We start from the raw sequence: 574,637 nt of genomic DNA on the forward strand, positions 1-574,637 counted from the left end.
AGTTTAAGGTGGTATCATAGTACTTTCAATGCCTGGTGTGAATGCAGCCTTAGAGTTCTTCACTATTCAAGTGAAAAACATAGGGTTCAAATTCCACGCTCCCTCAGCAGCCACCTTGAGTGCTTTTGTGTGGCTGGAATGTGCCCTTTTCCGATGTGCCGATGCCTTTTGCTTCCTTGCATGGATGGAGGAGGTGGGAGAGAGATAAACCACTTAAATGCTTGGCTGGAATGTAGCCTAATGTCCAAGGGTAATGCCCAAGTCACATACATTTTTCCCTGGGCACTTTTGCCTTTAGCTGTGACCAAAGATGCTACCCTTGAACTCATTCTCTCGCTGCTTAAACTTGCATAGCTAAAACACCATCACCTACAAAAAGGAGCTAGCACCAGGGTTGGGGCATCCTCAAGGTTTGCAGAAGAGGGAAAATTAATACTTTCAGGAAGTGAACCATAGGGACAACACACAGCTTGGCCAAATGGGGACAGAGCCAAAAGTATGACTGGCTACACGATGCTGAGCTGGGAGAAGAAGTAACAGAATCTGGGAGGGGAATAAAATGGCATATTGCCGTAAAGGTCATGGCTGGCTCAACAGGAGCACTACACACTCTAGCATTTTAGTGCCGGTCCTATTTGTATTTTATATGCAGGTAAAGATGCGGATCACAGTTTTGCAAGGAAATCCTTTATCCTTTTTTTGTATGCGCACAGAGAATTTTGGCCTCACTTCCTGAGAGGGTATCAAAATTAAAAGTACTACCACAGCCCATTGGGCTTTTAAGTTTTATTTCTTTAAATTGGCACCAGAAGTCCCCGTCCCCCCAGTCTGGAAGCCAAACGTGCCTCAAAGCCTGAAGAATAATCCAGAGGACAAACACTGGCGTTTCCTATCTCCCCCACCCTTTACTGAGGACAAAACCATTTTTTATTTGGTTCTGATATAGGCAAAAATCTGCCTTTATTCCCTTATTGGGTTCTCCATCGGTTGGAGAATATAACAGAGGCCAACCAGAGAAGTTTGAGAAGCAAAGCCTTTATTTTCGCTGTTGCAACAGGGTCCTTCCTCTCACACAGGAGAACAAGGAAGGAACCCCAAACAAAGATGTCTTGCCCTTAAAAAGAGATTTGAAATTGGTTTCAGCCCACCCCCCAGAAGCATCATCCATATGTCACAGAAGGGGTGTAGCCCAAGACCCCCCCTCCCTAGATTCATCATAGGTACATCATGAAAGGGGAGGTCTGGTGGCAGTAATCTGAGCACCCTGGACCCTGCCCCCTGCCCCCAAAACCTAATCAACAAAATTGAGAGATATTTACATTTCCCTGTTTCCCAGCCAAGTTAATCACACCCTTTTGTCTGGCAGTCAGGTATCAGGATGCCAGGGATTATCACTTTAATTCCTGAGACAATGAGAAGGTTCCCCCCACCCCACTTCTTCCTTGCAGAGGAACACCTGGTCAGAGAGAGTCAAAATGGTGTCAGTCAGGCCTGTTCTCCTGTGCTGCTTCAGACATGTTTCTGTACATTCATGTACATGTTTTATGAACAATTATTATATATATATATGTCCTCAAAATTCTTATAACAATATCCCCCATTTGGGGCTATAATTTTTCTTAAAAATTGTTGCCCCACAAAAGAATAACCAGATGTGTTGTTTCAGTACTTTGGGAGAAGCATTTCTCAAAAATGGTCTATGTATTACACTTAACAGGATGGTCCACCAATATTGACTGGAAAGTGCAGTTTGTTACTAAAATTACTTGTGACATTCTAGCACTTTGTGATAAGCATTTTCTCGGTAGTGGTTTATGCTTTAGAGTTATGAGGAAGGTTCAGCAAAGACTGAAAAATACATTCTGCTTTGTTTCTGTCTTTTTTGTGTGTGTCTCAGGTGTCAAAAGCTAGCTCTCCTCTGGTTGCACACCTCCATCGTGGCACAACAGCAACAATCCCTGGTGAATCCCCTTAGGGCTTTCATATTGACCATGTCGCCTGGCACCCCCCATAGCTGCCACAGGTTTGGACATGTCATGAGAGAGATGCCTTTGCCTTGGGCTTCCTATGGGCCTTTTTATAGGCTCTGGCCTTGCACTGTAGGGAGTTGCCCAGTTGCTCTTAAAGGAAGAAAGCTACTTGCACCTTGGATACACTTGCCCAATTAGAACTGAAGCCAAATTAAAATTTATACAGCCCCATAAAACATGTCCAAATTAGTCAAATTTAACTCTAAAAGGGATCATTCCTGTTAAATCAAGACATAAATACCTTCATTTATCTGGTGTTTCATGGATCTTGGAGCTTATTCTTGGTAAAATGAGTAAAAACAATTTTAAAAAATGTGTAGAGAAGGTTGGCACACTGCAGAGTGCCAGGTGGGACAAGAAAACATGGTCATAAGTTGATCTAATCTAAATACTGGACTATGCAATATCCTGATCCTTTAAAAGGCATACAATGCATGGCAATAATACAAAAAAAACATTGGGACACTATACATTAAACATAAAAAACAATTAAACACAAAATTGGGTCACACACCCCCTCCTTGTGGAAATAACATACTGTCAGACATAGTTAAATGTTTCTGTCGAATATCACACAACATAAAACATAATCATATATCAGTTGCGTATCTTGAGGCCAATTCTTAATAGGGCACAGAGTTTGAAGTCAAAAGAGAGCGTATGTCCTTGCAATTCACTTTCCCTTGCCCCTCTTCAGTCTGTTTCCTTTGGAAGGAGATTTTGAAGATGCTGTGGCTACTTTGGAAAATCTGATGTCTGTTGTTGTTGCAGATAATAAACAGTCTTATAGTCAAAATCCTTAAAACTTTTCAACAATAGTTCCCCCCTTTCTCCCCCCTCCCTTAAGTCCCAAAAAGTCCCAAAAAAGTCATTTATGGAAACAATGGCTGTGGGCTTTCTCATGCTGTTCAGCTGCTGTAGGTTCATTATTCAGTCTTCAGAAATACAGTCTGCAGAGGGACAGGAGTGCTTGGAACTAAAAGACAGTTACGTAGGAAGGAAGGAGTGGGAAAACAAAAGGGGAGAATATCCTACAGTATTTCTAAAAAAATTGTCGGGAAGCTGTAAATGATACACATCCTTTTGAAAATAGGCCTGCAGGGGGTTGGGGCCTGAAGATATAATTAGTTAAAAATAATCAAGAAAGGGGAGAATATTCTAGAAATTTCTTCTTGGGAAGCTGCAAATAATATAAGATCATAGTTAAGCATTTTATTCATTTAAATATTATTATTATCATTCATATTTAATTACTGCTGTTATTGTCTGCTCAGTCTGTTTAATTTACTTCACCTAGTTTGGCTGTGGAGGAAACAAAGGAGAAAAATTTTGTTAATTAGGACACAATCGATAAGTTATTAACATTTTCCTTATGTGGTTCTGAATTCTCTTTGAGGTTCACGTATCTTGTTTGAAAGGGATTAATATTATTATTATTATTATTTACAGGAAAGAATGAGTTAGATGCTACATTTGTATGTACAGAAAGAAAAAGTAGAAATACAAAAAAGATACAAAAATAAAACAAAATAAAATTTAGATTACCACTCACACAACAATTTTTCAAATGAAATTGGACTTATCAGATTTTTTTTTTTTTAAAAAAAGAATTATCATTAAATAATACAAAGACATTATAAATTGGAGAGGAACCTTAAAGATCTGAAGGTGAAATATCCAATTAAGATGGAAAAATGGTAAAATAACGGAAAAAGCTTTGAAATTCATCATGTGCTATCTGATAAAAGAGAACTCTTTGGGGAAAAACACAGATGGTACCTGAACAAACATCAGTAATAAATTTTTGGATATGCAATAAGTGAAAGACCTCATTCCACGTGATGGACTGGTGGACATGCCCCAAAATATAACAAAACAAAACACTTACCAATAAATAAATAAATAACTGCTAAAACACACAATTTCTAATAATGAGCATCACAAAACAATACCTGGTTATTGTTAGAATAATTTCATAGACATAATGGAAAAACTGATTTAATAAATGGAAGCAGATTATTTATAAGCTAAAGAGAAGAGGCAAAGCCAAAGAGAAATGAAATTACTGTAATAAATGGAAGCAGATTATTTATAAGCTAAAGAGAAGAGGCAAAGTCAAAGAGAAATGAAATTACTGTTTGTATCTCCTCACTCCTCACTTTTTTTTTTTTTGCTGTGGAAGAAAAGAATTGGCAAAACACTCAATCATTGCTACATTAGAAAAGGGAGGGTTATATTAACATAGGGTAATGCTTCGGGGTGAAATGCAAATGAGAGATAAGTATCCATCCTGAGTACCTGCTAGGAAAGAAATGGAGCCTTTTGTTTGCATAGTCTGTCAACTGGTAGACAGCAATTTTCTATGAATTTCCAAGTGTGGAGGGGGCTTGTTTAGGTGGCGTCCCCCCCCCCCAATTGGGAGATAATTTTGCATTAAGGTTCTGAAAGAATTTCTCTGCACCCTGAATCTCAGCATCCTGCTGGAAGGGGGAAATTATTTCATGTGAAAATCTTGTCAGGAAATGTTGTTCCTAAAATGTATAGGTATACAGTGGGAGAACTGTGAAAAGTTTTGCATGTTGAACTGGAATTGGCAGCTTCTAAACAGTTGATGGTTCAATGGTTCTTTATCTATTTATTTTTACATAAGGAAATTAGAATTTAAGTTTCATGTGCAAAGCATAACCTTGAACCTCTTAATTAATTTATAAACTACTCAAGAGACAGACTTATAGTAGTACTCTGCTATTTATACCTGTGGAAAGAATCTGGCATGTTAAGATTTTGAAACTTGGCAACCATTTAACTTTGATGGACCAGTAACATACATGAGGTTGTTTTCCCTCAGTGGTTCAAAGCTTTACATTAAGAAATTTGAATAATATTTCATGAGCAGATTATAACTTTTTCGCCCCTTAGTTAAAACCTCCTTTTTCTCCTCTATTTTCCTCTTCAAGCTGACATAGCCTCTGTGCATGTACAGAGTTCATGATTCGGCAGTCTATTATACCATTTTTTTAAAGTGCTGCACCTCTTGACAAAATTACCATCTGAATAAAGGAAGGGAAGGGGAAAGAGTAGATTTTAAAATAGGGTTAGATTTCAAACAAAAGATAGAAACATAGCAGTGTTGTTGTTGTTTTTTTAGAGCCAGTTAAAATTCGTTTTCCTAGTTTGGAGTCCTAATACAATTTGATACATTGTTTCTTGTTTCTTGCTGCTTAAGAAGCAGGCTTATAAACCTTAAACTAACTTGGAAGCTGCAATGAAAGTTGGGTCAGATTAAAGTCCTAATGAAGTCACCAAATAAACATCTCATACCCCAGGCAAAATAAATCTTGATTTGCCCCCTTTATCTACAGGGTTCGGGGTGAATTCGTAATTGCAAATGTTTTCGTTTGTTTGTTTGTTTTTAATTAATTTATTACAGCCATGGCAGACTAAATTCTCTGCCCCTTTATCTATGGGTAATATGGCCATAGAGCCAGAATTCATAAAATCCTTTGCATTCTCATTGATTTTCAGCCTTACCAATTCCAGACAAAATTTTCTGGCCCTTTATTTACAGGGATGGTCAAGGCTCATTCTGCTTGATTATGAATTTGTATGTGCTTGAACTGTTGGCTGGAGTTTTGCAGTTAAAAAATAGCTGACAATATGGTGGAAAAAATAACACCAGACATTCATTTTCAATGTATGATATACCATCTCTACCTCTTTCTAAGTGGCACCTCAAACTCTTCATGCCAAACTTTAAAAATCTATCTTTCCATCCTTCTCCACCAAAGAGTAATGCTTGACTGAATTCAGGCCATTTCACTATACCTCCAGGGTTTAAACTCACTTTTCAGTGCTTACAAACACATTTTCTCTCCCTCCTTTTTGCAAGTTTGGAAAGGGTTGGAAGGGATCTTGAGTAATCTAGTCCACCCCTTCTGAAATATGGGGATCTCAACACTATCACTGCCCTTAGGATACACATACATTTGAGTACAGACGCCTGACTGGGAAGGAAACACAGGCTATGCCCTATCACGGAAGCACACGTGTGTACTAAGGGAAAAATAAGGAAGGGGAAGATTAAAAGTACCAACGTTATATAGAAGCCTTTAGCAAACCTTAAGATTGGATAAAGATTGGGAAATGTTCAAGACTTTCATATGTGCTTAAGCTTTAAACCTTAATAGACAAAGTGATAAAAACTTATATAATCACTCCATAAAAAAAAACAATGACTCTTGTTCCAACTCTGATAACCAATAATCTTTCCTTGCCAGAAAGCAGAGCTGGGCTGAATTTCAACCCATCACCACATCAGACACATTGCCTTTCACATAGCTCTAAAATGGGAGTTAGAAGGGACCCTGAGGCCATTTAGTCTAACCCTCTAAGATACAGGATTCACAAGATTTGAATGAAAATACCAACTTTATACAGAACCCTTGAGCAGATGAGTTGTTTTTTTCTTAAGAGACTGATATGGGGAGCCCAACAATAACCCTTCTGTCCAACACAATTGAAGTTAAAACTAGACTCAGATAGACAATTCCTGGCTATGGAAGCTCTACTTTTGACAAACAAATCACCTTTATTGGAATAGCTGTTCAATTTTCCTTTAGTCAATATTCATCTAGTCACTTGGAGAAAGACTCCCCTTTGGAGCCTCTCTCAATAACAAACATTTGCACACCTCATTCTCATATTTATAATGTTTAAGATTGATCGGTTCAACATTGTTTCTATACTAGAAATTTAAACAAGTTGGCAGTTTTAACTATGCACACTTAAGAAGGCAGTCTATGGATGTTGTAGCCAATTTAAACACACCCCATAACATTCTAAACCTTGAGCACATCTCTTATCCACTTATAGCTGGAGTTTATGAAGTGAACATTTTCAAGTTTAAAATATTTTCAAGGCATTGAGCAAGCATTTATTTTCCTTCATCCTGCCCCCTCTTTTTACTTTTGGAAAGGAAAAAATGGCCTTCTACAGCCTCTTTAAAACAAACCTTTACACACTATCTATAGCAGACACAAGGAACAGACGCACATACACGTAACAGACAACACAGACAACATGTAACATGCAAACATTCTGAGGGGGGTACTGGTCTTCCAGGGTCAATTTTAAAGTGGAGATTCTCTGTATGTTAAAGGAACCTCCTGGTAGCCATTTCCCCTCATCTGGGTGGTCCATGGTAAAGCGGACCCAGTGTTTTTTTGCAAAGTTTTTGCAAGCGATTTCTGTCTAGCTTGTCCGCTCCAGGGATATCACTCCAACTTTGGAGGACAAATTGTAAAGGGGTTTCTCCCTCAAAGTCCCTACCAGAGCCAAGCTTCCACTGTGCTTTGCTCCGGTTGGGAGTTTGGGGTAGGAATTCCTTAGAAGATTGGGCGCCCATGTTTAACTCTCTGGCCTATTTATACTGCAGTGCGGGTAGAAGACCCTCCAATCCGGGACACTCTATACCTTAAACTCCTGAGTCTAAGACTCACTCAACAGACGATACCGTCTCCTGCCTACCTGTTGCGTGCACTTGCTAACTAGGTGGCTGGTGTGGCTAGATACCTAAGGACCCCCTCCTGGTCATTAATTGCCTAGGGTCCTGCAGCAACTTTCCTGCCTCTTACACACTAGGCTCAGATCCTACTGAACGCTTGCCTACGCAATGTCAGGTCGGAACTGAGGAATACAGAGTAGGAAAGGAACAGGCGCACTTGCATTCCCTGGTCACGGGTCCTACCCAACAAGGGTCGCCGTGGCAGGGGGGCGTCTTCACCTGAAGATTAAGAGCAGAGGAATACGGAATAAGGTTGGGTAGATTGCTCAGAACTCCTGCGCAGATTGGCAGGAGCGAGCTGGGTCCGTCCTTCTAGGGATTTCGTTTTAACGAAAGGACGGATCCCAAAAGGCTCCAATTCTTCTTTATCCCTTATGCCTTTACAGCTTAGCTGCAACTGGAGCCCAAGATAAGAAACAGAAAAGGAGAGAACAGTGAAGAGTGAAGTTTTAGATTTTTAGTTGCTGCAGTAATAGCCCACCTGAATGTCCCTATTAACCTATTAATACTATACTCACTTCCGCCATCACACTCTGTTTCTGATGATTCCTTCTTGATTCTTGATTCCTTCTTGATTGGTTGTTTTAAGGCCGGCCTGATAAAACTTTGCTTCCTCTGGTTAGCCCCGCCAGAACTCCAGTTATTTCCAGACCCTGGGATCGCTGCAGGAGTGCTGCTCCTCCTGGCAAAATGCCTGGTGCGCGCTGGAGCATCATTCCCTCCTCGCCCCCAGAATCCGGGTAACCGAAAAGTCCCTCAAGTGGTCGCCATCTGATATAGGCAAAAATCTGCCTTTATTCCCTTATTGGGTTCTCCATCGGTTGGAGAATATAACAGAGGCCAACCAGAGAAGTTTGAGAAGCAAAGCCTTTATTTTCGCTGTTGCAACAGGGTCCTTCCTCTCACACAGGAGAACAAGGAAGGAACCCCAAACAAAGATGTCTTGCCCTTAAAAAGAGATTTGAAATTGGTTTCAGCCCACCCCCCAGAAGCATCATCCATATGTCACAGAAGGGGTGTAGCCCAAGACCCCCCCTCCCTAGATTCATCATAGGTACATCATGAAAGGGGAGGTCTGGTGGCAGTAATCTGAGCACCCTGGACCCTGCCCCCTGCCCCCAAAACCTAATCAACAAAATTGAGAGATATTTACATTTCCCTGTTTCCCAGCCAAGTTAATCACACCCTTTTGTCTGGCAGTCAGGTATCAGGATGCCAGGGATTATCACTTTAATTCCTGAGACAATGAGAAGGTTCCCCCCACCCCACTTCTTCCTTGCAGAGGAACACCTGGTCAGAGAGAGTCAAAATGGTGTCAGTCAGGCCTGTTCTCCTGTGCTGCTTCAGACATGTTTCTGTACATTCATGTACATGTTTTATGAACAATTATTATATATATATATGTCCTCAAAATTCTTATAACAGTATCTATTGGTTGATATAAAGGTAAAGGGACCCCTGACCATTAGGTCCAGTCGTGACCGACTCTCGCATTATTGGCCGAGGGAGCCAGCGTATAGCTTCCAGGTCATGTGGCCAGCATGACAAAGCCGCTTCTGGCAAACCAGAGCAGCGCACAGAAATGCCGTTTACCTTCCTGCTGGAGCGGTACCTATTTATCTACTTGCACTTTGAAGTGCTTTCGAACTGCTAGGTTGGCAGGAGCTGGGACCGAGCAACGGGAGCTCACCCCGTCGCGTTGATATAGGGGTAGTTAAGATGCTGCAATCCACAGGCACAAACGTGTGAAAGCAAATGATACACGGTTATGTTCGTGTAAAGACTTGCTCAAAAAGAACAACAACGTTTTTATTATGCCATTGTGGGTTCGTGTGTTTAATATGGTTAAGGACAGCGGGGTTACATGTGAGTATTTTACATAGGTTTTAAATACGGATAGAGCTCCGCTGCCAAAATGGCCACCGGCGGCCTCGCTCCCTTCTTTCTTCACTTCTCTGGGTGCTTGACGATCTCCAAACATCGCGAGACTTCGCCTCGAAAAGTGGCGAGTGACCCAAACCGCTCCACCAACCCACAAAGGGGCGTGTTCGAAAGGGGGCGGAGCGATGTCGTGCCAAGGAAACCCCTCCCCTCTGCCGGCATCAAATTCCCTCCCCGCTTTTATTTCTCCCCTCAGGTAACCCCGCATCGCAGCGCCATCAAAAAGCGACGCGAAAGAGAGGAAGGTCCCCAGGCAATAATAATAAAAATTAAAAAAAACCACACACACTAAACCTCTGTGAAGAAAGGCGGAAGGGCCTTTCACCTATGGCGTCGCGTCTCTGATGTGCAGCTCGTGATGATTGACGCTGCCTATTTCACTCGCCTGATAAGTATTTTCCCGCCGCGAAAGAGGCCGATTTGGGATCGCTGCTCGCGCGGAGGGGCTGGGAGCGAGACGGCGGGAGAGAGAGGGAGCTAGCCAGGCCCCGGCTACAAACGCGACCCCGCTGGAGTTGCTCGGCAGATCAGGCGCGGCTGCCCTCGGCGGGGGCGAAGCTGTAGCAATGGCTGGTGGCTCCGTAGCCGGAGTCGAGCCTCGGCGCCTGAGGCGGAGCCCGGATTAGGAAAAGCTGCTGCGGCGGCGGCAATAATTTCCGCCATCCCCTCATTTACCTCAGCCTCCCCGCCGTGAGGAAAGGCCTTTCGCGCCCTCTTCGCTTTCCTTTCCTGGCTGGGTGGGGATGAGGCGGCAGCCCGGCGGAGGAGGCGGTGGCGGAGGGGGTAGCAGCAGCGCCGGCAGCGGCGCGGGCGGCGACAACAACGACACCGACGACACCGACTTGGAGGGGCGGCCCCCCGCCTAGCCCGGCCCCACTCCCCCTCATTCCCCACAGGCTCCCCTCGCCGGGCCTGAAGCGGCGGAGGATGTCGGAGGAGCCTGAAGAGGACAAAATGATCAAGGTAGCGGGGCCTGCTGGAGGGCCTTTATGGGCGACGCGCGGAGGGGTGGGCAGGGAGGAGGAGGAGGAGGAAGCCGCTTTATTTTTTTACTTGAAGCCTGTGTTTAACGTTCAGGCCGCAGTGCCTCTGAGCGTGTCCAGAGTTCGGCCTCTTGGGAGATCCAAAACAGATACGAGAAAGTGCTTGTCTTGAACCGCGGAACTCGCTCTCGCGGAGCCGTGGCGGATAAGGCTCTGCCTCCACAGTCAAAGGCAGTAAATGTTTAGGATTAACAGTTTCTGGAAACCACAGGAGGGGAGAGGGCTCTTGGGCTTGGGTCCTGCTTACGGGTTTCCCACAATAGGCATCTGTTTGGCTACTATGGGAACAGGATGCAGAACTAGATGGGCTCCATGTGCCTTGATTCAGCAGGCTCTTTCTTAAGGACCTTGGCAATCGTGCATCTCTTTATTTACTGCAGCTCAAAAGTTAAATGGTTTTAAAACCGAGGGCCACATGCAGTACTTTATTTTAAAGGACTGTGTGAACTGAATGCTTTTTCTGGGTATCTGAAGAAGTGTGCATGCACACGAAAGCTCATACCTATGACAAACTTAGTTGGTTTCTGAGGTGCTACTGGAAGGAATTTTTTTTTATTTTTTGTTTTGAATGCTTTTTCGTTGGTCCTGAAATTATGGTCTTTTCTCAGACTAGCATTCCTAGGAAATTTGTTCCACAACCAGGGTGTCTCTGAAAAAGGCCCTCTTCTTGATGGTTACTTAGAACTGTAAAATTGTAGAGTTAGAGGGGACTCCAAGGGTCTCCCTTCATTTGACAGGGCACCAATTATTCTTATATACTGTAATACCTACAAAGCAGCTGAGTTTTCTAATCACTATACTTATAGAATAGAATAGAAACTTTATTGTCATTGTACATAGTACAATGAAATTGAATGCCATCCCATAAAAATATGAAACAAAAACACAATTACAGCCACACACACACACACACCCGTCACAACTCCCCGGGATCATATTATTTAGTTGCAGCATTTAAGATGGTTATAGCTCTTGGATAGAAACTGTTTTTTAATCTATTCGTTCTTGATTTAATTGTTCTGTATCTCTTGCCCCAGGGCAACGGTGCAAAAAGACGATATCCAGGATGAGATGAATCCTGTAAAATATTATTTGCTTTTTTAAGGCAACGGGAGTTGTATAGTTCTTCCAGAGATGGGAGAATCTTTCAGGCTGTGGTTATGACCTTCTGGAGCACTTTTCTATCCCTTACTGTGCTGCTGGAAAACCAAGCACAGATGCAGTATGTAAGAATGCTCTCTATGGAGCCTCGGTAGAAGGACACCAGCAGTCTTTCACTCAGCTTGTTCTTTTTTAAAAGTCTGAGGAAATATAGTCTCTGCTGGGTCTTCTTCACCAGAGCAGTGGTATTCGCGCTCCAGGTCATACTCTGCTTGAGGGTAACACCCAAAAACTTAAATACAGCCACCCTCTCCACCTGGTCCCCGCCAATATACAGGGGCTGAGTGTCCGCCTTTTTCTTCCTGTAGTCCACCACCAGTTCCTTGGTCTTGGCAGTATTTAGGACCAGATTATTATCTCCACACCAACCATAGAGCTGCTCCACCTCGTCCCTATAGGCAGACTCACCCCCCCCCCAGAAATGACCCCCACTACAGTGGTGTCATCAGCAAACTTGATGGTTTTGTTGCTAGAGTGGATAGCTGTACAATCATACGTGTAGAGGGTATAGAGCAGGGGACTCAACACGCAACCCTGTGGGGAGCCGGTGTTAAGACTAAGGGCTATGGACATATATGACCCTACTCTAACCCTCTGGGAGCGGTCTAACAGAAAATTCAAAACCCAGAGACAAATGGAGTTAGAAAGTCCAAGTGCCTCTAGTTTGGACATCAGTCTGTTGGGGAGGATAGTGTTGAAAGCAGAGCTAAAGTCCACGAACAGAAGCCTCGCATAACTCCCCGGCTGCTCCCAGATGGGACAGAGCGGCATGGAGAGTGGTAGTGATAGCATCCTCTGTGGATCTGTTCGCCCTGTATGCAAACTGGTAGTTGTCAAATGTCAATAGAAGACAGGAAATGATGTAACTCCTTAACAGTTTCTCAAAACACTTCATAATAATCAGAGTAAGTGCAACTGGTCTGTAGTCATTCAGACTACTAATTGTGGATTTTTTTTTGGCAGAGGAACAATAGCTGACGACTTCGGGCAGGGTGGGATAATAGACTAGTGTAGGGACTTACTACAAACATGAGACAGTCACTGCTCACTGGCTTACAATCTTAGTAGACACAATGGAAAAGGAAAGAAGGATACAGAGGAAAGAAGAAAGCAAGTGTTGAAGCAGCTGCTACTTCACTGGAGAATGGTTGGGGCCAGGTTGATCTCCCCCTTGCCATGATTCATGGCCATTAAGTCACATGTCCCACAGGCCTGGGCTTGTGGAGTACAGTGACTCAGAGAATAATGAATTATTAATCAGAAATGTGTTCCAGTGTGTCAGGGGGACTCCCTACAGGGAGCCTCCCCCCATCAGCCTGTCCAGCACTTCGCCCAGCGAAAGCGGCAGCAGGGGGAGGAATTGAGGATGGGAGCGGAGTGGAGGAGGCAAGGCTCAGTGATGTATCAGAGCCTGCACCACTCCAGCCAACAAGCAGGAGAGGGAGCACAGCCGCTTCCGGCACCCGAATTGAGGCGCGTGCCCAAACGCAAGGTTAGAGAGCAGCGTTTCGGGGTTCCCAAGCGTTTATGCTGGCCCAGGAGCAGAAGGGCGCCATTGCCGAATTCTGCGAGTGACTAGGAGGTCATGTTTTCTGTATAATAAATAGTACAGTCATACCTCGGTTTAAGTACGCCTTGGTTTGAGTACTTTCAGTTTAAATACTCGGCGGACCCGTCTGGAACGGATTAATCCACTTTCCATTACTTTCAATGGGAAAGTTTGCTTCAGGTTAAGTACGCTTCAGGTTAAGTACAGACTTCCGGAACCAATTGTGTACTTAAACCGAGGTACCACTGTATGCACAATAAAACCCTTAAAGGCAGAGTGAGCTGGAGCGTCTATACTCGGGAGTAGTCGCAACAATCCCCTGACACAATGTTTTGTTCTCTGTTAGGAATACAGTACAGTATGAGGATTAATTCAGGCAAAAGAAGCTGCCTTATACCGTATCAGACCACTGGCTAACTGACAGTGGTGCTCCAGGATCTCAGATAGGAGTCTTTCCCAGCCCTATCTGAGATCCTAGGGATTAAACCCAGGATTTTTTGCATACTCTGTCACTGAGCTGCTAGTAGTAGTAGTAGTAGTAGTAGTAGTAGTAGTAGTAGTGTAGAGCCATTTGTATATACACAGCACTTATCAAAGAATGAGAGAACAGGCTTCTGCCCTAATTGTTAAAAATGAAAGTACTGTACATTTCTTTGTTACGATGATAGTAGTATTATAGCTCCATTCACATACACAGCGTTCCCAATGATTCTTATTATTGATTTTATAAATTTACTAGAGTCTGTGGCCCAGCTCGCTTCACTTGCCAACCCCACCTACCACTGTGCTTGTAGGTCTGGGCCACCTACCAGGCCACCCGCCCACTTGTTTGCTTCATCTCTTGTTCCCGCCTTCTCACCCTTTGAAACTGCTGTAATGGCCCAGCAGCTCTGAGGGCCCAATTTGTCATTGCACTGTAGTTTGCAGTGCCACCTGTGGGTGGCCACATAAACTGCAGTGTGGCAATGTTCTTAACTATTTATTATAGACAAGATATATTTCCATCAATATAAGATGACAGGTCTCTGCTTCAAAGTGCTTACGATGTAAAATTGGATATTGGGGAGACAGCAGAGGGAGGAGGCAGGGGAAAATAGGAAAATGTTTGATTATTTGGGTTCAACATATTTGAGTATTCAGGTTTCAATGGGAAGAGAAGTCTCTGCCCCAAGATGCTTGCAATATACATACACATGTATGCCAGCACCAGGGAGACTGTAGAGCAGAGATGGCCAAACCTGGCCCTCCAGCTGTTTTGGGACTACAACTCCCATCATCCCTAGCTAACAGGACCAGTGGTCAGGGATGATGGGAATTGTAGTCCCAAAACAGCTGGAGGGCCAAGTTTGGCCATCACCGCTGTAGAGGAACAGGAAGGAAATGTTTATTGAGGGAAGAATGTGTGGGCGTTGCTGTACACATACACTAAATTTGTACCCCTCTTTATAGTCCCAGGTGTGGTGAACCTTTGCCCCTCCAGACGTTGCTGAACTGCAACTCCAATCAGCCTCAATAAGCACTCAATAAGCACTCAATTGCCATGGTTGCTAGGAGTTGTAGTTCAGCAACACCCGGAAGGTGAAATTTTCCCAACACCTATTGTAGTTGGATGGCTTTAGAAATGGAAAATATCAATAAAAATGTAAGGAAGTTATTAAAGACCAGTGGTTCTACAATAGCATTGGCATCTAACTGAAACAGGAGATCAGGATCTAAATGCCAGAGATTCTAAAATGCCTGTGAGTGTATAAAGGTGTCAAAGAGCAAGCTGGCTGTAAATCACACCATTCAAAGTTGGAATTAAGTCTTTATTAGCAAAAACACGAACTGCACAAACTTGGCTGATGTCAGGTCTAATGAGCACAGCAGTTCATCCGCAGTATGTCTTACCCCATGAATCAGTTGTCAAGGCTGAAAGCCCCTGCCTCCCCATAGCCATCTTAAGTCTCCTCTCCAGGGCTCTTTCCACACAGTCGGAAACTGTGCCTCCGTGAAGCCTGTTGCTGCTCCACCCATTTCAGCCCTCTTCTGGTTTTGGGAGGAGGGGAGCTTGTTGCAGTAGTAGGGGGAGACACCTGTGACTTTTCACCAGCCTGACTCATCTTGGCCTGCCTTCTCCCACACGCCTGCTGCAGCTTCTGCCTCTGATTCTGGACTTCTCTATGTCACAGACTCTTCCAGTTACCTCTTCAGCTTCCGGCACCTCCTCTTCCCAGTCTTCTCCCTCTGGCTGTTTGTTGTCCCACCCCCAGTCCCTGGGCGCTTTGTTCCCCAGCTGGGTTCTCCTCCCACTCCTTCTGCATCCAACCAGTCAATAAACGATAAATTGCAAGAACTCAGGCCAAAAGAAGATGGATTTCCAAAAAAATCTTCACAAGGTTTTATTGATGAGATGCGGAGTTTAAATGGGAATCAATCCCAATGTTGAAGGCAAATATAGATAAATTCCAGTAAAAATCAGGACAAGGCCCTGTTTCGACTATTCGACTTTGACCTGTGAATCTTTGCTGACGAAGAATAGTCGAAACAGGGCCTTGTCCTGATTTTTACTGGAATTTATCTTTATTTGCCTTCAACATTGGGATTGATTCCCATTTAAACTCCGCATCACATCAATAAAACCTTGTGAAGATTTTTTTGGAAATCCATCTTCTTTTGGCCTGAGTTCTTGCAATTTATCATTTATTTCCAACCAGTCAATGACAAAGGTCATCACATGGCACCAAAAAGACATAATGCTACCTACCTGTGTTGCTGCCCTTCTCTCCTGCTGCCCCCCTTCCTATTTTATTATTATATATCCAAATTTATTGTACAGGTCTCATAAACAGCAAAATGCTACAGTTACAGCTAAATAGGATCCATCATATAAGCTGAACAGAACAAATTGGTATTGTAGATTTGTGGAGATGCTCTTTATATAATTACAATACTATACTGTACTATATTACACTATATAGGATTTGCAGCCGGCATCACATAGGGCTCTGCCTGAGCTCTCCAAAGATGATGTTGTAGTTCCATGTTTCTTCTTTTCCCTTTTAAAACAGGAAACTTCTATTTTAGAAGAATACCATATTAACTGGACTCAGAAGCTGGGAGCTGGTATCAGTGGTCCAGTAAGGTAAGAAGATGCATTTTATTGCTGTGATTAAAGTCTCAGGATAATAATGAAATACTGAATGCTTTAATTATGCTGTGAGCAGAAATGGAGATCCCTTCGCTCATTTCTTACTCTGTTTGTGTCAAAACAAAGTTATTTTGTAACACATATTTAATGCTTTTATTTATTAGGCTTCTGTCCCACTGTTGCATAAGGTTCCCATCCTCAATTTGCATCTACATAACTCCAGCAGTTCACAGAACTCCTTTACAATGGTTATATATATATATATATATATATATATATATATATATATATATATATATATAATTGCCATTCTCATATGTTTAATCACAGCAAAATGTGACTTTCAGACATGGTCACATACACCTCCAAATTGTTTTGTACTGCTTTTGTGCTCATGCATAGGAGCATAAACCACTTTTTAAATCCAGCTACTTAAATAAGCTAGCTCTGGCCTCAGTAGCTCTTTTTTTATTTTAGGAAGCATGAATGGGCCTGATCAGGCAGGGGTTATATTTGGGTTCTGACCAATCAAATGACTTTTTCTATGTTCATCAGGTGCGGGGAGATGCCATGGCTTCCAGATAGGATGTTGTGCCCTGTTCAAGGGATGTTTCCCAACATACTATGTCCAAACATTAATGTGGAAATAATGAAGGAGTCTAGATTGGGACGGATTTATACTCTTTTTGTGTGTGTGTGTCTTCAAATGAGGAATTCATTCATATGTTGGTAGCTTCTTTATAGCTTCCCCACTAACCAAATGATTTTGCTGCTATCTGGACAGAGTCTGCATGAAAAAATCGTCTCAAGAACGGTTTGCACTGAAGATCCTTCTCGATCGCCCTAAAGCTAGAAATGAGGTATAGCCCACACTTCTTGAAAAATGTTCTATAGATCTGTTGCTCCACTTTTGTGTTCTTCCCTTGCCCACTCAGTTATCCTAAAACAATTTATAGCAGTAAGAAGCACTCCTTAACACACCCCATTAAATATATATGGACGGTTGCTGTTTTCTTTAGAGCCACTGTGATTTCCTAATTGTTTAATAATTTTCTGTCTATTTTCAATGTCAAATAAAACCAGCATGGCTTACAATGTAAAATAAAGCATAATACATCAAAAAAAATAAAAAAATAATATAACTATTACCCTGTGGGAGATCAGGTATTTCCCTTCCTTGGTGATGTTGGGCATGATTTGAAGACATTTTTGTCTGTCGGTGACTTTGGAAAGGGACAAGCTTGCTCCATCTTCCATGTGACAGCCCTTTAGATATTTGAAGATGGCTATCATATCTCCCCTCAGTCTGTTCTTTTCTAGGCTAAGCACATCCAGCTCCCTGCACCGTTTTTCATAAGACTTGGTTTCCAGACCCTTTATCACCCGTTGTAAATTGTGGTGCCCATGTGTGTCTTATGCCCTAGAATTCCCTCACTCCACACCTGAGGTTTGCTCTGGTTTCCACACAGGAGGAAGCTTGATAAAATTGCTCTCCACCCGTACTGATGTTAGTGGTGGTTCTGGCTGGGCTGGGCTGAAAATCAACCACCACTCAGATCTGGAAGTGGGGCAGGTTACGGGGTCAGTGCTGCTCCTGTCACACGGTTTCCCCCATAGACTGTTACTTGTTGCTGGAATGTGGGTGACATTTTGGAGGTAGTCCCAGCTTTCTGACGAACCCATACATGGGTGCTTGTGGCGAGTTACTCAGAGGCATTTCTTTATTTTTTCAATTCCCCCTCGCTAACTCCGCTGTGTCAGGAAAGTTACTCAACCTTGCCCTGTTGACCCTTGAAAGGCCTGTAGTTGGGATCAGCTTCCTTGAGCCCAGCTTTTGAGCACCTCACCAGAAGGAAGCAGGGGAGGCTGCTTAGCAGGCTGCTCCACATTCTTCCCAGAGCAGATGGACCTCTTGGCAAACGTTGCTTTGCTGTATCTACTTTGCTTGCCTGTTTGTAATCCTCCTTGTTTTTGCCTGCCTGACGTCTTCTGCAGACTTAGCCAGCCAGCACCCACGTGTGTCTTGGATTCCGTCAACCAGCCTTGATTGCCTTTTTGTTCCTCGGCACAATCATGCTCCTTTGCCTCTTGCCTGATTCTACCCTATACCCCAAGGCTCAGGCTAAGCATGGGCTTATCTTGGCTTTAAAAATACTGGCGCTCATGCTCGGGTAGCCTTCCCCCAGCCTGCTGTCCTCTTGATGTTACGGAGTATAACTCCCTTCAGTCCCAGCATAGATGGGCGCTCTTGTCCAAAACATCTGGAGGGCGGCAGGTTGGGGAAGAGTGATCAAGAACATGCCAGGCAGCCAGTATAAACTGGAAAAAGAACTGAGCATGTGGCTGATGTGCTTTCCTCATTGCTAAACTAAGTTGATTCTCGTGCTTAAGAATCAGAGGTAAGAACGTCAGGAGGGGCAGTGCTCCTCATGCTGACCTTAATTCTGCCCGCAGGCAGAGGGGTATAAAAATGGGGTGGGGGAGAAGCAGAGGCTTGGAGAGACAGTTGCTAAGGCGGATGAGCACAGCTGCATTTTAACTTGTCTCCTCTTCTCTGTCAGGTCCGGCTGCACATGATGTGTGCGACGCATCCCAATATTGTCCAGATTATCGAAGTTTATGCAAACAGTGTGCAGTTCCCTCACGAGTCAAGTCCAAGGTAAGACTCTGGCAGGATGGTTTGATTTCCGACTGCATCCTTTCTACAATCAGGCTTTGACAGTGTGGAATTCTGTCTGGAATTTAAAAACTGCCTTTTACCCAAAGCAGACTGCAACTGCCATATGTCTCGTGTGCCCCCCCCTTTCATAGTAGCGTGCCTTCCTTTCCATTGTGACAACCGTATTGTTCAGAATATGTCAACATTTTTCTTTCTTCCAGCTGGTCTCACTTCTTAGCCATTTGGAAATTGGGGTGTGTGCAGCATAGATAGCGGCCCAGCATAGATAGCGGCCCTTTTTTGAGATGGCCGATGGGCTTTCCGCTTTCTTTAAAAAAAAACTAGTGCTCTTGTGAGGTAAGGCAAAGCATCTCAGGAGATGCATCTTGGGTGCCATTAAGGCTGGCAGAACAGCAAAAGATCACAGGGCAGGGGATCACATCTGCCAGGAGGTTCTCCTGCTCAAGCCTCCCAGAAGCAAACAGGAGCTGCAATGGCTAGAACTGCCTTGAGCTTGCACAAACCTCAGATGGCAAATGGTAGCATCAATGTGCATATTCCTTTGGAGAAAAATCCTTGCCCATGACATGTTTGTTTCTCACCCTTGGGGAATAAAAGGTCCTCCCTGTTTCTAGTTTCCTCTTTCAATGATTCCCAGAAGAACAGATTCCCTGGAATTCCTGAATCCTAAACTGATCATCTTCTCTTTAATATTGAACTGGGCAGTAGAGCCCAGTTGTCTCTGATCCCCCCCTTGGTTTGAAGTGTGGGGTATTAGCTCTAGTTTTTATTAACATTTTGACTTTTTTTTTCATATAACAAACTGGAATGCTTTTAAAACAGGGCTCGGCTCCTAATTGTAATGGAGATGATGGAAGGGGGCGAACTGTTTCACAGAATCAGCCAACATCGGCACTTTACTGAGAAGCAAGCAAGCCAAGTAACAAAGCAGGCAAGTTCTTAACACCCCACCCACCCCCAACACCCACCCCGCCCTTGTCTAAGCAAAAAGCATGGGAGGAAACAGCCCATCAAAATAACTGACAATTTTACTGGGAGGGCAAGCAGCAAGCTTTTTAAGAAAACAACCCTCTGATCTAATCAGAAGATTGCCTGCTTTGTTATGATTTCCCGGACAGCCTTTCTCTTTTTTGAGTTAAAACTGGAGGAACAATTCATCCATTGCACTCCCAAAGTTTATTTTTTAGGGTGTATGTCTATGAGGACAAGAATTACCTTCCCTTAACAGAGCCCATCCAAACCTGCCTCTGCAGGGCCCTGTTCTGAAGAGGAGGCAATGCCAGTTGCTCATGCAACGACTGAGTGGGCTGCCTCCTTTGGGTGGATGGGGGGTGATTTTGCAGTGTCAGGTTGAGCATAATCACCTGCTTCCAGCAAAGGCTGATGGGAAGGCAGCAAGGCCTGAACAATGATTTGTCCAAGGATGTAGGAAGCAGCTTATTTTGCTGGCAGATGCTGTGAGCTCCAGGAAACATTGAATTTATTCTCTTGCAGCACATGATTTTGGAGATTTCTAGTCTATGCAAATGCATTAAATAAAGAAGAAAAACCACAGGGATGGGGTTGGATATTAATGAAATTCTTATCCGTGGGCCCTTTACTCAGGGTAAACTTAACATAGCTATGAATTCCCTGCCATCACAACTGCTACAAAGCCTTTGAAGAAAGGGTGATGAAATGTGTCATCTGCACAGGGTTCCCTAATTCAAGGCAGAAGCATGGTCTTGGGTCAGTTGAGTCTCTCCCAGTTCTTCACAATCTGGAGATCCATGTAGGCCCTACCCAGTCAGTAGGCCAATGTGCAGTTTGGTCACAGTCCAGCAGATGTGAGAGCAAGTCTTGAAACTCAAACCCCTGGATCTTTGTGAGATGTGGGCAGTCTCTGAGCAGTGGAAGGATCAGCTGTTTCTGGGTCCTGTGAAGTATCCAAAGAGAGACAGCCCCTTCTTAGTACAGTACCTTAGTACCTTGGAAGTTGAATGGAATCCGTTCCGGAAGTCTGTTCGACTTCCAAAACATTCGGAAACCAAAGCGCAGCTTCTGATTGGCTGCAGGAAGGTCCTGCAGCCAATCGTAAGCCCCGTTGGATGTTCGGCTTCCAAAAATAGTTCGCAAACCGGAACAGTCACTTCCGGGTTTGCGGTGTTCGGGAGCCAAAACGTTTGAGAAATAAGCTGTTCGAAAACCAAGGTCCGACTGTAGTCTGGTCCTTAAGGAATAGCAGGCTGAGAAATACTGTAGCACAAAGCTGAATAAATCCGTTTCCCTTCTGGGAACGAACATGTATTTTTTTTGTATTCATGTTTGATGTGGTTGCTTGTTCCTATCTCTTGTCATGATTTGTGTTGCTGGTCTTTTTTAAGGAAAACGTATGCCTTGGTGACAGGGTGACCTGAGTATTCTGGCCCAGCACTTCTTCTCTCTACTTTTTTTGGTGGGTGGGGATGGAAGGTCTCTGGGTGCCTTGTCTCTTGTTCTAATGAAGTGTTACCTGTGAATCCACCTTTTGTTCTTTCTGTGTGTTTTCTGCTGCGACTTTTTCACCGCAGTGTAATTGCAGTGCTTTGTTCTGATCTAACGCAGGATAATTTCTTCAGGGAGAGTTCTTTCCAGAAAAGTAACGTTGGAGAAACATTAAATTCTAAGATTTGCGAAGGTTTTTTTTGTTTTGTTTTGTTTAAAATAATCCTGCGTGAGCAGAGTGCTGTTCATTGTGGATCTGGTAAAAGGCGTCATTAAATTTGCCTCCACCTTGCATGTGATGTAAAGAGTCTTGCTGGTAGATCCCCCAAGGGGATGGTTGTGAATGCTATAACATTTATATTTCCATCTAGTTCCATACATTTTGACAGGTTGACAACTACTTTTAAAATACTGTTTCTAAATTATGTTTTCTTTTCAGAAACACAAGGTTAAATATATGTAGTTAGAATATTAATCCAGCTGAATTTAAGCATTTGGGCAAAAGATTCCTGTATTGCAGGCGGTCAGACTAGATGACTCTTGTGGTTCCTTCTAATTATGATCCTATGATTTCCTATGTGTACGTCCTGTTGATTTAGTGGGAGATAACTAGTCATATTTCCAGTTAGAATCTGTGGAAGTTAAAAATGCTTGACTTTGTCTGAATTGTTCCTTGCCTATCCTGATAAGGTCAAGAGTGCCTTGTTGTATCCAAGGTTGGTTGTGAGTGGACAGAGAAGTATAAATGATGTTTTTTGTGTCAGCTTAAAAAAATTCTAGTAATTCCCATTCCAGAGCCCATATATACAGCTTTTTCAAGTCCCACTCCATGCTTTTACCATCGACAGCCTAAATTTTCAGAAAAGAATGCTCTGAAGAATTAGTGTGCCTACTGGCCTGCTTCCTGCTATATTAATGAAAATATTTGCATAATTTTCTCTTTCATTGAGTTAATTGTGCATTTTTGCCTGACATTTTCTGAAAAATAAATTGGCCACCTTTTGGTTTTTATTCTTTTTAATTTCAAAATATGCCCTTAACAAAATTAAAACTGTTCGCACTGAACATAGGTGGAATGATCTTAGTTTTCAACTTGGACCTTTTAAATGGTGCCCTTGCTCTGGTTCTAAGCGGCCTGCCTTTCAAAAACAGTCATTGTGTTTTATAGTAGATTTGTGGTTTGCTGTGGTTGCTGCGTGGTCAGCAGTGGCTGGAGCTGCTGATTGGCCCCATAGCAAGTTGCAAACAAGGCAGTAAATCTTCTGTCACCTGCCTTCATCGTTTAAATCTTGCACATAAACATCAGGGTTGAGCAGAACCTAATCACTTAATTACTTCAGAGATTCAGTTGGCCTGTTAACAGAAAATGAAGGGCCACTGTTGAGATACAATTGTACTATTGAAAATGTTTTTTAATAAGTCGGATTAGCACTTTAGTCTTGGAAACTGAAAGCAATTGGCAACAAGCTGGGATGGGTGTGTGTGTCTTTCTCTTAATGCTTCCAGTTGACCCTGGGTCAAGGCAAGGCAATTTCAAGCACAACTTTTCCACCTGTTGCAAGGTGGGCTTTTGAGGTGTCCCTCCTCTCCCCCACTGCGGCTCTGCAGGAATGCAAAGAGATCCCAGCTCAGAGATCCCTAATGAGAAGATTAGGAAATGCTTGCTGCACTTCATCCAGCTTAAACAGCCAGGGAGGTGAAAGCAGGAGGTGAAAGCATTCCCCAAGGGCCCAGGCAGCAGGCCTCCTTAAGCCTGGTTTTGCATACCCTGCATTGATTTCCTACTTGCAGCCTCCCCGACAGAACTCACTTGCCTCAAACCATGAGAATCTGTGTTGTAAAAACAAATGGGACCTTTTGCTGTGTAGACACTGCTTGCCTCAAGCTGGGATGGATGGCTCGATAGACAGAAGCAGCCTGGCGAGGCAGAAACAGCTGTTTGCTGGATATGTGCCTCTCCCCACCCCAGCCCCGGGAGTAAACCGCCCTCTTTGCTGTTTGCTCAGCAGTTTTGTTTTGCCAGATCTCAGACAACCCTTTTGAAGAAATGCTCCGCCTGCCCTTAGCAGTTTACTTTTAGGATCTGTTTTTATTCCCCACACGTATGCAGGCTTCCAGTACATGCAAATGGGTAGTGGTGATCTGGTGGAGATTTGTGATCTCAGAACCAGAGCACAGAGACAAGAGTTGTGGTGCTGTGTCTCCATCCCAGATCTCCAGCTGCTTTTCCTTTGACCTCCTGAGCCATTTTAAGGGAAATCCTCTGTGGTGGTGCCGAGGGTATCTCCTGTGCTCCTTTTCTTTTCTTTTAAGTGCAGATGCCATCATGTCAATGAGAGCCTTTTGGTTACTGTGTTTTGACTCCTTGTGCCCTCTTTCCAGATAGCTTTGGCTTTGCAACACTGTCATTCTTTAAACATTGCGCACCGAGACCTCAAGCCTGAGAACCTTCTTTTCAAGGATAATTCTTTGGTAAGATGGAGATTTGCTACTTTGGGTGTTTGTTAAATCAGCTATGCTGCTGGTTAGTTCCAATCAGAATGTGAAATGGCCACTCTCATTTTGCCCCAAACTCACTCTACCTGTCCCTCCAGCCAGCAGCAGCCCTTTCTGTCCTTGGGCCCTGTATGAGTTTCCCCTTCACCCCTCTCTATCCTGCCCTCCTTTCCTTGGCTTCTTGCTGCCTCCCTCCATTCTAACCTCAAGTTCTTCTTTCCCAGCTCCCTAGTTATTCTGTCCTCTCCCTTTCAGCCAGCAAACTCATTGCCTCTTAGGTTCTTTACCCACCCACCCCCTTCTTCCCACTCAGGATCACAGCCCTCAATGCCTGCGTGATCCCTGCCCCCCACCCCCAGTTCTTACATAACTTCTCTCACAGAAGCCGTGCTGCTTTGTCCACCTCCTGTTGCTGAGTGTGAAATTGGGGGGGGGGAAAGGGGTGAAATTGGGATCGAACCAGTCTCTCAGATGTCCCTTGCTGCTTGCCTTTAGGATGCCCCAGTGAAGCTGTGTGACTTTGGATTTGCGAAGGTGGACCAGGGTGACCTGATGACACCGCAGTTCACTCCTTATTACGTAGCACCTCAGGTAAAGGATGGATTCCACCAAGAGTGGTCCAGCTACCTGTCCTCTTACCTGGACATGGGTAGACTAACCTCTGTTGTCTGTGCTCTGGTAACCTTTAGGTTGTATTACTGCAATGAATTAAACGTGGGGCTGCCCTTGAAAATGATTGAAAACAGCAGCTGGCGCAGAATTCGGCAGCCAGGTTGCTCACTGGGGCAAGGCGGTTTCAGCGTAGAACACTAATCCTTGGCTGCCCATTAATTTCCTGGCCCAATTCAAAGTGCTGCTTTTGATCTATAAAGCCTTATGTGGCTCAGGATCCTAGTACCACAAGGGCCACCTCTCCATCTATGAGCTAACCTGGACCCTGTGATCATCATCTGAGACTCTTCTCTGTGTGTCCCCTCCACAGGAGGCCTGCAGGATAGCAACATGAGAACGGGCCTTTTCAGTCATGGCTCTCTCTTGTGGAATGCTTGCCCAAGGGAGGCTTGCCTTTAGGTACCAGGCAAAAACATTTCCACCAGGGCTTTGGTTTTTAATTATCTGTGGTCTCCCTGAATGGGTAGGATGTTTTAATCCTGCTTTTAAAAATAAGGCTATCTTTTATATTTTTCATTTTCTGGTTTTAATGTTTGTGTTTGTTTGCTTATTCTTAGAAGTTGCTTTGTGCTGGTTTTGTAGGAAAGGTTACTAATAAGTTTAATAAAGAATCATAATTGTAACATAGATCTTCCCAGTACTGTCAGACCTTGGTTCCCGAATGCCTCTGTTATCGTACATTTTGGCTCCTGAACGCCAAAAACCTGAAAGTAAATGCTCCGGCTTTTGAATGTTTTTTGGATCCTGAACATCCGACGCGGCTTCCACTTGAGTGCAAGAAGCTCTTGCAACCACTTGGAAGCTGCGCCTCAAACATTTTGGAAGTCTAAAGGTCTTCCGGAACAGATTACGTTCGACAACCGAGATTTGACTATACTCTGGCTTGAACTGAATGTCATCCCTTCCCAAATTTCTCTGATGCTTGTGTGTTGTAATGCAGGGGTGGCCAACTCCCAAGAGACTGCGATCTACTCACAGAGTTAAAAACTGGCAGTGATCTACCCCCTCTTTGGGGGTTCAGGTCAAAGTGCAGGAAAAAAATATTGAGCTTTTTTTGGGGGGGGCAAAGTTGTTGAGCTTCTTTGGGGGGAGTCAGTGATCTACCACAGACGTCCAGTGATCTACCGGTAGTTCATGATTTACCTGTTGGACGTGCCTGCTGTAATGGAACATGAGTAAGCACCATAAGAATCTTGCAGAGGCAGTCCCTTAGGCCTGGTTGCTGAAAATGAAACTCTGCAATCTAAACCTCCCTATCTGAGCCACAAGACTCTTCCTGTGCCACACAACTTCTCCATTGGCCATACCCATCACCAGCCCTGTTCTGCACCCTCTCTGAGTGCTTCTGCCTGGCAGGAATATGCCCTTGAATAATGCCTCTTGCTTGCTTGCCTGGATGGAGGCTGAATCAGTGGGTGGGCGGGTGTCTAGAAACTTCTGGCTTTTGCATGGCTGGTATGTAGCCTTTGCATTCTGAAAGCTAGTGCACCCATGCAGAAGTCCCATCAGGTTGTCTTCTTCTTCTCTTCTTCTTTGGTGATCACTCGTAGCCGAGTAAGATTGTCTTCCATAAACACTATTTTAACAATGGGTCCGTAAGTGACTGTGGAGGCTAATTCTGGATCCACACGTCCTTCCACAGTGGGGACATTGGTTTCCAGGCGGGAGTTGATCAAGGTGTGGATTTGCCAAGCGTGCCTTCCTCTTAGCACGTTTCTCCCTTGCGTCCTGAGATCGAGTTTCTTCAAAGCCCATGACACCTTTGGTAAAGGCTGTTCTCCAACTGGAGCGCTCGCAGGCCAGTGTTTCCCAGTTGTCATTGTTTATACTACATTTTTTAAAGATTAGCCTTGAGACGGTCTTTAAACCTCTCTTGTTGACCACCAGCATTACACTTTCCATTTTAAAGTTCGGAATAGAGTAGTTGCACAACATGACCAGTCCAACGAAGTTGATGTTGAAGAATCATTACTTCAACACTGGTGATCTTTGGTTCTTCCAGTACACTGATATTAGTTTGCCTGTCTTCCAAGCGATGTGTAAAAATTTTCGGAGACACCGTTGATGGAATCTTTCGAGGAGCTGGAGATGGCGTTTTACTACCATCTGGTAGTTCTCTGTCCAAGCCCAACAAGCCTGAATGGCACTTGGGCAATAGGGAGTGTTGGTGCAGGAGAACTTTATGGCTGAGTGCCCTGACCAGAGTAGTTGCAATATGCAAAATATTACATATGCAGCACATATGAACCTATTTTGCTGCTCAAGATGTTTTGTTCCTAGGCACTCTATAAGACCAGGTGTACAAATCTTAGGCATTTGTTTTGAACTTTGGCAACCTGAGTTTTCGCCTCACATTAAAAAATAAATTAAATCTTGAGTTTTCTAGCTCCCGTGTTGGTAAAAATCTGAAAATACTTTAGTAGTGCTTGTTGAAATTTTGGAAGGAAGAGGGAGGCTGAACAGTGTTCTGAGGGAATGGGGTTTTGGTGTGTTATATTTGACCAAACTGCGGGAGGCAGTGGAAGACAGGAGTGCCTGGCGTGCTATGGTCCATGGGGTCACGAAGAGTCGGACACGACTAAACGACTAAACAACAACAACAAATAACTCCTTTGCCATTATAACTAACGCAAGCAAAATAAATAAGCAGACATTTGCAAACCTTTTTTTTACCATGCCAGAACAATGACAACTTTATTTGTTCTGAGATCTTTGAGAGCAGCATTGCAATGACAGCTACTGATGTGAGAAGCTTGCTTTTAAAAATTCCTTGTGTAAGCAGCATCAAATGCATCTATGAGCCAGTGTAACCAGCTAGCTTTGCCCCCTGCTCCCAGTCCTTGCAGCAGGTGCTGAAGTCTGGTTATGGTCTGTGTTTCTTGATCACAAAGGTATCTTTGATGCTTCTCTCTCCTCTTTGCTGTTAACGTCTAAAGATTGCCCATGTTCCCCCTCCACCCCCCAAAGGTACTAGAGGCACAGAGAAGGCATCAGAAAGAGAAATCTGGTATCATTCCTACCTCGCCAACGCCCTACACTTACAATAAGGTATGCTTCTCAACCCAAGTGTCCTTGACAGTGTTTCAGGTATACCCAGCAGGTGTCTTTCAATTTGCCTAATTTTTCATGGGGAATTTTATGCCCGGTACAAAAGATGGTGGCTGGTATGGAATTCTGCGGTGTTAAGCATCAAATTTTTGTGGTTTGTTGTTGTTGCTTTTTAAAACGCACATTTTTGCCCACCAAGTTAGGGAAAGGACTGAAACGTTGCAGGCAGCAGCTGCAGAAATCAGTTGTGTACAGCAGGGGTCAGCAACCTAAGGCCCATGGGCCACAAGCGGCCCATGGGGGTCGTTTAACCGGCCCACGAGCCGCCCGCTCAGCGAGTCCCCGTGTGCAGTGCAGCACGGCATGGGGACTTGCTTCAGCGGCGCCAAAAATTGTATCTGTGCAGACGCCGGAAATCATGTCTGCACAGACACTGGAAATTGCAGGCGTGCACGATTTGGCCCACAGAGGGATCTCCACTGGAGTGAACCTTGCCAACCCCTGGGGTACAGGGAAGAGGAAGTGGAAATGTGTGTCTGCATGATTACATGCCCTCCTTTTGTGACCTCCAGTCAGTTTCCCAGAACTATGTACATCCTCGGTTATATTTCTCCTCCCACCATCAAGTTCTTCCTTGTGTGTATTAAAAACACTCTTCTGCCACCTGTTTGCATTGTTTGAGAGACATTTGTGCAAAAAAAGAAAGGGGGGACTCTGTTGTACGCAGTGATTTGCCTAATGCAAGACTTGCATTTGACTTTCCCCAGTGCAGAGTTTGCCTCTTTCTTCAGTGTGGAATATTTACACAGCCACATCTATTATCAACATTAATCATCTTTGATAGTTGCTTTTCTCACAGAGTGACCCAAAGCAATTTGCGCTGAAATGAGTTAAGAACATCTAGTATAAGCCTGAAAACACAGCTACACAGATAAAACTAAGCTCCGATTTGCTTTATCTGTATAGCTGTGTTTTCAGGCTTGTACTAGATGTTCTTAACTCATTTCAGCGCAAATTGCTTTGGGTCACTCTGTGAGAAAAGCAACTATCAAAGATGATTGATTTTTATCCTTTTTATCCTTCTCCCAGAGCTGTGACTTATGGTCCCTGGGTGTCATCATTTACGTGATGCTGTGCGGCTACCCACCTTTCTACTCTAAGCACCACAGTCGGACAATTCCCAAGGACATGCGGAAGAAGATCATGACGGGGAGCTTTGAATTTCCAGAGGAGGAATGGAGCCAGATCTCTGAAATGGCAAAAGACATGGTGCGCAAGTAAGTCCCATCACCAGTGGGTTGGGGTGGGTTGTGCAAAACTCTCCCAGATGGGTGAGTCATGCTGCCTGTAGTGCTTGTTGGTGGGGGGGGGGGTGGTGTCACAGCTAATACAAGCAGGTTGAGGCTTCCATTCACATACGGTAGTAGCTACTTCCCAGGCATAAATCGGTCTCTGCCACAAGTATCTTTTACCGTGGGACAGGTGGGCATGGCTTGGCCGAAATGGTCTTGTGGAACAAATGGGAAGGTCCTAACAAGGCCACAGGAGAGGTTTCCTTCCCTTTTCCTGCATAATCAGAAGGTGCTCTAAAATATGCTGAACACTTTCCTATGGTGGTTTGTGAAGAACAGTATCAGTGTCTTGGCCACTTCTAGGGATTATTTATTTATTTAAGTATTTATATACCGTTGAACCATGAAAATATATCACAGCAATTTACAACAGCATGAAAACAATAAAATCATAAAAGGTTAATAACAAAAGATGGTTCACTATTACCTTCTCAATGAGAAGCCTCATAAACCCACCCTCCTCTGCCTGGTGCCTTCCAGTTTTTGTTGGACTACAGCTCCTGTCCCTGACCATTGGCCATACTGGCTAGGGCTGATGGAAGTTAGAGGCCAATACCATTTAATGCACAGGTTCACCAGGACACAATGGATGTCACCTCTTTGTAGGTGTTTGTCGCCCGAATTGACAGCTTGAGCTCACTCTGTGAAGGAGGGTGAAGATGGTACCGGAAATTGGAGAAGAGCTGCTCAGGTTTTTATGAAGTCTAAAGGCGCACTTGGAAAAATGGAACAGGATAGGAGTGCATCTTTTAAGGAAATGGGGTGGGTTTGTGATTGATGTTTACAACTCCTTAAAACTCCTAGGCTGCTGAAGGTGAAGCCGGAGGAAAGGTTGACAATAGAAGGTGTCCTGGACCATCCTTGGCTGAACTCCACGGAGGCTCTTGATAACATTTTGCCCTCTGCCCAGTTAATGATGGACAAGGTTTGTACTATTTTTGGCTTTCCTAAATAGATTGTTTTTAAGGATCAAGGAACATTGGTCAGCAGAAAATTATCCCAGGTCCATCGACTTGTCTAGGCCAGTATTTGCAGTGGTGATGTTCTCCCAAGCGTCTTGTGAGCAAGGATAAATTTGAAGCATCACAGTCAGTCTTTTTGTTTTATAAAATACATATTTTTGCCTTTATTAACATTGCGAATAACCCAAAAGTGTGGTAGCAGGGTATTGCAGCATACCACACACAAAGCAAACAAGCAGTAAATAGTAAGAGAAAGAAATAGGGATGCATCTATTTAATTCAAAACATCCACATTTCCTGAGCTGGCATGGATGTTGAGCTTTCTGAAGCATAGGAAATAAAACCCCACCGGATGACATAAAAGTGTTCTGGATCCCCCTGGAAACATATGGTTTACAGGTAGGTTTTTCATACATGATGTAACTTGTCCTCATGAACACTGGAGTGTTTGTCAGCTTGCACCATTTGCTATTGCTGCTGGGGAGAGCTGGACCAAGAGGTGTCCCTCCTGTTGCTATGTCAAGTTGCAGAGCAAAGATTCGTAATCCTAGGCGACCCATGCGTGGTGCTGGGCAGGTTGCAAGGGCAGGAAATTCCAGAGCTGAGGGACAGTCACTAAGGCAGGCTTCCTCAACCCCGGCCCCCCAGATGTTTTTGGCCTACAACTCCCATGATCCCTAGCTAGCAGGACCAGTGGTCAGGGATGATGGGAATTGTAGTCTCAAAACATCTGGAAGGCCGAGGTTGAGGAAGCCTGCACTAAGGTCACTTCTTTGAACACCCTTAAAGTCCTGACTAAGCGCAGGACTCTCAAGAGGGGATTGCCTGTCTTAAAAGCTGAGTTCGATTTTAGGAGAGGGGGCACCCTCTTGCACCTGCTGCTCCCCCCCCCAAAAAAAGCATGAGCTTTGTAGGTCAGAGCCAGGAGCAGACACTGGAGCACCAATGGCAGTGTGTTTCTAATAACACATCCCTCTTCAAAGGCAGGTTGTCATATTTCCTTGGAGCTTCCAAAATGATGTTGTTTGACAGCTGACCATGCTGTTACGGAGCCCACTTCCAGGAGATCTGAAATTGTTCACCCAAGCGCTGTCTGTCTCTGCTGTTGATAGAAACCTTGCACGGCAAGTTCATGCCAAGAGCTTTCTAGTTAGAGGCTTTCGTAAATGGCTCTCTCTTGCCAAGAGGTAATCTAAATACTAGGCTGCTGGGTGATCAGTCCAACCTTATTTCGGGGTCTGCACCCCTTGGGGTGGCTTGCATCTCTCTGTGGCCTTCAGGAAGCAGGTGCTGGACTCAGGCTTAACACTCCTCTTGCGGCTGGTTTCTGTTATCACTTCTATGCGTTAATTCAAAACCTGACTTGTAACTTCTTTGTCTCCCTCTTCTCTCTTGCCCCACCCCCACCCGCACCCTGATTGTACCAGGCAATGGTTGCTGGGATTCAGCAGGCACACGCCGAGCAGCTGGCCAACATGAGGATCCAGGATCTCAAAGTCAGCCTCAAGCCCCTCCATTCTGTCAACAACCCTATCCTGCGCAAGAGGAAGCTGCTGGGGTAAATATCCCAAAGCAAAGGCTACAGGAGGGAGCAGTTCAAGGACAGGGGAAGGAAGAGCTGAAAGGAGCCTAATACTCATTAGGGAAGAATAGTGAGAGAGAAGCCTTGCAGAGTGGGGGTGGGAACTCGTGGCGTTCCAGACATGGTTGGACTCCACCTGCCATCAGTCCCAGCCAGCATGGACAGCGGACAGGCATGAGTGGGAATTGCAGCCAAACAACAACTGGATGGCCACGGCTCCAATAAAAAAACCCTGCTAAAGCAAGAAACTTGTCCTTAGGAAGGAGCTGGCCTGTGTGGCCTGCTTGAAACACACAGCAGGCGCCAGTCTTGGAGGTATTCCGCTTCCTCCAGAACAGGGATGGGGAGCCTTGCAGCTCTCCAGATGTTTTTGGGCTCCAGCCCACATTGGTCCCTGCCACAAGTCCCCCACCGCTATAGCAGAGGAGCTGGGGACCTGCCCAAAAGCTGACAACTGAGGCTAGGGAAGTCATGGGCATTGGGGGTCGGGGTGGTGTCTTGCTCTTGAGGGTGGAAGGAGGAAGAGTTGTTCTGAGGCTCTTCTTCCAGCCCTGTCGCCCAGCAAGACAGTGAAAGGGATGAACAGCAAAGGGGAGAGAGGAGAGCTTTTTTAAAAAAAAAGAAAGGAAAAGTGTTTTTCCTTCAACGTCTTCATCATGATCTGCAGTGATGGATGCATGATGCCGTTGGGAGAATTTATTCACAGCCACTAAGTATGTGCTTGGCAAGGAGCTGGAGTGGTGGGGAATCCCAGAAGATGGGAAAAGTGTAAAAGGAGGGACAAGCTCAAAGGCAAGGAATCTCCATCTTGGTTGTTCCCTTACCTCCGGCACAAGCTTCTTCATGGGCAGCTAACGTCTCTCTTAGGCAAAACAAGAACCCAGAACTCCCACCTGATATTAGCTCAAGGAGGCTCTGGGAGACCCTGATGCTTGGGGCAGTCACATTTCTCCGCTGTCATTTACAGAACGAAACCAAAGGACAGCGTGTATATCCACGATCCAGAGAACAGCAGTGAAGACTCCAATGTCGCCCTGGAGAAGCTCCGTGACGTGATTGCCCAGTGCATCCTGCCACAGGCTGGTAAAGGTCGCAGATTTTAAGACAAGCTGTGTTTGTGGGAGAGGGGGAGGGCGGAGGAGGCCTGAATGCTGGGAGGGCCGTAGGTCGCCTGTGCTTTTGAACCCTTTTCCCAACAGCCACAGTTTGCACGTCATGCTGGTTTACAGCAGCATGGAAGCATAGGTGCACAGGCAGGTCCCGCTTACTGAAAACAATGCACTCCGTGGAAATCATTGGTTAGGCGAGCGTTTGCCTAATGAGTCAGTCCATGATTTCCATTGTTTCCTGTGGGAACATTTCTAATCCATGATCTCTCCCGCCCCCCCTCCCACCATGGTTTCTTCCTAAAATGGCTGCAGCCAACCAGCAAAAAAGAGAGACAGAGGAAAAACAGACCTGATCTTCCTCCCTGCTCCCTCTCTCCATGGTTGCTGCCCCAAAATGGGTGCCATCGATCAGCAGATGACAAGTACAGAAGTGGGCAAGCTGTGGCTGTTTGAATACCTGAATCTGCCATTTGTGTAACAAGATTTGGGCATCATTCTTTGTGTTCGGATATGTGAAAATGCAGATAACAAATGGGCGGATAGCGGGACCTATGTGTATAATATTTCACAATGTAGCCAGAGTAACAGTGCAGCAGATCATTTACTGGAGCAAGCTAATAAAAACAGGAAAATGTAAAATGTCTGTGTGAGGAATAACTCTGAAGTTACCAGGTGGGCTTCCTTCAAAACAGCATTTCATAAGTGGCGCACCACAACTAAAAACCTCCACCCCCTGTTGATTGTGTTTGCTTTATCTAGAAATGGAACTCTCATTACTGAGTGTTCACACATTAAAATGTTCTCTTTGTTTGACACATGTGTACCTGTTGTAAGGACAGCTGTGTCTGGCCCGGTGACCTTGACAAAGGCCTGGACTGGCCCTATAGCCCGAACTATCCCTCCCTCTGTCTCCCTCTGCTGGCCACTTAACATTTCGCCACGACTGACATGCAATTAGTACTGGTTTCTAGACTTTCCCAACATTCTGCTCTGGGAGAGGAAGTGAAAAATAATGCATATTAAGTGAAAAATAATGCATATTTTTATGTCTCACTTTTCTGTCTTTAAAAACAAAAAGGTGACTAACAAAATGTTTTTTTAGAAAGCCATTAAAGCAAGTTAATGTAGCAAGACCTCCGGGGAGAGGGTGGGATAGAAATTCAATAAATAATAATTTTAAAAATACCACTTTTACATGTGGTGAGATAGGCTTGCCTTGGAATCCACCCAGAGCAGAACACGGATAGTTAAACATATATTTAATTCAGGAGTGCAACAGTCAGAACAAGTGGCCTTTATATCTTGCGTTAACGTTGTAGTTCTAGTTTCCTGATCTAGTGTAACTTAAGTTCCATAACTGCTATTATAATATATCCCTCATCTCATTTCTCTCTCTGTGTGTCCTTCACAGCCACTCTCTTCCCCCCCTCACTGCCATTTCCCCAACAGACAGACTCTTATCTGCCAGCCACACTCCCTGCAAGGCTCCATTCCATTCCCCTCCTGTCCAATCATTTCCTCACTTGCTCTTTTGTCACAGCAGCTCTTAGCCACATGTGGGAAGGCTGCCACCAACAGGACCAGGCAGGCGTTGTCCTGGGAGCATTTCATGACAGGTGCAGTGATTGAGAAGGCCTTCTGTGAATAGCCACACGGCCTGGTGCTTCCAGGTCATCCAGAAAAACCAAGGGCACCTTTCTTTATGGTTCTTGCCCCTCCTGCCTGCACATCGTTAAAAAATATTGATGAAGCCGCTGAGGCATCAGAATGATGCCTTTCTGAGTGGAGGCCCTCGTTCTTTGGAATGTCAGGCCAAGCTCCTTCACTCCTGGCATTTAGGCACCTTGTCAAAATGCGCATCTTAGGCGTTTTCTTTAGTTTACCGGTTCTGATCTGATTTTACTGTTGTTTTGTTGCTGGTTTAGTATTTTTAACTGCAGGTCGTAAGCTGCTTAAATAAAAATGGGCCCTCCTTCCACCACCTCCCTTTCACTTATTCCCACAGTAAAACTGGCGATGAAAGGAAGAATAGCGGTAACTTGTGTCCCATTCCCCCCTGCCTTTTCACTCCATGTTGAGCAGCTGGGGAGGTGGGCAAGCACTGGGGGTACAGTTGCCCTTCTCCCGTCTGTGCAGCTTGGCGTGGGCTGTGAGGACCTTCCTGTGACCCTTTCCCCATTCTGAAACAGGTGAGAACGAAGACGAGAAGCTGAACGAGGTGATGCTGGAAGCCTGGAAATACAACAGGGAGTGTAAATTGTTGCGAGACACGCTGCAGACCTTCAGCTGGAATGGTAAATATTTCTTGGCATTAAAAAAAAGCGGGGGGGGGGGAGCCTAGCCTCGAAAGGCCTTAAGCACAGCTGAGCGTTCCCTTCTGCCCCACCCTCTGGTTCCCCTTATGTAAGAAAGAGGCATAATGGGTGTGGAATTTGAAAGCATGTAGAGTGTGTCATGTCGGAGATGTTTAGTACCCAGACGCTGCCGTGTTGGAATTGGCAGAATAGGGGTTTTTTTGGGGGGGGGATGTGTACCTCAGAATCTTTGACAGATCACAAAGCAGGGAAGGAAGGGTCAGCAGGGACTGAAGGAACGAATTGCTGTCATTTTGCCCGTTAGCAAACGCTGCTAGAGAAGTAAGTAGAATATTGAGCCTGGACTCCAGAAACCCGGCCTTGATATCACCTCCACTCGACATAATCTGCCTCATGGAGTTGTGAAAATAAAAGAGGGGTGATCCATGTAGGCACTCTTGAGCTCCTTGGAGGTCAGTCAGGATCCAAATGTGATGACAAGAATAATGGGAAGCTGCAGTTCTCTGTCCATGCTCAGTGATGGCTCTGCTTTCGCTGTACTGAACTGTTCGCAAAAACTTTTTTTGCCAGAAACTGTTGCAAAGGCTGAAAAGGGCCCTCCCTCAAGTTCCGCTTGGGACCAAGAGGTACCTCCCTGACTTGATTCTTTGCCTGGCCTATGGTTGCATACGCACACAATGCTAAGCCATGGTTTGTTTTAACCATTTACTCAGAAAACCACAAGTCACCCTGCATATAGGTAAAGAAATCACAGTTGCTCAGCAGCTGCTGTTGCCTTGTGCCTCTGTAGCTTGGTATCTGGAGTGGGGTGGCTAAGCAAACCATGGTCAACCAGGGCTGCTCAGTTCAGACACAGTGCCAAACCATAGTTAAAACCAGCCAGTTTGTAAGCCAGCAAAAAATCATTGCTTCACATTTTGGTTTGCTGCCAGGAGGCAAGCTATGGTTTCATGTTGTATTTGAACTAAGCTAATGAATGCATTTGATAGTTTCTTTCTCCCCCCCCCCCCCGTTTCACCAGTTTGGGACTAACCAAGGTCATGTCTTCTATTTTAGGCAGAGGATTCACAGACAAAGTGGACCGACTAAAACTTGCAGAAATTGTGAAACAAGTTATTGAAGAACAGACAAACTCCCATGACTCTCAGTAGCTGGAACTGCCTATTCTTAAAGCAAAAACACCCCTCCTTTTTTTTAACCATTTGAGATTTCTCCTTTAAAATGTAAAAAAGTATTTTTATGTAAATTAATAAATCACAATTATTTCATTTAAATTTTCATGCAGCTTGAGAAATGCTGTATAGATGTAGATAACGAGAATCATTGGTACTGTAATATTTTTTTAAAAGCTCAGTTCCTCAGAATATATATATAAATATATATATAAATATAATTTTTATGTGCCGTTTAACACATGACTGTTAGTCGGGGCAAATTATGATTGTCTTCTTTTCAATAACCAGATGCTGTCTTCTCTCCCTTCAGCTGCCTGTATCAAATAATTAACAGCCTGTATCACTTAGCCTTGTTCTACTTCTGCCCGTTGCATTCAGCTCAGTAAATTACTTGAACTTAGCACTGAAGGATACGAACAGCATGATTGTCCTTTGTAACTTTTCTTCCAAGGCAGCTGCTTTGACGGCAGAAGAGCTGGCTGTGGAGGGTGACCCCAAGAGCCTCTAGTCACTGCAGAGGCAGCCTGCCTGCCCCTGGGTCTCTGAGTTTCATGCTGCCCCTCTGCCCCACCCACCCCGCTTCTGAAGCTGAAAAAAGGACAGAAACCGGCCCTCTAATCTGGATAGGTTGGTTTTCTTCCTTTCCTTTTTTTTAAAAAAACAAATTCATTTAACAAAGATCTGTACATATTTCTAGTTTTTTATCTTACGACATGTTTGCGTTTTACGACTTGACTGATGACGGTTTTATAGAATTATTTTGGTACAATCCCTTGTGCCGTTTAGCGCGTAAAGTGCCGCTCCAAGGCTTCTTAGGAGCTGCTGGCTTTTCATGTGGATACTTTTCCATTGCTCACTTACTTCTGGGGTTGTTTACACTTGGTTTCCTGAGCCATATTGCCTCATCAGTTGCTATGCTCCATTTTTTGTCCTTTTACTGCTATTTAGCTCATTGCTCACTTAGCTGCCTCTGCCCTAATTTTGTGTAAGTCAGGACTGGAACCCTTGCCTAACAAGGATGCTGTCTCAATGTGTAACAGCCTTTTTCTTAGTTCTTTCCAACAATTCCCAGTGGAAAGTATTAAACTGGGAGGAAGGTGCATCAAGAGGCCACCCTCCATGCTTGTTCACATCTAATAAATTGGGGCAAGGCGTAAGTACAAAACCATGATCTGACTTGGGCACCAGGAAACGATTGGAGAAGCCCTTCTCTGGACATGCCCACAAGCCAAATGTCAAGAGAAGATGGGCCTTCTGAAGTCTTGCTCACAGCAGGAAGCATTATATTCACTGATGCTGTGCAGAGCGAGGTTCATAGAATTGGAATTGGCCCAAAGAGTCGTCTCTTTTCCAACGCCCTGCAATGCAGATGGAGGCGTCTACTCAGAAGAGCCATGCTGGAGTGGAAAGAGGCTCTTGAACGCTCTTCAAAAGTTCCAGGTGAGGTGAATCTTTACCACCAGCTTGTCAGTAGCTGCCCAGCTGGAATTTACTTCTGTGTGGGGACATCAAACTATCCAGAAGCCAATGTCTCTGGTCCTGTTCTCAGTGAAATAAACAGCAGCATCTTCCCTTTCGGTATTGTTCTGCTCTGAAAATTGGCACCCGTATTCTTCAAGAATGTGACACACACCTTTGTTTTGGAACCACTGTTCCTCGATTTCCCTCCCAACGGAGGGCATTAAGAGTGACTTGGCTTGCAGTGGTGTGGTGAAGAACTCACAACAGCGGTTGCCTTGCCATTTTCTGCAGAAATTCTGTGACAACTTACATGTGCAAGGAGTAGGCTATGCCGAAACAAGTGTGTGTGGCTTTGAGGCTGTTCTTAAATTTCAGTGGCTGACCCCTCCCCGCTAGCATAAGCAGTTCCCAGAATGCTCTGTTTTCACCACTCTGGTTAACAAGATAAGTGGGTTTATTTTCAAAAAATGCCTTGTTATGCCTGCCAGCATATCTTATTTTAAAGGCGGTTAAGTGGCTGAGATCTCTGGGTTGGTTTTGGTTCTAAGTTATGTGTTTCATAATACAATACAAGGCAAGGCAGATACTGGATAGGGGTTTTGCTTTCAATGGACAAGTCCACGGGGAGCGGGTTGCTGAGGAAGACTTCCTCTTGAGAATACCAACAGCCCACTCAGTACTGCAACCACTAAGCATGTGTAGAACCTAGGCATGGGTAATTTTGTTAACTTCAGAGGAATATTCACACAGATTTGCCATCACTTTTGAAGTAAACCAGGGGAGCCCTTGCAGAGCTTCATACATACAAAGGAAACCTCTGCATCAGTAGCTGTTTTCTGAATTGGATGGACAGAAAGCAGTAAGCAAAAGGGGACAAAGTCTTGCCAAATGAGTTGTGCAACCTTCCGTTTTTCCACCCTGGCGGCGCTTCTAGGATAATGTGTTTAGAGCCACCTTCCCCAACCACGTCCTCCACATTTTTTTTGGACTGCAACTTGTATCATCCTTTTTTTTTAAAAAAAATAGTTTTCATTTTCTAATATGCAAAAAGCAGTAATAGCAATACTAAAGGCAAAAGAGAAAAAGTGATCTAAACAAGAAAGAGAATGGAATGATATGAGGCGAGAGAAAGGAGTGGTGGTACTCCAAAAACAGCGTTATAATTCCAGATGATTGTCCTTCATAAGCATATTATCTAAAGGAATCCCTGAGGTAGCTGCCAGTTGTGTTCCTTTTAATGTATGATGCAATAAAAGGATTTAGAAAAGCTGTCCTTCACTTTCGGATTGCGCAGGGTTCAGCTGCATTTTGTTATAATTTTTTCCGTTAAAGCAGTGGTCCAGATCTGGTGGTACCAAGAGTCTTGGAAATCTCCTGCAGCTGACTTCCAGCGTTTGGCCGCCATGAATGTGAACAGGAACCAATGTAGTTCTTTTTTTGGAAACCTCCATTTCTGAACCAACTTACATCATCCTTGATAGTTGGCCATGCTGTGCGGCTGATGCAAGTTGTAGTCCAACACATCTGGAGGGCACCAAGTTGGGGAAGGCAACTATAGAGGATTTGTGTGTGGAAAATCTTCCAACTTTCCCTTTGGCCAGAAAAAAACCCCCTGTTTGCAAAGGTACCAGATTCATAACAGCACCTGCCAATCATTCGTGGAACTGGAAATGCAGGTGGATTTCTTTTTTTCTGATGCAATGTTTTCCACGTTTATTTTCCCTGTTGGGATTTTCTCAGCAGCCCCTCACTATGGGGGGCATCATGTTCCAACTAGCTCAGATGAGCTTGTCTGGTTTGTTATTCAGAGAAGCAGGGACTTGTCCAGGAAAGGGGAGTTTGTTCTGAGGCTGGCTGGCAGCATGGATGAAGTTCCCTCAAAATCATCTTCCTTCACCATTTCAGTGTACCATGGTTCAGTTCGGTTCTCTCCCCCGCCCATCAGTATTATATAAATGTAAATATTATGCATTGGTGTACATAAATAATTTTACTAAAACTTTTAAAAGTATCTGGCTCTTGTTGTTTTTTGTTTTTTTAAAAAAGTTTTAGAAATTAAATTGCAGATTAGCATTTTAGCAGCAGGTATCGTCTCAAGATCAGTTGAGTGCCTCCATTGGCCAGCTTCCTCACCCCCAGCCATCTTCTGCATGGCAAAATTGGGCAGAGTAAAAAGTCTGCATTTTGTAGAATAATGAGGTCTGTTTCTAAACTCCACCAGTTTTTGATGAATAGCTTCCCATTGCCCACGTAATGCATTCAGAGCTTGTTGGCATTGGCAGTTTGGCTTATGAGGGTGCAGATCTAAATCGGAGGTGGGGAACCTGTTCTTTCCATATGTTCTCCCATCGCTGGTCTAAATGCACTTTCCATCACAGTTTTGTCTGTTGCCCCAATATATTAAGCATGTATATATGTTGCAAAGCGTTGGAACAAAGGGCTGAATGGGGCTATTATTTCTTAAGGAGTGTGCAGTGCAGTGACTTTTTCCTCCTTTGCTTATCCTTAATCCAATTATGATGGGGTGCCCAAACATTTTTCAAAGAAAGCCCAACGTTGTTGAGCTTTCTTTACAATTTTGCCCCAAAGTTGTTGAGCTTTTATAAAGGATTTTGCCCAAGTAAATGAACTGCCACAGGGGCCAGATTAAACCAAACGATGGGCCGGATTAGGCCCTGGAACGGATTTTGGACATGCCTGAATTATGAGATCAGTCTGTCCCACAGAAGACCCATGCATTGTCCATATAGCACCATCTGCACACGTCATGCCTTTCCAAAGGAGAAGGGGACAGGTCTCTGCCCCAGGCAGCTTGCAATCGACAATTCAGCACAGAAGGTATTGCAAAAGAAAAAGGGTGCAAGGGGTTGAGGAAGGATATGATTTGCTTTGCCTAGGTGTGGTTACAGGTTGAATTGCACTAAGGCATGGTCACAGAATCATAGATCCAGCTCCTTCAACCTTTCTTCACAAGGCCCTGTTTCCAGATCCTTGATCATCTTGGTTGCCCTCCTCTGCACACATTCCCACTTGTCAATATCCTCCTTAAATTGTGGCCACCAGAGGGTTCAAGCAAATACGGTTTTGAGGGGCAACTGGACAGGGAACGGGAAGGCATCAGGCAGACCCATTATCAGGAAAAGGAAGCAGGTCATTGAAATCATTGCAAACATGCAAGTGTCTCACCAGACCCAGCATTCAGTCAGTCAACCAGCTACAAATCCACCTGTTACCTAATTCAACCCACATTTTACCATCTTCCTCACAAGAATATCATGGGTGGGCTTTGTCAAAAGCCTTACTGAAATCAAGATACACTATGTCCACAGCATTCCCCCGATCCACCAAGCTCATAACTCTTCTCAAAAGAAGAAATAAGATTTGTCTGGCAAGGCTTGTTTTTGAGAGACCCACGCTGGGTCTTAGTAATCACAGCATCCTTTTCTAAATGCTCACAGACCGACTGTTGAATTATCTGTTCTAGGGCCTTTCCCTGGTATTGATGTCGAGCTCACCTGTTACCTGGGTCTTCTTTCCCCCCTTATTTGAAGATGGGGACAACATTTGCTTGCCTCCAATCTGTAGGGACTTCATCTGTTCTCCAGGAATTCTCAAAAGATCATAGACAGAGGCTCTGAGATTACATTCTCAAACTCCTTTAGTAGCCTGATCGCCGAAGAATTGATGCTTTTGAATTATGGTGCTGGAGGAGACTCTTGAGAGTCCCATGGACTGCAAGAAGATCAAACCTATCCATTCTGAAGGAAATCAGCCCTGCGTGCTCACTGGAAGGACAGATCCTGAAGCTGAGGCTCCAATACTTTGGCCACCTCATGAGAAGAGAAGAATCCTTGGAAAAGACTCTGATGTTGGGAAAGATTGAGGGCACTAGGAGAAGGGGACGACAGAGGACGAGATGGTTGGACAGTGTTCTCGAAGCTACGAACATGAGTTTGACCAAACTGCGGGAGGCAGTGGAAGACAGGAGTGCCTGGCGTGCTCTGGTCCATGGGGTCACGAAGAGTCGGACACGACTAAACGACTAAACAACAGCACCACCTTGGGTACAGCTCATCAGACCCTGGGAGCTTTGAATTTGTTTAACGTAGCTAGGTGTACCTTTCCCACCTCTTCTCCTATACTGGGCTGCAGTTCCCTCCTTGCATTGTTTATTGTGTTATCGCCAGGTTAGGCACTGATTTCCTTTTGGACAGAGGTCAAGTAGGTGCTGAGCAGCTTCCACCTTCTCTCTGTCACTCAATTTCTCCGTTTTCTCCCCGCAGAGGACCTACCACACTTCCTGTTGCTTTGAACATAGCCAAAGAAACCTTTATTATTATCTTTCACCTCTCTTGCAAGCCTGAGATCATTCTGAGCTTTAGCCCACCTGACCTTTCTCCCTGTCCCTGTCGGCTACTCATGTGTACTCTTCCTTCACAATTCCCCTTTAAACCCACAGTGTGAATGTGGCCTAGGTTAGCCCTCTTGGCCAGGATTCCAGCAATAAGTGGGTCCCGATCCACATTGAGAATAGCAAACAGCTGCTCTCTACCCTGTTCCGTGCTCTTCCAATGCCCACCTGCCTCAGCCGACGGAATGTTCCACATTCAAAAAAGCATGAGAAGCTGTTAGCCTGGTCATGGAATTTCCCACCACAGAAGAAACCACAGGAGAAGACATTTGAAGCAGGCATGTTGGTTCCTCCTCCCTTTTTGTTGTCTCCTTTGTCATCTATAAGTCTCTGGAAGTACACTTTAGAAGATTAAATGATAATTCCTTGGACTAGAGGAATATAATTATTGGGTATCTTCCTCTCTCTAGTGTCCACCCCTCCTCCTTTTGGTCCTTGGTATCACCTGGCAAGGTGACCACAACAGATTCTGAGAAGAGAAAATGGTGGCACCTAGGCCATGAAGTTGCGGAGGCGTTTAAGAGTCAAAGGTTTAAGGAAGGCCAGTGTTTTGGTTAGTTACCCTAACTCCATTTGCAAATGCCAGACCGCAGTGGGCACACCACCTTTTTAAACTCGTATCACAACCAAATGACGTCAACTGTCAAGAGAGAGGTGGTGGTAGTGGCGGGTATTGCCTTGTGTTTTCTTGAGCACACTGACAAGCTTTTAAAAGCCCCTTGAGAATTAATGATTGGTGGGGATGTTAAGTCAGAAAGCCCAGCCTGTCTCATCTCTACTCTAGGCTGTTTAAGGATAGCAAATAGTGGAAGCAAATCATGGCGCGTGGCAGTGGTGGCCTCCACAAATGGCTGTTTCTGCAGTTGATGAATCCTGTTATTTTGCTGGGGTTCCTCCTTCCCACCAGCTCATTTCCTCCTCCTGAGTCTACGTCGTACGAAGTGATTATCCCAAGGCGGTTGGTGCTTTGGGGAGGGAAAGCCAAGAAGGGTGAACTTTCTTATATCCTCAAGGTGTCAGGAAAGGACTACGTCATTCAGCTGAAGCCCAGGAAGGAGGACTTCCTGGTCAAAAACCTCCCACTCTTCACATACAGTTCCCAGGGCAGACGGATCGAAAGTCATCCCTACATCCCTGTTGAATGCTACCATGAAGGGCATGTGGATGGCATAGCCAATTCGCTTGTGGTTCTTAAGACCTGCTCTGGCTTGACAGGATTCCTAAGTATCAGAGACAGAAATTACGGCATAGAACCTTTCCACGATTCTTCAACTTTTCAGCACCTTCTCTACTTGATCAAAGAACCAAGGCTGCCAATGTGTGGAATGAGAGCTCCAGTTGCAAAGCGTCAGGCAAAAGAACGGAAGATAGAAAAGTGGCACCAGCCTGACCCGAGGCTCCCAAAATACATTGAGCTGTACGTTGTTGTGGACCAGAAGCTGTTTCAGTTTGAAGGTGCCAATGAAACCAGGATGACGTACCTCATTTTGGACATAATTAACTTAATTGATGTGCATTTCCACGAGGTGCACACACATGTTGTCCTGATCGGACTGGAGATCTGGAACACAGGCAACCGATTCGAGGTTACCAATGACATCAGGTTGCTTCTGAATGCTTTCAATAGCTGGAGAGTGAACAATATTGCGAAGTGGGTTAAGCACGACACAGCCCTGCTGTTCATTCACCAGAAGTTCCACCACACCCTCGGGAAGTCGTACAGGAATGCCATCTGCAGGCCAAGCTATTCTGCAGGGGTTATGAGCTACTTGGAGAAGAATCCAATTCTCTTTTCAAGGGCCGTTTCCCATGAGTTGGGTCACCACATGGGGCTTGAACACGACGAATCCAACTGTGTTTGTGGAGGATACAAAAGCTGTGTCATGCATTCGTACCAGGCGGAAACGAGCAAGTTCAGCAACTGCAGCATTCATACTTATGCAGAACTTGTGCTGCATGGGCACCTGGACTGCCTGGCCAACACGCCCCCCAAAACAATAGCTTTCAAGCGTTGTGGCAATGGACTGCTGGATAAGGGGGAAGAATGTGACTGTGGCAGCTTGCAGAGGTGCAGGCAGGATCCTTGCTGCAACACTGACTGCACCTTGAAGCCACATGCACAATGCTCTTCTGGGCAATGTTGTAAAAACTGTAGCTTCCTTCCAGAGGGAAACCTTTGCCGAATTCAGATCAATGAGTGTGACCTTCCTGAGTACTGTAGTGGGAAATCTGAGTGGTGCCCCAATGATGTGTACATGCAAGACGGGACGCCGTGCAGCGAACACAGCTCCCATTGTTACGCCAAGCAGTGTTGGACTCACAACTTCCTGTGTGCCAGGATCTTTGGCTATGGAGCCAGAGCGGCTAAGGCATCCTGCTTTCAGTCTCTGAATACTGTGGGGAATGAGTATGGCAACTGTGGCGGCGATTCGACAGGAAGTACTTTTGTGAAATGCCAGCCTCAAGACGTAAAGTGCGGGAGAATTCAGTGTACCAACGTCGTAGAGGTACCTTCAATACCACACTATTCCGTGACCCACACTGAGGTGTCTGGTGCTGCCTGCTGGAGCATGGCCTACCACGGCGGGACAGATTTTGTGGATCTTGGAGTGGTGCCTGACGGCACTCCATGTGACTCTGGGAAACTCTGCAAGAACCGGAAGTGCATTTCCAGGGAGAAGATAGCGTGTGATCCCAAGAAAAAGTGCAGTGACAGAGGTATTTGTAACAACCTCAATAACTGCCACTGCAACTACGGCTGGGCCCCTCCGAACTGCAGGTTTTGGGGGCCCGGGGGAAGCATTGATGGCGGGTCTCCAGTACAGACCTGGAGCCCAAGAAAAGTGGTGAAACAAACTTTTGGAACAGTGATCCCTCTAGGAATCCTGGGTCTTGCCGCTATCACTGTCATTGCGCCAAGGCTGCTGAAGCTACTAGGATGGTTTGGAAGTCAGCGTAGGCGATTCACCAGCTCACGGGTTGGAGAGAATCTGCAGGGCAGCGGCCCAGCTGTTGACAAAACTTTGGATTCCAAAGAGTAATGCTTGTGGACATTTCAAGGCATCCTTGGATCGACTGCACTCCAAAGCATCCATAATAAAGCAGAGGTTGGTGGCATGTGGACCCCAATTCCCATCATCCCTGGACTGCTGACCATGCTGTGCCAGTGGCTGATGGGAACTGTAGTTCAGCCATATGCAAGGGGGGCACATGTTCCCTCATCCCAGAAATAAATTTCCCCTGTATATAGTCCTTATAATAGGAGCAGTTGTAATGCTGTCTTTGCTCCAATAAAATTTGCATTTCCCCCCCAGTTGCGAAAGCCTTAAGAAGAATGCACCGAAATAGTTTAATGAAATCAAATGTTACACTCCGTGCTGTGTAACCTGGCAGTAGTAAAACAGTTTGTCCTTGTTGGGTGACTAAACTTAGAACTTCGAGGGCCATCTAAGTATCATTTCACTAGCATTTAGGAACTGGGTCTGCACAATAAACCATGTGTACAACCTTGGCTTCCCCTCACTTGCACTTTTCATCCAGGGTGAAACAGCAGACGTAATGTGAGAAGAGTCCTGCCGAGTCAGGCCAATGGCCCATCAAGTCCAACATCCTGTTCTTACAGTGGCCTAACAGAGGCATGTGGTAAACTCACTAGCAGGACCTGAGCACAAGATTCCCTTCCTGCAGTTTGTGGGGCAGGGCTGGGGGCAGTTTTGGTCCAAAGCGGCTGGAGGACATCATGTTGGCAAAAACTGAGCAAATGATGGAGGAGAGACATGCTTGTGGCTGCTCAAGCTTGCCCAGGAAGGAGTCCCATTGCAGGAGTGGCACTTGCTTCCAAATAAGCATGCAGAGATGTGCACAATTCGCAATGTATTCAAAGGGCCCCCTCGATGTGTACAAGCGTGTACACACACACACACACACACAAAATTGTGTGGTGTGTGTATGAGTCAGTGATGGTGCAGTAGTTGGAGAGCTGGACTAGGTCTGGGAGAGAGTTGGGTTCAAATCCCCACTCACACACGAAGCTCACAGGGTGGCCCTTGTGCCAGTCACAGTTTCTCTGCCTAATAATAATAATAATAATATCCAAGACAATAAATGCCGCATGTTCCCTTTTGTCTTTACTGTCGAGCAGAAAACGACAAAAACAAGCAGCTCTGGGGAAGAAAAGTCGGCCCCACAGCAGCCTATTATCACGCACATCCAGATTCCAACACAGTCCTGGTATAATCTCCTGTAGTTGCAGAATTAAAAGAGGCTCCCTCCCTCTCACCCATATAAATAATGGTTGTCAAACACACCATCCAGCTCCCATGATGAAGCCTCAGTTTTCCTGCTCCACCAAAAGCCTCATGGGGGAGAGGGTGCCATTGCCGCTGGCCAGTCGCGGTCTTGCTCCGTGTGCCGGCTGTAGACCCAGTCCTTTTTCTGAATGCCAGAGTTCTTGCCCGTGCCCTCCCACCTCGTAGGTTACGGGGCGCTGGACTGGATAAGGCCTCTTAACTTGGCAGGGCATGGGTGGGATCAGGTGGGGAGCCTGGTGGGCCAAGGTGGCTGGGCTGCCCATTTCCTCCTCTGGCAATATGTGGCAGCGAGGAGGGTGCCAAAGGAATGGGAAGGAGTGAGTTTCGGGTGCTCAGCTAGAGGGACTCCAAAAGCTCCCTTGCTCACAGCACCGTGGAGCCTGCAGCGGACTTGGCCTCCGCCTGGCGGCCAGCGGCAGGGAGTGTGCTTTCGTAGAACCTCTTCTGGGACCGCAGGAGTGGCGTCTGGGTCTCGCCATCTTGGCAGGCCCTGCGCTTCATGCAGCGGAACGTATGCTGGGTCCAGCAGGAAATGGCGCAGTTCAGGAGGCCCTGGGATGACGCCGTCAGGGCCTAGGAGAGATGGGGAGACGGGCAGGGTCAGTGGCTGCAGCAGAACTGGAGAGCAGCAGAATTCCAGTTGAAGCAGCAGAATCCGGCGGTGCCATTTCAATCAGCTCTATTTTTTCTCAAGACTATGAGGACTAGCACCTTAATTTACCTTTTGGGGGAAGGACCACAACGTAGCAGTAAAGCCCTTGATCTGCATGCTGAAGGTCTTGGGTTCAATCCCTGGCACCTCCAGGTAGGTCTGGGGCGACTGGGAGGGACCCTTGCCTGAAAGCCACTGGTCCAACTCCATGAAATACTTTGCATTCATGTTGAGGCTTAGTCCGTTTCCAGCCTCTCTGGAGTCTCCTATCCTCACTGTTGCTGCTGTTTACTGTGCTTTTCTTTGGCTATCACCCTCTTTTACTCCCTTAAAGGTATTCCTTCTCCTTATCCACATCTTTAAACAGACAAAAAGGCCGCCTCTGAAATTGTTTGCCTCAGCTTCCCCCTGCCCTTCATACCTTCTGCATTCGAAACAAGGTGCTCTTATCGCTGCCCCTCCCCAATATAAATCTTTGACATGAAATAACATGAATACTACCCACGACCTGTCTTGGGCCAGTTGTCTTGGACCTGTTGGTCATCCTGACTCTCAGCCTGACATACCTCACAGGGGAAGAGTGTAGATTGTCACCTGAGCTCTTTGAAGAGAAGATACTGGGGTAGAAATCCCATAAACCGAGTGGCCCCAAAGAGCAGCCACCTCCCCCCCCCAAAAAAATCTCCATTTGCTTTTCAGAAGGAGCACCCCACTGCCATTTTGAAAGACGAGTAGAACCTTCAACAAAACGTTCAGCCCCTTCCCCTCCCCTCCTGGAAATGGCCTAGTTAAGCATGACAATTCCATTTCCTTCTCCATCCTGTTTTTTTCTATAAAAACAACAACCCACCTGCCCAAAAGCAAAAGTCGATCAGCAGTGTGTAGCTCCTGAACAAGGCTCAGTACACTTGCCAGGTCAGGAGCGCCCCCGTCCCCGTCCCAAACTTGAGACCCGGGAGGCAGAGGGTGCTGGAGATTATCTCTGCGCTCCCTCCCACCACTGAGCCCTGAAGATGGAAAGAGGAGGGAGCGGAGGCGGGCAGGACCCTACAAGCCTAGGCCATAAGTTGTAGCCAGCTCACACAGGGCTGAAGCTAACAATCTGCACGCAGAGTCGTCTTTAGAAAAAAAATCATTTTTGAAAAAGGTACTCTCACCCAGCTGGAGATGACGGGGCAAACCTGTTCTGTCTTCCCTGGGCTGTTTTGGCATTCCCCCACCCTGACATATTTCCTGAACTTCTGCAAACCTTGGGTGATGCTTTTCTCCCTCTCGGAAGGCGGACAGTGCAGTTGGCAGGTAGAGAATGAGTTCGCTATTAGTTTTTAAGGTAAAGGTAAAGGGACCCCTGACCATTAGGTCCAGTCGTGACCGACTCTGGGGTTGCACGCTCATCTCGCATTATTGGCCGAGGGAGCCGGCGTATAGCTTCCAGGTCATGTGGCCAGCATGACAAAGCCGCTTCTGGCGAACCAGAGCAGCACATGGAAACGTCGTTTACCTTCCCGCTGTAGCGGTTCCTATTTATCTACTTGCATTTTGACGTGCTTTCGAACTGCTAGGTGGGCAGGAGCTGGGACCAAGCAACGGGAGCTCACCCCGTCACAGGGATTCGAACTGCCGACCTTCTGATCAGCAAGCCCTAGGCTCAGTGGTTTAACCACAGCGCCACCTAGTTTTTAGGATTCATTTTAATGTGGCTTTATTACCCCAGCTGCAGTTGGGGCAAAGGGCCCACCCTGCAGGGCTAGCCCAGAGGCCCCATTGTCCGCAGCCCTGGTCATGTCAGTGGTGCCGGCGGGCGTTGACCTGAGGCTCACGCTGCCCGTTTTATTTTTATTTTCCTTGCATTGACAGCTTCCGTCACAGAGCCCAGAGGGATGCAAATGTAGTCAAAACTTCCTGTTCCTCCTGGCTGCAGCATCCTTCCTTTTGCATGTGATAGAAGGTGGGCATGGTCTTACCTGTCCAGGTAACAAAAGGACAAGTCACGCAGCACACCTCCTTCTTTTTCACTTCCTTTGTCGTTTGACCAGCTTTTAGCTAGGACTGCTCTGCTAGCTCTCAGCCAGCAGCAGCACTGGGATTATTCCCCCACTAGTGTCATTCAGCCCGTTTAATAAACGGGCACTAGAATATGCCGCTTCGTTGGGGCGCTCCGCTAAGCCCAGCTGGCCAACGGGCGCCCAGGAGAAGGCCGCGATTCTTCTGAGGACTGCGAGGGAAACGGTAGGCAGAGGGGTGGGTGGTGGGTGGGGAGAGCACGCGCGCGAGTGTGCGTTCCAAGTCTCTGCGTCCAATCCCTGTGTCCGTGGGGCACATGCGCAGTAGCGCAAACCCAGGGACACAGGGAATACTGGACGCAGAGACATTTGCACTTTATTATATAGGATATGGGGTAGATCCACATGTACATATTTGTAACTAAGTCTGCCTTCAGGGATCCAACTGTGAACTGATGTGAGTAAACTTATTTTATCATCTGTGAATAAGACTGTGGCATCTTTATTCTTTTTAAGAGGGATTCAAGGGAATTTACCAGGAACATTCAATTCAATCTGAGACAGATTGAATTGTATAATAGAGGCTCACACGAGCCTGCAACCAGCTGTCTGCTGTGCATGGATAAAGGAACTTGGTAGCGCAGGTTAGGAAGGATATTAATAAACAATATATCCTCTCCTGCCACCCTGAACATTCCCACAATCACCTGCTCAGGCACTGACAAGCCCCTTGTTTTCAGCGAGGTCACAGGGCAGCTCCCATTTGAACCAGCACTTTTTCCAGGGCTGTATTTCTCAGAACCGTATTCATTTTAAAAATAAACAACTGTACATAAAGCCATGCAATGAAAACCATGTAAAAATGTTAAAATCAGAAGTCAGGTAACTCTTGTGGGGGGAAAAATGCACTATTAATTGCCTACATAAGCCTGATGGAAAAGAAAAAAAATTCAGCAGGCATTGAAAACCTGGCACAAAAGAACACCTGCTAAATCTCTAGTGGCAGAGTGTTCCACAGGCTTGGGCCAACGATACTAAAGTCTCTGCTTCTTCTTGTTGTCAAATTTGCCTCATCAACTCGGGGAACAAGCAAAGACTCTCCTGCATGTGATCGAGGGTTCAGGCGATCTCTGAGGGACTCTGGACCTAAGTTGTTCAGGGCTTCGAAAATTAACACAATGCTTACCTCTAAAACACAAAATCCCATGTACAGCCTGGTGTGCTCCAAAGATGTCAGTCTGAAGATTCCAAGGATAAAGGCTGGAAAAATGGGGAGGGGAGGACTCAAAAACAGCCACCAATAAAATCGCATCGCATCGCTGTAGCCCCAAAGTGACTTCAGCCAGGCACAGCTAGGTGTTTTTATTTCCCCAGCCAATTATTCGTTTTACTTATTAAACCTGTATCCTCTCAAAGAAGTCCCAGGGTGGTAAACTTCAAAACTTTAAAGCAGGCTTCCTCAACCTCGGCCCTCCAGATGTTTTGAGACTACAATTCCCATCATCCCTGACCACTGGTCCTGCTAGCTAAGGATGATGGGAGTTGTAGGCCAAAAACATCTGGAGGGCCGAGGTTGAAGAAGCCTGCTTTAAAGAATACAACTGAAAATACAATACTTTTAAAACAATTTAAACCAGGGCTTTTTTTCAGCTGGAATGGCTCCTCTCTGGTGGGCGCCACTGCTAGTATAAGAGAACAAGGGAGGTGTTCATGGTGAGTGGCCCCTGGAAGGCTGTCCACGAGAGACTGCGGCCCTCAAGGTGACAAAGGTCACCCACCCCTGCTTTACATATAACACCCTTTCCCCACTGCCAGATGTTTTAACAATAATTTGAGAGCTTTATCAATTAACCTGAGCCACTGAGGAATCCAAGTTGCTAAATATGCCCCTGGATTTTGTGGGCTCAGAATTCAGCTGAAAAGTCCAACGCACTTATTTATTCATTTTAAAAAAAACAATACATGCCAACACACCTCTTTGTTTTTCATCTTCACGTTTACAAATATAAGCTTGCTTCTTTCCTATTCTACCCCCTCGTATTTAGATCACAAGTTTTTCATTTTGAAAAACTGCATCCATAAAATCCTTACGAGTTTCAGGCTCTCTCTAAACAAAATTTCAGTGATAAGGAAAGGGAAACACAGGGAGAAATCTAGCTCTGAAGTGGGTGTGCTTAGCACAACTTGCCCTGCCTCAGAAGCAGAGCAATTTTTGGTGGGTCTTTAAGTGGGTGTCCCCCCCCCCCGGACACTGTATAGAATAATAATAGTTTTGTTTGTTTATCTTTTTTGGTGGGGATTTAAAAGCCTGCAGATTATTATTGATCCAGAATGTCAAATAACACTGGTACAAGAGCATTAGCATATTAGACAGGCAAGTTAATTCATGGAAGTTCACAAAAGGACATTTTCCAGTCTCCAGCTCCTCTCCCCTTTCATCCAACTTACATCCCCCAAAAACCTTTCTGGAGCTTCCAAGCTCTAAAGGTAAAGGGACCCCTGACCATTAGGTCTAGTCGTGGACGACTCTGGGGTTGCGGCGTTCATCTCACGTTACTGGCCGAGGGAGCCGGCGTACAGCTTCCAGGTCATGTGGCCAGCATGACTAAGCCACTTCTGGCGAACCAGAGCAGTGCATGGAAACACCGTTTACCTTCCCTCTGGAGCGGTACCTATTTATCTACTTGCACTCTGATGTGCTTTCCAAGCTCTAGAGGCCCCTAATTTTCCAGAATGCCTTTTTTTTGTGGGTTATCGGGAGAAAGGGTAAGACGGAACATCGTTTTATTTATTTCCTTTAAATTAACTTATCTGAGAGGGCAAGCCACATATATATCTGTATCTACTTATCTGGGAGTAACTCTCATTGACATACTAGACACGTAACAAGGCTTTCCTTACCTGGACCCCAGGAGCAAAAAAATATCATGGGGTACAAAAACACTCTTTGCTCTACCATCTTAATCATTGCCCACTCCTGATCGCCCATGTAGCCGGTTGAATTCAGAAACCTCTTGTACAGCCCCCGGGCTCGGATAAGCAAAACCTGCAGAAAAACCAAAACCAGTTATCAGAATCTACTAGTTCCTCCTGATCACGTTTAATGAGGAGGGGCTTGGGCTCTAAGCCCCAGGCAGCCATGAAGCCCAGGATTTTTTTTTAAATAAACTTTATTAATTCACTTTAAAAACAATACAATAAAAGAAAGTCAGTACAATTTCTTCCCAAATCTTATTACATAAATCAAAACCTCATATATAAATAAAATCCACTTCCAAACTTTAATACATCGCTTACCTCTCAAACTCTCTCATTTCTTGCGTTACAATTATCCTGAAACCTATCTTTTTATAAATTTCTTTCTTATCACATTTCCCTTGTAATTCCCCTGTGATCCTCTAAGCTAAGCAAACCACTAATTCTGTTTTTATATTTTTCTTCCTAAAATAATCATCTACATATTCCCATTTTTTAATTAGTCTTTGTTTCGGTACATACACCCTGACTTCCTCAGAGGAAGGTGTTGCTATAAATCTCACTAACATGAGCAATACACTCAATGTGTAAATAAAATAAAATTCAGCACAACCTTCTGCCTATAATAGCAATGAAGTAGATGAAACAGGGAGCACTAAAAATACAGCAAAATAGCATCTGGCAAGTGAGTTACATTTAGGGTGGGCGATATATTGATACAGCGTCCAAAACTGGTTTTGAAGCCTATACTGCAATATCGGCACCATAGTTTTTGACCTGGCAATATATCACAAAACATGGTGTGTGTGTGTGTGTGCGCGCTATGCAAAAATCACAATGTGGGGGAAATAGTGAAGCCAGCCAATGCCTCTACATAGCTCCAGACTTATTTCAGACAACGTGCTGAATCGGTCTATTGCTAAGTTTAGCTGGTGATATATTGCGATGTTGAAAACCACAGTCCTATATATGCAAAACCACATATACTTGAACTGACCCTCCTTACCTTCCTGAGCCTGCGCGAGAGCAGACCTTACCCCGCAAGCAAGGCAGAGAGCTTTTAAGCACTCTGCTTTCCTTACTGGGCAAGTCTCATTCAGCACACAAGCTCTGGGATGCTCTCACGAGATCTTGCAGGGCCATCTAAGTTCCTGTGAAATCTCATGAGAGCATCCCAGAGCCAAGTAAGCAATGTGGCTGCTTAAAAGCTCTTTCCAAATCAGGAAAACGCAGCACAAAATGAGCTTTTACGCTCTCCGCCTTGCATTCAATTAATTTGCAAGGTTTCAATTTGTAGGGTTGAAATTGTGCAAGTCAATTGCCCATAAGATGCAATTGCACTGTATTGCAAAAATGGTATCTCACACCGATACGCCCCATCCTACATTGGCTCTTCCTAGTCATCAAAATGCTAGAGAATGTTGGGGTCTCATCGGCATGTGGTGGGCATGTGGGAAAGCGGCTCAGTTCCAGGAAGAATTTGTTGAAATAAAAGCAAATACTGAACCAAGCACTAAATGTCCAGAGCTGGCTCTGCTCAGCCTTTTTGCAAGAGGCACTAAGTTACAGTTCAATTCAAACCCCTGGTGGCCAGGCTCGTAATAATGAGATGCTGGAAGAATCGGGGGGGGGGGGGCTGCTTCTTTGACAAACTGGTACAATGAAGTATGTTTCGCAACACTTGTGGAAAAATTGACTTAACAGAATAAAATTCACACATGGTTTAAATCACACAGACTCTTTTGCAATAGATTGGCACAGCTTTATTATGTACACAGCTAAAAATGAAAACAGAGGACTGTCTTCACATTATGAAACTGTTGGGTTAGCATGAACTGTATAGTTATGGGTTCGCAGGGAGCAAGGGTCTCCTAAAATTCCTGGGTGCCCGGTTCTCCCCACAATTTCTGAAATTAGTTAATAAGGGGTTCAATCAAAGGATTTGGCACGGCCTAAAAAATAAGTCAAGCCAGCTTCCTCGGGAGATTGGCTGAGAGAGGTGCCATTGAAGAATAAAAACAGGCAATGGCAGAGACATCACCCTGAGATGGTATCTGAAGAAGTGTGCATGCACACGAAAGCTCACACCAATAACAAACTTAGTTGGTCTCTAAGGTGCTACTGGAAGAATTTTTTAAAAAAATTTTCGACTACGGCAGACCAACACGGCTACCCACCCGTAACTGAATCCCTCCTGTTTTAGACCACACCCTGGCTTCTGGAATACCTCCCTGCCCACACCTGTAATTCCAGATCACCTGGAGCCCAGCTCTGCTTTTTCTGAGGCCAACTTTTTTTTTGCAATGAGTGCCTGTGTCTCTTACCAGGATAGCAATGAAGCTGGCCAGGAATGAGATGAGAAATACTCCGATGCCATAAGAGAACATCACACTGCAAGGAAGTTGATGGGGACCGGTGATGAACTTGACTTCCGTGTGCATCAAGAGGCACCTGCCGGACAGAAAGGTAGAAGGGGACCTTAGTCCCTGATAAAGCACAATATGGACTCACAGGCCAGTGGGACAGGCTGCAGAGGCTCACACAGGCAGGGCCAGTCATTGTCAAAAGGAGGCACCCCAAGTAGCCTGATCGCTGTAGCCCATGAGTGGATAACTTCGAGGCTGGATTACTGCAACACGCTCAATGTGGGGCTGTCCTTGGAAGCTTCTGCTGGTGGCCAGAGTGTTGATGGGCCACCTGGCTGACATCTCCAACTGGGCCAGGTTGAAGCTCCTTGTATTATTTTACAAATCCCTGAATGACACAGGTCCAGGGTACCTCAGGGGCCACCTGAACACTTATACCCCAGCTTGAGATCACCTGCAGGAGCACTGTTGCTCCCTCCCTGAGTTGGCGAGGCTCATCTGAGATCGACACAGAAGCGAGCCTTTAGTGTTATTAGCCAGCTCCTGCGTAAGGCTCCGACGAGAGAGAGTCAACTTTCACCTTTTATACCAATTTACTGAAAATTTTTCTTTGCAGCCAGGCTTTCTTTTTTTCTTTTTCTTAAAAAATGTATTTTTCTTTTTATTTATTTAAACAAGAACATACACCGCAACAACACACAAGAACAGAAGAACAAAAAAATTGAATGAAAACTAAGATTAAACATGCACACAAAATACAAATTTGGTTGTTTCATTCACATTCTGTGGGGAAAATATGATTGGTGTTGTGTTGGGGTGGTAATAAGGTTTGCAAAAAGAGATGTTTTATTTATAAATATCTGGATCTAATGAAATTCTCACTTAAAGCTGTAAGAGCTGGTCTTCCTTAAGCTGAGGTTTTAAAGCAGAGGTTGGATGGCCATCTGTCATGGATGCTTTAGCCAAGATTCCTGCATTGCAGAGGGTTGGACTAGATGACCCTCGGGGTCCCATTCTATGATTACTAAGAGTCATTTGGACCTTGTAATCATTAATATACAAAATTAAATTTTGCAACGTATTTGAAAATGAAGCTTTTTTTGTTTGCCTTCTACTGTACCTTGATTTTTTAGTTCTTTTTTTCAGCAGTAACTACAGACCAGATTTAGCTATACCATAAATCCTTAGTTAATCCATCTACTGTAAATACTTCCATTTTCTTGTGATAACCCTCCTGGCAGCTAACAATTAATACATATTCAATTCCACAGCCAAACCATCTTCATTTGGCCCACCCTATACCCCCAGTAATGCTAAGGAAGGAATTGGTATGCTGCTTATGAAGAAAATTAAGAAGCGTTTTCCGTAATGGCCAGCTGACAAAGTGTTTTAATTTTTATTATACTATCATTGTTGCAAACTGCTTTGATTTTTTAAAAAAAAATGAAATAAATGTCTAATTGTTTGAGGGCTCTATTCAGTGCTGTGGAAGGTGATTCATTCAGCAACAGCTAAAGTACAGTCAGTTTGACTCACCCATGTTCCGCAGTGAAGTTCTGAAAACATTCGTAATAGTTGCCCAGCCCAAACACGGGAACCATCAATAAGAGAGGGACAAAGCTGGAAGAAGAAAGGGACAACAAAGAAACAGCCCAGAGTTTGAATCTGCTTCAAATGGAATCAGATCTTTGGGCCACCTTTGACTACACCAGACATTTAAAGCACTACATTTAAAGCACTACCACTTTAAACAGTCCTGGCTTCCCCCAAAGAATTATGGGAGCTGTAGTTTGTTAAGAGTGCTGATAGTTAGCTGTTAGGCGACCCCCATTCTCCTCCCAGAGCTGCCATTCCCAGAGTTCCTTGGGCATGGAGACTAACTGTTAAACCACTCTGGGAATTAGAGTGTAATAAGAGAGGAAGAAAAACCTTTCTTTACCAACCTTCTCCACTAACCACATTGTTGTTTGCTTGGTTGCTTAAATATATACTAAAGGTAAAAGGTAAAGGGGCCCCTGACCATCAGGTCCAGTCGTGTCCGGCTCTGGGGTTGCGGCGCTCATCTCGCTCTATAGGCCGAGGGAGCCAGCGTTTGTCCGCAGACAGCTTCCGGGTCATGTGGCCAGCATGACAAAGCTGCTTCTGGCGAACCAGAGCAGCGCACGGAAACGCCGTTTACCTTCCCGCCGGAGCGTTCCCTATTTATCTACTTGCACTTTTGACGTGCTTTCGAACTGCTAGGTGGGCAGGAGCTGGGACCGAGCAACGGGAGCTCACCCCGTTGCAGGGATTCGAACCGCCGACCTTCTGATCAGCAAGCCCTAGACTCTGTGGTTTAACCCACAGCGCCACCTGGGTCCCTAAATATATACTACTTTTTCTTTTTAAAAAACAAAACAAAACCTTTCTTTCTGAATGGAGGAATCCCTATTCCAAACCATTTAAACTTACCCGGAAAAAACGATAGCTGCTTGGCCAATGTGATTTGCGTAGCTTAGAATCTACAAAAGAAAGGGGGGGGAAACCACACACAAGGGGTTTAACTGCTTTGTATAGTTTTGACACAAGACGGGGAATCACCATTTTGATATGCATAAAACAACTGTGTGTGACAGTAAGCCATCATCTTATGCTCATTTGACTTTCAACTACACACGGATGGAGGTGGGCTGGCTCAAATTGCGTGAGTCGATTCTCAACCAAGTCGGAGAGCTTAGAAGCTCTTTCCACACCAAGCCTGCAATGAAGTTACATAGAGGTAAAGACAGGTGTTCTTCCAGCCACTGGGAAGTTTCAAAGTAAGAAAGGGATCCCTAAGGGTCATCTTGCCCACCCCCTGCGATTTTGGAATCACAGCTCAAGAATCCTTGGCAGGTGGCCATCCAACCTTGCTTAAAAACCTCCAGTGAAGGAGAGTCTGCCACCTAATTCTTCCCACTGTTAAACATGTCTTGCCTTCAGAAAGTGCTTCCTAAAGGAAACTCCTTCCTGGTCATTTGAATTCATTGATTCGATCCTCTCTTCTGGAGCAGCAGAGAAAACAAGCTCATTCCATCTTCCCTGTGGCAGCCCTTCAGATGTTTGAAGATGGCTCTCATATCTCCTCTCGGACTCATCTTCTCCAGGCTAAACATCCCCAACTTCCTCAACCATTCCTCATCTGGTTTGCAGACCCTTTCCTCCTGAGTCTTGTGGCTGCTTTGGGTGCCCAGGCACACACTACTACACTGTGGCTTTGTGGTCCAGGCCTGAATCTTTAGGTGCCTGGGGGCAGCTTGACTTCAGCATCTCCAGCTATTGGAGGGGAAAGGGGTGGGTGGGGAGTAGATGCTTGAGAACCAGGAAGAAGGGGCTGACAAGGGACTATCCCACACCAAGGAGACAAATAACTTGTTATGCAATGGGAGTGTTTCCCTTTCTTTCTCTTTCAGACCTGGGTGACCTGCCTCAATCAGTCTGGCCAATGTTGGGAGTTGTAGTTCGCAACGAAGGGGGAGAAATTTGCTACTCCATGAATGCAAACTCTTCCCAATGCACAACTCACAAACTCCAGCCCCATCAGGCCTCCTCTTCCCCAATTTGTCTTTCAAAGCCATCCAAGTTGGCGGGCATCCCTGCCTCCCCTGGAAGTGAGTTCCACTCTTTAACCACATGTCACGCGAAGAAGGACCTTCTTGTATCTGTTCTGAATCTCACAACATTCAGCTTCATTGGATGTCCACGAGTTCTTGTGTTAGGAGAAAGGGAGAGAAAGGTTTCTTTGCCAGCTCTTTGGTTGTTTGCTATTGGTAAGTAACGGGAAATGCTTTACCAACCTAGCAATCCAGCTCACAAGTGGTGCAGCTGCCTCCACCTGCAGAAACTACACAGAAGGCTCCTTGTGTTCCTCGAGGCAGCGCTGTCCGTTCCGAGTTGAGCCAGTTGTGGAGGGACTGCTGATCACAGAGCAGGTGAAGTATTTACTGAGGTTTGTCTTTTTCTCAGAACTGTGTCCCTCTGTTCCCAAAACAGTGACGCTTGCTCCTCAAGAGTGTTGTTCAAGGGCAGGTGACGACAAGGGAGCGGTTTTGCCTCTGCCTCCGCCCAGGACAACCTGCTCTGCTCGGTTAACTGACACTGCAAACAGCAACCATTCCTTTGCTGGCCACCCTAAACAACACCCAGCAAACATTACATGGCTATGCATGGATGCAAGTAGGGTTGGCCAGACTCAATAGAGGACAGGACTTCTGTGCCTTTAATTGCCCTGCTCTCTTTTGAGTCTGGAAAACCTTAAAGAGAAACCAGCAGACCCTTTGCTTGGAAATTAAACAAAGGGTCTGCTGGTTTCTCTTTAAGGTTTCCAGACTCAAAAAGAGAGCAGGGCAATTAAAGGCACAGAAGTCCTCTCCTCTATTGAGTCTGGCAACCCTAGATGCAAGTCTATGCGTCACTTTCCCATCAGTGAGCAGATTAGCAGGTACAAGATAATAAATAATAATAATAATAATAATAATAATAATAATATATTATTTATACCCCGCCCATCTGGCTGGGTTTCCCCAGCCACTCTGGGCGGCTTCCAACAGAAAAATAAAACACAATAATCTATTAAACATTAAAAGCCTCCCTGAACAGGGCTGCCTTCAGATGTCTTCTAAAAGTCTGGTAGTTGTTTTCCTCTTTGACATCTGTTGGGAGGGTGTTCCACAGGGCAGGTCCAACCACTGAGAAGGCCCTCTGCCTAGTTCCCTGCAACTTGGCTTCTCTCAACAAGGGAACCGCCAGAAGGCCCTCGGTGCTGGACCTCAGTGTCCGGGCAGAATGATGGAGGTGGAGACGCTCCTTCAGGTATACTGGACCGAGGCCATTTAGGGCTTTAAAGGTCAGCACCAACACTTTGAATTGTGCTTGGAAACGTACTGGGAGCCAGTGTAGATCTTTCAAGACCGGTGTTATGTGGTCTTGGCGGCCCAGACAAGCCCAGACACCATGACTTTTCACCAACAGACACTCAGAATTTTCTGCTTGTAACAGCGTGAATCTCACATCAAGGATCAATGCTTGAGATCCAAAGTATTTGTAGTAGCCTGCTGTAGGAGGCTGTGTCACATGATGCAGGTCATATGATTGTATGTCTCAGGCCAGTTATGTTTTTCATGCTAGTAGATCATTAACCAAAGGAGCAAACATCTTACTTGCTTTTTTAATAATGCTCCCTGAAATTCTGTGTTCAGGAAAGCAAGGAAGGTGTCAAACCGGCCAGCAATATAGCAGAATGAACAGGCCGTGGTGGGAGGTAGAGAGAAACTACAAGCGGACAAGGTGGGCTCTGTTTTTGTCCATGAAATTTCTGAGAGCCTCCATGGGCATGCACCATATTGTTAGGGTTATACACACCACACCACAACCTCACAAAAAATGTCCCCTGCACTGTATGGAGAGAAAAAAAATAGAGGGGAATCACTCCCGGAATTTGCAGACATCAAATCCATGTTCTCTAAGAATGTTTGAAGAGCCTTTTGGATCAGGCCAATGGCTCATCATCTAGTTCGGGATCCTGTTCTCACAGCAACCACCCAGATGCCCGTGGGAAACAGGACCCAAACACTAGAGTGCTTTCTCTGCCTGGGTGCTCCAGCGACTCATTTACAGGAGCAATTCTGCTTCTGACTGTGGAGGCAGAGCATAGCCATCGTGGCTAGTAGCCACTGATAGCCATTTCCTCTGTGAATTTGTCTAACTCTCTTTTAAATCCGTCCAAGCTGGTCATCACTGCCTCCTGTGGGAGGGAGTTTCATAGTGCTGCATGGATTTTGTTAATTTTAATTAATTTTAACTGTGTGTGTGTGTTTATTGCATTTAGGTCCCATCTTTTCCTCCAAGGAGCTCAAGGTGGCATACATGGTTCTCCTTGTCATTTAAATCCCCACCAATGAGGTAGGTTAAGCTGAGAAGCAGTGACTGGCCCAACGTCACCCAGTGAACTTAATGGCTGAGTGGGGATTTGAACCCTTGTCTCCCAGGTCCTAGTCCAAAACTCTAATCGTTATGTGCCACTCACCTACACTTCAATACAAACCCACACCCATATACATTTATATGAAGCTGCCCATCTTTCCCAATACAGTGGCACCTTGGTTTAAGAACAACTTAGTTTATGAACAACTTGGATTAAGAACGCTGCAAACCTGAAAATAGGTTTTTAGGTTTGTGAACTTTGCCTTGGAAATAAGAACATGTTTTGCTTCCTGTTGAGTGTGTTCCATTTGTAAATTGAGTCCCCTGATGCTATGGGAAAGCACGCCTTGGTTTAAGAATGCTTTGGTTTAAGAACAGACTTCTGGAACAGATTAAGTTTATAAACCAAGGTACCACTGTATTGCCAGTGAGTGTTTAGGGTTTGCCTTTTCTTCAAAGCATCATAACAGCCCACAGGAATCATGTCAGTATCAGTTTTAATGTTTTGCATTTTGTTATTATGCACTGACTCTATTTCTTTGTCACAATCTGTGTGAATCGCATATCTTTTGCCACATCAAGCGGTGTACGAAGTCATTCTTTAAAATATGCAAGCTGTTACCAAAACGAAATTTACCTGGGGTGGCCGGTTTTGTAGATTCTGGTTATATTTCATCTTCAGATCTATGTAAAGGTGCCAGATGTAATTGACAGTATACAAGAAGGAGGCAACATAGAAGATCTGGGGAAAGGAGGAAGAACATGGTTGTGCAACATGCATGACCCACAATTCTGCAATCACACTGTGTATAAACTTGGGACCTGTGCCAGTATGGAATCCTCTACTCAGCCAAGCTCCCTCCAGCCCTTGGGATTCCACTAAGAACTGCCTGCATGCTGTCAAAATGATTTTCATCACCCTAACAACTAGCCACTTGCCTCTTTAAAAAAAAGTGCCATTTTCAGGATGCTGAATTCTGGGACATGTACACAAATGACACAGAATTGCAGAATATGAGGTTTTAAGTGGCTATTTGCATTTTAAAATGACTGGCATATTCTTGGATTTTAAAATGGCTTTTCCAGCACCTACCTGCCACAATAACTGTTCTTATAAGAAGAAAAACGACAAATCCAAAGGAAAAAGAGTTCTGCATATTATTGTTAAAATAGCCTTGGGGCAGGGCATGGAGTTTGAAGGCAGAAAGGGCTAAGGGCAGAAAGAATTCCTCCTACCCACCAACATCCTTTTAAGAAAACAACAACAAAGGAACTTTTTAGAACTGTATTATATTATGAATACCATGAGGAAGAAGATGTTCCCCCTTTCAGGGGACCAGCTGACTGGATGGACAAAACAAAGCATTTGCGGAGAGGCACCCTGTGTCATTTACGGTGGTCCTGTAAAAAAGCTTTTAATTTCTAGAAAGCAGTTTTTACTACTATAAGCAAGTTTATGCCACAGTCCGTGGTACCTGGCCCCACCCTGACATTCTCTTCCATCTGCAAATGGGGTGGGAATCAGGCCCAAACAGAGGGTGGGCCATATGGGCCATTTGGCCCGGGCCTCCGATTCCAAAGGGGGCCTCGGTCAGGCTCACTTTTCTTATCTCAGCCTATTGTACCGCAGCTTCCTTTCTTGATTAGCTCCTGAACCCCAGAGAGAAAGGCACAGGGCAGACTCACGTAAACAAAGGCACAAGGCAGACTCATGTAAAGAAATCCCAAACTCCCTTGCAGAATCCCAAAAATTTCCACCACCATGCCAACACAGGGTAGGTGGGCTTACCTGGCTGATTGCCACCCATCTTTCTATAGCTGGGGCTGGGGCAAAGGTTTGTGAAGGGCTTTTTGGCCCGAGCTCATCTTTGTTTTCTTAGCAGCTATACTGCTCTTGGTCTTCGTTAGGTGTTTCTTACCTAATTCTGGGGTTGGGATGCGACCTGCTGGGCATCCTGAGGATGCTGGGGTCTGGCTCCGGGCAGTTGTGAAGGCCATGGAAGCTTCCCACGGCCTGTAGGCTGATTGCAGAGCCTCCGCAGGCCCGGGGGAGGTTGGGGCTTGCCTCTGGGAGGCTGCAAGGCTTCGGAGGCCGATCACGGCCTACAGGCCCATCGCTGAGCCTCTGCAGGTCTGGGGGAAGTCGGGGCTTGCCTCTGGGAGGCTGCAAGGCTTTGGAGGCCGATCGCGGCCTACAGGCCCATCGCGGAGCCTCCACAGGTTAGGCAGAAGTCAGGGCTTGCCTCTGGAAGGCTGCAAGGATTCAGAGGCCGATCGCGGCCTACAGGCCCACCGCGGAACCTCGGCAGGTCTGGGGGAGGTCGGGGCTTGCCTCTGGGAGGCTGCAAGGCTTTGTGGGCCGATTGTGACCTACAGGCCCATCGCGGAGCCTCCGCAAGCCCGGCAGAGGTCGGGGCTTGGCTTCGGAAGGCGGCAAGGCCTCAGAAAGCTCAGGAAACTCACTTCCAGGTTGAAATCTCAAAGAGCAAGCTGCTACTGTGTTTCTCATATTTTAAGACGTAACCATAATTTTCAAGCATTTGAGAAATATAAGCCATACCCCAAAAATAAGCCATAGTGGTAGGCGCAGTTCTGGAGGGCACCAAGAAAGAGGCGAAGCTGCCCGCACCTCTCCAGTCACCCCTGAGCCTCCGGGAGCCAGCAGCAGCGCCAGCTGCAGGAGGAGGAGGAGGAGGCTTGCTGGGTCGGCACCCAGCAGCGCCGTGCGGAGCGCCCTGAGCCTCCAGGAGACGGCAGGAGGAGGAGGAGGCTTGCCAGGTCAGCACCCAACAGCACGTGCGGAGCGCCCCAACCCTCCAGGAACAAACGCTCCTGCTGGCTTGGGGCTTGGAGCGCGCGGCGCTGCTGGGCGCCGACCCGGCATGCCTCCTCCTCCTTCTGCTGACTCCCAGAGGCTTGGGGCACGCTGGGCGCCGACCCAGCAGGCTGCCTCCGGAGGCCAGCAGCAGCAATGCGGCAGGAGGAGGCCTGCCAGGTCAGCGCCCGGAACCGGCTGCTGCAGCGCCAGCCAACAAAGCGCTCAGCAGCGCCGCACACCCCGAGCCAGCAGGAGCCAGCAGCAGCAACGCCAGCCGCGCCCAGACAATGGAGAAGGAGGAGGCTCCAGTGGCAGCAGCGGCAGCAGCAACAGCAGAGGGTCTTCTCGGTAGTGGCACCCGCCCTGTGGAATGCCCTCTGATCAAGGAAATAAACAACCACCTGACTTTTAGAAGACATTTGAAGGCAGCCCTGTTTAGGGAAGTTTTTAATGACTGATGTTTTATATCGTATTTTTAATCTTTTGCTGGGGGCCGCCCAGAGTGGCTGGGGAAACCCAGACAGATGGGCAGGGTAGAAATAACAAATTGAATTGAATTGAAAAGCATGAATAAGATAATCCGGGGGGGGGGGTGTTGTGTTTTTCAAAAGTGTACCTAGTAACTGCTATCTAGAATCAATCTGGATTGAAAACAGCATGCTGCGGATGGCTACGAGATGCTCTGGATTGAAAGTTCATTTTAGTGCTCCAAACGGGGTCAGTGTGTATGTGGCTTAAGTCTGACCCGGTTGGGCTCTTCTGATATTTTTGTCCTGCCTCCCTCCTGCCCCTTTCCCGCCCATCATTATAACTGCTTTGCTTTCCTCCCATCCATTGTGCTGGCCAAATGGAGTGGAATTTTATTAAAAGCTTTCTAGGCCATTTGGATTTAATTGGGGGGGCAGGTAAATTGTACAGCAGCCACACAAGGACCTTGTTGCATTTCAGTGGAGCATGGAATTCACGTTTGGAGGGGGTCATGAGAGGATCCTGAAAAACACAAATGGTTCTTTGGCAACTCTGGACAGGCAAATGGAGAGGACATGGGAACAAGCAGAGACAGCAAACCAGGAGTGTTGCTGAGGGATGGCCCTGTTGGGAGTTTGGTAAATATATTGCAGTGGAATGCAGAAATGGGTAGTCTGGTTAGATTGCTTGCAGTGTGGATAAAAATCAATAAGTTTTTTTAAAAAATTAAATCAGATTCTAAAAATAAAATGCTTTTGGAGGAAAAATCTTCCTAAAGTTTTCTATTTAAGTTACAAAAAATAATAATCCTTCCAGCAGCAGCTTGAAGACCAACTAAGCCGTTTACCTTCCCGCCGGAGTGGTCCCTATTTATCTACTTGCACTTTGATGTGCTTTCGAACTGCTAGGTGGGCAGGAGCTGGGACCGAGCAACGGGAGCTCACCCCGTTGCAGGGATTCGAACCTCCGACCTTCTGATCAGCAAGCCCTAGACTCTGTGGATTAACCCACAGCGCCACCTGGGTCCCTCATTGTTATTGCTATTATTTCAATTTCTCACCCACCATACTATTCCGAGGCAGGTTACATCAATTTAAAAATACAATATTAAAATCAGTTTGAAACAAATTACAAAGAATCTCTAGTTGCTAGAAACCACAGGAAGGGAGAGTGCTCTTGAGTTCAAATCCTGCTTGCTACAATATTTTTCCGTCTATAAGACACCCCCATATACAAGACACCACACCACCCCATTTTGGGCACTCAGTTTTAAGAAAATGAGGGGAGATGGCCCAAAGTTGTTGAGCCTCTCCCCCCACGCAGCTGCGGGCAGGAAACACTCCCTACATCGTTTCCTGCTCACAGCGGCTTCAGGGGAAGTTGGACTCCCACCAGCCATAAGGTTGGCGGGAGCGCAACCTCCTCTGATGCCGCTGTGCGCGGAAACGACCCAGGGAGCGCCTGCAGCGCGCAGCAGCTTCGGGGGGGATTTGTGCAGCTTCTCTCCCCCCCAATACAGCTGCAGGCAGGAACCCCAATTGTTCCCTGCTCGCTGTGGCATGGGGGAAGCCGTGCTCCCGCCAACCGTGCCGCTTCTTCTATTCCCCCCCCCCTAATTATCCCTGTATTGGACGGCCCCAGTTTTTTGGCATGATTTTGAGTCAAAAAGCCTCATCCAATACATGGGAAAATACAGTAGTTTCCCACAGGCATCTGGTTGGCCAGTGTGAGAACAGGATGCTTGAATAGATGGGCCCCCATTGGCCTGATCCAGCAGGATCCTTCATATGGATCTAGATCTAGACCCCAGAATGCCACACACACACACACCTCAGAGAACTTCTTAGAGTGATGGATCTGCCAAGAGGGCCCTCTCTGCTGATCACAACCCCCCCCCCCCCGAAGGTCTGCATTTGAGCCATAGTAATGCCAGGTACTGCAAGGAACTTGGAGACAAAGCTGTCTCCTGCCTTTAATTTCCTGGCAAAATTTGTTAGCAGACCTTGCAGCTTGGGTCAATTAGATGGGAATAATCGCTTACAGTTTCTGAAGTTCAAAGGCTTTATTCATGCAGGAATTATTGACAGGATGAGTGGAGGTGAGAGGAAGAAAATAGCAGACGTATCTCAATAAGCTGGGAGAGAACAACAAGCAAAATGGCTCAGCTTTTAGGGGCGAATTAATTTAAACAAAGAGCTACAAACAAGTGCTGGCTAGATTGCTCCACAAACGTGCCCTTTGGTAGTTGAAAGCAACACATGCATTAACTTTGAGTCCAAGGGAAGGGAACATATTTGCTTTTCTCCATCCAAATTTTTACATTTGACTAAGAAGAGAGCGCTCTGCTGACTCAGACCAAAGGCATCCAGTATCCTATTTCCCACTGTGGCAAACCAGATTCTTCTGCAAGATTACCTACACAAATTACACACAGATACAGATTTAACTTGATTCGAGACACATATGTACCCTTCACATTCTGATTTTGGGAGGCAGTTTACAAAGATGAACTTCTGGGTGCAGAGCCCAGGAATGTGGTTTGGCTAAACACTGTGCCTATATTTATTCAGCATTTTGCTTCTTAACAGGCCTGTGGGCAATTTCTGTATACAGGCAAGATTCCTTTGGATGTGTAAACAGCTTCAGAATAATTCAAATGCTCTCTTAAAGGCAGGAGCAAACTAGGGACCGGGGGAAATGTCAGAAAGACCAGATGTGCTGCAGGCCAGCAAATGGAAAAAATGAAAACACAGAAACAGGAAGATCGGATTTCCTGGCATGACTGATAATACATGTGCAACAATAAGCTTGAAGGTTTGGAAAACCAGTAGGCCACTGTCATTTAAAAAGGAAGAATATAATGATTCTAACCAGGGACTCCTATAGCGGGGCTTGCAAGGTATCCCATTCAAGGGGTAGTCTAAATTAAAGGTAAAGGTAAAGGGACCCCTGGCCATTAGGTCCAGTTGCAGACGACTCTGGGGTTGTGGCGCTCATCTCGCTTTACTGGCTGAGGGAGCCGGCGTACAGCTTCTGGGTCATGTGGCCAGCATGACTAAGCTGCTTCTGGCGAACCAGAGCAGCGCATGGAAACACTGTTTACCTTCCTGCCGGAGCGGTACCTATTAATCTACTTGCACTTTGACGTGCTTTCGAACTGCTAGGTAGGCAGGAACTGGGACTGAACAACGGGAGCTCACCCCGTCGTGGGGATTCGAACCGCCGACCTTCCGATCAGCAAGCCCAAGGCTCAGTGGTTTAGACCACAGCGGCACCTGCGTCCCTAGTCTAAATTAGGTTCATCCTAATTTAGATCACACTCACACCATGCACTGAAAACGCTATAATACCACTTTAAACAGTCATAGCTTCTCCCAAGGAATCCTGGGAACTGTAGTTTGTGACGGGTGCTGATAGATTCCTTTCCCCCTCCCAGAGCTACTATTCCTAGAGTCCTTTAACCACCACTCCCTCTTCACAAGGAACAGCTCTCTGGAACCTGGAAGGCCAGCAGGAGTGTCCCTGGATTTGAAGTTTAAGAATACTGTATCTGGAGACTGGCTACCAGTGAGAAAATAACAGGAGTGATCAAAAGGACAAGAAAACTGGGCACATGTTATGTAAGATGGTGGCCTTTTGGGCAATATCCAAATGAATATGGTCTTAAAGATAAACTCGTCAAAGCATAATAAAAAAAATTCCTTCAGTAGCACCTTAAAGACCAACTAAGTTTTTATTTTGGTATGAGCTTTCGTGCATTGTCAAAGCATCTTTGCCCATATTATTATTAATAATATTATTAATATTAATAATTAATAATAATAATAATAATCATATACCTCCCTATACCCGAAGGTCTCAGGACGGTTCACAGAAAAGATCAACATAAAAACCACATTCTATATAATAAAAATAAAACAACCCAATAACCTCCCCCTCCCAAAAAGAGCCACATTTTAAAAGTGTATAGGATATATAGCTATCATGAACAATATGACCTGAACTGTATTCTTCCCTGGGAATGGCTATCTCTGATAGAAAAGAAACAAATAAATAAATAATTTGTGCTCCCCTGATGCATTATATGCTGGAAATCTCAATAGTTTGTACAGATTAATTATTATTTATTTGTGTTAATAAATAGGATTCCCTAGGATCTAGGGCAGGGGTAGCCAATGTGATGCTCTCCAGATGTTGGTCTCCAGCCCCCATCCTTCCAGGCCAATCGCCATTCTGGCTGGGAGCTGGAGCCCAGCCACATCTGGAGGGCACCACACCTGCTACCCCTGGCCTGGAGAAATTTCAGATGCTGAAACATTGGGTTGACCGGCTCTGAATACACACCACCACCACCACCACCACCACCACTACTCACAATCGTGAGGTGAGTATTTAGCATTTAGCTCTAGCTCTAGCTCCCAAACTGGGATCACAGGCACTTGGGACCCCAGGATCAAAGGCACAAAACACATCAGCACAGCACAGGTACATCAGTTCCTGCTTTCCCTTGAGAGTGTTGTGTATGCTCGTTCCAGGAAGTTTACTGCAATTTCACACCTGCTCACTGCCAGGCAAAGTCTATTGGCGCAGACCCATGTTATGGTTTCGCTCTATCCCAAAGCAAACAAAAGACCTGAGACCCCAGTCAGAGCAGACAAGTCTGGGCTCGGCAGATTAATTTCCTGGTTTAGCAGAAGGCTTCTTCCAACAAACACTTGGCAAAACCCAACCAACCCCACAGCCTTACAACAACCGCTGCTCTGATCTGCAAGTTTCTGGGGCAAGCAGGTGTGTTTTAACCCAAGAGGCAACTGTCTTCTGCCTCCAACCCAGAGCTTTCCGAACTTTTCATCTTGGCGACAAACTTTTTAGACATGCATCCTTTCACACACAGTTATTCAGTTTTGCTAGCAAGCCGGAGGTTAAACTAACCCCTTTCCAGCCCTGGGAAGAGAACGGGGAACATTCGCGCGACACACAAACGTGTTGCCATGCACAGTTTCGAAAGCTCTGGTCTAGAAGGAGAGCCTACTCAGAAGCCAGCTCAACTCCTTGAAGAGTTGAGCTGACATGTTTACCAAACCACACCTTTTGTGACAGCTCAGCACCCAGCCAGCACACATTCCAGCTGGTGTAACAAGGAGAAATCCCCAATGCTCCAGTCTGCAAAGCACCAGAAAAGCAAATGCAGTCTCAGAATTGGAGGACTGTCTTGCTTTTGTAAAGATTGTCCAAGGAAGTCCTGATTCTCCAAAGGTGGGCAGTGGACCAGTAGACCACAGACCATTTGATCACTGGTCAATTTCTAGCAGACCATCTCAGGCAGGCATCCCCAAACTTCGGCCCTCCAGATGTTTTGGACTACAATTCCCATCATTCCTGACCACTGGTCCTGTTAGCTAGGGATCATGGGAGTTGTAGGCCAAAACATCTGGAGGGCCGCAGTTTGGGGATGCCTGATCTCAGGCCTTCAGATGCCATCAAATCATGTCAATTATTATTTTTTATACGGCATTCTGCTTTTGGGGGGAACAGGAAAACCGGATGGCAGCTAACAACATAGCGTAAGGGAAGACCAGTTATCTTAGAGCACTAGTAAGTTCACAGTTACTAAACCCCATGAAACAAACAAACAAACAAACCAGGAAACTGTATCAGAAGCAGGAAAAAATAACCAAGAATAATTAGGGTAGAATTAGGACCCCAAAAGCCTCCTGGGACAACAGCCACATTCCTACTAAACAGCAGAAGGCTAACAGTGATGGGACCAGACTGGCTTATCTACGGAGTGTTTTCCATGAAAATGGAACCACATTGGAGAAGGCCCTGCCTCTAATGGCCTTCTGCTTGACCACGTGTAATCTATTTGTTTTAAATGGGACTGAAGTTATCTTGAACTTTGTCTGGATAAAGGAGACTCTGGAACAGGCATCCCCAAACTTTGGCCCTCCAGATGTTTTGGACTACAATTCCCATCGTCCTGCTAGCTAGGGATCATGGGAGTTGTCGGCCAAAACATCCGGAGGGCCGCAGTTTGGGGATGCCTGCTCTGGAACATGACTGTGAGGGGATTTGAACCTGGGTCTCTCCCAGGTCCTAGTCCAAGCTTCTAACCACTACAGCACCTTGGCTCCCTAGGTAGCTTGCTGCTAGTACCTCAGGCAAAAACCCATTCTCCATCCCTGAAACAGGCCAAAGTGCCGGCATCGTTCTTACCTCTCCTGTGGCTTGTAGGTTGTAGCAAGCAGCCTCTTGGCTTGCGGACGTAGCAGCCTCTTCACTGTAGAGGAGAGCCCCCAACAGCCAGCACATGCCCAGAAAGAGATCCAAGAGGCTCAAGTAGAACAAAGGCCGTCCCTGGGGAAGAACATGGGTTGTTATTTCCTTATTTACTGCATTCACAACGCACCTTTTTCTCCAAGGAGCTCAAGGTGGTGACCATGGCTTCTTCCCCTCCATCTTATTTAATCCCCACGACATCCCCGTGAAGCAGGTTAGGCTGAGAGGTAGCGGCTGCCCCCCAGAGCTTCGTGGCTGAGTGCAGGATTCAAACACTGGCCTTTCCCAGGTCCTGTTCCAACACTAACCACTACACTACACTATTGTGGCATCGTCCTCCCCCATGAATGCACCTAGTCCTCTTGTAAAGCCAGCCGAGTTGGTGGCCATCACTTCCTCCTGCGGGAGGGAGTTCCGTAGTTTAACTATGCACTGCTTTAAGTTCTGGTGCCCTTTCCCCATTCCAGACGAGAGGTTGAATCCTGCTTCTTCATCGCCAATGATGGGGAAGCATATTCTGCTCCCGATCCCTCGAGGCAGCAGGTTAGATTAGGGGAGTGGTGACCAAACTTGGCGTCCTCCAGCTGTTTTGGGATTACAATTCCCATCATCCCTGACCACTGGTCCTGTTAGCTAGGGATGATGGGAGTTGTAGTCCCAAAACAGCTGGAGGGCCAAGTTTGGCCACTGCTGGATTAGGGGGTACAGGACGGCCTGGGTGGCAACCAAGGGGAAATAGCTGGCTGGGTGGGATAACAGCCAGCAGGAACAGCTGCCTGAGGCACTTGCTGCCTGAGGCAGGGGCCTCACTCTGCCTAATGATAGGACTGGCCGTTTAACTGGGTTTCAGTTAAAATACTGCTATTGACCTATCAAACTTGCCGAAGCTTTAAGATCTGTTCTACTGAGCTGGTTCTCAGAAGCCAATGTGAAGCCTCCCCAGAAAGGACCTCGTGGCCACTCTGGTAAGCTATGATGGTATAGGAGTACTTTTGCGAATAAATAAAGTAAAATTATTCCATTCTTTAGCAGGAACAACTGTGGGAGGAGCAAGCATTTCAAGATTACATGAATTAGTCTTTGGCAGCAAGCAGTTTTGCGGCCCATGAAAGGCTAACCAATTGATTACAGCACAAGGTTTTGTGGCTGAAGTCCACCTCACCAGAGGCAGGAAATGGATTCTCGGCCGGCAGATATTTAACCTTTGTACTGTATATCGTATTGTTGTTTTATTGCTATGGCTGATGGATGATGTAAATAAAGTTTCAACCTGTAAACAGAGTTTGAATGGTCATGAAATGTGGGAAGGACCCACACTGGGAGAGGAATCCATCGCCTCCCTTCACAACCAAGCAGTTTTGGACACGAGTTCCAATCCTACAAGCATCCTTTGAAATCCCTCTGCTGGGGTAAGGAAACTGTTAAACTGCATAGTAACCATGGGGTCCGAAAAGTTCACCCCATGCATTTAAAGTGCTATGATACCACTCTAAAATGGCTCAACCCCCCCCAAGGAATTCTGGGAGTTGTAGTTTGTTAAAAGTGCTGAGAGTTGTTAGGAGCCCCTCCTTATCCCCCTCCCAGAGTTACAATTCCCACAGTTCCCTGTGGAGATGAACTGAGTGTTAAACCACTCTGTGAACTGTAGCTCTGTGGTGGTTCCCTCACTACCCTTTAAAAAAAACTACACTTCCCAGAATTCTTTGGGGGGAGCCACGGCTCTTTAAAGTGGTGCCCTAGCACTTTAAATGTAGTTACAGGTAGGTAGCCGTTGTCAATGTGGCCTTTTCTATGTGGATGCTGATTGTAGCAACAGGAGGCCAACGTTCATGTATGCGAAATTTGAAAATCGCAATAAATATTTTGAATAATATAAATATATATTTTTAAAATGCACCCACATCTGAAGGGTCCGAGGTTGCGGGAACCTGCGTTTAAGCATCCTTGAAGCCATGTGTCATGCTTCAAGGATGAAGAATGAAATAAAAACCCATTTTTTTGCTGCAATTCCAAGGTTTGTAATAAAGTTGCTGGTTTCCTCGCTCACTGTGTCTGTCCCCCCCCCCCCCGCTTCTATGGTGTGACATACAGACAGAGGTGGCATGACAGACAGAAAGTCAACAGGAGAAGCTTCTCCGCACAGGCATGCAGTGAAAGGCTTTGTCTCTCTCCCCCACCCCCCATTATTGCATTTATACACCATCTTTTTTCCCTCCAGGGATCTCAAGGTGGTATGCTTATTTCTTTTCCTTCTCATTTAATCCACACAACAACCCTGTGAGGCAGGTTAAGCTGAGAGAGGCAGCGACAGGCCCCAAGGACACCCCGGTGAGCTTCATGGCTGAGTGGGAATATGGACCCTGGTCTCCTTGCCATGAAGCTCACGGGGTAATGCTGGGGGCCAGTCACTGCCTCTCAGCCTAGCCTAGCTCAGAGGGTTGTTGTGGGGAGGGGCAGAAACATGCACACCACCTTGAGCTCCTTGGATAAAAAAAGTGGAATATAAATGCAAATAATAATAATAATAAAGCAGCCGCTTATTGGCCAACGGAGGAGTTGACCTCTTGCCAGGGGCTCTGCTCTTGCACAGAGCACAGCTGCTCTGAAATGAAACAAGATGATGATTCAGCCACCAGCCTCTAGAGTGAAATATTTGTTTTAGCAACGAGGAGGGAAGAATGCCCTTGAAATTTTTAAACATTCTTCATGGAGATTTCTGCCCCTCCCTTCTGAGCTGCTTACATAAAGGGCAATTTAGGTGAATTCTTTTTTTAAAAAAGCAATAAAAAAAACACAATAAAAGAAATTCCCTTACCTGGGGGGATCTGGCTGTATTCTGGAGCACTGCATACCCAATCAGCGAGCTGGACCCTATTATGCTGTGGGAACAAAGAGTTGATTGGTTGAGTAGAAGGGTGCCCATAGGTGGTATTTAACTCCAGTTAAATTAGCAAAGATGTATCATACATATGATAATAAGTGCTGGAAATGTAAAGCAGTAGAAGGAACGTTTTATCACATGTGGTGGACTTGCCCCAAAATAAAAGACTTCTGGGAAAGGATTTATAATGAACTGAAGAAAGTGTTTAAAAACACTTTTGTAAAGAAACCAGAGGCCTTTTTGTTGGGGATAGTCAAGAATGAAATACCCAAGAAAGATACCACATTCTTTTTATATGCCACAACAGCGGCTAGAATCTTGATAGCAAAATATTGGAAGACACAAGAGATACCACCTGTGGAAGAGTGGCAGATGAAAATGATAGAATATATGGAACTGGCTGATCTGACCGGGAGGCTCCGAGAACAGGGAGAAAAATCGGTGGAAGAAGATTGGAAGAACTTCAAAGCTTATTTGAAGAAGAATAGTATTGTAATTAATTAATAAGAAATGGACTTGGAGTTATATATAATGCTGTAGCGTAGGACTGGGCTTAGTGGTAAAGAAAAATAGGCAATTGAAGACAATGGTTTCGTAAACAATTAAGAAGAAGTACAATTTATATAAGGTTAAAATGATTATGAAATTGAAATTGCTAAAAAGAATAAGTAATGAATCGCAGTAAGGAGGATCTGAGGAAGTCGCAGAACAATGAGTTGACAAGAGATTAAGCAATGAAATTATTGTTGCTGTTCTTGTTTTTGGTTCTTCTTCTTCTCCCCCCCCTTCCTTTTCTGGTATTGTCAGTTGTGTTATGTTTCTATAAAAAAATAATTAAAAAAATTGGGAAAAAAAGAGTAGAAGGGTGCCCACAAAGGCTACCTGACATCTAATGGAGGGAAAGAAGTGGGCGGTGTGTGTGTGTGTGTGTGTGTGTGTGTGTGAGAGAGAGAGAGAGAGAGAGAGAGAGAGAGTTTTTGGCATTGCACAGGGTGCCCCTGAAATTGGAGGCGCCAAGGTCCACCACTGTTGCCAACTTTCCTTCTAGTGGGGCTCTCATGCCTTGAACAGCAGGTGGCCACCAGAAATTCTGTAGCTGACAGTTTCTGCATCATTGAGCCTGCATGATGGAGAAAGCTTATCTGCCGAGTTTCTGCTTCTCACTCAGCTGCTTAAAGGGCGTAGGACAGGGGTCGGCAAGGTTTACCTCACCTGGGCTGGTTCACTCCAGCGGAGATCCCTCCGTGGGCCGGATCGTGCGCGCGCCTGCGATTTCTGGCAGACATGATTGTCGGCATATGCGCAGACACAATTTCCCGCACTGCAGAAGCGAGTCCCCGTGCCACGCCGGTTTAGCACAGCACGCGGGGACTCGCTGAGCGGGCAGCTTGGTTCGGGGGCAGCTCGTGGGCCGGTTAAATGACCCCCGTGGGCCGTTTGTGGCCATGAGCCTTAGGTTGAAAATAAGTTGATGACCGCTTGAGCTGTTGCTCTTCTCTCTCTCTCTCTCTCTCTCTCTCTCACACACACACACACACACAGCTTAATCCTTGCTACTTCCAGCTTCCACTGCCTTAGACCAGTGTTTCCCAACCTTGTGCCTCCAGCTGTTTTCGGACTACAATTCCCATCATTCCTGACCACTGGTCTTGCTAGCTAGGGATGATGGGAGTTGTAGTCCCAAAACAGCTGGAGGCACAAGGTTGGGAAACGCTGCCTTAGACAATGGATGCAAAGGAGGACTGGCATTTGCAAAGGGTTGCCAACATTTTTCCCAAGCCCCCATTATTGTGCTTTTAACAGTGGCTTGATCTGCGGACAGTAGAAGGCAACCAAAAATACTTCTCTCCATCCTGTAAAAAATCGGCAGCTTCCAACTTTTGCTGAATTTAATGGCACAAAGATAATGTAGAAGCCCAAAGCATGCATAGAGGTCTTTGCACAAATGCACCTCAAGGGGGTCCCTGGCCAACAGGGGCAGTGAAAACGTTTTAATTTGTCAAAACTCCTGGCTGATGACATTTTCATTTCATTCATTTAAAACATTCATCTTCCGCCTCTCTGACACTCGAGGTGACTTGCAACAGGCTTTAAAAATAAGTAAATAAATAACATCAGCAATGGCCATTAAAACAGAGGAGAACAAATCCTCAAAGGGTTTCAGAGCTATCCTAAAACGAGAGACCAGCCTCTGGCGAGAGGTTCTCCATCAGTCCCAGGTTACATCTTTAGAAAGAAGAAGCTTTGCAGTACCTCAAAGAAGCCATGACTGCTTGGATCCAATGGATGACAGGAAAGATCTGGAGAGAAGAAAGAGCAAAATGAGGTGTGTCCCTGCATGACCACGGGATAGCTCAGTGGTACAGCCAAGGTTGCAGGTTCAATCCCCGTATGGGACAGCTGCATATTCCTGCATTGCTTGGACAGGATGTTCCTCAGAGTCCCTATGATTCTATGATATAGCCTTCAACAACTTGGTGTCCTCCAGACTGAGATGTGTTGGACTACAACTCCCATCAGCCTCAGCATGCATGGCTGCATGACACTGGGGCTGATGGGAGATGTAGTTCCACACGTACAGAGGGAAAACCAGGCTGGCAAAGCAATGCGTTCAGGAGCTCAATATGTGGATACACTGCATATTCCTGTATAAGACTACTTTTTAACCCAGGAAAATCTTCTCAAAAGTCAGGGGTCGTCTTATACGCCGGGTCGTATTTCTTATACGGCGAGTATATCCCAAACTCTGTATTTTAACTGGAAAAGTTGGGGGTCGTTTTATAAGCCCAGTCATTTTATATGCCAGAATATACGGTACTCAGAGCCAGTGTGGTCCGGAGGAGGACCACGCATGCCGCCTTGAGTTCCTTGGAGGAAAAAGTCGGGACATAAATGCAATAAATAAGGGACTTCTTCACACAGCATGGAGCTGTAACTATGGAATTTGCTCCCGCAAGACGTAGTAATAGATGGCTTTAAAAGGCATTTAGGGAAATTTGTGGAACGTAAGGCTACTAACAATGATGGTCATGTATTATGCCAGCATTGGGAACTAAGTGGATTCCCCTGGTGAGCATCTCAGGTCCTTGCTTGCGGGATTCCCACTGGGGCATCCAGCTGAGATGGGCGTCCTTTGGTCTGAGTCGCTGTCAGGCTCCTCTGATGTCCTTGAAATGAAGACTACCTACTGGTGGCCCCATCCTTCATGCATTTGGCTAATCCACTTTTAAAAACATCAGTCAGCAGGCAGCACAATGCCAGGGCATCCTGTGGCAGTGAGTTCCATAGTTATGCCCTGAGTAGGTTATAATTTTTATTACTATTTAGATTTTCATGGCCGCCTGCCAATAGATAAATGTGCCAAAGGTGGCTTACAAACAAGGCAACACTTAAAAATGCAGCCTCCCATATTTGCCTCATTAACAATAGACTCAAATCCAAGTTCTGCAAACTGAAGCATAGCCTGAACCTTTCTAGCTGCTGTGCCTTACTTTTAAAAACACTTCCTTCAAACAGCATTTGCGCACTCATTGTCATCCTACTAATGTTTACATTATTGCTAATTGGAGAATCCTGGTGGGGAATCCCACAAAATGCACGAGGAAAGTTGTCATAGCTGCAAAGTTCTCCCTTTTTTAAAGGGAAATTCCCTTATGCTAAATAGGCTTCCTCGAGAGAAAAGGGAAAACTTGGCAGCTATGAAAGTTGTCCTAGCCACCCAATTTCCTTTAGTTTGTTCTGGATACATATCCCCACCCCCACCCCCAGCTCCCTGGAAGTTCTAGCATTTTAAGAGTTGGGACTGGCACCTTTATTCTGCCCACACCCTCCAAACCATTGCATGTTTTCGTCAACCTGAGTATACTGCAGGTGTAGCTAAAGGCATGCTGTTGTTGTTGCTCCACAACAGAGTGTTATACCTCTGATCCTGACGAGAGCACATGGCCATGAGGACTAGTAGCCATGGATGGCCAAACCTGAGCACAGAAGGGAGAGGGAGGGGCAGCTAAGCGGAGGCAGGAGGGATCTTTCCACGCGGAGGACCAGAAACCTGATGAGGCTGCAGGGAGCCGCAAGGAGCCTGCACAAGGGACTCCAGAAGGTTTCTCCATTGGACTGTGGAGAAGGCATTCCGAGAGGGGCTAAATTCCCCACCCTGCTCAGAAAGAGGTCCCTGCAACCCCGCCTTTTCTCTGCTCAGAGAGCAAATGAGGGGTGGGGGGCGCGGGCGTCCACAAGACGCTGACTTCTGGTCGGAAAAAACGAGGGTGATTCTGGGCTGGCGAGAAGGAAAGAAGGACTGGAGTCAAAGAGGTGCGTGCGGGGTTTTCTTGGAGAGGGACGGGCATCGTGGCGGGTTCTCCTCGCTTACCTGCTGGGACCAGGCGTCCTGGGTGCGGAGCCCTCCGGAGGCAGCGCCGGGCGCGGAAAAAGCCATGCTAGCCAGGCAGAGCAGCCGCGGGAGCGGCCGGCCAGCGCCCCCCTCCTCCTCCCCGCCCCGCCCGCCTTCGCTGGTCCCGCCCCAGGCGCAGCCGCGGGCCGCGCAACCTCCGCGCCCCTTTAGAGAAAAGGAGGAGAAACCAACCGGGCGATGTGCGGGGGGTGGAGAGAAGGGGGAAATCAGAAAGTTACTGGTTTGATTATAGTTACAGGTAGGTAGCCGTGTTGGTCTGGTGTAGTCGAAACAACATAAAAAAATTTCCCCCTTCCAGTAGCACCTTAGAGACCAACTAAATTAGTTGGTTTCTAAGGTGCTATAATGCAAGGGATTTTTTTTATTTGGTTTGATTATGATGTTGTTGTTGATGATGATGGAAGGAAACAGGAACCGAAAATTTCAAAAGGTCAGAAGTAGTGAAATGAAAAAAGAGGGTTTTTAGACAAACAAAAGAGTAAATGGACAGGGGGGGAAAGACCCTCGATAAAGATGGAAAGAAACGGCAAGGAAATTTCTCTGCAGATCAAAAGCAGGAGCAGCCCCAGAGCTGTGATTCCTGCATCGCCGTGGGTTGGACTAGATGACCCTCGGTACCCTTTCCAGCACTATGAGTCTACGATTTCTAAGCCCCCCTGCGGTCCCCGCAGCGGTTTGCTTGCCTTGGGGGCGCCCCCTAGCGTCCGGGGTAAAGCCCCCCCTCCAGCATCACCCCTTTTCCAGCTGCGCCTCTACCATGCATTCCAGAGGCGCTCGCCTGGGGAGAAGGACTCTTATTTTGCTGTTCTCCAGAATTATTGCGCCTCCACAGCACCCCCAGCCACCTGCCCGTTTTTCACAATCCCCCAGAATAATACGAGGAGAAACCAGCCGCTACAATTCCCTGAATTCAAACTGTGGTCCCTTCTACTAATGAATCAATATCTCCATCTGCTGGTCGCCGCCGAATGCTCTCCAATGCCGTAATGCCACTGCTCCAAATGGATCATGGCCTCGTCTTTTCCCTGTCATCTCTGCGGCAAATAATATTAATAAATATAGACCACTTAAGGTTTTTTTTATTTTATTAACTAGGATTAATCATATCCTCTGAACATTGTGCTGATTAGGCAAATGTCGTAAGGAGGCCAAGGTGGATTAAATCTATTGGTCCTGCTAGCTTAAGGGATGATGGGAGTTGTAGTTCAAAAACAGCTGGAGACCCAAGTTTGGGGAAACCCTGGTCTAAACCTACTGCTGGGGGGGGGGGCTTATTCACATGGCATGGAATGAATTTCTGGAATCTGAATTAACTGGGGTAGTTGGTTGATTTTAGAATCTGAAGAGTCTTGAAATGTGTACCACTTAATTCAAAACATAGTAAGCTAGCCGTGTTGAATTTGTGAGTGGGACTGATTCTGCCAAATTTTGTGTGTGTGTGTGCGCGCGCGCAGAGACCTCAGCCCCCAAGTTTTGCCCTGACAAAATATGGCAATATAATCACAGGCACCATATGGCTTTAATGTTAAATTTGCATCCCCACCCAACTATATAATAACATGTCCCAAGGCAAATTAGGCAGTTTCATGGTGGGTTGGTCTTCAGGTGGCTAAACCTCCAGATGGTTACGGTAGGCAAACTAAGGCCTCGGGGCCAGATCCGGCCCAATCGCCCTCTAAATCCGGCCCGGGAATCAGCATGTTTTTACACGAATAGAATGTGTCCTTTTATTTAAAATGCACCTCTGGGTTATTTGTGGGGCATAGGAATTCGTTCATTTAAATTTCCCCCCAAAATATAGTCCGCCCCCCACAATGTCTGAGGGACAGTGGACCGGCCCCGTGGTGAAAAAGTTTGCTGAGCACTGATAATCCAACCACAGACAAGTGCAGTGTATCTCCAGATACATTGCTGGGTGCGAAAGTGGAAGGCAGCTGAGCATCCTCTGCTCATGAGCCCGTGGGACACACCTGCTGGACCACGGCAGGAATCTGGATGCTGGACCGGATGGGCCTGTGGCCTAAGGATGCAGCTGGGCTCTGAATAAGCTCCTACCTTAAGGGGTTGCGAGACAATAAATGTTCTGTAACATGCCAGTGAATGACTGACTTGCTCAACAAAATTGTCAGGGGTGGGGAGAGTGCAAAAAATGAGATTTGTGAGTACACCAATCCTTTTTGTTGTTGTTTAGTCGTGTCCGACTCTTCGTGACCCCATGGACCATAGCACGCCAGGCACTCCTGTCTTCCACTGCCTCCCGCAGTTTGGTCAAACTCATGTTTGTAGCTTCAAGAACACTGTCCAGCCATCTTGTCCTCTGTCGCCCCCTTCTCCTTGTGCCCTCCATCTTTCCCAACATCAGGATCTTTTTACAGGGAGTCTTCTCTTCTCATGAGGTGGCCAAAGTATTAAGAAAGCCTAAACTGGGTCCTTGAGAGGCAGGCACCTCTGCTTAACTGTTTCTTAAGAATTAAAGGGAAATATTGATTTGGGATTTCCCCCCCCTTTTCAAAACCCATTAAAAACAAGTTTTAAAAACAAAACACCAGTCCCAACTATGAGAGACCTGCCCCTATATATAGTCCTACTCTCTGCTTCCTATTATTGTGAGTGTGTTTTTAGAAAACCAAAAATATTTATGATTACAAGGAAGTACCAAAGGGAATATTCTCCTAATACTTGTTATTCCAGAACATCACAAATAAAATCCAGGCTTTGCAAACTTAAAAAGAATTTAATAAAAGGGCCGCGCAGAGAGAGATGTGCCCACCTGGATTCACCGCTCTCTCATCAAAACAGGCACCTGGTGACTCCACTCGAGTGAGCAAGTCTTTTGTGTCTTCTTGAAATGAGCCAGTGTCTTCTCCCTCAGTGGAAAATGAACACTAAAAAGAAGAAGCCCTGCAGCTTTGGCCCAGTCACTTGGGGCAAGGGGACAATTTCAGGCTGTCAATCAGATCTGCGACTTTTTCAGCAGACTCATTATCATTCTTGAGCACCTTTGAACCAGGAAGAGCCAGCAGTTGACACAAGTCTGCTTTGTCTGTTTGGACAAGCGTCCCTCCAGCTCCGTCACCTGAAACGGGAGCAGCTATCCTTTCCTAGGCCAAGGGCTGTTCTCTTTTCAAAAGTATTTTTTAAAGAAATGCATATAACACAGCAACCAAGAGTTAACCAGAACTAGGAGTTGACCCTTAGTTTTAACAGGCCCATAATATTCAATAGTAGGGACCCAGGTGGCGCTGTGGGTTAAACCACAGAATCTAGGGCTTGCTGATCAGAAGGTCGGCGGTTCGAATCCCTGCAATGGGGTGAGCTCCCATTGCTCGGTCCCAGCTCCTGCCCACCTAGCAGTTCGAAAGCACATCAAAGTGCAAGTAGATAAATAGGGACCGCTCCGGCGGGAAGGTAAACAGCGTTTCCGTGCGCTGCTCTGGTTTGCCAGAAGCAGCTTTGTCATGCTGGCCACATGACCCGGAAGCTGTCTGCGGACAAATGCCTGGCTCCCTCGGCCTATAGAGCGAGATGAGCGCCGCAACCCCAGAGTCGGACAGGACTGGACCTGATGGTCAGGGGCCCATTTACCTTTAATATTAAATAGTATCATACCCATGGTGAAGCCATGGCAACAACAGCCCATCTAGTCTGGTCCCAATGGAAAGCTTCCAAGCAGCTGTAAGCACAAGTGGGGCCAGCTCAAGACATTTTGGCACCCGAGGCAAACCACAAAATGCCTTCAAGCAATGTGCCTCAGCCGTTGCTGCCACTGGCAGCGAGCAATGCATTCCTTGGGAGGCCAGATCTGCTGCCCCTGTGGATCCTGCTGCCTGAGGCTGCCGCCTCCCCTTGCCTCATGGGTGAGCTGGCCCTGATAGCAACTCTCCCCTCCTTTTGCTTCCGACAGTATAGCCATCATGGCTAGGAGATGCGGACAGCTAAAAGGACGGACTTCTTCAAACAGCGCACAGCTGGCCTGTGGAACTCTCTCCCACAGGAGGCAGCGACGGCCAGTTACATCCTTGAGGAGGAACTCCAGGGGGCAATCAAAAGGAATTGGGCAAGTGAGGCAGTTCAAGAGTCCACTGGACTCCAGCCAAACTATACCAGAAGAAAATAAGAAGTGCAGACAACTGCTGGAGATGTGGGAGTAAAAATGCGAACTTAGTACATATGTTGATTAACTGCCCGATGATAATATCATTTTGGTGCGAGGTGAAGATATTTATAATAAAAAGAAATTGTTATTTAGGGGAACTGAATTTAATTCTAAATTATATTCCGGAAACGTGGGAGATTTCAAGGGGTAAAAAAAATGTAGTTATAGGTAAATCTGTATATTCAAATCTGAATTGTCAAATTGTGTTATTCTTGTTATTATTATAGTTTTTGTTGTATGTGTCTTCTGCGGTTGATGTTTGTATCGGAAAAATGATTAGATAATTTTTTTAAAAAAAGGAATTGGGAAAGTGAGGCAGTTCAGCTCCCTGCTCACACCCAGTTCTCCCCACTGAGAGTGAGGTGGACACATATTGTTTATGTGTGGGGATCTGGTATTGGGCAAAGATTTCAGCGTCACCAAAAACACACACAAGTTTCTAGATCATATGATGGTACAGATTGGCTCTGAAGCTTGGTGAAACTGAAGAGGACTGGAGATCGGGTCTCTCAAATCGGGTCTCCAGGCATTAATAGGGCAATGCCCGAAGCCTTCCCCTGCTACATAGAGGGCAAGCTAAGGACAGCATATGGGGGATTCCCCAACCAGAAGTCCCCCCCCCTTTTTTACAAGCAGCTGCAGATTTGCATGTTTGATTTGGATTAGGCTGCAGCACAGCACTGTGTGTGTGTGTGTGTGTCTAATCTTCTGCCCTGCTCTCTCATGGCCCCAAACCAAACTGCCACCCCCATTGTTGCTGGTTTTAATAAAGGGAAGAAGAACATGAAACACTCCAATCTCAGCATTCCCACCTCGGGCAGTTTGTTCTCAAACACTTAAAAGTTTATTTAAAACAAAAAGGAGGAAAGTCAATCATACTGAAGTGCCAACTCCCACAATCAGTTCTCACAAATCGCAAACTAATCTGAGCAAGACTTCAGATTGAATGAGAGATCCCTTTTACCAGCTGCACTGGCTCCCGGTGGAGTACAGGATCAGGTTTAAGGTGCTGGTTTTGACCTTTAAAGCCCTATGCGGCTTGGGACCCTCGTACCTACGGGGCCGCCTCTCCTGGTATGCCCCGCGGAGGACCTTAAGGTCCACAAACAACAATATTCTGGAGATCCCGAGCCATAAAGTGGCTAGATTGGACTTAACTAGGGCCAGGGCCTTTTCAGTATTGGCACCAACTTGGTGGAACGCTCTTTCACAGGAGACCAAGGCCCTGCGGGATTTGTCATCTTTCCGCAGGGCCTGCAGGACAGAGCTGTTGCGCCTGGCCTTTGGGTTGGACTTAGTCTGACCCCTGTGTTTTCCTCCCTCATGGCTTGGATTTATGGACTACTTAAAATCTGGCTGCATTTTAAACTTAAATTTTAAATTTTAATATTGTATTTTAATCTGTATTTTAATTAATTGCTTTTTATGTTTTATTGTAATTTTATTGGTGTGAGCCGCCCTGAGCCCGGTTTTGACTGGGGAGGGCGGGGTATAAATAAAATTTATTACTATTATTATTATTATTATTATTTTATTATTATTATTATTATTTTCTTTGGCTCAGCACAGAGGGCAACACAGAGGGGGGGGGAAATAATAACCCGACTCTGAATTTTCCGCCCAATAACCTTTATTAGCAAATTAAGTACCCATGTAATTCCCCTCCAAAAAATATTTTTGCAAATACTGGTCAGTAAAGAGACGGACACCATTTCTGCCTCCCCATCTTGGCCAAACCTGGGCTCTCTCTCTCTCTCTCTCTCACACACACACACACACGATTCCACCCCCTGCTTGCTTGGATGGTTGAATTCCTCAGCACAGATCACACAAAAACAGGGAGGGCGGCCATCTTCCATTTCCCACCAGAATACCAAGCACCATTCTGAGGGTGGCCATTTTGAGCTCACCACGCTGGCTGCAGCCCGCCATGAATATCTGGCAACTCTTCCCCACCCAATGACTCAGTAAGCCTTCTGTTTTGGTTGTGGGCCAGCTGGCACAGGCCACAACATTACAGGCCTGGTGGGGCCAGGACTGGCTGCACCTTGAGAATTCAAGCAATGACAACAGGTCGCATCATGTTCCAAGTGCAGCCATTTTGAAAACCCCCACCAGTGAAGGAGGAGTTGCGCCAAGTCCTGAGGGCAGCCATCTTGGACTGGCATGGACAACACTTGTGAGGAGAAGCCTTTTCCTTTGAGGAGAAAAGGGAAGGGGGGAAAGGAAGGATTATTATTATTATTATTATTGCCTTTTTAAACAAAGGATTAACGGATCTTCGACCTGCAATGCTCTCAACAGTGCTGAGGGAACGGTGGCAGTCTCTGTACTGTTCTGAATAGCACATAAGGGATGCCTTTTGTTAAAAATAAAAGGTTAAAAAGGGTATGTGTGTGTGTTTGTGTATGTGGGAAGTTTCTCTATGAGGGGAATCCATTGAAAGAGAGCGGGGCATTTTTGCTTGCATGAAGGAGCACCAGATCGGGACCTCGGCCCACCAAAGATTTCACAGAGCACGCCATTTCTAGCATGTCAAAGTTCCTCCTTTTCCTCCTTGGTCTTCTTCTGGAAGGAAGCAAGGATGTTCAAGCGCTTCTGGAGTTCCTCCTTCTTGCCCTCGCTCATCTTATTCTCCTCAATGAGCTTGCTGATGCGGGAGACTTCGCTGGCGGCAAACTGGTCCCCCTGGGCGAGGATTTTGCTCATGACTTTGACGTACTGTTCCGAGGACTTCTGCTCTGTCTCCTTCGCCCTGGCCAGGAGCTTCCGCCCTTCTTCCAGGAGGGCCTGGCGCTCCGTCTCTTTCGTGGCGCCCACAAATTTGCTGGCCAAGGTGTCAAACTCCTTCAGGCACCCCGGCATCCCCATGTAGATCCCCCTGCTCTTCAGCCAGCGCTGCAGGGAGCTCGCTTTGACCTGCCCAGGGTAAGGCAAAGGGTTGTCCAGGTCGCCATCTTGGAACAGGTAAAAAACCGGGTAAGCGTCTTTATCGAGCTTGTACTTCTCCCCCAGTTCCATGTTCAGCTTGTCGCCATAATCTGCGAACAGAAGACCGATTGTAAAACAGTAGGACTTGAAAATGGGGCTATGGCTGCCTAAGGCTATGGCTGCAATCCTACCATCTGTCCTACCATCTGCGGGATCAGGCCAATGGCCCATCTAGTCCAGCGTCCTGTTCTCAGAGTGGCCAACCAGATGCCCCAATGGGAAACCCAAAAACTCATGCGACATGTTCCCAGACAGCTGGGCCACTGCCAGATTGGTAAGTGTTGTTCAGCAACATCTGGAGAGCTGCGGTTTAACCGCCCTGGTTTCAGCGAATAAACACATACTAGTCTTTCTCACTGAAACCGGTGGGTTTTTTAAAGTGTCTAAATCTGGACTGTATTGTTTTTCATTTTGAAATGTTCTAGAGTAGACTCAGGAAAGAGGAGCCGAATCCTATAGCTACACAGAAGTAAGTGCCATTTAACTTAGTGGGGATCTCTACTCTGGGGAAGCACCATATTGTTATTACAATTAATTCCTTAATCGCCTTCCCTAAACCACTGTCTCAGGGCGATTCACACATAAGGTAATTAAAAACAGATAAAACCACACACACAAAACCAAGCACGTTTAATAAAATGCTAAAATTCTGACCAGTGAACACATGGTAAACATCTAGCCAGTAGGGAAAGCCTGCCCCCTGTAGAGGGGGGAATCCCATATCAGAACCCCCCCCCCCTGCTTGCAATGGGAGATCACTGCTCACTTGCGTAAAATCGGGGATTCCCTTGGGCCGGTAGAGGCTTCTCCCATTTCCATAGCAAAATGGAGGGGGGTTGTGTGTGTGCCTAGGAGACATCTGTGCAGGGCCGGCAAACGGCACTTGTCATGCAACATGCCTTGCACATTCCCAGGCAAAGTGATGATGCAGAATCACACACCAGTCTTATGCAGGGGGTGCTTCCTCGAAATACCCCATACCTCATAACTGAACACATCGCAAGCCTTGCAACTTCTCTCTCTCTTCCCATCCCTGCTCCTTTTAAGCAAACACACGCAGAGGGTTTCCTACGATTCATTGGTGCAGTCAACACAAATAATTTTGCGAAATGTAACCAGCCACTTGCAAACTGGCAGGAGACATGACAAATCCTATGGCATGTGTTCTACCCCCACCTGACTACCAGCTGCTGAGAACTGCAGGTGCTCAAATGCTGTTTGCGGGTTTCCCATTGAGGCATCTGGCTGGCCACTGCGAGAACAGGATGCTGAGCTAGATGGGCCTTTAGCCTGATCCAGCAGGGAACTTCTTACGGTGCTACTTTTTTCCTCCCTCTATGACAAAGAGCAGATAAATGAAATGAGAGCGCCCACCGTTTTTGCAAGCTGCTTTTATCTCCCTGCAACCAAGTCCCCATTTCTCTAAGGGTCTAAGTTCCTCCACCCCATCACAAAAAAATCAGAAGTTTAGAAATAATGAAGTAAGCACTGTGTTTCTGGCTGTGTCTAGCACCTTTTCTCATTCCACCCATATAAAACAAAAATCAGTACAGTAATGACTAGCTCTCTCACACAGTTCCTCTGCTCCTCAAATCAAAATGCAAAGGAGTGGGGAACTTAGGAAAAATTCTTCCTGCAGACTGGGCAATGGCAGGGGGGGGGGGGGGGAAAGGAAATTAAAGCCACGCCTGTCTCTTCTGTCTCCCTCTAAGCATCTTCAACACAAATTCTTTCCCTCCCCCCTGAAAAACAAAAAATTCAATATCTTAGTCAGACAGTGAGTTTACTTCCCATTTCTTAATAATCCACAAGACCATCTCTCTCTCTCTCTCTCTCTCACACACACACACACACACTCACACTATTCGGCAACGTCAACCAGTTAATACAATTAAAGCTCTGCTAAACTCGGTATGTTGCATCAGCCAGGAGGAAAAGATGTTTGCAGAGATTCAGGAGGAAAGGCATCGTTCTGATCAGCTTATCCTAAGCAAAAAGCCCTGCCTCCTTTATTGATGTTTGCAGAGTGTTAAGAGATACAACCCAGTTAATGCTGAAAAAGAGGATCCATTTTAAAAAAGAAAAGAAGTAAAAGATAAATTTATAAACCTCATGATCTGTGTACAAGTCCGCCATAAGCACCTCACCTGATATCCCCACCTCGGCCACCAACAAATCGTCACTGGATTCTGAGCTTTCGGCCACCTTTTTGAACTCATCCTGCTTCTCTCCGTAAGGATACTGGGTGTCAAATTTCACCAGCACGAACTTGTGCTTCGGGATCACCTAAAAGGATAGCACCACAAAAGCTCTGAATGTGCGCTGTCTGGAAGCAATCTGGTTTCCAAAGTCACCTGCAAAACACCTGAGGCATTCTGACTAATGAACATCTCACCTGAGGCTGCCAGTGGTCACTCAACCTTTACAGCCCTTTACAGCTGGGATGAGGAACCTGTCTCCACCCTGCCTGTCTCCCCCAATAGTGACGGGGCAGGAAGTCCCATCATCCTTGACTACTGGTCATTGATGGGGACTGGGATCCAACAATATTTGGAGGCCCCCCATCCCCCATTCCTTTGGAATTCAGCATGAGCTTAAAAAGAGAGGGGCACTGTGTCGCTCCTTCTCAAACACCAGTGCTGACCCTCAACTCCAGCTAATTTCCTAGAAATCCAGAAATAATTTAGTCAATCGACTCTAGATCTTAAAATATCTTTTTTTTTAAAAAAAGCCATACTTTATTGAAGTTCGTGGAAAACAAAAACAATCTTAAATAAACAAAAGAACAAAACAAAAAGACAATCTTGTGTAAGTAATCTTATATAAATTTACAAATATAAATAAATTCAATCTCAAAATATCTGCAGCCAATAAATAGGATTCTGTGTGATCGTCAAAAAGTTAAAAGCATCTCACTTAAAAAGCTATTCTAAGGTGCAATCCTCATGTGAATCTGCAGTTGGCTGTCACTGAGCTCATTTTACAGAAGGGTAAAACAGGCTATTCTCCAGAGATAGTCCCATTTTTAAAAAAAGGGCAAAGGGAAATATGATGTTTGTTGTTCTTGGTTATTAAAATTTTAATAAAATTTAGTAATTTAAATATTTTTAAATGCACGGAGGTGGGCTTTCTTGCTGCACCCCACTTATTGGATAGAACTGCTGCAGGGCACAAAAGTGCAGGATGTGACTTGTCTGGAGGTGCACAGTTCCCAGGCTTTGGGCGGAGACGCTCCAGTTCCCACACCTCTGAGGAAGCCCTGCTTAATTTTGACTTAGCAAGGTAGTACCGTAAGTGCAAAATGCCTGGACTTTGCTGCAGAAATGCTACGTGTTAACAGCAGGCTAATAAAATTTGAGCGGCTATGACTACACGCAAACATACTCTGGAAATGCAGCCAGCAAGATAGGAATCCTAAGTTCTTTTCCAAAAATTAATTGTTGCACCCTGGAGCTTCCATTCAATTTCTCAGCATAATAAGCTCTTCAAGCTGGTTGAAATTCAAGTCAAGCACAGGTGCATTAATACCCCTACCTGGGCCATGATATACAGTGGTACCTCTACTTACAAATTTAATGCGTTCCGAACGCACATTTGTAAGTCGAAAAAAATTGTAAGTCGAATCCCATAGGAATGCATTGGGAGAAAAAAATTGTAAGTCGAAGCAACCCTATCTAAAAATTCGTAAGTAGAAAAAATCCTCCATTCGTAAGTAGAGATACCACTGTACATATGATCTAACATATGTACATGATCTAGCAGGGGTGCACAGATGCTATGCTCATGGGACCTGCTTTGTTTTTAACTAGACTCCCAGGAGATCCAGTGAGTAGAGCTGGGTATTTCATTCAGAATCATGAGCCCGGGAATTTATTTTGAGTAGCAGAACTGAATGGACCTCACAGTCCTTCCACACACAAAAATCCATTTCTGGTTACCTCCCCACCTCTTACTTCTTTTCGGAAATGTAATTTAGGACAGGGAGGGATCGTAGATCAGTTGGTCAGAGGGTGGTGCTGTTAAGGTTGCAGGTTTGATCCCCGTATGGGACAGGTGTATATTCCTGGGTTCCTTCTACAATTATACGATTCGACAATTAGACAAATTAATGGAATTAAAAAACTGTCCAGTAGCACGTTAGAGACCAACTAAGTTTGTTCTGGGTATAAGCTTTCATGTGCATGCACACTTCTTCAGATACCTGAATGGAAGAGAGGGCTACTGATGGCTTCTACTAGTCAATTGGCTATGCTCTGCCTCCACAATTGGAGGCAGAAATGTTTCTGACAACCAGCTGCTGGAAACCACAGAAAGGGAGATTGTTCTTGTGCTCAGATGCTCCTTGCCTGTTTCCCACAGACATCTGGTTGGCCACTGTGAGAACAGAATGCCATTAACCTGATGAGCCATTAACCTGATCCTGCAGGGTCTTTTGTATGTTCTTAATGTTTTGCTGGAAGAAGAGGTCTACTGCTGGCTTATTATATATTACAGGAAAATAAATTCTCCATATCAAGAGGAAGTACACCTCTGAGGCTAGGAATATACAATGGGGAGGGTGTGTGTTGTGTGTGTATATTCAAATTGAGTTGCTGGGACTCTAATTTGTCTTGAACCCATTTTCCACCCACCACTCCAGGACTGATCCTTCCATGTGCTTGCTTAGAAATGAGCTCTCTGCATATTCTCAGGGGTACTCTCATTTCATTTTGCTCAGGGGAGGAATCCTTGGTGCTGATTCAGGAATCAGACACAAATTGTGCCCTTCCTCACCCTGGAAAGCAAAGCAAGTTTGCACTGCCCTTGGCATCCACTTGGACAACCATGATTGGTGACTGTCTGAAGCCGCCTCCCTCGCCTGGGTGGAGCAAGGAGACAATTTTTGCAATTAAAACTGCAGGTTGCATATCCGAAACTAAGGGCAGAGAAAGAAGTGGGAGTGAAACAGGACACAAAAAACCCCCATTTCACGCCCCACTTGCAATAGTTGTGGAGTTACACAGAAGTAAATTCCACCGAAGACAGTGGAGGTTGCTTCTAAGAAAACAGGCACAAGTACTCCTTCAGGTCCCCCCCCCCCAACAAGAACACAGGTTACTAATGGAATATCAATAGTAACAGTGGTATAAAGGCTCTATTTTTAATCCAATCCAATCCACTGAATCAATATTGCAATCTATTGCTATCAACATGCATGATTCTGTAAGATCTGATTAACATAATTTAAGGCAGCGGGGATAAAATAATTCAGTGTGAGATTTATGTTGTGTTCAGAGGCCTTTTGCGTCCTGAAAATGTGATGCCAAGCTAGTGTGTGCAAAAAGTAGGCCTAAGACCTGGGTTCAAATCCTCCACTCAGCCCTGAAGTTCACTGGGTGACCTTGGGCCAGTGGGAGTGAAACAGTCTGGCCTAACCTCTCTGCCTAACCTACCTCACAGGGTTGTTGTGGGGATAAAAGGGGGAGAACTATCCATGCCACCTTGAGCGTACCCTGGATGAAAAGTGGGATCTAAAAGCAATAAAATAAATAAAATAAAAACCTATCGCAAATACTGTATGCGCGGGGATTCTCGTTAGCACCGTATGGCTGCACCTAGCCTTTGTCATCTCCAACACCCCCTCCCCTTCTTCTTTCCTGCTTCATGCCAACGGGCCCGCCCCTCCCCCATAATCGAGTTGGAATATGCCCGCTGCCCCCCCCCAATAATATGGGGAGGGGGGCGTGTTGCGCAGCTGATCCCTTTTCAGGCGCACCATCCCAAGCCTTCTTCCCCCTGCAAAGAGGCGCGATAGGCAAATCGCTTTAACTAAGAAGCAAGCCGGGCGGGCAACGATTAGCAGCCGGACTTCTGCAAATTACGTGCTATTTGCAGTTTTTGGCATAATTTGAGAGAGATGCCCCTATGTCCACCGGGAGGAGGCAGAAGGTCCCCCCCCTCGTTCCTACTCCCCCCAAAAGCATGCAAGTGTGGGGTTTTCACCATCACCCCCCCCCCTTGAGAAAACGAAATAAAAAGCAGAGCGAAAAGGCAATTGCTGTACCTTGTAGAAGGTGATGGCGTCCAGGGGAAGGGCGCCCTTGGTGTGCAAAGCGCAGCTGCTCTCCAGGGCCAAGCAGAGCAGCAGCGACAGGAGCAGCAGGGCGCACCGCCGAGGGATCCCTATAGCCATGACGCCCCGGTGCATTTCTGGGCGAATGTGGAAGATTCTACAGGGAGGGAGGAGCTTTGCTGGGCATGGCCACGTGACCAAACGCTGGATCCCTCCTAGGCAGTTCAAAGGGCCGCCTCATTTAGGAAGCCACGGGGGGGGGGCGGTTCTTTTTGGGGGGGGGTTGCAGAGACGCACCGCTTTCCTTCGCCCTAGGATCCGGCACCGGCACCGGCGCCACCTGCCCGTGTCCTGTTTTGCAGCAAGCAAGACCCACGTTTGCAACGCAAGGTTTAAGCATGTGCCCCCTTTTCATTGCAATGCAATCAAAGCAAGCCCAGTTCTGTATCCCAGACAGTGCCGGATTTACGTACGGTATTAGCTAAACAAGCTATAGCTTTAGGGCCGCGCTCTCTTGGGGGTTTCCCAAAAAAATTAAAGTGAAAAAACCCTGGGTGTACATTTCCAAAATATAAGATCAAAAACAAATCAAATAAAACCTACATACAGCAACAGTGTTTTGTGTTGTGTAGGCTCCTATGATGTAAGTAATGGGCCCCCAATCACTTTAAGTTAGGTAAAGGACCCCTGACCATTAGGTCCAGTCATGACCAACTCTGGGGTTGCGGCGCTCATCTCGCCAGTGTACAGCTTCCAGGTCATGTGGCCAACATGACAAAGCCGCTTCTGGCGAACCAGAGCAGCACACGGAAACACCATTCACCTTCCCGCTGTAGCGGTACCTATTTATCTACTTGCACTTTGATGTGCTTTCGAACTGCTAGGTTGGCAGGAGCCGGGACCGAACAACGGGAGCTCACCCCGTCACGGGGATTTGAACCGCCGTTCTTCTGATAGGCAAGCCCTAGGCTCTGTTTATTTCACTATTAATATACAGGTACTTCTTCTTAATTGCATTTCACTATTAATATACTTCTTAATTGTATTGCAGTTCAACAATTACTTTGAAAAAAAATACATATTTTGTTATGTGCAAAAGGCTTTAGATACCCATTAGGTCCATAAATTACCATATAGCGTATATTTAACACAAAGAACAGCAACAATATGTTGTTGACAAAGGACAGCTGGACATATAAAGGGCCCCATTACCTTCAGTTGCTTAGGGCCTCATCAAACCTAAATCCTGCCAGGTACCCAAGGGAGGAAAAAAAGGGGTCTAGAGAACATCCCTTGTAGCAGAACAGAGAAAGCTACTCTGTTTACCATTTGAAATTTGGCAGGAAAGTGAGGAGAGGCAAAGAAAAAAGGCTTTGGGCAAGCCGCTGCCAAGCCCCACCCAAATCCAGTTTGAATTAAAAACAACAGTGCTTCACCAAAATATCTGATTTAGAAATTCTATAGGGGGAAAGAATGCTGAAGGTGAATTGTCTTTTACTCCATCAAGTGGGTGCAAACTGATTCCAAGCTGAAGTGAAAATCACTCTGTTTGCTAAGCCACTCTTCACTGAGAGACCCCAGCACAGTACAATTTAACATTACTGTACAGTAAATTAAAACCACAGTGCCACCTGCATCCCACAATTTGAAATATAACATGGGAAACAAAGGTAAATAAAGAGTATAGTGCTCCTTTGAGAGGAAGGGTGGGATATAAATTTAATAAGTAATAATTTTCTCTGAAACATTCTGAGCCAAATCTGCCTCTTTTGCAGCTAAGCATTAAAAAAAACAGCTGGGAGTCTAGAAATCCTTCATACTTTTGCAATAATAATAATAATAATAATAATAATCCCACACCCTTAAAGAAAAAGGCAGAAAAACTTGTTTATAAAGAAACTGACCTTTATATATATATTTATATATATATAAATTATAAATCCATCCAGTTTAAAGCAGATTGCTAGCAGTTTTGTCACTTGAAATTCTGTCAGCTGCTTAAGTGTTTTACAGACCTTCCAAAGTCATAAATTACAGAGAACAAGTCAAGGAAAAAAAAGTCCCAAGCTATCTTGCATATAACAGAAATCCCCTTTATAGATCCAAGAGACAAACCCTCCTCCATGATTCAACATAACAATTGCAAAATATAAATGCAATTTTAAACAAGTTAAAAATTACTAAAAATATACACCTCCCCTTCCAGCTAAATGGGCAATACAGGTGGCTGTTGTAGTTTTCTTGAGAGGGGGACGTAACTGGATTACAACCCTGAACCACAATGAAATATTTTAACTTTAGAAATTGGTTGCTGGAAGCAGCTGCAGAATCATCTTGGTTCATGATCCCAGCACTGCATAAAGGTAATTATATCCTGTGTCTGTCCATGAAACCACAACAAAAATGAGATAAAACAGCGCTACATTATTTCACAAATTCAGAAAGGTAGGTTTGTGTGTTTGTGTTGCTTGCAGAAGGTAGGAAAACATTTGGTTTATTAAGAACTTGAGTTTTGTTGACAATGATCAGTTTCTCCAGAAACTTACAAATTAACTTTTCTGCCAAATGATTATTGTGGACCCAAATGATTATTGTGCTGGAATCTGATGCTGCCCCTGATACATGTGTACAGTAGTTGTCAGAGAAAAACCCCAAACCAACTCCTATGTAATGGAGGATTTTAATCATAAGGAGTGGGGAGCAATGTATTTCCTTGATTGGATCCTGAGACCTTTGCAAACTGCTGCTTCAGAAATAAATTCAATAAATTCAAATGTGTATGATTTTCAATTCCTTTTAAAGGGCAATGCTGCTACTCACATGGACACTCACACCCCAAGCATGGATTTCAGGAGAAATCTGTTCCAGGCCCAACACAGAAGGAAGATGTTGCCACAAAGCAACACCACAAGAGCACAATTGTCATAACTGAAGACGTTCACAACTTGGCAAACAGAATTCACCACCCATACTATTTTGAGATACTTCTTGGTTATCCCCATTGCCTAGCATAGTTCTGTCCCCTGCTTTTGTCCTGTATGGAGAAGGGGGGGGGGCTTAAAAGGTTTATTTTTGCTTATGCATCGAGTGACCTCTAGCACTGCCAACAAAAGGAAACACCTGGAATCAAGGTGTCTGATGCAGGTGGAATCCTTTTAGGAGCTGCCAGTGAAATGTCTCTGGAACCCTATATGATTCTTGCTTAAACTGGTGTTTTATTTTTTTAAAAAAGCCTCACTTCCAAAAGCAAGCACAGAAGGCATTCATTCACCAATAGATCTTATTGGCAAATCTAGACTTCAGTATTATTAACAAACTCTGTCACTAAACTGCATGTGTAGTTGGAGTGAAGAACAGCTCCAGATTAAAATAAAGACTGATTTCTTTTGTGGCGTCTTAAGAATCATGCTGGGGTTTCTGGACAGAAAACATATCTATGTAGGCATCATTCTGATACTGACACACACACACACACACTGCTCTGAGGAGCAAGTTGATCACAACACCAAACTATTCAAGGTGGGTTTCACACAGCAGCTTTCCTTCCTTCAGCGGATAGTGGGGATTGTTCCTGGAAGAAGCAGGTACTTTTCCTGGGAATGGGAAGATGGCCACAGAGAATCTACTGGTCCCCCTCAGCTGTGCGAAATGGTGATTAAGCAGGCTGAAGTGGCTAGAATGTACTAACACATCAACACAAATGGCAAAATAAAAGCCGCGTGGATCATTCCTAAAAGCACACCTGAAAATTTTACGGTCAAGGTCTTCAGATCCCTCCTAATTAATAGCAGAAATAGGCTAGTTCACAGGGCTTAGAATTCTGCACAAGGAAACCGTAGTGGACTGGCCACAAGAGAAATGGCTCACCCACTTGTTTCTAGAAAAAATGATGTGCCACCACCAGGACTACCAGCTCTTTCAAAAATTTAAAGCTTGTTATCTGATGCTGATTTTCCTTTAGCCAGGTATCTGCCAAAGCCTGAAGTCTTTGTTGCAAAATAAAATAAAATAAAAATAACCGATTTTTAGTACCCACTGATTCTGAAACAGCTATAATTTGGTAGAAAAGAAGAGTTTAGTGGTAGAAGCAACTCCCAGTTTAGGCGCGTCTGAATGAGGCATGATGGTGCCCAAGCGCACATCACTGAACCTGTAAGTAGCCCCCAAAATGTCATAAAGACGCCGTGACAAGGGGCCGGGTGGGCTGGGCTTATGGAACGGTACCCCCAAACAAAACAAGGACTGCCTATACCATGTAACATGATGAACAAAGTAACAAGGAGCGGAAGGAGGGCTATCCAAGGTGGTGCCTGGGTAATCAAGCCTGCTACACTTGCTTATATTTGGTTGCAAAGGAAGATCAACATACTTTATCGAAAGCCATTTCTTTTGGCCAGATGACAATTTCCATGCATTTAATAAAACACTCCATAATCCAGGAGGAACCTACACAAATGGTCACCAAAAGCTGTTTCAGATATGATGAAAGGTTCGGAATGGTGATAACGAACAGGATAAGAAATGGATTTGAGCTCCCTGTTTTCTAGAATCTCATCCAAAATTTATCTAATGCACATTCCCTAACAATGCCGAGGATCAATCTTAGAGACTTACGAATAACAGGAAGCCCAACTCAGACCATGCATCCTGTTCCTCACCACATAAACAGATACCAACTTTTTCTGATTTTGTTTTGTTTTTCCTTGAAGGATTGGAAAGCAAGACACACAAGGGCTTGAAGCTGCAACTCATTCAAGCAGTGCCTTCAGTTGTTAGGTTGGCGGTGTGAATAAAAATAACTGTTCTGGAGTTGGGGGGGGGGAGAAAGTCACCTGTCCTGGGCCAATCAGTTTACCAAGCAGTCATACAACTGTTCTCGAGGGGGGGTGTTGGACGGGGGAGAAAGAAAGAACACCCAAGAAGTTACACAGTGGAGCACTGGGCTCTCTGAACTTCTGCTTTTCAAAGGCAAGAAACTTGCACACAAAACTATAAATGCTGAATTGCGTGATGGAAAAAAATACAAACTCCTTTGAAATATGCTTTACACTGGATTTCTATTGCTGCTTCTAAAGACTTCAAGCCCCCAGAGAGCTTCTGGAGAATGCCCCCCTTTCCCCACAAAGGGAAGTGAAACAGGTTAGGGTTTTTTTTGCCTCTGTTACAATATGCTTATGAACATGTATAAAAAAAGTGGTCTAACCCTGACGGACAAGGGTCCCTGCTTCTGGTTTTTATGTACAATAATTTAATCAGCTTGAATATATCTTTTTAATACATAAAAAAACTATTTTTACGATCAAAAGTCCTTCATGCATTTATGAGGAAGTTCCAGATTTTTAACGTTGAAGGGATGGTGGCAGATGCTGTTTCTCGTCTGTTGTCGGCATTTCAATCTTGACCCTTGGCACCCAGGACACACTTCCTTAAACCTTTAGAGTTTTGATGGTATCAAGTCTCTTTTTCAGCAGTTCTCCCATTTCCTGTATCGCATGTTGGTAACTGTTCTGGACTTTGCTCAGCACAGTCTTTGTAAACTTCTTTTCTTCCTGGGAAGAAACATTTTTTTACACAGATAAATAAATCATCTGTGTGTGTTGTTATGTAAGCAAATTATACACCACTTAACTACAATGGTTGAGGTGGTTTACGAAGATACAATACAAAAATGAAAATCAGTTAAAACTATTGAATCAAACTACACCTAAAAATGCCTGCTGGAATAAAAAATTCTTCAGTAGGCACAGGAAGTTCAATAGGGAAAGAACCTGTCTGACCTCAACTGGAAGGGAGTTCCATATAACTGAGCCCACAAATTACACAAAGTGTAATTGAACACTTTAGTTACCTTTAAAAATGTCTCAAAGTACATTTGCACCTAACACTAAACCACTGTTTGTATTAATCCTGAGTCATCTCAAATCATAGAACCTCAATGTATAAGCAGCAGTTTCTTACCTGCGACAGTAAATTGTCCTCTATGGAGAGTTCTTCAAGTTTAAGCGCAGCTAAAGTGATTTCCAGCCCTTGGATATGATCTATCACACTGGAAATGAGAGTCTGGAGACTGGAAATGTAATCCTGAAAGCTGGTGAACACGGGGGGCTGCAGAGAGAAAAATAGAAGCTATTGCACCCTGACCTACCAAATATCTGTGCAGTGTTCTCCACAGAAGTATATCATAGGTTTTTGTTTTGGAGGCAGTGCTTTTTTATGGGTATGTTTAGCAGCACAATGTAGGGACACGGGTGGTGCTGTGGTCTAAACCACTGAGCCTCTTGGGCTTGCCGATCGGAAGGTCGGCGGTTTGAATCTGTGGAACGGGGTCAGCTCCTGTTGTCCTGTACCAGCTTCTGCCAACCTAGCAGTTTGAAAGCATACCAGTGCAAATAGATAAATAGGTACCACTGCAGCGGGAAGGTAAACAGCATTTCCATGTGTTCTAATCACTTATCATGGTCCACCAGGCATCAGAAGTAATTTAGTCATCCTGGCAACATGACCCAGAAAGCTGTCTGTGGACAAACGGTGGCCTTTTCAGCCTGCAGAGTGAGAAGAGTGTCACACTCCGTAATTGCCTTTGACTGGACTTAACCTAGGTGCCCACCCCTCAAACCTCCAAGGTGGAGCTACCAAGCCCGGACGATCTTAGCATCTGAGAGGCACCCTTTCTGAACATTGCTACAACTAAACATGAAGGTTTCCAGTAGCTACTGTAGCTGATAACTGATGATAGAGATCTATTCTCTGTGGTTTTAGTGTAATCTTTCCTTAAGACCATCACACCTCAATTAAGCAAATTCCATTAATTCATTACAGGAAACCCCTGTTCTAGAAGTGAACAAGATGTGAGCGATTGTGCACAGATGCACAGCGCCAAACCCAGAAATGACCCGGAAATGTCATAGAGGTTGTCACCAAAAGGGTGGAACAGGGGCTGGGTGGAGTACTTGCAGGCTTTTCAATTAAGACACAATTTCACAGAAGCACGCAATGACCCGGAACGCAAGCGCCACACAAATCATTGGTTGCCTGTGCACATTGAATGGAAGCAGTACTTTATTTGGCCTGTCCTGAATCAACAGTCCATTAAATTGTGGCCTGTGGATCAGGAGCAGTCCCAGAAACCAGCATTTCCTACCATTGCTACAACACTCTCTTTCTTCTTCTTCTTCTTTTTTTGCAAGCTTGATCTGTAGGGCCTGAGGACGGCGTCAGAATAACTGCATACCCACAGAACAATGGAGATGGTCTGCAAGAGTGAGAAAAGAGGTTGTCACACAGGCACTTTAGGGGCACTGATGGGTTTTTGCAACAGACAAAAGGGGTGTGTGTGTGTGGCAGGACCAGCTTTCCAAAGGTTTCATTACTCACCTCCACAAAGAAGACCAGATTTTCTAAAATATTCGGATGGGCTTGGAACCTGCCTTCCCGGACTTCCAACAAATCACCTTTGCATTTATTGAATTGATCTAGTGTTTTTGTTTTAAAAAAAGAAACAAGGTGAAACTCGTGAGGAAAAAAAAATCAAGTCTTACACAAGGCATCATATTGGGAAACACTTTTTTGTAGCTTCCCCTTTCACTGAATCTGGGACAATCTGCATGCAAAACATGCACTCTATAGCTGAGGTAGAACTTTTCCCATCCAACATATCAATCTTTATCAATATTGTTTTAATTTGACTGATGCTTAACTACTTTTTAAGGATTATCTTTTCTTTGTTTTTAGTCTCTCCCCCCCAATTTGTTTGTGTTTTATTTTTATTCTGTGCATTATTTTGGCAGTGTCTGCATATATAACAAATGGAAATGATCTTTTCAGAAAGTCAGCCACAAAAAAACAAACAAAAAACCAACCAATTTATTTACTCCTGGTAATACCCTCACATACAAAGAAAAATGAAGTTTTAATTGCATATGCTTAACTGGTAAACATGGACTAATGTAAAAAAAATTTGGGCTAGAATTTTGATTTTCAGCAGATTTACCTGTTAGTTGTTCTAGTAATAATTTAAAGCTATTTCCTATTCTCTCTTGAATTGCTGCCGAATCTTCTGAAAATAAAGAAAAGTTATCAAATGGCTTATGCAAATAATCAAATTATCTCTCTCTTTCTCTCTATATATATCAAGGAAGATTTAGAAAAAATACAATGAAATCAAGCAAACGCTGGAGAAGAAAAACTTAAATTTGCTGCCCTACGGGGGTTGAACTGGTCACATCCAACCCCCAAAATGAAAAACAGAAACATTGGTCACAATTAAGCAAAAAGCAAAGCAGTTCTTATAGTACAAAAATCATTCAATATATTTCTGGGACCCACCCTATTCCTGTGAATCTTAATTAGTTTTAAACCTCTTCTAATGCTCTTATTTAAATGGCTGCAAGTCACCCTGGAACCTTAAGTGAAGGGCGGTTAAGAAATCAAAACAAGAACAAGAACAAGTGGAGAACAAGGACTGGCACATGGTATGGACCACAAGACTCACTGCAGGGATGCTGGACAAGAACTCCCATCTTGTCCAGCCATTGGCTGTGGTGGCGGCTAGGGCCTATGGAAGCTGGAGGAATCAGTGTTTCTCTCATTTCTGATCTAAGAAAAAGCATTTGCCTGCTCTCAGGAGAGACTGCCTCCTTTAATTAGAGGCATTCTTCCATCTCTTCCATACAGTAGGGAATGGACCCTCTGTGGCTGTCCAGATATTGCTGAACTACAACTCCCATTAGTCCAAACCATGCTGGCCAAGGCAGACTGGAGTTGGATTCCAAGAAGATCTGGAGTGCCACAGGTTCCCCACTTCTGCCTTGCCAGATTGTAATTTTCATTTTTAACCCGAGTCAATGAAAGTACAGAGACAAGGCAGAAAATTCCAAAGAAAATGGTCAGAAGGCTCATAACCAGATGGCAAACTGTGATTCATTGGTTTTTTTTTCAAATCTTAAGCATCAGGATTTTTTCTAGGATTTCTTTAAAAAAACAAACTCAGAATTCCACATGAAAAGCCTTTGGCATCAACAGCAGCTTGTAAGAGGCCAATATCTTCAAACCGATCTGAAAGAGCAGCACACCCATGTATGCCTCCCTCCCGCTTCAGCAGACACACCTAAATTGGCTGCTGGCCCCAGGAATTTCAAGACTTACCTAACCCAATAGTATCTAATTCATAAATTTCACTAACAAGGTGAAATAAACTGGTCTGGCACTGGCAGCTCCCACTGTTGAAGAAACCAGCCATTCGGGAAGGTGGGGGGCCAAGGACCGGATACTAGGAGGGAAGGAAAAAAAGGGGGAGAAAATTAAATATTGTACCTTTTGCATACAGGAGAAAAGCAAAGTTGGTTCCTAGTCTAAGCTAATTAGCTCTCCAATTAAAGCACCATGCTGGCACATTAGAAGAATCTCAACTCCTGGCACAATCACAAACTGTTTTAAAGAAACCAGGAACGGTCTCTCTTAGCTGTACCTGAACCTTCTGCTCAAGGAACTGCTTTCCGGACTTCACTGCAGCGTCCAGCTTCCGCAGCAGAGCTCTTATCATGTCGATCTTGGAGGAGACGCCATTTTCCGTGGTTTTCTCGGAGTTCTTTGGCTGGGCATTGTGCCCAAGAGCTGGCAGCCCACTTATGAGCCGCAACATCAGAGATCGGATCTGCAACCATATGGTCTCTTCCTCCAAGGAGAGTTCCTTGTGTTCTTCAGAAATGCCCCTGAGTGAAAAAGGAAGGAGGGAGAAGGGGAGAGGGTGTCCAAGAAATGAGACATAGAAGTACAAGCTCAAGCTTCCCTGCTCCATTTGCAAACCCAATGCTGAGCCACAATCTGATTGTGGATGAGCAAGCCGACCTGGTGTGCACCACTGAGACCTAGGTGGACCTGATTTGATTCAGTTGTGCCTGCCCCAGTTCTTGGTGCAACATCAATTCAGACTGAAGGGGTGGTGGGGTAGTGTTGCTGCAGTCCATAGAAGTGTACTTACTACCATCAGAAAACCCTTCTCTCTTGGAGCGGGACTGGAGAGCCTACATCTGGTGTTATATTACTGTAATGCGCTCTATGTGGGGCTGCCATGGTTTGGAAGCTCCAGCAGCTGCAGAATGCTGCAGCCACATTGCTGATGAAAGTTTCTGGTTGAGAACACATGACACCATTGTTAAAACAACTGCCCTGGCTATCCATCTGCTACCGAGCCAGGTTCAAGGTTCTTGTATTGATTAACAAAAGTCCTGAACAACTTGGGTCCAGGATACCTCAGGAGTTGCCTGAAACCTTATATTCCAGCTTCTTCTGCAGGAGTGTCTTTGGTCATTCCCCAAGTTGGTGAAGCTCATTTGACAACAAGAAATCAAGCCTGTGCAATCAATTAAGAGTACACCCCGTACAATGGTCTGTTGATTATTAGTTTTAATTTATCTTTGCTTTTAGTTTGTTTTTAACTTTTTATGACTTTATTTTTCTATTTTCTATTTTTATGTTATGTTCTATTTTCTATATTTTTATGTTGTTGTAAACCACTGTGATATATTTTAAAGATGCAACAGTACATAAATGTTTTTTTAAATAAACACACAAAATATGAAAAAGCAATGGTAAACACTGTTATCTACCAATGCAGGGATTATTGGGGAGGCCATACAGTAGGGGAGAAGACTCTTTTCACCTGAAGACTGGACATCCTTGTGGAAAACCTCCTCCAAGGGCCACCAGCCAGTTGTGGGCAGGGCCAGAGCCAAAGTGGGCAAAGCAATGGATGCAGCTCCTACCCTTTGTACAATAGGCTATATATCCCAGATGTGCAAAAGTTCTCTCCATCCAGCAAGCAAGAGGCATTATCACAGTTCAATGACCCATTCCAGCCAGACAAAAGCACTTGAGGAGAGCGTGGAGAAGGGCCAGTGAGGGATGTGGCCTGGGGGAATCTCAAGGACCAGAAAGAGTTAAAGTACATTTAAGTGCTGCCTAAATGTTATATAACTGTTTGCATAAATATAAAAGGGAAGACAATCTGTTTTTAGGTTGCAATTTAGTGGACAAATTCCTGAAAATTAGCCTTTGGATAATGACAACCACAGCAGTGGGTTTTTGTACCTACTTGTCTTTTGGGTCCCAATTAAACAAGACGGTGAGGTCTCGGTTGTCCCGCAGATCATTCCAGGGAATGTCATCCTCTTCTGGACTTAGGCTCATGGACTTTATACTTTCTTCCAAAGTCACTGATCTAGTTCATGAAAAGCAATACAGAAGTATCGGGTCAGGCACTTTTAGGATGAACTGAAGAGGATTTTGATGAGACGTTGTTAGCACTCACTCAGTGCAATGATGCACTCTTGAGCACACTGACCCTGCTATAAATAATGCAATGCTCTGTGCAAAAAATAATTCATCTAATGTCCAGGAAAGCTGCATGTTTCAACCTGAGAAGGTGATATAACAACTCCCACCTTCCTGAATCACTGGCTGAGCTGAAGAGCACCAGGGTCCTCACATCTGACCACTGTGCAGCACTTTGGGTGGAAGACAGCAAATTCTGCTTCATCGAGATATTTCAGTACCACTGGGACCTGTCCCTCAATTGAGACGGCTAGCAGCGCTTCTCCAAGCTAACATCTCTCTCAGCTTTACCACCCCACAAGCTGCCCGAGGGCCACCCAGGATAAACACTTGGAAGATTAAAAACCAACTCTTCCATACTCACATATTTGCTTCAAGTAAGAGGTCCAGTAACATCCGTTCTGTGCGGACTTGTGCAAAGTGAAGTGAGGAGTTTAGCCTGTTCCTGAAAGCAATGAATTCTGGGATCTTCTCAAATGCACCATATTTATAGGCTTGAATAATGTATTCTGAGGTCTAAGGAGGAAGGAACACAGGATGGCCTCAGCATTAATTAAGCAAGGAGCTACAGATTTTATGCATCACAAGAAACATATGACCTCGGGAGCAGCCCTCCTGCTGCTTCTGCAGCACTAAAATGTTCTGGGCATGGGTCCCCTGCTCATGCAGAAATGGAAGAGACACACCCTTTGGAGAGATTCCGTGTGTTCTCTGAGGGGAAACTGGGATACACATTTGGGGGTCCCTTTGCCACTTACATCTTTCTGGTTGGAGTGGAAAAACCTGAGTGCAAAGTTGCAGGATTGTGATGCGGCAGCATAGTGACCGAAGGCTGTGGCATAGCGTGTCAGCAAGTAACTGTAATACAAACAAAACCAAAACAGTAACCATGAGAGGGCTGTTCTGCATCCTCATTACCTTTTTGGCTCTGAAGAGTATCAAATTTGACAGGTGGGCAGGGTTCCCACCTGCCAATCACTTGATACCACAATTATGACCAACACCACACTACCCACCCGATGGTGTCGTGCTGTATGTGCTTGGCATCGAGGCTGGAGTAAAGCTCCACGACTGGTTCGAACGCCCCAAGCATGCAGTAGATCCGGATGAGCAACAATTTGAACTGAGCATTGGAGGGGCTGTGAGCCAGCCCTTCTTCTAGTAAAGTCAAGCAGTGCCAGGCAGCCGGCTCCTCACCTGGGAAAAGAACACCACACTCAAGCCTTGAATGAGAGAAAGGAGCAGGAAAGATGGTCAAGCAGGGATGAGAAGCCCCCCTTTTGCTAGGATCCAAGAGCCACGGCCATGTCCCATGCTGGACATCCCACTGCTTCCCACAATATTATGATTATTTAATGTGTTTATATCCCGCCTTTCTCCCAAGCTGGGATTCAAGATGGCTTACAACATTATAAAATACAAAGTAATAAAAACCAAAGTAGTTAGAAACAATACAACACATTTAGAACCAGCATTAAAACATTGATTGCCCTAACAAGCAGAACAGTGGTAAAAAAAATGTCTGCACCTTCGTTTTCTAAGGCCTGTTTGAATAGGAAGGCTTTAGCCTAACTTCACTAGGAAAGGAATCCCACAATCTGGGAGCAGCCACAGAAAAGGCGCAAGTGACCAAAGGTCACACACAACGAGCTTCAGGGCCGAGTAGGGATCTGAACCCTGGTCTCCCAGGTTTTAGTTCAAAACTCTAACCACGCTGGCTTTAGTTCATATGGCTGCAAACCACTGCTTGAGCAGTTTTGGGCTGAAACCTCTATTTGCATGCATGCAGTGGAGCATGTAAGGACATACCTGCCTCTAGCCAGATGTCAAGGAGCAAGTGAACAGCAAGCAGACAGTAGTAGTCGGAAAACTGCAACTCTGTTTTCAAACAAGATTTTCCTATGGAAAAACAAAGTCAAGCAATGTAACTGAAAAACTCGTGGGTCTAGCATTTTAAACAATACCTGGCTTGCAAAAGGTATTGTTTAGCAAGTAGTTACAGTACTTCTTGCATATTTACAAAGAAGTCCGCCCCACTGAATTCAATGGGACATAATCTAAAAGTTAAGCGTGCTTAGCATTGCACCCTATGTGCCGTATTTAACAAAGTTTTACTTAAGAGAAGAGCTATTGAAACTAATGAACCTACCTTAGTCATGTTCATTAATTTCAGTGGCTCTACTCTTGAGTAAAACTTAGTTGAATGCCAGCCAATTTCTTATTTCTGGAAATCTGCATAGACCTTTTACCAAGATTTAACTAATAAACAGTTAAACCACATCTGCTTATATCCTTCTCTGACTAAAGTAACTTTTTCAGTTTGTCAAAGCAAAATCCATTAAAAGCCAAGCAAACCATGTAAGATATCTGATGCAGTTCCATCCCTGAAGATATGTAGGAATCCATTGGACTCCACTCTAGAACTCCTCAGAGGAAGGATTAAACGCAACAGGGGGCTGAAGTAAGCCAATAGCAATGACATGGTAGGAGGCAGAGGAAATACCATATTATTCTGTATATACGATGCCCCCATGTATAAGATGCCCCCCATTTTGGGGGACTAAAAATTGAGAAAATGGGAGGGGGGAGATTGTCCTTGTATAAGACACCCCCAATTATTTTACATTCTTTTATAATAAAACTCCTAGTCTTATACATGGAAAAGTACAGTAATTATTAGGATTTTTCCCAAGAACAGTGAAGTGGTCTGACATTTAGGCTAGATTCAAGCCCTCCTCACCAAAATTCAGTCCGTGCCGATATCGTGACATCAAGTCCTGGATGGCTCCCAGTTTTTGGGCTTTGTCCATGGTGTGGTAGAGGCCAAGCAACCTTGTCAACTGCACAACACACAAGTGCTGCTGCAAAGCTTTGATGTTAGCTGGTAGTGCAAGTTTCTCTTCTGCTGGTGCAGACAGGGGGATGACCCCCAGCAACTGGTTGATGAACTGCGGGGGAGGGAAAAGGAAATGTTAGATTTGCAAAAACCTAGCAGGGATGGCAGAGAGATCCCATCAGTGCTGCTGAGACCTTTGGTCCTCCCCCCCCCCCACCGAACTGTTTCCATTCCACCTGGCCATTATGAAAACTTTAAGAATTGGCAGGCACCCGAGTCTGCTTTTCTTCTTTCCTCCTCACCCCTTTTTCCTTTTGCATCTACCACCAGCTGCCCTATGGGAAGGATTCTAATGAATCTGTATGTGTTGATTACATGTTTTCTGGTTTTTAAAAATGTAGTTTAAAACTAGATCACAAAACACAAAAAACTAGATCACAAAACACAAAAAACTAGATCACAAAACAGTCTGTTCAATGTATGCCACAACTGGCCTGAACAACAAATTTAAGGATGAACAGAAAGACGCTCTCCTCAAATAACGGATCACCTTTCTACCGGTTGAAGCTCGTCTACTGATTGCCCCAAATTTGATTTGGATAATTTGCAGTTGTCTACTTGAAGACGAAAGGTTTGGACTCTGGCTCACATGGAAAAGCTGACTAAACAGTTAGCAGCACTGAATGGAAAATGAATGGAAAGCTGTTTTGTAGAAACAGGGTATGCCTTTACATATCAGAAACTGATTCTGTCATGCAACGTATGGCAATGCATGCCCAGTTATGGCAGGGCATATTTGACTGCTCTCTATTCTCATGAGGGAAGGGTGTCATTTTTATTGCATGGGGGTTTCTTGCATTGTTATACTAGAGAACATTTACATTTTAAATGTTACTTGTAAGCTGCCTTGGAAAGATATACATCCGTTGTTATAAATAAAGCTGGTGGTGGTCCTTGTATTTTTCAGAATCTAAGCCTGTAGACAGGGATCGGCTTTTTAAATTATTGTTTAAACCACTTAGGGAACCGCTGCAGCTGAAGAGCAAGGCTAAAATGCGCTAAGAAGATAAACGTGCAGCAGAAGTTTCAAAATGTATAAGCAGGTTGTATGCCTTGTGCAATCTGGTGCCCGTCAAGTGTTTTGGACTACACCTCCCAGCAAAATACCTTGAGGGCACCAAGTTGCAAAAGCCTGGTTGAGAATAGAAAACACCTAAATTTTCCAGCTAGAAACTGTTCTGCCCTGGGTTCTGCAGGGGCATGGTGTAGGCTTGTTTGGATAGGAACATTGTGAAGAAAGTGCAGAATTCTCAAATCCTTATCATCTATGAGAGCCTGGGGACAAACATTTTCAATGAATATACTGTACTCGAAATCGCTGCACAATATCACTTGTTCAAGGGCACCAATTGGGGAAAGCTGGCATTGTGAGGGAAGCAAATGGCATCCTATTCTCCCCTCCCCCATGGATATAACAAAAGAAACCGATGAACAAATATTGAGATGAGTAGCATGTAGGAAATCAGTGGCTAGGAAATCAGTGGCTATGTAGTGCCCTCTTCCTCTAAAACATGGCCACCTCCTTGAGTCTCCCTGCAGTCCTAAGAGAAACACACTTAAAAAAAAAAACTTCTAAAAACCCACAATATTCAATTCAGCACCGGATTTCAGATTTCACTCTTAAGTGACAAACCCTACACATGACCTTGCCTTGGAAAGTAAAAATTCCTGCCTTGGAAAGCCTGTATATCGTGTGTGTGGGAGAGAAATTTTCGAGGAGTTACAACGATACTTTCCCTTCCAGTAAGGCTTTGAATTAATGAACCATCAGCAGGTATAAGGCAACAGGTTAGGATTTCAGGGCAGGGTAGTCACCTTCTACCTGTGATCCTAGAAAGCTGCTGCCATCAATATTGGGCAATGGGGACTCCTGCTGAAGTGGTATAACGCAGCAACATCTATCCTAATATTTGATTAAAGTAAGATTTGTTTTAATGTACTGGTGTTTACAACCTGCTTAGAAATGGCATCTGCTGGATTATACTCAATTGCACAGTGACCTTTGGCAAGAGCCACATTAGAGCTAGCAAAAGAACAAAAAAAAAACCCCTCTCTTAACCTCAATAGTGCTGGGACCATAGTTCTCAGCAGTTTTGTTTACAGCCTGACAGGCCAGGGTTTTTTCTTTTCTTTTTTCCTTTTGCACATTTAACCATCTAGCCACAGGGGCTTAGAAGAACAATGAGTTGAGCAGCAGGATTTCCAGCTGCTGAAATCACTCAGTACAGCTACTCATGACAGCAAAGTCTCTTTTGAATATTGGGGCAGGGCCCTCGCTGCCCTGCACAGCATAGGAAGCAGAGGGAAACTAGAAAGAAAATAAAGCAGTAGATAAAAAAATAGATAAAACAGCATCTTTAGTCAGATTGACTTGAGCTGGGGCAGGAGCACACAAGCCTTCAAGTTTCTGCATAATCCCAAGGTGCACCCGAAATGTTTTGCCTTAATTGTATATTTCAATCATTGGAACAAATAATACAATCATGGTGTCCTGAAAAGAAAGGAAGAGAAAAGATCAGCAGACAAATGGCCACCAAACTCACCTTTGTATATTGGGTTGGTGGGAGGAGATCTACAAACACCTTGATATCAGTAAAGCAGCAGGGTTTGTCCCCAAATTGTTTGAAATATTGGAACATCAGCTCTTCTGGATCACCTTGTAAGTATAAGAGCAGTGATTTAACATGTTTTTCAGCAGTAAAACAGGTAACTGAAGGGAAGTGACATATCTACACCTTGGCTTCTCTTACTGAACTGACACGACTCCCTGGTGCACTTTGAAATTTAATACAGTAGTAATTTAAGAATATCATGATGAATTAGGAAGCTAGGTGGTAAGCAAAGATGATTCCAAATAACTGAAGTAAAATCAAGCATACAATTGAGAAGGCAACATGTGAGGAATATAGCAAGTTGGAACAGAGAGGTTTCATTTTCTTCTCTGCCCCCTGCCACTCTTTGCCTGCTATGCTTATAGTGCTGGAGGTATGCCAGCCACAAGCACTCTTTGTGGGGGTGGAGCGAGTGGAAATACAGGTTATGGTACACTATCTTCTTTCTGAACTCTGTTACCTTCTCTTTGTAAACCCTTGGCAAACGTGCCTCTACACACAGACATTAATACAACAATTTGGGCATACAACTAAGATGGGGAACTGCTTTTGTTAGGCAAGCCAGCTCAAATAGTGGCCAATCTTTCAGAGGCCACATTTCACAGGTGGACAAGGCAGCCCACTGTCAACCACATGATGTCAGGTGGAAGGGATTCCACCTAAAAGCAGCAGGGCTTGTATTCAGGGACAAATTTAAAGTGTGCAGAATGCAAGCTGAGGCTGCAAAGGAACAATCAGGAGCATGTGGCTTGGAGTGCCCTCCTTATTGTCCCTTTCTAGCCCTTGCTTGCATTTGGTGCAGATCTGAGTAGAAAAGACTCCACCCAAAAGCAGCAAGGCTTGCACTCATAGCCAAACTTAAACAATGCTGAATGCAAGCAGGAACAAGCAATGGTGCACTGAGACTTCCCATTGTTTCTCTGTATCCTCAGCTTAACCTATCCTGCACCTGACGGTGGGCAAAGTGAAGCTCAAAACAGCCACATGGACCAAATTGAGAGGTTCACCATCATTGGAATATACCATTCGCTCTAATAGCAATCTCAGGTGTTGAACATTTATACTTTTGTTAGTGATATGGGGCCAGTCAAAAGTAAGGTGGTAGCTTTTGCACTCTAGAAACCAAAAATAAGGCAGTGGTTCCAGGTAATCACAAGTTTCTTAACTAAATGAAAAAAAGAGTTTTTTAAAAACAATCAGAAACTACATGACAGGAGCCTGGGAGCTTACAAATAGTTGGTGGCAACTGAGCTTGGAGAGAGGAGAAAATGCAAATGGCCATGGTTCAGTGGTGGAGAATGTGCTTTGCATGCAGAAGGTCCCAGGTTTAATCCCTGGCATCTCCAGGCAAGGCTTGGCATGTCACCAGTCTGATGAAACCTAGAGGAGCAACCGCCTGTCACCACAGACAATAGTGAGCAAAATGGACTAATAGTATAAAGCAGCTTCCTGTGTTCCTAAAAAGTGCCCAAAGAAACCAGGAATCAGGCAGGCAGTGGAAGTCAAGTCTGTACTTTGAGACACTGAATGTTTGTGAACCATCCATACAATCCTCTCAAAAGAAAAGGGGGGGAAAGAATATTTGACTTGTTCAAGCAACCAACAAATATCATAGCAAATATCTGGTATATGTGTGGGGAGTTTGAGGGAAGGATTCCTTGTCCATCTCTAGAACTGTATCCCCCCCACCCCACTATAAAGCTATGAAATATGTATCTTTGTGGCAGGTGGGACAGCAGAAGGCCTTGGAGTTGGGGGAGGGGTGAGAAGCATCCTTATCCCTTCCCCACTCCTGAAACTCATCCCCCACCTAAGTCAAGAGTCCTGAACAACACTGAAGGTTCCAGGCTATATTACTGGGTGTGGTCACACTGCAACATCTTGTTGCAGATCCCTGCTTGCTTCTTTTTAAAAGGACATGAACTCCCATCTATCTGCCCAGTAAATTTCCATTTAAATTTTTAACTAAAAGAAAAAAGAAAGCAGCAGGGATGCAAATACATCTCACTTGACAATTTGTGAAGAATGTGCTGCACGAACTATTTCTCCAACTACTGAAGGGATTCTACTTCACTCTCAGCAGGGAGACAACTCTCAAAGCACTAATAATATACACACACACAAAGCTAGTTTTAGTGTTCCTTGTGCAGCAGCAATTCTTGAGGCTCCAGGGTGTTAGCATCTAAATATTTACCATCCACAAGCTGCCTCTCTATGCCAAGGATTAAAATAGAAGACAAACAATCCTCTCCCCAAAGCATGGGTGGATTTCTGCAATTCTTGTGCAGAGTTTACATCAGCTGCGGCAATCCCAGGACGGAGCCCTGGTTCTACTTTCACACCCTCTCCCTGTGAGGCTCAATTTGGCATCCCATTAGTGGCCCTTACCCAATTTGTGTTCTTCACTGCAGCCTCTGTGCCGCAACCGCCTGATCAGCTCCAGTCGGGCGAGGAAAGGTCCCCGGAGTGGCCGGGCACTGTTGGCTTCTTGTGTTATCCTCTGCTCTATGAAAGCCATGGCTTGCTCTGTGCTGTGATGCACTTCGCCTTCAAGAGAGCTGTGCACAAAAAGGAAGTATGAGTTCCAGTGCCTCAAAACAGGCCTTTTTGTGAAATTCTGATCACGGAATGGGACACAGCATTGCTGCTACCCTGCCCACCAGAGCCTAGTATGTAACATTTGACTTTTTAGGATGAGAATGGGCAACTGCAGGTCCAGGGACTCAATACCACTCATGGCAGCTTCCTGCCTCCCAGTATAACTCCAATTCAAAGCCCCTCCAAAGCCCCCACTTCCTAAAAAAACCAACTTTCCTATTCTTTCCAATATTTTCCACCGCATAAGTCAAGGGCCTTTTAACCCATGGATGAGGAAATTATGGCTATCCAGATGTTATTGGGACTCCAACTCCTATCAGCCCTTGCAGCCAACATGACCAATGGGCAGGCATGTTGGGAGCTGAAAGTCCAACAACATCCAGAGAGCTGCAGGTTCCTCATCCCTGTTTTAAACCCTCCTCCACATCTGAAGAGCAGCGAAGGCTTGACCAGAGTCGTCCTCTTATTTTGACCTCAAAGTGTTCATAAGCCAAAAGACAGCTGGAGCAACCAGCTGGGGTATATAGTAAGGTGAAGACCGTGACAAACCTTTGGCTGATGCTGAAACCAGAACTTTGCCTACATCCCAGCTGGCATGCAGAGGAGTGTCTGTGACACTCATTAAAAGGAAGAAATGAAAAGGACCCATGTCCATGTGGGAGTTTAGGGGAGAAGCTCCAAGCACCTTCTTTAGCAGAGGTATGTTATGAATTACAAAGGAGAGAGCTTTTTGTATTGACACCCCAACTTTAAAATACCTTCTTGAAGGGGATCTATCTGGCATCAGCATCTCATTATTTTTGGTTAAAGGTTAAGACTTTATTTGCCAAGGTATCTTAGAAGCAAAGTGCAGTCTGGTGCCTTTTTGTTCCTTAGTTTCAAATTTGTAGCTTATATTTTATTTACTTGTGTTGCTATTATTATCATTGTGTAACATTGTTTTGATGCTGTGTGGATTGTTCCCACTGATGAAAGGCAGGTTCTCTTTTCTTGTTACCTCAAACCAGTTTTGGTTTGAATGAAGGAACGAACAAATGAATGAATATTGCTAGTCTTTCAGTGTCTGCCCAAAACTGATTCAAAATTAGGTAGCCTAAGAGGAAAGAAAAGCTGGTGTCTATGATGTCACTGTCAGGGTTCACAAGTAACACCACACCATGTTTTAATAAACTATGGGTATTAGACCATGCATTATTTGATTGTCCGAACCTGGCCATCAGCTTAGCCTAATTATGATTTGTCAACCACAAACTGATCACATTTGTAAACCATAATTTGTTGTTTCTTATAAATCCTGGGTTTGTGTCAGCCATGGCTTAGTGTTCCATGCAAACCTAGTACTCATTTTGGATCATGATCTGCACTACTAAAGTATTCAAGAAGGTAGAAGTGTCTCATGCCCCTGGCTAGGAGAAATGAGTGGAAACATCTGGATTTTTACATGTACTACCGGTACTTCACATGAGGGGATGTACTCAACACTCATTTGGTTCTCTCAGGACATTCCTTCCTAGATGACACAGGATCCAGATGCAGGCAATAGCTGATGCTGTGTTTAGGAGTAAGGAACTAACAGCCAAGTGTACTAAGGAAATGAGCCCCTATTGCTCTATCCTCCCCATGCAAATATTTCAATTAAAAAGAGACAAATGTTCAAAGCCCTCAAAAGAGGGCAAGACACTCACTGCTCTCCTTCAGCTGGGGGAGTCCAGGCTGCGTCAATCAGTTCAAAGATGGAATCGAAATAGATCATATAAAACTGCCAATCATCTGGGCTAAAACAGAAAAGAGGCAAGCAGAAGAACTGAGCACACTGTAAAATAACTTCTCTCTTTCACGTTACGGAAGGCAAAATGCCCATATCTGGGGTAAAAGTGTCCTGAGATTCACTAGTATTCTCCTTGCAAGGAAGAGGAGAACAGCTTCATGTCTGTTGTCTTTCATGTCTTAAAGAAAAGGCAAGATAAGCATCCCTAACAAAAAAATGCACCAGTGAAAATATTGAGCCGTTTGTGTCACCAGCCCAGTCTTTAGGAATACTTTGCCAACAGGGGCCTTCTCTTTCGACACTTAACAGCTGGGTCAACAGTAAAAGTAACTAATTTAAATAGTCAAACAAAATACTCACATTTTCCTATGATAAACCAGTCCTTTGTCTAAGTATTTGTCAACCACCACAGTACCTCTCTACTCACAAGCTAGGCTTTTGAGAGGTGAGCAAAGGCTGACTTCTTACAAAGCACTTGAGGAGAACAATGACTATGTTTTTCCTTATTGATCTCCATGTGTGAAAGAGCTAGACCCTTTTGATACTTTTAATGAAAGCTAAACATTCAGAGGGAAGCTATCTCCCTCCCACTTGTCCCCAGACTCTCCCACAGCTATGGTCTGCGAAGAATGCTTATCTCACAAAAGTGAGTTAAAATCTTGTAATTTACTATATTTTAGATCCTATTGTATCTGATGACAGGGCAGAGCAGGGGGGACACTGAAACCTGTTCTTATCCATTATAAAAGTCAGGATGCTGCTTTACTAATGCTTCTTAGGAACACAGGAAGCTTCCTTACACCAACTCAGACCAATTTATTTGTTACATTTATACCCCACCTTTCCTCCAGGAAGCTCACAGTGGTGCACATAGTTCTCCTCCTCCACATTTTATCATCACAACAACCCTGTGAGGTAGGTTAGGCTCAGAGTAAGTGACTGGCCCAAGGTCACCCAGTGAGCTTCATGGTTGAGTGAAGGATTTGAAACCTGGTCTCTGAGGCCCTAGTCTGACACACTAACCACTGCATCACACTGGCCCATACAGCTCAGTATTTTCTACACTGACTGACAGTAGTTCTCCAGGGTTTCAAACCGGGAGTCTTCCCCAAACCTTTCATATGCAAAGTAAGTGCTCTACCACTGAGCTACAGGTTCCCATTGCTACTTGCTCTTTAAAAAACTAACAACTTCCTTTTTGTTGACCTTAGGAGGGAAGGCATTTTTTCCAAACTGCCCCCAAATCAATCAAAGTCTCTGGCGGCTCTTGTTGTAACTGAAAGTGCTGCTTTCAGCCAGTGTATATAGGGTGGATCCAATCAATCCTGTTTAATAGGACAAGCATCCCATCCCCTCACACGCTGGCTAGGTGGGGGTGGAAATATAAACAGATTTAGGCTCTTAAATTAGGAGGAACAAGAAGATATTCTTTTGGGATTGTCCCAAACAACTTGCGTATTTGTCTTGGGAATATGATGGTGCAGTAGTGGCGATGGAGGAGATAATACCTTTTGCTTCAGTTTGCTTAGGGACCAAGAGAGAGAGAGAGAGAGAGAGAGAGAGAGAGAGAGAGAGAGAGAGAGAGCGAGAGAGAGAGAGAGAGAGAGAGAGCGCTGAAACTCCCACTCACTTTTTCAGCAGAAGTTTCCTGGAGAGTGCGTTGCATTCTGGCCACTTGCCCAGCTTTTTGTACATCTCCATGCACTTGTTCTCTCTGCTCTGGAGCTCACTGGTTAACTTCTCTAAATGGAAAAGAGTCATAAATTCACAAAGTCCAAATTGCAAAAGCAACCCTTCCCCCCCCCCCCTCAACAGATAAAGCCACAGGCAGGCTAAAAACATAAAAGAAACTTAGATGGGCTTACTCGGAAGGCTGTTTTACTTTACCAAATAACACAAAATGCCTGGAGTAGGGTGGGCAGGAGAGAACCTCACATATGCGAGTAACATAGTGAAAGTTAAATGGCTGGCAATCATTGTGCAATGGATTACAAGTGCCCAAACTATGTGCAGAACAGTGCTTTTCTGTAACATGGAGTAAATGTCCATGTTCTTCATTTGACAGAGTCTACATATTTATTTAAATGTTCACAATAAATTCGAAACATGACCTACTGTCTTGTGTTTATATTGTTCAATTTCAAACCCATACGGTTTTGTCTGTAGTTTGCTCTAATCAGCATAATTGCGTATGCTGAAAAGAAAGCATTAACTCTACTTATTTAAACAGAGGGTCATAGATTCAATTAAGAGATTATCATTAGAGATTTATCGCACCCACATAATGTGAATCAGGCTACTTTGAAGGAATACTTCACGTAACTGATTCAAAACGTATATGGAAGTCTGGTTTGACTTTGAAAAATAATTTATTCTTATCCGTGCTGGGCAAAAAGCCTTATCTAGTTCAGCATCTGGGTAACAAGATGCCTCTCAAAAGCCTACAACAGGACATGAGAGCAGCAATCACCACCTGCTGTTTCACCCCCATCAACTGGTATTTAGAGGGATGCTGCCTCCAAATATGGAAGCTGCACCTTTGTCTACAAACCACTGAGACTTGCCAGTTGTCAAATTTGAAAAAGAGATACACTACCTCCTAATTTTCCTCTCACAACATCCAGAGCTTCCTGGTATTTCTCCAAGCGTTCTAGAATCATGTAGTAAAGCTCAACCTGTGGAAGTTAAGAGGAACAGGATGCAACTTAAACAAGAGACAGTGATGTGACCAGTAGACGCAGTCTCTGCATCTGTCTTTTTAAAGAGGGTATATTCAAGTGGAGTGAAAAATCTATGCTATCTGACAAATTGGAAGAAAACTAATAATTTATCTTTAGCATTACCCCTCTAACCCTTTCTTCTATCTTATTCTTATCCACCTATTAACATTAAACTTGTTTGTATTGCTACATTTTGATAGGCTGGCCTTGCAAAGATAGTGGCCCACTAGTGGTTGAAATGCCTCCTTCCTCCAAAACCCAAAGCCTCTGGAAGACAAATTGCCAAATAAAGAGGTGGGCAGGAAACACAGGGTAAATCTGAGGAATTAAAAACAAAACTCCGCATTCTGCACTGTTTCTTAGTCTTGTAAGAGGGTTGCCACTCTGGTCAACAGAAAAAGCAGCTGGGACTCACACCTGATCAGCAGTCATTTCTCTGCATAGGGTTTGCAGGGAAAGGCAGCAAGGTTTTTGTTATCAAAAGCCAATTCATTTGATCCAATTATGGGCCCATTGAAACTACTCAGAAACTTCCGGTCTGCCGCCAGCTCCGATCGGCAGGATTTGTCTCGGCTCCGAGACAGCCCGACTCCGCGAGGGGAGGGAAAGCCGCGGGGGCGACGCGGCTCCCATAGAACCCCAAATTGGGCTTTTTGGGGGCGAAAGCTCAGCAGCGCTCCGATCGCAGGCCCCTTCACTGCCCGGTAAGCTCGGAAAGAGCCCTGGAGAAAGTGGAGACAGGCGCCGCGGGAGCCATTTTGAGTGCCATCTTACCCTCGCGGGGGGAAGCCCTGATACCGACGGAGGAGAGCGGCGGATTCTTCTAAAGTAAGAACCCAATCATTGGATTTATATAAACCTTTTGCATTTAATTGGATCTGAATTGGCAATACGGGGTAATTTAAAAAGGAAGTCGATTACCCCTCCTCTGAGAGACAGTGAGACAGTAAATCAGCCCTTGGCTGTCATAAAAGTTCAGTTTTAATTTACCAGGAAGCGGACTTAGAAACTCCCCAGCTGCAGGCGCAGGGGAGAGAATTGACGCTAACAGGATTGCCTGCAAATTGGGATTAATTTCAAAGAAAGTCCCTCTGAAAGCTGGACCTGGGTCCCTGGACAGGTCAGTGAACGGACCTTGAGAATAATAAATCAATTAAGAAAATTGGATTATAAATATTTGATTTGGAATTGAGTAACTGATGATATTTAAAAAGTGTTGTTGAAACGTGGATAATGATTTTAAGAGACATTTGATGACAATGGAGTTTTATAAAGAAGATGGAATATACTCAATCCAGTAAAAAATGGCGAGGAGAAAGTTGGAATTTGATCCCTGCCTTTACCCGGATGCACAAACAATTAGAGCCACATGAAATTCGAGATGCCTGAGAACGACCCAGTCATAACAACATCACAAGACTTTGTTTGGCAAAAGATTCTCTCTGCACTATCGGACATTAAACAGGTGTTAAAGCAAGACAATGAACAACTGCAGGAGCTCAACAAATCATGGAGAGACAGAGACGGCACAAAAGACTTACAACCACAAATTTTAGAAGAAGAGGAACATGAACAACACAGTGCTCCACAAGTGGGAGATGTGGGGCAAGATATAGATCCTTCACAAGGAGTCCTCAAAAATGAAACAGTGGACACCGCTGAACTCCTAGTGAGAGAAGGAGTTCAGGGTAAAAGCTGGGAACTGGAAGGAAAAAGGAGGAAAAAAGAGATAGATGTGGATATTGACAATGTAAAGATTTGGCTCCAAGATGTAGAGGGGGAAAAGAACGCAAAGGAAGAGGAGAGGGATTGGGCAACAGGTCTTGATGGGAAGGGGTGGCAGAAGATGGGGAGAGAACATTGGGGGTGGGTCTGGGAAAGGGTGGGAATAGGATGAATAAGTGATAAATATTTTTAATGGACTGATATGTATGGCATGATCTGGCTATGATTAATGGAATTCATTGAAATGTCTAAGGGATTCGGTTACAGTAGTAGGGGGGATGTGATAAATTGATTAGGGAGAAGGAAAGAGGTTAGATTTTTATAATTTGGAAAAAATATATTCTTGGTAAAAAATAATAAGTTAAGGGAAGAGTTAAAAGTTTGAAGAATTGAAATAGAGTTGAAATAAGTTTGGAAATTGGAAATATAAAATTGAAAGTATAGATTTACAAATATGAGTATTATGTGTAAAGTAGGAAAGTTAATTTTGATTATTATGAAGGGATGAATTATTATTGTGAAAACTGTCCAATTGATAATTAATAAGGAATTCAGAGTGGGGGTAGTCGGGGAAGTCTAGTTGGTTATGAAATGATTTGAATTAAGAAGTTTAATTTTTGTGTTTTGTTTTTTCCCCTCTCTTTTTCGCCTTTTTTCTTATTTTTCTTATCTTTTTTTGGCCTTCTTTTTCTTAGGCCTTCTTTTGTTTTTTGTCTTTTGTTTTGTCTTTTGGTTCTATGAAGGAAATTGGAATTAGGATGTATTTACAGTGATGTTGTTAATGGAAAATAATAAAAATTATTTGAAAAAAAAAGAAACTACTCAGATCTTCTCTGCCACATACTTAGGCCACCAGCACTTTTACAGATCTCCAGATTATCCTGGCAAACTTGAAAAGAGCTGTAACCAACGAGCAGAATCCCATCAAGTTTTGGAGAAGGATTAATCCAAATATGGGGCATGCTCAAGTACCCCTTACTTTCTACCTTAGCAATGTGCCTCTTCTAAGCCTCACCTTCCATTTGCTCGTGACATGCAAAAGAAACTATTCAAAACCGAGCTGTAATAATTCAGTGATAGCAGAATCTGAATTGATTTAATCAACAATTAGTTTTTTTAAAAAATATCTTACTTCTGCCTCAGCTTCAATTTTTTCTTCCTTCACCATTTTTTCTACCATTCTTTCAGCTAGAGGCAAAAACATGGTTTTTGAGAGATTTTCATCCTGTGCAGATATAGACTGAAAGAGAAGAACATATAGAGCTGCCTTATACAGAATCGACCATTGTTTCATCTAGCATGGTACTTTCCACTCTGACTGGCAATCGTTCTTTTCTAGCTCAACTACTAGAGATAACAGAGGCTGAATGGAGGGCTCTCTGTGGGCAAAACAAATGCTCTGTCTTCTCAACTATGGGCCCAGTCAAAAGTTTTCAGCTGCTGTGAATGTTCCGTTAAACAAGTGGACATTCTGGCAAACTTAGGAAAAATTAGTTGAATGTTTTGCTCAGTAAACATGCTCCTCTCACCCACAAGGAAATAGTGTTGATTATGTTCTGGGACTGCATCACAAAAAAACGAATTGCTAAGTCAGTTAAAATGAACTAGTAATGCAATGTGCCAGTTCTCTTGTTGATTTCAGACAGACTGCAAAAGAATTCTGCCAATGACCTTTGATAGGCTTGGCTGAACTCCAGATTTACACCAATAGTCAATCTCAAGTAACAACCTCAGAACTCAACTCATTTAGGAGGACAATTATAGACTGAAGCAAGTGAGGCAGAGAGGTGGGCTGTGAGCTCATCTCAATCCCTCTCATACGCTGGGGGAACAGATTATATTCAGTTTCAACAATCATACTTGGGGTGGAGGAGTGACCCATCTCATACCTGCCAAGTTCGTGTCTGAGAAATAAGGGACCGGACCGGAAGTAGCGCTGCCGCCATTTTGGAACTGGGCGGAGCATGCTCAGAAGCGACTTTTGATGCTGCTTTTCCCAGTTCCAAAATGGCCGTCACGCCAGAAGTCGTACTGCAGCCATTTTGGAACTGGGCAGAGCTGCATCAAAAGTCGCTTCTGAGCATGCTCCGCCCAGTTCCAAAATGGCCGCCACACCAGAAAAAAACGGGAAAAAACAAAAAAATCCGTTTTTTTCAGCTGGGAACAGCTGGAAAAACAGGGGTTTCCCGGGGAATACAGGAGACTTGGCAGCTATGACCCATCTTTGACCTGAGGGAGTATTGAAGGGCATCTAGTAAACACTCCTGGAATTCTCTGTTATCTCACAACATGCCCCATCAAAGATGACAAACTCCCAGTCCCAACCTGCAAACAAGCTGTGATAAGGGTAGCCAATGTAGTGCCCTCCAGATGTTTTGGGGCCTCCCATCAGTCTCAGCCAGTATGGCCAGTGGCTATGGGAGTTGGGAGTAAAACAGCATCTGGAGTGCACCACATTGGCCACTCTGCTTTACAACACTTGCAGTATACTGGCAATGTGTGATGCACTTGCAGTACACAGTCTACTCCCAAAATATACTGAGCATCTTCACACACAAAATAAAACAGAAAAAGGGCAGATTATTTCCAAGGAAATGTTATCTCCCTTGAGACACTGTACCCACCTGCATAATTAAGCTCATCACAGACCAAAAATAGTAAGGGTTTTTGGGAACAATTTTATAAAGTGCCATTCCAGCCTGAAAAAGAAGGAGGTATAAACAAATCATTCCTGAATGCTTGATTCATTATACTTCAGCCTGTGGTAAATGAGACCCGCTGAAAGCTCTTATTAGAAACACCTGAGAAAGAAATGGTTTCGGTTTGACTATCCATGGACTAATTTACTTGTCTTTGAGTTCTTGTACCACTGTGTTAAATGCAAGACTCGTTTGCTCAAACCTGTTAACCACAACAGGAAACTGTTCTTTTTCACAAACCAGAACCCATCAAAATATGTTCCAAGTAAACTCTGGCAGTATTTCAGAAGTTCCTTAATGAGAAGATCAGTAATGGTGGACAAGTTTCCTGAACAACAGATCCCCCACAATAACGAATTCTGGATTCAATTTTGCTGATAATGACACTCAACACATAGCTAGATCATTGTAATTAATATAGGTGTTTCTCTCTTCACCCCCCCTCCCTCTCATAGTCAGGTGCGGATACACTAAAGTCAACAGGGACCTCTGCTTACTTGAATTTTGCACATTTGCAAAGCCTGATAGTACAAGATAATTATACCCTTTGAGTTAAGCGTGCATATATTGATATGAATGCATCTGCTATCAATGCACATAGCAAGTTGATGCTTTTAAGTAAGTGTTACTCACAGGATAAAGGATTTGCTAGACTAGGTCCATAAATTAATTTCATGGGTCCTTCACATTAATGACACTGTCTCTTTACACATTTTTCAAACATTACAGGTTAAATGTGAATGTGAAGCACTTAAAGGCACCTCAAATCACAAGTATTTTAAACCAAAGAAGTCAAATTTTCAAAAAGGTTTCGGAGTAAGTGTTTTCTATGAGTGGAGGACACGGCCAGTCGGTAGAGCATGAGACTCTTAAGCTCAGGGTTGTGGGTTTGGGTCCCATGTTGGGCAAAAGATTCCTGCATTGCAGCGGTTGGACTAGATGACCCTCGTGATCCCTTCCAACTCTACAATTCTATGTAAACACAACTTATATATGAGACTTTATCCATAACAGATTACTAATAGGTTTACATATACACATCATGGAATATCAAAAGATCTTTAGGCTGATTTTAGGTTGAGTTACCTCTCTGAGGGGTGTATTCACTCTCAAGCTAAATTGACCTAGCTCCAATTCAGGTAAATTACCTGCTGCATCTTCTTGTATTCCCCAACCCTTGCATAGGCCATGAAGAGGTGGGAATGATACTCTTCACTGCTGGGAACTTTCTTCACAGCTGCCTCGTAGAGTTTTGTGACCAGCTCCGCTAAATGAAACATTTTAATAAACAGGTTGTGTGTTTGGTTAGGACCTATAGACTTCTCCCAAACCCTAAGTGATTGTACAGAACTCAAAACAGCTTCACAAAGTTTTTTTAATTAAAAAAATGAGGCTTCAGCCGCAGTAAAGGGGGCGGGGACCTGTGTGGCTAGGCACTTGTGATTGTTCCAGACTTGCATGTACAAAGCATTCTGCATGCCTTTTGTCACAGAATGTGTGTTGAGCACCTTTATCCTTTCACTAGCAGTGGTGGCAGCACTTTGCTTCCATGGGAAGCTGCTAGGGCCCCAATATCTGCCTTGCCCCCCCCTCACGAAACAAAAACCAAAACCACTGACCCAGCACTCTAAGCTGCTTGGTTTAGCTGCACTCCAATTTCACCTGGAGCAACGCTATGTCTGAAGCATTGTAAAAGTATTAAAATGGCAGCAAGACCCAGCTGTGGGTCTTGTGGATCTAGTGCTGTGTCTACTGTTAGGTGAGCTCGGTGAGCTCGCCACCATCAAAGCTGGACCCTGTCCCATCACTTCTCCTAACTTCTACAACCCAGAATTAAATACTATGGGAAACATTATGTCTAGAGAACAACGCAGCTTAACTGGCCACCTCTCCACCCCTCCCCATCAATTAGCTGCCAACTGGCTGCCACACTAGTGCTTTTGAATCAGGACTGCTGTTGTAAGCAGGACACTGGCAACAGCATTTTCTGAAATGTCTGAAATAGGAAGGAAAACCAAAGAACTCACGCCGATGCATTTCCCGGTATAGGATAGTCAGAGCTTGTAACGAATTATCATCCGTGGGTTCAAGAGCAGCTACTTCTTGTGCTAAACAGAATGCTTCATCTTGCTTCCCGGTTCTTTGCAGGCCGATTGCTTTCAAAACCTGCACATGGATCAAAGAAGAAACTTTCAAAGGGTTTCCCAGCGGCGATATAAAGGAAGCACTATGGGGGGGGGAGGAATCCAGCTGCACAGTGAATGGGGCAGAATTGTTTTGGCAGGTGGTAACAATGGAGCACGTCCCAAAGGAAGGAGCTGCAGCCCACAGGCAGAGCACATGCTCTGAATGCAAGTGGCCTGAGATTCAACCTCTGATGTCTCCAGGTGGGCTTGGGAAAAGTCTGTTTGAAGTGCTGAACAGCTGCTGACAGTGAGTGTAGATGAATTGAGCTAGATGAACCAATGGTCTTGCAACTTCTTGTTGTAATGCATGTAATGCAACTTCTTATGTTCTCTTCTGCACCTCCTGCCAACCTTAGTTCAGGGATGAAGAGCTCGTGACCCTCCAAATGTTGTAGGGACTCCAACTCCCATCGCACCCAGCCAGTATGGCCAACAGTCAAGGAGATGGGAGGTGTGTTCCAGCAACCTCTGGAGGACCACAGGTTCCCCACCCCAGCCTTAATTCACTGGACATCTGGTTAACTTAAAAGACTTAGAAATCTAAGTAAGCTCTGACTTTGAGACCTCATTGTTGTGAGTTTGTGGAACAGAAAGGCCGGAGTAACACGGGTTAAGCTGAAAAGAAGTAGTAGTTGTGCACTGGTGGTGGTCAAAGCAAAATCATGCTCCCATCCCCATGTGTTCCATGATAGCTAAGGGTAAACATGGCAGAAAGCATCCCTCTTTTCCAGAACAGCCCAAGGATCAGAACCTCCTTTCAGTCCATGTGTCACAGTCCCACATGGGCAACCTTCCAAGAGCCATGTGCCAGTGATGGATAGGGCCAGATTTAAAAGTGGGTGGAGCAGTGGATTTGCATCGTTCACACTACATTCCAACCATGCAGAAGTCAAAGCTTTCTACAGACAACCAAGAGGCATTATCACAGTTCAAGGACATATTCCAGTCAGGTAAAAGCACCTGAGGAAGGCACAGAGCAGTGCCAATGAGGGATATGGCCCTGGGAGAGTCCCAAGTGTGAGGCAGAGAGGTCTAGAGGGCTGTCTTCAATTCCCAGGGCTTCAAATTCTCCACCCTATACTAGCAATGCAACAACTAAAGAGAAGAGTCTTGCCTTGTTTATTCAAGACTGAACACACTGACTTTTTAGCATCTTAAAACAAACAAACCCTGAGCTTACCTTAGCACAGTGAAGGTCTTTGTGTTTCTTCAGTAACTTGTCTGCCTGCTGGATTGCCATCTTATTATTGCCATTGTCAAGGTAATCTAATGTAAGAAAGGGGGAAACCACAAACATTATTCTTATGGTTATTCTTAGTTATAATTTTATTATTTAAATTTTTTGTAAACCACTTTTTCTTACAATCAAGCAGTGCATAAATTTTAGGAACTAAATAAAATACATAAATACTACAGACTGATTTTCTGAGGGGGCAGTCTTCACATTTAGGTTAGTTTAGAGGAAAACAAGGGGGGAAAGATGAGTAAAGAATAATATGATAGAGGTATTTAAGATTATAACTGCTGTAAAGGGAACGGATAACTTATCTCCCCCCTCTTCCTGACTTTCTTGCACAACACTAGATGTCAGAATCTACCCAATGAATTCCAAAGGTGATGAGAAAACCACCCAAGATTTCACACAACATAAAAATTAACTTGTGAAAGCTATTATAGCAGTGTATAGCGACAACCACCAACTCATGTTGGGTTTTTAAAATAAAGGAATAGAAATATTATGGGAAGATAATTCTTTGAATGGTTAATAGTGATGGCAAGCCTCTATGATCAATGGCAGTGTTTCTTTGACTTCTGGGTGCAGGGGGTGGTGGGGCAGGGGGTGGTGGGGAGAAGAGGGAACAGCAGTTACTGACGTTTCCCATGTCGTCTTCCTGGTCATTATAAAGTCACAATGCTGAACTGGATCTACCTTAATCTGTCCCAGCAAGGCATTCTCATGAAGAACCTTACAGATGCTTTTTAAAGGGTTACAGTATTACACAGAGGGGAGTTTGCCTTACTGACATTTCTTTTGTATACATCAAATGGGATTTGCCACCTTTATTTGGTTCATCATCACAACTACTCAGTAACAGGCTATTACTGCAACGTTAGAGCTGGGACGGACAGGGACTTGCCCAAGTCTAAGGTTGAGGAGAACTCAACTCCTGACTATATATAGGAGCTGGGTACAAAAAAATAGTCCTCAATAGAAGTTCATAAATGAGTACTTCAGGAGTGACCCAAAGAGGAGCAAAACAAGATGGTAATGGACAAGCAAAGAATTAACAGCAGTTTTGCTAGCATTCAGGAGGAGCACAAATGAAATACTGTTACATTTTTAAAAGCAGGCAAAGGATTGACCTAATGCAATTTTTCTCCACAAACATACATGCGGGTAAACAGAAATGGGAGAAGGCGATGGACACCCAACAGGAAAGAGACTAGCCTGGAGGGTCCACAGATGGATCATAGCAGCCTCCTGCACCCCTTTGTCTCTCGCCTGAAAGAAGAGGGGAGCATGTGGCTCAGGTTGCAAATACTATAGTGTATTCTGGTTCTTACTCTTAGTTCCAAGCACACATAGAGAGCATGAGCATCATGCAGAAATATTAAAATAGGCACTGGCTTAAAGTTGTGGTGCTCCGCATCGGTTTACCCGAGATTACACAAAGTGGACATCACTGAATGACTGAAGCCCCAGTGTATTTTAAAACTTTAAAACTCCATAAAAACTTTATGGAGCAATTGGAAAAGTGGCAGTTCACAAGAAATAGAAATGGATGCATAAAGAGTATGACTAGACAACCTCACCAGGTTTCTCTAAAACATTGCCAACACCCTCTGTTCTAACAGAATTAGCTCAGCTACCAGAATGGCAAATTGTTGAGAACAGAGTATTAGACATCATCCTAAGGGTTGAGGACTTTGGGGGATATAGTACTACAACTTCATTAAGCTTCCGTACAACATACAAGCAATTAAGATGAAAGGCAGACAGGAAATGTAAAAGATGCTTAACTGTCATCAAATAAGCTGACTGTTGCTGAAAAGTGAAAAAGATAAGAACATGTCCAAACATTTACATTAGTTTTCCCCGGAGACAATTGCCTTTGCAAACTCTGCAACTATGTTCACATGTCCAATTCATAGTCGGAGGGCAACATCTTATTCTAACCAACAGCATTTACATATCACACATGTTTGATTACAAGCTGGCTGTTTCATGTAGATAAGACATGAAAATCTTTACACAATGGAAGCAGAATTTGATTCAAGGTACTCCTGATTGTACATAACTAAAAACTATGGCCCAACTTTTAAAGAGCTATTAAAAAAACTGTAAACAAACTTGAGCTCCTCCAGTTGAAATTAATGGGACTTACTTGTGACTTAGAATATACAGTCTATCCAAGCTACCCAGTCCACATTAACCCTATTGTCATCAGGATATTACACTGGTTGTCACTGTGCTCCTGGGCTCAATTCAGGATGCTGGCTCTAACCTACAAAGCCTTACACAGCTTGAGACCCTAGAACTTGAAGAAAGCTTACATGGGGCTTGACGTCATCTGCAAAGAGACATTCTGAACATGCTCCCTCTTGTTAAAATTTTGAGGGTGGCAGCAAGAGAGAGAGCCTTATAGATGGTGCCTTCCATCCCACCTGTGGAATGCTCTCTCCAAGGAGCTTGCTACTCACTTTACTTTTTTTTCCTGCACAAAGTAAAAACTTTTCTCCCTGTTATTTTTTTAAAAAAAAAAACAGGTAAGTTTTTAGTATTTTATAGTTAACGTGTTTTTCTTCAGCCAGTAGCTAGGTGACATTTTTACTACAGCTGCCACATCTTTGAATGGGAGTGTTCTGTGCTGTGTTTTACCCAGACTTGTGTTCAAAGGGGTTTCTTGGTGGGTGTCTGTGAGATTTAATTTATGCAATAAAAAACCCTTTATTGTCATATTGTATGTTTTGTTTATCTCTAAGCTGCCTTAAGGAACTCAGATAAGAGACACAAATTCTATTATTACAGAGCAAGTAGGGAGTAGTGGTTAGGGTGTTGGACCAAGAAGTAGGGGACCAGCATTTAAATTCCCATTCAGACATTAAGTTTACTCAGACCATTCATTGCATCTTAGCCTAACCTACCTAACAAGCAGCTAGGCTCCAAATGGCACAGTTGCCACCACAACTGGAATGTCTATTTGCTAGGGGGTTGGACTAAAATGAAACCCAGGGTCCCTTCCAACACAACAATTCTACGATTCTATGATCTCAACTACATTGCTTGACTGTAGCTTGCTCTTGCAACAATTCCCAGCAAGGGGTCCATGATTTGTGCGGCAGTGAGAAGATCAAGACACACGTCTTTTGCTGCACATAAGTCAGCTGTCCCAGTGGAGATGTCAGCCACCAACCTGGCGCTCAGAAACGTCCACACAGTAGCAATCAGACCAGCGCCAGCAACAAAACGCACCTAGCACCTGGCAAATTTTGAATACTCACAGGGTTGTTGTAAGGGTACAATGGGGAGCAGAACCATGTACAGTGGTACCTCGACTTATGAAGACGATCCGTTCTGCAGCCGTCTTCGTAAGTCGAGGTTTTCGGATGTCGAAGTGCATGGTCGGCGCATGCGCGGAGCGCGATTTCGCACTTCTGCGCATGTGCAGGCCGCACGCACCAGGCGTGCACGGCAAAAAGACTTCCAGGGAAGTCGAAACCTTCGAAAGTCGAAGCGTTCAGATGTCGAGGTATGACTGTGTATTGCCTTGAGCTCCTTGGAGAAAAGGTGGGATTTTAATGTAATAACAAATAAATTAAATACTTATCAGTGCTTCTAATAAGTCCAGTAGGTCTTTATAAGGCCCAAACACAATGCAGATTGTTGCTTGTAAAAATATATACAGTATTTTTGTATGTGGCTTGTTTGTTTTAAGGAGTATTACCAGAAACTACTTATGGAAAATCAAGACACTAAAAATATGTCATTTAAGAAATAAAAAAACTACCTCTTCTTCTTAGTTTTCAAACCAAGTTTTCAAACTTAATTTCCCATCATAACTGATCAAGGCTCCAACTCAATAACACATCCTATACTGAGGCACAACTTCATGCATATGCACACACTCAAAAGAACTGAACACACAGAACTTCAGTCCACATCTTTGAAACAGATTTGCACAAGCTGAAGTGGAAGGAATTTTTCTTTTGAAAGGCAGAGACAGCTCTTTAATTTTAAAACCAAGCAGAATTAGGTTCAGACCTGGTACTAATAGAACCTTTGGGCTACACACCATTCCATTGAATTCATTCAAAGTGCAGAAATGTCACAGACATTTATGCCTCTATAGTCACTTCTTAAACCATGTTCACTGGTTCTGCCCCAAAGGTCTTCTAAAGACTCTTGACTAGCATTTTATATTGGCAAGTTAAGAACTGCTTCTTCTTTGCCTTAACTTTCTTCAGTACTAAACATTTAAAAAATTCTCAAACCAAGTACAGAATTTTATCTTTCTTTTCCAGCGTTTGCCAAGTACCATGTACAGTACAACAAAACAACCTGAGTTCTTAGCCAATATTCCTAAGACAGGTTGAAAAGGAACAGCATCCAACACATTCTTTAAAATTATTATTCCTTTCATTTTTATACTGTTGTATATTAAGAAAGCTATCTCAAAGCAGTCTACAACCTACATTAAAACACCAAATAAAACAATCCAGAATAAAACATTATTGAAGGAAGTCAAATATAAGGTATACATTCAAAGCAACATAATTAACAGGAAACTAAAATATTATCCTGAAGCATTACAAAGGAGGTCAGCTTTTGACAAGCAGAATGCATATTTAACTCAGCACAGTTAACAAAAAAAAATGGAATACAGTATAAAGTAGCTTCCTTAAGCAGTAGGATCCAACCCAGACAACCAACTTTTTAAGTTTACAAAGGGAGAGTAGGGGGTGAGCAAATTAATGTGGTCACTGCCTAACGCAAGTGAAGGTTCTCCATACACTGTTAGAAACTTGGGTATATAAACTAGGTACCAAATGGCACCGTGAATCTAGGTTGCAGTCACCACAACGGAATGCCTATTCACCAGGGAGTTGGACTAAATGACCCTTGGGATCCCTTCCAACGCTACAATTGTACAATCTAAACTGCATTGCTTGACTGTAGCTTGCTCTTACAACTACAGTGGTACCTCTACTACTTACGAATTTTTCTACTTACAAATGGAGCTCCGTCTGCCATCTTGGATGCGGTTTAGATAGGGTTGCTTCTACTTACGAATTTTTTCTCCCAATGCATTCCTATGGGATTCGACTTACAATTTTTTTCGACTTACAAATGTGCATTCAGAACGCATTAAATTCGTAAGTAGAGGTACCACTGTATTCATTTGTCTCAGTGCAAGAAGGAGAAACACACACTGGAAATGGTATTAACAATGGACCAGGCCCGTCTTGCCCATTGGGTGTAGTGGTGTGGTGCACCAGGGCGCTCAGGGGCGACCCAGCAAGTGCAGGAGCTGCATGGCAGCCTCCCTTTTCCCTCCTGCACGCCCGCCAGCTGCGCCGCTCAGGAGAGAGCAGGGAGGTAAGCGAGGCGTACCAGGCACTAGGACCCTGTTCCGCCCTACAGCGCCATGGTCATTCCTGCTGGCGGGAAGGCTCTGTGGCGCCCATCTGGCCTCCGCTGCCGGCGGGAGGGCTCAGGACTGCAGGAGGGCCTTCGTAAGCCCTCTGGCAGTCCGGAGCTCTCCCTGGTGGCTCCACAGGGGGGTGGGAGGAGAGCCGACCTCCTTCCCATCCTTGGGATCCTGAGCAAGCCCAGGGCTTGAGGCTGCCCGCCGCATGCCCTTCCTCGTTGCGGCCAGGGCACAGCAGGTGATCCCTCCCGGAGGTGAGTTCCCGCCCCTGCACTCTGACTCAGAGCCACGCAGACCGGAGGGAAAGTGGGGGGTGCCGGAGAAATTTTTGCACCACGGCGCTGGATACCCTTAAGACGGCCCTGCAATGGACTAAGACTAATGTGGAGATTTCTGGCACCTGACTAATTTCCAACAAGTGTTTTCACCTGAGAGATGCAGATGATATAAAGGTTTCATTCAGCATAAGTGAAAATGTGTAAAAAGTAGCAATAGACTTTGTAAGGAATAGAACCTAAGTATATCTTGCAGCAAGGAAATAATTGCAGGCGACTTCCGATTTAAGCGGGGGTTACGTTCCAAGGCACATTTAAGTTAAATTGCATATATTTGAAACACCAATGGGAAAAGCCTGCAAACATCCCGCTCTGCCACCTTTTGTGACATTTTCAGGTCATTTCTGGGTTTGGCGCGATAAGCATGGCCATGCACATCTCAGACGCACCTAAAAAGGTCACTGCCTGGAAAAGCTGGATCAAATTTTAGACACAGCAAAAGAGAAGCTTGCATGTGAAGTGTTGTTTAAATATGATGTGGAGTTATCCTGATCAAACCTCTCATGGACTGTAGCAGGGCACTGGTGAGGGTTGGACAGTGGTGCCCTTTTTCAGATTGTTTCTCACTACTACATCAAAGGGGGCTTGGAAGTGTCATCTGGTCCAATACTCTAAAGTTTTGCAAAAGAAAAGAAAAGAAAAGAAGACCTGCTACAACCATACTACTCAATGAGGTCAAAGATGCCAGCATCACACACCCCTCTAAATTAACAGCAACAACAAAGCCATTGCTTCCACCACCACCAAACCACATTAAGTAAGCCACACAAGCAGGCAAGACTTTACAATTTATATCTCTCTCCTCTGGTTTAACAAGGATATGAAGTTTGTGGCAACTGGTCGCATGAATGTCATGCAATCCTTGCCCCCTGCTCAGTCCAGCCTAGCAAATCTACTGTTAGGAAAAACAGGTCCCTAAGCTCCTGCTTCTCCATCTTGGCTCCATGAATTCTGTGAAACCCCCTTGTTCACCCACAGCACCACCTGTCTCTTTAAAAGCATAAATGTATGAAGCCCCAGACTCTCTGCTAATGATATACTGTACTCATGTGTACTGTATTAAGAAATGGTTTTAGACCATAGGCTGCAACCCTGCTGAGTCCAGAATAGGGAGTAGGGAGGAGAGGGTCCCAAACCCACCATCTCCTCCTGGGGAAGGAAATGTTCAGGATACGATGAACTTCTGAACACGTAAAATAAAAAAATTCCTTCAGTGGCACCTTAAAGACCAACTAAGTTTTTATTTTGGTATGAGCTTTCGTGTGCATGCACACTTCTTCGGATACACTTGAAACAGAAGCAACCAGACCCTTATATATATTCAGAGGGTGGGGGGGGTGATGGGAATTCTGAACACGTGTGTAAGACCCCAAAATCTCCCTCCCCCCCCCACAGGATTTGCAATGAACTTGGCAGCTCCTTCCGCTACAAATCCACACGAAGGCCGGGACAAATGGGGGGGGGGTTCTGCTCAGCCTCCTCCCCTGCAAATGCCACACTAAAGATGAACACGAGGCACCCGCCAAACCCCACCACAATGACAAACATGGTGATGCCTGCTTGAGCCCACAATAACCACACAGAAGCCCAAACATGGGGGTGCCTGGTGAACGCGCCCCCAAAACGCCACAATAGAGGTGAACACGAGGGGACGGCATTCCTTCCCACCCTCCAATACCACAACGATGGACATTGGGGAGTGTGTGTGGGGGTGTCCCTGCAGCTGCTTATCCTCCCCCCCGGCCCCGTACCACAATAAGAACGATTTTTTTGGGGGGAAGGCACCCGCCTGTTTAGGCTCTTTTCCTCCCGCGCCCCCCCAACCTTAAACTAGGGTCTCTGAGGGGAGATGGGGGAGGAGGTGAAAAAGGCGGGAAGGTTCAAGCATGTTGGGGGGGGGGAGACGCTGGTTTGGAATGGGAGATGAGGGGGCGGCGAAGGGTAGGGGGTGGCCTCGGCTGAGAAAGGGCACGCGCGTCCACGCGCTTAGGACGGGGCCGCGCGCGCTAGGGAAAGGGGAGGGAGGGGGAGGGAGAAGAGGGGGGAAGGGAACCCCCCCCACGCCCGCGGCGTCGGTACCGTAAATGGGCCGGAGGCGCCGGTCGTTGGGGTCCTGCACATGGCCCCGCGCCGCCGCCATGATGAGAGCGCAGAACCGCAGCGCGCAGCCGCCGCCGCCGCCACAACCAAGCCAGCCGGCCCGGCCTGGGCGGGCCCGTGTAGGGAAAAGGGGCCGGGCTGAGGCTGAGGCGAGGCGCTTCGAGGGGGCCAAGACCGGCGAGGCGGAGGCGGCGCTTAGCGGGCGTCCTCGCTACCCCGCCGGCCTCCCTCGTGGGCCTTGAGGCGCTGCCGCCGCCTCAGCCTGTGAGGCGGGAAAGCGAGCTCCCTTCAGCGAGCCGCGTCATTGGCACCGTTGGTTGCCTGAAGGGCCTCATTTAGGGGCGACTCTCCTCACAACGACCCTGTGAGGTGGGCTGTATTGAGGGGTGTAGGGGTGTCCTCCTGGCCCCTCACAAGCAGCCGGGCAAGGTAGGCAGGGCCAGATTTAGATTTGATGAGGCCCTAAGCTACTGAAGGTAATGGGGCCCTTTATATGTCCAGCTGCCCTTTGTCAACAACAAATTGTCGTTTTTTTGTGTTTTGAATATATGCTACAGATATGGTAATTTATGGGCCTAATAAAGCCATTTGCACATAACAAAATATGTATTTTATCAAAGTAATTGTTGAACTGAAATACAGTTAAGAAGTCTATTAATAGTGAAATAATTATTAAGCTCTGAATTAAATTGATTTTTTCCATAACAAACTTAATAATGCATTTGGCAAGAACTTTCTATGGGAAAGCGTGCCTTGGTTTTGGAACACCTTGGTTTTGGAACAGACTTCGGGAACGGATTACCGCTAAGTTTGAGAACCAAAGTACCACTGTATATATAAATGAGCAAACCAGTGATATTTTAGGGAGTAGGCTAACAGGTGGGGCCCATGACTTACATCATAGGAGCCTACACAACACAAAACACTGTTGCTGTATGTAGGTTTTATTTTTATTTTATTTGTTTTTTTATCTTATATACATCCAGTTTTTTTCCGTAAATTTTTTTTGGGGGGGGGGCTTGTTTAGCTTATACAGTACGTAAATCCAGCACTGGAGGTAGGCCTCTCAGGGAGCTGAGAGTAGATTTGAACCCAGGCATGAGGCAGGCAAAGAGGAGGCAGCAGCAGACCCATCTTAGCCTTCCCTGCCGCCCCTTGATGAAGGAACAACTCACCAGGCGTGGTTGTTGCAGTAATGGCAGAAAGTTACCGGTATTTGGTGCTGTTGACCCAGGCGACGAACATTCAGCGTTGGTTTCCATGTTAGAAACTTGAGATAGGAACGCTAGGAGCTAAATGGCACCTTAAACCTAGGTTATGGGCTCTGCAATGGAGTGTCTAGGCGCGCTTTTTTTTGTTACAAGAATACAAAGCTGAAAATGAATGAAACACAGTTAAAACCTTATGTTCACTTTAGGTAAAGGTAAAGGGGCCCCTGGCCATCAGGTCCAGTCGTGTCCGATTCTGGGGTTGTGGCGCTCATCTCGCTCTATAGGCCGAGGGAGCTGGCGTTTGTCCGCAGACAGCTTCCGGGTCATGTGGCCAGCATGTCAAAGCTGCTTCTGGCGAACCAGAGCAGCACATGGAAATGCCGTTTACCTTCCCGCCGGAGCAGTCCCTATTTATCTACTTGCACTTTGATGTGCTTTCGAACTGCTAGGTGGGCAGGAGCTGGGACCGAGCAACAGGAGCTCACCCCGTTGCAGGGATTCGAACCGCTGACCTTCTGATCAGCAAGCCCTAGACTCTGTGGTTTAACCCACAGCGCCACCTGGGTCCCTATTATGTTCACTTTACACACGGTCTAGTCCAGGCATCCCCAAACTTCGGCCCTCCAGATGTTTTGGACTACAATTCCCATCTTCCCCACCACTGGTCCTGTTAGCTAGGGATCATGGGAGTTGTAGGCCAAAACATCTGGAGGGCCACAGTTTGGGGATGCCTGCTCTACTGCATTCCACCATACAGTAGAGCCTCATTAAATGGTATTGCATGCACACCCTTAAGTATTGTGGGGGGCTGGCAGGGGGTGCTTTGTGTCTGAGCTGGGATTTCTAAGGAGCAGTTTAACCCCTCCTCTTACACCACTGGATCTTTGGTCTCAGTTTGCATCTTGCACAGAATGAAAACTGAGGGTGCATTGTTAGCACCTGTGGTTTACTGCTGGATGCAGTCCTGCTACCATGTGGCGCTTAATCAGCAGCAGTTGGGTATTAAATTACAGCTGGAATTTCCTGCTGTAGCTTATTGCTTTTTTTCTTCAGCTTGAGTCAAAGGGAAATCCATAAAGGTTATTTATTAAATTAAAACTATTTCTAAAACCAAGGTGGTTTACAGGAAAACAATAAAGCACCAACATTACAGCATTAGTGTCAGCTGGAAACGGCCGTCAATGGTCTGGGAGCACCTGAGCAAAGAGAAACATTTTCAGCAGGCAATGGAAACATGCCCGTTAGTAGTTGCTATATTGCTGGGGGGAGGTAATTTCACAATGTGGGTGCATATTGCCCCTGATACGGACCTTGGCCATATGGACTAGTAGCCATTGACACCTTTCTGTGAATTTGTCAAATCCCAAATTAAAGCCATCCAGGCTCGTATTGGTCGCTAATCTTATAGTGTAACTACGGTATGTGCTGAGCAAATTAATGCCTCATTTTGTCTGCGCTAGTCCTTCCACATTTAGTTCTTCCACCTCTGGTTCTTGTATTATGAAAGAGGGTAGGGAGCCTCTTCCCCCATGCCATCTTTCCATTTTCTTCACATTGTGTATGTAATTTCATTGATAAACAGAAATACAAGGGAAAGATTATGATCGCCGCCTTCTTGAAGCTATATTGGCAGAAGAGGGGAACACAAGAGCTTTGCACTTGCTGCAGCTCATTCCTGTGGCGATGCAATGAAGACAACCAAACCAACTTTTATTTATTTATTTTGTTAAAAACCCCTTTGCATGAAGATCATGTAGTAGTTTACAACATAAAATAGGACACAAAATAAAGGATTATATGGCGGAAATGGGTAGCTTGGTCCCAAGTTGTTTTGCACTTCATATGTTGAAACAGCACTTTGAATTATGCTAACATTTTCTCATACCAGGGATCTTCCAAAAAGGAGAGGGTATGAGAAAACCCGGATTGGGAAGGCAGTGATTTGGGATGGATAGCAGGATGGATAAGTTTAAGTGCCAGTTGCTTTGACCTTATCCTGTATGCTATTTCTCTTAAGGCACTTCAGAACATCTGCACATCCACCAAAAAGGCATGGAAGGTGAATGGCCTGTCTGGTGGTGGATCTCCCACCAGTGGTTTTTGTAATGAGGGTGGGTGATTGAACAGGGAATGAGAAGCTCTTGGTGGCAGCTCTTTGTTACTTCTCTGCTGTGCAATAAAGAATTCAGTAGTAAAAGTTAAAATCAGAAATTGAGCTGGCAGAAGAGAAATTAAACAGTCACGTCCCCATCATAAAGCCCTGAGGTGCAACAAATCCAGCAATGTCCAAAAAATTGCAAGCACCAAATGATTGTATCCTAGCAACGAGCAAACCGTGTGCCTTCCAGCGCTGCTGAACTTCAACTCCCATCAGCCCCAGCCATCAGGGATGATAGCGATAGCAACTCGGGTTATAGGGACAGAGCGCTTTCTACAGGATGTGAGCAGAAAGAGATGCCTTAGCTCCACCTCATGGACTCTCAGTAGCAGGGACGCCCAGCCTGTGGGGGAGGCAACAGAGACGCAATCACGTATGTAAATATGCATGCCCTACAGCATTGTGGGAGAAACAGCCGGGGTGCAGACCGGGGGTTACAGGGCACCCCGAAACGCTAGACTGCCCAATGGGTCCCTGGGAGCACGGCTGCTTTACAGGATCGAGCTTACTGGGACTGCAGAATGGAGGTCGCTGTGTCCTTAGTAGGAGAGAGAATGAGGGCCAGGAAGCGCTCTTGCCGTTTCAATTCATACTTACCTGGCAGGGGAGATACCATGATCACAAAGGTGGTTTTCCCAGGGTGAGGCTCATCCATTGCACTTCGGGTGTGCTGACCCCTGCGATTTCCCCAAATGCGGGAAACTCGACTGCATAATTTGTGGTAGTGGGGGACTGCGTTCGCGCTTTCCCCTGTATTCTGTGGTTCAAAAAATAGAAAATACCGTAGTTGTTGCTGTTAGCTTCATAGTTTCCATTTCTGGCAGTTACTTGTAGTAGGTCTTGTTTTAGCTAAGCTTTGTTTTCTATGGAATTCAAGTTGTAAAATATCAAAGTACAATATCAGCAATAAAAATGCTATTAAAATTTGTACAGTACCTAGCACAGTCCATTACAATTCGTAGAAGGGATGTTCGCCTGACGCCTTTGTCTTTGGGTGCCGAGCAAAAAACATTCCTTTTGCCCCATGCCTTGGGCTAATTAAACAATCTATGCCTTGCCCTTTTAAACTGTGGGAGGGTACTGGTTTTTACTATGTTATGCATTGTATTAAGAGAGGGGTATTGCCTCTGGTGGGGTACACATCATGTTCCGTTTGGGATAGTTTGTGCATTCTGAACTCAGCTCTCACCAGTAAAAGCTGTCAGCATGCTAGTGGTGCAGCCATAAATCTTCTAGCACATTTGCAAAGCTAGGCAGGGTCCGGTATGGTTTCCAATTGGAGGTGAAACTGCCTGTTGAGATTCTTGCATTGCAGGGGGTTGGACTAGATGACCCTCAGGGTCCCTTCCAGGCCAGCTTTATAATTCTGACTCTATGACAGCAGCCACACCCCCAGAAACGGCTTCAACTGGCCTACTAAACCAAGTGACGGCAATTGATGTTTCACAACCCTTCAGTGAGTCAATTGGGGACTTTCCCTGCATGCGAAGACAGGCTGTGTCTTCTAAAAAAAACACACCTTAGTCAGCCCAAACGAAAAGCCCGCAAAAGCCCTGCTGGTCTGACCAGCGTCACGTTCTCGCAGCGCGGCCAACCAAGCGCCTGCCGGGAACAACGCGGGGGCGGGAGTGGGAACGAGAAGAATATCCCGGTCAAGGGCAGAGGCAGCTGGAACCTGGAACAGGAGCAGACGCTTTCACTTTCCCAGGTAGGAAATCAAGGGGAAGAGGCGCAAACCATCTTCCCGAACAGCGCTCCCCGACACGCGGCTGCTCCGCATTCTGCCCTGCTCGAACAGTGCGATTACCAAGCCTGCCTGCGAAAGGGCGCCGCTCCGCGGGAGAGGCGGTAAATGCGCTCCGGCGCCTCGGGATTCCCCTCCGGCGACTCTCCCTGCCGCCGGCCAATCAGGAGTCAGGGCGAAAGGAAAAGGGCACGGAGCGCGCTGTGACGTCACCCGGCCGGAGCCGGGAGCGGCGGCTGAGGGTGCGGAGGGGGAGGAGCAAAGAGAAACTGGGAGGCGGGACACCCACCTCCACGTGATTAACGAGCACCCTTACGGGCCAATCGGGAGAGCGGTAGGATGAAGCGGGTCCGTTTGGCAGGTCCGTCGGCCAATAAGAGCTCGGAGCAGGCCAACCGGCGAGGCGCCGCCGCCCAATCGCGATCCGGAGGGCGGGTTAGGAAGCGCTGAGGCGGCTTCGGGATCCTGCCTGGGTTTTGTGAGGGAAGCGGGTTGAGGCGGAGAAGAAGTGGAAGGAGCGGCCGAAGCCCATGAGGGAAGCATTGGTGGGTATCTGCCTCCCTCCGGGGCTGGAAATGGGGCCCCTCTGCGAGGAAATGTGGGGAGGGGCGCCGGTGTTTGTGCGTTTTTAAGACCCTCTTAATGCTCCGGTTGGGAGTCGCTTCAAACTCCCTTTCAGTTTTGTTCTCTAATGTTTTCACCTGCCCCGGGACCTTAAGGACGAAGGGCGGGCCACGCTATTGCTATTATACATATTCAAATCATTTTAATAACATTTTTCGAATGTTTTAATTGTGGGTTGTTTTTTACTGCAACCCCATTATTTTGTTCTTTTGTCAAAGCGCTTTACATCAGGCGGTGTATAAACTTTATGCAATAATTAAAATAGTCTGCATTGTTCTATGATGATTTTATTCTATTCGATTATTAAATTAATATACTGTCCTTCATACATATTAATATAAATTAATATACCGCCCTTCATTATTTGAGGGCATCCTTCTGCCTCCCCCCCCCCCAAAAAAAATCCCAACCACTTTAACACCACTTTTAATTTCCTTGGAGAAAAAGGTGAGTTATAAATACAATATGTATTTATCACTCTCATCCTCCTGCCCTTCTTCAAATGGGGCTTAGGGGTCTCTCTCCTTTGCCTACTTAGTGCACAACAGCCTCTCTCTCCCTTGAACGCCCAGAACAAGAGGCTGCTTATTGGAGAACCGGTTGGCAAAGCAACTGTGCATAGCAAAGCTACAAGCTCTGGCTAAAAAGTGGGTGGAGTCTTTGCTCCAGCCCATAATAATTGGGGAGAGTGTTTTCGACCCATTACTACAACTTAAAAATATAAAAAAAATACGACCACCGTATGAGGAGGGACGCTAGGCTATGCGGTTGCTGACCCGCCAGAGGCTGCTGAGTGAGCTGCTTGTCCCTAAGTAGGGATCTGGCCCCAGCTCGCCCTCTCCTTGGTTTGACACCTGTGTAGTGTTGCTGTTGTAAGTTTGTCTCATTTATATTCTGCTCAGAGGCAGATATGCTTACGTGGGGTAGGCTAGGTTGAGAGGAAGTGACTGATATAAGGCCAACCGAATCCCCTTCCTGGCTGAGGCTGGGATTGCTAGTTATGCAAGCTGTATTGTGTATTGGGACTCCTTTACGGAGTGGGGGAGAAGAGTTAGGATCAGTGTGCTGGAGTGGAGATGTCCACCCGCCCTGCTTTCAGCTTGGGTGAGTCTAAGGTTGCCTCCCCAACCCCCAAACTAACCTAGAAGGGGTGATGGGGAGAAGCCCTTCTCTAAGGCAGAAGAGTTTTGATACTACTCTCTCTGTGTGGTTTTTCTAAAAAATGTTTTCTGTTTCTCACCACACACAAATTGGGTGTGTATTCTTTGTCAATTTTATTTAAAAGCTTTATTTCTGTTAGGTACCTGTCGCTGAACAATCCTAAGCATGTTTACTAAGAAGGAAGTTCCATTGTATTCAGAGGGAGTTGCTCTCTAGTAAGCATGTGTAGGATTGCGGCATTAAACTGTGGAAGGCAGTATCCCGTATGTTGTTAAAAGATAATAACAGATTCTTCTCCTGTAACTATATAGTATGTGCAAAGCACTCTTAACTGCCATAAAGTGTTGCTGTAATGAAAAATATTAAGCGTTTATATAGCACTTAGTGTATTGTACAACAAGGTAGTAGGCTGCTTGTTGTTACTACTTGCCTCCAAAGAAACAAACATGATGTCCAGTTTTCTCACTTCCAACTCTTGTAAATACAGGGTGGTGATGGTGCCAGATTTCTGCCCTTCTGTGACAGCTAGTGGCTAAACAGGAGACGATGTATTTGGGGAAGAAGTTGGGTCTGTGAGAGAGGGTTCGCATTTGGTCATCCTCTCTGGCAGAAGAGCTGCATGGGGTGAATATTGATTCCACCTATACATAATGCACACCTACCAAAGATCCTGAGCATATTTAGCCCTTGAGCACACATCCCCTCTCTTTTCACAATGGTTTGAGATACCCATCTCCAAAAGTAGGTATGGGGATTATGGTTCCTGGTTGAGGGTGGGTCTATTGTAGTCTCCTGACTTAAAATATTTGCATTCCCAATAATTTCTTTTCAAATGTACAGGAAAGTGTCACAAAAGTACATTTTGCTTTCCCCTACCCTTTTAGAGTCACTGAGGATCTGATCAGTTGCCTTCACTCCGAGTTCTGTACTGCTCTTTTTAGTCAGCTCATCTCAGGTAAGCTGCCTGGGGGTTTTCTTTCAAACTGGTGTGTTTTAAAATGCATGCTACTTCTGGAAGTATCTTGTGCTTCACATTTCACAAAAGAGGACAGAGTTGCCATATGACACAGTCTCCTCATCCTTCAGCATAAACACAAGGCTAGGCATGGAGGAGGAGACCTAGCTGAGGGGAGAGTGAGAGAATTCCTCATGCACCTCATAGAGTTCTAGAAGGTTCAGTGACAATGGTCCATGCAGAACTATGTCGAGTCTATGGAAAAGAACGATGGATTTGTCAATGTTTGTGCTATTTCTAAAAAAAGAAATGTTGCCACTTTCCTTCCAACTCTGTGTGAAAGCATAAATTGGCAAGCAGTGATGAGACTCACAGCTCTGTCAGCGTGTCTGTGTTTCCTTTAAGCTTGTGGGCTTCAATGAGATGAAATTGGTTTCAGGGCAATTATGCTGTCAAAAGGGCTGTTTGACTGCTGCTTAAACTCTTGGGACAAGAAGGGATCCTGCTGGTAAGCACTAGGGGAGCCCTCTGTGAAAGGGATTCTGAGTAGGAAGGGAATGAGTAAGCATGCTTGGGAAACGAAAGATAGTGCCCTTTTTTTCTCCCCTCCTTAGTTCCTTGAACAGCAGGGCGATGGCTGCCGTGGTGGAACAGGAAAGTGAAACCCAACTGTGCAGCAATTGGTAAGAAAGGAAACTTGTTTGTTTCAGTAACTGCCAACTCTGTGTATGCAATTAGGTTGGTTGATTAGCTCTGTTTCAGAACCATTGTCTAATTTATCATGTTTATTTTACTTGTTTTAGTAAACAAAGCTAAGAACTTGGAAGTTGTCATCCTTGCCTAATATTTATTTGCAATTGGCATCCATTCACTGCTGCTAATGAACATGTGAAATGGAAAATTTTCAGCAGGAAAAATAATTTAAGAAATACTGTTTCCCAATCTGGGGTTGTTGTTTGTTTCTTCTCAACAAGCCACGATTGGTAGCCTATCTTAAGCAAATATTCATATTGGTTTATGGATTGTAGCTGGCTAGGGAGAAACAAACTGTTCCCTGATTTGGAAATAACAACAAATCATGGCTTTCTTATTTTCATACTTGCACTAACTGGAGCGATTGTGCAGTATGCGTACATATGCTGCTCCTTCATGGTAAACCACAAGAAGCCAGAAACCCTCACTTATGGTTGTGTGAGTGCTAAAGCAGATGGGGGCAGCAGCGGTTATGGTGGAGGATGGGATCAGTGCAGCTGACTAAGGAGCTGGTGTGTAATAGTGGCTTTTCTCTCCTTCACTCTCTGGAGATATGAGCTTTGTCTCCTGAGAGAACATCCCTGCTGGTCCATGAAAGGGGGAATGGATTGAATAGTGCCCAAAAGACTGAGCTGAGGACTGCAAAATCTCTTGCTGCCATATGCTCACTCTGTGGACTGTGGCTGCAGCTTCAGTGCCATGCAGATGGCAATACAAAGTACATACTGGCTGACCTTGCAGGGTTTGCTTGGGTTAGCTTTCAATTTAAAAAAAATCATTTCTTTTGCACCTTCCTCACCCAGCAGCTCTACTCCAAATCAGTGTTCTAAACCGCAAGTCCCTGTTATCTTTTGCACCTTGTCCATTTTTGTTTCCAGCAAAAAAGAAATTCCTGCGGCAAACTTCACCATCCATGAGATCCATTGCAGTCGAAACATAGGGGTATGTCATATCTGCAAGGAGTCTTTCCCAAAATCGGAAATGAGGAGCCACCAGGAGCTGGAGCACACGCAGGTGACAAGCAGCCTCTTTTCCCCATTTATAAACGGCTTCTCCCTGGTAGGTGGGTTTAATCACAAACCCTGTACTGGTTTGTGTGTCTGTTTGTTTTTCAATCTTAGGTTGTCTGTAAGTGCAGCATGAAGATGGACAGTGGTCTTTTGCAGGAGCATGTGGTTAGTAAGCATATCATTGACTTGTCTTTGCTGGATGATGCAGGGCGGGACTAGCGAAAACTGCAAGGAGTGCATTGTGTGTGTGAGCCTTCAAGCTAGTATTTTTTTTAAAAGGCACTTGCACGTGGTTCCTTCTGGAGAGCAGCAATCACAAGCAGGGGAGCTTTTCGTAAACAGGAAGAGAGTTTGCGGCATAGTGCAGGATCCAGGCTCTTCCCTACAGAGGAGAAGGGTCCAGAGATGAGCTTCAGAGCTAGCTGCTGGTATATGGCAGCTTATGTGCCTATTAAGGCCTGCTTCTCTGGGTTGGCATTTTTACCAACCTGCACTATGGCCCCACCTAGTGCTTTTTTTTCTTTTTTAAAAAAAAGTTTAGGGGTACTCTCATTTTGACTCAGGAAAACCACCATTTTATAGCTTCAGTTGGGAAAAATAAATACAGTAAATGGACAAAAGTATAAAGATTCACAAAATGTTTAGGGGTATGTGTACCCCTGCCTTCCCCCAGAAAAAAAGCACTGGCCCCACCTAACTCAATATTAAAAACCCATTTCTAAAACGGAGGTTGTAAAGCAGCCGTGTGTTGTGGATTGTGTGACTACACTAGTGTGGCACACTAAAGCCAAGGGGTGAGATTGCAGCTCGCTCTTGGGATTTATTTTGCCATGCATTCACCCTAATGGTCTCTGGCCCCTTGCAAGTCTGATTCAGTGCCCTTGATAAACTGATACTGGTATTCACAAAGCAAATGCAGCTCCTTTACACCATCCTAATTGTGCAGGCAAGCTGGCTTCAGGATGTTAAAATTCCATGCTTGTTCCTTTGGCCTGTGCTGGCTGAGGCTGATGGCCAGACAAATGCAAAGAGGTTGCTCAGATGACGACCTTATGCACAATTTCCTTGCTGTCTTACCATAGGCTGCAGAGTGCCCCTTGCGCCCCGTGGCCTGCCAGCACTGCGATATTGAGCTTGCATTCAACAAACTCCAGGACCATGAGGACTACTGTGGCGCTCGAACTGAGCGATGTAGCAGGTGCAGCCGCAACATTCTGCTCAGAGATCTGAAGGAGCACCCTGAGGACTGCAAGAGGGAGGCTGAGGAAGCAAGAGTCGGCCAAGCCCGGCCCTGCTTGAACTCCGAACCAGTTTTGCATAGCGTTCAGACAGTCAGGAATGTCCTCCATCCAGACAACTCTGCACGATCCCTGCCAAGGTTGAGCCGGTTTCCTGAAAGTAGGCTTTATAACTGTCTCTCGGGTGACCAGCTGCCCAGTGAGCGCAACAGAAGGAACATTGCTCTATCGCAGCCAGATCAGAATCAAGGTAATGTCAGCAAATGTTCACTTTTAAAAAGAATACTTGGCATTTTACAATGTGCCCCCTCCCTCACACGTTAGTGTTCAAGAGTGCATTCTCGGTTAATTGAATCTAACCTTTCTGTGCCCTTTTTCCCAGTGGCAAAAACCCTTCCCAAATTTTCATGCTTTCATGCTGTGTCCTAAATTTTATCCTCTCTGGAAATGTTTACATGGGATTGTTTAAATTCCAGCAGCAGTCATTTTATTACTGCTGGAAAATCCTGCTGCTGTTTCCTGGCAGCTAGGAGGGAGAAAAGTTGGCCATGCTGGCAGTTCCAAGGTGTAATGACTTCAGCCTTCTGGGGCAGAAACTCTGTTGGGTAGCTTCATCATAGTTCAAGGACGCATTCCAGCCAGGGACAACGACTCCAGGAGAATGCAGAGGGGATGTGGTGTGTAGGGATAATCCAGAGGATGAGCTAGGGAGGCTTAGACATATGTCCCCCAGGCCTAAGGTTCTCCCCCACCCTGTTGGCACAGCACAATTGGTGTATTGCAGATGCTCAAATGACCTCTCTTTAGGGGGTATTGGCTCTCCTCCTCTGCCTTGCTTTCTTGAAATACAGTTTCCAGCAACCTTTTTGCATGTTGTGAAAAATGTAAGCCCATTTTTGGGTATGTTGTCCTGATCTTTTTACAAATGGAAGGTCAGGCAATGATCATGATGATGGTAAAGATCAAGGTAGCACTGTCTTTGTTTCTAATATTTGGTTATATTTTGTCCCATGAAGTCCACCTGGAAAAGATGACAGCCCCCTTGCCTTTTGGTGGAGAGCCAGATTGCAACCTGGATTACCTGCTGGCTCTTAGCTTGCAACAGGAAAACAGCTCTCATGAGCACAGTGGCACACAGATCCGGAGGGATCTCTGGAAAAATATCTGCTCCGCCAGAGCTAAAGCAGCTGAGGACTTTGTTGACGCAAATGACCCCGGTATCTTCTCTGGGGGTTTGCTGGCACCTGCTAATCATGCTTTAAACAGGCCCAAAGGTAAGTAAACATTTGCTGTTGCTCAGAATCATTGGTTGAGGTGCTGTGATGTTATGAAACGGTTGCAGGCCGAACCTATCAAGAAAATGTTGTAAAGGTTTTGACTTCTGTGAGGGGTGCAAAAGTGATGCCAGGGTTGGAAGAGGAGGACCTGAGGGCAGGAGGGGCTCTGTGTTCTCAGAAGGGAGAGGCGAGATTGCCTGTGTTTTGTTGGCGTAATTTTGTCTTTTAGTGCTGCTTGTAATATATATTTTTATATAACATTCCCCCCCCAAAGTATTTGTTGTGTGCTGATGTGGTTCTAAACTGCTCTCAGACTCGTCTTGAAAAATGGCATGCACATTTATTTATTTAATTTTGTAGAGGTGCTGGAAGGACTTTAAGTTGAGATTTTTTACCGACTTGCCCCCATCTTCAGCATTGTGGAAATTACTGTGTGGGAAATCTCTTGATTTCTGCACAGATAATGAAAATAGGGCCTTAAGTAATGGGGGTGGAGGGTGGGATGAATGGAGAAGTACTGAGAATCACTTTTTTTTCTGGAATGAGATGGAACTTCTTGACCTTGAGCAGAGGGAGCTTGAGTTTGTCAAAGGCTCTCGTGAAATCCCCCAACCTAAAGAATGCTCCAAGTACAGTATTCTGATCCTTCCTTCCTTCTTCTTCTTTTTACTGAAGTGCCCTGAAGTTAACTTTTTGCATCAGAGAGTTAATTTACTAATGTGGCTAAATGTTTGGACTTTAGCTCTGTAGAGCTGGATGAGGTCTATTCTCTGCGGCAGATTTGCTGGCTGCCACAAGGTAACTCATTATCAGCCAGTGGACTTTATAAAATGGCAGGAACAGTCACCTGGCTGCTCGGGCGTTCAACAGAGGGTTGTGTTTGTATAGTGCCTTGCACGTGAGTGTGACTGATAGAAATTCCAAAGAGGAGGCAGCTAGATGAGTTATGTAACCTTGTCCTTCCTTTCTTTTGCAGCTGAAACACTGCTGCCTTGTGAGTTTTGTGAGAAGCTGTTCCCGGAGGAAGATCTAATCCTTCATCAGGTTTTGTATATATCACATATTTTTTTTCATGCTGTTAGAAAGGGGAAATTAGCAGATAGGCCAGGTGGTCCTTTCTTATGGCTTCCCCAGTGCACTGAAGACAAAGTTGGGTAGTTCATGACAACTGGGCCAAAGCTATAGCTGCCATCTACTATCTGGTTTGGAAAGAGGTTTGTCTATCTGTTCCCCTTGTGTTCAGATGCCTCTTGGTGCAATGGTTCACGAGATGGAGGAGCCAGTTTTCGTCTTGTGTTTGGATACTGTTGGATACCATTTTAAATCCAGTTGGTGGACTGAACCATTCCAAGCTGCACTGATTTGGACAACTCTTGAAGATACTGTTGCCCATTTTGGCACGGTGGTTCCTGAGCTTGAGGACCAGATTTTGGTCTATGTTTGGATACCAACAGTTGTCCACCAAGATTACAGTTTTCTGGCTGCAGGGAACATACTGGCAAAGTAGCACCAAGCAGGATTAAACCCTCCTACAGTGTGGTTTGGGGAAGAGATGCAATCTCTCCTTCCTCCTCCCAACCATATAGGGTTGAAAACGTTGGCAACAATATCGCAAGAGGCGTCCTAACACATAGAGAACAGTCAGACAAACCTCTTTTCAAAATATAAAGTATTGTATTATACTTCTAGTGACTGAGTGTTTTTAGTTGTCAACTGAAGTGTCTGAATTATCGCCTTCAGAGACACTGTCATGAAACAAATCTGCGTCTTTCAAAAAGCATTCTGTGAGGCTTTCTCCCCAAATTATCTAGATTAGTAGATGATGCAAAATAGAAACAGCAAACTCTCTTATTATGATTGGAAGCAAAAGGGGTGTGTATAATCTCATCTTTAAAAGCAGATATTTCTGATAGTAACTGAAAAGCCGTGTCTGTTCATGGGAGTCACCTGTCCTGTTATAACTTTGCTGGCTGTTTCTGATATGCTTGCTTGCCTTGTGTTGTGTTGTGGGGATCTCTAGAAGGAAACTAATTAATTTCCCCCCACCCCTTCCATTTTCTATGTAACAGACTGGCTGCAATCCTGTCAGCGCTTTGGCATCCTTCAGCAAGAGAAGCTCTTTTGTCCCTCAGGCTGAACGTCTTCAGGATCTCTGGGAACAGCTGCAGAGCAGTCAGTCTGCTGGAAGCAGGGAAACTGTTCCTCTGCTGCATGACTCTTCCAGCAGCCTCATGCTCCCTTGCGAATTCTGTGGCGTCCAGCTGGAAGAAGAGATCCTCTTCCATCACCAGGTACGGAGAGCTTGCTTTCAGTTTGTCGCTTGTGGCGGGTGTGCTTGCAGGCAAGCCAACTCACTCCTTCTTTCGGAAGGGCCCCCAAATAACCAGCTTTGTTTATTGATCCAGGACCAGTGTGACCTGCGTCCAGCCACTGCCCCCTCAATAGGAAGAGCCCCATCACAGCAAGGGACTCTGGCTGTGGATAACTTGGAGAGAACACGCTCGCCAGATCTGCCTAGAAGACGGATCCGGCATCAAGGTATTGTCACTGGCAAGCCAAGCAGGTTCTCAGGTTAAGAGCTCAGGAGAGCAGAGGAGGAGAGCCTGCTTTGCTGCCCGCAGCAGGACAGTTCTGGAAATGGGGGATGATCCGACTCATGTTTGTCAAAGGGCATCTATGCACCTCATTTGCAGAGACTTGCCATTTCATTGCACTGCAGTAGAGTAATATGCAGGATTGTTCCTGCTTACTGTGGTGCTTGGTGTATCTCTATACTTGCAGCCAATGGACATGCAACCCTTTGGATTAAAGCCCAGAGGATTAAATTTTCAAGGAGTTGATCTTGTATAGTGAGGCAGCACCTGTGCTTTGGAACATCCTGCTTAATTGATATTAGGCAGGTGCCCTCACCGTATTGGTTTGGATGCCTGTTAAAAGCATTTATTTCATCAAGTCTACCCAAACATATGAATTTGTTACGTAGATTTGTTTTAAAAGTTTTACTGATTTTTTATCTTAATTTATTGTTTTATGTAAGTTTTTCAAAAGCTTTGTAGATTTTAGCTCTTGTTTTTATCTAGTTTTTTGTTTTTAATTATGCACCACCTAGATGACTCTTCAATTAAGTGCTTTATAATTCTTTCTAAATAAAATTCTCAGTGGCTGGACAGTGCTGCTGTTCATCCTCTCCGAAGATGAACGGTTTGTTGGCTGTAGTGCCTGGGGCAGTTTAAACCAGCCTGTGCAGCTAGTTCAGGTCATCTCTTTGGGCCAGATCCAGCCTGCTCCATATCTGTGGCCATGTCTCTCCAGCACAGTTCCTCACTTTCTTTTTTCCTGCTTCAGGGGAAATCTCACCTCAGTACCTTGAGGAGTTCAGGCCGCAGAAGTCTCCCCACCCCATCAGAGGGAATCCCTCCCGCAACAATCTGGTGGCTGCCAGACACATTCAGCAGGCCCCTCCCAACAACACAAGAGATGACAATCTTGGGCCTTCAGAACGAGGCAAACCCAAGGAGCTGGGTATTGGTGGTGGTGGTCGTGAAAGAGTGCTGAGTGACCATGCAGCTGTCCCCCTCCCCACCAGACGCTGTCCCTTCTCCGTCTCTCCTAGTGGTTATGTGCCCAGCTTCCCTGTCACAGTTCCAGCTCGGCCCAGGTAGATGCTCATTGCTTGAGGAAGGGGCTGTTTATCTTGTTATCAAGCTACAAATCTGTTTCTTGCATGTAGGTTAATGGCAGAACCAAATTCTCTGTAGTACAGAACTTCCTGGTCTGAATCTCCTCCCACTTCCTCCCATTGGCAGGACCATGTGGAGGTGGAGGTGTTTGAGTCCTGCTTGTTCCCCACTAACTGGTCTTGAGAGGAGCTGTGCTCTAACTTCTGTGCAGCATCCAGGGCTTCCTCTGTTCGTGGGGGCTTTTGCTCAGGTGGTTTTTGACTGGAGGCAGTAGCAGCTCCTCTGTGATCTCTTGAAGAGGATGCTAGTTCTTAAGAGTTTCAAAGACTTTCTTGTTACAGTGTGCACTTCATTGATGTGCCACTCTTGACCACTAATTAAAGGACTGTTTGGTAGATTTGTTTTAGGATTTTGTAACAAAACAAAACTACAAATCTTGAACTACCTTGGGAGGCTTGAGTCCTGAAAGGCATGTTAGAAACCTTTTAATAAAGTTGCTTAATAATGTTGAAGTGAAGGAAGTTTTAGATTACAATGGCAAATGTTGTCTTACCTCTGTCTCTCTCCCCCTTCTCCCACAGCCTGAGAAGAGAAGGTGTCAGGAGTCCTACTAGCCCTTCCCATTACAACAACACCAAGGTAAGAGCTGTGGCAGGCTCCAGTTCTCTCTTCAGGCTCATGGTTCTCTGCCAGAGTTCAAATAATCAAAACTCCTGTGCTGACGCACATACATTTTTAGGGCTGTCACCCTAACCCAAAGAAATCATAGGTAGCATTCCTAAGGTGGAAGCAAAAACCAGAGGTGCTTCCCAAACTGCCTCATCCCAAAGGCCCGTTTGCAACAATTTTCTCCCCTGTTGATGAGAGGCCATTTCCCTCCCATTGGGAATTATGGGAAGAAAATCGGAGGGAGAGATGGAGGCCAGCTCCTGAGCTGCTCTAAATCTCTGCATGGGTTGGGAGTGTGTAGGGCAATTCAGTTAGCTTTGGATCCAAGCTCTTCCCTAGTTGTCGTCCTCCTTGGTCCTGTCTGCATCAGTTCTGAGACCAGTTGGAAGAGTTTGGGGTTTCTATAGGGGCTGAGAGGAGAGATTCAACATCAGTGAAGAAGACCCAACATATCCTAGGGGCCGTATGATTGCAGTCCCAGTTGATCAAATTAGTTAAATCAATTGCTTGCTTCTACATAAATGCACATACAAGTAGGACAAGAAAAAAAGCATACTTTGTTTCAGATGTTATATTTCTGAATATTGTGTGCCATTTTAGAGGCATTCCTCTCTGTGTGAATGTGAAGAGTGCCTCTCTTAAGCAAAAAGGAATGAAAGTGCCCTTTTAGTGTGTTGAAGCTTTATCAAAGTCTGCAGCCACATATTCTGCCTCTGGAAGTCTTGAAGGGGACACTGAAGCTATCTTGTCTTTCAATCATCTGTCTTCTGTAGTCTTTCCAACACTGGACCTATGCACTCAATCATACCTTTACAACTATGAGGGGCAGTAGCTTGCTCATTTTTAAAATGCAAGTTGAGATCTGTGCCATCGTATCTTACTTTCTGTATGATTTTTCTGGACTCCCATAGAACCAGGACATGGCTGTGCATGTGCTTTGAAGTTTGAGCTGTAGTTCTGACAAGGCAATGCTACAGAACTTCTGAATGGGGGGGGATTCTAGTTGATTGCAGATTGCTCTGTCTCCTCCTGTCTCCTCCTTACTGCCCTCCTTCAATTCCTGCCATTCTCTTTCGCAGGTGAAATCGTGGCAAGCTGAATCAGACTACCCAGACAAAGAGCAATAGGGAAAGGGCCTTCCCAGGGCAAGTGGGTTTGCCTCTGCCTCTGTTCCCGCATAAGGTCTGGCTGCAGTAGGGTTGGTTTCAGTGTGACACTGATTTAGCAGCGGGGGGTGGGGAGAGGGATAGGGAGGAGGGTGATCATACCACAGCTGCAGGCCAGAGAAGTGGTGGCAGGAACCCTTCTCTCCTGATTTAGGACTGCTTTTTTAAAAAAATGTGCAATGTCCTTGTGCTCTGAGGTAAGGGCCAGGGTGTGTGTCTGGGTGGGATGGGATGGGGGGTTAGATTCAAATGTGTCCTATAGTAAAAACAACTGAGCTGAGTGTCTCGTAGAAGTTTTGCTTAAAATGCTCAGCCTTGAGGTGTTGTCCGCGTGCAGCGCAGTTAATGACACATGGGATTGTGTGTTTAGACTTGTGGCTGGCCTAGCAGCTACCAGGCAAGTAAGGCCTTGTGAGGAAGCCTGGGTTGCTTGCTGCTTTGGCTTAAGCTCAACCTATTGGGCTTCTTAACCTGTTCTTTTGGTGCTCTAACTGCACTTGGCAATCTATTTCCCCAGTCAGGAGTGTGTAACCAAATGGGAGGAAGAGGAAACACAGGGAAAAGCCATAACATTTCATTGTTCTGCCTCTGTGTGTATATATATAGCCTATCTTTAATACCAGAAGTGCCCAGTTTCATTTCTGTAAAAACAACAGCAAAACCAAGGCAGGCTTCTGTTCATTCTCTTTATGCTGATTATTCTACTATACTGGAGACTGTCTCAAATTTCTTGTAATAAACTTTGTATCTCGTTGTTCTTGTGTCCTGTGCAGTAGCAGAGTTTTTTGTCATCCTCCACCTTTTTTAACTCTGCTTCAAAATTTACTGTATAGATGGAGATTTGAACTCAAAACCTATTTCCCGCCATAAGTACTGTTTTGTTAGTTGCCACATATGAAAATATAAACCAGAGGAGCAGTTTCTCAAACTGCAGCAGTCACTGCTGTGTCCTCATGTGACCCACTGCTCCATCACTTGCCCTGCAAAGGGGTGTATGGTCTCTGCCTGAGTTACATCATTTAACAAGATCCCTTGAAATGGTGGGCTGGGCTCCTTACCATTGTGCACTTGAAAATTTATCATGTTTACAAGTGCCTCTAACTTTCTGCTGTCGGAAGTTTGGGAAGGGAAAATCACCAGTTTTCTCTTTACAGTAAGCCCACAAAATTACACACATCTAACTTGTGAGCATTCAGATCTACACACTTGGCAAAAAATTTAAAAAGTGGGGGTGGGGAGACTGCCTCTCCCCCTGCACACACATCCAGCCACATTGCAGGAGGGGTCAGGCTGGGTGCTACTGTGCCAGGGCTACTTGTCTTCACCTCTCCTGTGCTACTTTAGTCCCCCAATGCACCAGAGCTCAGTGGTGGTGAGGCCCCTGCCATCACCTCCCACACCACAGCTGCTGCTGCCTCTGCTGCATTATGGGAAGTAGCGGCCTGAGCCACATACACCTCACTTGCAGAAGTCAGTTTGGGGAGGTGGTGGCATCAGCAGGTTCAAGCTGCCGTGTTGTTTCAAAATGGTGTCCGAACAGAGCCCCAAACTCACTCCTTGATCTTGGTAAAAAAACACAACACCACACAAAATTGGGCAATGATATTCCTGCATTGCAGGGGGTTGGACTAGATGACCCTCCGAATCCCTTCTGATCCTACAATTCTATAAGAACTGGCAAAATCCCCTCATCTACAGAGCCCTGGCTGTGAGATAGTGGAGGATGCAAAAAAGGACGGTGGAAAAAGGCAGCCCAGCTCTAGTCTCTGCTCTCAGCAACTAGCTTGCCATTTTGGCACATCATATGTGTTGCAAAGAGCTTCAAGGTGGATTTAGCAAATGCCTGGCCTCTCGTTTCTTGACTTCATAGGGACTAGTCCAGTTAAGTTTGTACTGATACATAAACAGTTATCATAATCAACAATGCCGCTTTGAAAGCCTGCACAAAAGAAGTGGTGGGAAGTTTGTCGTTCTTCCCCTTTAGGCATTCTGGTTCCAGTGATTCTTAATGCCTGGTGAAGGTCAGCGGAAGCCTGTGTCACACAAACATGGTCCAGGCCCAGCTGATCAAATATAAAGCAGCTTTAAGGACACTTCCACCAAAAGTAAGCATTTATTAAATACAAGAAAAGCCAAAGAGACTTCTGAAAAACAAGTGGCAACTAACCTTGCAATGTTATTTCCAGGGGCAAAGCACTGGTGGGTTTACGGAGGAAAGCTAAGGTTGTATCTGATATAGTTGAGAAGGGACAACAGTTCTAAGGGGAGACCTTCACAGTAGAATCGAGGTGTGGAAAGCAGAGAATAAATTTTAAAAAAAGGCAAACAAAACACACTTGTCAGCTTGGTAGCTCGTCTCCCTTGGGCAGAAGAAGGAACTTTGAGCCCCTTCTGCACAAGAGGAATGGCAGCCCTTGGCTCACTTTTCCCTTTTGTACAAAATATTTACACGTTTGCTGTAATTAAATACAAATTAAAAACTACAGTGCTTTAAACCCATCTCAAAATGAGCCAGAGATCAGGAAGCCTGCAATTTGTCATCTCAAGTAGTTTTAACTTTCTGTAGGTGAATGCAGCTTGGAGGTCACAGGGTTTCTGTTTCCAGGCAAAAGATTAAGGAGCAGACAAGTAGTAAGATTTCCCTTTTAGCCTGGTTATTTCATACCTGACCAAGAGCACTTAAAACAGGTTAACTGTGTGTAATAAATAGCAAAACAGATGCCTCAACATAAGCTTAAATGCCTCAACATCCATATTCTCTGCTGTTGTTAGGACAGCTTTACATTCGGAATGAATATTCAAGTTAAAAATAAAAAGTCACAACCCAGAGTATTTAGTGAGAGACACTCTTACTGCAGACTATATAGTCAATGTTGATACAGTGAACAAGAACCGATTTGATGGGTTCAGGAAGTCCAGGGCAGATTTCTTTGCCACTTGCTCAGTCTAAGCAGCACCCTTTAACTTGTCCCTACCTGCTCTTCCAAAATAGGAATCCACAACGCAGATGAAGGGCTTAAGATTTGGATACAAAATGTTCCCAAACAGAAACTCCATTTACGCCGGGCAGGGTGTAAACACCATGGAGGACATTTTGTTTTGTTAAATGCAACCATAAATAGTTGGAATAAATATACATCAAGTCACTTTACAGCACGCATGCTTCTGGGCCAAGGGGTGGAGACTCCCAACGTCCCTACGTCCTCTAGGAGGAAGCAGCAAGAACGGCAGCAGCAACAGCTTCCTCATATTCACAGCTGGCAACAGAAAGGCCTGTGAGGTATTTGACTGAGCGAGAAGTTCCCTTAGAAAGCTGGGCAATTCAAAAGCAAAACAAAACCAGCCAGATTTTGGTGAAGCTCAGCCCAGCATGTCCTTCACGCGACATTTGTTGTTCATCTGAACACATTGTGCCCACTTTGGCCAGAAAATGGGCAAGGCTCAAGAGCTGAAAGTGATACCTAAACAGGTGTGAGTTCTTCCTCTTTGACAATGGAAGTTGGGGTTTTTTTCACGCCAAGATCTAACTCTAAAAACAATCACACTCTTTCACGCTCTTCCCCGAGCTCCTTCCACATACCATGCAGCCCAAATAATTACCAGTATTCACAGTTATATACAATAAATACAGCTGTTCAGTTGCTACAGGCAAGCAAAACTATTCTGACTCTTGTCTCCCGCCAGGCCCTAGCTTACAGCTTGCAAAATTGTGGGGTAGGCTTTTGCAGGCCAAAAAAAAACAAGATTTAGAACCAAGTACTGGCACTTAAACTCCTACATAGCACTGCATCTTGGGTTTGAAGGCAACCTGGAAATGGATCAATCCAGCAACACTACCTTCTTCAGGACCCACAACACTTCATATTAGTAAAAGGGGGGGGGGGAAGCGTCTGCTTGATGGGTCTTGGGGCAGGGTGCACCTTGCAACAGGCCCAATCCACCCAGCTCTGCTCTTGTGTAGCTCCTTTTGTGTAGGACCCTAGTGGAAAGCCCAATGAAGCAAAAAAGAAAGCCACAATATAGCAAGACAGAGTGGATCATGCCTCAGCTTTCCCAATAAAGAGTAAAACATTACCTTGGAAGTCAGATGCTTCTCATCTCCCCCACTTTCTGGATGCAACATTTTAGTAATAATAATTTCCGAGTGATCATTTCTGAGTACAAAAACGTTGCAGTGCGTCCACCGGCTTTGCTGACTGTAGAGAGCGAAGAGGCAGGACCGGTGGATTTTAGCCACTGAACCATGTGTGTGTGTGTGTGTGCAAAAGAGTAATTCATACTTGTGGAGTGATGAAACCCAGAAACTTGTTTCTACAGAGCCTCTCTTTAATGAAATGTGTGAATTGACAGGATCCTTGCCACCAAAACCTGGAGGTGTGGAATGCTGTGAAGTTGCCACCTGCAAGAAGGGAGGGTTTTCAGTCATTGCCCCAGTGAGGATTCTGTTGTATCAGTGGCTTCTGTAGTGGCAGCCCGTCCATTTTTGCACTCAGAAATGATAGCGGGGAGAACTCTGCATTGAAAGCTTCATTAACTTCCCATTCAGTGATTAGCACTCTTCTAATTATGAAAAAAAGGTAAGGATCTCAAGGTTTGTGAACATCAGTCTGTGTACTAAACTTGCCCTAGAAATATTTCACAAACAAGACAACCCATCCACTACAAAAACCTACAAGTATGAAATGGAAGCCTCCCCACAAGTGCCATTGCAGAGGCAAAGGTTTGGAGGAAAGAATCAGCCTTCAGCTCTCGCCTTGTTGCCGTTCGGCGTCAATTTTCAGCTGGTCAGGTGCCTCTTCCAAGGACTTCCGCAGAGACGTCCGTTGCCTAAAGATGTGCAGCGGCTCAGCCGCTGAGAGGGTCTTCGCGGTAGTGGATGGCGTACCGGAGTTTATCCAGCATTATCTCCAGGGAGGAGTATTGAGGAAGTTTGATCATGAACATGCAGGTCTCAACACGAATGTAGCGTGAGTCTGGGGAACCTACAAAGAACCGCAGAAAAGAAGAGAGGCGGTTAAATCTGCTCCGTAGGCAAGAGCTTTTTTCCTTCTTAGTAGTTCTTGGTACCTTGGTACCTTTGATTCTAAACTCTGAAACCAGACAACAGAGAGATCTGGAGGGAAACCAGGACAAATATATGGCAACTCCCATATATAATTGATGCTTCAACACATGAGCTGGAGAAGAACTTTGTGTATTTACTTATTCTCTTCTTCCCTCCCTCTGCCCCTTTCTTCTCTTGCATTGTGTGTCTTGCACAGTAAGCCTTTCTGTCAATTTATATACCACTTCCCTGATTAAGGAAGTTTACAAACACAACAAAGTAAATCAATGTCCCCAAAAGTCAAGAAGAGTTTCACTCCCATTTGGTTCAGTTGCTTTGAAAGTCAAAGTGATGTCAGAAACATACTCTGATCTCATAGCGACATTTCGGGATGTTTGCTTGTCTGTCAACTTAAGTCCTCAGCTTGGTGAGATTCGGTAAAAATACTCATTTCCCCAAAGTTGCAAGCAAATCTCTTTCAGAGCCCAGTGGCCCATTCACCTGCAGTGCCATCCGGAGGTGCAATTTTCATGGGGTACGGAGGGACATGCGCAGTGTCTGGTCCGCCATCTTTGCAGGGACAGGTGAAAGGGATGCGCTCCTGGTTGCAGGCAAATTTGATGAACTTGCAGAGCTCCTCCTGTGTGAACATCTCTAGCGCCCCCCAGAAAAACTCAATGTGCTGGTCGGTCTCCATCAGTCCCACTTGGTACATGGTATGTGCCTGGCCACCACAAGAGACAAAGGGAGAGAGGGAGAACAGTTATGACCCAAGGGGGAGAAGTTTCTGAGGACCCCAAACCTTATGGATCTTTTCCCCCACCAAGCTTTTGGGATGATTCTGGTTCATTTCCCCCCTCTGCTACTAGAATCATAGCATGTATTGTTGGACTTGAGTCATGTGTTTTAAACTGGATCCGATATCCAATAAATAATGGCTCCATGCTGCCGGTTTCTTCCAACCCTCTGGATGCAGCTTCAATGTCTGCATAACCTTTAGCTGGGGAAGGTTCCACTCTGCAGCCTGGCAAGCTGCTACACACCTTGAGGAACTCCAGGTTGATGTAGGGGAGGCCACAGGTCCTCAGCTCCATCTCCAGGGGAGTCAACATGGTCAGAAGCTGCAAAGGGATAATGGAGCCCAGGCCAGCCCTCACGGCCGTCGCACACTCTGGATTGTGCAGCTCGCGTAACCTCAGGTTCCGGATGGCTGTTGCATAGACGTCCTTGTTCTCCCACCTGAGGGGAAAGAGGCAGACAGTCAGGTCTCTGCAATGAAACTCTTGCCACACTCCCATGATGCAGCCTCCCCCTGCTGCCCCCACGCGGATCCTTTTGTCCCAAAGACCCCTGCTACTCACACAACCGGGATGTGCCTGCCTCTGGTACACAGCTCTACTTCTTCCCCCGTCATTGTCAGGTATGTGAACTTGCAGCTCGGTTTGTTGGGGCAGTCGGGGCTCTCCATCGCAAGGTGCTGGGAAGCAATTTCAGCACACAGGGCCTCCAGCTCCGACTCGTCGTTCAGCTAGGACAACACCAGAGAGGAACGTGACAGGGTCTGGGCTTGGCTCAGCCTTCCCAGGCAAAGCAAATGCCTCAATGCCCTGGCCTATATGATCTGCAGCTGGAGTGTCAATGGATGGGGCTCCCAATTCACTTAAACTGGAGGAGTAGGTTCATGTTACACAGGAGTAGGTGCAGAAGGACAACAGCCACCAGGCACTGTGGGAGGACAGCTGGCCTTGGTTCACTGAAGGAAGACTTTCAGAAATGAGAAAACTGCTTAGGGCATTGTGAAGACTGGAAAAGTTGCTGAGAAGAAGGGCAAGAGGACTTCTGGAGCGGGCAGGAGAATCAGGCAGCAACTAGCTAGGGGAGGCCAAGGCCATGATGAGTGGCACCTCCAGAGTGCTGGAGCCAGAAGGGACAGACAACAAGGTCCATCCATTTTTCCTAAACCTGTTCTGGGCCTTTCCAGAAACACTGAGGTAGCCAGTAAAAGTTGTACAGATCTCTTCCTGCCCCACTTGCCTTGGGCAGGCATTAAGGACACCTGGGTCGCATTCAGGAGCACTCATTCTCTTTCAGACACACTAGACACAACTTTGGCATGTGTCTATCTGTGATGTCATTGAGGAGGTGCTCCTCAATTGCTGAGTCAGAACTATGACACATGTTATAAGAAAAAAAATGGCTTCTTTAAGACACAGCACTCTGCCTAAGTTGTGAGCCAAGAGACAGATGCTTTTTGGAAATGCTGCAAAATGGAGCAGCAATCTTGATTTTGGCATTTCTGAGAGAGCCAGGGAGTGCGCACATAACAAATAGCTGGTTAAAACCGAGCAGAACTTTTGACAGCACAGTTCCCTGGAAGCCTCTCTTACCCAAGTCCCACCAACATTGCAGGGGCTCTTGCCAAAGTTCCATTCATTCCAGAGAGGCTTTTGCAGACATTCCTGGTGGATTCTACTTTGACAGTTGGGAGTTCTTTGCTGTCTACTGGACAAGCATGTTGTGTATATATTTGGAAATGTATTATTTATACAACTTTCAGCCTATATAAAGCACTCTGAGCATTGTAAAACAATAAAATATTAAATCGCAAATTAAAAACTCTAAAGACAAACCAGCAGAGAAATGGGGCATGTCTATCACTTAGGTGCATGCACTTTCTGATCTGAGCACTTAGAGGCCTTGAGATTCACACTGTAAATCTGTGGATTATTTAAAAGGGTGGTTAACACAAGAGGGGCTGTAGATGCACAGAGGCTTTTGTTGGGGAAAACCAATCATAAAAGAATGTTGAAAATTTCTAGCCTCACTTTTTGATGCACTGCAAAGCACAACATCTCCAGGCTGCTTGGCCCTCCTGATTCTCAACCTGCAGTCTGACCCACACTCAGCCCCACTGGATTTCCCCAGGATGCCACCAAAGTACACAGAGTGATGAAAAGAGACCCACAATCAATCCAAAACAGATCTTGGCTGAAACAATCAGGACTCCCTTTTTATAGTCTGCCATCCAGCAGCTTCTACAGGTGACTAAAGAGCAGGGGAAGGGGAGGAAGCACCACTTACATTTTCAAATTTCTTGATGTAGTTGTAGGTCAGTATGTCAGCCTCCTGGAGGTCAACATCTGGATCTAGTGTTTCTCCAACCAAAGTCTTCCAGAAGGAGGGCAAGAGATCCAGGGGCAAGGGGACGTCTGCCCGGATGGCAATGCCCAACAGTTGCCCGAAGAAATGCAGCAGCTGCTCCTCCCCATAGCTGATGGGGCTGGGTGTCAGGATGTATTTGCCCTGGTGGTGGAGAACAGCATTAGCCAGGAAGGCAGAATCTGCCCAGGAATAGTATTTATTCATTAAAGTACAGTGGTACCTCGGTTGTTGAACGTAATCCGTTTTGGAAGACCAGTGGATTTCCGAAATGTTCAACAACCGAGGCTCAATGGATGGTCTGTGGAATCCATTGAGAAAATGGAGAAACACACCTTGGAAGCCGTTCGACTTCCGAGGTGTGTCCGAAAACGGAAGCAATTACTTCCAGGTTTTCAGCGCTCGAAAGCCGAAGCGTTCAGCTTCCGAGACGCTCGAAAACCGAGGTTCCACTGTATTCCTCTTCTCCACTAAAAAGGGAAGGGTTTCAATGATGTCCTATCCAGGGCTGGCCCAAGACGTTTTGTCATCAGAGACAAACCACAAAATGGAGGCTTCCAACATCAGGGAAGAAGGGGTGAGTGAAGAGCCACACTGGAAACCGGGGGTGGGGGTGGGGGCTAAACCAACTTTATCCAACAGTTGAAATAGGAATCCAACGCTATCATGGGGGCAGGGGGTGGGAAGGGGCCCACTCTGAATCATGCTGAGCAGGTGGAGACCCCAGGAGACCCCAGAGGGCAGTTCATGCCATTTCCTCCTTAGGCATGGAAGGAGACCAACAGTGCCTCCTATTCACTGAGAGACCGCTGCAGAGGCAGGGCAAGGAGGGGGTGGGCCTTCCACAGAGGTGGAAGATCCAGCCTCCAAGAAGTGTGCTGCAGCCATTGGTGCCACTGCAGCGACAGGAGAAGCAATGCATTCCCTGGAGTCCGGAATTGCTGCCCCTGTGATCCTGCTGCATGAGGTGGTCGCCTCACCTTGCCTCATGAGTGGGCCGGCCCTGGCTGTATCACAACAAAACGTATGGTGCCTGCCTGTGGCCAGCAGCAGCAGCAAGAGCGCAAATCAGCTGTAGCTTCACAAGGGTGGCGGTAGGCAGCTCCCCATTCTTCTGCACTGGCTTAGCATACCTTGTTCTTATTGACTGCTGAGCTGGGGCAGAGCAAGAGGAGGGAGAGCAGTGAACTCTGGAGCTCCTTGCAGACCTGCCACAAGAAGTGACGGAAAGAACCACCTGGAAGGAAGGAAGGAAGATGAAGCTTTGAGAGCTGTGCAGCCACAACCAGTCATGGTGTATGGGGTAGCAGCCCCCCAGAAAGGAGTCCTCTTAACCAGCCCACTCAACTTGTGCTGTTGGAGCCAACATCCATTTGTTAGAGAGAAAAAAACCCTGTACAAAATTTTAAAAACAAGGTCCACAGCTATCACCTTACAAAATAAAGTTCATTCTCAAGAGACTACACAATAAATTAGATGTTGCAACAACAACAACAAACTGATGCAGAGATAACACAAAGCAAATTTCATGAATGCAAATCAGTTTCCCAAAGGCTGCCAAATGAAGGCAAAATCCATAGGTTTAGCTGCACCCCCAGCAACCCTTAATTTATGAGTCAGTTTCTCAGAAATGAAACAAACATTAATTTATTGAACCAAGTATTTAAAGAAAAAACCTCCTTCCAGCCCTGTGATATGATCGAATGGACAGCTACTATGGTTTACATGTTAGGTCTGTATTTGACCCATCAAAAAGTGATAGAAGACACAGTTTGGGGTATAGAGGCACTGGTGCCAACTCATACTTCAGAAATTTCTTTCTTTCATTGCCTCTTCCCAAAATGTGTGCACATTTGCAAGGCCTGCACCATCAGATCTCTCTTTTGCTATATCCCCTCCAATGCACTTTAGTTATATGTATAAGGTGGACTGGGGTCAAGAACCATCAATGGCATCTTTTTAAGGTGTCTTCTCAGATATTTATGGAGACGGATCTAAAAGGGGGAGTAAGGCACCGTTTTCCTGAGTGGGTTGTACTTGAGGCAAGAGATATACCCTGATGCCTTCTTGCTGAAAAAGATCCAGATAAATTTTCATATTAAATATTCCCTACTAGCTTACTTAGCCAACGAGGCCTTACAAATAGCGGAGGAGAGAAGGCAAGCAAAATGTGAGGGAGATAGTGAAAGATACAAAAAAATTGAATGCAGATTTCCGAAAAATAGCAAGGAGAGACGAGGGCCTTCTTAAACGAGCAATGCAAAGAAATAGAGGAAAACAATAGAATGGGGAAAACCAGAGATCTGTTCAAGAAAATTGGAGATATGAAAGGAACATTTCGTACAAAGATTGCCATAATAAAGGACAAAAGTGGTAAGGACCTAACAGAAGCAGAAGACATCAAGAAGAGGTGGCAAGAATACACAGAGGAATTATACTAGAAACATATGGAGGTCTCGTACACCCCAGGTAGTGTGGTTGCTGACCTTGAACCAGATATCCTGGAGAGTGAAGTCAAATGGGCCTTATAAAGCACTGCTAATAACAAGGCCAGTGGAAGTGATGGTATTCCAGCTGAACTATTTAAAATTTTAAAAGATGATGCTGTTAAGGTGCTACACTCAATATGCCAGCAAGTTTGGAAAACTGAGCAGTGGCCAGAGGATTGGAAAAGATCAGTCTACATCCCAATCCCAAAGAATGCTCCAACTACCGCGCAATTGTGCTCATTTCACACGCTAGCAAGATTATGCTCAAAATTCTACAAGGCAGGCTTAGGCAGTATGTGGACTGAGAACTCCCAGAAGTGCAAGCTGGATTTCGAAGAGGCAGAGGAACCAGAGACCAAATTGCAAACATGCGCTGGATTATGGAGAAAGCTAGAGAGTTCCAGAAAAACATCTACTTCTGCTTCATTGACTATGCAAAAGCCTTTGATTGTGTCGACCATAGCAAACTATGGCAAGTTCTTAAAGAAATGGGAGTGCCTGATCACCTCATCTGTCTCCTGAGAAATCTCTATGTGGGACAAGAAGCTACACTTAGAACTGGATATGGAACAACTGATTGGTTCAAAACTGGGAAAGGAGTACGACAAAGCTGCATATTGTCTCCCTGCTTATTTAACTTATATGCAGAATTCATCATGCGAAAGGCTGGACTGGATGAATCCCAAACTGGAATTAAGATTGCCGGAAGAAATATCAACAACCTCAGATATGCAGATGACACAACCTTGATGGCAGAAAATGAGGAGGAATTAAAGAACCTTTTAATGAGGGTGAAAGAGGAGAACGCAAAATATGGTCTGAAGCTCAACATCAAAAAAACTAAGGCCATGGCCACTGGTCCCATCACCTCCTGGCAAATAGAAGGGGAAGAAATGGAGGCAGTGAGAGATTTTTCTTTCTTGGGTTCCATGATCACTGCAGATGGTGACAGCAGTCACAAAATTAAAAGACGCCTGCTTCTTGGGAGAAAAGCAATGACAAACCTAGACAGCATGTTAAGAAGCAGAGACATCACCTTGCCGACAAAGGTCCGTATAGATAAAGCTATGGTTTTCCCAGTAGTGATGTATGGAAGTGAAAGCTGGACCATAAAGAAGGCTGATCGCCGAAGAATTGATGCTTTTGAACTATGGTGCTGGAGGAGACTCTTGAGAGTCCCATGGACTGCAAGATGATCAAAACTATCCATTCTGAAGGAAATCAGCCCTGAGTGCTCACTGGAAGGTCAGATCCTGAAGCTGAGGCTGCAATACTTTGGCCACCTCATGAGAAGAGAAGAATCCTTGGAAAAGACCCTGATGTTGGGAAAGATGGAGGGCACAAGGAGAAGGGGACAACAGAGGACGAGATGGTTGGACAGTGTTCTCAAAGCTACGAACATGAGTTTGACCAAACAACAACAACAACAAGCTTACTTAAATGCTGGTGGCTTGTTACTTCTGAAAATAGTTGCTCAAGTAAAATTTTTGGCAGCCCATGATGAAATGTAGAAGCTGCTTACTTGTGCCATGGACCTCCTCGCCTGTGAAGCGAATGTTGAAGGCATAAGTTGGGTCTCCCCCGCTGGCCAATTTCACACAGAGTTGTGAGGATGGCACGCACGCCAGCTGCCGAGCGGCCTGGCAGAAATAGGAGTTCTCTGAAGAACGAATTTCTCCTGTGAGAAAGCAGGGAGAGGAAAAGAAAGGAGCTTGGTGTGGGCAGAAATTTGAATTCCATCTGCTCCAAAGGCACGCTTGCTTGCTTCCTACCCCCTCCTCTGCTTATTTCTACAGATATAAACAAAGAAGGGCTACCGTACCTCCAACAATTTCAAGCGGGTCCAGGGTGATCTCGGGGGCTGCATGATCCGCCGTCCTTTGCACAGTGGCATTTAGCACTCTGTTCATTACAGCCACTTTTGTATCATAAAAGATGAATCCTAAAGGAAAAGGCACAACAGACAACAGTTCTTTGTTAACAGACAGCCTTGAGAGAAGCAGGCACTGACCAAGATGGCAGTTTAGTTCCTTAGCTTCTGTTCCAGCAGAGTAATGAAATAAAACCACCTTAACCAAAAGGAAACAGAACAAAAACAAGCAGTACTCATTTAAATGTTAAAGAAAGGAGCCCTGGATATGTATTTTGAAGACTAGAGAGGCTCTGACTGACTCACGTTAAGATTTCACAGCAACCTAACAAAGGCACCGAAAACAGAGAAAACAGTCAAAAGCTTCTAAGATCAAATCTCAAAATAAAATTAAACATGACTTCTCTGAAGCACCAAAACTTTGTGATGAAAAAGTAGCAGAACTGACAGGAAAGAATGGAATAACTAAAGCAGCTTCTGAAAAGTTTGATATGTGAATGACTTCTTCAAATCCGTCTTCGTGGAGTGACATGATTTTAGTTTCCTGCATTAGTAATAGGATTATTATTATAAGGATCACCCGGCCACCTAGTCCATGCGAAGCCCTGACCTTTGGCCTCTTGGAGAAGTGCTGCAATGCTGTTGGTGTACATTTCTGTTTGCCGGAGCTCCACTAGCGGTAGAAAGAACGTCTCCAAAGTGGTGTTGAGGGACTGGAGTAGAGCAAAGCGCAGGCGGAGGCTTTCAATAGGGACGTCTGCAATTGAAGAGAGATGTCAGGAAATGAGAGGAAGGGGATGAGACAAAGGATAAACGCATTCCCAGCCGGGCCATGAGCTCCTCAGCACACCTGCCCCCAAAACTGGTCCAGAAACCCAGTATCTGGGAGGAAGAAGGTCCCACAGCTCAGAACTTCACACATACTCAGCAGGCAGGCAACGCGCGGGTCAGCAGCGTCAGCAGGGTCCAAGTACACTTCGTGTGGGTGGAGTCGAGCTGGTGTAATTGCCAGATGGCGGCAGAGACGGTTGATGTATTGAACCAGGGCGACGTCCATTTCCAAGGACCACTTGCGGGAAGCTTTCTGGGCATGTCTGGCATCGATGCAGGCACACCTGGAGGAAGAGGGGCAGACTGAAACCTGCACAGTTGGTGAGCACTTGCATCGTAACAAATGTTTTCAGCCAGCCACTTGCCAAAATTAACCTCCTGATGGGGCAGATGTGAGCTAAGTGGCATTCAGCTCCTCTTTTGCAAAAGAAACTTTGGGGGGGGGGGTGGTGAAGAAAGCCAATTCTTTACCTTTCAAAATGAAGGTCATAACCACATGACAAAATGGCTCGCCACACGCTACGGATGTCCTGTTTTGCCCGGTCAATGACAAATCTGTGAAATCCATCTAGTGTCAGGTACTTCTCTTCAGGAACTGAAATGGGTGTGAAAGCGAAAGAAAGGATTCAGTGGGGGGGGGTGTAGACTCCCCACTGCCCTAACATATCATTTCCCCCCTCAGTATCTAGTTATTCAAGTTAAAACATCTCTCCTTCTATTCTAGCTTGTAACACAAGCTCTCAAATGGCATTTGTGTGTGATTTTAAAAATATGCCATGAAATAATTTCAAGGCAGTAAAGCATAAGGGCCGCACCAAAGCCGAAGGAATAAATCTAGTCCAGATGTTGAAAAGAAATATAGCAGGACATGCTATGCTGCAAAGGCTCTCCAAGGAAACTGCAAGTGACATGGCTTATTAGATAGTTTTATACCGAGGGGGCCACTCAAACTGGTGGTGAGAACACTCAAAAGCAGGACCTTTTCTGACCATATTAGGGCATTGAGGCAATCTTGTGTGGTAGAAAATAGGTGTGACTTTTCAAGATTCTTGGACCCAGGTCACACAACTGCAACAGCCTCTCCTAGCTATTTTTCTATTATTATTATTTAATACTCCTAACAAGACGTCCAAAGGGAAGGTTTATACTGGTTAAAGGTACCTTGCCTATGATCAAACTAACATTTGATTCCTGAGTACATTTACTCCTCCTTTTCTGATAATTTGCAATCATTACTGTTTTGTGATAATGTACTTATAAATATTTAAATAAAAAACAAACAAACATTTATGGGTTGTGAAATAAGCACAGGCACAACTTCTGTAAAACCCTGCTCCTAAAGTTCTCAGCACTGGAGCATTCTGGCCCCTCTATGACAGGGCTAGCAAACAGATGCCAACTCATGGCTCAGCCACCAATTCCTTGGCTTGACCTTCAGCAAGCCACTTGCTCTCACCCTGGAAAATGGGGAATGGCTGTGAAGCCTCTCAAGAGGGCTTGTTGTAAAGCCATCCGAGTTAAGGACTGGGACGTTACATGCTTCCTAAGTACATTCACGTGTGGCAAATATACAGTGGTGCTGGAGGAACTCTGTTCTGAATGAACGCGTATGAATCCAGATGAGCTTACAGTCAGCCGCGGAGGAAGCCGCTCGGGTGCTTGGGGCGGTGTGCCCAGCGGCGGGGAGAGCCATCCATAAGGGCAGGGTGCACTGTGGGGCCTCCAGAGTCTGCCTGCCTCCTCCCACTCAGCCGCCCTTCAGTGGGGGTGGAGGCAGTGGGCAGACCGTTTGGTGACACCTGGGGCGGCCCGTACCCCCCACCCCCCACCCCTTCCTCTGCCCCTGCTTATAGTACCCAGAATGTAAGCCAGTGCTGGCTGAAATTTCCATCTTTTGCACAAAGGGGGACTTTAGATGCTGCAAATGTGTTGCCTGGAAAGTATTTTTCACTTATCTCGCCTAGTGAAGCAACTGGGCAGAGTGTTTCTGCAGAGGCCTAAAAGAGAAAGTGGGCAGCTACCCTCCTGTTTCTTTGTGGGTGACTTGTCAGGGTCCTTTTCCTCAGGCTTGCTTTTCTCTGGGGATTTGGGCTTCACAGTCGGCTTCTTCTCACTCAGAGCTGTCCTGCTAATGTGAGGAATAGTGTGTCAGATAGTGTGTTTGCACTGTACTTGTGCAAAGCAGTTGTATATAGAACACAGAGATAATTCATAACATTTTTTAAGTCCCAGAAAATACCCAGAATAATGAATTATTATTGTTGTTGTTATTAAAGTACAGTGGTACCTTGGTTCCCGAATGCCTCCGTTGTCGTACGTTTCGGTTCTCGAATGCCCAAAACCTGAAGTAAATGCTTTTGAATGTTTTTGAATGTTTTCCTGAACCCAAACGTGTGATGCAGCTTCCACTGAGTGCAAGAAGCTCTTGCAACCAATGGGAAGCCACACCTCGGTTTTCGAACATTTTGGAAGGGATTCCATTCGTAAACAGAGGTACCACTGTATCATCATAATCAAATTTATTACTCGCCGGTCACCAGCAGGTCCCAGGGAGGGTTATGACAATTTAAGATTCAGAATTAAAAACAGGGGAAATGGTCACAGGGATAGGGTGGGTCCTGAAAGCACACACCTCAGGGGTCAAAGGCCAGGATAAAGACGTGCACCTTCAGCATTCACCAAATTGTAAACAAAAGCCCTCAAAGCAGTTTACAAAAAGAGATGAACCGGATGCCCACTGCAAGGAGTGTCGGACCAAATCCAGAAAGAGGCTTTGACTCAGTGGATGGCTTTCACACCGTGCGTGACTTTTAGTGCATCCCCCCGCGCCCGTTTCCCCTTAAGTCACTTCCTGCATTTCCAGTTGGGGGCTGAAGTGCCAAACCGAGAGGCGCTTCAAAGGGCAGCCGCGTGAAAAGCATTGGGAACGGAGCCAGAGTGGTCAAATAATCTCACCTGACACTGTTGAGCACTGCCTTCTCCTTGGCAGGGGGCTTTGTGATGGGCCGCTTGGTGCTCACAACTTTCACCGGGTGCTGCTCTTTGCCAGCCTTGTTGTACTTGCTCTTGTCAAACTTTGGCTTGGGAGCCCCGTATTTTCGCAGGATCTTCAAAGCACAGAAGGAAAGAATGGTGAGGGCTGCAACTTTTAAGGCAAGGCTGAGCACATTTGCCAAAAAGAAGCCCCCACAAGTGGGCTCCTGAGATCAGGAGGAAAAGGGTTCATACAAGGAAACATAAAACAAACATTTCCCCTAGTCGCAGAGCACGACTGCCACTATCTTTAGCACAGAGTAGAGCAATGCCAACCTGGGTGAGCTGATCCTCAAGAACTTTCTTTGGGGGGCGGACATTGGTGAAGAAGGTGTGCAGCAGGTTTCCTGGTGTCTGGGCGTTAATCTGCTCTTTGCTGAGGAAAATCTCTGCCACTTTGGTCGGCTTTGCAGGTGTCAGGCTCAGCATTTGCTCAGAATGGAGGCAGCTTTTAAATATTTCCGTGAGGACTTCGCGGGCACCTGGCACAAGTTTGTCACCTGAAGGAAGTCAAAATATTAAGAACAACCATGGGACAAAGCCAGTAGAAGACCAAACTCATGGAAACTTGTGGAAAGACCCACTGCATTAAGGACTCAAGTTACTCTGGTGTCGGTTTTTCACATGTCTGTGCAGAGGCCAGGCTGTCTATTGTAATTTTCTCAACAGAATGAACAATTATTTAATTGACTATTTAATGGGTGTTCAATTCGTTAATCGCTGCCAGAAAACGTGTGCTTCTTGTATCTCTTGCGAAAGGCTGTGGCATTGGACTTCAATTCCCATCATCTTGGCCAGCATAGGCAAGGTTAGGGAAGAGAGGACTTGTAGTCTAACGGTCTGGATAACTGAACTCCGGCAGTGCCGTGAACGTGGCTCAGCTCACAATGGCAGCAAACCCCCTTGGCATTTTCTCTTGCACAAACCCCAACGAAATGAAATGAAGGTCTGTTTCTCAAACCACGCATAAGGCACATACAGCATGAGTGCAAAGTGCTTTCAAAACATAACTGAACACACACCTTTGATGGTCTTGTCATTGAAATAGTCTTCAAGTGCAGGGCTCCCTTGTGTATCAAACAAACTCTGATTCACAGTTGAGACAGTTAAAATCTCCTCCGTCGACATTTCCATGAGCTCATCCTCTCCATCCAGACTCGACAAGCCAATCAAATCGCTGCTGTTAAATAAGCTGGCTCGGATCTTTTCTATCTTGGCCCGGGATCGTATCTATTTTCAACGAACACACACATCCAGGTAAATGTATGAAGGTAAATTTATGAAGGTAAATGAGTTCTTTTCAATCAATGGCTAATGCTTCTTTTGAATTCTTGACCTGCTTTACATTCTCCCCTACCCTTTCCCACTCACTTCTGACATAATCAATCCGCTCTGCCTCCTCTAAATCCCAAATTCTAAAAAACAAGATGAAAAACCTATTATATATTTTAGGACTCACCCAACCACAAATTGTTTTAATCTAATTTCATGTTGTATTTTTACAGTGCTGTAATCTGCACTTTGACTTTATGGTGAAGTGCTAGTAAGAAATTTGTTAATAATAAATAATAAGAATACTATGCAAATGAAATTAAACTGCTGCAACACCACAGTCCATTTTAAGATGGCTGGGTACCAATATAGTAATATCTTTTGCATTGAAATATACCTCATCTTACAAGCCAGGAGAGCCACTATTACTACTTTTTAGCCAGGCCTAGGAGCCACTGAGATGAACCAAAGTCTGGCTATGGCCCCTCCTCACATCATGTTAGATGGCTGCATGAAAACACAGCAAAGAGGTCTGTGGCACCTTACAGGCTAATTCATTATAGCCTGAGCTTCTTTCGTAAGGCAGAAGCTGAGTTCAACAGATACACTCATGAACTGCAGGCTCTTCCATCCTCAGCTTTTTCATAGTACAACAAATTAATCTTTAAGGAATCCTAGAGTCTCTTTGCTGTCTTGTCTGATATACATGCAAAGCCTCCAAATGCTATGCAGCTTATTGTGACTCAAGAGAAATGGATATATGTTTCCTTTCCCTCCCTGCTGCATGGAACAATCTTGACAACTGCAGAGCGCAGGAATCAGGTTCATCATAGGAAGCAAACAGATTTACCAACAATCTTTTAATTCAAGCTGCCTCAAGCACATACCTGTCAGCTCTCCACACTAAGAGGTACCAAAGTTACAACTAATTGTACAATCAGCCTGTTCTATCCAGATCAACCTGCTGTGGTGCAATTATGCTATCCCTTGTCCGTCATGTTAAGAATACCCAGGCCCCCCATCATGTATAAGCAGAGGAGACACTTCCTTCCTGCCAAGATCTATCTTGCAGTGACAGGGCGAAACCTGGTGATAACACCAATATATATGGAATTCAGCTGGCTGTTTCCTCACTCTCATGGAGACCACCTTTAAAAAAGTGGGAATCCTGCCCCCTTGCCCTAGGTGACACATAAGAGGGTGGTGGAAGCTGAGAAAGAGGAACAGGGCAGGTCCCCCAGGGCTAGTAAGGCTACCCTAAAGGGTTGGCTCCCCTACCGCTACACCCTCTTCTGCAGAAAACAATTACCTCCACAACTGCAAAGCCCTTGATGGGCCTCGAGGGGACCGGCTGGCTGTCCAGAGATGTAACAGTGTACATAGATCCGACATCTGACACCGATGCAGTTTCCACATTGTCGAGCTGCTCCCCGAGACTCCCCAGGCTGCCCAGACTCCCAGTGCTGCAGAGTGAAAGGTCTAAACTCTCCTGGCTGGAAACCACATGTGGCTCCAGCAACCCAGGCGGAATGACCATCTCCAGCCCAGCTTGAAACTGGTCTACAGAGATATCGCTAATGGTCCGTGAGATCCCCTGGGAGCTACAAAGAGAGGCTTGGCTGGTGGAAGCAGAGGCACTGATGCTCATGGCAGGCGTGACGCTGCTGGAGCTGCTGATGTCCAAGCTGTCCACGCTGCTGGAGACCACAGGCTTGTCCATCTCGGTCTTACATTCCCCTCCCTCCGCTTTGTCCTTGGTTTTCTTAGGCTCCTCCTCCTGAACTGGAATGTAGATCTCATCTTTGAAGACACCACCGTGGGCATTGCAGGCCTTGCGGATGGCGCTCCGCACAGTACCTTCCTCCAAGTGGGTGGGGATCCCCGAAATCACCAGTAATCGGCTGTGAGCAGTTGTCCCAACCAAGGCCTGGCAAGCATCGGCCACAGCATCGTTTGTCACACCCAGCCCCTGGGGATCCTTCTTTGTTAGATGCCTAAGGATTATTAGCAAGGTGAGCGCCCGATGGAACCACAACATGTCCTCTGGCTTGCTCCCACCAATGCTCAACAGAGCAGTGTCCGTTTCGGCAGCTCGGGATGAAGTTCGCTTCCCTGAAGATGTTGTCTTCTCTCGCTTCATTTTAACCTTTTTCCTCTTTGACAGGAGGCTTGGGCTCTGCGGGGTCTGCCCAGGAGACGATGAAGAGGAGGAGGAAGAATCGCTTAGATTTGGGCCACTGGTCGATGACATCACATTGGCTGTGATGCTCATGTTGATCGGCAAGGTTACTTCTGCTACGGCCAGGCAGACCTCCATCAGAGCATGAAAATAAGTGGAAAATCTCCCCTGGTCAGCTCCTCCAACCCCAGACCCACCACAAGCATTTCCAGATGCCCAGTTTTGGGTTTCTTCATCGTACAGCCTGTGCAGTTCTGACTGGAGAGCCATCAGCATGGCCAGGCAAGGGTTGAGCTGAAGCGCAATGGAGGAGGACAACCCTGCTGGGTTCTTCTTCTGCTCTAGGCCATGAATTTTGCGAAGCAATTCAGCTAGGAGATGAAAGAGCAGTTCCTTCACACAGGCTGCCATGTTAATTGTCCACAGGAAATTCCCTAGAAATGTGCAAACAGGATGAAAAGTAAGGGCTTTTATTTATTTATTTACTTATTTCATAAAATTTATACACAACTTGATTGTAAAAAAAGAAAACACAATGGGGGTTACGGCATTTGCAGCAGAATGTACTCCTGTTTATAAGTAAGTTTAGAGATTAGCAGCCTAAAATGGAATATGCTCTTTTGCTCCAGTTTGTGCGGAAGCTGTGAAGACAGCACCCCATCCGTAGCTAGCCATGTCGAGAGTGCTCGCCTCCAACCTGCATGCGTTAAAAAACCAAGAGTCATATTGTTACCAAGGAAAAGCAAGAGCAGAGACTCTAGGCCTCCCCAGAGCTCAAAAGATGCCATGTTAGAGGACATAGCTGGTGTTGTGCCTCCCCAGAGCCATGGACATCTGTTGCATAGTGTAGGTTTCTGGGTGGCAGGAATTGGGTCTCTTTAACAGGGCACTAAAATTGACCAAAGCCTATTTACCAGAACTGGGATCCTAAATCCTATGAGCTGCTAATTCTCCTTATTCACCATTCATCATTACCATTACCAAAAAGAGGGCAAGGGGGTAGGGAGGGAGGGAGGAAATCCACCAGCAATGTACATATCAGAACTCTGTTGCATCCAGCCGGGTCTTTTAACTCTGGGCAGGGAGGTGGCCACAGGGTGGCTCATTGGAAGGGCTGTCTTAATGTTTTTTTTTTAAGCTAATGACATTGAGGCCATTTTGTCACTGTAGTTTCCAAAACATTATTGTATTTCCCCACCCATGGTTGTTTGTGTACAACAAGGAGCTCCATTCTCACCAAGGATTTCCACCACTTGCAAGAGAACTGAGGCAGGGATTGTGTCCAGCTCCTCTTCAGATTTTCCGTCGCCATTCTCGAGTTTCCAGGTCAGCAGCTGCTCTGCAAATGCCATCGCCAGGGGAAATTCCAGGGGGAGGGAGTGCAGGATGAGCACAGCTCCAGGAGGCGGTGACACTCCTTGAATGAGACCCACAGAAATAAGAGTAGCCGCTGAAGTTTGCTTTCAGCAATGGTGTTATATGCATTATTGAAAAGGAGACTTGTGGTAAAGAAAAATCAGCCCCCACCCCTTTAGCTTCCCCAAGGAAAAATCCTTGAGCAATGTGTACCTCCAGAATTCTCAAAGGCAAGGTTTAAAGAGTGGGGTTTTAAAAATCAATTATAACATGATGAGAATAGCTCTTGGGTAAATTAAGATCACTCAAGCTAGTATCTCAGATCCTGATTCATGGCATGCAGTTATGATCTACTGCTGCAGTTATCAATCCCTATTCCAAAGACGTTTTCGTGTGTGCATTTTAAATCTTACCAAGTTTGATGTGGACCTTGTCTGTGGATATGATGACGGAAGGATACTGATTGGTTGTGGGGGGTGGCGTCAAGCCTGTGTTGGTTGGAGAAGCATCTCGAGGGTAGCACACAGCCTCAATGAGGTTCAACTGGCCACTCCTCTTCACTTTGTGACCAAGGCCATAAACAAGAATCCGAGCCCAGGGAGCCTTATAAAGCGAGGAGCTACAAAAAAAGGAGGAGGAAGGTTTGCTAACGGTACAGCACAAGAAGCTTTTAAGAAAACAGACCCAGGAGTCTCATCTTCAATTGCTTTGAAAGCTCCTTGGGGTCAGGGATTTATCATGTCACCTGCGTTACTCTATAAGGCAACAGGACTGTATCACTAGTGAGATTGTACAAGATACTGTCATTATCATGACATACACTTCTTCCTTTCTGTAACCATGGTGTGGCTTGTGGGGAGGGAAAAATCAGTATTTTAGGATTCTTTGGTGGGCAGGTAGATTTTTAAAGCCAGTTTCCCTTCATCCTCATTCTCTTTGCTCGCAGCGACTTACTCTTTGCGGAATCCAGACTGACTTTCCTTACAGGACACAACTATAAAGGCTGCACCAGGGAAGTTCACGTCCATGTTGACTTTGGATTCAGAAATGGGAAACTCTTCAGATGGGAACTGTTCGGGAGCATTCTGAAAAGCAGAGTTTTTTAAACAGTTATAAACCAGAGGTTGGAGACACAGCCATCCATTCTACCATTTCTAAATTAAATCTATGCTGAGCTAGGCTAGCAAGCTTGGAGCTGAACTGGAGAGCCCCTACATCTCAAAAACTTATGGAGTCAGAACATGCCACCTCTTAAGCTACAAAGGAGCTGAAAAGGCAGTCCCTTATAGTTCACAAACAAGGGGAACAAGCAAGAGGCAGAAAGCACAATCCTGCCAGGGACTCCAGCACCACCCGGCCTTTTCTCAAAGGGAAGGGGCTGGATTTCTTTTGAACAGGGAATGGATGAAGGTGTTTTCCTCTCCAGCAGCTCTTTTCTCCTATGGACAAGGAAGGAGTCTAAGAAAGCCCTTCTAGTCCAGCACCTTGTTCTCACAGTGGCCAAACAGATGCATATGTGAATCCTGCAAGCAGCACCGCTCTCCTCATTTGTGATGTCCAGCAGCTGGTAGTCAGAGGCACAATGCCTCCAGCACTGGAGGGAGAGCATAGCTAGCAGTTGTTTGTGCTCTTACCTACTTCAGAGCCTTCTCTGATCTACTATAAATACTACATATAATTTATTTCAAGATGGCGAATGGGCATTTTAATCAAAGAAAAGCCTGAATAGCTTTGAGAATGTTTTTTTATGAAACTATAATACAGATGTACCTTGGAAGTTGATCAGAATCTGTTCTGGAAGTCCGTTCGACTTCCAAAACATTCAGAAACCAAAGCGTAGCTTCTGATTGGCTACAGGAAGCTCCTGCAGCCAATCGAAAGCCACAGAAGCCACGCTGGACATTCAGCTTCCAAAAATTGTTTAGAAACCGAAACACTCACTTCTGGGTTTTGATTGTTTGGGAGTCTATTTGTTTGGGAGCCAAGGCATTCGAGATCCAAGGTACGACTGTAAATTAAAATGTGATATTGGGGGAGGGGAACTTACCTGCAAGAAGGAACAGATCTGTTTTGTCAGATCAAGCAGACTCTCCTCTCCCTGATGGAGGGTCCGAGCAATGGCAACTGTGAGCCACTCCTGGACTGTTTGGGAACTGCCTTGGTAGAAGAGGTCTGTGGCTGAGCAGTTCTGGGAATGTATGCAGTGCTGGAGGGACTGGGCCAGGAGGATAGAGCTGGAGCTGATCGTTCCATCTGTTAAGTGAAAAAGGAGACACGGCTCAACTCACTCATCTTTGGATATCCATTTTCCCTTCATCATATGACAAGAACAAACTGATCCCAAGAGCTACAAAGACTGAATTGATTAAACAAATAAACAAATGCGCACACTATCTCATTTACGGATATGGTTAAAACTACTGTATTATTTGCTTTTAAAAGTCCCATTTTACCAGGAAGAGGTGGTGCAAGAAGCTGATTGGATAGCAGCTGGAGATGTTCTAGAGTGATGTCCCGAATGGCAGGGATGTGAAACAGGTGAGTAAACATGTGGGGAGATTTAGGGGCAAAAATATTTAGAAGAGCCATGCGGCAGTACAGCCTAGCGAGTGCAGCTTCACATCGTAAAAGTTCTCTGTAAAAAGAGAGATAAAGAAAACACGTATTTCAAGGTTCTTTTAAAAAAACAACCTCTGTAAACACACAATATTTTGTCCCTGAACCTTCTGAATCAAACTAAGATGTTTTTTTCCATTTAGTTGGGTCCTATTTGTAAAATTGCAATGCTCATGTTCCTATAGTAGCTTTGCAAGGGAAGAATGGGAGAAAAACAGAATTTGGCCACCCCATGGGGTTCATTGGCCCCATGACCCCCAGCAATCCCACCAGCTGTCACTGCCCACCCACTGTGTTTGATCAGCTGTATTAGAGCATTAGTAATCCCTTAGGATTGAAAAATGTGTGTACTTTCCCCCTCTTCCCTTCAACTGTATTCTAAATATGTGTGATACTGCTTATATTCTTTCACTAGATGGCACTGCAACACAGCTTGCTTTGGCATGCACCAAGAGACAGCAAGCAGCACTACAGCAGCATCTAGGGACAAAGTGCAGCATTCATTCCTGAGAAATACCGGTAGTTGTTCCTTTACTATCTGTGGCAGTGAAGGGCAAACTTCTCCAGCTGAATAGGACAGGTTACAGGAAGACTTGTGAGTAAAACTACCAATTAACCCTGAATTAATAAAAGAACGAACAGAAATTAACAACTGTTAAGTAGCTAAATTAAAAAAGAATCACATAGATTCTATAAAAATTGAAAATAACCATTATCAGAACCTTAGTTGAACTTTGGTGGAGAAGGTCTTTCATAAACACTGTCAGGTTTCCTCTTAGGTGTCAGAAAATATTTTATTACACAAAGCTACATCTCTTGGACAGAAACAGAGACCTTGGATGTAGCTGCCAGGATAATGGTCTCAGGCACAGGCTCCCTCCCCAATGCTTTAATTTTAATTTACCTGTGAATCTGAATGTTTGTATTGTCCAGAGAGACCAGGCCATTTGTTGCAGTCCTCCTATAGCCAGCAGGTGGTCGTTCCAGCATATCAATAGGGTACCAGTATCTGACCAAGACACCTTCGCTCCTGAGATAAGTCTCTACCTGGACAAGCTCATTCACCTGAAATGACAAAATGTTTTTCAGCTGACAACTCTGCGCCTTTGTGACAGGCTACAGCCAAAACGCCAGAGCCACCCCACCCAAGCTTAAACATAGCTTCCACTTGCCGAATCAACGTCCAGAACAACTCCGTGGAGTCCAAATGTCTTCAACATCCCACGGATAGCAAACTTAGGCAGGGCTGTTCCTACAGCATTGGTGGCCACGTTGTTACTATCTGGGCAGCGGGTGACGACTGTGAGACCTGAAACCAAGAGAAAGGTGGTCTTAACATTGTGATCTTTGGTAAGATAAAGCTGGGCTTTCTCAAGGGCTAAAGCTAGCAGCTGCTCCTAAGTCCAGCCTATACAGCCTATACAGACCAGACCATGTGTGAGGAGTAGGTAAGGACTTGTACATCCTCCAATCTGTGGCCTGTTGTTTGCAGTTATGATAAGCAAGTCAGCTCTCGCTGCCATGTCTTCTTGTCATATTGTGTTTGTAAGGCATCAAGGCCTACAGGAAAGCAGCACGGGATCACGGTGATGAGAAGCAGGGCCTCTGACTTAGCTCAAACTATGATGGCAGCTAAATTCCTTCTGCTCCGTTAGCCTACAGGAACAGAGTGTGGGTGTTCACACATCCACGCCCAACATTTCATGGCTGTGGCCTCAAAACGGGGGTTGTGCTGATGCGAGTGGGTGAATGAGTAACTGCAGCACACCCACCCCAAGCAGACCTTCACCTGCTTCTCAGTGGAGGTGGCTCACTCATTCTGTTTGGAGCCATCCAAGGTGAGGCCCTGAAGCCATCCTTAATCTAACCCAAGTAAAACTGAGGTCAAAGACCGACCCCCTCCCAAAACGTACCTTTTCGAACTTTATCAATGGTGAACTTATTGGCTTCGTCTTTGATATCCTCAATTGTGGGAAGGTACAGGTCTCGAGGGATGCCCCCATTTTCCTCATAGAGGAATTCCACTGTTTGCCGGGCTATATCAACCATTCCTGAAACAAAGACCAGCCTTCAATTAAGCAAGCCTATGGAACAGCTTGAAGGTTAGCAGTTTGGCCCACTGGAAGCGAGACTTCTCAAGCAATGGCTGAATGAGCAGGTCACTACAGGCCAGATTCTCTAGCAAACATGGAGAACCTTTTATGAGTATCTAGCTCTGTATTGAAACAGAGGAATAAGCACAAGAGCAAAGTTTTGCCAGGGTGGGTATTAACAAACGGCCTGGAAATTGGTGCTAAATTCAGAAGAGAAATGCTTCTGGTGGACTTACCCAGCTGCAAAGCTCCTTTAATTTGATCCAAGCCAGACTTCCTCTCTGCTTCATTGCGGAACCGCCTTCTAATTGTAGGGAATACTTTGGTCTCCCAAGCTTTCACTAGCAAGGCATAGTGATCCTCCTGCCAAGGGAAGCCAAGCATGTCCATGTCATATCGAGGGAGGGACATCAGTCCATCCAGCCACGGAATATTTATCTCGACAAGCAGCAGCTCTCAAGAGGTCTAACTAAGATTGAGAGCTTCTAAATGCAAAACATTTTAATTAACTCAGAGGTATGCCTCCCACCTCAACGCGCACGCATAAAAGTCTGACTATCAAACCTTTATTAGGCATTTTACAAATAGAACCGCAAGAAAAAGAGTCACAACCAAAAGTATTTAAAATGCATACAAAGAGGCAACAGTAAACTGCATACACTAATTGTATGTATATATACACATAAAAATCCAAGAAAACGCACATTATGCAAACTGCAGTGTTGAACAACAAGAGTATCTACAGTATATCCAAGTTTTGATCTGATCCCTCCTTGTGTGAATCATGGCATTTAGAAAAAGGCGGTTCTATAGATTTTGCAGAAAAATACAGAATTCTGTTATGGGGTGAGTGCAGAAAGCATATATAAAAAGGCAAGCAAAGAATGCTAATTGAAGCTGAGGAGTTGAGGGAATCCACTTAGTGGATTACACTGATGATAATCTGTAAATGTGGGAACTGGTGGACAAACAAAGCACCAGGTGGAGACTGCCCAGACAAACTCTTCCTTCCTAAACTACTATGTTTGTTCGTGTTATTTTCAAGCCATCATTTGGGTGTAATCTGGAACCTGCTTAGCATGGAACCATGTGGTGCTGTCAAGGAGATGCGCATATGAGATCCAGTACGGGGTTGCATGGATACGGACAACCAGCTTGAGAGGTCTACAAAAGAGGCAATGTAGAAGCTCTGTGAATTTCTACATCAAATGCCAGAACACCCAGAAGCAAGCATTTGAAGTGAATTGAAATTTGTTATTGCTAATGTTGAAAGTCTGAAATAAAAAGCAACTGAGCATGTAAGAACCCCAGCATGGAGGTGCCTCGTTCTGCTTACCCTTGGGATGTCATCATCATCTTCATCATCGCTTTCATCATCTGCAATGGGAGAAGGGTGAGGCTCAGGGCCCGATGTGATGAAGTTTTCATAGCTGAGTTCCATCTTATAATGGCAAGAAGTGTCACTGTCATATTCTGTAATCAAGCAGGAAGTCGGGGGTGGCAGGGAGGGAGGGAGGGAGAGAGAGATAAAGTTGTGCCAACCAACAAATTTGATGAATGCAACATGACCCTTAGTTTGGGGGAAAGCTTCCTGATAATGCTTTTGCCGTAACAATGGGAGGCTGCAAACAAGTACAAACATGTGAAGCTGCCCTACATGGAATCAGGCTAATTGGTCTATCTGTCCCAGTGTTGCTGACTCTGATTGACAGCATCTCTCCAGGGTCTTGGGGAAGGAAAAGACTTCCCAGTCTTGCTAATGCCACCAGTGACTCCAAGTCGTGATGGCTAAAAGGTACCTCCAGGAGCAGAGGTAGCAAACCTGTGAACACCAATCACCAGGCAGCCACAGCAGTGGAAGAGGACTATTGCCATGATCTGCATCAGGCATCTTGTTCTCACAGTGACCAACCAGATGTCCTTGGGAAGCCTTGCAGCCTTGCTTGAGGACTTCTTAGAGTAGGCTTCCTCAACCTCGGCCCTCCAGATGTTTTTGGCCTACAACTCCCATGTGATGGGAATTGTCGTCCCAAAACATCTGGAGGTCCAAGTTTGCCTATGCCTGTCTTAGAGGCATCTCCTTTGGAAAATAGGATGGTGAACAAGATAGGCCTTTCATCTGATCCAACTGGTCTCTTTTCTTACCTAGGGTTGCCATATTTCAAAAAGTAAATACCAGGACACCCCATGGTTGTTGAGCTTTTTTTTAAGGACCCCCCCCAAAAGTGATTTTATGATTGACTTGCCTAAGAAACAGGACAAAGCACCACATTTTGGAAATTACTGCCTTTGAAATCCTGGAAAATCCAGACCTATGGCAGCCCTATTTTACCAGAAATCTGAGACATTCTGCATGCATAGTGTGTGCTCTTTGTAGTCACTGAACTACAGCTTCTCCCTACTGGCTAAGGGGGAAATATCATTTTGACTGCCAATGATAAGTGATTCTCAAAAGGTAGGTTAGAACCACGATAGGAGACAAAAGCCACCTGGAAGGTGGCATTCTGCAGGTTGCCAACAGCAAAGCTTTGAAAGGGACAACATCAAGTGTGTGACTTTTGCAACACTGGGTGGAATCAACAGAGGATCAGAAGTAAAACTGACTCTAGATTACAGTTTAGAAATGGCTAATATACCTTGTAACATTGAAACTGGTATAACTGGTATAATCAGCTCACTTCTGCAAACAGGGCATTGGAATTGGCCTTGGGTTCAACTCCCTGCTCCAACTTAGATAAAATATGAGGCTATACAGCACAGTTGCAACCAGTTTTAAATGATTGTGCCAACCGCTAAGGAACTGTGTGTTTCTCTGCTACAGAGCCAATAATTCTTCTTATGGAAATACAATTCATAAGTGGTGCAAGACAGTCATGACACTTAAACTGGGTCAGGCCTACAGTGTAGCTATGCCCTGCATTTCAGATCCTCATTTGCAAAGGCAGAAGGTTCATGACCTACCTCCTAGGGCCATCATAAAAACTAACAAGGAAAGGTTTTTGATTCCTTTCCAAATTAAGGTATTCAAGTGTTAGTAATAATAACACTCCAGCACTTAATGCCAGAGCTCCAGTCACCCTCCACTGGCATGTCTAGTCTGTTTTGCTACTAGAGGGGAGCTGCTCTTCTTACGTTGCTGAGCTGTGGCCACAGCGGCAATCCGGCAAGGCGGCCCATGAGTCCCTGGGTCGGAGGCGGTGCTGGTGCCTGCGTCATTATCACTATCGGAAGCCATGGCAAAAGGCAATGCTTCAAAGTTGGCACTTATTTCTTCTGCGAGGTCGATGCAGAGGTCGGCGGCGTTTCGGTGAGCTTGGCCTTCTGCATAGGCAAACTGACGAGACCCAAAATTGGCTCGGACTTTGGTGTTCTGCAAGGGGACGGAAGCAAAGCAGAAGGGGTCAGCTTGTGACCTCTTTCAGTCTCATGCTCTTTGCTGTACTCTGGCAACAGAGGGTTGTGTTTGGCTTGCTAAATACTTCTGAGAACTACGGTTTCTGTTGCACAATAACCCAAGAAGCATTTTTTTAAAAAATGGTATTATTAATAATGCAGTTGTTGTCCAAAAAGGAAATTAGTATTAGAAAAAGGAAACATGAAAAGATTCTCCACTGTGCTATTAATAATATTGAATATTGAACTCTATATCTAATTATTTGGGTTATTTTCAGTCGCTTCTCAATTCTGCTGGACCCCTCAATCAGGATAGAATTAAATAAATTTTAATAATGCATATAAAGTAACAAGAAGAGATCCAAATGAAGCCAAGAGAGGGCATTAAAGCAGCCAACAAAAGCAGTAGTCTGTGTAAGAAAGGAAGAGCTGAACAGCCAGGTTAAAAGGGGCAAGCTCCTGAATCTGTTGCTGGGAATCCAACGCCAAGCGTTATGGAAACTTATTTATAGATCTCTCTAACCACAGAAAGAATTTTTCTCTACAGAACAAACACATCAGCGCCAAGATAGGGGTAGCCAATGTGGTGCCATTCAGATGTTATCTGACTCCAACTCCCATCAACCCCAGCAAGCATGAGCAATTGTCAGAGAGCATGAGGAATTGGATTATTTTTCATTATTGCAGTTGTTATTGTTATATTATTATTATTATTATTATTATTATTATTATTATTAGTTTTCAAAACGGAACTTAAAGCAACTTTCAAAAGTGAACATCAAAAACAAGGCAAAAACAAAAGAGAAAACAACCTAATATACAATATATATATATTAAAAATTCATTTATCCCCTTAGGTGTGTCTGGGCTGGTTATGATTACACAATAGAGAGAAACAGAGAAAGGTACTCTGCACAAGAACAGGGGCTTTCGCCATAATTTTTGCTCTATGTGTTCAAATGCCTGGATTTAAGAATTGGATCTGGGGCCAAGCTCTGGTGAACTCTAGCTTGGAGATACAGTGGGTGTTTAACCTGCCTTCTTCTGGATATGGACGACAGGCCACATTCCCCCAGAAACATCCTCCAGATATGGCCCCAACCGCAGTCCACAGTATGTAAAATACACTCGGCCTTTGGCTGGCTGCCCTGGAGGAGGAGGGGTGCCTTCTGCCCTTTCCCAGCCAATGCCTGCAACATCACCTAGGGGGAAAGAAAAGGGGAAAAGGGTAAAAGGTTGTATCTCTCTGCTACTCCGGATGGGGCTCTCATAAGATGCTTGCAGGTTAAACATAGCCGACATACCAGGAGAGAGGGTCACATCCAGTCTCACACTTTTCCACTGCAGCAAACTGGAACCATTGTAATGAACAGCCCTTCCATTGCTGAAACCATGTGAAGAAAGGGGTGAAGTATTAGCTGGAGAAACAATTCACTTAATAATTCACTTGAGCACTAGGAGGGTTAGGTCCCTAAAAGTAAACTTCAACAAGCCCATGCTCAATTGTTACCATACTGAGATAGCAGAAAACATTCAGACCTTTTGTGGAGCACCAAAGGGCATACAGTACAAATGCGCTTAGATGTGTAAATGGGCTTGTGCTCAATACCTGGGGCAGATTATGGAAGGAAGATACACAGAACACCGACACCCACTGGTCTCATTCTGGCACCCTCATAACAGAAATAAAGGTTGCCTGATCATGAGTTCCTTAAGATTTCCTACACCAGATACTGATACAGCTTCACAGTAGATTTGTTTGCAACCTACTTGTGGAAGAGGCAGGTGCCCACCGGGTTGGTCCATGCTCCATCACGCTTTTCTGCTTCTGTGGCAAAGCCAAACGAAACAATCGGCCCTGTGTCATCATCTGTATCTCCGTAGGACACTATCTCAATCTCCCAATAGAAGGATGGTGCCTGGAGAAAGGAACAAAGAACACACACACACAACCACCCACGGATTAACCCAGAATAAAAGGCACTTCTCAGCACCTTCTGAATCAGTATTTGTGCATGCTTGAACACAGGTAAAGAGGCAACTATACCCATCATGAATTCTCACCTGTACCGGAACTGGCGATGTGGCGTAAATGAAGGTGCCACGAGGCAGCCCTCCACCGGCACTGGGATCCGCAAGGAAAGTCACGGCTGTAAGATGTGAGGAGAACATACAGGCTCGCACAGGTGGGAAGACCCTAGAAGGATTCCAGGTGACTTCCTTGGGCTGAACCAAGAAGAGAAGGGCCTGCATTTAATTATACATAACTGCAATGTATAAACTGGTTTTTTGCCTGCAAACTCCAAAGTACACTTGGCAAGAGACAATCATGAACAGATGTACAACTGGACATTTTATGCTGTAATACTAGCTCATCATCTGCCTTCTTCAGGCACCAAAACAGTTCAAGGAGGAGGGAAGCTAAGCCTCTGCTTATATATTTACCTGCCTTCGGTCTGCCTGGAGAGGTGGCGGTGGGGGGCGAGCGCTGTCACGATACAGCATCCTTAACCTTTCACACTGCACTTCTACAACAAGGAGCCGCTCCCCTAGAAGATTACAAACAAAGCCAGCAACAATGTGCCTGTCAGACCTTAAGATGAGAATGGGGCCATTCACTTCATGGAGTCCTCCTATACCCTATTTTTAACCTCTGAATCTTATCTCAAATACCTCCAAGGTGGAATTAGCAAAAGACTTGCTAACTAGCGAAGAGAGATTGTGACATGTTGTTCCAGCTGTTTATTCATACAGTGGTACCTCGGTTTAAGAACAGCCCTGTTTACGAACGATTTGGTTTACGAACTCCACAAAACCAGAAGTAGTGTCCTGGTTTGTGAACTTTACCTCAGTCTAAGAACAGAAGCTGAACAGTGGAAGGGCACCGGCGGTGGGAGGCCTCATTAGAGAAAGTGCACCTCGGTTTAAGAACGGTTTCAGTTTAAGAACGGACTTCCAGAATGGATCAAGTTTGTAAACTGAAATACCACTGTATTAGTTTAATCCTGCCCTTCCTTCAAGGAGCTCAGGGTGCCAAACGTGGGTTGTACCAAAAACTCCATTTCACCTTCACAACCTCTCGGTAAGAAACTGAGCCAAGACTCATCCAGTGAGCTTCAAGGCTGATACTCTAGCCAATATACAACATGGACTCCCCAGTTAAGATTATACCTCTGCCCCTTTCTCAGTAGATGATGGATAGCTTATTTCAGCTCAGTGAGCTACTGGTAGCTTATGGACTCAAACTGGCTTCCAGATGGCAGCTAGTTGGCTATCATGCTCTTCAGGGGGGTAAAGTGAACCCTTTAAGCTCCATCTGGCTGTAGGAAGGAGGAGAAACTGAGAAATGCTTGCTGTCTGGCATCCTTTTTTTCTCCCTTCAGAACAGACCGCACAGCTGTCAGATGTAAGTAAGTAAGTAGGACCACTTCTGGGTCCTGCTCCAGACTGGTCAAACCTAGTTACTAACCTTATTTCAATCAAACTGCATGCGGAAGCCACAGCAAAAACATACACTGTATCTTAAATATGGGCCAAGCTCATTGCTGCATTAAGCAAGACTGAGTTCTTACCAGGGCTGCATTCCTGGGCAACGAGGTTAAGGACTTCCACAGCAGCTGGACACTGCTGGATGAATTCTTCACAGAAGGAGCTATCCTCCAGCAACTGTGCCATCACCAGGCATGCTCTTGGGAGAGAGAGCAGAGGAGGAGACAAAAAGGACAACAAGGATTGAAAAATCCTGCCAGAACATACACAAGATTACACAGATTGCATTGCTGGCAGATCCCTTCTGTACTGCTGGCAGAAACAAGTGTCTTGGGGGAAATAATCCCTTGCCTGCTAGTTAGGACTACTGGTTTTAGTTGTTCATTAGGTCTCACTGGGCTTTTTGTGATAAAGAAAGTGATGGGAAAAGGCAATAGGAAGCATGAGATAACAATAGTTGACGCAACGTGATAAAACCTTCCTGCAAACAAATCAGAACAAATGCTCAACACAGGCAACAACCAATTAGGCTGGGGAAAATATTCCTGACCCCCGCGTACATCAGAGGAGGGAACATAAGCCTACTCCACCCTGATATGCCCTGCCCCCTTTTCCGGCAACCTCCGGGTTGCCACGTTGCGAGTGTGCACTGTTGAACGTCAATTGGATGCATGTAAATCAGTCACTGCCTGCATACAGTTGTTATTATATACCCTCCTTGCAAACTTTATGCAAACAAATCAGGATAAATGTTCAACAAACAGGTTGTCTGAAAGTGGCACAAGTCCTTTCAGTATAGCCATACACTGTATCCAGTGGATATGTTTGCTGTTTGCTGAATTAAGGGTAAAGGCAGACATAATGTAGAGCAGTGCGTGATCTGGAAGCGCACTTGCGGTGCACAGGTGAGATGCACTTTTCCTCTCTAGGCCAGAGCTCAAAAAAATCTGGTTCTACAAGTTTGAAGCAGAAGCCTCCTATCCATGATACTGACTGGCTGCCCTCTGCAAGGTCGCCAAAGATTTCTCTTGAATGGAGCAGTTTCCCCCTTTTTTGCTATAATATTCTATATAAAATTTAAAATATTTTGGGCTGCTTTCTAGGCAAATGTCTATCCCAAGGAACTTACAATTAATAAAGAAATGAATCAATTGCTAAGTGTTCATTTTACACTTTTAATAATAAACAGGCAGAGTGACGCTCATCAGATGCAGACAGCATGCACTGGTAGGCATGCCTGGCCTTTCATTTGCTGAGTCTGGAGGAAGGTGAGCTTGTCCCACACTTGAGGGATTCACCATGAGCTCTGCCTTCTCTATCCGTCTTCACCCCGTTATCCACTTCACTTCTGAGGTGCCATAAGCCCTCTTTTTCCAGGACGTGTCCTCTTTTTCATGGGTAGAATTGTGATAGCGATCCATAGTTAAAAGTAATTAAAGGTAAAGGGAACCCTGGCCATTAGGTCCAGTCGCAGACGACTCTGGGGTTGCGGCGCTCATCTCGCTTTATTGGCCGAGGGAGCCGGGTCATGTGGCCAGCATGACTAAGCGGCTTCTGGCAAACCAGAGCAGCACACGGAAATGCCATTTACCTTCCCGCCAGAGTGGTACCTATTTATCTACTTGCACTTTGATGTGCTTTCAAACTGCTAAGTTGGCAGGAGCAGGGATCGAGCAACGGGCGCTTACTCTGTCGCGGGGATTCGAACCGCCAACCTTCTGATCGGCAAGCCCTAGGCTCTGTGGTTTAGACCACAGTGCCACCCGTGTCCCTTAGTTAATAGTAGAAGCAGCATTTGTGTTGTCTTTTCTGCTCTTCAAAATATGGCAACCCTAGTTTCAATCCACCTAGCAAAGTACCCTGCCCTCCGTGGTACCTGCCTCCCAGCCATAGCTCAACCACTGCCAGAACCGCCACCACTCACCTGGTTCTAATTTCAGCAAGGAGTCGGACCACTGCCATTACTGGAGTTGAGCCATCTCCTGTTGCAGGAAGTGAGGTATGAATAGAGAGACTTCCCTCCTGAGGAAGCAACATGGACTGGACTGCCTGTACTACCTTCTCAGTGATGGACAGTTTATGGAGAGGCAATGCCTGGTGGTGGTGGAGGAGGGGGCACGGTAAAAAGTTAAATTCAAGTTGTTAGTTTCTGGGAAATGAGGGAATTACCTGGAGTTATATAGCCTCATTATTACATCATCACAAAAACACATTGCACGGTTTAAAAAGTTACAAACCAATAGGAAAATGGCAAGATAGCCACAAAATCTCAATGATTTACATTATATATCACTTGAATAAAACTTTCAAACTGCCTTCCTTACAGAATGCCCAAACTGCCCCACGTCAGCTTTTCAAAACAACAACAACCCACTCATGAAGTGCCCCCTCTAAAAAGCTGCTCAGATTTTAAACTGCAGCTTGAATTTGACAATTCAGTCCTATAGCCTTGCATGCAACAACTCACCCAGTAGCTATATGTGACAAATAATCTCATGCAGGGAAATAAGAGGGCTAGCAGAAAACGAATGCGTCTCTGTCGCATCTCCAGCATCCCACATGGGTTCTGTGCTGGCCACAGAGGAAGGGAAGCCTATCCTTTCTCTCCCAGCCCACTTGGTATGAGGCAATTACAAAACCACAACTAACTGAGGCTAGTTTCCTATGTTCCCATGGTGGCCACAGATGAGAAGGCTTCTCTTGAAATGCAGGCCACTGGTCTCTATAGCAGGGTAGTAAAATAAAACTGCAGGCCAGCAACTTTTGTCGGCTTATTTACACGGTTGAAGTATTATGCTCAGCGTTGGATTTTAAAATGACCTTACCTCTGATCTTGGAACACAGAGCCTAGATAATGGAATAGTTAAAATGTCTGATGCTTGGGAGGTCTTTCTACAGTCTATACTGGTAGGCGGAAATTTGACCGTTGCTATACCTTCCTGTTCATTAATAGATGCCACCACTCCAATGCTTCCTGCTATTCCCCTACCCAAAACCTATTGAAAAGAGAAAGAGGGAACAGTCAGGAATGAAAGTTAGATTTATCTGGGGCTATAAATATTTCACTGCTATGGATGAAGTAACAAACCTAGCATACTGCACAGAGAAACATGGCAGCCATAACAGAAAGAATGACAAGTGTTTTATATCCTCAAACAGAAGCTTTGCCACTGATTTGCAAAACAGAGGGTGGGGTGAGGAATTAAAGGGCGCATGGCCAGTCACCTGCACTTCAGAGCCAATTTTGATTGTCTCTTTGAAGCCACCAAGAGCGCAAAGAGCAGCGACTGCCTGGCGAGCAATCCTTTGAAGCTTGGCAAGTTTCCTTCCGCTGCTGCTGCCATTCTCCAGGATGCTTTCTGCATATTTTCCCAGCTGAGGAATATACATCAGAGCACGCGAAAGGACCTGAGGGAGTATGGGAAAATACACACAAACTTTATTTTTCTATAAAGGGGCTTGGCTAGGAAAAGGAAATGGAAAACAAGGACAGGGATAGGGGTGTGGAGAACTGGCCAATTTCAGCCTTTGACAACATGTAATATCCTTGATACTGGATTCACTCCAATATTTTGTGGTAGGCCCTACCTTTGCATAATTGCTTTCTTCTGACTGAATTCTAGGTGACTTTTTATGCTTACAGAAAAAGCTCGTGTTCCAGTTTGGGAAAGAGGACCGCCTCTCCCAGTATGCCCCGTGGAGGACATTAAGGTCCATAAATAGCAACAACTTAAGAGATCCCAGGCCCTAAGGAAGTCAGATTAGCCTCAACCAGAGCCAGGGCCTTTTCAACATTGGCTCTGGCCTGGTGAAACGCTCTGTCTCATGAGACCAAGGCCCTGCGGGATTTGATTTCTTTCCGCAGGACCTGTAAGACAGTTGTTCTGCCTGGCCTTGGGCCTGGATTCAACTTGATCCCCTCCCCCTTTTTCCTTTTTCTGATGAGGCTGCATTTTAATTTTAATGTTGTATTTAATCTTGTTTTTAAGCTGTATTTTAATTAACTTTTATATTCGGTGTTAGCCGCCCTGAGTCTTGGCTGGGGAGGGTGGAGTATAAATAAATATTATTATTATTATTATTATTATTATTATTATTATTATTATTATTATTAACAACTTCCATGTTCACACCCAAAAAGCTAAGGATCCTTCCCTGACTTACTTTTTCAGCTGTGGTTGTCCATATCTGAGCTGCATTGGATTCTGGTGCCATGAGCAAGCTGTGAAGCAAAGCAATCACCTCTGCCGCCATGCTGTTTGCTACATGGCCACTGATGAAGGGCCTCACAGGGTCGGTTCTGTTGAGAAAAATGAATGGTGGGCTGTGAGTTGCTAACCCACCCCTGCCAGGCCCAAATAACTCTTTGATTAGCTAGTGGATGACAGTAGTGGAAAGATCTCATGTCATCTTTGCCTGCAGCAGAACCTCAGGTCTGCAGGACAAACAAGGCCCTCAAGGTCACTCTGCCTGGCCCCACGTTTTACTAGCCCTACTCCATTACCCCCTTCGTTGCCTTTTTCTGGCAGGAAAGTGTCCTTGAACTGTGATAATGCTTGCCTGGATAAAGGATGGAGACATGGGTGTGCATGTCAGAAACATAAAGAAAGTCAGAAACCTTCAATTTCTGTGTGGGTAGAATATGATGCACTACACAAAGGTAAGACCATCCACTTTTGCCTGTGGCCCCCGACCACCACTGGGATGCAACCTCTGGAAGGTTGCCCACAACAGACTGTGGCCCACACAGCCTGAAAGAGGTTCCCTACCTCTACAGGGAAGCTAACTAGGTGCCAGAGTGACCTTTGATTATACAAACCAATTGTGTGGCTGAGATTATGGCTGTTAAGACCTTTGACTTACAAAGAAGATGAGACCTTGGTGCTTGGAAAAAAAAATGAAGAGGAGAAAAGCCTGGTTAGTTGATAAAAAGGATGGGAACGGTCTCATTAGTGGATAAAGAAGGTGAGAAATACCTTGTTTAGTGACTCAGCAGCTGATAAAGCCATAAGACTAAAGCAGTAATGGCATGTGCTTTTGAGAAAATGCTGAAATGGGATGTGCTTACAACCAGTTTGGAGAAGTTACAAGAATATTTAAGTTTCTCCCTAGCAGAGTTTGAGTAAACAGGGAGAGTAGAAAAGTCCTATGCCCACCTCTTTGTGACCATCTCTAGGCAACATGGATATATCCCTGTCCCCACTTAAGCCTAGGGTGGAAGAGTACAGTCCACTTCCACTCTACATCAGGGTATTCTGGATACCAGCAGAGATTCTGTACCTGGCAAGCTCTGAGTTCCGTTCCCTGCAAATGGAGATTTGTGCTGTTTTCTTTTTGTCCCCAGTTGACAGGCCGCTAGTGCTTTCAGGACTGACCGTTTCTACTGGTGGCCCCACACTCACGATCAATCCGGACTGTGCCCACTTGGTGGCCTTCCGCAAAGCGGCAGCTGCTTCCTCCGTGATCACTTCGCAGCAACCACTCTGAAAAAGAAACAGCTCTTTTGCAACTCACACACTATTTGGAATGCACGGGCCAATGCCATTTACCCCAAGGCTAGCTATCACTAGAAATCCCTCTTTTTCTAGTCCTGCAGGCTAACTATAAAAGCATCAATTGGCAAGCCACATCTTCTTGGAAAAAATTGTAATTATTCTTTTCACTCTTGCAAAGTGGATTAAGCGATTCACACAATTAATTTATTTTGCCCTTACTTTGGTCATATCTCGATCCATCTTAACCACCTTCTCCATATTGGCTCCTGTTCCAAGACGAAATGGCCGACCTTCTGAGCTACTACAAAGGGAAGGATAAAATACAGAATAAATGTGGCTGCGGCGTCCAGATTTCTTAACTGCGTTCCACAGAGTTCAAATTACCTCAGCAATGGCTGAAGTACTTCATGAGATGACTGGTCTTCCCGCTTATGTATAAAAATGGAAAGTTTGCCATCCACAGCCTCACTCTCTTCTCCTGGATCTTTGTCTCCTTTAAGGGAACCTTTTGGGCTGGCTTTTGTCAGTGAAGTATCAGGTTCAGAAGCAGTTGGAGAAAGAACTGTCTGACATCCTACAAGCAAGGAGGAAAACAAGCTTCAAGCAATAGCTGTAAACACATTTTATACCCTTTCTGGTAGTATACAAACACTAAAGAAATTTAATTCAATTTATAGTTTGCCCTATACCAAGCTACAGGAATGGGCAAGCTAATCACATAACTCCTAGCTACAATGGCGAGACCATCTGTTGTCCTAATCCTGAAGTATCTCAGGCTTCCAAAGGTCAGTTTGAAAAAAAATGTCTCACACTTATTCCAATGGGTGTAGGCTTGGTCTACAGATAGGTATATGCAGAAAAATGTGATGGTAGAGTCCTGCTTGGACTGTAATACTTTAAACTGCAAACAGGGATATTGAGACACTAACGGGTTAACACCACCTCCCCACAATCGCCTAGGTCAGGCAAAAACATCTAAGTTTTGAGAAGTTTAGCTAGCTCCTGAGAGTCCTTTCCCAGTTCTGATCTTTTGCTAAGCTAGAACCACAGAGCAAAGGAAGAGGGAAAAGAAAGCCTTGCTAGTTTTTCTTGGCACATGGTTTTTACTTCAAAGAACATTCAAAAATGGCATTTCTGTCTGCAAAAAAATCATTTCATGGTGGCGTCTTAAGATCCATTGCACTGGAGAACAAACTTGCAGCATGAAATGGTCCTGTCCTGTCCTGAGTATATTGCATGTGCAGACTGAGATTTACAATTTGAGCAATAGAGAATCTCTGGGGAAGAAAAGCCCAGACTTGTGGTCCAGCCACTGGGAGCATCTCTCTGAAAAGCCTTGAGCTCCAGGCTAAGCACATATATGGGGGGCTTGAAACAAGACTCCAAGCCTACCTTAAAGGCTGAGCTGGAACATAGGGGTAGAAGTGGCCTGTAGCACCTGCTTATCTGGAAACTCCCAAAGGCTATGGGAGATCAGGGCAGACAATGGAAGCACTGAGGCAACATGCTTCTGTGACCCACCCCTGAAACGTTTTGTGGAGGTTTCCAAGCTGTCATAAAAGGAGGATCACAAAAGTGAAAGATGCTCCTTGAATTCTCATGCAGCAATGATTAGTTTCTCAAGATCTTGCGCATTCCCTACCTGGTACCACGTAATCAGCCAGTTTTGCTAAGAGCAGGGAGGCAATTTTAGAAGCTGGGTCACTGGGGTCATCCTGCTCACTGTTTAGGGAGGGCACAGAGTAACTCCAGGGCGGCAATTCGACATTCCCGCAGTCCTCAACACTCATGAGTGGAAGAGCAGCACGACAAAGTTGAAGGATGATGAGGACCAGCTTTGGAGAGGGGCGCTGGTCCAAGAGCAGAGAGAGAAGTTTGGATACACAGGCTGGTTGGCTTAGGATTGCTTTGCCAATGTGACTCCTGAAAAAGGACAAACACCAACAGCTTTGAATGCATTTTTAAAAAAGAAAGAAAAAAGATGGCAGTACCAAATCAGTGGCGCATGCCCTTCTGGCTTGCACTCTTTATAAAGACTTGAGGAATGAGGTTATTACCCCTCTTTTATTGTCCATTCCGGGTCACCCAGCCACTGCCACAGTGTGCTTTCTCTTGGCAGATCAAGATGAGCAGGTGACAGTGAAGGTTGCAAGGTTTTTAGCTGGGGCAATTAGAAAGATCCATTATTTGACTATTAATTCAAAACCCTAAAATGTATTTTCTATAACTGACTTTTTATTTCTATTCTTTGTATATTGTGTTGTTGTTTTATTGCTATGGCCAAAGTCTGATGCAAATAAGGATTCTCTCTCTCTCTCTCTCTCTCTCTCTATATATATATATATACAGTGGTACATCAGCTTACAGATGCTTCGGGTTATAGACTCTGCTAACCCAGAAGTAGTACCTCGGGTTATGAACTTTGCTTCAGGATGAGAACAGAAATCATCCTCTGGGGGCGCAGTGGCAGCGGGAGGCCCCATTAGCTAAAGTGGTACCTCAGGTTAAGAACAGTTTCAGGTTAAGAACGGACCTCCGGAATAAGTTCTTAACCAGAGGTACCACTGTATATATGAATATAGTCTTGAAACAAAATCAGATAAAAACAGGATGTTCTATACAACTTGTGGTCCAAGCCTGGTAAAATTATTCTAAGTGATTTCTCAACTGGAGAGCAGAAACAGAGCTAAAAAGACTAGAAGCAATGCATCATCAATCAGGGAACGATTGGGAACTGTAACCATTTATTTGGGATGCGTTTCAGCTATTGCTGGGATTGACAGTGGGTTTGTTTGGCTTTTTGTTCAAAATGTCCCTTTGGGGGCCAAATTACAAGACAACCTTTTCCACTTTCCACGGAAAAAGGTAGGAGGACAGCTCTCACAACAACACAGCTTTGGACAAAATAAAAGGCATTGAAATTGGCTGAGTCATTTTAAACTACAAAACCTTCCCTATGACTTCCCACAAAATTCAAGGGACAGAACAAGATTGCGGAGTCAACTCAAATTAATCTTCCTAATTACATTAATGACAAAACATACTAAGAAGAAAATGTGCTACAGGAAACTGTGGGTGTTAAAATTCTGCCACCCAAATGGATTTTGGTCCAGTAGCATAGCATATCCAGCTGCTCAAATATACTTGATTTATGATTCACACAACATTTTCAAGAGTTCTTTTTTTTTTTAACTCCAAAGCTCTACCACCAACGTTACTAAAACGAGTTCATTCTAGTCTAAAGTGTGACCCAGAGACCAAGAATTCGGCTGTACCTAGACAGGTCATTCAGGAGACTGAGCACATCCTGCAGGGCATCATTCCCAGCTGCCTGGTTGCCACAGCACTCTGTGGCACGTGCTAGGTGGTTGGTTAAGAGACTGGAGACCTGGCGAGCCAAACCTGAGTGCACAGCCTCAGTTGATCCACCTGCAAAAGGAATATAAATGGGATCGTAGTTGATGAGATCCAACTATAACACACTGAGAAGCTATTAGAAACAGGAGAATACCTATAATGAAAAATGTAGATTGGAGGTTGGTGTACATGTAGAAACATTTATTGATTTAGAAAAGTATTTAAATACCACCCACTCATAAAATATCAGGTGGTGGTAAAGGTAAAGGGACCCCTGACCGTTAGGTCCAGTCGTGACCGACTCTGGGGTTGCGGCGCTCATCTCGCTCTATAGGCTGAGGGAGCCAGCGTATAGCTTCCAGGTCATGTGGCCAGCATGACAAAGCCGCTTCTGGCGAAACAGAGTAGCACACGGAAACGCCGTTTACCTTCCCGCTGTAGTGGTACCTATTTATCTACTTGCACTTTGACATGCTTTCGAACTGCTAGGTTGGCAAGAGCTGGGACAGAGCAACGGGAGCTCACCCCATCGCGGGGATTCGAACCGCCGACCTTCTGATCAGCAAGCCCTAGGCTCAGTGGTTTAACCCACAGCGCCACCCGCGTCCCTATCAGATGGTATACAGCAACATAAAAACAACAAAAAACATTAAAAGCAGTATAGTCCTGAGTGAGCCTTTTAGGTATTTTTGTTGGGTTTGAGGTTGTAAAACTTGAGTTATAAGATGGTTGCTTTTGATTTAGATGCTCTCCTGCAAGTCAAAAGTCCACAGGAGAATTAGAAGTATAATAGGATGTTTTGCTCAGGAAGTTGTGCACAGGAGTGTCAAAAGTTCAGAGTCTGGCAGCCAAGGAGAAAAATAAGCATCTCCAAGAGTCTATCTCCTGATTAGCTAAAAGGGGCTCAGGTGGGAAGTGATAATGCTGTACACCAGTCAGCCTAGAAACTAGTTTGAAAAAGTCGAGGAGTCAGAAACTTGAAAAAGTGAAGAGCTGCAAAAGAGGAAAAAGGGGATGAGATGCTTTAAGAGAGCTGCAACATTGGAAAATGAGAATGTAGATGGACAACGAAGCAAAAAGGAGTCAGGAGAGTTTTACACTAAGTTATTGCCACTGAACACTCAGTTCAACCAAAAGCTTCCATATCTCTTTAATGCATAAATATGTTGTCAAGCATCTTAGTTCACATAACCAGGGCCAGGCTTGCAAGCCCCTCCTACCTTCCTCTTTTTCCCATTCGACACAACGGTTGGCTAGCACTTGGAATGCAGCCCAAGCCATGGTGGCCACTTTCTGCTTCTTTGTTTGCTTCTCATTGGAGCTAGATTCAGTCTGGCTGCTTAAACTGCACAACCGATCCATCAGCTGGACGAGGCCACTCCGCACCAGGCACTTCTCTTCACTCCTGCCCAGAAACATGAACCACAATAGTGGGGTGACAGTAACATTTTAGCCCTCTTAATACATGCCCAAGTTGAAACCGCACAACAAATATACAGCGTCTGTCAATCTCATTTCCTGTTTTGCTGCTATATATAATTCCATGGTGTCTTGTGCTTAACTATTTTCATTGTTCTAATTACGGTGGTGCCTCGACTTATGAATTTAATCCGTTCCGATTTATGAATTTAATCCGTAGGTCGAAAAATTCGTAAATCGAAAAGCGCCATTGGAAACACGATTTCCCATAGGAATGCATTGGAAACGGAAAAAATTGTCGAAGCAACCCCATCTAAAAATTCGTAAGTCGAAAAAACCCTATCTAAAACCGTCGTGGTTTCCGTTCGGATGTCGAGGAATTCGTAAGCGTGTGGCCATTTGCCCCATTCGTAAGTTGAAAAATTCGGTTGTTGAGTCGTTCGTAAGTCGAAGTACCACTGTATATTCTGAATGCTGAGTCCCATGGTTAAGCTATGGCCAGAAAGAAGAGCAAGATCTTTAACTATCTATAGGCAAATTTGGACATAAAAACTGATATGGGCTGCCTTGGCATTCTCAGCACAATGTGGAGTTACTCTAGCCCTTTTCACACTAGGGCTCTTTAGAGCTACTAAGGCACTGCTCTTCCACAAGCATCTAGAAACTAAATTACTGCTACAGTTCTACATAGCATTTAATGTATGCTCCCACATTCCCCATAATAATCCCATTATGGGTATTCTCACAGGCAAGATTCTGATATGTTTATTCAGAGGTAAATTCCTTTCAGTTCAGTAGGACTTTGTGCTTTTAAAAAGTGTCAGTGTGGTTTAAAGCAGTTTCTATTTCTCCAGTTCCCCTTGATTAGTTTCTTCTTCAACCAGGTCAGAAAAGAACTAGTTTAGGGGGAAAGAACTAAAGGGCTGATATTTGGAAGAATCAGGAACTGCTCTAAACTACATCAAAATGGGGAGACCTTTATGCCATATACCAGTAGTCAGACAATTGTTCCGTCCAGCTCAGTTTCGCCGACAATGATTGCAAACCTAGGGAGTCACTTCGAAACAGGACTCTTTCCCAGCCCTACTTGAATACATTGGTGATTGAATCTGGGACCTTTTGTGTGTGAAGCACGTGTTCTACCACTGAAATATAAGCCCTTCCCATAATAGCCAATTAAAGGGCTCATTTCAGAGAGACAGAGAGAGAGATTACTGAAATTGGCCCTTTAATCATTTCCTATACTCATTCCCTCCTGGTCAGCAGCATTGGTGAAATCAATTTGTATTTACTTGTCTAACTTTTTATCAGCACAACTGCACCTGATAAATTTTTTACCAGTAATTCAAAATGAGATGTGGGGAGCTCAGTTTGTGAAGGCAAAATTCCAGAGGTGGGGGAAGGGGTGGCATAACAGAACATTCCAATGGCAGCAGTGCGGCCATAAAAGGAACACAGATAAGTGAGGGAGGCATCACCAACCACTTGTAAAAACGCTTCTCATGAACAATTGCAGGTTATTGGTAAAGCTTAATTTTGGACACATTTCCTCATGTAACAGGATACTCTGCTCACAAGCTCTCCCACGGTGGGACATGCCTACCTGGTGTATGGGATCGTACACAGCAGGCCAATGCTGTTTGCACATGCAATGGGGTACCGAGCGCAGAGTGCCACCACAGAGGTCATGGTCTCCCCAAAGGCTTCCTGAACTTGCTCCACCATCCCACCGCAGGTGAGTTCTTCAATTCTGTGGAAAGTTAAACAGTCAGGCCCTATTCAAAAATACTTTTTAAAAATATAAACTGCCCCCAAATCCCTGGAGGATGCAAGTGTGAGGTGCGATGTAAGATAGAAGGGACTTTTTTTGCATTGAACCAGCCACGCATTTAGCAGCTTGCTGCAATTAATACCCACACCCTTGAAAAGAGCAAAGCAAAATCCAATATATATATATATTTGTGAAGGGAAGAGGTAGGGAATCAGAGGCATGTTAAATTACAAACTTATGCTGGTTTTTAAACAGCAATTGTCTTTCCTCAGATTGGCAAGTTGGACTTGCTGTGACATGTTCTGGTCAATGCATTCAATAAGGGGGTGCCAAGTATTACACAATTGCCTAAAGAATCTGTTCAGCTTTCAAATTTGTCGGAACCTTGGCTCTAGCAATCAATTTCAAGACAGTCTAACCAACCACCACTCAAAGGTGTCCCTGTGATACAGTCTCATGCCACGAGCAGTGCTTTTTGGGCCATCTCCAGTGTTTCTTCACCAACAATCCACATTCCCCTCCAGCCCTCTCCAGATGTGAGTCTCTGAAGGGAACTTACCGGGGGCCTCCTTGAAGCACCATTGTGACTGGACCCACAAGATGCGTCACACCACCAACACGAACAGCTGCTGTCAGGAGCTCTCGCATGTGCACCAGGGCCTGTTTTCTGGTGTTTCCACGGCGCCACCGAGTCTGAGCAGCTAATAGGAAACTGCTGCTCGATACCTATGAGAAAGGGATGGGTGAATCCTGTGACATTGCCACTGGGGACTTCAGCAATGTTTCTGTTTGTGATGGCTGGCTGGTTCAGAGCGTACCATCTTCCTTGAAGCATGCAAAGTGAGGGTTACTAATAAAAAGTTGCATGTAGTGCAGGGGTTGCCAATGCAGCGCCTGTGGATGCCAGTGTGCTCATCAGTGTCCCCTATGATGTCCACAAGTCTCAGTAAATATCCCTTCAAAAGGCCACAATGCACAAGTGGCCGTTTACTCTTCCTGCTCAATTCCTGGCTTGCACTATGTCCCCTTAAACATGCTCACAGGTCACTGGATGCCAAAACTAGACCCCTGCCACTCCTTCCATTCTGAACAGGATTTAGGGTTAATCGCTACATACTGTAGTCCTACACACTTCTGAAATCAGGTCTCAGTCTTTGGCATCTCCAGCTAAGAGGATCTCAGGCAGCAGATCTGAGTCATTCCCAGTTAAAAGTAGACCAATGGCCTCAGTATAATGCAGCTTCAGACGTATAATGACTTTTGACAATGTGAGCCTTTCTACAATGTTTCTACAAACCCCGTCATCGGAGGTTCAACAGGTGGTGGATGAGGAAAGGGGTCCCTTGGTCATGATGACCCATTTATGGAATAGTCTTCCCAGAAAAGTTCTCCTGGTGATAATGTTGGTACCTTTTTGGTGCCAGGCAAATATTTTTTAAATTTGCTTGGTCATCCCAGCACATTATGTAGGTGGTCAAGCATGCTTTTAATAGCTTGCTGGATTTTGAAGATTTGTTGATTCTTCGCTGGTATTGCTTTTACCTAGTGTTCTATTGTAATGTGTTTGTTGCTTTTATTCTATACAGCCCTGGGGGACATTGTTTTGTTGCAGAGCATGCACAGGTATGAGAATTAATGCTCTTTGACTGCAACTTTGACTGATAGGCACACTAACTTCTGTCACTGGCATGACTTACTGCTTGATCAGGATTGGTCCCAATGAAAGCAAACAGCTGCCCCAGCAAGACACTATAGGTGGGCTTGTCTCGGCTGTCCTCAACGGTGAGAGACTGAAGAAGAGTAAAAGAGCTGCTTCTGTGACTAGTCACATGGCGCCGCCTACAGAGAGGAAAAACAGATCTTATTAGGGAGATTCAGTCACCTCCAATTGCACTGGGAGGGTAACAAAACACTGACTGAGCTTAAAGGAAGTGAGAGACAACATATACCTCTGGCTTGACCTCGTGAACTCTAGGTCATCATTTGCAATCATTTCAAGGTCAGATGGTGCTGACATACTGCGGAGGAAAACAGGCTGGCGAACTGCATGGGATATCACCTTTGTTTCTGATGCTGATTTGCAAGCTGTAGTGTTACGGGAACAAAAAGAAGCTTTGATATTATTATTATTATTATTATTATTATTATTATTATTATTATTATTATTATTGCTGCTGCTGCTATTTCTATATCTATATCAATATCTCTCTTTATCCAAAGATCCCAGGGCTGTGTACAATATTAAGAACATAATTTATGCAGCATAATAATAAAATAATCATAATAAGAGTCCATACCCCATCCCCACATTAAAGAGGAATGTTTTTGCCTGGCACCTAAAGGTAAAGGGACCCCTGACCATTAGGTCCAGTCACGGACGACTCTGGGGTTGCGGTGCTAATCTCACTTTATTGGCCAAGGGAGCTGGTGTACAGCTTCTGGGTCATGTGGCCAGCATGACTAAGCCACTTCTGGCAAACCAGAGCAGCGCACGGAAATGCTGTTTACCTTCCCGTCAGAGCGGTACCTATTTATCTACTTGCATTTTTGGTATGCTTTCGAACTGCTAGGTTGGCAGGAGCAGGGACTGAGCAACGGGAGCTCACCGCGTCGGGGGGATTTGAACCGCCGACCTTCTGATCGGCAAGCCCTGCTAAAGACATGTAATAATGGTGCCACCACAGAAAAGGCCCGATCCTGTGCTGTCACCCTCTGAACCTCTCAAGAGAGTGGGGACATAGAGAAAAGCCTCGGATGACAAACGCAGGTTCCGTGTCAGTTTATATGCAGAGACGTAAGGTTTTATAAGTCAGCACCAGCACTTTGAATTGGCAGCCAGTGCAGCTGGGCCAGGATCGGCGTTATATACTAAAACAGTTTCGTTCTGGTGAGCAACCTGGCTGTCAAATTTTGCACCAGCCCCATGTATAACAATTGCAGTAAGCCAACATAGAGGTTGCCAGAAAGTTAGGCTACCCCTGCCCAGATAGGGGCGCAGCTGAAGCTGATGAAAGGCACTCTGTGCCACTGAGACCACCTGGGTCTCAAGCGACAGTAATGGATCCAGGAGCGCCCACAAGCTATGTACCCGCTGCATACAATCCCAACCCTTCCCCCGCTCCAAATGAGGTGACATAAGATTAACAGAAAAAAAGACAGGTTGATTAATAAAAGCTTATATCTACTGTTAATATGTTATACAGTACCTCTCTTTGTCCTTTGTAAATTCGATTTTCTTTTTATTGGGCATGTTATATTTACATTTAGGAGATGAAGCAGAATTAAATGGAGTAAGAAAAGGGGGGGAGAGACCCAAAACACTTTCCTCCTATCCCTTAAAAACATTGCTGCTGCTTTCTCCTTCTCTTCCTCTTTCATTGCCTGAGTTTCTACTCTGAAGCAGCTTGAAAATTGCAGGAATCACTGCACTGAGAGCATCTTTCGCTTTAAGTCATCAGATTCTTTCTTTCTTTTTGGCCACTATCCTTACCTGGTGTCTCTGCAGGTGTGCCAGATATACTTCTGGTAAGCCCAGACTGTGCAGCAATGGTGACATGCAAGAGCAGCTCTGCTCGGTTCATCAGGCTCTTGACCAGTGTTTTTGTTTTACCCATGGGATGCAAAGGCTTCTGAAGCAGAGAGTTTACTTCTTGGAAGAATTTCTCCCTAAAAAGCAGGGAAATAAAATCCCACACAGGTCAGATGTCCATTGGATCTTCAGAAACACGTTGGAAGAGAACATGCAATGCTATTCAATCTGAGATTGCATTAGGAGAAAACCTGGATATTGGGTACCTCAGACTGGAACTTACAAATGTACCAACCCACACATACGAATCAAATAAACCACCCAAATAAAGAGAACAGAATTTCTACCAAATTCAGCAGCCACACTAACCTGAGTGAGAGAACCATATTCTCGAGATCACTTCCATCAAAAGAAATCTCTTTCATTGAACACAAAAGTTCCAATTCTTTCATTTTGTTCTAGAGAGAAGGGGAAAATATACTGAAAAGGGAGGCGAGATTTTGCGTTTTTAGGTTGTATAGTGCCTTGCAATATTTTATAGGAAAGCATGGTTATTATTTTTTAATGAATAAATAGAATAGAATATATCCGATTCAGGAGATAATGTGGAGTTTTTGTTGATTACGTGGACAGGAAATGTCCAGTTCCATTTGTGAAATAAAATCCATCTTTCCTCTTCAGTGGACAGATCGAGCACAGCATTGGTGCTCTGAGCTAGTTGCACCAGCTGCATTAGGAAACAAAGAATGCATCAAGATTCAGTTCCTTTCATTTCCAAACTAAGAATCAACCAGACCAGGCATCCCCAAACTGCGGCCCTCCAGATGTTTTGGCCTACAACTCCCATGTTCCCTAGCTAACAGGACCAGTGGTCAGGGATGATAGGAACTGTAGTCCAAAACATCTGGAGGGCCAAAGTTTGGGGATGCCTGAACCAGACTGATTAGCCCAGGCTTCCCCAACTTGGTGGCCTTCAAATAGGGATGGACAAATTCAGTCAATTCCTGTTTCTCATATTTTTAGTCTTAAATTCAGTTTGCCACTTTCTGCATCCATTTACAATTTTTTTAAAAATCCTCGTAAATATTCACCAGCATTTTTGTGTGAATTTCTCCTAATATACACATTTCCCAAAATATACTGTATTTTGAATGCTATTTTTACTAACATATGCATTTTAATGCATGTTTTCCTCTAAATCACATATTTTTATACACATTCTTTGGTTGGAGAACTCAATCACAAAATCTGAAGAAGTGTGAATTTTGAAGGACAGCTGCACTACAGTTTGTACATTGTTCCAGGAAGTATGAATTAGGAAGATTCACTTTAAAAGTGGACCGACACAATTTTCTGCTCTGTCCCTTCCTCCAGCAGTTTTGGACCACATCTCCCATCGTGGCTGGGGCTAATGGGAGCTGGAGTGCACAACATCTGAAGGGCGACAGGTTGGGGAAGGCTAGATTAGCACATCATCATCATCATCATCATCATTTATTATTTATACCCCGCCCATGTGGCTGGGTTTCCTCAGCCACTCTGGGCGGCTTCCAACAGAAATATTAAAATACACTAATTTCTTAAAGATTAAAAGCTTCCCTAAACAGGGGTGCCTTCAGATGTCCTCTAAAAGTCTGGTACAGTAGTTATTTTTCTTTTTGACATCTGTTGGGAGGGCGTTCCACAGGGCGGGTGCCACTACCGAGAAGGCCCTCTGCCTGGTTCCCTGTAACTTGGCTTCTTGCAGCGAGGGAACCGCCAGAAGGCCCTCGGCACTGGACCTCTATGTCCGGGCAGAGCGATGGAGGTGGAGACACTCCTTCAGGTATACTGGTATACATATCAGGAAGAGAATCTAGTTCCAAAAGGGTAAAGACTCTTCAGGTAGCTAAAGGCAGGAAACTCCCACCAAATATTAGCTGGAAAGGAAATACAGACATTAGTTAGGCCCTAAATGCACAGGCAATGCCTTTGTCTGCAGAGCACCTTCTCCTTACCACCAGATCTCTAATTTTAGACTTCAACATCCCTCTACATCCCATTGAAACAAAATGCAGCCAAAAATCAGGAACCCCCCCCCCAAACAGGCAAACGCCTGCATCCAAACAACAAAACCAAAAGTCAAAACAACTTCAAAGGGGATGTCTGAGGGCCCCTTGGTGCTACATAGGAGACCCCATCTCTACTGCTTCAGGCAGGAGACTTTCCCAGCCTACCTAGAGATACCCAGGCCTTTTGTATGCACGGTAAATGCTCTGCCAAACCTGCAGGTTCCCTTTCCCCTTCAGTCTAAAGAATTTGAATTATACTGAAACAATTACCCAGAACCGGACACAATTTCTAAATTATCTGGCAGGAGTAGAACACTGGCAACTATTTTTACAATTCCCTCAAACTGCTCGCTTCCAGTTGCTCTATTTTATTACCCTGACATACTGAGGAAACCCTCAGATCCTTTCCCTTACATCTATGCCTGCAAAACCCAGCTGTTCCTGGAAGAAACAGCAATCAGCATTTGCAGCTTAATTTCCAGCACAGGGTCGATCAGTCCATCTGCTTCAAAGTGCCCATGATTTGTTCATGGGCACTAATAAAGCCAGCACAACATTTTATAGGAAGAGGAAAAGAGTGCAGCAATTTAGAGAAAGCATTGCCTGAGTTGCTCCGTTCTTACCAGCACTGAAGGGGATCAACATATGATACTCACCTCGTTAAAATGATAATCATAAAAGAAGGGCACATTGTTCTCCAATTTCCCATGCATGGCATCTTCCACTTCACTTTGCCATTTCTGTTCTAATTCGGCGACACTCTGGGCAAAAAAGAAAAAGAAAAAGTGGGGGGATGTGAAAGTGTTGGAGCATCATTAGCCTACCCAAAGGTAAGGGGAAATGTGCTCAGTGTGCTAAGAATATAAGGGTCCCTCTGGAGATATACATCTTAATTATAAAGGGCCCACCATCTCCTTTCCCTACACCAGAAAATTATTTTTTTTGTAGCATTTTTACCTGCAATTGTCTTTCCATGGCATTTAGTTTCTTAAAAGTTTCTCCCATAATTTTACAAAGCAAGTCATATTCTTCTGCATGCTCCTCTTGATACTGGAAGTTTATGAGGGACTGGAGTGCATCAACCAGGTTCAAATGTTTGATCACACACGAAACTACCATTTCTTCCATTATGTCTGGCTGGATGACCTCTCTGTTGAAGGTAACAATCAAAAATGAAAAGTTGGTAAAAAGGTTTTGGGGCAAATGGGCATGACAATTCTGTAGATTTGTTTGGCCTCAGAGTGTGGGTCCACTATGAGGGGAGCAAAGGGGAAAGTTGTATAAAGGACCAGTAATCTATCAACAACATGGGTCAGTTTTTAATAATATTAGTATGTGGTGGGGGAAGGGGATGATTCACACTTGCTCTGGGGCCTAAAACTGTCTCAAGTAGCATCTACCTACATACCATAACCATTTATTTAAAAATCACATTTAAACTCAGAAATCCAACTACTAAACATACTTAATATAATAGACATATTATGAAATGACAGCTATTGAAGAATTAAATAAACCCACCCTTCAGTTTACTTAAAATGAGATTATTTTAAACATACGCATTTGTTAAGGCTACAAGTGCATATGACCCAAAATGAACAAGAAAAAAAAGGAGGAAGAAATGCTGTTATATACCTGATGCTGGGTCTGAACTGAGGCCGAGCTCGACCAGATATTTCCCTGAGTTTGATCATGATTCCAGGAGGGAGCCTGATCCTTGGCAAGTCAAAGTAGTGACCAACAGGAGGCACAAGAATATCGGAGGGATAAGTGAACTCTCGGTCTTCATCAATGGTAAGAGGCAGTGGGGAGGGGCTTGGGGTGAGGGCTGGAGAGATGACGCCATTGGCTTCCACTTGCCACTGGCACCTGTAAAATGAAAGAGAGGGAGGAAGTCTTCTGTTCCTTTTCAGGCTCTTTGTACTTTCATCACATCAACCTGACCTAAGAAGCCTCAAAACAAGATCTGTCCTTTCCAAAGTAAAGCAGATTAGAAGACAGTGTACCTGAAGTGTGCATTCCTAGCAGAGAAACACACTTATTCCTCAAAACAACTCTAAAGACCTTAAAGCAGCTTCACAATGAAGCTGTCTGACAAACACCAACTGGGCCTTCAGTTTAAGAGTCATTCTGACATCTCTTTCGCACACTGTGGAATCTCTTTGTTGCTACTCCCATTTTGTTTGCAATTCAGCTATTCAACCAATTTATGAATTTAGGAAAAACAACCATCTTTCACAAATTTCAACAACCTTGCTGTAACTCAGAGCCAATCTGGATGTGACTTGGGAGGTCTCTTACCCAATCTCCCAATGCCTTTTTCTTTGGTGGCACTGAAGGGGTGCGTGTATGTTAACCCTTTCCTGATGAACTGTTTCTGACACAATCAGCCACACACCGAAGCTGCCATTAGGTGTGATTTCGCTTGGGTAAAAGGTGCAGGGGAGAAATGTTAACCTTCCAACTCTACAATTGTATGATTTTATGATTCTTCTCCCACAATCCCCCTCCCCAGCAGCTGCTTTTCAACAGAGAAGAAGACATGGGGGATTCCTAAGCACAAGAGTACCACTTCATATGGGCTTTGGTCTTAAGCTACCTGCACACAAGGGGGGGGAAGCTTAGGAGGCTTCTGGCATCTGACAAGGAATTAACATCCTGTCCCCTTGCATTCAGCCACATATTATTTACCTCTGTAAAAGTTTAGATCTCAGAAGATCTTGGCACGTTTCCTCCTCTTTGGTTATTTCTGGTCCATTGTACAGAATCCTCAGCATAGAGCAAGCCAGCACAGACAAGCCTAAAGCAAGGTCTACTAAGAATGGCAATCCCCCCGACACATCTTCCGATGACTCCTTCAGCACAGAAAGGCAAAAATGCACACCCAACAATTAATGCTATTGGTTTTTATATGCTTATAAGTGTTAAAGTTGAGCGACATATGAATGTGTAGTCAAGGTTCAGACAACATAGTTTGGGCCTACAATATGTTAGGCAGTACCATTACATGCCTGTCCTCCTTCCTCTCCCCTCAAATCCAGCATATTTAGACTTATTATAGCAAATTTCCATTCATGTCCCCTATACAAACCTAACACAAGCCTACCTGTGCTCGAACTGTACAAGCAAAGCCCCACATTGCTTTGTCTGGGGTGTTGTGTTCCCGGCCACTTCGCATTTCAAAGGAGAAGGTAACGGTGTCCCCTTCCACCTTATGTTTTGAAAGGGCAAAAGGAGAAACAGTTAAACAAGCAGCTAAAGATAGGGTGCAATCCCTCTTTCATGCACTGCTGTCTTCACAGACTTTCAATGGGGGTCTCAGGAGTATGATGGGGTAGCAAGGCATTACAACAGCTGAGATGGCTCTAAAAATCACTGAAATTCACATTGGACAGATTCAGGAGCAAACACCCACTCAGTCATGGAGCTCACTGGGTAACTTTTGGCTAGTCTCCCCACCCAGCACTGCAAACGGAACCTATCTAACAGGACTGTGGAAATATAATTGGGAAGCCCAAATCTGTAACTGTGCAGAGTTATAGCATCTAGAGAAAAGCTAACTTGGACATTCTTGGGCAAGAATTGGCTTTGGATATAAAAGCCAATCATCCTTCTTCTGGTTGACCAGACATGAGATGGAAAACCCAAATAATACTCGCATACATAATCTGATTTCGGAGGTTGCAACTGGTAGAGGTCCTTGACCATGGAACCATGACCAATGTAGAAAACACAAGGACTGGAGGTGACAAGGAAGTAACCGCGATTGTTCCAGGTCCATGAATCCATCTCTCTTACAAGAGATTACCCTTATGCCTAGCTACAATGGCACTATTATTTCATAATTTTGTTTTTAAAAATGACCACAAGCTTCTTCTTTTTTTAAAAAAGAGTGTTTTTAAAAAAACACAAAGACAATAGCCAGCCTTTCTCTGTACATTTCAAGTTATAACTGTATCAGAAGATCAGATCAAATTTGCTTTCCCTTTCTCCTCCTGCCACTCCTCGTTTAACACTACAAAATAAATACAGTACTGAACTCAGCTGCAACAGTCCTCCTTGCATGGTTTTTTTATGGGTCTACAACAAAACGCAAACCATTTTTCTATAAAGTAGTTCCCAAACAACATTCAAATTTGGTTGAAATCTTGTTGGTTATTTTTTTAAAAATGGAGAAATATTTACTCTGTACCTTTACTAAGTCTTTGGGCCAACCAGTTCCTAAGACACTCCGGCTGCCATACCCTAGGGTGTTGCCCCCATATTCAGCAACCTTCCGGCTATTTGTGTTGGGGCCTGCGTAGATCACCAACTTCAAGAACATGAAATAAACTGTTAGGTGGGATAAAGACGAAAACAACGTGCAGACTTACGGCAGTTTGAATATTTAAAGTTAATTCCAAATTGTTGTGAAGGAGACAAGCAGGTGGCTTCCTGGTTTTACACACAAATCACTGAAGCAATAATACAAATGGCTTTTTAGAAGTAAGTAGCAGGTGCAGGGCCTCAGATCTGGATGAGGAACCTGGCAGGAAAGGCCACTTTCCCTTTTGAACCCTACTCCCCATTATCCTGATCAGGATCAGAGCTCCTGGCCTGCTGTTTGTATGCAAGAGAAAGATCTGATCCTTGGCAACTGAAGTTTCCCTTCCAATGCAAACATCAGGTGCAGGCACTTCGGTCCCAATCAGGGTCACAGCAAGAGACAACCTGCCCCACCCAGTTCAGATTCTGATCCAGATCACAGTCCACTCCATCCTACTTCTGCAGGTGTTTACATTAAAAAAGAAAAGAAAAAAAGCCACTGGCTAATGACATGTATGGTGTCACATCTAGTTTGGCCCTCAACTAGCGGTCACCATTCAGCAATGAATACATTAATTGCAAGGGATCTCCTCTTCACACACACCCAGCTTCTGTGATCACACACAGAGGCTAAGATCAAAGCTTTCCCATTTTTTCTTCATGGCAAAAAACGGTGCTATAGATAGGCACGATCTGCACTTTATGGAAACAACTGAAGCCATTTTCTTCCTAAAAAAAAAAAGCTTTTCCAGCTGGATAAATAGGTCTCAGCCATGGGTGTCCATTTTGTATTGTTTTAAAATTCTTTTTTGTGTGTGTGCTGCTCTCAACTGTTTTTTTAAAGCTGTTTTTATTATACGTTTCCAAGCACAATTCAAAGTGTTGGTGCTGACCTTTAAAGCCAATTAAAGGGGAGACCCAGCCAGATGGGCGGGGTACAAATAAATTATTATTATTATTATTATTATTATTATTATTATTATTAGGACATATATGGAAACCAATTAATAAATAACAATAATCCAATAATCATATTGTCCATGATAAATATAGAGAGCATTAAGGGACAGAAGCTGCTCCTGTGCAAACTCTACCGTGTTTCTCATATTATAAGACACGTCTTATATTTATTTTTTCCTCAAAAAAACACACTATGGCTTATTTTCAAGGGATGTCTTATTTTTTTCCTCCTCCTCCTGCTGCGGCCGGCATTGCTGCTGCGCCTATCACTATGTCTTATTTTCGGGGTATGGCTTATATTCATTGAATGCTTAAAAATCCTGCTATGGCTTATTTTATGGGTATGTCTTAAAATATGAGAAACAGGGTACTGAAGGAAATGGAAATTGCACCACAGCACTGACTTGTTCCACTGGGAAGATCTTTCTAGCATTCTACTAACCTTATCATAATCATACTGTGAAGAGCAGCGGCTATCAAACCTCAGGTACAAACAACGGGCTCCCGGAATATGCACCGTCTCCTTAAATTTGTAATTGTCTCTGACAGGATGGACTGTCTCTACTGTCTTCCCAGCAGCCCAAGGAGCTGGAATCTTTAACCCAGTAAGAAAACCTGGCTCTTCTTTTTCTTCTAGCATTCTAGCATTTAAAAAAAAGTGAAAAAGGACAAACATTAGCAGATAAAAACTTGAATTTGCACAACAAACCTATCACAACAGCAACAGAGGTGTCGCTGCTCATGTGGGTTACATTCATCTGACTTTCAGCTCTGCTCAAGAGGCTTGGAAGGTTTTTCAGCTTACTGAATTCCCATCTAGTGGGGGTACGGACCCAAGAAGGACCTCAAAGCCTGTGGGTACCAGTACAAATAGGCAGTTCAAACTATGCACCCTTAATATCAGGCATTGCTGAAATCTACTTCCAAGCCAATATTTACCATGCAGAGGAACCACACAGGTTTCATACAGGCACACACAAGCTTTTCCTGAAGCACAAAGAGCACATTTGAGGGTGCTTGCCATTGGGAAAATAGGAAAAGTGGGGAGAGTTAACCCCCTTACCCCAGTGCTGCAGTGTAATGGCTGCTGTTCAGTTTCATAAAACTACACAAGATTCAGTAACAGATCTCACAACATCCCACCTACTTGTGACATAAGTTGTTAAAAGCAGGATCAGGTAATATACATTGTGCCCATTATGAATTTAAAAACATAAAGCTCTTGAAACAATCTCAACCTTTTCTAATTTTGCTGCTGTTCCTCTAGAACCCTTAAGGTGGCAGTGAAAGAGAGGAGAAATAAAAGCTGTAACTTGATCTCCAGAAACACCTTCAGTTGGATCTATAAAACTTTCAGCTCTTTATGAGAAATTTTTCCCCATGAGCCTACAAGGCAATTTTACAGAGCAATGCAATGCGGACCCTGTGGGGTTCCTTGCCTCTGAATCATTCTTCCATAATGATTTGTGTCCAGAAGCAACATTGCCAGCAAGCATATGAGAGAGTGCCTTCAACATATTAAAGTAGTGAAGGATGAGGGTCAAAGGGCAGTCGGATGATGTTACGTTGATTACCTCTCATCAGGGAACAGCTTGCTCCTCTGCTCTGATGCCCCTCCAGGAGAACTGCCCGCTTCAGAGAAAACAGGAGACTGGGTTTTCAGCAGCAAGGCTGTCTGTAGCAAAATGAATATGGTTTGCTTGTGATTAGTAAAGTAGTATATAATTATATCTCTCAAATAGGGAGGGGGGAACTGGAGAGGCAGGGAGAGAGGTGAGAAAGAGAGAGACTGTCCTTGCAAGGGGTTGGACTAAATGACCATTTGAGTCCCTTGCAACTCTACAATTCAATACATTGGTACTGATGCCCTGTCAATCCTCTCTATTGCCCTCAAAGATACCACAGGTCCCCTGGTCCAGATTATTGCCTGGAAGGAGAATGAAGATGCTTCCTCAATAGGCATTTAGCATGACATCAACACAATTCCTTCACTCACTTTTTACAGGGCACCCACACAACTCTATCACCTAAACATTGTCATCCTGTAGTTGCCCTGTGGTTCTTCCATCTTTTCTTAGACCACAAGAAGTCCAACTTCTTTAGGAAGAACAAAGCAACAGTGCAGTCTCACAGCTCAACACAAATATATTATAAGACTTGTGGGGAATGTTGTTTTATGACATTTTAATTGCTATTTTGTAATTATTTATATGTTTTTCCATCTATATTGTTTTAATGAAAGTTGCAAAGCACTACAACACTCCACAGCTAAAGCATTATTTTAGTATAGTTACAGCACCATAGCAACATGATAAATTATATTATAGCTTACAGTGTTCTAATACTTTAGCTATGTTCCATTTTAAAATAGTCAGAAAAGTGTTTCAGTGATAACTAAAATATTTATTTCAAAAGGAAATAAATAGAGGTCAGAAAACAAACAGCGGTTATAACATACCACAAGGGGTTTAATGAAGGGATGGTATGGACCAGGGGCATAGGAAGATGGGGGCGGGGGGGCGGGGGCGGGCCGCCCCGAGTGGTGAGCTCCAAGGGGCGCCATCGCGGGCACCCGCCCCGCCTCCAAAACGCGGGCCCCGCCCCCGGAACGTGTGCCACGCCCCTCCGGGAGGCGCACCACACCCCCAGAATGTGCACCATGGCCCTCCGGGAGGCACGCCCCACCCCCAGAATGTGCACTACGCCCCTCCGGGAGGCGCGCCACGGCCTTGGAATGTGTGCCCCGCCCCTCCGGGAGGCGCACCCCACCCCCGGTGCCAGAGCATGAAGCTCCGCCACTGGTATGGACAGAACACAGTGGAATGTACACACAGAAAATGCACAACACACTCAACAGGGTGGAAAGTCAGCTGCAATTTCACTTATATCTTACAACGGAAAAGCAATAATTGGGTCATGCTAGGAGCCACCCATCTAGATGCAGCCTGAAGTTCTGCTTATTGGCAGATTTTGAACTGTGCTCCACATAGCACCGTATTATGGCTATGTGTAAGTCTTTGTAACAAGGCAACTCAGTATCCTAAATGCATTGTGGTAGGAGCTCAAATTTGACAGGGATGTTCATTAAGAAAATAATGTGACACTGTATGCCATAAAAGGATGAATGCCACCCCAATGGCAAACCCAGTGGGGCAATAAGCATTATAAAAAGTTTGTTACAAGGTAGAATGTAACAATATTGCTATTCTGCACAAGGGTTTCAGTAGCAAAGATCATTTCAAGGGAAGGAAAAGAAACACAAAACCATTTGGAGGGGTGGAGGAGGGGGAAACGACCAGCAGAAGAAAAGGAGGCCATACCTGACTTGTGTAGAGGACCAGCTGCACCAGCTGAGGCATCAGAGCATCGGCCATGGTCAATGTTTGGAGATTGGGGTGCATCAGAGAGGTCAGCAAAACCGGAAGCAAATGGCCCAGCATTGTGGCTTTGGTCACCTGCTCCAGGCCTTTTAACCTGCAACGAGAGACCCTCTGGATTTAGAGCATCTTGCTGCCATGCTCACTTACCAGTCCTGCTTTGGCACACCCTACTGGCTTACTGTGAATGTCCCACCCCAGGTTGCCTTAACCCAGGCATAGGCAAACTCGGCCCTCCAGCTGTTTTGGGACTACAACTCCCATCATCCCTGACCACTGGTCCTATTAGCTAGGGATGATGGGAGTTGTAGTCCCAAAACATCTGGAGGGCCAAGTTTGCCTATGCCTGCCTTAACCTCCCAAATACATCCTATCTTCTCCATCTTCAACAGTGCAACAACCTCTCTTAGGTGCTGTTCCCCAGATCCCTGACGGCTCTCAACATTCCATCATCTCTTCTGGGCCTCCTGGAGCATGCCCTTCTTGCTGCTGTTGTCAAACTTCTCCTTCTGACACAGCTCATATTTAGGCCTCTCCCACCCTCTGAAGGATGGACCCTTGCTCACAATGCCCCTCGTTCAGACTTTTCTTATGCCCTGCACATTTTAGTTTGAGACTCAGACCCTGCCTTAACTTGCATCCTGCCAACCAAATAGCCTCCAGCACACACAAAAACTGCATGACAGTTCCCCAGTTTTGGCAACAGTAAAGAGAGATACAGCAAAATGGTGCAAGTTCTGGTGAATGCCCTTTGCCAAGGAAGCAAACAGAAACTTCCAGAACTGAAAAGAAGCACATTCTAGTGCCATCTATTAGTGCCATTGGACTACTGCACCTCCCTCTCTCATCCAGGAAAAGGGAATAATAGCAGCATGGCCACTTCTCTCATCCAGAGAAAGGGCAGCTGCAGATAGCTTGCTTCCCTCCCTCCCTCTCCCAGAAAGATCACTCTGCACCAACTGCCAGTGTCCTGGGACTGCAGACCAGAATGGAAGCACATATCGATCCCATCCTTCATCTGAGGGATATCAGGTTGTGTGTCTTTTTGTTTTATGCTTTGCAGTCTGTTGTAAACTAACTTGAGGACCTTTCAAAATAAAACTGGGGCATGAATCTCCAAAGCAAATGAAGTACATAAACTTACCGCTGCTCCCTGTCTGGAATATCACTGTTTATCAGAGCAGTGGTGACTTGCTGCAGCATTTCTAGAACTTCATCGCATCCCGTAAGGATCTGAGTAGCCAGAGCCAAGATACTAGCTTTAAGCTCCTAGGCACAAAAACGTTAAGAAGAAACTTGTGTTTACATGACCAAGGGAACAGCTGGTCTTAAAAACAAACAATAAGCAAACAGAACAAAAAAATAAGCATGGGCTTCTGAAGTTTATGTGATGATCATGAGAATGAAGCCGACACCAACAGATCTCTCCAGGACCGAGACTGGAGACAGACAATAGCTTCCTTCAAACAACTGAAGATGGTCAGAGAGGCACCACTGCCTGTGGCAGATACATTCATTTGGTCCCCATCTCCATCCAGATGTCTTTTGCTGTGCTTTAGAATCCCCACTCATCCACCTTGATCAGAGATGTAACTGGGACACAAGAAATGGGTGGACACACCATGAAAACAGATGCTGCTATTGCTCCACCTTCGACTCTGCAGGGAAACGACCTCTCTTTTCCTGTGTCAGCTGGAAGTTTAAAATGTTAAACTCCAAAGTACTAGCAAGATGCACTATGCAGGAAATGAAGGACAGATTTTGACTAGGAGGGCTCCCTGTCAATAAGGCCTGATAAAAACAATATGGAAGCCCTATTGGGTCATTTTTGAAGTAGGGAAGGTTCCTTCTCGGGGACACAATGTGTCTTCCAATGTCTATGTATGAAGGTGAGCACAAGGGGCACAATTTCTAGTGAGGAATTAAGTTTGATTAACTGATTTTTTTGAAGTGCCAAAGTCATTCGGCAGCAGACTGTAGAAAAAATGTTAACTTTTTCCTTTAATATAAGTACTAAAAAATAATAATAATACAAATAGTAGGCACCCATAACAGAAGGATTATATTTGTATATCTCTCTGTGTCTCTGTCTCACACTCACACACACAGGGGTGGTGGAATTCCTCTTCTAATATGCTGTTTACTTCCAAAACCAAATAAAATAATACCTCCCTCAGAATGATTGCTCTTCCTCCTATGCAAAAGACACAGATTTAATCCATTAAACCTTTTACAACAACTAGATACAGGTGTTTCCCCCCCTTTTTTCAGCAACCTTAGTGGACACAGGAGCGCGCACACACACACACACATTCCCCCTTCTTCTGTCCTCACCATCCTGCCCAATTGGCAAATCTTCTGCAGATCAGATGACGCTATTTATACTGCAGAAAAACAATGTTGTTTGATATTTTCCTGTGGCTGACTGAAACAATCATTTCCCCCCCAGATTCTTTTTTTAAGTGGGAGAGGGGTGGGAAATAAAACATGCATATTGCATTTGGAAAACTCCAGCTAGTTAACTGCAGACTAGGGACTCTAGTGGGCTAGGCCCAGACTGCATACAGTACTTATCAGAATGGTTAATCCAGCCCTGTCTGCTGGCCAGACAAGGAACGAAACAGACAGTCTTAGAAGGGAAGAGAGGATGATACGAACTGCAGAGAAGAACTGAAAAAAAATAAAAATGTGTTTGTCGGATGAAAGACGGCATGGACACAGTTAGCATTTACTTCATACAAGTACACAAGTACGCCAAAGAATAGCAAAAAGGAGACTGACAGAATTGAAAATAAAGGGGCAAAACGAAACATGGGCCTCCTGTGTGGGCCCTATAGAAAAAAAGTGGAAGCTGCTCTTATCTACCAGCCCAAGGGCTCAGCCTTGAGTAGTGGGCTGTGGGCTACCTTTCCCTCTCTGCTCCTCCCTTAAGCAGCTGAGATAATAAATGCAAAGCCAACTGGAAAAGTAGCACAGACCCTGCATAAAAGCATATTTTGCCCCATTTCTTCAGATAAGCAACCAATATTCCCAAGAGAGTGGTAGTGGAGTTGATGGGGGGATTGTGTTTTCAGAAATTCTACAGCACTGCTTTGCTGAACACAGATCTCCCTGAGTGGTACAACTAGCAACATGTTTAAATTTTAAAGTACTGGAAAGTGTAGGGATAGCTTTCCCTTATCAGGAATACTCAGTGGTTCAGTTAAAGCAATAGTTCTAGGACAGTCACCTGGCCTGCGCAACATGTCTGCAAAGAGGTCCATCTAGAATGGGCATTGAGGCAGCAACCACTTGGGATTAAAGTTTTAAGAGGTTATCACACTGACTTAGGTAAAGGTAAAGGGACCCCTGACCGTTAGGTCCAGTCACGGACGACTCTGGGTTGCGGCGCTCATCTCGCTTTACTGGCCGAGGGAGCCAGCGTACAGCTTCTGGGTCAGCACACAATTATCTCTGTTGGTCTTCCTGAATGCCACTCTGGTGCAGGTCAACAGGGAAGCCTAGCCATGCATTGCAAAGCACAAGAGTTCCTGAATCAGGGCACACATAGCTTCAACAGCACCTTCCCTCTTGAAGAGGTCACTGTTGAGAATTCTAACTGAAGCTGTCACAAAATTACACTGAGACAACAAGAAGGGACAAGACAGCACAGAGAGGGTATACCCATCAGCTGAACTGCAGAGATACAAGGGCCGGAAGAGAGCATGGGCTGTTGAAATCAGAACTGGAATTTAATATTGGTGTTTACCTGTACCTTCAATGTCTCTCCCTGCAAGGAGCTGTCACTGTCATCGTTTTCGTCAGGCTTAATCAAAATTGTATTACTCAGAAGATGGTTCTGTACGGCCATCAGATACCGCAGGCAAGAAGAGGCAGCCTTTAATATAAATGAGCACCATTTGCATTATCATCTTAACACTTCAACTAGAAAATCAGCACAGAAAAAGGCTGTGTGCTATTTTTGAAACATGGAGAAAGAAAACGAACAGGGAAATGTCATATCATTCTTCTGCTACTGTCACAGCTCTGCAATGCATTACAAGAATGTAACAAAAGAGTCACTAACTCAAGCTAAAATTTGAGAGATGTGTCACAAATTGCTGGATTTTGCTTAGTTGACACATAGGCAAGTAACAGATAGTCAAATTAATTCTTAAAACAAAGCTGAATTCACAGGGATCAATGGATACATTCGATACATTCAGGAAAGGTCAACAGAGTGGGAATGGGATCTCATCATATTTATTGCAGTACACAGTGTAACTGTAAATTTCAAACAATGCTGTATAGTTTATGCTTTGATTCCATGGAGGCACAGAAAACCTAAATTGAATTCAGCTTCCTGAAAACCTCATGCTTTCATTTTTTTTACTTAAAGCAAGTTGCTAGCCCTTATTGGCTTTTCAGATATGCTTCAAAGTGTGAGGAAATGTTTGCTGAAATCTCAGGAGTGGAGGCAACTAGAAAATAACAGGGCAGGAGAGCTCCAATACTCTGCCTATCTCCTTGCCCCTCCTCCACAACTGGCAAAACCACAATGTTGCAAAATAGAAGAAGTCATGCAAATCTGCATACCTAGAGAGGACACAGAATTCCACTATTCTTGGTGCAGACTTTGGATGGCTTGGGCCCAGCATTTCAAGTAGCACAGTACACTGGTCTAAATCTGGTCCCAACTACTGTACTACTTCCCACACCAATACCAATTTGTTTAGCATTTTCTGCAATTCTTCCAAAATAGTCATAACCCAGATATTCAGGCTGCTTCTTCCTAACCCCATGACTCTTCTGTAAAGCAGGTCAGGATCGTTATGTTCATTATGCGGCCAGTGTGGCGTAGTGGCAAAACTGTGGCAGAAAACAATTGAAGTAACTAGGTTCAGTTTCCCATTCAGGTGCAAAGCTCACTGGATAAGCTTGGGTCATTTACTCACACTCACCTACCTCTCATGACTGTTACAAAGAAAAAAAAATAGCAGAAAGGCTGCAGCTCTGAGCAAATGAGGCAGGATAAAAACGTAACAAGATAAACACTATTACAATGAGGGCTGAGGCTAAAACAGAGTGGCTTGGTTTGATTCTGATCTATTCATTTGTTTTTATTTATACCCCAGTTTTCTACAGATAGAACCAAGAGCACCTTACAAGTGATTAAAATACAATCTAAAATAAAAAAATCACGTTAAAAGCAATCAACACTGGTTTGTTCATTGAGTTTTACTACTAATGCCAAGACTTAAACCGGAGTTCCCATCATGCCATTCACTTTTAACTACCATGCTAACATTAGCTCTTAATTAGGATTTTTTGTGTGTGTGTGGTTGATGTTTAAAATAAGTGGCGGGGGCACATGTGGGGGCAAGGCATTATCAGACATCTGGCCAAACACTCACAGCAGACAGCATGGAAAGCTTCATGCTGGTTTAGCCAGGTGCTCAATTTCATGGCAGGACAAAGTATAAGACTGCTCTTCCTAGGTGAGGCTGGGAAAGAAACTGGAAGAGCAGCATCAGCAGCCGCTGCCTGTTAGTACAATCTGAATCAAAAGTTCCGACCTCTCCTAGGTACATAAGTCCTTGTTTCTCCTGTGTAGGAGAGTGTCAATACATTGGCATGCAGGTGGCATCCAGAAGACAATCAGTGAGGTTTGCAGCCTCATCTATAACATTTGACAATCCAAATGCTCCCCTTAAACCTCGCACAGACTGCTGCACTGCCCCTATCCTGACTGCACCCATAAAACAAGGGGCCCTTTTGGAAAAAAGAGCAAGATAGGAGGTATTACTCACAGGCACAGTTGAGAGGAGCCTTTGAAATTCATCTCTGGATACAGTTTGGCACTTGGTGATTAAGATACATGATTCTCGGACAACGATCTTGAGAATGTAGTGCAAAAGTTCATCGTTTAGTCTTTAAAAATGTAGGAAATATATGGTAAAATGGTGAGGGTTCAGTACTGGAAACAAAAACACTCATGTGCAAGCATATTAAGTATTTTGGTAATGGTGAACTAGTAGCTAATATAAAAGACACAACCATGTTTTTATTTACCTAACTTACATCTGTCTACAGCTACAGGACAGTTCTACACATCTAAGAGCAGGACCCTATGCCTTACAACAAACTCCTTAAAAAGGGGGGTTTCAAAAGTTTTTGATACTGCTGGGGTCATGGTGGCATGTCCCATTGCAACATGTGAGGCAAAACAGAAAGTGCTGCGCCACCTTGCTCTGCCACACCACCCACCTCTGCCAGCACCACCTCATGCCACTGCCTCTGCTGTCAGAGAAGTGGCACCAGTATCAAAGCTGGTTTTAGGCAAGAGTTCTCATAAGATCTCTCAGTGCCAATGGCAGAGGCAGAGGCACAGATGAGGCTGCTTTGGGGGCTTCTGCCACCCGAGGCAGCTGCTTCACCCCACTTCATGGGTGGGCTGGCCCTAGCTGTGGTGTTGTTGAAGCACAGACCTAGCTTGGTCTGTGCTTCCAAGCTCAAAACTCCACTGGTGCACTCTAGCACTCAGAAGTGTTTGAAGCAGCTCTTTAGATCCCAGAAATGGGAGCACAAATTTATGAGAAGTTCTCTGATGCAGGCAAGCAAGCACATTCCTAGCAAATGCCTGAGCAGAGGAAACTCCCTGTGGATTGGGCCTTCTGACAGTTTGCACTGCCCATAAAGATCCAAAGGGGATCTCGTTGCAAATAATTGCTGTGCACAAGAGAGTTGTCTGTGGTGGTGGTTGGGGAAATATAAAACAGACCATTTTATGTCATCATTTAATTGCTGAGGACTGCAAATTCACACTTTCAAGCTTCTGTTTGGTTATTCCAAATGCGCTTTCCTAAAACTGCAACAAATAGTTTCCTTTATCTGTCTTGCAATCCTATCATCTAATGTTTGTTTGTTTGTTTGTTTGTTTAATATACTACCCATAGTTTTTCAGTCACATTTTTATGTTATGTCCATGGAGAGTAAGTATAGCAAGTAAAGATCTAGGGCTTGAGTTACCTCTTTTGATCTGGAGTACCGTACTTTCAAAATAAGTTGCCCTGAACAACACAGACCTGAAATATCTGAAAGATCGCCTCCTTTCCTACATACCCTCTTGGTAGAGGGGGCCATCTTAGTAGTTCCTCTTTCCAGGGGATCCAGGATAGGGCATTCTATGGAACTCCTTCCCCACAGAGGCGTGTCTAGCACCTTCATTATACAGCTTACAAAGTGGCTTTGACACTTGAGGTGTATATTTTTAGGATTGTTTTAATCTGTTTCTAATATTGTATTGTAATGCTGTGTAAACTGTCCTAGGACCTTAGGGTGAAGGATAAGCAGTAAACAAATAAATAATAAAAACATATATTATGATCTGAGATTCTGTCCTTTTAGCACTGGCTCTGTGGAGGATGTACCACATTATTTATCTTACTGCCAAATCTTCTTTGTGATTTGAACTCAATTTTTAGACACTCTTCTTGAGGGGGAAATCAACTGGCCTGAAGCTACAAAAAACACAATTTCTTGTAAGCTTCTGTTGTTGTGATTATTGTTTCTTGAAATCGTTACTAATTGTTCCCTTTCTATTGCTTAGTAAGACACGGTGAACGACACAGGATTTGTGCCATCTCCATTCCTTTTTAAAGGGGCCACTTGCCCCAAGCAAGCTGTGATGAAACATTTGGAAGCAGTACGACAAAAGCAGCAACTCTGAGAGAAGTCTTCATTAGATATGATCCAGAGCTTTCAGCATGTGCACTTGGCAAATTACATGCAGGAAGACCCATGTCACTTACCTGTAATGCTCATCATCTTCGCTGCCAAATCTGTTGTTCTGAAGCTGCTCAGCCAGGTTAGTCATGATCACATTTCGAAGCTGGGCAAGCCCACTGTTTCTGTCTCCTACAAGGGAATAAATAATTCATGCGGGAAACTGACTATATATAGATGGTGGCCTCAGCTGTAAATTCATGCTAGATGAAAATATTTCTTATTAAATGTGCAACAGACTGTGCTTTCTGGATCATATACTTTTAGCCGGTAGATGCTTCTAGATGGGGATGATTTAGCAGCTACCAAGCATTGCTGCTCTGCTTTAAACTGGAAATGGAATACAAATTCTGCTTCCAGACTTCTAACACTCTGCAGCCAAGTGTGCAGTCCACTTTCTCCAACCCCAAATGCTGGCTTTCACTGAGACTATTGTGAAACGGCCTCGGCCCAGTACACCCAAAGGAGCGTCTCCACCCCCATTGTTCAGCCCGGACATTGAGGTCCAGCTCCGAGGCATAGCTGTCAAGTTCTCCCTTTTTTAAAGGGAAGTTCCCTTATGCTGAATAGGCTTCCTCACGAGAAAAGGCTATGCTCCAAGGGCCTTCTGGTTCCCTCACTGCAAGTAGCGACGTTACAGGGAACCAGGCACAGGGCCTTCTCGGTAGTGGCACTCGCCCTGTGGAATGCCCTCCCATCATGTCAAGGAAATAAACAACTATCTGACTTTTAGAAGACATCTGAAGGCAGCCCTGTTTAAGGAAGCTTTTAACATTTGATGTTTTATCATGTTTTTAATATTCTGTTGGGAGCCACCCAGAGTGGCTGGGGAAACCCAGCCAGATGGACAGGGTATAAATAATTATTATTATTATTATTATTATTATTATTATTATTATTATTATTATTATTGGTTAAATACTCCCTCCTCCCCACACTGTACTCCTAATTTGGATTTGGAAAGGAAAGGAAAGGGTTACATTGGCAGATCTGATTTCCATAGAATGAAATGGCTAGCATAATCTATACAGATCACAACCAGCCAGAATGGCAGCACAATGGGCCACCTACATCTGGGGCATCTGCAGGGGGGAAAGAGCTGGATTTTTTGGCACTCTGAAATAGAAGCTGAACAGGAAAGGCATGATAGGGAGATATTTGTTGACAACGTCAGGAAAACATGGCTACTCTAGAGCAAAAGATCAGTGTGGAAGCTGCCTACAATGAATTTTCATTACAGTCTTAATGAAAACGCTTACCTTCTGTTAAAACCAATTTAAGCAAGTTATTAATTTCCACTTCTCCAGGATACAGATTATTTAGACCAGAGCTTAAAAAGAAAAAAGAAAAGGTAACATATAGTATCTGCAAAGACAGCAGCAACAGAGTATCGGGGTACCTTAAAATCAAACAGATTAATTGTAGCATACACATTCTCTCTCTCTCTCTCTCTCTCTCTCTCTCTCTCTCTCTCTTTCTTCAGACTATTGAGACTACCTTTATGAAATATTTTAGCATTTGCTTCCTGAGTATAAAAGAAAAGTTGGGAATGTTGGGATTTTTTGAATGATATTTATGGTTAAGCAAGAAGGCCATCAACAGACAGTTTGCAGAAGTGGTGAGCAGGCTGGACTAAGACCTAGGAGACCAGGGTCCAAATTTCCACTCAACCATGAAGCTCACTGGGTAATCTTCCAGTTGCACTACCTCAGACTAAGCTACCTCACAGGGTTGTTTGAAGGATAAAACAAGGAAGAAAACTTGAGCTCCTTGGAGAAAAGTAAATATATGGTAATTAAATGTAAATGTAATAATAATATATACAAAGAAAACCACTATGTTCAAAAAGGGCCTCTATGTTCAAAAAGGATATCAAGGAATATCCTCTATGTTCAAAAAGGATATCAAAAGGAAGCCTTTTCCACCCTGTTATGTAACCAGACCCAAACTAAGAATTATTTTATGGGAAATAAGGTTCAAGCAAGCAATTGCTTCTACAGTTAAAGGAATGAAAACACACATGCTTTTTCCTCTTTATTTATTTGTCTGTTGTTGTTGTTGTTGTTGCTGCTGCTGCTGCTGCTTGTGCCACAGAGAGCAAGAAAAACATACTACAGAAGCAATTATATTTTAGCTTAAGTCTTACCTGTGTCATTTCTTGAAATGTTTGCTAGCAACTTACACAATGTACAATCTCTATTGCATTCAGTACCCAGTGAAGTAAATTAAATATACTCTTATTTCATAGAAGAGGATCTGAGGCTAAGCACTATAACTGCAACTCATCCAAGGCTATGCAGTCAGCCTGTGGCTCAGGAGTTTGCCAGATCAAAGTCCATCACTCAGCTGCAGGAGCATGCTGGCTGGCTATTAATTTAATTCTACACTCTGGAAATTTAATTCTACACTTCACCAGCGTAGAATTAAACCAAGTTTCTTCAACAACATTATTTGGTCATACAGTGCAGCAACCCGTTAATACTTTTCTAATATTAATCACCATAGCTGAAAAGAACAGGCTTTGGATTCAAAATACGCTGTTATTATTCCAGAACTGAGAACATGGCACCTCATAAATATAGATATGCAAACTACTCAGGAAGATTTTGTTCTCAAGTTTTGGAGTGTGTCCCATATACAGGAAAATGTGACACCCAGGATTAGGCATAGGCAAACTCGGCTGCCCAGATGTTTTGGGACTACAACTCTCCCATGATCCCTAGCTAACAGGACCAGTGGTCAGGGATGATGGGAATTGTAGTCCCAAAACATCTGGGGGGCCCAGTTTGCCTATGTCTGCCCAAGATGAATGCCCTTTGCCCTTTAGATGTACATTATCTGGTTATCTTAACACAGGACTGTGACACTCCCCATGCTTTGTCCAAAAGATGAAAGAAGTGGCAGATAGAAGAGCGAGGACCATCTTCAACCTTGTAACTACAACTAGCCAAAAGAACTATGCCCAACCAGCACCAGTAGCAGTAGCTCTCACAACAAAATTTCAAAGGCACCCTAAAGTAGATGGTAGAAATGCTTGCTTTCTTCTGTATAGCTGATACCAAATATCTAGGACTTTCTGACCATTTTAACTGATGGCCTCCTAAGAGTGCAATGCCCAAAGCTGGGAAATCTGCTGGCCAGCTGGTTAAAAGTTATGCATTTAAATGACAGGTTTATATTCTCCACCACTGTGTGCTGTAAGCGTCCTGTATAAAACAGAACCCAATGACACAGCTTGGATGTTCTCTGGCAAATATCCACCACACCCACAACCTCTTCTCTTTTAAGATTTCTAACCTTAGCTAGCAAGAAGCAGGCTGGAAAGTGACAGTAGCAGTTCCTTCCCAAAAAAACACCCAGTGACCTGGAATAGACAGGGAGGAAGCCTAGCATATACTGGAGACCAAACCAGCTGCCTTCCTTTGGGCTACCTTCAGCCAAGCCCTAGTGTAAAGCACAGAAAATTCACACTTTACTATAATAAAGCTTAGAATGGCTGCTTTGTGGTTTTTACCAACTCAGGCCTTAGAAATATTATCCTCACAAGGATAACAGAATTTGTAGAATCTGATTTATTGTAGTGAGCTAAGAGGACATACCTGATTGCCAGGCAGACTTCCTTCTGAATCTCAGGGCTGATCTGGTCCACTGGTGCCATCAGTAACTGCCAAAGCAAGAGGCCGGATCGTCTTACGATGTCACGATTCTTCTCAGTTTGAGGGCTGAAGAAAAATTTAAAAACCACCTGCAAGGACAAACATGGGATTGTATGCACAAATGCTCATGTTGAATTGTCAGATATGAGTGAGTACCATAAAAAGAGTATATGGAATCTTATGGTTTACTTATTTATATTAATATTTATTGCAGTCTCTCCCATGCCCATTTAAGGAGACTTAAAAGAAGCACTGTGTTGGAGCCAACAGATTAGTTTGCAGTGTGTGGATGGTAGCAGAGTGCATGTGTGATGCCTATAACAATTGCTTCAGTTTCCAGATGTGACCATGCACCCAAAAAAGGTGGACAACCCCTCACATCAGCTTCATTCCAGTGGCCAAAAGTGAGGAACAAAAAGTAAAAGACGCTCAAGAAAAAAACAGAAAAAAACGTGAACATTTCCTCTGCCCTCTACTGACTTAACCGGTAGAGGGCAGAGGAAGTGCTCACAGGAAGCATGAGAATATCTTTACATTTTCTCACCACTCCCAGGTTAAGGGAACCCCACTAAGTGTACTTTGCTTGAGTATCCCACACCTCCAATCCAAAAAGCAAACAATTACATTAGGCGCTGTGGTTAAACCACTGAGCCTAGGGCTTGCTGACCACAAGGTCGGCGGTTCGAATCCCTGTGACGGGGTGAGCTCCCGTTGCTTGGTCCCAGCTCCTGCCAACCTAGCAGTTCGAAAGCATGTCAAAGTGCAAGTAGATAAATAGGAATCGCTACAGCGGGAAGGTAAACGGCGTTTCCATGTGCTGCTCTGGTTTGCCAGAAGCGGCTTTGCCATGCTGGCCACATGACCTGGAAGCTATACGTCGGCTCCCTCGGCCAATAATGCGAGATGAGCGCGCAACCCCAGAGTCGGTCACGACTGGACCTAATGGTCAGGGGTCCCTTTACCTTTAACACAATTACACTAGGATAGCACGCACCTGGAAGACAACCAAGATGCAGCGTATAATGCAGGTGTCCCCATTGACCATAGCTTTCTCCATAATGTCGCAAATGCTGCTAAGATGATGGCCCTCGATTGGGTGTTGCTTGCCCAGAAAGTTTGTGATTGGAAGGTTGTTACTCGCTGCCAGCAGGTTGAGTTGATGGATACACATAGCACCAACATGGTGCAGTAATTGATTGATAACCTCATTTGTGGTTATGGCGTCTCCTAAAGCAGTAAGAAACATTTTATAAATCGGCAGTGTGCATTTCAAGGTATCGTCAAGGTTTATTCATTCTGTGCCTTTCAACTGTGCCTAGTCTAAAACATAAGGTTCCCCACCCCCAAATATTCACATAACCGTGTGGAATTCAAACAGAGAATTCCCAGGTATGATCCTCAGTGTTTCCAGGTTATAAGGAGAATGGTGAAGTTTGGTGCTTGTGATCTTAGGGAGGCACTCTCAGCTGGAATAAGCAACACTAGGTAGACATCTAGGTGGGCCAATGATCTGACAGTATAAGGCGTCTTCATATATTCATATGGATGGAAGGGAAGCAAGAGAAGGGCATGGAGATTGAGTGTAGCTGGCTGCCCACAAGTTTCATATAACTGGGAATAGCAACTATACATGCAGTGCTGGCGCAAGGGTATTTTGCACAGCTTGGATCCCTCTAGCATGGATTTGTTGGTTTGGCCTTTGCAAGCCACCACCTCTCAAACCCAGTTTTTACAAATGGAAGACAATTAACAAACTACTTCATGAGACTCTTGACAGGATAAACATGTTGAAGTTTGCCCCACACTACAATTTGTGCTATACAGCTGATGATGTGGTATCAATATCTGATTATTTCACTGGTGATGTTTGCATTCAGAGAAGCACAGTTTCGTGCCTTTCTCCTGCAGCTGTAATAGCCAATTGCCTTCCTTCAGCAGAATTCCACAGAAATTCAAAGGAAAGATCCCAGCGTCTTGTAGTTTGTAACTTCAAAAGCAAGAGAACTTCAAACATCCTGAATATTATTTTGGTTCTGATCAAAGGAAGTTCTGTTCTATATATACCCTCACCAACCTTGTATGAAAGAGCTGTTCTGCCCTGCTGGTTTCTCAGTCAGGTGCAGCATGGCTCAAAGGCAATGCCCACTGATCTAGGCTGTCCATCTCACATTTCACTAACAATGACTTTGTACAGAGTGCTGACTGCTGATTTCCCCCTTACCTTTTGGCTCCATAATTATATGGCTGACTCCTAGCCTCTGGCAAACATAATGGAAGGCTTGGTTCCCTGGATTGCACCACTGATCAATATAGTCATTCGAGCATGTCCAGATCATGTTATTCATAGCATCATAGCACGCTCCTGAACAAAAACAATCAATAGCTCTCTTTATCAAAAGTGGCTTATAATGCAAAACAGGTCAAGACAGATGCCTTTTGGGTTGGTAACAATTCCTCTGTCTCTTAACATACACATACACCTCCTCCCTCCTCTGCATCCCTTCTCACCATCTTCATTTGGTCCTAAAGGACTTCCTTTCTTTTTATTTCTCAGAAATCAAGACTGTAAGCATTCCATAACAGCTGCTAAGGCTAGCCAACGGCTAGGGAGGTTTTCTTGCAATGAATCTTACATCTAATAAGAGATGTTTCCAAGATTACAGTTTATTTGCAACTCAGATTTTTAAACGTTTTCTAGTTTACCAAATTTGGGGGAGAAGCTGGTAAAAGCACTTCCCCCCCTCCCTTCAACCACAGCAAGCACTCCAGTGTTCACCACTCCAAGGCTGGTGTTTACTTTGCAAATAGATTTATATGGTAGATATTGCTATCAATGGTACAAAATAAAGCAAGAAACGACTGTCTGAACTCCCCTCTGCCATGATCCACAAATGCTAACTTAAAAAACCCCACCACCATTACATTGCCAATGGCACCTTAGGTCAGCCAAGGTTTAGAGCAAATATACAGTTTCAAGCAGTTCCCCTATTGTTCATTGCTTCTTATTATAAACTTTATTAGCCTTCTCTTACTTTGGCAGGTTATTTCTGTTACTTTAAAAAAGAGAAAAAGAGGTGTGCCTGAACAGATTAGCTTTTTAAAGGAAGCCAGATTTTGCTCAGAGAATCAAGGGCATCAAATGCCATTATTGTATCTAAAACTGCATATCAATTCCTTACCAAGACCAGGAACAAGAGCACCACGTCCAAGTGAGCTCCCAGCAGCATCAATGAGATCCGCTCGGCTTGCAAACTGTCCATCTGAGATACTGTACACCAAACTCGAAGCCAGAACTTTAAACAGAGAGCCTACAATCAATCCCTTGAAAGCTCACATAATTATCTGAACTGTGCATTATGCACAGGAGCTTAATTGTTAAACACAGGCAGTTATTTAATTTCTACAGTGAGAGAATTGAGATACTGAGGCTTGTACTTAACTGGAAGCCTTTTGCCCTGGAAACTCTACCTGCTTTCCCCAAACTTCAGCTGAAGCCCCACAGGTCGCTGGCAACCCCAAGCCTCCCTCCATATGTTGCAGGTCAGGGGTATAGAACCTCAGACCCAGGGGCCAAAAGAGTTCACCCTTGGGACTCTACCTAGGCCAAGCCCTCTGCCCAGACCAGCTCTGCAACCTCCTTGAATGCTTTTGCCTGGCTGGAATGTCTCCTTGAGCTGTGATAATCCCTCTTGTTTGCCTAAACAGAGAGGAGTATACGCATAGAAACCCCTGGCTTTTTGTATTGTTGGAATGTAGCCCACTATATAACAGTAAGAGTCACACCCACCATACTACCCACTTTTGCCTATGGCTACACCCACTACTGATATGCAGCTTCTGGACGGTGCCCCTTGGGCTGAAAAATGTGGGTACTATATCAGCATGTTGTCCAGTGACAATAGCACCACCATTGCAGGGGGTTGGACTCGATGGCCCTTGTGGTCCCTTCTAACGCTACAATTCTATGATTCTATGCTCTCAAAAGGGGCAGGGCAGTCATGTGTATTTTAGTCATGTGACTGTCACATTCACATGTAAAGCAAGGGTGGAGGAGTGTCTAGTCTTACATGAAAAGGAGATGAGGAATGAAATCCACCCCTCTTTCCCTCTGCTGTGCTCACTGCCTCAAGCAATTACCGCTCCCCCAAATCTTTCAGTATCAGAGTGGGGCTAAAAGAAAACCGTCTGCAAGAAAAGGAACTGCTGCATCAAAGCATACCCTTATCCCCATTTTATATGTCAACTGGGCAAATATTTTCATCAAATTTGAACCTATGCTGGAAATAGGTTTCAGGGCTATACCCAGCTAGCTCAAATCAATGACTGAGAAATAAACTTGGAAGAAGTGCCTTATTTAAGGTGGACAGATGGAGCAAAATAATGATTTACAATAAATAAATAAATAAATAAATAAATAAATAAATAAATAAAATGGCTCTGGATACATTAAGAGAATTATCTAGGGGCCAAGCAGCAAAGCAGAGCAAGATGCATGGCAATTCAGTTTGCTAGGTTTTAAAAAAATCAAACCAACTCAGAGGGAACAAGAAGGCAGGCTGGAGAGGACTTACTTTTCAAGGATGACAAGCCACTTGTTCCACCAAAGAGCGACCGTGTGGCAGAGCTGCCAGAGCCACCCGGGGGTGGGACTAACATCACCAAATAAGTCCCACATGTGTATATTGGAGTCTTTCGTAGCATTTTTAGAGGCAGACCACAACTAGTGTTAGCAGCTGAAAAGATCAGATGAACATCATGAGAAGCAAAAAAAAAAATGCTGTTGCCCATGAAAAAGTCAGAAAAGTGGGGGGGGGGAGAGAGCTAGATTCTGGGATGAAAGCTGGATGGATGGACAAGCGAGATTCAAACCCCACAGAGAAGCCTACAATTAGAGACACCATCTACCAAGATAATGCCTTCATCTGAAACAAGAGGACCCCACACTTCCAGCAGTGACTGTGCAGGAGATGTTCCTGGTGTGTTCTAACACATAGGGCATGAGAAGCAAAATTATCCTTAATACGGGACTCTGCTTATCAAAGCAAATCAAGGTGCAAAATCATTAAAACAAACCCCCTCCTCACCTGCTTGGTCCTCTTTCAGTGTATTGGAGATGGTGGAGCCAGTCAGGGCAGCCAAGGTTGCTGAGGGAGAGGCTCTGTACCTTGAAAGCCTGCTCAGAAGCATCTCATTGATGCTTTTTGCTGAATCCCCTTCTTTCCTCATGAGTATTATCCGCTCTTGGAGGGGATTGGCCACACAGGCGCCATTTTCCACCTAGTCCAATGAGCCAAGACAACACAGAGCATTACCTGTCTGGGGGGAGAAATGCACCCCAAACTCTAGTCCCTGAGCACAAGCTCAAATGGGGGAGAGATGAGCCTTAATTCATAATACGATGCAGACTGCCCATCCTGAGCAGCATCAGCATTGATCACAATGCAATGAGAAAGATATTGGCTTTGGGCATTTTATAATTATGAAACAAAGGGATGAACACATGAGAAATAAAATATCAAAGGGTACACAGCACACATTCAGCAGCAAGTAAATGCAAATGGAGAAGTGGAAGACAGAGATGGAGTAGTCACAGCTACAAGGCGTAGAAGGGAAAATATTTTGCATATTGAAAGTACTCTGCAAATAACAAGCAGTAACTAGCTTTAAGCATTAAAGGCATTTGTATCCTGCTCCTTAGTCAAAAAAGCAGCTTACAATATGGTCCCTTACCCTCACAATCGTAAGATGACACAAATGGAAAAAGGACCAGGAGGGAGGAGGGGAAAAGGAAGCTCAGGCACTAACTTTAGTTACAGAGGAAAATCAATACACTGAGCCCAATTCCTACTGCCACTCCCCCCCACAAAAAACACCACATTTTGTAACAGCACTCACTGTGAGCTCAAAAACATCCATGAAGACAGAGTGTCCCTTTGGTGTTTTTTCATTCAAGCTTGCAGGAGACCAAATCCAATAGAAGTAGGTGCCATCCGAAGAAAGGTGCACAGTGGTCATAGTGCTGCCAACTGGAAAGTGATCTGCTGGCATTGGGAGAAGCTGACATACCTGTAGCAGCACATAAAAGCAAAAGGGACAGGAAGGTGAGAGAGAGGATGGGAGGAGAAGGGATAAAAATTATGTTGTACTAACTCTCATGAACACTGACATGATAAACTGGCCTGGTTTATGTGTAATGCTAAGGTGCTTTACTCCTTCCTGGTCAATTTGTTGCAGTGCTCTCCTGAACCAAGCCATAGGTTGGCTTAATATGTCAACCAAACCTTGGTTCATGGTTTAGCTCTCATGGAGCCATCAACTGTTCAATCTCATGGTTACCATCTTGTGATTAATCCAGAGAGATCTAAACCATGGGCTTGAGCCCAGATGATATGCCAAGCCATTACCAATGAGCAATTCTGCAGAAGACTAGCTCATTTGTCTCATTTTATAATTAACGCCAATTTTTATGCTTTGTAGGACTGTTGAACATACCTAGCACAGAACTAACATGACACAAAAAGCAGCAACAACAGAGGACCCCCAACCTCCAGCAATCAACTATCCCCTCATCTGAGGCTGTTGTCGCCTGCCTGCCTTCCCTGAGGAAGCCCCGCTGCTGCCGCCAGTCCCCCGAGCTGCATTTTGGCTCAGGGGACTGCCGCGCCTGTCATCACCGGGGCCAGAATCCGCTCCCCGCTGCCTCTGGTTTAAGCCCCCGCGCGCCTTCTCCCAGGGAGCCTCGGTGCGGCGCTTCGCAGGTGGCCCCCGTGGGAAGCCTGCAGCTACGGCGGGGACCTGACCTGGCAGCGGAGGCGGCCCTCCCGGGCCATTTGCACGCACCGCAGATGGGAGCGCATTGATTCCTGCAGGTTGCGCACGCACGCCCTGCCTGCTCTCCCCGCAGCCCACAACTGGCAGCTGCATGGAGCGCACGGCAGCACCGGGCGGAGCACCCGGGCCTCTGCCTGGCCCGGCTGAGGAGGCCTGCCACCCCGCAGCCCAGTACTGGCGGCTGCTGCAGCGCAGAGCGCTTGGAGAGCCCAGCAGCACCGCGGAAGCAGAGAGCCTGCGAAGAGGGAGGAGGAGGAGTAAGAGGAGGAGGAGGACTCCTCTGTGCTGCTTGGCGGTGGCACTTTAGCATGGTCATGGACACCCCGGGGTAGGGCCCCTTCCTGGCAGGGTGGCTGCGGCCCCTCAGCACAAGCCGAGACCCAGCCCAGCCTGCTCCATCTGAACGCGGGGAGGGAAGGAAGGCATGGGCGTATGTGTGTGTGTGTGTGTGTGCGTGCGTGCACGGTCTAGCCCGCCACAAGTTCTGAGGGACAGTGAACCGGCCCCCCCACATTTAAAAGTTTGCTGGCCCCTGTTCTGGATAGTGTTGCATGCTCTCCACCTGCTCTGGCTTCCCATATACGGTATTACCAAGCTAAGTTCAAGTTCTTTTGTAGATATACAAAGCCCGAAACAGCTGTAAGGTACTGTAATAAAAACAGTAATAATAATAAGACATCCCCTGAAAATAAGACACCGTGGGTTTTTTTGAGGAAAAAAAGTTATAAGACGGTGTCTTAAAAAGGGGGAAACACGGTAGCTCCCACGCAGTCCCAGATGAACAGGAGGCAGTCAGGGCAAGGAAAGCTTAACGCCTGAGAATGTTTGTACTGTGTGGCAAGGGGAAAAAAATTAAAAAGAGCCACCCAGGCTTAAAGTCAACAAAGGGCATTAACTAACAAATGGCCTATATATAAAGAGAATTACTTTATATATAGTCAATATAGGCACAAAGTTAAATTTTTTAACTTTTTTAATGGTGGTGTGCCTCGTGATTTTTTTCATGGAACAAGTGTGCCTTTGCCCAAAAAAGGTTGAAAAACACTGCTCTAGGGCAGAGCTTTTCAAACTTTCCATGTTGGTGACACACTTTTTAGTAATGCATCATTTCTTGACACAATAATTCATTTTTACTAGCAAACCGAAGGTTAAACTAACCCCTTTCCAGCGTTTGCACAACACATCTACACACTGCAGCCAACACACTAATGTGTTGCGACACACGGTTTGGAAAGCTCTGCTCTAGGGTAATGGCAAATAGCAGCAGGTCTCCAGAGTCTTGATGTGAACCTGGAACACTGTGTTATCAAGGAGAGTTTGTTTGCAAAGTGTGGCTATAGAGAAAAGTGGCTGAATGGACTATAAAATCTATGATAAACATTTTTTAAAAAACACTATGCCATGGATATGAAATTAAAGATGTTGCTCTAATTTTTTTACTTTACCTGCAGGGTATTCTGGTCAATAACCTGGAAAAGGGAGTGAGGTTTGTTATCAAAAGAGACAGGTCTGTGAAGAAGCTTGCCATTGCCAAAAGCAACCCAGCCTGGCTCCAACTCTTCATTACGGCAGTACACAAAGCCTCTGAAGGGAAAAGAAGGGAAGTTACACTTCAATTATGATGCACCTTTATTTATTACAGTTCAGAATCCTTAATAATAATAATAATAATAATAATAATAATAATAATAATAATAATAATAATTTCTTATTTATACCCCACCCATCTAGCTGGGTTTTCCCAGCCACTCTGGGCGGCTCCCAACAGAAGACTGCTGCAGACATGACTCTCAACACCATTTGCTGTCCTGTGTTTGGGATGACAAATACAGTAATTGACAATATAAAGTCATACTGAACATTTAATGATGCCATAGCTTACCGTAAAGTACCATGTAATCCAGATCCTAATTTGCTTATTCCTCTGCCAACTGAGTTTGTTGTATAAAGATAAAGCCCATCTGCTGCAAGGCAGCGTCCTAAGTCTGCATCTGTATGAGGAAACGGTGTTAGAAAACATGAGAAAACTTGGTATACTTGTTTGCATAACATTATTCTTGTTTTTAAAACCCAATAAAATAAAAATAACAACAAATCCAAAAAAGAAAAAAGGGGGGAACTGAGATATGAAAGCTAGGAGCTAAATGGCACCTTAAACCTGGGCACAACAATGGAATATCTAGGTGTGCTTTTTTTATAACAAGCTGAAAATGAATGAACTGCAGCTAAAATATTATGTTCATGTTTCACATGGTCTAGTTCCCCTGCCCACCCCACCCCGCATCTCTTCTCCAATCTTCAGGGAGTAGATGGAAGAGGGGAGGCAGAAAAAGGTCCTCCTTTCCTTCTACTCCACACTTTTAATCTGAAATCTTAGGCACAGCACTGTGCCCAGAGCTCAGAAATTGCTCGCGCAAATGAAATTCCCTGTCACAAAATGTGCCTAGAACAACAGGCGTTTCGAACACTGGAAACAAAGCTTTAGAAGGCAACCTTTTCCAAAGTCATAATATTTTTATTTGTGTTTTTATTTGTGTTTCTTGTTTTCTATTTTAGGTAATGCTGGAGTTGGTGTGTGGGTGATGCATGTTTTGTTGTTATATGTCAAAAAATCAATAAAAAATATTTTTTTAAAAAACAAAACTCATAATATTTTGAGGGTGGCGGGGGAGATGCAGCTTGTCATTCAAACTATTGGGACAACACAGACACTATTGGCTAGAAGAAGACTCCTTGATGTGTTCTACTTCACTCACATTACTTACAACTTCTGGACTGAGTATCAGTTTCAATACCAATACGTAAAGCTGCCCTAGACCATGAAAGAGGACAAAAAACCACATACACACACTTCATTCATACATCAAACCATTTTGAAAATTACACTGCAAGGGCCAATATTCAAAGGTGCTGTTGTCACACACACTCATCATCCTATTAACTGTGAGCTCATCCTCAGAGAGTTGAGCCTTGGGCAGCCAAGGTGGCACCCATCCACACACAACAGGAGGTATTAGCAGGCTCGGTGGAACCCCAAGAGTTGCAGAAGTAGCAAAAAACACACAAAAAACCCACACCAGACCTGAGGGGACCCCTCTCCCAAAACAGCTCTCTAAGGACTGAACATGCTCAGTGACCACAGAAAGCTGGCTGACTGTCAGAGGGGAAACACACAGAAAAGAAGGGGGTGGGAAGAGAAGTGGAATGGTGAACCCTTGAAGAGGGCATGGCTGGTTAGCTGGAACCCTGAATAGGAGTGTTACAATATTTGTCTCCTTCTTGTTAGATGATTTTTCATATTACAGACTGGAAAACAACTTTGCCATATCTAGCAGTCTACTTGGTAAAATCCCATCTTTGTACAAACAACAGTTTAACATGTGTGTCTGCTGCAGTGGACTCCCCTCATGCACAAGGGCTTTCCACGTAAGCTACACTGGGAGCCTTTTCGGCTGAACAACAGGGTGGAAATAAAATCAATCAAACAAACAAATAAATTCTGACTGACTGTGCAGCACCAGCTGTCACCTGGACAAGATTTCTACCTACCCTTACAACAAGGCAAGGCAATCCCAATGCAAAAACATTCTTGTTCTTTAAATTCACAAATCTCACCTTTATTTTCTGAGCCTGACCCTGGGTTGGCATCAGGTGCTGGCAACATATCTTCAAACCCCCAGGACACCATGTGTTTGCCCCCAAGCAAACAAGAGGGTGATCCAGGCCCCCCTTCCAAAAGCAACAACCTTTAGAGAATGAATACAATGAAAGTTTAGAAATGGGGGAAATGCTTCTATGAAATGGAAATAATTAGCTAAAGACAGACATACAGTGCACATTAAGATATACTGTACTTTTCCGTCTATAAGACGCCCCCATGTATAAGATGCCCCCTATTCTTGGGGACCCAGATTTAAGAAAATGGGAGGAGATGGCCCCATGTATAAGACGCCCCCTAATTTCTGACATTATTTTTAAGGGAAAAAACCTAGTCTTATACATGGAAAAATACAGTTCTTAAATGGTAGACGGCCTGTGTATGAACAGCAAGGACTATTAGCGTAGTTCAGGTTTGTAAATAGCTCTGGGTAAGGGTGAGGAATTGCTCACTCTAAGTTTAAAAAAAAATCCCTACATTGATGCATGAGCGTATTTTTAAGATTAGTCTTTGATCTATAGCAATGTGATTGCCCCCAGAAGCCTTCTCCCTACCTGTGTAACACATCAGCTACAGGCAGCGATCCCAACTCTGTTTGCTTCTGTAAAAGGTGTACTGTGTGAACAAACGTTTTCAATGATCCCCTGAGGAAAGAGTTAAAATACAAAGCAGCAGTCACTCTTGGAAACTGCAGGACACCAACTGAGATCAACAGATGCTCTTAAAAAGTCAGGCAAACTCTTACTGGTTCAAAGCCTCAAGAAGTCTTCCTGAAATACAACTGAACACACCTCCTCTGAGTGTGTTTCAACATTTACTGAATTTCATGGAACACCAATGACATGGGGTAGATAGCCATATTATATACCAGAGATTCTTTTTACATAAACCTTTATTATCTAAAGCAGGCATCCCCAAACTTTGGCCCTCCAGATGTTTGGGACTACAATTCCCATCTTCCCCGACCACTGATCCTGCTAGCTAGGGCTCATGGGAGTTGTAGGCCAAAACATCTGGAGAGCCACAGTTTGGGGATGCCTGATCTAAAGCTTCAGGATACCTTGCCAGTTTCACAGAAGAGCCTGGAGACTTTCACCTGCCTTTGAGATTCTATTATAATTTGGGATGGAAGGATGATAACAATGGACACACTTAACAATAGGCTAACGCCTCCATCCTCATCAGTTTTCTTCTCCTAGACTGCCTCTTTACCATGCAGTGGAACTGTTAAAGTAGTATCATAGTTGGTATGGAAAGATCCATCAAAACAACAGTTCTGCACCCCATGCAGCCATCAGTACAGTGATCACATCAGCAAATTGGCCTGCAGCAGCTATTCTACCACTGATAAAAATTGGGTGTGCAACTGATGCAATGCAGCATGGTGTGAACTGTGCAAACTCTTGTGTGCAACAACACAAGAGTTGATGTGAACTTGGCCAGCAGATTTGCACATGTAGAGACACAAGGATACTACAGAGCCAATACTCATCACAAAAGAAGAACCAGTAGTGAAGGCAAGACATTGGTAGACAGACATAGGGGAAGGAATCAACACTGGCTACCTTATAGGGCAGCACCTATAAGGCTGAGGACAGTCATAAGTCAGAAATTCAAAGGAATGTCCACAGCACAGAATTTCAGCATGGAAAGCAGATGCAGCCCTACTCAAAGGAGTTTTCTTCTTTGTATAAACTTAGAGCAAAATCAATTCAAAGGCATGAAACTGTAGAAAATGTAATTAGAAGGAGTTGGCTTGTCTTATGTCTTGAGTTGCATTCAAATAAGAAAATTGGGGGGGGGAGCAGAAGGGCAGTCTCAGTCGTTGAGACTACAATAATATTTGTATGGTTTCTATATGATACAAATGCAGTTACAATATAGTTAAGATCTACCACAAACTGTAAACATGATTAAGATAGGAAGCATAAAAGTACACAGAAACCAACACTGCCCCAAAACATTTCTGTAGGCAATAATTAGCCTAAGTTGTGTAAAGAGAGTCCATTTCTGCAAAAGTACAGATATCCTTTTCACAAAAAGTATCAGATGTAGAATCATCTTGGAAAATGCACTGTCTCCAATATGGCAGCCAGATAAGAACATTTTGGTAATGTTTATTGCATGTAACCATTTCCATATGAGAACACATATGGAGTCATTTCTGTAGTTGAGGAATCCATCTGTGAACATTAAAATAACTATAATAATATTAATTTTAAAATAATTTATAATTTATCCATAGTATCTTTCTTTCTTTTGGTGTGAAAGTTGATGACATAACCCTTCAAAACAGATAATGCTGAACACACTACAACACATTAAACTGGTCTGTGAAAGCATTCTGGTAGAAGATTGGGAGAAATATCCAGCATACATCTCTGGACTGATAATTGTGCATTCTTTATCAGTATTCAAATGACACAATGTTTTGTGCTGTTATGCAAATAATGGTACTGAGGAATCATACAATGCAGGTTACATTCCCACAGACAACTACAATAGATGAGCCACAGGCAGTAATATTCAGAACTCTTTATCAGAATGAAAAATAATCCTCAAAGAAAATCTAAGTGGCAGAAAAAATAAGCCGAAAAATTCGGTTCAACTCTACTAAACTTAAAAGAGAAAAAAATGGCAAAAAGAGGAAGTTATTCAACAATTTGACAAAATTTGTGAGAGGTCAAGCCTGCACCAGAAAGATGATGTACCTTATGTACCTTCTGTGAAAATTCATATTAAAATAGACAAGAATGAATAAACAACAGAAGAGCAGCCAAGCCCTGGAAGCAAAATATCATGCAAAGTATTTGGTTGGGTTTTAGAAGTCCATTAAGAAAGACGGGCACAATACAACCATGCGAGGAGAGCTTTTGCAAATTATATGGAACTTACCTTCAAAGCAGGAGACCTTAATAAGATGTACATAGAACAAATTGTACAACTGTTTAGGAGCTCTAGTAAAGATACATAGAATGTAGGACTCTTAGTCAGCTATGTGGACTCATGTCCCTTTTAGGGCAAATTCTGCAGGAATTAAAAAAGCTTCTCTTAGGCTAATTCATTGTTGGTACCTCACACCGCTTAAATTATGGCACAGTCGCCTAAATGGTAGGTAGCTTTTCCCTGTTGTTTTGTTTAGTCGTTTAGTCGTGTCCGACTCTTCGTGACCCCATGGACCATAGCACGCCAGGCACTCCTGTCTTGCACTGCCTCCCGCAGTTTGGTCAAACTCATGTTCGTAGCTTCGAGAACACTGTCCATAGCTTTTCCCTATGTTGAGCATTTCTGGGAAAATATATTTAATCCCAGCTTATACTATAACTATATACAGTGGTACCTCAACTTACGAAGGCAATCCGTTCCGCAGCGCTCTTCGTAAGTCGAAGTCTTCGGTTGTCGAAGCACCCGTTTTGTGCATGCGTGAAGCGTGATTTTGCACTTCTGCGCATGTGCCGACCGCGCGTGCCGCTTCTGCGCAGGCGCAGAACACGCGCACGGTGAAAAGACTTCCGGGTTTGTTGACTTCGGAAGTCGAAACCTTTGGAAGTCGAGTCGTTCGGATGTCAAGGTACCACTGATTTTATATATATATATATATATGTAAAATGTCCATGTTTGTGTGCGATGACTTTTCTCTGAAACTGCTTGACCGTTTACGTTCACATTTTCACACAACGTTCCATTCCAATATGTGAGTGTTTGCATAACCTTAGATTATACAGATGTCACACCTGTCACAAGTAAAAACATGATTTTGTCTAAAAAACATAGCGCCCTTCAGCGGTCGTCAAAGGAACAGACGCCATATCCTTTTGTGTAGCAATAGCGCCATCTGTTGGACTCCAAAGGAACAGATCCTATAGAACCTTCTTCCCCTCCACATTCTTTCCTCCAACGACCCCACTGGGAACTCGGGGGGGGGGAGAGGGAATTGGGATATAAAACTTGCACCGTTGCATTACCATTAACGTCCACAACCACATCTCCCACACACACACTAACCTACAGACACACAATACGAACCTCCCACGTCCGGACCCCTGACCAGCTCCATGTTTGAGTGAGTCTCCAACAGCAACGACACCCCCACCCGCCCCCCTCCTCCTACACCTCCTATCTCCCCACCGAGGCCTCCTGCCTGGCTGCAATGATGGAGACCCCACCACAGAGCCACTCTGGCCGCCAAACCCTCGCTCCCTCGTCCACTCGGTCGCTCGGAGGGGACTTCAGGTGCTCCTGCACAGGTGCACCCTCTGAGGTTCCTGGACACTGTGCCTACACAGGAGAACCTGAAGCCGTCTCCGACCGACCAACCATGCAGAATGCTTCGTCTCCGAAGGCGCACACTCACCACAGCACGTGGGGGACAACCTACAGGAGGCCATTCTTCTCAATTTCACAGACTTAGCCACAGCAACGCGTGGCCGGGTACAGCTAGTATATAATATAATAAGCAAGTTCCTAAGTCTCCTGTACTTGCTCTGTTATCATTTTTTACTGGCCCTAAATTGCTCCCTAAGGATCTGTTGGTCTCTCCTTGTGGCAGCCTGGATGACTATTGTAGAGAGTTGGGAAACGTCCTCAGACTTTATCCTGGAGGGCATGTATAGACCCATTTGCTGCTTAGCTTTACCTGAGAAACTGACTCATGCCATCCGGCTTGCTATGAATTGTGTTAAACTTGATGCTTTTGCTACAGCTTGGTTCCCCTTGGTCTCCCTCATCAGTGATTCTGTAGGAGGACAGTTTCCACCATCTTCTCAGATGAGCCACTGAAAAACTCATTGAGCTTGAACTGTTGTGTTATCCTTCTCCTGCTCTCCCTCCTCTCCTTTTACCCCAAATCTACTTTATGTTATCTGTCAACTGTGAAACTGGCCTGTGCCCCCCTCCTCCCTTGTTTCCTTTATGTAATTGTCTTGAGGTTTACCTGTACAGTGGAACCTCGGTTTACGACTACCTCCATTTACAAAAACCTCCGTTTACGAACGCTGCAGACCTGGAATTGTTTACATCTGGGTTCCGCGGCGTTGGATGTGCAGATGCGATCTGCGCAGCGCACGCGTGCAGAAGTACTCTATCAGCGCTTAAGCGTGTCTTCAGTGAGCGGATGCCTCCGCGGAACGGATTGCGTTCGTAAACCGAGGTACCACTGTACTCTCATATTTCATTGTTTGTATTATACTCAAAAAATATTTTTTTTAGATGTGCAAAGAAGCTGCATACATCCAGGTACATCAAATGATTCTGTCATGCTTTATTTAGATGACAGTAAAGATTCCAGGAAAAGTCCATGAATAAATACTACTGGCAATGCTGTGCGACTAACAGGGGGGAGAAATTTAATTTGACAGCTGTTCTCAATTTGCCCACTAAAAGTGCTGGGATTCTCAACCATTTCTATCTAATAATTTTTGCAGCTCAAATAAAATCCAGCACAACTCACTGTAACTCTTTCTGCAATTTTTTTTTTATTAAAACATTTTGAGTATAATACAAATTGTGTATCTATTGTGATCTTTATGGATCACGGTTGGAAAATGATGGCATCATGTTCTCTAAATATAGCTTTATGGTTTTGTTTTCTGCTAGGTCATAAATGAGCTGGAAGCACAACAAAAACAAATACCTACTTTGCTAGTCTACTTCTGAAAAATGATTAAAAATGAGACCACAGAATTATTACATGACATTAATTCCATGTATGCATAGTTGGAAATCTCATGTTCTCTGAGCCAATGTTCAAACCATCAGTTTCACAAGATCCAATGATGGTACATAAAGGAATCCCAACGGGGCAACAAGATTAATACCGATCACTATCAAAGGGTTACGGGCTCCTTCCCTGGCACTAAGGCAGCTAAGGAATATCCAATACCAGAATTTTATTGAATCAATAGATTATTTGTAAGTGCCATTTCTCAGAACTGTCCACCCATATACCTGAGCTTTCTGTCACATTATCTGTAAGTCAGACTAGCATTTGCATCCAAAGAACCTGTTGCTGCTAAAAAGCATAATCAAAAATGATTATAAAAACAAATAAAAGAAAGAAGAGCTGGAGCAAAGAACATGCCTATATAAAACTTTTAAGAACATAGTTCTACTGATCTGGTCTTCAAAATATTTAAAAAATTGCTAATTGCTTTTGTACAGTGTATACTAATGTGGGAAGCTACATTTTACTTGTAATTCTTATGCCTTTACTTATAGAGAGCTCTTCTACAACAAAACATTCACATGCCCAAGTCTTTTTTTTCTTTTGGTGATTGGCTACAGCCATTTTAGGAGAAACCATGGCAAGACGGAAGAGAGAGATACCACAGATTACAAAAGTTCTCATAGAAAATAATGGAAACCATTCGTTTATTATGCGAATGCTCACCTAACAAATGATTTCCTGGGAATGCATTGTTTTTTGAAAAGTGGGACCTGAGTGTACTTTAATATTCACAAATGGATTCCTTGACCAACAAAATAACAGAAACCCCACTGTACAGGTTCCTTTAAATTAGTGGTTCTCAACTGTGGGTTCATGTAACCCACCCAGCAGGACCATAGCACCTGTGCTTTTTTCTGGTGGGACGCAGGGGGATACATACCCCTAAACATTTTATGAATCTAAGTTTGGCCTCATTGAGGGGCAGTATTTCAATATGAGTAGAAAATGAGAGTACCCCTAAACACTTTTTTTAGGGGGGAAAGCACTGCATAGCACCATTCACATAACAAAAACTCTCACAGAGATATCATTTCCCCCCCAAAAAGTAGGGGGTCCATGGCTTGGCTTTTGAAATACAGGGGTCTGCAGTACTTAGCTAACGGGGAACTCCTGCTTTTATGATATGGGAAGGCTATGTTAGACCAATCCTGGAAGCAAACAACTTCCCACCACTGCCACCTATGCCTCAATCCATGCCAGTACTCATTCTTCCCTCTACTGCTATAAATTAAAAGTTGTGGCAAGGTGCAACCGAAGAAAATGAGGCAACGAGACAACAAAGCTAAATTCCCATCCCTGAGCACAGTCCTGAATCCCTGGGCACATCTTAATATTTCTGCTACAATTTAACATGGGCATACAAAAGGTCATCAATGAAAAGATCTGCACACCCAGATTTCCCACCCTACGCCTCTCTCCTACCTTGCACAAGCCAAGGCAACAAGGGCAGCAGCAGCGTTTTCTTTTTGCTTCTGTGGAATCTGTTGGCCTGAAGTGGATGTCTCCTCCAGCCATGAGCAGAGCAAGGACTCAATGCCATTGAGACAGTCCACAGGCTCCTTAGTCAAGCTCAAGGGCTGACAGTCACGAAGGCAAGTCAAGAGCACCTCAGCAGTTATGTTACAAAGGGAAGGGTCTGTTCTGCTCTGCGACTCAATGAGAGGGAAAACCAAGAGCAGCCCCATCCGCGAAGTGAAAGGTGCTTGTTCAGGTTGCTGTAACAGGCCTTGCCGCTTGAGCAAGGCAAGGGCTTCCTCATCCCCAGAGTTTTCCCGTTCATGCTGTTCCTCCAAGGCAAGCTGGCGCTGGGCATTCCAGAGTCCACGCAGAGCGTTCAAGCGGTATTCTAGCAGGCGGGCATAGGCGTTGCTCTGATTTCCACAGACAGAGCGCAGGCGCTCCGACAGCTCCGTTGGATTCTTGGTTTCAAATGTTAAGATCTAGGCAGGGACAAGAAGTGCATGCTGATGAATTAATGTGGCAGGATGCCTTTAGAAGAACTTTTGCACAAGTCAAGGCACTTGCTTTCAGTACCTGTGTAAATAAATATGACACGAAGGCAGAAAGTTCTAATAAAATAAAACCATATGTTTCAGTTGAATCAGGTCCTCTGAATTCAGGAGTAACTGAACAAATTGTGCACTTTAGGAGGTAACAACTGCAACACGATTTGTAATCACATTTAATAAATGTTTTTAAGATGCTTACTAAATTAAATTTACATCAAATAAATTTGAGCATGTAGGTTAAGGGGGATTGCAACCCAGATCACAGTATGCAGGAAGGGAAGTTTTTAGTCTTTCATCCCTAACTACAATCTCCAAGAAATTTGCACCCTACATGTTAATTAGCAATGGGAGAAAACTCATGGACAGAACTTTCTCTCCTTGTGCACTACAAATAAAGCTATGAGATCTGAAGCTGTACATTATGCCCCACTCTTCAGCTAGCTTCCCATCAGATACAAGATGCTATGACATACCTCCCTCCTCCTGAGAACAAGCACCAGCACTTCAAAGAAAAATGATATGGAAGATTATGACAGAGAATCAAAGTGGGCAGTTCTTTCCTCTTTAATTAGCTGGTTTCTCTTTTTTAGAAATTAAGCCGTAGTAACTGTCTCGTTGGAACAGCACAGTGATGCAAATGCTTACACCTCTGAGCAAAGACTAGCTTTGCTAAGTATCAAAACTGTATTTTAGGTCTTTCCTCCTGCTCAAATACAGAGTAAATTAAGAGAATTAACAGATGTTGAGAAATTAAACACTAAAATAAATATATATTATCAAGAATACATAAAATACTCCTAAAATATGGAACAGAAACTAAACAACAACAACAACAACAATCTTTATTACGGTCCATAGACCCATCAATTCGTTACCAAGCGATACACAGCTGGGACACCCCGCCCTCAAACCACTCAGACAGAAACTAAACAAGTAAAAGGATTCATAATTAAGCAGGTGTAAAATATAGGGGGAAATATTCTATAGGAGACATAAGAAACTCTATAGAAAAAACACATATCTTATTTTTATGTATGAACACAAAGGGTTACAAGATAACGACATGGTGGGGTATGTCAAACTACATTTCCCATCTATAATAAACATGTTCTACGTATATCATTTTAGTTTTCCAAAGTTTCATTAACTGGCAACAGTTTTTCAAAGTGGCATTTTACAGTTGAGTAACCAGAAGCATGACATGCAAGATGATTCAGAATTTCTCTATTTTTTTCTAATCTTCAGGTAAACACATCATCAAGACAATAGGTTAATGAGACTTAATTTAGTGATAGTTTTGCTTTCTCATTTGCTATACGGAGAAGAAATTTTAAGTAAAAAATAAAATCAGAGAAGCTTAATACAATGCAACACATACTGCTTTAGCAAATTATGTTGGTCACAAAAACACGGACTCTACAAACCCAAACAAAAGAAAGAAAAAATCTGTGTTTTATCTTTATCCCCATCTTTGAATTTCTTAGCATTAAGAAAATGTGATATTACTTGAAATGTTTTTTATATTAAACAGCTCATGACCAACAGAACAATGTGCAATTTACATAGTATAAATGTGTTGTCATATGTATCATTTAAATTCCCTTTATAGAACTGAGGTTTGTATTTTTATTATGTTGGAAGCAACCCAGAGTGGCTGGGGCAACTCAGTCAGATGGGCAGGGTATTATTATTATTATTATTCATTTTAAAGGAGAGGGGCGAGACAATAAAATGATTTAAGGTAAATTGGTAGCCATTTATTGAATACAGAGGATAAAATCACTCATGTTCTGAGGTATCAATATAGAACATGCAGGTCTTGCTAGCCGAACAAAATGCATTTTCAGGAAATCATATGTTACGTGTTCACATAAAAACCATCTCCATAGATTCCTATTTTCCTTTTAGGTGAGTGTGGTTTGCCTGAAACCACTTGGCAGGCCAACCCACAAAATCTTGCGGCTAATTAGACCCACAAGCTAGAGGTTCCCCACCACTTGTGTAAATTGACACTTTCTGTATCTTTTTCTTGTTCTTCTGTAGAATTTTTTTTTTAAGAAAACAAACGCTAACTTTCGCATAAACCACACTAATTTCCTGCTACTGATTGGCCACTGCTTATGCTTCTGCTCTACCACTTATTCCCACCCTGGGAAAAGCACCTGTTAATTCACTTCCTGACCTCACCAGTTTCATTACTGTGCCTAAATAGCCAAGCAGTTAAAGCCAGAGCTGTGGCAGCGGGGTAGGTGGGTGGGTGGAGAACCCTTCTGCTGATTTCCCCTCTTGTCCTCTGTAATGTTTCTGATCCATACTCACAAACATAATAACAGAATCACAGAATTGTAGAGTTTGAAGGATCCCCAAGGGTCATCTAGTCCAACCCCCTGCAATGAAGGAATCTCAACGAAAACATCCATGACAGATGGCCATCCAGCTTCTGCTTAAATACCTTCAAGGAAGGAAAGTCCACCACATTCCAAGGAAGTCAGTTCTGCTACTGAACAGCTCTTACTAGCAGAAAGATCTTCCTGATGTTTAGTTGGAATCTCCTTTCTTGTAACTTGGAGCCATTGGTTCAGGTCCTACCTTCCAGAGTAGGAGAAAACAAGCTTGCTCCATCTTTCATGCGACAGTCATCTTCAAATATCTAAAGGGCTATCTTATCTCTTCTGAATTTACAACGTTCTGGTCATTAAGAGCTGCTCTTTTGGTTTTGTAGGTGAGATTACATGACATGCAATACCAAGGTTTTCCCCCAGAACAATTTAAATGGCATTTTGCGTTATTTCTAAATAATTTTCAAGGACAAACTCAACAAACAACAAATTGGATTATCTAGAAAGGATTTCAAGGATAATTAACCAAATGAAATCAGCTGGTGTACACTCTTTAGCAACTGCTGCAAGTATTGATTTAGCAGTGCCCAAAATTCACAATTGCTTTTAAAAATCCATTACGGTACTAAGCGTTACTAATTTGCAGTGGCACCTTGTCAGTTCTAGAACTAGCCAGTTTTATTGGAGGTAAACAGTGATACTTCCCACTTCACTCTCTCCAAGGTGGTCCTATACCCCATTTTCAAATCTAAGAATCTTGCAATTCCTGAAAGAACTCTATTCCATTAAAGGAAAAGAATTAGAGTCACAGCCAGACTATGATGTACAGAAAAAGTGGAGGAATGCAAATTCTGGCAGGTGTCAATCTTCACTTTTTCCACCCTTGCCTGCCAGATTGTTATGGCAATGGAGAGGAAAGCAGTGGTCAGAACTGAAAGCTGATGAAGGTGAGGATGATGATTAAGTAGCAGAGAGGAGAAATCAAAATAGTAATTACATATGAGTACAGAGTCAGGGGAGGAAAAAAAACAGTATAATAAGTTGATCCAGATAATGAACTCTGTACACACAAAAGGGCCTGGACATACTCCAGATACTCAGCTGAATGATAAAATGTCATCTTATCAAGAAAGAACTCGTGGAACAGAGAGTGACAGAAGCCCCTCAGCCAAAACTATCCCAAGGACAATAAAATATGCAAAGGGAGGAAGGAGCCTAGGAATTTTATGTGTGCATAGAGACAAATGAATGAGACAAAAGATGGACAAATTCTACTGGAGGCAATACCATGGCAGAATAAAAAGGCCCGTTTAATTTGTTGGCCATGTAAAAGATAGGATGAAGAATTGTGCAACTGATTAAGCCCAAAGGGCTTTGGACTTCTATTTCTTGAACAGCAGCCCACCATATGATAAACTACTTCTGAAACTGAAGGAAGAGCCAAAGGAATAGGAACCTGGTGTTCAAAGAGCCTAGCTGATCCGCACAAGACTTTAGGCATGACTGAAATAGCTTTTTGAATCTCATACATTGCTAAGCAAATGCTAGAGTTTCAAGAAAATTGCACCTCTTCAGAGTTGCCCAAACATAGCCCAAGTAACTATGTGCTGTTGAATTTGCACTATGGATCCTGTTTCCCATTCACAATCAGAAGACTGGTCGTGTCCACACAGAGGAGTTCTCTTGCTAACGAGTTGTTCAAATCTGATTTTTCTGTGTGCACACTTGTCATGCAAATGTTTCCACACTCCCCCTTTTCCCAGTCATTATATTCATTGCAATTCTGCTACTTGCCATCCACACCAGCGGAAGGAGCATGACAGAATGTATCCCATGATTTCAAGTCATGAGTCCAAGAGGGTTTCTTTTTGTCCTGCCACTTTTCCCAGTTCCGTATTCAGCAGTTGGTTTTCCCAGGGAAAGCAGTGGGACAAGAAAACCCCTCTCAGACCTGTGACTTTGAAATCAAATGAAGGCGGAAGGGCCCCAAGCTGTGTTTTGTGTCCCTCCCCTCAATCACTCTCCTTTCTTGCACTCCACTACCTTTTCCATTCTGGGCAGGCATGTAGGTACAGTATTTCTGTTCCTGTGTTGTGAGTGCAACTTTAAAAAAGACCTACAATAAGTGTCCAAGTGCAAGAACAAATGTTGTAAGCATGTTGCACAATGGAGGAAATGGATGGTTTACTTTGTATTTATTACTACATTTGTATCTCACATTTCATCCAAAGAGCTCCTCCACCCCCATTTTATCCTCACAACAGCCCTGTAAAGTAGGTTAGGCTGAGAGACAGCAACTGCCTCAAGGTCTCCCAAGGGAGCTTCACATGGCAATGTGTGGATTTGAACCCTGGTCTCCCAGGTCCTAGTCCAACACTCTAACCACCACACCACAATGGTTGTGCTTTTGGGGGGACTGGCAGGAGGGCAAGGGCACCTCAACATCCCCTTTTCCATTGCTTCCATATATATATATGAACCAGACAATACTTGAAGCAGCAGCATTTCAATTAATGATTACTGGAGAGTCTGAGGCTCCATACCAGCTAAAGCCCATGAGTCTGAAGAATAACCAAACAAGCAGCTGATGAGCTGGCAACAATGAGCTTGGGATCACCTGCTTGAACTCCCAGAAACAAAATGACTAGGTTGTACTCAGCTGAGGAGCAAATGGACACAAAGGTGTGGCAACAAAGGTCACTCACTGAAGTGCCACATGTGAAAAACACCCCCCCCCCAAAAAAAAAAAAGTGCAAAAGAGCTTTCACACCAGCAATGGCTACAGATGCATAATGAGTTATTTATTGGATATTCCACAGTAAGGGGAAATCAACATTAAATAGAAAAACCTGCATGCACAAGAAACACTGATTTCACAATCAACTCATAGCTGCAAGTTTCAGCAGTAGTTCAGTAAGAAGTCAGGTAATCTTAAGCACACAACAGCCTATATTGTTCAAGGTTGTATTAAAGCAAACAAGAAGGTATTCTAATTTTACATCCCAGAAGGTGAGAAATAGGCCCAACTCTTCCAACTGTGTGCAATTACATTCCTCTTACATCTCTGTGCCACCTAAATAGTTCGCAATAAAATCTGGTACCCGGCTAGAAATTTTACAGGATGACTGTGAATACTGCTACTCCAACAAGTAGTTTAGAAAATGGGTGGTACAGAAAGCCAGCTTATAACATTTCTGGATTCCTCTCAGAGTCTTCTCTCTTGATTCCTTCTGTTATTTGTATCCACTGTTTGTACCTACCCGTTTCTCAGGGTGTGTCTGCTGTTGCATGCTGATAGCTTATAGGAGCAGCAGGTGAGCGCTGAGAACAGGGTGGGGACCAAAGATGGACAAACTACCCCAGAAGGTGCATGGCACATCCCCCACCAGAGGTAAACTAAAGCTTAATCCAGACAAAGAGGTGTATGGGTTGTTAGGGGAGGATAGATGGCTTCAACTGGCCAGCTAAACCAATACAGTGTAACCTCGGTTTATGAACACCTCGGTTTATGAATTTTCGGTTTATGAACGCCGCGGACCCATCTGGAACGGATTAATTCACTTTCCATTACTTTTAATGGGAAAGTTCGCTTCAGTTTATGAACGCTTCAGTTTATGAACAGACTTCCGGAACCAATTACACCCATGTTTCAGTTTATGAACGCTTCAGTTTAAGTACTTTGCGGACCCGTCTGGAACAGATTAATCCACTTTCCATTACTTTCAATGGAAAAGTTCACTTCAGTTTATGAACGGTTACTCCGCGGACCGTCTGGAACGGATTAATCCACTTTCCATTACTTTCAATGGGAAAGTTCGCTTCAGTTTATGAACGCTTCAGTTTATGAACAGACTTCCGGAACCAATTGTGTTCATAAACCGAGGTACCACTGTATATATACACTCCAGCTTCTTTTCTTCCCCTCGAACCTGGGGAAAGAATCAATCCTGTGGGAGATTATGCTCCAATGGCCAAGGTGAATCCCACATTATCTTCTGAAACTGGCCTCCAAGCAAGGACCAAAACCATCAGATACTTTCCCACCTAAGCCCATTCCCTCCAGTCGAGAAGCAAAATTGGCAGACATTCTGTCCCTATCTACTTCCTGACACTGTTTACCTGTCAAGGTGACCAAAGGTTTCTCAGTCTCAAAATTAGACCTGCTTGAAATGGGTCCAATAGGCTTAGTCCAAGATGCTACCACACCTTCAATAATATTGCCAATATTCCTTGCAACCTCTAAACATGACCTAAATATTGTGCCCCAATAGCTTCTGTAAGGGATCTCAAGTCTTCCTCTTGCTGTTTCTAAATATGCTGCCACCCCAAGTTACACTTTAGTCACTTCTGCAATCTGGCCAGTCCTGCTCTGGTCAGATTCAGTCATTGGTTACTTTGTAAAGGTTTATTGGTAAACTCAGTGCCTTTAGGTCTCTCCCAACCACTTATGTTTCCAGAGGCGGGTGCGTCACAGCACATACTTTCAAGAAGGGATTACAGCGGAACCTCGGTTTATGAACACCTCGGTTTACAAATTTTCGGTTTACGAATGCCGCGGACCCACCTGGAACGGATTAATTCACTTTCCATTACTTTCAATGGGAAAGTTCGCTTCAGTTTATGAACGCTTCAGTTCATGAACAGACATCTGGAACCAATTACACCTGTGCTTCGGGTTAAGTACGCTTCAGGTTGAGTACTCCACGGACCAGTCTGGAACGGATTAATCCACTTTCCATTACTTTCAATGGGAAAGTTCGCTTCAGTTTATGAACGCTTCAGTTTATGAACAGACTTCTGGAACCAATTGTGTTCATAAACCGAGGTACCGTACCACTGTACAATACTTAGGAGAAGGGCTACAGCTCAGTGATAGAGCATGCTTTGCATGCAGAAGGTCCACTTTCAATCCTTGGCATCTCAAGCTAGGATCCCAGTCTAATACCCTGAAGAGCTGCTGTCAGTCAGTGTAGAGCTAAAGGGACCAATGGTCTGGCATAGTATGTTTAGGGAAGTTTTTAATGTTTGATGTTTTATCATGTTTTTAATATTCTGTTGGGAGCCTGCCCAGAGTGGCTGGGGAAATATTATTATTATTATTATTATTATTATTATTATTATTATTAAGCAGCTTATGTTCCTAAGATCCATCTATGAACACTTAGGAACATCTACAAAGGGCTTTTGAAGCCAGCAAGGATTTGTATTGGAGATGACAGTTGCTGCTGCTGAACTGTCTAATTAGGATTTCATTTTATTTCATTCTGTTGAGGGGCTTCAAGCACAGGAGAGGCAGGGCAGCATATTAAATAAATAAATGATTCTGCACACAGTGGTAAAAGAGAGGCTTTATAGAGTGGTAATGGATTAAATCAAATGATTTTCCAAGCCTGCCAAAACCTGATGACTTTTCAGTGTCACAGGAAAGAAAGGTATATGGAACATAGGCAAAATGCTGAATGATAGATCACCTGCAAAAAGTGTAGCCCAGAAGGCACTCTTTAAATACAAATCTGTTCTGCCAGTTTTTATTGGGTATGCAACCTTCCAAGTTCTGCACCAGGTAAGCACAATACTAAATGGTTTCATGCCCCCTTCTGTAAATGAAGAATAGTACGCTGGGAAAATGTGGTAGCAAAATTATTAAGGTTCATTTTCATTCTATATTTTAATTAAAGTTATGGTTAAACATCTTTCAGTTCGTTTGAATGATGCTCTAAATAAGCCACATAAATAAATTTGCACACACTGAAATTAACAAAGTAACAGGTGCTACCACTCTGCTATCACTGGGCCATAGCAAATAGATTCCCTGGTTGCAGCAGCATGGCCCAATTAGTGGCATATATTGTGTGCAGCTTATAAAAATGCTTTAGGCTAAAAAGAGCAGAAAAGTTTCAATGACCCACTTTGCCATAAAAGAAAAGAGAGAGCTGAAAAGCCATCAAGGAATTTTGTGAGAATGGAGGGGGAATAGTTCTTTTTCTTTACTGATACCATGAGTGCAGACTTTGCATTTTTGACAGCAACAAAATGAGGAAACTAAGTATGTGTTGCAGACACCACAGAAAAAAATGATCAAGAAATGCAATAACAAAATTGTAACAGTTTCCAGCTCTCACAATAGTGAAAATATCACCAAGGTTTTTCTTCCTGCATGGGATATCATTTTTCCTGAAAGAGGCTTTGTACTAATGGTCTGCAACTGACTCTGCTACTACCACTGGTGTCATAATATTTCCCCAAGATTACGCATCCCATGGGCTGTTAGCCAAATTCAGCATAAGGGGTCTGTACAAATTCTAAAGCTATTAAATATACTTCTATGAATGTCAGAGGTGGCAGGTCTCATTCAGGCATGTCAAATGGTCCTCCTCATCCTGGATCCAGTGAAATTCAAGAACCACTGCTGAATACAGATGGACTTAGTGACAAACAGTCAATGTTTTCGGAGGTCTACACATTTCAACACCCATTTCACATTTGATTTATTCACTTTGAATCTCTAGATGTTCAGCTCAATGGATAGACAGTTATAATTTCCATCCCTGTCCTGGACAAACTGAGAGGCTCTTGTTTCATTTCCCCAGTTCATTAACTGTGAAATAGGGGGACTAGAGCTCTATCTGTCTAAAAATTATGGAAACATCTGCAGCCTTGATTGATTGATTGATTGATTGAAAGCATTTTCTTCAGCCAAAAAGGCTCCGAGAGCAACTTACAGATCAATAAAAAAATGACAGTCCCTACTCTCAAACTTACAATTTAAAGACATGACACAAAAGAAAAGGGGGACTGGTAGTTACTGTAGTTATTGTGTCACTTAAACATCAAACATGCATGAAACTGAGACTTTTGTGCTGAAAGATATTAAACTGTGCTCTGCATCATGACAAAATTGTTGAGATACTACAATGCCCAATGACTCCAACTTTTTGACCATGTGATTCCAATGCAGCTTAGGACAGTTTAAGATATAATTTTAACATATTTCAGAGATCTGCAAAACTGAGAGAAAGCAGCTCACACACACACCGCCAAATTGTCTCAGGGTCTGGAGCAGCAACTTCATTGGGGGACCCTGGGGTCCTGTGATTATCAGTAATTTATTATTTTATTTTCAAAGGATTTTAGCCCACATTTTTAACCACTCAAGGCAGGCTAGCATATCAACACAATACAATATCAAGATGGTATACAGCTTTCCTGGAAAACTCACCATACTATTAAAATTTGCCTGCAATAAGTACAGCCCAAATACTCACATGGCACTGCAGCAAGGGACAAGAGGATCGGACAAGACTATGCCTGAACAGGCTGTGCAGCATAGAACACTTCTACAACAAACAAGGCTCCCTGGCAGAAAAGCCTAGCACAAAGCTTGCATTTCCTATTTATTGTCTTTCCTCTTGTTACAACCCTGTGTCTATTTCAGTGAGCCCAAAGCATGGAAGTGTGTTGCTCCTGGAACACCAGTAGACTGGTTGCTCTTAAATGTAGATGCAGATTCTGGTTTTTGCTTCTGTATTAACCAGCATTTTCAGAAGTGCCACTTACAAAGTGCAAAGCAGCAAGTCACAAATACTGAAACCCAATGTGAAGTCACTTTGGCAGCAATTGATTATAAGCCTATGATAAGCCAGGGTATTAAAAAAAATACATGCAGAATAACTTAAAGCTTCTCTCATCCCAACCTGGAAAGAAACAGCAACTTACAAAGAGGTGTATTTTTAATACAGTGCTTAGGAAGCAAGAATCACAGCTCCTCAATAATGGTAATGCTCACCAGGATTCATCAATTGGCAGCTCAAAAGATCCCTGGAGCTTGCAAGTTGACAGTTTCTTGTCTGGTACAGGGTACCCCCCTTCCCGTTTCTTCATATTTCATTCATTTTATGTGCTGAAACACTCCCAAATAGGAAATGTATTAATCCTAGAGAACCACTGTTCAAAGAAGCAGAACTGGCCGCCTCAACAATTTTTTTTTTACTAATTTGAATGGTGCTACCTTTTAACATTCAGCTGGAAGTTTGCAATTGGAAGCCTTTGCCTGAGAATTAATCCATCACGGATGCTTCTCAGGTGCCAGAATAATCTCTGTGGAGCTCTGGCAACATCCCAAGCCCAGCACTGAACAAGAAAGTTCGTCTATGCTCATACATTTCAGTTAACCTACACTGCACAAGCTGGCAGTTGAATGGAGCACATGCTAAAAAAGACAATGACATGAATACATGGGATGAGATTCTTTGGAGAAAAACAAAGGCTAGGATCCAAAAAGCTGAGCTGGACGTGGCCAAGAGCTTAAATGCACCAAAAGGGCTATTTACTTTTCCCTCCAGAATGACAGACACAAACACCATAAAATTAGTTACAGGTAGGTAGCTGTGTTGGTCTGACGTAGTCGAAACAAACAAACAAAATCCTTCCAGTAGCACCTTAGAGACCAACTAAGTTTGTCATAGGTATTGTCATAGGTATGACAAACTTAGTTGGTCTCTAAGGTGCTACTGGAAGGAAATTTTTTTATTTTTTTGTTTCAACCATAAAATGAAAATGTTTTGTATTAACATCTGGCTACTTTAAACATTTCTCAAAATATCTGATCCAGTCCTTCAAGTCAGAGAGTACAATATATTTGCTAAGAAATCGATCATATACCTTACACCTTTCACAATGAAAAAGTCATTTGCATCTTCAACTTTTTTTCCAGTTGAACTATCACTCCCTTGTTTGCCCAAGAGCATTCCTGCATGTTTCTGTCTGCACAGGTTGCTTAGTCATTAGACACCTATCAGTTAAATACTAATGAAATAATTAGTGGGTTGACATGCTGCCACCCAAAGAGAGATACAAATGAGGCCAGTTAAGAAATCATAATTTCCTCTCTGTACAGCCTTCCATTACTGACAAGGTGAATCACCGGTGAGAACCTCTGGAGAATGTTGCCACACCAGTTAGTAGCAAAAGTAATTTCTAGGGCACATGAAAGCTTCCTAGGGCTTACAGCAGCTCCAGGTAAATATGCACCACTGACTTTGATTAAATGAAGTAGAATAAAGTTTAAGTCAGTTTTTTAAAATGGCCATCTTACACACTTGCAGGGTACTTATTTGCAACAATCGCAGAAAACAATGGCTCTCAAAAACCATTCAAAGTGTTAAACAGGGTTGTGTTATTGCCCCAACTCTATTCATTATTTTCATTGCCATGATCCTACACTTTGTCGAAGGGAAACTCCCTACCGGAGTAGAAATCATATATCGAACAGATGGAAAGCTCTTCAATCTGAGCAGGCTGAAAGCAAAAAGTAAGGTTACCGTAACGTCCGTCATAGAGCTTCAGTATGCTGGTGACAACGTAGTGTGCGCACGCTCAGAAGATGACCTCCAAATCATCCTAAATATCTTTGCAGAAGCTTATGAAAAGCTTGGCCTATCACTCAACATCCAAAAAACCAAAGTGTTGCACCAACAAGTACAAAATAACCCCTCTGCAGTGCCACAAATCCAACTCAGTGGCATAACGTTGAAAAATGTTGATCACTTCTCCTACCTAGGCAGTTACCTTTCCACAAGGGCCAACATTGATACCGAAATCCAGCATCACCTGAGCTCTGCGAGTGCGGCTTTTTCCCAATTGAAGTGCACAGTGTTCGAGGACCAGGACATTCGCAGGGAAACCAAAATGCTTGTTTACAAAACTATTGTACTACCAACCTTACTATATGCTTGTGAAACATGGACCACATCTCCAACTGCTCAAAAGATTCCATCAATGGTGTCTCTGAAAAATTTTACACATCACTTGGGAAGACAGGCGAACTGATATCAGTGTACTGGAAGAAGCAAAGATCACCAGTGTTGAAGCAATGATTCTTCAACATGAACTTCGTTGGACTGGTCATGTTGTGCGGATGCCTGATGATTGTCTTTCAAAGCAACTACTCTATTCTGAGCTTAAAAATGGAAAGCGTAATGCTGGTGGCCAACAAAAGAGGTTTAAAGACTGTTTCAAGGCAAATCTAAAAAAATGTAGTATAAACACCAACAACTGGGAAACACTGGCCTGCGAATGCTCCAGTTGGAGAACAGCCTTTACCAATGGTGTCATGGGCTTTGAAGACATTCGATCTCAGGACGCAAGGGAGAAACATGCTAAGAGGAAGGCACGCTTGGCAAATCCACACCGTGACCAACTCCTGCCCAGAAACCAATGTCCCCACTGTGGAAGGACGTGCGGATCCAGAATTGGCCTCCACAGTCACTTACAGACTCATTGTTAAAACCGTGCTTATGGAAGACAATCTTACTCGGCTACGAGTGATCGCCAAAGAAGAAGACGACGACTTATTTGGCTCCTTTGAATTAGTTTTTTCCCCCCTTCAATGATGCTTAGGATCATCAAGTACAGAGTGGTAGCCACTGTCACTTACAGTAGTTTCCCCCTTGCATTTAAGATCCTCAAATCCAGAGGCTTCTTGATTACATGGGAAAAGCACAAAAGGGTGAGAGCGAAGACGCAATATAGAACAAGAAGATGACAGAAGCCTGCTCCTCAACAGATGGGCTATGATTACCACTGGGCCCACCAAGCCTGTCTAAACCTGTTCCTCACAAGGAACATTATAGTCAGTCATGGACTGTCCGTTAACAAGTCCCCAGCAGGACAGACAATATCCCTCAGATAGTATGTCAGAGAGGGGTTTGGCCCACCTGATAACACCCTGATTAGAACAAGCTGCCAAGCTCTGCTGTTGTTTAACGTATTTGCTCTAACCACAGAATGTAAAATATCAGAAGGGGACCTGAGAGTACTTTTTATGTATCTTTGATATACCTAAGTTCATAATATTTATTGAATGAAGAATATACCAGGGCATAGTTGTCAAGTTTGGCTACATACTTCTAAGTGCATTGCTGAAAAATTACTATCACTGCATAATTTTCAGGAACACACATGACTGGGGACAGGTCTATGAACGATGGGGTGCCCAAAAGCAGTAGGCATTTATTCATTATAATAATTTAAATCCTACCTTTAAAAGAGAGAAGTCTTTCTAAAGTACCTTAAAAATAAGTAAAATAATATTATTTACGGTATTTTGTTATTATGAATATTGGGCTTATATTTTTATATTAAGTCTTGCTTCAAAGCTCACTTAATGGAGTTGCCCAGGAAAGCTATTCTACAGTTCTGGATCCATCACTGAAAAGGTTGTGCACTTGGTATCTGTCAATCTGATCTTCTCTAGCAGCTGTCCAGAGAACAGGTACTCTCTTAAGAAATGTCTAGGCTCCTATAAGCATACATTCAAACAAAAGTGTGAGGTACCTTCTTCCCTTTGGTGGGGGAGTTACCAGTATATGCTATGCACATTTTCTGAGATGTTTAGGCAGGAGTGGGGCACCTCTGGCCCTCCAGATATTGCTGAACTATAGTTCTCATCATCTCTGGCCATCGGCTATGCTTGCTGGGGCTGAAGGGAGTTGGAGTTCAACAACATCTGGAGGGCAAAAGGTTCCCCACAGTCACATTAAGGGGTCTGGAATAGACAAAAATTGTTTCAAGTCCAACAGCCTCACATAAATATACCATATTTTTCCATGTATAAGACTAGGTTTTTTCCCTAAAAAATAATGTCAAAAATTAGGGGGCGTCTTATACTCTGGGCCATCTCCCCCTTTTTCTTAAATCTGAGTCCCCCCTTATACATGGGGCGTCTTATAGACGGAAAAATATGGTAATACCAATATGTGGATGGGTCAAAAACAAATATCTACTGGCCAAGAACTATTTTCTTTTCAGTAAGGCTGCAACTGAGCGGTCTTGTCGCTTCTAGATTATGAACCTATAACAAAGCATAGCTGACACTTGAGTCAGTAAAAAAGCACCAATTTTTATTAGCCTATCAGACCAAAGGCCTATCTAGTCCAGCATCTTGTATCCTACAGTGGGCAATCAGACACCTATGGGCAGTCAACAAGCAGGACATAAGCACAATATTAATCTCCTACTATTATTTCCCATGTTTCTGATCCTGGAGCAAACACTAATACTGTGCATTTGAGCTCCCTGAGATGGCAGGGTAAAACCACATTAAATCTATTGTTTACAATCCTTATGAAGAAGCCCTGAAACTCACGTATTTCAAATGAAACTCCAACACTGCTTGCTACTACGAGTGAGAACCTCTATTCCTGACTAGTATACTGCAAATCTTTATTATTTCTCCATACTCCTTGTTGTGGTAACATGTATTCTCTATTCCATTTTACAACACCCTGCCCTCAAAATAGTCCCATTACTCTCCTCCCCCCTTTCTGAAATTCATAGCATATGAATAACACAAATGGGAGACCACCAGGGCTCTCCATATCACCACAGTAGGACAGTGAGATGCTGCTGCACCAATTTACAGTCTGCCAATGTTTGGAAGTTTTATCTTTGCAACCATATGTGCCCAAACCCTTTTCTCCCCCTCCCCCCAACATGTGAAAGCCTGAATTGGCTCCATCACCATCACTTCTAACTCTTTCTTTGCCTGAATGAATTTCTCAAGCTTCTTGTTATTCAATTTAAATACTTTTCATGACACAATTACTGAGACAGGCTGCAAAGAGCTCTAATTAACTGTGACCTCTCTAATGAGGCAACTTTCCCAAGTTCTTGCCAAAGTGTGTGTCAGTGGTGTACTGGGGCAAGCACAAACAAAATTTATAGAAACAATGTATGAAATGTGTAGTAAAGAAACAAGATGAAAAGGCCAGCAATACACCATAAAGTGCTGCAAGGGGCTTTTTTTAAACAAACACATTTAACAGCAAAACACTTAAGGGTTTATACTATGTGTACAATGGAAAGCTACTAGAGTGTCTCTGGTTCTAGATAAGCTGAACCTTTGGCATAGTGTAGTCAGTCAATGGAGTGTCTGTAACACAGAGCTGAAAAGAGTCAACTCTCCCCAACCCCACCCAAAGCACAACCATCAGACGCTCCAGCCCCATCCTTGCCAGTTATCCCAAGCCCATAGCTGTCAGCCTTCCCTCTCTTTTTTTGCTGGAAATTCCCTTATTCCAGCGCTGTTTCCTGCGGCTATCCTGGATTGTTAGATATACCATAGACTGTCCCCGGGACAGGTGAGGCTGCTGCTGATCCCTTATTTTCAAATCTGAAAGTTGACAGCTATGCCCAAGTCTCCAGTGGCTTTGCAAACCTTAGTGCCAAAATTAGCACTATCTGGCTTAGGGTCGGGTTAGACAAATATTCCTGTTCTCTGTCTGGTGGGCTTGCATGCTACCTCTTCCATCTGGTACCAATTTACTCCCTCCTTCCTTCCATGGCTTCCTTTAATCATGGGGTGATAGATAAATATAATAACCCTTAATATTGTTATTCCAACAAACCCATGTCGAATTTGTAATCCATACTATACAGTACAAGAGTGAAATGTCTGTCAGCTGCAGTTTCTTTCACTTTACCAAAAGGCCTCACATATCCATTTTGATTCTGTAGCAAGTTTTACATATGGTAAATTTTCAAGCCTAGACAACAGGAGGCTTAATCAAGCAAACCTTGGAATCATGGCACAATCCATGATCAATTTATGGATAGGAATGCCATGGATAAGCCCAGATAACAACTACCAGACATGTGATTTGACCATTAAAGTTTGCTTAACTCATGGGTTCAACTCTATCTTTGCAAATAAGCTGCACTGTTACAAAAAAAAAACACCTCAAGACCACAAGACTAATTAATCATTGCATTCTTCACTCCCCCAGAAACAGCAGATGTCAGTAACAAAAGCATAGCCCTGGAGAGCTAGTAGAAGTCACTTTAATAACATGGGGGTGGGGGTGGGGGTGGGCACAACAGTAAAAGAAAATATGTTTGGAAATATTAAGTCTCTTTTCCACATTAAGCTGAAGGGCATGAACAAGGAATTAACCTTGCTATCTGATGATAGTACAGTACAGTAATAATTTTGTCCAGGCTGCTCACTACTAAAGCTGTTACTGCTCAGGATTCTTTTTAGCAATAAGAAATAACCTTCTGTTGAGCCCCTCAACAACTGCAGGTGGTCATATATAAGCATTCAATGCAGCGCTTGCTGAACCATCCCCATTCGGTTCACGCCACCCGGCTTCTGACAAAGAACCTGTGTCACTGCAAGCCACACTGCTGGGGGAGAGGGCGGGGTAATGGAGGGAGGTGCATGAGAAAGAGATGCAGACTAGGGAAGAGATGCAAGCAGAAATGACTGACAGCAATTTCCCCAAAGTACATATTTCAAACAACACACAATTGCTCTTTATCTATAGTTCAACTGCCCACATTTACTGGAGGAGAAGAGGAGGCTGAAGTGGAAAAGAATCGTAGCTACTTCTCTCGGCCTTTCAACTGTCATTATAACCTCTAGTCTAGATACTCAGTACTTAAGAACACCCCAGATATTTCACTGTGAAAATAATTATTGGTAAATAACAAAATAAGAATAATTAAGAACACCATAAAATCAATTTTCAAGAGACTGCTCTCTGGGCAATGAAGGGCAAGGAAGGTTTTGCCCTTCCTGGTTCAAAACAAGGCTCTGAAAGCCTTATCATCTTACATCCTGTACCTTCCCTGGTGCTGAATCACCTTTGCATCATCATTTCAAAAAAATTGGGTGTCAGACCTGGCAGGCATGTGTATGACTTGTTGCTTCATTCTCTCCTAATTATCTGTCAATCTCTCCCCTAACCTAATTATGATTCTAATGCATCAAGGCTTTTTTGGGGGGGAAGTCAGGTGCTCCTCTCTCATCCCCACCCAAAACCATTGATCACCACCACTTCTTGAGTTTGCATCTGAGATTTCACAGCTCCCCATTCTCCATCTAGTCACCACAATCCCCTACTACTATCCTCCATCACCTTCACATTGCTTCTCCTAAGCTCCCTTCACCCTTTCCTCACTCTTCTTGCTCCCCACATTTTACCAAAGCCTAAGGGCAGTTTATCCAGTCTGCTCACTAACCAACATCCCCGTGCCCTCAGCATACCTATACCCTTCTCATTTTGACTCTTCATCTTATCCCCACTCCCCTTTTGGCCTGCTCTTCAATCTTACCCTATCTTTTACTAACTGGTGCCCCACCTTTGATTATTGCTCTTTGGATCCCTCACCCCTTCTTTTATTCCCCTTCCCCATATTCCTTCCAACTTTCATTCTTTCAAATCTCTCCAATTCAGTAACCCACCATTTTTGATCCTCCATATCACAGTTTTGACATCCTACCTTATTCCAAAGCCTTGATTTGGAGGTACACCCAACTCCAACACTCCTCCTAAATGTTAACATTTCTTCCCAACACCACAAATTCTGGAGACACCCCTCTTTAGGGTACTGCATAGACATATCCCTTGAACATCTCATCTTTTACTCCTCCACCATCCCTATCCTTTGGGGTTGTAAAAGATGTCAAAATCATCCCCTCTGAAAGATCTTAATACTGTAAATTGTTGATTAAAAAGATCATCATCATCATCATCATCACTGAGAGGAGGAAAGAGATACAAGGGGTAATAGATTCTTCTTTATCCTCTACCTAATTATGACACTTTGGCATCTCTCCCCTCTCTACCACTCCATTCACCTTGACATCCCCTCCCCAATATTATTGTTAAAGCCCCTTTAAGGAGGTCGGATGTTGGTGATGATGATGACAGCCAATGCTGATGAATACCAGATCCACCCACCAATCTTATTGTTAAAGCCCAATTATGATTATGATAAGATGTTCGCCCAATGTTAATGCTAAAAACATCACAGGGAAGGGAGGGATATAATGATGTAGAATAGATGATGGCCAGACGCATCTTATTGTTAAAAGCCCACTCAGCGGAGGTGAGCAGGCCCTGAAGATGATGAAGCAGCAGCAGCAGCAGCAGCAGCAGCAAGAGGCCAAATTCCACCCCACCCACACAATCCATCGGTAAATTGCAGGGATGAGGATGCTGACCCGATTCCTCGCCCCATACACGCTCCATTTATAAGCCTAAACTGGGGGTGGGGGTGGGAGAAAGTTGTGTGTTTACAGTTGTGGCGCTGGTGAAGAACAGATTCCCCCCCTCCCGCCCCACCTTATTGTTAAAGAGGAGGAGGAAGACGAGGCCAGGGTCCAGTCCCCGTCTCCCTCCCCCCGCGCCCGCCGCATCCCGTTTCTCTCCTCCTCACCTCCAGCTCCGTGTCTCCCGGCTCGGCCACGCCGATGATTTCGCTGGGCAGCTCGGCCAGGTCCGTGACCCGGATCAGCCCGTCGTGGAGGAAGATGGTCTCCTCCTTCACCGACAGCCACTGCGCAGAGTCTGCCGCGGCGGCCGCTGCCGCAGCAGCCGCCGAACCCGACACGCCTGCCGGGGACCCCATCAAGAGGAGGCGGCGGCGGTGGCGGCGGCGGGTGAAGCCGAGGCGGCTTTGACAGCACCTGCCTCGGCGTAGGGGAGGGGAAGGGATGCTGTTGCCGAGGGAGGGAGGCGGATCCCTTCAGCCCCCCGCCATGGCGGGGAGGAGCCGAGCCAAGGAGAAAGAGGGAGAGGAGGAGAAAGGGAAAGGGAAAAGCGGGGGGCGAAGGGATTTTTTTGGGGGGTGGGGTGGGTGATGAGGGTCGAGGGGGGGGCAGTCAGTCAGCCTGTGCCTCTCTCCCCTCTCCCCTCTCCTCTCCCTCACACACACAGGTGACAGCGCGACGCCATGTTGGAGGCGGAGGGCTGCTGAGGCGGAGGGACCAGCATGCACCGCGCGCGCCGAACCGTGATAGAAAGAGGGCGAGGGGAGCGGAGGCCGCGGCGCGCGGGCAGGAGAGCGGTCGGGCGGGAGTGACTGACAGGTGCGCGCGCTCTGAAAGGGAGGGGGGAGAGCGTCGGCGGCGGCGACGGCGACGTCGACGACCGAGCCTCTCACTGGCCGCCAGGGAATAAGGAACCCGCCCCCTTTCGAGCCGGTTGGCTCCGCCCACCTTTCCCCTCAGGCGCCTCCTGCCTGGTCTCCCTGAGGCGGCTTTGCTTCTTTTCTTTATTAATTTCCCTGAGAAAATTAAAAATTCGGCTTGGCCCAAGGGGGAGAGTTCTTTGTCTCTCTCCTTCTCTCCACCGAACCGTTGTCCTCGCTGTTTGTAATAGCGACCTATTCCGTGTGTACATGGCGTGTGGCAGAGCTTCATAAGCAAAGAGCAGAGGGTCCCTGCCCTCAAAGAGCTTCCAAATATGTATATGTCACGTCGCAGGGTACATGCCCCTCAGCGCAAATAAAACTTTTGTCACTTAGCTGTCATCATCGACATTATTTTTTATTACAATACTATTACATGCTACCAGGGTTCATCGTGAGTTTCATAACCCACAAAACGGCTCTCCCCAGCCAAACGAGTTGTAAAGAAGTTATGTATTTCAAAGTTCCGATCCACCCCTGTTTGTGTAAATGGGCATACATTTAAATTTTCGTTTAGTATTTGTATTAGTTAAATTTCTATACTGCCCTTCACCTGTAGATCTCAGGGCGGTTCAAAACGCAAGATAAAAAACACTAGATACATAATAAAAGCAAAAAACAAACCACAAACCAATGAATCCTGTTCCCATTTTACATGCCAGCTTTAAAAATTATTGTCAGCCTAGGTGGCTCAGTTTGTTAGAGCATGGTGCTGATAATGCCATGGTTGCAGGTTTGAGCCCCATATGTTTTAGATATGCTGTAAGCGGCCTAGAAACCCAGCCAGATGGGTGGGAGTATAAATAATAAAATTATTGTCACTATTATTATTATTATTATTATTAATACCCTGCTCATCTGACCAGGTTTCCCCAGCCACTCTGGGCGGCTTCCAACAAAATATTAAAATACACTAGTGTGTCAAACATTAAAAGCTTCCCTAAACAGGGCTGCCTTCAAATGTCTTCTAAAAGTCTGGTACTGTAGTTGTTTTTCTTTTTGATAGGAGAGTGTTCCACAGGGCGGGTGCCACTACCGAGAAGGCCCTCTGCCTGGTTCCCTGTAACTTGGCTTCTCGCAGTGAGGGAACCGCCAAAAGGCCCTCGGCGCTGGACCTCAGTGTCCGGGAGGAACAATGGGGGTGGAGACGCTCCTTCATGTTTATTATAATAAACTTTTATTATTTATCTCTTGTCTGGTTTTGGAAAGGCATTGTCAGCCCATGGGAGTCATAGTCCAAAACATCTGAAGGGCACCAGGTTGGAAAAGGCAGTATTTTTACTCTAAGTTGATGTTATCGTTTGTTCCTGGTTTAGAATGGTTTCTGATCATTTATTTTCCTATTTGAGTTGATTTCCCTATCATGTTCTATAGTCAATTCCTTTCTTATTTCTAGCTCAGCATTACTAAACAAAACTTTCTAGATGTTTCAAACAGTGCCAAATGACTAAGCCTACCCTACACAGGATGACTGGTTTTCATACAGGTTTATTCCCATAAAAGTCTGGTTAGGTTCGAAGCCTTCCATCTTCCAGATGAAGAAGAGTAGTCCTAAATTAGCTAGATTCCTCCTTGCACTTCAAAGCCATCCTTTCCTCCTGTGCCTTTGGTTTCTAGGTCTTCCACTCACACTTCAATACCTTCTTGCTGCGCTGGCTATTTCCAGGACCCTTCATCTCATGCTATTGCAATTGAGGGGGCTGCTGTTAGAACGTATGTAAGAATGGGGGGACTCTTTCCAATATACAGCTGAACCGATCCTGCGATAGAATCAGATGCCTTAGATGGTTTTCTTATCCTGCTTCACTTAAATTGATGCACAGATCTCTGAAGTGCCATCTGATAACAGGCTTAGTGCTCTGCAATACTCTCTCGCAGAGGCAATGCAGTCTTTCCAAGGCAATCATCTGAAGCCAGAAATATACAGGAAAATAAAAAATAGCTGGTGTCATATTGCAACGTATTTTTATACACAATACATATTATGAGAGAAACCTAAGTGAAGTTATTTGAGATAAATGCAAGACAAGCAATACCTGAGTGATGAAAAGTGGGGAGCAAGAGGGAAATATAATAGTTATTGGCATTTTATTAAGGAGAATGTGCAAATTAGTGCTCAAGTCAGAAAGGTGAGATGCATTTTGGCAGAGCCCAACCTTCGAAAATGTGTAAGTTAATCACTCAGCATTCCTTCCTTTGTCCCTGATGCCCAGTGGGTTAAACCAGCCTTTGCCAATCTGGTGCCCTCCAGATGTTTTGGGCTCAGAACTCCCATCAGCCCCAGCGAGCAAAGTCGCAGCTAAACCGATAAATAATGGCATGTTCCTGGGGATTCACAAGGCAGTTCACTCCATTTCCCCAATGTTTCCTTAACTATTTATTTATTCATAAAAATATTTATAGGCCAGTATTTCATTAAAAATATTGAAGTGATTTACAACAAAAAATACATAAAACAATAGTTAAAATGGTACAGAAAAACTTAAAAACAGATACACCAGTTAACCATTGTAGAAATGTGTGTTCTTATTTGCCTGCATAGGTCTGGCAGAACAGATAAAGAATCGCAAAAGGGATTTGCATAGAAACCTGCTTAACTGAGCATGATTTCGCCCCCCATTCATCAGCTGATAAGTGGGGGGGTTAAATCCTACTGCTATGGCTGCATGCTGCTGTCCCCTTCTAGGAACAGGAGTGCACAACCAAGGCCTGAAATAACCCGCCCCCCCTCCTTCTCATCAGTTGACACCACAAGTGATGTCAGTTGATGGGCAGGTTGGTGTGGTTTGGGGGAAATGACCTTGTGGGCCAACCTGGACCCTCTGTCCAGCTAAGATTGGCAGGCAGATCCCACTCTTGTTTTATTTTAATCTCACAGAAGGCTGTGGGCTACCCAAAATGCCTCAAAGCACATTTCCCCAGCTATTATTGCAGATGCGGCTTTCAGGGGAAGAGAGGTATTACATTAAATTGTTAAGTTTTATACAAATCAGCAACAATAAGATTTATTATTAAAGAACCATAGACATTTTTATATAAATCCTATCAACCCCTTTCTCTTTCTCAGTAAGTGATGTAGTCTGCAAGGCACAAACAAAAAAAATAAAGACCTGAAAAGGTTACCTTGCAGTAGTGCTGACTATTAGTTTACTAAGGTAAAAATGCCAAACTGGGGCAAGCATAATCAGAAGGGTTGCCAGACCTCTAGGGGTGACATGAAGAATCCAGGTTTTCCTTGATCCCTCCAGGTGACAGGGAGAGGGCTTGCATTGCCAGGTGGGTGAGAGTGCATTAAAAATTTTTTCTTAGACAACTGCATGCAGCTTGCAAGCTTCAATCTGGCAGGAGTCAATTGCAAATTATTGCATATGCTCTTGGTGTGGGTGGGTGCCTGCACTTCTCTGTCCCTGCCCCCCCCTCAATTAACCTCTGTCTCCAGGGCTCAGTAATGGGAGGGAGCACAGAAGAATCACCAGGGATGGCCCCAATTATATCACCACGGGGCACCTATAGGTCTCTGGTTTGGAACCTGAAATCCCACGGTCTAGGATGCTCCTGACCTGGTAATATATAGCAAAATTCCTTCCAGTAGCACCTTAGAGATCAACTAAGTTTGTCATTGGTATGAGCTTTCGTGTGCATGCACACTTCTTCAGATACACTGAAACAGAAGTCACCAGACCCTTATATATAGTGGGAGGGTGGGGAGGGGTATTAGTCAGAAGGGTGGTGGGAACGGGTAATTGGCTGATAGGTGTGGTAAACCTGTTGACGACTGTTAACAACTGCAGTTGGTCTTACAGGAAAAAGCGTATAGCATGGTTCTCAGCCAGGTTGCTCCACACTGATTCATTCCCGTGCACTTCCTGTGTGTTGACAGGAGTGTCAAGCCTTGGAAGAGCCATTTCCTCTGTTATTATTCTTTAGCCGAGTTCCTAACTGGTGTCATTTGTATGGCATGAAGAGTTGCAGGATGGGTTTTGTCTCCTGGGAACAGTTTTCAGTAACTGCTGCTGCAACAGAGCTTATGTGCTAGTAGTCTATTACTCCAAGTTTATTGGCAATTTCACATCCTTTTATATTTGGGACGCAGGTGGTGCTGTGGGTTAAACCACAGAGCCTAGGGGCTTGCTGATCAGAAGGTCGGCGGTTTGAATCCCTGTGACGGGGTGAGCTCCCGTTGCTCGGTCCCAGCTACTGCCAACTTAGCAGTTCGAAAGCACGTCAAAGTGCAAGTAGATAAATAGGTACCGTTTCAAGCAGGAAGGTAAATGCTGTTTCCGTGTGCTGCTCTGGTTCGCCAGAAGCGGCTTTATCATGCTGGCCACATGACCTGGAAGCTGTACGCCGGCTCCCTCAGCCAGTAACGCGAGATGAGTGCCACAACCCCAGTCGGTCACGACTGGACCTAATGGTCAGGGGTCCCTTTACCTTTATAGGACTCTATACACCGTTGCAGCATGCGGGCCCAATCTCTGAATGGACAGGGACTCCAGCACTGGCCCAGGGTTCAGTTACCTTGGAATGAAGGTCAATGGAAACTCTGGTGTCTTTGGTTCCAGCATGGAGCAGACATGTCTCTTTGTCTCCAGCTTCCTGCACCAGCTTCTACGCATCATCACACTAAACTCTTAATACACAGCCCTTCCTTGGCCAATTGTAGAAACCACATCCCACCAGCTGAGGTGGGCCCACCAATGTCACTATGGCAACAGAGCAAAGTCTTTAAAGATGTGAATGGCAGGTACTTAGCTGAGCAACTAAGGCAAAGGAACAAAAGAACCAGCCTGGCTGGTTCAGCAAGCTTCCTCCTATAGATTCTAGCCTCCCATACAAAAGATTGCAGGTTTGGAAGAGACCCACTGGCATGGATGACTTTAGAGCAGGCATCCCCAAACTTTGGCCCTCCAGATGTTTTGGACTACAATTCCCATCTTCCCCAACCACTAGTCCTGTTAGCTAGGGATCATGGGAGTTATAGGCCAAAACATCTGGAGGGCTGCAGTTTGGGGGTGCCTGCTTTAGAGTATTTGAGAAATTGATGGTTATTGCTGGCTTCTAGACACGGTAGCAGTGCTATCTGTTCATGGTCGGAGGCAGCAATGCTTCTGAGTATCAGTTGCTGAAAGTCACAGAAGAGGGAAGTGTCCTTGTGCTTGGGTCCTGCTTGCTGGTTTCCCATAACAGGCATCTGTTTATCCCCCGTGAGAGCAGGATGCTGGACTAAATGGGCCCTAGCCTGATCCATCAGGCTCTTCTACAGCTCTCCATTCTTATGTTATCAAACATGATTGTTCTACACAGTATTTGAATCTTTATTCATGCTTGGATATTTTGAGTTTTCCTGCCTCTGCCCCCAGGGTATTCAGAGTGTATAAAGCAACACAGGCAGCCTATGAGGTTCAACTTATTTGCCCTTGAAATTCTCAAATTAAAGGCGTTACGTGTGTATCTAATGATGACTAACAAGGGCCTCATTCAAATAATCCTGCTGTTTGTTCCTATATACATAGTTGGATGATAGCAGGACTTTCCGGACTCGTCAAACATGGCAACACCAGCTTGTTACATCATTTTATTTATGACTTAAGGGTTGTATTCAGGCACTGCCACTTGCCCTGTATCTCCTGTTGTAAAGATGCAACCACTGGGTGATTTTGTGACTCACAGTGGCCATCACCCAGTGTGCATGTCTAAAGATAAGATTGGCAGATCCAATCCTTTCCTGCCCAGCAATCCACTCTTGAACCAAAACTGTGCTTAGTGGGCTCCCAGCTGAAGTATGTCCAGTTTTACTTGCAGGTGATCAAATAGAAATTTTAAGAAGTGCTCCATAGCGTATTTCCTCCCTATTGACTACCGAAACCAATTACACGAACCAGAAAAATAATTTAGCTGCACTTTTTCTGTGCTCTCTGACCCAAAGCTTTCCTCCCACTGCTTCCTCAGGCAATCCAACCTTCCTCCTCCATCCCTTTGCCCTCTGATTGCTGTTTTAAGCGAGATGCTTTGCCAAAGGCAGATCTGATGCTAATAAAGTACACCAGGGAGTTTTTGCATCTATTTTTGGAAGCAGATACCTTTCTAACATCTTCTATTAGCTGTCCCAAGGCTGGTGGTAGTGGTGGGGAGGATTGTAGTCATTCTGTGCTTGGCGAAAAGCAATGAGTCAGCTAAACTGGGTAGCAGCCAAAACTTAAAAAAAAGCAGATGACTTGAAATGATTGTCCATGTAGAGCCATCTATGTACAGTATTTACACAATTTCTGGCAGTGTTTACCTTGATTTTGCCAATCACATCCCAATTGGAGGATCTCTTCACAATTTTACAGATTAAACCACACTGCTAAAAAGTGAAGCGTTTTTGAATGGTGGGAAGCCCATCTCTTGCATAACATTATAGTTATCTCTGGATGCTGTCGGACCCCTGTTTAGGGATAGTGAGAGTTGTATTTCAAGTGGAAGGCTACAGAGTCCCACCCTCATATCGGGAACTAAAACTGTGTGCCTAAAAACCATAAATGCCATGGCCCCTACCAAAGAATGTGCAGAATCGGGGAGAACTGGAGTATTCTCCCCTCAAAAGTACCGGGCAGGGGGAGAATTATAATGCGAACACAGCAGGGGCAATTGAAGAAACATCTGCTGCAGCTGTTGCTCAACTCCAGATCCCATCCACCCTATTGGCCATGTGGGTTGGGGCTGATGGAGCCAACATCTGCAGGGCCAGAGGTTCCCTGTCCAGAGGAAGATTTTCTTAAAAGGACTTTCTCAGCTTTGGCCATACTGCAGAGATGTGGTGATGGGTGCTGCTGCTGCTACTGGTGTTGGGGGTGCTCCTCATGGTCAAGGGCCTGGCTGGGATCTAGAGAAGCAAGTCCAGTGGGGTAGGGAGTAGTGGAGGTTGGGCAGTCAGGGTAGATAGATCTCAGCTGTGCAGAAAAACCAGCTGGTGGGGAAGAGCAAACTCAGGTTCCTGCTTTTAGATTGGCATGGGGGGAGATTTTTTAAGATCCCCAATTCTAAAGCCTCACATCCAAACCACACATATATTGGTAAGGCTTGGATCTGTGACTTTCTGCCTCTTCCCTCCATCCTCTCCAGAGTCTGGACTGCAACTGAGTGGGAGAGATGGGACATGGTGCCAATTGTTTCAGGGCTCCTTTTATACCTGACTTCAGACCTTTCTTGGGTGGGATTTCAAGAGTCGGATTCCCTCACAAACCCTGGTCCCGGGTTCTTCTGTAATTCTGTGCTGTGCATCTTTCTCTGTCAGGGACACACCCGGAGTTTATTAAACTTGTTTAATAAATAAAAATATATATTAAAACTATTAGTTATGTAATAATATATGCCTAAATATATCATGTATATTAAATAATATCAACTGTACTGCAAACACTTTATAATTAATGATAGGGAAATTTAATTCAGGGTGTGGCCTGTGGGTTCGGTGTCAAATTATTCTTGCTGCCTGCTTGGTATGAGTTGTTGGACTGCCGTTCTAATAGATTGCTTCAAATTGTGACCAGCCAATTTGGCAATTAAATCTTGTTCTACGGTGAAGAGCTGGACTGCTGGAAGACGGTGAAAGCATGAAGGCAGAGTTGATCTGAAGTAAGAGAAAAAGCAATTGGTAGCCACACCCTGAGTAGGCCCACTGAAATGGGTATACCCCGAGTATGACTAACACTGTGTACCACTCAAGGCCCTCATTTTAATAGCTCGGAGGTACAGCCCCTCCCTCTGCACAATTCAGATCCCTGGTGTACAGAAGTGCAGAGATTCCCACTTCAGCTGTGAAGTCTTATCTCCTTCACTTCTTGATATGCTACAAAGACACTGCTGGCCTTGTAAACTAAGCAGGATCGCAGGAAACAAGTATTTCCCCTTTGAGATTTTTTCCTACAATGAAGCAGGTGGCGCTGTGGTCTAAACCACTGAGCCTCGGCGATTCGAAACCCCGCAACAGGGTGAGCTCCCGCTGCTCAGTCCCAGCTCCTGCCAACCTAGCAGTTTGAAAGCACCCCAAAAAAGTGCAAGTAGATAAATAGGTACCGCTTTGGTGGGAAGGTAAATGGCGTTTCCGTGTGCTGCTCTGGTTTCGCCAGAAGCGGCTTAGTCATGCTGGCCACATGACCCGGAAAAACTGTCTGAGGACAAACGCTGACTCCCTTGGCCAGTAAAGCGAGATGAGCGCCGCAACCAGAGTCGTTTGCGACTGGACTGAACAGTCAGGGGTCCTTTACCTTTATGCAGCATATGAATCTTACTGAACAAATAGATCAGTGTTTCCCAACCTTGTGCCTCCAACTGTTTTCAGACACAATTCCCGTTATTCCTGACCACTGGTCTTGCTAGCTAGGGATGATGGGAGTTGTAGTCCCAAAACATCTGGAGGCACAAGGTTGGGAAACACTGAAATAGATAACAAAGGAAGATTCTGCAACAACTATGTCCAGCCATTATCTCACTCTCTACAGCTACCTGCAATATGCTACATCATGTTTAGGCATTAAGACAAAAGAAAAACCCAGAATTAAATGCAATGCATACAATATATGTATAAATAGCAAAGGACGCAGTGTGCAGTTGTGATGTTAAAACCCTCAAAACTGCAATTTTGGAGAAATGTAGGCACACAGCCCACAAAGGCCAAAGTTCCCTCGCTCCTTATTGAATCACCCATGCAGACTTTCCTTGTTTACTGAAATGAGAGTGTGTGAATTCTGACCATGCCCACTTGAAAAAGGCCTGCAGAATTTCAAAATGAAAGAGACTGCTGGTTCCCAGCGTAGGTCTACTGAGAAAGTAAACCTAACGAAAGTAACTTCTGGTAAAGCTCCCTTGGCTAACCAACTGTCAAGTAGAAATGCCATACCATCCACCCTCCTCCATCCAGCCCCTGCAAAAGAGTATTCAGATAGTTAGCTGTTTAAGTTGAGATAAAGCAGAATTAAACTCTATAGAAAGGAAGTACAACCAGTAAAACATTTTGTAGGGTTCTTTTTTTCTCCAAACTTTACTGTGGTGTCTCCAGACAATTTAGAAAACCAATTTGTGAGGATAAACTCCATTGGAAAGCGAAAATGTTGAACGCAAATAGCCTCGCAGCTGAGGCACCTTCTTGATGATGGGCAAGAGCTGGGAGTCCACATGCTTCTGGTCGGCCTTGCGTCGCTCCGTTATCTCGTATTTCTGAAAATGTAGGACAGCACGTCAATCATTTGTTCACCCTTCAGTGCCCTTTGCTTTAACAGGGAGCCTCCCGCTTCCTCTTGGCTGCTGCTGTGGACTAGGATCCAAAGAACGTCTTCAATATACCCAGTGACATTTAATATATATTTTTAATAGCAAAACCTCTCTACACACTTGCCAATGTCATTTCACAAAATGTTTCTGAAACTCCTCTGTTTGTCAAAAGCTCACTTGGGGGTGGGGAGCAGCTGAGGCTTCTATTTCCCCATCTATGGTGGGAACCTGACTTTCTGTACTGGCACACCTGTGTGTATGCTGTGGTCTAGGAAAAAGAACTGGGCACAGGACAATAGCCAGCAGCGGTGTTTGTGTGCTGGGCTGCCCTCCCTCCCAACCAAGCTATCTGATTAAAGGCTACGTTTTCTGTTTAAAAAAATGTAGCAGACAAGCATGAGCTCTGCAAGCCAATGAATCCCCATAGAAGGTATTTTGTTTACTGCAAGCTTAGGATAAAATTTGCACCTAAAATCTGGTCCTATTTATTCTGTGAAAGGCAAGTCTTTTTCTGAAGTAGGTAGGCAGCCCAACTGCACTAAAGATTTACGCCAGCTCCCCCATATTTTGCTGGAGTACATCTCCCATCATTGCAGGCCAGGGCAGTGGGAGCTGGAATCCAAAACATGCAAAGGGCCCAAAGTTGGAGAAAACTGTATACAGTGGTACCTCTACTTATGAATGTTTCTACTTACAAACGGAGCTCAGTCCGCCATCTTGGTTGCGGTTTAGATAGGGTTGCTTCGCCTTACGAATTTTTTCTCCCAATGCATTCCTATGGGATTCGCCTTACCATTTTTTTCGACTTACGAATGTGCGTTCGGAACGCATTAAATTCGTAAGTAGAGGTACCACTGTATATCACACCAACCCCATCACAACAGTCAAATGCATAACACTTGATTCACTTCTCCTGTTCAGCAGTCCCCCAAGAGTCACTACTAAGATTTGGTGGCCTGCAAATCTTCATCTATTTTTTCTCCAAGATTTGCTAGCTCAGAGAGTGTTTCATTGTGGGTGCTCAAAACACACACACCCCACTTTGGCCCATCTCATTCACCCAGAAAATACCCCCACCTCTTTCTCGGTGTCAAAAATTTCGCCCTCCTGGTGTTTGGGTTTACGCAGCCTCTTCTTCTTGAAGTAAAGGTCGCTGAGGTGCTTTGGAAGTTTCACACTGGAGATGTCAACCTTGGTTGAAGTGGCAATGACGAACTTCTGGTGAGCCCTGCGCAGGGGGACCCGGTTGATAGTAAGGGGGCCTGCAGGCAAGACACAGGACAGGTAAATTACATACGGTGGCCTTGAGGCACCAGGAAAAGGTATGCGTTTTCCTGCCATTCAAGTGGGACGCAGCATTGCTGCTCTGCTCAAAGGAATCAACTGACTGCCCCACCCCCAAGAAAAAGAAAACAAGCGAATTCAGCCATTCTATACTCTCAAGAAAAATGTAGCCAGCACAGGAAACTGATAGAACAGCCTGGGAATGGCAGGAAAACACACTTTTTAAAAATAAAATAAAAAAGTACATATTTATTGCCAAGTACCTGCTACTCCACCTTGGTTCAAGAACTTCCAGAGTGGCTTTCAGGGTTAAAAAGGAACAGAAATAGAACTCAGAAGAGGCACAAAGTATTGTTGGGATGTGGTTTCTTTGGGTCTTGAAAGTAATTCTGGAAGTGTCATTTGTCAAGTTTGGGTGCAACATTTACTGCTTATTGCACAGTACTTTCTAAAGCAGTGCACACTGATATGAGTGTGATATGAAAGGGATATGAGGCGTAAAATCCATTAAGATTCACCACACAATAGTGGGATTCCAAGATTTGTTTACTGTACCAAATGGAACTCTTTCTCAGACTCAGCCCCTGCACTCACATCATGTGGGATAATAGTGATTCACCTTTAGGGGCTGTTGCATGACATGGTCCTCCAGATGTTGCTGGACTCTGAACCGCCACAGCCAGTTTGGTCCATGGCCACTGTGAACCACAGTTCATCAACATCTGCAGGGTGACAGGTCCCCCCTTGCCTGGTGTAAGGGCTACAACTAGTTAGAACAAAGTTCTTTGAATAGGTCAAAGAGCTCTATGTGTTAAGTACTATTGTGGTACCGTAATATTTGAGGTGTACTTACTATATTCACTACTTCCACCCCTTTAATATCTGTATTTGTTTTAATGAAGGAAAGAAAATTTATTTAAGAGCCCCAACATACAAAATGCATCAAATAGTTAAATCCAGGTGAGCAGAGAGTATAGGAAAGCAGCTTACCTGTTACAAGCAACAGACCGCTTCCGAGCTGCTTCAGAAAGACCACACGCTAGAAACAAGACAGAGGAAGTTTGTAAATTTGGAAGCAGGGTGAAGGAACACCAAATCACCGGCAAATAACGCTAAACCATGGTTTAACCTTATGTCTGAAAACTGCCCATAGCTGAACTTTGCCACGCTTACGCTAACAACCACAATATGAAGCCATGGTTTATGAACTGCAGGTTGTTTTAGAGAAGCTGATAATGGCTCAGAATAGGTCAGAGTGTTGTGGGTCATTCACAGAGTTCCCCTTACCTTGCCTCGGTGGCGACCAGTGAGAAGGATCACAACAGTTCCTGGGGTTATTGAAGCCCGCAGCTTCCTCTTGTGTAGGGCAAAATTCTTTTTGCCATGACTCAGGAGTTTGCGGGGAACATCTTCTGTTGGGTAGTACCTCGGCTGAAAGGAGAGGAATTATTAGCTTTTGCAGTCTAGTTTTGACTTCAGCACCCCCTTTTTTCCAAGCACTCATTCTTGCCACTTTTAATGCTTGACGTGCAAAAATCCCAGCCATGTGTTTCCCAACAGTCCAAAGGTCTAGCAGCCTCTCCAGCATAAAGTGCTGACACGCATGCAACCAATTCTGAAATCTAAAGATCTGAATGTGTTCTCGTGCAACAAAGCATCACAGCACAGATCCAATTAAAGAAAGCTGCTTATGAAGTTTTCCATTCATCCGTCTTTAAACATATCAAAGCAATGACAGACAAAACCCCTACAGAGCACAAAATCAGCCCTGCACAGATGAGGGCCTTTTTCTACTTTGCACAAAAATGGTGAAAATTGATAATGCAATGTTTAATGATAATACTCTGCACAAGTCTCAAATTGCTTTTGAGCTTATTTGCATGGTAGGAATGTATCTTATTACAAAAGAAGAACATCAGGTGAGCATTCACCACACTGTATGGCCTAACTTCAAGGATCTAAACATTCAACTCTCCTGCCACCTGTCTGCTGGACTGCAAACACTCACTGATCATGCAGTTTGGGGTTAATGGCAGATAGAGTCTGACAATACCCAGAGGGACACATTTCCACCCCCACCCGTGGCCTAAACAAGCAGGCAGTTGTTTTGATTCAAGTGTCACCTGTTACAGGTAGCAACATTTATGCAGACCACCTGTGATCATCTGTACACATTTTACACAATCATACTGCAACAGCAGCAGGCCACTGTACCATTCCTAATTAAGTCCAGATTTGTTCCTAGTATCATGCTATTCTCCTTCCTGCACACAGCAGGAGGGGACAGATTTCAGCTCATGGGATTTTCTTTCCCTTTCAGCAGAAGCCCAAAATATAGCCACTAGCGTCAGGTGCAAAAGACACATAAGTAGAATTAAAGAACAGAGGGTATGCTACTATTCTACTGAAGTTTTCACAAACACTGTGTTTACTAGTTGAGATGAAGGTTTAAGTTGGACTGAAAATTACACTTGAACCAATATTACTAAGTCAGCTATCAGCTGACGATTCTGAACAGATCAGGCAAATTTGGCACATACAATTTTGTCATATCCTGTAATTGTTTTGAGAAGAGGCTATAGGTTTCAATAATATGGCACTAAATACTGCTTTAAGGTTCAAGCACACCTCTATAATTTATTGTTAACTATTTTATTGTTTTTCAACAGGTACAAAACAAAGTGAGCCACAAAATCGAAAACAGGAAACAGAAGGGATGAAGAACATACGAAGGAATCCAAGGGCCCTCATGACTGCCAAGGGACTGATCATATAACAGCAGATGGACAAACTCTTTCCAACTGTTAAGCAAGTAATAAGAGTGAGAACCTTGCTGAAGCACTTGTATCTGTATGTGCAGCCTATCACAAGAGAGCAAGTTCTGGATAGTGAGCATCTATTGAACTATATATGCCTAAGCTGACTTTTTTTTTGCAATCAGATGTATATTGTTGTGTATCCAGATCTGTCTGCCTGGAGCAGCACTGTGAGCTGGAAAATGGTTGTTTATGTGTAGATACACATTGCTGCATCCCTCCTCCCTTTGATTCGCCTTTGTTCTTTGTTTTGTAAAATAGATAATATTAATAATCATTTAAAACAGGGTACCTCTTAGCACATTCTGAGCCAAAGAATTTGCTTTCAGTACCGTTAACAGGGTGGAACAGAGCTCAGAATGATTCTATGCAAAATCCACTCCTGGTTCACTTACTTCACTTCAGTAGCCCCAAAGTGGTTTTGTTGTCCAGTAGGATACTTGGGAACCTAAAGCCCTTGCCAATCTATTGCAAATTCTCCAGAGATCTACCAGTAGATCCTGATCTTCCCGTGACCCAGTACTGCCATACAGACTGTTGAAGCAGGCAAATTTATTTGAGAGGAAGACATTAAGCTATTTGAAGAGAACTATAGCACTGAGAACACACTAGCATAAAGTATTTTTTTGTTTGTTTTACTAGTCAGCCTACCCACAGATTAAGTCATCTGTTATGCCTAAAATGAATGAACCAACTTTTGTATCTGCAGCCTGGCTGCTCACCTGCACTCAGCCCCCACTAGGCAGAATGTACTCCCCCAAAGTGAGTGGCTATTTTCAAGCCTGATTAATTTTTTGCTGTGCAGGGATTTGCAGCATTTAATGGATGACATGTAAGCACCTGTAGCTTGACACCTCCTCCTGCAAAAAACTGCTGCAACCTACTTTTTATTCCCCATTTACTACATGGGAGCGCTAACAGGAAGAGGGAAAGTGGTCAGCCAGAAGGTGTAATTTGAGACCAGACCTGGCACATTCAAATTTGAAAGCCTTAACTGCTACAGTGCACCAGCTTGCAGATAATTTCTTACCATTTTGCGAAGTTTGACCACCCTGTTGCCTCCATTCTTATCACCTCCAACAGGCTTCGTGATAGTAGCTGGCTCTTTCTCTCTTTTCTTCTTTTCTATCTGAAGACAAAACAAAACACAAACTACTTAAAAAAAATATTTGCAAACTAACTTTCAATACAGTGCAGAAGAGAGGTTCTGCTGCCTCATACTTAGAATACTTAGAACCCAGAGCCACTGGGAGGATGTGTACCCTGCCTTCCAGGAAGGACATCACAGTAAGGTCCCCATCAATTGGTCAAAAAAGAGAATGCTTCAGAGGGCCTGCTCCCTTCTCCATGCCAGGAAGAACACTAATAAGAACCAGTGTCTGAGCTGGATTTATTCCTCATTCCTTCTCCTTTTCCATTGAACAGCAGGGTAAAAATGAAATCTATCTAGCCCTTTTAAATTGCTAGTTTCCCCTACCTTAGTTTCTGGAGCTTTGTACTTGCGCTTGTACATGGCCTTCCGAGCATACATGGCAGACCGGGAATACCTCCCGATTCCCCGAGCCAGCACTGGGTTGCGGCTGGTATGAACCTTCCGAACCCTCTTTGCTTTCTTCTCGCCCGCCATCTAGAAAGCAGAGAAATCAACATTAGCAATTTACAGGATGTAAGCAAGAAAAAGGAAAGGAGCACCGCACAATGGAAATAGACATTTAAGCTTGTTTTTTATTTTTAAAAAGTTTCTAGCCCTCAACACCGCACAACAGTTACAATCAATACAGCATTTCTTCATTGGGATAAAGAATAATTCTGAAATCTCAAACACGAGCTAGTAGCATGAAACTAAAACAAAGACCACATTCTTTAATGATAACAGGCCTCTTCCATTAGTTATCCTAGCTTTCAGATATATTCTCTCATATATACATAAACATACATGTGTATGTGATGATAATTATCAATTATGAAGCAGACTGTAGTCCACAAAAACATGCTGCAATATTAGCTGCGCACACAATCATACATTTAAAGCACACAAATTCCCCCACAGAACCCTGGGAAATGTAGTTGGTTAAGGGTGCTGGGAATTTTGCTCTGTGTGGGGTAAACTTTAATTCCCAGAATGTGCATTAAAGATATGGTGGCCTAGACATGTTGCACAGTCCCCCTTTGGTCTTTACTTCCGTTAGCTTACTTTCCCAAGCAAGCTTATGTAGGATTACAGCTCTAGTCTCCTAGAAGAGGAGAGGGAAGACTTCAGGCTTGTTTTAAGAATATAACCAGAGCTTGCTGGAACCATACTGTTCTCAAAGTGGCCAACCACATTCCTGTGGGAAGCCCGCAAGCAGGATCAAAACACAAGAGCCCTCTCCTCTCATGGGTTAAGAGCATTGCTGCCTCCAACTGCGGAGGCAGAGCATAGCCATCATCGCTAGTAGCCACTGATAGACATATCCTCAATGAATTATAAGAACAGAAGATTAAAATGCTGGACGGGTAAACCCGCAAGCCGGACCCAAGCATAAGAGCAACTCTCTCCCAACTGTGGTCCAAAAGGTTAAAAAACATTATATTTAGACAAAATGTTCACTAAACGACTGGTATCCTATATAGGCACTTTCCTGCTTTTCATAAATAAGGCACTAGAGGTCAGCTGACTATTAAAAAGAAGCTGTAAGGAGGTGACTAAAGTCACAAAGAACTCCCGGTCAACTGGTCTACAGAGACATTCCCAGGTCGGACTTGAACACACGACCCTTTTCTCATGCTTAAAGACCCAACCCAATCAATGCACCAATAAAGGACCATCCACGAAACATGCCACACATCGAGGCTAGTGAAATCGTGGCCTAGAAGAGACAATATTAGGATGGGCCGAGCGCGACCCTGGAGAAACACCTGAGACGCGTATCAAGTGTCTCCTAAGTAGCCACGACCATCTCCAGAGGGCGAGAACCATTTGCAAGCTCGTGGAAGGACTCAAGAACGTGCGGCTAAGAAGCCGACAGCTCCTCCCGTTGAAAAACCTTTCAAGCGACCTGTTGGGTCGGAGATGCTTCCCCCCCCCCCGTCGCCAGACACCCAAGAACAGTGACAACACGTGTTCCTCCTCCGAGCCGCGCGACTCTTCGGTGTAATACGGCAGCCCCCTGCAAACAACCGGCCTGCCAAGCGAGTTAATCTGCGGCGGCCTAAAACTCCGGCGGCGCCTGCCGGGGAATCCCACCCCGCTGTCCCAAAAGAACAGCCACGCAGCGCCCGCCGCACGTCCGCCGAGGAGCCTGCTCCTATCCGCACCTCGCTCGGTGCCTCTTTAAGGCGGATGGCAGCGGATTATAACGGCAGGTCTGAGGAGCGAAACGCCACCACGACGCCATACTTACCTTCGGAGAAGGGAAAAGGAGGCAATATCCGGGACCTCGGCGCAAAAGAGAAAGCGGGCGTGACGTCACCGCGCGAGACCCAGGGCACTCTGGGAGATGTAGTTTACTGTGTTGTAACCTTCCCAGAGTTTGACTTCACCCACAAAGGCGCACTCTATTCTCTCCGGAGACAGCAGGATGCGAACTAACTTTGTGGTCGTAGCTGCTATTTCGAAAGGAGCATAGACGGCTGTGTGATAGGCATGATATCAATTCCTTGCCTAATGATCTTTAGCAAAGAATTTGCCTTTCCTCCGGTTTCTGAATACTGGTTCAACATCTTCATTATTACAATTAATTTATTACTTGCCTTCTAAACCACTGACTAGACGATTTGCACATAAGATAAATTTACATATAAAACCAGTTAAAAACACACATACATCTAAAGCATTTAAAACCAGACTAAAATCCAAACAAGTGGACACTCGTGGTAAAGACCCATTTATCCAGCTGACAAAGCCTGTTGGAACAAAAAACAGTTTCTGGAAAGTGTAGATAATGGGTGCCTTTCGATTTCAACCGGGATGCTCTTCCAAAGAACAGGGACAGCTACATTAAAAGCCCTGCTCCGAGTTACTGCAGAACGTGCTTCTCCGATCTTCGGAACTTGCAGTAGAAAATCTCCCACAGGTCACAGGGATCTATGGGCAGTTCATAAAAACCTTATACTGTACTATAACACAGTTGGTTGTTTTCAAGGTTCCAGAGTCTTTGCTGTTTTCGTATTCAGCAATACAAAACATTACAAAAGGCGCCATCTGTCATAAAACATGCTTTATGATACGTTTCCTTCTCTTATCATAAAGGTAAAGGTACCCCTTGCTCTATAGGCCGAGGGAGTCTACGTTTGTCTGCGGACAGCTTCCGGGTCATGTGGCCAGCATGACTAAGCTGCTTCTGGCGAACCAGAGCAGCACACGGAAACACTGTTTACCTTCCCGCCAGAGCGGTACCTATTTATCTACTTGCATTTTGACGTGCTTTCGAACTGCTAAGTGGGCAGGAGCTGGGACCGAAAAACGGGAGCTCACCCCGTTGCCGGGATTTGAACTGCCGACCTTCCGACGACAAGCCCTAGGTTTAGACCATAACACAATATAAATAACAAAAAATTTGGTCCGAGAATGTGGTCTGAGAGCTTTTGGTTGGTGCTTTGGATAGTTGACGGCCTGAGAACCACTGCTTTGGGTTTCGTGATGGAAGAAAGGTGGGGTGTAAATGTAATAAAATTGGCAGTTCTCTGAATATCATGTTTGTTGAAAGCTACCGTAGCTGTATTTTGTTCATTACTGGAAGAGATATGGATCAATATTATTTTTGTAAATTATGGAATATACGTAATAAATCTAAGTTATTAAAATACATTTTATACTATATTCATATCCTACATTGCAAAATAGTATATTCAAGACTCGTACACTTATTATTGGCCTGAGTATTCATGATCGAGAGTAGATTTTATCAGATAAACGAAGTTAGGAAGTTCGTCAGATATAGGTGTAAGGACAAGTTCAAGCAGTGGAGCCAAATGGCAAAAAGTGCGGACTGCAGCAATTCTACTACAGCTTTCATGCATGAAAATAAAGTCTGGAAATCATTCTTATCAGGCGCTGGTAACAGAACCACCCAGATTTGCAAAATAGGAAAAACAACATGTAAGTATGGAAAGGGTGCCAACCATAGAAATGCTGCTGTCTAGAGCGCCATATGGAGACTTTCCGCTCAGAGCAGCGGCTTCCCAATGAATACAGTATCAGAATTCGAGGCTGCGTGCCCCTCTGCTCTCAGCTGTCTCTATGGTCATTATAGGAGGCGTCCCTTTTCCTCCACTGTGGGCGGGACCCGCCGCCGCGTCGCGGGCGTGTGACGCGCAAGTGGCTGCGACGCTTTGCTCTGTGTGGCTCTCCCTCCCAGGCCCTGAATGCGGCCGGGCCCGGGTTGGTTTCTGCTCCCCACCTCCCGGGCCGGGCTCCCCGTGAGGCGAAGGGGCCCCATGTGAGAAAGCCGGAGACGGAAAGATGACCTCGAGGAGGTGAGCGGGGAAGAACGGCAGGCCCCGCCCCTCCGCTCTTCCTGTGGGGGAAGGGTGCTTGGCCCCTCCCCACTGCTGTTGCCATGGGGACAGCTGGGGGGTAGCCCCGATCCCTCAGGTCCATAGCGGGGTGGGGTGAGGTGGGGGACGGCATTTCCCCTGCCGCAGGACAGGCTATACGGGGGCTGGGGGGGAGCGCGGAGAAGCAGAGGGGCTCCTCCCCCCTGCAATGAAGACAGTCCCTAGTTCAAGCTTGGCGAAGAGAGCGAGCTCGCACCGTGCCTCTCCACACCATGCATTTAAAAGCACATGCAACGCCACATTAAAAACCCATGACTGGGGGGGAGAGTCCCAGTGAACCCTGGGAACTGTAGGTTACCCAAGGTGCTGGGAATTGTAGCTCTCGTTGTGTGTTTGGACTTACAGCTCCAAGGATTCCTTTTGGGGGCGGGAGAAGCCATGGTGTGCTTGCTTTGAATGTGTGCTGGATGTGGGTCGGCAGCCAGACCCCTTGGCCAAGTCTTGATTTGCTGCAGAGGTTTGGGGGAATTGTCCTGTACTGTGTGTAGGCGGGGGAGGGGACTTTGGAGGCCAGGAACACCGATGTTCCCAGAACATATAAGCCAGGGGCTTTACAAGGCTTAAAGGTTCGCAGGCAGCCAAGCAACCCACATTCCAAGGAAAGGTGGCTTTGGGAATCTGTCCTCTCTCTTCTTTTACATAATTCAGCGCACTCTTATCACTTCACCTGACCCTACACAAAAGTTTTCCTCTTACAGTATTCTTAGCAAACTACAGTTCCCATGATTCTTTGGGGAAAGTCATGTGTTTTAAATGTGTGTTGGATGTGCTTTAAAATTATGGTGCAAGATCTGCCCTGCTTCTTCACAAAAAAAGCTCCCCACAGCAAGATGTGACTATCAACTTTAAATGTCTATGGCTGTTCTTTGCTCTCTTGTTTTCATACTGTGATTCACTGTTTTGTTTTTGATACTTCTTCATGCAATGCATTACTAATTTGTGGAATTTTAAACTTTGAATCTGTAACTTGCTGTATTTTTGTGCTGGATGTTTTCTGTTTTTTAAATATTTCCCAGAAGCCCTTAAAGGTGGGGGTAAAGGTAAAGGGACCCCTGACCATTAGGTCCAGTTGTGACCGACTCTGGGGTTGCGCGCTCATCTCGCATTATTGGCCGAGGGAGCCGGCGTATAGCTTCCAGATCATGTGGGCTTCTGGGCTTAAGGGACGCAGGTGGCGCTGTGGGTTAAACCACAGAGCCTAGGGCTTGCTGATCAGAAGGTCGGCGGTTCAAATCCCTGCGACGGGGTGAGCTCCCATTGCTCGGTCCCAGCTCCTGCCAACCTAGCAGTTCGAAAGCACGTCAAAGTGCAAGTAGATAAATAGGGGAAGGTAGAAGGTAAAGGTGGGGGTAGAAATGTGTTAATAAAATTTCCCACTGCCAGATGGGGTGTTGACCACTACCCTAGCTGTAGAATGGGATTAGGCAAATTAAGAACTGAAGAAGAACCCTGCAAAATCTCACCTAGTCTAGCATCCTACTCTCATAATGGCCAGCCAGATGCCTTGAACAATTTGGAATGTGCCATTGAACTGTGATAGTGCCTCCCTTTGCCTGCTATTGGGGTGTTGAAAACTCAGACTTTTGTATTGCTGGAATGTTGCCTACTGTACAAAGGTATCATGTTCTCGCAGTGGCCAGCCAGATGTTTCTGGACAGCCTGAGTGCAACAGCATTCTCCCAGCTTGTGATTCTCAGCAACTTGTGTTCAGAGGCATGCTGCCTCCAACAGTGGAAATAGAACATAGCTATTATGTCTATACTTATTCTCTAAGAATTTGTCTATACCCTTTTCACAGCCATACAAGTTGGTAGCCATCGCTACATCTTTTAATGAATTTCATAGTTTTAACTATGTGATGTGTGAAGAAGCACCTACTTTTGTCTGTTCTGACTCTTCCCACATTTGACCTCATTGGATGGCCCTAAGTTCTCATGTTAGGATAGCTGGATAAACACTTTCTCCACACATCATTTTATTGATGGCTGTGCGAAATCTCCAGGTTCAGAGGCAGTCTATCCCTGAATGTCAGTTGTTGGGGGACAACAGAGAGAGTGTTTGTGCCCTGCCCTGTCTTGTGGTCATCTTTCTGCCTACTCTGAGAAGAAGGTTGATGGACCAGGAACGGCTTTGGTCTGATCCTTCAGGGCTTATGGGCAAATGAGAACAGTGCCCAGGCATCTAGATCACAAGTCATTGAAAGCCAGGTGGAAAATGTACCTGACGTCTGGCTAGTTTCAAACACTTCCCTCTACTATAATTTGTCAGTTTTGTATTCCATACCCTCCTGGTCACATTTTTTGATTGGATGTTATCTCAGTTGCTTTTAAATAAACGTTCTACTCTAGCAGTGCCAAGCATATTCATTTTTAATTCCTGATTTTGTTTTATTGATAAGAGCCCTTTGTATTTCCTTATATTCCCCATTATAGTAGAGGTATAACCTGTCATATCTTTGATTACATTAGCAAATTCTTTCAAAAAATGCTTCCTGCAGGCCCACCATCAGTTTCTTTTCTGTATTCGTAAAATGGCATAAGCCCACCTCAGAACCTAGAATCAGGGTGGTATATCAGCCTTAAATGAGTGTCTGACGTCTGAGCGCTGTTGTTCCGATCACATTTCCGGAACCACTTGGCATAACTTGTTGGCCTACGGCTGACTTGATACACCCCCAAATCCTTCTATTTTTGGCCATTGACAAGATGCCACTTCCCACTTTGAGCCAAATATACCTGGAGCCCCAGATAGCCTCGGGACAAAAGTTACAAATAGAGCAGCCACCTCGGCCGGTGGCTGCCGGAACTCCCATTCTTCCTCTGGGTTCCATTAGATGGGTTGAGTCTGGGGCTTTTTATGGTCTCTGCTTCAGGTTTTCAAAATGGCTCCTTTAAATCCCACAGCCAAGCCCCCACAAAATTCTGTGACGGCCATTAAGATTTTGCCAGGTGCTGTTAGCTTGCATTTCAGAATCTGTGAAATGGAAAAATGTTGCTGGTGGGCTGTGATGGTGGGCGGTAGAAGGTCAGAGGAAAAGAGACATTGAAAAAGAATGGGCAGTGTGGGGAATGGTGAGAAGTGATTTTCAAGCTGCCCCCCTGCCCCTCACAGCTCTGGCCTCCCTTCCTGAAGCCAAAGACTCACTTAGTCTAGCCCCATTTTGCATCAACTTGCCTGCTGAAGAACATTTGTATATCAGAAGTCTTGAAGGCCACAGAGGACGATGGTGAATTTCTGAGGTGCATGATCAGTGGTTCATATAGACTAGCCTTTGCCAATCTGGTGCCCTCCCATCAGCCTGGTGGGAGTTGTAGTCCAGGTTGGCAAAGATTGATGCTGAGCATTGGTAGATTGGTTGTGATGGGCAAGCTGAAGTTTACCTGCTGTTGCTGATTCCTTTTTTCATCAAGGAATGTCTGATGAGGTTTTATGGAATGTGGTTTTGACCAGTTCAGATTAAATTCCAACCGCAGTTTGGGCTACCCATGGTTTACACTTGATTTTTGAAAGCCGCCCTGAGAACGTTTCTGCCTAAAGGGTGGGGTAGAAATGCTATAAATAAATTAACAAACAAATAATAATGATTGATTCTAAGCTATGGTTTGTGGTCCACGTGGTTTGAATAGGTTGGCTCTTAGTTCCATGAGGATCCCAGGATGATTTTTTAATGAGGTTTTTATTATCTTTTCCAATAAAACTGCAAAATAGCAGCTACAAAAAATACAAATTGAAAAAGTAGAATACAGAGTTCTCTTTTAAAAGTGATTCTTAGCCCTTACCATCCACAGAAGTTATCACCCGAAATCTTTCCTTTCTCCTCCCAGCCTCTCACCCTGGGAGGCCGTCATTTCCCTGTCTCTCACCCAGGGCCCTCCATCAGCTATCTGCCACCCCCATGAGTATACAACCTTAGAACCTTAATAGAGGTCTCAGACATAGGACTCCAAAGAAAGAAGAAAACAAAGAAGGAAATGGATAATAAGAAAAGAGGAAAGAGAGAAAGAAAATAAGCTTTAAAAGACAAAAGAAAAAGAAACATTTGAGAAAGATACAAAAGCAGAACTTCTGATTTTACATCTGCCAGTTACATAAAAAAGAGGAGTATTTAAATCATTCAATCCACGCTATCACCTGTCTTTTCTCCACTTTCTGTTATTTGCTTCAAGTCATGGTGTCTCAGAATCATTCCTTTCTTTCCCCCATGAAAAGTCCAAGATCCACTGTCAAGGATCCCTGGATCCTATTCCAAATAATAGCTGCTGAGGGTGGAACTTTTCAAAACATGGCTTGACAGTTTGGGTTAACACTAAACCACCCCTTGGCCCAAAGGACAGCAAGCCAACTTCGGGGGCTGTGGCTTCAGATCCTGGTTTGGCATACACTTACAAGTCATTCCTCCGCCTGCTGCCCCCGATGGTGCTGGTTCAAAAAATCAGAGAAACCGTGGTTTGGTTTTAAATCTGAAGCAATTCCACTGAACTGGTGGAAGCCCAAGACAAGTTGGGTAGAAAGGAAGAGAGAAGAACCGGGGGGCAGGGAGCACACATAGCTAGTGTAGACTTCCCTGTGTGATTCGATTTGCATGAATTTCTTGGCAGGATTTTTTTTAAACCAGGGTTCTTGCTGGCCTCCCCCACTCCCAAAGTCTAAATCTAGATTGCACGTTCATCAGGGCAGGGACCTGGCGCTTTGTTCTGTTGCTCAAAGCCAGGCTTCCTCAACCTCGGCCTTCCAGATGTTTTTGGCCTACATATGATCCCTAGCTAGCAGGACCAGTGGTCAGGGATGGTGGGAAGTGTAGTCTCAAAACATCTGGAGGGCCGAGGTTGAGGAAGCCTGCTCTAAGCACTGCACAAATACTTTGGTGGCAGTATATAAATATCTTAATTACCAATGATAATAACTCATTAGGCTTTTCAGGAATCTTGAGTTTTTGCCCCCAGGTGGGAAGTGCAGCCTAAGCCAAAATGTTGGCTTAGTTAGCCGTATTTCTAAAAATAGGTCAGACAACACTGACAGCATAGGCGGCAAACGCTGGGTGAAAGGTGCTGTTTGTGTGGAGGCCTTAGCTGGCAAGGTGCTATATTAGTCACAGGAAAGGATGGTTGTGGGTGGCTAGGACCAAGAGGATATATGGAGGGCACTTGCAAGGCTGGGATGGCGTTGAGCCTCTGTGAAGTCTGCCAGCTCGACGCTTCAGAGGAATCCTTTGGAGTTGAACCTTCTAAAGGCAGGAGTGGATTCCCCATCAGCTTTGGCGGCTGCATTTGTGAAGCATGAGGTTGTACCTTCCCTATTGGTTTGCCTTACTCTGAAGTCTCGATTGGCAATGCAAATCCTTTTCATGGGACTCCTCCCACAAATGAAAGTCTTATAACTTGGAGAGAGAGAGAGAGGGAGAGAGAAGGGAGATTTCCCCCTTTTGTGGAACAACCGCATAGTCTTGCCATTTCATTTACTTTACTCAGGCATGCAAACAGCTGCTCACCTGTGGTGATCAGGTGCCGCCTGCAGGCAAGCAGACAGGAGCATCTGTAAATGGCAAGAGGGCTGGTTCTCTTTCCTTTCAGGTTATCAGTGCGCCATAGATGACGCAAAAGTAAAGGAAGGGCCCCGCTGTGGAGGTAACACAGTGCTTTGCATGTAGAAGCACCTGGGTTCAATCCCTGGCATCTCAGGTAGGGCTGGGGAAGGCTCTGGTCTGGAATGCTGGAGCACTGCTGCCAGTCAGTGTAGACAATATTGAGCCAGATGGGCCACAAGCATATTCAACGTGTGAAGAATATGTTTTTGTTCTAAGAGGACTAGTAGCTTATGAGGATTTGGTCAGTTTTGCTAATGACTTAGATTTCTAAAACATGGCTTTTTTTTGCTGGGGGGACACACACCCAATTCTTTCTCTTTTTAGATGGTTTCACCCAAATATTACTGGAGTGGAGGCAGAGAACCTCCTGCTGACACGAGGAGTAGATGGCAGCTTTCTGGCCCGACCCAGCAAGAGCAACCCTGGGGACTTCACCCTTTCAGTTCGGTGAGTCAATTATGCGAGATAGTTTTGCATGCAGGAGATTCTAGGGTCAGTCCCAGCGATCTCCGTTTGACAACCTTACTAAGACCTCTTTCATCAGGTGATTGGCCTAGAGTGTATGTATGCAAATATAGTCATAGTTTCATTGTGTAGTGAACCAGCAACCCCTTTCCTCTCTCCCTTTGGAGGTTGAGAAGCCCAGTTTCGGAGGAGGCCAGAGAAGCAGGAGGAGGGAGCCTGGCCTGAGTTCAGATGCCTTGGAGAGCTGCTGCCAATCAGATAATTTAGATAAGGGGTGGGAAACGTGCAGCTTTCCCAGTGTGGCTGGATTTCCCCTTCCCATCAGCATCTGACTAAACATCAGGAATGACTTTCTGACAGTAAGAACAGTTAAACAGTGGAACAGACTCCCTTGGAAAGTTGTGGACTCTCCTTCCTTGGAGATTTTTAAGCAGAGGTCAGATGGCCATCTTGTCAGGGATTCTTTAGCTGGATTCCTGCATTGCAGGGGGTCAGACTTGATGACCCTCGGGGTCCCTTTCAACTCTACCATTTTTGTTTTCATTCTATGAACATACTTGAACGCTAATTGCAGGAGGATCATCTTCGTTGTTAGTACCCAAAAAACCTGTAGAACCTTGGGGAAAGGTTAAAGACATTTAAAAATGAAAGCAGAAAACACAGGCACTGAGCTCAGCTTGGTGCCCCAAGCGGCCACCTCCTCGCCCACATCCAAGGGGAGAGATGGGTCTGACTGGATACAAGGCAGCTCCATGTGATATATGCGTTCTTGTAAGTCGGCTTTCTTGGTTGTCTCAACCAGGCGGAATGGAGCAGTCACCCACATCAAGATCCAGAATACAGGTGACTACTATGACCTTTATGGAGGGGAAAAGTTTGCCACCTTGGCAGAGCTGGTGCAGTATTACATGGAACACCATGGGCAGCTCAAGGAGAAGAACGGTGACGTGATTGAGCTCAAGTATCCGCTCAACTGTGCTGACCCCACGTCTGAAAGGTGAGAAAGCCAGGAGTAATGCGAGGAGGATGATTTCCTGGTGATAGGGCACGACGATTGTGATGGTGTCAAGCAGTGGCAGAGGAACCCTCTCCGGCACCCGGGGCGGGGCATCCCGTACGGACTGCACATGTGCGGCATCTTGTATGGAGTGTGCACGCATAGCATCCCGTACAGTCGCTGTGTGAGAGGCAGTCCGTATGGATGGCGCGAGAGAGCGGCAGCCTGTATGGATGCCGCACGCCCTCGGCCGCTCTACAGCTGGGGGGAGGCAGGGGCCATCTTGTCTGTCCCCCCAGAGTGGCATCTGGGGCGGCCCGCCCCCTCTGCCCCCCACTTTGTATGCCCCTGGTGTCAAGGTAGCCCCTGCAAGTTCTGGGTGCGGCCAGTGTTCGCATTAATGGTCTAGGTGCAAAGAGGCCCGGCTTCCCCCTGAGTCGGGGCTACTGGTGAACCAAGCTGGTCAGCAGCTTTACAGGGCTAGGAGAGACCCTGTTGCCCTCTTGGGTCATCTGATCCCTCCTGAGTTTGAAGCTGCAGGACCACCCTTTGACCACCTGCAGTGGTGACTCTGCAGTGCAGAAGAACTCAGGCAGTAGCTCCCCCTGCTTATGCACCTTTTCACCTTGCTTTTATGCCCTTTAAAATATTTTGGCTATACAGTAAGCCCGCAACTTATACACATGTGCATTCAGCTTTATGCGCTTGGCAAACAAATAAATTTTTAAAGAGAGGACGAGTGCCTGGGGAAAAAAAGACTTTGGCAATTCCATCTGCCATCAAACCCTGTGTGTTTTGACAATACATGATTTTGGCTTTAGGCGCAGTCCCCAGAACGTAACCCCCCTGTGGGCTTACTGTAATTTAGCTATTTCCTAAAATTTATGTGCCGCTTGATTGTGATTTGCAAGAAGAAAAAGAGAATAAAATTATCAGTGAAAACAATTGAAATAAACTATTTAAAACCTTGAATAAATAAAATCAGTGATAAACAGAAAACTGAATAAAACAAGTGTCCACATTATATGTTTGTGAATAGGCTTGCCTAAAAACGTTTTTGGCAGGCGCTGAAAGGAGTATAGCAAAGGTGGCTGCATGATGTCAACAGGCAGGGAGTTCCAAAGTGTAGGTGCCAACACACTAAAACAGGGGTCAGCAAACTTTTTTAGCAGGGGGCCAGTCCACTGTCCCTCAGACATTGTGGGGGGCCGGACTATATTTTGGAAAAAAAATATGAACGAATTCCTATGCCCCACAAATAACCCAGAGATGAATTTTAAATAAAAGGACACATTCTACTAATGTAAAAACATGCTGATTCCCGAACTGTCCGCGGGCTGGATTTAGAAGGTGTTTGGGCCGCATCCGGCTCCCGGGCTTTAGTTTGGGGACCCCTGCACTAAAAGATTGCTTTCTTACAAACGCAGAGTAAGTATTATGTGGCACCTGTAACAGGGCCAGTTCTGCAGATTGAAGTGGTGGAGTGGGCCTATGTGGAGTGAGCCCATTTGGCACGTAAATGGGTCCCAAGTTGTTATTGGTTTTGTATGTTAATAGCAACACATTGAACTTGGCCTGGTAACAAATCAGCAACCGGTGCAGGTCTCTGGGCAGAGGTGTTACACAAGAGTGGAGTGTGCCTTCCAGTTTCAGCGACCACTTTTTAAAAGAAATGTATATTTAAAAACTTGTGCATCAGGTATCATAAATTTGGGCACTTCTGCTTTGACCCCTGCATCACACCCGTTTGTGGAACAGTTGCTGAGCGCAGGGTTTGAAATTAGCAGGGCACCAGGTGCATTTTGCACCTAAAGATTCTTCATTTGCGAGCAACTCCAAAAGTCTGGGTGCCATTTTTTTAGTGTCTGGCTGACACTCAAGGATTACTTAAATGTATGTGATTTGAAGCCTCAAAGTATATGTTAAGAATAGACAATATATTAAGGAGTTTAACAATAAAGAATAGAGTGTTTTGAAAACTGAACTCTGGCAACAATATTTTTTATTGTAAACACCAAATTAACAATTAATTTGTTAATTTGCATTAACAATTTCTGCTAAAAATATGTCACTTATGTGAATTGCATCTCTCTCCCCCATCCCCCCCGGTGGCGACTAGACATTCTGATTTGGTGCCCACAGCCTAGGTGCTAGAAGCCATTTGGCTCCTAGCTTTTCTATTCCAGTTTCTAACACTGGCTGAGTGCAGGCAACCAATGTGTTGGCCAGATGCGACTCACCTCCTTTTGCTGCCTTTTCAAAGGTGGTTTCATGGGCATCTTTCTGGAAAAGAAGCAGAGAAGCTGTTGACGGAAAAAGGGAAACACGGGAGTTTTCTTGTCCGCGAGAGCCAGAGCCACCCTGGAGACTTTGTCCTTTCCGTTCGGACGGGGGACGATAAAGGAGAGAGCAACGATGGGAAGTCCAAAGTGACGCATGTCATGATCCGGTGCCAGGTAAAGGAATGAGGATGTGGGTGAGGCAAAGAAGCTGTAAGCCTGGAGGAGGAAATTGCTGGAGCAATTTCTGAGTGTGCTTTAATGTAGGTGGGACGTTTGCATTCTGGTTCTCTGCATCTAATTGCAGTCCAAGCTTGGTTCCCGAACGCCTCTGTTTTGGAAAGTTTTCAGCTCCTGAATGCTGAAAACCCCGAAGTAAGGGTTTTGGAAGGTTTTTTAGAACCCGAACGTCCGACACAGCTTCTGCTTGAGTGCAAGAAGCTCCTGCAGCCAATCGGAAAGCTGCGCCTCAGTTGTTGATTGTTTCGGAAGTTGAACGGTCTTCCAGAATGGATTACATTTGACAACCAAGGTTTGACTGTAGTTGAGGATTTTTTACTGTACAGTGGTACCTCTGGTTGCAAACGGGATCTGTTCTGGAGGCCCGTTTGCAACATGAAAAGGCTGCATCCTGAATCTCTGCGTCTGCGTGTGTGTGTGTGACACAATTTGGCGCTTCTCTCCAAGCGCAAAGCATGATTTAGCGCTTCTGTGCGTGTGCCGAACCCGGAAGTAACCGATTCCGGGACTTCCGGGTTTACAGCGTCCGTAACCTGAAAAGATGTAACCTGCAGCGGACGTAACATGAGGTATGACTGTATTCCCCCCCCCCATTTTTTATTAAAGTTTTTTCGTAATACAAGACAATCAAAAACAAGCTAATCTAAAAAACAGCTAAAGAAGAGAAAATGCAGAGTCCTCTCTCGAAGGTAGCTCTTCGTTCTGGTCTCACACAGAAAGGGGTGGACCCTTGCAGCTCTCACCTGGGAGTTTTTCTTTCTTCTCTGAGCCTCCCTCCCTGGGAGATCTTTCACCCAAAGTCCTTCACCAACCATCCATCACCTTTGTGTGTGTATAACCCCAATAAAGACCCAGAGCAGAGGAGACCAGGAAAAACAAAAGAGAAAGAAAGAAAGGATAATGAAGATAAAAGGAAAGAGAAAGAGGAAATCCTCCTCCTAAGACGGCATCTTGAAATAATAAAAATGTGCTTTTTTGTGTGTGCTGAGACTGGGGTTTTAGTCATATGCAGATTTATGCAGCCTGAATTGATTTTCTTGATAGATGGAAAATAATTTCTAAAAGCGACTGGCCTAGAATAAATTATGCAAATATCGGGCACCCTCGTGCATAGCTAACTAGCGCCTGTCTCTTCTCCTTTCCTTCCAAGGATATGAAGTACGACGTTGGTGGAGGGGAGAGATTTGATTCCTTGACAGACCTTGTGGAGCATTACAAGAAGAATCCCATGGTGGAAACCCTGGGGACTGTCCTTCAACTGAAGCAGGTGAGAAGAAAAGCTCCCGGTAATGAGCATTTTGGAGAGGGGTGGGCTCCAGTCCTCTGCAATGGCCCTGGTGTGCGCGCGTGTGTGCCTGTGTTTGCAGAGTTTGTTTGCAGAGTGAGCCCTTCCGTGTGGATCCCTGCCCTCTCCAGGCTTCTGATCCTTGGCAGGGCATTGCTTTGCAAGCAGAACGTCCCAGGCAGACTCGATCCCTGGTGTATGAAGGCTGGCTCCTTTCAGAGAACCGTATCAATTGAAACTTAGTTTTCCTTTTACATCAGGGGAAGGCAACCTAAGGCCCAGGGGCCGGATGCGGCCCAATCGCCTTCTCAATCTGACCCACAGGTGGTCCGGGAATCAGCGTGTTTTTACATGAGTAGAATGTGCCCTTTTATTTAAAATGCATCTCTGGGTTATTTGTGGGGCCTGCCTGGTGTTTTTACATGAGTAGAATGTGTGCTTTTATTTAAAATGGGTTATTTGTGGGGCATAGAAATTCCTTCATTTTTTTTTTCAAAATATAGTCCGGTCCACCACATGGTCTGAGGGACAGTGGACTGGCCCACGGCTGAAAAAAGGTTGCTGAACCCTGTTTTACATTAATAGAACATGCTCTTCTAAATGTATGTTTCCGCATTGTTTCCCTGATCTTGACTTTGGAGAAAGGGCCATAAATGTCGCCGCTTCGGAAGTCAATGCAAGGGCCAGGTGCTACCATGCCCCCCCCCCCAAAAAAAACTCTGCTTACTGCCCCCAACCTGGATGAATGGGTCCTGAATCCAAACTTTTGGAAATAGGTGCATCATTTGGAGCACGTGAACATTTTCCATACAGTATGAACGGATGTTACATGGGGGCTCTGTCCCAAGGATACTGCATATACACAAAAACGTCTGCACTCACCTGCCTCTTTCTTCCTCCACCAGCCCCTCAACACCACCCGCATCAACGCAGCAGAGATCGAGAGCCGTGTCCGAGAACTGAGCAAGCTGGCAGAGACCACCGACAAAGTCAAACAAGGCTTCTGGGAAGAATTTGAGGTAAGCGGGGTGCTCTGCCTCCGCAGTCGGAGTCAGTGTGTGCTTCCGAATGCCAGTTGCTGGAAACCACAGGAGGGGAGAGGGCTGTTGTGCTTGAATCCTGCTTGAGGTTTTTCTATTGGGGCATCTGGTTGGCCACCGTGAGAAGAGGATGCTGGACTCGAAGGGCCACCGACTCTTCTTAACCAAAAGTGCGGCGAGCGTGGAGCTGTTTTGTGCGCATCTGTGATTTCGCATATTGATTTGAGCTTGCCAGCTCATCGCTTGGGCTGCATGCAGCCAGCTTCTTGTGCACGTTAAGTCTTTCAGTACAACTCGGAACAATGGTTGTGAGTTGCTCTTAAGAGTTTAGGCACTTCCGAGGAACGAACTTCGCCTTCCCAGGCATTATTTGCCTCTGGGTGAGGTTGCTGGTTTGTTGGTGGAAAGGTACGAGCTTTCCATAGCATCGCTGCAACACCACTAGAGGGAGCCATGGCACCGGTGGATTTCTCTGGGTTCTTCTTCCTAAAGACTCCGTGGCTATTGCACAGCTTGAGAGACCCACTAGGCATTTTGGTTTTCTGTGACCGAAAAGGGACCTTGTTTTTAAACCTGGCTAAGGAGGCAAACCAGGACAGCTACAATGCTACTTAGGAGCCCTTATGTGTGTTTTAACCTCTTGTTAGGGTTCAGCCCTGCCTAGAGCTGGAACCTGAGATGTCCTTGGTTGGGAGCAGGACTCCCCCCCAGTAGCTATCCACATTGCTAACTACCCCAAAGGGCCATTGGATCCAGACTTCCCTGCCACAGCAGTGGAGGATCCTGCACCCGCAGCCTGCTGCCTGGTCGGCTCTCAGGTGATCTCCTCCAACCCCAGCCAGAATCTTCCCCAGGACCACAGCAGTTTCAAGGCCATCGGCAAAGCACTTGGCTAGCTGCCTGTGAGGGCTTATGAGCTTTCTTCTGAAGCAAGAAAGTTAGATGACTGCTGAGACCATATAACACCGGTCCTGAAAGACCTACATTGGCTCCCAGTATGTTTCCGAGCACAGTTCAAAGTGTGGGTGCTGACCTTTAAAGCCCTAAACAGCCTCGGCCCAGTATACCTGAATGAGCATCTCCACCCTCATCGTTCAACCTGGACACTGAGGTCCAGCTCTGAGGGTCTTCTGGCAGTTCCCTCACTGTGAGAAGTGAGATTACAGGGAACCAGGCAGAGGGCCTTCTCGGTGGTGGCACCCGCCCTGTGGAATGCCCTCCCATCAGATGTCAAAGAAATAAACAACTATATGACTTTTAGAAGGTATCTGAAGGTAGCCCTGTTTAGGGACGTTTTTAATGTTTGAAGTTTTATTCTGTTTTCAGTGTTCTGTTGGGAGCCACCCAGAGTGGCTGGGGAAGCCCGGCCAGATGGGTGGGGTATGAATATTATTATTATTATTATTACACTGTAAACAGAACCTACGGTACTTGATCAGGCCAAAGGCCCACCTAGTCCAGCATCCTGTTCTCACTGTGGCTAACAGCTGCCCTAATGGGAAACTGGCAAGTGGGACCAAGCGCAGGAGCACTTCCCCTCCCTTGGCTTCCGGCAGCTGGTATTCACAAGCGTTACTGCCTCCAACCATGGAGGCAGAATGCAACCATCATGACTAGTAGCCATTGATAGCCGCCTTCGCTGGCCATTTGTCCAGTCCTCATTTAAAGTGATCCCACTTGGTGCCCATCAGTGCCTCCTGGGGGAGTGAGTTATGCAGTTTAACTATACATGGTGTGAAACTTTCATCCTTGGGGCCCTGTGTTCGGCTGGTTTGGAATACGGGCTGCTTTGCAAAACGTTAATATCGCCATAAATCCTTTCTCGGTAGACTTGGGTTGTCGCCGCCCTCTGTGGAATTCTATAAAACACTCAGCGTCGGTTCACAGCCATAGTTATCCAGCTGCTGCTTACAAGACTCTTTTAAACAGGGCCCACCCACATCCCCACTGGGATATTCATAGTGGCATCTTTCTTTGGCACTTGCCTTTGTGTCTTTGGCCCATGATGGGCGGAGTGGGCGTGTCCTGGTCAAATTTGGGGCTGGGGCTGGTGGAGAAGGCAGTAAACACTTTGCAACATTCATTGGACCCCCTGCTTGCTCTTTGTTCAGACTCTCCAGCAGCAAGAATGCAAACTCCTCTACAGCCGTAAAGAGGGGCAGCGGCAGGAGAACAAGAACAAGAACAGATACAAGAATATTTTGCCCTGTGAGTACTGAATGCTCTGTCCTTGCCTCTTCTTCAAAGCCAAGATTTTCCTGGCCCTCTTCCAGGCCCTCTTCAGCCTGCTTCCCTCCTGATGTGGCTGGGGCTCTCAACTCCCACCATCCCTGGCCATTGGCTGTGCTGGCTGGAGTTAATGGAAGTTTGAACTGAGCAATGTTCAAACATTTCCTTTGGATAGTATCTGGAAACTTCAGCTGGTCCAGAATGCTGTGGCCAGGCTGCTGATGAGGCCAAACTGTTAGAATGTTGACTCATAAATATTTTTTAAAAATAAATTTTATTTTTCAGTTTTTAAAGAAGTTTTACAAAGATACAAATTCAATATTTTCCCAATAAACATGTATATTTTGACTTCCCCTACCCCTTTTGCGGTTTCTTATATTTTTAAAATTTGTAACACTGCATTTCCTTCATTATTCCAATTATTAATTACTCCTTGGTTTTCCTTTAACATTAATTTCAACTTGGTTTTAAGTTAATCCTGCTAATGAACATATGTGTACAAAAACATTTCAGATAATCCACAAATTTTTCCCAGTCTTTGATAAAGCTTTTTGGTTCTCCTGGTTTCTTATTGCTCCCTAAAGTTTTGCCATTTCTGCATAGTCCATTAATTTAGTCTTTCACTCCTCCTTGTTTGGTACAGAATCTTCTTTCCATCTCTGAGCATAAATGATCCTGGCTGCGGCAGTAGCATACATAAACAGGAGTGGTGTTTTTTTTGGGGGGGGGGTCTTTAGGTAACTCTGCTACTGGAATAATTTTTTTTACTACATCAGACCAACACAGCTACCTACCTGTAACTAGAAAAGCTGCTGGTTTTTTAATAAAAGTTATTTAAAACATTTTCTTCAATTCATTATAAATCATTTCCCAGAAAGCTTTACTGTTGACTGTTACTAACAAGGTTCTGGCTAGTGTAACTTTGGGAGGGATGTGTGTGGCTATCACATTTGGCCATCGCAGGCTGGCTTAGAGTAGGGATGGGAAGGCAGGTAGGAGGAGGAAGGAGAAATTGAAAAGAAATGAGGCAGTTTCTCCTCCTGTCTGCTTTCCCATTCCACCTAACCTCAGCCAGCCGTGATAGCTAAGGCTGGTTTTCAATTTAGCATGAAATCTGGCGTGTAATTAGCTTATTTTGCCTGGAGAGAAATATACAGCTCATGTTCTTTCTAACACAGAGAATAAACTTCTGTAATGCTTCTTTCCCTGGTTGCCCGGGCACAATTGTGGTTCGCCCCAGGCGACCAGCTGGACAAATAATATCTGACTTAGCAATTGCTGGTTGTAACTGTTTAATAAGGTGTGTCTTTGTTTTCCCCTTCCCTCCTTCCAGTTGACCATACCAGAGTTGTCCTTCATGACGGTGATCCGAATGAGCCTGTTTCTGATTACATAAATGCCAATATTATCATGGTAAGGGTGTTTGTGGGGATCCCCCCTCCTGCCTCTGAGAGATCTTTACTGTTGAGGGGAGGGGGTGAGTCTGGAGGAGCATCCCCTACCAGATAGTTAGTGGACCCTATTATTACCCATCTGGTGTGGGTAGGGGAGGGCCAATCCTGGCATGAGTTAAAATTTGTTGTTGTTTAGTCGTGTCCGACTCTTCTTGACCCCATAGACCAGAGCACACCAGGCACTCCTGTCTTCCACTGCCTCCCGCAGTTTGGTCAAACTCATGTTCATACTGTAGCTTCGAGAACACTGTCCAACCATCTCGTCCTCTGTGCCCTCAATCTTTCCCAACATCAGGGTCTTTTCCAGGGAGTCTTCTCTTTAGACTGGACTGCTACAGGTGGGGGATCAGGTGGTAGAATCTTAATGTATTTTAAAAAAATAATTCAGCAATCATCCTGGTGCAGAGATTACACACATCAAGGAGAAGAATGTGACCCTTGTCATCTCTGGTGTGCTAGTGTACAAGTTTCCTATGTGTAGGGGGCTTACTTATCTATTTCTGCATGGATGGTGGCTCACATGGCTAAATGATTGTCTGCTTAGAATAAAAATAATAAGGAGTATGCAATTTTAGCCCAACGTTAGAATCTGGGGCGGAGCAATGTAGGAGCTCGGGCGGCCTTTCTCCACTTTGGGTCTCCAGGTGTTCTTGAACTACAACCCCCATCATCCCTGACCCCTTGCAACACTGGCTAGGGATGATGGGAATTGTAGTTCAACAACATCTGGGGACTTAAGGTGGAGAAAGGTTGCTCTGGAGATTCACCAGCCAGGCCTCAGCCAGACAGCAAGTAAAATGGAGGGAGGAAGTCCCAGTTACCATCTCAGGGTCACCCACCATTTAGCTCCCGGTATTTCAGCTGAGTTGTTGCATTCATTTATTTGGAGCATTTTTACCCTGCCCTTTAGCCAAAAAGGTTTACATGCAATCAATTAAAGAAGATAGTCTCTACCCACAGACTTTTAATCTGAACATACAACACAAAAGGAAGGAATGGGGGAGGCCACCTTCCCTTTTCCCCTGCTGTGGCAGCCTGCTGGCAGGGCCCAGGGCCCAGGGACCCAAGGGGTGGTTGGCCTCTCCTTACCTTAATTACCACCCCCCTCAGCCCGGGCTGAACCATGCTGCCTGGAAAGGAGGAGAGATCTAGTTTCCAGAAAGTTGCCTCCCTTTGCTGATTGTCCCTGCTGTTTTTCTAGATAAACTGTTAAGTTGATGCTTATTGTTCCCATGCTTTCTTTAATGGTAACCTGCTTTGTGAGCCTCAGCTGAAAGGTTGTGTCTTGTGGGTGTTGTGTTCTTAGGGGATGGGGGATCGGGGTAGTGTGTCAAGCTGAAACTGCATACAGTGCTACCTTGGTATTCGAACGTAATCCGTTCCTGAAGACCGTTTGACTTCTGAAACATTCGAAAACCGAGGCACAAAGGGCGGTCTGCCAATTCAATAGAGAAAATTGTGAAAAACAACAGATACACGCAGTGGGAGCCATTTACTTCCGAGGTGCGTTCGAAAACAGAAACATTTACTCCCGAGTTTTCGGCATTCGGAAACTGAAACTTTCGGCAATGGAGTCGTCCAAAAACCGAGGTACCATTGTATAGTCAAAACAACCCCCTAGAACCAGCCACACGCAAGCAATCTTACCTTCTGGAACCAGAGCTAGATCTCGCAAAGGCTGCCAGAGGTTCCCAGAGCCCGATAAGTGAGGCAGAGGGCTTAAAAGCTCTTTTTGCATGGAGGGAACAAGTTGTGTGGAGGGAACAACTCCTTGGAGCTCTCTGGAGCTTCCCTTGAAATCCTTGGAGAAAAAAGATCGACCAGAAGTTCACGATCGACCTGTTGGGCATGCCCATGTTATATGATCCCCTCCTTTTTCTATGAAATAATAATGTATTCATGCCTGTATATATATTTTATACTTTAAGTTGCTTGGAGACCCTTTAGGTGACAAGTGGCTTATAACTTTATTATTATTATTATTATTATTATTATTTTGCAGCCGGAGTTTGAAACCAAGTGCAACAATGCAAAGCCCAAGAAGAGCTACATTGCCACACAAGGCTGCTTGCAGAACACCGTCAACGACTTCTGGAGGATGGTGTTCCAGGAGAACTCGCGTGTGATCGTTATGACGACAAAAGAAGTCGAGAGGGGAAAGGTAAGGAGCCCACCCCGCATAGGGGATCTTGCAATGCTGATCAGCGTCAGAACATATCAGTTTATCTCAGGGTGGATTTGATTTAAATCATATCGATTTACCGTACTTTTCCGTGTATAAGACTTGGGGGGTTTTTCTGTAAAAAGCATGCTAAAAAGTGGGGGTTGTCCTATACATGGGTAGTGCATTGGGTGAATGTTTGATTGGTTGCTTCCGTGGCTGTCAGCAGCTATTGTTTGTGTAATTTGTTGCTGCGTCAATGGGCGGTGTTAATTGGCTGACGCTGCTTCAGTTGGGTGGGCAATTGTCAGCTGCGTTTTTTGTGACACGTACGGGTGAGCGCTTATCGGAATTCATCCTTTAAAAAGGTCAACAACCTTGGGTAATCCCCACCCCTAAAAAAGCTCAACAGCTCTGGGCAAACCTCCACAAAAAAAAGCTCAACAACTTTGTACCATCTCCCCCCATTTTCTTAAATGCGAGTCCCCAAAAATAAATGTCTTATATACATGGGGGCGTCTTATACACGGAAAAGTATGGTAAATCACGATTTAAATCACTAGTCAGTAAGACTTGATTTAAATCATTTTTTTTACAGAAAGACTCATTCTTGCTGGTATAATCTTAATATTTACAACCAGATGAAGGTTTCATTTTTGGAATAATAATTTATCAGAGTAGTTTTTACAGTTCTATCAAAAATTACTGATTTGGTTATGCTATGAGAAATACATAGACATAATTATGAAATTATTGTGAGGTTTAATAAGTTAACTGTTTATATTTGGATAACTTTTCTGCTGTACTTTATTGGAAGGAGGAAAGTAATCATTTCCTTAATAACAATTTAAACAATTTATTTAACTAAAACAATAACATTATAGCATATGTATCCGTGTTTGTTAACTGATAGGTTAAACAATTAAAAAAACACCTTAGACTGAGTTTCAGCACACATGAAAAACTTAAAACAAATCCTTATTTCCTGCTGAATAGCCTTTGGACTATAATGTAACTTAAATAGAAAACTATCTTTAGAAAAAGTTTTCCTCCAAAAGCATTTTATTTTAAAAATCCAATTTAAATTTTAAAAAATCATGTATTTCAGGAGGCCTGAAGTTACAATCTAAGGGGATAAATTCAGCACTCATGTACATTGTGAAATGCCAAGGAGCTCAGTTTTAGAAAGGGAGACCCGAGTTTCTAGTTCTTCTCTCACCTTGTCTTGGGCTTACTGCTAGGTAGAGCCCACAAGGTTTTAGCAACATAGCTTCCTCTTCTCTCCTTGTTGCCCCCCCCCTCCTTACCCCATGGCACTTTCCCTCTGTTGTGCCTCCTGCTTCTAGGTTCAACATGACAGTGGCCGTGGTCCACTTGAACACCACTGCTTGATTGACCCTGGGGGGGACTGTTGTAGAATGGTTAACTGTGGTTCCTGCATTGCAGAGGGGGTTGGACGAGGTAACTGTTAGGCACATTCGTAGCTGGTTGATCGACCGAACCCAAAGAGTGCACACCACTGGTTCCTCATCATCCTGGAAAAAAGAGACAAGTGGGGTGTCGCAGGGTTGTTCAATGTCTTCCTAAATGACTCAGGGGAAGGAACTGAATTTGCAGGTGACACCAAACTGTGAAGGGTAGCTAATGCCTCAGAAGACGGACATGGAATTCAAGAGGAGCTTCGCAGATTGGAGAACTGGGCCCCCCCCCCCAAAAAATGAATTTCAATAGGGACAGATGTGAAGTTTACATTTAGTCAGGAGTAATCAGGTGCCCAAATGTAAGATGCGGGGCACTCGGCTTGCCAGTAGTACATGTGAAAAGGATTTAAGCTGAACAAGCTGAACGTGAGTCAACAGTGTGATACAGCAGCAGCAGCGAAAGAAAGAAAGAAAGAAAGAAAGAAAGAAAGAAAGAAAGAAAGAAAGAAAGCTAATGGTGTTCTAGGCTGTATCAGCAGAAGTAGTGTCCAGATCAAGGGAAGTAATAGTTCTGCTCCATTCTTCCTTGGTCGGAGTACTAGAGCTCTGACAGTAGGAGCTGTTCAACAGTGGAACAAACTCCCACAAGAGGTGGTGGACTCTCCTTCCTTGGGAGGTTTTTAAGCAGAGGTTGGATGGCCATCCATCATCTATTATCTAGTTGTAGGGAGTTGTACCAGATGAGACTTGGGATCCCTTCCAGTTCTACAATTCTATGATTGTAAGGTTCTAGTTTGTACCCATTAGCTGACTGTTTTTTGGGTGTTTGTTTTGGGACAAAAGATAAGCTATGGGGAAGTGAGGGGGGAACCAGATGCAGGTTGGCCTGGAAAGCAGGGTAAGAAACAAAGGAGAGCTGGCTTGTTGACAGAGTGTGAAGGAGAGGTGTCATCCTGGATCTGAGTGACCTCCAGAGTTGCAGCTGGGGGTCTCATGAAAGCTTGTTCCAGAAACACGTAGAGATATTTGGCAAGTTCACTGACAAGATGCAAATGACAGGTGCTGAAATATTTCTTGAAGTCTGCAGCTGCTAATCGATAGATTAGTTGATTAATTGATTAGTAGATGAATTGGTTGAGACTGGCATTTCTACAGCTGCTGTCCTCAAGATACACTGGGCTGTCATTATTATTTATTAAACTTATTTGCCACTTCCCCCCCGCAAAGGTAATTCGGCTGTACTTCCATCGGCCTGCACATCATATGGCCTCTCTGGCTGGGGCTGATGGGAGTTGTAGCCCAAAACATATGGAGAACTCTGGTTGGCTGACATTGACAAACCCAGCAGCCCACCACCCTGTCTTGTTTTCCAGAGCAAGTGCGTAAAATACTGGCCAGATGAACATGCCCTAAAGGAATACGGTGTGATGCGCGTCCGAAATGTCAAAGAGAGTGCGGCTCATGATTACACGTTACGGGAGCTCAAGCTTTCAAAGGTTGGGCAGGTAAGTCTGTGAAGTTATTTCTTTAGTTCTGGCCAGTCTCTGACTCATATTCTTCAGATGTGGTAGCAGCCACACCTAAAGAAGAGCCTGCTTCTGTCCCGCATCTGTTTGTTTATTTACATACGGCTAATCATTAAAAAAAATAAATCAGAGCAGTTTGTACCAATTGTAGAAAAACCCAAACCATATAAAAATGATAAAATCAGAAGTCAGCTAATGGTTGGAAATCCTTAACTGCCTCCAAAGGCCTGGCAGAATAGAAAAGGTTTCAGCAGTTGTTTAAAAGTTAGCCCAGGAGGTGCCTGCTGAATTTCCATTGGCAGGGAGTTCCACAGAACTGGGCCAATGGCACAAAAGGCACTGTTTTTCGTTGTTGTCAAAGAAGCCTCGCCAACTTGGGGAATGATCAACAGTGCTCCTGAAGATGATCTCAGTGAGGTACCCCGGAGCTAAGTTGTTCAGGGTTTTGTAAATTAATACAAGGACCTTGAACCTGGCTTGGCAGTAGATGGGCAGCCAGCACAGATGCTTTAGCAAGGGCGTCACATCAGCAGTCTTGCCGCTGCATCCTGCATTAGCTAGAGCTTCCAAACCAGACTGCAAGGGCAGCCCCACGTAGACCACATTGCAGTAATCCAGCCTTTAGGTTACCAGTGCATGGACTGCAATGCTCAGGCTATCCTATTGATGCCCATATTGTCCCTCCCTTTCTGCCTGCTCATTTGTCTCCCCCTACTGTTGAAAACTGGATTCTGAGATGCTCCGAGCAGGGGATTCTCTCTCTCTCTCTCTCTCTCTCTCTCTCTCTCTCTCTCTCTCTCTCTCTCTCTCTCTCTCTCTCTCTCTGCTTCTGCTCCTCTGAAGGCCCCACAGGTGCATGAAGGCCACAGGATTAACAAATGATAATATGGTCTTCCTCATTCAGGTGCGCTCCACATATTGTTCAACTCTCCAACTCACATCAGCTCCAGTCAACATGGCCAATGGCTAGGGATGATGGAGTCTAAAAATATTGGCAGCGCACCAGATTGGAAAAGGCTGCAACTGCCCGAATGTGGCTATAGGAATAACAATAATTTGAGGCTTTATTGAGGAAGGGAGCAAGGTCTTTCATGCCCCAAACTTTCTCTTTTCATATAAAAAGGAAAAAGAAGAAAGCAAAAGAAAGGGAAAATGTGAATTTGTGTGTGTTAGGTAGGTCTGAGATACTGCCATAAGAACGTATGAAGAACCAGTGGCCCTCCAGTCCAACCAGGGATAGCTCCCCCCCCCCATGAAGTGTGGTGAAGCAACTGCCATAGGCAGATGAATCTCCCAAGGCGGGGGCCCCACAGGTGTCCCCATCTGCCCTGCTGACTCCATGACTAGCAGAGAAGCCAGTGCTGATTTCCAGTGAGAGCTCACAAAGCGTGAGAGATCTCGCGAGATTTCGATGAGATTCCTCCCCTGAAATTTGTGCCGGTGCCACAGCGGTGGAGATGGGCAGCTCAGAGGCGGGGTTAGGGTTGCCAGACTCAATAGAGGACAGGTCCTCTGTGCCTTTAATTGCCCTGCTCTCTTTTGAGTCTGGAAACCTGGAAACCAAAGGGTCTGCTGGTTTCTCTTTAAGGTTTCCAGGCTCAAAAGAGAGCAGGGCAATTAAAGGCACAGAAGTACTGTCCTCTATTGAGTCTGGCAACCCTAGGCGGGGTTGGCAGAAGGGGGGTGACCCAGTGGAGGGTGGGGTGACATGCCAGCATGGGCCGGTACTTCCTGTTTCACCTTGTGCATCAAAATGGAGTCCGGCATCCTGTTCTCAAAGGGGCTGGCTAGATGCTTGTAGGAAACTGGCAAGCAGGACTCGAGCACAAGAGCCCTCTCCGCTGCTGTGGCTTCCAGCAGCTTGTGTTCAGAAGCAAACATGGAGGCCGAGCATAGCCATCGGGGCCATTGAGAGCCCTCTCCTCAATGAATTGGTCCAATTTTCTTTTAAAGCCACCCAGGCTTTGGCCATTGCTGCCTCTTGTGGGAGTGAGTTCATGCAATTTGTGAGAAAGGACTTTCTTTTATCTCTCCTCTGAAAAAGAGGTCTTGGTTTGCCAGGAATGCATATAATGTTGGGGGACAGTCTGATCTCATGAGGGAGGGGCTTCTGTAACTGGGGTGCTGCTGTCGAGATGACTCCTTCTCAACTCCAGTGGCGCACCCTCCCCCACCCCCAAAGTGCTCCTTTAAAAGGCAGGAAAAGATATTTGGGTACCATCTCTCCAGGGCAACACCGAACGAACGGTCTGGCAGTATCACTTCAGAACCTGGCCTGACCATGGAGTCCCCAGTGATCCTGGAGGAGTTCTAGATTTCTTAGAAGAGGTTCATCACAAGCAAGAAAACATCTCGGATGCTGGCCCAGTCGTGGTCCATTGCAGGTACCGTGACGCCTGGGCTATGCCTTTGATTTTAAGCGCAACATTTTTCAAAGCCAAAAGAAGCAGAAATATAAGTTGTGTGTCTTGTGTTTTTCCCCCTCTTTCCCCCTCCTTCCTAGTGCTGGAATCGGTCGGACCGGAACATTCATTGTGATAGATATTCTCATTGACATAATCAGAGAGAAAGGTGAGTCCCACAGCTGCTGTGTCAGCCTTCACCTGCCTGGTGGGATACAATTTCCATCAGTCCCAGCCAACATGGCTGTATGATGCTGAGGCAGATGGGAGCATGGGCTTTCTGGCGGCAAGGGCCGATGGGCCACAAAGGCAGAGCTGTTCTCCTCCATGAATTTGTCCTGTCCTCTTTTAAAGCCATTCAAGTTGGTGGCCATCACTGCTTCCTGCGGGAGGGAGTTCCAGAGATTAACTATGCCCTGCATAAGGAAGGACTTCCTTTTATCTGCCCTGAATCTTCCAAAGTCCAGATTCTCTGCAGGGCCACTTACTGTAACAGCTTCAAATGGAGCCTACAAACTGATGAAATTAGAACGAAGTGGAGCCTCCAGGCCCAGGAGCAGTCTCTTCTTGAGCCCCAAGTCCTAGAGGCACTTCCTAGAGGCCTCTTCTGGTTGGTCACCGTGGAGAAGAGGATGCCGGCCTTGGTGGGTCCTTGGTCTGACCCAGCAAGGCCATCCTTGCCTCCTCACTCCCACACTGCCCAGCCTAGATTGCTGCTCTTCAGGAACTTTGAATGTCAGTGGAGAAGTGGAAGTATTTTGCTGCCGGCTGCTGCTGCTGCTGGTTTGGGAGCTTAGGTGTGACCTCAGCCGGAATGAGTGGGGCTGGAAGGGTTTTCTCTTGGGTTTACTGCCTGGGCATCCCTGTCCCGCTGAGCCTTTTTACTCCCTGCCCTCTAGGCGTTGACTGTGACATTGACGTCCCGAAAACCATCCAAATGGTGCGGTCCCAGCGGTCAGGGATGGTGCAGACGGAAGCCCAGTACCGGTTCATTTACATGGCGGTGCAGCACTACATCGAAACGCTACAGCGTCGGATTGAGGAGGAGCAGGTAACGCCTCAAGTCGGGCTTTGGAGCGGGGCTGGTTTGGCTATGGGTCCAGCGGCCGGGAAGTCTTGCCTTTTAGAAATAGGATTGTCATTCAGATTTCCCTTCCTATTCTGGTTTTAGCATCTGTGTTTGTTGGTTTACATATTGTAAGTGTATTTTAGTTACCTTGGTTAAAAAAAAGGAACTGGTAAATTTAATTAATAATAAAACTAATGGGATAAATAAGTGATCTCCCTTGCCTCCATGTGCTTTATGTCTCTCTCCCTTTCAGAAGAGTAAGAGAAAAGGCCACGAGTATACAAACATTAAATATTCTTTAGCAGACCAGGCCAGTGGAGACCAGAGTCCTCTCCCACCCTGTACTCCAACTCCGACCTGCCCTGAGTAAGTAGATGGTCTCCTACCCTCTCCAAGATCACATACAAAGTTCGAAATCACAGCCCCTTCTCCTTCCCCTGGTCTCCTTCCCTCTCCAAGATCACATGCAAAGTTTGACATCACAGCCCCCAGATACAACGGCAAGCGACAACGACTGTCACAGCGATACAGTCGTACCTTGGAAATCGAATGCCTTGCGACTCGAACGTTTTGGCTCCCGAACCCTGCAAACCCAGAAGTGACTGTTCCGGTCTTGGGAACCCGAACGTCCGACGTGGCTTCCTACAATTGGAAGCTGCACCTTGGTTTCCAAACACTTTGGAAGTCAAATGGACTTCCCGGAACGGATTCCGTTCGACTTTCGAGGTACGACTGTATATTAATGAGGAGAAGAAACTTCCAACAAAGGATGGCAAAATACCATTGCAATTGCAAAGTGTGAATTTCAGCATTTACAAGGAACAATATAGGGCTTTATTTATTATTTAAGATTGAGGTTGAATCCTGACATGACAGAAGTACTGTTTGTGGGAGACGGGAGGCGGGCAGGTGTGGAGGACTCCCTGGTCCTGAATGGGGTAACTGTGCCTCTGAAGGACCAGGTGCGCAGCCTGGGAGTCATTTTGGACTCACAGCTGTCCATGGAGGCGCAGGTCAGTTCTGTGTCCAGGGCAGCTGTCTATCAGCTCCATCTGGTACGCAGGCTGAGACCCTTCCTGCCTGCAGACTGTCTAGCCAGAGTGGTGCATGCTCTAGTTATCTCCCGCTTGGACTACTGCAATGCGCTCTACGAGGGGCTACCTTTGAAGGTGACTCAGAAACTACAACTAATCCAGAATGCGGCAGCTAAACTGGTGACTGGGAGCGGCCGACAAGACCACATAACACCGGTCTTGAAAGATCTACATTGGCTCCCAGTACGTTTCCGAGCACAATTCAAAGTGTTGGTGCTGACCTTTAAAGCCCTAAATGGCCTCGGTCCAGTATACCTGAAGGAGCGTCTCCACCTCCATCGTTCTGCCCGGACACTGAGGTCCAGCACCGAGGGCCTTCTGGCGGTTCCCTCATTGCGAGAAGCCAAGTTGCAGGGAACTAGACAGAGGGCCTTCTCGGTAGTGGCGCCCTCCCATCAGATGTCAAAGAGAAAAACAGCTACCAGACTTTTAGAAGACATCTAAAGGCAGCCCTCTTTAGGGAAGCTTTTAATGTTTAATAGATCACTGTGTTTTATTTTTCTGTGGGAAGCCGTCCAGAGTGGCTGGGGAAACCCAGCCAGATGGGCGGGGTATAAATAATAAATAATAAATCATTTTTATTTATTTATTTAGTTTTTCATCTAAGCAGATGAAAAACAGACAGGCTTCCAGGTAAGATTCTGTTTCCAAGGTCTTCCTCAGGTGTTAACACCTCAAAGGCCGTATATTTGCAGTTTTCACAACTGGGATGACTTCATCTTCCACTGCTCTGGGTTTATCCGTGCGGAGGAAGGCCCAGGATTGCACTGGAAGCAAAAATGCAGGAGGTGGGCTCCCCTGGGTAGTTCCTGTCCTTGTGCACCATTAAGAGGCTGCCTTTCCTTGTTACTCAAATGCCGAGGCACTGTGGCCTTATCCACATGGAAAGATATGGCAAGGGTTCTCTTACACTGTATGAAGAGGAAATCTTTTGGAGCTATAATGTAAGGGGGGGGGGGGAACACCTACCCACACCTGTGCTTCAGTCTTTTTTAAAAACAAAAACAAATAAATGCAAAGTCTAAAGTTTTTTTACTGAGCTTAAATCCTGACTTTCTTGCTTTAGGAAACATAAAGCACATTTCTTCTGTACCTGGAGCCTTCCAGATGTTTTGCGCCATGTTTCCCATCAGCGCCAGCCAGCATGGCTCATGGGGGATGTGGTCCAAAACATTTAGAGAGGATCCGATTGGCGAAGTCTGCTCTGAGTGACCCAGCCACCCAGCGAACAAGCCAATGGAAACAGCACCAGCGGAAACCTTGTTTTTGTGTTTATTCTCTGTTTCCAGTGGATTTTAAAAACCCCTTTGCTTCTCCCTCCAGGATGAGGGAAGACAATGCCATGAGAGTCTACGAAAACGTTGGTCTGATGCAGCAGCAGAAAAGCTTCAGATGAGATGAAATGAGCAGCGTTCCTTGTGAGGAAGGCAAGTCTGACTCGGGTTGTGGCGGCGCTTAGCAGAGGGTTGCACGTTAATGGGGATCAGTTGTGCGCAGGCTGCAAGCGAACGACATCCTTGCATTTCCAGGTTCACTTCTCGGTGAAAGAATCTTGGTAGCAGGGCTGGGAACGACTTCCAGCTGGCACCCTCAAGACATGTTGCTAGTCCTTAGTGAGGTGGGCCAATTGATCTGGCTCAAGATGAAGCAGGTTCTCCCTAGGTTAGGGTGGCAGCCGTAAAGCTGCAAAGCTCAGGCAGCTCTAGGACAGGAGTGGCCTCCCAGATGATGCTGGAAATGCAACTTCCAACATCCATGAGCTTTGGTCAGGGCTGTGTGGGAGTTGCAGGCCCCAATCCCCTTTTGCAGCGCCCTCTCCTCTCTGTGTATTACGGAGATAGGCATGAGGCAGTCCAGCATGTGTGCGATTCTATCTTCCCTATTCTCAGGGCAGTATCACCTATCTTCACAACAACTCTGGGGGTTAAGTTAGGACAAGATGACCCAGCATGCTTTGTGGCTGTGCGGATTTGAACCTGGGTCTGTCTAGCCTCAGTCCAATACTCTTAACTACGTTTCGCCCTCCTGGCTCCCAAACATGAGCTCCAGTCAGCCACCTGGGACCCACTTCTAGTTCCTCTCTTACTGTGTGTGCTTCACCTCTGAATTGCAGAACTCAGACGAGCCCGAGCATCTGTTTAAAGGCTCTTTCTCCTTTTCTCCCTTTACAGAACTGAAATACCATTTTCTTTTATAAGAAAGCGAAGCAAAGCGACTTGAGAAGCTTCCCATGAAGAGGAGTGGACTTTGACAGCTGCATAGAGCCTCTTATTTATGGTGTTTTTAACCCTTCAGTAATAAGCGGAACTTAAAGACTATCTTTAAGAGAAACTCCTAATGCCTTTTCTCAACATTGCTGATTTCTACAGTCCCTGATTTTGTTTTGTTTCCATTCAACTTGCGGTTCTTTCGCCTCCAGCGCAGACCAATACTCTGTTGTACTTGAACATTTCTCTCTCTCTCTCTCTCCTAGATGCTGAGGTTTTAAAGCTGTTTCCAATTAGATTTTTTTTTAAAAGGAAAATCCATTTCTTATACTTAAAAAAGAAATCAAGTAGCACGTCAGGTGATAAACTAATACTTTTTTGTTGTTGGGTGTGTGTGTGTGTGTGTGTGTGTGTGTGTGTGTGGTGCTAATTAGACATTTGTTCCTCCCCTTCTGCCCCCTTACTCTTGGCCCTGCTTCTGGTGAGGAGCCAGTGGCCGTTCTGGAACAGGGCACATTGATCAGTTAATTTGTTCAAGACTCTAGTCCTCATGGTGTCTGTCTTTCTTGGAAATGAAATTGCTTCTCTAGAACTGCCAATGATGCATCGTTTGCACCAGAGAAAACTAGTTTGTTTCTTAGAGCCTGCTGGGCAACTGTTTAGATGGTTGCTGCTGAATTCTGAGTGTTTTGGTTCGGGGGGTGGGGGGGAAGAGAGAGAGAGAGAGAGAAGAGAGAGAGAGAGAGATATGGGGAGTGGTAGCTAAACTCTGATACTGTGGTCACGATGTTGGTGGCGTGCCAGAGTAAGCAGCCCAGCCTCTCTATCTGAGGCCTGTCTAATAAGCCACCTCCTTTACTGCCCTGCCTGTGAGCACCCCAGGATCATTCATCCGGCTGCTGTGTTAAAAGCAGAACACTGGACTAAACTGACCTCTGGAATGACTCAGTGGGGAGTTTTTCTTGTGTTCTCCGCCCTCTCTCCTTAAGAGGGGCAAGCGGTCGGATCTTCGGCAGTTGCGTTTCCCTGAATGTTGTGTCGGCTGTGTGAAAGGGGAGCTCTTGCTTCACGTTGCCTTGCGAGGGCGGAGGAAGATCTGGGTTCCAAAATGTCTTAGCAGCGTATTCCGTTAAGCGTAGATATTCTGTGGTTAACATTCTGCCTTTTTTTTTAAAAAAAGTGCCTTTCCCCTCCTGCCTCCCAGCTCCGAAAGCATCTCTCCCCAGCTGGTGTAGTTTCTTTCCCCTGTCGGTGGAGTGGTGTTCAGCTTCTCCAAATGGTCCTTTTGCGGCCGTCGAAGCCATAGCCCATCCTGGAAGCAGGACAGCACCCTTCCTTGGCCAGCCTTTGCGGGGTTTGGTGTGTGTGTGGTGGCAGGTTCTGGTCAGTGGGGTGAGGTGAGGAGGCTTTTTCCGGAGGCCTTTGGTTGGCAGCGTAGCCAGAGATGTTCTTCAAGGGCTGCTTTTCCCTTTGAGGCTGCATGGGAAGCTGACTTGCTTAGGTCAGAGCTGGAAAAACCTAATTTTAAGGCAGCGCTGTTGGAAAATCAGCCTCTTGTTGCCTTGGCTGTGCGTACAGCATTCTTAAATATAATTAGGATTTTAAAAAATTGTGCACCCAGAAAAACTGCATTCTGCAGTCTAAATGATGTAAATGGAGGAAACTTGTATAATTTATCTAACTTTAATAATTGGTTCCGTAGTTTTAACTACACCCCCTCCCCAATTTTTACTGGTGTGCTGATTATGGAGAGAGTAACGGGGCTATTAGATTCCCACGCCCCCCCCCCCCCCACTGAGGTTCTGAGATTTCAGCTTGTGTTGCCTGTGCACTTGAAAGAACCTTGAGGACTAGAAACCTGTCTGGTTTTTTTTTTTGTTTCAAAAGAAAGCTTCTATTGAAGTTGAATCCTTCTCCCCCGCCACCTTGTTCAGAATCACAGTGTGCACATAGCCATGCTTGTTGTGAGTTCAGCTTGATTGAATGGAAGGCCAGGAGTAGTGGAATTCTTCAACGTTTAATTTAAAAAATTATTATTTTTTTTGCCATATCTTCTGACTTCAAATTTTGGAACTCCTGTAACCAGCTATGCCTGAAGTCTTGCATCTTACGCCTAAGCCTAGTTGAGCCACAGAGAATGCTCCCTTTCTGCCTTCTCAAATTTCACCTTAGCATTAGCAAAGACTCTGTCGTGGTTGCGGCCAAGAGGTTGGGAGTGCACGAGAAAGGTGTGTGGCAGAGCTCCCCAGCTACAAGCAGATGGAACTGGAGGATGCTGCAAGAGGAATTTGGTCCTGGTGGATGAAGCTCCTAGAGGTGTGAGGGTTGGACAAGGGCAGCCCCCTTGTGCTAAGAAATCCCACACGGGTTGATGGAAATGAGACGCCTGCATCTCTCCCCCCCCCCCCCCCCGGCCGTCTCCGCATTTACATTTTCAGGAGCTGAACCCCACTTACCCAAGCTAAGGGGCAGGACCATGCCTTACGATGGACCTGGGACAGCGGCCAAAAGCGGGATCCCTGTTTCATGTTCTCCTCCTTCCCTTCCTCATACGGAGTAAAAAAACTCAACCTGTTTCCTGGTGTCGCAGTGCTAAGTTTCCCTGTGTACTGTGCTTTGCTCCTCAAAAAATAAAGAATTGGGTATTCCTGGCAGGGAACGCTGTAGTGACCCCAGGGCGCAGTTAAGTTGGGCTGCGTGTTATGAAAGGGGAGAACTAGACATGGGGATCCCAATTTTGGCTGCCACCTCACTTTCCTGGAAGCGCCTAGTTCCACCCTAAAGTATCTGTGGAATTGCTCTGCATGGAGGGGTCTTCAGAGCCACTTACTTAGCCTACATCAGCACCCCTGTGTTTTTTCTGATAGATGGTACTCGACAGGAATGGGTGAAAGCGTACCCATAGGCTGGATATCTTTTTTTTAAAAAAAAGAGTGCCCTGAACGTTGTTGCTTGCCACCTTTTTAATGTGTTGTGTTGCCTCCTGAGAACTTTGACTTCAATTTCGAGGGGGCTGAAACCCCGTTAGGTTTTTTTGGGGGGGGGGTTGTGTGACTGAAGGACTCCACAGAATCATCAGCACTTCTTCTGGTGGACATCTGTTATTTTTTTCCAGAAGAACGATGCTGAATCCTTCGATTTCTTTCTTTCTTTCTTTCTTTCTTTCTTTCTTTCTTTCTTTCTTTCTTTCTTTCTTTCTTTCTTTCTTTCTGCACCTGCAAAGAGCTCGGTGGAGTGCTGGTGATGTCATTGAGCGCTGCCCCCCCCTCTCCCAACAGTCCCTCAGATTTTGCTGCCTGAAACAGTCACTATCATTATTATTATCATTATTTTGAAAGGCTTGTCAAATGAGAGTTTTAAAGGAACAAATTCCACCTTGAGCACAGAGCCCGTAGGGAACATTGATGCAACCCTGTCTTTTTTAAAACTGGCGGGTCTGGGCTTTGGCCAAGGCATCTCCTTCCAAAATGCAGTGCTCTGTGATCTCTTCTCTCCCCTCCCACCCCACCCTAGATGTCTATTAGACCACTGGCTGAAATATGCCATCAGGCAAACCAAGTGCTTTTTGACTCTTGACAAGGTGGTCATAATATTGACATAGAGTGTTCGCCTTTTCTGTCCCAGGAGCTTTTAAAGCAGGAGGATCAATACATGCAATGGTCGTCGTTCCCCCCCCCATCTTTATATCTGCCCCCCTCCCCCAGCCTAAGTGAATACAGTTCGAGAAAAGCTCCACTGTGTGATTCTTGCGACTAGGATTTCGGTCGCCTGCCTGGTTTAAGTAGGAACGTGGCATGTTGAATGTGCGGTTATTCTTTTTCTCAAGAGCACGTGATTACAGAATGTCATTGCTGAAACTTGAAAGAACCTCCAAGATGATTGTGCCGAGGTGAGAACTTGAATAAGATCTTTGGGCCTTGCTGAAAACCAAAAGGAGATCTGTTCTTGTGGTTGTTGTTTGTTTCTTTAAAAAGCTGTCTTTTTAAAATAAAGACTCTCGCTGTGCGTGCCCTTCTGCGGAAGCAAAACTTCAATGAACTTCCATAGCAATAGGTAGCAGTATGTGAGGGGGTGGCTGCATAGATATTGTGTCTTAGACGTTTTGGATGAATTTTTGTGGAATTGCAAATGGAAGGAGCAGGGAGGAATCAGAACAGTTATCGAATGTATTTTAAACGATCCTTCCTAAACTGATCTCTGAAACAGCCAAAGGCTAAAGGGTTCTAATGACTTAGTTTTAAAAGTTGGGGAAGTTTCTTTTCTTTTTCATGTTTTGGGGGTCAGGAGAATGTCCTTTTAATTCTGGAATTGTCTTGACTTTTGAAAAGTCTGCCCTGTCTTTTCTTTAAAGGGAAAGTTGCAAAATCTGAAACGTGGAATATTTTCACTGAAAATTTGCATTTTCCTGGTCTGGTGCACATCCCGCTTCCTCCTATTTTGGGGGGAGAGCGCTCAGAACCCTCCATGGCCAGTTTTCCTGACCTCGACTCCAGGCGAGTGAAATTTAGTGACCCCTCCAGAGGCAGTGATTCACAGACTCTTGAGGACTGTACGATAACAGGCTAGTTACCTGCTGGCATATCTGCTAGGTCTGTAGCAGGGGTGATTGGATCAGCCAGTTGCTGCCAAGGCAATGAGGCAGAAAAAAATTATCCGTGCTCAGAGGAGGCTCTCTGTCATGTCTCTGCATGAGTTTGGCAGCACACCCAGATCAGTGACTCATACAGAGGGGCCTGGTGCTCTTCTAAGGGCAGGTAACACTTATTCTTTTACATACTCAAAGGCTTTTGGAGTTTGTGAGTGAAGAATGTCTCCTTTTTTTCTAATTTAAGAGAAAAGCATTACCTCAGAGGTTTGGGAAGCCCTGGCCTGTGGGGATGATCCTTTGCCGGTGTGCCGTTGCTTACTGAATGTTTGATGATAACATACTTCATTTTTTCACCGACTCTTTAGAAGAAAGCTCCTGTCAGTCTCAACGAAATGTTTTATTCCCCCCCCCCCATGAAATTTCGTGTTTAAAATTATTTTACTTTGTTATTCTGTAGTGAGAAACGATAGCTTCTGTTGTTAAAGGTATGCGGGGGAGAATATAAATGAAATAACTGGGAACTAGCTGAGCTGGAAAACTCGCAAACTAGAAATTTTGAGCAATTTGACATATTTCTCAGCCCCAGATACTAGGATGGGGCGGAGGCTTTATACCATAATTTTGTGTTGTGTTTTGTTCTTATTTCTCCAAATTTTAATCCTTAATGCCTGTCTTCTTTCTTTAATTTATGAACACCCTTGTGACTTTTTTTTGTATTAAAAAAAATGACGCTAATGGCTCTACGAGAGAAGATCTCTGTTATATTCATCTAGGTTGAAAAATAGCTTTCCCCCTTCCTTATTCTCTTTTCCCCTCTTCCAGCAATGTATGAAGTATTGTACCAGAGTATTAAATGAAATGTAATATTTTATTGAGGGGGGGAGGGAAGAGAGAGAAAAAGGACCTCAGCCTTCTCCTTTAAAAGGAATGCATACGTCAACAGGTTTTATGTGAATCATGTACATGTTCCAGATGTGCTCTGCTCTCCAACATTCAGAAGGGGCACAGCTCACAGCCAGACACTTGGGCTGGGCCGTCCCCAGCCAAGCCTGCAGGCTCTCGCCGGCATGTGGGGCTGATCAGATCGCCACCCACGCTGTTTCAGAGCCCTCGTCTTTACTGCCTTCGGTGCCCATGTATCCTGTAGACCAGGCATCCCCAAACTGCGGCCCTCCAGATGTTTTGGCCTACAACTCCCATGATCCCTAGCTAAGAGAACCAGTGGTCAGGGATTATGGGAATTGTAGTCCAAAACATCTGGAGGGCCAAAGTTTGGGGATGCCTGCTGTAGACCCTTTTGCAATCATGTGACATTAAAAGGCAGAAGAAGAAGATCATGTGTAGAAAACTTACTGATTGTCTTGTCTTTTTCCAGCTTGTATTTATGGGTGTTGAAGTCTGGCTGTGTCGCTGGCTGTGCTGTGTTTTTGTTTTTAATTGCTCCAAGGCTTATTATCCAGAGTAAAAAGCATTATTTGTAAAACAACAGAACTTAAAAAATATATATAGGAATAAAAAAATCCATTTTCTTATACCTGTTTCTTGAATGCTTTTGTATCACTAGTGCAGGGTGATGTGGGAATTCTGCGTTAAAACTCCTGATAATGCAGTTAATCTAAGTTATGCAGCGCTTGTACATTCACATGAATTCTTACAAGGAAATGGCTCCCATATGTAACTCTACTTATGGAGAATTTGGTGCATTTGCGCTGGGGATGTAAATAGTCAAGGGGTGAGAGAGAAGAGGTGGGGGTGGGTTTCATAGAATTGTGGAGTTGGAAGGGGCTCCCAAGGGTCATCCAGTCAAACCCCTTGAATGCAGGAGGGATAGGATATATTGAGGAAAGGTATGGAATGGTATCTTCCAGGCTACTTGTCCACCTTTCAGTCATGAGGACTAGAATCTTTTAAAAACTCTCTTAAATAAAATCAAAAGATAAACGAATGGCCATTTTTAATAATAAACCTTGACTATGCTTTAAAGTTTTGACTTAATGAATCATGGCTTTGGCCAAAGATAGTTGGATATGGGCAACTTGGCAATTTCTAGTCCTTTACTTTTGGTGATATTTTGGGTTGGTTTTTTTTTTGAATGTATACAATCCCTCAAAAAGCAAAAGTTGAGAGCTACAGTCAGGGCTGCTTCTGTCCAACAGAATTTGAAATCTCGCCACAGAATGAGGATATCTGCTAGCACCATAAAGGAAAAGAGACAAGTTTCTATGAAAGTTTCTAGCCTTCATGGCTAGGAAAATACTTCAGCAGTGCATGAGACTGAAAGGGCCTTCTTCGCAGAAGTAGAGCTGCTTCTCTGTTTGCCACAACACCAGAATAAATTCTCAATACAGTACACCACACAAAAGGATGGTGATTCGGTTGTGGCTGGTTCCAGATCAACAAATTTGGCTGACTTCAGCTTACAAATTGTACTTTTATTTTTATTTATTTTTAGTTAAAGCTGAGGGTTTACATAGCCCTCACTATTGTTTCCCAGTTTTGCTGTCCTCCAGAAATGAGAAATGGCCCCTCTGTCATGAGTACCCAATCTTCCACCTAGCGATTGCATTAGAAAGTTGGCAACCTCCTTTATGCTTTCTACTGAAAGAGGTGGACTTATCTCTTGCTCCCCAACAGGATATAACAAAATGAATGTGACGGTGAGGAAACGTGGACACAGAAAATGTTGGTGAAGTTGTAGAGAGCTGTGGGCCTCGTTCCCCCCCCTTCCGATTTGGAAACTTGGCTAAGAAGGAGCACCTACAATGTTACACTTGTCCCACCTGCCCAGTATTTGGACCGGTTCTGGTGTGGGTTTTTTAAATGGCTTGCAAAGTTCTGCCGGGTGGTTTGAATGAGCAAGCCCTCAAGGCTGAGCTGGAAGAAATCCAGCATTCCCGGGAAGTGGAAACCCCATTTTGTCTAGAAACCCTCTTGTTAAAACACAACACACACTCCATCATCGGGGCTTGACCGGGAATCTTAGACCCCACAGTTTCCTGCACTTCTTCAAGCATTGCCATGAGGCAAGGAACTTGCTTTGAAGGATAGGAGCAGAAATATGAAAAGCTAAGGTCTAGGACACCTTGTAAGGTTCCGTTTTCCTCAGGTTAAAAAACAACAACATGTTAGAGGTAGACAAAAATGCAGAAACGGTTATGGCTTATGAAATTTATAGAGTGAGAAGAAATTCTATGAGGTGTTTCATTTCCCAGAATAATACAATTGTAGAGTTGGAAAAGACCCCAAGGGGCGTCAGTCTCTAGATGATACCAGTGGTCCTTTTTGGTCCTGTTTAGATCCTAGAACAAGAGGCGGCTGAATAAGTCTTTGTTAAGCTAATGGGCCTTCCTTCACCTGGCCAGTTAAAGGGTAAAGGGGCCCCTGACCATCAGGTCTAGTCGTGTCCGACTCGGGTTGCGGCGCTCATCTTGCTCTATAGGCCGAGGGAGCCGGCGTTTGTCCGCAGACAGCTTCCAGGTCATGTGGCCAGCATGACAAAGCTGCTTCTGGCGAACCAGAGCAGCGCACGCAAACACCGTTTACCCTCCCGCCGGAGCGGTCCCTATTTATCTACTTGCACTTTGATGTGCTTTCAAACTGCTAGGTGGGCAGGAGCTGGGACCGAGCAACAGGAGCTCACCCCATTGTAGGGATTTGAATGATGGAGAACAATAGGTGGAGGGTGGAGGAATTCGGATGGAGGGATTCGAATGATGGAGAACAATAGGTGGAGGATGGATGAAGGATGGAGAACAATAGGTGAGGAAAGGGGCTGTGTATGGGAGAGTTGTTTGCATCAGCTGGGCTGATGCCGATAGCTAGAGACAGATATGTCTGCCATGTGCGGGTCCCAAGAGGTGTGACTTGGGAGTTTCCCTGGAAACCTAATGAGGAAGCCAGATCAGATGAGGTGTTAATGCTGATCACCTCATCTGTCTCCTGAGAAATCTCTATGTGGGACAAGAAGCTACAGTTAGAACTGGATATGGAACAACTGATTGGTTCAAAATTGGGAAAGAAGTACGACAAGGCTGTATATTGTCTCCCTGCTTATCTAACTTATATGCAGAATTCATCATGCGAAAGGCTGGGCTGGATGAATCCCAAACTGGAATTAAGATTGCCGGAAGAAATATCAACAACCTCAGATATGCAGATAACACAACCTTGATGGCAGAAAGTGAGAAGGAATTAAAGAACCTTTTAATGAGGGTGAAAGGAGAGAGCGCAAAATATGGTCTGAAGCTCAACATCAAAAAAACCAAGATCATGGCCACTGGTCCCATTACCTCCTGGCAAATAGAAGGGGAAGAAATGGAGGCAGTGAGAGATTTTACTTTCTTGGGCTCCATGATCACTGCAGATGCTGACAGCAGCCATGAAATTAAAAGACGCCTGCTTCTTGGGAGAAAAGCAATGACAAACCTAGACAGCATCTTAAAAAGCAGAGACATCACCTTGCCAACAAAGGTCCGTATAGTTAAAGCTATGGTTTTCCCAGTAGTGATGTATGGAAGTGAGAGCTGGACCATAAAGAAGGCTGATCGCTGAAGAATTGATGCTTTTGAATTATGGTGCTGGAGGAGACTCTTGAGAGTCAGTCCCATGGACTGCAAGAAGATCAAATCTATCCATTCTGAAGGAAATCAGCCCTGAGTGCTCACTGGAAGGACAGATCGTGAAGCTGAGGCTCCAATACTTTGGCCACCTCATGAGAAGAGAAGACTCCCTGGAAAAGACCCTGATGTTGGGAAAGATTGAGGGCGCTAGGAGAAGGGGACGACAGAGGACGAGATGGTTGGACAGTGTTCTCGAAGCTACGAACATGAGGTTGACCAAACTGCAGGAGGCAGTGGAAGACAGGAGTGCCTGGCGTGCTATGGTCCATGGGGTCACGAAGAGTTGGGCACGATTAAACGACAAAAAGCTTCCTCATGAGGGAATCGCCTGAAAGGTAAGCCATTCAGAAAACGTAGGGCAAGTTGATAGTCCATTAAGAAAGCTAAGGAGAGGGGGCTCTGTGTCAGAAGGCAAATGATTGGGGTTCCTCCTCAACTCAGTTGGTTAGAAAACAGAGTTTGAAGCACAGTTTTAGAGCTGGCTGTGGAAAAAACAGGGGTGGGGGGAGAAGAGAGGGGGAAAGATCACAGGCTGGAAAAGGCAGCAAGCTGGAGAGTTGGTCAGAGCATGATGGTTTGAATCCAAGGCTGCGGTTATGGGAGAAACAGGACCCTTTGGGCATGTTGATGCGGTGAACCGCTCCATCATAAGCTCAGGTTGTAGGTATATATGTGTAAATATGCCATATATCATAAAGACCCCCCGAGTCTCCTCTGTGCCTGACTTCCAAGAGGAAACAGAGACGTCTGGAACCCCTAGAATCTCACACCGCCCAAAAATTGGGGCAGCAGGCAACAGAATTGTTACACCAACCCCCCAAATCCAAGCAGCAAGAGACTCCTGGGGTTCCAGCACTAACTCCGGGTTCAGCTTCCTTGGAGGTCAATGGGGGCTGCGTTGTCTTTAGGATATAGGATTTTCTTTACGCATAGCCTATATACAAGCTGAACATGGGATGGCGAGGCTCAGAGCATTTCTTTAAGAACTTGCCATAATTTGCTGTGGTCGACACAATCAAAGGCTTTTGCATAGTCAATGAAACAGAAGTAGATGTTTTTCTGGAACTCTCTAGCTTTCTCCATAAGCCAGCGCATGTTTGCAATTTGGTCTCGGGTTCCTCTGCCTCTTTGAAATCCAGCTTGCACTTCTGGGAGTTCAGTTTCCTGTATCTTTCACTATCTCCCTCACATTTTGCTTGCCTCCTCTCCCCCGCTATTTGTAAGGCCTCGTTGGACAGCCACTTTGCTTTCTTACATTTCCTTTTCATTGGGATGGTTTTCGTTGCTGCCTCCTGTATAATGTTATGAGCCTCCATCCACAGTTCTTCAGGCACTCTGTCCACCAAATCTAAATCCTTAAACCTTTTCCTCACTTCCACTGTGTATTTGTAAGGGAGCTGATGATCTGAGCCACAGTCAGCTCCAGGTCTTGTTTTTGCTGACTGTATAGAGCTTCTCCATCTTTGGCTGCAGAGAATATAATCAATCTGGTGATGTCCATGTGCAGAGTCGTCTCTTGTGTTGTTGGAAAAGAGTGTTTGTGATGACCAGCTTGTTCTCTTGACAGAACTCTATTAGCCTTTGCCCTGCTTCATTTTGAACTCCAAGGCCAAACTTGCCAGTTGTTCCTTTTATCTCTTGATTCCCTACTTTAGCATTCCAATCCCCTATAATGAGAAGAACATCCTTCTTTGATGTCATTTCTAGAAGGTATTGCAAGTCTTCATAGAATTGGCCAATTTCAGTTTCTTCAGCACCGGTAGTTGATGCATAAACGTGGATTACTGTGATGTTAAAAGGTCTGCCTTGGATTCGTATCGAGATCATTCTGTCATTTTTGAGATTGCATCCCATTACAGCTTTTGCCACTCTTTTGTTGACTATGAGGCCCACTCCATTTCTTTTACGGGATTCTTGCCCACAGCAGTAGATATGAGGAAGCTAGCCTGGCTTATATTTTAACCCTTGATGGACCCAGGGGTTCAGGAGGCTTGAATAAACTCTAATACTTACCGGATCCAGGAATCTAGGGGAGTCTGACACACACACACCCTGAACTCATAACAATACATATTTTTACCTACCTAGCAAGTGCCTCGTTTTCTTTTGTTTTTACTTACCTGAAGTCCTTAAACCTGCTTTTTTTACCCACTGTGCTTCTATTCTTGTTAGAAGCATAGTTGCTTATGGCTGGAAGAAGCATGCCATGCCTTCATTTAACGTCAGTGAATACCAGTGGCAAAAACGTCCCTTGGTTGCCATGGCAATGTCCCCCCCCCCCCGCTTCTGATGTGGCCTGTTTAACCTGGAACTGACACTTCCATTTATCTGGAAGACAGGAAGAGCACTGTACAGTGAATGCATGCAGGACCCTCAAATTTTTTGTCCTGGGGGTGTGGGGATAGCAGACATTGACAAGGACTGGGGTTGATGGGGTGTATTCAGTGGGGCCAGGCAAACCCCATGCTGGCTCTCGCTATCATACCTAGAATTGCCTTTACTGCAGCTACACCTCTGGAAGCCTGCCCCCGACCCCTGTTGAAATGTCACCTTGGGGCACAGACCAGTCCCTTTTTACTGATGCTGCTCCGTAGGGAGACCCAACACTGATAAATTAGCGGTTGCGGCAGGGGTGATAACCAATGGGATGTTTTGCAGAACCAGGATGCAAAATTGCCAGCGAGACCCTTGGCTCTAGCTTGCAAATTGCTTTCCGGGGTAAGCGATGCGCGCTCACACACCTCTCCCGCCCCCTAAGTGATTTTTAAAAACACGCCATGAATGCAAAACGTGGTTGGTTGGTTCGTTTTCTTTATTTGAGACGTTTGCGCCCCACTCTTCAGCCAGCAAGGGTCCCGGAGTGACTGACATGCGATCGAAAACAAGACTGTCCCCACCTCCAGGCTTACAATCTAAAACAACATTTTTTAAAAAATGGCAAGGGGAAAGGAGCAGGGACGTAAGAGGAAAACCGAACCCAAAACTGCCTTACCTAATGGGTCGAAGGCTGATCGCCGAAGAATTGATGCTTTTGAATTATGGTGCTGGAGGAGACTCTTGAGAGTCCCATGGACTGCAAGAAGATCAAACCTATCCAGTCTGAAGGAAATCAGCCCTGAGTGCTCACTGGAAGGACAGATTGTGAAGCTGAGGCTCCAATACTTTGGCCACCTCATGAGAAGAGAAGACTCCCTGGAAAAGACCCCGATGTTGGGAAAGATTGAGGGCACAAGGAGAAGGGGACGACAGAGGATGAGATGGTTGGACAGTGTTCTCGAAGCTACGAACATGAGTTTGACCAAACTGCGGGAGGCAGTGGAAGACAGGAGTGCCTGGCGTGCTATGGTCCATGGGGTCACGAAGAGTCGGACACGACTAAATGACTAAACAACAACAATGTGTCGAAGGAATGACGGGGAGAGGAGGGAGGCGGGGGTGCTGTTAGGGAGCGGGTGGGCTATGGGGGATGGACTTGTGTCCTAGGTCTCCTGCTCATTTCTCGTCCTCACCTTTTTGAAGTTTCCTTAAAGGGTGCTTTGGGGCCCTCTGCGAATGCACTGCTGGGGAGACTCTGGCTACAACCCATCTTAATTAGCATATGCAAATACTTATGCAGCTTTGCATCATATGACTCTGCCCCTGAGGCCATGGAGTACCTACAACAGCCCTGCGGGGGAGGACGTGCAGGGTGGCAGGGAGAGAGGACCAGGCCACTGGTAGGTTTGGTACCAGTTATTTTTTTTTCTAGAACTTGGGAAAGAGGCTTGAACCTTCACCTCCAAACGAGAGGTCTGCCTGCAGGGCCTACTCCCACTAAATTTAAAAAAATAAAAATATTCTGTTCACCCACATCCACAATCCTTGATTCACCATCCTGCTGACCTATTTGCAAAGTAAGACCTTAGGATGGGCCTGGCCAAGAAGATGCTCCAAAGGGAAACTCAAAAACAGGACCCGAACACAAGAGCAACGGAGGAGGTGGAACATAGCCATGGTGGCTAGTAGTATCATAGAATTGTAGAGTTGGAAGGGGCCCTACGGGTCATCTAGTCCAACCCCCTGCAATGCAGGAATCTCAGCTCAAGCACCAACGACAGCATCCAAATAGCTTTCTCGTCCTCAGTTCTCCCTTGAAGCTGTTCAAGTTGGTGGTGGGCATCACTGTGTCCTGCGAGGGTGAGTTCCATAGTTTTAACTACGTGCTGCATGATGAAGTCCTTTTTTAAAAAAATCTGTCTGTAGCTTCCGACCAATTTCATAACAACCGCGTGTTTTTTTTTAACCGAGAAAGGGAAGGTGGGGTATATTTAGCAACACACCATGCTTTGTCTGCAAGGCAGAGTGAGCAGAGCCCGGCTCAGAGAACTTGGATTTAGGAAGAGGCTGGTTGCTGCAAAGAATACGACGTGTGTAAAATCTCTCCCATCCGTCAGCGAGGAGCAGAAGAAGCCAGTTTCATTGTACATTAACTCCCAGCAGGCAGGCAGGAAAGCGACAATTAAGAAAACCAATTAAATGCTGTAGCAATTTCAAACATGCACACAAAACAGTTACCTGAGCTTTCTCCCCAGCACCCGCCACCCCCCACCCCACGCCCTGCTGCCAAGCAACCACAAACTGGTGTGTGCGGCTGTTTTTACTAGCAAGGTTAGTAAAGGAGAAGACAAAAAGAACACTCGGGGAAATGGGATGATGGGATTAGAAACAGACATCTCCCCTGGTCGGTTGGAGCATGGGGCTGGTAACGTAAGGTGGCAGGTTGGGTACCTGTATGGGACAGCTGCAGATTCCTGCAGTGCAGTGCGGTTGGACTAGATGATCCTTAGGGTCCCTTCCAACTCTGCGATTCTATGACCTTGTGGGGCCAGACTTAAAAGGTCCATCTTAGTCCAGGGTTTGGGTTATGTCATTAGAATTTTAAGGTCTCAAATATAGAATAAATATTCATAAATGCACACATATCTAAATACATGTCTGAACCACGTGTCTGAAATAGTACGGGAGAGCAATCCTGAAGCCATTCTGACTCTCCCAATGACCTCAAATATTCCTCTGCAGTAAGGGAGGCAAATGGGGAAAGCCCTCTCATTTTCTTTTTGCTTGCAAATCTTGTCTTAAGGCAATAATAATAATAATAATAATAATAATAATAATAATAATAATAATAATAATAATATATTATTATTATTATTTATACCCCGCCCATCTGGCTGGATTTCCCTGGCCACTCTGGGCAGCTTCCAGCAAAAGATTAAAAGTACAGTGGTACCTCTACGTGAATATTTCTCCAGCTTTGGTGGCCGCCCACTTTAGGGGGCTCAGGACAGGCTGTCCTCCAATACATAGGGTGTGGGAATGCTGTGGGTAACAGGAGAGGATATATTTATTAAATATTATCCTTCGTATCTCACACAAGAAAGTTTATTCATACAGCAGAGTACATCCCCCTCTTTACACACCAGAAAGCTAGTTGCAGATTAGAATCTCTTAAATTTTATTATTCCTGGTAGGATCCCTTTGACTCCCCTCCAAAAGAACAAAGACACAACAGTCTTATTTTAAAAGTAGTAAGACGTTTACTCACATTCAGTTCACAGTTGGATTCCTGAAGGCAGACTTTAGCTTTAGCTTGGTTACAGAAGAGGGTTTGAGTTCATCCCATGTAGGAACTCATCCCACATGCTTCTGGCTGAGAGCTAGCAGTGAAGTCCAAGAGAAGAAAAGGCATCAAAAGAGGGAGATGGCTGCGTGACTGGACCTTTTGTGGTCACATGCAAAGGAAGGATGCTCCGGACCAGGTGTAACAGGAAGTTCAACTGTCTGGACCGACATTCCCCTGAATGTCCACTCTAGGCAAACAGGAAGTGTTGTATTTGACTGCTTATGTTACATCCCACATGGGGAATGACTGGGAGGCTCCAGAACAGCAGACTGGGGGCTGTATCCTGCTTCCGCATCCTGGCATCTGCTGCCTGAGACAGTTGCCACCCTCTGCTTTGTAGAAAATCCAGCCCCATTGACAGGAAGAAAATGACTTTCCTTTCCTCCTAACCCAGTGATGGGCAACCTTTTGAGCTTGGTGTGTCAAAATTCGCCAAAAAACCGATCATAACTCGGGTGGTGTGTCACTTCGAGAAAAAAATCATAATTTTGCGATATTTATAGTTTAAATAACAAAAATGTATAATTGTAATATATAATTATATTTAATAAACCAAAAACTAATTATTTAACTTACCTGCTTAGTGACCTCTTTGTTCATCTGTCATCTTTTGTTGGTCTTGATATTATTTAACTTATTATTTAACTTGTGTGGGGTGCTGTGAACTAAGATAAGTGAGGGGAGGGAGAATTATTTAACTAACCTGTCTATTAGTGACCTTTTTTGGGGGGGGGGGTTTCAGATGGGATTTTAATGGGCTTTGTAAAGCCAAAGACTCAGTACAGGAGTAAAGGGGGGGATTTCAGTGTGTGTAACGAAGGGGGGCTCTATGTATTAAGAGTGGGGGTGGGGGCTAATATGTAGCATACTGGCATGTGCTTTTTATCACTGACTTAGAATTTTTAATAGTTGTTTTTAACTGCTTTTGTCCATGATTTTTTATGGGCATGGCAATGAGACCGAAACCCTCACCAGCTTCTCTCGGGAGGCTTTTAATTACAGTGACTGTGGTTTCCTATTAATGGCAGCAATTGGGGCTATTTGGTTTTTTGGGTTATCTGACAGCTGCTTTGCTCAGTGTGTGGCAGTGGGAAAAGTGGGGTTTCTCTCCAGCACGGTAACGAACCCAAGAAGAGTGGGTATTAGTGCTGTGATTTCTGCAGAGGGCTACTGTAACTGAGACCCTTTGCCCTTCTGCTGCTAAATAAGCTCCTTGGGAAAGTCCTGTGGATGTTTGGGAGGGTGCCAGACATTTACTGCCCTCTAGGAACTTTCCCACGATTAGAAGCATCCTCCAGGCTTTAGCAGGGACGTCTGTATTTATTGCAAATGATTATGGGATGCAGCCCAAGGTACAGATGGGGAACCTGCTGCCCTCCGTTTGTTGCTGGACCTCAACTCCCAGCCACTCTGGCTACTGCTGGCTGAAGGTGATGGGAACAGGAATCCAACAACATGGAGGGCTACAAGTTCCTCTCCCCTGCCCTCATTGTGTGGTGATTTGGTGGCTGCTCTTGAGTCTTAGGTGGAATCTAGACATACATAAAAAAAGTTGTGAAAATGCTTTTTAAAAAAACGTTTTGAAAATATATATGGAAGTTGCCATAGCTCACCATCGCCATCTAGTGTTGCATTTGTATAATGCACTTTACAACACACTTCAGACGTTCTATTTGCAGCTGTATAGTTGAGTCCAGTTTAGTTTTTCTCACCATCAGATTTTTTTCAGAAGGCTGTGTGCCAAATGATGCACTGTTTTAATGCTCCACGAGCATCTTTGATTTAGTTTTGCAATTTAAAGATACAGCACTTGCTCCTATTTTGTGATTTCTCAGCATCTAGCATAGACTGGAGATCGATAGATCATTGCCTCCTGAGTGTGTTTAGGTATGCAGGCAGGTGAGGAGTCCTATTCTCTACCTACCATGCCCTCCCACATTTTCCTGATGAAAATAGGGACGTCCTAAGGAAAAGCGGGACATTCCGGGATCAAATCAGGAAGCGGGACGGCTTCTGTAAATCCAGGATGACACTTGGAGGGTCAGAACTAGATTGTGTGCCTTTGCTCTGGTGAAACAATAATAATATCTCACGTATGCTCGGCATGGGTGGTGGAAAACATTGAACCGTGAAAATTAACAAAATAAAACAAAAGTAAATGTGAGTCCTGCTCAGTAAGAGCTCAAGGTTTAAGGGGAAACCCTGCGGTGTCCCATAATGAGGCCTAGTCAATTTTATTGATTTGTTCTTTGCATTTGTATATCACCTCTCTGCCATGGCACCCAAGGCAGTTTAGAAATTTAAAATACATGATATAAAATGCAAAGTTTGACCCCAGGGATCTGGGAGCAGGCCCAGATGTTCTGAGTAGTCTACGGTCACATTCACAGTGTACATTTCAAGTGCTACGATACTGCTCTAAGCAGTCATGGCTTCCTCCCAAGAATTCGGACAGCCATAGTTTGTTAAGTGTGTTGAGAGTTGTTAAGAAGCCTCTATTCCCTCCCCAAAGCTATAATTCCCCTTAATGCTTTAACAATCAATCCTTCTTCACAGGGAACTCTGAGAATTATATCTGTGAGGGGAATAGAGGCCGGACGCAGGTGGCGCTGTGGGCTAAACCACTGAGCCTAGGGCTTGCTGACCAGAAGGTTGGCGGTTCGAATCCCTGTGACGGGGTGAGCTCCCATTGCTTGGTCCCAGCTCCTGCCAACCTAGCAGTTCGAAAGCACATCAAAAAAATGCAAGTAGATAAATAGGAACCGCTACAGCGGGAAGGTAAACGGCGTTTCCATGTGCTGCTCTGGTTTGCCAGAAGCGGCTTTCTCATGCTGGCCACATGACCTAGAAGCTATACGAAATGAGCGAAATGAGCGCTGCAACCCCAGAGTCGGTCACGACTGGACCTAATGGTCAGGGGTCCCTTTACTAAAAATCTCTCAGCACCTTTCACCAACCTCCACATTTTGCTTCCTAACTTTTTTAAAAAAAATAAAATAAAAGCTCAGGGTCACCAATGATAACCTTTGTGGGTAAGATGGCAGATGTCAGGTTGGTGATCCCTGACCTAACACATTCCTGGTTCTTTTCCTTCTTGGGAAACAAAGCAATGGGGACGTTTTGTTGGCTTAATCTCTGCAGGCAGGCTGTTGCTTTTCCCAGAGGGTTAAATTGAAGGAGGAAACAAAGTTGCCGATCTTTTCCCACAATAATTCAGCTGTCATTGTAATTTCTACCTTCCCTGCCAGGCAGCTGAATTCCCAGTTACTGCCGCTGGCTGGCCAAGGCCTTGGGACCGGCGGCTGATGCTCCCTCGTGCCATCAGAAGGTACCTTGCAGCGTTCTTGCTCGTTGCTCATCAGGCCAGAATCAGCGGGAGTCTCCATAGCAACGATTTCAGGGCACCGAGGGGAGAAGGAAACTGTTTCAGCTAACAAATTCCCCGCAAAGGCTGGGCATTTCAGGAAAACAACAACACATGAACATGTACCTCTTCATAAAGAGAATCACAATGAAGGGGTTATGATTTTCCCCCACCCCGATTATTACCAATGCCTGCATTCCTCTCCCACCAAGAACCCTGACTTCCATGGCCAATGGTCACTGATTAAGGGATTTGGAGTGCAACAACATCTAAAGGGCCACAGGTTCTCCAACCCGATCCATCTTCCTTTTGAGGTACTCTCAAAATACTGCTAGCTCAGAATAATTTACTTGTCCCTTTTGGAAAAGCTTGTGCCAAGTACATAAATAGAACTATTCCTCCCCATGGGTGCTCATTGCATTGATAATCGCCCAGGCACCCGCTTAATGAATGCCCTGCTTAACTAAATTTCCGCTTAACGAAAGGATTTTTCGAGCGGAGGTTGCCTCGCTAGACGAATTCGTTTTATGAAAAATTCGTCTAGCAAATCGCGGTTTCCCATAGGAATGCATTGAAATTCAATTAATGCGTTCCTATGGGCAAAAAAATAATAAAAAAAAATTCAATGCATTGCTATGGGATTCACTAGACGAATTTTTCGTTATAAGAAAAGACCCATGGAATGAATTAAATTCGTCTAGCGAGGCACCACTGTAAATGCAATTCATCCATCCATAAAACTGACTCTCCTCTCCATTTTTAGCATACACATTTGTATATTAATGAGCATGCATGCACTAATGAGCATCCATGCACTGTCCTTCTCCTGTCCTTTTCAAAACCCAGACATCTCCCTTACATGCCTTTGGCGGTTCCATCTCCTGTACATACGAACAAATCTCAGCATGGTGGTATTATTGTTCTGCTGAGCTATTTGCCTATTTGCCAGTTAAACAGCATTCATTGTTATCATTCCACGGGCATGTTTCCTTAACTGTCTGGAAGGAGGAGTGAAAAGGTATCTGGCACCCCACCATCCAAATGTTAAAAAAATAAAATAGTATTTTGAAGGGGAATATATTAGGTTTACTCCCTGGAACAAACCATCAACTTCACTCTAGTCTCTCTCTCTCTCTCTCTCTCTCTCTCTCTCTCTCTCTCTCTCTCTCTCTCTCTCTGTGTGTGTGTGTGTGTCTTTCTCTCTCCAAGCAAACAAAACAAGGAGCAGAAAGAATATTTGAATTAAAGAAAGGAAAGGAAAAAAACTAACAAGTAAGTCTACCAACACGCTAAATAGTTTCAAGTTCAAATTGTTATAAAATAGATAGTTATCCATTATAGTTATCCATTATAGTTATCCATTATAGTTATCCATGCCAAATTCCTATTTTGCCAATGGTATTTGTTCTAAATTGATGCGCCTGCTTTTAAATGCGCCCTTGCCTCAGTTGCCTGCTACATTTTTAGATTTCTAAGTGAAAAGACAAAAACACACTTAATATGTATATGAATCCACGAAGAAAGCCTTTGGCCCAACAGGCAGGGAAACTGCACCACTCCAAACCTTGTTGGGAGAGTTCCTCACAAACTGCAGTAAGCAGTTGAAGCAATGGGCAGAGAACTATCCAGACCTGTACCCATGGCTAAGCATGGTCTCTGACACAGCAATTGACAGCATCCAGACTCTGCCCATCTTTGACACACCTGCTCAAGACAGAAATATGTATCATGGGTGATCTCAGAATTGTAGAGTTGGAAGGGACCAGCAATCTAGGGAGCTGACCACACACTAAGGCCACATTCATACCAAACATTGAAAGCGCTATGATGCCACTTTTCATGTGTTCCACCAAAGAATTCTGGAAACTGACATTTTTTGAGGGCAATGAGAGTTGTTAGGGACCGGGGCCAAACTGGCCAAGATGTACAAGAAAAGCTCCGACGTTTGCTGGAGATGCAAAAAAAAGGGGTTGGTACCTTTATGCAACCTTCAATCTTGAAGCTTAAGCACAGATCCTGAAGCTGAGGCTCCAATACTTTGGCCACTTTATGATAAGAGGAGGCTCCCTGGAAAAGACCCTGATGTTGGGAAAGATGAAGGGGAAGAAATAGAGGCAGTGAGAGATTTTACTTTCTTGGGTTCCATGATCACTGCAGATGGTGACAGCTGTCATGAAATTAAAAGACACCTGTTTCTTGGGAGAAAAGCAATGACAAACCTAGACAGCATCTTAAAAAGCAGAGACATCACCTTGCCAACAAAGGTCCGAAGAGTTAAAGCTATGGTTTTCCCAGTAGTGATGTATGGAAGTGAGAGCTGGACCATAAAGAAGGCTGATCGCCGAAGAATTGATGCTTTTGAATTATGGTGCTGGAGGAGACTCTTGAGAGTCCCATGGACTGCAAGAAGATCAAACCTCTCCATTCTGAAGGAAATCGGCCCTGGGTGCTCACTGGAAGGACAGATCCTGAAGCTGAGGCTCCAATACTTTGGCCACCTCATGAGAAGAGAAGACTCCCTGGAAAAGACCCTGATGTTGGGAAAGATTGAGGGCACTAGGAGAAGGGGACGACAGAGGACGAGATGGTTGGACAGTGTTCTTGAAGCTACGAACATGAGTTTGACCAAACTGCGGGAGGCAGTAGAAGACAGGAGTGCCTGGCGTGGTCCATGGGGTCACGAAGAGTCGGACATGACTAAACGACTAAACAACAACTGGAATAACACAAATCTCCTGACAGATTTGGATTGAATCTTGAAGTTTAAGGAAACAATAAAGTAATTCCATAGCTGCCAAGTTTTCCCCTTTCTCGCGAGGAAGCCTATTCAGCATAAGGGAATTTCCCTTAAAAAAAGGGAGAACTTGGCAGCTATGAGTAGTTCCCCCCCTGATAATTAACTGAAAAGAATAATAAAAATGAAGTGCGTATGGACTAGTAAGGTATAAAAAGCACAATGAGGTATGTAATGTCAAATGTGGTGTTGTTAAGTCAGTGTCTATGGTTTATGTCACTTTTTGTTGAGTTCATGTTCTATGTAAATTGTTTTGTAATAAAGAATCCTTAAAAATAAAAAAAGAGAGAGAGTTGTTAGGGGACCACTATTCCCCTCGCAGAGCTACAATTCCCAGAGTGGATTAACAACTAACCCCTCTCCACAGGAGACTCTGGGAATTGTAGCTTAGTGAGGGGAAGAGGGTTTAAAGCGGTATCCTAGTGCTTTCAATATCTGGTGTGGATGTGGCCTAAGAGACCGGGTGATTTCACCCGAAGGAGACATGCGCGGACGCAACCAGGAAAGCAGAAAATTCAGCAGAGGAAACGCTTCCGAGTCCCCTTCCCCAGAAAGAGCAATGACTTCAGCAATCAGATCCTTGGCTAAAACGACTGATGCGAATGATAAAAACTTGGAAAGTGTTTCCAAGAGATCGTTTAATTTCTGGTCTGCCTTCACTGCACGCGATTGTCAGGATAACTGCAGATTACTTAACTCTGGAACCTCTCCATATCTGCTTGTTTTATTGCTGAATTATCAGAAAAAGTTCCCGGGGAAACTTGCTAATGTAATTAAACAGCAACATGAATCGAGTATGTCAGGTGAAAATATGAAAATCGCCTCCTTGCTCTGCTGAGTACAGCGTATTGGCCGGGTCCCATAGGTGGAGGCAGCCAGGACAAAGAGAGATGCTTGCTTGGTGGTCACAGAATGTGAAGGGCATATTGAGAACAACTGGAGCTGGTCTGCCTTCCTGTGCTCCCTCTCCTAGGGCAGGCTAGGGGAATATCTGTGCTCGGAGTGGGTCTGCGTCATAAAACTATAGTGATGTTAGCAGGTGACATGGCCCTCAGTGGCTGATTTCTGGAAACTCACCAACCACACAGCATAAATAGACCAGTAATAATTTCCCTTCTTTCTCCATTGTGTCAGGAGGATGGGCAGGAGTCAGGCTCTGGGGCCTGTAGTGCTTTGCAGGATTGGGGCCTGCCTCAGCTTGTGCTGGAGAAGCAAGGAGTGACCACTCAGGCGAGGCCACTTGATACTCACTGCACCTGGTGGCAGGAGCTGGGAGGGATAAAAGCTCAGCATTTCCCTTCAGCTCTTTGCCACAGCAACGCTATCCCTGCCTTGTTGCATCTGGTCTTTTGCTCCTTGGACCCTTGCCTTGCCGACGCCTTGCTCCTTGGACCCTTGCCTTGCCAATGCCTTGCTCCTCGGACCCTTGCCTTGCCAACGCCTTGCTCCTCGACCCTTGGACCTTCGCCTTGCTTCTTGTTCCTTGAACCTTCGCCTTGCTCCTTGCTCCTTAGACCTTCGCCTTGCTGACGCCTTGCTCCTTGACTCCCAGACCTTCGCCTCCGCCTTGCTCCTTGACCCTGCGACTGCCTGCTGCTGTACCCTCAGCCCTGCACCTGTTCCTGCTTCTACACCACCATCTTGCCTCTGGTCCTGACGTCCTCAGCCAGGGCTTCAACCGCCCGCCGACCGGACCGTGACACATTGATGGCAATAAATCCCGATGTCTCTTGCCATGCTCATCCTGCTTGTGGGAACAGCTTACTGATACTATGCAGTTGGCAACAGAACAAATGAGAGCATGTTGGCCAAAATGCATGTGGAACATCGTCATCATCAGCCCACCTATTCAGCTCTAATGGTTCCAGGAGAGTGTGCCTTGCATGCATAAGAAGGCTCTGTGAATCCAGCCTTCTGAATCTTGGATATCATTGAAAGCCAAGTGGGTTCCTAGTCCTTATGGTTTTGGAAGCAGGGTTTAAAATGTGAGTGCAGGGTCTAGGTGGATGAAACTGCAGATGGAAGCTTGCCACATTTTTTATTCACTCAGATGGAGGGTATGCCATCCCCTGCTCAGGCTTGTTTACATGTGTAAATAAAACCAGATATCCGAAAGGCACCACAGTCTCGAATGACCTTCATTCCAAGGAAACTGAACCCTGGTTTAAGCGTTGGAACCCCCGGGGTCTCTTGCAGCTTGGAGATTGAGGTAAGTGCAACAGTATATTTGTAAGCATCCAAAAAGAAACTTTATTCAATAATTATGGAGAGAGGGAGAGCTGTCTTCTAATTTATTCTCCTCCTGCATTCCTTCCGGCCCGCATGGAACCAGATGTCCTTTCATTTTTATTTTGAGACTTCCCTTTTAGTATTCTCAAGGTGCGGACATTTCTGCCTTTAAATCATGCAAGCGCCCAGGGTCCTAGAGGCATGCTGAATAAACTCATTATTTAAAGAGCAGCATCCGATAGCAGCATCCGATAGAAAAAAAGTGGTGGCGAGGCTGAACTCTCAGAATAAGGAAGTTTGGCTCTCAGTCCTGGGGGGGGGGGGCAGATTGTGGCTTCCCAGGCCTCTTATTGGCCCTGGGGGCTCTCCCAAGACACACCCCTTGGTGGCCCTGTTCTGCACCTTTCCTCCAGTGCTTTGGCCTGGCTGGAATATGTCATTGCTCTGTGATAAGGCTTTGCTCAGACTAATGAAGCCCACCTTAGGGACTCCCCTCCAGATTTGTGTTGGGTTTACTCCTTAGCCTTTTATTCTCCAGAAGATGGCTCACAAGGCAGCAGTGGTTTAGGATCAGAGTTTCCCTTCTCCTGGATCGGCTACCTTATATGGTCGACAAGCCCCATCTGCCCCTGAGCACGCACTGTTTAAATATATAGCTTTCATTGTAAACTTTCTTGTTTAGCACTAAAAGCAATCAGCACAATTGGCCTCCATTGTTCAAAACTGAGTGAAAAACCATTTCAAGTTAGTAGATTTCCCATTCAAGAGAGAGTAGATCTGTCTGGAATGAGGTTTATCTTGCTGGTGGTCCATACACTTCGTTTATTAAATATATAAAAGGAAACACAATTTCTATTTATTTACTTCAAGTTTTGCTTGGGGGAAAAACACAATCCTGCTTTTGGGCTGAAAAAGGCTCACACAGCAGCTTGCAAATAAAAGGAAGAAGGAGAAGACAGTCCCTGCCCTCAGGCTTGCGATCTAAAAGGCACAACACAAAAGGAAAGTACTGTAGATTGGGAGGGAGGGGGAAATAAGCAAAGTAGTTCAGGTTTTTAGTTACAATTTCTGTGAAGTTATCCTTCGTTGTGAATTTGCTAGCCAGATGGTTGTGGCTGAGCATCACTGTCCCCACGTGTCTCTTGTGTGGGCTGCTACATGCACCAACTATACTGATTCTTTGTGGATTTTTTTTTGGGGGGGGGTGGATGGGTAGTGGTGGGGGTGGGTGGGTGCAATCCAGAATGCAAAACTGAGTTCTGGCCCCATGACTCCATCCATGCACCTCCAGCCAACATGCCTGAGCATCTGGATGCTCCTACCGTTAATAGAAAAACGCAGCCCCAACTTTGGTACCACATGCTCTGAAGACATGGTGTCATTTATATATACTGGTAATTTATTTCCACTGGGGTGTAGCTAGAAGATGGGGGAACAGAGATGCAGGCTTGCTCTGAGCTGGAATCCAAGGTGTGAGCCTACGGCTTCCCTGAAAATCTAACAGGGGAGCGGCAATGTTAATACAACTGGCGAACCCCTCCATCCTATGCTCAGGTTGCTTTGAGTCCCCCCCCCCCGGCAATCAATATTATGAATAATGGAAAAACAAAAACTATATATCCTCAAGTCATCCTCAAGTTCATTTATGTTCATTCCAAAGAAGGACACTCTGGAATCTGGGATGCACTCTATACTATAGACCATACAACTAAAAACGGAATTCAGTAAACCAGTTTCCATGCCTGTTAGGAGGCTTACCGGGAAACCCGTATAAGAACCTAAAAGGTCGGAGGAAGGAAACGGAGATCAACCACAAGCCTGATCTTTATTACTGTTGTTGCAACAGGGTCCTCACTCACCCCACGCAGGAGGGAGGAGGAACCCAGAACATTGATGTGCAAGCCCTTATATAGACTTTTGAACTTGCCCACCCCGTAGTTCAAGATCACCCCCCAAAACATCATACATACATCACAGGAGGAGGCGGTCTACAGCAGAAATACATTACAGGGGTGGGGTGGGGGGCGGTCTACAACAGAAATCCTGTCTGGCAGGATATTGATAATGGTCACTTGATTGCTTTACCTGGGCAGCCTGGCCATTCCTTTTGAGATGCTAATACTGAGTTCCTGAATCCAGGTCACAGGCTCACCCTATTCATACGCAAATACACCCTTAAGACAGGATTTGTGAGCAAAGAGACATTGGGGATGTTTCCCCATTTCCTTCCTCACTGCAGAGAATTTTTGGGGTGGCTGGAAGAGTCAAAATGGCTTCGGGATTGCTCTCCTGTACTATTTCAGACACGTGGTTTATATACTTATGTATATGTTTGCATTGTAAAGGTAAAGGTAAAGGGGCCCCTGACCATCAGGTCCAGTCGTGTCTGACTCTGGGATTGCGGCGCTCATCTCGCTCTATAGGCCCAGGGAGCCGTCGTTTGTCCGCAGACAGCTTCCGGGTCATGTGGCCAGCATGACAAAGCTGCTTCTGGTGAACCAGAGCAGCGCACGGAAACGCCGTTTACCTTCCCGCCGGAGCGGTCCCTATTTATCTACTTGCACTTTGATGTGCTTTCGAACTGCTAGGTGGGCAGGAGCTGGGGCCGAGCAACGGGAGCTCACCCCGTTGCAGGGATTTGAACCGCCGACCTTCTGATCAGCAAGCCCTAGACTCTGTGGTTTAACCACAAAATACAATGTTTGCATTGTACATTTATATTGATGCGAGATCTTAGGACTCCTATAACACATCCTTGCGTGGGGTGGGGGGGAATGGCCCCACCTTCCTTATTCATGAGAAACAGAGATCCTTTTTCTAGGCTAAGTCTCATGAAAATAGCTGTTGTGAGTTCCTAATTGACACCAGGAAGGCAAACTCCTGTGTTGGGGGGGTGGGGGAGGACAGCAACCCAGTTCCACTGAGGTGTCAAACCACGCATAGATTTCCTTTTGAAAAGCTGCTTCAAAGGAGAGCCGGGTCTTGTGTGCAGGGATGAGACCGGATGCTTGGCAAAGGCATAACAAGAAATATCTGAAGAAGTGTGCATGCACACGAAAGCTCATACCAAAATAAAAACTTAGTTGGTCTTTAAGGTGCTACTGAAGGAATTTTTTTATTTTACTTCGATCCAGACCAACATGGCTACCTACCTGTAACAAGAAATGCTTTGGGCAGCATAGAATCCAAAGAGTTGAAAGGGGCCCGGGGCCATGTAGACCAACCCCCTGCAATGCAGGAACCGCAGCTATCGGGAAATCTCCCTGTATCTGGATAGGCAGGGTGGGGGAAAGCGTAATCAGGGCTCTGGAATTCTGCACAGATGCTTTGCAGAATCCTGGCTCATAACCAGGATCGTGTTGTAAAAATTTTGCAGAGCTACACGGCCCTAGAATTAAGTGGATCCTTGACCCAGGAAGAGTCCAGGTATCCTGGCAAGCAGACAAAGTTTAAGCGTCTCCTGCCCACCAAATAACAGAGACCAAACCAGGACGTGCGAAGCAAGGCACTTTTATTTTTGCTGTTGCAACAGGGTCCTTCCTCTCACACAGGAGAACAAGGAAGGAACCCCAAACAAAGATGTCTTGCCCTTAAAAAGAGATTTGAAATTGGTTTCAGCCCACCCCCCAGAAGCATCATCCATATGTCACAGAAGGGGTGTAGCCCAAGACCCCCCCTCCCTAGATTCATCATAGGTACATCATGAAAGGGGAGGTCTGGTGGCAGTAATCTGAGCACCCTGGACCCTGCCCCCTGCCCCCAGAACCTAATCAACAAAATTGAGAGATATTTACATTTCCCTGTTTCCCAGCCAAGTTAATCACACCCTTTTGTCTGGCAGTCAGGTATCAGGATGCCAGGGATTATCACTTTAATTCCTGAGACAATGAGAAGGTTCCCCCCACCCCCCTTCTTCCTTGCAGAGGAACACCTGGTCAGAGAGAGTCAAAATGGTGTCAGTCAGGCCTGTTTTCCTGTGCTGCTTCAGACATGTTTCTGTACATTCATGTACATGTTTTATGAACAATTATTATATATATATGACCTCAAAATTCTTATAACAATATCCCCCATTTGGGGCTATAATTTTTCTTAAAAATTGTTGCCCCACAAAAGAATAACCAGATGTGTTGTTTTAGTACTTTGGGAGAAGCATTTCTCAAAAATGGTCTACGTATTTCATTTAACAGGATGGTCCACCAATATTGACTGGAAAGTGCAGTTTGTTTGTTTACCCTTGTGTGTTCTTCAGGTGTCAAAAGCTAGCTCTCCTCTGGTTGCACACCTCCATCGTGGCACAACAGCAACAATCCCTGGTGAATCCCCTTAGGGCTTTCATATTGACCATGTCGCCTGGCACCCCCCATAGCTGCCACAGGTTTGGACATGTCATGAGAGAGATGCCTTTGCCTTGGGCTTCCTATGGGCCTTTATTATAGGCTCTGGCCTTGCACTGTAGGGAGTTGCCCAGTTGCTCTTAAAGGAAGAAAGCTACTTGCACCTTGGATACACTTGCCCAATTAGAACTGACCCAATTAGAATTTATACAGCCCCATAAAACATGTCCAAATTAGTCAAATTTAACTCTAAAAGGGATCATTCCTGTTAAATCAAGACATAAATACCTTCATTTATCTGGTGTTTCATGGATCTTGGGGCTTATTCTTGGTAAAATGATTTAAAACAATCTAAAATTGTGTAAGAAGGCTGGCACACTGCAGAGTGCCAGGTGGGACAAGAAAACGTGGTCATAAGTTGATCTAATCTAAATACTGGACTATGCAATATCCTGATCCTTTAAAAGGCATACAATAATACAAAAAAAATCATTGGGACACTATACATTAAACATAAAAAAACAATTAAACACAAAATTGGTTCACCCCCCCCTCCTTGTGGAAATAACATACTGTCAGACATAGTTCAATGTTTCTGTCGAATATCACACAACATAAAACATAATCATATATCAGTTGTATGTCTTGAGGCCATCATGATCTTGAGACAATTCCGGCTGCTTTTAAATCCTAGGGCACAGAGTCTTGAGGTCAAGGAGAGAGAATGTCCTTGCAATTCACTTTCCCCCTTTGTCCCAAAGTCATTTGACACATTTCAGTGTTCCTATATAACACATAATGCACAAAACCTTCAAATTATTAATTATACGCCACTTGTATATCTTGAGGCAATCAGGTGAACTTGAGATAATTCTTGCTGCTTTTGCATGTATCTCCAACAAGGGGGTTTTCTTGTCTGCCTTCGAGTCACTGGGAGGAAGTTAACAGTACTTCTATGCCAGCACTTCTAAACCTTGCTGAAACGTTATAGCTTTCTAGGTCCTCCTTCTTAGGTTGTGATCAAAGAGATAAAATGTCAATTTGGTTTCCTGTAAAACATCCTTTTGAAAATAGGCCTGCAGGGGGTTGGGGTCTGAAGATATAATTAGTTAAAAAATAATAATAATAAATAGTATAATAATGATAAAGTCAAGAAAGGGGAGAATATTCTAGAAATTTCTTCTTGGGAAGCTGCAAAGAATATAAGATCATAGTTAAGCATTTTATTCATCTAAATATTATTATTATCATTCATATTTAATTACTGCTGTTATTGTCTGCTCAGTCAGTTTAATTTACTTCACCTAGTTTGGCTGTGGAGGAAACAAAGGACAAAAATTTTGTTAATTAGGACACAATCGATAAGTTATTAACATTTTCCTTATGTGGTTCTGAATTCTCTTTGAGGTTCACGTATCTTGTTTGAAAGGGATTAATATTATTATTATTATTTACAGGAAAGAATGAGTTAGATGCTACATTTGTATGTACAGAAAGAAAAAGTAGAAATACCAAAAAAAAGATACAAAAATAAAACAATAAAATTTAGATTACCACTCACACAACAATTTTTCAAATGAAATTGGACTTGACACAAAGATATCAGATTTTTTTTAAAAAAAGAATTATCATTAAATAATACAAAGACATTATAAATTGGAGAGGAACCTTAAAGATCTGAAGGTGAAATATCCAATTAAGATGGAAAAATGGTAAAATAACGGAAAAAGCTTTGAAATTCATCATAATAAGAAATACTCAGGCAAGACTACCTGACAAAATACAGTCACAAAACAATACCTGGTTATTGTTAGAATAATTTCATAGACATAATGGAAAAACTGATTTAATAAATGGAAGCAGATTATTTATAAGCTAAAGAGAAGCGCCAAAGAGAAATGAAATTACTGTTTGTATCTCCTCACTCCTCACTTTTTCTTTCTTTTTTTTTTTTTGCTGTGGAAGAAAAAAATTGGCAAAACACTCAATCATTGCTACATTAGAAAAGGGAGGGTTATATTAACATAGGGTAATGCTTCGGGGTGAAATGCAAATGAGAGATAAGTATCCATCCTGAGTACCTGCTAGGAAAGAAATGGAGCCTTTTGTTTGCATAGTCTGTCAACTGGTAGACAGCAATTTTCTATGAATTTCCAAGTGTGGAGGGGGCTTGTTTAGGTGGCGTCCCCCCCCCCATTGGGAGATAATTTTGCATTAAGGTTCTGAAAGAATTTCTCTGCACACTGAATCTCAGTATCCTGCTGGAAAGGGAAAATTATTTCATGTGAAAATCAGTCAGGAAATGTTCCTAAAATGTACAGAGTTTTGCATGTTGAACTGGAATTGGCAGCTTCTAAACAGTTGATGGTTCTCAATGGTTCTTTATCTATTTATTTATTTTTACATAAAGAAATTTAAATTTAAGTTTCATGTGCAAAGCATAACCTTGAACCTCTTAATTAATTTATAAACTACTCAAGAGACAGACTTATAGTAGTACTCTGCTATTTATACCTGTGGAAAGAATCTGGCAAGTTAAGATTTTGAAACTTGGCAACCATTTAACTTTGATGGACCAGTAACATACATGAGGTTGTTTTCCCTCAGTGGTTCAAAGCTTTACATTAAGAAATTTGAATAATATTTCATGAGCAGATTATAACCTTTTCGCCCCTTAGTTTAAACCTCCTTTTTCTCCTCTATTTTCCTCTTCAAGCTGACATAGCCTCTGTGCATGTACAGAGTTCATGATTCGGCAGTCTATTATACCCTTTTTTTTTTTTTAAAGTGCTGTACCTCTTGACAACATTACCATCTGAATAAAGGAAGGGAAGGGGAAAGAGTAGATTTTAAAGTAGGGTTAGATTTCAAACAAAAGATAGAAACATAGCAGTGTTTTTTTTTTCAGAGCCAGTTTAAATTCTTTTTCCTTGTTTGGAGTCCTAATACAATTTGATACATTGTTTCTTGTTTCTTGCTGCTTAAGAAGCAGGCTTATAAACCTTAAACTAACTTGGAAGCTGCAATAAAAGTTGGGTCAGATTAAAGTCCTAATGAAGTCACCAAATAAACACCTCATACCCCAGGCAAAATAAATCTTGATTTGCCCCCTTTATCTACAGGGTTCGGGGTGAATTCGTAATTGCAAATGTTTTCGTTTGTTTGTTTGTTTTTAATTAATTTATTACAGCCATGGCAGACTAAATTCTCTGCCCCTTTATCTATGGGTAATATGGCCATAGAGCCAGAATTCATAAAATCCTTTGCATTCTCATTGATTTTCAGCCTTACCAATTCCAGACAAAATTTTCTGGCCCTTTATTTACTTGAACTGTTGGCTGGAGTTTTGCAGTTAAAAAAAATAGCTGACAATATGGTGGAAAAAATAACACCAGACATTCATTTTCAATGCATGATATACCATCTCTACCTCTTTCTGAATGGCACCTCAAACTCTTCATGCCAAACTTTAAAAATCTATCTTTCCATCCTTCTCCACCAAAGAGTAATGCTTGACTGAATTCAGGCCATTTCACTATACCACCAGGGTTTAAACTCACTTTTCAGTGCTTACAAACACATTTTCTCTCCCTCCTTTTTCTAAGTTTGGAAAGGGTTGGAAGGGATCTTGAGTAATCTAGTCCCCCCCTTCTGAAATATGGGGATCTCAACACTATCACTGCCCTTAGGATACACATACATTTGAGTACAGACGCCTGACTGGGAAGGAAACACAGGCTATGCCCTATCACGGAAGCACATGTGTGTACTAAGGGAAAAATAAGGAAGGGGAAGATTAAAAGTACCAACGTTATATAGAAGCCTTTAGCAAACCTTAAGATTGGATAAAGATTGGGAAATGTTCAAGACTTTCATATGTGCTTAAACTTTAAACCTTAATAGACAACGTGATAAAAACTTATATAATCACTCCATAAAAAAAAACAATTACACTCTTGTTCCAACTCTGAAAACCAATAATCTTTCCTTGCCAGAAAGCAGAGCTGGGCTGAATTTCAACCCATCACCACATCAGACACATTGCCTTTCACATAGCTCTAAAATGGGGGTTAGAAGGGACCCTGAGGTCATTTAGTCTAACCCTCTAAGATACAGGATTCACAAGATTTGAATGAAAATACCAACTTTATACAGAACCCTTGAGCAGATGAGTTGTTTTTTTCTTAAGAGACTGATATTAGGAGCCCAACAATAACCCTTCTGTCCAACACAATTGAAGTTAAAACTAGACTCAGATAGACAATTCCTGGCTATGGAAGCTCTACCTTTGACAAACAAATCACCTTTATTGGAATAGCTGTTCAATTTTCCTTTAGTCAATATTCATCTAGTCACTTGGAGAAAGACTCCCCTTTGGAGCCTCTCTCAATAACAAACATTTGCACACCTCATTCTCATATTTATAATGTTTAAGATTGATCGGTTCAACATTGTTTCTATACTAGAAATTTAAACAAGTTGGCAGTTTTAACTATGCACACTTAAGAAGGCAGTCTATGGATGTTGTAGCCAATTTAAACACACCCCATAACATTCTAAACCTTGAGTACATCTCTTATCCACTTATAGCTGGAGTTTATGAACATTTTCAAGTTTAAAATATTTTCAAAGCATTGAGCAAGCATTTTTAAACTTACAGCTCGTTATTTTCCTTCATCCTGCCCCCTCTTTTTACTTTTGGAGAGGAAACAATGGCCTTCTACAGCCTCTTTAAAACAAACCTTTACACACTACCTCCACTCTTTTAAATATTTGCCATGTTTTTGGGTTGATCAAGCCCTTACATAAGATTATTTAAGCAAGCTTGCCTTAATTTTTATATTATTTTAAACTATGCATGCTTTAAAAAAGGCAGTCTGTGGGTGTCATGGCCAAATTTTAAACACAAACCCCTAATTTCCTAAACCTGGATTATATCTCTCATTTACTTTAAAGGAAACAACTATCTATAGCAGACACAAGGAACAGACGCACATACACGTAACAGACAACACAGACAACATGTAACATGCAAACATATATAATTTTATACCATAACATACTTTGCAGGATTCCTCACAAAACTTTTCCCATTCAGAGTTCACCAGGGTTAATTTTAAAGCGGAGATTCACTGTATGTTAAAGGAACCTCCTGGTAGCCATTTCCCCTCATCTGGGTGGTCCATAGTAAATCGGACCCTATGTTTTTTTCTTACAAAGTTTTTGCAATTGGTTCCCTTCAAGCTTGTCCGCCCCGGGGATTTCATGCCAATTTAAGAGAACGAATTGGAGTGGACTTTCATCCTCAAAGTCCTTACCGGAGCAAAGCCTCAGTTGTGCTTTGCCTCGGTTGGGAGTCTGGGAAAGGAATTCCTTAGAGTGGGTTGCACCCATTTTACTTCTGTCTTTTTATACTGCAGTTCTGGGTCCCCGACCCTGTTCCTGGACACTCTTAACTTCCCGAGTCTATGACTCACCCCCACGTCCTAGTGGTGTTCCTGCCTGCCGTTCGCGTGCACTAACTACTAGGCGGCCTGGTGCAGCTAAAACCCTATTGGAACCCTCCCACTGGTCATCAATTGCCTGAGGGTTCCACAGCAACTTCCCTGCCTCTTACACACTAGACTCAGGTCCTACTGAACGCTTGCCTACGCAATGTCAGGTCGGAACTGAGGAATACAGAGTAGAAAGGAACAGGCGCACTTGCATTCCCTGGTCACGGGTCCTACCCAACAAGGGTCGCCGTGGCAGGGGGGCGTCTTCACCCGAAGATTAAGAGCAGAGGAATAGGAAACAGAGCTGGGATAGCCAGATTCCCAGATTGGTAGAAAAGCGACAGTTTGCTCAGACTTCTGCTCAGTTTGGCAGAAGGGAGCTGGGACAGTCTTTCTAAGCTCTGCGTTTAACGTAAAGACTGTTGCCCGGGACCTCAGTTCTACTCTGTAACTGTGCCTGGCAGCCTTGCTGCAACTAAGGTCCAAAGAGGAGAGTAGAAAAGGATAGTCCAAGTGGAGAAATAGATTTTTAGTTGCTGTGGTTCTTAGCTCACCCAAGGTGTCCCCTTTTAATACTCACGACCGATCCTTTCAGTCGAATCCCGTTGTCTCCAGCTTCCAACTGGTTCCTAAAAAAAAACAGCCTTGTCCCTTTAAACGTTGCTTCGTCCTGGGGGTCCCGCTTGGACTCTCAATTACTACCAAGTGCCTCGGGTCCTGAGGTTGGTTTACCCCCCTGCAAAAGAGGCAAGGGCGCGCTGGGCTCCCCTTTCTCAGTGAACCCGGAGCTCAAGGCAAAACTGGGTCCCCGAAGTGGTCGCCAAACTGTTGTAAAAATTTTGCAGAGCTACACGGCCCTAGAATTAAGTGGATCCTTGACCCAGGAAGAGTCCAGGTATCCTGGCAAGCAGACAAAGTTTAAGCGTCTCCTGCCCACCAAATAACAGAGACCAAACCAGGACGTGCGAAGCAAGGCACTTTTATTTTTGCTGTTGCAACAGGGTCCTTCCTCTCACACAGGAGAACAAGGAAGGAACCCCAAACAAAGATGTCTTGCCCTTAAAAAGAGATTTGAAATTGGTTTCAGCCCACCCCCCAGAAGCATCATCCATATGTCACAGAAGGGGTGTAGCCCAAGACCCCCCCTCCCTAGATTCATCATAGGTACATCATGAAAGGGGAGGTCTGGTGGCAGTAATCTGAGCACCCTGGACCCTGCCCCCTGCCCCCAGAACCTAATCAACAAAATTGAGAGATATTTACATTTCCCTGTTTCCCAGCCAAGTTAATCACACCCTTTTGTCTGGCAGTCAGGTATCAGGATGCCAGGGATTATCACTTTAATTCCTGAGACAATGAGAAGGTTCCCCCCACCCCCCTTCTTCCTTGCAGAGGAACACCTGGTCAGAGAGAGTCAAAATGGTGTCAGTCAGGCCTGTTTTCCTGTGCTGCTTCAGACATGTTTCTGTACATTCATGTACATGTTTTATGAACAATTATTATATATATATGACCTCAAAATTCTTATAACAATCGGATTTAGGTTTGATGAGGCCCTAAGCTACTGAAGGTAATGGGGCCCTTTTAAATGTCCAGCTGTCCTTTGTCAACAACAAATTGCCGCTGTTCTTTGTGTTGAATATATGCTATATGGTAATTTATGGACCTAATGGGTATCTAAAGCCTTTTGCACATAACAAAATATGTATGCTATATGTAATTTATGGACCTAATACAGGCATGTCCAAAGTCCGTTTGGGGGCCCTAATCCGGCCCCTGTGGCAGTTTATTTCCTGGGGTAAAATCCTAAAAAAACCTCAACAACTTCAACCCTAAAAAAGGTCAACAACTCTGGTACCGGTAGCTTTTCACTTCATCAAATCTGGCCCCCTTTGACAAAGGTTTGGACACCACTGGCCTAATAGGTATCTAAAGCCAATTGCACGTAACAAAATATGTGATATTTTAGGGAGCAGGCTAGCAGGCGGGGCCCATGACTTACATCATAGGAGCCTACACAAAACACAAAACACTGTTGCTGCATGTTATTTGTTTTTTTATCTTATATTTTGGAAATGTACATCCAGGTTTTCTTTCCTTTAAAATTTTTGGGGGGCCCTCAAGAGAGTGGGGCCCTAAGCTATAGCTTGTTTAGCTTATACGTAAATCCCGCACCGCTTATAAGTTTGGTGTTCTCTACTCCACCCCGCCCTCCCCGCATGGCTTCCAGACATCCTGCTATGCCCTTGCCTTTCCTGGTCCCATGGAGAGGTTCTTCAGCAAAGACGCGCAGTGCTTCATCCGTTACGGAGGGTGCCAAGTAATTTCAAACGCCCTGTTCTTGGGGAGAAGAGAACCGATGCACACTGAAGGAGCACCGGCTGAATATTAATGCAGGAAGAAGCAAGGGGGGGGCGGCAGGACAAGGCCTCTGGTGTGTTTGGGTGAAACAGCACTCAGGTGGGTACCTCAAGGTGGCCAGCAGCTCATCTAAGTCCAGCATCCTGCTCTCTCTGGGGACAAGCAGATGCCTCAGTGGGGGAACTGCAAGCAGGACCTGAGCACAGGTCTCCTTCTCCCCTCCTGTGGCTCCCAGCAATTGGAGTTTGAAAGCATTGCTGCCTCCAGCTGTGGGGGGGCAAAACATAGCCATCATGGCTAGTTGCCGTCGAGAGCCCTCTCCTCCTTCGTGAATTTGCCCAGTCCTCTTTTATAGGTTGGCGGTTCTCCCTGCCTCCAGTGGGAGGGAGTTCCACAGTTTAACGAAGCACAGCATTAAGAGGTCTTTTCTTTTCTCTGTCCTGAATCTTCCAACGTTCAGTTTCCGTGAGTCCTAAGCATTAGGAGAGAGGGAGAAAAATGTTTCTCCATCCTCTTTGTACCTGGTACATCATCTGGTACCTGGAGGTACCAGGCATCGTTTTATATACTTCTTTTTAAAAATAATAAATATATTTATTGATTTTATAAAACAGAGCAGAAAAAGCAGAAAAGCAGGGGGGGGGACACAAAATATACACAACATAACAAAATACCATCATTACAATAAAAAAGAAATATCATATCAATCTTATATCACCAATCTTTATCGACTTCCTCCATTCCCTCCCAACTGCGTTTCTTTATACATTACTTCGTCAGTACTTTCCAGATCTTAATTCCAATCTTTTTGATATTTATCTAAACCTATTAATACTCTTAATATCTTATCCATCCTGTAAATCTCATATATTTCACTCAAAAAACAATTCTATTCTAATTAAATCTTAATATTCAGTACAATAATAACTTAACTAAATCTGAATACATAATGAACTAACACTTCTACAACCTCCTTTTACTTCCAAATCTTTTGCTAAAAACTACTAATCTTACAATTCTTTTCTAAATGAACTTTAAATTTATTCCAATCTTCTTCCACTGATTCTTCCCCCTGGTCCCGGAGTCTCCCAGTCAGCTCGGACAGTTCCATGAATTCTATCAGCTTCATCTGCCAATCGTCCACCGTAGGTATATCTTCAGTTTTCCAATTCTTTGCTAATACAATTCTAGCTGCTGTTGTGGCATACAGAAAAACCATAACATCTTTCTTGGGTAATTCCTCTCTAATTATCCCAAGTAAAAAAGCTTCTGGTTTCTTAACAAACATGTTTTTCAACACTTTCTTCAATTCATTATAAATCTTACCCCAGAAGCTCTTTACGTGGGGACATGTTTTATATACTTCTGCCATGTCACTTCTTACTCACCTTTTCTCAAACTGAAAAGCCTCAAACACTGCAACAGTTCCAGCGCAGAATTGCAGAGTTGTGAGGACCCCAAAGGGTCTCTCTGGACTTTGCTGTGGTCCTGCCTCCTAGTTTGTCCTCCCATTCTGGCTTATTCTTTGGTCCTGACTCCTGGCTTGGCCCATGACTTTGCAGGCGAGTCTGCAACAAATTGTTGCAGTTTATCCTCAACCCCCCCCCAAGCTATTTAAAGGGGCGTCGGTGTGAACCTATTGAGTCCAGGGTTTAAAGTTAGCAGGTCACACCGCAGTTCAGAAGCCAGAGGGTGTCAGTCTCAAAGCGCCCCCCTCCCACTGCCTGTCGCTGTAACATTTGGCCATTCAGCTTCTGTCCCCATGCAGACTAACATTCCCTACTTGCTTCTGTTTCTCTCGTATTGATTTCTAAACATTAAACAGGCATTTGCAGTGAAAACTGACAGGTGTTTGAATTCAAAAGGAGGGAAAGCATCAGCTGTTATCATTCCCTCTGCACCAAAGTCCAATTTTCCCCCCAAAGGGGCTGCTTTCTATCCCTAAAATTGGGACAACAAAGTTTCATGGCTGCTATACAAACACCCCATCTGATTGTAAAAAAAAGAAAAACCTCAATATGAATATATTTTTATTTTAATATTTTAAATAATATTTTAAAATATTATTATTTTAAAAATATGAATATATTTTTATTTTAATATTTTAAATAATATTTTAAAATATTATTATTTTAAAAAGTATTTAGCTGTTTTTAACCTATATATATAGGTTAAAAAGGTAAAGGTAAAGGGGCCCCTGACCATCAGGTCCAGTCGTGTCCGACTCTGGGATTGCGGCGCTCATCTCGCTCTATAGGCCGAGGGAGCCAGCGTTTGTCCGCAGACAGCTTCCGGGTCATGTGGCCAGCATGACAAAGCAGCTTCTGGCGAACCAGAGCAGCGCACGGAAACGCCGGAGCGGTCCCTATTTATCTACTTGCACTTTGATGTGCTTTCGAACTGCTAGTGGGCAGGAGCTGGGACCGAGCAACAGGAGCTCACCCCGTTACAGGGATTCGAACCGCCGGCCTTCTGATCAGCAAGCCCTGAACTCTGTGGTTCAACCCACAGCGCCACCTGGGTCCCTTTTATATATATATAGGTTAAAAACAACTAAATATTTTTTTAAAATAATTAAAATAAGTGATAAGCCAAAAGCAGATTAAGGCACGGCAACATTCTGCATATCTGGACAAAAAATGTTTTTATTAGGCGCTAGGGGTAGTGACGGTGCCTGCCAGATGTCAATCGGCAGGGAGTTCCAAAGAGCACCAAAAGATCTATTTCTTTCAAAAGTGGTGCTACGTGGCATCTGTAACAGCACCAGTTCCACTGATCAAAGCAGTTCAGTGGGCATATATGAGGTGTGTTGATCTCACAGGTAAACCGGTCCCAAGCTGAACTTTGAATCTGCCAGGCAGCAAACAGGCAAACCATGCAAGGTTCCTGAGCACAGGTGTTATTATACTCTGTCAGCAATCATGCTGCAGCACTCTGGACTAACTGCAGGTTCCGGATCAAGGACAAGGGAAGCCCAATGCAGGCAAGAGAAACAGAATGAATGCAAGAAAATGCAGTTGCTCTTAGACCAGGGTCTCCAAAATAAGGCCCGGGGGCCGGATGTGGCCCAGTTGCCTTCTAAATCTGGCGTGTTTTTATATGAGTAGAATGCATCCTTTTATTTAAAATGCATCTCTGAGTTATTTGTAGGGCCTGCCTGGTGTTTTTTACATGAGTAGAATGTGTCCTTTCATTTAAAATGCATCTCTGGGTTATTTGTGGGGCATAGGAATTCATTCATTATTATTATTATTTTTAAAAATAGTCCAGCCCGGCACAAGGTCTGAGGGACAGTCGACCGGCCCCTTGCTGAAAAAGTTTGCTGACCCTTGTCTTAGACAAAGCTGGGAAGGAGGATTGAGGAGTTAAACAGCGGGTGCTTGAGGGAATGAGAGAGAAGAGGAGCAGTATGTGCACAGCCTGGGGGTGGGGGCAGCGGGACAGCAGGAGACCTGGGGGTGGCGGAGGATGAAAGCGTTGCAAGAGAGAAGATTGTGGGCAGGGACGCGGTCTAAGTTTAGACAGAATTTGCCTGATAATTTGGGCGGAACGTTCCCAGGATTTTGCTACACACACGGAGGCTTCACAGTTAGCAAAAATGAGGGATGGGGTTTCTGAGACACATTGGGAAGACCCTTTGGATATGTATGAGTCGGACTATATTGGTCTACCTAGCTCAGTATTGTCTTCCGTGACTGGCAGAACTTAGCTCTCCGGAATTTCTCTCCCAACCCTGCCCGGAGATGCCATCAGAGATTGGACCAGGCACTTTGTGCATCTAAGGAAAATGTTCTCCCCCCTGAGCTACAGCCTCTGCTTTCTCTCTCTCCCCTCCCCAAACCTGCCGTCCTGCGGAAAGCTGAAATGTGCCGATCCATTAAAAAACAACAACACACACCTTCCGGAGGGAAGAGCCCAACGACAATTTGTGAACACCGTGCACTTAGAAACCCAGAATTAGAATCCCGGAATTGTAGAGCTGGAAGGGATCCCATGGGTCATCTAGTCCAACCCCCCCCGCCGTGCAGGAATCTCAGCTAAACTAAAGAATCCCTGGCAGGTAGTAGCCACCTGACCTCTGCTTAGAGACCTCCGAAGGAAGACAGCAACCGCTTACGTGTACACCTGCGCAGCGCGTGAGAAACCTGCGTGTTGGCCGTCACGTCGGAACGGCGCGTATATTGTGGCTTCCCTTGCACCACCCGGCCCGGGCTCCTTTTCTGCCCAGCCGACGGGCTCCTTTTCTCCCAAGCGGCTGGCCAGTCCCTCCGCCCCCCCTCCGCTCCCGCCCCCTCCAAGCTCTGCGCAGCAGGAGCCTCGCCTGGCAAGGCGGGGCAGGGCTTGCGATTGATGTGCCTCTTGCGACTAGTCCGGGCGGCTCGCGCATGCGGGGAAGGCGAGGGCTCGCGCCACAGCTGGACGGAGAGGCGGCGAGGCGCGCGCAGGGCATGCTCTCTCTCTCTTTCGGCTGCGCACGGGCGTCTCCCCCGGGCGATGTAACCTCTCCCCCGCTAGGCTTTCTCCAGGTTCCCTTTGATCTCCGCGTCCGGCTCAGCAGGGAGCGATAAACAAGCGCGCGAGCGAGGACTTTCTCTTTTTTCTCCGCGTCTCTTGGCGAGTCTCCCTCGGTCAGAACCGCTGCCGCAGATCCGCTGCGGAAGGAGAGCCCTGCCTGCCTTGACGGTAAGCCGCCCGCCCGCCTCTCTCTCTCTCACCCGCCTGTTTGGGCTGGCCGGCCGGTTGGGTCACGGGTCGGGCGACGCCGCTGGGCGCTTAGGAGGTATTCTGGGCGCGGGTTGCAGGCAGGGGTATCCCCACGTTTCCTCCCCACCTCGCCTCCTGTTGGAAAACACGGGAACGATCTTTCTTGCGGGATCACTCTCCCGGCGCCGTGGGAAAGTTCAGCAACCTCACCTCGGTATCCTGCAAAGAATCACAGCATTGGAAGAAGTAGCCCAAGGGTTCAATCCCCCCCCAAAAAGGAGAGGGGGCTCCCAGTGGCAGGCGTCTGGCTTGGGGGCAGAGCATTTGAAGCATTCTCAACACCCATTTAAAGCGCAGGACTCCTCCTCCGAAGAATCCAGGGAGCTGTAGTTCCCCCCCCCCCAATCTTTAATTCCCAACACCCTTAACAAACTGTAGCTCCCAGGAAGTCAAATGCCCGTTGAGTGTGCTTTAGATACGAGGCGGATCTGCTGTTATAGACTGGGCAGATGTTCCAAGTGGATTTGTGGCTCCTCCTTGCCACCCCTGGTCCACTGCCTCAAATGGGGAGGGGTCCTAGCGCTGGGGTGGGGTTCAATGCCTGCTCTGCATGCATGAGGAAGCCTCAAGTGCTGCCCTCATCTTTGCCAGCAACAGGCTCTTGGCTGGCTGGGCATGGAACTGCCTTCCATTGCCCGAAACCTGATTGAACTGGGCTGGGCGGGGGGTTGGATCAGCGAGGTTTTGACCTGCAGGTGATAATCAAAGAATTGTAGAGTTGGAGGGGACCATGAGGGTCCCCTAGTCCAACCCCCTGCAATGCAGGAATCTTTTGCCCAACGTGGGACTTGAACCCATGACCCTGTGATTAAGCATCTCAAGTCAGGTTTCTGAACAGTGTTAGCCTGTTACAACAAAGCCAGACAAGTCTCAGGTGGCAGCTGGCGGCAAAGGACTCCCTAATCCCTGGGCATGTCTGCCATATATTTAAAGGGCACCACCTTCCCCAGTGAATCCTGGGAACTGTAGTTTGTTGAGGGTGCTGGGGGCTGAAGTGCTGGGCATGGGGAACTACAGTTCTGGTGCCTGAATGGGATGCAGGGAAAGGAAAAAGCATAAATTCTCTTGCTTTGGGAAAGCTTGTGGAAGGTTCGCTTTGTGTCCCTCGAAATGAACTGGAGGGTCTGCGTTGTCTTGGCTGGTGCTCCCTGCTTTGCTGCAGACTTACTGGGTCTTGCAGAGTCCTCCCTGCTCATCTTTGATCCCCAGGCCCACAGAGCTGTGGAGCTGAGCAGCTGCACAAGAAAGGGCGAAAGCCCATATCCCATTCTAAGTACACCTGGAGTGGCAATATGTTTGAGGGGTGACGATGAAGGAGGGTGTGATCTGCAATGCCTTGAGAGGGATGGAGGTGGACAGCTTCCTGATGGGTGAAAAACCGGACGAGGCTCCTGCATCTTTAATAGCAAGCTGCCTGTGCTGCGAAGCCTTCATCTTCACATCTATTGATGGTATGAGAGCCCTGTCCACCCTCTTTCTTGACTGAGTGCTTTCTTGTACTTGAAGGAGGTGGCTGTGGCCTGGGGCCAAGGAGGAGCACCTGTATTGCCAAATGGGCATGTAGCAATAACGGGGGTGGGGTGGGCCTTCTGGGCTCTACGTAGGTATACATCTGGCCGCTACTGGCGGCCACAGGATGCTGGGCTAGATGGGCATTTGCTAGGATCCAGCAAGGCAATTCTTGTAAAGACTTGGACAAACTCTCAGAGGTGAGGTCTGTCAATGGGTTTCTGCCCCAAGGAAGGAACCTCCCTGTTTAGGGGTAATCTACTGGGGACAAAAGGCTAAGATGCCTGGCTGGCCCCTGCTGGAAATGTGATGCACCCTAGGTGCAATGTGGCTTGGATATTATGTTCTCGTGCTCGTAGCTCCAATATGAATTGATGGGAACTCCTGTACATCACATTGTGTTACGCAGAAATGATTAACATGGGAGCGTGTGTGATAGAAGGCACTTTCCTATTTAAACGGGATTCATGCAGAGTTGGGTGACCCAGGTGGCGCTGTGGGTTAAACCACTGAGCCTAGGGCTTGCTGATCAGAAGGTCAGCGGTTCGAATCCCTGTGACGGGGTGAGCTCCCGTTGCTCGGTCCCAGCTCCTGCGAACCTAGCAGTTCGAAAGCACGTCAAAATGCAAGTAGATAAATAGGAACCGCTACAGTGGGAAGGTAAACGGCGTTTCCATGTGCTGCTCTGGTTTGCCAGAAGCGGCTTTGTCATGCTGGCCACATGACCTGGAAGCTATACGCCGGCTCCCTCGGCCAATAATGCGAGATGAGCGTGCAACCCCAGAGTCGGTCACGACTGGACCTAATGGTCAGGGTCCCTTTCCCATGCAGAGTTAACAGATACAAAAAGAAAAGAAAAAGGAATGCAACAACATTGAAAAAGTTATTCTGTGCTAGGTGGGGAAACTGGTCCAAGCCTTGGCCAAGTTGCATGAAGATGGGAAATGGCGGGTCGTGATGGTGTTAAACCCAAATGGACAGAGGAATGGAAGAGAGGAAAGTCCTCTACAAGCAAACAGTTTAGTTCGGACTTCTGAGAAGGAGAGGGAAATGGGGGGGGGGGGTGAAGAGCGGAAATGGATGGAATAATGGAAGGAAGCAAAAGCCCCCTGCAAATGAGAGGAAAAAGCTTTCCCTTACTTTTATCTAATTTTCATGAATCACAGAATTGTAGAGTTGGAAGGACCTCAAGGATCATTTAGCCCAACCCTCAATTTCAACTAAAGCATCTCTGACTGATGGCCATCCAACCTTCTGCTTCAACACCTCCAAGGAAGGGGAGTCCACCACCTCCCAAGGGAGTCTGTTTCACTGTCAAACAGTGCCCACCTTCAGAAAATTCTTCCTGATGTTTAGTCGGAATCTCCTTTCTTGCCATTGGTCCAAGACGACACACTTTTGGACAATGTGTTCTATGTGACCCTAACAAGAAAGATTTTTCTGAGATTCCCTTGCCCCCCCCCTTTGCTCTGGCTCTGCTCCAGTTTTGGGTCCCCCACAAATTCACCCATCCCCAGGTGACAAGAGGAAAGGCTCCTGGCTCCTGCCCTGCATGGAGGTCATGTCTGTGTAAGGATGACATGTGACCCACTTTTCGTTCCGCTGCTGCATCTGAGAATCACACCTGTGGGGTTTTTTGTTTGTTTGTTCTGTGGTCCATATCCTCTGGGGAGTCATAAGCTGTGTGCGCGCATGCATGGAGAGCAAGGAGCTCATTGCAATAGCTGTCAATTCTGGTGCTGCTGATCTTCCTGACCAAGCTCTAGATTTTGAAACACTTCCCCCGCCTGCTTGTTGGCAACCGTGCAAAAGGCTGTCGACGATGAGCCTGGCTTTTTGTCACAAAATCCATGGGAGTCTGCAGCAGTTATACAGCGGTGGTCTTTCAGACCCATACTTTACTGCGGAGCAGCAAGGCTTAGCTAGGGATGGGCTTGGCCCTGGGCCCTGCACTGGATTCCGGAGTTTGTTCCTGGGATGCGCCTGACCACGTACAGCAGGCATGACCAAACTTGGCCCGCCTCCAGATGTTTTGGGACTACAACTCCCATCATCCCTAGCTAACAGGACCAGTGGTCAGGGGTGATGGGAATTGTAGTCCCAAAACGTCAGGAGGGCCAAGTTTGGCCATGCCTGATGTACAGTGTGTGTTTTCCTCTCACCAGCCGAGGAACCACAGCCCATATCACAGAGGATGGTCCTGAATGTGTGTAGTGCAGAGGCCCTGCTGAAGCTAAGCAGATGGGGTGGTCATTGTCTGAATGAGAGGCCACCTGGAATTATCTCTCTTCCCCCCCCCAGCGCCTCACCAGGTATGCCATCTTCCATCTACCATGGAAGAAAGGTGGGGTATCCTATATAATAAAGTGCAAGTGTCTCTGCGTCCAGTATTCCGTGTGTCCCTGGGTTTGCGCTACTGCGCATGTGCCCCACGGACACAGGGATTGGACGGAGAGACAGGACGCACACACACACACGCTCTCTCTCTCCCCCCACCACTCTCCCCCCCACCTCTGCCTACCGTTTACGCTGCTTCGTCGGGGCGCTCCACTGAGCCCAGCTGGGCAGCGGGCGCCCAGGAGAAGGCCGCGATTTGGCCTCTTTCTGTGGCGGCGCTGCTGCCAAAACAGGCCGAATCGCGGCCTTCTCCTGGATGCCCGCTGCCCAGCTGGGCTCAGCGGAGCGCCCTTGAGGAAGCGGCGGCCGAGGGAGGGCCAGCCGCCCCCCCGTGCCGCCGTCGCTAAAAGGGAGGGAAGGCTACGGCCCCGCCGCTCCTCTAGCGCCCATTTACTGAACGGGCTGAATGACACTAGTATAGCATAATCATTAAAGGACAGATGAGGGAGTTGGGTATGCTTAGCCTGGAGAACGAGAGGTGATGGGATAGCTATCTTCAAAGATCTGAAGGGCTGCCCCATGGAAGATGGAACAAGTGTTTCTCCTGCTCTGGAGGGTAGGACACAAACCAAGTGGAGCCAAATGACAAGGAAGGAGATTCTGACCAAACACCAGGAAGAACTTTCTGATGGTAAGAGCTGGTCACCAGTGGCATGGCCTCCCTCGGAAGGTGGTGGACTCTCCTTCCTCTGAGGTTTTTGAACAGAGGTTGGATGGCCACCCGTCAGGGATTTTTAAAGCCATGATTCCTGCATTGCAGGGGCTTGGACTAGAACGGTGATGCACGTTCCGGTGCTACAATTCTGCGAAAGAATACACCTGGGATTAAAAGGATGGGCTTCTGTGTAAAAAAAAAAGAGGCCTGAGGTGGTTGCACGCCACAGAAGGGAAACCGAGGCTTGCCCATGGACTCCGTGATGGAGATGGAATGCAATAATTATTCCAACCGTTCAATGTGCTTCATGCCTGTTACCCAGTTGCAACCCTCACGACAACCTTGCAAAGCAGGGCTGTGGTTCTCTAGCTATTGTTGAAGTCCAAATCCCATCAGACCCAGCCAGGATCTCCAGTAGAGAGGCATTATGGGAGTTGTGGTCCAGCAACATCTGTGTAAAGTGTTCTTATCTGCTGTAAAGTGAGTCGGTGTTCTGATCTCTAATACTGAAGATGGTGAAATTGAAGCTGAGCGAGAGTCTCAGGCTAGCACATGGAGTTTCAAGCAGGGTTCCGTCCCAGCCCTACTAGGGGGCTGAGCGATGGCCCAGTACTGCTACCTTTGTGTGTGTGTGTGGCAGCAGCATCTGCGCTAGGGCTACCGAATGAATTAGGGGGCAAGTCGAACCCTTGCAGTTACTGCTTGCCCCCCTTTTAATCCCGGAGAGACATCACTTACTAACTGAGCTTGAAAGGTGCTTTAATCCATTTCAGAATTAGCCGTGACATTTCCACGCAGGTCCCCGAGGTCTTGTGCCACAGGCTACAGGGGCGGTTCTGGTACATCAGGAGTGTGGAATCGATCTGGCTCGCTACATGGCGCTTCTGCTTGCTCTCTCCTTCCCCGCAAAGATGCCCTGGTCTTAAATGGGTCTGTTAATGGATGCACAGAGCCTCGCACAGAGCTAGTACTAGTTTGTACACATACAGAATGTACAGTGCCGAAAATGGACTGAGCGTTCGCTGCCAAAAAGCCCCTTCAGTGAATGTGGGTTTCTTTCCCAGGAGCTCAACTCTGCAAATATATTCTATGTAAATCAGTTTGTTCTTGGTGGTGGTGGTGGTGGGGGGCAGAAGGGGAGTCTTAATGACTGTGTCCGCAGGAAAAAAAAAGGCCTCTCTTGTTCATCTTTGTGGAAGTGCTTGATGGAGGCTGGAATCTATCTATCTACCTACCTACCTACCTACCTAATCTATCTTCAATTCTCCATCCATTAGAGGCACCATTATTTATGCCCACTTCACAGCAGGGGGAACTGAGGTTAAGAGTGAGGGCATGCAACAAATCACAGGAGAGTAGTCTATGGACCTCCAGATGTTGATGGGTTTTAGCTCCCAATGGTTCCACTCATGCCCCCCCCCCTGAAAATCAATCCACGGCAAAGATGTCATCGAAGGACTTAATAATGGCTTTACTCAATCAAATCAAGGTCCATTTGGATTAGTGGCCTGTTTCCAACAGTGCACAGCCAGATGAGCCCGTGGAAGCTCAGGGTGCAATGGCAAGATGGCTTTCCCCTCTTGGTTCCTGCTGGTACTTAGAGGTATAGTGCTTTGGAATATGGAGGCTCATAGCTATGGATGGATCTCCGCCATAAATTTGACTGATCCTTTAATTCAGAGGCATCTAATATAGGGAGCATGGCCAATTTAAGAAGGATGTTGACAAGTTGGAAGGTGTGAGGGCAATCCAATCATGATGATCAATATATAGATATAGGGTCTGACACTTCTGTTTCTAGTGTATCTGAAGAAGTGTGCATGCACACGAAAGCTCATACCAAAATAAAAACTTAGTTGGTCTTTAAGGTGCTACTGAAGGAATTTTTTTATTTTGCTTCGACTCAGACCAACACGGCTACCTACCTGTAACTAGTATGATGATCAAGGTTCTGGAAACAAAGCCTTATGAGGAATGGTTGAAGGAGCTGGGTATGTTTAGCCTGGTAAAGAGGAGACTGAGAGATATGATAGCCATCTTCCGATATCTGAAGGGCTGTCATACGGAAGATGGAGCAAACTTGTTTTCTCCTCGGGAGGGTGGGACTCAAACCAATGGCTTCAAGTTACAAGAAAGGAGATTCCGGCTAAACCTACGAAAAAACTTTCTGACTGTAAGAGCCTCTGGAAGGTGGTGGGCTTCCCTTCATTGGAGATTTTTAAGCAGAGGTTAAATGGCCACCTGTCTTGGATGCCTTAGTTGAGATTGCAGGGGGATGGACTAGATGCTCCTTGGGGCCCCTTCCAATCCTACAATTCTCCGATTCTGTCTCATGTGTGTAACGGTTGTGCAGGGATTTGAACTCGGATCTCATCCAGCAAAACTCTGGAATGTGACCTACTCCATTGCATGCACAGCTCCCTGATGCAGGCCCCCAAATGCAGCACAGGTGGGTGTTTCTAGAATTCCAAAAGGAGATGGGGAAGAGCCAAACAGTGTGATTGCTAACATTGCTGTTTTATTGCATCACATTGGGGCTCGCTATGCTCTTCTGCCAAGGGCCTTGCTCAGGCTCACGTTTTATCCACACACAACCCTGTGCAGTAGTTTGATCTGTCTGTGACTGGTCGAATTCCATCCAGTGATACTCATGGCCGAGTGGGGGATTTGAACCCAGGTCTCGCCAGGTCTTTGCTCAGCATTCTCACCATTGCACCACGCTACCTCTCAAATGTATGGAATTGTTGATTGATTAGTCCCTAAAAGTAAATGCCTCTGAGGTTTTTGATCCAGGTACCGCCGTTCAAGTACGTACCTGGTTCCACCAACTGACGATGCCCTCCAGATGCAGGCTACAATTCCCAAAACATCTGGAGGGCACCAGCTTGGTGAAGGCTGATCTCTGCAATACAAGGAAAGGGCCTTCTTGCTGGTGGATCCATTTCTGCTCGGTTGTCTTTAATGTGAGCTTGCTTAATTCGCACTTCCTGAAACAAAACAGGCGTCCTTTGAAGTCCATACTTCTCTGAATTTTCAACCCTCAAATGTGTACAAAAATGTATATTCAGGAAAAATGTGTAATCAGGGGAAAGTGACATCTGTATACGGTGATGAAAATAACATACACAAATGAATTTTATTGGGGGGAAATTGTTTGCACACGTGCATTAAAATGTGGGTTGAATTTTCATGAGGACTAGCATATATCACAGACTGATGAAGATATTTTAGGGGGTTGGACTAGATGACCCTTGGGTCCCTTCCAACTCTATGATTCTATGAAATATGAGAGACTGAAAAGGATACATTACTCCATCCCTCCTTTAAGATCTTTTTATCGTCTGCTGACCTTTACGTTTCCCCCAGGCTTTTAAAATTTGCTGCTTTGAAATGTCTTGTTTTCAAATCCCCTCTCCTCATTTAATTTGCTTTTGTTTCTTGGCATTTTAAGCCTTTTTGTCCTCGTTAAAGTTTTAGCTCTCCTTTTAATTGCTCAATTGCTGGCTTCTCATATTGTTGTTGCTGGATCCTACCCCCCCTCCATTTCAGTATCTTTCTCCTTTTATACTTACACCCTGAGTGTCTTCTTTGGGCAGCATTACAAATTAAGCAAATTATCATCCAGAATAATCTTTTGGATTGGAGACAGGGATGGAAGAAATTTCTGTATCTCCAGTTCCTGTTTTCCTAATCTTAAACCCAGTTTTCCCAATTTCTGCATTCATTCGTTATTTTTTTTTAAATGAAATTTTGTTTGCGCTTTCGTCCTAATAGAACCTGTTTTGCCTAATATATTTTTTGCAAGCCGCTTTCCCTAATATAATGCATTTTTACATATTACTTCGATTATTATATACATTATTTTTGGCAGAAAAAATCTCGACTGGTTCGAATTTTGAAGGAGAGGCATGCTTGGCTTGGGGGAGGGCGAATCAGGTGGGTTCAAACTGAAACCTCTCCTTCTCCCCATCGTTGGAAGGTGAGGATCCGAAGCTGGGAGGGTTTGATGGTCAATTTTTTAGGAATGCGATACGTGGCTCAATTCAGGAATTGGTCGGGGGGGGGGGCAAGGAGGAGAGGGAGCCAGCAGGTATCCTCACTTTCCTCCCCTTTTAACTGCCTGTGATGGATTTTAAAATTCAGCCCAGCGGGTATGCAGTGCCCCGCTTTGGATTTTCAACAGAGATTTGCAGCGCGTCAAATTTATAGCTCTCCATCTCTCCGCCTGGCTTTCTCTGGCATCTAGTGGTTCACTGGCTTGCGGGGGGGGGGGAATGGGGGGGGAGTGGATGTGGTTGCCATGGTGAGGCTGCCACCGAAGCTCTTTTGGGATGGGGAGGGCGGCGGGCCCTTTGGAACGGCGCAAAAGGCGACGGGGTAAAAGATAAAAGAGATCCGATGTGGCAGGCAAAGGCAGCTTTTGGGTTTCCTCCAAGACCCCCCCCCCAAAACCAGGTCACTGCTGCGTTTCGGAAAGCGCAGCGTATCACGAGGGTTTATATAACTCTAGGACTGGGCTGTTTTAAGAGACGAGGCTCAGGCCTGGAATGAGGAGCGCTGCACTAGACCGGGAAGTCTTGGGTTCGAATTTTGCCTTCTCTCTGAGTCTGCAAGATGGACTGCGGGCCAGGCCACTTGATTGGAGATTTTGTGGCCATGGGTGGCACTAGAGGAGGGGGGGCAAGGTGTCCCCCCAAAGGAGCTCCCCCCTCCGGCCTCTCCTCCATTGATGGACTCCTGTCATTAATGGACACTACGGAGATCTATATTCAAATGTAGGACACAACTACATACTTGTCCCTTCTGTGCCCCCCCCCCCCAATGTTTTTCTGGTGTCCCCACTGCATACCCTCCAACAATCCTCTGATGAATATAGGGATGTTGTTGTTGTTGTTGTTGTTGTTGTTGTTGTTGTTGTTGTTGTTGTTGTTGTCATCGTCGTCATCGTCATCGTCATCCTATTTATACCCCACCCTTCTGACTGGGTTGCCCCAGCCACTTTGGGCAGCTTTCAACATATATAAAAACGTAACAAAACATTTTAAAAAACCTTCCGTCTACACGGCTGCCTTCAGATGTCTTCTAAAGGTTGTCTAGTTACTTATCTCCTTGGCTCGGGGTGGGTGGGTCACATAGCTCCATACCCTCCAACATTTCTCTGATGAAAATAGGGACATCCTAAGTTAAAGTGGGACATTCTGGGATAAAATTGGAAACTGGGATGGCTTCCCTGGAAAATAGGGACACTTGGAGGGTGTCTGCCACCGTTTGCGACTGAGCTTCCTGCGTTTTGGACTAGGACCACAAAGCTGGGGAAGGGAGGGCTACAGCTTACTGGCAGAGCATATGATCTGCATGCAGAAGGCCTCATCCTCAACTCCTGACTCCCGTTCAGGAGTCCAGAGAGCTGGTCAGTGCAGACCAGTGTTTCCCAACCAGTTGTGCCTCCAGATGTTTTGGGACTACAACTCCCATCATCCCTAGCTAGCAAGACCAGTGGTCAGGAATGATGGGAGTTGTAGTCCCAAAACATCTGGAGGCACACTGGTTGGGAAACACTGGTGCAGACAACACTGGCCTAAATGAACTCAGTGGTCTGACTCAGTCGAAGGCAGCTTTCAGTGTCCCTGTTTAAACGGGTAACTTATGTGGAACCACGAGGAATGGTATCCTGAGTTATTTTTAGGGGCAGTGCTGTAGCTCAAAGGCTGGGAAAGACCCCCTACGAAACCCCAGAGAGCTGCTGACAGTGTCAGCGGGTCTGAGTGCTGTTTCTCCCGACCTTCCTCTTATTTGTCTCATGTGGGCAGAAACATACAGCAGCGGTAGGGAACTCGATTCCCACCCAAGGTGTTGGTGGACCACCCCTCATATAAAGGCACCTAATTCGTGGTGGACGTGTCTAGCTGCTTCTATTAGCTGTGGTAGGTTGGTGGAGCTTCCATGTTTAGAGGCAGTATACCACCAAATAGAAAGTTCTGGAGACAAAACAAGGGAGGGAGGACTGTTGCTTCCATGCCTGGTTTTTGTGAGCTTCCTGGAAGCATCTAAAGAAGCTTATGGCCCCCTGATCTAGCTGATAAAAATAACACGCTGCTTAAAAGTGCTTTTTTCTGGGGGGACGCTGGGGTACACATACCCCTAAACCTATTGTGAATCTTTGTACTTTTGTCCATTTACTGTATTGATTTCCCCCAATTTGAACTATAAAATTTCGATTTTCTTGAGTCAAAATGAGAGTACCGCTAAAGATTTTTTTAAAGAAAAAAAGCACGTCTGGCTTAATGCCAAAATAGGCATCTAAGTAGTTTACAAAATATAGAAACCACTTGCACAACACTATTGAAATACACCATAATTAAAATGCACCAGAAAAGAATCCCATATAAACATCCTGCCCAGCACACGGCAGCAGCTGTGATGTGACAAGTTCCAGGGAGTTTTTACTAAAGAAAAATCACACCAGGATAAGGGTGGGGGACAGTAAAGGGACATTTGTACTGCTTAATTCCTGAGATGATTTGCTCTCTTCCCTGCTGAAAGGAAGAACTCCTGCAGGTGACCTGTTTATTCAGCATTCACCCTGATTTGCTTGCACAAAGCTCACTCAGTGCTTAGATTCTCTAGCGTTTGTTTGGATTTGTTACAACAATGAGAATTCATCCTGATTTCATGCGTTCACCCCAAACTTTCTCATTCATTTCCCCATCCCATTCCAAATGCAGAAAGCAAGCCCACGCCCACCCCTCTTTTAAACATGATTTTTTTCATGCTAAGGTGTCAGAGCACTTTAATCCATCTAAAGGTTGGGGCTATGTGCTTTCATCCCTCTCAAAAAATACCGACAGCCTGGGGGCATATAAGTGCACATAAGAGGTCTTTTCTGTGACATTGGCTCAGTTTCCCTTCCCCTCAAGTTTCCTCCCCCTTAATTGAGATTTAGCTTTTAAGCTCCTCTGGGCAGAGACCTCTCGCTTGCTTTTCTGTGCAAAGAACCGCATTGCACTGCTGCTTATCATAGTAGCAATAGTAGAAGAGGTAATACTACTATGATAACTGGGTATCTTTCTTTCAGTAGCACCTTAAAGACCAACTAAGTTTTTACTTTGCATGCACACGAAAGCTCATACCAAAATAAAAACTTAGTTGGTCTTTAAGGTGCTACTGAAGGAATTTTTTAATTTTGCTTCGACTCAGACCAACACGGCTACCTACCTGTAACTAGAACTATGGGTATCTTTCATGGGTCTCCTCTACCCTTGTTAAGGGCTTGTTGTAGGGAACAGGGAGAGGAAGGAGAAAGTGATTTATTTAATAGATTTATATCTCACCTTTGTCCCTAGATGGGATTCTAGGCTGCTTCCAACATTTAAAAGCATCGTTGTAAAATGCAAAGCAAAAAAAAAGTTAAAGACAGTAGTGAAAATGCATCGAAACACATTTAGAACTAGCAAGATGAATAAATAAGTAAAAATTCAGCGGTTCCCATGATCCACTGGGCAGCTTCCGGGAAAAAGTCTTTGAACCTTGACTGCGGTCCACTGCTTAGCATTTTCTGACCCTCAGTTTCCAAAGGCCTGTCTGAACAAGAAAGCTCTCAGCCTGCCTGCAGAAGGAATAACAAAGAGGGAGCCAGCCTTACGAGGGAATTCCACAGTATGGGAGCAGCCACAGAGAAGGCTCTGTCTTGTGTCCTCAACAGCCAAGCTATGGAATGATGAACCTGGAGGGACAAATTGCAGAGGCTGCTGTTTGGGAATGAGTGGAGGGTTGCGGGGCGGGCTTCCCCTTGCCCCAGACATTGGATCCACTGAAATTCAGGGGGCATGTTTTGCCCCATTCCTCTAAGAACACCTAGAACTTCCTGACGTGTGAGTGGATCAAAAAAAGGGGAGCCTACATATAAGGTCAAGAACCCACTTTGCACATGGGTCAAGGTACCAGGGGGAAGAAGACCCTTCCCTGCTGGAGACCCATAAGCCCCAACAGGCATTGCCCTGTCATGCTGGGGCTGATGGGAGTTGTAGGCCAAAAAATCAGAAGGGCAGCAGGTTGGCAAAGACTAGGGAGCAGGACCTCTGACGATGGGAATTGCTAGCTAGGGATAATGGGAGTTGTAGTCCAAAAACAGCTGGAGATCCAGGTTTGGGAAACACTGGTCTAGCTCCTTCTGTCTACACTAGGCATCCCCAAACTTTGGCCCTCCAGATGTTTTGGACTACAATTCCCATCTCCCCCAACCACTGGTCCTGTTAGCTAGGGATCATGGGAGTTGTAGGCCAAAACATCTGGAGGGCCACAGTTTGGGGATGCCTGGTCTACACTGACAGGCAGCAGTGTCTCTCCAGGGCTCCTGGCTGGGAGTCTCTCCCGACCCCACCTGGAGACACCAAGACTGGAACTTGGGACCTTCTGCATCCAAGCAGAAGCTTTGACCCTGAGCTATGGCTGTTCTGCTTGCACAGGTAGTATTTCTTTAGTTATACCCCAGGCAAGAATTGTCTCCTTGCTTTGCTTTGCCATTTTCAGAAATCCAAAGCATATGGAGCAGCAGAATGTTTATTTTCTCTCTTTCTGAACTCTGCTGCTGTCGTGCCGTCTGAGAAAAAAAAGGGGGGGGGGCTCTTCTGTGATGGATTTTCCCTACAATGGGATTTTTTTTACTGGTTTAATCATCATAACAAAATGAGGACATAATTCTCCAGTGGGGAGAGAGGAACGATTTGCACCTGCTGTTAAGAGGATAACAGATAAATAATTTGGTTCAATTGCTAATGCCAAGGACTTTGTTTGTGTTCTGTGGCATAAATATAAATGCTGGAGAGGGTTTATGCGTGTGCCTGGCATGTCTCTATGTAAGCCATTCTTGATGTATCAGTCCCCGCCCCCCTTTTTTAAAAAAGATCCAGATGTTGTGGGTTTGGGGGCAGTCAGTCTGGATGATGCTGCAAGTCCCTTCCGATTTTGGGGATCCTGAGTGTTAGAACAAAGGAGAGCAAGCTTATCAAACCAGCCCCTTTGTCTAGGTAATGACTTTGGCCACCACGACCAGCATAACCAAAGGAGTTGCTCTAGCCACTAGGTAGCAGCACAATAGCCAAAGTTGTGCGCGAGAAAGCAGAGTTGGGAGTGGGCTGGAGGCTGGAGACACCGGAGACCTGCTTGCTCCATGCTGGATCCATAACTGCCACCATTGGAGAAGCAGGATCTCTTGGGGTGTTCATGCTGTGAGCCCCTCCATCCTATGCTGGGGTTGTATATATGTATCTTCAAAACTATTCAACTTCGTTGGATTGGTCATGTTGTTTGGAGGCCTGATGATCGTCTTCCAAAGCAACTACTCTTAAACTTAAAAATGGATTGGTCATGTTGTTTGGAGGCCTGATGATCGTCTTCCAAAGCAACTACTCTTAAACTTAAAAATGGAAAGTGCAATGCTGGTGGTCAACAAAAGAGGTTTAAAGACTCTCTCAAGGCAAATCTTAAAAAATGTAGTATTTGTTGTTTAGTCGTTTACTCGTGTCCGACTCTTCGTGACCCCATGGACCATAGCACGCCAGGCACTCCTGTCTTGCACTGCCTCCCGCAGTTTGGTCAAACTCATGTTCGTAGCTTCGAGAACACTGTCCAACTATCTCATGCTCTGTCGTATCCTTCTCCTTGTGCCCTCAATCTTTCCCAACATCAGGGTCTTTTCCAAGGATTCTTCTCTTCTCATGAGGTGGCCAAAGTATTGGAGCCTCAGCTTCAGGATCTGTCCTTCCAGTGAGCACTCAGGGCTGATTTCCTTAAGAATGGATAGGTTTGATCTTCTTGCAGTCCATGGGACTCTCAAGAGTCTCCTTCAGCACCATAATTCAAATGTAGTACCTGTATAAACACTGACAACTGGGTAACACTGGCCTGCGAGGGCTCCAACTGAAGACGCTCGAACCCAGGACGAAAGGGAGAAACGTGCTAAGAGGGTGGCACGTTTGAAAACCCTCACTGTGATCAACTCCCGCCTGGAAACCTGTGGTGGCCCTGCGGGCCTTGAAATTCGCCTGGTGCTTTCAGTGCACAGCTTCCAGAGGTTGATGAAGAAGACACATCTCTTCACCCTGGCTCTTGACACTTGAGGAGTCCATTTTCACGACCCACCTTATTTCTGCGAGAAGAATGGTTGATGAAGATGACGGACTATGCCGAAATGGCAAAATTGATTGGGAAAATCGGAAACCAGGAAGAGAAGAACTTTCAGAAGGAATGGGAAAGATTTGCAATCTATTTAAGAGAGCACTGTAAACAACTTAAAAACCTTGGCAGGATTTGAGTAAAGCTTGTACTGTATAAGAGACTAATGGTAAAAATGGACTATTAAAAAAACAGGGAAAATAGAGAAGCAGTTGAAAAAAGATTGATAATAGAAGGGCGGAGGGGAGTCGAAGGATTCAGGGTGATGATGTTGATGTTTAATGCTTGAATTTTAATTGGTAATGGGACAAAACATTTCTGTGATTGTAAATAGTTTTAAATTGTTGTTAATATTGTTGATGATGCTGTGTGTGTGTGTGTGGGGGGGGACGACGACAGGAGGAGCTGAATTATAAGGTCTTCATCCTGGCTTTGGGAAGGTGTGATTGCCTCATCATCCGTGATGGATTTTTATGCTTACTGTACTGCTTGCCGTTTGGATCTATTACCTGCTCTTTTTTTTTTTAAAGATTTTTAATTGTTTCCCCAGCTGGGGGGGGGGCTGAGAAGGGTGGGCAAAGGGCTATTTTAAAATGGCAAACTCCGTCTCCTTTCTCCTTCTGCCTTAGGACATTTTGAAGATCTTAAGCTGATCCCTAGTGATCCCCCGTCCCGTCCCACTGCCCTGCACCCACTGCTTTCATAGAATCATAGAATCGTAGAGTTGGAAGAGACCACAAGGGCCATCCAGTCCAACCCCCTGCTGAGCAGGAAACACCATCAAAGCATTCTTGACATATGCCTGTCAAGCCTCTGCTTAAAGACCTCCAAAGAAGGAGACTCCACCACACTCCTTGGTAGCAAATTCCACTGCCGAACAGCTCTTACTGTCAGGAAGTTATTCCTAATGTTTAGGTGGAATCTTCTTTCTTGTAGTTTGAATCCATTGCTCCATGTCCCCTTCTCTGGAGCAGCAGAAAACAACCTTTCTCCCTCCTCTATATGACATCCTTTTATATATTTGAACATGGCTATCATATCACCCCTTAATCTTCTCTTCTTCAGGCTAAACATACCCAGCACCCTAAGCCGTTCCTCATAAGGCATTGTTTCCAGGCCTTTGACCATTTTGGTTGCCCTCCTCTGGGCATGTTCCAGCTTGTCAGTATCCTTCTTGAACTGTTGTGCCCAGAACTGGACACAGTACTCCAGGTAAGGTCTGACCAGAGCAGATTACAGTGGTACTATTACTTCCCTTGATCTAGATGCTATACTCCTATTGATGCAGCCCAGAATTGCATTGGCTTTTTTAGCTGCTGCATCACACTGCTGACTCATGTCAAGTTTGTGGTCTACCAAGACTCCTAGATCCTTTTCACATGTACTGCTTTCAAGCCAGGTGTCTCTTGTGTTTCTTGGTGCAGTTGGTGCCCAAAACACCCTGCAGGACTCAAGGTCGACAGAGACACATTTCCCAGGAACTTCGTGCTGGAGAGCTAAGACGAGATTGTCAGGACAGCATTCCCCGAAATGCTGAAGTGCTGCTGTCGTGGTGCACATCCTGAGATCCCCCCTCCCCACTGCAAAAGAGCCTAGCCATCCCGGATAAAGCGCCCCCCTCTCCCTCCTGTTCTAGATCTACCTCTTCCTTTCCACATCTGTTTGTTTACCTTTCTATCTACCTGTGTACACAGGTACTTTGAGGGCCGCTCTGTTTCCCCTGTAATTGGCCGCTCTGTTTCCCCTGTAATTAACGCTCATGACTCCTCTGTGATGATGTTTGCTTTAGGGAAAGAGGTTTCCTCGCATCGCTGGGGCTTAATTCCCTGGGCGCTGCGGTGAGTGGATGCCTTCTTCTTCCAGCATAGCGTAAAGTGTCAGAAAGTCCCAAATTTGGGTGGCAGGGACAGGAAGAGAGAGAAAAGCGGGGGGGGGGGGTCAGGTCCCAACAGAACAAGGCCCCCTGGAGAGAGCTTGCTTGTCTCCATCCTTCTGCTCTTCTGCAGGGTTACTAAAGACAAGCTTACCTGAACTGTGAGGGGTTGCCCTCTGAGGTGTTCTGCAGATGGAATCCCATTCATAAGGGTCTGCTCGGAAGATTTTAGTAGACTGAAGTTTGGTAATGATTGGTGCTTGTATGGGGTACTAGGGATGGGGTAGTACCTCTGCTGGGGGACAAGGGACACGGGTGGCACTGTGGTCTAAAAACCACTGAGCCTCTTGGGCTTGCTGATCAGAAGGTTGGCGGTTCGAATCCCTGCGACGGGGTGAGCTCCCGTTGCTCTGTCCGAGCTCCTGCCTACCTAGCAGTTCGAAAGCACAGCAGTGCAAGTAGATAAATAGGTACAGCTGCGGCGGGAAGGTAAACGCCATTTCCGTGCGCTCTGGTTTCCGTCTGTTGCGCCAGAAGCGGTTTAGTCCTGCTGGCCACATGACCCGGAAAGCTGTCTGTGGACAAATGCTGGCTCTCTCGGCCTGAAAGCGAGCTGAACGCTGCAACCCCACAGCCGCCTTTGACTGGACTTAAACCACCCAGGGGTCCTTGACCTTTTCCACTTTCTGCTGGTCGACATGTAATGCTCCTTCTGGGGGTACTTTGTCCACCTCTGGTCCCCACCTCGCACTCGGCTCTCACCTGTGGCTCCTAGAAGCTGCCAGCATGCGATAGCGGCCACACTGTAGGAGCAGCTTTGACTGGCTGGGCTGCCCACTGTGTCCAGACTTGCACCCCAAAGAAGCCACTTTGGTGTTGCTAATGGAGTGGTTTGACTTCACTCCTGTGGGTGAAGTCTCCATTGTCTCTTGAGGCAGACAGAGGCCAACATGAGGTGCTTGTAGGAATGGACAGGGAGGGTGGAAGTGGGCAGAGGTATTCTGAGGTGGGATTCCAGGCATAAGGGAGAACATAAGAAGAGCCTGCTGGATCAGGCCGGTGGCCCATCTAGTCCAGCATCCTAGCAGCCACCCAAGATGCCTGTGGGAAGCCAGCAAGCAAGATTTGAACACAAGAGCCTTCTCCCTTCCTGTGGCTTCCAGCAACCGGGATTCGGAAGCACCGTTGCCTCTAACTGTGGAAGGCATAGGCTAGGAGTAGCCATTGACAGACCTCTCCTCCTTGCAGGGGGTTGCACAAAAAGGCTGCGATGCCCAATGTTCCCAGTGCCTGCAACGATGGCTGGGGTAGGAGCTGCTCTGCTCGAGCGACTTGCGATCTACCTGCCGGGGAAGCTGCGCTTCGCTTCTCCTCTGCAGCCGTTGCCAATCGCAGGGTTTTTCCCCCTTTCTTTCTGGGGGTGGGCACGCCTGGCGAATTTGCTCGCCACCCTGCAGATGTCTGCACCAGGCAGGAGGAAATTCACATTGCAGCATTACGCTCTCTCAACGACGACGAACTGGAACGGGAACACATTGGATTCCTCGTTCTCGAGGATGGAACGTGAGTTGTGAATGAGCTTTGAGGTTGGGGGGGGGGTGAGGAGAAGGAGGAGGAAGGGAGGCTGCGTTTCATTGAAAAGCTCCTGCGCTGTTTTTGTTTAATTTTGCCTCTCCCTTCTGTGAGCAGAGCCCAGCTCCGAGACGCCTTCTGCCGCAGCAGAAGGGAGGCTGGGCAGCCTTTCAGGAATCGCGTGGCATGCCTCAGCCTCTTGGGATCTGCTGTTGCAGTGTAACTGGGGTTTGCTTGGCTCCCAGGAAAGAGGGAAAGGACCCCACTCCCGCAGGCTCTAGGGCAGGGAGCCTCTTTTGGATGAAAGGCCCCATTCCCTGATGGGGAACTTTCCCAGGGATACTTGTCAGGCTGGGGCTCAGGCATCTCCTTATACAAATCTGCCCAGGTGCTAAGATCCCCAGGTGAGCACCTTCTCTCGGTCCCATCAACACCAGAGGCATGGCTGGTAGTGACCCACGAGAGAGCCTTCTCTGTGGCTGCTCCCAAACTGTGGGATTTGCTCCCAGGAGAGGGCAGACGGGCTCCCTCCTTGTTATCCATCTGCCTAAGGCTGAGACCTCTTGTTCTCCGACAGGCCTTTGCAAACTGAGAAGCTGGTTTTAAATGTACTTGGAAGTTGAACGGAATCCATTCCAGAAGTCCATTTGACTTCCAAAACGTTCGGAAACCAAAGCGCAGCTTCTGATGGGCTGCAGGAAGCTCCTGCAGCCTATCAGAAGCCGCGGAAGCCCCACCGGATGTTCGGCTTCCAAAAGAACATTCACAAACTGGAAGAGTCACTTCCGGGGTTGCATGGGAGCCAAAACGTACGAGTGCCAAGTTGTTTGGGATCCAAGGTACGACTGTATTGTGTTTTTATTTTATTTTTTTGTTGGGAGCTACCCAGAGTGGCTGGAGCAACCCGGTCAGATGGGTGGAATAATAATAATAATAATAATAATAATAATAATAATAATGCGTATTTTGCAAAATAAAAAAATTCCTTCAGTAGCACCTTAAAGACCAACTAAGTTTTTATTTTGGTATGAACTTTCGTGTGCATGCACACTTCTTCAGATACACTTGAAACAGAAGTCAGACCCTTATGTATATACAGAGGGTGGGGGGTCGGTGGGAATGGGTGATGGGCTGATGGGAGTGGTAAACCTGTAGATGGCTGTTAATGACTGCTGATGACTGCAATTGGTCCTGCGGGGAAAAAGCAAGGGCTGAGGCACTAAAGAAAGCTTGATCATGCATAATGAGATAAGAATCCAATGTCTTTGTTCATCCCAGGTGGCTCCATGGTTTTAAGCTTGGTAATGAGTTCCAATTCAGCAACTTCTCTTTCCAGTCTGTTCCTGAAATTTTTCTGTAATAAAACCGCTGCTTTGAGATCTTGTATAGAATGTCCTTTTTTGCAGTATTTTGCAACAATGCTTTTAAACTTTGTAAGCCACCTTGAATCCCGGCTTGGGAGAAAGGCAGGATATAAATACATAAATGCAAAATAATAACAACCGCCTGCAGTCGGTGGGGCCAGACGCAAAACCCGGTGGAGCATCCGGTGCAACTTTCCTCTTTGTGCAATAGGCTTCCCCCAGGATATCTCTGTCTTCCATCCAGGCAAGAAAGAGGCAAAACAGCAGTTCAGGGACACCTTCCAGCCAGTCAAAAATACTTGAGGGTGTTGTCCTTCTCCCAGATTGCATTGCTTTCAGAAGAGGAACACGGGCGTTCTTTAGCTGTGATTCCTGCATTGCAGGGGGGACCAGAAGACAACCGCTCACGGCAGCACTCAGGAAATCAAATTCAAGCGACGCCATGAAATTGTTTCCTAAAGCAGACACCATCGCTAAGTAGTCGCGAGCATTAATTACAGGTCTTCCCCAGGAGTTTTATGGCCGAGTGGGGATTCGAACCCTGGTCTCCCAGGCCTTAGTTGGACACTCTAAACACCACACAACCACTGGCTTGCAACTCCAGGCCTGCCATCTCCTGCAACAGGGACACAAAACAGGTCCTAGCTCATACTTTATCCTGACACATTGAACTTGCCTCGAAGTTGAGCAATGTATTCCTTTCCCTCTGAAACATTTACCTATGGGCAGATCCACACCATAAATTCAACTGGAAGCTGTAGTTTCCCCTTACAGAGCTACAGTTCCCAGGATTCTTTGGGTGTAGTCGTGTGCTTTAAATGCGCGTGGGATGTGCTTTAAATGTATGTCTAGTATCTTCCAGAGGGCAGGTTGATTGTGGCGGAAATTGTTTTCTCCCTCTCTCATAGCGCTTGAATTTGTGGGCATGCAGTAGAGCTGAATGTTGGAAGATAAAATGAAGTCCTTCTTCATGCAACAACAACAACAACAACAACAACAACAATTTCTACCTCGCCCATCTGGCTGAGTTTCCCCAGCCACTCTGGGAGGCTCCCAATAGAGGAATAAAAACCACAATAAAACATCAAACATTAAAAACTTCCCTAAACAGGGCTGCCTTCAGATGTCTTATAAAAGTCAGATAGTTGCTTATTTCCTTGACATCTGAGGGGAGGGTGTTCCACAAGGCGAGTGCCACTACCGAGAAGGCCCTCTGTCTGGTTCCCTGTAACCTCACGTCTTGCAGGGAGGGAACTGCTAGAAGACCCTCAGCACTGGACCTCAGTGTCCGAGCAGAATGATGGAGGTGGAGATGCTCCTTCAGATATACTGGGCTGAGGCCGTTTAGGGCTTTAAAGGTCAGCACCAACACTTTGAATTGTGCTCGGAAACGTACTGGGAACCAATGAAGGTCGTTCAGGACCAGTGTTATGTGGTCTTGGCGGCTGCTCCCAGGCACCAGTCCAGCTGCCTCATTCCGGCTTAGTTGTCGTTTCCAGGTCACCTTCAAAGGTAGCCCCATGTAGAGCACATTGCAGTAGTCAAAGCTATTAATGGCTGCTAGCCAGGATGGCTCTGCTCTGTCATCTCCTTGTTCAGAGGCTGGAGTGCTTCTGAAAACCAGTTCTTGTAATCCACAGGAAGAGAGAGTGCTCTTGTCCTTGGGTCTTGCGTGCGAGTTTCCCACGGGCACCTGGTTGGCCACTGTGAGAACACAAGTTGGACTAGTTGGGCCACTGGCCTGATCCAGCAATCTGCTCACCTCTACAGCAGTGGCTTTGCAAGGGCAGGTGCTTAGGCAGAACAGTGTGGAGCAGTCGAAAGGAGCATGCGCAGAGTGCCTTCCTCCAGCAATCGCGGCAAGCTCACGCCCAGTTGAGAATATGGGAGAAGACAGTTGCACCCCTGTTGTTGATCTGCTTTTATTGACGGCTGCTTCCATATTGCCATTATAGTTCTCAGCAAATGCCGCCCCGCGCCGTTGCCCTCGCTGCCAAGGGGGTCTTTGTTGAGCATGGTTTTAATTGGGATGCACAGCTCTGATAGAGGAGCTGGAGCATCATTAAAAGCGAGATGCCGTGCGCTGATAGGCCTTGAAACCTCTGTGCTCTCTGAAATACATTTCTTTTTGCTTAGATGGATGCACCAGACAACGGCTTATTAAATTGCTAATTGGGAGCTGTGGGGCATCTTTGAGAGCCAATTTGAGATACCTCCTGTGCCTGGAATAGATGGTGACTAAGAATTAGGGTGTGAGGAGGAGGAGGAAGGGGGGCTGTTTATGGAGGAGGGCCTCCCCCACCCGTTTGAGGGGAGTGTTGGCACTGGCAAAATCTGCAGGTTGTTCCCAGCTCCTGGGAAAATGCTGGGCAGAGACTTGGTAGAGAGCTTGGGTTTGATGCCTGGATGCCTAGCTGATACTGGAGGAAGCGCAGCGGATGCTCATTTTTCTTCTGCAGTCTTTGAGCAGTGGCATAGCATCGGTTGCTGGTGCCCGGGGCATGTGCGTGTGTGTGCACTGCCACTGAAGTGACCCCACCCCCACTGGAGCATAGCGGGGCCGTGCTGAGCCCCCTGCCCCCCCTCTGCTCAGGGAGGAGCCTGGCCAGCCGACGCAGCCCTTGGCGGGCGGAGAGGAGCACCGGGCCAGGCTGCGCTGGGGCCAACCTGCATGGGGGCACCTGGTTCGGCCCCCTCAAAAATTGTGTGCCTGGGACCACAGCTCCCATGGTACCCCCCATGCTACACCTCTTCCTTTGAGTCTTTCCTCCCTTTGGGGAAGCATAGAACAGCTTTGCTTTGTTTTTGCAGAAGTTCCAGTCTCCCAAAGGGGTTGGCTCTGGGTATAGCTGCTGGCTCTTGGAGCCGAGGCATTTCCCCTCACCCAACCTTTTTTTTGGGGGGGGGAGGGGACCAGGTCCCCTCAATGTTCAGAGGGCATTCAACTCCGCCCCCCCGGCTCCTCACGATGTCACACGCGTGACATCAGGATATCTCGTCAGGTCCCCTCAAGCATCTTGAGAAGTTGGCACCTCTGACTCTGGGGTTAGGAATGTATGGAGAACCTGCAGGATCAGGTCCAGCCCAGTATTTGAAACTCCCATTTGTTCTAGACGCATTTTGCATCAGGGAATTTCATTAGCGCAAGCAGTTTCTGATCTCTGGGCGCAGTGCTGCACCTAAGATTTCAGATTAAAACTGCAGAGTGGAAGGAAAGGAGGACCTTTTTCTGCCTCCCTACTTCCAGCTGCTCTCTGAAGACTGGTGAAGAGACCCTCTTAAGAATATTATGGGGGGCAAGCGGGAGAAGGACTCACTAGACCAGGCATAAGCAACCTTGGCTCTCCAGATGTTTTGGAACTACAACTCCCATGATCCGTGACAACTGGCCCTGTTAGCTAGGGATCATGGGAGTTGTAGTTCCAAAACATCTGGAGAGCCAAGGTTGCCTATGCCTTCACTAGACCATATGAAAAATGAACATAACATTTTAGCTGCAGTTCATTCATTTTCAGCTCTGTTTTCTTGTTATAAAAAAGTGCATAGATATTCAATTGTTGCACCCATAACCCCAGGTTTAAGGTGCCATTTAGCTCCTAGCTTTCGCATCTCAGTTTCTAACACTGGCCCAGCATCCTGTTCTCACAGTGGCCAACCAGCTGCCTGTTGTGGGAAACCCACAGCACAAGAGCCCTCTCTGTGGTTTCCAGCAACTGCTATTCAGAAGCATTGCTGCCTCCCACTGTGGAGGCAAAACTTACCCATCCTGGCTAGTAGCCACTGGGCATCAGATCTCTCCTTCTTGCCCTTGCTCTTGGGACTGTCCCCAAATCACGACCTTCAGTGACCCCGCTCCATGCCTTCTTCTGAGGCCTTTGCATGCCTGGGATGTACTTAACGGACGTAAGTAGGCAGGTCTCCCTGTGCAGAAGCTTTTGCATGGCTGCGATGTTGCCTCCTTAAAAAGGTAAGAGTCACATCCATTGCCCAACCCCTCACCTTTGTCTTTGGCTCTACCCATCACGAGCGTCTGGTCCCCACAAGGGAGTGGGTGGCGGTGTGGTCTAAACCACGGAGCCTCTTGGGCTTGCTGATCCGAAAGTCGGCAGTTTGAATCCGTGTGACGGGGTGAGCTCCCGTTGCTCTGTCCCAGCTTCTGCCAACCTAGCAGTTCGAAAGCAAGCCAGTGCAAGTAGATAAATCGGTACCGGTGCAGCGGGAAGGTAAATGGTGTTTCCCTGTGCTCTGGTTTCCGTCACGGTGTTCTGTTGCACCAGAAGCGGTTTAGACCTGCTGGCCACGTGACCCGGAAAGCTGTCTGTGGACAAATGCTGGCTCTCTCGGCCTGAAAGCGAGATGAGCACCACAACCCCACAGCCGCCTTTGACTGGACTTAACCACCCAGGGGTTCTTTACCTTTTTATCCCACAAGGAAATGTAGTCCTCAGGCTGAAAATATTGCCCCACTCTTGGAAGAGTTGGACCATGAGTTTGGCCTGCAACCACCTCTTCCCCCAAGACCATCTATCTGCTGAACTGAATTCATCCTGCTATGAATGAATGATTCATATGATTGAGGGCACTAGGAGAAGGGCACTAGGATTGAGGGCACTAGGAGAAGGGGACAGCAGAGGACGATTGAGGGCACTAGGAGAAGGGGACGGCAGAGGACGAGATGGTTGGACAGTGTTCTCGAAGCTACAAACATGCGTTTGATCAAACTGCGGGAGGCAGTGGAAGACAGGAGTGCCTGGCGTGCTATGGTCCATGGGGTCACGAAGAGTCGGACACGACTAAACTAAACAACAACAACAACATGCCCATAAGGTCACAACAGGTGTGGACATTACCTTTCCAGCGTTAATAGCTGACAGTGGGGAGAGGGGTTGCAATGGGGGCTGGGGGCTCCTGCAAGCCCTCTCCCAGTTGGGTTCAGGAGGCGGCCGAGAAGGCGTTCAGCTCTTTTGAACATAGCCAGTGAAGAATAAAAGAACTGTAGAACTGCAAGCAACTCCGAGGGTCATCTAGTCCAACCCCCTGCAATGCAGATGCCTCTGTGTTTTTGCAGGTGGGTGGCAAGGAGCCAGCCTGGCAGATCACTTTGTGCAGAGCTGAAGTTGCTTTCAAAGCCCAGCACTGCCCACCTGGGTGTCTACCTGCTCCCCAGCTTGCATATTTTCTCATAAACCTATTACATAACAAACTCGTGAACCAGACGTTGCTGGACTCCCGGCAGCCAGCACCCCTGAGAGTCTACCGGCATCCCTGCGGGGAAACGGGCCCCGAAAAATGCCCACCGCCTTCGCCTTCTTGGCTCTGCGGATCTCTCCCTCTTGCTTCTATTCTCCTCTCGCCACGTCCTCTTTGGTCATTCGTTCCCCCTTGTTGGGCTTTCCCCCTTCTTTTCCTGAATGAAGATTGATTGCGTTCAGGCTTCCTCAACGTGGGGAAAAAGAAAAGAAAGCCAAGAGCGGTCCCTCAGTCTTGGCTTTACCCGCCGGAGTTGCATCAGCCAGCCTGTTCAATATTTAAGAAAGCTGCATTGCAGAGATGGAAACAAGCCGGTCGCTGGAAATGCCGTTTCCGGGAACAGTCAGCACCTGAAGAGCACCCTTGCACCTCTCCTTTTCACCCCTGCCCAGGTTCCAGGTTTTCCTACGGGACCCGTCTGCTTCAGGGTGTGCCAAGGGGTCTGAGTGCTGCTTAGCTCTCGGTAAGGCAAAATGGAAAAGCGCACCCCCCCCCAATTTCAAGCTCATGGTGCCTTATAGCTCCTGGCTCTGATGTTCTGCCTCTAGGGTCAGAGGCAGCAATGCTTCTGAATGCCAGTAGAGGGGGCTCTTGCGCTTGGGTCCGGCTTGTGCGTTTCCCTTTGGGGCATCTGGTTGGTCAATATGAATCATAGAATCATAGAATCATAGAATTGTAGAGTTGGAAGAGACCACAAGGGCCATCCAGTCCAACCCCCTGCCGAGCAGGAAACACCATCAAAGCATTCTTGACATATGCCTGTCAAGCCTCTGCTTAAAGACCTCCAAAGAAGGAGACTCCACCACACTCCTTGGTAGCAAATTCCACTGCCGAACAGCTCTTACTGTCAGGAAGTTCTTCCTAATGTTTAGGTGGAATCTTCTTTCTTGTAGTTTGAATCCATTGCTCCGTGTCCACTTCTCTGGAGCAGCAGAAAACAACCTTTCTCCCTCCTCTATATGACATCCTTTTATATATTTGGACATGGCTATCATATCACCCCTTAACCTTCTCTTCTCCAGGCTAAACATACCCAGCTCCCTAAGCCGTTCCTCTGGCGCTAGTGGGCATTGCAGTTCAAAACATCTGGAGGGTCGGCAAGCTTATGGTACCTATTTATTGCATTTCCGTCCCACCTTTTCATCCAAGGAGCTCAAGACGACATGCATGCCCCCCCCATTTAGTCCCCACAACAACCCTGTGAGGTGGGTCAGGCTGAGAGGCAGTGGCTGGTCACCCACCAATGAGCTTCATGGCTGAGTGGGGATTCAAACCCTGTCTCTCCCAGGCCCTTGGCAGACCCTCTAACCACTACACCACACTGCCTCCACTTCATCAGACATGCGGCATGTCAGTGTGCACAGAGTGAAGGCTTTCCCAGTTCAGCCGTTTAAGCTGGAGATGTCAGGGCTGGAACATAGGGACTTCTGCATGCCAGGCAGGCGTCCTGAGCAAGAGACCCTCCCCAGAGTTACTGTAACTGCTGTGGAAGCCGCCCCTCTCTTTTGTCTTGTGGGAATTCTGCTGGTGTTGGCATTCTCCCAACCAGGTTAAGCTCCCTCTCGGAGTCTTAAGCAGTTGGGTCTCTCAGCGGAGGGTAGTTAAATCACCACCAACAACACCATCAATATACAGTCGTACCTTGGTTCTGGAACGCCTTGTGACCCAAACGCCGCAAACCCGGAAGTGGGTGTCCCGGTTTGCGAACGTTTTTTGGAAACCGAACGTCCGGTGTGGCTTTCCAATTGAAGCTCCTGCAGCCAATCAGAAACCGTGCCTTGGTTTTTGAATGTTTTCGGAAGTCGAACGGACTTCCAGAACAGATTCTGTTGAGAATCAAGGTACAGGCTTCTCTCTTATGTCTTGGTCAGACCACGCCTGGGGTCCTGTGTCCAGTTCTGGGGCCCACAATTTAAGAAGGATGTTGACAAACTGGAAGGTGTGCAGAGGAGGAGGACCGAGGTGTTCAAGGGTCTGGAAAGCAAGCCTTATGAGAAACAGTTGAGGGAGCTGGGTATGCTTAGTCTGGAAAAGGGGGGAGTGAGAGGAGATTACCATCTCAAGGATGGATGGAGCAAGCTTGTTTTCGCCTACTCTGGAGGCTAGGACCCGAACCAGTGGATTAAAATTACAAGAAAGGAGCACACTGACTAAACATTAGGAAGAAGTTTATGAAAATAAGAGATGTCTGACAGTGGAGCAGACTCCCAGGAAAGGCGATGGACTCTCTTTCATTGGAGGTTTCTAAAGAAAGTTTGGAAGGCCATCCGCCTTGGATTCCTTAGTTGCAATTCCTGCATCACAGGGGGTTGGACTAGATGACCCTCGGGGGTCTCTTCCAGCTATACAATTCTACATTTGAGTGACTTATTATCCATAAGCCATTTTAAGGTGGCTTTGGATTCTGCTTAGATAGCCACTCTGCAGCGTGGACTCAATCACTTGGTTCCTCTCACAGGCTGACCCATTTCTTGTTGACATCAACCTGATTAATAATAATAATAATAATAATAATAATAATAATAATAATATATTATTTATACCCCGCCCATCTGGCCAGGTTCCCCCAGCCACTCTGAGCGGCTTCCAACAAAATATTAAAATACAGAAATCCATCAAACATTAAAAGCTTCCCTAAACAGGGCTGCCTTGAGATGCCTTCATTAGGTCTGGTAGTTCTCTTTGACCTCTGGTGGGAAGGCATTCCACAGGGTGGGTGCCACTACCGAGAAGGCCCTGCAGTCATTGCTGCCTTATGGAAGAGTTTGGAGCCCAAGTCCTCGAGACTGGTCAAAAAGGCTGAAGCAAGTTGTAGGGCTGTTCCCCACAGAGCTGGCATGACTCAGAGATGTTGCCTTCCTTCCTCGTTTACATCTGTTCTCTGAAGATGCAGGAAGCAAACCGGAGCCTCCCTCTCCCCCCCCCACCACTCTGGGGATTTGAGGACCGGAGAAAACAAAAGGAAAACAGCGTTTCCCCTTTGGTCATGTTTTTCACATGCCTGAAACGAGATACTTGGCGAAATCTTGGCAGCTTTTTCTTTTAATGATCCAAGTGCGAGGATGTCTCCTGCTGCTGCTGTTAGATGGAGAGGCTATTAATGGTGTTGAGACAGGAGGCTTCCCCCCCCAAAAAAAAACTACTTTGCAAGGTAATTAAAACCATCCTCACCTGGCAGGGAAGGAAGGCAGGTTTGGTTGAGGTTTGAAGTGTGCGCCGCCCCCTCTTACAGTAGAAGCTGTTCACCACCCCTCCAATTAATCAAGCTTGATTATCACAGATCCCTTAAGTTTTTAAGATTTCAGGGCTCTGCTGTGCCAGCCTCGTGGCTTGCTTCTGCACCTCATGTACATGACACCTGTTCAACCCATGCACTTTTAATGACAAAACCGTTACAGGTTTGTGGGGTCAGTCTGGATGATGTCCCGGGTCCCTTCCAAGCCTGTAAGCCAGCATCCAGTGATGTTAAAAATCTAGAGACTGCAGAACCAGTCCAATCTGGCTTTGGCTGGCCAGGTAAATTCTGCTACTTACCAAAGAGGTTGCTCTGTTGCCATGGAGATAAATGGGTGGGTCTTTTCCAAACTCACCTGTCTGGATGCAGATGCCATCTCGGGATGGAGAACAACAGGCAGGATGGTAGGATGGCTTGGTATGTGAGACTTGTGTGTGTGAGTTTTTGGCTGGTGCTGGAAGCTGGGGAGGCAGAGGCCTGCCTTGCTCTTTGGACTCAAGGGCTGTGAATTCGGGCTTCCCTGGAACCCTGATATCTTAAGATCTGTCACATGGAAGAGGGAGCAAGCTTGTTTTCTCCTACTCTGGGAGGGTAGGACTTGAACCGATGGCTTCAAGTTAAAAGATAGGAGATTCTGACTAAACATACAAAAAAAAACTTTCTGACAGCTCTCGACAGTGGAACAGTCTCCCTCAGGAGGTTGTGGACTCTCCTTCCTTGGAGGTTTTTAAAAGCAGAGGTTGGGTGGCCATCTGCCATGGACGCTTCAGCTGAGATTCCTGCATTGCACGGGGTTGGACTAGATGACCCTGGGTGTCCCTTCCGACTCTATGATTCTAATGGGGAAGGAAGTTCTGTTGAGGCCTTAATGCTGCGAGTCCCTCCATCCTCTGCTCAGGTTGTATGTATGGATATACATCTTTGGGGAACACTGCCACCACCAAAAACATGCACCATAGATATGGGAGGTATGTAAAAGAAAAGTGAAGGTGTGTAAATAGAGATTTTACAATACTGAAAACACAGAGCAGAGTGCCTTTTTTTTGTCCTTAGCATAAGGTTCCTGGCCTGTCCCGTGAAAAGAGCTTGAGAGTCAAGGGGTTGGGAAATCCTTTCTGCTTAAGTGGGCTACGTCACTGTGCTCCGTGGACCAATGTTCTGGTTTGGTATAATACAGGGGTAGGCAACCTATTGTTGTCTTTGTCCTTGTCCATGGAGTTTTCTTGGCAGGGATACTAGAGTGGCTTGCCAGTTCCTTCTCCAGGTGGATCACATTTAGTCAAAACTCTCCACTATGACCTGTCCATCTTGGGTGCCCCTACACGGCATAGCTCATAGCTTCTCTGAGTTATTCAAGCCCCTTCGCCACGACAAGGCAGTGATCCATGAAGGGGAGCCCACTGGAAGGACAGATCCTGAAGCTGAGGCTCCAATACTTTGGCTACCTCATGATGTTGGGAAAGATGGAGGGCACAAGGAGAAGGGGACGACAGAGAATGAGATGGTTGGATAGTGTTCTCGAAGCTACGAACATGAGTTTGACCAAACTGCGGGAGGCAGTGCAAGACAGGAGTTACTGCCGTGCTATGGTCCATGGGGTCACGAAGAGTCGGACACGACTAAACGACTGAACAACAACAACAGGCAACCTAAGGCCCATGGGCCACAAGCGGCCCACGGGGGTCATTTAACCAGCCCATGAGCTGCCCCCGCACTGAGCCGCCCGCTCGGCGAGTCCCCGCACACTGCGCTAAACCGGCGCTGCTCAGCTCGGGGACTCGCTTCCACGGCACCGGAAATCGTGTCTGCACCGATGCTGGAAATCACAGGCGCGCATGCACTCCGGCCCACGGAGGGATCTCCGCTGGAGTGAACCGGCCCAGGCGAGGTAAGCCTTGCTGACCCCTGGTATAATACTTCTGATTGCAAACTAGTGGTAAATCCTTTTGGCTTGGTGGAAGTGCCCCCACCTCCACCACACATCTCAGAGATGGGAGGTTATCCCCTTACCCCATGAATGCCCACTTGACCGCTTTGATTTATGGAACTGGCTCTGTTGCAGGTGCTATGTAAGACTTGTTCTGCGCTGGCAAGAAACTGATCTTTTATTGTGTTAGCAGCACCCGCACTTTGGAACTCCCTGCCTATTGATAACGTAGAATTATAGAGTTGGAAAGGGACCCTGAGGATCATCTAGGCCAGGGGTGGCCAACTTCCAAGAGACTGTGATCTGTTGTTGTTGTTGTTGTTATTGTTGTTGTTGTTGTTGTTGTTTAGTCGTTTAGTCGTGTCCGACTCTTCATGACCCCATGGACCATAGCACGCCAGGCACTCCTGTCTTGCACTGCCTCCCGCAGTTTGGTCAAACTCATGTTTGTAGCTTCGAGAACACTGTCCTACCATCTTGTTCTCTGTCGTCCCCTTCTCCTAGTGCCCTCCATCTTCCCCAACATCAGGGTCTTTTCCAGGGAGTCTTCTCTTCTCATGAGGTGGCCAAAGTATTGGAGCCTCAGCTTCAGGATCTGCCCTAACAGTAAGCACTCAGGGCCGATTTCCTTTAGAATGGATAGGTTTGATCTTCTTGCAGTCCATGGGACTCTCAAGCGTCTCCTCCGGCACCATAATTCAAAAGCATCCATTCTTCGGCGATCAGCCTTCTTTATGGTCCAGCTCTCACTTCCATACATCACTACTGGGAAAACCATAGTTTTAACTACTGTATATTCCTGCATACAAGACTACTTTTTAACCCAGGAAAATCTTCTCAAAAGACGGGGGTCGTCTTATACGCTGGGTCATATTTCTTATACGGCGAGTATATCCCAAACTCTATATTTTAACTGGAAAAGTCGGGGGTCGTCTTATACGCCCAATATACGGTATACAGACCTTTGTCAGCAAGGTGATGTCTCTGCTTTTTAAGATCTACTCAGAGTTAAAAACTGGCAGTGATCTACCCCTTTTGGGGGGGGGTTCAGGTTGAGGTTGTTGAGCTTTTTTAGGAAGGAAATCCATGCTTTGGGGGGTTCGGGTCAAAGTTGAGCTTTTTTTCCCTCTTTTTTTTTTTAGGAAGGAAAGCCCTGTTTTGGGGGCTTCAGGGCAAAGATGTAGAGGGAGCCAAAGTTGCTGAGCTTCTTTGGGTGGAGCCAGTGATCTACCAGTGATCTACCACAGAGATCCAGTGATCTACCAGTAGACATGCTCTACCTGTTGGACATACCTGATCTAGGCCAACCCCCCTGCAATGCAGGAATATGCCACTGTCCCATACGGGGATCGAACCTGTAACCTTGACATTATCAGCACCACGCTCTAACCAACTGAGCTACCAGGCAGGCACCCTCCCACTGCTCTTTTTGGCTCCTGCTTGCTCAGACAAGCTGCCCAGATACATAAAATGTTGACATGTGTCTTAATCTGTTTTTCACATCATTAATTGCAATAATAATTGTATTATTTCAACAGCTGCTTTAACTGGTTTTATTGATAATTTTCTTGTTTTATTCTTTCTTAGTAAACAGCTTTGAGGTTTTTCTCTCTCCTTACGATCAAGTGTATATAAATTTTATGAAACCTATAAAATATCCAAGCTAGTAGGCCTAGCCTTGTCACCATTTCTTCACACAATAACAATAAATAGGTAAAGGTTGGTGTCCAGTCATGGACGACTCTGGGGTTGCGCACTAATCTTGCTCTATAGGCCGAGGGAGCTGGCGTTTGTCCGTAGACAGCTTCCAGGTCATGTGGCCAGCATGACAAAGCCGCTTCTGGTGAACCAGAGCAGCGCACGGAAACGCCGTTTACCTTCCCACCGGAATGGTACCTATTTATCTACTTGCACTTTGACGTGCTTTCAAACTGCTAGGTTGGCAGGAGCTGGGACTGAGCAACGGGAGCTCACCTCTTCACGGGGATTCAAACCGCCGACCTTCTGATCGGCAAGCCCTAGGCTCTGTGGTTCTATATTAAATAGAACATCCCTTTTTTTTCATCAGAGAAATGTTGGAGGGCATGAAGCTGTTGTCAGTGTCCCAGCATGTCACCGTTATGTAGGATTCATTCCTGAAACAGGAAAAGGAAGCCAGCTCTCTGGATTCTACGCCATTCACAGTCTGTTTTGCTTGTTTAAAGTTGTGCCTCTTTGTGCTGTTGTGTGGCGATGCTATCTCAATCCACACCGCTGCATCTCTTCCGACACCCAGGAGCTGCTTTCTGGGGTCCCATGCTCGCTGGCTTTCCTCGTGCAAATGGCGTGGTGTGTGGCTGGAATCTAGCATCTAGACTCAGCGCTGACATAGCAAGGCAACACCCAACGTACGGCTGGCGCACTGTAGCATTGCGCAATGTTTAGTAATAATAATAATAATATCCATCTGGCTCGGCTTCCCCAGCCACTCTGGGCGGCTTCCAACAGAAAAATAAAACACAGTACTCTATTAAACATTAAAAGCCTCCCTGAACAGGGCTGCCTTCAGATGTCTTATAAAAGTCTGGTAGTTGTTTTCCTCTTTGACATCTGTTGGGAGAGCGTTCCACAGGGCAGGCGCCACCACCGAGAAGGCCCTCTGCCTAGTTCCCTGCAACTTGGCTTCTCGCAACGAGGGAACCGCCAGAAGGCCCTTGGTGCTGGACCTCAGTGTCCGGGCAGAATGATGGAGGTGGAGATGCTCCTTCAGGTATACTGGACCGAGGCCATTTAGGGCTTTAAAGGTCAGCACCAACACTTTGAATTGTGCTCGGAAACGTACTGGGAGCCCATGTAGATCTTTCAAGACCGGTGTAATGTGGTCTCGGCAGCCGCTCCCAGTCACCAGTCTAGCTGCCGCATTCTGGATTAGTTGTAGTTTCCGAGTCACCTTCAAAGGTAGCCCCACGTACAGCGCATTGCAGTAGTCCAAGCGGGAGATAACTAGAGCATGCACCACTCTGGCTAGACAGTCTGCAGGCAGGTAGGGTCTCAGCCTGCGTACCAGATGGAGCTGATAGACAGCTGCCCTGGACACAGAATTGACCTGCGCCTCCATGGACAGCTGGGAGTCCAAAATGACTCCCAGGCTGCGCACCTGGTGCTTCAGGGGCACAGTTACCCCATTCAGGACCAGCTCTCGATCGCTCCCATATAAATGTCTGTGCAGACTTGATGTCAAACTGACCCGTTGCAGTGTTCACAGATTCAGTTCTACTTGCATCAGATAAAATGCCCCATGTTGCTTTCCCTCCAGGAACCCTGCCTTGTGAACAAAATCGCAACTCGGCAAAATCTCTCCAGGCCAGAGAGGCAGTTTCTTCCCTGTGGCTCCTGGTATCCACTTATGGTGCCCAATGATCCTTTAAGAAGAGACCTGTTAGTGACCTGCAAATATGGAGGTTTCTCAGGGAGCTTCTTTGCCTAAAGGGCTTGTTGCCTTGCAGCTCTGTCAGCAGAGCGCGAGACTCCGAATCCCAGGGTCATGGGTTCAAGTCCCATGTAGGGCAAAAGGTTCCTGCATTGCAGGGGGTTGGATTAGATGACCCTCACGGTCCCTCCCAACTATTCTAAAGAGTTCACCACACCCTCTTCTTTGCTGCCGCAATCATTACCTCTTCAACCCTTGATCTCGCTGTTGATTTACAAGGTCTTGCTGCTTTTTTGTCTTTCAGGGAGCCTCAACATTCAGCCATGACGGACACGGTCGTTGGCAACAGCACTGGTCAATGGATGTATCAGAATGATAGACAGATGGCTCTTCGGGGCGGGTAAGAGGATTCCGTGGCTTTTGACTCTCCACTTCCACCACCCACCTGCCAGCTGATTTGTATATTATAGCACAGCTTGCGTGGAACTTACGTTCCGGGGGTGGCACATATACAAATATATATATATATATATTCGAATCGCACACCCCATCCTTACTTTCCAGAGCTGGCAAACTGAGTGGGCCTAATCCTAGCAAGGCAGAGAGCTTTTAAACTCTCCTCCTTGCTTACCAGACAAGGCCTGTACAGCACACAGATTCTGGGATGCTCTCATGAGATCTTCTGGAGCTGTCTGAGTTCCCATGGGATGTCGTGAGAGCATCCCAGGGCCCCTCTCCAAGTGGAACTTGCCTGGAAAGCAAGGCGGAGAGCTTAAAAGGTCTTTCCACGTGGGTAAAACCTGATGCAAAAGGAGAGCTTTTAAGCTCTCCGCCTTGCACGCAATTAATTTGCACCGTTTTCAACTCTGGAAGGTTGAAATTGTGCAAATTGATTGTGCATAAGATATGACCATACTGTTTAATAATGTGCGTGTTGTGTGCGTGCCTGCTGCGATTCAACGGGCATGCACGGAACCTGGAAGAATGTGCTATCAGTGGCATAATTTAGTTGCCAGAGAGCCAGAGGTTTCATTCCTCTTTTCTAAGCCATATTTCTTTAGAGAACTAGTTTCACCCCACTCTTTAGCCAAAACAATGTGGCTTACAAGATCAGTCGTAGAGACTTACAATAAAAAAGACATGACACACAAGGAAAAGGGGATGGGGAGGGAGGAGGGAAAAAGTCAGCTCATGCAGCAGTTCTCAGCGTTAACAGTTCTTATAACGATGCAAAGATCTGTTTGAATTATGCATTATGGCTGTCACCTATTGAAATATCAGCAGCCTGAGGAGGTACCGGTAGTTGATCAAGGGAGCTTGTGTGTGTGTGCTTCAGTGCTCTGCAGAGTTTCTTTGTTCCTTCCTGTGATAAGCAAAGCAAACCAGAATAAAATGCACAGAATGGTAGGAACACTGTGCAAAAGAAAGGGAAACGGGGATCATTAACGCAGGTTGCAGAATTAAGCCTGTCTGATTGCAGAATGTTGATACCCTTCAAAGATGAACTCAAGAAGAGCCTAGCTAATTCCAGCTTTGGCAGGTCCTGACAGCAACTGGGGGCATGGGGGTGGGGGGTGGAGTGGGGAGACTGTCTTAAACAACGACAGCACCTCTAGGCCACCAGCAGCAGTGATCAGAAACTTTGCTGGAAAAGCTAAAATTGCGACCTGAGTATCTCTTCCCCCAGCCACCCGTGGCCTAATTTAATTTTGCCCGTTAATTCTAATCCTTAAACTGCCATCCATCTCAAGTCATCCCTCAGCTTGGCAGCGGAATTAAATTCAAATCATTTAAATAATGTATGCAGCTATTCCCTTGCCAGAAGTGTTTGCTCCTTATCAGACTGGATTCCAAGAGCTGCTAATGACCGGCGGGGGGGGGGGGGGGAGGGGAGAGACAGACACAGAGAGTCCAGTAGATGTTAAATTGTTTGGAGATCATTGTCAGAGGGCAGGGAATGTAAGGAAACTGTGATAGCCATGGGCCTGTTGATGTTGTTGGTTGACCGTGCGGAGGAATGCCAAGTTGGCGTGGGTTTAATTGGGGAGTCCCAGAGCTCCAACGTGTACATTCATGGGCTCTGAACTAGCAGGGGCAGACCTGGAAGGAGACCTCGGGGTGTGTGTGTGTCACAGTAGAGAGCTGAATGAAGATGTTGATGCAGTGTGTGGCAGCTGTGGAAAAAAAAGCCAAATTGCACGGTCGGGATCATTAGGCAAGGAATTGAAAATAAAACTGCCAATAGACGGAGAGCAAATACGATAGCCATCTTCACATATCTAAAGTGCTCTCACATAGAAGATGGAGCAAACTTGTTTTCTCCTGCTGGCAAGAAAGGAGATTCTGACTAAATATCCGGAAGGTCTTTCTGACACCAAGAGCTGTTGGTGCAGTGGTACAGACTCCCGCAAGAGGTTGTGGACTCTCCTTCTTCGGAGGTTTTTAAGCAGAGCTTGGATAGCCATCTGTTGGGTTCCTGTGTTGCGGGGCGTTGGACTAGATGACCCTCAGAGTCCCTTCCAACCTTGCCATTCTATAATTGTCACAATGCCATTATACAAATCTATGGTGCCAACTGCATTTGGAGTACTGTGTAAAGTTCTGGCCGCCTCCCTTCGAAAGGTATTGTAAGGGGGAGGGCTTATAGAGAACCCCCCCTTCATCCGAAGCAGCCCGTCTCCCAGCAGTCAGGAGAGCGAAGGGTCTGATAGAGGGAGTCAGGGAACGGAGAGGGAGGGCCAGGGCTCTGGCAGCATCCAAGAGCCCCTGCTCCATAGGCAGGAAGAAAGGGAGGTGGACAGAGAGGACAGGAATCGGTCAGACAGAAGACCCGTTCCCCCCCCCCCGATGCCGGAATTGAGGAGGAGGAGGAAAGGGAGGCGCTTCTCAGTTCCGAGGCTTGGTCTAGAACGCGGAGGGGGGCAGTGCAGGAATCTGACTCGAGCGGGTAGACATGGAATCAGTGGTTCGTTACACTGTAAATAATGTGCACCAATAAAAACGTCTGAAAGACAAGCATGTGGAAGGTCGTTACTCAAGAGTAGTCACCACATCACTGACAGGTATATTGAAGAGTTTTTGTTTAGAGAAGAGGGGGAAGTTTTTACTCCCTGTCTGATAACTCTGGAACTCAGGGACATCCAAAGAAAGTGAATATTAGAAGATTCAGGACACATAAAAGGAAATATGTGCCTCACATACCCACTCTCACAGGAGGCAGTGATGGCCACCAACTTGGGCAAATGCATGGAGGAGAGGGCTATCGATGGCTACCAGCCAGAATGACTCTGCTCTGCCTCCAAGCGTGGAGTTTCTGAATACCAGTTGCTGGAAGCCATGGGAGGGGAGAGCGCTCTTGTGCTCAGATCCTGCCTGTGGGATGTCCTCTGAGGGTTCTTTTTCTGGTACCAGGTCAGGGCAAGGCATGATGTCAACCTGCCCAATTTCCAAACTTGGGAACCGCTCATACGCAGGGCTTCCATCTCACAGTAATCTCCTTGGGTTGATTGGCCCTTACCCAGCCCGTCCCCAACTCCAGGCATGTGTCCAGGACTTGATCAGCCTCCCCTTACTGAGACGGTTGCCGAGAAATATTAGCATCCTTTGATGATGTTTGTTTGGTGCAATAATGTATTTGACTTTTCCCCTCTTCCTTTTCCTCCCCCCACGCTGCTTTGAAGCGGAAAAGAACAGTAAGTCCTCTGTTTATCTGTTGTGCATTTAGTTCACATATACACTCATGGCATCTGGCTCGCCGGGGACTGATTGATAGCTTGATGAAAATGTGGACACACAAGTGTTACAGATCGGTAGGAAATGAAGTGAAAATAAACTGCCAGTTAATATCATGATGCTGGTATGCAAATCAAGGGTGTGAAGTCACGTCAGAAGGCTTCGTGAAGCTGGGACTCCATCTCCAAGGCTTACCTTCCAAGACCCGGACTGCAGAATCCGGGACCGGCAGCCGTGTGACACCGGAAGTTGCGTTGACATAACTTCTGGTGTCGCTTTGCCCTTCTATGGGTACCAAAAATGGCCGCTGCCGGCTTCGAAAGTCACTTGTACGCATGTCAGGAAGTGCGTCAACGCAACTTCCGGTGTCGCTCCACCCATCTATGGGCATCAAAAATGGCCGCCGCCGACACCGGAAGTCGCGTCTATGCACTTCCGGACATGCGTAGATGCGACTTTTGAAGCCGGCGGCGGCCATTTTTGGTGCCCATAGAAGGGCGAATCAGAAAGAAAAAAAATGGATGCCGGCAGGAGAAAATAATGGAGAAAAATGGGAGATGAAGTGATATGGGGACCACCGGGAAAAGGTAAGTAAAAACGGGGGTTTCCCGGGGAAAACGGGGTACTTGGCAGCTATGCTCCAAGGCCCCAGACACCACTTCTGAGTCCTTGAGAGGCCTCAGGCTTGACCTCCAGTGCTTCACAAGGCACCAGAAGTCGCGTTGGAGGTCCCGCTGTGTGGGTGCCAAGCACCCACAACAATTTTTTTGTGGGTGCTCGGCCCCCAGGGCCCCCCAGTTGGCACCGGTGGGTCTGGAGTTGTAAAGTGTGGACCTGGGCCTGGAAAGAGCAGGGCAAACGTTAAGTGTGGACAAGCCCTCTGGGTAGACCGCACTGATGTAGATGGACCAAAGGTCTGGCTCATTGTCCAGGATGCCATCACAAGAACATAGCCAGGCTTTGAAAGGAGGCAACCTCACTCTGAAGATGAATGGGAAAACTCATCTGCCAACCCCCTCCTAACGCCGGCTGCCTGCGAGGAGGCATTTCTGTCTAGATTACCCACCAAAAACACCCCGCCTTGGCTTGGCGAGGGGAAGAATGGGAGACGAGATCTTTTCAAAGCCCCCCTCAATTTCACGATGTGAGCAGCGCAGCGGGCAAGAACAATTGGCACTATTTATACGTGCCCTATTTAGCTCCCTGCCTGCGCCGGCTGGCTTTTGTTCCTCGATTCAGCTGCAAATTTCTGCTTGTTCCTGGCAGAATAGAAATGCAGATGGCAGTTCGGATTCCGGGCGGGGTGGGCGCCATCTGTGGGCGCTCTGCTGGGTTGGGTGGTGTGGATCTGCGAGGCGGCTCCCAAAGGGCTTTGTTCTCTCAGGGTGGGCAAGGTCTCGTGCCTGTGCCTTCCCCAGTTGTAACGGGAGCCTGTAGGAGAGAATTTGGAGGGTTGCCATCCGTACCCCTTTCTGACGTGTCTCCAGTAATATGTTCCCTACAGTTCTGGTCGCCCCCTCTCAAAAAGGAGGTACGAAGATGTAAAGGTGGCCATAAAATGGCAAATGCAATTCAATTGAAAGATTTCTCTGATGAAAATAGGGACATCCTGTTTAATAATAATACTGGAATAATAATAATACCCCACTCATCTGACTGGGTTGCCCCAGCCACTCTGGGCAGCTTCCAATATATATAGAAGCATAACAAAACATTGAACATTAAAAAACCCTTCCCTATACAGGGCTGCCTTCAGATGTCTTTTAAAGGTTGTCTAGTTACTTATCTCCTTGGCTCAGGGGGTCACATAGCCCCATACCCTCTAACATTTCTCTAATGAAAATAGGGATATCCTATTTTAGAAGACATCTGAAGGCAGCCCTGTTTAGGGAAGCTTTTAATGTTTAATAAATTATTGCATTTTAATGTTCTGTTCTGTTGGAAGCTGCCCAGAGTGGCTGGGGAAACTCAGCCAGGTGGGCGGGGTATAAATAAATTATTATTATTATTATTATTATTATTATTATTATTATTATTATTATTATTTATTACTACTACTACTACTAAGGAAAAGCGGGACATTCCGGGATCAAATAAGAAACTGGGATGGCTTCTGTAAATCTGGCACTGACTCTGGAAAATAGGGACATTAGGAGGGTCTGGCAAAGTGATCTGGGTAGAAAAAAAGCCCTTGATTTCACTGATGGCCTTGAGCAGGGGTCAGCAAACATTTTTCATCAGGGGGCCGGTCCACTGTCCCTCAGACCTTGTTGGGGGCCGGGCTATATTTTTTTTTTGGCAGAAATGAACGAATTCCTATGCCCCACAAATAACCCAGAGATGCATTTTAAATTAAAAACACGCTGATTCCCGCACTGTCCTCAGGCCAGATTTAGAAGGCGATTGGGCCGGATCCGGCCCCCCAGGCCTTAGTTTGCCTACCTATGGCTTTGAGAAAGCTACAATTGCTCAGGTAGATTTTGGCCCCAAAGCCATTGATGTTCCTTGAACCACAGCTTGCTTTGTGGTTCTGTTGCTGTGACCTATTTGTTACGACCAGGAATTTTCACCGGTTGTTGTTGTTTTTTTTTTAATTGCCCTTCTGAGGAGTATCTAATAAACCGAGGAATCCAAACAAAGATGGTTTATTGATTGGAACAGAGAAAAACACCTGATGGATTCTGCTCGGTTGCAAAGATCTGCCGGATAAACTGCTTACTTTGGTAATCCAAGATGAGGGCCTGGGAATATAGGCAGGGTGTGGGGTGGGGAGAGATTTATTGACGGCCTGATTGTACATGAAATACAATTTGGTCGATAAGAGCTGCAGCCAAAGGCTTTGCTTGTAATTTCAAACTGAGACGGGGGGGGGGGGGTTCGGCTCCCTCCACCAGAGAGTTTGTCTCCTTGCAAATACCGACTTGTCAGACACAAACCAGAGGGGAGAGGAGGGGGAAATGTGCAGCAACACGACAACCTTCCCAAGCGATTTAGCAAAGACCAGCGCTACGAGGGCTGCTGCTTAATGGAAATCTGGAAACGTTGTTCTCAAGTGTTACAAGAGAAATACTGCTCCCTTTCCTTTATGGGGTATCTAAGAGCCCATATCTCCTACCGTTAGAGAACCTTAAGTAGGTTCTCTATCGGTAGGTGAAAATAACAGAGGCCAACCAGAGAATATTGAGAAGCAAAGCAGCTAGTAAGCTTGATCTTTATTAAACTGTTGCAACGGGGTCCCCACTCACCACACGCAGGAACCCAGAACATTGGTGTGCAAGCTCTTATATAGACATTTGAAAATTCCCTCCCCTGTAGCTTAAGGCTACCCCCCAAAACATCATACATACATCACTGAAGGGTACCTGATAATGGTTACTGATAGCTTTTACCTGGGCATCCTGGCCATTCTTTTGTGATAGTAAATACCTTAATGCCTGAATCCAGGTCATAGGCTCACCCTAAAGGTAAAGGGACCCCTGACCATTAGGTCCAGTTGTGACCAACTCTGGGGTTGTGGCGCTCATCTCGCATTATTGGCCGAGGGAGCCGGCGTACAGCTTCCAGATCATGTGGCCAGCATGACAAAGCCGCTTCTGGCGAACCAGAGCAGCACATGGAAACGCCGTTTACCTTCCCGCCAGAGCGGTACCTATTTATCTACTTGCACTTTGACATGCTTTCGAACTGCTAGATTGGCAAGAGCAGGGACCGAGCAACGGGAGCTCACCCTGTCGCGGGGATTTGAACCGCCGACCTTCTGATCGGCAAGCCCTAGGCTCTGTGGTTTAACCCACAGCACCACCCGTGTCCCAGGCTCACCCTATTCATACACAAATATGCCCTTAAGACAGGATTTGTGAGCAAAGAGACAATGGGGAGGATTTCCCACTTCCTCCTTGCAGAGAAACATTTGGGGAAAATTTGGGAGAGTCAAAATGGTTTCAGGATTGCTCTCCTGTACTATTTCAGACACGTAGTTTATATAGAGTGGTACCTCGGGTTACAGACACTTCAGGTTACAGACTCAGAAACAGTACCTTGGGTTAATAACTTTGCTTCAGGATGAGAACAGAAATTGCGCGGCGGCAGCGGGAGGCCCCCATTAGCTAAAGTGGTAAAAAGGTAAAGGGACCCCTGACCATTAGGTCCAGTCGTGACCGACTCTGGGGTTGCGCGCTCATCTCGCATTATTGGCCGAGGGAGCCGGCGTATAGCTTCCAGGTCATGTGGCCAGCATGACAAAGCCGCTTCTGGCAAACCAGAGCAGCACACGGAAACGCCGTTTACCTTCCCGGTATAGCGGTTCCTATTTATCTACTTGCATTTTTTGATGTGCTTTCGAACTGCCAGGTTGGCAGGAGCTGGGACCAAGCAACAGGAGCTCACCCCGTCACAGGGATTCAAACCGCCGACCTTCTGATCAGCAAGCCCTAGGCTCAGTGGTTTAGCCCACAGCTCCACCTGGGTCGCTAAAGTGGTATCTCAGGTTAAGAACAGTTTCAGGTTAAGAATGGACCTCCAGAACGAATTAAGTTCTCAACCCGAGGTACCACTGTACTTATGGATGTGTTTGCCTTGAAAATTAATGAACATATGATTTATATACCGTATATGAGATCTTAGAATTCCTGTAACACAAGGAGTTTGCCTTATGGCAGGGCTGTCACCTCAAGGATGAGCAGCTCTGGCCAGGTTCTTCCAGGCATGAGACCTGCCTTGGTCTAAAAGGCCTTGGGATGCTCACAGCACCGGCCTCCTTAGGTAGGAATTGGTGCGTTTCATGCCTGGGTGGCAGATGTTTCCCTCGTGGAGTCCCTCCTCTCTTCCTTTCTCTTCCTTGCGCTCTGGGAGCGAGAGAACCCTGTTGGCTCATTTCACAGATACGCTCAGCCTGGATTGCAGAGGAAATTGCTGCATCAAATCCCACTGCAGGATGAAAAGCGTGAGCAGCCTCAGATCCGGAGAACAAGCCCAGTCTCTCTCTCCGCCTGTCTTTTTTTGCAAAAAGACAACTCTCTTCATGTTCTCATTTCCTGGAACGCTGGTAGTTTTCTGGGCGGCCTTTATAAATGTGGGTCGGTGGGAGGTTCCCCCACTGGTCTAATATCATGCAGGGGTGCAGGAGCAGGCGCACAGCTCACATGCAGCAACATGTGGGGAGTGACAGTGTGGTACAGTGGTTAGAGCGTCAGGCTAGGAACCTGGGAGGGCAGGGTTCAACCCCCCCCACACACTTGGCCATGAAGCTCACCGGGTGTGACCTCGGACCAGTCCCTGCCTCTCAGCCTAGCCTATTTCATAAGGTTATTGTATAACTCCACACTCTCCAACAATTCTGCAATGAAAAGAGGGGTGTTCTAAGGAAAAGTGGGACGTTGCAGGATCAAATCAGAAAGTGAGACAGTTTCTGTAAATCTGGGACTGTTCCTGGAAAATAGGGACACTTGGAGGGTCTGGATAGCCAGCCTGCAACTTACGTAGGGGCCTAAAGCCAAAATTGCAAATAGTCAAAAGTTCATTGTTGGGTAGGATTGCCAAAATCACCCCCCACCCCCAGGAACCCCTTCCCCTTTCCATATGCGTAAAGCTGAATGGGCACGACAAGTTAAACGTGCCTAAGTTATGAGCACCCCGTACCCTGAGCTCCCCAGAAAGCTGTGACCTAAGGCGTTTGGGCTAGACCTGAACTTTCCTACTGTTTTGCTCGGTGATGTTGACTTAGCAAGCGGTTTTGAAGGAGCTTCTCCCATGTTGCCATTCTGCTCTGCCGTTGGCCCGCTGCCTTGGCCGTGACTCAGTTGAGCTGCAGCAAGCAAACCCCCTTTCTCATTGCCTGCGTTTCTTGGAAGCCGGCGCTGCTGCTGGGCTGCAGACTTAATTCTCGTCCTAGTCGACAAAATATAGGCTGCCATCGGAAGGGAAACAAGCTGACAGCTCCCCAGCCAAAATGCTCTTGCTTATTATTCCAAGAGGACAAACTGATTATTAAAAGGAGCTGGGCTTGTGGCAACAATAGTAATTTTGCACTTTGCTTAGCTGCTTCCCCCCCCTGTTCCTCCCCCCCCCTTTTGGAGGTGGTAGGTTCCCCCCACCCCTTGGCAGGCAAAGCCTTGAATGAGGAAAAAGCAAATGTGAGTGACAGCTCTGCCTCCCAGGCCCTGATGACCCTGTTGGCATCCACCTCTGGTCCTGCTGTGTGTTACTCACAGTTTGCAAAGGCCTGGCAATGTGGAAGGCATGAAAGCACCTGAATTATTTTTAGGCTTTCTTTATCATTGTTTTAAATGGTATTTAGGTGGCACTGTGGGTTAAACCACTGAGCCTAGGGCTTGCTGATCAGAAGGTCGGCGGTTCGAATCCCTGTGACGGGGTGAGCTCCCGTTGCTCGGTCCCAGCTCCTGCCAACCTAGCAGTTCGAAAGCACATCAAAATGCAAGTAGATAAATAGGAACCACTACAGCGGGAAGGTAAACGGCATTTCCGTGTGCTGCTCTGGTTTGCCAGAAGCGGCTTTGTCATGCTGGCCACATGACCTGGAAGCTGTACACCGGCTCCCTCGGCCAATAATGCGAGATGAGCGTGCAACCCCAGAGTCGGTCACGACTGGACCTAATGGTCAGGGGTCCCTTTACCTTTACCTTAACATTGTTTTTAATGCTGGGACTTTAGGGTGAAGGGAATAAGAAGAATAAGAATACTACAGTGGTACCTTGGTTCTCAAACGCCTTGGTTCCCAAACACTGAAAACCTGGAAGTAAGTGTTCCTGTTTCCAAACTGCGGCTGTCAGCTATTGTTTCCAGGGCACCTGCACCAATCAGTTGCTGCTGTTTGGTTTTCAAACATTTCGGAAGTCAAACAGACTCATACCTGCCAAGTTCGGGACCTAAAGATCCGGGATCGGCAGCGCGCGCATGACCGGAAGTTGCGTGACGCAACTTCCGGTGGCGCTTCGCCCTTCTATGGGCCCCAGAAAATGGCGGCGCCAGCGCCGGAAGTCGCTTCCACGCATGACCGGAAACACGTAAAAGCGACTTCCGGCGCCTGCGCCGCCATTTTCTGATGCCCATAGAAGGGCAAATCGCCACTGGAAGTCGCGTCACGCAACTTCCGGTCATGCGCGGAAGCGACTTCCGGCGCCGGCGCCACCATTTTCTGGTGCCCATAGAAGGGCAAAGCGGCACCAGAAAAATGGCCGCCGGGCCGAAACCGATTTAAGGGACAATACCGGGATTTTAACCTAAACGGGAGACCGCCGGGAAACGGTAAGAAAAAAGGGGTTTTCCCGGCGGATACGGGATACTTGGCAGCTAGGAACAGACTTCTGGAACGGATTAAGTTTGGCGCTTTTGTTTTTGCTATTTATTTTGCGGTTTTGTTTTTGAAGCTTTTGCAGTTAATTTGGTTTTTTTTTTGTGACGGTGTGGAACCCAGTTCAGCTACTGATTGATTGTGTGACTGCAGAAATGGATAAAAGCTCCCCATCCAAACAATGACTGTACGGTGGTACCCCAGGTTACAAACATTTCAGGTTACAAACTCAGCTAACCCAGAAATAGTACCTCGGGTTAAGAACTTTGCCTCAGGATGAGAACAGAAATCGTGCTCTGATGGTGCGGTGGCAGCAGAAGGCCCCATTAGCTAAAGTGGTGATTCAGGGTAGGACAGTTTCAGGTTAAGAACGGACCTCCGGAACGAATTAAGTTCTTAACCAGAGGTACCATTGTAATCGGTATAAATAAGAAAAAAAAATAATTTTAATTTTTATCATCTACAATACTGTCTTATTTATTTTATACTACAGTACATTGATTATTGCTTTCATTTTATGGATCAATGGTCTCGTTAGAGAGTAAAATTCATGTTAAATTGCTTTTTTAAGGGTTGTTGTTAAAAGTTTGGAACGGATTAATCCGTTTTGCATTACTTTCTATGGAAAAGCGTGCCTAGGTTTTGGAACGCTTTGGTTTTGGAACGGACTTCCGGAATGGATTAAGTTTGAGAACCAAAGTACCACTGTGGTGGTGGTGGTGGTATAGTAGTAGTAGTTGTAATATCAGCTGGATGCAGATTGCAAAGGGATCAAGCACTCCTCCTGCTGTTCATGGGATCATTGACCCAGCATCAGGGTCTTTTCCAGGGAGTCTTCTCTTCTCATGAGGTGGCCAAAGTATTGGAGCCTCAGCTTCAGGATCTGTCCTTCCAGTGAGCACTCAGGGCTGATTTCCTTCAGAATGGATAGGTTTGATCTTCTTGCAGTCCACGGGACTCTCAAGAGTCTCCTCCAGCACCATAATTCAAAAGCATCAATTCTTCAGCGATCAGCCTTCTTTATGGTCCAGCTCTCACTTCCATACATCACTACTGGGAAAACCATAGCTTTAACTATATGGACCTTTGTTGGCAAGGTGATGTCTCTGCTTTTTAAGATGCTGTCTAGGTTTGCCATTGCTTTTCTCCCAAGAAGTATAAAATAATAACATAAAATAAAATGAGACCGCAATGCAGTGAGACATCTCCATGGCGGTCGCATCTTATTTGGTCCTAGAAGTTTGTAATAGCTGTGCGTGTGCATGAAAAGAGAGTTTGGGTGGCCACCTCACAGGGATGGCGCAGTTGTGGATTCCCTGCATTGTCCTGGGGTTGGACTAGATGACCACTTGAGGTCTCACCCCTTTCAACCCTCCGCTTTTCAGATCAAATATGTTTCTTCATGCAGAGCAGCAGAAATGTAAACTACTTACATTCCCTGTGACCTGTTGGGAGATTTCTATATTTTATTAAATGGTAGAGAAGTTTATTCAATTTTTTTTTTTAAAAAAAAAGCTGGCTCGATGGCCTTATGAAGGCAAATGTCCGCCTTGGCCCATGTGTTGCGCTTGGTTCCTCTTGCAGCGGCTTTGATGTCCTCCTCCTTGACCAGATCCCCCTCTTTCCTATGCCCACTGCAGAGCCCCCGGCAGCTGGTCAGCTCATGGGACCCAGCCAGACCGAGGGAGGAAGAACGAAGACCTTACGGATGAGGAGAAGGAGATCATCAACCGGGTCATTGCTCGTGCTGAGAAGATGGAAGAGTTGGAGCAGGAACGCATTGGGTAAGGAGGCCACGGGAGTTAGGAGGCTTGGTCTGTGTGCAGGTAGCAAATTTGCATCCCTCCAGATGTTCCCAGACACCAGGTCCCATCAGCCCCAACCAACATTGCCAGTGGTTGGGGATGATGGAAGTTATCCTCCAGATGTTCCCAGACATCAGTTCCAACTCTACCGCTATACCCATTCCTGCCAAGTTCCGGCCTGAGAAATAAGGGACTGGACCGGAAGTAGTAGACTGGAAGTAGCGCTGCCGCCATTTTGGAACTGGGCGGAGCATGCTCAGAAGCGACTTTTGATGCTGCTCTGCCCTGCTCCAAAATGGCCGCCACACCAGAGCTAGGAGACCACCAGCCAATTCTGTCTGAAGCAGAAGCAGGGGTGGGTGGCCTGGGGTCCCCCAGATGCTGTTGGATTCTGTCTCCCATCACCCCCTGCTAGCAACATGCACGGCAGACAGAGGTGATGGGCACTGTAGTCCAGATTTTTAAAAGACATCTCAAGGCAGGGAAGTTTTTAGTGTTTGATGTTGTCTTGTGTTTTTCCCCCTATTTTTGCTGGGAGCCGCCCGGAGTGGCTGGGCGGCATACAAATTAATTATTGTTATTGCCATTGTTATTATTTCAGGAGGTACGTGAACAAAATGGGAGAGGGGAGCAAGTGAGAAAATGCAGAGTTGGGCCATATGCATGCATTTAAAGGATGAAGATAGGACTTTTAAAAAATCATGGTTTTCCCCCAAAGAATCCTGGGACCTGTCATTTATCCAGGGTGCTGAGCGTTGTTAGGTAACTGCTATCTCCCCTATCTGACCCAGGTGGCGCTGTGGGTTAAACCACAGAGTCTAGGGCTTGCTGATCAGAAGGTTGGCGGTTCGAATCCCTGCAACGGGGTGAGCTCCCATTGTTTGGTCCCAGCTCCTGATGTTTGAAAGCACATCAAAGTGCAAGTAGATAAATAGGGACCGCTTCGGCGGGAAGGTAAACGGCGTTTCCGTGCGCTGCTCTCATTTGTCAGAAGCAGCTTTGTCATGCTGGCCACGTGACCCGGAAGCTTTCTGCGGACAAACGCCGGCTCCCTCGGCCTATAGAGCGAGATGAGCGCCGCAACCCCAGAGTCGGACACGACTGGACCTGATGGTCAGGGGCACCTTTACCGTTCTCTCCCCTAGAGAGCTGCAGTATCCAGAGTGGTTTAACAACCAGTCCCTCTTCACAGGGAACTCAGGGGCACTCGAACTCAGCTCCCATCCCCATCAGTGCTGGAAGCAACCCCCCCCCCCTGCCTCCCCAGGACGAGGCCATCAGGAGATGTGGGATTTTGTCTTTCTTAGTGCCAGGAGCTGCTGTGGCTGCCCAGTCTAGCTGTGCTCCTTCTTCCTCCACTTCTGAATTCAGGAAGGACAGAGAAGCCCTGCTCCTCTTTAGTCACCAGCAGCCCAGTCAGAAAGGAGGAGCGGGTACGCTTGACTTATTTTCCAGCCATAAGCTGCTGCAGTGCACCATTTCTCACGAGGAACAGGGAGTGGGAAACGACTTCTCACTGGGACGCATGGGAAATTGCCAGTAAAGGAGGGGTGGGGAGACTCTTGAAGGGGGGCATTTCCCTGCTGCTGCAGCTAAACATAAGCCAACTACATTCTCTTTGCAAACACGTCTGATTTAAAACTGCCTTCCCTCTCCTGCTGTCGACCTCGCACAAATAGTGTTGCGCAACTGAAGCTCATCCTTTTGAATACCGGTCGCCGGAAACCACAAGAAAATGCTATTTTGCTTGGGTCTTGTTTGCATGTTAAAGGTAAAGGTAAAGGGACCCCTGACCATTAGCTCCAGTTGTGACAGACTCTGGGGTTGCGCGCTCATCTCGCATTATTGGCCGAGGGAGCCGGCGTATAGCTTCCAGGTCATGTGGCCAGCATGACAAAGCCGCTTCTGGTAAACCAGAGCAGCACATGGAAACGCCGTTTACCTTCCCGCTGTAGCGGTACCTATTTATCTACTTGCACTTTGATGTGCTTTCGAACTGCTAGGTTGGCAGGAGCTGGGACCAAGCAACGGGAGCTCACCCCGTCACAGGGATTCGAACCGCCGACCTTCTGACCAGCAAGCCCTAGGCTCAGTGGTTTAGCCCACAGCACCACCTGGGTCCCTATTGTTTGCATGTTACAGTAGCCTTATTCTGCACGAATTTGCTTAAACCTCCTTTGAAGCCATCCTAGTTTGTGGTCATCGCTGCCTCCAGTGGCAGGGGGTTCCGTAGTTTAACTATGCACTGCATGGTCTTTGTTCTGTCCCAAATCTTCCAAATTTCAGCTTTGTTGGATGTCTGCGAGGTCCAGTCTTATAATAAAAGTCAGAAAAATAAGACAGATGCTAGAGAGGGCAGAAACTGGTCCCCCTACTGGCCTCCTGGGAAGACCTAGTCCCATCGGTGCAATATTTTAAATGTATTTAAATAATTTAAATAAATAATGTAAACACATTTCCTTGTATTCGAGTTGATTCTGATTTTAGGGGGGGGGGGTTAGCCCACAAATTATTCCGATCTACCTCCACAATCTCTGTCCCCAGATCAGATTCCCATCACGGTTTACACGGAGTTCCATCCTCTAAACTCCTCTGTACTCATTAATATTCTTGTATATTCTTTTTGTATGTAAAACCACCTTTTCAAATGATGTTAAACACCAGAAACTTTTAACTTCAGAATTTGATTTTTAAAAAATGCACTGTTTGAGGAACTTAAAAGCCAATTTACGTCCTTCATTCTGCTTTCCCCTCATCATTCGTTCTGCTGATATCGGTGAGCCGTTTTCAGATTAATCAATTAATCTACAATTGATTTATTTGAAAATGGTCTGCCTATATCAGCGGAACAGATAATGAGAAAAAAATCACCTGTTCGTATAATGTGCTCAGCACAGGGTGCGCCTAGAACTGGGAAATAAGCTGAACTGAGCCCAGTCCCGAAGTCAGGATTGGTGCAAAGCCTTCACCTGCAGCTCCTGTTTTAATGTCATAAGCTGACTGGCTCAGTAAAATGTTTCTCCTCTAACAACACTTCCCGTAATAACACACACTGATTTAACGGTTTTGTCAGATTTGGGTCACACCGCGACAGGAGGGGATGAAATTTCCTGCGGGCTGGATGTTCTGGAAAACCTCTCCAGAGGGCTTCTCTTTTCCCCGCTCCCCCCCCTTCTCTTTATATATTCACTTCAGAACAGAATAAATAATAGATTTTTTTATTGCATGCACTATTTTTATCTGCTTGGGAATTTACACAGCATGCCTGCCCGACCGAACTGCCTCTGAACGCTTGCAGAGAGAGAGAGAGAGAGGCTGCTGGGGGTGTTTGTGAAGCTCCTACTTTGCTGGCAGACGGGGCTGTCTGTGCAATTGGCGGGTGGGGTAGGGTTTTTTGCAAGCTGCAGCCCCCCCCCCCCCGCAAGCCCTACTTAGTTTGTTTCTCTCTCTCTCTCTTTTTAAAAAGATTTTTATTGAAGTACGAGAATTGTTACATACATTATATTCTCTCCTTCCAATTTTTAATTTCCCGTGACATTTTTTCCTTTCCCTTCCCACCCCCTCCCCCACCCATAACCCATTGTAAGGGTTCAAACAGTTGTCCTCAGCCACGGGCACAATGCCTTTAATTTCCACTGAATGTCTTCTGGTCCAATAGTTGTTATCCATTGAAGATAGGGGTTCCAACTGGTCCTTATCACAGTAGACTTGGCCTTCCATGTTATTTCCTGTGACGTTAGCGAATCAAAGGTCAAAAGGATAATGAAAGGAATAGATGAGATTAAAGTAAGCAAATTTAGGGAGCTTGAACTAAAATTCTTTCTAAAATGGTATAGAACTCTGGCCCAGCTAGCTAATATGATACCAGGATTGAACCCTAACTGCTGGCACTGTGAACAAGACCAAGGGATGGTTCTCCCATATGTATTGGGAATGCCCAGAGGCAGGGGGATTTTGGAATAAAATCCTTAAGGTTATTAATGAAGTTTTTAAAGTGAAGCTACCTATAGACTTCAATACTTAGTTTGTTTCTCAACAGAAAAAGGCAAATGAACCTTCTGGCTTGGTAGGATTCTTCCTCCTAGTCTAAGCTGCATAGCAGTAGTTGGCCACAAATGCACAGAGGTGTGAGGAAAGATTAACGGCATATTCTCTTAAATCCTCTACATACTGGATCTCGGGGGCACACCTTACAGTGTTTACCTGTGAGATCCTCATACCCTCATATATGCCCATTTGACCGCTTTGATTTGCAGAATTGGCATTGTTACAGGTGCCAAACAATTGTTGCTCTGCATTTCTTTGTAAGAAATCAATCTTTGGAACTCCCTGCCTATTGATATCAGGCAGGAGTCTTCACTGCACTCTTTTCTCCACCTGCTGAAAACCTTTTTTATTTAGACAAGCTTAGGGCCCCAGGTGGCTCTGTGGGTTAAACCACTGAGCCTAGGGCTTGCTGATCAGAAGGTTGGCGGTTCGAATCCCTGCGACGGGGTGAGCTCCCGTTGCTTGGTCCCAGCTCCTGCCAACCTAGCAGTTCGAAAGCACATCAAAATGCAAGTAGATAAATAGGAACCGCTCCAGCGGGAAGGTAAACGGCGTTTCCGTGTGCTGCTCTGGTTTGCCAGAAGCGGCTTTGTCATGCTGGCCACATGACCTGGAAGCTATACGCCGGCTCCCTCGGCCAATAATGTGAGATGAGCGCCGCAACCCCAGAGTCGGTCACGACTGGACCTAATGGTCAGGGGTCCCTTGACCTTTACCTTTTACCCAGATATTTACATAGTTGGTGCGGGTATTAATCTGTTCTTAGCTTCCTGTTGGTGTTTTTTTCTGTTTTTAAGCAGCTGCTTTTAATTCTGTTTACTGTAATTTTATTGTTTCATTGTTTCTTTAAATTGCTTTGAAGGTGTTTTTTTTTGCAATAAATCAATCAATAAATTGATAGGCCACTTGTTATGCCATTTTTAATAGAATCACAGAATTGTAGAGTTGGAAAGGGTCCCAGGGGGTCATCTAGTCCAACCCCCTGCAATGCAGGAATCTCAGCTACAGCATCCATGACAGGTGGCCATCCAGCCTCTACTTAAAAACCTCCATTGAAGGAGAATCCAATTACCTTCTGAGGTAGTCCATTCCACTGTCAAACAGGTCTTACTGCCAGAAAGTTCTTTCTGATCTTTAGCCAGAATCTCCTTTCTTGTAACTTGAAGCCATTGGTTTCGGTCCTGCCCTCCGGAGGAGAAAACAAGCTTGCTCCGCCTTCCATGTGACAGCCCTTCAGATATTTGAAGGTGGCTCCCTTGTATCCCCTCACTCGTCTCTTTTTCAGGCTAAAAATGCCCCGCTCCTTCAACCGTTCCTCAGAAGCCTTGGTTTCCAGAGCCTTGATTATCTTGGTTGACCAGCTTGTCAACATCCTTCTTAAACTGTGGTGCCCAGAACTGGACATAGTATTCTGACCAAGACAGAATAGAGTGGTGCTATTACTCCCCTTGATCTGGACACTAGACTTCTGTTGATGCAGCCTAGAATAACATTAGCTATTAACGGTCTGGAGCAGGCATGTCAAACCTGCGGCCCTCCAGATGTTTTGGACTACAATTCCCATCTTCCCCAACCACTGGTCCTGCTAGCTAGGGATCATGGGAGTTGTAGGCCAAAACATCTGGAGGGCCGCAGGTTTGACATGCCTGGTCTGGAGGGTTGGACCCGAGCCAACGGATTCAAATGATAAGGAAGGAGATTCTGAGTAAGCACGAGGAGGAACTTTTTGACGGTAAAAGCAGTTCGACACCCTCAGCAGGTGGTGGAGGTTATTAGGCAGAGGTTGGATGGCCATCTGTCATGGGTTCTGTAGCTGAGATTCCTGCATTTCAGGGGGTTGGACTAGATGACCCCCCGGAACCCTTTCCAACTCTACAGTTCTATGATTTGATGAGTCCACATACAAAGTAAGACTTGAACCCCTGCAATCCCTGGAGTACGAATTCCATGAATATGTAGGCATGTAAGACAATCCCTCCAGTGCTGTGTCAAGTTTCATATGAAACTGTTGCTGAATAATAGAATTCATAGAGTTGTAGAGTTCATCTCTACAAGGATCACCTCGCCCAACCCCCAGCAATACAGGAATACGCCACTGTCCCATACGGGGATCGAACCTGTGACCCTGGCATTATCAGCACCACAGTCTAACCAACTGAGTTATCCAGCCTTTGACTGTGTGATCTCCCCTCTTTCACTTCTGAAAGGACTGTACCACCTTAGAAGGAAAGGCACCGTTGAGCTGACATTAAGGAAAGGCTTTCTAAACCAGGCTTCACCAGTCTGCTGCCCTCAACCCCAGCCAGCACAGCCAGGGCCGTCTTAAGCATATCCGGCCCCTTGGTGCCAAGTTCCCTCTGGCGCCCCACCGCCTGTTTCCCAGAGTTGTCAACCTTTTCCTAATCCTCTGTGGGGATCACTCTCTCCTCCCACAAGGGCTTGGGAAGGAAGCTGCACGCCCGCCAGCCATATACGGTAGTTGGCGGGGTGCAGCGTCCATCCTAAGCCTCTGCGGGGATCGCTCTCCTTCCGCGGAGGCTTGGGAGGCAAGCAGCACGCCCGCCAGCTATATGGGTGACGGGGTGCAGCTGGCGGGCGTGCAGGGAAAGGGGAGGCTGCCGGCAAAGCCGCACAGCTCCCCCACTTGCTGGGGCTCCCCTGAGAGGCCGGCGCCCTGGCGCTACGCGCCAGTAAACCCTATGGGAAAGATGGCTCTGAGCACAGCCATGTGACTCTTAAAGATGGTGGGAGCATGGCTGCGTCACCTTGGGTTGATGGGAGTTACGAGTTCAGCAAGATCTTCTGGGTTGGAAATAGCAGGATTTAATCAATTAACGTGGCCAAAAGGAACATTTCCTGCATCCTTTTTTGACTTTGCTGCCTTGCCTCCCCTCCTCTAGGCGTCTCATGAACCGCCTGGAAGACATGCGCCGAAACGTGGCCGGCGATGGGGTCAACCGCTGCATCTTGTGCGGCGAACAGCTGGGGCGCCTGGGGTCAGCCTGCGTGGTGTGCGAAGATTGCAAAAAGGTGAGGAACCCAAACCTCTGCCCCCTTTTCCACCTCCTGCCCTTGCATGCTTTCTTCCAGGGGTGGCCCAGTTGTTGTTTGCTTCCTGGGACAAAGGGCAGGACTCTGAGGGTGACTGAACTACCAAGGTGGCATCCTCAGCCGACCTCAGCACCCAAGAGGGTCTGAAGGGAAGGAGGCGGCCTGTCAAATATTTGGGGCCTGAGGCATTTTGGCCTTTATACGCTAAGGATGGGTATGATCTAGTCATGAAATTCCACTCAATATTGATCCAGGGTAGATTCCAAAGTATCGTTAGCAGAGTAGCAACTTAAACATGTTGCAGGAGTCCCAAAAAAATAGACCGGAGGCAATTAATATTTCACCCAGCAGAGCTTTTACTGCTACTGAGGGCAAATGAGCCTAATGGTCACAAATCCAACACATTCAGGGTTGGCACTGCCCATAAGAAATCCAGTTGCAGCAGACTTAACTCAAACTTAGAATAACTTATCATAAGTCTAAACCAGGCATCCACAAACTTCGGCCCTCCAGATGTCTTGGACTACAATTCCCATGTTCCCTAACCATTGGTCCTGTTAGCTAGGGATCATGGGAGTTGTAGGCCAAAACATCTGGAGGGCCGCAGTTTGGGGGTGCCTGGTTAAGTGCCACAGCTAAAGGGGCTGTTTAGAAACCTTAACACTATATACGGAACACCACACCAGAGCAAAAAGAGAGAGCGAGAAACTCAGGCTCCTTCTGGCCCTAATATTATAGTCAGCATGACATTGACAGAAAAGAGATAAGAGAACCATTTTAAACCAGCTGTACTCAGCTTCTCTGAACATATAACCCAAACACCATTAAGCTTCTGCTTGCTTCTTTCGCACAGAGAAGCTTCCAGAACCCTCTTGCATTAAGTAGAATAGGATCTACACATCAGATCCATACTTTCTGCACTAAGAAATGCAAACTGACGGATCTATCGCCACTGCCAGAAGTGTCATGCTCCTGAATACCAGTTGCTGGAAGTCACAGGTGGGCAGAGAGCTGCTGTGCTCATGTCCCGCTTGTGGGCATCTGTTTGGCCACTGTGAGAAAAGGATGCCGGACTAGACGGACCTTTGGCCTGATCCAGCAGGTGCTCTCCTTATGTTCTCATTTATTTTGGAGGGGGAAAGCGACCCCTGCACCTTGGACCGTTCCACCTGTGTTCCTCACCAAAGCCTCAGAGCACCTTCACTCAGAAGGGCAGGCGGTCCCCCTCCTTGCCCGCCATCTTGAAAGCAAGCCTCGCTGTGCTGGAAGGTTGACATCCTTAATTAAGCTGGAGGCAGCCTCCCCTCAAGGACACAAGTGGCAGCGCCAGGGCTGCGCGGCACAGATGGCACGAGAAGGCTCCCCCATCTGCTGCGGTCGACCTTCTGCAGCCGGGCCAAAAAATGTCTGGCGCTGTTTCAGTCAGAAACGTGACTCTCCTTGATTGTTGTTATTGGAAAGTGGGTGGGTGTGCACAGCTTTCAGACAGGCCGCATCCAAACAACAACAACAACAACAACAACCAGTGCTTTTTTCTATAAAAAAATGTTTAGGGGTACTCCCATTTTGACGAAAATTACCTTTTTATTGTGCAAATTGGGGGAAATAAATACAGTAAACGGGCAAAAGTACAAAGATTCACACAATGTTTAGGGGTATGCATACTCCTGCGTCCCCCTCCCCAGGAAAAAAAGCACTGCTAATAATAATGCCAATATTTATGGATTTAAGGGGGAGAGATTATAGAGAACCTCCCCCTCTGATCAGGAGCAGTTCATCCCTAAGCAGCCATGAAAGCGCGGGGTCTGAAGGGACTAGTTAGGAAATGGAGAGAAAGCGCCAGGTCTCTGGCAGCATGGGAGAGCCCCTGCTCCACAGAAGGGAAGAGAGAGAGGGGGGGGGAAGGGGGAACAGGGAAAAAACAGATCGTAGACCCTTTCCCCCGGCACCGGAATTAAGGAGGAGGAGAAAGGGGAGGAGATTCGCTGTCCCGCGGCTTTTATGTTGGTCAAAGTCGCGTAAAGAGGCAGTGCCGGATTCTGGATCGGAATGAGCAGACATGTATCCAACAGCTTGTTACACTGTAAATAGAGTGCACCAATAAAGACTGTTAAAAGACAAGCTGGAGGAGACTCTTGAGAGTCCCATGGACTGCAAGAAGATCAAACCTATCCATTCTTAAGGAAATCAGCCCTGAGTGCTCCCTGGAAGGACAGATCGTGAAGCTGAGGCTCCAATACTTTGGCCACCTCATGAGAAGAGAAGAATCCTTGGAAAAGACCCTGATGTTGGGAAAGATTGAGGGCACTAGGAGAAGGGGACGACAGAGGACAAGATGGTTGGACAGTGTTCTCAAAGCTACGAACATGAGTTTGACCAAACTGCGGGAGGCAGTGCAAGACAGGAGTGCCTGGCGTGCTCTGGTCCATGGGGTCACGAAGAGTCGGACACGACTAAACGACTAAACAACAACAACAAAAGACAAGCATGTGGAAAGTCATTACTCTGGAGTAGTCGCAACAACCTTTGACAATACCCCTCCAATGTGGCCCATCTGAAAGCACTCTTATTCCACTTTAAAGAGTCCTGGGCTCTGTGGTTTGTTAAGGGTGCTGAGAGGTGTTAGGAGACACCCCCCCCGGCCAATTCCTCCCCCAGAGCCAGTGGTGTAGCTTCATGCTCCAGCACCGGGGGGACGGGGGATGGAGAGCAGGCCGGGGTGGGGCTGGCGTGTGTCCTGGGGGCATGGTACGTCGCCTGTGGGGGCGTGGCGCTCAGCGTGGGTGGGTGGGGAGCCACGATGGCACCCCACTGGGATCGTGCTGCCAGGGGCGTTGCGCTCCCCCTGCACTCCTCTTCCTCCGCCAGTGCCCACAGCTACAGTTCCCAGAGTGGTTTGACAGTCAATCCTTTTCCACAGTGATTGTAGGTCTATAGAGGTCTCCTAGGAGCTCTCAGCACCCTTAACAAACTACAGCTCCCAGAATTCTTTGGGGGAAGCTTAAAGCAGTACCATAGCATCTTAAATGTGTGTTGTGATTATGGGCTGTTCCAACGTGGGAGACCAACATGGGCACTCTCTGTCTTCCAACGTGGGAGACCAACATGGGCTGTTTAGACACTCGTACACAGACATAACAGAAGTCCACCTTCATTCTGATAAGGGCTTTTCTGGCTGTGTTGGCATCACGAGAGTTTTGCATCTTTCTTTCCCATGCAGAATGTCTGCACTAAATGTGGCACCCAGACCAACAACAACCGGCCTCACTCCGTCTGGTTGTGTAAGATCTGCTGCGAACAGAGAGAGGTCAGTCGGGAAGTGGCTTGTTAGATCTGCATTTTCCTGGGAAATATATGAACGATGCAGAGTATATGCTTTTTCAGGTGGTCTATCCCATACCTGCCAAGTTCCGGCCTGAGAAATAAGGGACTGGACCGGAAGTAGCAGACCGGAAGTAGCGCTGCCGCCATTTTGGAACTGGGCGGAGCATGCTCGGAAGCGACTTTTGATGCTGCTCTGCCCTGTTCCAAAATGGCCGCCACACCAGAAGTCGCACTGCAGCCATTTTGGAACTGGGCAAAGCAGCATCAAAAGTCACTTCTGAGCATGCTCCGCCCAGTTCCAAAATGGCTGCCGCACCAGAATAAACCGGGGAAAAACAAAAAAATCCGTTTTTTCGGCTGGGGACAACTGGAAAAACGGGGGTTTCCCAGGGAATACGGGAGACTTGGCAGCTATGGTCTATCCTAATATGCCTATTTGAGGAGTCAGGACTTTGTGGCCTCCCTAGCTTCAATGGACTACAACCCCTATTCCCCCTTGCATTTTTTTTAATCGTGGTTTCTTAAATTAAAATTCACCAGCATGAATTTCTCCTAATTTCTTATGCAATTTGCCTAATATGCACAATCTTTTGCAAAGCGATTTCTTCTATTATGCTATTTTCAGCAGCATACAAATTTTTAGGCACACTTTAACCTTGGGATATGCATTTTTGTATACAGTTCTTGGCTGGGGAAGTGCTTTGCAACATATGGAGAAATGGGATTTTATATAGTTTAAAGTTGTTATCGTACTTCACCAGATCTTAACCTATTACAGTACAGTGGTGCCTTGCTTAACGAATGCCCTGCTTAACGAAATTTCCGCTTAACGAAAGGTTTTTTCTAGCGGAGGTTGCCTCGCTAGACGAATGCGTTTTACGAAAAATTCATCTAGCGAATTGCAGTTTCCCATAGGAATGCATTGAAATTGAATTAATGCATTCCTATGGGCAAATTTTTTTTTTAAAAAAAATTCAATGCATTCCTATGGGATTCGCTAGACGAATTTTTCGTTATAAGAATAGACCTGTGGAACGAATTAAATTCGTCTAGCGAGGCACCACTGTATTTGTAAGTATGGATTCCAAATGTCATTGAGTTTGTCTATGGCAAGTATGTGTTTATATAAAGTGACGCATTTGGGGGTGAAAAGTCTTAATTTCACATATATGCCAACGGGGTTTGACCTGGAGTTGATGGATAAGGAACGAGACCTTGGGGCAGGCTTCCTCAACCTCGGCCCTCCAGATGTTTTTGGCCTACACCTCCCATGATCCCTAGCTAGCAGGACCAGTGGTCAGGGATGATGGGAATTGTAGTCTCAAAACATCTGGAGGGCCGAGGTTGAGGAAGCCTGCCTTGGGGCCATAGTGGACAGATCGATGAAGATGTCGGTCCAGTGTGTGGCAACTGTGAAAAAGGCAAAGCCCTTGCTAGATCTGACCCTGCCGTTGGAAGAATCATAGAACTATAGAGTTGGAAGGGACCCCAAGGGCCATAATAATAATAATAATAATAATAATAATAATAATTTATACCCCACCCATCTGGCTGGGTTTCCTCAGCCACTTTGGGCAGCTCCCATCACCATCAGCGATAAAACATCAAACTTCAAAAACTTTCCTAAATAGGGCTGCCTTCAGATGTCTTCTAAAAGTCAGATAGTTGTTTATTTGCTTGATATCTGTTTAAAGGGCATTCCACAGGGCGGGCACCACTACCAAGAAGGCCCTCTGCCTGGTTCCCTGTAACCTCACTTCTTGTGGGGAGGGAACCGCCAGAAGGCCTTTGGAGCTGGATCTCAGTGTCTGGGCTGAACGATGGGGGCGGAGACGCTCCTTCAGGTATACTGGGCCGAGGCTGTTTAGGGCTTTAAAGGTCAGCACTGACACTTTGAATTGTGCTCGGAAACGTACTGGGAGCCAATGTAGGTCTTTCAGGACCGGTGTTACATGGTCTTGGCAGCCATTCACAGTCACCAGTCTAGCTGCCGCATTCTGGATTAAGAATCATCTAGTTGAGTCCCCTGCAATGCTGGAATCGAGAGCATTCAATCAGGTGACAACCCATATTGCCAGCGGTACAGTCCCAGGAATAATAATAATAATAATAATTGTGAGGGGGAGGGATTACAGAGAACCCCCCCCTCATCAGAAGCAGCCCGTCTCCAAGCAGTCATGAGAGCGAGGGGCCTGAAGGGGTGAGTCAGGAAATGGAGAAGGAGTGCCAGGGCTCTGGCAGCACTGGAGAGCCCCTGCTCCACAGGCAGGAAGAGAGAGAGAGGCGGGAGGAGTGGACAGGAATAGGGCTGACCGTAGACCCTTCGCCCCGACACCGGAATTGAGAAGGAGGAGAAAAGGGAGGTGATTCGCTGTCCCGAGGCTTTTATGCTGGTCCAGATCGCGGAAGAGGGCAGTGCCGGATTCTGATTCGGAATGAGAAGACATGGAACCGACAGCTCACTACACTGTAAATAATGTGCACTAATAAAGACTTTTGAAAGACAAGCACGTGGAAGGTCGTTACTCAGGAGTAGTCGCAACAATCCTTGACAATAATAATAATAATAATAATAATAATAATAATAATAATTTATTATTTATACCCTGCCCATCTGGCTGGGTTCCAACAGAAAAATAAAATAAAATAATCGATTAAACATTAAAACTGTACAGCATCAGCCGTCTCGGAACATACTGTTCTCATGCCTCTTTGTCCTGTTCTGTTTTCAGGTATGGAAGCGCTCTGGGGCGTGGTTCTTCAAGGGGGTGCCCAAGCAAATGCTCCCTGAACCTATGCCCATCAGCAAGGGCAAACAGCAGCCGCTGCCCAGTGAAGCAGCCGCCCCTGCTCAGGACTCGAAGCCGTATCCTCGCCAGCAGAATCGCGGTAAGCAAAATATGCTGTTGATTATTGCAGCGCTGATAACATACAACATTGTTAGATTAGATTTCAGCATAGGTTAAAAAAAACAAAAACTCCAAAATAATAGGTCTCTGCTGCAAGGAGTTTGCAATGCAAACTTATGCAGTAAGAAAGAAGAGAGGCATGGGGGAGATGCAATGGTTAAAAATTGTGGTGGACAGTCCCCTGCCCCACCCTGCTTGATTTGAAATTGGCTCGATATTAAGCTCCTCCCTTTCCTGAGAATGTTCAGCCTTGCTTATAAAATTGGTGCACATGTTCTGATGATTTGCACATTGCATACTTGTTGTTTAGCCTAGCCCAGGGTTTCCCAGACTTGGGTCTCAAACCATTTTTGGACTACAGTTCCCATCATCCCTGACCCCTGGTCCTGCTAAATACAGATGATGGGAGTTGGAGTCCAACAACAGTTGGAGACCCAAGTTTGGGAAAGCCTGGTCTAGCCCATTCACTCAGGACTAATCTACACTCGTGAGTTATAATGTTAAAAATGTGTTATAAAAATGTGACACCAGAGGGCAGTGTAGAGCAGTGTAGATCTGTCACCAATGGGAAATTGCATGGAGGGCTATATTTTTTTTATAGCATTTTCCAGATCAGTGTAGATCCAGCCTGAGATTGTTGGAGAAAGCCCTTCTAGTAATTTCCTGGCAGAGATTCACCTGGTGTTGCATCACGAGAGCGCCTTCTCTGCAGTGGCCCCCATGCAGTGGCATGACCATCTCCTAGAGATTCTGTGAGCGCCTATGATAATGGTGTTCTGCCTTGCAGGGAGCGGGTGGCACTGTGGTCTAAACCACAGAGCCTCTTGGGCTTGCCGATAAGAAGGCTGGCAGTTCGAATCCCCGCGACGGGGTGAGCTCCCATTCCTCTGTCCCAGCTCCTGCCAACCTAGCAGTTCAGAAGCACACCAATGCAAGTAGATAAATAGGTACTGCTGCGGTGGGAAGGTTTTCGTGCACTCTGGTTTCCGTTATGGTGTTCCATTGCTCCAGAAGCGGTTTAGTCCACATGACCCGGAAAGCTGTCTGTGGACAAACGTCAGCTCCCTTGGCCTGAAAATGAGATGGGCCCCATAGTCGCCTTTGACTGGACTTAACTGTCCAGGGGTCCTTTACCTTTACCTGCCATGTATATCTGTAGCATTTGCTATTAGTTTCTGACAGTCTTTACTGATTTCATTCTGGAAACCACGGTGTTGTTCTAATATGGAAGTCCAATACAATACAAGCAGCACGCAAGGGCACAAAATTCAATCAAGTTTCAATCAAGTATTATTAGTACAAAAAAAAAAACAATAAGAGAACCATATACAAGTGCTGACACAGAAGCCAAAACCAAGCGTCAAGCAGATAGCATATACAAATAAATACCGAAAGGCAAACCAGTCTTTATGGTCTTTGAGGCTATATAGCGGTCAGCAAAGTGGCAGCAGGTCGAACGAAGTGTCAATGATAGACAGGCTGCCGGCGTTTTTCGCCTGTTTCGCCCATATGACGGGCTTCTTCAGTAGTTTCTCCTTCTGCTTTCAGTTATGTTTAATGCATTCAAATTGGTATGAAACCACTTATCTTGGCTTAGGTCACAATGCTCAAGTTCTTTTTCAAAAGGTTCTCTCATGCGGCTTTGATACATTTACATATTCAATTTCTTATATTCAGAGTTTTCTTAGTTTGAGCATGTATTGACTAAGCCTTTCGGTATTTATTTGTATATGCTATCTGCTTGACGCTTGGTTTTGGCTTCTGTGTCAGCACTTGTATATGGTTCTCTTATTGTTTTCTTTTTGTACTAATAATACTTGATTGAAACTTGATTGAATCTTGTGCTCTTGCGTGCTGCTTGTATTGTATTGGACTTTTGAAGAAATTGGCAGCATTAGCCCATTATTTCAGTTTTTGTTGTTCTAATATGGAAAGCAGGCTATCAATGTGTTAAGAAAAATAAATGAACAAATGCAGTAGTTTGCTTATATTGACTTTTCAATAATTGTTAAAGATCAGATCGACAGCATTCAAAGAGTGTGCTGGCTCTGCTTAGTTACAGATGGTACCTTTGGGCATCTCTTAGCAGTGCTTGCTCTGCCTCCAATAGCAGGACTGAAACTCCCTTTTTGTTGTATGAATTCACTTACAGGGCCGTCTTACCCATAGGCGCTAGGGGTGCAGGGCGCTGGGCTCTCAGGGGTGCCAGGCCAAGAGTCCGGGACCCGAGAGTTGAGTCCATGGAAGAGCGCCACGGCGGGCTCTTCTGCTGCGGGCGGCTCTATGCCACATGTTCAGTGGTGACTGAGCCAGCGAGATGTTGAGGCAGCCGGCCGGCTCCGCCCTACTGCATGCCTGGGACTGGGCAACCTGGCAGGGGGGGGGGGCTGGGCGGATCTTTGCACCCCGGCACCGCATATGCTTAAGGCAGCCCTGTTCACTTCCTTTCAATAAACAATCCCTTCCTTTTGCTTCCAAGGTCAAGCTGAAGCAGCTGCCCCCGTCGAACAGGAATCCTACGGTAAGAAATCTTACTTCTTTGGCATATTTATTCCTCTTCATTGCATTTGTATCTTTTCCATTGTATTCTATTATGGGAAATTGCTTTCAAAAATGCATATACCTTGGTTCTTAAAAGCCTTGGTCTCAAACAACTTGGAACCCAAACACTGTAAACCCGGAAGTAAGTGTCCCGATTTGCGAACATTTTTTGGAAGCCGAATGTGCTCCGTTTTGAGTGTTACGCTTCCGATTTGAGTGCCACACTTCGGTTTTGAGTGCTACACTGAGGTCTGTCTGTTTTTGCTATTTATTTTGCTTTTTTGTTTTTGTGCCTTTCTTGTTTTGTTTTTGTGACTGTGTGGCCAGTTCAGCTACTGATTGATTGATTGTGTGACTGCAGTACATTGTTTATTGCTTTCATTTTATGGATCAATGGTCTCGTTACTTAGTAAAATTCATGTTAAATTGCTGTTTTGGGGGTTGTTTTTAAAAGTCTGGAACGGATTAATCTGTTTTGCATTACTTTCTATGGAAAAGCATGCCTTGGTCCATTGTCCCTCAGACCTTGTAGCGGGCCGGAGGGAGCTGGAAGAAGAGGCGAGGGGAGCAAGTAGTCCTCCTCCCCAGCCCCAACCCCAGCCGCTGCGCTTACCTTCCCAGGGGCTGCTGCTACCACCACCACCACCACCACCTCTGCTGCTTCTCGTGGGCAGGCAGAGCGAGCTCATCCGGTCCACTCTCTGGCTCACAGGAGCACAGGGTGGCGGCAGGAAGATGAGCGGCGTGACAGGGCTGGCTCTAGAGAGGGGCTGCTTAAAATAGCACTCAGCCAGCTCAGCCCAGCCCCCTTCCTCCTCTAGGCAGGGTGGTGAGAATCCAGGAGGAGGGAGGGAGGAGTTGCCGCCGCGATGTGTGAGGGAGAGTGGGGGAAATGAAATGGCACAGGAAAAAAAAATGGCACAGTCCGAATAAACAGAATCCCCACACCGATCCACGGACAGTCCACGGGCCGGATCCTGAATGCAATTGGGCCTGCATTACTTTCTATGGGAAAGCGCACCTTGGTTTTGGAACACTTGTTTTGGAACAGGCATCCGGAACAGATGAAGTTTGAGAACCAAGGTACCACTGTATTAGGAGAAAAGTGCTCTAGAAGAGTGGCAAATTTTTGTGAGGACTTTTTTTTTTTTAAACAAACTGATGCAAAAATGTTGAGAACCTAGCTTGAGATCAGAAAAACAAGAAACAGGAACTGAATTTGTCAAATCCCTCCCTCCTTCTGTGCAGTGAATTTGCTCTGCTGGCTTCTCAGCAGCTTTCAGCCCCTCCTTGTAAACTAAGCAGTAGCTTGGAGCAGTTTGGCCTTGCACAACTGTTCTACCGGGGGCGAGTTCTCCAGTGCTTCCTTCTTCCCACCATTTGGGCCCCCGAGAGACTGATGAGCTTTTGTCTTCCGCTGTCATTCTGAGGGGCTGTCAGCTGCTCATCAGGAGGTGCTAATCTTGAGTGATTGCCCCATTATTAAAATCTGGATCAGCCTGCAAATCGCATGGAAGAGCCTGGCACCCACGGGAACGGCTGGGTGATTGATGCTGTCAGGACAGTCATTAGTCTGCTTGCGATCTAAGCAAGCGCTGGCACACTGCAATTGTGGCCTGGCTCTTAGCTGTCAGCTGGAAAGCCAAGTCTCCTTTCCTAATTGCAAAGAATCTCCTTCCCGCTTGGCACAGCGAGCCAGTAAAATTGCCATTCGCTTGATGTGAATAAGAATCTAAAAATATTAAAATATCTATAAAAAGTCAATCTATTGCAAATTCCCTCCCTCCTTCCCATGTGGACTAAAGGGTAGCTGCTCCCCCCCAGCTCATACCTTTCTTATATGAAATGCCATTATCAACATTTTTGAGCAGAAGATGGGGACCCTGGGTTTTAATGTGAACTTAGGGGTCCCAAGTGCTCTAGCCCTAGAACCTGTTTTCAGCACCAGAGCTGAGCCTCTGGGCCTATGCAGAGTCCCTTGTACTTAGAACTTAGAAGCCACAAAGCGACCTCTACAGAACTGGCAGTTTGCAGGTTGGGGATAAGGGGTCCTACAAAACAGGCAATGACTTTTAAGATACGCTACATGCCAAGCGGGGAAACAGCACAGAAGATCAAATCACACTTGTATATTCCCGGGCCAAAATAAACAGTTTTGCTTTTTAAATTTTTAATAGAATTTTTATTACGTTTTCCGTTATACAATTTAAAACACTCACTTTTGCATCCTTAAAATATCAGCGACTTCTCTTCTTCTCTTTCCGTGGTTCGTTTTGCATACCGTAAATCCCTGCACATTTTACAAAAGCTAAACCATTCAGTATTCCATCATTACATCCATCAAAACTTATTGACCCTGTTGAATTTATCTTAACGCTGCCCGCGTTTTCAGCTGTACACAGTTATTTCCCATATATTTAATAACTGTTTTCCAATCTTCTCTATATGTATGTTCTTTTTGTTCTCTTTTTCTGTATGTTAAGTCTGCAAGCTGAGCAATATGCAAAGTAAACAGTTTTAGAACAGGGCTATATGAAGATATTCCCCCGGCCCAAATATTGTCCGTTTGCGTTGCACCGGAGTCATGTTTGTTGTCAGCATTCTGCAACTGATCCTTTCCCTTCATCAGTGGATGCTAAGCCCTTCTCTTTGATTTCACCGCAGGTCAGTCGGTGAGCTTTCGGGAAGCAAGCAGCCCTCCTTCCTGCAGTCTGCAGCTTTCTAGCATTTCCTTCTTGCTCGCAGTTGTCATGACTTCCAGCTGGATATCTTTGCACCTGCTGTTCTGATGGGAAAGTAACTTCCCTACTGTTTGTGCCCCTGCCCCTCTTTTTCTGATGTCTATGCAGGCGCTGAGCCAACCGCAGCTGCTTCCAGTCGGAGAAATTATCCGCAAATTAGCCGCAAACCTTCCGAGGCCAAGATGGGGCCTGGTGGCAGCGAATATATTAGTGAGGACAACCAAAACTGGGAACGCACTAGAGAGAATGAAGCCGGTCAAAGCCCTGGAGGTGAGAGAGAAGTAGGCAGAGAATGTTCCACCTATAATATATTCTAGTGCCCCATACCAGCTATTCCCAAGCCAAGCCCCATACCACTCACCTTGGAGAACCGGTGAGACGCCTGCAGACTGGAGGCAGGCAAGAGTTGTCACCATCTTAAAAACAGCCATTAAAAACATTCAGATAATAATTAAAACCAACAGCAAGCCCAGATGAAAAAAACACAGGTTCACATTCCACCTATCTGGGTCCTTTCCAACTCTACAATTCTACGATTTTTTAAGGAAAAATGCTTTTATAACGCCTTGATTTACTTTTATTTAATAAATTGATATGCCACTCGTTTGCAAAAGAAAAGGAAACCCCAAACAAATTTCAAAGCAATTTACAGAAATAACGAAACGGTAAAATTACAGTAAATGCAGTTAAAAACAGCTGTTTGAAAAACAGGGAAAAAACGGTTTTTAACATCAGCAGGAAGCTAAAAACATTAAAACTCTCGCCAACTTTGTAAACATCTGAGTAGGCTTGTCTAAAGAAAAAGGTTTTTAGCAGGTGCCAAAAGAAGGGACTGCCTGGTGTCAATATTCAGGGAGTTCCAAAGTTTGTGCGCTGCCATACTGAAAGAGTGATTTCTTATAAGTGTGTAATGAGGATTACATGGCCCCTGTAGCAATGCCAGTTCTGCAGATCAAAGCAGTCGAGGGAGCGTATGTGAGGCAAGGTGTTCTCACAGGTAAGCTGGTCCCAAGTTGTTAAAGGTTTTATGTACCAATATAAACACCTTGAACTTGGCCCAGTAGCAAGTTGGCAGCCGTTGCCCATCTCTGAGCACAGGTGTTCTATGCTGTTGGGGTCTCACTCCTGCCAGCAATTGTGCTGAAGCATTCTGCACCGACTGCAGCTCCACAAGCTGACACGGCCACATCTGCTGTGTTTGTGATGCTGTCAGTTGCGTTTCCCTGCTTCGCAGCTGCGTTGTCCCTTTAGACTTTGGCGTAATATGGCCTTGGAAATTGCCCTGGTACAAAAAAAAAAAGCTAACAGATGATGGACAGCATCTGTCAAGGAGTGAGTCTCCCTAGATGGGGTCTTAGCTAGGGGAGCCAAGCGGGTAGGCTTTTGCCCTGTGAGCTAAACACAAACTGGAAAGGACCCAAGATTCCTCCGCTATGCAGGGAATGTTTAAACAGCCTGCCGCAGAAGAGCTCTACCCATCATGTAATCCCCTCGCCTCCTGCCATATGGGCTGCTGGCTTTCATCTGGGCTGAATTGCAAAAAACAAAACAAAACGACGCTGCAATGTTTGATCTCATTATCTCAAGATCTGGGGCAGCAAACTGGCTGACCGTGTGCCAGCATCTTTCCTGTCCAAATCTTGCCACAGTGCAAACTCAATTACAGTACAATCCTGCGTCTGTCTGCTGGGGATAAACAGTTCTCTCGGGTTCCGCAGGGGCTTCTCTTTGGGTAAACGGTGGTATAGGGAGTTGGGTTTGTTTAGCTTTGAGAAGAGAAGACTGAGGGGTGACATGATGGCTATCGAAACAAAATAAAAAAATTCCTTCCAGCAGCACCTTAGAGACCAACTAAGTTTGTCGCTGGTATAAGCTTTCGTGTGCATGCACACTTCTTCAGATACCTTCAGATGATGGCTATCGTCAATGATCTGAAGGGCTGGCCCATAGAAGAGGGAGCAGACTTTTTCCCTGCTCCTCCAGAGGGCAGGACCCGATTCCAATGACAAGAAAGGAGATTCCGACTAAACACCAGGAAGACATTTATGACAGTAAGAGCTGTTTGACAGTGGAACGGACTCCCTTGGAAGGTGGTGCTCTCCCCTTCATTGCAGGTTTTTTTGTTTTGTTTTTTGCTTCCAGTTTACTTTTAAAAATAATATTTTTATTGGTTTTCCAAATTGATGCAAATCAAGCCTAGTTTATTTAATTTAATACTTTAAAAAAACCAGGTTTCCCACTCCTGCTGCCAACATATGTCCATCTCTTCTGTTGTTGCCACTTCCTTTTTTCTTAAAACCCACTTGAAATCTCCACTAGATGTAAACCATTCTCACAGCTGCCAATATACAACTTCACAAACAGTATTCTTTTTGTTTCCCATAAGTATATTTTCCTTTTCACATGTGTAGTCGTTCAAATCAATGTTCTCAGACCTCTTGCAGAGGGATATTGGGCCCCTCTTCTCGTTCCCTTCCCTGCTGCGTTTACAGGGTCACATACCAAAGAATCTTGCTTGCAGGCTGAAAATAGTTTATTTTTTCTTGACACAAAGTCTTTACCCAGATAATCCACTTTGGCACCTTTCTCCATCTCTACAGATCTGGTCCATCGGCCCTTTTAATTGCATTCCATCCCACCTTGTTCATTGCAGGTTTTTAAGCAGAGGTTGGGTGGCCGTCCATTAGGGGTACTTTAGCTGTGATAATAACAGTACGTTTCCGAGCACAATTCAAAGTGTTGGTGCTGACCTTTAAAGCCCTAAATGGCCTCGGTCCAGTATACCTGAAGAAGCGTCTCCACCTCCATCATTCTGCCCGGACACTGAGGTCCAGCACCGAGGGCCTTCTGGCGGTTCCCTCGTTGCGAGAAGCCAAGTTGCAGGGAACTAGGCAGAGGGCCTTCTTGGTGGTGGCGCCTGCCCTGTGGAACGCCCTCCCAACAGATGTCAAAAAGGAAAACAACTACCAGACTTTTAGAAGACACCTGAAGACAGCCCTGTTCAGGGAGACTTTTAATGTTTAATCGATTATTGTATTTTATTCTTCTGTTGGAAGCCGCCCAGAGTGGCTGGGGAGACCCGGCCAGATGGGCGGGGTATAAATAATAAATTATTATTATTATTATTATTATTATTATTATTATTATTACACGTTCAAGTTTGTTTGAGGCAGGTGAGCATAGAGAAAGTCTGAGAAAGCAGGTGGGTGGGTGGGTAGGGAGAAAACAACCAAACAGTTGGGCAATTCTTTCCTTTCCTTTGATGGGGTTTCTATTTAGACTCAGAGAATTGTAGAGTTGGAAGGAGTCATCTAATCCAAGGCAGGAATCACAACTAAAGCATCCATGACAGGTGGCCATCCAACCTCTGCTTTATAACCTCCAAAGAAAGAGAGTCCACCACCTTCTGAGTTGGTCCATTCCAACATTGAACACCTCTTAACGCCAGAAAGTTCTTGCTAAGGTTTAGTCAGAATCTCCTTTCTTGCAACTTGAATCCATTGGTGTGAGTCCTAGCCTCCGAAGCAGGAGAAAACAAGCTTGCTCCATCTTCCACGAGACGGTTCTTCAGATATTGGAAGATGGCTCTCATCTTACCTCTCAATCTTTTCTTCAAGGGTTTTCAGAGTAATGGATGCAGCTTTGTTTTTAAAACAGCAACAACCTAAAAAGGTGTTTTTGATCAGGGTTTCTCTCATCTGCTTCCTAGTTTCTGATTGCTGCCTGTGTTTTTATTCCTTTTATCCTAAATATAGCTGACCCACTTGAGTTATTTATCTGGTGGGGGAAGCAAGAGATTATTTTCTGCCTTCTTTAGGAGTAAAACTGCCCAGTTTTGCAGCTTAATATTGTGCTCCAAAACGTAGTGTTTTATATTTCCACGAGTCAGCCTTTAGAATAGGCAAAACATGACTGCCTCTGAGATTGTGCTAAGTGTCGTTCCCCCACCTCCCACAGGTAACCGCATCCAACTACCCCTTTTTTATTTTCAAAGGGTCTGGGATTTAATCCAAGTGTAGTCACATCAGGTATAGCCCCGTTGGTACTGAGAGAGGGCTAATCCACACCTCCATTTCCCCTGCTGATTTCCCCTGGGGAAACCCGATCTTTAGTGCTGAATCAGAACAAATGGCAATTGGGTTTCCTGCAGATTGCTGTTTGTTCCGATTAGTGCTAAAGAGTGGGTTTTCCAGGGGAAAGTGGCGGAGCAAATTCAAAACCACTTGGTCTCGTGCCTAAGAAAGCTCAGGACAAGCAAAAGTGCTTTCTAGGCACATGTGGATGAGACCAGAGTCTCAGTGGGTACAGACAGATCAGGGATAATCACAGAGTTTGCATTTTTAGGTGACTAGATTAGCAATTTGGAAAGCTCCCACTGAGTTTGGGGTCGCTTTCCTCATAAGACAGCGTGAGGAGATGTTGCAAGAAAGGAGTCGGAGTCACTGGGTAAATGTCAAAAATCACACCACACATTTGGTGGAGTTACAGTGGGCCAGGCAGGTCAAGGTGTGTCACGTTCCTGATTATTAGCAAGATTTACATCGTTCCAGATGTAGTTTACACAAACCTTTGACAGTAGAAATAGGTTTTTGCTGGGTTTCGTGGGCATGACAACCGTGATGTCTGGCAGGGCCCCGGTGATCCCTTTAGGCAGCGGACCTGGGCAAACAGTAGAGTATTTGGGGACCATTGACACTATCTAGGGTCATTGATCAAAAGGAAAAGAAAGGAGAACCCTTTAGGTGTTTCCTTTGATTGGTAGCTGCCTACATGGTCTCACACTTTGAGGGAAAGGTAAAAAGTTCCTGCAGGCAGCACGTTCCCCATAATGCAATGGGACACACAAGATTTTCAAGTTACAAAAGCAAGAATCCTACATTTACAAATGATTTTTATCCATGGTTTCATTGAGAAAAACAAGCTTTCCTTGGTTTAACAGTATAAATAGATAGCGTCTGGTTCCTATTGGATGGATAGAGCTGCGATTGCCTGCTTGCTTGCTTTTTCCGGCCGCTGGAGGTGCTGAGGGATTTAAAGTTTTAAATGGCTGTGGAGTGAGTGGCTTTGGATAGATGAGAAGGGAAACTGAGGCGTAAGCCTTTATTGAAGGAAATAATAACGGGGTTAGCAGGCAGATTATCCATACCTGCCAAGTTCGGGTCTGAGAAATAAGGGACTGGACCGGAAGTAGCAGACCGGAAGTAGCGCTGCCGCCATTTTGGAACTGGGCGGAGCATGCTCAGAAGCGACTTTTGATGCTGCTCTGCCCTGTTCCAAAATGGCTGCCGCACCAGAAGTTGCGCTGCAGCCATTTTGGAACTGGGCATAGCAGCATTAAGAATCGCTTCTGAGCATGCTCCGCCCAGTTCCAAAATGGCCGCCGCGCCAGAATAAACCGGGGAAAAACAAAAAAAATCCGTTTTTTCGGCTGGGGACAGCCGGAAAAACGGGGGTTTCCCGGGGAATACGGGAGACTTGGCAGCTATGCAGATTGGATGGCAGGGGGTTGCGTGTGTGTAGTGCAGAACTTTACAAACCGTGTGTCGCGACACTTGAGTGTGTCAGCTGCAGTGTGCAGGTGTGTCGCACGATATGGGTCCGTATCTCTTATAAGGGGTTAGTTTAACCTTGCATGTGAAACTGAATTACTGCGCCGCAAAAAAACACGCATGTCTAAAAAGTGTGTCACCGACATAAGAAGTTTGGAAAGCTCTGGCGTAGTGCTTTGCAGGGCCGTCTTTACCCGGGGGTGCAAGGGGTGCGGGGCACCCCGGCGCCGAATGCTGGGGGGGGCACCAGATGGCTGGCGGGCGCGCAGCTTTCCCTCCCAAGCCTCTGTGGGAAATTCTCTTCTCCCGCAATGGCATGGGAGAGAGTTGCGCACTCGCCAACCAGATGGCTGGCAGTGTGCAGCTCCCCCCCCCCCATGCCACTATCCGTGTATAGGACGACCTCATCTAATACACGGGAAAATATGGTAATTTGGGGGCGCTGGGCGGATCCTTGCACCCGGCGCTGCATATGCTAAAGATGGCCCTGGTGCTTTGAGACTACAATTGGATGTACTCATTGACAGGCATCGCAGAGGAGTCTGCGGGGAACAAAGATGGCACACTAAAGGAGGCATGTACAGGCAATGGTTGGTTTTCTGGTAACAAAATTGAGGACACCTCTACCAAGCGCCCACTGATAGTTGTTATGGCTCCGAGGTGTAATGGATTCTAAACAGCCCCTTTAGCTGTGGCACTTAGACCAGGCATCCCCAAACTGCAGCCCTTCAGATGTTTTGGCCTACAACTCCCATGATCCCTAGCTAACAGGACCAGTGGTCGGGGAAGATGGGAATTGTAGTCCAAAACATCTGGAGGGCTGAAGTTTGGGGACGCCTGGTGTAGACTCTTCCGCCTGAGACGTGATGCTCCTCCCTAATCTCTGCTTTCTCCCCCCACTTTTTTTTAAAAATAGTTTTTATTCTTTAAATTTCCCCCGAGTCACCCCTCCAAATACATTATAAAAACTTGTGTTTCTATACATCCACCACGACTTATAACCATATACATCTGTAAAACACATTCTTATCAAGTGACCCACAAGCTAGTATAATCCTGTGAGACCGCCCTGTGGTTTTCTGGAGAATTTGTGAACGAAATAAAGCTCCACCGTTCTCCCACAAAGGCAATCTTTGTGCTTTGTTCCTCTTGTCAGCCTTCATTTGTGGGTCAATTTCCCCATTAGCAGCAGTGCCCCATACTCTCCTGAACCAAGTGTTCAAGTGTGCAAATGTTCAAGGTTTTCCGTCTTGATGCCCATGTGGATGATTTGCACACAAGACTTAACATCTGTCCTGAAAGGCAACACTATATACTTGGTAATTGTTTTAAAAAATGTCAACAAAGTTAGTAATTTTTTAAAGTAAGAAATTGCACCTTTAAAAAAAAACAAAAACCCTTCGTGCTGCCATTAAGAGAATCACAATAAATGGTTTATCTGCCAGGTCCTGGTTGTGATATGCTGACAATTATACTTTCTTCCTTTTTTAAAGGTGTGAAGCAACCTACTTCTGCCCAGGCTGCAGGTACTAGGCCTCTGGCTTCTAACCAGAATCCACCTGCCCAGGTGGCAGAACAAGGTATGCCTGGTGATTGCTGAGCTCCAGGGTATTTCTCCCCTTTCCAATAGTACCTTTTAAAACCAGAATAATTGGAACAAGAGACCTTGTGCTGATTTCCCTTATTGTATTGGACAAGGGGTAGAGGAGGCTTCCTCAACCTCTGCCCTCCCGATGTTTTGAGACTACAATTCCCATCATCCCTGACCACTGGTCCTGCTAGGTAGGGATCATGGGAGTTGTAGGCCAAAAACATCTGGAGGGCTGAGTTTGAGGAAGCCTGGGGTAGAGTCTCCTGTTTTCACTGCCATTTTGAATGCCCTGCGGCTCTGTAAGGAAACAGAGCCTAAGATCTCCTGCCCTCTTGGGTTTTTTTGGGGGGTGCTGTGGCTGAATCTTGAGGGCAGGCAGGTGAACTGATTGTCATGGCCTCTTCTTCGCCTGTTGCTGACTGCCATTTTGAATCTCTATAAACGCCCTGGGGCAAGGCAGCTTCACGAAGCAGCACCATGTCAGGGCCCTTGAAATTCACCCCCATTCCCTCGAAGTGCTGAAATGCCCATAGCTGCCAAGTTTTCCCTTTTCTCACGAGGAAGCCTATTCAGCATAAGGGAAAATCTCTTAAAAAAAGGGATAACTTGGCAGCTATGGAAATGCCCCTTTGAGACCTCGGTCTTAGGAAAGGGGCGGAGGATCAAACCTTGCCCCTTGGCCTCTCTACCTGCCACCTGGGGCACCCTGGAGGCCATTCCCTCCCCAAACCACCTCCCTTCTTGGCCTTCCCTTCCTGCTATAGTGTTTTGCCCAGCTGAAATGTACCCTTGAACTCAGGTCACCTGGATGGAGGAAGGACAGAGAGCCAGTTTGTCAGCAAGGATGTTGACAAGCTGAAAGGTGTGCAGAACAGGGCAGTCAGGATGATCAAGGGTCAGTGCCGAAATCCCAAGGGAGCAGAAAAGACTTTTTATGTATGTGACCAAGGTTGCATGGATGTTAAAGTTCCTACCGGAGAAGAATGACAGATGAAGTTGATGGACTATGCTGAAATGGCTAAAATGACCGGAAGAATCAGAAATCAGGACCAACATTTTAATAAGGAATGGGGGAAATTTATAACTTATCTTAAAGACCATTGTAAACAGTTAAAACTGCTAGTAGGATTGGAATGTCACTTGTCGTTTAAGGCTGAATTCTGGACACAATGCAGATGTAAAAGATTTGGATCATCATAAAAGATGCGGGAATATATGATTAATAATAGGACCCACAAAGGGGAGGATGGAAGTCCAGGAGATTCCTTGGAATCTTGTTTTTCTGATTTATGTTTGATATATGTAAAATTTTGATTTGAAAAACCAAGGGTCTGGAAGCCAAGCCTTATGAGGAATGGCTGAAGCAGTTGGGTATGTTTAGCCTGGAAAAGAGGAGACGAAGGGGAGATACGAGAGCCATCTTCAAATATCTTAAGGGCTTTCCCATAGAAGATGGACTCCTTTTCCCCGGTTGTGCCTTAGGATTTTCCTAAATGCACCTCTTTGCTTTTGAAATGTAAGATGTAAAGAGCGAGAAATATAAGTGCCTTGTTGGGAATACCTATAGTTCAGTGCAGACTTTTGCTTTGTAGGCCCAGCTGCTGTGGGGAGGCCAGGGACAGGCCCTGGAGGTCGCTTTCCAGAAAGACAAGGTACAAAGTGTCTGATTTGTATATTAACAAATGTGGTGGTGGGATTACAGCAGGCATCTCCAAACTTCGGCCCTCCAGATGTTTTGGACTTCAATTCCCATCACACCTGACCACTGGTCCTGTTAGCTAGGGATCATGGGAGTTGTAGGCCAAAACATCTGGAGGGCTGCAGTTTGGGGATGCCTGGGTTACAGGATCAAAAGGGGAGAGGGATCTAGCCTTTATGTCCTGGATGTGGGCTTCACGGGGGCATCTGAATGGCTGTTATCAGAAACGGAGCTGGGCTAGACGGATCTCTGGTCTGATCAAGAAGCACTCAAGTTTTCTCTCTTCTTGTCCTCCATCTTTGAATGCTCACGATCAGGGTGTTGATCTCTTCCCAAGATCAGAAGTGGATCATTCCCTCTCCCAACTTAGTGTTCCCTGTTTCCTTTTATCAAATACCAGAGAGGGTGTGCATCACAAAAGAAGATACGGCCCAAAATTATTAAGTGTAATATATATGAAATTATCTTGGGTTTATATCTAACAAAAAACCCATATCAAAATAGTTGAGAGAGAACCTTAACGATTGGAAATTCCGCCAGACCAATGGAACAGGATCTGGCATAATGTTCCCCAGCAAACAGTAAGTGTGACCCTCAAGGAAAGTGTTTGCAGGCACAATTCAACGTTCTGGTTATGACCTATATGGCTTAGGCTATCTGAAAGACCATATTCCCTCATATGAACCTGCCCGGGTTTTGAGATGTTTTGGAGAGGGTCCCTCCACCCTCACAGGCATGCTTGAGGGAGACATGGGAGAGGCCTTCTCGGTGGCTGCTCCCAGACTTTGGAACTCCCTCCCTGGAGAAGTTAGATTGTCCTTGCTGTCCTTTTGCCAGCAGGTGAAGACTTTCCTATTCCATCTAGCCTAGGCATCCCCAAACATCAGCCCTCCAGATGTTTTGGACTACAATTCCCATCATCCCTGACCACTGGTCCTGTTAGCTAGGGATCATGGGAGTTGTAGGCCAAAACCTCTGGAGGGCCGCAGTTTGGGGGTGCCTGATCTAGCCTCTATGGTAGTGTTTCCCAACCATGGGTCTCCAGCTGTTTTTGGACTACAATTCCCATAATCTCTGATCACTGGTCTTGCTAGCTAGGGATGATGGGAGTTGTAGTCCAAAAACAGCTGGAGACCCAAGCTTTGGTAACGTTGCCCTAGGGACTGAATGTTTTTGAGGAAAGGGTTGGTGCTGTGATGCTTTTTATTGTTGCCTGTGTTTATAACGGACCTTTTTATATTACGGTATTTCAATGCTATTGGTGTTTAATTACATTTTAAATATCTTTTCTATGTTTTTAGCTAGTTCTGTTTTATCTGTGTGCCTTGAGTATTTGTTAACCTGACCATATCTTCTTTTTCCTTTTCCTTTTGGATTCTGTCTATACTATACTATACTATACTATACTATACTATACTATACTATACTATACTATACTATACTATACTATACTATATTTTTAGAAAAAAGAAAAGAAAGCTACCCTAGAACTCTTACCCCTGACCAGTCTTCTTCCTCTCGCTGTCTTTCTCTCTGCTTTCATAGGAAGTCTTTCAATGGCTCCACCCCAAGCTGATCCCCCCTACTCTGCTGCTGGGACATCCAGGGATGAGAAAGCCGCCTCTGGATACCCGTCACCTGCAGGGGAGAGACCTATGCGCCAGGTGGCTCCCTACAGCCAAACCGGTCCCCCTCCTGCTGCACCTGCACCCCAACGGCAGCCTCCTCAAGAGGAGGAGGAAGACGAGGCCAACAGCTACGACTCTGACGAAGCAAGTAGGTCGTAGTTGCAACAACTGAGCTAAGGCCATTGTTTCTTTTTTCTGTTGCAAAGAGGCCATTTCTTTCTTTCTTTCTTTCTTTCTTTCTTTCTTTCTTTCTTTCTTTCTTTCTTTCTTTCTTTCTTTCTTTCTTTCTTTCTTTCTTTCTTTCTTTTCCATGACTTTGTAAGAGGAACCCATAAGAGCCACATGGCTTCAAAGATAAGGAAGTGCTCCAATCTTAGACCTACCTGTCAGAGGTTCTTGCGACTACTCTAGAGTAACGACGCTCCACATGCTTGCCTTTAAGCAGCTTTTTATTAGTGCAGGCTATTTACAGTGAGCTGGGTATGTACAACATGTCTTCTCAGTCTGATGCAGAATCTGGCACTGGACCGCCCCCTGGACCTCCTCCAACATAAGAGTCTCGGGACAGCAAATCTCTTTCCCCTCCTTCTGCGTAATTCCGGAACCGGAGGAAAAAAGGGTCTGCGCTCCATGTTTTCCTTCTCCCCCCCTTTCCCTCTCTTCCTGCCTCCTGTGTAGCAGGGGCTCTCCCGTGCTGCTAGAGCCCTGGCCCTTTCTCTCCACTTCCTGACTGGACTCCTGAGCGTCCTCGCTGCTATCGCTGCTTGTGGAGGAGCTGCTTCTGATGAGGGGAGGAGGATCCCTATATTCTCTTCCCTTTACACTACCAATTACCAATATTGTCCCCACTGATTAGGGACACGGGTGGCGCTGTGGTCTAAACCACTGAGCCTCTTCGGCTAGCCAGTCGGAAGGTCGGCGGTTCAAATCCCCGCGACGGGGTGAGCTCCTGTTGCTCTGTCCCAGCTCCTGCAGTTTGAAAGCACGTCAATGCAAGTAGATAAACAGGTACTGCTGCGGCCTGAAGGTAAACAGCATTTCCATGCGCTCTGGTTTCCGTCACGGTGTCCCGTTGCGCTAGAAGCGGTTTAGTCATGTTGGCCACATGACCTGGAAAGCTGTCTGCGGACAAACATCGGCTCCCTCGGCCTGAAAGCGAGATGAGCGCCGCAGCCCCATAGTCGCCTTTGACTGGACTTAACCGTCCAGGGGTCCTTTACCTTTTACTTTTACCTGTCCCCATTGATTAGTCTCTAGTGATTTCTGATTGGTAAAAGATTGCTTCCTTAGGCAACTCAAGCTTCAGGGATATGGCTTGACTTTTTTATTTGGTAAATTTATAATTTAAAATTGGAGAGAAAACTGCAGAAACGAGCAGCTTTTGTGTCAGGTGACCTGATTTCTGCCAAGGTCCACTAGCTTTGGGGTGTGTGGGTGCACATTGGCTGTGAGTGGGGTCCAGAGTTGCAGAGGATAGAATTTGCAACATGGCAGGGCTCCACCATGCCGCATCCTCTCTTTGTCCTTGGACCCTATCTCTGCAGGGCACATAAAACAGGCTGCCTGACTCTAAGCCAAGGTGCCTCACCCTGATCCAGCTCTTCCTTAGCCTACAGAGCAGTGCCTCCGTCTGAAGAGGCCAGGAATGCATGACTTGCGAATCCAGACCCCTGAGTGTACAGTCCAATTGCCTCTTACACGCATCTAACTCAGGGGATAAGGTTGAAGGCTGGCCGGCTGAAATCCCGCAAGTTAAACTCAAGGCAGATAGCTCAAAAGCTCTTTTTGCCTGGAGCTTTTAAGCCAGGCATCCCCAAACTGTGGCCCTCCAGATGTTTTGGCCTACAACTCCCATGATCCCTAGCTAAGAGGACAAGTAGTCAGGGATGATGGGAATTGTAGTCCAAAACATCTGGAGGGCCGAAGTTTGGGGATGCCTGTTTTAAGCTCTCTGCTCGGGAAGGCTAGGAATGATTATATAGGGGGTGACTCCATGGGGGCAGTTCCCCCATGGAGTTTTTGCATATACGTACATGGGACCCTTGGACCCGAACCCCCGCGTAAGATGCAATCTTGATTGTCTCAACATGAATCACTTTGATTTCTTTTGTAGATGTGGTGGGTGGGATCAGAGAGGGATCCTAGAGCTCTTAGATCCCTCAGTGTCCAGGTCTCTCTGCCCTGGGAGCTTTCCCCAAGCCTCCTACCAATAGGCGTTTTAAGTTTATTTTTGCAACATGAAGGAACAGAAGCCAAAATTGGTGGTTGTGTTGCTGTCATTCAATGCAAGATTCTGAACTGCCTTGCTTTTGTGATATAGTGGGAGACGCCATTGCACAAGTCCCAAGTTTCTCCCCCTAGTTTTGTCTCCTGCATTTTTCATGGCTTGATTATACTTTTAATCAAGTGCTAGATTTTCTTGGGCCCGGGGATGCTGCTGTCCTTTTCAAAGTAATGGTGGCTGCCATCCTTTGGGGGCTTGTGACATCGTTCCAGAGCCTCCCTAAGTGCTTTTAATGGTTAGTAAATAAGTAATCGGGGAGAGGAATGGTGGAGTGCAACCGTTTTCCTCCTCTGGTGGAAGATAACAACCCCATCTCTGCCCACACCCACAAAAAACACCCACCCACGCTGGAAGATTTCAATTATTCATCCAAGACGGAGGAGCCCGCAGGCATTCTTATGCAGCTCTGCTCTTTCTCGGGGTGGGGGTGGGGAGCCCCATGAGGTGAAAGGCAAAAACTAGAATCTTCCATCTTCGGACTTACCTAAGAGATGTGCATCAACTGCAGAGTTGTCACACATCCCCCAAAACCAATCTCTCTCGTACAGCCTTTGGCACAGCCACTCGGTCAGGGCCAGCCCTACCGTTAGGCAAGGTGAAGTGGCAGATGCAAAGGTACGTGGAGCAGACAGAAGTGGGTATGCAGGGATATCCGGGTTGTGGGCAGCATATTAAAAGACAGATTTCTTACCAACCCAGAACGGGAGTTATGTGGCCCCTGCAATAGTGCCAGTTCTGCAGAGTGGAGCGGTTGAGACGGCATGCTTGCGGTAAGGTGATCTCACAGGTGAACTGTTCCCAAATCTTATGCCCAACTACAGTGGTACCTTGGTTCTCGAACATAATCCGTTCCGGGAGTCTGTTTCGCTCCTGAAAACCAAGGGGCGGCTTCCGATTGGCTGCAGGAGCTTCCTGCGCTCAATCGGAAGCCACGGAAGCCGCACCGGGCGTTCGGCTTCTGAAAAACGTTCGCAAACCGGAGCACTCACTTCCGGGTTTGCGGCGTTTGGGAGCCGATTTGTTCGGGAGCCAAGTCGTTCAAGTAACAAGGTACCACTGTATCTGTTTTTGAGTGGAACACCCACCACCGAAGTCGTTTTTTCCCCTGGAAAACAAATGCTAGAGTTTGGGTAGGTAGCCGTGTTGGCCTGAAATAAATAAATAAATAAATAAATAAATAAATAAATAAATAGTCCAGTAGCACCTTAAAGGAAAAGGTAAAGGGACCCCTGACCATTAGGTCCAGTCGCGGACGACTCTGGGGTTGCGGCGCTCATCTTGCGTAATTGGCCAAGGGAGCCGGTGTACAGCTTCCAGGTCATGTGGCTAGCATGACAAAGCCGCTTCTGGCAAACCAGAGCAGTGCACAGAAACACCGTTTACCTTCCTGCCGGAGTGGTACCTATTTATCTACTTGCACTTTGACGTGCTTTCGAACTGCTAGGTTGGCAGGAGCAGGGACTGAGCAACGGGAGCTCACTCCCTCGCGGGGATTCGAGCCGCCGACCTTCTGATCGGCAAACCCTAGGCTCTGTGGTTTAACCCACACCTTAGAGACCAACTAAGTTTGTTCTGCGTATAAGCTTTCGTGTGCTTGCACACGACTTCAGATACACTGAAACAGAAGCCACCAGAGCCTTATATATACTGGGAGGGTGGGGTTTTTCTTAGAAGGGTAGTAGGAGATGGGTGATTGTTGTATCTGAAGAAGTGTGCATGCCTTCCTGCAATACCCAACAATGTTGTCAGCATTAACCTTTCTTTCTCCCCAGCTACTCTTGGTGCCCTGGAATTCAGCCTTTTGTACGACCAGGAGAACAGTTCTTTGCAATGCACCCTCATCAAGGCAAAGGTAAATGTCCCCCCTTTGGGTCCTTGAAGAGTAAATCAGCTGGTGAACTGGAAGATTACCAGGCTCTATTATTCTCCTTCTGCACCAACCTTTCCAGGTGTTCTACGGGGTGTGTGCGAATCTCGAAGAGTAGCCTTGTTTCAGTTGACTGCTTGTTTTGGAAAGCGCAGATTTGATAGATTTGCCTTCCAGTGCAAACCGAATTGAACTTCTACTCTATCCCTAGCAGCATCAGAGGGCAGTGAGATAAGAGCTTCCCCTCTGCCCCTGCCCTCCAGCTCACAGAAGAAGCACTTTAAAGCAGCCCCACACCATTAAGACTGGAGCAAAAAGCCCCGCCCACCTGTCAATCACATTAAGTCATGTGATTAATAAGAGGTTCTCTGCACTGGTCCAGTAAAACGCTTCAGCTGCGCTGTACAGACCAGGAACAGTTCTCTTTGCAGAGCATTAAGCACAGCGGCTGGATTCTTGTTGTGGTAAAATCCTTGTAGCTTTGCAGTGACGACTCACGGAAGCCCAACTTTTGAAGACAGTTTTATTGCAGAAAAATAACAGAAACACCTCCAGAGCTTTCAGACATGACTGCTCCACACCCCACTAGCAAACAAAACAAACACTCTATATATACTGAGCATCTTAACAACTTAACAACTTAAATCACATGACCTTGCTAATTTGCCAGCGTCTTAGGTTTAAAGTCCTAACAATTAATAGGTGGGTGCCCCACCACAGCGTCAAATTTGGCCCATTAGTAGGCAGATCCTGATAAAGATCTGGCCCACAGAGCCAAAAGGATTCCCCACCCCACCTTGTTCCATCCTTGTTTGGTCATGGCACGAGTTAAGGCAATTTGGCCTCTGGCGGAGTTATTGAGCCTGCTCTGGTTTTATTTCTGCCCAGGGCTTGAAGCCGATGGACTCCAATGGGTTGGCAGACCCTTATGTGAAGCTGCACCTTTTGCCAGGGGCCAGTAAGGTAAGGTCATTTTGTCCCTTCCTCCTCCTCCTTTGATAAGAGGCAACAAGCTGGGAGGTGTGCAGGGGAGGGCAAACAAGATGGTCAAGGGTCTGGAAACCAAAGCCTTTGAAGCAGAGGTTGGATGGCCATCTGCCAGAGATTCTTTAGCTGTGATTCCTGCATTGCAGGAGGTGGGACTAAATGACTCGTGGGGATCACTTCCAGCTTTATGATTGTATGCAGTGCCGGATTTACATATAAGCTAAACAAGCTAGAGCTTAGGGCCCCACTCTCTTGCCCCCCCCAAAAAAAAATTTAAAGGAAAAAAAGACCCCTGGATGTACATTTCCAAAATATAAGATAAAAAACAAATAAAGTAAAACCTACATACACTTAGAGCTTAATCATTATTTCACTATTAATATTGTTGTTGTTGTTTAGTTGTTTAGTCTTGTCTGACTCTTCGTGACCCCATGGACCATAACACGCCAGGCACTCCTGTCTTCCACTGCCTCCCACAGTTTGGTCAAACTCATGTTGGTAGCTTCGAGAACACTGTCCAACCATCTCGTCCTCTGTCGTCCCCTTCTCCTAGTGCCCTCAATCTTTCCCAACATCAGGGTCTTTTCCAGGGAGTCTTCTCTTCTCATGAGGTGGCCAAAGTATTGGAGCCTCAGCTTCAGGATCTGTCCTTCCAGTGAGCACTCAGGGCTGATTTCCTTCAGAATGGATAGGTTTGATCTTCTTGCAGTCCACGGGACTCTCAAGAGTCTCCTCCAGCACCATAACTCAAAAGCATCAATTCTTCGGCGATCAGCCTTCTTGATGGTCCAGCTCTCACTTCCGCACATCACTACTGGGAAAACCATAGCTTTAACTTTACAGACCTTGTCGGCAAGGTGATGTCTCTGCTTTTTGAGATGCTGTCTAGGTTTGTCATTGCTTTTCTCCCAAGAAGCAGGCGTCTTTTAATTTCGTGACTGCTGTCACCATCTGCAGTGATCAAGGAGCCCAAGAAAGTAAAATCCCTCACTGCCTCCATTTCTTCCCCTTCTATTTGCCAGGAGGTGATGGGACCAGTGGCCATGATCTTGTTTTTTTAAATATACTCAATATTAATATTAATATACTTATATTTATATCACTATTAATATACTTCTTAATTGTATTTCAAACCACTGAGCCTAGGGCTTGCTAATCAGAAGGTCGGCGGTTCGAATCCCTGTGACGGGGTGAGCTCCCGTTGCTTGGTCCCAGCTCCTGCCAACCTAGCAGTTCGAAAGCACATCAAAGTGCAAGTAGATCAATAGGAACCGCTACAGCGGGAAGGTAAACGGCGTTTCCATGTGCTGCTCTGGTTTGCCAGAAGCAGTTTAGTCATGCTGGCCACATGACCTGGAAGCTATATGCCGGCTCCCTCGGTCAATAATGCGAGATGAGCGCGCAACCCCAGAGTCGTCCGCGACTGGACCTATTGGTCAGGGGTCCCTTTACCTTTACCTATTAATATACTTCTTAATTGTATTTCAGTTCAACAATTACTTTGATAAAATACATATTTTGTTATGTGCAAATGGCTTTAGGTCCATAAATTACCATGTAGGATAGATTCAACACAAAAAAACAGTGATGGTTTTCATATAGTTAGGACCGGATTTCGGTTTGATGAGGCCCTAATAAGCTGTATGAAAACCGTGGTGTGACATTTTGAGGAATTAAGGGGAAATGCACGAACTCCTATCTCAGCGGAAATGTAGAGAAGGTAATCTCCAAGCCAAAGCAGCAGTAGACATGAACCAGTCTCCTCCTCCTTCCTTCCCAAAATCAAAACACAGCACATGCAACCGCTGTGTAATTACAACACTTATGAACTTAGTCAAGTCAGCCAAACAGCAGCACACAGTGTCACAGTGTCACACCACAGCAATAAAAGATATCTCGAGGGTAGTACTAAAGCCGGCTTTTAAAAGCCTGAGCAAATAACACACTTTTAACCGGGCCCATGACCCTGATCAGCAGAGGTGTCAGCTGACCCTGACCAGGGAGGGCTTTCCACACCCCCACGCCCAAGGCACCACCAGTGGAAATGGCCTGCCTGACCTCCGGAACTGGAAGGTGGACTTGGAGAAAGGCCTCGTGGGATGAGCTTATTTGCCAGCCAGGTTACTCTGTTCCCCTTGGAAAGTGGAAATCTATGCCACCACGTTTTCAGCTTTTACGTTTCAAGAGCTGCTGCTGGTGGTGGTGGAAATAAAGGGTTTCGAGACAGACACGAGGGAAGCTTCTTTTCTCCTTCTCTCGTAAGGCTAGAACTCGAGCCTGAATCTTAGAACATCCAGGACAGATCAAAGAAAGGACCTTTCCACTCATCGCATAGTTAAACCGTGGAAATGGCTCCTCCAGGAAATAGTGATAACCAACCGAGATGACCCATAGAGTTGGAAGAGACCACAAGGGCCATCCAGTCCAACCCCCTGCCAAGCAGGAAACACCATCAAAGCATTCCTGACAGATGGCTGCCAAGTCTCCGCTTAAAGACCTGCAAAGAAGGAGACTCCACCACACTCCTTGGCAGCAAATTCCACTGTCGAACAGCTCTTACTGTCAGGATGTTCTTCCTAATGTTCAGGGCCGGCCCTACGGCCAGGCTGGGTGGCGCAGGGCACCACGGCGCCAGCCCACCAGGTGGGCGCCGCGAGCTGCGCCCGCCCACTGGCCGGCCGGTCTGCCGCGCAGCTGCGCCCACGGCAACCGCGCTGTGCCTGCCCGCCCGCCACGCAGCAGCGCCTGTGGCAGCCGCACTGCGCCCGCCCACCGACCACGCTAGGAAACGGGGCGGGGGGCGCTGGAGGGATCCGGCGCACCACGGCGCCAGGGGCGCTTAAGACGGCCCTGCTAATGTTTCACCCTGAGATCATCTCCTTTGTGTGCCTCCTCCTCAAGAGGTTTGGTGGGTGGCAACATGAGAACGGGGCCTTCTTTTCAGTGGCTCCCTGTCTGTGGAATGCTCTCCGCAGGGAAGTTCACCTGGCGCCTTCATTATACACCTTTAGGCACCAGGCAAAAATGTTCCTTTTTAACCAGGCCTTTGGTTGATCCGATTTACATCCTTTCAAAATTGGGGTGTTTTTTTGGGGTGTGTGTGTGCTATTGGGTTGTTGTTCTTATTTTTATTAGGTATCTTGTGGTTTTATATCTTGATTTTATTCTGTGAACTGCCCTGAGACCCCCGAGTATAGGGCAGTGTATAAATTCAATAAACAACAACAACAACAACAACAACAACAACAACAACAACAACAACAACAACAACATGGAAGCCATTAAAATGCAATTGGACCAATTCACAGAGGAGAAAGCCCTCGGTGGTTACTAGTCATGATGGAAGCTGTTCTCTGCCTCCACAGCTGGAGACAGGGATGCTTCTGAATCCCAGTTTCTGGAAAACGCGGGAGGGGAGAGGGCTCTGGTGTTCAGGTCCTGCTTTCGGGTTTCCTATAATAGGCACATGTTCGGCCATCCTGTGAAAACAGGCTGCTGGACTAGATGAGACCCCATAGGCCTGATCCAGCAGGATCTACTTATGTCATCTGTGTTAATTAACCCAGAATACCCACCCACCCACTCTTGTTAATGGTTAAATTAAACGTAGTTCCTCTTTTCCCCTTCAACACCCTTCCCCACCCCCAATTTTGGAGGGCTGAAGTTTTCTGTGCATGTTCCACAGCCTTTGTCGAAGCTCATAGCTGCACTCTGGGGGGAAAACAGGTTAATGAGAATGGCAGGTCTAGAAAGAGGCATTGTTACCGCGAGGTGAAGCCTCTGCCCGAAAATCTAATTACTACTGGGGGTTTAAAAAGATTGGTTTGCTGCAAAGGTTTTTATGCAGGTCTAATTGGTACCTTAGAAATAGGAAGCGCCTGCCGATGAGTGACTCAACTCCTCTAATAGATTTTCTTCCTCTTTGCTGTATCAAAGAGCAGCTCTGCCAAGCTGTGCTCTGTGGGACAAGGGGAATTCTATGCAACAAAGTTCTAGGGAGGACAGGATTGCCCCAGTCTGAACCAAGGAGGCGTTTCTTTTCGCCAAACAAATTTAAACTTTTTGTCCACCCTTGGGAAATGTCAGTGAGTTTTCTGAAATGCTCAGACACAGAGCTTTAAATGGTGGACTGAGCAGGGGAAAGTTAAATGTGGATAAGACCTCAGCTGGATCCATTGATCGAGGTTGTTTTGTAAGTTTCCTTCTGGTGTCTTACTCAGACCGCCTTGATAAATCCTGCAGAATAAAGGCACCTACTAAAATATAGTGCATCGGTATGCGAAAACAAACCCAAACCACTCCAATGTGGCTTGATACAGTCTATCAGGCACGGCGGCCCATTCAAAGGTGTTCAGATCAGGGAGGTTTGTTGGGTTGTTGGTAAGGACTCGTGTATGTTTTAATAGCTCTGCTTGTTTCCTAGTCAAACAAGCTGAGAACCAAGACTTTGAGGAACACCCGGAACCCTGCATGGAATGAGACTCTGGTGTACCATGGCATCACGGACGAGGACATGCAGAGGAAGACATTGAGGCAAGTCAAAGGGTTAAGAGTCAAGCTTTGAATCAAACATGATGGGATCGTTCCTGCTTAACACCCACAAAGTTACCTCTGGCGACCTGATGCAAAGCGTCTTCAAAGGTCCTTCTGAGATGGAGGTTGTGGACAACCCTCGGGAGGTTGTGGACATTCCATCCTTGGAGGTTTTTAAGCAGAGGTTGGATGACCATCTGTCATGGATCCTTTGGTTGAGATTCCTGTATTGCAGAGGGTTGGCCTAGATGACTCTTTGGGGTCTTTTCTGACTCTACAGTTCTATGATTCTATGACCCTGGAGAGCTGCTACCAGTCATAGCTGTTAATAATAATAATAATAATAATAATAATAATAATAATAATAATAATAATAGAAGAAGAAGAGTTTGGATTTGATATCCCGCTTTATCACTACCCAAAGGAGTCTCAAAGCGGCTAACAATCTCCTTTCCCTTCCCCCCCCCCAACAACAAACACTCTGTGAGGTGAGTGGGGCTGAGAGACTTCAGAGAAGTGTGACTAGCCCAAGGTCACCCAGCAGCTGCATGTGGAGGAGCGGAGACGCGAACCCGGTTCCCCAGATTACGTGTCTACCGCTCTTAACCACTACACCACACTAGGAATTTATTATTTCTACGCTGGCACATCTGGCTGGGTTTCCCCAGCCAATCTGAGCGGTTTCTAACAAAAGATTGAAAATGCATTAAAACATCAGTCATTAAAAACTTCCCTAAAAAGGGCTGCCTTCAGATGTCTTCTAAACGTTAAATAGTTGTTAATTTCTTTGACATCTGACGGGAGGGCGTTCCACAGGGCGGGTTCCACCACAGAGAAGGCCCTCTGCCTGGTTCCTCACTTCTCGCAGGGAGGTTACCGCCAGAAGGCTCTCGGAGCTGGACCTCAGTGGCTGGACGATAGGGGTGGAGACGCTCCTTCAGGTATACAGGGCCGAGGCCGTTTAGGGCTTTAAAGGTCATCACCGACACTTTGAATTGTGCTTGGAATCGTACTGGGAGCCAATGTAGGTCTTTCAAGACTGGTGTTATGTGGTCTCGGCAGCCGCTCCCAGTCACCAGTCTAGCTGCCGCATTCTGGATTAATTGAAGTTTCCGAGTCACCTTCAGAGGTAGCCCCACGTAGAGCGCATTGCAGTAGTCCAAGCTGGGGATAACTGAAGCGTGCATGTTTGTTCCTTTCAGGATCTCCGTGTGTGACGAGGACAAATTTGGCCACAACGAGTTCATAGGTGAGACGAGGGTGGCCCTGAAGAAAGTGAAGGCCAACCAGAGGAAGAATTTCAACATCTGTCTGGAAAGAGTCATCCCGGTACATTTCACCGTTGTCTTTATGCTCTTGTCCCATTCATTGTGATGGTTTGTGCGTCTTTTCTTATGTGAACATGTGTGCATCTGCTCTGTAGCACAGAAGGGATGGGAAGCTGAGTTGGGAAGAGTAGGAGACTTTTGGAAGGATGACTTTGTCCAACTAATAATCAACACGGCGGGTTAAGGAGAAGGAAGCAAATGCTACCCACGGTTTCAACACTGGGCACCTCTGGTTAAAGGCAGATAAGAGCATAAGCAGAGCCTGCTGGGGCCAGGCCAATGGCCCATCTAGTTTAGCATCCTGTTCTCACAGTGGCCAATGAGATGCCTCACTGAGAAGCCCACAAGCAGGATCCGTGCACAGGAACCCTCTCCCTACCTGTGGTTTCCAGCAACTCAGGACTGCAATACCTCAAGGACCACCTCTTTCCATATGAACTGACCCAGTCCCTGAGATCATCTTCTGAGGCCCTCCTTCATGCGCCTCCTCCTCAAGAGGTCCAGAGGGTGGCCACATGACAACGGGGCCTTCTCTGCAGTGGCTCCCCATCTGTGGAATGCTCTCTGCAGGGAGGTTCGCCTGGTGCCTTCATTATACACTTTTAGGTGCCAGGCAAAAACGTTCCTTTTTAACCATTTCTTTATGTCTCCACTTTCTCTATGCCGTGTGTAATTTTATAAGCTTCTATGCTGTCACCTATTAACTTGCCTTTTCTCAGAAGTAAAAAGTCCCAAGCGCTACAGCCTTGATGTACCCCCTGGGTCAAGTACAAGGTGATGTGATCCTTGCATGGTGTGGAAAAACCCTTGCATGAGAAAACTTCTCTCTTATAATGTAGAATTGGGGGGCCATCTGTTGAAGCAGAAGATTTAGGGCAGACAAAAGGAAGGAGTCTTCACACAGCACATAGTTCAACTGTGGAACTCACTCTCACAGGATGTGCCAGTGGCTGCCAACTTCGCCGGCCTTAAAAGCGGTTTAGGCAAGTTCATGGATGAGAATGCTGCTAGGCACGATCATGGCGTACTGTGTCTAGTCTGAATACGAGCTGGAGCGAGGCCTCTTGTCCTTGGGTCCTGCTCCCGGGCTTCCCATTGGGGCATCTGGTTGGCTATTGTGGGAACAGAATCCTAGACCAGTTGGACCATGGGCCTGATCCAGCTGCAGGGAGGCCTTCTGACGCTATGTTTTACGGATGCGGTCTTCAGCACATTTACGTAGTGGCTCTGTGCATTGAAAAATGTGGGTTTTCCTAGTGAGCAAACGCATGCGCTGTGAAAGTTGTACCATCAATTGGCTAAGGCAGGAATCTCCCGTTACACAAACCTGGGGGGGGGGGAAGCCTCACTGAACTCTGTGGGACATACCTCTGGGAAGATAATGTTTGGGGCAACAGTCTGTGTATTTAATAAAATGCTTACTGCTTTATAAAAGTAAAGGTAAAGGGACCCCTGATCATTAGGTCCAGTCGTGACCAACTCTGGGGTTGCGGTGCTCATCTCGCGTTAATGGCCGAGGGAGCCGGCGTATAGCTTCCAGGTCATGTGGCCAGCATGACAAAGCCACTTCTGGCGAACCAGAGCAGCACACGGAAACGCCGTTTACCTTCCCGCTGTAGCGGTACCTATTTATCTACTTGCACTTTGATGTGCTTTCGAACTGCTAGGTTGGCAGGAGCTGGGACCGAGCAACGGGAGCTCACCCCGCCATGGGGATTTGAACCGCCGACCTTCTGATCAGCAAGCCCTAGGCTCTGTGGTTTAACCCACAGCGCCACCTGCGTCCCTGGTAAAAGTGAAGGTGCTTTCATTCAAACACAGGTTGCGGGGGGTAGTGAGAAAGTCAGAGATACATTTGAGGAGAAAAAGTGGTTCAGGACCCCCTTAATTCAGGTTCCCCTGGACTCTCAAGCTACCTTCTGGACAATATTAAAGGAAACCTTTTTTCCCTTCCCCCCCATCTTTCACTCGACGCTAACCCCAAGATGAAGCGTGGAGGTACAACTGGATCTTCAAGAGGAATGGCATTGTATGAAGATGAGGTAAGACATTATCTAGACTGAGGAGAGGTTTCTCCTCATTTTCCATGGCCACAACTCAGCCGCTGAGGAGAAACACTAAATTATTTTCTGAGCAGATGCCCTCTGAGACTAATGCATATTTTTTAGTTCCAGTGCCTTGATCAGACTGTTAGTGCAGGACAGGGGAAGGCAGTGGTGGTGCAGTGGTTAGATCAGGACATGGGAGACCTGGAATGATCATGTGAGCCTCAGTGGACAGAGTGGCAGTTTACCAGTTACCAGATTCTAATTTTGTTGTACCCCCAAGATTAATTTATATAATTAATATCATTGATCGTCATTACTATTTATTGTTGCTATTTTATTATTATTATTTTTTAATGTAATTATGTATTTTTTCATTTATTTTCATTTATTGTGGGAGCCTTTTTTGTGGAACCTTGTTCAGCTGCACCATATGGTCCATGGTAAACCTGTCAATGGAAAATTTCTGTGGTGCCCCCCTGCCCCTTGCTGCTCTAAGCACATGCTTAAAGGTAAAGGGACCCCTGACCATTAGGTCCAGTCGTGACCAACCCTGGGGTTGTGGCACTCATCTCACTTTATACGGTGTATAGCTTCCAGGTCATGTGGCCAGCATGACTAAACTGCTTCTGGTGAACCAGAGCAGCGCATGGAAACGCCGTTTACCTTCCCACCGGAGTGGTACCTATTTATCTACTTGCACTTTGACGTGCTTTCGAACTGCTAGGTTGGCAGGAGCAGGGACCAAGCAACGGGAGCTCACCCCGTCACGGGGATTCGAACTGCCGACCTGCTGCTGATCGACAAGCCCTAGGCTCTGTGGTTTAACCCACAGTGCCACCTGCTTATGTAATGGTTAATTCAACCCTCCTGGGCCTGCATTGCCAGAGGTTGCATGCCAGAATCAGTTTCTGATAGGTAAAGGCATACCCTGTTTCTACAAAACAGCTTTCCATTCGTTTTCCATTCAGTGCCGCTAACTCTTTAGTCAGCTTTTCCATGAGAGCCACAGAGTCCAAACCTTTAATCTCCAAGCAGACAACTGCAAATTATCCAAACCTTTCAGATTTGGAGCAATCGGCAGACGAGCTTCAACAGGTAGAAGGTTGACCCGTTATTTGTGGAGAAGGTCCTTCTGTTCATCCTTAAGGCCAGTTGTGGAGTGCATTGAACAGACTCTTTTGTGATCAAGCTTCCTTCCTAAAAGACGGCAGTCCAAAATGCTTTAACGGTGCCTGTCCAGTTCTAAACTGGTCTTTGGAAGATGCAACATTTGGAAATCAATGGGGTGGGGGGGAATGAATTAGTTAGTTTAATCTTTCCAGTTAGTAATCCCCGACTGCAGCGCTGTTAGTCTGTTTCCTATTTCCGCGCTTTTCTGAGGATTGTGGGATGGCTTTGCAAAAAGTGGGTGAAGCTTAGGGGGAGAGATCTAGGACTCTTTTAATCTGGAGAAGAAAGCCTGGGTCAGTAGGACAGAAACGAACTAGCTGGGTGCCAGGAGGATGGCTGGGCCATCTTGCTGAGCAAATTCCACTCCCCCAGAACATTTTCGTGCACAAGGTGCCCTCGTGTGGTCACACTTAACATTTCACTGCATTTTCTGAGTTAACGCTTTGAAAACCCAAGGGTCGGTTTTGTGCTTCTCAAGCCATCAGTGGCGGATCTTGGGGCCTCAAATTTCAGCAGCGGCCTGTGTGATACCAAAAGTTAGCATCCCTACTGGCACCCCCCCTCCCCTGAGGCTCCACGCCCAGTGCAACCGAGTGGGAAAAGACGGAGCGCAGACCCTTTTCCCCGGCACCGGAATTAAGGAAGAGGAGAAAGGAGAGGAGATTCGCTGTCCCGCGACTCTTATGTTGGTCCATGTCGCGAAAAGTGGCAGTGCCGGATTCTGGTTCGGAATAAGCAGACATGTTTCCAGCACCTCGTTACACTGTAAATAAAGTGCACCAATAAAGACTGTTAAAAGACAAGCATGTGGAAGGTCGTTACTCAGGAGTAGTCTTAACAACCTCTGACAGGTACTCTCATTTTGGCTTAAGAAAATCACCATTTTATAGTTCAAATTGGGAAAAATAAATACAGTAAATGGACAGTAAAAGGTTCACAAAATGTTTAGGGGTATGCGTCCCCCCCAGAAAAAAAACCCACTGGCCTTGGGAGATTGTGGATTCTCCTTCCTTGGAAGTTTTTCAGCAGAGGTTGGATTGTCATGGTAATTCTACTCCATATTGATCCAGAGCAGATTCCAATGTATAGTTAGCAGAGTAAAAACTTAAACAGGTTGCAGGGTTCCCCAAAAATAGACCAGAGGCAATTAATATTTTATCCAGCAGAGCTTTATTGCTACTGAAGGCAAATGAGCAAAAGGGTCACAAATCCAATACATTCAGGATTGGCATTGTCCGATAGGAAATCCAGTTGCAGCAGACAACTTAAAAGTTACAATAACTTATAATAAGTCTAAACCTTAACACTATATACAGAACACCACACCAGAAGGAAAAGAGGTAGAAAGAGATAACGAAACCCAGGCTCCATCTGGCCTATTTTTGAAGCCGGCATGACAGAAAGAGATAACAGAACCAATTTAAACCAGTTGTAAGAAATAACCCAGACATCATGAAGCTTCTGCTTGTTTCTTTCACACAGAGAAGCTTCCAGAAGCTTCTTGAATTAATCAGAATAGGAAAGATCTCTATACATCAGATCAATACTTTCTGCACTAAGAAAAGCAGACTGACATATGCAAGTCTCCCGTCAGCGATGCTTTGGCGGCATAGCTGCCAAGTCTCCCGTTTTCCCCGGGAAATCCCCGTTTTTCCAGCTGTCCCCAGCCGAAAAAATGGATTTTTTTGTTTTTTCCCAGTTTATTCTGGCGCAGCGGCCATTTTGGAACTGGGCGGAGCATGCTCAGAAGCGACTTTTGATGCTGCTCTGCCCTGTTCCAAAATGGCTGCAGCGCGACTTCTGGTGCGGCGGCCATTTTGGATCTGGGCACAGCAGCATCAAAAGTCACTTCTGAGCATGCTCCGCCCGGTTCCAAAATGGCCGTCGTGCTACTTCCGGTATGCTACTTTCGGTCCGGTCCCTTATTTTTCAGAGAGGAACTTGGCAGGTATGTTTGGCGGTGATTCCTGCATTGCAGGGGGTTTGGACAATGACCCTACAACTCTACGATTCTAAGATTCTATGACTCTATACCAAAATGCAGACTCTCTCTTTCTCCCCCACAGATGGGCCAAGCGGGCGACGTGGAGGAACGGGGCAAAATCCTGGTGTCCCTCATGTACAGCACCCCGAAAGGAGGCCTCGTGGTCGGCATTGTGCGTTGTGTCCACTTAGCGGCCATGGATGCCAATGGGTACTCGGACCCCTTTGTGAAAATGTACGTCCTGGGCACAAACTCCTGGGCTTTGCCGGCTGCCGGCTTTGTCGACGACTTAAGTCGCTTGCAATTCTGAGAGTGCTCGGGAAAAGTGTGCCTCTTTCTCTGAGAGCATCAGTGCTTTGCCATGTCAGAGGACCTTCCTTATTCCTACTAAATCCCTCTGCTTTACCAAATTGTTCGGCGCAGCCGGCACCAGCATGAGGTGACACAACTCTTGGGAAACGTTGCGATCCGACCAACCTCATGTTTCCAGGACGGAAGTGGCAGGCAAGGGTGTGGCTCCCCTACGAAGAAAGACTTCTGTGTTTGGGACTTTTTAGCATAGGAAAAGCTGAATTTCTCCAAGCAGAATGCATAGTAACATTGGGTCCCCCCCCCCAATTTATATGCATTTATATGCACACTTTCCTCTAAATACCCATGTTTGCAAACATTAATTTGTTTTGGCTGGAGGAATGTCTCACAAAATATGGGAAAGTGCCCATTTTGGGGCGTGTTTGCATATTACTTTGGGAACTGTGAATGGGGTTGTTTTAAATGCAGACTGGACCAACTTTCTGCCCCATCCCTGTTGGGAGCAGATGGAACCAGAAGGAGGGTTGAACAGGGGAGCAGTAGCAGAGGGGAAGAAGCAGCATGAGCTCAGTATTGTCTACACTGACTGGCAGCAGCTCTTCAGGGTTTCATGCAGGAGTGTCTCCCAGAGCTACTTGGAGATGCCAGGGGTTGAACCTTCTACATGCCAAGCAGCTGCTCCTTCTATGTTTGTCACCTGTGGAGAGTCACAGGTTCATCACCTCTGGGATAATGTGCTTTTCTGTTTGTCCCCCCCCCCCCCCAAAAAAATTAGCTTGACAGTTCAGCAAACCACCTCCCTGCTCGCTCTTTCCATGATTATGCATCACCGTTACATTCCAAAAACATGGTTGGAAGAGAGACCTTTGTTTCCTTCCGCATGGACTGATGCTCACTCTTTTTAGCTTTTCCGTTGTCTTTCATCATCCCCCAAGTTCTGGAGAAACGCTCACATCTTCTTCTTTCCAGATGCTTAAAGCCGGACATGGGGAAGAAAGCGAAGCAGAAGACGCAGATTAAAAAGAAGACATTGAACCCGGAGTTTAATGAGGTGGGGCAAGGCTAAGATTCCTGTGTTGCCGGGGGGTTGGACTAGATGATCCTCGTTGTCCCATCCAACTCCATGACGCTATGATTCTAAGGCCTCTTCTCACATTCCCTGTGGTGCATTCATGGATCTCTGAGATTTTCAGAGCCTGCTTGCCACACACGCCGCCTTCCCCCAGCCTGATGCTCTCCAGATTATTCATCATTATTATTTATGTACTGTATTAACCTCCCCAGGAGTTGAGTGACAAACAGATGTACCATTTGAAAACAAACAAACAAACAAACAAAGCAAACAGTTTAACACATTCTAAAAACACAGTTAAAAACATCTAAAATCAGTTTCGGAAAAGTTCAAAAATATTCTTCCACCCAGTACTTCTTCAGCCACCAAATGCCTGGGTGAAAACAGGAATGTTGTCAGATTCCTTCTGAAAGCCAATAAAGAGGGAGGCACCGGTGCACCTCACTCGGGAGGGCATTGCACAGCCAGGAGCCACCACTGAAAAGGCCCCGATTGGATTCCAGCTCCCATCAGCCCTGGTCAACATAGCCAGGAAGGAAGGCAGTACTTTAGAGGCAGCCCCAGAAATGGACAGTGATGGAGCAGGGATGTGTTTGTTGTGTTTATGTTGTAGATAGTGAAGGCTGGGCTGGCTTCACCTCAACCCATCCCCTCCTCACTTCGTCTGACTTCCTGGTTATTGACAGAAGCCTGCTTTGAGCGAGGAGGGGGAGGCTAACCGGCCAAGGCCTTGTCCGCCCCTTCCCTAAAGCCCCACCACTTGATTCTTGATGGAGAGTGTTATCTTTTTTTGCAGGAGTTTTTCTACGATATCAAACACAGCGACCTAGCCAAGAAGCAGCTCGACATATCGGTTTGGGACTATGACATTGGAAAATCCAATGATTATATTGGTGAGTGCTATCAGAAGCAACGGGGGACTCTCGGCTTGCTTAATTAGGGTTCTTTAAACCATGGTGATGTGTCTGTGTGTGTGTCTAAATTGAATTTTAGGTTCTTAGGGTATCCAGGAATGGGCTGTTTATTGGGTTTCTTTCTCAAGAGGTGCTTTGCAGTACAATCCTCAGTACAAGGTCTTCCTGGTCCTCTTCCACCCAATGATGCTTTTGGACTACAACTCCCAGCAGCCCCACTCAGCCCTTGCTGGCTGGGGACTGATGGGAGTGGCAGTCCAAAGCCCCTGGGAGGGGGGCCTGGTTAGGGAAGGTGGTGCGGGATCTTTGATAGGCTTACCTTCCAAGTCCCGGACTGCAGAATCCGGGACCGGCAGCCGTGTGACACCGGAAGTTGCGTCGACGTAACTTCCGGTGTCGTTTTACCCTTTTATGGGCACCAAAAAAATGGCCGCCGCCGGCTTCGAAATTCACCACCGACACCGGAAGTCGCGTCTATGCACTTCCGGACATGCGTAGATGTGACTTTTGAAGCCGCCGGCGGCCATTTTTGCTGCCCATAGAAGGGCAAATCAGAAAGGGAAAAAAAAGGCCGCCGGCAGGAGAAAATGACGGAGAAAAACGGGAGACGAAGTGATACAGGGGACCACCGGGGAAAAGTAAGTAAAAACGGGGGTTTCCCGGGGAAAACGGGGTACTTGGCAGCTATGGATAGGGCGGTGGGCATTGCAGGGGGTCATCTCGGCCAGGTTACCCAGGGCAACTGTTGAGCATTGGTTGAATAAGATGCGAACTGTCAGGTTTAAGAAAGAAAAAAATATAACCTGCAAGTGGGGTTTGGGGCCTCCCATGATGCACGCAACGCCTCCCTCTGCAGCTGTGTCAAAGGGGCATCCTCTGCCTTTCTGTCTCTTGCAGGTGGATGCCAGCTGGGCATCACAGCCAAAGGCGAGCGCTTGAAACACTGGTACGAGTGCCTGAAGAACAAGGACAAGAAGATTGAGCGCTGGCACGCCTTACAGAACGAGAACCACGTGGCCAGCGATTAGGAGAAACCGCCCCCCCCCCACCCCACCGTACCTGAACCCTCCTCCTCCACCCAACCCCCTGTAGATTCCCAGACGTCTTCCAAGACGGTTGTGTTTCTTTCACTCCTGGGGAAAGGATTCCCCTGTCGTCTCCTGCCTCCTTAATCATCTCCCTTTTCTTCTTGTTTTCCTTCTCCTCCTCCATCGTCTCCTGCCTCCTTCTGAGAGCAGCTGCTTCTCTCTCTCTCTCTCTCTCTCTCTCTCTCTCTCTCTCTCTCTCTCTCTCTCTCTCTCTCTCTCTCTCTTCCCTTTCTTTCTTTGTCTGCCTCCTTCCGGGAAGCAACTTCTCTCCTGCTTCTCCTCTATTCTCCACGCCAAGGATATAGGTTCTCTTTTATGTTTTGTATCGTGATCCATTCCTGCCACCTTCTCCTGCCGTGGGTGCATTGATGTATAGACTTTATCAAGCAATAGCCCAGCACTGGAAATATTTTACGTTTGGCCTTTGCTTATCCTGACAGCTAAATGACACCCATCCACCCACCCGACCTGACCCGACCTCGCCGTGCTTCTCCTCGACCTATTGAAGGTCTTTGTACTCTTAAGTGCCCTTGAACTGACCTCCTTGCCCGCCTTCCTCCAGTCTCCACCTGGGCATGTGGAAGGTTGCGCTCATTCTCCTCCTCTTTGCACACTCAAACTACTCTGTGCATCGCTCATGGGAAAATGCACGGCTACGGTTTTTTGATCCGGCTGCTCCAAGCATGTGGGGCAGCTGAAACGAAACCAGACCAAACCAGCCAGATAGCGCAAGTCTTTCAAAAACCAACGCCTACGCTGTAGAAAGCTTGGGCTTCCGACTCTTAGCATCACTTTGGTCTTGCCTTTTTCCGCGACCTGCCATAGACGTAATTCCGCCAAGATTCATTTCTCAGCATCGCGATGCAGCATCTTGCAAGGTGCCACCTTGGACACTTTTAAGCTGGAAAAGAACCACCTTTGTCCTTTCCAGTTTGGCAACTATGTGGGCTGGATGGCCAATTTAAGAAAAAAAATGCTGTGCTTCTCCTCCCACCCACTGTGTGGTGCTGTTGTACAAAGTCCTGTTCATGTTAATGGGGCCTGTCTAGGACAGCTGTCTGTCTAGGATAGCTGTTTTTTTCACTGCTCTGGTGCCCTCCAGGTGTTGTTAGAGCATACCTGCCAAGTTCCAGCCCGAGAAATAAGGGACTGGACTGGAAGTAGCAGACCGGAAGTAGTGCTGCCGCCATTTTGGAACTGGGCGGAGCATGCTCAGAAGTGACTTTTGATGCTGCTGTGCCCAGTTCCAAAATGGCCGCCGCACCAGAAGTCGCGCTGCAGCCATTTTGGAACTGGGCAGAGCAGCATGAAAAGTCGCTTCTGAGCATGCTCCGCCCAGTTCCAAAGTCGCCACCGTGCCAGAATAAACCGGGAAAAAACAAAAAAATCCGTTTTTTCGGCTGGGAACAGCTGGAAAAACGGGGGTTTCCCGTGGAATACGGGAGACTTGGCAGCTATGTGTTAGAGTCCAACTCCCATGAGCCCCAGAAGCCAGCGTGGCCCGATGGTCAGGGATGATGGGAGCTGGAGTCCAATGAAATCTGGAAGTTCCAGGAGGTGTTTCCCATTGACCATGCCCTACTGTTTTTCGAGCACACCCAGAATCTAAGATTCAGATGTTCAGAGGTAGAGGCAGCTTGGAGGGGTGGTGCATTTGCAATATTTGTGCAGAACATCACATGCCAAGGGCCCTTCTTGTGCACAGCAGAGAGCAAGCTTGACCCAGAAGCTTCGGTGAAATGGGGGCAGCGCCATGTGGCTTATCTGCCACTTGAGAAGTTTCCTTGCTGGTTGAGCTAGTTCTCCCCAAAGCCCTGGACTTGTTGGTAGCGGCACCGTCAAAATGCCCACCTGAAATCTCTCAGGTCACGTTCGCTGTGGCTTGAGGCCCGGCATGCATCTGTATGGATATACAACATTTTCATACTTCTTAGGTATTATACCTGTGTTGAAACTTGAAAACAAAAAACCCCACAGCACAAAAGCATTGGTTGGGTGTTATGTGGGGCCATGCTGTAGCCACGTTCACAATCCATTGAAAATAACTACGATGCCCCTTTAAACAGTCATGGCTTCCCCCAATGAATTCTGGGGGCTGTGGTTTGTGAAGGGTGTCGAGAGTTGTTAGGAGGACCTTATTCCCCTCGCAGAGCTACAATTCCCAGAGTGGCTTGATGCCTCTTCCCAGGAAGCTATGGGAATTGTAGTTGTGGGAGGGGAATAGGGGTCTGCTCGCAATCTCGGCACCCTTAACTACATCTCCCAGAACTCCTTAGGGGAAGCCACGACTGTTCAGAGTGACATCACAATGCTTCGATTGGATGATGTGGCCTATGTTGACTTCAGGCCGCCATAGCTGGCTCAAGACAAAGGACAAAATGGCGCCCCTTCCACTTTTTCCAGACAGAAATGGTGTCCCAGAAGCTCTGTGCCCAGTGCAACCAAACCAGTTGTGTTCCCCTACATCTGCCTTCGTCACCAGCTCAGACTGTTGGTCTACCTGACCCAGGATCATCCAATGGGTAGCAGCCCTTGGGGATGTCCATCCCAGATCCAGTCCTTCCCACCAGCTGCTTCCTGAGTACGTTCATTTTGGAGGTGCCAGGAGTTGAACTTCAAAATTGCTCCTGCTTTTTTTTTTATTTTAAAAAAATCAATTGATAAGAAGAAAAAAAAATTCGGAAGGGGGGCAGATTCCGGTGAAATTCTCATGGATGGTTGCTTTTTGTTTTTGGTCATGGTTGCATTTTTCATTCAAGGTGGCTGAGGTCATCTTTGCTGATGTCCTTCCATTCTTCAGGCCATCTCTCTAGGGCTCTCGAACCTTTCCCACAAGGGCCCATGCTTCCTGGAAAGCGTTGCCAAGGACCTCATGGGGCTTTAGCGGATGCTATGACTGAGAGTTGCAGCAGGACATCAAAAGATGTTCATCTAGCAATGGAAGAGGACATCTTCCTGTCACATCTCGGCCACCTCGTAAGTAAGATAAGTGCAAACCCTGCTAAACCAAAACTGAAAGAACCAAACAGCCCCAACCTCAAGTGTCATAAGAAAGTGTCAGAATAATTTTTCACATGGGATGAAGATAATCTGGAACAAGAATTGGAAACCTGGTGCTCTGCTGATATTGCTGGACCCCCATCTGCACCAGAGAACATGACAGAGTCCAACAACATAGGAACTTTGATTAGACCATTGGTCTATCTAGCGTAGGCAGCAGGTTTGTGTGGTTTCAGGCTGAGGACATTCTCAGCCCCAACTGGAAATGCTGAGCCCTGAACCTCAGTCCATGCAAATCACTGGCCACCCTGATCTAGAAATGGACAGGAAGGATTCAGCATGGCATAATTTCAAACCTTCTATGTAAAAAGTAGGCGCTGAGCTAGCCTACCTGCCTCACCTTCAGGAGTGCTGGTTCCATTACCCTTCACTTGCGAGGTCACACCTGGGCCATTTTTGTGTGGTTGTCAGGATGCTGTCAGCAGCTTTCGGCTGGTTGCCCAGGAAAGTATTAAAACAAGGGAAAGTTTCTTACTGTCCTTTTTTATTCCAATATTACAGAGAGAGGCTAAAGAGAACCCAGCCTCTTGGATAATGGCATTGTCCCGAGTGAATCTCTATCCCTCTCTCTCCAACTTCTTCATTTGTCACTTCTACAGGTGCTGCTATGGGACCTCTGTCTTTAAGCTCTTTGCTCTCCTACTTTTAAGGCTCGCTGGGTCCTGGGAGATGGAGGGTCTGGAATGCTTTCTAAAGACTCCGCGTCAGTCTGCTACCATTCCAGTTCTGCCTCCTCCTCTCCCATTATTTCCCAACTTTCCCCCCTCATCTGTGTCTGAGTTGTGACCTCCTGCAAACCACTGTTGCAAATCTATACTGTCTTCCTCTTGTCCCTGGAAGGGTCAGGATTTGAGGGAGACGGTCTCCACCATTCCTCCTCTGTCCAGTCCTTGACAGTGGTCTGCTGTTTCAGAGCAGAGCCCCAATGGCCACTCTTCCCTGTGGTTTCCAGTAGCAAATCTCCCTCTCATCTTCCTTGTCCAATAGACTCTTAGTTGTACATTTGTGAAGGGCACCTTCATGAACAGATGTCTCAGCTGTCTTGTCCTGGATGAGAGTTTCAACAGGGTGTCGTTTTTCCTTGTTGGCCTGTCCGAAGGACACAGCCCCAGAGTTCTGGTACAGCCAAACTTCTTGACCTACCTTGACCTTGTATTTTTTTTAAAAAAATATATCCCAGTTGCTTAGATGGCTTTTTGGGTCCCTCCCAACTCCATGTCTATCTCTAGGTCTATCTATTTAATCATCTATCTAGACAAATCTTCTAAGATTTCATAAAACTTACTGGGAATTTTTTTTGTTCCTTTTGTAGACAGCAAAAACCATCCAGCAGCCTAGCTGTGCTGTTAGCCATCTGACCACCTGGCAGAACTTTAGGCTAATGGATCCCTTGTGAAACGCTGGTGTCAAAGTCCCAGATCTGGTGTATCTTTGGGACCTCCTATCACAATGCTCTCCCTCCAATGTCACCAAGATCACTGGTTCGTGCTAGGAAAGCATGTTTTCTCTTTCACATTTAAATTCTGGGAAACGGCAATGAGATGGTTGGGACATCAGATGGACGGTGAACGTTTTTTTGATCCAAGGGCCACCATATTTCACTGTGGGCAGATTCTGGGGCTCACCTGCCGATGGAGGGTGGGAGCCAGAAGCCAGCAGAGGTGCCTCAGAACTTTGTATGATAAGCGACATTCCAGCTTCACAGACATGTAAGAGGTTCTACACACCCACCCCATCCCACCAGAAATATCTCTTTGTCTTCCATCCTGGCAGGTGAGATGCGTTGCTGCTTTTCAAGGGCGCATCTGTCAGGCCAAAGCACTCTTGTAGGGCTGGGGTCCCCCGGAGAGAGTCAGGACGGTGTTGGAGAGCCGAGTGCAAAGCGTGGCGTTCACCTCTCTTTGCTCCTGTCATCTCTTTCCAAAATACACAACAAGAGAGGAACCTGTTGCAAGTTTCCTGCCAAAGGCTGACGCCACTCTCATTTAATGCCAAGGTAGATGCAGAGGAAAGGCCTTCAAGCCCTGCGTAGACAGGGGCTCCTCCCCTCTGACGCCAACATTTCTCTTCTCCATTTCATGTGCCGCCTGGAGATGCCTTCTTTGTGCAAGTGGTTTGTTTCCCTCCAAAGTCTGGTTTTTGCACAGCGCGGTGTGAAGATTCTTGTCGGGGGAAAAAAACCCAAGAAAGGACCTGCATTTCTCCCATCCGCCCTCCCAGATTTTCACAATCTCCACCCCTTCAACTTCTTGGCAGTTTGTGACCATTTTGTAATGTGCCCGCTTTCCTTCTTTGTAAATAAAGCATGAACATCTTAGATCAGGAATGGTACACACCCCTCCCCCCCACCCCTCCCCTCCCCTCTTCCTTCTCTTGACAATTGCATTCTCTCAAGCATGCAATGAGACTTCACAGAGAAATAAAAACAGTTTACAACTATTTAACAGCCAACCTACCACCAGTACTAAAAACCCCCACAAAAACCCCAATCCCACCTGACCTTCTGCTGCATGCAGGTGTAAGAAAACACCCACTTTTCTTCATGTCATACCTAATAAAGTGAGAACAACCTGGGGGGAACCTCACTTTGCCTTGTGTTTTTGTCACCTGCGTTTCTCGAATATGTGCAGCTGAGGCAGAAGTCTAGGTGGAAATACTCTCAAGAAACCAGTGTGCTGCAGTTTTGTCAAAGAGTGTTGGACTAGGGCCTGGGAGAGACCAAGGGTCGAATCCCCACTTGGCCACACCGGGTGGCCCAGGGCCACTGACTGCCTCTTGGCCTCACCTACCTCGCAGGGCTGTTGTGGAGCGGGGAAACCATTTAGATGACTTCTTGAGCACCTTGGAGGAAAAGGTGGGCTAGAAAGTCAATAGATTAATAAGATCAATCCAAAATCGTTGGGGGGGGGACGGACGGACGGTATCTGATCAGTCTTCCAATGCCATCTGAGGCCTGGCACTCGTCTCTCAGTCTCCTTCCTTCCTTCCTTCCTTCCTTCCTTCCTTCCTTCCTTCCTTCCTTCCTTCCTTCCTTCCTTCCAACCGGGTTCCTCCTCCTCCTCTCTGGGGCTGTCGAGGAAAGAGGCCCTGGCCAGAACGCACCATGAACGCCTCCCTTATTCTCTTATACAGTGGTACCTCGGTTTAAGAACAGTCCGGTTTAAGAACGATTTGGTTTACGAACTCCGCAAAACTGGAAATAGTGTCTTGGTTTGAGAACTTTACCTCGGTCTAAGAACGGAAGCCGAACGGTGGAAGGGCACCGGCAGCGGGAGGCCTCGTTAGGGAAAGCACGCCTCGGTTTAAGAATGGATTTGGTTTAAGAACGGACGTCCGGAACGGATTAAGTTCGTAAACGGAGGTACCACTGTAATGGCAAAGGCACCTACATGAGAGGTGCTGGAACTGAGTTCTGGTGAGTTCCAGCTGAAAAAAAGCCCCAGGGGCCCCCCAAGAGCTCCCCCACCCACCCTTGAGCTGGCACCTCTGTGTTGGTCCATGATATGTGAGCTTTTGAAATGCAATGCACACTATTGTTCCCGATCATCCTGTCTGAAGAAGAGTCCTATTTAACTCAAATCCGCTTCAAGAGAACTTTGGGTAGAGCTATTTCAAAACAAAGCTTCGGGAATCTGGGCAGAATAATCAGGACCTTGTTGCAATCTTAAGTGTGCAGCAGGTGGCAGTAACACTCAAAAGATGCTGATCGTTGTCAGCAAACACACTGGGACATCAGCACGTGAAGGAGGAGGATTGCAACACTGGTGTGTGTGTGTGTGTGTGTGTGTGTGTGTGTGTCCAGTTTTCCTGGCAAGGCACAAATCTATGGAGGAGCTCTGCAATAGTTGGCCCAATGGGTGGGAGCCACTAAAAAGCCAAAATCCATGCTAGGGATCACTAGGAAAGGAATTGAAAACGAAACTGCTGATAGCATAATTCTGTTATGTACATTTATGGCATGACTGCAGTTGGAATGCTCTATATAGTTCTGGTTGCCTTGCCTCAAAAAGGATATTGAAAGGACTTCATGAAGCACAGTTAAACTATGGAACTCCCTCCCACAGGAGGCAGGGAAGGCTGCCAACCTGAATGGCTTTAAAAGAGGATTGGACAAAATTCATGGCTACTAGCCAGGAGGGCTCTGCTCTGCCTCCACGGCCAGAGGCAGCGATGCTTCTGAATCCCAGTCGCTGGAAACCACAGGAGGGGAGAAAAGTGCTCTTGTACTCCAATCCTGCTTCTGGGTTTCTCACAGGCACATTGTTAGCCACTGTGAAAACAGATGGGCCTCTGGCCTGATCCAGAAGACTCTCTTTGCATTCAGACACCTTTTAATGCCGCGGATGTTTCTGACAGAGGTGGAGCTCGCATTGTTGCACAGAAGAAATGGGATCGAGGTCAAGTTTGGTCTCACCAGAGCTCATCTTTGGAACCTGATTTCAACACCAGGGTTCAGACCAGCGGCATATAGTTTTAAACTACCAAAGACAAAGGTGTCTCTGACCCTATGCAAAGTGCCTTTCCTTCCCTGTCAGTGATGGCCGCCCACTTGCTGGAATCGGGTGCCAAGGTTCCTATGCGCGGCGGCTGCTGTTTCACAGCTCAACCTGCTCCTGCCTAGATTCCTCTTAACTTACGTTGCCCAACTGCATTTATATGAGAGGGCAGTTCTCACTTTTGGGGACCCCCTCCCCAACAACACTTGACTTCTGATCCAATGCCTTTTTCCTTCCCTTTTTCTGCACACTAATGTGATTTGGCCCAATCGATGGAATCTCATCTTGGAACCAGCCGAGCCGGTTGTCACAACTAATAATTCACAGTTTTAGTCGCTTGGAAATCAATACAGATTTGCTCTTTCCTGAGAGGTTGTAAAGGCCCTGCAGCAGGCGGGGGACTGAGCAGCAGACCGGCAGCTAAGCAGTTTGGACACGAAAGCCAATTTCTTGCTACATTGGGACAGAGGCCAGCTCCAGCCACTGAAGGTGCCAAATGCTTTTGGCTAAGGAGGTGAAGAAGGTGCTGGCTCTGCCCCTTGGCCCATGAAAGAGAAGGCCACACCCTTTGAGCAAAAGCCCTCCCCCTGGGGCTCCCCCCAATAGGCTTTGCTTTTGATGACGGCAGGAAGATGATACTACCATAATGGGTCTAATTACAGGTGGGGATGAATCAGCGTACAGCGGGGAGATTCAAAAAGTATCTACGGTACATGGTGCCTAGAGAATAACTTGCACCTAAATATTAGCAAGACAAAGGAGATGGTGTTGGAAGAGAGGGGAACTAGCCCCGTTGTATATGGGGGGGTTGGGGGGAGAGAGTCTCTTCCTTTAAATACCTGGGAGTTTACCTTAGTGAATACCTTACTTGGAAAAATAATATAACTCAGGTGGTTAGGAAGGCCCAACAGAGACTCTACTTCCTCAGGGTCTTGCGAAAGAACAATGTTAAACAACAATTGATGACCTCCTTCTACCGGTCCACAATAGAAAGTGTCCTCTCATTGTATCACAGTGTCATGGGCGTACCCAGCGCGGGGCAGGGGGGCAGCTGCTCCCCCTAGAAGCAGGGCCGGCGCAGCCATGGGCGAGAGTGGCGCTGCCGGTGGGGCTAGTGGGCAGAGGCGGAGGCGGAGCACAGCACAGCAGAGCGCGACTTCGCCATTTCCGCCAACAGCGCCATGCCCTCCCTCCAGCTCCCCGTCGCGCCCTCTGGCAAGCGCGGCGGGGAACCAGAGAGCGCGGCGGGAAGCTGGAGGGCACGGCGGGCGGGAATGCCGAACTCGCGCTCCGCTGGGCTGTGCTCCGCCTCTGCCCACTAGCCCCGCCGGCAGCGCCACTTTCGCCCATGGCGGCGCACTCCGCCGGGGTACTGGTCATAGTGCACCGGGGGCAGTGCTGGCTGCGTGCTGTCAGTGGAGCCCCGGCGCCTCCGACTGCAAAAAGCTTCGCGGCGCCTAGGTGAGACCGGAGTCAGTTTGACATGGGCTCTGTAGCCCCGCCCATGTTCCCACTTTGTGGCCCCTCCCCTCCTTGCCTTGGCCCCGCCCCTTGCCCAGCCTAGTTTTGATCCTGGCTACGCCCCTGCACAGTGTGGCACGTTGGCTTGACAGCCACGGACAGAAAGTCTTTGCAGAGGGTGGTGAACACAGCACTTGAGACCATGGAGTTTACTCAGTCATACCAACAGGCTAAAAAGCAGTTTCTGTCTGCGGGCTGTTAGGCTGCTGAACGGAAAATAATATAGTGCAACTTACTTTCAGGGTTGGTGTGCTGTGCGACAAGCACACAGAGTACAATGAAATTGAGTGTTTGGGGGAGGGAGGCTCGGTTAATTTCATTGTACACAGGTTGTACTTTGACAATAAAGGTATTATTATTATTAAGGAAGAGGAAATGCCCCTCCCCTCTGTGCAGCAACCTGTCCTGGTGCCTCTCCCATATTCTTATGAGCATGCCAAAGCAGGTAGGATCTGCAGTCCTGGTTCGTGCTGGACTCGGGTTTCCAGACCTCAGGGCTGACCAGAAGTCTCCAGGTTGCCTGGCCCCCTCTGGGGGCAGGGGGAGGGCTTGAATTTCCAGGTGGGTGATTGTAAAAGGTTATTAAGAAGACTATGCATGCAGCTTGCAAGCTGCAGCCCAGCAGAAGCTGGCTGCAAATTATTGCATAGACGCTCTTGGGTGGAATCTGCTCTCCTCTCCCAATTAACCCCTGTCTCCAGGGCCCATACTGTGGCATCACCTGGGGCCACCCCTCCATCTCATTAATTCAGAAGACTGCATACAGCTTGCCAGCTTCAGGCCTACAGGAGCTGGCTGCAAATTATTGCATGCACTCTTTTGGAAGGGTCCGCCTCCCTCCTCCCAAATAATTCCCTCAATCTCTGGAAAGTTCCATAGACTCTTCAAGGTGGCACACCTCTTCTCTTCTCTCCCAATTAACCTCTGTCTCCAGGGCTCAGTGATACTGAAATCTGCATGTCAATTTCTCAAGTTTTCTTCCCCTAAAAAAGGCACCCCCCCCACTTCATTCTCATAGAATTCCTTTAAAATTCTAGGTGGTGCACAGACTCCTCCTGGATTAAGACCTGGGCGGCCGGGGTTCAAATCCTCACTCTGCCGTGAAGCTCACTGGGTGACCTTGGTTCAGTCACTGCCTCTTAGCTCAAACTACCTCATAGGTTTTCTAGGAGGAGGAGATGGGAGGAGGGAGAACCACATGAACCACCTTGAGCTGCTTGGATGTAATAAATAGGTAAATATATCCCTGGCAGTGGGACAGCATTTTCTGTTTTTCCTCAAGGGCTAAAACATCCTGGGATAGCCCTGATTTCAGCTATATGCAACTTTTACATATATACATTATGCTTGGAACTGAACCCCAGCATAAGCTGTGAGCCAACTATATACATTGTTGTTGTTGTTTAGTCATTTAGTCGTGTCCAACTCTTCGTGACCCCATGGACCATAGCACGCCAGGCACACCTGTCTTCCACTGCCTCCCGCAGTTTGGTCAAACTCATGTTCGTAGCTTCGAGAACACTGTCCAACCACCTCGTCCTCTGTCGTCCCCTTCTCCTAGTGCCCTCAATCTTTCCCAACATCAGGGTCTTCTCCAGGGAGTCTTCTCTTCTCATGAGGTGGCCAAAGTATTGGAGCCTCAGCTTCAGGATCTGTCCTTCCAGTGAGAACTCAGGGCTGATTTCCTTCAGAATGGATAGATTTGATCTTCTTGCAGTCCATGGGACTCTCAAGAGTCTCCTCCATCACCATAATTCAAAATTCTTTGGCGATCAGCCTTCTTTATGGTCCAGCTCTCACTTCCATACATCACTACTGGGAAAACCATAGCTTTAACTATATGGACCTTTGTTGGCAAGGGGATGTCCCTGCTTTTTAATATGCTGTCTCGGTTTGTCATTGCTTTTCTCCCAAGAAGCAGGCGTCTTTTAATTTCGTGACTGCTGTCACCATCTGCAGTAATCAAGGAGCCCAAGAAAGTAAAATCTCTCACTGCCTCCATTTCTTCCCCTTCTATTTGCCAGGAGGCGATGGAACCAGTGGCCATGATCTTGGGGTTTTTTTTGATGTTGAGCTTCAGACCATATTTTGCGCTCTCCTCTTTCACCCTCATTAAAAGGTTCTTTAATTCCTCCTCACTGCATGAGGAGGAACTATATACATAAGACCATACATCTTCTATAACCATATATCTGTTTACATATATCTGTTTACATATACAGTATATGTTTACATATATCTGTTGACATTCATTCCAAAGAAACCGAACCATGGGAAATGCTCAGGCACCCGGGAGTCTCTTGCCATTCAGAGATCGCAACCATAAGACAAACACGATAAAACCCCCTCCATCCCACCCATGAGAATTTCCCCAGAATTTCCCCTCCTTTGATGCAATTTCTTTTCTCATTATTGAGAACTGTTGAAAAAAAGCACGGGAGAAATTTCTGGCAGAGTGCTAACCAGGCAGAGGGCCTTCTTGGTAGTGGCGCCCGCCCCGTGGAACGCCCTCCAATCAGATGTCAAGGATCTGACTTTTAGATGACATCTGAAGGCAGCCCTGTTTAGGGAAGTTTTTAATGTTTGATGTTTTATTCTGTTTTTAATATTCTTTTGGGAGCCGCCCAGAGTGGCTGGGGAAACCAAGCCAGATGGGCAGGCTATAAATATTATTACTATTACTATTATTATTATTAACCTCTGGTGGCTGGTTTTGTAAGGAGCTACACCTTTGGGGTGATTTTTGGAGGTGTGAGCAATAGTGCAGACAACAACCTCCCTTTCGAGAATCATTGTTTCATTGACAGCGTTTGTGAAATATATACTCACGCAGTTAATTGCTAGGTGAGCCTCTATGAATTTTTCAAATCCCCAGGAAGTAAATATCAGGGCTGGATGGGTTGTTGTTGATGGTGGTTGGTTTTTTTTATACTATTATTAAAAGAACTGTATGCTGCATAAATAGGAAAATAAGTTATTACCACCAGAGAATGTAGCTTTCAGCTTCTGCCATAAATCCAGGGTAGCAATTGACTCGTGTGTTTATAAGCAAAGAAGACGAGAGTTGAAGGTGAACAGCAAATGTAAGTGGAAGAATGGGGTGGAAGGAATGAATGGAGCCTTTTGATTAATCAGGCTCTGAATATTAACCATGCATTGTGCTGATCTTATTGGAAATATATACAGTGGAAAGTGCTTTGCTTGCCGGTTTGGCAAATAAACCTTGCAAATCTCCGGTAAAGGAGGGGGGGCGGTTGGAATTGGCTTCCAGAAAACTCTGCTCATGGCTCCGAAGCAGGTGTGGAGCAGAGAAGGGACCCCAAGGATCATCTAGTCCAGGGGTCAGCAAAAATTTTCAGCAGGGAGCCGGTCCACTGTCCCTCAAACCTTGTGGGGGGGTGGACTATTTTTTTTGGGGGGGGAACGAATTCCTATGCCCCACAAATAACCCAGAGGTGCATTTTAAATAAAAGCACACAGTCTACTCATGTAAAAACACGCTGATTCCCGGACCGTCCGTGGGCCAGATTGAGAAAGTGATTGGGCCAGATCTGGCCCCCAGGCCTTAGTTTGCCTACCCATGATCTAGTCCAACTCCCTGCAAGGCAGGAATCACAGCTAAAGAATCTCTGATGGATGGCCATAAGACCTATGTTTAAGAACATGCAAGGGAGTGTTCACCACCTTCTGAGGGAGTCCATTCTGCTGTTGAACTGCCCTTACTGTCAGAAAGTTGGAATCTCCTTTCTTGAGCTGGAATCCCCTGGAATGTCAGTTTCTGCAGGGATAACAGTTGTCAAATTTCTCTCCTGGAGACTATCCTTGGAAACCTAGCAGCTGGAGAAAAAGTACGTAAGTTTACAGACCCCCCAACGTCCTTATTTTCATTGGAGAAATGTTGGAGGGTATGAGTTTATTTATTTGTTTATTGCATTAATATCCTGCCTTCTCTTCCAAAATGGTGTCACCCAGGAAGCTTCATGGCCGAGTCAGGGGATTTGAACCCGTGTCTCCCAATCTGATACTCTAACCACTACACCACATTGTGTCTTTACCAAGATGGGCCATCAGTTTTTTTTTTTTTTACAACCATACTCTTTCCTTTTGCCTCCAGCTTCTGGGTATGTAAAGAAAACTGTTTTTTAGATAACTGCCCTTTGCACATGCTTAGGGAAACTCTTGCTTTGGTTTATGGCAAAACATTCCAGAACAGAGCTCTGCTATTGAAAATGGTGTCTCTCCCCCCCCCCCCGGCTAAGGCTCCAAAGCCTTGTCTCCCAAGAGAGTACCGGTAATACGTCTTCAGAAGTCCTTGAGTTCAGAAGTCCTGGAGGCAATTGTGGGATCACTGCCTGAGTGTGGGCATTGCAAACTGATAAACAAAACAGCAAAATGCTAAAACGACCTTGTCTAATGAGCGTAAGTTAAAGGTATTTCATTATGGAAAAATTTGAACTGGCTGTTTGCTTTGCATCAACTGGCCAGATCTATAGGGAGAGGGAGATGGTTGGCTGAATAACTCAGTAGATTCAGAAATCCTTCCGCCTTATATCTTTGAAACTAAAGGGTCTAGAATGATGTTCAGATTTTTAAACTTCCAACTTCCCAGACTGACCCTTCAGAATAATAAGGGGTTTTAATGGGGGAAATTTCACATCTTGCTGGTGTGAAATTTGTGCAACAGACTCTTCCTCAATTCTAGCACACAACTCCCAAGTCCTGCCTTTTAAGGGGAACAGAGGGGGGAAAGGAAGGGCTGTGCTGGTGGAGGGGGGGGGACGACGACATTATTTGGGTAGTTGCCACACCAGAAGACTGCAGATGCGAGGCCAAAATCCCCCCTCCCATATGTAGAGCCCTCAAAGGTTACAAGAGTCCCGATGCCCTCCTTTGCATCTGGTCCATCAGGGAGAAAGTGAGGGATGTTGTAAGTGGTTGCTAAGCAACAGCCAATGGCATTCTTCCTTGCTTCCAGTTTTAAGAGGAATAGGTGTTTTCCCCCAGTCCATCTCCATCCATCGCTGTCAAGAGCTTGCAGCCTCAGTTGGTTTTAGATGCTGAAGATCCATATCACAGGAGGTGGGGAAGAGGGGCGGGAGGTTGCTAGACAGCTCTGGCCTGATTTTGGAGTGCACCTGAAGAACATCCACTGTTTCCCCCTCTGCCTCCTCTCCACTAAATAATTCAGCCCTAGATCCTTCCAGCTGAGAAGGGGCTGTGAGGACAGAGTCCTTTCCGGGATGAATTTTTTAAAAGCCAAGTGATTTTGAAAAGAGCAGAGGAACAGAAAAAGCTGCCTTATACTGAGCCAGAGCATGGGTCCATCTAGGGCAGTATTGTCTACACTGACTGGCAGCAGCTCACCTGGGTTTCAAGCAGGGAGTCTCTCCCAACTGCGGAGGCAGAGTAGAGCCATCAAGGCTGGGAACCACCAATAGCCCTCTGCTCCTCCATGAATTTTTCTCATCCTCTTTTTAAGCCACCCATGTTAGTGGTCCTCCCTACGTGAAGAACTTTCTCTTATCTCTTCTGAATCTTCCAACATTCGGCTTTGTTGCATCATGTCCTCGAGTTCCAGTATCTTGGAAATTGCATCTTGATGTTCAATCCAGCCGACCACCAGGCCTCTGCTCGCATTCATGAGGATTACACAAATTGTGCGTGATATTCTGTGACTGATCGGAGTTCAAAGTGACCTGATACGATTCCTCCCCCATCTCCTCTCTCTGGCACAAAGACCCTAAACTCCCTGCAATCTCATTTCCCCAATCCCCGTTCAATCTGAATAATTAAATATGAGCTTCTCTCTGCTTGATAATATATTGGATGCAATGGATATTGCTTCGCCCCGGCTTGTCCTTATTAAAGGAACTAAGCCCCAGCTTTAGTCATTAAAGGTTGTTTAAGCAGAGGTTGAACAGCTGATCCCTTCCGTGGCTGAGAAGACATGCGAGGGAGACAATGATTGCTTTTGAATCCTTTCTGCTCACGGGGAGGAGGCGGTGTGGCATCGACTTTGGAGGAAGAGAGAGAGAGAGAGAGAACGCTGTCGCTAGGGCCCATCAAATTTTAGAAAGGGCGATCAGTAAGGTTGCCAGACCTCCATGGCTGACCGGAAGACTTCGGGTTTGCCTGGCCCTCTCCAGGTAGCAAGGGGAGGGCTTGAATCTCCAGGGGTGCGAGGGTGCCTTTAAAATATTTTTACTTTTGTTATTAGACAGAGTGTGCATGCAGCTTGCCAGCTTCAGCCTGGCAGGAGCTGGCTGCAAATTATGGCACAGACACTCTCAGCTGGGGGTCTGCATTCCTCTGCTCCCCTTTCCTAATTAACCTCCATCTCCAGGGACCACCCCTGTGTGACATCATCAGGGACCACCCCCAACATCTCAGGTTTGGGTTCTGAAATCTCAGGGGCTGGTATGCTCCTGACAGGGGAACCCTAGTGATCAGATACAAAAAGGAAATGGGGTCCCTGCCCCATTAAAACAGGCCTGGGAGAGCTCAGGTGGGACTCTGCACCTGCCCTTCTCCATTCATCACCTGAGTGTGTTTGCCAGACTGGAACGTGAGGTGTGTGTGTGTGTGTGTGTGTGTGTGTGTGTGTGTGTAAAGCTTTGTCTTTTCTGTGGTTGGGATTTCCTCTCACTGCCAGAAGTGAAGTTACAGGGCCTTCTCGGTAGTGGCTCCCTCCCTGTGGAATGTCCTCCCATCAGATGTCAAACAGATAAACAACTACACCATGTTTAGAAGACATCCGAAGGCAGCCCTGTACTGGGAGGTTTTTTTATGTTTGATGTTTTATTATGCTGTTATATTTGTTGGAAGCTGCCCAAAATGGCTGGGGCAACCCAGTCAGATGGGCAGGGCACAAATAACTGCATCATCATTAAGTCTACAGAAGTAGGAGTCAGATGTGCTACTCTTGCCTCTGTCCTTCCTCTGACCCACAACTGATATGCAGCCCCATGAAAGCATAGCTGCCAAGTCTCCCGTATTCCCCGGGAAACCCCCGTTTTTCCAGCTGAAAAAACGGATTTTTTTGTTTTTCCCCGGTTTATTCTGGTGCAGCGGCCATTTTGGAACTGGGCGGAGCATGCTCAGAAGCGACTTTTGGGCGGAGCATGCTCAGAAGCGACTTCTGGTGCGGCAGCCATTTTGGAACAGGGCAGAGCAGCATCAGAAGTCGCTTCTGAGCATGCTCCGCCCAGTTCCAAAATGGCGGCAGCGCTACTTCCAGTCTGCTACTTCCGGTCCAGTCCCTTATTTCTCAGGCCGAAACTTGACAGGTATGCATGGAAGTTGCCCCAAAGGGAATGTGCACCTCGAGCTGCACAAGGCTCCCCACCCCTGCTTTGCAAAATATGTGCAGAAGCCATGCTGGTTCTGCTTCAGCAAGGCTTGTTCTTAACTTATAATAATAATAATAAAAAGAAAGAAAAGTCAAGTATTACCCATTGTTTACAAAACCTTGAGTCAGCTATCAAAGTGCACGAGGCAGAAATGTCATGATCTGATACTTCTTTTGCTTTCTGGTTTATTGCAATAAATCAATTCATCAGAATGACCATTTTGATGTCCCTCCCCGAGGAACATAAGTAGCTCTCTCAGAGATCAATCACAGCAGTGACCAGCTGATGGTCACAAATGGCCCAGAAGCTTTTACAATTCTTCCAAAAAATACTCTCCCCCCACCCCAAGAAATCTGGATTCATTTCCCTGCAACCTGGCTAAGCAGTTTATGGAAAGCCACCCTCATTAGGTTAATGATACTCAGGAAATTATTCCATACCCAGCCTGGTTAATCTCCCAAATGGAACGCCTAATGCTTATGGATCAATTTTACGCAGTTATGCAATACTCAAGATACAAAGCTTTGGTTCTGCAGGAATAGGCGACCATCCCATTAATTGGAAAGAGATATTTACCAGGGTTAAAATTTTCCATTTGGCTCATTTGTTGAGAGTAGGCCTCCTTTGAGTCCTAAGGAGAAATGTCATGTGGTTTGTGGATTTTTGTTTTCTCCACGTCGGTTTTCTATCTTTCTTCTTTTCCTGTTAAAAGTCTAGACCAGGGACTCCTCCAATATTTTTAAGAACGTCAGGAAAATTAAGGTGAAAAGGTCTGCGTCGTGATGGTAGCTGTCAGAGGGTCGTCGTGGCTACTCTAGAGTAACTCCGCCTGAGTCCAGTTTGTCTTCAAAGACGTTTATTGTGCTATTTATTTACAGTGTAGAAACAGCTTAAAACATGACCTCTCATCCCGAATCAGGATCTGGCAATGGCGTACACCTGTTCCTACGCCAGCAAAGTAGTCTGGGCACCCCAAAACACCCGCCCCCTTGACCTGCGTTGTGACGCTCTCCTTACTTCTTCGATGTGATGCCCTTTCAGCTTCCTCCCTAAGCGGTCGGTGCCCTGGCTCTGCAACATCCCTGAGCATCTGCCTGCATCCCTCCCCCCCCCCCGAGATTTCCCATTGTTCCTCCCTCTGATTTCTCTCCTCCTCCGAGTCTCTCCCTCCCCCTCTGGCTGCTTCAGAACCACTGGTGCTCTCTGTACTTGACGAGGTGGACGTCAGTATGATGGGGGCTCAAGGCCGGCCCTACGGCCAGGCTGGATGGCGCAGGGCGCCATGGCGCCAGCCCGCCGGGGGGGCACATCGCAGCTGCGCCTGCCCGCCGGCCGCTCTTCCACGCAGCAGCGCCCTCAGCAGTAGCGCTGCGCACTGAGCCCATTGCGCAGCAGCGCCCTCGGCAGCTGCACCTGCCCGCCCACCCGTCGCGCTGGGAAACGGGGCGGGGGGGGCTGCCGGAGGGATCTGTTGCACCACGGCACCAGAGGTGCTTAAGACGGCCCTGTGGGGGCTGGCTCCCTGTAGGGAGTCACCCTTGCAGTAGCCAAATGGGCAGACAGAAGAAAAGTTATCCATGCTGTGCATAGTTAAACTATGGAACTCTCAAAAGGGTAAAAGAGTACTGGGAAATGATCCATAATGAATTGAATTGTTTAAAAGTAAAGGTAAAGGGACTCCTGACCATTAGGTCCAGTTGTGACCGACTCTCGGGTTGCGGCGCTCATCTCACGTTACTGGCCGAGGGAGCCAGTGTACAGCTTCCAGGTCATGTGGCCAGCATGACTAAGCCGCTTCTGGTGAACTAGAGCAGTGTACGGAAACGCTGTTTACCTTGCCGCCGGAGTGGTACCAATTTATCTACTTGCATTTTGACGTGCTTTCGAACTGCTAGGTTGGCAGGAGCTAGGACCGAGCAACGGGAGCTCACCCCGTCGCAGGGATTTGAACCGCCGACCTTCTGATCAGCAAGCCCTACTTCCCCCGCAAAATCCCAGAGTCCTTTCTGTTGGGGATAATTCAGACTGAAATTTCCAGGTGTCAAAAAAGGTTATTTATGTATGCCACTACTGCAGCCCGTGTTTTGTTAGCCCCAAAATGGAAAACAAGCGAGGTCCCAACCAAAGAAGAATGGCAACTTAAGTTGACAGAATATGCACAACTCACAGAATTAACATATAATAAGAGAACAAGAAGAACATAAGTTTAAAGAAGGTTGGAAAACGTTTCTTGAATATGTGGGAAATTATCGTGTACAGCTGAAAACGCTGGCAGGAATTAAGATAAAATCAACAGTGTAAAGTTTTGATGGATGCAATAATGGAATACTGAATGGTATAGTTTTTGTAAAATATATGCAGGGATTTATGATATGTGAAATGAACCATGGAAAGAGAAGAAGGGAAGTCATTGATAGCTTAAGGATGTAAAATGAGTGTTATAAACTGTAAAACAGAATATATATATGTGTGCCCAATTTATGCTCAGGGGTCTGAACCATAAAAACATGGAAGAGCCTCCTGGATCAGGCCAGTTGCCCATCAGTCCAGCACCCTGTTCTCATTGTAACCAACCAGTTGTCTGTGGGAAACCTGCAAGCTGGACCCGGGTGCAAGAGCCCTCTACCCACCTGGAACTCCCAGCAACTTGCACCCAGGGGCAAAATGCATCCAGTAGCCATTAATTCGTGTGAGATTGCCTGACCCCATGTCTGCCCCCTCTACCTGCTTTGACCTTCAGAACCGTCACTACTGAAAACGAAACATAATACTGGTTCCGCATTCGTAAGAAACCGATCTGTTAGTGCGGCCCTTTGGAACTCCCTGCCTCTTGACATCAGGCAGGTGTTTTCACTGTATTCTTTCCAGCGCCTGCTAAAAAAGCTTTTGCTTCGGCAGTCCTATCCAGATATATATGGCGGCTTTGAGGTCTCCCCCCCCCCTACAATCATGTGGTATGAAATAATAATAAACAGAAGATAGACACGAGTTTCAATATGTTTTTAGCTTATCGCGGATTTCAATTATCATTTGAACGTTTTAAATAGCTGTTATCCACTGTTTTCACAGACAACTTTTTTCATTCCGTCCTTTCTGTAAACCCCTCTAAGGTTTAAAGTCAAGCGGTATACGAATTTTAGGAAGTGAATAAAAAAATAAGATTATTTGCGTGGATCAGCTGAGGAGGAGAGTTATGCACCCAAGGATGCTTTTGTGTGTGCCCTCGGAGCAGAGGCTAACCCCTGGCCTGTACCAAGAGTGGGGGACCTGGGAGCCCCCCCCCAGGCATTGCTGGGTTCCTTCTCCCCCGATTGCCACAAGCCTTGCTGGCAGGAATTAGGAGCCCCAAAAGAAGGCTCCCATCCCTGGGTCTAGAGAAACAAACAGTAGCTGCCTTTCTATTGCAAACGGCAAGTTCTTATTCCCCGGAACTAAACAAGTGGTGTCTCCATCTTGGATGGAGGAGATTCTTCCATTGGCTTCATCTCCAGGTATTCATGAGGCTGAGCCTTCCAGTTGAGACAGTTTTAAATTTTGCTCCGTCCTTTTCTCTCGAGCGTGTTAGAGATTGCTTCTGCCTGCGATGGGCTGACTTTCAAATCCGCCCAGGGAAGCCACAAACAGCTGCCGCGATGCAAAGCCAGCCAATTTTTAGATTAGTTTCAGCCACCCTTAACCCCCGGACCATCAAATTCATTTGTTCCCTGATCTTTTATATATATATATATATATATATATATATATATATATATATATATATATCTCAAGATGTCCGGTCCTGCCTGATTCCTCCACTGGGGTTTCATAATGGTAAGGATTTTCTCTGCGAGGTAGAAATCTGAAATTTGAAAAACACAAATTTGGAGGGAGGCTGGGAATCCTCCTCTGTTTTGGATTTTGATCTGAGCAGAATAATGGAGTGACTGAAAGTTTGCCTCTTGGTTGAGGTCGGTTTTTACGAGCTCCAAAAACGCCCCCCCCCATATATATATATTACAGTGGTACCTCAGTTTATGAACACAATTGGTTCCGGAAGTCTGTTCATAAACTGAAGCGTTCATAAACTGAAGCGAACTTTCCCATTGAAAGTAATGGAAAGTGGATTAATCTGTTCCAGACGGTCCGCGGAGTACTTAAACTGAAGCGTTCATAAACTGAAGCAAACTTTCCCATTGAAAGTAATGGAAAGTGGATTAATCCGTTCCAGACGGGTCCGCGGAGTACTCAACCTGAAGCATACTTAACCCGAAGCATGGGTGTAATTGGTTCCGGAAGTCTATTCATAAACTGAAGCGTTCATAAACTGAAGCGAACTTTCCCATTGAAAGTAATGGAAAGTGAATTAATCCGTTCCAGATGGGTCCACTGCGTTCGTAAACCGAAAATTCGTAAACCGAGGTGTTCATAAACTGAGGTTCCACTGTATTTATATATATATTAATCTTATTATTCCAGACATTCTAGACAATAAAGTGACTCACATCATTCTTATTGTGTTTTTAATATTTTGTTGGGAGCCGCCCAGAGTCAGATGGGCAACATATAAATTCTAAATTAATAATAATAATAATTAATATCATTATCTTTATTATATGGTGGATCAGCAGTTTAAGGCCAGAAAAAAGCAGTGAGCTACAAGCATTTACATCCAGTTCAGGCCAGGCTGACCTTCAACTTAATCCTGGGATGGTGGGGCTCATAGCATTAACCCCCCAGAAGATCTACCCCCCCCCCCCAGGTTCCAAGGGAAGCTCCAACCTCACAGCTTTGGTTCCAGCACAGAGCAAGCCATGCCTCTAAGTCTCCAGCTTCCAGCAGCAGCCCACCCCTCACACTCAGCTCTCATGTCCACAGCACCCCTTGGCCTATTGCTCTCCATCCTAGGATGAGGTGGTACCCAGGCAGGTGACGAGGGAAAAGGCCCAGCCACTTGTCTCTATGGCAACAGATGTGGTAAAAGGGAGACAAACCTTAACAAGGGGACAGGTCTGGCTGGTTCAGCAACCTCATCTGCTAGTTTTTAAAAACACAAAGGACGCAGGATTACAGGTCTGGAACGAATGAGAACCTGCTTTGGAGAATCAATTCATTTTGAGCTGGAGAGTGGCGTCACAAAATTTGGAGCAGTGAGATTTTTGAAGGTATAATAATAATACCTTTATTGTCATCGTACAACCTGCCTCCCCCTCCCAAACACTCAATCTCTTACTGAACAACACACCACCTCGCAAGTCAATTTTGCTATGTTGTTTTCTGTTCAACAGCCTAACAGCCCACGGATAGAAGCTATTTTTTAGCCGGTTGGGTACGGCTGACTATACTGCTATATCTCCAGCCCAAGGGTAGAAGATTAAAGAGGTGATGGCCGGGGTGTGAATCGTCACTGAGAATTTTTCTCGCTCTCCTAAGGCAACGATCCCTTGCAATGTCATCTAGCGGACTCAGGGGACAGCCCATGATATCATGTGCTGTGTTCACCACCCTCTGTAAAGACTTTCTGTCCATGGCTGTCAGGCCAACATACCACACTGCCTCATACCAATGTTTCTGCCTCATCCCTACATGCGCCCTACGTTTCTGTGCGCCCTGACTTCCGTCATGGTGTTCTGTTGCGCCAGAAGCGGTTTAGTTCTGCTGGCCACAAGACCTGTGGACAAATGCCAGCTCCCTTGGCCTGGAGTGAGATGAGCGCCGCAACCCCACAGCCGCCTTTGGCTGGACTTAGCCATCCAGGGGGTCCTTTACCTCATGGAATAACAGAAATGTAGAGTTGGAAAGGACCGGAGGGGTCTTCTATCTAGCCCAATCCATGACAGATGGCCCTCCACCTTTTTTAAAAAACCTCCATGGAAAGAAAGTCCACAACCTCTCAAGGGAGACCATTCCACTGTCGAACAGCTCTTACCCTCAGAAAGTTCTTCCCTTGTCCTTTGAATACATTCGTTCAGGTCCAACCTTCTGGAGCGGGATAAAACAAGCTTGCTCCTTCTTCCATGGGGCAGCCCTTGAGCTATTTGAAGGCAGCTATCATATCTCATATCTTCTCTTCTCCAAACATACCCAAATCCCTCAGCCATACCTTATAAAGTTTCCAGGCCTTTAATCTTCTTGTTCTCCCTACTCTGCACATGTCCCCATATCTCAGGCTGGCTTCGGTCGATGGCTGCGATTCTTAATTTTGTCTGTGCAATTTCTTCACTCTTGCTGTCTTTTCTCCGCTGCCAGCTAGACCTTCAAAGGAAAGAAATTCCTTGTGAATAACAGAAAAATAATACAAGTGTTTTGTTCACTTGCATCTACATCACTGCTTCATTAGGAGCTACAGCAGGAGAACAGATGGGGGAGGGTCGTGTTAATAAATCGTCGTGTAATATTTCTTTTCATGCCGCATACGTACGATTAACTGATGTTGTCGGCTCCCTGATTAACTTTGTTTATTTCTTAATTAGGTTGAGCATTGCCTGTCTCGTGGTTAAGAAATAATTGTTTGATTAATGCCTCCGCATTTGCATTTTCATTAAGATCCCAAAATAAGTTCCGCAGCAATTAGCTGCGATGTTGTGCACAGATTTGGAGAGACCAGAATTTCAATTTTGAAGCCCATTAAGTAATAACTGTTATATTGATTGGTGATAATGGAGCATAGGCGCTAAATACATATTAGGAGGGCCTGAAAGGATTTGTGACCCAGGTTGCCACGGAAGTGACTTTAGAAGGAGGGGTCCTTGCCTTAAGAACATGGGGACCTGCATTATCCTGGGTCAGACTATTTCTCCCTTGACTACTCTGATTGGCACCAACTCTCATAGAATCATAGAGTTGGAAGGGACCCCTGAGGGTCATTTAGCCCAACCCCCTGCAATGCAGGTACAGTGGTACCTTGGTACTCAAACACCTTGGTACTCAAACGCCTTGGTTCCCAAACGCCGAAAACCCAGAAGTCAGTGTACCGGTTTTCAAACATTTTTCGGAAGCCAAACGTCCAATGCAGCTGTCGGCTATTGTTTCTGCGGCGCCTGCACCAATCAGAAGCTGCGCCTTGGTTTTCGAACATTTCGGAAGTCAAACAGACTTCCGGAACAGATTAAGTTTGGCACTTTTTGTTTCTGCTATTTATTTTGCGTTTTTGTTTTTGAGGCTTTTTCGGTTAATTCGTTTTTGTGACTGTGTGGAACCCAGTTCAGCTACTGATTGTGTGACTGCGGAAATGGATAAAAGCCCCCCATCTAAACAATGACTATCATTGGTGCAGGTAAGGGAAAAAAATTAATTTTAATTTTTATCATCTGCAATTCTGTCTTATTTATTTTATAGTACAGTACATTGATTATTGCTATCATTTTATGGATCAATGGTCTTGTTAGAGAGTAAAATCCATGTTAAATTGCTGTTTTAGGGGTTGTTTTTAAAAGTCTGGAATGGATTAATCCGTTTTGCATTACTTTCTATGGAAAAGCATGCCTTGGTCCATTGTCCCTCAGACCTTGTGGCGGGCCGGAGAAGCAGCACCGGTGTGTGTGTGGGGGAGCTGGAAGAAGAGGTGAGGGGGGCAAGTAGTCCTCCTCCCCAGGCCCAACCCCAGCCGCTGCGCTTACCTTCCCAGGGGCTGCTGCCACCACCACCACTGCTGCTGCTACTCGTGGGCAGGCAGAGCGAGCTCATCCGGTCTGTTCTCTGGCCCACAGGAGCACAGGGTGGCGGCAGGAAGATGAGCGGCGTGACAGGGCTGGCTCTAGAGAGGGGCTGCTTAAAATAGCACTCAGCCAGCTCAGCCCAGCCCCCTTCCTCCTCTAGGCAGGGCGGGGAGAATCCAGGAGGAGGGAGGGAGGAGGGAGGAGTGTGAGGGAGAGTGGGGGAAATGAAATGGCATGGGGGGGGGGAAATGGCACAGTCCGAACGAACAGAATCCCCACGCCGATCCACGGACAGTCCACGGGCTGGATCCTGAATGCAATTGGGCCTGATCCGGCCCGCAGACCTCAATTTGCCGACCCCTGTCTTATTGTATATGTTAGGTCCGCAAGCTGTGCATATTCCTTCAGTTTAATTTGCCATTCTTCTTTAGTTTGGACCTCTCTTGTTTTCCATTTTGGCTAGCAAAACACGGGCCACAGTAGTGGCATGCATAAATAACCTTTTTTTGACACCTGGGAATTTCCATCTGAATTATCCCCAACAAAAAGGACTCTGTTGTTTTTTTGGGGGGGGGTTGGGGGGGGGAAGTGCTTTAAAATAGTTTTTTTCAATTCATTTAAAATTATTTCCCAATGCTCTTTAACTCTTTACAGGTCCACCACATATGAAAGAATGTACCCTCGACCAGATGTTCAGTACTAAAACCCACAACTCTAAACACAAAACTCTAAAGCCAGCTATTGCTTTGCACCCATAAGGTCTAGAAACTTGAAAGAGAACACCCCAAAACCCAAAACGACAAACCAAAATTCTATAAAATTCTGCATTCAACGTGGTATTTTGTGCTAGCATGGAATTATGGGGTGTACGCAGCCCTGTTCCAGGGTATTCCCAGGTATTCAGGGTTGAGGGTTTCCCCACGTGGCCAGTATTTCCTCTCTTTTACAAAAGACAATCTCACCCTTAGTTGGAGATATGAGGAACTCAGACTCGACTCCTTTCTCCACCTTTTTAACTAACTGCCAGGGTGGGCTCCTTTGGCTCCTTCAATGGTGCACTTTTTTTTAAAAAAAACCCACAAATCAATAGCTTGCTTAAGGAAATGGTAGACAAAGGCAGCAAGGCTGGCGGGGAGAGAGAGAGAGAGAGAGAGAGAGAGAGAGAGAGAGAGAGAGAGAGAGAGAGAGAGGGAGAAGAGAGAGAGAGAGAGATTTACGATCTGGGTGAGAAGTATGTTTTTATTAATCCCAAGAGCTTCCAATTGCTCTTTTCCAGTTCCCAGGCGCTTGATCAATATAAGATTACTAGCTGCTGCTTTTGCATGGGGCAGGGAGGCGAGGGAGAAATGATGGGCAGCTGGTGACTTCCACCTTGTTTATGGATCAGCACATGAGCAAAAGAAACTTGTCTTATTAGACCTCTGGTCCATCAATCTCAATACTGTCTACACTGACTGGCAGCAGCAGCAGCTCTCCAGGGGTTCAGACCATAGCTGCCAAGTCTCCCGTTTTCCCCGGGAAATCCCCATTTTTCCATTTTGGAACTGGGCGGAGCATGCTCAGAAGCGACTTTTGATGCTGCTCTGCCCAGTTCCAAAATGGCTGCAGTGCGACTTCTGGCCGCGGCGGCCATTTTGGAACTGGGCAAAGCAGCATCAAAAGTCACTTCTGAGCATGCTCTGCCCAGTTCCAAAATGGCGGCAGCACTACTTCCGGCCTGCTGTATCCGGCCCGGTCCCTTATTTCTCTGACAGCAACTTGGCAGGTATGGTTCAGACAGGGGGCGTTTCCAGCCCGGGACTTTCTGCATGCAGAGCAAGTGCTCCAGCTTCAATCTTCAATCTACAGAACTGGCAGCGTCATAGCTGCCACATAATCCTCGCTCCACATCGGTAAGGAATCAATCTTTTAGTGTGGCAGCACCTGGACTTTGGAACTCCCTGCCTCTTGACATCAGGCAGGCATCTTCACTGTACTCTTTTTGGCCCATGCTAAAAACATCTTTGCTTAGACAAGCCTATGTTGCATATATGCATTTAAGCTGCTTTTGATGTACCGCTGATTCCAATTTTTATTCAAATGTTCTAAACTGCTACTTTTAACTTTCCTTTTACTGATCATTCTATCACAGGGGTCAGCAAACATTTTCAGCAGGGGGCCGGTCCACTGTCCCTCAGACCTTGTGGGGGGCCGGACTATATTTTGAAAAAAAATATGAACAAATTCCTATACCCCACAAATAATCCAGAGATGCATTTTAAATAAAAGGACACATTCTACTCATGTAAAAACACGCTGATTCCCGGACCGTCCACAGGCTGGATTTAGAAGGCGATTGGGCCGCATCTGGCCCCCGGGCCTTAGTTTGGGGACCCCCTGTTCTATCACTTTGTTCTTTTTTAAAACCACTCTGAGGATTTTCTATCTTTTTTTTTTACAATCAAGCAGTATATACATTTTATGAAATAAATAAAATGAATAGAATAACACTGTAAATGTTGGGGGTTTTTTAAATTAAAAAGAAATCAATCAATCAATCAAGGGATGTCTACTGTTGATGGAAGAGCCAAGAGGGGCAACTTGTTAGAAGGAGGAGGAATCAGTATTGGTTTATATGTATTAGTAATTGATGGCAGAAAGTGAGGAGGAATTAAAGAACCTTTTAATGAGGGTGAAAGAGGAGAGCACAACATTGAAGCGCGACATCAAAAAAAACCAAGATCGTGGCCACTGGTTCCATCACCTCCTGGCAAATAGAAGGGGAAGAAATGGAGGCAGCGAGAGATTTTACTTTCTTGGGTTCCATAATCACTGCAGATGGTGACAGCAGTCACGAAATTAAAAGACGCCTGCTTCTTGGGAGAAAAGCAATGACAAACCTAGACAGCATCTTCAAAAGCCGACAAAGGTCCATGTAGTGAAAGCTATGGTTTTCCCAGTAGTGATGTATGGAAGTGAGAGCTGGACCATAAAGAAGGCTGATCGCCAAAGAATTGATGCTTTTGAATTATGGTGCTGGAGGAGACTCTTGAGAGTCCCATGGACTGCTAGAAGATCAAACCTATCCATTCTTAAGGAAATCAGCCTTGAGTGCTCCCTGGAAGGACAGATCGTGAAGCTGAGGCTCCAATACTTTGGCCACCTCATGAGAAGAGAAGAATCTTTGGAAAAGACCCTGATGTTGGGAAAGATTGAGGGCACTAGGAGAAGGGGACGACAGAGGACAAGATGGTTGGACAGTGTTCTTGAAGCTACCAACATGAGTCTGACCAAACTGCAGGAGGCAGTGGAAGACAAGAGTGCCTGGCGTGCTCTGGTCCATGGGGTCACGAAGAGTGGGGCACGACTAAACGACTAAACAACAACAATTTCTGTATTATAGGAACATTTTTATATGCAACTGCATATATTTTTGGGGGTAAAATTTGTTGTTTTGCACACCACCTCAATATATATTTTTATATAGAAATTACTTCACCATGCAGTGCACAGGTGAACAATGGAACTCACCGCCACATGAGGCAGTGATTGCCACCAACTTGGGCAGCTCCAAAAGAAGAAGGAGGACAAATTCATGGAGGAAGAGGGCTATTGAGGACTACTAGCCTCCACAGTCTATTCTGCCTCCACAGTCGGAGGCAGCAATGCTTCTGAATACCTGCTGCTGGAAACAGCAGTGGGGAGTGAGCTCTTGTGTTTGAATCCAGCCCCAGGGCTTCCCTTTTGGCCATCTTGTTGACCACTTTGGGAATCAGATGCTGGACTAGATGGGCCATTGGCCTGATCCAGCAGGTCTAAATAAAATAAATAATAATATACTGCACCCGGTTAAACATGGGTCGGATGGTGATCTGATTGTTTCGCTGTGATCCCTATTTTGCAGGGATCTAGTTTGGACTAGATGACCCTTGGAGCCTCTTCTATCACTGTGATCCTGTGACTCTGGGTTCGTTAAGCCTGGTAAGACTAGAGGAGCCTTTCTTCTTATCCATCTGGGCGCATCTTATACCCTTAAAGGGTGGCGCTGTGGTCTAAAACACTGAGCCTCTTGGGCTTGCCGATCAGAAGGTGAGTGGTTCGAATCCCCATGACGGGGTGAGCTCCCGTTGCTCTGTCCCAGCTCCTGCCAACCTAGCAGTTCGAAAGCACACCCGTGCAAGTAGATAAATAGTTACCGCTTGCGGTGGGAAGGTAAACAGCGTTTCCGTGCGCTCTGGTTTCCGTCACGGTGTTCCGTTGCACCAGAAGCGGTTTAAGTCCTGCTGGCCACATGACCTGGAAAGCTGTCTGCAGACCAATGCTGGCTCCCTCGGCCTGAAAGCGAGATGAGCGCCGCAACCCTATAGTTGCCTTTGACTGGACTTAACTGTCCAGGGGTCCTTTACCTGGCCACACCTGCCCCATCGTTTGGATATCAGGCTTTTGCTTAACGCTGTGTTTCAAGTCTGAAGGAGCCTTCTCGGGAAATGCTGAACCCTGCTTCTTCCCTCGGGGACTGTCTGCCTGGACTCCTAATCGATTACCAGCTGATCTGCCGCTGCTCCAGCGGCTGGACCCACGAGGATCAATTAATTTGTTTCTGTCAAAGTGGAGTGTTGCTGCAGTTGACCTGCTGCGGCTCTCCTCGCCGCCTCTGCCTCCCCTTCCTTGTGCAATGGCGCAGCAGCTTTACTCAGCTCCCCATCTGATCGATACGGGCCTCGTCGATAATGCCTCGCAATAACCTACAGCTACCATTGGGCACCGTTTAATAAGGCAATCGCTCATCACAGCTCATCGGTCCAGTTTTATTGGGCAGGTAAGATCATATTTCAGAAGCAGCCCATTCCTAGCAGTACATAATTCTGGTCTATTATTACTTTTGAGGGGGAGGCAGCCAACATCTCCTCCCCAGCAAGCCAGAAGGGATGAATCAGCAGCTCCTTACACCTGCAAAAAGGGAGCAGCAGCAGCAAAAATGAGGTTCCTGGAGTTGGGTCTGGCAGGGAAAAACAACCCCAATCTCCAGGGCCAAAGCAAACATCTGTGAATATTCAAAACCCAGAGAAGAGAAGACAGAGAGGTGATAGAAAAGCCACCTTCAAATATCTGCTTGTTTTCTCCTATTTCAGAGGTCTGCAGACCCTCCTGGTGTCCTTATTTTCCAGGGATGTCCCTGATTTAGAGAAGCAATCCCAATTTCTGATTTAAACCCAGAATGTCCCACTTTTCCTTAGGATGTCCCTATTTTCCTTGGAGAAATGTTGGAGGGTGTGGAGATATCCGACCCCCGAGCCATCTGAAGGCAATCCTGTATAGGGAAGGTTTTTTTTTTTTTTAAAGTTTCATGTTTTATTATGCTTTTATATATGTTGGAAGGGACCCAGGTGGCGCTGTGGTTAAACCACTGAGCCTAGGGCTTGCTGATCAGAAGGTCGGCGGTTCGAATCCCTGTGACGGGGTGAGCTCCTGTCCTGTTGCTCGGTCCCAGCTCCTGCCAACCTAGCAGTTCGAAAGCACGTCAAAATGCAAGTAGATAAATAGGAACCGCTACAGCGGGAAGGTAAACAGCGTTTCCGTGCGCTGCTCTGGTTTGCCAGATGCGACTTTGTCATGCTGGCCACATGACCTGGAAGCTATATGCCGGCTCCCTCGGCCAATAATGCGAGATGAGCGCGCAACCCCAGAGTCGGTCACGACTGGACCTAATGGTCAGGGGTCCCTTTACCTTTATATATGTTGGAAGCTGCCAAGAGTGGCTGGTTCAACCCAGTAAGATGTGTGTGGTGGAATGGGACATCATTATTTTCATTGGAGAAAAGTTGGAGGGAATGGGGCTGGAGCCGAATCAGTGGGTTCAAATGACAAGAAACAAGATGCCGATTAAACACTAGGAAGAGCATTCTTATAGTAAGAGTCGTTCAACAAAGGAATGGATTCCCCCGGAAGGTGATGGACTCTCCTTCACTGGAGATTTTTAACGATAGGTTGTATGGCCATGTGTCAGGGATTCTTTAGCTAAGATTCCTTCATTGAAGGGAGTTGGGCTAGATGACCTTTGGGGGACCCTTCGAGCTCCACGATTCACAATTTGATTTGATGAAACCCAAAGATCCACCGAGTGCAGCCCAAAGTAGCCAACCAAACGACACTGGAAAGCCCACAAGGAGGGCGCAAAGGCAAAGAGCCTTCTCCTGTTGTCTAACCCCAGCGCCTGGGAATTAGGGATAGACTACCATTGAACATGGAGGTTCCCCCTGGAAATCAGGTCTAAGAGCTATTGACAGGACTATCCTCTTTCTTCTGCATTTTCCAACCCCCCCCCTTCCAAAGTCATCTACCCATCCCGGTGAATTCTATAATGTGGCTACGGCCTGCTGCATCAGACTCCTGCACCCCCATAATTATATTGCATTACAGAGCTATTTCAAAATGATAGATAATTTGCCACCAAAGGAAACCTTTAGAACCGGGTCCGCTTGGAAGTTATTTGAAAGGTGCTTTCTGAGATCTGGAATCTGCCTTTTAAGGGCTTCTCTCGCATCTTAGCCGCATGCAGAAGATCTCACAGGAACTGCATTTTATTTACTTGTTTAAATTTGTTTATCTTCCTCTACCCGTCAGTCTCTGGGTGGTTCAAATTATAAACACAATATCTGCCTGACCCCTGTAGGTGATGTTTCGGCAGGGGTGGGTGGTTGGGGGTCGAGGGGGCAGTGGGGGTGTGCGAGGCACAGAGCTAAAATTTCCAACATGGTTAATCTCTCCTCCTAGGGAAATCTGGGAACTGTAGCTCTGGGAAAGGAATAAAGGGCCTTCTAACTGCTCTCAGTTCCCTTAAACTACAGCTCCCATGATTTTTTTTGGGGGGGGGAGGGAAGCCACAACATTTTAAAGTGTTTTAATGCTGCTGTAAATGTATGCCAAACTGGAAGGCAGGTAAAAGTTTCTGTTAAAGTTTGATTTAAAACAAAAACAACAAAGGGAAAATCTGTAACTTTTTCATTTTCTGCCAGAAGTGGATGAAATTTGCAGGCCTGGTCTCTGCTTATTGGAAGATGGATGACGTCTCCCAGGTTTCAGAATGAGCAGGGATCCTCTGGAAGGATGGGGGATAATGTAGCACCCAGACAGGACCCCGTTCCTTCTTCTTCTAATGGGTCATTTTTAGCATTTCTTCAGGTCCCTAACCTGGGACAGTTATCTCAACTGCTTCCCTTTCTCTACCCAAACATTCCCTCCCTTGCCACTCTCAACTGGCAAGGATCTCTTGAATTTGCTGCCTTGTCTCTTGCGATGCGGCTGAAATTCTTGGACACTCCCTGCTGCTTCTCCGGCACATTGGATGGTTGTAGCGGAGGGATGATCTTTCCTGGCAACGGTGGCTCAGGGCTTAATTAATTAATGTTTGCTAAGGACTCCAGGAGGTCCCTGGGTGACACTTTGCAAAAGGGCAAACGGTGAGAGCATTACCAGGCTGCGTAATCTGCACGTCTGGGCAGACAGGTGTCTCTGCAGATCCGATTAAAGGCGTATCCCATTTGGAGAGGGGCCACTCAATTAAAGTCTGATGAGATGGGAAGGCTGGGCAGCTGGGGGATTCGCAAAGCCTCTCTCCCAGCCAGCACAACCGTGGCCAGTGCCTTCAGCGAGCCTCGGGTAATGTTCACACACCATACATTCTAAGCGCTAGGATGCCACTTGAAACAGCCATGGCTCTCCCCAAAGAATTCTGGGAGATGTATTTCGTTAAGGATGCTGAGAGTTTTTAGGAGGCGCCTTTTTTGTGTGGCATGGAAATAAGAACGATAAGAAAAGCTCCCTGCTTGACATTTTTGCATGCCAGGCTACCGTTTAGAGAAGAAGTGAAAAATACAGGAGCGGAGGAGACTGTTTTGGAAAGCTGGGAGTCCTAGTGAAAAACTGGAGTGGGGTGAGCTCCTTCAGTGACTCAGATCAAAGTGTTGCCACCCAAGTCCAGCCCCCCCCCATCTTCAATCCAAAGAGAAATCAGATCACTGGAAATGCCAACAGTACGGTTTTAGTTTTTAAACACTAAAAGTGTTATGTACTTAGAAGGAACTATCCACCTCCCAGAATAACAATGTCTAATTTGAAAAAAAAGCTGACATTTCGCATCACCAAAAAGGCTCAGAGACTTCAAAAGGAAACCTATTTTAATACATTCCAGCTCATTAGCAACGGAGAAAGGGAACGCAGCGAGCAAGCTATTTAAATTTTAGATGATGCCCTTTCTGGCTTTATATTTTTACGTGCATTCTCTCGTATGCTGTTCCACTCATCTTTCACTCCTCGTAAGACCCTTTTAAGGAGAGGCTTACTGTGCAACAACATGGGGCAGAGAGGGAGAACATCGCAACAGGCTCCAACCCCCACTTGCCCCACACATGTCTCTCTGTTTCCCTGGCCCCCTCCAGCTGTCAGGGGGAGATCTTGATTCCCAGGAGGGCGAGACTGCTTTAAATAATAATAATAATAATAATAATAATAATAATAATAATAATAATAATAATAATTCTTAAGAAAGACCGTGTTTGCAGTTTTGCAAGCCTCCCTGCAGCAGGAGCTGGCTGCAAATGATAACAAAGACATCCCGATGTGTGGGTGGGTGTCTGCCTTTCTCCTCTCCCCTCTCCCAATTAACCTCCATCTCCAGCCCCCACCAATTAACCCCGTCTCCAGAGGCTGCTCCTGGGTCTCAGGTTTGGGCTGTGAAACCTCAGGACCTGGGATGATCCTGACCTATCAATCCTAATAACAGTTAATCTATAACCTGGATGGGGAAACTGTGGCCCACTGGGTGTTCGCAGAATTGTAGAGTTGGGAGGGACACAGACGGTCAACAAATCCAGTCCCCTGCCTTACAGGAATTGGGAATCTTGGATTGCAACTCCATCATCCTTGGCCAATGGCCACACTAGCTGAGGCTGATGGGAGTTGTTCCTACAAAATCCGGAGGCTTCCCACCCCCCCGGGCTATAATATTGACTTTCAGACCCCCACCCAGTTGGCTGACTTCTTTAGCCAAACTCCTGGTGATTCAAGGCTCCCTACCCCTTTGCAATTTAGTGAATGTGTCAGTGTTATGATCCCAGTGTGTAAAAACAGGCTTTGGAGATTGTAACTGGCGCCAGCCATGAGGACTAGCTCCTTGCCTCCTGAAAACACACAGTCAGAGAAGCTGAGATTCTCAGGATGCTGAATTCGATATGCCAAGGACAAAATTCTGCATATTTTCTGAGCTTGTGGGATCCCTGGATCAGTATTACCTTTTATCACCTCCTCTGTGTTATTGTGAATCAAGGGCAGCACATCCCGGTGTGTGGCAAAAGAAGAAAATGTATCACTGAGAAAAGAGGCTGGGCAGCAAAATAATGATGATTAGCAAGTGTTGTTAAGCATGAAAGTCATACCTTCAGAAACATCTCAGGTGGCTTTTGTTTCTCTGCTCGACAGAAGTCACTTTTGCTGAAACCCACTTTTGACCAAAAGGCACCAAAAGCATGTATATAAACAAACTATTACCCCCCACCCCAACCTTCACTCTTTCTTTTCTTTCTTTGAAGCTTTTTCAACCCCCCCCCCCAAAAAAACCACCCCTAACTGGATGGCATAACAGAGATCTATGATTTGGGTTTTTTTTTCATATTTACATTTAAATGGATAGCAATGGGCTGTGTTTGTTTGTGTGTGACCCGGAGCAGAGGGAATTCCATTCAGTCCACGTTTAAATGCAAACTGACCTAATCTGCACTTTTCAAAACAAAATGTAAAGCGAAACGTAGCCAATCTTCAAAATCGACACTTCTCTGAATTTTGCATCGTTCTCCGGTCAAATAAAATTGCATACAGGCAACAACTCCCCATTCACGCAGGAGATACGTTCTGAGGCAACGTGCATTTAAGTGAAATAGCGTATATTTGAAACACAATCGATAAAGCTTGCAAACACCCCGTTCTGCCCCTGCCCCTCATTCCGCCCCTTTTAATGAAGTTTTCAAGTCACTTTTGGGTTCAGCGCGATGCATGCATGCGTAGTCGCACACCTACCAGATGCGCCTCTCAGATACAGGTGGCAATCATTTTAGGCACATGCAATTGATGCGCAGCCACCAATGTGCGGGTCCATAGGAGCAAACTCCGAAGGGTCTTCACTCTCCGATAAAATATTTGAAGTTGATGGGCTTTGCCATTCAAATGGTGCGCATGCACCATGTCATGTGATCAGTTATGTGGGGCGGGGTTTTCCTGGGTGCCCCAATATTTTATTCAAGTTGGGACACCTGCGTGGGTCTTTTTGGACCCGGAAGAAGGCAGAACGGGGCATAATGGGTCAGGGCATGCTCTTCCAACACACGTCGGGGCCAGGGACAAAATCTCCAAGCGAAATGGTCACCACCTGTACTCAGGTGTTCATAAAATGCATGTATTGGTGAAAATAATATTTTAAAATTCACTAGCTCGTGGGAAATTCCTTTGCAAAAATGCATATTAAATAAAACGGCATAGGAACGAGTGCTTTAGGATAAAGTTGCTGATTAATTTTAATCGGGACTTTTTAAAAATCGCAGACTGATGCAGAACTATGGAGATTCAAACTTGAGATTAGAAATATGAGAAACTGAGGAAAGACCAAAAGGACAGATCCGCCCCTTGGCAGGGGCAGTTAACGTTTCCCACACTGCCACTTTCCAAATGAAGACCCTTTGTCCTGAAGGGGTCTTCAGGTTGCACATATACAAGGTTCTGACCGGAAAGTAGGGTGAATCACGCCTGTGTGCAATAATGGGAGCTGCCGGATTCGAGGAGACACGTGGGAGGCGTTTGTCTGTGTCTCAGCTAACATATGCGCATGTGTCTTGGCATTTGTTGACAAGCCTTCGTTCATGCGGTATCGTTTAGTAACTGTTAACAGTGCAGTGTGTTGTGATTGAAAATGGATCAGAGAGTCAATATGAAATTCTGCTTCAAATTGGGCAAACTGGCATCGGAAACCCACGAAACGCCCACAGTTGAAGCAGCAACTCGAAAGTTGAGTGGTTTAAGTGTTTCTGTGAAGGGCGGCAAAGCATCGAAGATGACCCTCGGTCTGGCAGACTGTTGACGAGCAGAACGGCGGCAAATGTCAACAGAGTTCGCAAGTTATTGATGCGGGATCAGCGTTTGTCCGTCCGAATGATGGCGGAATAATTGCGTATTCCATGTGAAATCATTACTGAGGTTACTGAGTTGTCCCACCCTCCATATTCCCCTGATCTAGCCCCACCGGATTTCTTTCTTTTTCCAGAACTGAAATCTGCACTGAAAGGCCACAGATCTCCCAACATTTCACATGTCCGAGCTGCTGTGGCGAGGGAACTGAAAACAGTATGAAAAGAGGACTTCTCCAGAAGTTTGCAACAGTTCTACGAACGTTGTCAATGGTGCATTGTATCAGAGGGGGCCTACTTTGAAGGCCTGTAAGGCATGTTGTTGTTGTTTAGTCGTTTAGTCGTGTCCGACTCTTCATGACCCCATGGACCAGAGCACGCCAGGCACTCCTGTCTTCCACTGCCTCGCGCAATTTGGTCAAACTCATGTTGGTAGCTTTGAGAACACTGTCCAACCATCTCGTCCTCTGTTGTCCCCTTCTCATGGTGCCCTCCATCTTTCCCAACATCAGGGTCTTTTCCAGGGAGTCTTCTCTTCTCATGAGGTGGCCAAAGTATTGGAGCCTCAGCTTCACGATCTGTCCTTCCACTGAGCACTCAGGGCTGATTTCCTTCAGAATGGATAGGTTTGATTTTCTTGCAGTCCACGGGACTCTCAAGAGTCTCCTCCAGCACCATAATTCAAAAGCATCAATTCTTCGGCGATCAGCCTTCTTTATGGTCCAGCTCTCACTTCCATACATCACTACTGGGAAAACCATAGCTTTAACTATACGGACCTTTGTCGGCAAGGTGATGTCTCTGCTTTTTAAGATGCTGTAAGGCATGTATGTTTGAATATTTCTCACTGTCCGATTTCTGTGACCATTCACCGAACTTTCCGGTCACACCTTGTACATTTTCCTGCATGGAGCAAAACAGAGGGAGAGTGACCCCCCCCACCTCTTGGAGTGCCATGGCCCTTATCAGAATCGGCTGGGGGGGGGGTTGCAGGCCACTACAAGCTACAATTTGAAGATGGGAGATCAGATCACGAATCTCTGTGCCCTTTCTAAGCACACCATAAAAGGAATTCAGGAAGGGATCTCTCCCAGCTCTACATACAGATGTCAATGGGGCTTGAACTGGGATCCAAAATCATAAACTCATAGAATTATAGGGCAGGAATAAAAAAACCCCAGAAGCTTTCCTATTAGGTATCACAGGAAAGGATTTACCAAGATCACAAAAGAACTTGTTTATGTATGCGACTACGACTGCACGGACATTAGTAGCACAACATTGGAAAGAAGAAAGTGTCCCAGCTAAAGAAGATTGGCCAGTTAAATTAATGGAATATGCTGAAACGGCAAAATTGACAATGAAATTAAGAGGAAATGATGACAATGAATTTAATGAAGAATGGAAGGACTTTGGTGCATATATACAGAAGCAATGTACACAGGTTAATACATTGGCAGGGTTTTAAGAATACTTGTAATTTTATGAGGAATGGACAACAAGTAATTCAAATGGTTAAAACTTTATAATGGACATGTAGTACATCAATATACTATGGAGCCAAGGAAGGGAATAGGGGGGAGTCAATCTGTTTCGTTTCGTTTTTGTTTTTATTGATGTTTGTTTTGTTATTGTTTTGAAACTGCAATTAATCCAGAATGCAGCAGCTAGACTGATGACTGGGAGTGGCTGCTGGGACCATATAACACCAGTCCTGAGAGATCTGCATTGGCTCCCAGTACATTTCTGAGCACAATTCAAAGTGTTGGTGCTGACCTTTAAAGCCTTAAACGGCCTTGGCCCAGTATACCTGAAGGAGCGTCTCCACCCCTACCGTCCAGCCCGGACGCTGATGTCCAGCTCTGAGGGTCTTCTGGTGGTTCCCTCCCTGCGAGAAGCAAAGCTACAGGGAACCAGGCAGAGGGCCTTCTCGGTAGTGGCACCCGCCCTGTGGAACACCCTCCCATCAGATGTCAAGGAAATAAGCAGCTATACTATTTTTAAAAGACATCTGAAAGCAGCCCTGTTTAGGGAAGTATTTAGGGAAGTATTTAATATTTAATGCTGTATTGTTTTTAACGCTCAATTGGGAGCCGCCCAGAGTGGCTGGGGAAACTCAGCTAGATGGTCGGGGTATAAATTATAAATTGTTGTTGTTGTTGTTGTTGTGAAATTAATAAAATGTTATGGGGGGAAAGGAATTATAGCGCAGGAAGGGGCTATGAGAGTCACCTGGTCCAACCCCCTACAATGCAGGAATCTTTTGCCCAATGCGGGACTCGAACCCACAACCCTGTGATGAAGAGCCACATGCTGTCCAGCACCTTCTGCCTGCAAGTCTCCTCCCACTGAACTATGGGCACCCCTCTTAAATGTAAATTACGATTCTAGCTCTCAGAGTCCTGCATAAAGCGCTAGCTTAAGCAGGAAGAGAGAAAGATGCCTTATACTGAGTCAGACCATCAGTCAACCTTGCTCAGTATTGTCTATTCTGGCAGTGTCTTAGGCAGGAGACTTTCGTCGCCCTACCTGGGCATGCCAGGGATTGAACTTGGGGCCTTCTTCATGCAAGGCAGGAGCTCTAATCACTGAGCTTTTGCCCAAATTGACCGGGGAAAATTCTCCCCACAATTGCATCTCTCTGGCTTAATCTTGCATCTTTATATGAAAATGATGTACCGGTGGTATTTGACTCCTAATAAGTTAGCAAAAATGTATAGAACAAGCACAAATACCTGCTGGAGATGTAAAGAAAAAGAAGGTAGCTTTTATCATATGTGGTAGATGTTTAAGTTAGCATAAATGTACTGTATAGAAGAAGCACAAATACCTGCTGGAAACGTAAAGAAATCATATGTTATCATATGTGGTGAATGTGTAACAAAAACTTTCTGGGAGATGATACATAATGAAATGAAAAAAAAGTTTAAAATAATGTTTGTTAAAAAACCAAAATCATTTTTATTAGGAATGATAGGTACCAAGATTTCAAAGGACCAGAAAAGACTTTTCATGTACGCAACAACAGCTGCACAGATGCTATTAGCCCAGAGGTGGAAGGAAGAGATAACCCAGACCAGAGACGAATGGCAAACCAAGTTGATGGACTATGCCGAAAGGGCAAAATGAACTGGAAAGCTCAGGAACCAAGAGGACAAGAACTTTAAAAAAGAATGGGAGAAAATTATAATTTATTTAGGAGACCATTGTAAGCAGATGAAAACATTAGCAGGGTATTAATCTCACTTGTAAGGTAACAAAGACTATGGACCATTTAGACAGATAAAAAAATGTGGATAACAGATTGATAAGCAGTTGTAAATATTGTCATTAGGACCCATGGAGGGGATGGGGGGAACTCTTGTGATTCAGAGCGATCTCATTAAATGGATTTTGTTATAAGTTTACATTTTTTAAAGAATCTAATAAAAATGACCAAAATGACCAAAACAAAGTCTGCATATCTTCTTTTGCACACCACCTTCCCATCTTAACCCTGGCACCTCCCTTTTTCTCTAATCCTCAAAATTTGGACTGTAGCCTCCTAAGGAGGAGCGTCTCCACCTCCATCATTCTGCCCGGACACTGAGGTCCAGCACCGAGGGCCTTCTGGCGGTTCCCTCGTTGCGAGAAGCCAAGTTGCAGGGAACCAGGCCAGAGGGCCTTCTCGGTGGTGGCACCTGCCCTGTGGAACGCCCTACCATCAGATGTCAAAGAGGAAAACGACTAACAGACTTTTAGAAGACATCTGAAGGCAGCCCTGTTCAGGGAGGCTTTTAATGTTTAATAGATTACTGTACTGTGTTTTATTTTTCTGTTGGAAGCCGCCCAGAGTGGCTGGGGAAACCCAGCCAGATGGGCAGGATATAAATAATAAATTATTATTATTATTACTAAGGGCAGAGACTTGCCTTGAGAAGAAAAACAAACAAACAAAACCCCAATGTCACCCATGACACACCCTTGACACACAAAGTCTATTCTGTCTGCCTCCATAAAGCTTCCTTCTTTGCCCCAATTAAACCTGCTGTTTAGGCTCTGCACACTTGAGCCGACGGAGATAACGGGTCTCCTCTTTTGCTATTTGACCCATTTGTGGGTATCGGGAGCCTCTCGGCATGAATGACGCCAGTGAGAAATGTTATCTGCCCGTTGCATGGAGCCAGCCGGCCGCTGCCTGCAAGGGAGCGCACGAAAGATGGCAGTTAAGGAGTTAAGCAGTAGGCAGTGCTAGAGGCCTGCAAATAGAACACAGCTCTGTGGCTCTGGCAAAGACAGCAGCAGCAGCAGCAGCAGCAAGAGAGGGAGGGAGGGAGGGAGGGAGAAGAAATGAGAGAGGCTGCCAGATAGAGATGTTAAGTAAGGGAGCCCAGCAAATCACCTCGCAGCAGTTGGGCGCTGCATCCGAGGGCTGGAAGCCTCCCCAGAGGCAGGAGGGCATCCCAACCTTCCTTTCCTGGGCTGGTGAGCCAGCAGAGGTGATGAAGACCATCTTTTCTGGCAAGGAGGAATCTCTGGGTGCGGAGCAGCTGAGAGAAGCCAGTGTGCAGCTCCGGGGAACTCTGCAGTGACTGGTCTTTTCAGCGTGACCATCTTCCCAGAAGCTAATCTGGCAGCAGCGTTTGCTGTCTCCTCCGGTGCTCTGGCCAAAGGCATCTGGTCGACCGAGAAGGTGTCCCTGTGATCCGGGTGTAAAAGGCAAAAAAAGAGAGGAGACTCTGAGCCAGCAGAACTTGGATGTGAACGCTCAGTGGTCTTAGCTTCTCCATGCTAGCTGTCAAGGGAGCCAGGCGCTGCTGCTGCCGCCTCCTCAGCAGAAAGCCCAGAGTTGGCGAGAAGATGGATGTTCCTCCTTCGAGGACCCCATGAAGGCTTCTGCGTTCAGGTAAGATGGGCCAAGGAGGATGGACATCAGTGTGTTGCTGGCAGGGCAAAGACTCGGGGACCTTTGGAGAGGCAGAGGCAGAGAAAAAGGTTGGCTCGTTGTGGGCCAGAGGCTTGATGGGCAAAAGTTTCACTTCTCTGGCTAGTTCTGATGGTTTGGAAGCGACCCCGTTTTGCCTGCTCTTCTCCTTTCCCTGGCAAGCAAAGGGGCTTGTGACACTTTTCGTAAGAAATCCTCTCTGGGAGTCGGTGGAGCTTCTGCAAGCCCCTCTGAAAGACCAAGATGGAAAAGGTCGGGGTGGTAGGGGTGGTGCAGGTTGACGTAAGGCTGTCAGGTGTCATTGCAAAATTCCCCCCCCCCCATCCTCCCAAAGGCTTTTAAACCTCAGGTGGGATGATGTGATCTTGTTGGGCACCTGGAGTGACAGAGCATCCTTTTCTGGAAAAGGCAACAGATAAAAAACCTTTTGCAGAGGACTCTGTGCTCATCCTGATTCCTGCTACAAGGGGTTGGGGAAAAGGTTTCTGGCTCCAGGGGGGAAAAGGTCCATAGCATCAGTTTAGACTTTGTACTGATGGGGGGTACGAGTCAGTCTTTCAGGTTAACTTTTGGGATTCTGCCGGTACTCAGGTGCATTGAGACAACATTTCTGGAATGTGCGGCGCTATGCTTGAGATGCACTCAAGGCAACTTAACGAAGATGAACTGCCCTTTAATGACCTTATAAACAACTTCTTGGTGTCAGAATTGGGGTGGTGGTAAGAGAATTGGTGGTGGTGGTAAGAGGTACACCTCCACACACACACACCCCACCCCGCATTATAGCTGCCAAGTTATCCCTTTTTTTAAGGGATTTTCCCTTATGCTGAATAGGCTTCCTCGCGAGAAAAGGGAAAACTTGGCAGCTATGCCCCGCATTGGAAGGCATGTTTATGGGTGTAACGGAGCTGTTTGTGATGTCGAGTGTGGAACAAACCACCAAAGATGGTCTAGATATCCAGGGCTGGTTAACATGTGTGTTTCTGCGTGTAAAATAGGGTTGGGGTAGAGTGCAGCTGAATTAATGGAAAATTAAACATTGGAAACATTTTTTTTTAAAAAAAAAATTAAAATTGTGTTTGTTCCCAGAGAGATGTATCGAAGTTATACGGTGAGTGGGCATGGCTGAAAAACCTGATCATCTTAAGACTTAAGACTGGGGATATTGAGGAATGAAGGGAAAAGGTGGACCAGGCAACATCTTGCGTGGGTTGTGGGCACAGGAAGAAGAACTGGTTCCACTGGAGCAGAGAGCTTGTCTTTTCTCGCAGTGCAGTGCATCACAACAGTGAATTTCGCCCATAGCTGTGAAAAGGTGGTCGCATGCCTGGCATCCTTGCACTTCTGCCTTCAGAGAGAGAGAGAGAGAGAGAGAGAGAGAGAGTTCTCCAGGGCACATTTTCTAGTGTGTGTGTGATCATTCTTTTGAGTGTGTCCCTTGAGTTGGGGGGGAAACCCTGCAAGAGGCACCCTCAGGAAGCCAAGAATGGGCTGCCCTTGTTGATGTGAGTGCAGCAAATCTCCGATTTATTTATTTTTTGAGACCATCCAATTTCAACAAGCAGCAAGCAGGGGATGAGGGTGCACTGCAGAAAGGAAAGGAAATTGTAGGATGAGTAGCTCCTGTAAGCCAGCCCTGCTACATGAAACAAGGTCACTTGTGTGTGCGAACGGAGGAATAAAGCAATGAATGGGTAGAGGGAAGGGACTGTATGTATCAATGAATTCTGATCAGCCCTCAATTTATAATGAGGATATTGCCCCATCCTGTCATGCCTTCAGTGAATTACCGTAGCTTTCATTGTCTCCCATTAATAACCAGGGTGGCCAAAGCTCGCTGTCTGTGTGCCCCAGTTATTAATGGGTATGCAATGTACCCCAATGGATGAGCCCTTTATTTCTTTCAAACCAGCCAAACCCACAGGTCTTGGGTTCTTTTAAAGCAATGAAATTCACCCAAAGCTGAGCCTTGCACCTGGATGCCCATCAAATTCTTAGGATCTGATGCCACCAATCAGATTGATTAAAGAACAACAAATCAAGTACTTATTCAGGCAGCACTCAGTTGAACTATGGAACTCACTCCCACAGGAGGCAGGAATGGTCGTCAACTTGGATGGCTTTAAAAGAGGATTGGGCCAATTCATGGAGGAGCAGCTTGGCCCTGCAACCGTGAGTGCCCAGGGCTGTGGGTACCATGCAGTGTGCATGGCCCCCTGGCATCAAAATTTGTGGGTGCCCGGCCCCTTCATGGGGAATTGTGTGGTGCTCGGGCACCCAAGGCCCCAGGGAGTTGGCACCTATATGGAGGAGGGGGCTACTGATGGCTACTGGTTGGCCACTGTGAGAATGGAGTGCTGGACTGCGTGGGCCATTGGTAGGATCCAGCAGGCTCTTCCAATGTTCATAAGGCAAACAGGGCTGCAGAGGAGCAAATGGCAGACCAGTTTCTCAGCAGCACGCCCATGACTTGTTTTTGCAACACAGTGCAGAATTTGCGAAGCCCCTTCACCAGAAAGCAGGGGCATTTGGGAGCGATGGGGATGTTTCCCTCTGTGCTTCCATCGCACGTGCATTTTCCCAGTGAACCGGCATTACAAAACTGCACCAGGGTACCGGTGTTTGACAGTTAGCCAAAATTTGCATAGGAGAAGGTGAAAAGGAGTCCTGAACACTGGGTATCTGCAGGGCTGTTGGCCACACAAAAGATGGAACAGGCTTAATCTCTGTGGCCCCAGATTGGCAAAATTAGAACCATTGAGTGGCAAATTGCAGGGAAGCCAATTTTGGCTTCAAATTAGGAGCAACTTAAGAGTAAAAGGAAGAGACTGCTGGATTCAGCATCTTGTTCTCACAATAGCCAACCGGATTCCTAAGTTGGGAGCCCGAAAGCAAGACCCAAGTGCAGAAGCAAACTCCCCTCCTTTGGTTTCCAACAACTGGAATTCAGAAGGACCATGGATGCAGATCATAGCCATCACAGAAACCACTGATAGCCGGGTCCTCTATGAATTTGTCTTTTAAAGCCATTTGGGCTGGTGGCCCTCACCGCTTCCTACAGGAGTGAGTTCCATAGCTCAACTGTGCACTGCATGAAGTAATTTCTTTTATCAGAATATTTCTTAATCTTTAAACTTCCTAATGCTACAGGTTGTTTAGGAAACGGGAGGAGGTGGCAGCACCTCCTTACTGGACGCATTGAAGCAGATGCTAGACGACCATCTGCCAGGGTGCTGAAAGCCTCTGGGATTTGGGTGAGCTGAGCGCCACAATCCTCCCCAAGGCTTAAATTCTTTGATTCTGGAGAAATGTCCCACCTCTTCAGGGGCCAGAAGGGACCTTGTAGAGCACCCAGCCAGTTTGGAGTTAACGTGTTTGGATTGTAATTTCTTGATGCACTCCAATTTCCCGAGTGAATAATCCATGTGTGGCACATGTCAGTTTCCAGATGGAATGGCAGGTTCTGTCTATCTGGAACGGGCAGATGTGCGACCGTGCTGGGGTGCCTGCCTTCTCTCACCCCCGCCCCCACCTAGTTAATTTTTGAAAGTGCATCCACCGTCATCGGCTGGAAAGATCCTCTAATGGGTCACATGATTGCGTTGCCCTTTTCCCTCTCTCCGTTTGCTCACTCAGCCTTTTGGAAAGTGCTCCTCCATTCAACTGGAAGTGTGGATGTGAAAAGTTCAGCTTGACTTTTGCTGTGGGCATTAAAATACAACACTGGCCAAATGAACCTACGATTAGCAGGGGGCGGGGGTCTTTGTTTGCCAACATTTGCTTGCCCTTCCCCGAAAACTGTTATCTATCCTTGCATTTAAAGATCAGTTGAAGGTGTTTTCGTTTAGCAAGGCCTTTACGGTTTGATAGGGACATAGGAAGCTGCCTTTTACCGAGGGCTTGTCCACACTTCCACTTGTCCCCTGGGAAAACCAGCTGTTGACTGCTGAATTGGAACAAACGTCAATTGGGTTTTCAGCAGATTGAAACTGAAAACCTGTTCGAAACTCAGGTATATGAGCTAGATACCAAATGGCTCCTGAAACCAGGGTTATTACAGTCCCAAAAAAGGAACGCCGACTTGAAATTTTGGGGCCAGACGGCTCGAAGGTCGTATTTTCAGTTTTAACGAAATAGTATACGTATTTTCGTATACGACTTTTCAGTTCCTGAAATGCATTCTGATTGCACAGATATATAATGGATAGAATGTGTTGCCTGGCAAATTTCAAATGCTGAGGGTATTCCAACCCCCAGCTGGAGATGCCAGGATTGAACCGGGTTTCTTCTGAGTGCAAGACAGGCAGCTACAGTTTTCCAATGCCAAACAAAAGCATGTGTTTCTAATTATTTTGATATTTTATGGATGATTTTTTTTTAGTTTTTGAATGTATTTTATTTACTGGTGGGCTTTGTTGTTTTATCTTTGCCATAGAACACCTTGGGCTCCTTTTGGAGGAGGAGTGGTTGGTAAAAGCAAGGCACAAATAAACATCTTCCTTTTGTTTGTTCTGAACCTAAAGGTAAAGGTACCCCTGACCGTTAAGTGCAGTCGCGGACAACTCTGGGGTTGCACGCTCATCTCGCTGTATAGGCCGAGGGAGCCGGCATTTGTCCGCAAACAGTTTTTCTGGGTCATGTGGCCAGCTTGACTAAGCCGCTTCTGGCAAACCAGAGCAGTGCATGGAAACACAATTTACCTTCCCGCCGGAGTGGTACCTATTTATCTACTTGCACTTTGACGTGCTTTTGAACTGCTAGGTTGGCAGGAGCTGGGACTGAACAACGGGAGATCACCCCGTCGCGGGGATGCGAACCGCCGACCTTCTGATCGGCAAGCCCTAGGCTCGGTGGTTTAGACCACAGCGCCACCCGCGTCCCCCGTTCTGGACCTACCGCCAATAGGTCCTGGAACTATTTCATTAGGTTCCAGTATGACAACTCCATTTCCTTCAGCCTCTTACAAGGAATGGTTGAGGTAGTCGGGGATGTTTTGCCTGGAGAAGAGAAGACTAAGAGGCGATAGAAGAGGGATCTTCAAATATCGGAAGGGTTGCCATGTGGAAGATGGAGCCAGTTTGGTTTTTTTTTTCTGCTTTAGGACCTGAACCAATGGATTCAAATGACAAGAAAGGAGATTCAAATTAAACTTTAAACTCAGTGCTTTCTGAGAGCGAGACCTGTTTGGCATGGGAGAGGACTGGCCTGGAAGTTGGCGGGCTCTCCTTTGTTGGAGGTTTTTAATCAGAGAGTGGATGGCCATCCATCAGGGATATCGTAGCTGTGATTCCTGCACCACAGGGGGTTGGACTAGATGACCCTCGGGATCCCTTCCAGCTCTACAATTTATAGTGTGTCTCTGCTCTGACACAGAAATGCCTCTCAGTCCCTGCCCTGCACATATCAATGGTGTGGTGCCGTGGAAATAGCCAAAACAGTTCGGCTCCTTTGTAAAAATGCTTGCAGTTACTGATATGTTCCTGTTTGTAAAAATTGTATTGTAAACAGAAGATAATAAGGTGCCTTTCTACCCCTTGGCTGATGCCATCATAGGAGCATACTTAATCTAAAGTCTCTGAAGCCAGAGAAAAAGCTGGTGCGTCCGCCCAAGGCGATCCTGCACTTTTTAGAGGCGAGCTTGAGTCAGTCTTCTTCAACTGCGAGGCTCTCGTTGGCTGTGGTGGGGAGGAGGGGGAATTAATCGCTTGTCAGCACAACTTTGGCTTGACCTTTGTGGGAGTCTAAAGGCAGAACATTGTGGCGATGAGCAGGACTTATTTCCTACTTTGTACCAAGTCAGTTTAACTGGGCAAGTTCATCAGGAGCCCCCGTTAATTGGCTGGCTCTGAACGAGGGATGGAAAGATTCCTCAATTTCTCTCTCTCATCTTCTTTTTCTAATCCTTAATTCAGTTCTACACATTTCTGCAGCAACTTGCTCCCCCCCTCCAATTTAAAGAAACATCCTCATGAACACACACACACCCCGCCCCCTAGGAACTGCTACACAAAGTGACACAATGCAATGGACTCACACACTGGGAATGAGTTCCTAGATTTCCTACAGTCTAGAATGGCATGGACAACACTCAGTTTCCTTTTTTAATACAGTGGTGCCTCGCTAGACGAATTTAATTCGTTCCACGGGTCTTTTCTTATAACGAAAAAATTCGTCTAGCGAGTCCCATAGGAATGCATTGAATTTTTTTTGAATTGTTTTTTGCCCATAGGAACGCATTAATTGAATTTCAATGCATTCCTATGGGAAACCGCGATTTGCTAGACGAATTTTCGTTCGTCTAGCGAGGCAACCTCCGCTCGAAAAATCCTTTCGTTAAGCGGAAATTTCGTTAAGCAGGGCATTCGTTAAGCGAGGCACCACTGTATATAAATTTATTTATTTGGTTTTTCAGATTAACGTTTTACAATCACCTAGCCAACATACAACATAAAAGCAAGATTCCAAGGAATCTCCTGGACATCCCTCCTCCACTTTGTGGGTCCTATTGTTGGTCCTTTCCTCCTGCATCTTTTATGATCATCCAAATCTTTTACATCTCCATTATGTCCAAAATTCACCATTAAACTACAAGTGTTATTCCAATCCTACTAATGATTTTAGCTGTTTACAATGGTTTTTGAGATAAATTATAATTTCCCCCCATTCCTTATTAAAATTTTGGTCTTCCCAATGTGGTGGTGGCCCAAAGGGCCACAATAAATGTGATAATTTTTTGGGGAAAATATATATAGTAAGAATAATATCGGAGAAAACTGGGTATTGAAACCTGCTTAACCTACATCATATATCTCAGTTTCCAGCGGCCCTTTAAAGTACGCTTCACGCAGAGTATACGCAGTCAGAAGTCGACCTGGCTAAGAAAACACCACCAAGAGCGTAGGGAATTATCTCCCTTATATGAAACCCCTTACTAGCTGCACACTTGTAAAAGTATACAGATGAAAATACAAATGGTTGGGTTTCTTTAATTGAAAAACAAACTAACTCTAAAGAGACTTTAAACTAAAGATAAATGCTTTCTCTCTTAGCAACTTTATCTACCTACATTCCAACCTTCAAACCATTCCAAACCTCCCACATAACTCCCATTAAACTACCCAAGAATTAACAGCAAACTAGCTTTATAACTAAGCAACTCTCATACTAAAATTCAACTGGGAATCTCTTAAACTGAGAGACTCTCTTATTAAGATTCAACTAGGAAACTCTTAAACTGAGAATTAAATCACACTGAGCGATATTTAACTGAGAGAGTGATCTACTAAGAGATGCAGAAGGCTTTCTGGCAGAGCCTTATATACAAGGAGCAGAGCCCACGCCTGTGAGCAATAACAGAAATCACCGGCACCTGTTTCTCTTAAACAGATAGTATTTACATTAGACCGGCTCTAAAGTAACTTGACTTCAAAAAATCCAACAATAATGTGTGCCCCTGTAAATCCGTGAGTGTGCTTCTAATAGAGAAGTTATGGTAGCCTGTTACTTTATGAAACTGATGATTTTGCAAATTGCCACCCCCCATTGGGGCAGAAACACAGCTAATATGTGAATCACAAAGGTACAGCTCAAAGCTAAGACATAAGTTGCTACATGGTGCAAATGGCTACACGTAACACAGGTTCCCAACATGCACACTAACACAATGTAACAGAACACGGTGGGAATCAGAACTTAATCAGCAGAAATTGCTAGTCTTTATTCCGCATGTGTAAAACATGAAATGAAATGAGGTTATATCTGAAGAACATGAAATGAGGTTATATCTGAAGAAGTGTGCATGCACACGAAAGCTCATACCAATGACAAACTTAGTTGGTCTCTAAGGTGCTGCTGGAAGGAAAAAAATTTTTTATGAGGTTATGATGTTACAACACCGATTTCTGATTCTTCTGGTCACTTATGCCATTTTGGCATAATCCTTCAACTTAATCTGCCCTTCTTCTCTGGTCGGGACTTTATCTTCTTTCCATCTCTGGGCCAATAACATCCATGCAGACGTGGTCGCATACATATATAGTCTTTTCTGCTCCCTTGGGATTTTGGCACCTCAGGTTCCTAAAAAGAAAGGCTTCGGGTTAACGCTCAGTTTCCAGGTTGAAACAGCTCCGTCTCTCATTGCTCCCCTCCTCTTATCAGTTTCCCAGGCAGTGAAACCAAACTGAAGCGGCAAAGTTCAAACGATTATATTACGTAAGGGAAGAACTGCATATTCAAGCTAATGTCAAGAGAGCTACAAAGCACTGGCGTTCCCACAGAGGCTCCACCCTGTGACCCCAGAGAGGAACACTGTACTTAAAAATACAGAATAAAAAAATTCCTTCAGTAGCACCTTAAAGACCAACTATGTTTTTATTTCGGTATGAGCTTTTGTGTGCATGCATACTTCATCAGATACACTGAAACAGAAGCCACCAGACCCTTATGTATATTCAGAGGGTGGGGGTGATGGGAATGGGTGATGGGCTGATAGGAGTGGTAAACCTGTTGATGACTGTTAATGACTGCAATTGGTCTTGCGGGGGGGGGGAGCAAGGGCTGAGGTGCTAAGGAAAGCTTGATCATGTATGATGAGATAAGAATCCTATGTCTTTGTTCATTCCAGGTGGCTCCATGGTTTTAAGCTTGCTAATGAGTTGCAATTCAGCAACTTCTCTTTCCAGTCTGTTAACAGTCATCAACAGGTTTACCACTCCTATCATCCATTCCCATTTCAGTGTATCTGATGAAGTGTGCATGCACACGAAAGCTCATACCAAAATAAAAACTTAGTTGGTCTTTAAGGTGCTACTGAAGGAATTTTTTTATTTTGTTTCGACTCAGACCAACACGGCTAACTACCTGTAATTAAAAATACAGAAAAGCCAACTTTGCACATGGCGGAATTGCAGAAGTGGTGGCGAGCATCAGACCATCATTCCCAGAATCGCAAGCCAAAAAGCAAGGGGTGGATGTAAAGGAATCCAGGAGCACCCCCAGTTTTTGTTCTTTAACATGTGAACCCAACTGCACTTCAAGGTGGCAACTCCCTAGAGGCCTGTTTCTGTGTGCCTTCAGGGAGAGCACATTGTCAATCACCTCTTAGCCGTGATGACTAAACTGTTCAGGGCAGTAACTCTCAGTGTCCAGGGCTGGGGGCCAGCAAGATGAGCTAGCGATGGGTTCAACTCCCTGCTTATTGGATGACTTGAGCAACATAGGTGCAATTTAAGGGTGCAATAGTTGATGGGGCCGCATACCCTTTTTAAGCAGAAGAGTTGAAATATTAGAAAGGTAGTTTTGGTTTTGTCGTCAGGGTCATTTGTCATATTTTCAAACTCTGCATGGTTCCAGTTAAAAGTCCAGTGGTGTAGAGGTAAATTTCCCAAGTGCAGGAGCTCAGCATGTTTGCCCCCTTAAAGGTAAAGGGACCTCTGACCCATTAGGTCAAGTCGCGGACGACTCTGGGGTTGCAGCGCTCATCTAGCTTTACTGGCCGAGGGAGCCGGCGTACAGCTTCCAGGTCATGTGGCCAGCATAACTAAGCCGCTTCTGGCTAACCAGAGCAGCACACGGAAACACTGTTTACCTACCCGCCGGAGCGGTACCTATTGATCTACTTGCACTTTGACGTGCTTTTGTCGTGTCAATATTATTAGAAATCAACCTGAGTGCAAATCTGAGATCAGATCCACTGAACCTGGTGAAGCTTATTTCTGACCGCACAGCTTCTGCCTGTTAAACAGAGGGTTGTACAAGCATCAGTCAGGGATTCTTTAGCTACTTTGAAGGGGGTTGGACTAAAGGTGAAAAGTTAAAGGATCCTAGTCAAAGGCGACAATGAAGTGCGGAGCTCATCTCGCTTTCAAGCCGAGGGAGCAGGTGTTTGTCCACAGACAGCTTTCCGGGTCATGTGGCCAGCAGGACTAAACCGCTTCTGGTGCAACGGAACACCGTGACAGAAACCAGAGTGCACGGAAACGCTGTTTACCTTCCCGCCGCAGTAGTACCTATTTATCTACTTGCACTGGCATGCTTTGAAACTGCTAGTTGGCAGGAGCTGGGACGGGAGCTCACCCCGTCGTGGGGCTTTGAGCTGCTGACCTTCTGATCGGCAAGCGGAAGAGGTCCAGTGGTTTAGACCAGTGTTTCTCAACCTTTTTTGGGCCACGGCACACTTGTTCCGTGAAAAAAATCACGAGGCACACCACCATTAAAAAAGTTAAAAAATTTAACTCTGTGCCGCCCTATATTATAATTATGACTGTAAGAAACACTTGCGGCCGCCAGGCACGTGACAATGCAAATCGCCCTTCTCGTCGCCGCACGTCGCGGCACACCAGCCAGCGTCTCGCGGCTCACTAGTGTGCCGCGGAACAGTGTTTGAGAAATGCTGGTTTAGACCACAGCGCCACCTGCGTCCCTAGGGGGTTGGACTAGATGACCCCTGTGATCCCTTTCCAACTCTATAACTGCGATTTGATGATTCATGTATGCAAGGTAGAATACAGAGGGGCAGTGATTTACTCGGCGGACTCGGAGCACAGTTTCCCTTTTGATCTGTAAGTAAATGCACAGCTGGGTAGCAATGAAGGTATCTTGGTCTGCGATGTTGGACTCTCCTTTGCCCTGCCGTTTTGTTCCACCAGAATATCGCCTTGCAAGGGAAGAATGCACCATTCTTAAGCATGCCAGGGGATGTTATTTCATGCTGAAACTAGCACCTATCGGAGTAACCCAATGCAGGCTTCTTCATTCCCCAGGTGGCTAAGCAGCCCGATTAATGAAGCAAGCAAGGGGTTTGTTCTCAAAGATCCTGACCTCAGCACTCTTCCTTGCCAAACCCTGGGCTAATGTTGCTTCTCTTCCTGGTCCAGGCCCAACACAACTGATTTGAGAGAAAGGGAAAGAGGCAACACGGTTGGAGTGTATAAAAAGATATGTGGCACGGAGAAAGGGGACGCAGAGACGTTTTTCTCCCTATCATAAAGTTCTAGAGTTGGAAGGGTACCCCAAGGGTCATCTAGCCCAACCCCCTGCAATGCGGGAATGGCAGCTAAAGAATCCCTCTTTCATGACATGAGAACCCACGGCCATCTAATGAAGCCAAATGCTGGGAGATTGAGGCGGAGAAAAGAAAGGGAGTTAAACTCCCACAGGGAGGCAGTGAAAGCCACTAACTTGGAAGGCTTTTAAAAAGGATTGGACACAGGGAAGGCTTTCGATAGCCACTAGCCAGGATGGCTCTGCTCTGCCTCCGCAGTTTGAGCTAGTGATGCTTCTGAATACCAGTTGCCGGAAGCTACAGGAGGGGCAAGCGCTCCTCTGCTCGGGTCATACTTGTGGGTTTCTGTTTAGGGCATCTGTGAGAGCTGGTATCAGGCTTGTACCAAGGTGTTATGTACTGAGCTGAATCATAGAACAATAGGATGCAGAATCAGCAGTCTGATTGGTCCGCAGGAGCCACCCAATCCAACTCCAGGTGGAAGTGAATCCGCAACCTGATTGGCCTGCAGGAGCAGCCAATCAGGCTGCTGGCAGAAGTCAATCCACAAACTGATTGGCCCACAGGTGTAGCCCTGAAGTAGCCAATCACGCAAAGCCCATTGTGTAAATAATGTATATAAGCAGATGGTTTGGGGAAAAGGGCATTCTTCTTCTTCTTCTTCTCTTCTTCTCCTTGATGACTACGAGCTGAATAAAGAGCATGAAATTCACTCTCAACTCCGAGTATATTTCACAAGGTCAAGTGAGGTACATGACAGAGAATCTCATGCCATATTTCGTCATGTATACTTATGCAGAAATAAACCATAGAAATCAGTTCAGATTCACATGCTCTTGTTCACAGTCCCAGATTCAATACCCAGCATCTCCAGGCCCGGCTGAGAGAGACTCCCTCCTTCAAAGCCCCAGAGAGCTGCTGCCGGTCAGCGTAGACAACCCTGAGTTAGATGGACCAGTGGTCTGACTCAGTGGAAGGTAGCTTCCTATGTCCGCTGCCCTTTCTATGTTCTTTCTAACCCAGTCAGTCAAGCCTACCCCACAGGGTTGTTGTGAGGATAAAAGGGGGACGGGGAGAGAAATGTACACCACTGGGAGCAACCTAGAGGGAAGCAGGAGGAGACAAAAATGTATTTTTTAAATAAAAAAATATGCCCAGGTATTTTTGTTGTTGTTAGTTCTTTTTTTAATAGAGAATTTAATTTTTTATTCTGTTTTTGATCCCTTTTCTGTTTTTATTTTGTTGCCTTGTTTTCTTTTGTTTCCAAATTGCATTCCAGTGTTGTGCGAATTTTATTCCCACTGAATCTTAGTCACGCTAGCTAGGATCTGCTGAGAAAGGGCGGTTTAGAAATATTTTAAATCAAAGATGGTGGATTGACAGAAGACAGTTAAATAGTGCCTACTATTATAACCCATCCATGGTGTGCAGTAGCGATATCATGCTGATATCGACAAGGTCACGATGCTAGCATGAAACCAGTGGAGGTGCCCATTGCCTTCTGTGCTCAGCTTGTGCGCTCCCAGAAACATCTGCCTGGAGCTTGTTGGTTCTGTTCTCTGTGAATTTTGCTTTGATGCAGCAAGTCTCTTTGATCCTTGAAATCTAGGCAGCTTGCTGGACCAGGCCAAGAGTCTCTTACTTTGCTGTCTAACAGCCTCCAGCCTTTGGGAAGCGCTCTCAAAAGCAAGACAGGAGGAGGTGGTCCTCGCCCGCTGCTGGTCTACAGGGTCTGGCTTGCTGATATCAAAGACTTGAGAGGGCTCTTGACTTGGTGGCCTGTCTGGTCTGTCCCCTTGCCTGATCTGGTCCATGATCCCTGATGGACCGCTCTCCAGCCTGTAGCCAAGAAGAGCCCACCACCTCCCAAGGCAGCCTGCCTCATCCTTGGACAGTTCTTGGGAGGTGTTATGTACTGAGCTGAATCCTAGAACAATAGGATTCAGAATCAGCAGTCTGATTGCTACCCAATCCAACTCCAGGTGGAAGTGAATCTGCAACCTGATTGGCCTGTAGGAGCAGCCAATCAGGCTGCAGGCAGAAGTCAATCCACAACCTGATTGGCCCACAGGTGTAGTCCTGAAGTAGCCAATCACGCAAGGCCCATTGTGTAAATAATGTATATAAGCAGATGGTTTTGGGAAAAGGGCATTCTTCTTCTTCTTCTTCTCTTCTTCTCCTTGATGACTACGAGCTGAATAAAGAGCATGAAATTCACTCTCAACTCCGAGTATATTTCACAAGGTCAAGTGAGGTACATGACAGAGAATCTCATGCCATATTTCGTCATGTATACTTATGCAGAAATAAACCATAGAAATCAGTTCAGATTCACATGCTCTTGTGACATTGGGACATTGGTTTCCGGGCGGGAGTTGGTCACGGTGTGGATTTGCCAAGCGTGCCTTCCTCTTAGCACGTTTCTCCCCTGCGTCCTGAGTTCGAATGTCTTCAAAGCCCATGACACCTTTGGTAAAGGCTATTCTCCAACTGGAGCGCTCACAGGCCAGTGTTCCCCAGTTGTCAGTGTTTATACTACATTTTTAAAGATTTGCCTTGAGACAGTCTTTAAACCGCTTTTGTTGACCACCAGCATTACGCTTTCCATTTTTAAGTTCAGACTAGAGTAGTTGCTTTGGAAGAAGATTACTGTATCAGGCATCCGCACAACATGACTAGTCCAACGAAGTTGATGTTGAAGAACCATTGCTTCAACACTGGTGATCTTTGCTTCTTTCCAGTACACTGATATTAGTTCGCCTGTCTTCCCAAGTGATGTGTAAAAATTTTTGGAGACACCGTTGATGGAACCTTTTGAGGAGATGGAGATGGCGTTAATAAGTGGTCCATGTTTCACAAGCATATAGTAAGGTTGGTAGTACAATAGCTTTGTAAACAAGCTTTTTGGTTTCCCTGCGAATGTCCCGGTCCCTGAACACTCTGCAATCGGGAGAAAGCCACACTCGCAGAGCTCAGCTAATGCTGGATTTCAGCATCAACGTTGGCCCTTGTGGAAAGATAACTGCCTAGGTAGGAGAAGTGATCGACATTTTCCAACGTTACACCATTGAGTTGGATTTGTGGCACTGCAGAGGGGTTATTTTGTACTTATTGGTGCAGCCCTTTGTTTTTTGGATGTTGCGTGATAGGCCAAGCTTTTTGTAAGCTTCTGCAAAGATATTTAGGATGGTTTGGAGGTCATCCTCTGAGCGTGCTCACACTACATTGTTACCAGCATACTGAAGCTCTATGACGGAAGTTATGGTAACGTTACTCTTTGCTTTCAGTCTGCTCAGATTGAAGAGCTTTCCATCTGTTCGATATATGATTTCTGCTCCGGTGGGGAGTTTCCCTTCGACAAAATGTAGGATCATGGCAATGAAACTAATGAATAGAGTTTGGGCAATAACACACACAACCCTGTTTAACACCTGATCCACCCCGTCTCTCCCAGAGCAGCGGAGGAGCAGCCCGGGGAGCGCATGGGTGGGCAGGCTCCTAGCCACTCTGAGACAGAGTGGAGAGGCGTGATTTTCACTCCCCACTCCCCAGTCCATGCCTAACCAACCCCTAGGTATTGCCCCTGAGACTGTGTGCATTCTTGGGTTTCCTTCCTCCAGAAGAGCCAGTGATCTGAGAGTCTGTCATGGATCTCAACCTGGTGGGCGGTCAGATGCAGAGGCATTATTGAGCCTGGGATCAGCCCGTTCTCGACTTAGCACCTGCTGCGCCCACAAAGTGCCAGATGGTGGGGGGCGTGTGGTAGCCCCCCTGCCCTTCCTGACAACCTGCCTCTTTGCGTGGTCTTCCTTTTGTCAACTGCCTCCAAATCAGGACCTTATATTACTTTTATCCAGCCGCCTGGAGCTCATCTTTCCCCAACATGAGTTGCACAGCAGCAGAGTAAATCGAGAAGTCCACATCCATGCAACTCCAAGCACCTCTGCCTGTCTCAGAGAAACCCCTGGCAGAGATGAGTGTGCCAGACCTCTTCTCCTTTCCTGTGTAGGTTGAAGTGGAAGATTCTAGAAGGCCCGTTAACTATTCCCCCTCCCTCTTGGAACAATGAAAGGGCCCTGAAGTTGGTCGCAATAAACTTCACGCTTCAGAGAGCAAGATGCGTTTGAATAATTACACGAGGAAGCAGAATTAAAACATTTATTTATACTCCACGCCGTCTACACCAGCGATATTTTAAAGTTAATCATCTCAAGACAGATGGTGGAACATTTGGGCCTATTAAATTAATGACATTCAATGTTCTCCATTTATTTTCTTCTCGGTTATTTTTGGACATTTGTCATATTTTTTTTTCTTTTCTTTTTTGTGGTGGGAAAGAAATGAATAAAGGGAAGCAATGGATCTGCCCAGAGCTGGGGTTCACCACTACAAATGCCAGAGTCTCTTCCATGGAACATGGAACGGGGGTGGTACTAATTATGCATTTATTTAGTGTCCATTGTACTGTCACAAAGGTGACAACAACCCTGCAAGGTAGGTCTGTCTAATCAATACTAAGGGATTGCCAAGGGCGATGGAAAGTCAGAGTCCGGCAACATCTGGGCATCCACAGCTTCTCCTGCACAATGTCTTTACTATCTACATGAAAAGATATAAATTCAACAGGTGCTGCTATTCCTCGCAGGGTGATGCAGAGATGGGGAAAGCTGCACCTGTGGAATTTCTGCCTGAAGATAAGATAAGATATCTTTATTGTCATTGTCCCCTTGCAGGAACAACGAAATTACTCGGTTGCTACATCCACTCAGATAAAGCATTCCGCATAATCCAAAATTACAAAACCTAATTAAAAACAGTAAATATAATACAAATAACAAGTAAAATAAGATGACTTCAAAGTCCAGGCTTTCCATTTAAGGCCAAAATCTCTCTAGAGAAGAAACTGTTTCCTGAGACGGCTCGTTCTTGCCTGCATAGTTCCATATCTCCGTCCCGATGGCAGGAGCTGAAAGAAATGGTGACCAGGGTGCGTTGGATCTCTTGATATGTCTAGTGCTTTTCTACGGCACCTGGTGGTATTGATTTGTTCTAAGGTGGAGAGTGGGCAGCCAATAATGCTCTCTGCTGTTTTAATAATTCTACACAGCCCTGCTCTGTCCTGAGAAGTACAGCTTCCGTCCCACACACATAAACCGTACGTGAGCACGCTCTGTATGGCACAGTGATAGAAGGCAAGCAGCAGCTTTTGTGGAAGATGTTTTTTTTAGGACAGTTTTTTTGAGAAAAGTTGTTTGAGGACAGGGAACAGTGGATTGCAAGGATGGAAAAAGAGTCTCGAGTCCTTGAGACAGTTGCTGCGTTTCATGTGGAAAGAGAAAGCTCTCTGTTGTCTGGGTGTGTTTTCCCCCCTTTCCCAGATGAGCTGCAGAATCCACATTGGCCTTTTAAATTCTGGCAATGGTTAACTTTAATTTTCAGTTTGGGTGTCTGCAGGGAAGTTGCAGGGAGGCACAACACAAGCAAACCCCTTCACAGTCTTTGTGGTATCAAAATGCTTTCCCACCCCCTCCCTCTCTCCCTCCTGCGTGTCTGTATTTAAGAGAGAAATGAGTCACAGTTGGTTCAACAGCTCTTTGAGGTGTTAAAAGTAAAACTTCTTTTCACATACACACACACACGCACACACCAAAGATTTGCGTTTTCCACTCAATAAACATTTCTGGGGTGAAGCAGCCCAGAACAGGGTAAACTTTATTTCCACCTCTGCAATTCATTTTGTCCTGGAGCAAAATACCCATAATAAGCGTGGGCCCAATAGAAATCTTCTCCCACATGTGGAAGGGCTTGCAAACAGTAAAGAAATGGGAGAATTGGCCTGACAGCTTGAAAAGTTATGTAGAAATCCAGAAAGGAGAAATGTAACAAATGGTGAAAATATGCACTATAAAATGTTGATTTTCTTGAGTCAAAATGAGAGTACCCCTAAACATTTTTTTAAAAAAAGCACTCAAAATATGAATAATCTGGCTAATGGAATAATCCCGTCTCTTGAGGAGTACGGGTTTGAGGGTTTGAGCCAAGGTCTCTTAAGTCCAGGTTCATTCCAGTTCTTTCCACCTAAACATTATGAAGAACTTCCTGACAGTAAGAGCTGTTCGGCAGTGGAATTTGCTACCAAGGAGTGTGGTGGAGTCTCCTTCTTTGGAGGTCTTTAAGCAGAGGCTTGACAGGCCAAGAATGTCAAGAATGCTTTGATGGTGTTTCCTGCTTGGCAGGGGGTTGGACTGGATGGCCCTTGTGGTCTCTTCCAACTCTCTATGATTTTATTTAGGGAAGCTTTTAATGTTTAATAGATTATTGTATTTTACTATTCTGTTGGAAGCCACCCAGAGTGGCTGGGGAAACCCAGCCAGATGGGCGGTGTATGTATGTATGTATGTATAAATAAATAAATAAATAAATGTGACATCTATCTGTCTCGAGGGATAATGGCGTGCACCTCCGGGGGTGAAGCCAAGTGTGTATGGAGGTCCTGAGTTGCACAGGTGACGGGGCAGAGGAAGGGGGGTGCGGTGGGTGCAGTCAGCCCCGCGTGTCACCTCTTGGGGTGTGTGTGTGACAAAATGCCAGGTGGCACTCACTGCAGGGCCTGCAACATGCCCGAGCCATGCGTCTCTCCTGGGAGTGATGTGGTGGCTTGGGCGCACGTTGGCTCCGCACTGCCCAAAAGGTCCTCCCCCCCCCAGCTATAGGGCGGCTGAGTGGCAGGAGGCAGGCAGAGGCCCTGTGGTGCACCCCGCCCCTATGGGAAGCTCTCCCCGCCCTTGCTTCGCCCCTATGGGCAGCTCACCCTGCCCCTGGGTGCGCTCTCCCAGTCGTCTGAGTGGCTTCCTCCACTGTTGGCAGGTGACAAGACACACCCACCCCTCGGTCTAGCAGCTGATGTGGTCCAAAGGAAAGCAGAGCAAGATATTTGGCACCAGCTCGGCTGCCAGAGTTGCTGGAAGGAGGCGTGCAAGGCGCCATCGAACCACCTTAGGGACTCCACTCTGGATTTGTGTAGGGTTGTGTAGGGGGAAGTCCCTAACTCACTGAGGGTTCAAGACCCATTGGCTCCCCTCACCTGGTTTAACCGGCCAGTCGAAGCCGTTCCCGTGTTATGGCTGCTGTCGCATGCCGGCAGCTTCCAGGAGCCACAGGTGAGAGCTGAGTGCAGGGTGGGGGCCAAAGGAGGACAGACTATCCCAGAAGGAGCACATCGTGTCTCCCTGCAGAGAAACTAGGTAAAGGGACCCCTGACCATTAGGTCCAGTCATGACCGACTCTGGGGTTGTGCGCTCATCTCGCATTATTGGCCGAGGGAGCCGGCGTATAGCTTCCAGGTCATGTGGCCAGCACGACAAAGCCGCTTCTGGCAAACCAGAGCAGCACATGGAAACGCCGTTTACCTTCCCGCTGTAGCGGTTCCTATTTATCTACTTGCATTTTGACGTGCTTTCGAACTGCTAGGTTGGCAGGAGCTGGGGCCAAGCAACGGGAGCTCACCCCCGTCACAGGGATTCGAACCACGGACCTTGTGATCAGCAAGCCCTAGGCTCAGTGGTTTAACCCACAGCGCCACCTGGGTCCCCTCCTCTAACACCACATAGGAACTACCCCTCTAACACCACATACACCCCCAGGTTTATTATATACCAAGAATAAAGAGCCTCTGGGCATGTAGAGAGGGACTTTATGCACCTATTTATTTATTTATTGCATTTCTAGCCCACCTTTTGACATACTAAAATGTCATTTCCCCTAGCTCAGTCGCCTTGTGGCAACACAGTCTCTTTGGGAACTGCTGACCCTCACATTGTAGAGGCATGGTGGGCTATTCAGCAGTTAGGCGAAGACACTCTTTGTGTGCTCAGAGGAACAGTGTTCCCTGTGGTTCTCTCACGTATCTGGGCTCAAATTGAGCTCTGCTTGTGCTTTGGTTCCGTCAAGCCATAGTGTTGCCTTTCTCTACTGGAGTCAACCTGTGTGGGAATGTTCAGGGAGGCAGGAGAGGATATACAGTATTGTTCATTAATATCCTTTTAAACTTGCGCTAGCAAGTTCTATAACTTAGGAGAGTTTCACCTTCCCCTTTTAAACATGCAGAGCAGAAAGCTGGTTGCAGGCTTGTGTGAGCCTCTCACTATCATACAATTCAGTACAGTATTGAATTGTATGTTCCTGGTAAGTTCCCTTTTAATCCCTCTTAAAAAGAATAAACATGCCACAATCTTATTTAAAGTCAATAAAAGAAGTTTAGTCACAGCATCAGTTCACAGTTGGATCCCTGAAGGCAGACTTAGTTACAAAGTATGTAGATTTGGGTCTACCCCATACAGGGGAATGATCCCAGTGACTGCAGGCTAGAAGTTCTGCAGTTCACACGACTAAAGGAAGATGGAGAAGAGTCAAAAAGCAGTGTGCTGCATGCCTTGCCCTTTTGTTACCTGGGCAGGTAATAATAATAATAATAATAATAATAATAATAATAATAATAATAATAATTTATTTATACCCCCATCTAGCCGGGTTCCCCCCAGCCACTCTGGGCGGCTTCCAACAAAATATTAAAATACAGAAATATTAAAATACACATAGGGACCCAGGTTAAACCACAGAGTCTAGGGCTTGCTGATCAGAAGGTCGGCGGTTCGAATCCCTGCAACGGGGTGAGCTCCCGTTGCTCGGTCCCAGCTCCTGCCCACCTAGCAGTTCGAAAGCACATCAAAGTGCAAGTAGATAAATAGGGACCGCTCCAGTGGGAAGGTAAACGGCGTTTCCGTGTGCTGCTCTGGTACGCCAGAAGCAGCTTTGTCATGCTGGCCACATGACCCGGAAGCCGAGGGAGCTGGCCACATGACAAACGCCAGCTCCCTCGGCCTATAGAGTGAGATGAGTGCCGCAACCCCAAAGTCGGACATGACTGGACCTGATGGTCAGGGGCCCCTTTACCTTTACCTTTATTTATACCCCCATCTAGCTGGGTTCCCCCCAGCCACTCTGGGCGGCTTCCAACAAAATATTAAAATACAGAAATCCATCAAACATTAAAAGCTTCCCTAAACAGGGCTGCCTTCAGATGCCTTCTGAAGGTCTGGTAATTGTTGTTCTCTTTGACCTCTGGTGGGAGGGCATCCCACAGGGTGGGTGCCACTACCGAGAAGGCCCTCTGCCTGGTTCCCTGTAACTTGGCTTCTCGTAGTGAGGGAACTGCCAGAAGGCCCTCGCCGCTGGACCTCAGTGTCCGGGCAGAACGATGGGGGTGGAGATGCTCCTTCAGGTATACTGGACCGAGGCCGTTTAGGGCTTTAAAGGTCAGCACCAACACTTTGAATTGTGCTCGAAAATGTACTGGGAGCCAATGTAGGTCTTTCGGGTAAGGTCACGGCCTCCTCTAGTCACATGCAAAGGAAGTATGTCCCAGCCAGGAGGAAACAGGAAGTTTTCGACTGGCTGGACCAAGCATCCCCTTGCATGTCCACTCTAGGAAAACAAGGAATGTTGTACTTGACTGCTACTTATGTATTACATCCCACAACCTGCACACCGTAAACTTCTGTTTTGCACCTGGTACATATCTGTCAGGGATGTGGTGAATACTCTTGAGTAACGACCTTCCACATGCTTGTCTTTCAGACGTTTTTATTGGTGCACATTATTTACAGTGTAACGAACTACTGATTCCATGTCTACCCGCTCGAGTCAGATTCCTGCACTGCCCCCTTCCGCGTTCTGGACCAACATAAAAGCCTCGGAACTGAGAAGCGCCTCCCTTTCCTCCTCCTCCTCCTCAATTCCGGCGTCGGGGGGACGGGTCTTCTGTCTGACCAATTCCTGTCCTCTCTGTCCGCCTCCCTTTCCTCCTGCCTATGGAGCAGGAGCTCTTGGATGCTGCCAGAGCCCTGGCCCTCCCTCTCTGTTCCCTGACTCCCTCCATCATACCCTTCGCTCTCATGACTGCTGGGAGACGGACTGCTTTGGATGAAAGGGGGGATTTCCTCTATAAGCCCTCCCCCTTACAATATCAAACGGTCATGGGTGTAGACAGGGGGGCAGGAGGGGGCAGTTGCCCCCCCCTAGAAGCAAAAAATTATTGTATTTTACAGACCAAAACCAGCACTTTCCCCCTCCAAAAACTGAAGTGGAAAGGGCTTTGCTTTAGCAAGAGCAGCTCTCCACTTGCTGGGGGGGGGCAGGAACACAGCTGTAACAAAAACACATCAAATAAATAAAGCAAAGTGGCTACCAGTACTTAAGCAGTTAAGACAAGGGAGAAGAATATCCCTTCAGGCAAGGTTCACCCTATTCACCCTATTGTTCTTCAGTGGGAGCTGTTAATGAGCATTCAGGGATCGCATTAACAGTTCTTTTGGCGATTTAATGAGGGTGCAGAGGATTCAATTTGACTAAGGTGGCCCTGCAAGGCTAAAAGGAAGTGAATAAGAAAGGGGGGGCTGTAGCTTTTGATAGACACAGTGATGTTTATAAAAAGCAGTGGTGTTCCAGTCTGCCCCTCCTTCTGCATCTGTATACTGTAAATCAGGGGTGGCCACCTCCCAAGAGACTCTGATCTACTCACAGAGTTAAAAACTGGGAGTGATCTACCCCCTTTTGGGGGGTTCAGATCAAAGCTGTTGAGTTTTTTTAAGGAAGGGAAGCCCTGTTTGGGGGGGGGGGTTAGGTCAAACTTGTTGAGCTTCTTTTAGGAGGGAGGGAGGCCCATTTTTGTTTAGGGCTTCAGGTCATAGTTCAGCTTTTTTTAGGGAGGAGGAAAATTTTGGGTGAGCTTTTTTTAGGGGTGCCAGTGATCTAGCAGTGATCTACCACAGACATCCAGTGATCTACTGGTAGATCACAATCTACCTGTTGGACAAGCCTGCTGTAAATCAAGCAGAGAGAAAGCTGCTTACAAGGCTCCTGTACAGGTGTACCAGTATCTTCCTCTTGCTGCAGAGTTCTAGCATCACAGCGTCAGCCAGAGGCACCCACAAATATGAGTTATCCCTCTCTCTATTTCTTCCTTCCTTTCCTCCCTCTTCCATCCTCAATAAAATACTGGGGGGGGCAGATAAGCCCCACATAGAAAGCCCATCAACATGGGGGGGATGACTCTTTAAAATACAGTATTTACCAGTAATTGGGGGGGGGAGGCACCTAGGCCTCTAGGAGTTGGCTGCTATGCCTAGGACAATTCAAGAAAGCAGAATGATGCATATGCTATGGTAATATATCAATAGAATCATGGAATTGTAGTCAGAAGGGACCACAAGGGTCATCTAGTCCAACCCCCTGCAATGCAGGAATTTCCCCCCAATGTGGGGTTTGAACCCACAACATGGTTGAAATATTATGCTGATATGCAGCAACGCCTCGGAGTGATCGTGACTGCGGCCCTGTCTTGCCTCGCCCTCGCCCGCCCTGCCACCCGCTCTCCCCTGCTTGACCCTCCCGTCCTCTTGCTGCAGAGTTCCAGCATCACAGCGTCACCCAGAGGCACCCACAAATATGAGTTATCCCTCTCTCTATTTCTTCCTTCCTTCCCTCCCTCTTCCATTCTTAATAAAATACGGGGGGGGGCAGATAAGCCCCACATAGAAAGCCCATCAACATGGGGGGGATGACTCTTTCAAATACGGTATTTACTAGTAATTGGGGGGGGGAGGCATCTAGACCTCTAGGAGTTGGCTGCTATGCCTAGGAGTAGGACAATTCAAGAAAGCAGAATGATGCATATGCTATGGCAATATATCAATAGAATCATAGAATTGTAGTCGGAAGGGACCACAAGGGTCATCTAGTCCAACCCCCTGCAATGCAGGAATTTTTTCCTAAGGTGGGGCTTGAAACCACGACATGGTTGAAATATTATGCTGATATGCAGCAACGCCTCGGAGCCGTCGTGACTGCGGCCGTGCCTTGCCTCGCCCTCGCCCGCCCTGCCACCCCCTCTCACCTGCCCGACCCTCCCGTCCTCTCCAGCCAAGCAGGGTAGCCGCCGACGCTGCCAGCCCCAGAAGCACAAGGTGGCCGCTGCCGCTGCCGCCACAATGTCGTCAGGCCAGCTGGCCCTGTAGCCCCGCCCACGTTCCCACTTTGTGGCCCCGCCCCTGATCGACCATGGCTTGCCCCCCCCTAGTTTTGATCCTGGCTACGCCCCTGCAAACGGTGCAGAGGCGATTGGAAATAGCTGAGAGCTGTTGTGTGGACTTAAAGGGCCTATGAGAGGGGAGAGAACAACAGCGTCACACTGCTCTGAGAATGGCACAAGTGAAGTGCTGCAGGGATGTCCGATCCTCTTCCCTTCTGAAGTGCTGGACCCAGTACCTTTACAGCGAGACATTTCCATGTTCTCCATTGGCTTTAAAAACTCTGAGCAGAGGACGTTCCCTTTGGGGGGGGGGGTTCACAAAAGAGACACACACTGAGAAACTGGAAACAGTCTATCCTGTGTACAATAGGCTCTGCTTTTGTATGAAAGCCCTTTCCCCCAACCAAAGGGAGCTTTTCTTCTCTCTGCACTTCCCTAAATTCATCCCAAACCAACTGGGCAACACCGTAGTCCACATGCAGACTTTTCATTCATTCATTCCAGAACATATAAAGGTAAAAGGTACTGAAAATAAGTTTTTATTCGTTTTCCTTAAACATAACAACATTAATTCAACTTTACATATATTCCAAACTATTTGACTTCCTTCCTTCCACCAAGTGGTAAATTCTGTCAATCCTATTTCGTATTTTCTATTTACATCAAGTTTGTATCATTGTAGAGGTTATGCTACTACCCCTAACGCTCTCATACCCATGTAATTACCCTTGGCATATTCTATAAATTTACTCCATTCTGATCGGAACTTCACATCATCCAAGTCTCGCACTCTGTGTGTTAATTTGGCTAATTCCATAAATTCTAAAACTTTCGTTTGCCACTCAGTAATAGATGGAATTTCATTTGTTTTCAATTTCTGGGCGATAAGAATCCTAGCAGCCACAGTGGCGTACATGAAAAATCTTAAGTCAGTTTTTGGAATTTCTTTGTCCACCAGTCCCAACAAAAAAGCCTCTGGCTTTTTCGGGAACGTGTATTTCAAGATTTTTTTTAATTCGTTATATACCAAATCCCAAAATTATTTTATCCTTTTGCACCCCCACCACATGTGGAAAAATTCCCCCAGCAATGTTTTGCATTTCCAACACCATCTGGTGTTGGAAAAAATAAAGGTAAAAGGTAAAAGGTAAAGGACCCCTGGACCACTGGCTTAGGAAGGGGGGGTGCGGTGGGGGTGGCTTGCCCCGGGTGTCGTGGCAGGTGATGCCCCTGCGAAGCTCGTGGCAGGTGATGCCCCCCTGGGCTGCTTGCCACTCACCATGGGTGCCCCCATGGGTGGCTAGTCCCGCCCCCGGGTGCACAGCATGTGCGCCACTCTGGCACCCGGAGCAGCTAGCTCCGCCTCTGCCCTGGACAGTTAAGTCCAGTCAAAGGCGACTACGGGGTTGCGGCACTCGTCTCGCTTTCAGGCCGAGGGAGCCAGCATTCATCCACAGGCAGCTTCCAGGTCATGTGGCCAGCATGACTAAACTGCTTCTGGCACAACAGAACACTGTGACAGAGACCAGAGCGCACAGAAACGCCGTTTACCTTCCTGCCGCAGCAGTACCTGCCACTACACATTCAAAAGACTACCTGAGCAGTGAATGGGGGGGAAGGGTCAAGAGCACCCCAGACTGAGAGTTCAAGGCCAAATCCTGAGACCTAGGGGTGGTAAACTGGGAGAGGAGGAGGGCAAATGCCCCCAATAATGGGGATTCAATTATGGGGGTTTAATGAGGAGGGGGAATGTGTGCCACCTGGCGTTCCTCAGAGAAGAAGGTGGGATTTAAACATAGTAAATCAAGAAAACTAACCCATAAATGGCATGTTGTCCCAGGGTCCTTTCTTTCTCCTAGCCCAACTCACTTCTATTATGAGAACTCTTGTGGGGAGAGTTCAGGCAATGGAGCCTGCGAGCGAAAGCTTCCACTTTACCTGAATGATCCTTTTGATGATAACATAACACAGGTATACTCTCAATTTTATGTGTAGCTTGGCCTTGAGAGGGGACGAAAAACAGGCAACAGAACCCATTAGCTCCAGAGATGAAGGTGGTTGAAGTTCACTGTTTCATATAATAAGCAGCCACTCGCGGGTTTCCAGCCTCCAGCGTATAATTCACCCTCCTGCTTTCTCTTCCTGACAAGTTTTCTCCTCTTTGATTTCCAGGTAGAGCGTTCTTGTTTGGATGCTGCCGCAGTGAGCCGAGGTTTGTTTCGCAAAGTTCCCAGCCATTCCTTTATTCCTAGGAAGTCCCTGGATATGTCTCCATTCTTCATCTGAAAGGGGAGTCCCTCCTGCCTCTTCTGTTCGAGGAGTGCCGTCAAAACAACCGATCCCATCAGATGGAAAGCCGGCAAAGGGAATCCGGTCGGCTTTCAAACGGCTTTTGGAACACATCCCTCTCCTAAACATGATCCCTCCGTCGATGGAATCTCTGGGCCAGATTCTGAGAGGATGTGAATGGGAGGCAAAGGCGCCAGCAGAAAACGATGCTTTGAGAAAGCGCCACCTTATCTCAGAGCAAGACTGATATCTAAAATAAGACAATACACCTTCCCTTTCCAAGTCTAGGCCTGGGGGACCATTAGAATCGTGTGGTGTTTTGGGTACCCAATATGCCAAAATGCCGCATTTGAGCCATCGGCAATAGCACACTGTCGTCTCCCTTCCGTTTTGGCCTTTGACATCAACCACAATTTATTCCGCCTGCTTGGGAATTCCTTGGCAAGCTCACGGCTGGAGCCTTTCTGCGTGCTGCGGATTTGTGCCCAGTCAAGGAACGTAATGAAACCGGCATGGCCAAGCTCCTGCTAAAGTTCCAGCGGTATTTTCGGCGGAAACCCATCCGCTTCTTCACGCTCATTGCCCTCTACCTGACTGCTGGGAGTTTAGTGTTCCTCCATGCCAGCTTCACCGGAGAGGTGAGAGTCTTGGAGAATGTGCCCAGGGCCAATGATGGCCCCGGGAATGGGATGGAAGCCCAGTCTTTGGTGACGCTACAACTTGGCAGGGAGTTTAAAGAGACACCGGAATCTTTGACCGTAGCCCGGAGGTATGGATCTTGGTTTAAGAGCCCTTCCAAGGATACAGCGGGGAGGAGCAAGATAGGGGACTACGGCGGGACTTGGAGTAGAGCTCTCAAGGGCAGGAACGTGCGAGAGAAGGAAGAAGACAGAGGTAACATCTCCTTTGAGCGGGTATATGGGAGACAAATGAAAGCTTTTGGTTTGGAATGGAACGTAAAATTTTTGCTGGGGTTTCTGAAATCCAGCCTCTTTTCCTTCCCTGGGTGGTTGTTTTTTTTGCAAACGTCTTCTCTCTACAGGTCGCATCCTTATGAGGACGACGTCAAATATCCCCCTGGTTTGAATTTGGGATCAAAAATAATGATTGTCAAACGTTCAGAACCTGAAATTCAATTCTGTCTCCTGCTTTCGCTTTTGTTCCATTCTGAACTTTTGCTGCCGCTTCCTCCTTCTCCCTGGTTGGGTGATCCCAACCAATCAGGGATCACAATGCAGCCAGTTCCAGCCAATCAGGGAGCCCAGCAAATAAATATATCAATGTTATGTTCTTTCTTTCTTTCTTTCACTATTCAGTATGTTTATAAATGATCCATGTCAGCCCTTTCTGGCCTAAAAATAGGGTGGGGGTGGGGGACAGACGTAAGAAGAAGAAGAAGAAGAAGAAGAAGAAGAAGAAGAAGAAGAAGAAGAAGAAGAAGAAGAAGAAGAAGAAGAAGAAGAAGAAGAAGAAGAAGAAGAAGAAGAAGAAGAAGAAGAAGAAGAAGAAGAAGAAGAAGAAGAAGAAGAAGAAGAAGAAGAAGAAGAAGAAGAAGAAGAAGAAGAAGAAGAAGAAGAAGAAGAAGAAGAAGAAGCAAACAGTAACCTGGTTATGATTTCTGCTTGTAGTTGATTGAGGGAGGGGCTGTTTACAAAACTGAATTAGACTGCATTCACAAGGCAGTTTATTCTGCTTTCATGACATTTCGCTAACTATGTGTTTCTGCATTTCATCTGAGCTTCCAGGGGACATAGAAACCTCTTCCAGAAATACAGCAGAATATGGTGCAAGTTTAATGCTTATTTCCATATAATTGGCTTCCAGAAAAAAAGGGTTTATAAGCAATATGCAAATGAGTGCTGAACTTGCTGTGTGCTCCCTATATTTCTGGAAGTGGCTTCTCCGTCGTAGGAAAGCTAAGATATAATGCTGAAATCAACAGTTATGGAAATGTCATGAAAATGGAACAAGCAGTCATGCATATGCAGCCTTAGTGAATAGGGTGATGTTGTGATACTATGGAAAGAAATCATAGTAAGCTCCCCTCTGCAAAGTCAGGACATTGGTCTTTGTAGCCCAGAGCGGTCTGCTCAGCGATGGAATTCTCTCCCCTTGGTGTGGATTTCAAAACAGGTTTCAGTAAGCCACCCTCTTTCAAATTGCATCTTCTTAAATAAGGCTGAGCCTCCCCCCAATCTGTTTTTTTAAATAAAAAAATCACTGTTAAATGTGGCAGCTCTCATCAGCTTTGATGGCCTAGAAACAATTTCGTAAGAAAATATAACTAACAATATTTGTTCTCCAAAAGCATCCATTAAAATGTGCTGATGAATTCTTTAAAAAACAAATAAATTGCAAATGAATGTGGACATTAAGAGAACCAAATTTAAGATTGGAAAACACTTACAGCTCTCCCCACCAATACCTTTGCCACTGCTTCTTGCTCCCCCAGAATTTGCCACCTGAGGCAATCACCTCACTCTGCCTAAGGGTAGGGCTGGCCCCGAGTGTTCGGAGTGTCTGGAGGGCCTTGTTTTCCTCAAATAATAATAATAATAATAATTTATTATTTATACCCTCCCCTGCCCATCTGGCTGGGTTTCCCCAGACACTCTGGGCAGCTCCCAATAGAATATTAAAAATACAATAAAACACCAGACATTAAAAACTTCTCTAAACAGGGCTGCCTTCAGATGTCTTCTAAAAGTCTGGTAGTTGTTTTTCTCTTTGACATCCGATGGGAGGGTGTTCCACAGGGCGGGCGCCACTACTGAGAAGGCCCTCTGCCTGGTTCCCTGTAACTTGGCTTCTAACAGCAAGGGAACCGCCAGAAGGCCCTTGGCGCTGGACCTCAGTGTCCGGGCAGAACGATGGGGGTGGAGATGCTCCTTCAGGTATACTGGACCGAGGCCATTTAGGGCTTTAAAGGTCAGCACCAACACTTTGAATTGTGCTCGGAAATGTACTGGGAGCCAATGAAGGTCTTTCAAGACCGGTGTTATGTGGTCTCGGTGGCCGCTCCCAGTCACCAGTCTAGCTGCCGAATTCTGGATTAGTTGTAGTTTCCGAGTCACCTTCAAAGGTAGCCCCACGTAGAGCGCATTGCAGTAGTCCAAGTGGGAGATAACCAGAGCATGCACCACTCTGGCGAGACAGTCCGCAGGCAGGTAGGGTCTCACCCTGCATACCAGATGGAGCTGGTAGACAGCTGCCCTGGACACAGAACTGACCTGCACCTCCATGGACAGCTGTGAGTCCAAAATGACTCCCAGGCTGCGCACCTGGTCCTTCAGGGGCACAGTGACCCCATTCAGGACCAGGGAGTCCTCCACAACATCCCGCCCCCTGCCCCCCCAAAAAACAGTACTTCTGTCTTGCCAGGATTCAACCTCAATCTATTTGAAGAGTCAGATGTGGGGCTGATTTGGCGCAGGTCAGGTGTTCTTCAAAGCCAAAAGCCCAGGCATCATCGCATCCCTTTCACTTTGCTCTGCTGATGGTGTATTTTGACTGGTGACTTATGGGGACTGTCTGGAGAGCACTTAGTGCCTTGAAGGCCTCATTTACTCTACCTGACAGGTTGCTTATTTTTTTGGAGAGGAGAGGATGCCGCTGTGCCGCTGCTTCATTCATTACAAAGTGGAAGGGCAGCCCAGAGGCTCCTCTGTCATTCCGATGCCGTAGTCCCCAGAACCCTTGTCAACATGTCGTAAGCAAAATGTGGGGATAGAGGGAAGTTTTTTCTCCCCATCTCACAACCCCAGAACATCCGAGCAACCTGAATGTTGGAAGATCCGGGGCTTTAAAAAGAAAGGACTTCTGCACACAGCTCAGAGTTAAACCCTGGAACTCCCTCCCACAGGAGGCAGTGATGCCCACCAACCTAAGGTAAAGGTAAAGGGACCCCTGACCATTAGGTCCAGTCGTGACCGACTCTGGGGTTGCGCGCTCATCTCGCATTATTGGCCGAGGGAGCCGGCGTATAGCTTCCAGGTCATGTGGCCAGCATGACAAAGCCGCTTCTGGCAAACCAGAGCAGCACATGGAAACGCCGTTTACCTTCCCGCTATAGCGGTTCCTATTTATCTACTTGCATTTTTTGATGTGCTTTTGAACTGCTAGGTTGGCAGGAGCTGGGACCAAGCAACGGGAGCTCACCCCGTCACAGGGATTCGAACCGCCAACCTTCTGATCAGCAAGCCCTAGGCTCAGTGGTTTAACCCACAGCGCCACCTGCCCACCAACCTAGATGGATTGAAAAGAGGACTGGACAAATTCATAGAGGAGGAGAAGGCTACCGAGGACCTCTTCTGCTTGGGTCCTGCTTGTGGTTTCCATTTGGGGCAGGATGCTGGGCTAGATGGGCCACTGGCCTGATCCAGCAGGCTCTCCTCCTCGAAGCATAGGATTATAGAGTTGGAAGGTACCACGAGAGTCATCTAGTTCAACCCCCTGCAATGCGGGGATATTTTGCCCAACGTGGGGCTTGGACCTACAACCCTGAGATCAAGAGTCTCATGTTCTACCAACTGAGCTATCCCAAACATTTTTTTAAAAATTGCACGGTTCCCATACCGGGAGTCGAACACTGACCACCTGGGTGAAAATCAGGAATTCTAACTGCTGGGTCTTATGTTCTTATGATTTGCAAAGGAGAGGGCTATCGATGGCCACTGGGCAACGGTGACTATGCTCTGCTTCCACAGTCAGTGATGCTTCTGAATGCCAGTTGCTGGAAACCATAGGACGGGAGAGTGCCGCTCTTCTGGTCAGATCCTGCTTGCCACAGGGCCACCTGCTTGCCCACTGCAAGAACAGGATGTTGGACTAGACGGGCCACTTGCCTGATTCCGCCGGCTCGCCTTATATCCTGATATTCTTATATTCACATCATGCCTTTCTGAATAATATGCCAGATATCTGGATTAGTGCAAAGTTGAGATCCAGGGGGCAGGGAAGCTTTTTCAGCCTGAGGGAACAGTTCTTCATGCGGCCAGAGGCAATAGTCAATGGAGCACAGGATACGAAACTTGCCAGGCATGAGGCATCCCCACAGCTCAGGGATAAAGCAACTCAAGAAGGCCCTGGGGGAAGGCTAGCGAGGGCCATGTCTTATGGAAAGTTCAGAGGGGCAGTCAGAGAGACAGACCCATTCCACCCAGTTTAGGTACCAGCGATAAAGGCATTCTCCAAACGCCCATCACAAAAACAGCACCACCTGTGAACAAGACCATAGAATCAAAGAGTTGGAAGGGACCACAACGGTCATCTAGTCCAACCCCCTGCAATGTGGGAATTTCTTGCCAAACGTGAGACTTGAACCCATAAGAGCCAACTCTTAGGAGCCGTGGGGGCTTTGGCCCCCATAGTAAAATATTAGAGGGGGGGCGGGCCGCTGCAAAGTTGATGGGCATTCCCATTCAAATGGTGTGTGCGCACTGTGTCATGTGATCGATTGTGCGGGGCGGGTTTTACCTGACCCCCCACAATATTTTGTTCAAGTTGGCACACCCTGCTTGAACCCGCAACCCTGAGATTAAGAGTCTCATGCTCTACTAACTGAACTATAAGTGTACATATATGTTTGTGGGGTCAACACATGGCAGCGGCGGCGGGATGGGTGGTTGGTTGCTTGGGTTTATCCAGAACAGCCCGCTGAAAGGTTAGCAGGCTCAGTGGGCACAGTATGCTGTCAATCTGGGAAAGGGTGTAGGATGGAATCTCAGAGCCGGCCCACCTATGAGGCACAGTGAGGCAATTGCCAGAGGGTGGCACATTCCCAAGGGTGACGGTGGGGCATAGCAGGGGTGGGTGAGGATATGAAACATCCCACCCTGGCCCTGTGGAGTCTTCCTGGAAGAAGACATGGGTGGCTACTGGGAGCTGGAGCGCTCATGCTGCAGCATTTTGTTGCAGTTCTGATTTGCCGCAGCCATTGAAGTGTCCACCCTCTTTCCTTTCCCAGCGTAAGACCTTGCAAAAAGCTTGTTACATCCTGATGTCATATTCGCAGGAATTCTCCAGTTGCCTCTAGATTTGCTTCCCTCGTTCGAAGTTGCCAGGGCAGCCCTTTTCAACAACAGCTCCCCTCCAAACTAAAAAAGGAGGCGACATTTCCCTCCTCCTCGCGAGCTTTTGGCTCGGTTGCCATGCTCAGTGAACAGAGAAGAGGGGGCTGGATCCGTTTGGGGGAACATATTTGGCCGGGCTCATTAGTTTAATTTGAAATGACAATCAGAAAATCTCTACCAGATGGTGAGTGAAGACTCAACTGTCATTGGCGGCACAGTCGGCCATCGCATTCCCAGCCATATGCAAGGTGTCCGCAACAATTAACCTCCGCTACGACGGCTCCTAATTCCTAATGATGGTGACAGCGATTGGCCTTGGGAAGTAACTGCATCACTCAACGTGGGTGAGCAGTGTCTGTCGCTGACACACACCCCTCTATTGACTCTCGTAAAAAGGTGGCCGAGCAGATGCAAATCGTTCCCCCATTCAACGCAACAGCTTCCCCTTTCTAGATGGCTTTGTCTGTTTGGAGTAGGGCTGCGTCAACAGCCGGCTCCAGCCGTGCTTCTCTGCAAGAACCTCCAAAGAGCCTGCCAAGGGGTGTCCCTCTGGCCCAGCATCCTCTTCTCACAGTGGCCAAGAAGATGCTCCAAAGGAAAACCAGCAAGCAGGACCTGAGCACAAGAGCAACTCTCCCTGGTTTCCAGGGGCGTAGCGTGGATTGCAGGCACCCGGGGCAGGACAAGTGTTGCAATGTCTGGTAGACTGGCCAGCGGTGTCTCTGCTTGCAAACTAGCCCCAACCTGGGAGCAGAGAAACACGAAACCAGGAGCGCAACTGTGTTGCCTCACCCTCCTGTCCTTGTAGCTAGGCACTCTGGACCATAGCTGCCAAGTCTCCCGTATTCCCTGGGAAACCCCCGTTTTTCCCGCTGTCCCCAGCCAAAAAAATGGATTTATTCTGGCGCGGTGGCCATTTTGGAACTGGGCGGAGCATGCTCAGAAGCGACTTTTGATGCTGCTTTGCCCAGTTCCAAAATGGCTGCAGTGCGACTTCCGGTCTGCTACTTCCGGCCTGCTACTTCCGGCCTGCTACTTCCGGTCCAGTCCCTTATTTCTCAGGCCGGAACTTGGCAGGTATGCTCTGGACGGTGCATGTGGCTATAGCAGTGCTGTCCCACCTTCCTCTCCCTCCCTCCCTCCTCCGTGGGTGGTGATGGCGGCCTTCTCCTCCCTCTCGGCTAGGCCTTCCAAGTGTCCCTATTTTCCAGGGACAGTCCCGGATTTACAGAAGCCGTCCTGGTTTCTGATTTGATCCCCAAATCTCCCACTTTTCCTTAGGACATCCCTATTTCCATCGGAGAAATGTTGGAGGGCATAGAGTTATGCGGCCCCTGAGCCAAGTAGATAAGTAACTTCTTCTTGTTGTTGTTGTTTAGTCGTGTCCGACTCTTCGTGACCCCATGGACCAGAGCACGCCAGGCACTCCTGTCTTCCACTGCCTCCTGCAGTTTGGTCAGACTCATGTTCATAGCTTCGAGAACACTGTCCAACCATCTTGTCCTCTGACGTCCCCTTCTCCTTGTGCCCTCAATCTTTCCCAACATCGGGGTCTTTTCCAGGGAGTCTTCTCTTCTCATGAGGTGGCCAAAGTATTGGAGCCTCAGCTTCACGATCTGTCCTTCCAGTGAGCACTCAGGGCTGATTTCCTTCAGAATGGATCGGTTTGATCTTCTTGCAGTCCATGGGACTGATAAGTAACAATGCAACCTTTAGAAGACATCTGAAGGCAGTCCTGTATAGGGAAGTTTTTAAAAAAATGTTTATTGTTGTATTATGTTTTTATATATGTTGGAAGCTTCCCAGAGTGACTGGGGCAACCCAATCAGATGGGCTGGGTACACCCCTATTTTCACTGCAGAAATGTTGGAGGGAATGCTGGTGTTCAGAAGCATTGCAGCCTCCCACTTGTAAAGGCAGAGCACAGCCATTGCGGCTAGTAGCATTTTGACTTTCCTTACTTCCATATTATCACCTCAGTGTTTTTCTTCATGGACATATGTGTGTCAGTAACACAGAGCGGTGAGGGAATTGAACTGAAAGTGGTCGCAAACTGTGAACGCTCCCATTCCAGCATTCATTTCAGAAGCTCTCCTGCTTTAGGTCAAAATTCGAGAGGAGGAGAGAATAAGAGGAAGGCGAAAGGAATGGAAGGGGATGGAATCTTCCCCCTTGTAGCCATTTTGTGCATCCTAGGGATCTGGTTCAGCTCAGAGGCTAGGCCAAAGCCTTTCCAGGTGAGGTGTCTTTTAAGGAGAGATTTTTGCAGAAGGGACTTGCCCCCTTTTTAAAACAAAACAAAACACAACAGCAGTGGCTAGAGGTTTCTTTCTTTTTCCTTTTGGGAGCACGGATGCAGAATGAACACCCAGCATGTTTTCCCGCATAGAGCCTGATGGCTTGTAAATCAAAGCATCGTCAGTATGCGGGAGAGCACTCTCAGCAGAACATGCCTAGCCTGTGGCTTAACAGGGCTGTCATCATGATTGATGATTCCCCAGACAGGGAGTGGAGGTTTTCGGGGAGAAAGAGGCTCGGAGAGTGGGAGAGAGCGAGAGCTTGCACGCCACTTTGCGATGGCCATTGTTTCTGTGACACTCCGTGGTGATGGAGAGATGGAGTCAGATGGGGCTGTGCTTGGATGGCAACGCCCCGTCATCAGGGGCAATGGAAGGTGGGCCCAGATCCTTGCATCCTTGGGCATGATCGTAGGGGAGGAAAATCCCTTGCTCCCTCATGCTCAGTCCTTGGTCTTGGCTGATTTGGGTGTTTCCTCTTCTCCTCTCATTTAGGAACATTACTGATGAAGCTGGTGTGTCGGGGGATAGAACTGGCTGGCACTGGAATGGCACTGAGGAGCCATGGCAGGGCAGGGCCACCCAGGCAGCAGGCTGGGGGCAGCGGGGGGAGGGGGAGAGACCCAGAAAGGAGATATCACACACCATTGCTGCTCCTCTTTCGGCTGTGGATAGGAGCCGCTGCCACTTCAGTCACCCCTGACGGAGAATGTTCCCAGGGGCGTCTTACCCATAGAGGCTAGTGGCGCGGGGCGCCAAGGCACCAAGTTCTGGAGGGCACCAGGGAAGAGGTGGAGGCTGGACGTGGTGCCTTCTGGCATCAGCTCACCACTCTCGCCCGCCTCCCCCATGCCGCGCCAAAGCAGCGCTGTGCCCGGACCCTCCATCTGCCATGGCCAACGTGGCACAAAGCGGCCAGCTGAGCCGGGAGGTGTCCAGCCTTCGCCTCTTCCCCATCAGAGGAGCTGCCCTCCCACCGCTGTCTGCCTCCTCCAGCCCCACAGGCATCACCCTCCTCCCTAAAAAAAACTCGGGGGGTGGGGTGCCGGAGGGGGGGGTGCCGGAGGGAGCTTTGCACCACGGCGCCGGATGTGCTTAAGACGGCCATGAATGTTCCTCTTCCAGTGCCTACTTCTCTCCAGCCTCCCTTTTCCTCCCCTTTCTTATGATGCCACCTCAGGCAACAGGGGCAGAGGAGGTGGGGTATGCAGGCCCTAGCTGCTCCCGCCCCACCCCCGCCACTGGCCTTGTCCACCAGCAAAATATACTGGGATACTCTAGAGCTTTGTTGCTTCTTCCCAGGAGACAGGGATCAAGATCAGCCGGCCTTCGATATCACTTGAAAGCAGCCTAGAACACAGGAAGAGAGGACTGGAGACATGGAGTGCTCCATTAGGGGTGGGGTGGGGATTCAGCTCTGTTCACATTTCAGGAGGGTGAGCCTACATGATTTGCTCTTGCTGAAAAGATACGCCAAGCAAAAAACTCATTTCTCCTTTACAATCCACACTCCTCAAAGTTGATTGTAGGTCTCCTGCCTGGCTTGCCATCTGTATATAACAGTTCAAAGTTCAAACCTGTCCCTGTCTGCTGCCATATGCTGCCCTGTCATTGCTGCTTCCTCCTCCTCCTCCTCTTGGAGGTCCAGATAAGGGGCTTCATCCTGGACAGTTGCTGGGCAGGGTATTCTGAGAGCCACGCTCAATTTGGGTCCCTCGCTGTGTGCTGGTGTGACATGACTGCAGTCCAGCGAAGAGATGGGAGGCAGAAGGCATTAAGACGTGGGGGATATTGTGCTAGCTTTCCTCATTATTATATATTTAGTTAGTATTTATTTATAAAAAAATCTCAAAGCAGTTTATGAGAAGGGGGGGGGGAAACCCCAATAAAATTATTGCTAAGAAAAACAAACAACAAAGATTAAAAACTTTTGAAAAGTCAAAATAATGTTAGGCTAAATAAAGCTGAACATCCAAACAAAAGTGCTTAAAGCCCTAAACGGCCTCGGTCCAGTATACCTGAAGGAGCATCTCCACCCCCATCGTTCTGCCCGGACACTGAGGTCAAGCGCCGAGGGTCTTCTGCCGATTCCCTCGCTACGAGAAGCCAAGTTACAGGGAACCAGGCAGAGGGCCTTCTCGGTAGTGGCACCCACCCTGTGGAATGCCCTCCCACCAGAGGTCAAAGAGAACAACAATTACCAGACCTTTAGAAGGCATCTCAAGGCAGCCCTGTTTAGGGAAGCTTTTAATGTTTGATTTCTGTTTTTTAATGTTTTGTTGGAAGCCGCCCAGAGTGGCTGGGGGAACCCGGCCAGATGGGCGGGGTATAAATTATTATTATTATTATTATTATTATTATTATTATTATTATTAGCAGGTGCCAAAAAGGGTGAAGGCACTTGCCTGATGTCCAAAGGCAGGGAGTTCCACAGTGTGCAAGTACTGCCACACTGAAATATTGATTTCTTTCGGCTGCAGAACAGGCATACAACATGAGGCATCTGGAACTGTACCAGTTCTGCCAATTGACACACTCGAGGGGACATATATGGAGTTCATGCTGGTAGAATTTCTGTCCCGTTTTCTAACATTTCTTTCACACCGCAGGACCTGCTGTGTTGTGGAACTGTGGCTTGTTGATCAATCTACTGGCATGTTGTGTGAATTGTCATTCATACCCAGTAGGCAACAACAACAAATGTCATTGGGCTTTGCCGCTACTTGACTGCGCTTCCCACACATTCCTGCTTCTGCTCTTCCCGTGATTTCGCCCATGAAAACAGCAGGAAAGGACTCTGTGCTGTTACAGCACCCCAAATTTCACTGCTTTATTCCCACAGTTTTCCAGGCTAAGGGGGCTGCAAACATAGTTTCCTCTCCTGGATCCCAGTAACATGGAAATGGACGCTAAGCACTAATTGTATTCCATTAGTTTTCCTGAAGTGAATTTTATGTCATGTGAATGGACATCATCTTCTTTGGCGCTCACTCATAGCCGAGTAAGACTGCCTTCCATAAACACGGTTTTAACAATGAGTCCATAGGTGACTGTGGAGGCCAATTCTGGATCCACACATCCTTCCACAGTGGGGACATTGGTTTCTGAGCAGGAGTTGATCATGGTGTGGATTTGCCAAGCATGTTTTCCTCTTAGCACGTTTCTCCCTTTTGTCCTGAGTTCAAGATTCTTCAAAACCTACAACACCTTTGGTAAAGGCTGTTCTCCAGTTGGAGCGCTTGCAGGCCAGTGTTTCCCAGTTGTCAGTGTTTATCCTACATTTTTAAAGATTTGCCTTGAGAGAATCTTTAAACCTCTTTTGTTGACCACCAGCATTACGCTTTCCATTTTTAAGTTTGGAATAGAGTAGTTGCTTAATGAGGAAATCAGGATTCCATTTACATGGCAGTGCATTCCATTTGCACAGTGTGTTAATTTCCCACATTATATTTGAGCTTTCACACAACTTAAATGCTGCTTCTTGAATATAGCACAAGTTTAGCACTCGTTTCCATATTATTTGCAAACAGATCCGCCCCCCCCCCCCGAAGGAAATGACACAGAAACGAGCACAACACTTTGCGCTATATTCCACAAGTGGCTTTTACATTTAAAACAGAGCTTGACAGTCAGAGAAAAGTCATGAAAATTGAATAAACTGCTGGGTGAACATAGCTGGAGAGGTAGTCTGGATGAGCCTCTTTGGAACCATGGTTAGAAGACGATGAAGGGTCTAGAAACTAAGCCTTATGAGGAACGGTTGAGGGAGCTGGATGTGTTCAGCCTGAATTAGAGAGGTCTGAGAGGTGCTTTGAAAGCCATCTGCAAATATCCATAGGGCTGTCACATGGAAGATGGAACAAGTTTGTTTTCTGCTGCTCCAGAGAGTAGGATCCAAACTAATGGATTCCAGTTACATGAAAGGAGATCCTGACTAAACATTAAGAAGAACTTTCTGACAGTAGGAGCTGTTTGACAGTGGAAGGAACTCCCTCGGGAGACTCTCCTTCATTGGAGATTTTAAAAGCAGAGGTTTGCTGGCCCACCTGCCAAGGATTCTTTAGCTGTAATTCCTGCAATGCGGGGATCGGACTAGATCATTTTGGGATCCCTTTCAATGCTTCGCTGAAGATTTTTCAACAGAGTTCAGATGGTCATCTGTCAAGGGTACTTTAGCCATCCTTCCTCAGTGGCAGACTTTAGGCTTTCAAATTTCAGTGGTGTCCTGTGCAATGCCAAAATTCGATGTGTTCCCCGGCCTTTCACCTTATGTTCTAAGTCATTGTTGCAGTGCCCTCTCGGCTCGGCACCCAGTGCGGGCGAACCGATCGCGCTGCCCTAAACCCGCCTCTGCTTTGCAGGTCCCTTCCAGCTCTCCATTTCTGTGATTCTGAGGCTGGCTCAGCGGGTGATATTTTCACAGCTTCCTGCCTCTGGCAATTTCTGTCCTAATCAGTAAGACTTCAGGTTCCTTGTCAGGCCATATTAATAGGCATGGCTTTAACAGATTACAGAACAGCTGACTGCCCACCTGGCACTTGGAGAGGAATGCCCTCCCCTCCCTCTCCCTCCCCCCCACCTTAATAGGCGTAAGAAATGGCAGTAGCTACACTTCGCTGAACAAACAGCCTGAGCGATGCGCACTGCCGAAGTTTCTGCCCAACAGGCCCTCGCTGCATTCTTGATTGCGTCCGAGGGGGTGGTGGGAGGGTTGGGGGACTGAAGATGGCAAAATGAAGCTTTGCTTGAGCTGCTGTTTCGGGGAGCAGAAATTCCAGCCATAGCTGCAAGTCTCCTCATTGACACCAACTGTGCTGGACTATTAGAGTGAGCCACCCCCAGGTTCCAGCCTGGTCCTGCCTTTTCACTTTAGGCTACACCCAAACTTTACAGAAAATGTGTGTTGTGGATCTGGCCAGAGATGCTTTCCAGACTCCCCTGGAAGGTGGTGAACTCTCCTTCACTGGAGGTTTTTAAGCAGAGGTTGGATGGCCATCTGTCATGGATGCTTTAGTTGAGATTCCTGCATTGCAGGCGGGGTTGGAATACAGTCGTACCTCGGAAGTCGAACAGTATCCCTTCCAGAAGTCCGTTCGACTTCCAAAACGTTCAGAAACCAAGGCGTGGCTTCCGATGGGCTGTGGGAAGCTCCTGTAGCCAATCAGAAGCTGTGGAACCTGTGTCAAATGTTTGGGTTCCAAAGAACGTTTGCCAGCCAGAACACTCACTTCTGGGTTTTTTGCGTCGTTCGGGAGCCAAAATGTTTGGCTCGCAAGGCGTTCAGCTTCCAAGGTACAACAGTAGATTATGTTTGGTGTCCCTTCCAACTGTACAATTATACGATATCGTGCTTTAAACCTATAGATCTACTCAGAGATGCTGTTTCGTTGTGATTTCGTTGTGCTGCTAGTTCAAAAGAATCCCGTGCTACCTCCTCCCTACCAAAAGGCAGGAAGACATTGTATCGTGACTGATGTCTGCTGGTGGGCAAGTTGTACACAACAATGGATAATTTCTTCCCTGAAAGTTGTTCAAGGCTCATTTTTGAGAAAGGAAATACAGAAATCTGGGACACGGCAGCATTGCTAAATGCCTGAATCTCTCCCCGGGCGCTGGGACGGTTGTGCTAAGGACCACGCTCTCCTCACAATCCCTTTAAGAGCAGGCTGCCCCGTGACTTTCTCAGTAGCAAACGAGAGAGTTCCTACCGAGGAGGCAGCAATGCCTCTGCTCTCAGGCGCCCAGGGTATCATGTGTTGCTAAGCAGAACGGATGCAGCAACTCAGGTCATCGTGGCTGAGCATTAAACTCTTGTCTTTTAATGCTCCGAGGGGGCTTAGCAAAAGTGGAAGATCGAGGCGGTGGCAAAAAAATGGCTGCGAAAAGGGACTTAGTGCCTGTACGACAAGCATCAAACGGGTCTTGTCCAGGCCATTACCGAGCCTCAGCTCTGCTTCCACAGCTGGAGGCAGCAGTAATACTGAATCCCAGTTACTGGAAGCTCTGGGAGGGGAGATGACTCTTGTGCTCAGTCCAGCTTGCTGGTTTTGCTTTGGGGCACCTGGTTGGCCGCTGTGAGAACAGGATGCTGGACTCGATAGGCCACCCTTGGCCTGATCCAGCAGGTTCTTCTGATGTGCCTGAGGAAGGACGCTGCCCCGATTTCCTCGAATTAAAACGCATCAAGAATGATTTTGGTTGTTTGCGGTGTCCCTCAACAAGGGCGGGTGACACTAGTGGGAAATAAAATTAAAATTAAGAGCAGCTCCTTTTAACACCTGTCTCCCTTTCACAGCAAAATACATCGGCTGTTACGTCGACAACACCCACCGGAGAGCCCTGCGCGGAGTGTCCTTCTTTGACTACAAAAAAATGACATTGTTCCGTTGCCAAGACAACTGCGCCGAACGGTAGGGTGGCGCGAGAGAGCTGGGACTTCATTAATTCCAAGGCATCAAATGTATTTCTCTCCTGTCAGCTCTAGAGGCTCGACTCTTTCCCCGTGGTTGTTTTTCTTCCTCCCTCACCGCCTCCCAGTAATTTTGAAAGATCGATTTTTTTTTCCTCACTGGGGGGGGGGGGAAGGCAAGGCCTCATTTGCAATGGAATGGCCTTCTCTCGACAAGACGGGGAGCCTAGAAACTCTGGCGAGAGGAACCTGCAGCTGCTGTGGAAAGAGAGTAGGGAACCATTTTAAGTCATGGCTTCTTCCCCCAGAGAATTCTGGGAGCTGTGGTTTTTGTTGAGTTATCGGGAGGCCCCTGCTCTTCTCGCAGAGCTTTGATTCCTGGGGCGATTTAGTAAGTCCGTCTCCCTCCCCAGGGAACCCTGGGAATTGTAGCTCTGGGAGGGGAAGAGGGGGCTTCGAACAACTGAAGGAGCAAAGGTCGCAGGCAAGGCTCGGTTGGGAGATAAGGATCGAAAGAGGCCATATTCACACCATGCCATGACGCCACTTTAAACAGCTACAACATCCCCTAGAGAACCCTGGGAGCTGAGAATTGTTAGCAGACCCCTGCTCCCCTCAGAGAGCTGTAATTCCCGGAATGGTTTAACAACCAATTCCTCTCCACAGGGGAACTCTTGAAATTGTAGTTCTGGGAGGGGAATAGCGGTCTCTTAACAAATATCAGCATCTTTAGCAAATGACAGCTCCCGGGCTTCTCTGGGGGAAGCCATGACTGGTATTCATAGAATCACAGAATCATAGAATTGTAGAGTTGGAAGGGGTCCCAAGGGTCATCTAGTTCGACCCCCCTGCAATGCAGGATTCTTTTGCCCAACATGGGGCTCGAACCCACAACCCTGAGATTAAGAATCTCGTGCTTGACCAACTGAGCTATCCCAGGTCTATAGTGCTTTAAATGTATGATGGGAACGTGGTCTCTGTGGCCCTTTCAAACCAGCTTGGAGTACCAAGAGAGAGTTTGGCCTGTGGTAGAAACATGGTTAGGGTCCGGTTTCCCTAAAATCTCATTTTGCAGAAGCAAAGGCAAAAGGCGAGGGATGAGGGAAGCTGGAGTCTAATGACACCGGGAGTGGCAAAGGACCTGCTTCCCTGGTGTGGAGCAATGTGAGTGAGGATGTAGCTAACTTTTCAGAAGTGGGATTCTGGGTTGAAATAAAACCTCCCTGGAGCCTTTCCAGCCTTGTTTTTCTGGACCAGGAGCTCCTCACATCACCAGCACCTGTTGGGTCTCTTTTCCTTATCGCTTCAATTGCAGAACACACATCATACTGGCTTCCCCAACCTGCCTAGCCTTTTAAGTAATGTGTTCGTGTCCCACTCTATGATCTATAAGGCACGTAGAGATTTTTTTTCTCTTGAAAAGTGATGTTACCTCCTGCTCGCTTTGAGTAAATCATTTGGCGCCGAGTGCCAAGAGGCAACCCAAATTGTTTCTTTGCACAGACGACATCTATGCAGGAAGAACTGCAACAGGAAATTGACCCAATGGAGATTTGGCCCATGACAATTCCATTTCAACTATGAATTACATTATCGTGGATTATTTTTCTTTGCCTTCCTCCAGAGATTTTAGGGCTATCGTACATGGTTTTCTTCTCCCTACCACGCACCCATTTTTATCCTCACAACAACCCAGTGAGGTAGGCCAGGCTGAGGGATGGTGGATGGTCTTGGCTCAACATTTTGTTTTGTGCTAAACTGTTTCACAGTCAGGTCTTTGAGGGTCTCAAAGAGAGTCTTAGTTGGGCTCATTAGCAGAATTGAGAATGACTCAGTTGTGAACGTCCACCCATCATTTTATTTGTATGCCACCTTTCCAAAATTTAAAAGCATCTTAAGGTAAAGGTAAAGGGACCCCTGACCATTAAAGTCCAGTCATGACCGACTCTGGGGTTGTGGTGCTCATCTCGCGTTATTGGCCGAGTACAGCCTCCAGGTCATGTGGCCAGCATGACAAAGCCGCTTCTGGCGAACCAAAGTAGCACACGGAAACGCTGTTTACCTTCCCGCTGTAAAGGTAAAGGGACCCCTGACCATTAGGTCCAGTTGTGACCGACTCTGGGGTTGTGGTGCTAATCTCGCATTATTGGCCGAGTACAGCCTCCAGGTCATGTGGCCAGCATGACAAAGCCGCTTCTGGCGAACCAAAGTAGCACACGGAAACGCTGTTTACCTTCCCGCTGTAAAGGTAAAGGGACCCCTGACCATTAGGTCCAGTCGTGACCGACTCTGGGGTTGCGCGCTCATCTCGCATTATTGGCCGAGGGAGCCGGCGTACAGCTTCCAGGTCATGTTGCCGGCATGACAAAGCCGTTTCTGGCGAACCAGAGCAGCACACGGAAACGTCGTTTACCTTCCCGCTGTAGCGGTCCGTATTTATCTACTTGCACTTTGACGTGCTTTCGAACTGCTAGGTTGGCAGGAGCTGGAACACAGTGCCACCTGCGTCCCTTCCCGCTGTAGCGGTACCTATTTATCTACCTGCACTTTGACGTGCTTTTGAACTGCTAGGTTGGCAGGAGCAGGGACAGCAAGCAACGGGAGCTCACCCCATCGCAGGGATTCAAACCGCCGACCTTCTGATCGGCAAGCCCTAGGGCTCTGTGGTTTAACCCACAGTGCCACCCGCGTCCCTTAAGCGTCTTACAACATGTAAAAGAAATACATAACAAACATGACAAAAGTAGTCATAAACAAAACATTAAAAAAGTACCCAACCAATCTGAACAATTTCGACATAAATCGTAAGATTCAAAATAAAGATATCAAAAATTAACAGCATCCCCCGAACCCCCTAAACAATACCCCAGCCCAAGATTTTTGAGAAAGGACCTGTGGATGGGGGATCCAGATTGAAACAGCCATGCAGAGGGGGGCGGGGAGAGAAGGTTTTTAATTCTCCCCCCATGTTATTTCCCCAGTGAACACAGTCCCCCCCCCCAACTACTATTTGTGTCCATGACAATGGGAACTTTCCTTGCAATGCAAATACTGTAGCATCTTCAGAGGACCAATTTCCTGTTAGTATTTCATGCCTCTGATGCTGCAGATGTGATTGGTGTACTTCACAAGCCTGTCTGGGAAGAGTGTGGGAATGGAAGACAGTCTTATCTCTTCCGCTGTATGTACTTATTGTTCTGTACTTTTGCTTTTACTTGTTCCTGTGTTCTCTCGGAGCTGGAAAGAGAGGACGCTATGATTCCTTTGTCTGTACATAGTGTACAGGGAAGGGATACCAGAGGACGCTTGGAGTTTGGGGGCTGCAGGGGCACCCCCAGGGCATTTTCCAACATTTCCAGCAGGACTGTAGTGAGGACACTGGGTATATAGGATATCTGGTATCTGTCTGGTATCTGTTGCTGGACCATGGCACAGGTGCAGGCAGCCTTTCCGTGGTGAGGCAGTTACAGTGGAAGCATCCCTCACCTGATTGCTACCTGCACAAAGATGGGTTAGCCATGTTAGAAGAACAGCTGATAAAGCTATTGGACGTGGCTGAGATGGGAACGTTAACGTGTTTAATTAGAGAAAAATCATTAGTGACATTTGTTATGGATTGGACATTTCTTATGAACTTTTTGCGCGTGAAAAATGAACTTGTAATACCTGCACAGTGGTACCTCTACTTACGAATTTAATGCGTTCCGAACGCACATTCGTAAGTCGAAAAAAATTGTAAGTCGAATCCCATAGGAATGCATTGGGCGAAAAAATTCGTAAGTCGAAGCAACCCTATCTAAAAATTCGTAAGTAGAAAAAACCCTATCTAAACTGCATCCAAGATGGCGGACGGAGCTCCGTTCGTAAGTAGAAACATTCATAAGTAGAGTTATTCGTAAGTAGAGGTACCACTGTATTTGAAGATTGGAAAAATACTGGCTTATAGCAGATAGAATGGTTGGATCTTAAGGAATGAATATCATATGTAGCAGCAGCAAAGAGAGCCAGAAATCCTTCTATTTTTCTTCTTATTTCTTCTTTGTTTTGTTTTTTCCTTTCTTTTCCTTTTTTCTTGCTTTCCCTTTCTTTAGCTTTCTCCTTTTCTTGTCTTTCCTTCCTTCTGACTTTGTTCTCTTTCAAGACTAAGCAGCTGTTTTATCTCAGCATATTATAAAAAGGAGACATCCTTTACCTGCAAAGTGGCCAATTTCTAGGGGGGCTGCACAGCATGAGATATCGGAAGGTGCAATTCAGCACCAAGGACGCTGCACAGACGTTCAGCTTTCAGGTCCAGCCACTGAACCTGAACATAGGCCGCCGCTACCACCACCAAACCTCCAAACAAAATGCGCTCTCTCTCTCTCTCTCTCCTTTCCAGGGGTTACCTCTTTGCAGGCCTAGAGTTTGGGGCCGAATGCTATTGTGGCCACAAGATCCAAGCGGCGAACGTCAGTGATTCTGAATGCAACATGGAGTGTAAGGGAGAAAAGAGCAACATTTGTGGTGGGGTGAACCGACTCTCAATCTACCGCCTGGAGTTGGCCCAAGAGTCTGCAAGGAGGTGTAAGTATTGACTCATTTGGGATCGAGAACTAGGGCAGCCCAAGGGAGCAGAGCCTAGGGATCATGGCACTGAGATCAAGGTGTCCTAATAGCTCAAGGGAAGTAACTCTGATCCTGTTGGCTATTAGGGATGCATCTTGCAGAACACTAGACCCTCCACCCTATACCCTCACAACAGCTGCAGCTGCTACATACCCTCTGGTAATTTTACTTGGCTGTTAAAAAAAAAAAAAGGTAAAGGACCCCATGACGGTTAAGTCCAGTCAAACGCAACTATGGGGTTGCGGCGTTCATCTCGCTTTCAGGCCACGTTTGTCCACAGGCAGCTTTCTGGGTCATATGTGGCCAGCAGGACTAAACCGCTTCTGGCACAACAGAATACCATGACAGAAGCCAGAGCGCACAGAAATGCCATTTACCTTCCTGCCCCAGCCGTACCTATTTATCTACATGCACTGGCGTGCTTTCGAACTGCTAGGTTGGCAGGAGCTGGGGCAGAGCAACGGGAGCTCACTCTTGTTGCGGGGATTCAAACCGCCGACCTTCCAATCGGCGGAAGCCCAAGAGGTTCATTGTTTTAGACCACAGCGCCACCCGCGTCCCATACCGTACCATTACTAGGGTGTAGTTAAACTATGGACCTCACTCCCCCAGGAGTGCACAGAGATGCTCTATGCTCTCCCTCCATGGTTGGAGACAGTAATGCTTCTGAATACCAGTTGCTGTAAATCGGGGGTGGCCACCTCCCAAGAGACTCACAGAGTTAAAAACTGGGAGTGGTCTACCCCCTTTTGGGGGGTACAGGTCAAAGCTGTTGAGTTTCTTTAAGGAAGGGAAGCCCTGTTTTGGGGGGTTTAGGTCAAACTTGTTGAGCTTCTTTTAGGAGGGAGGGAGGCCCATTTTTGTTTAGGGCTTCAGGTCATAGTTCAGCTTTTTTTAGGGAGGAGGAAAATTTTGGGTGAGCTTTTATTAAGGGTGCCAGTGATCTAGCAGTGATCTACCACAGACATCCAGTGATCTACTGGTAGATCACAATCTACCTGTTGGATGTGCCTGCTGTAAATCATAGGCAAGAAGAGAGCTCTTGTGCTTGGGTCCTGCTTGCTAGTTTCCTACATGCACCAGGCTGGCCACTTTGGGAATAGGATGCTGGACTTGATGGGCCGTTGGCCTGATCCGGATGGCTCTGTGTTCTTATTTTCACAAGGACTAGAAAGCTTGGGTTTCAAAACCAAAACTGAGGTTCTTTGGATGCTGCGCCATGATCTCATATCCTACGCTTGAGGTGCATTTGTGAACACTGGCAATCTACAACCAGGGATACAGTAGTCAGGATTGGAAAATGTGTGAAGGTGTTTGCGGGAGGGAAGGAATCCCTCACAGAGCACTCTCAGCCGACCAATTGAGTGCAATGCAGGGACTATAGTGTGTGAAAGGAAGGTCTAGGTGCTTGAGCTGCCTTAATGAGTTTGAAATGGGCTTTTGATCTCTTCCCTGCTCTCAAAGGCTTTTCTGCATCTTGCCTCTAATTTTGCATTCATTGCGTTCCTCCTTGTCTTCTGTAGTTAAGAAGGTGGGCTGGGTGGCTCATTAGCTGATGCTTAAATGTCAAAGGCAGAGAGGAGAATCCAGGAAGGCAGGGGAAGGGAAGGGATTATGGGGAAACCTTGGTGGGCCATGGGGCAGAGAGATCGAGCTGGCAACCTACAGGAGGAAGCACAATTGTCCATACGGTAGCAAGCCTGTGAAGGAAAAGGCCAAAAGGTGTTTTTGCAGTGCCCTTCGTGCTTCCTGTGCGCCAGGGGATGGACGCCTCTCCCAACACAGCAGAGAGAGAGAGAGAGAGAGAGAGCTAATCAGAAAATGATGGGGGAATGGCATTTTCTGCATTCCCCTTCAGTTGAGAGAGGAACCTGGCTCTCACCTGCAATTTGCCTGACTGTCTGGCACTCGCTTCCCCATGGAATGTGAGGGCAAGCAAAGGCACTGGGTGCATGGAGTACTCTGGCTGCCACGACCCTCCGATCCCATTTTTGGAAGCACAGGTGATCGTGCTAACTTGGTTTTTGTAAACTACAGGCGCGTGCTAGAGATGATGAGATGAGAAACTGAGAAAATGAACCCAGCTACAAGAATTTAAAAGGTTTGGATTGAGAGGGGATTTCATTTGGTGAGAGAGATGGTGCAGTTTTTCTCTACGTTTATGATAGGGCAAACCTCCCTGGAATGCAATATACACGTACAAGTGAGAAAGGAAGAAACTAGAATATAATTTTGGAATTTAACAAAACTGGAACTGTGTGTATGAAATAAAGGAACTGAGAGGGAAGGGGGAGGGAATGCTACGCTTTCAAAATATGCAGCAAAGTCCTCCCAAACCTGCGTTATTCATAAAGGAATGTGTTTGAGATAAGGACAATTGGCCATAAATCAGTGGCAGGGAAGAAAGGAGTCTACCAGCTGTAGGAATAGAAGCTTTCGGATTAACTATTTGCAGTCTGGATTCAGACCGTTCTTCCTAGGCTGGAAAAATGGCGAAGATGGCTTGTTTACTGGAAGCCAAATCATGGGATGAAGTGATGCTTTGACTTTTGGAAACTGAGATAACCGCTTCTCCCGAGGCATGATGGGAACCATCAAAAATTGTAGGAAGGAAGGATAAAACACCATACAGTGGAACCTCGGTTTACGCCTACCTCCATTTACGAACGCCTCCGTTTATGAATGTCGCGGACCCGGAAGTGTTTACATCCAGGTTCCGCGGTGCTCGAATACGCAGAAGCGATCTGCGCAGCTTGCACATGCGGAGAAGCAATCTGCACAGCATGTGCGTGCGAAGAAGCGTTCTATCGGCGTTTCGTTCACGCACAGAAGCATGCCTTTGGCGAGCGAACGCCTCCGCGGAATGGATTGTGTTCGCAAACCAAGGTACCACTGTATATGGATGGGGAAACATCATGTGCAGGAAAGAATAAGGATTACAGGGTTCCTCACTTGAAACTTTATAAATTACCTGATATAGCAACACGAATCAAATCACAATATTGTAGGTGTCATATGAGGGATTATTATATCTGAATGGAATACAATGGAAATTATTAAGATTTTGGGACGCAGAAAAAAAGTAGAAGAATGAAGCCATCAAATCTAGCAGCAAGTCTTTGCAGCATTTTGCAGAAAAAGCCCCTGCGTTTTGCACCCCCAAATTTCATGAGATGTCTGACATTGGTGGTAGTTCTGGGGATCATTCTGACTTTGCGTGATTTTGCCTTTAAGTGCAACCCCCGGAAACATAAGGAATACATAAGTTTGTTGGCGTATATATAAGCAGAGTAGCTATTGCGCAACAAAAAGCGGTTGGAGGAGACTTGCAGAGTATAAATAGGAGTGGATTTGATTAAAGAAAAATAACAACAAAAGTTACACTAATCGTAGTTACATAATTACAGAGACATGACCCATTCAGCCACCAGAGGATAAGAGTATCAGAGGAAAAGAGAGAGAGATGGATACTGAGCAAGGTACGCAGACCTCCTCCTATACTGTATGAGATTGCTGATACGCCCCAATCAGTACAACTTGACATCAGCTGCTGTGCTGTCCCACAGCTGCATAACTAGGCCACTACATCTCTTTCTTTCTTTTAAAGCGATACACAGTTCTGTGGAACAATGATGAACCTAGATTGTAAAACACTCAACAACTCCCCTGCGGTTCATTATTGTGGAACAACATTAAGCATACTTTGTACATATCTTTCATGTGTGACCTTTGGAAGCACTTTAGTAAAAAATATCTGCAATTTGATTATCACCTGGTACATACAGAAATACAGCTGTTTTTTCAGCAATCATTTTCTTTACAAATTGCAAACGCAATTTCAATACTCTAGTGCGTTGTGTATTTGTTTCTGAACACAGAATAGCAAGTCCCCTCTGTGAATCAAGATAAGCTTTCACTGGTAATGTTACTTGCATCTTCAAATCTTTAATTATTTGCAAATACCATTCAATATCACGAATAGCCTGAACACAGGTGCACAGTTCACTCTCAGTTGTGGAGAGAAACAATTGTTTGATTTTCCGACTTTCATTCAAAAGGACATCCATTATAATAAAACACCATACCAGACACACCTCTGTAATTATTTTGCTCCACTGCGTGAGATGCATTGCAGAAAATCTCAAAACCTTTGTCAACACATGATGTAAACTGCAACCTATAATGTTTTGTATGTTTGAGATACATTACTACTCTCTTAAGAGCAGGAAAATATTGCGTAGTGGGCTCTTCCACAAATTTTGCCAGAAAATGAAAAGCATACGTTAAGACTCCACCCTAAATGCCCACAAACTATAATTTTCATCATTAAGTTGTGGGAACGTCAAAGCCTTTTCAACTTCAGAAACCCGGTCCACCATCCTGCCTTCTCAAAAATCACAGGACCGCAGCATCAAAAAAACTTTTTAAAGCTATTCTTCATTTCCAACTCCAAAACTCATGCAGTCCTCAACTCCAATGACTGGGCCCATAACCAGATGTTGGTATATATATACAGTAGAACCTCGGTTTATGAACACCTCGGTTTATGAATTTTCGGTTTATGAACACCGCGGACCCATCCGGAACGGATTAATTCATTTTCCATTACTTTCAATGGGAAAGTTTGCTTCAGTTTATGAACGCTTCAGTTTATGAACAGACTTCCGGAACCAATTACACCCATGCTTCAGTTTATGAACGCTTCAGTTTAAGTACTCCGCGGACCCATCTGGAACAGATTAATCCACTTTCCATTATTTTCAATGGGAAAGTTTGCTTCAGTTTATGAACACTTCGGTTTACGAACACCACGGACCCATCTGGAACGGATTAATCCACTTTCCATTACTTTCAATGGGAAAGTTCGCTTCAGTTTATGAACGCTTCAGTTTATGAACAGACTTCCGGAACCAATTGTGTTCATAAACCGAGGTACCACTGTATATAAGCAGAGCAGCTATTGCGCAACAAAAAGCGGTTGGAGGAGACTTGCAGAGTATAAATAGGAGTGGATTTAATTAAAGAAAAACAACAACAAAAGTTACACTAATCGTAGTTACATAATTACAGAGACATGACCCATTCAACAACCAGAGTATCAGAGAGAGATGGATACTGAGCAAGGTACGCAGACCTCCTCTTATACTGTATGCGATTGCTGACACGCCCCAATCAGTACAACTTGACATCAGCTGCTGTGCTCTCCCACAGCTGCGAAACTAGGCCACTACATTTCTTTCTTTCTTTTAAAGCGATACACAGTTCTGTGGAACAATGATGAACCTAGATTGTAAAACTCAAAAAAGTTGCAGTCCTACTGTACAGTTACAAGGGTTGTTGCTGGAGGAATAAGTTGCCTTTCTATCTTATCGACACACCCACCCCACTGGTTCAGGTAACCAACAACAAGTCTTGTTGTGTTACTCCCAACAGATACACACACACACCAGTGCTTTTCAAATTCAACAATTGAAAGAGGAGCCCATTGGTCTAACCTTAGTCGCTGTTAACAATTGGTGGCCAGTGGCCATGAGAGATTAATTTTAGCTTTTGATTTGTGCAGAGTTCGTGAGAACTGTAGAATTCCCTCAAGAGAGAAAGAGAGCTAAAGAGGGAGAGATCGATAGTGGAGAGCTGTGGTTTGGCATAAAAGCGGTGAAACAGGAGCTATGGCAGCTTGCTTAGAAATAGTCCGGATGTTGGTGACAGATGCAATTTTCCAAATGACAGGAATAAGAGTTCCCGTTGGCTTCATGGCTTATAGTGCTGATAAAGAACTTGGACAAATAAATTGGAAGGGGGTCGGGTTTTTTTCTTCATCATATTTATTTATTTTCTATAATAAAATTAACATTGCTTAAAGTATAAATATAAATTAAATCCCCCATTAATGATGATGATGATAATTTTATTGTTTATACCCTGCCCATCTGGCTGGGTTTCCCCACCCACTCTGGGTGGCTTCCAGCAAAATATAAAAAATAATAAAATGTCAGACATTAAAAACTTCCCTGAACAGGAGAGCCTTCAGATGTTTTCTAAAAGTTGTGTAATTCTTTATCTCCCCGACATCTGATGGGCGGGCGTTCCACAGGGCGGGTGCCACTACCAAGAAGGCCCTCTGCCTGGTTCCCTGCAACCTCACTTCTCGCAGGAAGATTACCACCAGAAGGCCCTCGGAGCTTGACCTCAGTGTCCGGGCTGAACGATGGGGGTGGAGATGCTCCTTCAGGTATACTGGGCCAAGGCCGTTGAGGGCTTTAAAGGTCAGCGCCAACACTTTGAATTGTGCTTGGAAACGTACTGGGAGCCAATGTAGGTCTTTCAGGACTGGTGTTATATGGTCTCGGTGGCCACTCCCAATCACCAGTCTAGCTGCCGCATTTTGGATTAGTTGTGGGTCCCTTCGAATGCTATGATTCTATGCTTTCAGTAGCAACTGAACCTATGCCCCCAAATGGGTGAAGCCATCCCAAAGGAATGTTTCAAGCCGAGGTTCCGGTTTCCGCCGGCAGGAATGGCGGACCTGTTTCCCATCCCTCTGACCTTCGTAAGGAATTTGGCGGTTGCTAGGGGAGTAAATGGCAACCCCCTACCCTCTCCGGGGGTTACGGAGAGGGGCCGCTGGCCCGCGATGCCCCCAGACCCACTCCGACTGTTTATGGAGTGGGGGGAGCTTGGGCTGAAAAGCACTTACGAGGGCCAGGACTCCCGGACGCTAATCTGCATGGCGGGGATTTCCATGGTTAAAGAAGATAATTAGGCTTAAAACTATGGACATACTTCAGAAGGAGGGGAAGAAGCGCTGTTTACTGCTGAGAAATTTATGCTGCTGAGGGAGAGGAGTCAAAGGCTGTATATCATCTGGAAGAATGATTGATGGGGACGGAGCAATAAGGGAATTGAGTTTTGTTTTGTTTTTCTTCATATGAGTTACTTCGTACCTTCCCAGACGCGATGTCCTGGCTTGTTTGGAGTGAAAGAGAAGCAAAAGACTGTGTGAGTTGAACTTTATAAACTGTTGTTACTGAGCATATTTTTTAAAGATGTGGAGTTGCCGATGAGAAAAGCCCCCCCCCCCTAGTCGGACGGAAGGAGTCCTGGACGCGTTCGGAGGATTTATGAGCTGTGACGCACTTTGAATTGGAGCAGCGACCTGAAGCTAAGTTCAGCTATAGGGCAAGGAGATCCATTAATTTACCAAGAGTTTATGGTTTGATGTTTGGGTCTTCTGCCTGGAAAAGCTGTAAATTTTATAAAGATCGTTAATCTTCATGGCTATGAGAGAAAACGAAAGTGATTTGAGCTTTTTAAGATGGCGCTGCTTCGACGCAACAGGGAGCTCCAGACTAAGAAGATTTATGGGGAGGCTGGACTGATTAACCCACACAGGAGAAAGAACATTTGTGAAACCTTGTTTGATATTTATCTCAGCAGCTGGGAAACAATCGGTTGAAAGTGGAAAACATCTATGTGACTGTAAGGGGAAGATCTGGATTATTATGAACTTGGAGGACGATTTGAACTTTAGAAAAAATACGGCAGTGGACGGTTGCGAGGAATCCCCAATTTCTTGAAGCATGGGAACCCAAATAAAAAATTCTCTAGACGATTTGGCATAACATTCGGTTTGATTGATATATATATGTGTATAATTTGAAATAATGAATGTGATATAATTGGTTTTAATTGGAAAATTAATAAAAATATATATATATATTTTTTAAAAAAAGGAATGTTTCAAGCCATCAACTTGTTTCAAAATCACTCCTGGCATCCAAACGTTGATTATGACTGCTGCCCCCACCTTGGGAAGCTTTGTGCTAAGTTTGGCAATGATAACTTGAGAGGCAGCCAAACCTAAAGAGAACAGATGGACAAAACGCTTTCCAAAAATTTATAGTAGATAATACTAATTTTTCTTTCACGTCTTACTCTCCCCTCCCCAAATCACCTAATAGCAGGGCATGCCTGGAGCTGCCCTGGATTTTTTAGAAACTAAAAAATATTGTTTGTTTTTTTTAAGTGGATACTGTAGTGTAATTTGTGAGTTCCACCACACCAAAAATGGGGTAAAGTGATGTCAAAGCCACATTTTGGTCTGCCATCTTGAGTCAAAATAGTGTCTGGTATCCAAACATCACCAGGCACTATTTTGACTCAAGATGGCAGACCAAAATCATGCTGACTTTGTTGATATCTCAAGAGGTGGTCGAAACCTTGTGGGCAGTTCACACCAAGAGGATGTTTGGGATCACCGTGTTGATTCATAATGGTGCCTGTTGTCCAAACAGTCACAAAGCCTGCCATCTCACCTCAGGAACTATTGTGCTAAGTTTGGTGACAATATCTCAAGAGGTGGCGAAACCTACGGTATGTCAAAAAAACGGATGAAGTCCCCTCAAAGTCATGTTTTGGTCCACCATTTTGATTCAAAATGTCAGCCAATGTCCAAACAGCAACCCTCATACTAAGTTTGGGGATGATATCTCAAGATATATAGGATGCAGAGAAACTGCTTTCCAAAATCTATAGCAGAATCAAAATCAAAATGACTGAATGAATTGGATCCACATTTCATTTTCTTTAATTCATCTAAACCTTCTTCAGATGATCCTATTTCCCCTTTTAAAAGACCAATATGAAGTTGGAACTGTTCTACTAGATTACTGGCTATGTTAAAAATCAACAAATAGATGCTGATGTGCCAAAAACTGTCTGACTTTCTTTGACCTCTCATTTGAAGAAAGCTATTTGCTGACTTTTACAGACCCAATATTCTAATTTGTGAGCTTTAATTTTTTTGAACGGGGTCAATTTTCAACATATTAGTACATTTTAAAAGACCATAAAAATGGTAATTGAAAAGCGCTCTTATCAGTGAATCAATAAATCCTAGGCAATTTTTTAAAATAACCCCCCCTCCCCCAGAAATTAACCTAGGAAGCAATCCTTTGGTGTCTGCTTACATCCCAGTAACCCATAGGATTTTCACATCTCCCTCTAGAGATGTGCAGTGACGCAAATATTCACCTTGTATCTGCCTTTGTAGCATCTGAATGAAGCCTAATCTGTTTTGGATCCGCTCTGTCATTCCAGTTCGAGTCGTCATTCAGGTTAAATCTGCAAAGAGGACTGTGCAAATATTATTTCAGGAAGCCTTGGTAGAGTTGGTTTGGTTATCTCAAGCAGTGGCTTGGTGTGTAGCTCCTAAGAAAGGCAATCCAGACGTTTTGGACCACAACTCCCATCAGTCAGGGAAGATGGGAGTTGTAGTTCAGCAACATCTGGAAGGCGGCACATTGACTCCCCCTGCCCAACACTGGCACATGGGCACCGTAGTCCTGTTTGGGTTGGAAGAAATGGGGAGTGCCAGGAGGTATTCTGAAACACAGGGCTAGACGTTGCCCACCCATGGCCACCCAAGTGGATGGGTGGGGAACTCTGTCAGGGAGGAAATGGTTGGCTTTATCACATGATCTTCTAGTTGGTTTCAAATGTATTTTTTGTATGTTGGGGTGGTGGGTGTGGGGCCCAATACTTGAGAAACAAGACTTCGAAGTCCCCCAAGAGCCTTGCTGGATCAGGCCCATGGCTTTTCTCCAGCCAGAACTCCGCTCCAGCACCATTGTCATTATAAGAGAACAAAGGAGGCGTTCATGGTGAGTTCCAGCACCTCTTTTCCTAGAAATGATGGCCTGGGCTGAGCTAGATGATCAGGCTGAGAAATCCTAGAAATCCTTTTCGAATGCTCAATTTCAAAGGACGCTTGCCAGCCAGCACCGTTGGGGAATCCTGCAGGATCAGCAGTTTGCCTTTGACTCTGGGAGCTCAGCCATTAACTGCTTCCTTCCCTCCACTTTTCTCTCCTCTCCCGGTTAGACGGCAGCGCCATATTCCGCGGATGCTTCCGCCGGCCGGATAACATCTCCTTGGCTTTGCCGGTGAGCAAGATCATGAGAAACATGTCTGTGGACCAGTGCGTGGACTTCTGCACAGGAAAGGTAAGCTAGCCAAGAGAAGAAGGACAGTGCCCCTCAATGTCCTAAGCTTGGGATTGGAACCCAAGGGGTACGATCTTGCAGACAGAAGGGGGAGACTGCCATGGATTGACTGCATGCAGAGGAGGGAGCCACCAGCTTGGGAACCCCCAAGGGGAGAAGACTCAGAGCCAGGGGGTTGCTGGTGGGATGAGGATGCATGGTCAAAGGGAGAATTATAGAATCATAGAGTTGGAAGAGACCACAAGGGCCATCCAGTCCAACCCCCTGCCGAGCAGGAAACACCATCAAAGCATTCTTGACATATGCCTGTCAAGCCTCTGCTTAAAGACCTCCAAAGAAGGAGACTCCACCACACTCCTTGGCAGCAAATTCCACTGCTGAACAGCTCTTACTGTCAGGAAGTTCTTCCTAATGTTTAGGTGGAATCTTCTTTCTTGTAGCTTGAATCCATTGCTCCTTGTCCGCTTCTCTGGAGCAGCAGAAAACAACCTTTCTCCCTCCTCTATATGACACCCTTTTATATATTTGAACATGGCTATCATATCACCCCTTAACCTTCTCTTCTCCAGGCTAAACATACCCAGCTCCCTAAGCCGTTCCTCATAAGGCATCGTTTCCAGAAGAAATAATAGAAACTGTGAGAGTGACCAGGAGAGAGCAAATCCTATTGAACTCAGTGGGATTTAGCTCTGATTAAAAATGCTTAGGATTGCCATGTAAGGCTGCCCAGTCTTGACACAGTTACTTGGGAGCAAGCACCATTGAATACAGTGGGACTTCCTTCTGAGTATACAGTGTAAGGCTCTCCATTTACAAGAAAGGAATCAACACTCCCTGCATTTCCTAAGAAATGGCTGGCTGTGGAAGCATGGCAGTTGAAAATTTAAAGCGGATTGGTGACCCTTTCCTTCAAAATTATAGGAAAAGCTTCACAGTTTCCTTCATTTTGGTGCAGGTATTCACCACACACACACACACCAGTAGAAACAGGACTCTGTTTTTGCCCCTACACACAGCGCTTTTGATTGTTCTCCAAGAAAACTGAAAAAAGGGAACCGAGGCACCTTTGCAATTCCAGGACTGTCCCTGGCAATTCGGGACACTTGGAGAGAATGAGCTTCATGGCCAAATGGGGATTCGAACCCTGGCCTCCCACACCCCACCACGGACTATCTCTGCTTTCTTACGGCACACAGTTTGGGCCTTGCCCCTGCTGTTGTCAGCCAGCTCTCTGAGGCGGCAACACAAACTCATTGTGGCATGCCCTTTGATTAACCCAGCCTTGCTGCCTTCCCGGGTATTAAATTGCCTGTCAGGCCTCACCACGGCCTTCATAACTCTGTGCTTTAAGGCTCAAATGAGGGCACAGATGTCGTACTCCATGGGCTTTTAAGCGGCCTTCGTCCAGGTGACAAACTCGCGCATTATCCAACTGCCACTGGGCCGTGCTTTTGAAAGGGGTGCCATAAGCCTGGCTGTAAAACTCTTGACTGTAGTAAATAACTCTTTGACGGCAACAGCAATTTCCACACCACTGCTTTGGGAAGGGAGAGAAATTTGGTTTGCATTTGCAATGCAACCCTGCCCGGTCCACATTTCTGAGCAAAAACACATCAACTCAACTGCACCTTCAAACTTTGCACTTCCGCAAATGTTTGCAACATGTTACTCAGCCAACGAATGTGTGCAAAGAAGGGAGATGGGACACACAAAAAGTGTACGTTCGTGGAAAATTACCTCCAAAAATGCATTCCTTATAGGAGAATGGCTTTCAAAAATGCATATATTAGGGGAAATTGTGTGTAAAAATTTTTTTGCACATATCCAGAGGGAATGTGCAGGGAAGCAACCCTGTGAAATACAGTGGTACCTTGGTTTACAAACACAATTTGTTCCGGAAGTCTGTACTTAACCTGAAGCGTACTTTAAACCTGAAGCGAATTTTCCCATTGAAAGTAATGGAAAGTGGATTAATCCGTTCCAGACGGTCCGTGGAGTACTTAAACTGAAGCGTACTTACCCTGAAGCGAACTTTCCCATTGAAAGTAATGGAAAGTAGATTAATCTGTTCCAGACGGGTCCCCGGAGTACTCAACCTGAAGCGTACTTAACCCGAGGTATGAGTGTAATTGGTTCTGGAAGTCTGTACTTAACCTGAAGCGTACTTAACCTGAAGTGAACTTTCCCATTGAAAGTAATGGAAAGTGGATTAATGTGTTCCAGACAGGTCCGCGGAGTACTTAAACTGAAAATACTCAAACCAAGGCGTACTTAAACCGAGGTATGACTGTATACATATAATTTATTCCCCCCCCCATAAAATTTATATACCTATTGATTATATATTTAAAAAAACCAAGTGGCTTACAAAAGGAAGAAAACTATCAAATAATCAGTACAAACAGTTAAAAGCCACTATTTCTAAGAAGATAATTAAAATGAATGATAATCTAAAAACAGATCAAAACACCTCTAAGCATTCCACATATCCAAGCAGGCTCGTCTAAACCGAAATGTTTTTATCAGGCGCTGAAAAGATGAGTTGCCGATCTCTAAACAGGGGTGTTCTATGGTCTCGCCCTTGTCAGAAACTGTATTGCAGCATTCTGCACTGACTGCAGCCTCATTTCAATTGCAGGGGAAGCCCCTCATAGAATGCACTGGTAGGGGTGTCTTAGAGCAGCAGATGGAAAGCGCCCCTAAATTATTCAATTCAGTTTCACAGCTTAATGGAGATTTGAACCCAAGACCCCACAGCTGTGCCCAACACGATGAGGGCATCCAGATATTGCTGTGGCCTTCCCTTTTTCATATTTTATTTTCAATTTTCAATAACAATTTAACATCCAAATTACTGGTACTTACTTATTCATCTTTTCTAGAGACAGAGTTTCCAATTTCTCCCCTTTATTACCTTACACATTTTTAGTTTTCCATTCATTACAAGTCCATTGATGACCCTAATCCACATTACTTCATAGATGCTATGTCAATCCTGCTAATGTTTTTTAAGTCTTTACAGTGGACCTTAAGATATTCTATAAATTCAGCCCAGCCTTGCATAAACTTTTTTTTTCATCTTTGTCCCGGATTTTCACGGTCGTCTTTGCCATTTCGGCATAGTCTATCACCTTAGTTATCCATTCCTCCTTTGTTGGTACTTCCTCTTCTTTGCTGTGGCCTTCCAGAGGGACTACAACTTCCATCATCCTGCACCACTGCCCATTCTGGGGGTTGGACTAGATGACCCCCCGGGGACCCTTCCAACTCTACAGTTCTATGATTCTAACTGCACTCCTCCTCAAAGGCATTGCACAAAATTATTCTCCCCTGTTGCTTCCACCAGGAATACCCACTCGCGGCGCTGGCTGCCACCGCCTGCTACTGCGGCTTCCCTACGACCCTCTTCACGTTGCACGAGAGGGAAGACGAGCAGCTCTGCTCCCAAAAATGCAACGGCGAGGAATTCGAGAGCTGCGGCACCTCCAAGTATTTCATCGTTTATCAGACTCAAGTTCAAGGTAGAAAGGGGTGGGCAGGCTGCTTTGTATGGAAGTGATTTGCAGGAAGAAGGTCCTATTCTCAACCCATCTGGCACCTGCGTAGGACTGGGGAAGATCCTCACCCCCCACTCCCGTCTGAATCCTTAGAGAGTCATTGCTGGTGTAGATCAGCGTTCTTCAGCCAACAATGGGACTACGATTCCCATCATCCCTGACAATTGACTAAGCTGACTGAAGGTGATGGGAGTTGTAGTCCATCTGGGGACCCGAGGTTGAAGAACTCTTGTGTACAGTGATCCCTTGGTTTGCATACGCTTTGGTTTGCATACGTTTTGGATTACAAACACGTCAAACCCGGAAGTGCGTTTGCAACCCTTTTTTTGGATTACAACCCTTGTATTATTATTACTAGTGTCATTCAGCCTGTTTAATAAACGGGCGCTAGAGCATTCAGCCTTTTTGGGCGGCGGCGGTGCGTGGGGGGGGATTGGCCCCTCCCATGGCCGCCGCTTCGTCGGGGCGTTCCGCTGAGCCCAGCTGGCTGGTGGGCGCCCAGGAGAAGGCCGCGATTCTTCTGAGGACTGCGAGGGAAACGGTAGGCAGAGCGGTGGGGGTGGGGAGAGCGTGTGTGTGTGCGTCAAGTCTCTGCGTCCAATCCCTGTGTCCGTGGGGCACATGCACAGTAGCACGGACACAGGGACACAGGGAATCTGGACGCAGAGACACTTGCATATTATTATATAGGATTACGAACAAAAATTTTTTGGAGGCCCCATTGGCGAAAGCGTGCCTTGGGTTACAACCATTTTTGGTTTACAAACAGACCTCCGGAACGGATGATGGTTGTAAACCAAGGTACCACTGTACTGTATATGATATTGTTACAAAAGTTGGGGGTCTCCCCCAGTCTCTGCTGAGCAGTAGCAGGATTCCAGTGGGTTCCCAGCACTCACCCAGGGTCTGTGTTCCTTTGGAGTATTGAGACAAGGCAGAGACTGCCGTAGCTTTAAGAAATATGATTTATTTGCATTTTTGCACCTGGAAAATGAGCAGAGCTTTCCAAACTGTGTGTCGCAAGACAAAAGTGTGTCGGCTGCAGTGTGTAGGTGTGTTGTGCGAACGTTTCCCGTGCTCCTCCCAGGACTGGAAAGGGGTCAGTTTTGTTAGGATTTTGTGTACCTGATGCAGGGTAGTGTGATTGGTGTAAAAAAAAAAAAAAGAAACCTCATCCTTTTAATTCTTTTAATTACCAAAGATATAAATGTTGCTTTGGAATGAAACAGTAATTACCGTAGTTCCGGCTTCCATCAGATAGATAGCTCCGTTGGTTAGATGCAGGAAACCGCTGTTTAACTTTTGCAAGAAGCGGTTTGCCGCTTCCTTTCTCCATTTCCCCCTTGTTCCCTTCTTCTTCTTACTCTATTAACTCAGTTCCCTCTCTGGACTTGTTCATGCGTTGCATTTCTATGTGTTGCATTCAGACAAATCTCCTTTTGGCTCTGTTGAAATGGACGTAAGACGTTCACAATGGCTTTGAGTGCTGTGGATTTCAAGGGGAACAAACTTCCAATAACTTAAGCAGCAAATCCTATGCATACTGTTACTTGCACCCCAGTATGTATGTATGTATGTATGTATGTATGTATGTATGTATGTATGTATACCCCACCCATCTGGCTGGGTTTCCCCAGCCACTCTGGGTGGCTCCCAACAGAATATTAAAAACACGATAAAACATCAAACATTAGAAACATACCTAAACATTGAAAAGTCAGATACAGTAGTTGTTTATTTCCTTGACATCCATAGGGCGGGTGCCACTACCAAGAAGGCCCTCTGGCTGGTGTGGGAATGTTAGGGATGTGGATTAGGATATATTATTAGATAGATCCTATCCAAGCTTGTGTTAACAAGCTTCCAATATCAGCAGAGTGACATTCCCCTTTTGTGCGCAGCAAAGCGTGTGCGTTCAGGTTTGCTAAAACCTGTACAATAATATTATACTTTATACTTTAATATTATACTTCAATATTATACATCCTGACAAAGTCCCCTTTGTCCCTCTTAAAAGAAATACACAACACAGTGTTTATAAAATAATATAGAGTTTACTTACAGTTTCATCCTGAGTTAACAGCATAATCTCAGAAAGGCAGGCTTGCTTAGAAAAGTTACAAATATATATACAACTGGAGACTACTTAGTAAAGTGAGGCTCCATCGGGTCTCACTCTTGGCAGCAGGCCAAGAGGGAGAACCATCCTAACTGTAGATTCTCTGGAGACGTGTTCCCATTGAAGAGGAGATGGCTAAGAGAGAGAATGGCTGCTGGCTAGGGGCTTTTGTCCCAGCTAAACCATCTCATTTGCATGTCTGGGGGAACAGGGACTTAGTCAGAAGTCCCTCCAGGTGAGTTCCTGTTAATGGACACTCTAGGAACTGTTGTGACTTGTCTGCCCCAGTGTTCCATCCCACAGCTGGTTCCCTGTAACCTCACTTCTCACAGGAAGGGAACCACCAGAAGGCCCCCAGAGCCGGACCTCAGTGTCTGGGCTGAATGGTGGGGGTGGAGACGCTCCTTCAGGTATACAGGGCCGATGCCTTTTGGGGCTTTAAAGGTCAGCACCAACACTTTGAATTGTGCTCGGAAATGTACTGGGAGCCAATGAAGGTCTTTCAGGACCGGTGTTATGTGGTCTCGGCAGCCACTCCCAGTCACTAGTCTAGCTGCCGCATTCTGGATTAGTTGTAGTTTCCTGGCCACTTTCAAAGGTAGCTCCACGTAGAGGACATTGCAGTAGTCTCTCCATCAGCCTTCATTCCAAGGAAACCAACCACCTGGTAGGTGCAGGAAAACGCCTGGTGTCTCTTGCCACTCAGAGATTGAGGTGCATACTGTGAGGGAGAGCAGTTACAGACAGCCTCCTCCCCTCTTGAGCTCAAGCTCATCTCCCAGCGCCAGTGGGAGCGGGGAGGGGGATGTCTCAAGCAGGGAATCAGGAAGCATGGCTCAGGTAAGGTATCAGAGCCACTGCTCCGCTCAGGAGAGGAAATGGGAAGCAGGGAAAGTGTGACCAGAAGACCGCTCCCGCCAACGCCAGAATTGCGCAAAAAGCGGCGTGGGCGGAGATTCAATGTTCCCAGGCTACTTTGCTGGAGGAAAACGCGGGAAGCCCCATTCGGAGGTTCTGAACCAGACTGACAACATGTACATAGTACTGACTCTGCACTGTAAATAGCTTTCACTGAACAAAAGCATGAAAAGGCAACGTCGTGAGGAGTCTTTACTCTAGAGTAGCTGCTACCGCGCCTGTGACACATACAACAATATGTTTTTAATTTTATTGTGAAATCACTTCAAGATGCTTTATAGGAAGTGATTTCTGAATGAAAACATAATAAAGAAACCAGCAGAGACAGGCGGGGCCTTTTCGGTGTTGTCCCCTCACTTTTAGGATTCTCTCTCCCAGGAGATGTCCAAGGCTGGCCACCTCATGAGTAACTTGGTGTTTTGTGCACTTTTTCCCTCCCAGTGACTGCAGGATCCCTCCATTCCTAGCTAACGCCTTCATTTTGATCTGCTCACAGATAACCGCTGTATGGACCGGAGATTTTTAACGGCTCGGGCCAAGCAGTTTGTTGCCCTTGCAAGCTTCCCTGGGGCGGGCAATACCTGGGCACGGCACCTCATTGAATTGGCAACAGGTTTCTACACTGGCAGCTACTACTTTGATGGCTCTCTTTATAACAAAGGTGAGAGGGGAGTGCTTGTTTTCTTTTGGAATTTATTGGTGTTTTTAATATAAAAAGAATCAGGAAGGGGGGCTGAAACCCTTTCCTGTAATTAATCCACATCTGCACTATCCACTCGAAACATTATGATAATACTTTAAACAGTCATGCAGTGCCGTCTTAAGCGCCCCTGTCGCCATGGTGCGCCGGATCTCTCCGGCACCCTTCCGCCCCGTTTCCCAGCGCGGTGGGCGGGTGGGCGCCGCGCACAGGTGCGCAGCGGACCGGCGGACCGACCGGCCAGCGGGCGGGCGCAGCTCGCGGCGCCCTCCTGGCGGGCCGGCGCCATGGTGCCCTGCCCCACCGGGGGTCTACGACGAGCCGGCCCTGCAGTCATGGCTTCCCCCAAAGAATGCTGGGAGTTGTCAAGAGGCCTCTGTTTTCCTCCCAGAGCTGCAATTCCCAGAGTAGCTTAACTATCAGTCCCTCTTCCCAGATTACTCTGGGAATTGTAGTTCTTGTAAGGGAAATAAGGGTTTCCTGAGAAATCTCAGCACCCTTAACAGACCACAGCTCCCAGGATTCTTTGGGGGAAGCCATGACTATCTATGGTCTCTTGAACACTCTTGCTGTCAACAAGTTCTTCCTGCTGTTTAGGCGGAATCTCCTTTCTTGTCACTTGAAGCCATTGGTTTGGGTCCTAACCTCTAGAGCAGAAGAAAACAAGTTTGCTCCTTCTCCCAGGGCCGGGAGCCACTGCGAAACAGGCTGACTTCAGACCCTTTTATGTGAATTGCGATCGGTTGCCTGGAAACCAACTGCGATACTCCCCTGGAAGTTCTGCATCGTCAGAGCTTTAAAATATCCATGGTATACAAAGGCAGATCAGTTAACAAGAGGAGTCTTCCTAGGGAACCAGGGGGAGAAACCTCAAGGCCGTCTCAGAATACTGTACCAAAGAAAAGCCCCATTACATCAATCACTCTCCGATATTCTCCCAGGGAGACGAGGAATGTGCAGAGCCTCGACTTAATGATTCAGTCAGGCCCAGCTACATGCAGTTTGTCTGTGACCATAAAACCAGCTAGTAAGAGCAGGGAGCAGGATTAACAGTCTTAAACAGAGAAGTGCAAATTGAGAAGTAAGAATATCTCCAGATCCTGGTGTGAAAGAGGCCAAATGTTTTGGGGAGTGGGGAGCAGTCAATTTAACCTCCCACCCCTGGTATGTTTCTGTCAGGACTCCATTTTAAATGTCTGGGGTGGTAGTGGGGAGAAGCAGCATCAAATTCCCAGTCAGATTTATAATTACTTCTAATGCACATAATGTTGGACAGAGAGGTTTGGAAGAGGGATGCCTGTTCTCCAGTAGCAGAGTTAAGCACAATGGTGATCACTCCAAGCATTTTAAAACTTGGTTAGGTTTGCATCCACCTCATCCACCTTAGAACAAACACTCCGCATCAAAATACTTAGGCTAGAATAAATCACAGGTGCTTAGCATCTGTGTTTCCAGATGTGTTACTTGGTTTCCAGAAGTTCCAGCAAACAAATCTCCATCCATTGACAGTAAAATGAAAATAAAATAAAAAAGGTTCGAAATGACTTAAAAAGAAAAGTACTTGGTTTCCTTACAAAAAGGATCATGCAATCTTTGGGTTAGCAAAGATGCAGGTTGTAAAATCTTCCTTTTATATACCATTTGACGGTTAAAAAGAACAATACCTCAAAGTGGTTTACAAAAAGGGTAAAACAATAAAATTATCAGGAAAACAATAAATAACAACTTTTTAAAACCTACAAATAATAATCAGAACCATGATAACCCAAAACCCGATTTAAACGCACACCAGCTTTTTACATATCTGGGTAGGCCTATTTGAACAAAAACGTTTTAAGCAGATTCATAGTTCTCTCATGTAGCCTTATCAGCTACTAAGGGTCCTTTAAGTTGTGCCCAGGCAGGGACAGAGACAGCCAATAATGACACCGGGGGTTGAATCCAGAGAAAGAGTTTAATTCTTAAATTTAAGAGACTCTCGGTGATCAAGCTTCACGACAAGAGTAAAGAAACACAAATTTGCAAAGCTTCTTATACACTTCTTGGGCTCCTTTCCCCCTCCTCTGTAAATGTGCGCATGCAAGGGGGTCACAGGTTACAAATCCATATTAGGAAAATCCGTATCCTGTTCTTCTCATAAACACAAAGGGGGTCACAAGTACATATAAGAAAGATCCGTGTCCGGTCCTGTGCATAAACACATGCTGACTCAGCCTTGAGTAAGACTATGTGTCAAGCATAGCAGCTTCCAGCGTCAAGCTCACCCGCTGATATGGCTTTCTCTGTGTTCCAGACAAGGCCAGCTTATTCGACCTTGATAGGAAGCTGTCTCACTTACATTACACTTTGGCACACAGAGAGAGGCAAAGAAAAAGCATTTTGAGCAAGACATCCCAGGGATGTTGGGGGGGGGGGCTAAGCCACACAATCAGAATTATACAATGCAACTATATGATCAGATTTAGCTCAATAATACAATTGGCAAACCCCTCCCTTCACTCCCTCTCCATTTTATCCTCATAACAACCCTGAGAGGTATGTTAGCTGAACAGACCAAACTCACTCAGTGAGCTTCAAAGCTGGGTTGGGTGGTCCATGACATCATAGCAGCAGCACCAATGGCTGGAGATCGTCATGAGAGAGAAGGGTCAGGTGACAGCTTTCGGCTTCAGTTCATAGCTGTCAAGTTTTCCCTTTTCTCGCTAGGAAGCCTATTCAGCATAAGGGAATTTTCCTTTAAAAAATGGGAGAACTTGACAGCTATGCTTCAGTTGTGAGGGGAGAGAGAGAGAGAGAGAGAGAGAGAGAGAGAGATATGAGTTGGGTTTTCCTAAGACTCCTCCAGCTCAGTCATAATCCTATGACAAAGCTGGTCATTTCACCCCAAGTCTTCCTATTGTTTGAGAAGACTCCCTGGCACAGCAGTACAGTAAATCTCTCCTACACACAGGCACTCTGCTTGTTTGGGCAAGAAAGAAATCTATTACAAATGGGGCTTTCTCCAGAGCAAATACTGCAGCTCAAAGCTTTTTGGAATAATGGAGCACATTTCTCTGTCTTGCGTGGAGATGTGTGATTGTATGCTTTGGGTTGGATCATCATCTTTCTCCTTGCCCTCGCTGATTCAGAGGCCATCTATCTTTCCATTCCTGTGGGAAATTATTTATGGAGTTAATATTTCATGGGCAACAAGCTCATCCTTTACTTCTCCCCCTAAGGCGGTTTAAGGGACAGGGACAAGGCAGCCCATGGGAATGAAAGGTTGGCAGATGAAATTCCACACTGTAACAAGGAAGGTTACCATTCTATTCTGTCTCAGGCACACCACACCTGGAGCCCTGTTTCCAGTTCTGGTCACCCCAGTTTAAGGAGGACCAGCTGGAATGTGTACGGAGGAGGGCAACCAAGATGATGAAGAGTCTGGAAACCAAGCCATATGAGGAATGTTCGAGGGAGTGGGAGATGTTTAGGCTGGAAAAGAGGAGACTGCGAGGAGATATGAGAGCCATCTTCAAATATCTGAAGGGCAGTCACATGGAAGACAGAGCAAGCTTGTTTTCTCCTGCCCCAGAGGGTGACACCTGAACCAATGGATTCAAATGATAAAAAAAGAGATTCCAACTAAACATCAGGGAAAACTTCCTGGTGGTAAGAGCTGTTTGACAGTGGCACATTGTTGTTTAGTCGTTTAGTCGTGTCCGACTCTTCGTGACCCCATGGACCATAGCACGCCAGGCACTCCTGTCTTGCACTGCCTCCCGCAGTTTGGTCAAACTCATGTTCGTAGCTTCGAGAACACTGTCCAACCATCTCATCCTCTGTCATCCCCTTCTCCCAATGCCCTCAATCTTTCCCAACATCAGGGTCTTTTCCAAGGATTCTTCTCTTCTCATGAGGTGGCCAAAGTACTAGAGCCTCAGCTTCAGGATCTGTCCTTCCAGTGAGCACTCAAGGCTGATTTCCTTCAGAATGGATAGGTTTGATCTTCTTGCAGTCCATGGGACTCTCAAGAGTCTAAAGATGATGGACTCACATTTCTTGGAGATTTTGAAGTTGGATGGCCATTTGCTAGGGATTTTTTAGTTGTGATTACTGCATTGCAGGAGATTGGACCAGATGACCCTTGGGGTAATAATAATAATAATAATAATAATAATAATAATAATAATAATAATGGGTTTCCCCAGCCACTCTGGGCAGCTTGCAGCAAATAAAAAAAAGTAAAACAATAGACATTTAAAATTCCCTGATACAGGGTTGCCTTCAGATGTCTTCTAAAAGTCAGATAGTTGTTTATTTCCTTGACGTCTGGTGGGAGGGCGTTCCACAGGGCAGGCGCCACTACCGAGAAGGCCCTCTAGCTGGTTCCCTGCAACCTCGCTTCTCGCCAGAAGGCCCTTGGCGCTGAACCTCAGTGTCTGGGCTGAACGATGGGGATGGAGACACTCCTTCAGGTATCCTGGGCCGAGGCTGTTTAGGGCTTTAAAGGTCAGCACCGACACTTTGAATTGTGCTCGGAAACGTACTGGGAGCAAATAATCCTATGATTCTGTGACATGTACCTGCAAAGTCAGAGGCTATGCTCTGTCATAATGGCTATGTTCCGCCTCCACAGTCAGAGTGGGAACCAAGGGAGAAGAGTGGGCTCTTGTGCTCGGGTCTTGCTTGTTGCTTTCCCCACAGGCATCTGGCTGGCCACTGTGAGAACAGGATGCTGACCTAGATGAGCCACTGGCCTGATCAAGGAGAGCTGCTCTTATTTGCTAACCATCAGTCTTGCGTTACATGCCCCGTGCAGCTCGCTGCCAGCGGGTATTAGAAAACCCAAGAGTTACTTATTCCCGGTGGTAATAAAAGTCATTGTCATGCTACGTGATAGCAGCAATGATGACTCGTAATGAAGCACTGAAATTAATACCTGGCACATATGCAACCCAATCCTATGTATGCCCACTCAGAAGTCAGTCCTATTATGTTCCTTAATTTGGGCTGATTGCACAAGTTTGCAGCCTGTGTGACAACAGCAACAAAGTTTTACAGTTATTTATTTAGAATTAGAATGTATAGCTATTATATTCGTGTATGAGCACTACAGTTACAGCACTTGATATGAGATTAAACCTACGGAATTCACTGCCGCATGATAATTGTGGTGGTCAATCATTATGATTGTTTGCTTTTGCTGGCCAGATATCAGAGATGGTAGCTTACGGTTGTTTATTCTGAGCCAGTCTCCACTTACCTTGCTGGGTCCAATGCATATCTGAGCAATGAGCAAAGCAGCTGCCATGAAACTCTTTTGTGCATGTTCTAACTGGAGGAAGCAAATTACATGTATGTAATGAATATCTTGTATCTCCTGCCATCTGATCTCTCCACGTTGGCTAGAAATAGTAGCCAGCATGGGTTAGTGTCCCAATCTGTCCTTCCTCCCAACATCGCAGAGCTTTGTCAGTCTTTGACTGTGTTGACTGAGAGCCAAGCAGATGGTTTTCAGATGAAATTGTGCTGACAGATGCCCACTGTCTGCTACAAAGGAAACTGGTTACTGGGCCAACTGATGAAGGGATTGCAAAGGGAGTTCTGTCCACCCCTCACTTGAGGGGATGCTCACCAAGGGCTTTGTTTGCCTTAAATGTCACTTGCAGAGAAGCTGGACCCTCGCAAGGAAGCAGATCAATGCAGGGAGGCAGGATGCAGAACATTCCAGGTGTCCAGAGGTGGAGCCTTCAGGACCCTGGAAAGCTCTAGAGAAGCAGAGGTGTTGCCCCAGCAAAGGGAAGGACCAAGCCTTATGAGGAATGACAGAGGGAGTTGGGGAAAAGTTTAGCCTGGAAAAGAGCAGCCTGAGAGGTGACATGATAGCTATCTTTGTAGCCATATCTGAAGGGCTGTCCCAGGGAAGATGGAGCGACTTTGTTTTCTGTTGCTCCAGAGGGTGGGACCCAAACCAATGGGTTCAAATGACCAGAAATGAGATGACAACTAAAATGTTAGGAAGAACTTTGTAAGAGTTGTTTGACAGTGGAATGAACCACTTCAGAGGGGGATGTACTCTCTTTTACTGGAGCTTTTTAAGCAGAGGTTGGATGGCCACCTGTTAGGGATTCTTTAGTTGTGATTCCTGCACTGCCGGGGGGGGGGGTTGGACCAGATGGTCCTTAGGATCCCTTCCAACTCTACAGTTCCATGATTCACCTCAGCCCCAAAGTACCAGATGATGGCTCTCATGTCACCACGCCAGTGTGGTGTGGTGGTTAAGAGCGGTAGACTCGTAATCTGGGGAACCGGGTTCGCGTCTCCGCTCCTCCACATGCAGCTGCTGGGTGACCTTGGGCTAGTCACACTTCTTTGAAGTTTCTCAGCCCCACTCACCTCACGGAGTGTTTGTTGTGGGGGAGGAAGGGAAAGGAGAATGTTAGCCGCTTTGAGACTCCTTCAGGTAGTGATAAAGCAGGATATCAAATCCAAACTCCTCCTCCTCCTCCTCCTCTTCTTCTTCTTCGTCTCTTCTTCTTCTTCTTCTTCTTCTTCTTCTTCTTCTTCTTCTTCTTCTTCTTCTTCTTCTTCTTCTTCTTCTTCTTCTTCTTCTTCTTCTTCTTCTTCTTCTTCTTCTCCTCCTCCTCTTCTCCAGGCTAAACATCCCCAACAGACCATTCCTCTGTTGCTCTGGAATGTGGCATGACACCATCACCTTCTGTTCAGCTACTATGGCATTGGGTGTCCTCTCACCCCCACCCCCAGTTTCTCTCCTTTCTTTAATGAACAAACTGCTATAAACTCCCAAGATGAGTCAATCTGTGGAGACAGACAAAGGGCATTTGACATTAATGGGCAGGATGGTTACGGATGTTGGCTGGTTGGCTCCCGTCAAGTGCTTTTCAAGTGTTGTTCCTCACTTTAAGAATTCTCGCCAGAGCTCCTCTCTCTCTCTGCCTCTCTCTCTCACACACACATGCACATAAACCACCATTTTCTGAGTTACGAAGCCCATTGAAATGTCTTAGCCAGGAAGGCACAATTGAAACAAATCTTTTGGACCCTCACTTCATTCGGCCCTGTTGGGCGGTGGTAAGGGAGAAAAAGATTTGTGTTTCTAAGGAGCCACAAAGATGTCAAGGAGAACGCAGGAAAATCAGCTGATCAGAGATAGCAGAGACAACAATGCTGAGAATCAGGGAATGGACATTTAGAGGGCAAGCTGTTTGTTGGGTCTCATTTCATTCTTTTCTTACTCTTTAGCTTTACTCCATCTTCCCATATTTGTCCCTAGAGCTCATTCTTTGCTCTTCTCCCCCCCCCCATCAAACAGGGTTCAAAGGTGAACGGGACCACTGGCGAAGTGGGAGGACAATCTGCATCAAAACTCACGAGAGCGGGCAGAAGGAAATTGAGGCATTTGATGCCGCCATCTTGCTGATCCGCAACCCCTACAAAGCACTCATGGCTGAATTCAACCGGAAATACGGAGGCCACATTGGGTTTGCTGCTCATGCCCACTGGAAAGGGAAAGGTACTTTCTATCTGCTTATTAAAAGATTATTATTATTTTTAACCTACCTTTTAGGGCACAGCGTCCTCACAGGGTGGCTTGACAAAACTCTCAAAAGCACACAAGTCTGGCTATAGTCACACCACATATGTAAAGCACTATGACAGGCATAGGCAAACTCGGCCCTCTGGATGTTTTGAGACTACAATTCCCATCATCCCTGACCACTGGTCCTGTTAGCTAGGGATGATGGGAGTTGTAGTCCCAAAACATCTGGAGAGCCGACTTTGCCTATGCCTGTACTATGACGTGACTTTAAACAGTCATGGCTTCTTCTCTCAATGAATCCTGGGAAGTGTAGTTTGTTAACAGCACTGGGAGTTGTTAGGAGACTCCTTTATTCCCCTCCCCTCCCAGAGAATTCAATTTCCACACTGGTTTAACAATCATTCTCTGGGATAGATCACCCCCCCCTTATCTTTGTATGCAATTTTGCTTAATCTTTTCATCTTCGCAAGCATTTTTCCACAATATGATGCATTTTTCTATTTCCCCTCCAGTGTTTGCTTTTTAATATATGGAGCGGGGTTCTTTAGAAAACTTCATCACAAAGTGGGGGGGAATGGGACTTTTGAGAGACACCTGTGTTTTAGTTCACCCATTAGACAGAGAAGTGCAGGCATCGTGGTTGTGCATTCAAACTGGGGTGGGATGGGGAGAATTCTGGTTCAGTTTAAATTAAAAGATGAATTTACCTCCTTTGCACTATCTCAGGAACTGAAACATAGCCCATCGTTTGAAATTTGCACTTCTCCGAATCTTGCCATGCAATTTTCCAGCCAAGTATTGTGGACCAAAAAAAATGTAAAAACTGCACTGGGGTAAAATGTTAATTAAAAATGCATGTATTCATGAAAATAACAGACAAGAATGCAATAATTTTGGGGAAATTGTGCTGCAAAAATGTGCACATTAGGCAAAATTGCACACAAATGTGTATTTTTTGGAGAAATTCACACAAAATGCTGACAAATTTTCATTGGGATTTAAAAAATTGTTTTTAAATGATCAACTCCAGCAAAATACATACATACTGTGAGCAGTCAACTCAATCTCAGCCAAGCAGTGTAAGATTCCAGGGGTCTTGGTAGTTAACCAGGGTTTGTGCTTCCTTTGCGAAAAACGAGGCACAGTGGAGACTGTAGTGTCTTTTATGAAATATGGTTTCAGTCTGTATGGCCTCTAGCCCCACCCTTCTTGTCCCCCCGAACCCATAGCTGCCAAGTCCGAGTCGTAAAGATCCGGGATCGGCAGCGCGCGCATGACCGGAAGTTGCGTGACGCAACTTCCGGTGGCACTTTGCCCTTCTATGGGCACCAGAAAATGGTGGCGCCGGCGCCGGAAGTCGCTTCCCCGCATGACCGGAAACACGTAAAAGCGACTTCCGGCGCCGCCATTTTCTGATGCCCATAAAAGGGCAAAGCGCCACCAGAAGTCGCGTCACGCAACTTCCGGTCATGCGCGGAAGCGACTTCCGGCGCCGGCGCCGCCATTTTCTGGTGCACATAGAAGGGCAAAGCGGCACCAGAAAAATGGCCAGGTAACAATTGCATTCTCCTCCACAGTCATAGCTGCCAAGTATCCCGATTTAAGGGAAAATACCGGGATTTTCCGCCAAACGGGAGACCACCGGGAAACGGTAAGAAAAAAGGGGTTTTCCCGGCGGATACGGGATACTTGGCAGCTATGCCCGAACCCCTTGCTAAAACACAACCCAAACCTCATGCAAAAGGGCATTTTTTTTCCTGTGGTGACATCACACCTCCAGTAATCCAGACAACCTCTCCCTCCCAACTCTGCTGTCATCTTTTGCTAACTAACACACAGCTGCCGGGGGGGGGATGGGGGCGGACTCCACCATCTTGTCTGAGACTGACTGTCCCACGTTTTGTCAGGATTATGGCCTGTTCTGTTCTTTGATGGCACCTCTCTCAGCCAATCTCCCGGGGAAGCTGGCTTATTTTTTTAGGGCTTGCTAAATCCTTTGATCAAACCCTGCATTTACTAATTTCAGATATTATGTCTAGAACAGGCATCCCCAAACTGCGGCCCTCCAGATGTTTTGGCCTACAACTCCCATGATCCCTAGCTAAGAGGACCAGTGGTCAGGGATGATGGGAATTGTAGTCCAAAACATCTGGAGGGCCGAAGTTTGGGGGTGCCTGGGCTAGAACTTATGGCAAACCCATAGCAATACCTTAGTCACATATAAGAAGGAAAATTGAGCAGGTACACTGTCAAATAACTGTACCGTTGAATGCATCGCCAAAGTTTCAGCTATCCATGATATAGCCTTAGGGTTTTTGTTTTAGTGGAAGAATGTTGCAGAAATGTGGAGAACTGAAATTTAAGACTAAAAGAAAAATAGAAAGAGCTGCAGTGAGTGGATCCAACTGTCCCTGGTTAAAACACAAACTGAATGAATTCCTGCCCCATGTCTTCACCCTTGCAAGGGAATTTAAATAGATTTCCCCGCAGAACTGCACAAGTTCAGCCAAAAGAAATAAAACCAGACTGGCCTGCGGTGGCAACTCCAGGCTTTAAAAATGCACCTAGTCAGCTTCTTGCTGGGTGCTGTAGCTGTCGATTGTACTACCATGTGGTCAAATGGGCAGATCTTCAATGCCCACCTTAAGTGCCAGGCTGCAACATGACCCTCCTCCCTCCCTTCCGATTAAACTTTTCCTCCTGGCTCCCCCAAGCTAAAATCTATGTGATTTTACTTTATTTTTTTTATAAAAAAAGGTTATGTGTTTTTGTTCCATGGCATTAATTTTATGATATCCCTTGGATCGGTTCCAAAGCAAAGTTTTATGTGATATGATTATGCAAGGTGAATTGTCCCGCTTCTGTTTAATGGAACAGGGAGTCCATTTAATAATTCAGAGGTGGGGGATAAAACACAGTTCAAGAGGATTAATAAGGGATGTGGGGAGGGGAGGGTGGACAAGGTTGTCTTTTCCTCAAGGAGGCGAAGACAAAAAGTTCAAGGGTCCAAACTTTTTTCTGCACTGCAAATGAGGCATTGGACCTGTTACAGTTGCAAACAGAATTCTGGCAGGTTATATCTGGTTCATTATCCATTTTATCACCCGATTTTAATGTGAGGATCAATTAGCAGGAAACCTCAGGGGTAATTGAAAGATTTTCTCTCTTTCTTTTCTAAAGCAAGGGAGCATGTTTAACTGAGCCCAGGACCTGGTGGCTAACGGAGCAGCTTGCTAATGAGATCATATCAATCATCAGCAAAAAGAGCCTAGCCAGGAAATGCTTTTTCTTAGGGAATGATGTGTTTATTTATGGCAACAGAGGTAAGGTAGACATGATGAGATGATCCTCCCAATCAGCCCCTCCCCCCCCCCAAGAGCATTGACTGTATTGGAACCACGTCAGGAGCTGATCTGCCTGGAGCCAATAACTCGTTGCTGCCCTGGTAGTGAGGTTGGAGCAACCCTTGTAAACGGGTTCCCAGGTACACAGAATCAAAGAATGGAAAAGTTGAGATGGATCCCAAGGGTCTTCTAGTCCTGCATTGCAGGAATCACAGCATGAATGACTCCAGCCAACCAGACTGGTTATATAATAATAATAATAATAATAATAATAATAATAATAATAATAATAATTCCCCAGCCACTCTGGACAGCTTCCAACAGAAATATTAAAATACACTAATTTCTTAAAGATTAAAAGCTTCCCCAAACAGGGCTGCCTTCAGATGTCCTCTAAAAGTCTGGTAGTTGTTTTTCTTTTTGACATCTGGTGGGAGGGCGTTCCACAGGGTGGGTGCCACTACCGAGAAGGCCCTCTACCTGGTTCCCTGAAGGCCCTCAGCACTGGACCTCAGTGTCCGGGCAGAGCGATGGAGGTGGAGACGCTCCTTCAGGTATACTGGACCGAGGCCGTTTAGGGCTTTAAAGGTCAGCACCAACACTTTGAATTGTGCTCGGAAACATACTGGGAGCCAATGCAGGTCTTTCAAGACCGGTGTTATGTGGTCTCGGCAGCTGCTCCCAGTCACGAGTCTAGCTGCCACATTCTGGATTAATTGTAGTTTCCGGGTCACCTTCAAAGGTAGCCCCACATAGAGCGCATTGCAGTAGTCCAAGCAGGAGATAACTAGAGCATGCACCACTCTGGCAAGACAGTCTGCAGGCAGGTAGGATCTCAGCCCGCGTACCAGATGGAGTTAATAAACAGCTGCCCTGGATACAGAATTAACCTGTGCCTCCATGGACAGCTGCATCTATATCCAACTTTTTCTCTAAGCAGCTCATCTTCGCTCTGCTTATCCACACTTGAGGAACCTCAGAGCTCCAATATAGTCCTACTTCAGAACATCTCTACAAGAATTCAGACTTCCTTTTTATCATTGGGCTCCTTTATCCAGCTTGCTACCCCAGCTTATGTTCCACCAATCTCCTGTAGGTTTGCCCCAGACTGGGACGGACACACACACACACACACACACACACACACACACACACACAATCAGTCTCTTGTTGCCTTCTTGTTCGTTCAGGTATAAGAGGGCTCTATCCTCTTATTTCTGTTCCCTCCAAACCAATAGACATGGGGCAGGAATTCATTCAGGTTTGTGTTTTAACCAGGGACAAATGAATCTGTTTATTGCAACTCTCTCCATTTTTCTAGCCTTAAATTTCTGCTCTATGTGCAGCTGTTTTAAACTGTTTTCATGGATGATTTGATTGTTTTGTTCCTTTTGGTTTTTTTAATTGTAATATAAATTTTATGGGTGTGGGGTGGGAGAAAGTAATTTTAAAAATCTTGTCAGGAAGCAAAATGTCTCTGGCCTCCCTCCCAACCATACCTTTACAGGTCTGCTCAGAGGCCACCTGCGAACCCTCCTTTCTACCATCAGGAACAAAGGGCATGCTATTTCTAACGTGCGTCTATTGTGGGTCCCCTTTCACTTGGCACCAAATGTGCTCAGAATCCCACCCTGTGCCCTGCTGCTACCGTAATTAACAGGATGCCCCCCCCTTCTTTCAGAATGGCCAGAATTCGTCAAGAACTATGCCCCTTGGTGGGCGACGCACACCCTCGACTGGCTCAAATACGGCAAAAACGTCCTAGTGGTGCATTTCGAGGACCTGAAACAAGACCTCTTCATTCAGCTCAAGAGGATGGTCAGCCTCTTGGGCATCGCAGTCCTCGAAGACCGTCTTCTGTGTGTGGAAGGCCAGAAGGATGGGAACTTCAAGCGATCCGGGCTCAGGAAGTTGGAATACGACCCCTATACCCTTGAGATGAGGAAACTGATCAACGGCTACATCAAAACAGTGGACACGGCCCTGAAACTCAGAAACCTCACGGGGGTACCAGAGGACTATTACCCAAGATGATGGTCGTGTTGGGTAGGGACATCTTTCGGCTGGGAGGAACGGGATCTGCCAAGGCAGGTGCGGCTTGGTTTCACCTGGCGAGTCACTATTTCCACCCAGTGGGTGGCCCTTTATCGGACTTCTGCTGCTCGCTGTTAACGAATCCCCTTGCATGAGCAAAAAGCAGTCAACATCCGCCATTGCCAGTAGAAGATGCCTTGGCAAGCCCGCCCACACAGATCTGTGTTCACTAGGGACCACCATTAACATACGGATGGGAGGGGAGGTTTGCAAAATGAAGCTAGATCTTTGCTGCTGCCGTTTGGAAGAGTATTGTCTCCCCTGCCCCACTTCATAATACGGATCACCTCAGCTCTGTTCCAGCTGGTCGCAGTACCCAGATCTTCCGGGCCGCTGCAGGGGCATCGCTGGGGCCTGATCCAAGCCAGGGCAGTGTTCTGTTCCTGGTCAAAAACCCACAGTCCGTTTGGCTGCCCTGACACTCCTCAGGATTCGGGTCTTTCATTCGTTTGGCTGCCCTGACACTCCTCAAGATTCAGGTCTTTCATTCGGACATGGCTGGCGCTTGTATGCACATCCTGGGTTCCTCTTCTCTGTACACTTGAGCCTGGTTCACATATCTGCACACAAACACCGGGTGTCTATGGCTGGTCTACTCATACAGTACAGTACGGTTGCAGACCTGAGGTGGTTGAGTGGGTTGTACCACTTTAAATTTCAGCTGGAGGATGCCATTTTTTAAAATTCCCTTCCTGCAAGGGGTGGGGGTGGGGATACAACACACAAGTTCCTGATTTGTTGGTGGTTGGTAGTTCAGGGATAAAAGGTCTCCATTCTCTTCCTGCTGTCGACTTCATTTTCTGCTTGTAGGGGAGCGTTCCAAAAAGTGGTACCACCCACCCTGAGCATTCTACCTCCTCATTACAGGAAGCTGCCTAACTCGAAGTCGAATTCTTTGTTAGGTTGAATCTGGGACCTTCTGTGTGCATGGCAGACGCTCTAACAGTGAGCTATGGCCCTTTCCCCACATTCCCAGAGTTCCCTGGAAAGAGGGACGCATCGTTAAACCACTCTGGGAAGTGTAGCTCTGTGAGGAGAATAGAGGTCTCCTCATTCCAGTCCCAGGTGGCGCTGTGGGTTAAACCACAGAGCCTAGGGCTTGCTGATCAGAAGGTCGGCGGTTCGAATCCCCGTGACGGGGTGAGCTCCCGTTGCTCGGTCCCAGCTCCTGCCCACCTAGCAGTTCGAAAGCACATCAAAGTGCAAGTAGATAAATAGGGACCACTCCAAGCGGGAAGGTAAACGGCGTTTCCGTGCGCTGCTCTGGTTGGCCAGAAGCGGCTTTGTCATGCTGGCCACATGACCCGGAAGCTGTCTGCGGACAAACGCCGGCTCCCTCGGCCTATAGAGCGAGATGAGCGCCACAACCCCAGAGTCGGACACGACTGGACCTGATGGTCAGGGGCCCCTTCACCTTTACCTTTACCATTCCAGTCCCACTTAATTACCTGGGCCAGACCTGCAGTTTTGCATGTCAGAATGGGCCATCGCCTTTTATTACATTCACTTTGGGGGCATCAAGGCTTAGTTCACATGCCTCCATATCCAGAGCTGTCCTTGATTATGTTTGGTGTGTGGCAGGTGTGTTGCACCTGTGACCCCTCCAGATGTTGGTGGACAACAGCTCTCATCCTCCTTGGCCATTGGCCATGCTGGCTGGGGTTGAGGAGAATTGTAATCCTACAAAATATGGAGTGCTACAACACTCAACAGGCTCATCCCTAACACGTGGAATTCACGCATTCTGGGACAGGAAATCCAGCCAAATGGGCGGGCTATAAATAATAAATTATTATAATATTATTGTTTATTAATTATCTTCCCTCCTATTCACTTTAGTAAGATTGGTGTCTAGTTTTGCAGAATTGAAAATATGCCACCCTTTGCAGCATTAACACAGCAACTTGGAAAAAAGCTGTGTAACTTTCTAGAATTATCCAGAATGCCTGTGGCAGACTGGATCTCCCCCATTATTTATCCCTCTAAACAAAATAACAACATGAAAGTCTGTAATGTAAAGATATAAAAATATTGTTTACTTACATAAAGTTGCAGGCTCGATTCAAGCAGAAAATATCAGTGAAATAAGTAAATCGGGCAAAATATCCTTCTAGATTACAAAATACATGGTTTGGATCAGTGTTTCTCAAACTTGGGTCTCCAGCTGTTTTTGGACTACAACTCCCATCATTCCTACCTAGGAAGACCAGTGGTCAGGGATGATGGGAACTGCAGTCCAAAAACTGCTGGAGACCCAAGTTTGGGAAAACACTGGTGCGAGGTGCGAGGAAATGATGAAGATTATCTTCCTATTGTTACCCTTCTCACCTGGACAAACAGGATGTGACCTCACAGAGTGCCCTCTCTAGGAATCTGCAGGGAACTCTATGTGTCCTAACCCTTTTCTCACCTGACAAGCATGGAATCTTATATTTATATTTTGAATCTCCCTTCCACTTGGCCAGTTGCAGTGGCAAAAGCTCACTACAATGACCTATGAAACTGGTTAAATTGCCAGCATCTATTGCTCCTTGCTTTCATATCTCCTAGGTGTGCATGCACAGGGCAAAACGCCACAGTGCTCCAACCTGGGGTGAGGGCCTCTTAGGAGCCAGGAGGCAAAAAAAAAAGCCCCAAAAGGATGAGGTTTGCAGAGACCTAGAAGAGAAAATGACTGCCAGTTGATAGAAAATCCCCAGGTTGTGGCTGTTCCTTCACTGTCTTTTCTCAGTCTCTACACAGCATCTCGAAAACGACAAGCTTTTTGCAATTCTCCTTTTTCCGCAAGGAGATCAAGGTGAAGCAAATTGTATTTGCCAGGTCAGGGGTAAAGGAAGCAGCCAGGTATGAAAAAACTCGTACCAGCGATCCAGTGCAGCACTCCCTGGCCAAACAGATTTAGATGAGGCGCAGGACAAACAGGCCCCACTTCCCAGCTCGATACAATCCTGCCAGATGCCTCCTGTTCACATCGGACGTAGACGCAAAAGCCATATGTCGAACCCAGATTCTTTTCTATCTCCAGTTAACTTAGATTCGAAGTCTTGGCTGCACAATTCTCTCTCCATGTTCAAGGACAGCAAAGATATTTCTGCTGCAATGACGGATGTTGCAAGAGAACTCTATTTTTTTATGCACCTTTGTTGGGGGGGGGACTCACAGACCGTTTGCACTGCTTGGGGCTGCTGCTGCTGGGGTGTGTCGATGCTGCTGTCTTCGTTGGCTTCTTATTTCCTCCTGCTTTTCTTTTATTGTTTTGATGTTTGACCAAAAGGCTCCAACAGAGCTCTTGTGCTCCTGAATGTATTTGGTAAGGAGCAACAGCAAAGTTATTCCGGGGGTGGGGGGGAGTGTGGAGTTTTTTTCTTCTGTGCTATGAGCCTTTGTGAAGCAAGATTATTTATGGGTTTTCTTTGTTTTTTGGAGACCAAATAGTTGTAGTGAAAATGATATGATTTCTACCTTTCCCCTTCATTCATGCGGTAGCCCCAAAGCTGCCGGACTCTTGTCTGAACAATCCTCAGGTCAAACGCCGCTCATTAAACAAATGTTTTCTTAATATTTCTATCGTGTTCTTGGGTGTCTTTTGTGAAGTCCCCCAAAATGTCAGATGTTTGCTCATATTGAGGTTAACAAGTGTGCCCTGTGGAACTATGTAGCACAAGTGCCGGGGGGGGGGTGCGCAAAGCATTCCCCCTACACAACACCATCCAAGTTTCCCTATTTTCCAGGGACAGTCCCAGATTTACAGAAACCATCCCAGTTTCTGATTTGATCCCGCAATGTCCCACTGGGTGTGGGTGTGTGGATTAAGTCCCCTTTTCACACGGCTGCAATGTGGCTGAAGAGGCCAATCAGCTGATTGGTGCTATCTTGGCTGATCTCCGAACCAAAAAAGAAGGGTCTTTCAAGGTCACGGATAAGGTTCCTTGCTGTCTCTTGGCTCCCTTTTACTTCACTCTGAGCTGAACTCCTCTCTGCCATTTTGATTGTTTCCATGGAACCTATGTGGAATCTGGTGTTTCAGTGGATGTGGAATCTGAAGACCACTGTTGTGTGTCCAATTGCGGTGTGTGTGTGTGTAGTAAATATTTGTTTGTATTATACAGGTGTGCTCACCACACTCACAAAACAGAAATGTTCCTTTAAAACTTAATGGCAGGAAATCACAGGACATTAATATGAATGGGATATTTCATTGTTGTTGTAATCCAATCAATTTAACTTTACTGGTTATCAACAGTTCATCTTAATGAACAGCTCATCTTAACAGCTCATCTTAACGAAGAACAACAGAACGTTCTTGTCTTAAATGTTACAAAGCCTTCCTACGCCTCTCCTTTTCAAGAAATCGGGCTCCTGCATATTCCTGACATAATTACAAGCACGGCTTTCTGAGTTATAATCGTACAATCATAAAGATAACTTGGTTGAAACCATTGTTCTCCAGAAACAAGCATCTAGAGGCAAGTAAAGCGGCCTCTTTTTCGTAGAAGCCCAAGAACAGGAGCTCATCAGTCCCAATTGATGGGACCTCGAGAACTTTCAAATGCAAAAAGGAAACGGATAAACTCTTCCTGTCCAGCTGTTTGGCATAAAAAAGGACAAGATCGGGGTGGATGCATCCGTCTGTTGGGTCTCTCCCCCCCCCCCCCGGGTTTCTATTCTTTCCGTTCTGAAGTTCATTTCATCACATTTCCACATCTGTTTTCTTAAAAGACCTCACAAAAATTCACTGGCATCTTAGGCCACATTAACACCATACATTAAAAGCACTGAGATGCCACTTCAAGCAGTCATGACTCTTCCCCAAATAATTCTGGGGAGTGTGGTTTGTTATGAGCGCTAAGAGTTGTTAGGAGACCTCGATTCTCCCCACAGAGCTACAATTTCCGGAGTGCTTGAATGGTCAATCTGTCTTCATGGGGAACTCTGGGAACATCCATTTTTATATGCTTTTTTTTGTGTAACATAAACATGCTTGCTAGCCATTTCTCATAATAGGATGCTTATTTTTCACCAATATATGCATTTCTAGGCAGACTGTCTCACAATACACACTTTTCTGTGCACATTCTATGGTTAAACAGCATCGCAAAATTCAAAATTCAATTTCAAATTCAAAATTCAATTTCAAATTCAAAATTCAATTTCAAATTCTAAATTCAATTTCAAATTCAAAATTCAATTTCGAATGACAGCAGGGTATTGTTTTGGGAAAGGCAATTCAAGTAGTTTTGCATTCAGGTGAGAATCAAATCAAATTTTTCTGCCATATCTATGGTCATAGTTGGAGGGGATAGGCTAGGGAGCCTGAATGCTTTCGATATGCTTCGTGCAGATTTTCTTGGCAGCTTTGCCATGTTGGTTGACAATATGAGCTCCATGCTATCCATGTGGCAAAGTCACATAGGAGGAAGGCTATGTCCATGACGAGTCAGCAGTAAACACCCTGCAACTTGGGAGTTAACTCTTTGCTAGCCAAAACATGATTGCTTACCTTCTAAGTCCCGGACTGCAGAATCCGGGACCGGCAGCCGTGTGACACCGGAAGTTGTGTCGACGTAACTTCCGGTGTCGCTTTGCCCTTCTATGGGCATCAAAAATGGCCGCCGCTGGCTTCGAAAGTCACTTGTACGCATGTCAGGAAGTGCGTCGACGCAACTTCCGGTGTCGCTCCGCCCATCTATGGGCACCAAAAATGGCCGCCGTTGACACCGGAAGTTGCGTCTATGCACTTCCAGACATGCGTAGATGCGACTTTTGAAGCCGGCGGCAGCCATTTTTGGTGCCCATAGAAGGGCAAATCAGAAAGAAAAAAATGGCCGCCGGCAGGAGAAAATAACGGAGAAAAACGGGAGACGAAGTGATACAGGGGACCACCGGGAAAAGGTAAGTAAAAACGGGGGGTTTCCCGGGGAAAACGGGGTACTTGGCAGCTATGCATGATTGGCACAGGAGTGTTAATGTGTTATGCCTAATGAGCACAGCAGCTCATGTCTGGCAGGTCTTGGCCCCATGAAACAGTTGCAGAGACTGAAGGTCCCCACATCCTCACAGCTGCCTAAATCCCCCCTCCTATCCAGAGCAATTGGAGACTGAATCTGAGCATCACCAATCTCTCCTCCACCCTTTTCATGCCTCTTCTGGTCTGGGAGACCGGGGGATGGGGAGGGGAGCTTGTTGCAGCAGGAGGACGAGACACCCGTGACTCATCTCTGCTTCTTGGCCTTACTCATCCCACTCTCTTGCTTTAGCTTTTGGCTCTGATTCTGGACTTCTCTCTGCCACAGACTCTCCCAGCTCACTGAGGCCTGTTACCTCTTCAGCTTCGGACACCTCCTCCTCCTCCCTGTCTTCTGCCTCTTCGTAGTCCCACCACCAGTCCCTGTTCTCTGAGCCTTCTTCCCTTTGGGGGTTTCCCCAGCAGGTTCTTCCCAACATTCCTCTGCATCCAGCCTGTCCATAACAGGCTGTAGCTCATTAGTAGAGTACCTGGTTCGCATACAGAAGCTCCCAGGTTCAATCTCCAGGTAGGACTGAGAGAGACTTCTTACCAAAAGCCCTGGAGAGATGCTGCCAATCCCTCTACACAATTCTGAGATTGATAGACCAACGCTCGACTCCAAAAAAAAGAGCACGTCCCATGTACCACAGAGCCTAGGGCTTGCCGATCAGAAGGTCGGTGGTTCGAATCCCCACAACAGGGTGAGCTCCCGTTGTTCAGTCCCTGCTCCTGCCAACCTAGCAGTTCGAAAGCACAAACTGCAAGTAGATAAATAGGTACCGCTCCGGCGGGAAGGTAAATGGTGTTTCCGTGTGCTGCTCTGGTTCTCCAGAAGCAGCTTAGTCATGCTGGCCACATGCCCCGAAAGCTGTATGCGGGCCAGTAAATGAGTCGTCCGTGACTGGACCTTACGGTCAGGGGTCCCTTTACCTTTACCTTTACCTGATTGTTTTGGGTTGCTATCTCTGAACACAAACTGCTCTGTCTCCCTTGGATGTGTTTTGGTTCCAAAGACCCCTCCTTAACTCCCCTCAGCTTTCCCCCCTGAGAATCTGATAGCAGCCAGCCCTTTTTACTGAATTGTCATCCCCACCCACCCCCCGCAACCACCCACCCGCTGTGTTTTTTTATATTGCCTCCTTCAAGTGAGTCAGAGCTTCGGCATTGCCTCTCCTCCCCATTTAATTTTCTGTTGCTGGTCTGTTGTGGTGCCTTACTGCAAGACTGCACACCATTCTCCCGTCCCTTTGCAACGTCTGGATTCATTCCAATTCTACATTATTGCAAACATTTGGGGAGATTATTCTCAATGACACAAATGCCATTTTGCTCTAGCGCACTGCTTTCCATAATTACTGGGTGGAGTGCATTTACCCCACCACAACCCCACAACCCCCAGTCCACTGTTGGGCTGTTGAAATAAAGTGGTTTGTTACCTCTCCGATAAATCACCCCCTTTTGTTTGAGAATTGGACACGAGCAAAACAAAAGGAAGACATATTTGATCGCTGTTTGCTTCTTCCACCACCGCATTCCAAGCTTAGAGCCCATTTAAATTATCGCTCCTGCATTCTGGCAGATTGTGGGCGGTAAATTTTACGGAAAATAGTAAAAAGTGATAAATAAACATGTTGCTATTGTTGAGGGATGAATGTTATTGCTCTTCAGATTTATAACTCTCATCTCCCCATACATTTTATTGCTTTTATGAAAGTATGAGTCGAGGGCCCTCTCTGGTTTACATTTTTAACGGTCACCCCTCCCCCCATCTCATTTAAATAGCTGCAAAAGCTGGCTGCGGGATATTTGACTGGTGCGGCAGTAGGGGAAATCTCATTTTCAGGGCTGTTACTTGGACCTGCCTTTCATCTGTTTGGTTATCTATAATGCTACACACCACCCTAGTCTCCAAGAAGTGAGAAACTCCAAGGATTCCAGGTTTGGTGTCTTGGAATGAAGGTCGCCGGAGACTGCAGTGTCTTTATGATATATGGTTTTATTGACACCTATATACAACCTCAGCATAGGATGGAGGGGCTCACAGCATTAACACCCCAAAAGGTACTGCTTCTCCATTAGCTTTGGATCTGGTACAGGGCAAGCAGGTCTCTCTATGCCCAGCTTTCAGCCTGCTTCCAGCTCACATACATACACCCAACTCTAGCTCTTGTTCTCCTCCCTAGCAGCTAGGTGAGGGGGTGAAGGAAAAGCGCACCTCTTAGCCCGGAGGCCACCATCACTTCTTTGTAGCTGCTGCAACTCAGCTCTTTCTTTTGGGATGCTGATGAGGACATCCAAGTGGCAAGCTAAGGTCATTGTCTTGCAAAGACTCATATAAGGGATCATTAGGAAAGAGACTGAAAACAGAAAATGCCAGTATCATAACACTGCTGTAAAAATCTGCGGTGCACTCTCAGTTCAAATACTGTGAACGGTTCTGATCACCTTACACCAATAAGGGTTATTGTAGAGCAGGAAGAGGTTCAGAAGAGGACAAGCAAAATGATCAAGGAGGTGGAACAACTGCCCTGTGAGGAAAGGTTGCAGCATTTGGGGCTTTTTAGTTAAGATAGAAAGTGAGTAAGAGGTGACATGATAGACATCCATAAACGTATGCATTGTGGGAATGTTCAGGGAGGCAGGAGAGGATATATTGTTTACTAATAGCCTTCCTAACTTGCGCTAGCAAGTTCCTTTACTTAGCAGAGTTTCACAATCCCCCTTTAAAAGCACAGCAGATAGCTGGTTGCAGGCTTGTGATAAGCCTCTCACTATTAGATTCCTGGTAAGTTCCCTTATATCCCTCTTAAAAGAATAAACACACCACTATCTTGTTTAAAGTATATAAAAGAAGTTTACTCATATCGGTTCACAGTTGGATTCCTGAAGGCAGACTTACTAACAAATATGTACATGTGGATCTACCGCATAGGGAGGAATTATCCCAGTGCTTCTGCTAGCTGGAAGCAGAGCAGTCCTAGCTAGAAGAAGGAAGTGAAAAGGGGGAAAGTGCTGTGTGCCTTGTCCCTTTTGTTACCTGGACAGGTAAGGTCACACCCACCTCTAGTCACATGCAAAGGAAGTATGTCTCAGCCAGGAGGAAACAGGAAGTTTTCGACTGGCTGGACCAAACATTCTATTGCATGTCCACTCTAGGAAAACAAGGAATGTTGTATCACATCCCACATGTATAGCATAGAGAAAGGGGACAGGGAAGTCTCTCCCCTGCTCTCCTAACAGTAGAACCTGTGGACATCCAATGAAGTTGAATCCTGGAAGATTCAGGACAGATAAAAGAAGAGACTTCTGCATGCTGCACTTAGTTAAACAGGAGGCATGCACACGAAAGCTCATACCTAAATAAAAACTTAGTTGGTCTTTAAGGTGCTACTGAAGGAATTTTTTTATTTTGCTTCAACTCAGACCAACACGGCTACCTACCTGTAACTAGAACTATGGAAGGCACCACATTGAGCCGCATGAAATGGAAGTCCAGAAGAAGTGTGCATGCACACGAAAGCTCATACCTAAATAAAAACTTAGTTGGTCTTTAAGGTGCTACTGAAGGAATTTTTTTATTTAGGAGGCAGGGATGGTTTTAAACTTGAATGGTTAAGAGGACAGGAGAAATAAATGGAGGATAAGACCATCAATGGATTCTAGCCTTAATGGCTATGTTCCTCCACAGATGAAAGCATACTCCTCTGGATACTAATTGCTGAAAATCGCAAGTGGGGAGACTACTGTTCCACTCCCATCCTTGTGGGTTTCATGTTGAGGTATTTAGTTGGCCACCATGAGAACAGGATGCTGGACTCGATGGTCCATTGGCCTGATCCAGCAGGTTCTTCTTCATAACTGTGAAATGTCGTAGGTCACATAATTCGAAATTGGTAAGTCCATAGCTTTCGTTGTTTTGGTTCTGAGTCATTTTCCCTTCATCTTCAGAAACATGCACCTATCCAAAGTTTTTATATATATATATATATATATATATATATATATATATATATATATATATATAGCAGGGTGATAAAGCAAGATTTATAATTTGGAGGTAGTGTTGCTACAGCAACCACTTGGTAACTGACTTGGAGGCTGTTTGTGGCTTCTTCTAGCAGAGTGGGGGGGGGAGACATTTTGAAAACAGGGAGCGAGGATAAAAGAGGAAGTTAAAGGCCAGCCAACACCCCACCCCACCCCAAAACACTATTGCATAAAGCAGGGTGTGTGATGGTGTTTACAGTGCGTTCTGTTCAGCTCTGGCTTATCTTGCAAAATCAAGGTACAGTAACATCATAAGGTGGCGCTGTGGGTTAAACCACAGAGTCTAGGGCTTGCTGATCAGAAGGTCGGCGGTTTGAATCCCTGCAACGGGGTGAACTCCCGTTGCTCGGTCCCAGCTCCTGCCCACCTAGCAGTTCGAAAGCACATCAAACTGCAAGTAGATAAATAGGAACCGCTTCGGCGGGAAGGTCAACGGCGTTTCCGTGCGCTGCTCTGGTTTGCCAGAAGCAGCTTTGTCATGCTGGCCACATGACCCGGAAGCTGTCTGCGGACAAACACCGGCTCCCTCGGCCTATAGAGCAAGATGAGCGCCGCAACCCCAGAGTCGGACACGACTGGACCTGATGGTCAGGGGCCCCCTTTACCTTTACCTTTAACATCATAAATACCGTTTCCAGCCATACATTCCAGGCATACACTCAATTTAACTGGATGTCCACAAGTTTTGGTGTTATGAGAAAGGGAGGGAGAGAAATATCTATCCACTTTCTCCACGCCATGAAAACTTTTATAAACTTCTATCATGTCAACTCTTCCTTGCTTTCTATCTTAAGTAAAAGGTAAAGGTAAAAGGACCCCTGACCATTAGGTCCAGTCGTGACCGACTCTGGGGTTGCACGCTCATCTCGCATTATTGGCCGAGGGAGCCAGCGTACAGCTTCCAGGTCATGTGGCCAGCATGACAAAGCTGCTTCTGGCGAACCAGAACGGCACATGGAAACGCCGTTTACCTTCCCGCTGTAGTGGTCCCTATTTATCCACTTGCACTTTGATGTGCTTTCGAACTGCTAGGTTGGCAGGAGCTGGGACCGAGCAACGGGAGCTCACCCCGTCACAGGGATTCGAACCGCCGACCTTCTGATCAGCAAGCCCTAGGCTCTGTGGTTTAACCACAGCGCCACCTGCGTTCGGTCTAAGTAAAACGTCCCAAACATTACAACCTTTCTTCATAGGGGAGTTCTGAATACCAGTTGGTTTGGGATCTACCTCAAAGAAGGAATGACTGCAAAAGAAAACGGCAGCCTTTTAACTGGAGGCAGAACTCAGGGGGCAGAACTCAGTCAGTGTCTACCTAGCCATGCTACATGAACTCAGCTGGTTTCTCCAGAATACTGCTGAGGGAACTTGGATATTTGGTCTCGGCTGCAGAAGCACTGCCCATGGTCCTAAACTTCCACCTGAATCTCTTTCTAAGGTGCTGGCTTTTGTCTTGCCTTAGGTATTATTGACCTCCTCTTTCAGGGGGGGACGGACCCAATGTCTTCTTGGCAGTGGGCATCATAGCCTTTTGCCTACCTCCAATTTGCTTGCCTTCCCTCCCTTTTGCTTCTCTCCCCCCCCCTCCCTTCTGTCGCTTGAGGATGTTTAGTTTCACTAACTTAATGACGAGTGTTGGATAATGTGATCCTATAAATCTACTGGATATACATTTGACAATCTTAATGAAATTACTCCAAATAAAAGACGGGCTAAATATGCTTCCGATGTGGTTTTTGGAAAGCAGCGCCAAGAAACATATGGGAAGCAAGCGGATAATTTGACAGCCGCTCTTGCCAAGAGCAGACTGATTCTGACTCTGACCACGGCACCTCCTTATTCCCGCTAGCAGTTTTCCTGAAGGCTCCTTCTGCCCCCCGGGGATTGTTAAAACAGCCAGTTTGGTTGGGATCCAGCCTGCAGCAAGTCTGCGTATCACATAGCTGTGGGTGGCTCAACCGTTTTCAGATGCCTCGCAAAAAATAAATAAAAATGCATGGAATTTACTGCCCACAAGTCTATGCGATGGCCACCAGCCTAGCTGACTTTAAGAAAAGTCTTGGGCAAATTGCAAGAAGAGGGATCTAGACTAAACAGTAGGAAGAACTTTCTGTCAGTAAGAGCTGTTCGACAGGGAAACGGACTCCCTCGAGAGGTGGTGGACTCTCCTTTGTTGAGCAGAAGGTGGGTGGCCATCTGTCATGGATGCTTTAGCTGAGATTCCTGCATTGCAGGGAGTTGGACTAGGGGACCCTCGGGGTCCAGCTCTACAATCATAAGAGCCTAAGAACTTCCCGACAGTGCAAGCTGTCCAACAGGGGCGCAGGCCCTTTTCAGAAGGTGGTAGACTCCTTTGGTAGGTATTTTTGAGCAGAAACAGAATGGCCACCTTTTATTAGGGCTGCTGGAGCAACAGATCTCCTGCATCAGCAGGTGTTGGGCTACATGACCTTTAAGAAGGGGGGTGTGGTAGGTGCGGCCCGCCCTGGGTGCCCCCACTAATGGGGTGACAAAATGGCGGGCGGCACTCACCGCGGGGCCTGCAGCGCGCCGGAGCCACGTGTCTCCTGTGCCCACAGGCTCCACGCTGTCTGCCTGCTGCCTCCCCCTCCAGCTGTAGGGCGGCTGAGGCCCCACAGTGCACCCTGTCCCTATGGGTGCCGCACACCCTGCCCCGCCCCTATGGGCAGTTCGCCCCACCCCTGGGCGCACCGCCCCAGGTGCCCGAGAGGCTTCCTCCGCCGTTGCCTTTAAGGTCTTATCCAACTCTCTATGATCCTGTGAATTCATGGTCTTTTAAGCTAGGCATTTAGGACAAATCATTGGGGAGATTCACCTTCATGCCTTGTTTGTGGGTTTCTTCACGTACATCAAGTGAGAATAAGATGCTGGACCAGATCAGCCTTCTTAACATTTCCCATCTTGGAAGGGGTGTGTGCTTCCTTGCAGAATCTCTTCCTTGCAGGACCCTTTGTGGTTAAACCAGGATGCAGGATCCTGGCCACTTTAGACAGCCAGGTCATTGAACGGAGGGGCAAGATAGATTGGAAGCCAAGGTGAGGCCAATTTTTTTTAATGTTCTCTTGGCAGGTGAGATTGAGTGCAGAGGGGTAGGTACTAGAGCTGGAGAGGGGGAAGAGCCAAAATCCCAGAGAAGGTAACAAAATGAACACTGAATGCTACCATTGCCCTGTACACATCCTGAAGCCTAGAGATGGGCTGAGCAGCTGATTTCATCCCAGCTCAGTCTCACTGACAATCACAGGTCCATCCCACCCCATTATACACATACTGTCTGCGTGCTTTACCTAAACGCACACATTTTCAGTGCTTTTTCAATGCCTTCATTGTAAAATGTGAACCTTGCTTGCCTATCTTTGAAAACACTTTTGAAAATTGCAAATTTGAGAAGCATGTAATCTAATCTGGGAGTTGCAGCCCAATCCAAACTTGGAAGAATCAGATTGGGCTGGTCTTCTGTGGAAAGCGGACTAAATTAAACCCCTCCCCTATCCCTGCTAGAGACCTTTGAGTATGTGGTAGGGGAGAAAAATATTATTCCTCCTCTCCCACCGGTGCTTGCCTCAACACCTAGCTGAAAACAGCACCTTGGATCAATCATTTTCCTATTTTTGTGTCTAACGCAGATGTCAAAGTTCCATTTCTTAATATATGTCCTCCTTAATAGCCCTGGGAATTGCATCCTGCCAGGTCGCTAAAATTTCATGAGGCTTTTCTATTATGAACTCCCTTTTCTCCATAAATACTGAATCAAGCAAGGAGAGGTCAGCAGTGGGGCACACGTATCACAGGACACTGGAGGGGAGTCTCAAAGCTTCAGTCGGGGAGACCCAGCACCACCATGACACCTCTTGCCGTCCACTAAAATATATCCAGGAAATATGCTGGTCACATATGCAGTGCTTGAGTCAAGCAGTCCAAGAAGGGGAGTGTCTAGGGAGAAACCAGGCTGGGAGCTGCCTGTTTGGTATTCAGCACCACGGCCAGCACCAGAGGAAAAGAAGTAGCAGCCGCAGAAAGCGAGGAAGATACCGTATTTACTCAAATCTAACGCTCACCTTTTGGGGGCCAAATTATGCTGCAAAAATTAAGGTGCGCATTAGATTCGATGGCACATTTACATTCACCAGCAAATACCTTTTTTGGTTTCAAGGTTCTGAAAATTGAGTTGCAGGTAGGTAGCTGTGTTGGTCTGCTGTAGTCGAAACAAAATAAAAAAATCAGATACCAGATACCTGGTATCTGAAGAAGTGTGCATGCACACGAAAGCTCATACCAATAACAAACTTAGTTGGTCTCTACTGGAAGGATTAAAAAAATAATTCTGAAAATTGAGGTGCACATTAGATTTGATGGTGCACTAGACACGCGTAAATATGGTAGATGTGATGGGGAGAGGGGCGGAAGGGGCAACGGACCTATTTGTTGCTGAAAGGATTTCCCTTCTTTATTGCTGGATTTCCCTTTCCTCCCCAGGGAGCTCAAGGGGGCCCACAAACTTCTCCTCCTCCATTTTATCCTCACAACAACCCTGTGAAATAGATTAGATTGGCCCAAGATCACCCAGTGAGCATCATGGGTGAGTGGGGATTCGAACCCTGGTCTCTCCCAGCACACTAGCCACTACATTACATGGGCTCTCATTTGGCTACAAAGTCCTTCAGGTCTTAGGTCAGTAAGAAAACACTGCCTAAGAGGAAAGGCAGAAATGTTTGGGGTTATTTGGTTTATCAAAGGACGAAAGGACGACATAATAGAGGCTTATAAAACCACACATTTTGTGAAGAAAATGGATAGGGAGGTTTCCTCTTCTTTTAGGGTTGCCAGGTCAAGAAAATCACAGCCCCTAAGATTTCAGGGTGATGTCACACGGGACAGGTCCCACATCATGCCAACTCACAAACCTCTCCTCTTGAACCCAGCCCAGTTTGTTTTCTTCCTCTGAGCTCCCATCGCTAACCCCTGGAGATGGAGGTTAATTGGGAGAGGGAAGGAGGGAGCAGAGGAAGACAGACACCCACCAATTTAGCAATTTGCATCTGTCTTGTGCTGGGCTGAACCTTGCAAGCTGCACGCAGTCTTCTTAACACACACACACACACACACACACACACACACACACACACACAGTCCTTGTTCAAAGCTAGTTCCAGACGAACATTTCAAAGAGAATTGTCTGAAGATGGCTAGCAGCTGGCTGATTCCTAAACCCCTGGATTTCACCCTGCCGTATTTGGATGAAAAGCTTGTGGCACAGATGTTGATTCAACACATTCCCTTCACCACATTGCCTCTCTCGTTTGCTGGAACAATCCTGGCCGCAAACCCTGATACCAGATGGTCCCCTGGTCAGGAAATGAGGCTGGCATCTTTTGTGAAGGTGCCCCTCAGGCAAACCCAGAAGCAGCTTATTTCCGATAGAGATGAGCTAACCCCGGGCTGGTTTGGCCTCCGCAGGTGCTAAATCTCTTTATCGCGTCCCATTATGGCTGCAAGAGAAGTGCCAACTTGAAGCATTGATTACAATTCATGTTTCGGGTTTTTGCTCCCGTTTCAACTCTGAGGACATGATTTAATTTCCGGAAACGGCCACCTTGGAACTTTAATCTGGAGACTGGTGTGTGATTATGAGATAAATGGGACTGCCGGACTCAAGGTCAGGCTGGTGGCTGCAAGATTTATGCTCCGAAGGCACAAGACCTTCTGCTCTGTGGCAGATCATTTAAGTCCTGCTTCGCCACTTGGGTCAGTTTCTAAGCCTCGGTGGCAGACTTCCGAAACTCGATCAAACTGACCGATGAGTCCAGGAAAAGGAAGAAAGCAAAAAAGACCATGGACAGGTAATGATATTTTAAAGCAAGGCTCACAAACCCACACTCATGGGCTGGTGAGGGTCATGAATCATAGAATAGTAGATGGGTTTATATCATTTTGTACCTTGTTACCCCTTGAAGGTTTCTAAGCAGAGGCTGGATGGCCACCTATCTTGGAAGCTATAGCTGGGATTCCTGCATTGCAGGGGGTTGGACTAGATGACCCTCGGGGGTCCCATCCAACTCTACAATTCTATGTTTTTATAATTCTAATAAAAGACACGCTTGAAAATGCCACAGAGCAGAGATGGGAATGTCACGTCGCCCTGCTGTGCGATATATAAATTGCTATAAAGCAGATAGCAATTTGTAAGCTGTCGCTAATAATTCTCTCTCAAATGAGCGCAACAGAATATTTGCTAGATCTTATCTGAGGGCGAACACGTCGCACTGACACAAATGCGGTGTGAGATATCGTAGGCCACTCGCCGAGGGCGTAAACGGATTGGTCAGAGAGAACAGCTGGCATGTGGGAGAGAGCAGGCGCTGCCGTATTGAGCTGTGTCTCACACAACTTCGCTGCACAGGGCACCAAGAAAAAGTTACAGTGATACCTTGGTTCTTGAATGGCTTAGTTGCCGAGCAAATCGGCTCCCCAACGCCACAAACCTGGAAGTAAGTGTTCTGGTTTTTTTTTTGAAACTGAACATCTGATGCAGCTTCCGCTTGAGTGCAGGAAGTTCCTGCAGCCAATCAGAAGCCGCGCCTTGGTTTTCGAACGGTTTCAGGAGTCAAACGGACTCCTGGAATGGATGAAGTTTGAGAACCAAGGTACCACTGTACAGTGATGGGGCTGTCATACCCCAGACCCTCCAAGTACCCCTATTTTCCAGGGACAGTCCCGGATTTACAGAAGCCATCCCGGTTTCTGATTTGATCCCAAAACGTCTTGCTTTTCCTTAGGGCATCCCAACTTTCATCAGAGAAATGTTGGAGAGTATGGAGCCGAGCCAAGGAGATAAGTAACTACACAACCTTAAGAAGACGTCTGAAGGCAACCCTGGATAGGGAAGTTGTTTACTGTTTCATTATGTTTTTATATATGTTGGGAGCCACCTAGAGTGGATGGGGCAACCAAGTCAGATGGCTGGGGCATTGTTGTTGTTGTTGAAGAATAAAGGTAAAGGTAAAGGGACCCCCTGACTATTAGGTCCAGTCGTGACCGACTCTGGGGTTGCGCGCTCATCTCGCATTATTGGCCGAGGGAGCCGGTGTATAGCTTCCAGGTCATGTGGCCAGCATGACAAAGCCGCTTCTGGCAAACCAGAGCAGCACATGGAAACGCCGTTTACCTTCCCGCTGTAGTGGTTCCTATTTATCTACTTGCATTTTGACGTGCTTTCGAACTGCTAGGTTGGCAGGAGCAGGGACCGAGCAACGGGAGCTCACCCCATCACAGGGATTCGAACAGCCAACTTTCTGATCAGCAAGCCCTAGGCTCAGTGGTTTAACCACAGCGCCACCTGGGTCCCCTTTGTTGTTGAATAGGATGCCACTATTTTCATCGGATAAATGTTAGGGGGGTATGTCATACCCACCTGCAGCCAGAAGCCACAAAGGAACTCTGAAGTGCAGCGCCAGCTCCAGATGTTTTGCTGCTAGAGGCAAAACAAAACATGCCACCTCTTCCAATCCCTCCTCCTCCTCCCCACAACCACTGCTGCACACTGTTTTTTTTTGTTTTTTTTAAACATAATTTTATTAATTTTACAAATTACAAAAAAGAAAAACGGTACATACATAAACACCTTTTCCACCTCCTTCCCACCCCCCTCCATGGATCCTCCCCTGCCACAGAAGTAACCCATGTGGATGAACGGTCAGAGATGGTCCATTTTATGCTTGGATTTCTGTCCTCCTCCCCCTCCCCTGTCCCCAAAGCCCCCCCCTGCCACCAGGGAGCTCCAGTAAACCAGAGCAGTACGCAGGAGGTCATCCATCCAACCATCTATTATCATACCAGAGGAAAAAAACACAAAAAATAAAAAAAGAGAAAAAAGTAGCAAAAAAGAAAAAAAAGACAAAAAAAATTCATCGTAACTATTAAATTCATAATTATTAAACCATATTTTGTGGGCTTCCCCACCCTCCCCCCTTTCCCAGTTTTCATCTCTTTTTTTCATCTTCAACAGTTTCATAGTTTCATAAACTAAATATTATCATTTTTATCATTTTTATCATCTTCAACAATTCCTTATCATCTTATCTTTATCATCTTCAATTTCTTATTTTATAAAAATACACCTTTGCACCTTATACAACTTATAAATTGATTATTATCATTTTCATCTGATATCTAAATCACTGAAAAATCAAACTCCCATTTTATTTTCCCATGCCTAATTTTTAACCCCTCTATACGCCTCCATATTTTTACATTTTTCCAACATCAATTCACTTTTAAAACTATATCTATTCCCAATTTAACCTTACATCCCCGATTACCGGCTCCACCCCCCCAATCCAGCAAATTCCATAATCTGCAGACCAGTTATAAACCTGTTAATCCGTCCTTATAATCACAACTTGACTTTCCCTTCACCCCACCCCCTGTTTACAATCTTTTGCCATCCAGGCCAACAAACGAGGCCCCTGGGTTTCTTCTCTTCTCAGCATATTTCTTCTCTCTTCCCTGTGGGCATTCTGAAGTTCCAATAATAACAATCGTGCCCCCCTCAAAGGAAAGGCACTCCATCCAAGTTTTTGTAGAGTAAAGTCATCATTTTTTCCATGGTGGGCTTCCTTTTGTGTTGATTCATCACAATCCTCATCTTCATCTTTTCCTTCTAAATCACAGTCACCATCATTGTCATTCTCACATTCATCTTCTTCAGTTTCAAAAAGATCATATTCTGCCGTCACCATCTGAAATTGTTGTTGTAACTCTTGCCGCTGTGTTTCCTCTTGACATAGTTCTATTCTTGTTTCCCACATTAAGGTCAAAACAGACCGCTGGAACTCAGGCGAAAACCTGTTTGTTGGCATAGTTCAATCCTGCCAAGGCCAGAACTTGTCACATGGGGTGGAATATGACGCAGTTTAATTTCTCGACTCCATTTTAACAAGCTGGCTGCATTCTTCAAGTCTTATTACAAATAAAGTTCGAACTCACATTTCACAAGCATTTAAACCAAGAGAAAATTTCCGCAAAGTCCAAAAATACAAATTGAAATAAAAATTCAACTTATAAATCCTCAGTCTTATTAAAAATAAAGTTCGAACTCACATTTCTCAAGCATTTAAACCAAAAAAAAAGAAAATCCACAAAGTCCAGAAATACAAATTGAAATAAAAATTTGACTTATAAATCCTGATCAACTCACTGGGTTGTCTGGGCTGCCGGCTCCCGAGGAAAAGAAAGGTTTTTCTTAGTCTTTACCTCTTGTTGCAGGGCACTCACAACCACAGTCTCTCTCCCCCTTTACCCTGCATTTAGGGGGGATTCTCTTTGATGCCTTTGAGGGATCCTTTTGAATTGAAATCTTCTATTTACGGCTTCGGATTTCTATTTACTGTCTCTTTTATTGCCGTGGGGGGGGTGGCTTCCTCTTTTCTCCCCTCTCTCCCAGATCCAAATTGTATTATAATCCAAATTGTGAGGTTACTTACAGTCCAATTCTTTAATTTCTTCTTTGGAAGAATCCAGCGCTCCCCGTCTCCGGCTTGGAGCTTCCCTTCGCTAGAGCAACGATGGCCCTCAAAATGGCCCCCGCGACTTCGACCCTTCTCGCCCCGGTGCACTTACTAGCGCTGCCAGGGGATCTGGGGAGTCCGGATTTGGGGCTCCGCTGAGCAATTCGCCCCCGGGACGCTCGACCCGAGGTTCTATGGGGCGCAGCGTTGCTCCCGCTGCCCTCCCCCCCTCTAGCGAAGGCGGGCTGTCTCGGAGCGAGACAAAACCCCGCCGATCGACGTTGGCGCTGAACCGGAAGCCCCACTGCTGCACACTGTTAGGAGGAAGTGGTAGTGGCCAACAAGCGCACGAGACAGCTGGATCCTTGCTGTCTGGAGCCTGCCGCCCCAAGGCCACCGCCCCACTTTGCCTTGTGAGTGGGCTGGCACTGCTAAATTGTACATCTTGCACTTGTCTCATGAATTGCAATTATCATCATTGTACATCTTGCACTTGTCTCATGAATTGCAATTATCATCATCATCATGAATTGCAACAACAACAGCAGCAGCAGCAGCAGCAGCAGCAACAACAGCAACAGCAACAACAATTTTTATTATTTATACCCCACTCTGGGTGGCTCCCAACAGAATATTAAAAACATGATAAAACATCAAACACTAGAAACATCCCTAAACAGGGCTGCCTTCAGACGTCATTGAAAAGTCAGATACAGTAGTTGTTTATTTCCTTGACATCTGATGGGAGGGCGTTCCATAGGGCGTGTGCCACTACCGAGAAGGCCCTCCGCCTGGTTCCCTGTAACCTCACTTCTCGCATTGAGGGAACCACCAGAAGGCCATCAGAGCTGGACCTCAGTGTCCGGGCTGAACGATGGGGGTGGAGATGCTCCTTCAGATATACTGGACCGAGGCCGTTTAGGGCTATAAAGGTCAGCACCAATGCTTCGAATTGTGCTGGGAAACGTACTGGGAGCCAATGAAGGTCTTTCAGGCCTGGTGTTATATGGTCTCGGTGGCCACTCCCAGTCACCAGTCTAGCTGCCGCATTCTGGATTAGTTGCAGTTTCCAGGTCACCTTCAAAGGTAGCCCCATGTAGAGCGCATTGCAGTAGTCATGCTGGGGAACCGCAGCTGCTTCGCATGCAGAAAGTCCCAGGTTTGAGCCTCAGCATCTCCAGGTAGAGCTGGGAGAAAAGGCCCTGCCAGAAGCCGCAGAGAGCCACTGTCAGTCGGTATTGGCAACCCTGAGCCAGATGGACCGATCGACTGATTTGTTATAAGGCAGCTTCCTGTGTCAGAATCTCAGATTTGAGCGATTCTTGTTAATTCATGGGTAGGGATAGAAGGACCTGTCAATTTCAGTTCTGGCTTTTTTTCAAACTTAAATGCAGTTTTCCACATTTCTATAGTAATTAGAAGGTTTTCTTTTTTAAAAAAAAAGTCATGGAAGTTATTCGGAGTTTTGGGTAATGAATACGTCTTGAATGCAGTACATACACAGTTTTGCGAGCAATTTCTCCTAACACGCTGCATTCTTGTATGTTATTTTCACTGATACCTTTCTTTTCAGGCAGGCTTTTACCTAATATATGCAGTTTTGTAAATATTATTTGGCAGGAGAAATGCATTGCAAAATTTGGATGCATGCAGATTTTGAAGGTTGTGCCTGTGTTTCATTTCTTATATTGTTCTGGAGAGTGTGTATTTGATAGACTTTGCTTCAAATGCAAACAGAGTCAAAGTTCTCCCCCAATGTTATTCCTGAGGTCAACCCAAGACCATTTCCTCCCTAATCCAGGCACATCAACAAATGTGGGTGGTTTTTTTTTCAGAGTTACATGTTTGAAACACAGTGCATTGCTGTTTGCGGTTTCTCTTTAATCCTGCGGCAGGAACAGCCAACTGTGTCATTTCTAAACATCCATTTTACAACATCTTCTTGAGCTTGGACCAAATCGCTGCTCCAATAAGTTGTCCAAACTTGCTACATATCAAAACTACAGGGTTGTATGGATGATATGAAGGAATTTCTGACGTTTTGTTAATGTTTATTTACAAAATATATTCATATGCTGGCATTCATTTAAAAAAAAACCAGAGCAGTTTGCAACAACTGTACACAACACCATATAGTTAATATATATATGTGTGTGTGTGTGTGTTAAAATCACCTGAAGGAATAAAATGTTTTCAGTAGGTGTTAAAACATAAAGTATCTGCAAAATCTCTAGTGGCAGAGTGTTCCACAGAACTGGGCCGATAACACTGTTGCTGTCCAATAAGCCTTGTCAACTCGGGGAATCACCAAGAAAAGATGACCAATGGATGAACCCAACCAGCTGGCAATGGACAAGGAGCAGGATTCTCACCCAACCGTTGTCCGCTGGCTGGTTGTGGAAAGAGGCCCTGATGCTTCTGCCAGCTGGAAAAAACCAGACAGTAAGAGTGTCGCTCTGAGCTCCCGTCTCCTGTGCGTGAGCAGCAACAGCTCAGCACAGAAAGAGGCGGCTGTATTTATATGTGAAAGGGGTTTGTTATATTAAATAGGCAAACAAGCTGGAAAGACAGAAATCAAATATTAGCTTTCCAAAGCAGTCTTTAGGCTGGTGGTTTAACCTAAGGGTTTCATGTACTACTCATCCGTTTTGGAAAGTTGTTCACAGGGATGGTAGATGATGGAACAGCAGGACCGT

At 45.9% G+C, this 574,637-nt stretch overlaps 11 protein-coding genes and 1 non-coding gene across 32 annotated transcripts; 7 read left to right on the forward strand and 5 right to left on the reverse strand.

Moving 5' to 3' along the window:
• Positions 1-10,082: 10,082 nt before the first annotated feature.
• MAPKAPK5 (MAPK activated protein kinase 5) lies at positions 10,083-36,370 on the forward strand. Of its 2 annotated transcripts, none has more exons than XM_088670921.1 (14): positions 10,083-10,497; positions 16,338-16,411; positions 17,202-17,277; positions 18,979-19,076; positions 19,920-20,032; positions 23,947-24,032; positions 24,552-24,647; positions 27,696-27,776; positions 28,866-29,053; positions 29,933-30,053; positions 31,518-31,648; positions 32,640-32,761; positions 34,971-35,075; positions 36,153-36,370. In XM_088670921.1, the coding sequence occupies exons 1-14, from the start codon at positions 10,462-10,464 to the stop codon at positions 36,245-36,247; spliced, it is 1,422 nt and encodes a 473-aa protein (XP_088527047.1). In that variant the 5' UTR covers positions 10,083-10,461; the 3' UTR covers positions 36,248-36,370. The 2 variants fall into 2 exon arrangements, with proteins under 2 accessions (XP_088527047.1, XP_088527048.1); XM_088670922.1 differs by having other exon boundaries at positions 32,640-32,755.
• A 6,017-nt stretch (positions 36,371-42,387) lies between these two features.
• On the forward strand, positions 42,388-45,648 carry LOC118085985 (disintegrin and metalloproteinase domain-containing protein 21-like). The gene has a single exon (XM_060276339.2). It carries the CDS (start codon positions 42,962-42,964, stop codon positions 45,182-45,184), a length of 2,223 nt encoding a protein of 740 aa, XP_060132322.1. The 5' UTR covers positions 42,388-42,961; the 3' UTR covers positions 45,185-45,648.
• A 600-nt stretch (positions 45,649-46,248) lies between these two features.
• TMEM116 (transmembrane protein 116) lies at positions 46,249-77,383 on the reverse strand. Its single transcript, XM_035117174.3, has 11 exons — positions 77,209-77,383; positions 75,090-75,136; positions 72,771-72,834; positions 69,893-70,033; positions 61,028-61,132; positions 56,902-56,951; positions 55,987-56,070; positions 54,409-54,535; positions 52,010-52,154; positions 50,295-50,368; positions 46,249-47,026 (listed from the first exon to the last, which is right to left on the reverse strand). Exons 1-11 carry the CDS (start codon positions 77,272-77,274, stop codon positions 46,817-46,819), a joined length of 1,113 nt encoding a protein of 370 aa, XP_034973065.3. The 5' UTR covers positions 77,275-77,383; the 3' UTR covers positions 46,249-46,816.
• A 5,635-nt stretch (positions 77,384-83,018) lies between these two features.
• ERP29 (endoplasmic reticulum protein 29) lies at positions 83,019-90,583 on the reverse strand. The gene is made up of 3 exons (XM_035120538.3): positions 90,441-90,583; positions 86,545-86,683; positions 83,019-84,447 (listed from the first exon to the last, which is right to left on the reverse strand). The coding sequence occupies exons 1-3, from the start codon at positions 90,567-90,569 to the stop codon at positions 83,942-83,944; spliced, it is 774 nt and encodes a 257-aa protein (XP_034976429.2). The 5' UTR covers positions 90,570-90,583; the 3' UTR covers positions 83,019-83,941.
• A 5,123-nt stretch (positions 90,584-95,706) lies between these two features.
• Positions 95,707-130,162, reverse strand: NAA25 (N-alpha-acetyltransferase 25, NatB auxiliary subunit). Of its 9 annotated transcripts, none has more exons than XM_088670924.1 (25): positions 130,049-130,162; positions 128,468-128,580; positions 122,165-122,250; positions 120,826-120,964; positions 119,947-120,065; positions 118,724-118,798; positions 117,232-117,339; positions 114,251-114,329; positions 113,285-113,396; positions 111,572-111,661; positions 109,677-109,846; positions 107,220-107,332; positions 104,521-104,728; positions 103,590-103,679; positions 102,797-102,977; positions 102,539-102,638; positions 102,145-102,296; positions 101,542-101,667; positions 99,916-100,159; positions 99,594-99,717; positions 98,440-98,502; positions 97,824-97,921; positions 97,591-97,701; positions 96,408-96,554; positions 95,707-95,998 (listed from the first exon to the last, which is right to left on the reverse strand). In XM_088670924.1, the coding sequence occupies exons 2-25, from the start codon at positions 128,472-128,474 to the stop codon at positions 95,876-95,878; spliced, it is 2,865 nt and encodes a 954-aa protein (XP_088527050.1). In that variant the 5' UTR covers positions 128,475-128,580; positions 130,049-130,162; the 3' UTR covers positions 95,707-95,875. The 9 variants fall into 9 exon arrangements, with proteins under 9 accessions (XP_088527050.1, XP_034974342.3, XP_088527052.1 ...); XM_035118451.3 differs by having other exon boundaries at positions 98,440-98,505; XM_088670926.1 differs by having other exon boundaries at positions 128,359-128,580.
• A 3,865-nt stretch (positions 130,163-134,027) lies between these two features.
• On the forward strand, positions 134,028-134,191 carry LOC118088035 (U1 spliceosomal RNA). Its single transcript, XR_004692900.1, has one exon. It is a non-coding gene; the product is annotated as a U1 spliceosomal RNA (small nuclear RNA).
• Positions 134,192-134,955: 764 nt separating this feature from the next.
• On the forward strand, positions 134,956-148,469 carry TRAFD1 (TRAF-type zinc finger domain containing 1). 2 transcript variants are annotated; one of them, XM_035120141.3, is made up of 13 exons: positions 134,956-135,146; positions 137,852-137,922; positions 138,537-138,605; positions 139,554-139,689; positions 139,797-139,850; positions 140,768-141,173; positions 141,940-142,197; positions 143,177-143,244; positions 144,270-144,491; positions 144,606-144,738; positions 145,546-145,858; positions 146,462-146,519; positions 147,629-148,469. In XM_035120141.3, the coding sequence occupies exons 3-13, from the start codon at positions 138,556-138,558 to the stop codon at positions 147,674-147,676; spliced, it is 1,746 nt and encodes a 581-aa protein (XP_034976032.1). In that variant the 5' UTR covers positions 134,956-135,146; positions 137,852-137,922; positions 138,537-138,555; the 3' UTR covers positions 147,677-148,469. The 2 variants fall into 2 exon arrangements, with proteins under 2 accessions (XP_034976032.1, XP_034976031.1); XM_035120140.3 differs by having other exon boundaries at positions 135,099-135,727.
• Positions 148,470-149,809: 1,340 nt separating this feature from the next.
• On the reverse strand, positions 149,810-255,561 carry HECTD4 (HECT domain E3 ubiquitin protein ligase 4). Of its 9 annotated transcripts, none has more exons than XM_035120137.3 (76): positions 255,007-255,561; positions 235,860-236,377; positions 229,267-229,356; positions 228,670-228,800; positions 226,937-227,045; positions 226,500-226,638; positions 224,119-224,289; positions 223,308-223,500; positions 222,795-222,956; positions 221,403-221,516; positions 220,445-220,585; positions 219,218-219,450; positions 218,167-218,312; positions 215,827-215,897; positions 214,594-214,699; positions 212,593-212,713; positions 210,558-210,680; positions 207,948-208,072; positions 206,747-206,900; positions 205,001-205,101; positions 203,869-204,067; positions 202,354-202,473; positions 201,268-201,372; positions 200,853-201,016; positions 199,797-200,030; positions 199,119-199,311; positions 198,818-198,922; positions 196,480-196,568; positions 196,072-196,247; positions 194,531-194,666; positions 194,279-194,420; positions 193,141-193,307; positions 192,414-192,560; positions 190,612-190,796; positions 189,310-189,463; positions 187,677-187,957; positions 186,419-186,608; positions 186,254-186,335; positions 185,820-186,022; positions 184,704-184,839; positions 183,765-183,947; positions 183,365-183,535; positions 182,464-182,633; positions 180,623-180,738; positions 179,496-179,599; positions 179,115-179,276; positions 178,821-178,969; positions 178,355-178,434; positions 178,089-178,252; positions 176,790-177,027; positions 174,994-175,130; positions 173,894-174,020; positions 173,478-173,615; positions 172,737-172,873; positions 172,469-172,629; positions 171,402-171,583; positions 170,996-171,201; positions 169,903-170,033; positions 169,362-169,567; positions 168,830-169,009; positions 166,723-168,026; positions 165,164-165,371; positions 164,418-164,641; positions 164,064-164,215; positions 163,130-163,236; positions 161,580-161,703; positions 161,202-161,392; positions 160,888-161,034; positions 160,230-160,349; positions 159,930-160,085; positions 157,052-157,155; positions 155,841-156,062; positions 154,121-154,287; positions 153,803-153,998; positions 153,261-153,483; positions 149,810-152,697 (listed from the first exon to the last, which is right to left on the reverse strand). In XM_035120137.3, exons 1-76 carry the CDS (start codon positions 255,196-255,198, stop codon positions 152,561-152,563), a joined length of 13,272 nt encoding a protein of 4,423 aa, XP_034976028.1. In that variant the 5' UTR covers positions 255,199-255,561; the 3' UTR covers positions 149,810-152,560. The 9 variants fall into 9 exon arrangements, with proteins under 9 accessions (XP_034976028.1, XP_088527597.1, XP_034976026.1 ...); XM_088671471.1 differs by having other exon boundaries at positions 179,115-179,297; XM_035120135.3 differs by having other exon boundaries at positions 210,552-210,680.
• A 9,191-nt stretch (positions 255,562-264,752) lies between these two features.
• On the reverse strand, positions 264,753-274,331 carry RPL6 (ribosomal protein L6). 3 transcript variants are annotated; one of them, XM_088671472.1, is made up of 7 exons: positions 274,215-274,331; positions 270,589-270,738; positions 270,142-270,240; positions 267,583-267,726; positions 267,286-267,334; positions 266,089-266,273; positions 264,753-264,957 (listed from the first exon to the last, which is right to left on the reverse strand). In XM_088671472.1, the coding sequence occupies exons 1-7, from the start codon at positions 274,215-274,217 to the stop codon at positions 264,805-264,807; spliced, it is 783 nt and encodes a 260-aa protein (XP_088527598.1). In that variant the 5' UTR covers positions 274,218-274,331; the 3' UTR covers positions 264,753-264,804. The 3 variants fall into 3 exon arrangements, with proteins under 3 accessions (XP_088527598.1, XP_034976310.1, XP_088527599.1); XM_035120419.3 differs by lacking the exon at positions 274,215-274,331 and adding an exon at positions 272,495-272,529; XM_088671473.1 differs by lacking the exon at positions 274,215-274,331 and adding an exon at positions 272,409-272,529.
• A 52-nt stretch (positions 274,332-274,383) lies between these two features.
• On the forward strand, positions 274,384-308,222 carry PTPN11 (protein tyrosine phosphatase non-receptor type 11). Its single transcript, XM_035118485.3, has 16 exons — positions 274,384-274,568; positions 280,558-280,680; positions 281,501-281,695; positions 283,959-284,151; positions 285,365-285,481; positions 286,405-286,518; positions 288,651-288,747; positions 290,102-290,181; positions 292,225-292,383; positions 295,178-295,309; positions 297,560-297,714; positions 297,834-297,901; positions 298,632-298,783; positions 299,055-299,167; positions 301,219-301,322; positions 302,067-308,222. The coding sequence occupies exons 1-15, from the start codon at positions 274,555-274,557 to the stop codon at positions 301,289-301,291; spliced, it is 1,785 nt and encodes a 594-aa protein (XP_034974376.1). The 5' UTR covers positions 274,384-274,554; the 3' UTR covers positions 301,292-301,322; positions 302,067-308,222.
• Positions 308,223-341,959: 33,737 nt separating this feature from the next.
• Positions 341,960-437,594, forward strand: RPH3A (rabphilin 3A). Its single transcript, XM_060276326.2, has 20 exons — positions 341,960-342,234; positions 375,984-376,079; positions 388,361-388,504; positions 395,473-395,602; positions 398,844-398,930; positions 401,680-401,836; positions 404,336-404,377; positions 407,247-407,408; positions 414,181-414,267; positions 415,871-415,930; positions 417,523-417,753; positions 421,662-421,741; positions 422,645-422,719; positions 427,167-427,276; positions 428,479-428,605; positions 430,590-430,646; positions 433,889-434,040; positions 435,088-435,169; positions 435,987-436,083; positions 437,002-437,594. Exons 2-20 carry the CDS (start codon positions 376,003-376,005, stop codon positions 437,130-437,132), a joined length of 2,088 nt encoding a protein of 695 aa, XP_060132309.2. The 5' UTR covers positions 341,960-342,234; positions 375,984-376,002; the 3' UTR covers positions 437,133-437,594.
• Positions 437,595-503,125: 65,531 nt separating this feature from the next.
• WSCD2 (WSC domain sialate O sulfotransferase 2) lies at positions 503,126-553,141 on the forward strand. Its single transcript, XM_035119701.3, has 8 exons — positions 503,126-503,599; positions 517,369-517,483; positions 521,861-522,045; positions 531,970-532,091; positions 535,438-535,612; positions 539,182-539,346; positions 546,698-546,898; positions 551,951-553,141. The coding sequence occupies exons 1-8, from the start codon at positions 503,218-503,220 to the stop codon at positions 552,301-552,303; spliced, it is 1,698 nt and encodes a 565-aa protein (XP_034975592.3). The 5' UTR covers positions 503,126-503,217; the 3' UTR covers positions 552,304-553,141.
• Positions 553,142-574,637: the final 21,496 nt, after the last annotated feature.

Source organism: Zootoca vivipara, chromosome 6 (genome assembly GCF_965207765.1).
Source record: "Zootoca vivipara chromosome 6, rZooViv2.hap1.1, whole genome shotgun sequence".
Taxonomy (NCBI): Eukaryota; Metazoa; Chordata; class Lepidosauria; order Squamata; family Lacertidae; genus Zootoca; species Zootoca vivipara.

Coding starts and splice junctions, on each gene's coding strand:
- ERP29 (XM_035120538.3), bottom strand. CDS start 90,569: ATGGCTATAGGGATCCCTCGGCGGTGCGCCCTGCTGCTCCTGTCGCTG. Junction 86,684..90,440: donor ACGCCATCACCTTCTACAAG/GTACAGCAATTG, acceptor CTATCCTTTTAG/GTGATCCCGAAGCACAAGTT. Junction 84,448..86,544: donor GGCCGAGGTGGGGATATCAG/GTGAGGTGCTTA, acceptor TTCTGTTCGCAG/ATTATGGCGACAAGCTGAAC.
- NAA25 (XM_035118449.3), bottom strand. CDS start 130,109: ATGGCGGCGGCGCGGGGCCATGTGCAGGACCCCAACGACCGGCGCCTC. Junction 109,847..111,571: donor CCCCCAGCTGAAGGAGAGCA/GTGAGTGTCTTG, acceptor TTTTGTGCACAG/CTCTCTTGAAGGCGAAGTGC. Junction 100,160..101,541: donor AATTGGGACCCAAAAGACAA/GTAGGTACAAAA, acceptor TTTTTCACTCAG/GGGCATTTCTGAAGAACACA.
- HECTD4 (XM_060276330.2), bottom strand. CDS start 255,198: ATGGGGTCCCCGGCAGGCGTGTCGGGTTCGGCGGCTGCTGCGGCAGCG. Junction 212,714..214,593: donor GAAGATGATGAGCATTACAG/GTAAGTGACATG, acceptor ACATTTTTAAAG/ACTAAACGATGAACTTTTGC. Junction 201,017..201,267: donor CTTGTACAGTTCGAGCACAG/GTAGGCTTGTGT, acceptor TCTGTGCTGAAG/GAGTCATCGGAAGATGTGTC.
- MAPKAPK5 (XM_088670921.1), top strand. CDS start 10,462: ATGTCGGAGGAGCCTGAAGAGGACAAAATGATCAAG. Junction 17,278..18,978: donor GCCCTAAAGCTAGAAATGAG/GTATAGCCCACA, acceptor CTTCTCTGTCAG/GTCCGGCTGCACATGATGTG. Junction 31,649..32,639: donor CGCAAGAGGAAGCTGCTGGG/GTAAATATCCCA, acceptor TGTCATTTACAG/AACGAAACCAAAGGACAGCG.
- PTPN11 (XM_035118485.3), top strand. Junction 281,696..283,958: donor GCTGACCCCACGTCTGAAAG/GTGAGAAAGCCA, acceptor GCCTTTTCAAAG/GTGGTTTCATGGGCATCTTT. Junction 285,482..286,404: donor CTGTCCTTCAACTGAAGCAG/GTGAGAAGAAAA, acceptor TTCCTCCACCAG/CCCCTCAACACCACCCGCAT.
- RPH3A (XM_060276326.2), top strand. CDS start 376,003: ATGACGGACACGGTCGTTGGCAACAGCACTGGTCAATGGATGTATCAG. Junction 395,603..398,843: donor TGTGCGAAGATTGCAAAAAG/GTGAGGAACCCA, acceptor TTTCCCATGCAG/AATGTCTGCACTAAATGTGG. Junction 434,041..435,087: donor TCGGACCCCTTTGTGAAAAT/GTACGTCCTGGG, acceptor TCTTCTTTCCAG/ATGCTTAAAGCCGGACATGG.
- LOC118085985 (XM_060276339.2), top strand. CDS start 42,962: ATGGCGCGTGGCAGTGGTGGCCTCCACAAATGGCTGTTTCTGCAGTTG.
- WSCD2 (XM_035119701.3), top strand. CDS start 503,218: ATGGCCAAGCTCCTGCTAAAGTTCCAGCGGTATTTTCGGCGGAAACCC. Junction 532,092..535,437: donor TGGACTTCTGCACAGGAAAG/GTAAGCTAGCCA, acceptor TGCTTCCACCAG/GAATACCCACTCGCGGCGCT. Junction 539,347..546,697: donor TGGCTCTCTTTATAACAAAG/GTGAGAGGGGAG, acceptor CCCATCAAACAG/GGTTCAAAGGTGAACGGGAC.
- TRAFD1 (XM_035120141.3), top strand. CDS start 138,556: ATGGCTGCCGTGGTGGAACAGGAAAGTGAAACCCAACTGTGCAGCAAT. Junction 141,174..141,939: donor GCAGCCAGATCAGAATCAAG/GTAATGTCAGCA, acceptor TGTCCCATGAAG/TCCACCTGGAAAAGATGACA. Junction 142,198..143,176: donor TGCTTTAAACAGGCCCAAAG/GTAAGTAAACAT, acceptor TTTCTTTTGCAG/CTGAAACACTGCTGCCTTGT.
- RPL6 (XM_088671472.1), bottom strand. Junction 267,335..267,582: donor CTGGTCGCCACCGAGGCAAG/GTAAGGGGAACT, acceptor TCTTGTTTCTAG/CGTGTGGTCTTTCTGAAGCA. Junction 266,274..267,285: donor CGGTCTGTTGCTTGTAACAG/GTAAGCTGCTTT, acceptor TCTTGCCTGCAG/GCCCCCTTACTATCAACCGG.
- TMEM116 (XM_035117174.3), bottom strand. CDS start 77,274: ATGGCTTTTTCCGCGCCCGGCGCTGCCTCCGGAGGGCTCCGCACCCAG. Junction 61,133..69,892: donor ACCTACAAGCCACAGGAGAG/GTAAGAACGATG, acceptor TCCTTTCCCCAG/ATCTTCTATGTTGCCTCCTT. Junction 56,952..61,027: donor TACAAAACCGGCCACCCCAG/GTAAATTTCGTT, acceptor TTTCTTTTGTAG/ATTCTAAGCTACGCAAATCA.